The 556479-nt window shown below is 43.1% G+C and overlaps 5 protein-coding genes and 3 long non-coding RNA genes across 19 annotated transcripts; 2 read left to right on the top strand and 6 right to left on the bottom strand.

Annotated features, from left to right (window-relative positions):
* Positions 1–97278: 97278 nt before the first annotated feature.
* On the bottom strand, positions 97279–100368 carry LOC123613527 (uncharacterized). Of its 2 annotated transcripts, none has more exons than XR_012502160.1 (3): positions 100084–100368; positions 98996–99209; positions 97279–98368 (listed from the first exon to the last, which is right to left on the bottom strand). It is a non-coding gene; the product is annotated as an uncharacterized LOC123613527 (long non-coding RNA). The 2 variants fall into 2 exon arrangements; XR_006720887.2 differs by having other exon boundaries at positions 97279–98300.
* A 32688-nt stretch (positions 100369–133056) lies between these two features.
* TRIB1 (tribbles pseudokinase 1) lies at positions 133057–141349 on the bottom strand. Its single transcript, XM_074353057.1, has 3 exons — positions 140295–141349; positions 137920–138212; positions 133057–135471 (listed from the first exon to the last, which is right to left on the bottom strand). Exons 1-3 carry the CDS (start codon positions 140652–140654, stop codon positions 135006–135008), a joined length of 1119 nt encoding a protein of 372 aa, XP_074209158.1. The 5' UTR covers positions 140655–141349; the 3' UTR covers positions 133057–135005.
* Positions 141350–172743: 31394 nt separating this feature from the next.
* On the bottom strand, positions 172744–180666 carry LOC141575031 (uncharacterized). The gene is made up of 3 exons (XR_012502253.1): positions 179386–180666; positions 179185–179289; positions 172744–178070 (listed from the first exon to the last, which is right to left on the bottom strand). It is a non-coding gene; the product is annotated as an uncharacterized LOC141575031 (long non-coding RNA).
* Positions 180667–189546: 8880 nt separating this feature from the next.
* On the bottom strand, positions 189547–398090 carry NSMCE2 (NSE2 (MMS21) homolog, SMC5-SMC6 complex SUMO ligase). 5 transcript variants are annotated; one of them, XM_074353055.1, is made up of 10 exons: positions 397945–398089; positions 392090–392260; positions 352458–352564; positions 323421–323574; positions 322545–322591; positions 292832–292907; positions 289232–289264; positions 197974–198074; positions 197455–197561; positions 189547–189891 (listed from the first exon to the last, which is right to left on the bottom strand). In XM_074353055.1, the coding sequence occupies exons 2-10, from the start codon at positions 392244–392246 to the stop codon at positions 189774–189776; spliced, it is 900 nt and encodes a 299-aa protein (XP_074209156.1). In that variant the 5' UTR covers positions 392247–392260; positions 397945–398089; the 3' UTR covers positions 189547–189773. The 5 variants fall into 5 exon arrangements, with proteins under 5 accessions (XP_074209156.1, XP_010970937.1, XP_045364436.1 ...); XM_010972635.3 differs by lacking the exons at positions 289232–289264; positions 292832–292907; positions 322545–322591 and adding an exon at positions 283955–284038 and having other exon boundaries at positions 397945–398088; XM_045508480.2 differs by lacking the exons at positions 289232–289264; positions 292832–292907; positions 322545–322591 and adding an exon at positions 283955–284035 and having other exon boundaries at positions 397945–398088.
* Positions 190675–212534, top strand: LOC141575030 (uncharacterized). The gene is made up of 4 exons (XR_012502251.1): positions 190675–190747; positions 209541–209619; positions 209700–209788; positions 211260–212534. It is a non-coding gene; the product is annotated as an uncharacterized LOC141575030 (long non-coding RNA).
* Positions 398091–398131: 41 nt separating the features above from the next.
* WASHC5 (WASH complex subunit 5) lies at positions 398132–443267 on the top strand. Its single transcript, XM_074353049.1, has 29 exons — positions 398132–398288; positions 402468–402777; positions 403241–403386; positions 404067–404151; positions 404756–404856; positions 406971–407163; positions 409682–409834; positions 411474–411587; positions 413140–413311; positions 416739–416866; positions 417815–417944; positions 419500–419612; positions 420988–421154; positions 421232–421307; positions 422562–422672; positions 423632–423772; positions 424666–424746; positions 428218–428319; positions 429331–429510; positions 430649–430773; positions 431729–431891; positions 432307–432409; positions 432497–432576; positions 433117–433220; positions 434005–434134; positions 435535–435631; positions 439160–439313; positions 439816–439903; positions 442852–443267. Exons 2-29 carry the CDS (start codon positions 402592–402594, stop codon positions 442906–442908), a joined length of 3480 nt encoding a protein of 1159 aa, XP_074209150.1. The 5' UTR covers positions 398132–398288; positions 402468–402591; the 3' UTR covers positions 442909–443267.
* A 1892-nt stretch (positions 443268–445159) lies between these two features.
* On the bottom strand, positions 445160–473317 carry SQLE (squalene epoxidase). 4 transcript variants are annotated; one of them, XM_074353051.1, is made up of 12 exons: positions 473191–473317; positions 465835–466553; positions 462794–463046; positions 456138–456318; positions 454903–454999; positions 453842–453958; positions 453590–453761; positions 452187–452282; positions 448739–448881; positions 448226–448322; positions 446469–446556; positions 445160–445682 (listed from the first exon to the last, which is right to left on the bottom strand). In XM_074353051.1, the coding sequence occupies exons 2-12, from the start codon at positions 466123–466125 to the stop codon at positions 445490–445492; spliced, it is 1728 nt and encodes a 575-aa protein (XP_074209152.1). In that variant the 5' UTR covers positions 466126–466553; positions 473191–473317; the 3' UTR covers positions 445160–445489. The 4 variants fall into 4 exon arrangements, with proteins under 4 accessions (XP_074209152.1, XP_074209151.1, XP_074209154.1 ...); XM_074353050.1 differs by lacking the exon at positions 473191–473317 and adding an exon at positions 466899–467048; XM_074353053.1 differs by lacking the exon at positions 473191–473317 and adding an exon at positions 466916–467034.
* A 116-nt stretch (positions 473318–473433) lies between these two features.
* On the bottom strand, positions 473434–477710 carry ZNF572 (zinc finger protein 572). Of its 4 annotated transcripts, none has more exons than XM_045508423.2 (3): positions 476510–477710; positions 475576–475689; positions 473434–474953 (listed from the first exon to the last, which is right to left on the bottom strand). In XM_045508423.2, the coding sequence occupies exons 2-3, from the start codon at positions 475652–475654 to the stop codon at positions 473434–473436; spliced, it is 1599 nt and encodes a 532-aa protein (XP_045364379.1). In that variant the 5' UTR covers positions 475655–475689; positions 476510–477710. The 4 variants fall into 4 exon arrangements, with proteins under 4 accessions (XP_045364379.1, XP_074209155.1, XP_010970935.1 ...); XM_074353054.1 differs by having other exon boundaries at positions 476781–477710; XM_010972633.3 differs by having other exon boundaries at positions 477584–477701.
* Positions 477711–556479: the final 78769 nt, after the last annotated feature.

Here is a 556479-nt window from a genome sequence, read left to right as displayed (position 1 = left end):
GAGGAAATTGGGGCTCTGTGACCCTGTGGCTCAGAGCCAAAGACTCTCTTTCTGAGCCACACACCCCCTCACCCCGCTGACGATCTGCTTTTTTGAGGTATAACTCCAGCCTCAGTCTCCTAGAGCCAAATAAAGTCTCAGATGGAGGAGGCAGGGCCCCCAAAGGAACAATTCTTCAGAGTCCTTCCTTAAGAGAACAAAAGCCAAGCTTTCACACCTACACCCTAAAGCCCAACTTAAGATCCCTCATTATTAAAACAGGCATAGAAGATAGAGGAGATTAAAATAAATGATGAGGGAAGACATGACACCGAGCAACTGTGATGCGACTGTGAGAACCCAATCCTGTTCTCCGTTCCCGCTGGTTTCCAACGATGGGGTTCTGGGAAAGCTGACACTACCTCCCACCCCAGGAGTGGGACCTTGGCTAAGCCTACCATTGAAGTCCACCTACCTGCACACAGTGATAGGTCCAAGGGTAGGCATTGATCTAAACTGACTTGATGAATTTCAGGATGTGTGCTGAAAACAAAGGAGAAAAATCACTTTCTGTCTCTACCTGGACGCGATTCTGACAAAGAAGTACATAACCAAGTTAGTGCTGCAAGTCATCTTGCAACCAGAAAGGGGGCCAGCTTTAAGGGAAATTAATATCCTAGAAGGCAGAGTGAAGAAACAGAGAAAAACCAGGTCTTCAGAGGCATCTTTGAGCTGCTGGGTCAAGCGTTGCCTGAAGTACACATTCTAGACTTTCTAATTACATAAGACAATAAATTCTCTTCATTGCGTAAGTTAGCTTGAACTAGGTTTTACTACTTTCATCCAAAAAATGCCTAATACTACCCCTCTAGCTCAGAAACATGATATAACAGTTCACAGTATGAAGCACCTTTGTAGGCAGTGTCCCAGCTGTGATGTCAGATAGGTAAGTGTTGTTAACCTTATTAAATCAGTGCAAAGTAGGAAAGAGACTTCACCTTCCCTCCCCTACTGCTCATAGCCATCCTCACTTGGTCCATTGCCACATGATGACAATTTGCTACAAACGTGTGTTGGTTTTAAAACTTGTCTACAAATTCTTCGAACAGATGGAGTCTCAAGAATGAAATAATGCCATTTTCAGCAACGTGGATGGACTCAGAGATTATCGTACTGAGCAAAGGAAGTCAGACAGAGAAAGACAAATATCACTTATATGTGGAATCTAAAACAAACAGTACAAATGAACTAATTTACAAAACAGAAACAGACTCACAGACATAGGAAACAAACTTATGATTACTAAAGGGGAAAGGTGCTGGGGAGGGATAAATTGGAGTTTGGGATTAGTAGATACAAACTTCTATATATAAAATAGATAAACAAGGTCCTACCATGTAGCATAGGAAACTATATTCAATATCTTGTCATAACCTATAATGGAAAAGAATCTGAAAAATACATACATATATATCACTGAATCACTTTGCTGTATACCTGAAACTAACACAACATTGTAAATTAACTATAGTTTAGTTTTAAAAAATGGAGTTTAATTTCCCTCCTCTTGAATGTGGTCCAGCCTTACTGGCTCGTTTCTAGTTAGCAAAATGAAGTCTCATGACACTGTGTGACTTCTGAGGTGACACCAAAAAAGGTGATACTGCTTCTCCCTGATGCTCTCCAGGACTGGTCCTTCTGGGACAGGTCACCGTGTTGTAAGGAAACTCGCACCACATGAAGAGGCCGTGGGAGGTGTTCCAGCTAAGGTCCAGACTACAGGCAGCAGCAACTCTAGACCTGTGAGCAAACAAGCCTTCAAATGATTCCTTGTCTTTGAGCTTCCATAGATGAGACTCAGTGGAGCAAAAGTGAGTGTTTCCCTGGCACGTCCTGCCAAAATCACACACTCAGAAGCACAGTAAATGCTGTGTTATGCCACTAAGCACTGGGGTCATTTGTTAGGCAACAATAAATAACCGGAACAAAGGGTTAAGCATTAAAGTTAATGGTGCATGTGTGTGCTTTTTATCTCATTGATTTATTCCCATTTACAACTTTGTGATGAAGTTTTTGTCAATGCTTCCATTTTAGAGATGAGAAAACTGAGATTCAGAGAGTTAAAGAGACCAGCCCAAGCCTCCCCCAGATAACACATTGCAAAAGGAGGAGTTGAATACATTCTTCTGAGACCTCTATCCTTTACAAAGGAAGAACTCCAGCAGGCATTTCCTTACCCGCCTCTAGGACTCAGGGAAATGAGACAGTGTAGCCTGAAGGCCAGTCTGCTTGACAGAGAACAAACATTTTTCAGGTCCCCTCCTCCAGCCACCACAATGGTCATAGTCACTGTGCCCATCTGACCCTCCTCAAGCCAATTTTCACACAAGCTAGCAGATCTCTCCTCCTGTCCTTCAGTGGTTCCTTCCTCCCCCAGATACAATGGGACCTCCTTGGTGTGGCACCTGTAGCCTGGCCTGGTCCTGCTCACTGCTCGCCCTCCGGGAGCGCCACATGGGAACCACGCTGAGCAACCAACAGATTCTCCAGATCCACTGCACTCTCTCTCATCTGCCATGGTGTCCGTGCCCCTCCTCTGCCTGGAAGGCAATTCCTCCCCCTCTCTGTCTGGCAGACTCACACACTTCCTGGAGACTCAGCTTAGTCATCTCTGCAGGAAGTGCTCCCTGAAATCCAAAGTTCATTAGATAGTCTTCCTCCTCATCCTCACATCTCCCAGAGTCTGCGTGTGTGTGTGAGATGGAGGAATAAAGCCTGCAGTGTTTGTAAGCGAGGACATAAATCCAAGCTTGGCCACTTGCTGGCTGCATGATCTTCCTAAACCTCAATTTCCCATCTGCAAAATGGGACTATAAACATTCCACATAGGGTCACTGGTGACATTGAATGAGATTATCTAATAAAATATTTGACCTACACGTTGAATACTCATTAAACTGTCATCTTTATTGTTGTTACTTATGGCAGTAAGTATTTACTGTTCTCTCTTCCCAACCAGACTCTGAGCCCCAGGAGGGCAGGGACAATTTTCTCTTGACTCAAAATTCTCACTGCATGGGTCCTGGTAAGCACCCCATAAATACACAATACATAAATGAATAGGGTAAAATGGAGTCAGGCTTAATGTTCAGATTAAAACAGGGACAGTAATTGGAGATTTCCTGATTTCAAGCTGTGGTCAAGGTTTTGGTCACTGGGGTGACTTGAGGCTTAGAACAACCAGCATCAGTTACAGGGGGATAAACATCACTCCTGTTGTCCCCCAGGGACGCTCCTGCCTCTCAGCCTAATGAGCTTCCTGCCATCCTACAGTAATTCTTTTCTGTTACAACAGTGTCCAGAGAAAGAACTTTGATGGGCAGCTTGTTCTACGAGTTCCACGGCCAGTGCCCTCCCAGAGCTCTAGCCTCTGTGTGCGCGGAGCCTGGGCTGTTCCCCGTCTCAGCAGAGAGGTACCCGCGGACGAAGGGCCAAGGAGGGACCTGAATGGGAAATTCGGTTCTGGGATTTCTTGGGAAGCTGGAGGGATGAGAGGGAAGAGGGGACCTGAGGGGACCAAGAGGACTCATCTGATTATGAAGATGGAATGAGCAGAGGAAAGAACAACGAGTGGAGGACAGAGAGGGAATCACGGGTGGAAGAGGGAAGAATTGAGATGAATCTAGAGCACGTTCCAAGTGTGAATGTGTCCCCACCACGGTACAGGCTGCAGCAGAAAGCGGTGAGCTCCCCAGCCCTGAAGCAGAGGCTGCCCGGTCCTCTCCACACACTTTCAGGAGAAATTGACAGCAGGTGCTAAGTCTGTCCTGCGCACTCCAGAGGCAGGACCTCATTTACGTCTTACCGCAATGCACGTGCGGTCCTTTATGTATTATCTTGATGTTCCTGCCTCCTGCCTCCTGCCTCCTGCCTCCGCAGGAGTTTCAGCCTTCTCCTCCAGCTCCACCATTCCTGTCCAGTGTCTTCTTTGGCCGACAGCAGCATCCTCACAACCTCCCTCTACCCTCAGTCCATCCGTACCTTCTATTCATCATGCTCAGCCTCACCTCGGAGCAACCTGTGCAAAAGGCAAATCCAGCCACATCTCTCACTGTCCTGCTAACACCCTCAATGGCCCCCCAGTGCCTTAAAATAAACTCTCAGCCTTCGTATAATAGACCAAAGCGGGTCCAGTAAGTCCTAAGGTGGAAATGGTCCTGCCTTCACTAGAGAGACTACAGCCTCTTCTTCCAACCTATGGCTGGAAAGGGGCCGATCAAGTCTTGTGGACCAAATATTTGCGTCCCCCCAGAGTTCATATGTTGAAATCCTAATCCCCAGTGTGATGGCACTTGGACATGGGGCCTTTGCTCTCTTGCCCTCTCTGCCATGTGAGGACACAGCCAGAAAGTGGCTGGGAACCAGGCAGCCCTTGACCAGACACCGAATCTGCTGGCACCTCCATCTTGGACTTCCCAGCCTCCAGACTGTGGGAAATAAAAGCTTCCTGTCTGAGCAGCCCAGCCTCTGGTGTTTTTGTTGTAGCAGCACAAACCGACAAAGACCCCCGGCATGCATGCTTCGCCAGGAGCCACGAGGGTGAGCAACCAAACCCATCCCAGCCTCATGTCAGGAGAGTTCATGCTTGTCAAGTACTCTCTGCTCCTTGCCTTCCCAGCGTCCCTTGTAGTTAAGTGGGGTCAGGTCACTACTTCTGATCAATGGATTGTGAAGATAAGAATCAAGGATGTTAAGAACTGGAGTCTCTCCTTTGTCACAAGACCGTGTGTTCCAGGAGATACTTGTGTAATCATGTAAAGCCACAAGGGTCTGGGGATTCATCTGTTATCACAGCAGAGCCCTACTCCATCCTAACTAATCCACACTCAAGAATTTGAATGGAAGATACACACAGAGAATTGGACACAGAATGGCTCCATATTAATTCAAAGCTCTAGAGCAGGGACCAGTGAGCTTTTGCTACTAAGTGGAAGATGAGATAACTCAGTTACAGGAAGTGGGTTCAGTCCTGAGCAATTTTATGTTATCCAAACACCTTCGAGCCTCCATGAGAACTGGCTGTCCTGAGGATCCTGTTCATTCTGTGATGCTGATTGTGGTATATTCCTGGTTCTTCAAGAAGCTTGGCCTGAATTCTGGAAGCTCCTTTATTCCCATATATATCCTCACAATTACCCCATTAGTTGAAGTCACTTGAATGCCTCTGCAACGCAAAGAGGCTGCCAACACACCAGGCCTTTATGATCTGGCCCCTGCTGACTTTTCCAACCCTACTTCCTCCATATGTTTCTCAAGTTCCCCAGACCCCAGCCCTGAGCACCAGCCACATTTGCCGAACTCATCCAGCCTTCTCATGCCTCTAAGTTTTGTGCTTCTTGATTTAGCCAGGAATGTCTTCCCACCACTTCCTCCATTTAGTTAAAGTCTGTTCATCCTTCAAACTCCAGCTCAAAGCAAGCCCTTTCCTGAGGCTGCCAGTTTCTCCGGCTAGAATTAATCACTTCCTTTTCTTCACTTCCATAGTACTCAAACTCTGAGATTTTTTTTTTCTACTTGTAAGACTGGTATAATAATAATTCTTACTTTACAGGGTGGCTGAGAGAGTCAAAGGAAACAATGTATGGGAAACTCTTAGAAAAATGTAACAGACTCTGTCAACATGAATTTGAATTGTGACAGTTCTTCCCTTCGAGAGAGCATATTTCATTCTGGCTGGTGTTATGGTTTGTTTTGTACTTTTCTCCCTTCCCTGTATCAATTAGGGTGTTTTTGGTTATGTAAAGAAGTTCTGCCTACTTCAAGCACCCTCCCTATTTAAAAAAGAATACAAAGGAAACATACAGATTCCGTATCAGTTAAGAGGTACATTTAACTGCAAGCAACAGAACTCCCAAACATAGTGGTTTAAAACAGTAAGGCGTTCGCATCAAGAGGTCCAAAGGGAAGTCGTTGCCTGATGTCACTGAGCAGGGCTGTTGTCTGTGCAGTTAACCTTTTCCTCATGCTCATAAGGTATCTGCCACAGCTGCAACCATCATGTCCTTCCAACAACCCAGAAGGAGGAAGGGGGAGGGGGAGAGACCTCCCCAGGAGATGTTCACTTGCATCTCATTGGCTAAGCCACAGGGCCACCCCTAACTGCAAGGAAGTCTGGGAAAATAAACTTGGAGATTTTCACCTTCTAGAATGGGGAAAGCATAGCTTGAAGGGAGTTGGGATATGTGCTGAGTGAACCAGCCTATGTTATCTGCTTCATGGAAGCTTTTGGAAAGAAAGAAAAGCTGAACAGCTAGATGGCAGGAGCTAACGTGCAGTTATCTTCAGGGTGTTGCTAATCAGATCACTCAGTTTTAGCCATTGGAGGTTCTTGAGTCACAAGTTACCTTCCCAGAGTGATTTTCCAGTTTGAGGCAAACACCCATCCCTTGGCCAGAGGAGTGCAGGACCCTTGCCGGTCAAGCCTCCCAGGGTGGCATGCATTGAGGGAAAGGGAGACGCCAAAGGACAACTAGAGAGCTGGGCAGATGAGAAACAAGAAAGGCCTCACATCTCCGTTATTGGGAATGTGAGCTCCGCAGAGACAGAGTCCCTGACTTTCTCTTCTGCCAATCTGCCGCTCTACCCGGCAAAATGATGTGCTCCACCGATCCACTGTGACTTGAATGATTTTGTTCTTCAGCCGGGAGCCCAAGTTCGTTTTCTCCCCTTCGTTTTGATCTGTGTCACTGTCATTTTCATCCTCATGAAAAGCATGGGTCTTGACCCAAGGATGGAATCCAGCTTCACTGGCCCTCTCTCTGCGGTTTTGGCCAAGAGACTTTACTCTCTATGCTTCAGTTTTCCTCTCTGCAAAATAGGAAGATTGAAACCAATCTCATGAGATTGTTACACGAATTAAACAATATAGTCATGCGAAGCACTTAGCAAGTGCCTGGCACATGGTAGTCACTCCAACATCAGTGGTCTATTATTATTCTTCAGTGGAAATTTTAAGCAATAAGAGCACAAGGAATAACTCCCTACATACAATTCTCCAGTCACTCCTGTTTGGATTCCTACAGATTGCAGGTTTGATATCTGAGGAGTGAGCAAAGTTCTAATCTTTCGAGTTCATCCTAAAAATAGTTAGCTCTTCTCTGCCCATTCTGTCAGCTCAGCAAGTCCCATCTAGGGAACTGGGAGATTGTGTAAGGCAATCTTTCTACACCAGAGTCAAATGTTCTTCTTTACCCGAGAGTAACTCATGGAAGATGCACATGAAGATAAATTGTTGGACCAGTAATGCAGCGGGGGAGGGGCAGTGGTCTTCCCACCCAGGCTGGACTCTGGTATCTGGAGCCTCAAGGAAAAAAACCAACTGGCAAATCCTAGAGAAAAGGGATATTTTTCTCATGTTTACTCATTCAACCACTCAAATCATCTGGAAGATATTTACTGAAAGCTACCTGTTCAGAAACTGGTGAATGCAGAAATATTTAGGTGTACCTGTCCCTAGAGTTCTCACGGTCAAGATGCTTACTGAAATCTTGAAGCATTTAATAATAACAACAACAACAATAATTAATATGTATTGAGCAGTTATTAGGTGCCACCCCCAGTTCTAAAGCTTTCCATGCATCGTTTACTCTGAATCCTTATCTTAACCTCACGTGATGAGGGCTTTAACCCCATCTGCTGATGAAAACATTGAGGAAACAAGAGGTTAAATAACTTATCTGGGCTCTTTAGCAACTCTCTATCAGGAAAGCTTTGAACTGTTGCCTCAATGTGGGGGGCTTCCAACGTATGAGTGGTCACCGGCTGTCATAGAAACAGCGAAGGAACATAAATCTTGCGCACTTTGTGGCTGGCACATTCATAACACCCCCTGGACTTTCTGAAGTCCTTCTCTAGGCTCCAACTGTTCCCTCCCTGAGAAGGTCTTTCCCACCTCCTTCTCTGTGTAGCTACACCCTACTCATCTTTCAAAGCTCAATTCCATTGCCACCTCTATCAAGAAAATTGTCCAGAATCCCCACCACCACCACATTACCTCGGGATGATCTCTCAAACCTCTGTGTTTGTCCATCTCTGTTGGCCCTTACATTCCAACAAAATTTATGACAGGCTGTATATCTGCCTTATTTGTCTATTAAGTGAATTTTCCTCCAAAGCAGAGACCATGTTTATTCAACTGTCTTGTCTCCAGGGCCTGGCATGTATGTGTGGATTAATGGGCACCAAACCCATAAACCTTGCTCTCAGCAAGCCCATGTAGATACTTGGCAACCATTTACAGGATGGAATTGAATCTGGAAATTGACAAAATGGGAAAACACAAGGAGAAACTATTGCATCCCAGAGTTAAAGCATGGGGAGAAGATGTCAGCTGATGCCATGAGCAAGAAGGGCCAACAAGTTAGATAACCAAGACTTTCCAAGATGTACCAATTAAACTGCCGTCTAACTTAATCAACTCTCAAGCAAGCTGCTGGATTCCCCAGTTGCCACTCAGAGTAGATGAAAAGCAGAAGTCATATCATTATTTTGTGCAACTTTGGGGGAAAACCACAGCTTCTACTCCTTTGGCTTCCACACCCTGTTCTGCCATTCCCTCCCCATTCAGCTTTTTCCTCCCATCCACACAAGAAAGTCCAAAGGTGCCTCACTTTAAAAATCTATTCCACAGAAATCTAGATTTACCAAGAGTATAAACCAGTTAGGAGTAATGATCTGCTCTACCAGAAATCATTTACTTGAAAAAAAATTCTGTAAATGGCAAAGTACCAATATGGTGCTCTGAAAGTGAACTTGAATTTTCAGAGACTCAATACATACATTTGTTTTTCCCTAAGCACATGCCAGGTGCACTGCAGGGTTAGCAGAATCGGTTGGCAAAGTGATGGTGAGATATTTGGGGGAGACTAGAATGGGGGAGGGCTACTATGAATCTGGAACTTGACTCTCCCCCCAAAATCTTCCAACCTGCAATGCCTCTAGAGTTGATTTTCACAAAATATGTGTCTTAAGCTGATCCACGAGAAGTAAAGAGTCTCCACGATCAAATGAGTAACAGATGTGGCTGCTGGGTCCTGACTGAAAGCGTCTGATCACCATTTGGTTTTGCAAGACTCAGGAATCCAGAGGTAAAGCGACTTGTTTCACTTTAGCTCACCCTACTTTTATAAATTTATTTTTATTATATAATTTCTAAGTCATTCCAGGGAATTTGTTTCAAGAGGAGGCTATCTTGAGAAAGATGGTAAAGTGAAGGGGGTCAGAGACTGGCGTCTGCGGCCAGACAGCCTGGGTTTATATCTCAGCAATGCCACTCACTCTCTGTGTGACAGAAACACACTACTCTACCCGTGTTCTGCGCTTTCGTTTCCTCATCTGCAAAATGTAGATGATGAGAGGACCCACCTCCTCAGGCTGGGCGGATGTGAGAATTAAAAGCATTAATACACATAAAATTCCTGGAATGGATCCCACATATACAAAGTGCTCAATAAATACCAGCTGTAATTACAATTATTTAGAATGTCGGAGTCATATACTATTTAACAACATGAAAACACAGTATTAAACAAGTCAATATTCTTCCAGCCCAGCCCCAGATTTCTGGGAAACAGTAAAGTGTAACTAACATGACAATACTATAAAGATAGAGTTAAAGGCCAAGAGTTGATGGGGCATAAGAAAGAGATAACCATCTCTGGGTGGTGATTCACACTGACTGCCAAACAATGGAGGAGAGGCTGGAAGTGGTCCGAGGTTCTGGGTTAATAGCATGGCTTGTGGGGGACAACGGCTGAGGCAAGAGCTCAGTCACAACACATGTATGCTGTGTGACCTGAGGCAAGAAACCTAACCTCTCTGTACCTGGGAATTAGAACAGCTCAGACCTTTCAGGATTCTTGCAAGGATTAAATGAGCAATTAAATGAACAGTGTCTGGCTTCCACAAGGAAAAGGTAGCCCTGACTATTCTCTTCTTAAAGTGGTGATGTCAATGTTTTTGCTCTTCGTTTTGTTTCATTTTTTTTTCTCTTGGAAACACATAAATTCACAGGCTCAGAACTAAGGGGTACGTGACAGGTCATCCAGCGCAACATCTTTATTTTGCTGACAAGAGGTCAAGGCTCAGAAAGAGAATGTCGTTTCCTCCAGGTCACATCACCAGTGAGAGGTAAAGGGAAGGAGGAATCTTCCTTCAGTGACACAGAAAAACTGGGTAACCTTTGCTGGACTGTGCAGGCTTCTGGAGAGGAAGTGAGTCTTTAGAGAGACATGAGAATGGCAGGAGAGCAGAGGACAGCCATTGGGGAAAACGGTCCCAAATCTAAGGGTGTTCTTTTGGGCCATTTCAGCAGAGCAGTGCAAGGTGCCTGACCATGGACAATGAAAGGAAAACTGCAATTGGCTTCTGTCCACAACTGCGCAGCCTTTGAAGAAGGTTTACAATCCACCTCCCACTTAATTTTATCCCCCTCTCAAACTCAGTTGGCTGGTGCTGCCATCCTTGTTTTTAACGATATTCGGAGAAGCTCAGAGATATCCCAGAGTCAGTGTTCTTGGACTTCAAGCCCCTGCTGCAGGAGCCATGTCTGACCCTGAGCCAGCGCCCCTCTAGCGTGGGCTGGTAACTCTAACACTTGGATTTCACAGACTTTAATTTCTTAGAGCCACTCATGTCTCCAGTTCCATCTTCTCTGAGGAAGATTCTCAGACCAGCCCAGTCCACCAAGCCCTATTGGCTCCTCTGAATACCTCCACCTTGCTAGTCACACCCGGATGGACACCCGTCAGTCACAACCTGGCCCCGGAGGAGAAAGGCTCACCATCTCATCATTCAAATGATAACAATCTCTACCAGGTGCCAGGCTCCATCTGGGGACTTCCACACCCATTGAGGCCGAAGGGGCAGGAGACAAGTTACAGCCTAGGTTATAGGTTATGGGGAGGACATTTTTCTCATTCACTTTCTGTGAGAATTACGTATGTGAGTGATACAAATCCTCAGGGCACCCCTAAAAGGTAGATATCATTAGACCCACTTTACAGATGAGGAAAGTGAAGCTCAGATAGAACAAAAATAATCTGATAAGCTCAGACGGCAGGTGGGGTGATGACGATGCTGTGAACTGTGAGAACAATAGCAGTCAGCACCTTGCCCGGACCTGGGGCTGATGATGTAACCCAGACTGCGTGCCAGTGGATACAGTGGGGTGATTTCATTGTCGTCAAAATGGTCCCTTTCTGGTTTCCTGCTTCCACGCTTGCCTCCCGTGTTCTCCACACAACAGCCAGAGGGAAACTTCCCTCTCCATTCCTTCTTTTCTTCCTCAAGCTTCCCTCTTCACTCAGCACAAAAATCCCAAAATCCAAAGATCTACCTGTTGTGCTGCCTCCTGACCCCTCCTCCGCCTCTCCCCTCCTCGTGCACTCACTCCACTCCAGCCACTCTTCCTGGAATACACCCGGCAGCCCGCTCGCCCCTCCAGGCATCCGCCCCTGCGGTCTCCTCTGCCAGGCGCACTCTCCCTGGTCCTTTTAAAGGGACCCCTCCCTCACCAGTGACACTCTCCATGACCACCCTTTAGAAAACAGTCCCATACCCCACCTGTCATTTTTAATCTCCTTGGTCTGCTTTATTTTTCATCTAAACATTCACCTGGTGAATTAGGACCATGCATCTCTTTGTTTACTGTCAATCTCTTCCCACTAGAATATAAGCTCCATGAGGCCAGGGCATGGCTGTTGCTCATGCTGTCTCCTCATTGCTTAGACCAGGACCAGGCACATAGTAGGTGCTCTATGCAGATCTGTTGCCTAAGAGAATGAACTCTTAGGCTCCTCTGAGCATCGTGAGCAGAGGGATGAAGGAAGCAAGGAATGTGCGGAGGAGAGGAAACGGGAAAGGAGGGAAGGGGAGGGAGGCTGAGCAGTTCTGAAGAAGGAGCTGTGGGCTGCTGCCAGCTGCCTGCGCTGTCCCTAGCAGGGCACAGCTGGATACAGCTGCCGATCTTCTCCCTTCTCCTCCCCAAAGTGGCGAGCACCCTGAAACCACCCAGAGCTGAGCCCCGCCCCGGAGCAGGCAAGAGAACTGAAAGCCAAACCTAGAATCTTCCGAGGTGAAGCAAACCTCAGGGAGTCTCTGGTTTGCTGATTTGCTGATTTGCTGCTTTGTTTGTGCCCAACAGATGAAATAAAGGTGGAGGCGGGGAGTTCATCCCCAAGGAAAGGAAACTCAAGCCTAATAGAGCGTTAACAATAACAGGAACAGCAGGTACACCCATAAGGGTCTCAGCGGAAAACGGAATTTACCACACGTGGTGCAAATGGAGAGCATTTAACGAAGGGACATTTACAGATGTGGGCTGGAGCCGAGGCTCCAGGGCTGGCAGCACTGTGAAGCCATGACAGGCCCCAGAGGAGCGGAGGGAGGAGATGGCGGTACTGGAGGCTTCAAAGAGGGTGATGGGAAATGCTGTGGTGGAGGAACACAGCTGCCACCAAAGATGCAAACCTCTCTTTCTGCCCTCTGGTCTCCTGCCAGGGTCCTCCAGGAGACAGGAAGCAACGGAGCTGGGGGATGCAGTTGGTAGAGTCAACCCCAGGGCACAGAACAGGGCAGGGGATGGATCTGGCAAGGTAACTGTTTAATAACCATTCAGAGTTTTCCCACCGCCTGGTACAGAGCCCGGCACAGACTAGATGTGAATAAATGCTTACCAGGCATCCCGCAGCCCCAACTCCCTCTACAAACTGCTTTGTCCTCGATACTCGGCACGAGAACCAACCAAAGATGCTTGTCTTACCAATGCGTGCGTGCGTGCACACACACATGCACGTGCACACACACACACACACACACACACCCTTATTGAGCTCTTACTATGTCCCAAGCATATTTTAAACCCTTTTCATTCATGGTATCATTTACTCCCTTTGTGGTGAGTTTGAGGGTCCCTATTTTTTCAGGTGGGAAAACTGAGGTTCGAAAAAGTTCATCACTTTCCCAAGGTGACTCACCTGGTAAGGGGCAGAACCAGGGCTCCACCCCAAATGAGCCTAACTCAAAGGTCCCTACCTTTCAACCACCATGTTCTCCATCCCCGAACCTTGCATGGGCCTGCCGGATGATGGACATTAAGGAATAGTGGCCAAAGGATCTCTCCCTACAGTCTCCACATGGGTGGGAGATTATAAGCCCAGTTCTGCACACCAGTTGTCTCCAACCCAACGTTAATAGTCACAGATGGAATTGCTCTTGGCTGATTTGAGATGGTCACCACAAGCCTGCATGAGGGCGAGGGGATGGGGCTCAGACCTTCCAATGTCCTAGGTCCCTCCAGCTCTGAAACAACCAGGGCAGAGCTTGCCTCCCTCCTCACGGCCTATAGATCGATCATCGAGGACCCCATCAATGTCAGACCAAGCTGACCAGCTGAAAGTTCCAACTCCCATGGTTAGAATTTGGGGGAGTTGGTGATGGGGGGGAAAATGCTGGAGTTGTAGAAACCAACCTACTCAAAACTGAGAAAATGACCCCAGAAGTACACTGCTTTGATGGTGCAACTCTTGTTTGCCTACCATTTGACTTCTAGCAGGAAGTATTTTTAAAGGGTATTTTTCCCCCTTGCTGGTCAGTTCCTCATTGAGAAATTCTCTTTTGTGACACTTGGACATCTCAGCTCCCAAAGTGATGATGGGACTTTTTTTTTTTTAATTTCCACTTCCAGGTTTGGATTCACTTCTTCATTCATCTGGAAGAACAGAAAGGATTTCCCAATGCTTACCAAAGATTGCCTCTGAAGCACTGAAGACTAGCCTTGTCCCTACACCATGACTGTCACCTCTGGGGACCACACAGTACAGTATGGGGTATCTCTGCCTCCTCTTCCTCTCCCCCATCCCCACTTCATGCTCTCAGCACAGTTTTTCAGCCCCCTCCATGTCCTCTCATACGTTATGAAGCAACATGATAAAATCTCCTGTTAGGTTTAGTAAGAAATAGAACGTAACCCAACGGTGAAACCCTAGTGGGCTTCAGAACTGAATGGGCTCATCATGATGCTGGAAACTTTCTTACTCCCTTCCTGGGGTCCAAGAAAACAGAAGTCATCACTCATTATGTTGGCCCATGGACAGGGTCCCTCCGATCACTTGCGCTGTGTATTTACCCTATCACCCATCTGCCAGGCCCCTCAGTGCCTCAGTCTTTTCAATGCTACAGGATATAAATCCTGCTTATTCTGCTAGCATCACCTTATTTTCCTTTACTCAATCTCCATGCCGGGCAACACCAGGCTCCCGTTATGCCTTGCTCACACAGGCTGTGCTGCTCCATTACTCTACCTTTGCTCGTGCTGTTTCCTCTGCCTGGGATGCCTTTCTCCCTCCGTCTTTCTCCAGCAAGCTTCTACTGTAGCTGGAAGACTCAGCTCAGGCTCATCTGAGTGTCATTCCCTGAGCCCCAGCTAAGCCCCTCTACTTTCCTCTATCTCAGCATTCACCACCTTGGAAACATGTGCTCTCTGGTCTACCTCTCACAGTAGACTCTGCATCCCTGACTCCTCCCTGATTCCCAGAGCCCAGAACAGGGCCTGACATACAGTGGATGCTGAGCATTCAGAGGAACACTTTTGGGAATTTGGCTCAACTCTCTTTGTTTGCCTTCATCCTCTAAATGGGCATGTGAATTGGTTCAGCCCCAGCCCAGAGAAACGGGAACTTAAAGATAAGTACAAAGTGAGCGAATCCCCTGAGCCCACAGGCTCTTCCACCATTTGCGGTGGGTTGTGAAACAGAGAGTGAGCAGCTCAGAGTGAGGGGCCCAAGAACCTGGTGGTGGTGGGAGTCCCCAGGGTGAGATGCCTCCAGCAGGCAAGCAGGTAGTCCCACACGGTTTAGGTTTCATGGGTCCAAAACCATCCATCCCACCAGAAATTCCAGCCCTAAAGCAACTTTCCTTTAGCTGAAATCTGTCAGCCTGGTTAAAAAGGATGACAAGTTCTTCTAAGCTGTCTTTATCTCTACAGCTTTCTTTATCATCATGAAGCAATATACCAGAACCTGCGTCCATCATCTCATTTAATTTCACAACAACTCTCTGAGAAAGGTATTATTTCCTCCTTTTTATGGATGAAGACAAGAAGGTACAGAGAAATTAAGGTGCCCAAGATCACACATTTCAGAAATGGAAGAGCTGGAGTTCAAACCCAGATCTGCCTGGCCCCTCAGTGCTTCCTCTTACCCAAAATGTTAAAATGCCGACTTGAAAGGGGAAAAGTCCCTGAACAGGAACCAGGAGAACTGCCACGTGACTTTGGCCTGGTCACAATCATTCTGACCCTTGATTTCCTCATCGTTTCCCTCTAAGCCCAAGGTTACATTTGACTCAAGACACATTTAGCATCACTTCCCTCTGCAGAGCCTCTCCTCACCACTCCAAGTCATAGGCAATGGAGAACTAATCAACTCTTCCTTTGTGCTCCCACCAACCCCTGTGTCCCAGCACCTATGTATCAATGAGTTATCGCTGCATAACAAAGCTCTCCCAAACTCAGTGGCTTCAAAGCAGCAGCAGGAACATTTTCTTAAAGGGCCAGATAGCAAATATTTTAGGCTTTGTAGATCACACAGTCTCTGTTGCAGTTACTCACTTTGCCTTTGTAACTCAAAAGAAACTAAACAGTGGGAGAGGGTATAGCTCAGTGGTAGAGTGTATGCTTAGCATATATAAGGTCCTGGGTTCAATCCCCAGTATCTCCTCTAAAAATAAATAAATAAGTAAATCTAATTACCTCCCCCCCCAAAAAAATTTAAAACATTTTTTAAATACCAAAATTAAAAATTAAAAAAAAATTTTGTGAAGAAACTGGTACACAAATAAATGGGCATGGATATATTCTAATAAAGCTTTATTTACAACAACAGACAGCTGACTGGCCCACAAGCCATCCTTTGCCAATCCCTGCTTTGAGCAATAAGTATTTATCATTGCTCATGTGTCTATGAGTTGTTGAACCCATCAGCTCAACTGGGTTGGGCTCTGTTGCTCTTGGCTAAGCTCATCTGCGGTTGGCTGGCCAGATGCCTAAAGGTTAGTTGATCTAAGACGTTTATTTGCATCCTTGGTAGTTGGCCTGCTATCAGTGAAGATGACAGAAATGATTGGGCTGTGTGTCTCTCATCATCAAGGCTAACCTGGGTTTTTTCTCCTGGAAACTCAGCAAGGTTCCTACAGATGGTGGAAGGACCCATGGCCAACTGAGGCTTAGGCTCAAAACCAGTGCACCATCATTTCCATCACATTTTACTGACAAAGCACATCACAAGACCAGCCCAGATCCAAGGGGTAGGGAAATAGCCTCAATCTCTTGAGTGGAGGAGCTAGGAAGTCATATCTCAAAATGTGTGGATAGAGCACAGGCCAAAGAATTGTGGCCATGTCTACAGTCATACTACCATAGTGAGTTGCACTTGTGTGTATGGATATAATACATGTACACCTCCTTCTTTTTAGACTGTAAAACCTTTAAAGATGGGTTTCATCTTTGTATCTCCAGTGTCTATCACAGTGCCTGGTGCAGTCAATTTGCACCTCCTGAAAATAAAAAGTCCTCAGAACCATCCATCTCCATCTCCATCACCACCACCTCCACCCTGGTCCAAGGTACTGTCAGCTCTCGCCTGGCCCACTGCCATAGCCTCCTGACTGCTGAGATGGTGCTCAATATTTACTGGCTTTGGGAACCAGTTCACATGTGTTGGTGCAGGGGAAAAGCCTAGGGCGGAAGAACACCAAGTAGCTGGGAAGGGAGGTTGGAGGCATAACTAATGTTAAGAATTGGGCAGAAAGGAACTCTGAGGATGCTGATGCCCTGGCCATGATTCTGCTCAGTGCAGCTCCTCACAAGATGCCTGGGGTCAAAGGCAGGAAGGGTCAAAGGCAGGAATGGTCAAGAACTTTGGTGCAGGAAACCAATACGGCAAGCCAGGAGCAATGTGAGTTTAGCATTGAAATCAACCCCCAGCTTTGCTTCTTTACTTTACAATAACTTAACTTCCCTGTGCCTCATTTCATCACCTGTACAATAAAAATAAAGAACTCCTTCTCATCATAAAACCCAAAACAAAAGCGTTCCTGTTAAAGGATGTTGTAATAAAGCTAACACTTGTGGTGCCCCTGCAGTGTCTCTAAACCTTTTACTTGCTTCAGCTTATTCAGTCCCCACCACAATCTCATAAGTCAGATCTTACTCTCATCTCCATTTTACAGATGAGGAAGCAGAGGCTCAGACATGTTTAGTAACTTGTCCAAGGTCACACTGCTAGAAGGACAGGGATCTGGGATTTGAGTTCTCACTCTTTCGTTCCAGAGCCTGTTCCTGCAGTCACTGGACACACTCAACAAACTCCTGGTGACCTTATTGTTAAGGATCTCAGCCTTTCCCAAGGTCAGGCATACCCTCCTCTGTCCTTCTGAAACTCGGCATTACCTGTCCATAAAATGGGTCTAATAATTGATGCCACCCTGGCAGGAATCATGAGGAATAACTGAGACCCACATGACAGCACAGTGTAAGTTACCCAGCAATGCCCAAAATGAAGGGGCTACAGGACGGGGCAGTGGACAATGAACAACCCAAATCTTGATCAGGAGGTAGCTCCTGGAAGTCACCTTGGCGATACAAAGGTCAACTCAAGCTGAAACCCAAGAGGTTGCCATCTGCCCTTGGAGCAGACCCAGCCACCACTTTCTTGCTTGCTTCATGGCTTAAGGTTGGTTTCTTTCTTTTAAAAAAAAAAAAAGTTTGGCAAGAGATGTTGTCCTGAAAATTTTAAGTGGTTTGGTTTTCTTTTTCTTTCTTTCTTTCCTGTTTTTTTTTTTTCCTTTGATTGCCTCTAACTTCAAACAATTATGTCATTTACCGGCTCCAGGCGGCCTCCTGCTGCGGGTCCCACACTGAGCTCCGCTTTCTAAATTGTTGGCTGCTGCCACTCTGACCCTGAAACCACAGCTCTCCTTTGAGGTCGGGTCACATGGCATCTGAGGGCTCTGTAGCCTTCGACTGGCAGTGTGGGTTACCCGGAATTCTAATTTTTTATTTTAAATTCACCACTGTTATTAAATGCCCAGTGATGTGTTTTCCTCTCTTCTCAGTGTGTCTCCAAGGGTCTCCACATTAAGCTTCATGGGTCTTGACTTATTCTGGGAAAGGTGACAAACAAGGCTGGCCAAGATCTGCTCCACTTAGACATGTGTAGCATGTATAATGTTTGTTTTCTGCCCTTCTAGATTCTGGGAATCAAGACATTTTGTGTTAAGACAGTAATTTTGTAGAGGAGGCACATTAAACCCCAGCAGTCAGTTACACTGGAGTATGAATTGGCCTTTTAGCAGACCTGAAAGCAGTTGTCAGATAGAGAAAGTGGAGAAAATGAGACTTCTGGGAGTTGTAGGCAGGACAAGATACCACAGAGGGCGTGAAATGGGTAGAACAGAGGATTGTCATGCACTGAAAATGAACTTGACTTCTGTCATGAATTTGCTTGGTGCTGGGACCATGCCAAAGCTTTACTCTGAGATGAGATTATCATTTAAGAAACCTCCATGTTGTTTATGAGATTTATTCTTTACTTACTTTATTTAACAAATTTTATATTGTACAACTATCATCTATGTGTTAAAGGCTGTTCTAAGCTCATTTAATCTTCACAACTCACTACATGATATTATTAGTATTCCCATCTTACAGATGTGGAAACTGAGGTACGGGAAAATTAAGACATTTACTAGACATTACATAGCCTGTAAGGGGCAAAGCAGAAGTTCAAATCCAGGCTGTCTGGCTCTAAAGTCTATGTGATTAAGTTCTATGCTGTAAAAGCAAAAGAACACAAAGCCATTCTCATAATTTTATCTTTTTTGGACAAGTAAATGAATAAACTCTTGTGGTGAGTAAGTGATTTCAACATTCAACTTTAAAAGTGTTATCAACATTGTCAGAACCAGTTGTGATCAAAGACTGGCATGTGAACTTGATGATGGCATTCATTAATTCACCTTTTTGACTCATTCAACAAGTATTACCAAGAACCCTCTATGTCTCAGTCCCAACACTGAGTGGACAATCATTATTGAGACAGTCACGGCCCTGCCTGCCTAGAGCTTACAGTCTGGACAGTCAGCCAGGTGACAAGGCAGGGGCAGACTGAACCAGAAAGCAGATAGAGCCTTGCAAAGTCCCCATGGTGATGGGGAGAACCGCATCGTCAGGGAAACAGAAAGCTGAGCGAGGCTGTTGCGAGGAGTGTGGGAAGGTGAGCTGTGGGAGCTCAAGGCAAACAGACAGCAGGGCTGGACACCAAGGGCCACGTGGACCTGATGCGAAATTAGGGTGTTCCCTGAGGTTGAAGAGGAGTAAACAGGGGAAGGCACCGAAGCCAGAGGGAGCCAGGTACATATCTGAGCAGGAGCAAACCTGGAAGTAGTGGTACCTTCCAATAACCATAGGGAGCAAAAGATACGTCTCTCCCCCTAAATGGGCCTCCAGACCTGTGGGTTGATCAAAGAGAATGAGCCTGACGACCTCAAATTAAATCCTACAGTTTACGTCTGGGGTCCAGATCCACTTCGCCTTGAAACAACGCAGACTTGGCAGAGAAAACACACCCAGAAAAGAAATAATCCCCAGGGATGAGAGAAAACAAGTTAAAGAGGCTTTAAGGTTACAGACCAAAAGAGATTTGATTCTGTTTAACTTTCATTTCCCCAGCCTATCAGTACAGGACATAAATGATGACCAGTGGGTACAGACAAATGGGGACATTGAAACAGAAATGAGGTGATGCTAGTGGCTCGTCCCACCCCCACCAGAGGTGCGCTGAAACCTCAGTCCCTCCTTTCACACGCAAGGAGGATTTGAGCGGCTCCCATGCAAAGGACAGTTCTCGCCTTAATCCAGTGACATCCACCCACCTTCCCTTGGCCTCTTGCCTGTGCTTCTGATCGCTTCCCTCGTGGCCATCATCACTCACGAAGGCCGATCTTCCTGCAGGTACTTCCCGAGCTCACGCCTCCTGACCTGCTTCTGAGCTCTCTCCTCCACACAGTAAGTCACCTGGTGTGAATCCCTTTGATGCAGCCCCAAGGCTGAGCAAATGTGCTGTCTTAGATCCTTGGATCCTCTCAGCCCAGCTCCTTCTCTCTCCGACAGTTATTTTGAGAGTTTGCCAGATGCCAGGCACTGGGAACACAGGGATGAATAAAACCCAGTCCCGGCCCTGGAGGAGAGGCTAGCCTCGCGGTAGAGAGGAGGGCTCTGACATTGGTTTCTTCCATTTGGAGGTATCTTAAAGCCTGATGCCCGGGCACTGGCACCAGTGGAATGTCACCAGGTGAAGGGCAGCGGGAAGGTGTTCCAGGAAGACGGCACATGCCAGGTATGGCCTCAGCCTGGCCTGCCCGAGGGCAGATCTCCCCCTGTAGTGCCAGAGAGAGCCTTGGTACCTTGCTCTACCTTGAGTTGAGAGAGAGAACAATAATAAGAATGTTCTAGACCAGCTCTGTCCAATAGAACTTTCTGTGATGATGGAAGAGCTCTGTATCTGTGCTATCCCATATAGTAGCCACTAGTCACGTGTGGCAACTGTGCACTTGGCATGTGGCTAGGGGAAAACAAACCGTGGTTCCCAAAGGGGAAGCGGGTGGTGGGGAGGGATAAACTAGGAGTTTGCGATTAACATATACACACTACTGTATATAAAATAGATAAACTATAAGGAACACTCGGACTGTGGTTTCCAGAGCTTTCCAAGGTCTGCATTTTCCAGAGCCGAACCCAGCACTCAATTCATAACAGGCCTGCAACAAGGCTGTGGAGACTTAAGGTTAGGTAGGCCACAAGTTCAAGTCCCAGCTCCACCACGCAGTGGCCTGGTGACCTTAGACAAGCTTGTTTTAACCTTTCTGAGCCTCAGTTTAGTCATCTGAAAAATTGGGGTAATAATATTTACTTTCCAGGGTTGTTATGACGGTTAAATGTATCTGAAGCCCCTGATATTTTGTAGACTTTTAAAAGATAGTGGCTCTTATCATTAAAATTATTTTTGATTAAGGCTACGAGCAGACCATGGCTCCTCACTCCTCTGTCCTTCCCACCAGGGCACTGAAGCAAAGGAAGAAAACCAGAGGCGTGGAATGTGTGGCTGAGTGTTAGGAGACCTGGGGTCCCCTCCCAGCTTGATTATTTTCATAAAATTGGGTGTCATGTCCCCATTCTGCGTCCCAGGGTCCCCATTTGTAAAATGAGACTATTGGCCTTAGACTCGGTAATCTTACATACAAATGCCTACGGGGACAGGGCAGGGAGTGAAAATGAGCCAAGGAAAGCTAATGTGGGGACGTCTAGCGTTCAGTTCCCGCTGACAGTCCCCACATGGGAATGCCCACCTACTGTTGCCGGATATTCTGATTTTTCACCAGAGGCTGGATGTGCCATTTACAACATGGATGGACCTTGAGGCCGTTACGCTGAGTGAAATAATTCAGACACAGAAAGACAAATCTCACTTATACATGGAATCTGAAAACAAACAAACCAACCAAACCAAAAAGCGAAGCTCATACATACAGAGAACAGAATAGGGGTTGCCAGAGGCTGGGAGTTGGGTGGGAGAAATGGGTAAAAGGAGTCAAAATGGATTTTTTGTTAAAAAAAAAAAAAAAGAAAGAAAAGAAAATCTTGAATTAAAAGAAGATGGTAACTATTTGCATCTTTTAATGAACAAAGCAGGTCTTCAAATCAAGGCTGGTCCAGTGGCTGTCATCTTGGTGTCCACAGGCCAGATAAACTCCCAGGGACTCTCATCCCTGACAGGCAGCAGATCCGCTCCTTGGAGCCTCTGAGACACGGCCCCTCCACCCCCTGCTGCTCCCTTTGCCTGTTTCTGAGAAAATAACATCTTTCAGGTCCCCTTTTCGGTTCCTTCCTCCACATGCGTCACAGACCTACAAGGCCGCGGAGGGTGTCCCACTGAGGGCGTCCCGCGGAGGGCCGGGCCGCCTGGAACCCCACAGCGATGCGTCCTGGCAAGTTCTCCTTGCGTTTCCAGTCTATGACGATTGATTTCCTACACTGGCCTCACTCCCCGCTGTGTGGAGCAGAAAAGGTTGATGAAATAATCATTTCAGCGCCAGCGTGGGAGAGCAGGTGTGAAAACCCAGGCTTAGCTGATAAGCAGGAGGGTATTAAGAGCTGTCCACATGCCAGGCGTTGTTCAAAGGATGCTGTAGGGGTCTAGCCTCCTTCATCTTCATAGCACCTCTGTAAGGGAGGGGCTAATGCTGTCGTCACTTTACAGAGGAGAACGCCGAGTTTCCAAGAGGTTGAGTAACCAGCCGGGGGTCACCCAGCTCGCACTGCTCAGACCCAGGTGGTCCAGCTCCAGGGCCCCAAGCTTATGTTCCCTCTGATGTTGAAATGCAGAGTCAACCCCTCCTAGCCCTTCCCAGGCTTCCTGGCCCAGTCAGGATGAAGCCCAGCCTCTGTGGATGGGCCTGTCAGATCCAGCCCAGTCCTGCCCTCTACCATCGTATCTCACTGCCGTTGTGGAATCGTGTGTGCCTCTGTGCCTTTGCACATGCTGATCCCTCTCCCTGAAATGCGCTTCCCTCCATTCTCTGATAGGTGGGCACCATGGCTGACCCTTCGAAGCATATCTTCCATGAAGCCATCCTGGACAGTGGATTAGTCCCTTTCCAGGCCTGTGTCTTCATGGTGTGTATGTCTCATCACTGCAAGACTCCCGCTGGATGAGCCGTATGTTTGTCTCCTCATAGGATTAGGAGCTCCTTGAGGGCAGGTCTAGCCTTATTCATTTAGCCCTGACAACACAGCAAGTTCAACACATGTTGTCCAAGGTGACCTCCACCAGTCCCTCCCCTTGTCCTGCCTGAACTCCTTTCATGTTTAGTTTCGCCTGACCCCACAGGGACCCCAGTGCCATGGCTGGGAGACGTGGCTGTTGAATCAGCCAATGGTGTCACTCTGTACCAGTTTGCTAGGGCTTTTGCAACAAAGGACTACAGACTGGGTGGGCTAAGTGAGAGAAATTTTTATTTTCTCACACTCTGGAAGCAGGAAGTCCAAGATCAAGGTGTGAGTGGCAGATGGATTCCTTCTGAGGCCTCTCTTCTTGGCTTGTAGATAATTGTCTCCCTCCAGCATCTTAACAAGGTCACTCTGTGTGTGTGTGTGTGTGTCTGTGTGTGTTTGTCCCATTCTCCTCTTCTTAAAAGGACACTAGTCAGGTTGGGTTAGAGCCCGTCCCAATGACTAAGCACCTCTTTAAAGACCCTGTCCCCAAGTGCAGTCACACTCTGAGGTCCTGGGGGTTAAGGCTTCAGCACAGGAATTTAGGGAAGATACAATTCAATCCATTACACCCCAGTTCCCCTCCTTCCTCCTGCTCCCCTAGATGACCTGTATGCGGCTGGGAAAGACATTCATGAGCCTCCAGCTCAACACTGGCATTTGACAGATGGGGAAACTGAGGCCCATAGAGAGGAAGTGGCTTGCCACCCAAATCACTCAGCAAATCAAGTCAAAGCTCCTGACAGCTGGTCCAGGGGTCTTCCTGTGACTCCCACATCCATTTAAAACACCCTCTTTGCTATTCTGAGTGCCCACCCCTCACCAAGGCAGTCACCCAGGCCCAGCCTCGGAGCTCCCAGGAGGGGAAACTGATTGGAATCCCAAGCATTTAGCCTTCTCTTTCCAGTCAGTGCAGAGTGGCTGTAAAAGAACGAGCCTCTCACCAACCCACCTGCTCTGCTTCGCTTGGTGAAAGGCTTTCTGGGAGTTGAGAGCCACCCCCACCGCCCTGGGGGTCTGAGGAGCCGCCCCTGCATCCCCTGTCCCGTAGCCTCTTCAGGCCCGCAGAGCCCAGGGCAGGGCAGCTCAGTCTGTTAGTCTCGGCCTCTCGGGAGCCACCCTCGGTCTGTCCACACCATGAGAACCCACGGTTCTCCATGCCTCCAAAACCAGTTCATCCCCCTCAGCCATCAATTTGCCGAGGAGAATGCTGAGTTTCCAAGAGGCTGAGTAACCTGCCTGGGGTCCCCCAGGTAGCACTGCTGAGACCCAGGTGGTCCGGCTCCAGCACCCAAGTTTAGTGTGACTGTCAGGGTCCTTTGCTGTTTTCTCAGCCTTGGCCCCCAAACTGGAGCATAAAGCTTGGAGCCAAATTGCTTGAGTTCAAATCTTTTCTCTAGCACTGTCTAGCTGTGTAACCTTAGAAGAGTGATCGTCTTTCTGTGCCTCAGTTTTATCATCTATAAAATGGGGACAACAGCAAAGCCATCTTTGTAGAATTATGTGTATTAAATGGGTGGATATATGTACAGCACATGGAGTGCTACCTAGAATATATTAATCCCTATGTAAATATTTGTTAAATGCATACACACTTATGTATATACCCCCATCCCACCCCACACAACAACAGCAAGCCTTCCTAAGAACCCACAACATACAAGGCACAGTTCTGGGCAGGAAAGGGCTTAAGGATGCAGGTGTCCTTGACACGGCCTTGAAGGGCAGGGAGATATTCTCGGGTGGGTGGGGCGGGGCTGAGTGTTGTAATTCAGGTAAAAGAAGGAGCGTGACAGAGTCGGGGTGGCTTTAGAGCCCGGGGGTGTTGGGCAAACAGTGGGAGTAGCTAAAGCCCCGAGCAGGAGGAGAGCTTGTAAGAGCCAAGGAGGAAGACAGGAGATCAAATCTTGGAGAAAAAGGAGGTTACAGTGAGGGACCTCAGGGCTGTCAGTCAGCAGACACTGAGTTTCAACCGCGTTCCTGCTCAGCACTTGGCCCGGGATATAAAACAGCGTTGGGTTATGGAGTCTCTGCTCTAGAAAGAAGACAGAGTCGAAGAAACTAATTGGCCAGCTTGCATGTGATGTAAATGAGGAATAAGACTTTGGACGGGGGGCAGCTCCAGCTGAACATGGGGGATCAGGGAGGGCTTTCCAGAAGATCGGACACGTGAGCGGAACGGTGGAGGTCGCCAGAGCCTCGGCAGCGGGGGGGGGGGGGGGGGGGGGCGGGGGGGGGCTAAGGAATGTTCCAGTCTGCGAGAAGGCACCAGAGCGTGAAACTGTTTATGGCTTGGCACGGCTGGAGCAAAGGGCACACAGGGGCCGAGAGGCGAGGGACGGGGCTTCGGGGGGAGGAAGTGACCCGAGCCCATGGGGCCCTGCAGAACAGACAGCGGGGGGCGGTCGCACCATCACCTGGGAGTCGATGGGCTCGGGGGTGAACTTGGCAGAGGGAAGGGCATAACCAGGACTACATTTTAGAGAGAACCCCGCCAGATCCCCCAGCCCCAGAGCCTGAGTCAAGAAAACGCATGGAGGTGGTCTATTTGCAAGGTGACCCCAGGAAGCAGCAGTGAGCAAGCAAGGAGAGAGAGGGGTTTGGGGGAAAGAAAATAAGGGGTGTATTACTGAGCTGGTTATCTCTGTGGGAAGCAAAGACCAGTCTTGCCAGGGACCCTCAAAGACAATATGAAGACTGACTTCATATTGTCACCAACTTTGACTTCCCACTGTTTGAGGGTAGCCTCCAGGAGGCATTAACTGCCTCCCCTCCCAAATCACTCTTCCGACTGTGTCTGGGCAGAGGCTGACTGGCCCTCTGTGGTTTTGAACAAGCCCTGTATGTTTGAAATAGGACGCTCACAGCACACGTGGATCTGTCCTCATAGCTGTGCTGAAATCAGGTGGTTCAAGGGAGGTGGGGGCATGGGGCACAAAAGCACCCGGAACCATGCCCCCAGGGCACAAGGTGCATCAGGGAGAATTATGTTTTGCTGCAAATAACAGAAAAACAAAAAATAACAGTGGCTTAATTAAGTTAGACATTTCTTTCAGCCTTGCATTGAGAAAGTCCAGAAATTGCGGTTTAGGGCTTATATACCTCAGAAGGGCCTTTTTCCAGGTGTGGAAGGCTGTTGTCTAAATGGCTCGAGGTAGCTGTTAGAGTTTCAGCCACCAGATCCATGCTCTGGGCAGCAGCACAGAGCCAGAAGAAAGATGTGCTCCCTCTCCACTTTAAAGAGACTTCCCGTCCTCCTCTGTGACACTTCTGCTCCTAGCATCTTGGTCAGAACTCAGGCACAGGGTCGTTCCCAGCTGCAAGAGAGGCTGGCACATGCCTTTGAGATCACTGGCTGTGTGTCTAACTAAAAGTTGGGCTTCTTTAACTAAGAAGGGGGAGCGAACAGACCTTAAGAGGCGACTAGCAGCCCCTGCCACGAGGAAGGCAGATGGGAGTCAGGGAGTTAACTAGGAAGCAAACGTCATGATCCAGGAAGTGATTGGAGGGGCCTAAGCAAGGGAGAGGGTGGAGGGACGAAGGAGGGGCTGCATGTGTCAAATGTCTGCATCTGGATTTGACAGGACTTGGTGAGGGACGTGGACAGGGAAGGAGGGCCAGGAGTCAGGAATGCCATAGGTGGAGACAGAGAATACACAAGAGAAAGAGTTTGAGGGAAGGCCAGGAGTTCCACGATGGACATGCTGAGTTTGAGATGCTCGAAGGACAGCCGGAGAGGTCCAGTAAGCAGACAGCTGGGAGTTCAAGTGGTCAGGAGAGAAGTCTCTGCCCAAGAAAGCCACTTGGGGGCATCAGCCATTCGGCAGAGGACAGTTCTCAGGTTGGAAGGGGTAGGGGACCCAGACAGAGCAGTGGGCCAACATCAGCGTGTACGGGGCACTGAAGGCTGACCTTTGTGCCATCCAATGGTGGGAGGAGAGTCAAGGGAATTTACACTCCTGGCTGGGTCTCTCTGTTGAAGCAGCTAACAAGAAGTCCCCTCTCATAGCTACACCCTTTGGGTTTTGAAAACCACTCGGCCTTCAAGTCCAGGGCTGGTAATGGCTCTTTGAGATTATTCATCCTTGTGTATTGCACTATTTCCTCATCGGTTCCCTTAATCCTCCCTTACTTTTATAAACAATACCTTCATTAAGCTCTCCTTAATTACAGAGATGATAGAGATAGAAAAATAGATAATGAATAGGTAGGTAGGTAAGTAGATGGTAGATAGATAGATAGATAGATAGATAGATAGATAGATAGATAGATAAAAGAGAGAATAAATAAATGGGTGGGAGGATCAGTGGAAGGATGGATGGGTAGTTAAGGTTGGATGGATGGATGGATGGTAGATAGGTAGCAGGGAAAGATTAGTTCACAATAGAAATTGAGAAAGGACAGTGGTGGAGGCAGGAGGAGAGCCAGGAATCAAGGAGGAACTGAAATATGACCCCCACACTAGTTAAGAAGAAGGCTGTGACACATCTACTGGATTTGCCACAAGAAGGTCGCTGATGCCCAGGATGAGAGCAGTTCCACGTTGTGGGAGAAGTCAGATTGTAGTGGGTGGAGGTGGAGAAATGAGTGGAAGATGAGGAAGTGGGGACAACTGCTTTCTCCCTCATCTCCACCTACAAGGCCTGGCTCAAATGTCACCTCCTCCACAAACTTTCTCTGAGCCTCTCTTCTTCCTCTGTGCTCCCTGGGCATCCAGTCAGCTGTCGGACAAACCAGTGGCCGAGCTCCCAGGGCAGGGGTCCATGACTCTGGATATACTCAAGGTCACAGATAGAGCACTGGACCTAGGGTCTAGAAACATGGGCTCAAACCCTGAAATATTGTCCAGCCCACCTTTCCAGATTCCTGGAAAGGAGACACAGCCTGTCTGGCCTGGCCAGGAGAAGGCTCTGGGGCCTTGCCACTTGCCCACTGGCCCACACCATGGAATGTGCCTCCCAGCTAGTGAGCGTCCAGTTAAGAACCACAGTCTGCCTTGCCGCCCCCCTCACCTGATTCCTTGGCCATGGAAACACGTAGGAGCATCCCATGGTCACGGACATCCCCCTTTCCCAGCATCTCCAGGACTGGTCCAGGCCAGAGTCAGCTTCTGTTACAAGATAACGCCCAAAGTGCTCCTCGGGACTCAGTCAGGAGCCCCGCTACTCCTGACAGTCATCCTGGACTGTCACTACCTAGACCTGTCACTCAGGGTCAGCTGTGATCACTTGAGCCAAGGTTCCATCACCAGCAAAAAGAACTATATATAGCCAGCCACAAGGCTGACCTTTACAAGGTACTTCCTGCCTGTGTTGGACACTGTTCTAGCCCAGTACTTGTATCATCAAGTCAATTAACCTCAGAACAACTCTACAAGATACATGCTATTCCTTTCTCAGTTAATGAACTAGGCAACTAGAGAAGACCATTCCCCAGGTAATTTGACATTGTCAGACCCAAATCTCTTTTCTTGGCAAAATCATGAGAGAATAAGGATGGAAGCAGAAGGCAACGGCACTTTTGTTGTGCACCTTACACATGCCAGGAACACTGTCTCATCTGATCCTTCCAACAGATACACGAGGGGGTGCATTTTATGAATGAGGCTTGCAGAGGGTAAGGATGGCCCAGCAGGTGAGTGACAAAGCACAGAGCTATGACTGAAACCCCGGCCACCTCTTTTGTACAGTCCTGCTTGATAATTCTCCACTCAGACAGGTGGGTGATGTTATCCCTACTACGCAGATGAGAAAACTAAGGCCCGGGCAGGTTGGAAGGCCTTGGCCAAGGTTGCTGTGAGATCTGAGGGCTGCAGAGTGGGCCGCAGAGGAGGGAAAGCCAGTGGAGGGCTGGGATTTTAACCCAGATCTCTCATTTTGAAGCCTGTTGACACCAGGCAAGGAAGATGGAATTGAGAAGTGGCAGGCTTTTCCCTGCCCCTGTGATTGTGCCGTGGCCTTTGTGGCTTTTACACACTCCCACCCAAATTCTGCACTTTGGGCACAGGGATCCTCCTCATGCCAGCCTCAGTACCCAGCCGTGATGATGTAGAATAACACGGAAAGGTCAAGGCTGGGAAAGTTTGGCACGTGTAATGGGGCCATTTCCAGTCTGATTCTCTGAACTCCTTGCTCCCCATCCAGAAAGGGAGGAAGGCTACCATCCTCCCCTCATCTTCCCTGCTCCACTCTGCCCTGGCAAGGCTACCCCCTGAGCTTGGCGGGTGTAGGGGAAGACGGAGAATGGCTTGGGTTCTTAGAAAGGTGATTCATTCACCTTTCACAGAAAAGAAGAAGACTGTCTTGTTTTCTGGACCCAAGGGGAGTTCGCCCTTGCACAATCCTGCCCTTTGAATCTCTTGGGTGATATCCAATCTGGAAATCTGTGCCTTTTGAGACTTCAAACCTGTCCACCCTCCCTGACTGGTAGCAATAACAATCACCCATTCAGGCCTGTCACCCTCGGTCCTGCTTGTAGAGAGACACTTCCAGCTCCTGATCCGGCTCCTGTGAACCATCCCCATCTCCCATCTGTAAGGACAGGAAGCTGGCACCCCGATGGCTTTGACATCCCCCAAACACCTCCCCACCTTCCCAAATACTGAGAATGGCCTTTTCCTGGGAAAGGGGAAGTGTCTGCCTCCCCTGGGGAAAGTTTCTGGAAAACCACTCCAGAGTTAATCTAAATAAACACAGAATGCTTTGAGAGAGTCATCTTGGTTGTTAAGTATAGCGGGAGGGGGACAGACAAACAAATAAACAAACAAACAGATATGCAAGTCAGACAGAGACGGAAGCAAATTCTGGCACCACCAAATTGCTTTCTGGCTTTGGGGACCCTTACTTCTCTGAGCCTCAGTTTTCTCATCTGTAAAATGGGGTTGGTTATCACAAATGTTGAAGATGACACAGTAGCGTCCCTTAGGGTTGTGTGAAAACTAAAGGAAACAGCAGGTATGAAAATACACAGCACCGTGTTCAAGCCCCATCCCTGTCCTCTGCTGTCACTTCCAGTTACGTAACCTACAGCCTCCCATGAGCCTGGCCTCAGGCCCAGCATCCCCAGTGTCCCATGACACCCACCTGGTCTCTGACCTGGGTTGGGCTTTCCAGTCTTCCATTGTTGGCCATTTACTGCTCCTGCTCTCATTGCTTGGACAAATGTCTTTTCTCCACTACATCAGATTCTTTTCCAGGATGAGCCTTGGAGAAAGGATGTCTCACTGCCAGTTCATGTCTTAAAGTCAGCAGGACCCGGGGAGGCCCTTTGGCCCATACAACGTCACATACAACGTGGGCAGCAGAACCCAGCCTGGGCTCCTTTTGCAGTGCTGACCCTTGACCTCTCTAGGGTCATCCCCTCCGAGGGCTGGAGGATGCCAAGCCCCTGTTCGGAAAGAAGTCTCAAGTGACACCCTAGGCTGCACAAAATTCCCTTAGGGGTCTCTCAGATGCCAGCTGGAGCCATAAACAGTTATGAACTTTTATTTCCACCTCTAATTCTCCATACATTTGGGAAACATTAACAAAGGCCAAACAACATGGCTGATGGTCATGGGGTCTACAGGGCTCTTCTGCCCACCAGTCCTGGCCCTCAAGTGTCAAAACATGAAAGATGCTTGCTAAAAAATCAGTACTTAGGACTCCACTCCTACAAGAGCAGCAGGATGAAGTTTAGAGAAGGTGGATAGCTTGCTGGGGTCACAGAGCTGGTGGGAGGCAGAGTCAGGGAGAACTTCCTCTCTCCATTTTATCTGCCTCCAAGGGCCACCCGCCTGTGGTTACATTTTACCCATGAGCTTTTACTGTCTCTTCTCTGGACTCTAGAAACCAGAGAAGCTGATGACTTTTGTACCACTTTATTATCAATCATGTGTCCCATTTGACAAACATCAAGACCCTTGAAGAACCAGAGGAACTGTTTTAAAAAGCACACACCTTGGCCCCATCCACGGGCTCAGGATTTCCCAGGGTGGGTTCCAAGAATGTCTGTTCCTGAGAAGGGCGGTTCTGATGTGGGACTGGGGCTGGGAACCACCAAATCTAAAATTAATCATAGGAAGTAAATCCTGAGCACCTGCTAGGTGCCAAGCAGTGTCATCACGGTTGACCTCGCCACAACCTGGCAAAGTGGGCTTTCTTAGCTTCAGTTCATGATGAGGAGCGAGAGGGCTCCATGAGGTCGAGGGATTTCCCGAACCACAGCTGGTAAGAGGCAGGAGCAAGCTTTGAATCTGGGTCTCCTTTCTGATCTCAAAGCCCAGGCTTGCCAGGGTCCCTCCATGTGTAGCCCTACTGTGTGAGAGCCTGGGGCATATGGGTCATACTGGCGCCTGGTCTAGGAGCTGCTGTCTGAATGGGGGTGGCTGACATATAAACAGTTCTTTCTCACTCAAAGCTGCTGAGACGAAGGATAAACAGAGACTCCAAGGTCTGGGAGAGCCTACTAGTGACACTGGGAAGGAACCAAGGAAAACTGCCTGGAAGAGGTGGCGGTTTGAGTTGGATCTTGGCTGATACCTTGGTTATTTCCATCTGTCACACAACGTGCTAAGCACAGTACTCGGTCCAGGTGATAGAAAAATAAACAGGCCCCAGTCCCTGCTCTCATCAGGCTGGGAGTCTAGCGTTCAGCCTTCTCCCATTTCCCCTGCAGGCCCTCACTCCCCTCCTCCCTCCCTTTCTTCACCAGCCCCCATCCCTCTGCTTCCTCCGGTGCCTCCTCTGCTTTCCTCGCCCTGCACTTCAGAGCACCCTTCCCGGTAAGCCCAGCCTCACTGGTCTTCCAGGAAATGGGGTGTTTCCAGGCCCAGAACCAAGGAGTGGAGAGGCCCGCGGGCCCCACCCAGTCTGGGGGAGTAGGAGGTGAGCCCCAGAGCCATGGAGTGAGTCCCAGCACCGAGACCCCTGAGAAATGGGGATAATAAGACCCACTTCCCTGGGGAACTCAGGAGAAAGATGAGATAGGAAGAGAAAGTGCTTTGAGCTCCTCAGAAGAAAGAAACCATCAACAGATCCAGGGTGTTATTCCCACGGTCCCATCAGTAGGTCATTGTTACCTGCCTCAGTAAGGGGCTCGCATCTACCTACCTGGGGAGCCAATCCTGTGTAGTTCTGCCACTCACACGTGATTGCAGTTTTAATACAATTTCACTTTTTATTGTTAACAGATAAGCCCATGAAGTGTCCCAGAGTCCTTCCCCTTCGGGGAGCGGGAGTCTCCCCTCCCCCACGCGGCTAGGATAGAGGCGCTGAGCCTCCCGGGGCACCCCAGCTCCCCAGCCCGGGGCCTTGCCACAGCCCCTCACTCCACTGTCTGCATCGCCCTTCCTCTTGGCTCTCCATACCGGCCCTCGCTTCACATGGCCACCCACGCCTGCCTTCCCTACCCTCCCACAAGGGGCAAGATTTATTCAGCTCCCACCGGGTGCCTGGCATCAGGGAAACAAAGATTAGTTAGACACAGTCCTTGCCTTCAAGCAGATCAGTGCACCTTATAAGTATTTCCTTCATTCACCCAGCTAGCTGTGATCGCTGTGCCGGGTACTGGGCTCGGCGCCCAGCACTCCGAGCAGCAAGCTGGGTACACACGTCCCCGCCCGCGGGAAACACACCTGGGAGAGGAGACTGGCCCCCCAGACAACCAGGAGTCCGTGCCAGTGTGCGCTGTAATAAGGCAATGCCCCCAAGTGCTGGGGCGACAAGACGGAAGGAAGAATTCAACCTGCCTTAGAGCCGGGCTGGCAGGAGCGTGTGGTTTACGCCCGAGGATGGCTCTCCAGAGTAAACAAGCCTGGGCTGGGCCTCGGGGTGCTTTGGGAAGGAAGGGCATGGCAGGCGGTGCGAGCCATGTGTCGCTCGGGGCCCGGGGAGGAGTCCGGGATGGCTTGGGGCGGTTGGGGAGCTGGGAGGAGGGAGACACAAGGCTGAATGCTGACGAAGGGGGCACTGAAGGGCCTCTTACTCCATGACTGTGATAACAGGCAGAGGTGCCGGACCAACAGTGAGCCAGGCCAGGCGACTTGGTTCCTTAGCAGTAACAGGAAACCTCTACTGAAGACACTGAGCTAGAAGAGCACCCAGGCTGCTCAGTAAGGAAAGAAGCAGGCTCAGAGGGGCCCTGCCTCTTGTTGCAAAGGGAAGTGGTTTGGATGAGGACAGGAGTAGGGGAATTTAGGCAGAGGGAAGGGGGCTGCAGCTTCCTTGGGGTAAAGTGATGGGGTGTCTGGTGGGGAGACAGATAAGGGCACAGGCCACTTGAAATGGGCTGTGGGAGGAAGGAGGTACAGTTGGTGAGTGGGGGGTGGGGAGCTGCAGGGAGCAGGGGGTCTCCCGGGAGAGCTTTGGTCTCCTCCACGAGCACTGGGGCCAGCACAGAGCACAGCCATAAAAAAGCAGAGCTGGAAGCAACCTTGCAGAAAAGCTTCTGGTGAGTAGGACACCCCCCTCCTAAACAGCCCACCGCGCTGCTCCACCTTTACTCTCTAAGCCACGTGCTCTCCAGTTCAAGTCAATAGCACCTCTCGCTTCGACTGCTTTAGGTGAAGTCCAAACCCTCATCATGGCCCTGAAGGTTCTGTGTGGCCTATGTTTTGGCCATCCCCACCCCCTCCTCCTCCTCACCTTCCTGCCTTGCCTGGTTCCCTCACTCCTCCCCCATCCCTGGACTTCCTGCACTCTGGCCACACAGGACTTCAAGTGTCTTGCTAGGCTCTCTTTGTCCCTGGAACTTCATGCTTGGGACACTTCTTGCCATTCCTCCCAAACTCCCATGTCCCGTTTCCAGTCTGAGCTCTCGCATCCTTCAGAGTTTGGCCCTCACTGACCCTCTTCCTGCCCCCTGGCTGTTCAGCGTTCCTGTGACATTGGTGACGCTGGTGACACTGTGTTCTTTTCCAGCGTATGCTTTCCTCACTTGTTGTATTTGCTCATTCTCTGGCGACCGCACAACTCCGCGAACCGGACTTGTTCCCTGCTCTGCTCCCCAAGGCTGGAACAGTACCTGGCACGGAGCAGGGCTCTGTGAAGTCATTTTTGGGTGAATGAATGAGTAAACAAGAGACAGAAGGAGCAAGCGAACGTATGTGGGAGCCCCACGCTGTACTTGGGCTCATGCCCTTCCTTGCACCTGGACCAGCCTCCTCTCTTCTTACCCGCGAGCCGCCCTTAGTCCCACGTGCTCCGAGAAGACCTCCCTGGGCATCTGTAGCCCAAGGGGACACTCCTCTTAACGGGGCTGTAGGATGTGTTGTCTGAACGCAGCGATGCTTCAGTAAGTCCACTTCAGTAAATCCGTGGACTGCACTCTGCTCTGTGTGTGCAAATCTCACCTCCCTGGCTAGGAGAGAGCTCACCAGGGCCTGCCACTGAGTTACACAAAGATGAGCACCAGGTAAGGGAGGTGAAGGGCTCACATGCTTAAAAGTGAGCTCAGACTCCAGAAGGCTTGACTCACTGTAAATGGTGGCGAACATGACATCAGATAAATGGAGCCTGGCCTCCTTTCCTTCCCTGCACTGACTGAATACTCTCTACCCATAAGGGTCCAAGTTAGGTGGTACAGGAGAGGGAAATCGTGCTTCAGCCCTGATCCCTATGTGCCAAGGGTTTATGGTCTAGTTACAACAGAAGACCTAATCGTAAGTAATCACCATGTAAGACTATCAGCTGAAGTGCCCAAGAGAACCCCACCTCCAAACTCCGTGTCTTCATCACTGAACAATCCCAAAGTCTGGCCCCACACCCGTGAGGCACCTGGGAGCCGGGTTCCCTCTCCCTGGGCAGTGTTCTCTTGAGCAGAACCATCCCCACTGGGTCTCCTACTGCCGCCTTCTGTTTTCTCTTCTCCAGGGGGTGCGTGTGTCTATGGTCGTGGAGGTGGATATGTGTGCTGCAGTGGGTTTGTCCCAGACAAAGCGCACGTGGCTAAAACCATTCCTGGCTGTCTACGGAATACACCTAGGAATTGTTTTTTATGAATGTTTGAACTCAACAGTCTGTCTCTAGCAAACTCATCCAATTGGGCAACCTGGCCAAATGGCCAGGGAGAGGGCAAACGCTAGAGCCCGAGTCCAAAGGTTTCAGTTGGTCCTTGGAGTCCCTAAGCACACTTGCAAGATCCTTTAATGGGAAAGGCAAAGGTATTTTAGACACAGAGAGAGACCCCTGATACCACAAGAAAACAGATGAGTTGTGCAAGGTGGTTCTCTTGGCTCACTTCGGGGACCGAGACATGGGAGTTGCCAGAGTTTCTCAAATTCTGCCACCCCCACCTTGCGCTGCCTGGATGATGAAATAGTCTGAAGAGTTTGAATTGCTTCCTCTGATGAGCTGAGCTAAAACCCAGCACCCCAGCCTCCCCACCGCCCCCTGGGGGATCACTAGGGACGACAGGTCAGACTCTCTCGGCCCCCACCAACACTTTACAGCCAAAAGCGCAGCTCCCCTCCCTCAGTGCCTCCAGCATCCAAATGAGTTACTTCATTTATTCGCTGGCAAAGAAAATGCCAGGTGGAAGCAAAATGTTGAAACAGAAATGGAGGCATCCCACCCTGAGGCGTGATGAAACACTTGGAGGAGGCCATCCCAGCCGCTTGGCACACACATGAGAGAGCAGGGGAGGTGGCTGCTGGGGCTGGGGACACCCACTGCAAGGTTTCGACTTGAACTTGAGCATGCAGCGGGGGGCAGTGAGGCCGAGGCTGGGAGGGGAAGGAGGCTTCGAGGGGTTTGGGCAGCTGCACGGGGGAAAAGACTAACCAAGGCAGGAACTGGCAAATAGATTCAGCTTTGATGGCCTTAGAGAGAGCCTTTCCTTTCTGGGTGAATATTCTAATCTGAGCCTTGTAGTCCTAATGATTCCCTAAGACTTCATGGCTAGAAAAAAGCAGGAAGCCAGGTCTGCTTATACGATGCGGAAGAAGAGGAGAAAAAGTAGAGCAAGAAGGGTAGAAGGGAAAGATAGAAGGAGGGAGAGAGGAAGAAAAGAAGGGGCAGAAGCAGAGGGAGGGAGGAAGGGAGGGAAGCAAAAAGAATGAAATCTTTGAGATTGTACTGTAATATTACTGATCTGAAATAATCACACATTCCTGTGATTCTAAAAGAAAAAATCCTTCCCAATGAATGAAGTGGTGTGCATGAATGTATGTGCAAATACATACATATCTGTGTTTGTGTGCTGGAATGGGGTATGTGTGTGCGTATGTGTGCATACTCGTGGGTGTACTTTGTGCATGTGCGCGTGTGTGTGTGAGCATGAGTGCATGCGTGTGTGTGCATTGCATGGTGTGTGAGGGTGTGTATGCAAGTGTATGCATGTGAGGGCAGATTGTGTGTGTGTGTGTGTATGCACATGTGTGTGCATATGCGTTTGCTTGTGTTTGTGAAGCATCCTGGAATGAAAACACCCGTGGAATAAGTCTCAAAAAAGATGAGATCTCATCCTGATGGGCCACATAAGAGCTGTGTGACCTTGAGCAAGTCATGTCACCACTCTGGGTCTCAGTTTTCTCACACATTCTAATTCCTAGAGCCATGCCTAGTACATAATAACACTCAACAAATATTGACTACATGGATGATTATTTAGGGATAGTACTGCCTTCTTAGTAGTGAAGAGATGACAAAATGAGAGAGCATATGCAGAATTACTCTCTTACTCTCTCAGTGCTTGGCACAGAACAGAAGCCCACTCATTCTCAGCCCTTCCCCGCCCCAACTTCAGTTTTTCACCCCGTGGTAGATGGAGGTTAACGAAGGAAATGATGCGTAGGGTCACATGCCTCCTGCAGCCCCCTTCCTTGGACTAAATACCACTGAACATCTTTTTGAGCCAATTTCCAGGGGCTTCTGAGTTCCCATTACGTTATATATTAGCCAGACCTCTTCTTCCTGCTCTCAAAGATCGACAGTAATTCATTTGCAAGAATTAAACGCAAGATTGAATTTTAACGACTTAGAAATCTGAGGTCAACTTTGCTTTCAGGGACCTTTAGGGGCAGGAAGCCTGGCGAGGGAGCTGGTACCCTGACCTTTCATCTGGTGGTATACTTCTGGGTCACAATCCTGCAAGATCCGAGTTACTACCCCCTTCCTGCAGTCGAAGGGACGAAAACTCGGACAGGTCAAGTGAGTGCTCCAAGGTCACATGACTCACTCCAGGGCACCAGCGCTGCCTCTAAGCCCAACGAGTGACATTCAGAAGCTTCAGGAAGGTAAACTCTCCTCACTCAGGCAGACAGAAATGAGGTCTCTTCAGTTCTGAACCCACAAACATCTCAAAATCTCTGGCCAGTCAGCCCTGGTTGAGTACTGGCAGGTGGGGCCGGGGCCATGTGGCAATCAGAAAACTAGTCAGGTGGGACTGGAACGGTGCCTCTGAGGTATTTCACAAACACGGGGAACAAACACATTTGGTGTTGCAATCCTGGCCGCCCGGAGCTGCCGCGTTGGCTGTTTTTTTGAGAATGGACGATGGAAAAGGAGTTTGAGGGCCGGCAGGGCTGGGAGGCCTGGGTGAGCGGCCAGCTTGGAGGCGGCGTCGGCCCTAAGACACACGGCTCTTTCAGCCCCAAACCCCTCGCAGTTCCAGCCAGACAGATTCACTCCCCCCAAAGTGCCGAGAGCTGCCCCAGAGCCCTTAGCAAGGCACCCAGGGTCTCCCATGACCCAGAAGGAACCTGTGCTTACAAGTTTCCCCACTACTGCCTCTGACAGACTCTAGGACTGGGACTGACCAGCTTTCTGACTGGATCCCAAACACACCTTTTCCTTCATTGCCTCCGTTCCCAGGAAATAGACCATCCCCTGCCCTCAAAGAACTATTCATCCCATAATCCTAGAAACAGAAGGTAATTAAGACCAAATCTCTCTTAGCATTTCACAACGCCCTCTGGGATAATTAGTGTAACTGGGATGGACTGCTCTATAAACTCAGAGCACAAATACGGCCACACTCCGCTGATCTTTCCAATTAATCTCTTAAGCACACATGTACACTAAAAGCAGAGTCCAGCATCTTCCTCTGGAGATTTCCCTCCTTCCCAACAAATTGTCCCAAAGCCCTGGGGACAGACCAAGTGAAAACAGAAAGGAGTCCTCGCGTTCACCTATCTTAGAGGAACTGGAGTCTGTCGGGTTTACAGCTGCCACGGATTCTCCCTGCCACGAATTCTCACCACCGCGTGGTGTCACCGTTGAAACTCACACCTACCCGATTTCTTGGATGCATGCAAATGTCAGAAACAACCGGCAGACAGGAGCCCCATGGAGAGCCCTTAAAGTATGATGCTTCTTTCTCATACTCAGCTAATTCCCAGGGTGGCAATAAGAAGACCGCAGGAATGGCAAATGAGCCAGCACCCCTGACTTTTCATCTAGCGGTCACATCACTTCCGGGTCACAATCCTGCAAGATCCGAATTAGAATCCCCTCCCTGCAGTTGAAGGGACGAAAACTCGGCGAGGTCAAGCCAAATCAGGACTCATTCTACTTCCCACCCCTCACAAATCCTCTTCTCCCTGCCCCGTGAGCACTGCAGGGAACACTCTCCCTGTATCAAATTTCCAGAAAGGGGAACATCTTTGTTCTTCCTTCTCTCGAGAGCAGGAGGGGTCCCTGCTGTGTCCCCGCCCGGCTCGGGGAAGCTGGCCTCGTAGCCTTCCTTCTCCAGCCTGGACTGCTGTCACTGAGGACACTGACAACTTCCTCACTCAAGAAAAGAGTAAGATTTTGCCCAATTTAAATTTCCAGCAGGGCCCCTCCTGTTAGGACACCTGCCAGATTTGCAGTGAATTTCAGGATCACAAAACTGTCCCCAGGTATAGCCAGAGGAGAGTCATTATTTTGGGGAAGGGCCTGCTGTCTACTGGTTACTTTGACATATAAGATCCTGATTAATCCTTCTAAACACCGAGGGGGAAGCATTATAAGCTCCATTTTCCAGGGGAGGAAAATGAGGCCCAGAGCTACTCAGCTCTAAGGTGCATAAACTCTCTCTCCTGCCCTGGAGAAGGCGCAGTGTGCGCCCCCACCCCCAGCAGTTTACTACAAATGAAGTCAAAGTAAGGGAAACAGCCCGAGCAGTCTTGAAAGAGATGAAGGGATCACAAAAGGGCAGCCAGAAAGGTGTGTGAGGCTGAGCAGGGACTGCTACCTTGGTGGAAGACGGGGAAGGAATGGGTTCATGTTGGCCCCTAGAACTCGGCCTAGCACCTAGAAGACAATCCTGTAACATATACATACATATAGTTACAAATGATATAATGGCTATGCGCCCTGAACACGGCTTAAGCTCCCACTCTGTGCCCAGACCTGAGGTAGGCCAGGAAAACGTAAGGGCTGATTCCAGCACAAAACCTCATCTCTGAACTTACTGTTAAGGAGAAGACTCACTGTTAGATTAGTCTAATTCAACATTGCAAGAAAAATATGACTCCAAAAAACTAGAGAAACTGTGAGAAGAATGCCTAGAAGAAAATGCTAATTTCTGTCTGGAGAAGCTCTGGAAGGCTTCCTGGAGGAGGGAGCTTTTTAGCTGGGCCTTGGAAAGCACATAACAATAATAGCAACTATCATCCCCTACTGTTGACCACTTGTCATGTGCCAGGCAATAGATAAACCCTTTATAGATAAAAAGATAAATCTAATATATATATATATATATATATATATATATATATATATATATTGCCTCATTTAATTCTTCCAGTATCACATCTTTAATTCTGGAAGGCAGGAACTGTTGTTATTCCCATTATACCAGTGAAAACACTGAGTTACAGTACCTAATGAAGAACCAGCAATGGTCAAAGCAGGGATTGAATCTCAGGTGTCTCCAGAACTTAATCTGCCTGGTCAAAGGTGAGGCTGGGACCGAGAGGGAGACAGAGGCATAGCTCCTCCAGTGGGAAGACTCCTCTGGTGTCAACGTCTTATGTGGAAGTAGGAAGTGAGCCCATGAAGGGAGAGGAGGTGGTAAAGCCTATTTCTGTTTGAAAGGCTCAGTTTCCCTGCCCACCAGTAAACAGGAACAGCAGTGAAGAGCAAAGTCTGACAAATTAGATGAGACACTCGTCACTTGCAGAAGAACAATTAAAGAAAGAGACTGGGATTATTTGCTCCAAGTTTCCCTCGTATGACCGTAATAAGAGGGGAAATGGGACTACGGATGCACACTGTGGGCAAGGCATATACTAAGCTTTTGCAAGCATTAGCCCATTTTAATTTTTATAGAAACACTCTAATAATTACAGATAGTATCCACTGATTGTGAATCACGTGCTAGGTATTTTTCTAGATGCTTCTCTATGTTTAAACTCATTGGATCCTTACAACTCTATACAATAAGTAGTATTGTTATTCCCAGTTCACAGAAGAGAAAACTGAGGCACAGGGCAAGTAAGCATTTATCCCAAGTTAATACGGGTGATAAATGGAAGAACCAGGACACGAACCCAGGCAATCTGGCTCCAGAACTCAGGCTATTCACCACTATCCGTTCGGCCCTCTAAAGAAGGCATTATTACCCACATCAAATAAACAAGGAGGTAGAGGCCCAACAAGATGACATGACTTGTCCAGGAATGTGGGTGGCGAAACCAAAATTTGGACCCAATACCGACACTCTTAACCACTTGGCAAGAGCAGCCCCCATCCTGCCCCTGACCTGTGGTGTGCTGTGCACACGTCACTTCTCTCCATGCCTCCATTTCATCACCCAGAAAAGAAGAAGAAAGAATTTCATATTTTTCAAGAGCCCAGTCGGCTCAGACCTCCCAGGACAGGACGGGAAGTTTGAACATCCCAGAGTATCTCCTGAGTATGAAACCAGCTGTCTTCCGGCAAAGGAAGCCCAGCCCAGCCCAGCCCTGAACAGCCACTCATTTGCATGAGGGTAATTCAGTCTTCTGTCACTGCGCCACATCCACCCCTGTGGTGGAGGCTTCAATATGGCCGCCAAAAGTTTCTCCTTTGTCTGAACATACATTCTGCTCCTCACAGAAAGAGGTGGTGTCTATTTTCCTTCCCCTTGAATCTGGCCTGGCCTCATGGTTTGCTTTGCTCAAACGAATGTGGTTTGTAGTGACCTCCTGGGACTTCTGAGCCTGGTCTTAAGATTTTGGCGAGCTCCACCTCCTGCTTCTTAGAAGCCAGCTGCTAGACCCACGGACAAGAACCGCACGTCAAAGAGATGAGTCATAACAAGGTAAGCACACCGGAAAGTGTGCTTGGATAATCTATGTGTATCTTAAATAAAGGCACCCAGTTTACACCCAGTAGAATTCATACTTCATGAACAATTTGAAGTAAAACTACACCAGACTTTCTACCAAATTCAACTACCATAAGTAAATTAGAGATTCATTTAACATCGAATGTATAGAAGATAGAAACATACATCTGGTAGTATAAAGCACCATAAGGGAATGATGAAATAAGTTACATACCTTGAAACCAGACGAGGTACTTATGAATAGCTTGCTGGAAAAAAATCATCTATATGGTAAAATAGTGAGAAGATTTATGAGTAGAGGTGACAAGTCTAACAAGGCTGGTGATGGTTGTTCAGAAAAGAATTTTATTTCAGTTTTAAACATTAGTTAAAAGCATAAATGTTAATATATCTTTGTTGTTATTTTGAAAGGTACAGGTTTATAGATACAGGATATAAGCATAAACAATACCATAGTTGGCCTAAAAGCAGCCACCAATTAAGAAAGTGTTCAAGGACGAAAACACATTCATCTCAATACCAATAGTAAAAAACAAAACAAAACAAAAACAAAAACAACAACAAAAAAAAACTCATAATTTAATCCTGGACTTATATATTAATTAGTAAAAAGCAATACTGTTCATATGGGTCACAAGAAATGTTTCTCCTTGCATAAGCTTATATTAAAATGAATAACTTACTGATAGTTAATGATAAAATAAACACTAACCAGTACTTAATTATTTATAAAAACAATTGTTAATCCAACACTGGGTATGGATTAAATCTTAAGGAAAGATTTAAAAAAGTAAAAGGAACTTGGTCATCACAAATCCTGCCTGTTCACCAAGATTACCTCTAGCACTCCTAGTCTTAGAGGCACTGCCTGACCAGGGACATGTTTAATGGCCATGGTATCCTGACCCTGCAAAGGTAACATAGTCATCAATAGATAAACAAGATTATACTGTATAGCACAGGGAAATATATACAAGATCTTATGGTAGCTCACAGAGAAAGGAATGTGACAATGAATATATATATGTTCATGTATAATTGAAAAATTGTGCTCTACACTGGAATTTGACACAACATTGTAAAATGATTATAAATCAATAGAAAATGTTAAAAATAAATAAAATAAAATAAAATAAAATAAGGAATTGGGAGTATGGCCACACAAGGTTTTCACTGTCTCTTTTCTTTTCTATCAGTAAAACTGACTTTCCCATGAAGAGGTGGGAACAATATAAAATGAGAAGACCCTATGGTGCTTTGTGTATTTAATCTATAAAATAAATAACTGAATCTTAAGGGATAACCTGGCTTTTAATGGATTAACAATTTTGTTTGGGGTGGCCTCAGTGAATAAAACAAACTCCAAGTAATTAAAATTTGTACCAGCTATTCAAAATGCTTCATCACTTATTGACCCAAAACATTAATTAACAGAACAAGGTACTCTAGGGATAACAGCTCAATTCTAATTTAGAGTTCATTTCAACGATAGTTTATAGCCTTGAAACTGGATCAGAATATCCCAATGTTGTAACTGCTGTAAGTGGTTTGTTAAATGATTAAAATTTTGTGAGATCTGAGTTCAGACTGGAGCAATCCCGAATGGTTTCTATCTATTCTACATTTGTCCCGATATGAAAGGACAAGAGAATTAAGGCTGGCTTTATAAATCACCTTCAGACTAATTGTTGATATAATTCCAATTTAATTAATTTCTACATATCCTACTGGAGAACATGGTTTGTTAGGGTGTCAGAACCCAGTAATTGCATCAAACCTAACCTTTATTTCCAGAAGTTCAAGTCCTCCTCCTAGGATAAGATTTATAATCAACATTCTTTTACTAATTATTCCAGTTTTACTCGCCGTATCATTTCTCACATCAATTGAAGGGAAGTCCTAGGGTCTGGAAATTTAGAAAAGGCCAAACATTTATCAGCTCCCAGGGATCATTACAACCCATTGCTGATGCAGTCAAATGATTTATTAAAGACTCAATATGACCATTAGCCTCATCAATTTACATGTGTATATATATATATATATTTGTACCAATGCTAGCCTTAACCATAACTTTCACATTATAAATTCCTCTTCCCATACCTTATCCACTATACACAAATGTAAACCTAGGTGTACTATTTATATTGGCTATGTGAAGGCTAGCCATTTATTCCATTCTCTGATCTGGGAGCTTCTGATTCAAAATATGCACTAATCAGGGCTCTACGGGCAGTAGCAGACAGTCTAATATGAAGTAAACTAGCAATTATTGCTCTATCATTCCTTCTGATAAATGGATCATTTAGATTATCAGTTATTACACAAGAAGAACTAATTTTCCCCTCCCAACTCCCAGCCAGAATTTGATTTAGCTCTACTCTAACAGAAATCAGTGGAGCCCCATTTGATTGAACAGAAGGAGAAACAAAACCTGTATCCAGCTTCAATGTAGAATATGTAGCAGGTCATTTTCTCTGTTCTTTACAGCAGAATATGTCAATATCTTTATAATAGATGTTTTCAAGTCCATCCTATTTTTAGGATCATTTCAAAATCCCTAGATAACAGAATTATTATATACAGCCAAATTGCATACAGCCAGTGTTATCATTCAAATTTTTAGGATTAGAGTTAGAGTCAGGGTCAGGGTTAAGAGTTAGGGTCAGTATCAGGGTCAGGGTCCTTCATTCATTCAACAGCTGGTGAGTGCCTACTACATGTCAGGGACTCTGGTGATCCACAGACAAAAGTGCAGAGCCAAGCCCTCATCCATCTTATATTTTAAGGGGATTTCATTCCAATAGTCACAGAGGTACAAGTGAGCTCTGGGGGAGCATGAAGGAACTAAATGCTGAGATGGGAAGGGTAACCAGTTTTATCCCCATTTTGCAGATGAGGAATCTGTGATCCAGGAGAGCTCAGACTTATTCCAGTCATTATTAGCTATGTGACCTTGGGCAAGTCACTTAACAGTTCTGCCCTTCACTTGCCTCATCTATAAAATGAATTATACCTGTGTCATGGTTTTTTATAAGATTAAATGAGTTAATATTTGTAAAGCACAAAAATAGTTCATGACACATATTTAAATGCTGTTAATTTTGTTAAATGAATTTTAGAAACAAAACAAAATAAAATGACATGATTAGCCCAAGTTCACAGAACTGGGTTAAAGCTGGAGTTGACCCCTGATCCAGGGCTCTTGCTACACCCCTCTATTCTGCTGCTCAACTAAATTTTTGCTTCCATTTTCAGTGAGAGATTTAAATCATCTGTATATATGCATATCACAGAGAGACCATTGTGCATCCAGGAGTCAAAAGATTCAGCAGAAAAGACTGCCAAGGTTCAAATCCCAGGCTTCCCATAGATCACGTGCAGGGTGGAGATACTTGAGATGACTCAGGTCAAGGTGAATTTACAAATACATGTGCCAGAAATCACGCTCACACCCCAGGTGTGTTGAGAAGGACTTGAAGGGTTAAAATGCATGATTCTGCAGATAAAGTCTGCTTAGGACTGTGCATTCTCCACAGACGTTCCAACTTCTATTGTCTGGCCGTCCTAAGGTATACATACCTCCACGACCCTCATCTGATGAAATTCTATCCATCCAAGATATAAAAAGCCCAGGCTCTCTGAAACTGACATTGTTCTTCCATCAGGATGGGAAGCAAGGGCCATGGGAAGACTGTAGTCTCATTTGCAGCCTGGCTTCCATCCACGTACCAACAATGACACAACTGCCTCCTCCGACAAGCACCTTTTCCAATCTCCACTGAGATCTGTTGGATGAGGAGCCAGTTTCCATCACAGCTGCTCACAGGCGGCTGTGGGTGGGGGCGTGGATGGAGCTCTCTTCCACTCCAAGAACTGGGGAGACGGAGCTCAGCTCACCAACCAGAAGCCCAGCCAAGCATAATAGGGCCACTGCTAGGGGCTGTGAGGAAACCAGTGGGAGATAACCCAAGAGTCAGGACTTTGAAAGCCACAGTTGTCAAGAAGCATGCTCATCTGCCCTGCTAATGGAATTGTCCCAAAAGGAAAGATTTAACTTGTTTTCGGAACTAGTCAGAGCCTGGCTTGGGCATGCTGCCTGTGTGTTACGAGAACAGTCTCTGGGAAATGTGAAACGGAGTTACTGCCAAGAAGATCGTAGCCCAGGAGCCTGAGATTCAGTGGCCCCTGGTATTCGGCTGGCCCCTCATTCCTCAAGAGCCCCCTGACCACTACGAGAGCCTGACAAGCTGACCCATGGTTCTCAGTCACTCGGTGTGTATCAGGAGCTGGGACGAGAGACACAATGTCATAGCCTTGTCCCTCGAGGACATCTTCCTCTGGGGCCCATGGATAATTTCAATACAATATGATGGATGCCACAATGTGTGCTGATTCCTGGCACCCAGAGGAAGGAGTGACTTGTCCTGTCTGGGCAATCCCAGAAGGATTCAGAAGAAGTGAACAGGGAACCAGGCCTTGAAGGATGAGCTCTGTTCAAATAGTGTTTGGGAGTGTTTCCTGGGTACCGGGCGGAATGCCTGCACTGGCCAGGGAGAGTGAGCCAGATGTAGGGGGATTCCAGCAGAGTTCCTTTCCTGTCTTCCCCACCAACCCCCAGTCTGCCTTCCTTTCAAACACCAGCTTAAAAGTATCTTCCCTGCACGCATCATTTTCTGGTTTCAACCAACCCCTAACTCGACATCTCTTCTCAGCCCATGAACTTAAGGGCAGCCTCTTTGTGAACCAACAAATAGACATTTACAGAGGCTCAGAGAGTGGCGTAGGCTAGCTAAGAGACTCCCCAGCTTGTGCTGAGCTCCAGGAAGAGAACCACTCTTCTTGTCCTCAATCAGGTACCAAATGGAATGGTCGGATTTAGAAGTCCATAGAACATTAGGGATAAAATTAGGCATGAAGACAGAATTTATCCTCCTTGGGAACTCCAGCTGAAAGTACTCTTGGAGAAGGGAGGGTATAGCTCAGTGGTAGAATGCATGCTTAGCACGCGTGAGGTCCTGGGTTCAACTCCCAGTATCTCCATTAAGATAAATAAATAAACCTAATTACCTCCCCCACATTCAAAAAATATTTTTAAAAGATAATTTATTTAAAAAGAAAAAAGAAAATGTTCTTGGGCTGTTTCAAGTGCAAGCCTGTGTTTGGACCCAGGGAAGCTGCAAGACCCTTAAGAAGAGAAGTTTGTGTTTTCTGTGTCTGGGTAGCCATCTTCTCCACCTTCATACTTAGCTTTTTAGTAGGGACACCAATAGTTTAAGTGCAGAATGTACTTGCTGTGGTCTGAATGTCTGTATCCCCCCTACCCAATGTGTATGTTGAGATTCTGAATTCCAAAAATGATAGTATTAGGAGGTGGGCCATTTGCAGGTGCTTAGGTCATGAGGGTGGAGCCTCATGAATGGGACTGGTCCTTTAATTAAAGGAAGATCCCTCGCCCCTTCTGCCATGTGAGGACAGAGCAAGAAGTCACCATCCTTGAACCAGGAAGTGAGCCTTCAACAGCCATCTCACCAAATATGCCAACACTGTGATCTTGGACTTCCCAGCCTCCAGACTGTGAGAAATAACTTGCCATTGTTGATTAACCACCCAATCTGTGGTGGTGTTTTTTTTTTTTCTATAGCATCCTAAACAGACTAACACAGTACTCGAAGAAGACTTCCTGCACAGGAAATGCAGACACTTTGACATAGATGAATCTATCCTTGCCAATCTAGAAGGTTCCTCCTAGCTGGGGCCTAGGGAGGCACTTAAGGGATTGGGAACCAGAGGCTAGATATGCCATCCATCTGCAGAAGGCAAAAAGGCAGGACAGCAGGAAAGAAGAAAGATGGAAGGAAGGAAGGCTGGCTATTTTTTGAACGTCTACTGTGTGCCTGGCACCAGGCAAAATACATTACACTTGTGATTAAATATTGTTGCATTTAATTTCTGCTTCCAAACAACCTGTGAGAAAGTTTTCATTGACTCTGCTTTAAAGATAAGAAACTGAGGCTCAGAGAATTTAAGTAACTCACTGAAGGTCAAAGCCCTAGTAAACAGGGATTCCATCCAAAATCTAAAGACTTAGAAGCCAGTGCTTTTTCTAGATGGTGTGGCTAAAAATAACTGCCATTTATCAAGAACTCACCAGTTGCCAAGTCCTGGTAAGGCCCCTTATAAATAGTGACACACGGACTCACTGAGAAGATTCTCCTGGCAAAGTAGCCTGTTTCCAGGTGCTTCTCCTGCACTGGAGGCAACAGCCAAGGTGACCACACCGTTTAGCACCCAAACTGGAGCAGTTTTGAGTAGCAAGTAGGAGGGCACAGTCTCGTGTGGTCACCCTAGTTGTAGCCCACCTTCCAACCATCCCTCCATCCCCCTGAGCAGATATGTTTGAAGAGGCTTAAATCCAACTCTCCTGTGTGATCCTTGAGTCCACTTCACCCCCACCCCCACTACAACGAGGGGCCATCCGCTCATTCCGGGGCTTCAGAGACAAAGGCCACACACTAAGGAATGTAACAGAAATTAGAGCAATGGATTTTATTATTTAGCTTTTTCATAAAACACTGCTCCTATTCAAAGCACCATCATGTGCCTTGACAGCACATTTTTCTTGCTTTCTTAAGGTTTAAAAATATCTTTTCTTTGGAGGACATGATGATTAGGACAAATTGTAGTTTGATTTTTAATGCCTCCCATGGACAAAACTAAAGTTGACAACTTTATGACATTGGTTTGCTTGGTGTGATTTTTTTTTTTTTTTTACCATTTTTAAGTGTACAGTTCAGAGGTATTAAGTATGTTCTCATTGTTCTGCAACCATCACCACCATCCATCTCCAGAATTTTCATCTCCCAAACTGAAATTCTATACCCATTTAATGGTAATTCCCCATCCCCCATACCCCCAGCCCCTGGCAACCTCTGTTCTAAAATCTGTCACTGTAAATTTGACTGCTCCAGGTACCTGCTATAAATGAAATCATACAGAATTTGTCCTCTTGTATCTGACGTATTTCACTTAGCATAATTCCCTCAAGGTTCATTCGTGTCATAGCATGCTGGGACATTTCCTTCTTTTTTAAGGCTAAATAGTATTGCATTGTATGTGTATATCACATTTCATTTTTTATTCATCTATCCATGGTATTTGGTTTGATTTGCAAGTCAGCATAATCCAAAGGCCTGGGAACCACTGATGCAGTCTGTGCACATACTTGAGTGATGGACTCCTTGCTTCCTACCCTACCCGGGACTGCTTTTTGTGATTTATATTTAAGCCTGGATGACAAGAGGAGACCAACCAAACTGAGTTAGAACAATGAAGGATGATTTTCAGGCCTCAGCAGCCTCTGCACTTCAAGATTTGATCCCCATTTCTGTGGGTCTAGAAGCTCATTGCTCAGCTTAGCCGGGAATCATCAGACCCTACACAAAGGGCTCCAACCACCTACATCCACAGCCACCTTTGTTTACCTTCTTTGTTCATTCCCTCATTCACTGAGATGTACCCTTTGATCAGAAACTCAGGCCAGAAACTTTGGAATTCCCTTCAATTCCTCTCTTTATCTCAGGCCCCATATCCAAACCATCAGCAAGCCTTGTTGTCAGCAACTTTAAAATAAAACTCAAATCCAGCTCCTTTTCATGCACCACCACCTCCCTAGTCCAAGCCACCATATTTTGTGCCTGGAATATGGCAACAGTATCCTAACTGGTCTCCCAGTGTGAGCTCTTTCTTCTTACAATCCCCTCTTCTCCTGACAGCCAGACTGTCCTAAAATGTAAATGTGGTGATGAGATTCCCCTAAAATACAGCAGAAACCCACCCAGTTTAGCACAATAAAAGTAATGGATAAGGTCTTTTTAAAAGAAGATTTCTTAATGAATGGCTAAGCTAGTAAAATGGAAAAGGAATCCTTTAAAGATCGGAAACAACAAGAAAGCTTGAATCCAAAGGGATGAGCAAACAGCAGAGCTGATGTGTGCCCAGGGTCCAAGTGATCCCCAGAGGCAAAGAGATGAGGTCTTAAGGGATCTTGTGTATTGCTGGGGCGTGGGCGGGAAACAGGAGACAAGACCTAGGGCCCTGGAGGTCAGACTGCAGACTCCCATAAAAAGTCAGAACCCTCAAGACTGACAACCTCAGTAGATGAACAAGGAATAAAAATTCACCCAACAGAATGAAACTTGCTGGTCTAGCTTTGGCTCTGGGTGAAGTAGAAACAAAAATGATTCCCTTGAGAATTCCTAACTACAGCCCAAATTCACAGGGTTTGGGGCCATTACTTAAACTGTTATGTGGCCCAACACAGTGTAAGTAGACTCAGGTACCTACCAGAAACATACCACAAATATTCCCCAGAAGTGTATACTTTAGAGCTAAGCCTCAAAGAATTACCACGGATATTGTTCCAAGGAGCATAAACTCACAATCAAGAATCAAAAACACACAAAACAAATCCTGGTAAGTGAGAGTCAGCAGAATCAATGTATGATCAAGCAAATAAAGACTCTAGATGTTGGAATTAATAGATACAACATATAAAGCAATCATAGATAATGAAATAAGAGAGACACTTGAAAGCATGAAAAAGGAATAAGAAACCAACCAGGCATGTTTAGAAAAGAACCAAATGAAATGGCTAGAAATGGGAAAGTATGATACTTAAAATTATAAGCCCAATGGGTTGCTGAAACACTCTATTAACACATTTGAAGGGAACATTAGTGAAAAAAATCTAAAGAAATTATCTACACTGCACTGCAGAGAGGAGAAAAAAAAATGGTGGATAGATAGAACAAGAGGGACTAACATATGTCTAATTGGGTGGTCAGCAGAAGATAGGAGAGAGAATAGAGGAGCAGTTGAATGGGAACATACCAATTCCCTGCTCAATGTCTGCAATCAGTTCCCTAACTCTAAGGGGAAATTTCAAAGTTCCTGTCATGGCCCACAAAGTCAAACATGATCTGGCTCCTAATGACTTCTCCATGCTGGCCATTTGTTCTGGAACACACCAAGCGTATTCCCACACCAGGGCTTCTTCTGGAAGCATTCTTCCCCCAGAACTCTGCATGCCTTACTTCCTTGCTTCATTCCAATGAGAGGCCACTCTTGACCAACCAGTCTAACACTGTCCATCCCCCGCTGCTTTATTTTACTTCTTAGCATGTGTAATTACCTAATATATTATACTTTTGTTTATTTTGTATTGTTTTTCTCCTCACTATTCTATTCACTCAGTGAACATATTTGGATAGAAATAATGGATGAATGAAATATATACATCCTACTGTGTGTTTGGTGCTGCAGAGAAACAGAGATGGGTGAGGCGGGGACTCTGATTGCCTGTCATTATCCACCCTCTCTTTCTCCCTTAATAACACAATCCTGATTTTGTCCAGGAGGCAACAGGACCAGCTGGAAAGCTCTATTTCCCAGGTACTTTTGTAGAGAGATGTGACCATTTGGCTGTTGTGATATAAGCATTCTTAGTTGGGTGGTGTTTCCAGGAAGATTCCTAAAAATAATGATTGGACTGAGTTGGGGGACCCTATAGATCTTTCTCCTTTCTCGTTCTTGCTGCCTGGAATGTGGAAGTCAACCTTGAGGATGGGAGTCAAGGATGGTAATCCTCACGGAACCTCCATGATGTCACATAGCTGTCATTCCAGGCCTGTCTTCTTAACCCAGACACATTTTAGCAGAGAGAAAAATAAACTCCTATCTTTTTTCAAACACTACATACTAAGGGTGCCTTTCAGTGATCCCTTGAGTATGATTCAGTCGCTGACTTCAGGTGCTTATAACCAACTATGAGATTCGGGCATACCCACTGACCCCAGGGCAATGGGCTGGCCAGGAATTCAGCAGTATCAAGTGTCTTGCCCAGCAGGGGACTTGGTGGGCAGAGGGAGAGCACTGGTATCTCCCCAAGGAAGGATTGGGTCATCAGCTTGGCCTTTCCCCCTCTCAGATTGTTGGGTTAGGCAAGGACTGGCAATGTGAGGGGTCAAACCACAGCAATTTCTTCTCCTTCTGGAGTGACCTAGTGGGGGAAATGTCACATATGCTCATCTGGCAGCACTGGTTAGTCAGAAGCATTAGCTCAGCATCCTCTCTGTGCTTAGCATTGTGTTAGGTGCCAAGTGGGGGAGACACAAGGAGGAGATGTGGCTCCTGTCCTCAGGAAGCTTACACTTACAAGTACTCATAAGCTCATGTCTGGGAAGAACCTTGGTGGGAATCTTGGTTTCCTGGCCTCAAGTTTCAAGAGGGACGTTATCCAGGGTAACACTTCCTGCCTCATTTCCCTACTAGTCTCACTCCTCATGAGAAGGGGAGCCACTTATCTGATATAAATTTGAGAGAAGAAACAGATAAGCCCTTCTGGGTTCTCTCTCTTTAAGATCCTCCTTAGGATCTGCCTGTAGGATCATGTCCATGTGGGAGAAGCCTAGGGATGTCCAGAGTTTCCATTGATTGGGTGCAGGGTGGGCAAGTCTGTCTGACTCTAGGGAGCGGCATTATGAAGCCCTTCCATCGGGATCACACATTTGTACCACATCCTGCAACCCAACTTCTGTCAGTAAAAAAGTTGATTTTTTTATTGCCATCTCTTTTTTGGTTCTGAATTCAGGAAGAGAAGGAATGAGTTATTTTTGGTCCCTCAGTATAATTCATGTTGACAGCTGTTACGAACAACCTCCAAATCTCCATGTGTCTTAACGTTAGAAAAGTTTTAGTTCTCATCCCACAAAGTCCAGTGATGATGTTTCTGGTCAAGAGACTCTGCCATAAAAGGCTGACTCAGGAACCCAGTTTGCTTTCATATTGTGTCTCCACCACTATGTGGCTTCCAAGCCAACCAGGAATCGTCCAACCTTCAGAGATGGAAGGGCATGCTGTGGGATGTTTTATAGTGTAAATAGCCAGGCCTGGAAATGTCCGAGATCACCTCCACCTACACTCTGTTGAGTAAAGTAAGTTATGTGGCATCTCCTAGATGCAAAGGGGGCTGGAAGATGAGTCTTATTCATGTGCTCGGGGAGGAGATGAGAACTGGATGGTGGTGGTGAACTTCGGCAGTCTCTACCACACCCAACGTGGTCTTATTCCGTCATCAGGAAGATGGCAATTTTGAGACTCAACGCCTGTAACTGTAAGTTGCCCAACGCACACAGCCATTTAGCAACAGAGCTAGGAAGACAACTGGGGCCCACAGAAACTAGATAGTGTGTGCGGAGGGAGGAGGGGTAAAACCGAGGGCCTTGAACCTCAGGGAGGAGTGAGTTCCCTGTCACTGGAAGAAGGCAAACAGAGGCTGATCATTGGTGGAGCTATAGAGAATCAAGTTTTCCATCAGACAACTGGATTACATCAGCGATTCCCACACTTTTCGTTCTCAAGGGCCCCTTTCATAATTTTTCCCTTTGGACTTCATGTTTTGAAAGATTTTGTCAAACAAACAAACTGCACTTATTGAGTAATAACAAATACATTTCCCCACTTCTTCTTAATCAGGGGTGCGTGGGTGCGTGCGTGCATGCGTGGTATCTACACTTGGACACGCTCACTTTGGCACCATGACTACCATGGTTTTGATCTGCTCATTGTATTCCAGAAATGCCTAAGATGTCATCAACCGCCCATCTAAGCATTTGACATCCTGCACTCATGATTTAATTCTAGCCAAAGCAAAGAAACTAAGAGTTTAGTTACGCCTATCGTGGGGTAAACCAACAATTTTTTTAAAGATTCTTAAAAAGCACTTTCAGACCCATAGTACTATTTCAGACTCTAGACAACCCACTTCCTTCTTCTCTCCCACCCCTACATCCCCCCCAACAGGTAGTATTGTGGTACATTTTTTTGGCCCACTGAGTAGGAATCTTCTCAAGGACATGGACCCTGTCTCTGTACCCCTGTTGCCTAGCCCGGTGCCAGGTAGTTGCTCAATAATTATCCATGAAATATAAAACCTATGAATGAATGTGAAGAACTCCATTCCTAGCTGGAAGGTAAGGCTGGCAGACTAGAAGAAAACAGAGCCCTCTGAACTTGGCAGTTACCATGCTCAGAAAGACAAAGTCAAAAAGCAAAGGTAGGGAGTCTCCCACCCACCCTCCAGAAAGAAGTCCTCGCTGTGTGCACCACGGGAGCGGAACTCCCGGAGCACAGCAATTCTTTCATTCCTCTTTGAACAGACAGAGGCTCTCCGGGTGCCTAGTACAAAGTAGACCCTTGAGAAGAGACCATGGGGTTTCTCTCTTCTTAAACCCCACCCTTCTTTCTGTGCCTCCTCCCTTCCTCTGTTCCCACTAGTGCTGACACCCTCAACCCCTTGCTTATATCCAGGCTTGGCACAAATTCTCAGGACAACCCTGCATATGGAATAATTCATTAAGGGCATGCTTGAAGTTACACAGTCCCTTTAAAGCTCAGAAAATTCCTAAATTGGACTTAAAAATAGCTTTCTGGCAATGTGTCCCTGAATCTGTGTGAGAGATTTATCCCATAAGTTTGTTTTATTAATACCCCATCTTGTCCCACCAAGACCCTGAATGAGGACTGGCATCAGCTGGTGGCTTCTCCCCAGCCTGGTGCTCACGTTCTTGGTAGCAGTGAGTGGTCCCTGACCACCCTGACCCCAGCTTCACCCCAGAGTCATTGAGACACACAGCAGCTGCCACAGTCAGGAAGACCAGGACGACACAGCCATGACAGATGTCCTCCCGCTACCTGTTTCTGTCCTTCAGAAGTCTTATCCTCGTCTATAAACACACGTTTACTCGTGTGAGTGACTCTTTAGTTTCTGTCTCCCCACTAGTCAGCAAGCAAGGACCTTGTCTGTTGCCACTGCTGTATCCCCAGCACCTAGCACAGGGCCTGGGGCGCAGGAGTTGTTCAACATTAGTCATGAGAGGATGCACAAAGGATCACATGACTCTGCTCAGTTCATTAATAGATAATGCAGACCCCTGTCCCCTCTCTGCTTTCCTCCAGGGAACCTCATGCTGCCCGGGAATGAATATTCCACTGGACGTGAGGAATCCCAGGTTGGACAGTATACACACAGAAAAAGAAGCTGAAAGAATATATACCAAATTATTAATAGACGTTATCTCTGGAATGACAGGGCTATGAAGGAGTCACTCTTTTTTAAATCATACGTTTCTCTAACAAATATTTTACAAGGAACGTGGGAAAAACAGCGATAATTAAATGTAATGTAATCACAGTGTGAATCACAAGAAAAAAGTGAACATTTTAATTGTTTAGTGGCACTGTCATAGTCAATTCAAAGATGCTTTTAAGAGTTTGTCTTCAGCCTTCTGATAGAGAAAACACAGTCACTGACTGTATAACTTGATCTTTTCTTAATTTAAAATTATGTGGTAGGCTGACTTCAGGCACTGCCCCAATCCTTTGCACTTGGCCCAGTGGCTTGGTTTTGTCAGTGGAAAAGTAGCAAACATGACAAAATTAAAGCTTGAAAAGCGCTTGCACAGAGGGCTCTTGGAGCCCCGACACCATGTGAGGAAGCTCAGGCTGCCCTGCTGAATGACGAGACGGTCAGTTCACTCCCACCACCAGCCAACAGCCACTCGACCGCCAGACACCTGCGGGGCCATCTGAGACCAGTCCCAGCCGACTGCAGACACGTGAGCCCCTGCAGCCAAGATCATCCAAGCCCAACCTAGACCAGAGAACCACCTGGCAGAATCACAAGCTAACGAGACAGCTGTTACTTCAGGCCCCTAAGTGTTAGGGTGGTTTGTGGCTTGTCACGCAACAACAGATAACCAGCATGAATTATTTTAGTCACATGGCTCCCAAACAAAGCACTCAGCTGTATGTGATTTTTCAAATGAAAAATACAAAGTGTGCTGTACACCAAAAATTGACGCACTGTAACTGACTATACTTCAGTGAAAAATAAAAATAAATTAAAAAAAATAAAAAGTGAAGATCCTGCATCAAAATCACCACCAACTACTTGCCAAGAGCCTTTTTTAAATAAAAGGATACAAAATTGAGGGCTGCCTTTTCTGAAGGACAACAAGCACAAGAATATTATATTTTATATATTAAGCAATATTACATAATATTATATTATATTCTTGGGTATACTATTTAATCTATTACATAATATTTAATATAATAAGGGCCCTAGCTTTCTGACCACAAACACAGCTGAAGCTCACTCTGGCATAATATATGTTTGACTTCCTTTTGAGATGATACACGGTATTGTATTAAATGATTCATTAAATGTTTTGAAGCATTTACATATCTTTGCAATGAATTCACTTCTTTAAAATCACCCTGAACCTTTGCTTTTGGACGTTCCTGAAGCATGAAGAGGCACATCACTCCCCCACCACAACAAGAACACACCTTTGCCAGGTGGGTCTCATGTTCACACACATCACCTCATTTGTTTCTCACAGCATCCCTGAACAGAGGTCTGATTATTCCAACTGAGCAGAGGCAACAAGGCACAGAGAAGTTAAGTGACTTGCCTAAGGTTACACAGCTCATAGGGGCAGAGCTGAACCTCAGAGTCAGGTCTTCTGCCTCCAGAGCTCTCATTTTTACCACATCACTGCACGTCCTCTGAGATACTTTTGAACTTGGTGAAGTTAGATGGTTTGCGCTGAGCATCTAATCGTCAGATGATAATAGCTGACCTTCGTACAGCACTTGCTGAGTGCCAGGTACTGCTCTCAGTGCTTTACGTATATGAATTCATTTTATTCTCACAAGCCTATGGGGTATGTTCTCTTATTATCCCTGTTTTACTCATGAAGGAACTAAGGCATACAGAGATTAAGTGATGTGACCAAGATCGCACAGCAAGTGAGTGACAGTGCCAGGAGTCACCTGGGAAAGATAGCTCCAAAATCGATACTCCTAAACCAACCAGCTGCGCTGCACCACGACCTACCACCCTGGTTGGCCTGGGACTGAGAGGCTGTCAAGGATGCCGAACTTTCAGCACTGAAGCCAGGAGAGTCCCATGTAAACCAGGACAGCTGGACAGAGGTTACAAAAGCACAGGCCTCAGGCCACATCTAGCCCCTTCTATTTGGACCACACAGTATTTTGAAATAAAATTGAGCCAACATTTAAAAAATCAGAAGGCACGTGAAGAGCTGTATCTGGGGGAGATCAGGGTATACATTCAGGCACAGTGACCACAGCTGCTGGGCCCTGTTCCCATGGCAACAGCCCGCCTCCATCTTCCGCAGTCCTCACCAAGCACACCGGGTGTCATGTGCCCTGACCCCGGTCTGTTAGGCTCATTTCTGTGCCTGCCCGGACTCTGCGTGCATTAACTGGAGAGTGGAACCCGGCTTCGCAGAATCATCCTGTTGCACCAGAGTGGGGCTCCTATACCTCTGAATCACCTGGGCAGTTTCAAAGGTGCCCAGGACACACCTCAGCCCAATAGGATCAAACTTCAGTGAGCACATGACTCATCAGGAGATGAGGCAGGTTCTGATTCAGTGGGTCAGGGTGGGGTCCAAGGTTCTGCATTTCGAACAAGCTCCAAGGTGATGTTGATGCTGCATTTCCAGGGACCACACATTGAGAGGCAAGGGGCCAGAAGACAGTGCCTCATTAGCATGTGAGCCAACTGAGCCGGCTCGTCTGGACAGCTCCTGTCTCCTCAGAGACTCATCAACGTCCAGCAGGGAGGCCCAGAGAGGGGCAGTGGGCAGCCCCAGGTCACACAGAACAGCCCCAGCACCCAGACCTCTGCTGATTCCACCACACACACTTCCTTCTCCGACAGGTGACTTCACCTGCCCACCCAAATCAGAGCATCTCCTAGCTCACTTTGTGACCATGGAGAAGCCAGCTCTGGTAGAACCTGCTTCTGGACAGAGGTGGGTGGCAGTCCTCTGTGGAAAGGGTTTCCAGGGCAGGAAAAGCATCCAATATGCATGAAACAGAGAGAGCAGAGGCTGATAAAGGGGGGAGGTGGGGGGGGCAACTGAGGGATGGAAGCTCGGGGGAGGGAGAGGGGGAGGGGAGGAGCACAGAAGAGTCTACTCCCCTGCCCTGGATGAGAACACCCCATGGTGCCTGAGTCAGAAGGCCCGTGAGCTCAGCCCGGGGCTGCTGGGCTGGGAGGGTGAGTCAGAGGGTGTGTGGTAAAGTGAACTTCTCCCTGGCCAAATATGGGGCTGTGCTCTGCTCCGTCTTGCCATTCACTCTGCCAGAGGCCGAAGGCTGCGTCTGCCCCACATGGCAGCAGGGTCCCTGATGGAGAGAGGAAACTATTCCACACTCGCTGACCCCTCTCCTCCCTCCGCCAGAGGGTGGAACTTTGCTTTGTACTCTCTGAGCACCTTGTCAGCTCCCCCGCCGCACATCTGCCCTCCCTGCACCACTATCTGAAACAAAATAGGGAAGTAATAATAACACATTTTGAAACTGTTTTTGTCATAACAGGGTCCGGGTCTGCTGTCATACACCCACAGGACTGTAGGCTCGGGGTAGGGGTAGGAAAGAGACCACAACTTGCTTTTCCTTATAAACTCTACCCCACCCACCCCACCCCCAGTGTCACACACAAAGCCTGGAACAGAGCAGACGTGATTAACTATCTGTTAAATTAATTACTCTGTGTATTGCGTGTGTGTGAGATTCTCTGCCACTAGACTTTTAATTCCTCTTGTAAATAACTTCCATAGTGTGCCCTATGTGCTGGGCACTGCTGTGAAAATCTTCTCGTGTTAGCTCATTTAATATGAGGATTAACTCATTTAATCCTCACAACAATTCTACAAGGAAAGTACTATGATGATCCTCATTTTACAGAAAAGGACCCTGAGGACCAGAGAGGTTAGGTAACTCGCCCAAAGTCATACAGCCCAAAAGTTCTAGAATCAGGATTCTAACCTCAACAATGTGGCCTCAGATTTTGTGCTCTTAATGATACTTAATTCATTTCTGTTTCTCTGATGCCCAGCAGAGTACCTGGCACATGGTACGTTGTAATAACTGTGTGTTGGCCAGATGAATGGAATGATTAATTATTGTGTGTGTGTATGTGTTTGTGTCTGCCACTAGACATTGAATTTGAAAATATTGGTCTTGCCATGCATTTAATAAATGATTGAAGAGGAAATACACCCAAGAATGGATGTTTCCCATCGCCCACATGTCTGATGTGTGATCCAGGGTGCCTGGACAGCTGACAGAGGTTTTCAGAGTTTATTCAGGTGTCCAGGAAGAAGCAGGCATGGCCGAGAGTCAGGGCCAGCTTCATGGCTGTGTGACCTGTACCATTGCACAGGGTCCCGTGCTCAGAAAGTTCCCCCAACTTGGTTCAATATTCTACTGCCGCCATCTTGAAATCCTTAGTCATTTTGAACAAGGGGGCCACCAGTTTCTATTTCACACTGGGCACCGCAAATGATGCAGCCCATCCTGCCAAGAGTGAATAAAGTCCATGAAGATGCTTGAGGAGAGGAGAAGGAAGGAAAGGGGCTCCAAGGGGCTCCAAGAGAGAAGACTCAGCCGTGGCAAACATTCAGACGGTGGGTCCCAGGCTCAGCAATTCCAACCCAGGTGTGGCTTCTGAAGGGGCATTTGATATCTCATCACCCCTTCCCAAGAGCTGCCCCTGAGACACCCCTGGTGTCCAGATTCCAACAGCTTCAAACTGTCACCCAGGCCAGTTTCTACAGCCTACACCCATTTCAACCATGATGCTAACGATGCCTTCATGTGGTGGAGCTCAGGCACAGGCTGAGCACTGGGCTCAGCTCTTCTCTTTAATTTGATGCTCACCACCACTGCTTTGTGAGTTGGGCTTAACCAACCCCATTTTAGGCACCTGAGGTTCCAGGTTCATCAGAGGCAAGATCAAGTGCAAATAAATGATTCCAAGACCCTTCTTCTTACTCAGGGGCCCCCACTGCCCCTCCCTGTTTGAGGCAGGTCCACTTTCTCTCTGCCCAGAAAGCCCCTCTTCTCTTCCCCAGTCCTGGATTCTCTCCTATCTCTCCTCCAGCCATACAGCTGGGAAGTGGGAGAATCAGGCTTCCAACCCAGGCACTTAGCCTCTGATTACAGCTCTTAACCGCATTTGATACAGTTGCCCTCTTTGTTCAGGCCTAGCTCAGGTATCTCAACTGGCAGAAATGTGGGTCTGGAAGGAACTCTGACCTCAGTTTCTTCATCCATAACAAGGGAGCAACAAATAGACCTACATCGCAGATTTGCCTGGATTAAACTTAAGGACAGATGTCAAAGTGCTTTTTAACAATCCACAGGTCTCAGCAGTTACTTCTGTGAATTACCAGTAGTGAAACTAAGGCTCGTTAAACCTGGTGCTAAAGGAACAAAGGTCATTTGTTCCCATCCGCTTCGCCTCAGTCAACCCAAGGCTGGCCACACCCTGGCCAGTCACCGGTCAGTAAAAAACTGAACAGGCTGCACACCTGTGAATCAGCAGGATTCCTTCTGCATTGTCTTTTAATTCTGATTCTGCCTCTTCTTAGCTGTGTGACCTTGGGCAAATCACTTGACCTCTCTCTCGGTGTTGAGTTTCTCACCTACAAAGTGGGGCTGATTGAGAGCATTGTACAGCAGTGTGGTTGTAGGGTGACCGGCAGTGTCATCATGAAGTGATGGTTGGTATTATTCTAAGAAAAACTCTTCCACACAGGATTCCCTCCAAAGCAGCAAGTGCCTGATTGGCATCTTGTTGACTTGTGATGGTTAATTTTATGCATCAAGTCGACTGGCTGAGGGATGCCCAGAGAGCTGGTAAAACACTACTCTGGGTATGTCCGGGAGGGTGTCTCTCAAATTAGCGTTTGATTTGGTAGACAAAGAAGATCACCCCCAGCAAGGCAGGTGGGCATCCTGCAATCTGTTGAGAACCTGAATAAAACAAAATGGTGGAGGAAGGGTGACTTTGTACTCTGCTTGAGCTGGGACATCCATCTTCTCCTGACCTCAGACATCAGTGTTCCTGGTTCTTGAGCCTTCAGACTTGACCAGACTTACACCATTAACTTCTCTTGTTCTCAAGCCTTTGAGTTTGAGTTTGAACTGGAACCACCAGCTATCTTGGGCCTCCAGCTTTCAGATGGCAGATTGTGGGCTTCCTGGCCATCATATCATGTGAGCCAATCCCTTATAATTAATCTCTTCGATGTATCAATATATAGCCTAATGATTCTGTTTCTCTGGAGAACCCTGATTAAAACACTCTTAGAGCATCTTCCCTGGGTGTTCTCTTCCCACTGAAGACACACTACATCCTGGGAACAGGGGTGAGTACTCTACTGATAGGGCCTGACTAAGGCAACTTTCTAAACCTCTCAGTTTGCCCAAATCTTGATGAACCTGCAACGTTCCCAACAGCTCTTCTAATGTATTCCTCTCCCTTTGGCTCCCTTTCCCTTTAGACTGGCTGGTCTGCCCAGGGTGTAAGTGATGGGCTGATGCCTCCACTCTCGCCCCCACGAATCCTTCACTCACACAACCAAGGTGGAACTTTCTCTTCTGGTTTTTTAATCTTTGCAAAAGAAGGGGCAGATTCAGGGCATAACACTACTCTCTCTTTCAAGGATATCTTTCAAGAAAAAGAAAATTGTGCCCATTAGAAACACACATATTAGCTTCACACATGCAAACTCTGTGATCTTAGGAAAGGTACATAATCTCTAAAGCACAGCTAACTGGCAACAGTCAAAGTGCCTATCTGGTAGGACTTTTGTGGGGATCAAATGAGACAATCCATGCAGAGTCCAGTACAGTTCCTGGCCCATAGCAAATACCCAATAAATGTAACTTTTTTGTTGTTGCTGTAATATGAAATCAGTTCCAAACTGTGAAATTGTACATCACAGTTTTATTTGATCCACAACAGTATTCACCTAATTTTTCATCACCTAATTTTTTGGCAAATAAAAACTAGGAGCATATTGACACAAGTCAACTGATGACGACATTTCAACAGGCCTGGGTGCTGCCTTGCCTTTTTCCCCATCATGCCTTTTTTTTTTTTCTTTCTTTCTTTTTTTAAATTTCTGCCAGTACTCTCTGCCTCTCTGAACAAAATTTTTTAAAAATTAAAAAACTTATTCTCTATAGAACTCTGATATTTTAGGTGTGATAAATTGTGGTTTCTTCCCTAATGCCTATAACTATTTGAAAGCCCATATAATCATTCTTCACAAAACTTTGAAAACTTCACAAAGCTAAGAGCTTACACAGCAAGTCAAATGGTTGGACAGATGCTGGTAATTGTCAAACAGCGGCAAGTTTCATCCCCACAAATAAACCATCAGGGGACCTCTGAGACCAATATAAAAGCAGGATACAGGGCTACTTCAGGTTGAGGTCCGGAACATGATTTGAAATTCATAACCTAAGAAACAGCTGCACTGTTTTAACCAAAAATGAGCCTTCAAAGTACAGAAAGTTCAGGGTGAATTACAAAGTGTAAAGATTCTGGAAAACAGATTTTTGAAGGCTGGAGTTCAATAAGATTCTATTCCTCAAATTGATTGTGCAGCCCAGAAAATTTAGCAGTGGGAAAGGGGTCTTTTTATCTCTACTAGGTGAAAAACACTGAAATTTTTCAGGAAATATGAGAGAAATAATATTGCAGTTAAAGGGTTACTGTTGCTTTGTGGTGAAAACTTTTGGAGAAAATTATCACCTGTGTAGCCAAAATGAGTTGAAGAAAAGAGAACAGGCTTTTTAAAATTAATAGGTTAAAACAGAGGTCAACAATTATGACCCAGTGGTCAAATCTGGCCCTCCACCTACTTTTGTAAATAAAGTTTTATTGTCACACAGCTACACTTATTCATTTACATATTATCTCTGGTTGCCTTTGTGCTACAGTGGCAGTGGTGAGTACTTGTGACAGAGACTTTATGGGCCACCAAGCCTAAAAATATTAACTCTGTCCTACTTCATAGAAAAACTTTGCCAATACCTAGTTTAAAACATCAGTCGACATACAAATGATCAAAAAGCACATGAAAAAATGCTCAATATCCCTAATTATCAGAGAAATGCAAATCAAAACTACAATGAGGTATCACCTCACACCAGTCAGAATGGCCGTCATTCAAAAATCCACAAATGACAAATGCTGGAGAGGCTGTGGAGAAAGGGGAACCCTCCTACACTGCTGGTGGGAATGCAGTTTGGTGCAGCCACTATGGAAAACAGTGTGGAGATTCCTCAAAAGACTAGGAATAGACTTACCATATGACCCAGGAATCCCACTCCTGGGCTTGTATCCAGAAGGAAATCTACTTCAGGATGACACCTGCACCCCAATGTTCATAGCAGCACTATTTACAATAGCCAAAACATGGAAATAGCCTAAATGTCCATCAACAGGTGACTGGATAAAGAAGATGTGGTATATTTATACAATGGAATACTACTCAGCCATAAAAACCGACAACATAACGCCATTTGCAGCAACATGGATGCTCCTGGAGAATGTCATTCTAAGTGAAGTAAGCCAGAAAGAGAAAGAAAAATACCATATGAGATCACTCATATGTGGAATCTAAAAAACAAAAACAAATAAACAAACAAAAACAAAGCGTAAATACAGGACAGAAATAGACTCACAGACAGAGAATACAGAATTGTGGTTACCAGGGGGGTGGAGGGTGGGAAGGGATAGACTGGGATTTCAAAATTGTAGAATCGATAAACAAGATTACACTGTATAGCACAGGGAAATATACACAAAATGTTATGATAACTCAGAGAGAAAAAAATGTGACAATGAGTGTGTATATGTCCATGAATGACTGAAAAATTGTGCTGAACACTGGAATTTGACACAACATTGTAAAATGATTATAAATCAATAAAAAATGTTAAAAAAAAAAAAGGGGGGGGGAAGAAAACAGGAAAAATAATTAACTAAAAAAAAAAATCAGTCGATGTTCTCTGAAAAGCAAAACAGTATTTGGGAGTATATTTGACATCAGAGTGAACCATGAGAGAAAAGAAAAACTTCATTTGTTCATTCCATAAATATTTCATAAGTACCTACTGTGTGTCTTAACTGTGCAAAAATAAAAATTGAAAAAAAGAAAACAAGACAAAAGTCTCTGCCCACAGAGAAGTCACCTGGGCTGAGGAGTTTTCTAGCTGATCACTGTCAAAGTGCACATATTTTTTAAATGAAAATCTTTCAAAGGACACTGAAGAGTAAAATGTTTTAGGGTATTAGGAATGAAATCCCCCCTTTCCTCCAGTAACCATGAGATTGCTTACTCTATATTGTTTACTATATATACAAATAGATTGAAAAAAAAACCAAATTTCTTCTGTATAGCACAGGGAACTATATTCAATATCTTGTAATAACCTTTAATGAAAAATATATGAAAACGAATATATGTATATGGATGCATAACTGGGACAGTGTGTTGTACACCAGAAAACGACACATTGTAACTGACTATACTTCAGTTTAAAAAAAAAAAAAAGAATGAAATCAGCATTTCCTCAGCTTAGTGAATAATATGCGGTGAGCCTGAGGAAAGGGACTTGCAGGAAGACTTGTGGGCTTGTGCAGAGACACCCCAGGAAGACCTCAAGGCCTGGTGTAAACAAAGAAAGGCTGTTAGGACTGATCAAGGTGGAAGGGAAAACTGGAACCAATTTACAGATGGTTGCAAAAAGGGATTTGCAGCATGGAGGTGATCTGAATAAAATTCTTGGCCAGGCCTATCACAGTGCTGCTAACAGGAGCAGAAAATTGAATGGATTTGCAGCAACACTGATGAAAAGAGAGCCAAGCATTTCATACCCAAAAGGTTACCGGGAGGTTTGAGATGCAGTAGTAATACGTTTTGATTTGTGAGCGAGAAACTCAGGAAAGAACTCGGAAAAGCTTTCAATGCTATCAATTTGTGCATCTGAGAAAAAGCTGAAGATTTTTCAAAGCATTTCCAGGCAGAGTGAAGGCACAGCCAGCAGGAAGCTGGGTTATTCTGTGAAAATATCTTTGGGCTATCCAATACGTAATATGTGTTCATTTGGGCTTAGCATCCTTTCAGAGATCACAGAATACAGGAAGTTGTATAAAGTGATTCTTAAAAGATCAACTGTCTGATAAATTGAGCAAGGTACTGAGATTAATGTCCAACTCTGAGTTTATCTTTTGTCTGAAATGTATCACATAAGAAAAATTTCAGGAATTCTTTCAACGGGATGCAAAATAAAATTATCTAGCCATAATCACTTCTTTTTTTCTTTCTTCATTATTTATCATCCGAGTAAAGTGATAAACATTTCAAAACTATTTAGGACCGAGAAGAAGAATCATACCAAAAAAATAATCATGGAAGGTTTCATGGTTTAAAAATCATCCTTTCAAATGAATCCCCAAAAAAAAAAAAAAAAATTCTGGAAGAAAAAATATCTCAGGAATTTAAATAGTCTTTTTTCTTCCAGAAAACAATAGAACAGTGTTATTTATTACTAATAATTGGATTCTTAGCTACTTAATTTAAATCTACATTTTAAGAACATGAGCACAGAAAAAAATTTTTTGAGATTTTTTTTATGTGTATATACATGAATATGTACATATATGGAATAAAGCAGTAAGTGAAACACCAGGCAAAAATTTTCAAGAATATAGATGTACGTATGACGTACACATGGTCCCACAAGTTCATTTTCCTAAGACTGATGCAAAGTTTAAGTTCCCTTATGACTACATCAGTATGACCAACATGGGTCATTCCACACGACCTTCACAAGGCTGCTACGGCATCTCGAACCATTGTACTTTGTTTCGATACCAATTGCCACGGCAAGCAGGGATGCGTATTCCCGTACCAAGCATCGTGAAACAGACTGTGAGGTGCAATAGCCCTTGACGGTTATTAAGAATGACTCAGTGACCAAACGAGTGGACTTTGAAGGAAGGCACCAGGGGTGTTTGGAGAAACTGACTATGCAAGAGGAGAGGCAGATGGAGGTTTATAGGTCCAATCTCACCTATCAGAATTACTCACCCCACTTGGTAGATTGTCATGGCTGACATCCAAATCTGAACTCTGAAGTTTGAAGGCACACTACCCTGATAACAATTGGACACTGTTCCTGGGAGAGGATGGCGACATAATAGAAATCGTTGTGTTGCTGTTAGGAGCATATTCCTGCCTGCTCAATGATGTTTGGAAACCCTATTTGAAAGTTGTTGTTCTAAAATCTCCCACAAAGGGCCTCACTTGTTTCGTGAGGTTCCCCTCATAAGGAAATCTGCTGAAAACAAGTGTTAAGGAATCTGGGTCCTTCACAAACGTCTTATCAGGCTCCACCTTGGCTGGGATTATTACAAAACCCCATTTTATAGATGATGAAACTGAAGTTCAGAAAGGTGAAGTCAGTGCATCCCAGGTTTCCTAAGGGAATGGCCTCAGTGGGTGCCTTTGTCACTCGGTGCGCAGGGATTTGTGCAAGGGATTGTTTATTTGCACAAAGGCAAACGGCCCTCTGAGTCGGCCCGTGTACGATGCTTTGTTTACAGGCTCTGGAGTTCTTGGGAACCCATGGTAGCGCCAGGCCAAAAGAAGCCACTCCCAGCTCCTCTCAAACCATGACCCCTGTCTAGATCCTCCTCCACCCTGGACTCTCCCCCGGCCTCTCCTGCAGCCGTAACGGGTTCCTCACAGTTCCTTTAACAGTCTGTGTGTGCTCCCCATTACCAGCAACTCTTTCTAGCTCCATTCCACTGCCTACAACATTCCTCCAAGCTCTCTGCAGCCTGGTGGCCGCCACTCATCCTTTATAGTCTCATTTCTTCCAGGAAGTCCTCCCTGCTCCCTCCCCACCAACTGAGAACCCCTTCTTTGCCCTCTTATAGCATCCTGTGCTACCCCTAATCACCCTGCCCTGAATAAGCAACTGATTCGGTTGTAAGAACATGAGATGGTCTAGCATGGTGGTTAAAGGCCTGGGCTCTGGAGCCAGTCTGCCTGGATTTCAATCTTACTAGCTCCATGACCTTGAGCAAGTTTCTTAATCACTCTGTGCCTCCATCTCTCCCTCTGCGAAATAAGAGTAATACCATAACCTGCCTGTTGTGAAGATCCCAAGAGTTAGTACATATGAGGCACTTAAAACAATGCCTGGCACTGTTCATTATTTTATCATGACAGTAACCTACTGTTTTCTGGTCCATCCCATCACTAGGCTGAATTCTTGATTTTAGAGATGGTATCTTTTTGTATATATAGGTTTGTTTTTTTTTAGTGAAGTATGGTTGATTTACAAAGTTGCGTCAGTTTCAGGTGTATGGCAAAGTGATTCAGTTTATATATATATATATGTATGTATATACATTCTTTTTCAGATTCTTTTCCATTATAGGTTATTACAGGATATTGAATATAGTTCCTTGTGCTATGTGGTAGGTCCTTATGAGATGGTATCTTAATTATCTCTTAGCACAGCCTCTGGCACATAGTAGGTGCTCAGTAAATCTTTGCAGAACAAACGAAGAGGCAGTAGAGGCCACAGCCTCTGTTGAACCCTCTGCCTGCAGGAGGCCTTGTCTAGTGCCCACCTTCGTTTCCATGGGCTCAGGGCCCATGTGGCTGAGCTGATCGGCTCAGAGGAGGCAGCGGTGATGCAGAGGAGGCTTGCCCATGCTCTTCCCAGGGCAGAGCTACTCCTCCAAGCACAGCTGCTCGCCCCGTTGGTGTTGTGCAACTGCCGGCAATGCAGCTTTGCAATGACGACTCCTTGTCTGACTGGGGTGTTGACCTGTTTTCATGGAACTGAAATTCCCCCACTGGAAGGAAGGTCCCGGGGGCTCCGACTTAGCCAGCAGCCTCACTGGCTGCTCTCTGAGCAGCTACACCTCCCCTCACCACGGCCTGGGCTGTGCCCCAAGGCCCGGAGCTGGCTGCGCCCTGCTCTCTGCCTGCCATGGGCCAGCTCTGCCTTCATCTCAGTGCTCAAATGCCACCCCCTCCACAGCTTTTCCAGACTATTCCTGAATAGAAACCATTCCTCACCACTCGGAACTCCCATAGTCCCCTACCTACCCTTGTTTCTTCACCTCTTGGAGTCTCCGTTTCATAACTACGAAAGAGATAACAATGCCTACTTCAAAGGGAGGTTATGAAGATCAAATGACTCAAGCAAATGTTTCACATCATAATCATTCACTTATTTACTACCTTGGACCTTGGAAGTTTCTTGAAGCCAGGAAACTTCTGTTTCATTACTCTATGCCCCTTATTCTTAGCACCTGATTCATCTTAGGCATTCAACAAATGTTTGTGCAATGAATCAGTCAAAAAAACCAAACCAGAAATATAAACTATGGCAATGCAGCAATATCCTACAGTTGTAACAGAAAAGAAAAGAATTGTCTTTGTGAGATTTTTTTCTTTTGCTCCTTTTCCTTTCTTTTTTCATTTCTCTTTTCTTTCTTTCATGGTCTTCTTTTCTTTTTTTCTTTTTTGTTCTTTGTTTTTTGTTTTCAAATTAGAAATAGCCAAACCAAATCAACTATCCTTTTCTGGGAGGTGAACTCACGGCACATGATGTATTTGAAATATCATTAACTAGCCCGAGAACTTGGACTTGGGAGTACAAACACATACATTTTCACTCACACCCTGGCAATAATTTTCAGAAAGAAGTGGGTGCTCGTAATTTTGCCCCACACGCAATATGCAATTGACTACAATCAGCCACCTCATTCAGCCTCGTACTCCATCCAGGGCCCTTCCCTCCCAGACAGCCACATGTCACCACCTGTACCCAGTGTCACCAAAACTAAATGATTCGCCTACTCTTGTTGACAAACAAAATTCCCATTCCCTTCAGAACTCTCTAGACACCACTGGGGAAAGCCTAGAGAACTTCATGTTGGAAGGTGGGAAGCAAGGACACTGCCTCATTTCTTATAAGCCCTGGGCACATGAAAGCAGGAGGACATGCCTACTTTTGCGACTCTGTCCTGCTCTCTCTCACTGATGTTCCAAAGGGCTCATCACTTTCACTGGGTACCAGGCCCCACCCTTCTTTCCCTTGCCCATGCCCTGGGCCCTGGAGGGAAAGCCCAGATTCCCTAGAAGGTGGTGGCTCCAGAAATTGCCCCATCATCCTTATCAGACCTATTTGCCTGCCTGACCCAGACCTGTCCCTTGTACAGTCACCAGAAAGGCTCAGCCCAGATGGTTGCAACTTGCTCAGGTGAAGTGAACTGACTTGCCTGGAAGCTGCTGGCGAGCCAGGACCAGCCCCCCAAGAAAACCCAGAGCAGGTCAGTTTGGCAGCAGGATGCTAAGGGGAGGACAGGGGAGGCCTGGGCTACCCCAGCCCACAGGAAGAATCCATGGCCAGCTCCAGGCAGGGGCCTCAGCCTCTGTTTCCCCTCTGCCCACCTCTGATGCTCACCCTGCAGCAACTGCTACAGTGGGCTGGTGGCTCAGACTGCACTGATTGGCAGATGGACATGCGCAGTGCCATGATGCATCTGTCTAAGCTGCTGGCGATTATGAGAGGTACCATCAGTTTATGGATCTCTAAGAAAGGGAAAAATGCTACCTACTTAATTATGCCACCGTGGATGTTTATTACTCAGAATGTATATTTCATACTGATTAAAAGCCTTTTTTGGATTTACTTAGAATGGGGTTTTACTATATAGCAATCTCACTCATGCACGAAAAGGAAAATATCCATAAATTGCTTACAGTGATCCTAAAAGTTTGTCACATCCAGAATCCACGTCCTCTGCATCACTTTTCGACTCAGAGTTGTCTCCATCCGTGGTTATCCCCACGATGGCATCCCCCTGTGCCTTCAGGAGCACAGGGAAGATCACAGGATGGTGCAGGTCTTCTTCGGAGACTGGTCTCTGGGGTGTTCTTAAGCTGCTGACATCATCCTGCAAGCTTTGACGTGCAGGCGATGAAAACCACATCGTGAATGCCTCCGTCCCGAAACGACTGGTGGATGCTGCATCCCATTTTCAGTGGCGATAGGAAAAGATGTGCATTTAAATTGATAGAACATGGAATAATGATAGCAGCTAACAGGTGTCAGACAGCTGGAACATCCCAGAAACAGTGCTAAGCACGCACCTTACACACATTATCTTATTGCACCTTCTCTCTGAGGTAGGAGATAGCATAAGCTAACCTTATACAGTGCTTAATGCATGCTGGACGCTGTTCAAGTTTCTTGTATCTATTTACTCATTTAATCCTCCCAGCATCCCTATAAGGTAAATACTATTATGTCTATTTTAAAGATGAAAATTGTAAGAGTAAGTTACTTGCACAAGATTACACTGCAGATGCAACCTTTCTTAGCAGCCAGATTGCTCTTGGCAAAGGGCAAAATCTGAACATACGTTTCTCCCGTTTAACATTTTTCAATGGCTGTTTCTTCCCTCCCAACCCTCTCCTGTCACTGGGCCAGAAGTGGATTAAGTGTCCTGCTGACATCATTGGTTCTTCCAGGCCATTCTTTCTCCTTCCTCCTGAACTTGCTCCCTACCCTACACCCAGCCCGAAATTTTTCCCAGATCTGTCTCACTCCAGAACCTCCTGGCTGATAACCAACATGAGTAAACATTCTGTGCCTCCATACATTAAATCATGTTAATGATTTACTGGATTTGTTTTTACTGGACTACCATGGGGCATAGGACTTCCACAACTCAGATGCCACAGATATTTCTCAACACATACGACATGCCAGGTATGGGCTGGACTAGTCGGTTTCGCATATTGTGGCATTTAATCCACACCACAACCCTATAAGGCTGATAGACACAGGGTGAAATCTAGAGAAGACATGGCCCCAGTGGGAATGAATGGCAGAGAGAGGCTTTTGACCTGTCTCCAGACTCCTAGTCCTGGGTGATCAGTAAGCATGTACTGAACACCTGTCCATGAGCATTGTACCACGGATACAGGACAAAAAGCAGCTGCAGTGTCTCCCTTTGGCCTTACAGCACCAATGCTGGGAGATTCTCCCAGGTACCTGCTCAAAATTCCTTCTGCTGCAGCTCAGTCCCTTCCCTACCTCACCCCCATCCTCAGATAAGTACACAACAAACAGTTGCTGATGAGGTGGACACCACGCTCCTCCTCTTCTTGTGGCTTCTGTCTTCGGTTGCCACACAAGCCTGAGATAAGCCTCAGAGAACAGGCATCATATCTCCCTGGATGTTGCCTCAACCCTGCCGGTCCCTCCTCAGCCCCTGCCCAGAGTCAGGGAAGCCCAGGGCTCTGGGGGAGTCTTCTCTGAGGGGAAGGGATGAAGAAAGATAGAAAGCTGAACGCTGGGGGCTTCTCCCAGCTCATCACTTCTTGGGAGGAAGCAACAGCTGACACTCTGTGTGAAGATTGTTGCCTCTCCTGAGAGGGCCCCCTAGATTAGGAAATGGTCCTGGGCCGGATGTAGTACATGCCCTTGCCCTCCACAGCTCCTTGGAGGTGCCCGCTAGATAGATGCCACAGAGGACTCTTCCTCAGTGGCTGATCAAAGAGGACAAGGACAGTAACAGCCTTTCTATGGAGCTCAGAGATGGCAGGGTCCCCTGGAACGCAGAACAGACCTAAGAAATGGTTAACGAGTAAATGATAAAAATGAATGAAAGTGAGAGTGAGTGAATGAGTAGATGAGTTAGATATCATTACGTGAATCAATGAAGGGAGCAAGAAAATAAAAGAATGAATCAGAGTGAATGAAAGAATAAATTTCAGTGCTTGAATGAATAAATGAGAGGAAAGAGTAACAAAATGATTCAGTGAGCACACAATTGAACACAAGAAAAAATTAATGCATAAATGTGCGAATCAATTGAGTGAATATATGAACAATGGGTGGATGGATGGATGGAGGAATCAATTAATGAATGGTGAATAAATTCACAGCTTCTTAGAGAAATACTAGGGAGCTAAATGATGGACTCTCTGAGAACAATAACAAGGGCTGTTTTAGTCCTTGCACCATCCCCAACCCCTTACAGTGTTTTATACATGGTAAGAATTCTTATAGGTTTTGTTAATAAGCAGATGCATAATTAGAGAGCCTCCTGCTTGCAATACATGGTACTAAAATCTGCACTTGGTGGAGTCCTTCAAATATCAAAGTTTCTCATGTAAGGAGAAGTTTGACTCTTGAGTTCAATGAATCTGGTCTTAAATCCAACTCTGCCATTTCATAAGCTGTGTGGTCCATCAAAAGGCCCTTATACTCCTGGAACTTCAGTTTCCTCTCCTGTGATGTGGAGACCATCAGACCTCCTTCATAGCGCTACAGCAGAGATTGAAGAAGAATATGGTTAGAAGCACCCAGAAAGTATCTGACACTTAGAAAGCACTTGGTAATTGAAAATTTCCTTTCTCTCTCCGCCAAGAGCCTCTTCTTTCCCCGAAGCCCACCAACTCCAGTGCCCTTTGAGGCCCTGCCCTCTGTGAGCTCACAGCCTTTTAGGGCACAAGTACAAGTGGAAGGAACTCTGCTAGGAAGTGGAGTGATGAAAGTGTTTGGCTCAACTGTATGAAATCATGAAAGTTCAGCTGCTGAGGACCTAAAAAAGGCAGCACCTTCACATGTTTCAACACATGTTTCAACTACAGTAGCTGGAAATACATGGGGAACATGAAGAAAGGAGCAAAGGATTCATTCCAGGGAAGATCAAGGAAGCCTGAAAAAAAATTGATGGGATTCAGATGGGTTGCTCTGTTAATTGAGGAACTCAGTGAGAAACAGATGAAACTTAACTGTTTTAAATAGAAAATGTATTTCCTGGAAGTATCAATATTGGGAAGCTCAGTGGATTGTTTGGGAGGCTGAAGAACCCAGCTCAGAAAACAGAAGGAAATATGACTGATGTAGCCAGAGTCAGAGCCAAAATTATGCCACAGAATTAGACCATTATCTAAACTCTTTGGTGGCATAGAAGACACCACCAGCCTGGACCCCAGCCACCACTCCAGGTACCACTTCGCCTGTTGCCATGGAAGAAATGAATGTTGCAAACTCCGCCACCACCAAAGAGGATTCTTCATCTCTCTGCTTCTTTGTGTCACTAATTCCAAACTTACAGCCTCTGGCAGATTTATCTAATGGCCAAGGGCAAGTCAAGCATCAGCAAAGGAGTCTGGGTATCTGAGTCACTGGCCTTTTCAGCTTCTGTAGAGGGAGGGGACTCTGCTTTCTGCCAAGCTTCATGAGGTAGGAAAATTTCCCAAACATAGCAAGGGCATTGAGTGGCTGAGCAGCTACAAAACTGTACACGGTGAGCACAATTTTGCAGTAATGAGCAACAAGCAGCCCATCTCAGCTGAGAGGACGACAAGGCTTGAGAATACCAGGGACGCCAGATGAGCAGAGAGAAACTGACATGCACAACACCCAGGAGGATGTGGTGACAAAGGATACCAAAATGGGAGTTTGGGGCTGATGGGTAGATTCTCGTGTGTCTTCCAGTGCATCTGTGCTTAATCAGTGGGCCAAGGAGAGCCACTGGAATGTTTGGGGGAAGTACCATTATCATATAGCATCTGCTAAGATCTGGGGCAGGTGGAAAGTTGGAGTGGAGAAGACTCTAGAAGGAGAGAGATGAGTCAAGGGGCTGTAGACTGGACTCAGACACTGACCATAGAGATGAGGAAGGGCAATCTCGTTCATCAAACGCTTGGAGAGGAATTACCTAAACCATGAGACCCTGGACCCTGGACCTTGGACAAAGGTGATGGGTTGATATATGGTCAGTGATTGAGGGCTTTCCTCTGATCTGAGTATCAGGCTTGGGGTCAAGGATTCACCAACCAAGGCTAGAGGTGTGAAGACCCAGGGAGAGGAGGAAGAAAGGGAGCTATGACTTGATAAGTGGGACAGGTTTCTCATGGAAAAGAATGACCGCAAGGTTAGTAGGAAAGATTTTCAAAGGTGAATCCTGTCTGTTCTTATTATTTTCAAGAAAATCAAAAGGAAAAACAAGAAGAAAAAGAGGTACTTACTTCTGCTGCCGTAACAAATTACCACAAGTGAAATGGCTTGCAACAACATAAATGTATTATCTTGCTGCTCTGGAGTTCAGAAATCTAAAATCAAGGTATCTGCAGGGGTGTGTTCCTTCCAGAGGCTCCAGGGGGAAAGCTTTGCCTTTTCCACCTTCTAGAGACCACCTGCGTTTCTTGGCTTAGGGACCGTATCTCAGTCTTCCATGCCAGCAGTCACATCATTCCACCCTCTGCCTCCATCATCACACCTCCTCTGAGCCTGATGCTCCTGCCTCTCTCTTACAAAGACCCATGTGATGACGCTGGGTTTGCCTGGATAATTCAGGATCATCTCCCAGTCTCAAAACCCTTGACTTTTGCCATGGAAGATAACATATTCATAGCTTTCAGGAATGAGCTGGAAAGGATGTCCACTTTGGGCAGCATCTAAAGGTCCAAAGATGGACTCATTCTCTTGGAGCCAACCAGAGGGTATCTCATCTCCCACCTCTATATTCCCTCCTTCCCAGGCTCCTCCCTCCACCCATGGGCTGGGATGTCTATGCTCACAAGAAAGGAAGATGGGTGTGAGCTGCAGAGTGCCGGGCCATCTTCTAAGCACTTTACAGGCTCCAGTCATTGGATCCTCAGCCCAGCTAGACCAGCGAGGGCAATGATACCTCTGCTGTAATTGAGAAGAACTGAGGTCACGGGGATTGAGGCACCTGATAGGACTCACAAAGCTAGGCAGTTAAGCCACCGCATCCACCCTGAGTCTCTAAGAAGACGAACGAAATTGGATTTAGGGTGTAACAGAACTGCCTTTGGATACCCGCTCTATTCACGAGCCAAATGGTCTTGGGCACGTTTCTTCAATAAACTCAATTTCCTTACGTGTAAAAGTGACATCAGGAATACGAGCCCTGCCTGGCTAGTGTATGAGTCCTTGTGGAATTCGCACGGGAGAGCACCTGGCGCCTGGTCGACCTGCCCAGGAAATGACCATTTCTCTTCCCTTCCCCGAGGGGTCACCCTGGCACTTCCCCACCTCCCAGCCAGCAGCCTCGCTCATGCCGTGTTTGTTGACACCACATCCGGGCCCATGTGATGTTGTCACCCTGTGTTACACCACCACACCTCACCAGTGACATAACCCCCCTCCACCCCCCTCCCCACCCACCCCACGCTGGCGTAACCCAGGCTCTGCTGACACATCCTCGCTGAAATTCAAAACCAGATGCTGTGCGTGTGTGTTTGCTGGTTCCTCGGAGGGCACGGCCAAGTCCAACCCCCCTTTTCTCTTTGCTCTCTCTCTCCTGGCCTTGGAGACCAGGCCAGGAGCTGGGAGGGGACCCCCACGGCAGCAGAGCCAGACCCAGCCCAGCCGGCACGTCCCGTCGGTTCCCGAGGCTGGATGGCAAGGGCCACGGGTGCAGTAACGGGCGGCGCAAGGAGCGGGCCTGCCTGTCGGGACCCAATTCTCAGCGGGGAGAGCCAAAGGGGGCTGGTCAAAAAGAGAGAGGGAGAAAAGAGAGGGAGAAGCAGGCTGAGTTCCCAGAAAAGTCTCCACTCCCTCACCCATTCAAAAATCTTTTTTGAGCCCTGACTCTGCTGGGGTCATTAGCTGGAGACACTGTTATGCGTAAGGTCGGCTCAGAGGTTCCAGCCTCCCAGAGCTGCGCGCTCTAACGGAGGGCACAGACAACCGCCAAGCAAACTACAGCAGCACAAAACTAGACAGCTTCAGGCTGTGAAAAGTGCTTTGAAGGAAACAGGTGGGCTGGTGGAACAGTAACTGAGGCAGGGCAGAGGGGACTGAGTTAGTGAGGGGTTGAGGGAAGGCTTCTCGGAGGAGGTGACCATGAGCGGAGACCCAGAAGATAAGAAGAGACCCGCCATGGGAGGAGCTGGGATGGAAAGTTCTGGGAGAGGGAGTCAGAAATGTAAAGGCCGTAAAATGGGGGAAAGTCTGGTTCACCCAAAGACGAGGAGGGCCAGGGAGGGTGAGCCCATAGGATGAGGAGGAGGGCGGGTGTCCAGACACCAGATCACAAAGGCCAGGCCTCCCAGACCAGGGCAGCAGTTAGGACTGTATTCGAAGGGAGATTTTAACCCCCCCTGGAGGAATCTTCCCTTCCAGGTCCAGGGGGCCTGGAGGACAGGGGTGACCAACAGGACTCCCCTCATAGGCACCCGAGCAGAATGCAGGGAGCCTAGGAACAGTGCCTTCCACTCTGTCGGCAGGGGGACAGCCCCGAGATGGGAAAGGATGTGCCAAGATCCCACCGTGTGGCTACTGCAGAGCAGCAACGAGAACGTGGGGCAGTGGAAGCGAAAGGGGAGCCCAGAGTTTCAGGAGTTACCATGTGTGACTTCCTCTTACTCGTCACATCGACCCTGTTCTTTTACAGATAAGAAAGGGAACACGGCCTCTGAGAGTCAACCAGGCGCTAACCCAGCCCTCGTGGATCAGTCCGTTGAGAACCACATGGACACACTTTTAAAAGTAGGTCAAGGAAACCATTTATAAATAGACATCACTATGCATACACTTCCCGTAGTCAAACGTGCCTCTGAACACCATGGGAGCTGACCCAGGGCAGAAGGATTTTCCTTCGTGGATGGCTCGCTAGGCCTTGCTCCCTGCAGTACTGCGGGACTCAAACTGCCGCTGCATCAAGCTAGCTCGGAGGCTTTGTGAAAACACAGGCGTCTGGATCCATTACTCCGAGTTTCTGAGTCAGCCAGTCTGAGGTGGGGCCAGAGATTCTGTATTTCTGACAAGTTCCCAAGTGATGCTGACGCCGCTGGCTTGGGGACCCCACTTTGAGAAGCACTGCTGCAGGGGACACGATGGCCTCTGCCCAGATCACCCTGTAAGACTGAGGCCCCTTGTTCACCCGGGAATTGTCCTTCCCAGGAATCGTTCTTAATTGAAGGGCACTGCCTCACTTGGAGTTATCTCTGCTTCCTGTGAGCAGCCCACTGCCGGTCAGAGCAGAAGTTCTGAGGCCTCGATTTGGGACAGCTCTGCGGGACCAGCTCAGCTTCACAGCTCCCCGTGGGACTGGCTGAGGCCTCCATTGCTAATGCCTCTGAATTCAACTTCCCCTCCACCAGCCCTATATCTTCATTCCCATGCAGGTGTTGTTGCCAAAAGCATTCCCCATTAAACACCCTGAATTCAAATTTATATCCCAGAACCTGTTTCCCAGTGTCTGACTTTAGAGAGTTGGTACCAGAAGTGGGTGGTCTAAGGAAGCAGAACAAATGGGATGTTGGAGCTGAATCACCCACTGGCCAGCTGGCTGACAACGAGAACTCCAGCACTGGGGACGGGTTAGGACAAGCAGAGGATGCTCAGCCCTTGCGGTGATGGGACGATGGAAACATGAAGCCTTTCACTGATGGCAACCTGGGATGGCTTACCTGTGGAAGGAAATGAACAGGTGGATGTGATATCTCAGGCTTTTGACAATAAAACTGGGTGGCTCTTCAATATGACAAAATCAGCATCATCTCTGGCAACATCTAAAGAGGATCTCATCTCTTGCTTTCCAGAAGGTAGAAAATGCCGAGAATCAGGCCCAGGTCTTCATTATAAGGGCAACAGAGCACCAGAAAATTCTCAGCCCTAGGAATTCTGATATGCCAAGGTCAGAGCTCTAATAAGAATGAAGTGAAGCCCTGGGACTTGAGATAGAGACACCAGCGTGGATGCGCTCAAGAACTTTGAGGCCCCCAGGTCCTCCAGAATTGTCTAAGCCTGCAGAAGTGGTCCAGGACTCCTACAAAATACAGACTCCCTCTTAGCTTTAAAATGACGCAGAGACATCTCCCCTTCTCTGTGCTACAGGAAAACATATGCCCCCAGCCCTGACTCAGTTAGACCCACCACCCCACCTCACCTCTTCACTGCCAAACCCATATCTTAGGCCAAGTTATAACCTTATTCAGCCAGAAAATGCCGGATCTGCTAGGCTCCCCTGATAGGGATGGGAATGACGGGATCCGGAAACAATAGAGGCTGGATGGCTCGTAGCCATCGGAAGCAAGTTGGGTGCAAATATTGTAAGGAACAGCAAAGTCACAGGCAGCCGGGGCCTGACACACAGACGGCTGTGGAGATGGTTAACAGAACACGGCAACCGTGAAGGCAAGGCAGACGAGCTGGCAGTAAGGGAATTGCTCAATCTATGCAATCGGAGTAAATTAAGAATCAGGATCTCTTGCCAAGTTTCCAGACCTGAGCCCATTTTCAGACATGGAATCCACTGACTGAAGGAAAGGCCAGCCCCCCAGGAAGAAGGGCCCTGGACGGCCACGTCACAGTGACCTCCCGGGTTTTACTCGGGAAAGGAAAGCAGCCAGGAGTTTTGCGGACTGTTGGATACAAGGTCTGAATTGATAGGAAATATGACCTAGGCCCCTGTTAGAGTGAGAATGTCCAGGGGTCAGGTAAGAAGTAGAGTCCAGGTTCAGGCCTGTCATCCAGTGGTCATTTCATCAGTCCCGAAATGTGCAAGGGGAATGAACGTACTTGAGAGCTGGCAGAACTTCCATATTGTTTCCTTGGCCTGTGAGGTAAGAACCATCTTTGTGAAGAAAGGCAGGTAGAAACTTCTGAAACGGGCCTCCACCCTCCCCCCACTAGCTAAGACAGTAAATCAAAATCAGTATTGCATCCACGAGACATGAGCACCGCCCTTACAGATCTAAAGGATAGAGAGGTGGTAGCTCCCACCAGAGCTCCATTTAATTTGCCAGTCTGGCCACTGAAAAAGTCCTAGAAGGGTCTAGCTGTCCACACATGTCAACACAAGCTAGTGGTAGCTCTGATCGTAACTGCTGTGCAGGACCTCCGCTGAGCAGGGTCGCAGCGTGGGAGGGACTGTGGCCACTGAGCTGAGCTGATGGATGTGTTTCTTTATGTCGCTCCCAGGAAGGGGGACCAGAAGCAGCTCACATTCATGTGGAATGGACCACACTCTACACGGACAGGCTTCCCGCAGAGCTGTGTTGACTCTTCTGCGCTCGGTTGTAGCCTAGTTTGGACCATCTGCACATTCCATAGAACGGCGCCTTGGTCAACTACATTGACGGCTGCCTGTTAATCTGTAAGTGATGAGTAAGGAGTGGCAAGAACCTTAGGGGTCTCGATAAGACACAAGCAATCCAGAGGTTGGGCAGTGAACCCCATGAAGATGCGGGGTCCTGCCACATCAGTTTTAATGGCTTCTGGAAAAGGCCAGGCTGTCCCCTCTGAAGGGAAGGGCAAATTATTTTTTCTGGCACCCCACGCCACTAAGTCAAAAGCACAGCACCTGGAAAGCCTCTTGCAGTTCTGCAGTTAGCGTATTCAGCTAATCATTCATGAGGATTTAGCGTCTCCTAGAAAATGATTTTTCTATTTTTGTAAACCATTGGGTACATGAGTTTTATTATTCAGAAAAAAATTTTTTGAAAAACAATGAGGCATGCACTAAACATATTTTTTCTTTATTGCGAGAGAGAGAACACTTCAGGAACTTGATTGCTTCTTCCTGACTCTGACTAATACCAGGATGAGAGAGAGGTGGCAGAAACCATATATTAATATTCATGTCTGGATCTGGCCACAAAACGGAAAGTATTGTACATTCTGTAAACAGATCTGGTGTGACGTGACATTCTGTCTGAGAGGACCATCAATTTAAAATGTAAAATTCAGAAAGTTCATTCTGCTTTAGGAACTCCTATTCTGAACATGTTCTGGAAACTGGATGTGGAATTGGCGTAATTCTACGACTGCTTTTGGGGTCAGATTATATCTTGATGAAAAAACAGTGACATACTCTTTTCCCTTATCTCAAATAAAAGATTTTCTTTTGCATTGTTTTTCCTCTGGGAAATTTTTCAATGGTACATTGTATCTCCCCATGAGTTGTATTTTTCACAAGGAAAATGTTGTGGTTAGAATTATGTTTGATGTTTCTGGTCTACCCTTTTTATTATTTTCAGTACATCTTACTTTATATAGTTACCAGTACTAAAACATACACACACACACACACACACACGGGATGCTCCAAACCCATTTCCAAGGGACACAGAAGACCACCAGCTTTGAATGGAGCCCAGAGCAGAGAGATGCTAAGCAGCAGATTCTGGTTATGGTACAAATGGCCCCAGCACTTGAGCGTTAACTCCTGGCAGACTCTGTGGTATTAGGTCAAATCCAAGGAGGAAAAGATGCTGCGTGGAGTTGATGGCAAACCTTAGTAGGAGAATCACAGTGTATATCCTTGCAGCAGACCTGCACCGGTTGAAGGGGTATGCGAACCCCTAAGGTGCCATGGAACACATTTTGGAAACCACTGGGTAAGATGTTCTCAAGGGTCCCTCCAGCTCAGATGTTCTGTGGATCCTTCTTGCCTTGGGGTTGCTCAAGCCCAGTCGACATGCTCTCATTTATTTGGGGGCCAGTTCTGCCTGTAACTTGCCCACATACCTGGCCAAAAGCCACTACTGCACTCACCCTGAAGTTCTGGCTCCAAATAGGCTGAGAGCACCAGGCAAGGGCATAGCTAAATGTTTCTAGTCGGAGTAAGAAGAACCGTGGCTCTTTTCCGTGACTCTGCCCTCTGCTTTGGCTGCAGAAGCCTACCTTGCCTTGGTTTGGAAAGCCCAGTCTTGTTCCTTCTTGCACGAGGCTATGGTGTGTGTGTGTGACTCGCAGACTGCCACACAGTCGCCTTGCCCTGAACCTTGTTTCTTCTGGAGATGCAGGGTAGGGCGGGGAGGCTGAGGGAGAGACTCTGTCTCGGTCAGCCCTGGGGCTCTGGAGAAAGACTTTGTGTGAAGGTACCTTTCTGAGAAACAGCCGATGTCCCTTCACTTGCCAACAGAACCCAGCTGCAAGAGAGGGACCAGTGTAGGTCCATCACAGCTTCATTGTCTGGGAAATCCTCTCCCCTCCCCGGACCTCAGTTTTCTCTTCTATAAAATTAAGGGTCTGGATCAGGTGACACCTAAGGAGACTTTGCCAGCTTTGTCGTTCTGTGACCCACAAATTGAAAATGCAAAGGGAAAACTGTCTTCTCCTCTCCTCCCTCATTTTGCGGCTCCTGTTACAACCACACGCCCTGCATCCAATTTTGGAAACCTGTCAATGTGTTTGTACTGCAAGAATGGAAATAAATGAATCAACACGTCCTAAAATAATGAGAGGCCTGGCCGGCTGAGCAGCCTCTCCGCGGGGGCAGGTGTGGGGATGCAGCCCAGACCCCAAGCAGCTCCGTGATGCATCCCCGCCACACCTCATCCTGCCGTGTTGCACAGAGACAGCCGTCTGTACAGAACACACTCCGCAGTGGGCACTTCTGAACTCAGCCCAGTAGTTCCTGCTCTAGCCCCACTGGGAGACTGAAGAGGTGACAGCCTCGTCACAGGCTGGGTGGGGGCAGCCTGGAATGCCAGCTCACCAGGGTCGGGGGGAGCAGCAAGGCCTTGTCTGTCAGTGAGTTTACTTCCTCTGGAGAAGGAACTAGTCACAGTTTCAAGAGTAATTCCCAGTACATAGTAGGTGCTCAGTAAAATGTTATTTATTATCGGTGTGTTTGAGAAGTACAGCCTAGAGCAGTAGCTTTCAGATATTTTTGATCAAGAAATGCATTTTACATCATGCTTCAGAACATGTGTACACACACACACACACACGTATCCAGTGTGTATGTATCCAAAACAAAATTTTCAGAAATCAATCCTTCAGTCTTACTGTAAGCCATGTAGCCCTGTCTTCTATTATATTCCCTTTTTCAATCTAATCATGATTCACTAAGTTGATTTCATAACCCACTAATAGTTAACAATCTCCTGTTTGAAAAATACAGTCATAGAAATCAAATCTGTTGTCTGAATTCCTTTGCTGCTACTTCAGAGCTGAGTGCCCTTGGGCAAAGCACTAATATTTCTCAGCCTCTGATTCCCAGTCTGTAGCCTAGAGGTTTTAGTTCCACCTCCTGGATATGAGGATGAAATGTATATAGGCCCCAAAGCCCCACACCAGGGCACAGTGAGCATTCAGTAAATGGCAGGTGTCATCACCATGTCACATGAGGAACCAGGACCCTCAGTTGGAGGGCTGAGCCTCTCCTGTCTAATTCTCTGATACCCTAATCCTCCCACCCACAACCTGACAACGACAGAGACCTCACTACCTTACAGAGCAGCCAGGGCAGCAGAGTCAGGTGCCAAGCCACGTGTTTCAGAAGAGACATCCACGAGTCGGCACTAATCCTGCCCTGGAGGAGCTTAGATTCCAGAGATGAGTCACAGGTCCAGTTATTACACAGAGGGGCGGCATCCTACGCAGAGTGAAGACAACAGGCCTGGAGTTTCAGATGTGAGCTGTTTTTTCCAAATGGGGAGGTCAGAGTGGCTTCTCAGGGCACAGTCCACGTTTACCTTGCCCCACAAGGGAACCCCAGACCTCAATACAGCTCTTGGCATATAAGAAATGCCTTATAAATATTTATATATTAAGTCATTGAATGCATCAAAAAGAAGATGGCCTGAGGAGGGTCCAGGCATGCAGGGACGGATGGAGGGGGACATTCCAGGCAACGGATTCCCAGAGGGGTCACTTTCAGGGACATCCAGGACGGTGTTTCACTTAGTGAAATCTGAACTCGTCCCAGGGAGACCAGACTCAGCCAACTTATCCCCCCTCCTTATCCCCACAGCCCTGTATTGACCCAGGAAATCTGAAGAAGCAAAATAGGAGTCTAGATGTGGGAACTTGGTTCTCAGTCCTGAAATCTCTCACAAACGGTCCTGGTGACCTGGGGCAAGTCACTTCCCCTCAGCCTCTCAAGTGAAGAGTGTCGGACAAGATGATCTCTCAGATCGTTTCCAAGGCTATAAGCTCTTTTCCCTTTAAGCTTCTTTTTATACTCTCTCCCTTCCAACTAGCCGGGGCAGCCCATTGTATGCAGCTGTGGTCATTTTCCTAAATATTTGGTCCATCAACATGGGCCACAGAGGAGTAGAAGGTGTTCTGATTACTATTGCTATGAAATAAATTACCCTGATGCTCAGTGGTGTAAAAGAACCACCATTTTATTTTGCTCATGGTTTTGTAGGTTGAGAATCCAGCAATGGCTTGACTGAGCCGTTCTTGCTTGGGGTTTCTTTTGCAGTTGCAGTCCATGCTGCCTAGGGTTGCACTCATCTGAAGGTTTGGTGGGGTTGGACATATGAGGTCGGCTCCATCACATCCAGTCTCAGTCCAAGATGGCTGGTGGCTGAGGCTGGTTTTTGGCTAGGTCCTGAGACATGACTCTCCAGCAAGGCAGTCTCAGGGTAGGCAGAGTTTCACCTGTCAGCTGGCTTCCTCCAGAGCAAGTGACCCAAGAGAACCAGGCAGAAGCTCCATGGGATGTTATGACCTACCTTTGGAAGTCATGCAGCAAAATCTCTACTGCATTCTATTGCTTATAAGAAAGTCACTAAGGCCAGCTAAGATTTAAGATGCAAGGGAGGGAGGAGCATAAAGCTCACCACTCAATGGGATATGGTGTTAATGAATTTGTAGACTTGTCTTAAAATTGCCACACAAGGCATCAGCCTGGCATTCAGTAGAATGCCGACATGCCATGTGTGACCTTGACCTTCCTATCGACAGAAGATTAGATAAAGAAGTTGTACTATGTGTGTGAGTGTGTGTATGTGTGTGTATAGACACACAGTGGAATACTACTCAGCCATAAAAATGAATAAAATGCCATTTACAGCAACATGGATGGACCTGGAGATCGTCATATTAAGTGAAGTAAGCCAGAAAGAGAAAGAAAAATACCATATGGTATCATTTATACTTGGAATCTTAAAAAAAAAAAAATGACACAAATGCACCATACAGAAACAGACTCACAGACATAGAAAACAAATTTATGGTTACCAGGGGGGTAAAGTTGTGGAAGGGGTAAATTGGGAGATTGAGATTTGCAGATTTTAACTATATATAAAATAGATAAACAACAGCAAAAACACACACACACACAAAACAAATAGAATGGATCACAATAAAATAAAGTGGAGTGCTTCATTCCTGGTTTTCAGTAACAAAAAAATTTAAAAATACAAAAACCATAAAGTGGAATGGAGTAGAACATAAAAGGGAAAAAATGGAATGGAGTGGGATGGGGTGGGGCAGGTAGTTCAAGACGAAAGGAAGCAGGAGAAAAAGTCAATTCAGAGCAGCAGATGGACTGGAACAGCGGCTTTTCAACCCTCAGTGCACACTGGAACCACCTGTGGAGCTTTTAAATCACACAATCCCTGGATCTCCCCATGGCCATTCAGACACAATCGGTCTGGCAGGGAGCCCAAGCACCATTATTTTGTAAAGCTTTTTATGTGATTCAAATTTGCAGGCAGGGGTGGGAACCATTCTATTAGGACATTCTAGTTACAGAAATTAGGTTAACCTCAAGCCCAGATGTAAGGCTTAGGCACCCAAGAGCTGCAAGCCAGAGCCTCAGACCCTATGAACAGCATGTCCATACGGGAACATGTTCACCACTAGCAGCCACAGAAAACTTCTCGAATTTTCAGCTGTTGCCCAATATTGCACGTTGTTCTGAAAAATGTGTGAGTGGAAACGCTCATCTCAACCTCGGTGGCCTGATGCTGCCGTGGGGCCACGCAGACTGCTGAAGTATCTCTAGGGTCTTCTCTGCACAGTGTGGACTGGGCAATTCGCAAAGTGGTTCCCTCTTTGCAGAGAGATAAATGGGGTCACCCTGGAACTGCAGTCTCCTCCAAGGCAGACTTTCTTTGTCTTTCTCCCACAGTCCAGCTAATCGCAAAGTCTCCCTATGCTTTGGACCAAGCCGAGCAGAACTATAAAGCAGGCCCAAAGTCTGACTTCCACAGTCTTCCTAACTTCAGGTTTTTAAAAAATTTTTATTCGATTTATTTAAACTAAAAAAAGAAAGTTTACCCATTTCTCCCACCGTCCACCTCTTGCGACTACCAATCTGTTCTCTGTGTCTATGATCTTGGTTTGTTTTTGGTTTTGTTTCTTTGTTTTTTAGACACCACACGTAAGAGAGATCATATAGTATTTGTCTTTCTTTGTCTGACTTATTTCAATTATAATGCCTTCAAAGTCCACCCATGTAGTACAAATGGCAAAATTTTCATCTTTTTTATGGCTGAGTGTTATTCCGTTATGTATATATATGTTTGTGTATGTACATCACATATTCTCTCTCCATTCATCCATCAATGGACATTTAGGTTGTTTTCATATCCTGGCTATGTAAATAATGCTGCAATGGACGCGGGGTTGCATATATCTTTTCAAATTAGTATTTCAATTTTCTTCAGATAAATACCCAGAAGTGAAATTCTTGGATCATATGGTAGTTTCTATTTTTAGTTTTTTGAGGAGCCTCTATACTGTTTTCCATAGTGGTTACACCAATTTAAATCCCCACCAGCAGTGTACTAGGGTTCATTTTCTCTACATCCTCACCAACACTTATTTCTTGTCTTCTTGATGATAGCGGTTCTAACGAATGTGAGGTGATACCTCATTGTGTTTCCCTGGTGATTAGTGATGTTGATCATCTTTCCATGTATCTATTGGCCATCTGTATGTCTTCTTTGGGAGAATGTCCTCTGTCCTTTTTTTTTTTTTTATTTTTACAGCTCTGGCTGCAGTAAATCTATGGTAATGTGCTATGATAATCACTTTATATGAAAATGGCTGGCACTTACTGAGAACACGTTGTGTACCGAGCATCCTTCTTTCAATTTTATATGTATTAGCTTATTTATCAACTCTGCGAGGACACAGAGCCAATGAGTAGCAGAGCAAGGACTTAAACCCCAGGCCGTAGAGCTTGGGCTCTTAGCGTCTACAACCTGCTGCCTCATGCAATCCTCATGTGTTCTTAATGACAGTCTTGCCAGGAAGATAGAATTTCCTGATTTTACACATGAGAAAGCTGAGGCCTGGCTCTGTCTGGGCACGTGTTCCAAGTCGCCATATTGGAATTGGACCTCAAATTCAGTACCGTCTAATTCCAAAGTCCGAGGGTCCCAATCACCACACAGCTCTGCCCCTCAGCTCACACTCCTCTGAGCTTGGGGGACCAGGGAGGGCCTCCCCATCTCCCTGACAGGAATGGTTTGAGCCTTCTCCTCATGGTAAAGAATTTCTCAGCTGCGCCACCTTGTCAAGGGGCGGTCTCCGGGGTCCTGGATTCATAGCCTTTGTGTTGCCATCAAGCAACCACCCTAGTCGCCCCTCCCCAGATTTTCTCCAGTCTTCAACCCCTTGGCAAGGGCCAGGGACTCAGGTCCATGATGGAGTACCGCTAGGTTCCAGGTGGTGGGCTCAGGAGGGTGAGGGAGGCCCTTGCGTCGCTGAGGAAACCACTGCCGTGGGTCCCTGCAGCCCCCGCTTCCAGGCCCCGGAGGCCGCACCCATACGCTGGGAAAGTGTAATTCGCACCCTCGTCCTCCTCCCATGGACCTGGGGTTCTGCTGCTGCCGATTCATTTTGAGAAGCTCCGCTTTCCACAGCCTCATGAGGAAGGATTGTCCTCCCTCCCCGAGCCATGTGTGTTTGCTATGATTCATCAGATCGTCTGCAATCTCCTCAAAAATAGCCCTTACGCAATCCAGGAGCCGCTGGGAGCCTCGGGCCCGGGGCTTCCCCTCTTAGTCACCCTCTGGGCCTCCGTTCACTTCCACGCAGCCACGGGAACACGGAGGGACAGGCACATGCCCAAAAGAGGAACTTGGGGAACCGGCAGGCGGGGTGAAGGCCGCCCCTCATTGTTGGCAACTGCGATGAGGCAAGACCGCAGCTGTGCGGCTCCGTGGAAGTGAAACGTGCACCGTAAACAAAACCCCCGAGGCCGAGGGCGGCCGCGCTCTGGGCCCTCTGCTCCTGGGGCCTGCGGATGGGAAGGAGGCCCCGGCCGCAGCCGACCCGCTCTCCCTGCAGAGCTGGCCGTCTGACGGCGAGGCGGGCTCCTGGCCGAGGCTGAAGCTGCTCTGAGCCCAAGGACACCAAGATGGACAGAAGGGAGGGAGGTGTCCCTCTCGAGAGCTCCTCCTGCTGGACCCAAAGACCTCCCAGGACAAGGTTGTCCAGTTCCAACTGCCCACAGAGTCACCTGGGGTGAGGGGTGAGGGGTGAGGGGAGCTGTAATAAACAGGGATGCTCAGGCCCCGTCTCCAGAGATTCTGACTCAGTTGACTGGGTGGGGCCTAGGCATTGGTGCTTTTTAAAAGCAGACGTTTCAGAGTCGAAAACTACTTGCCTAGTCCGAACCCTCACTTTGCATATGAGGAGACACTGGACTTGAACGTTCCCTTTGCCTAAAAAGCCCTCCATGATCTGACCTCCTCATTGTCTCATTGACTCTCGGAATTCTCTGACTTTACCTCCTCCCTCTTTGTTCTCTCCCTCCTCTCCCAATCTCCTCCCCTTCTCTTCCTCCCCCTCCCTCCCCTTCTCTCTCCTTTCTCTTGCCTCTTTCTCCCACCTCAGGGCCTTTGCACTGCCTGTTACCCCTACCTTTACCCCGCATCCCTCAGGATTCTAAGACAGAATCTGGGCCCCAGTGCCCCTCCATTTTCTCACTCCATCTTGCTTCATGGCTCAACCTGACTTTGTGTCTGTATTTGTTTATTGCCTCATCCTCCATTAGAATGTGGTCCCACACACATTACTGTATATAAAATAGATAAACAGTGAAGACCTACTGTATAGCACAGGGAACTATATTCCGTTTCTTGTAATAATACATAATGGAAAAGAATCTGAAATGTTTATAGGTATATGTGTAACTGAATCACTTTGCTGTACACCTGAAACTAACATTGTAAATCAACTACACATCAATAAAAATATTTTTTAAAAAAAGAATGTGGTCCCAGAAGAGCGGGGGCTTCCTGCTGTACCCCCAGTACCAGCACAGTAACTGGAACACAGCAATTGCTTAATAAATATATTTGCTGAATGGATGGACAACCCAGTGCGGTGTTCATACTGACACCAACGCCCCGACCCACACCCACCAGACCAGTGCATCGCCTGCCAAGCCCCAGGGTCACATGTTTCTCTTCAGGGACTAGCTCATGAATGCATACAAAGCAAGCTCAGAATCCAAACCATTTCTCTGTGCAAACAGTGTCTCCAAGGCTCGCCCATGGAGGGCTGAGAGCTGCTTCGTAACCAGCATACCAAGGTGACCACAAGTCAGAAAATAGTTGTCCCGGTCCAGAAGCCTCTTGGGAGGTCCTTCAAATGATGCCCTCACTGATCAAATGGGTTCGGACTCTCCTGGGAAACTGGCCTTCACAATGGACTGGCCCCAACCTCTTGACAGCACCTACCATCTTGTTTTCAAGCAATCCTAACTTGTGCATGTACAGCTGTTTATCAGTCACAAAATGATTTCACAAATATACTCAGTCCTTGCAGCAAACCTGGGAGCTGACTGCTACTGCCCTTCATTTTACAGGTGAAGCCACTGGATCCCAGAGAAGTCAAGTCACTGGCCCAAGATCGCACAGCAAAGGCACAGCCATGATCACACTTGAAGCCAGGTCTTGGCAAAGGGCAGTCCTCTACTCAGGCCTTCACCCAGCCGCCAGTCCACACCGAGTGTGATTTATCACCCACCGTGATACCAAGCTTCATTCTGGATTAATTTTGGTTGCTGGCAGAACTCGCCCCTTCCTGAAAGTTGAAAGGTTCACCATGTTCAAAGAGACACAAAAGATCAGGCCTCAGCTTCTGAAAGTCAGTCCAGAGGAGGGATTGATGATGCTGTGAACTATGCCACCTGTTTCAGCTTGTGTCCCCAGAGCAGAGCCTCAGACAAGAACAAGGGGAAACGCAGTTTATTTAGGAGGTGGCCCCAAGGAGCCACAGTGAGAGGCGGCGGGGGATGAATCAGAAAAGGAGGAAAAGTCGTTACAGGATCGTGATGTCAAAGTTGCCCTTGTAGGCGCGGGAGCTAGAGTCTTCCGGCATCTCTGACCTCGGGGCTGCCTGCACAAGGCAGCAGAAAGTCAGAGTCACATGTCCAGCACCCGAGGTGGGAGGCTGTGAGTAAGAGTCAGAACTCACATGGAACCATCCACTCACCCCAGAAGCAGCTAAAACCAGAGACAGTCTGCAGGGATGTGCTCAGGGCACAAAAGCCTCCCCAGTGACGTCATTAGAATAAGTCCACAGTCTCCCCTGGTGACGACTTTGAAAGTAGTCCAAGTGTATTTATTTGAAAGAAAAAGCTGGTCACGCCTCCCATCCGGCTCTGACCATCAGAGTCATGATTACGTACGTCAACAGTTTCTTGGCAACTGCCTGGACTAGCGGCTGGAGCAGGGCCCTCCACCACCCACAGCATCTCAGAGGGCTCCCGTGTCCCCTTTCTTTGGTCACCAGCCCCTGTCAGTCACTCTAAAGCTCTACCAGCTACTGAGTCTTCCCAGGCTGGACCCCAGCTTCCATCTTCATCTGAGTTCTTTCCACAAGAGGTCCTCACCAAGCCCACATGGCCCAGACCCTGTAAAGGTGATGCTCATGAGGCTTGGCCATTTTCCCTATCCTCCTATGGTGCAGATGGGGACACTTAGAAAGGTGACCAGCCCAAAGCCTCTGCAAGTCAGAGACATCTGGTCCTGAGCCTCCTGTGCATAGACCCAGGACTAGCCACGTAATTTGCAGGGCCCCTTGAGCAAACATTATTAAGAATTTCAAGGATAGTGACAGCAGAATCAATTAAACCAAGGTCAGGGTTCCAGGGGTGCAGCGTCCTGTATAATCACACAAGTCACACATGCATAAAGCCAACCCTGTGTAGACCCCACGTCTCCCAAAGAAATCCCAAAGAGGTAGGGTGGGCTGCTTCCAAAACAATGGCTTTCCAGCTAAATGAGCATGGGTTGGAATCCCAACTTTGCTTGTCACCTGTTATGCAACTCACATGAATTGCTTCACCCTTCTGGCCTCAGTGTCCCCATCTGTAGAATAGGGATGAGATGTAAAGTAAGTGGCACTTGCAAGGCACTGAGCAAATGGGAGTTCTTTGCCCTCCCTCCCTCTCTCTTCCATATTAGTTTCGTCCCTATCAGGTTAGAACCAGGATACATATACCACCATCACCACCATCACCATCTTAGCCTCAGAGTAACAGATGGAGAAACTTGGGGGACAGTGTCCCAACACTGCCACTTGGAGCCTGCATCCATTGAGGAAGAGGGCCCTGGACCCCGCCCCCACTCCCAATCTCATTTGTCTCCACCCCCACACTAAGCTGAGCTGGAGCCACCAAGTCTGGCTTACCCCTTCCCTCTCCAAAGAAGAGCCAGATGTTCCCAGGGACTGCAATTCTTCTTTCTGACCCTCCTTTTCTCCAGAGGGAAGGAGAACAAAGGGAGGTTGCAGGAAGCCTCCACTGACTCACCATGGGCAGGTTGCAAATGATGGCCTCAGCGTCCCCATCTCTAAAATGGGGCTAATGATGCTTGCCATTTGCCTCAGCGACAGGCTGTTTGGAGAGCACTCACTGTGCTTTAGCTAATAATACACTGCCCCGTGAGGCCCCGGAGGGCCCTAGAGCTTTGGAAAAACACATGCTGATCCATCTTCAAAGCATCCCTGAGAAGTAAGTGGGAGGCAGGTCTCAGATGATGGGGAGGGAGAAAACTGAGGCATCCCAAGAGGCAAGCGCCTTGTGGCAGAAAGAGGAATGGAACGAAGGCCTGGGGAGCCCAGAGGGGGAAGGCGGTGGAGGGTATTCAGCCTTAGGTGATACACACACCAGGGTTCAGGTCTCCCCAGAAGTCTGCTGAGAATAGGTTAGACGGTCTTGGGCAAGCAAGCTTGGCAGGCTTCATCCTGAAATGGGGGTGACAGCGCCCACTTCCCGGTGGTGAGAGGGGATGGAATCACGTGAGTGCAAATGCTCACACCTAGGACGTGCTCGGGAAATGTGCACCCTGAACTGTCCTGCTCCCCCCCTAAGGAGTCAGAGTGTGATGTGTGAGGCTAAAGCCAATTTCCTGTCCACACTGGACATTCTCGGTGACAGTGTTGTATTGAATCTTCTCCTCTTGGTAAAATTTTACATCACTGTTAGCCATGTGTCACACTGCTCTGGACTCAGATAATGCGTGGTGACAGGTGACCAGCTTCCCATCGTCCAGCTGGGGACACCTGGTCCTGCTCTCCCTGCCCAGGGGAGGTGTCAGGAGGGGTGGCAGGTAGGGAGAGCTGCCTTCCATCGTGAGCAAAGCCTGGCAGGAGGGACAGATGTGTATTAAGTGCCTCCTTGGTCCCCAGCCCTGTGTGAACACCCACCACAGCCTCTCCTCAGCTCCACACAACAGTCTAAGTAAGATGTCCCCACGGTTCACTTGAGAAAACAGTGGCTCACTACAAAACGGGAGGTTATGCGACTTGCCCAAGGTCACATCGTGACCGAGGGGCAGAGCCAGGGTCCAAACCAAGGTCTTGGTGTCCCGCAAGCCAATTAAGATGTGTGGCCCCTGAGGCCAGAAACCCAGCACGCTGTAGCAGCAGGCTGACACACCCTCTTGCCCAATCTCTCAACTTGAGGCTGAAGAAATAGGCGCTCAGAGAAGTCAGGGAACAGTTTGGAGCAGCTGGAATCAAGCCAGGGACTATGCCTCAGGCCTTCTCCTCTGCCCCGCCTGCGGTGGCTCAGGAGGTGGGGTGTCCTGGGGCACTGACCACAGGCACACACTGGTCCTGCCTGGGGGACTGGGAACCCCCATGACTCTGAGCAGCTCAGCCATCCAGCCAGCTAAGCACCTACTGGCTGCCAGGCCTTGGGGGCACAGACCAGCACAGCACCTGGCCGTGCCCTCCAGGTGGGTGGGTGACAGTAGCCACGCAGCTGGGGCTGCAGAAGCTCAGGGTGCGACTTGCCCAAGGCCATGCTGTGCTTGGTGGCTGAAATGGGACAAGAACCCAGAGCAAACCTGGTATCTTTCCTCAACACAGCGTACCATTGGCCAAGGAAAGGGGGGACTCCAGCAACTAAGAGAGGGAACAGACCACGACAGTGTCATTTATTGTCCAAAATGGGACACTGTTGAGAGTGAAAGGGGCTTCTATTAATAATGACACTAGGACCACAGGCCTAACCTGGAGCACGTGGTCACACAACCCATGAGCCTGTGACGTGCCAGCCGCAGTAAGAGGGGCTTTCCCGGTGGCTGGATCGTCATGTCAGCCCTGAAAGGTGCGTGTTACCAGTGTTACATCTCCATTGGACAGGTTCAGAAACTGAGGCTCATCAGGGTAATAAAACCTGTTCAGAATCCCCGAGTTAACAGAGGGTGAGCGGAGAGAAGCTGGGTCCTGAGGGAGGAAAGGGAAAAGCAGGCCCACAGGCCACTGGTCCAGTCCCCTCGGCAGGGTCTATGGAGGTTCCTGTCCACTGCAAGTGGGCAGTGCTCCTGGCAAGTGAGGGAATAGGAAATACGTTCAGTCCTCCCCACAGAGAAGGAGCCGGCGGGCCGCCTCTGTGGGATGGGGACGGGGCAGAGAAGGCATCTTGCGTAGCCAGGGCGCCCCTCATTCCCGGCATTTCAGGGGAGACTGTGTGTGGCTTGGCCTGGCTGGGTGGTGGCCTCTCTGGGAGGCAAGCCCTCAGCTTCCTTTTTTTCCCTAAGTAGGTTTGAAAGCAACTAGTCCCGGTCTGAGGGCCAGGAGGGCCCTGAGGGCAGTAGCAAATGGAAGGGCCCCAAACTGGATGGGACCAGAACAGAGACAGGGAGGGCAAGGAGGTCTGAGGCCATTCTGGGCAGACCCGGCCGGACCTGGTCAGATCCCACCACGAGAAGCCACATCAGCTCCTCCACCTGTGGGGCTGGGAGGGGACCGGGGCATCTGCTGAGGCTCCCTCTCCAGTCCGTCCCTCGATTCTGGGGCCCTGGTGCCCTGCTCCCCTCCCTTCACCTCCCAGCCCTCTGCTTTCTAACAGGAAGTGCCTTCCTCTTTCTATGTTTCCCCCTTGGCCCATACCCAGCTATCCCCAGCCCGGAGTCAGGGTGACTTTCAGGAAACTGTCATTGTGAAAAACCCGAACCACTCCCAACCAGCTGTCCTAACCACCTGGGGTGAGGTGCCTGAGGTCTGGGCAGGCAGCGCGGCCGAGCCGTCAGGAGGGCCCCGACTAACCCAGGGGTAAGAGCCCACGAGCACTGCACCCTCCTCCCCAGACCGCCACCCCTCCCCTACACACACACACACACACACACACACACACACACAACTGAGAGTTAAGTACCAATAACAGCTTCCATTTTTTCACCTGCTGAGCACCTAGGACGTGCCAGGCATTTTATACATATCATAATTAACTGAGTTGCTGCTCTATTAAATAGACCTCACTTTGTAGAGGGGGGGTTGTGTGTGCGCCCATTTTATAGATAGTAAAAATAAGGCTCAGAGACATGAGGTACCCAAGGCCACACAGCTAATACAAAAGCTAACAGGCTTTCCCAACCAAGAGGAGTGGTCAGGAGTGGCCCTAACAGGGGGGCTGGGTCCAAGGGGCCCCAGGAGAAGGAAGAGCAAAGACACAGAGGCTGGAAACTCGGCAGGGCCTGTGACATTCAAAACGTATGTGTCTTCCATCCCATGACTCCAAAGCCCTGCCATCTGTTATTAAATAAATAAGGTCACCATGACGCATTCGTGTTAATCATGCTTTGGTAGACGTTTTCTGGTAAATAAGAACCATAGCCCAAAGAAGAAATCTCATGTGGCAGAAATTCAGTACCATGACAGGTGGATGGAAGGGCCATTTTGCTGCTCCTGAGATGGCCTGTATGGGGGTGAAGCCCTGGTCAGGACTAATGCCTGGACCCTCTTGGCAATCTTGGTCCTTTGGACTTCTCCAAAGCCACTTCCAGGGCTGTGTGTCCAGCAGACACAGTGGCCATCTCCTCTGAGTGGACCCCAGCCAGAGACAACTCTGTATTCTGAGACTGTCTCTCTGTTCATTGAAAAGAGAGAGAGACCATAAGAAGAAGTTCACAAAATTCAACTGTGGTTACAATCAAAATAATCAAAGGCAAAACACATTGCCTCCAACTCCCCTTTGAAGCTATTTCACAAACTGAATTCCTTTCCTTTGACCAACTTTCCCAATCCTTGCATATTTACCTTGGGGGGGAGGCTGGTATCCCCCGTTCGTGGCAATGTCCACTCCACACATCCCCCTTGAACACCTCTCTGCCACACCCGGCTCACCTCCAGGACCAATAGCACCTTCAACACAGGTCCCAGCACGTGAGCTGAAATTCTCACAGTCACCCTCTGTAGAGGCCACTAGGCTCCCATTTTATAGATGAGAAAACTGAGGCTCAAAAAAGTTAAGGGACTTGCTCAAAGTTCACAACTGGCTAATGAAGAATTGGGCTGGTATTGAAGTCCAGGCTAGGCGGCCTCTGAGTCCAGGGCTCAGCCACCACCTGAGCAGCCCCTAGACGTTCGGTCTCATTAACAGTCAAAAATTATCGAGGCCCCCAGCACACTTCCATTTGTTGTGGGTTATATCTACTGCTTTTTGCTCTATTAGAAATTAATTTTTTTCCAATTTTTAATGTTTATTAATTCACTTAAAATAGCGATAGACCCATTTCACATTAACATAAATATCTTTTTATGAAAAAAAACACCCTATTTTCCAAAATAAAACAAAAATTAGTGAGAAGGGTGGCACTGTTTTACATGAGGCAAACCTCCTTAATGGTGGGGTTCTGAGAAGACAGCTGGGTTTCTGCCTCTGTACACTCAGTCTTGTGTACTCTGCAGTTTGGATTAAAGTAGATGAAGAAAATCCTAAAATTGCACAGACCGCCCCCTGCAAGGGTTCCTGAAACAGACTTTAAGAATCACCGTACTGCATCACACGACCTCATTTCTGATGCTCCAAACCCAAGTCTCTAAAGGTGCACTTGTGCAAAGTCGACGTTTAATGTGTTTTTTGAGTGAATAAAGGAGCAAGTCCGAGGCAAAGCTGGGGGAGGTAAAGGACGAATCTTAGGTCAACAAGCAGATTTAGGCTTCATCTGTGAGCTTCCACCATTGGGTCCCTGCCTTCCTGGGGTGGAGACAGTGCTACCGGCATCTGGTGGGCGGAGCCCGGGGACGCTGTCCGACATCCTGCCAGACACAGGATAGCCCCATGCAGCCAAGCGTACCCAGCCCACAATGTGAACAATGCTGTGCAGTGAATAGAAGACACGCTCTAAGCTCAGAGGTGCTACGTTCAAATCCCTTTCCGGCCACTTTCTAATTCTGTAACTTGGGACAGAGGATGGGCTTTCCTTTTCTGTAAAATGAAGGGAATAAAGCGATCCTGCGAGATCGTTGGGAGGGTCCATTGAGGGAGGGGGTGGCCTAAACACGCCAAGTGAAGGCAGTGGTCTCCATTTCTGACTCAACCAAGCTAGTAGTAGCTACAGTGAGAGTAACCGTAAGCCTGAGATCCAGGTCTGCCACCAGCTGGCACTCTGCTGGCTGCTGGCTGAGCGGCATGGGTCTCTGCTTCTTCAGGAAGCTCACAGCCCAGCAGTCAGGTTAAAGTTCCCTGGCTGCAGCTATTTAATGTGAACTGGAACTGGAATGTTCGAAAATAAGTGGGTTTATGAGTAGAAAGGGTTGGGGTTTTTTTTCCTCTTTCTTCCCCCCCCCCAAAAGAAACCTTTAGTGTTATTTTTTATGTCATTTTTTCCACCAAAAGGAGAAAGAGGGGAGGGGGAGTGAATTCAACTTGTTTAAAAAAAAAATGTAAATGATTGAATACGAACTCAAGTGCTCTTCATCACAGGCCTTAAGGGTGTTCTGGGCTTAAATCTAAATTTCCTACACATCAAATCATCTTCTATTGTGCGATTGACACTTGAAAAAGGCAGGTGCTGGATCTTTTGTAAAGTGAAGAACAGTCCTCTTTATTTGTCTGCTCTGAGCATCTACACTTTTATGTTGTGTACAGCTGGACCCACCTGCAGGAGCCAAGTGCCCTCTAAGTGCTGATGGGTAGCATGTGTGTGTGGTGGATGGGGGCAATCAGAGAAGGCTTCCTGGAGGAGGTGAGATTTGTGGCCCACTTGTGAAAGTAGCCATCGGTAGGGGAGGAGGGAAGGCTATCAGAGCCAGAATGATGCATGCAAAGGCTCAAGGGCAAAAGCCTCAAATTGACCAGCCCTGGGGAAGCCTTGGAAAGACACTCCAAGCCCCCCCCCCCCCCCGCCCCTGCCCTAGGGCTGCTTGGCCTCCAGAGCGCTCAGGTAGAAAAGCCACTGGGCCAGGTAGAAATGAGTCGCAAAGGCTTCATCACCGCAGTTGCCCTTCAGTCTCTTCCTGGCCTGCTGCTGGGAAGCTGGGAGCCCTCCTTCTCACACAGTCCCCCATGCCCACCCACGCACAGCAGGAGGCCCCGGCCCTGCCTGATTCTCCACCCACCCCCACCCCAGCATGCCCCAGTCCCCCTACCCACCCCCAACTGGGGCGTCCTGGACAATGAACTTCCCCTCTGTGAGCCTCAGCCTCCTAGAGCTGAGAATGGGGTAGATGACATTTACCCTGTAGGGTCGTTGGACAGAACCATGAGGACAGTTCTAGACACCCTGCCTTGCACCCACTCTTTCTTAAGGAAAAGTGAGTTCAGACCCCTACTCCCACACCCCCACCCCTTCCAGCTGCCTCATCCATGGACCTCTGTCCTAAAGGGCCAAATGCCACCCAGTACCCCACAAGCTCTTCTGAGAAATCCTGCCTGAAACACAAACAGGGAGGGACTAGAGACTTAAAGCTTGTACTAGATCAAGTTGTTCTGATCAAGATGGGGATGGGGGGAGCAGACTTTGAACATCCCTCCCCTCCTGGCTGAACCCACCACCCCCAACACACATTCCCACAGATAATAACAAAAATCCCCTTGGCTAGGCACCGACTAAGCGTGGGGTCCTGGGCTGGGCATTAACACATGGCAATGCCTGTGCCCCTCCAGGAAGAAGCAGACACACATGGAAACCAGAGCTCAGAGATCAGTAGCTTGCCAAGAACTTCATGGCTAGCAGAGTTGGACTGCACGATCTGCCATCCAACTCCCTTCTTAACTACCCTGCAACCCATCACCACGTGCATTTCAGTCTCCCATTTGGGTTAGCACTAGAGTTTGGCCGACCTACACCTCTCCCCACCTCCTTCTCCTGTGTCCTCCTCTAGTGGAAAGCTGGGAAAACCAAATAACCAACTTCCCCATCTCCCATGCAGTTAGGGGTTACCATATGGCACAGCCCCGAAGGGTGAAATGTAAGCAGAAGTTTGCTGGGAAGTGGGGAGGCATCTGGGAAAGTTTATGACTTTCCTCATAAAAAGTAAACAGCCCCAGCTGGTGTGATCGCCTGCTCCTTCCTCCTGCCTGGCCAATGGGCATGATGCCTGGAGGCACAGCCGCCCTCTCGCCACCAGAAAGCTGCGAATCAACACACCAAGATGGCAGAACGGACAGATGGAAAAGCCTGGGTCTGGATGTCATTGCTGAGTTTCTGCACCAGCTCTTGGCTACCCACCTTCAGACCTCTTGTTTGGTGAGAAAAATAATCTCTTCATTATTTAAGCTGTTAGGGGTTGAGTTGTCTGTTATGTGTTGCCCTGTGCATTCTTAATACACTATTCAAATTGGAATCCTACACTCCAACCAAAACACATACCTACCCCTAAGCACCACCCGAGCACCATCCCTGAACACGATTGCCCCATATAATCAGCCCCCCACGTCCCGCATTGCACCAAACAGCACCCCAGCACCTAGTATATATGCACACACTTAAACCTCATGCTTTTCTCCACAGGGAGCTGAAGGGCTCATACTACCATACACTCCCCTGACGCATCTCCCATCTCCCATGCCTCTACCATCATGCAGTTCCTTTGGGAAAAGAACCGATTTCTCCAAAAGGCCAATGAGAGTCTAGTTTTGTTTCTATTTTCTGAGTTAGGACAGATTTCTCTATCAACCCAAGATCACGCACCCCTCCCACAATGCAGAGAAATTCTCCTCTGCAGGAAAAACAAAAACAAAAAACAAAACAAACCTTTTGCCTTCTCTTTAAGAACTTTATTTCAAAACCCTGGACCATGTCGATCATTTGACAAACATGGTGTTGGGCAATGTCTCCAGGGGCCAAAAAAGACTCAGGGAACATCCCGCCATCAGGGTGAGCAACGGGAGTTACAGAGGACTTTGAAGTGGCTGGGTGGCTCACTCACTGGGCTGGGGAACGGAGGAATGGGAGAAGGAGGGAGAATCCAGGCACTCAGACACAGCGCCCTTCTCTCTAGGGCCACCACCCTGAAGATGGCAGGATATGCTGCCGCCCTTGAGGTGTGATAGCAGGAGGGTGGTGCCAGCCCCACCTGACCAGAGCGTCTCACCACTAGACACCCCACCCCTTCAGATCCAGATCCTGACCTTCTACCCATTGACAGTGCAATTGTGTCACCCCACCCACAGCTCTGCCTGCTAACAGAGAACTGGCCTGTGGGCACAGACCCAGGCCAGAAAGCCCCCAAGAAGGGGCTGGAGACCAGGACAGAACCAGGGCAGAATCCCAGTACCATCGCTTCCTACTGGCACGATCTTGGGCAAGTGACTAACTTCCCTGTCTCAGTAGGAGGGAGGTGTACCCCTGTCTGACAAATTGGGAGCTGGAGACTCCAGGTTAAAAGGTCTTACCCAGTTATAATCTCCATCTATGGATTAAAGGTAGAAAAGGTGTATAAATTAAAGCTGACACCAGGATTCCTCTGAAGGAGAGAGCTGCTTTGTGGGGAGGGGGAAATTGTAAGCACCTTAATAGGTACTTGTGAGGCAGGGTGAGACTGGGAGGTGCTCCGAAGAAATTATCGGTACAAGGAAGGTGTTTTGCCTTAGAAATGGATAAGACTTGGGCGTAAGCAGGGGAGAAGGGGTGCGAGGGAGAAGACGGGCTCCTCCCTGTGAGCCCCAGAATATCTTCGGGAGCATCTCCTGAAGTTTCAAAGGCTTGAGGACTTGGCGTGTGCAGAGCAAAGAGATGGTCTAAGACTCACACTGGGGTTGATGTAGTGCAGGATGGGGCTCCACCTGGAAGTAACAGAAGTCGGGGGAGAGCTTTGTATTTCCATGGGCAGAGGGAACGGAAGGTTTGTGACCTGGAAGACCAAAAAGCAAGGAGGGCATGGTTGACCCTAAGGAAAGAAAACAGCGTGTGGAAATTGGAGAAATGGAGGCAGAATCCGAAGAGGCTGGGGAGATGGACCTGGAGGTGCCCGGGTCGGGGCCATGAGGACCTCCTGACGGTGGCTGTCAAACTTTGCTTAACCACAGCCTGTGGTTGGAAATACTTGTTACACAGTGACCCAGAATCTACATGTAGAGAGTGACCTGTGCACACACACACACACAACACACACACACACACACACACACACACACACACACACACATACAGAAAAAATAGAGGAGATGGATTGGGGTTTGAGTGTGTCCCTGGTAATTTCACCTGGATCTTAAGGGGCAGGATGGCCCCCAGTGACATCTGGGATTCGTGGCCATAGCACAAAGCCCACACTCAGAATCGTCTGTCCCCCTCCCCTCCCTCAAACTCCGTCAGAGGCGAGGTCTCTATGTTTGCCTTTGTAACTGTGTGTCAGGCATCTGTATCTGGGGGTCTGGGGGACCTAAGTCTATACGTCTCCCTTTCCATGCCTGTAGATCTGTGTGTCCCTATGTCAGTCGGTCAAAGTGTACCCCTGCAGGCCACGGGGAAAGAAACATACCCGCCTGTGTGAGGCTTTCCAGGGTTCTTTCTTCATGTTTCCTGGATCCTCTGTGTCGTGGGTCTAAGAGAAGCCTGGGCAGAATTCTCGCTTCATTCTGGAATCAGAAAACCTCAGAGCTGGAAAAGACCTTGGAAATACCTTGGCCCAAATACCTTGGTTCTCCTTTTAGAAACGGGGGAAATTGAATGCACATTACAGGCGGGCAGAGAAGCTGTGAGAAAGGAGAAAGGGCACAGAGTCAGAAGTTCTAGAGTCGTGCCACCCCATACAGCAGCCACTAGTCTTAAGTGCCTGCCAAGTCCTAGAAATGCGATGGCAAGTCCAAACTGAGATGTGCGTGAGCATAAAATACACCATGGATTTCAAAGACATGAAGAAAAAAAAAAGAATATGAAAAAAAGAAAGTAAGATTGCTCAATAATGCTTATATTGATTGCATTTTAAATGATTATGGATATACTGGGTTAAAATATATGACTAAAATTAATTTTACCTATTTATTCTTCAAGTCAAAAATTTTTTTAATTTATTTTTATTTTTTTTAATGTAACTACTGGAATCCAATTATATATGCAGCTCCATTTCTGAGTCATTTTCTATTTATATTTTGCTTTATATTTCTGTGGGACACATGGACTTAGAATCTTGCACCAGACATTTAACTTCTCTGAGCCTCAATTTTCCCCACCATAAAATGGGGGTCATCATGCCTGTCTCTTGAGGTTATTATGAGGATTATTTGAGAGAGCATATGAAAGTACTTTTAAATCACAAGAGCTATTCAGATGAGGGGGTGGGCGGTAATAGTGGTGGTGGTGATGGTTGCTACTCAGATTCTAGCCAAGAGGAAAGAATGAAGGACTTAATAATTTGACTTACAGGCAAACATACATAAGGCCAACCCTGGAGGGTAGGCAAGGATATGGACCCCTGATCACCATGGTTTCAGTGCTGGAGAATGATCGCCTCACCCCAGCCCCATCCCAACGCCATAGATTTATTACCCAAACCAACCTTTTCAAAAGCCCAAACCACCACATTCTTGCTCAGCAAGTGGCTTAGGAGCCAGACCACGTCATCCTTACCAGCCACAAGTCCCAGCCACTCCTTCAGCCTCTCTGATTCAGGGGCTGTCTCCTTCCAGGGTAGCATGAAGCTTTCTTCCCCAAGCCAGCCATCCTTAGGTGGGTGGACCACTCCACATCTGAGTAATATTTCCCAGTGATGCTTTTCTCTGCCTTTTGCCAGAGATCCAGGGCCCCAAAGTTTCCAAAAACAGGGAGATGGCCCCAAATTTGGCCTGGAGGGGATCAGCACCTTCCTGAGACCATCACCCAGGGCCATCCCTGTTGCAATGGTGGTCTCGTAACAATTGCTTACAAACCTGGTTAGGCAAGTTGCTTTTGCGTGATGGGGCTATCTTGAGTAAATAGCATCCTATGTCCCCTGCCGGTCACTTGCTCAAGACATTGCTGGACATTGCATTAGAGTCACTGACACACAGAGTTTTGAAAATGAAAACAGGCCCTCTGGCTTACGATCAGATAGCATTTAACTCATTCGTGATTGCGCCAGGGTTTCCCAAGGCTCCGGGGCCACAGAATGGATCTTGCCACAGTGCAAGGTTAGTGGGGACAGCTGGAGCCTCAGGCCACGTACACGATGAGGCTCCCAGGAGTGAACAGGCCAGTTGGGGTCTGCATCACCTGGGCCCCAGGAGCCCCCACGTGGGCCTCTGGGGCTATTCAGCCAAACCTGAGATCCAGGTTCAACCCGTAGGGGGCTGGCATTGGTGGGGTAAGTGTTGTTCCAGTCCATCAACTTTGCCCCTTATTCTGGAGACCTTTCCTGATGACAGAGGTCTTGAGTTAGAAGGGGTAGATAAGATGTATTTCAGGTCATCTATTTGTATGTAATAAATCAAGTCAAAACATAGCAGCTTAAAACAATCGTGACTTCTCACAGATCTGCTGGTTGGCTTGACAGTTACTCTGCTGGTTTTGTCCAGGTCCATTGGACGGTCAGCTGGAGTGGAAGGTCCAAGATGGCCTCACTCAGTTCTCCTCCATGTGGCCTCCCATCCTCCAACCGGCTGCCTGACACGGGGGTCTCAGGAGAGCACCCCAAGGGGTGAAGGTGAAAGCCACGAAGCATCTGAGCCGTGGTCTCCAGAATTCACTTCCACCACGTACTGTAGTCAAAGCAACTCACAAAACCCAGGTCCGGTTCAAGGAATCCCAAAACAGAATCTACTTCTTGATAGGAATTGCTGAAAATATATTTTTCAATCTACCGCAAGGTGAAGAAATACAAATGGCTCCCTGGAACTTACCCCACCATTAGAAAATAATTTGGCAAAGTTTTATCTTTTAAATTAAAAATCCAAACTCCCAGGCTGACAAAGATCTTTTCTCGGACCCTTGGGCGCGCGTACAAAGGTGAGACGGGCTCCCCCCGGGTTACACTGAGGGCAGTGCTTCTTGGCCCTGGCTGAACACTGAAGTCTCTTGAGAGGCATTTCCAAGTCCCAGCCTCCTGGGCCCCACCGGGACCTGCTGAATGAGAACCGTGGTCAGGAGTGGGGCAGTGGGAGGATTAGGCCTGGGGATCTGCATTTTCGAAAGTTCTTCCAGTGATTCTGATCTCCAGCCTGGGCGAAGAACAGCTAAATGAGCTAACAAGCTCTAAGGGAAATAAGAGCATGGCAGGAAGTCTAGAAATATGGGATATGGGCCCCTCTTTTATAGACAGGTTTCTCTTTAATCCAACCGAACAGGTCACTGCTGGGGCTACCAGAGTCTAACACTGGGATCTGGAGTGAGCAAGACTCAGTTCCTGCTCCCAAATTATAGCTGACATTCACCACGTGAATTCCCCTGTTCTGTAGACTTTCCGTGCCTTAACTCATTCACTCTCCACAGCTCCGTGGGGACTGTCACGAGCCCCAGTTGACAAACAGGGAAACTGAGGCTCAGAGCAGTCATGTGGTTTGAACCCAGTCACACAGCCGATAAAGAGTTGGAATTCAAACCCAGGCCCCCGTAACATCTAGAACACCTGTCTCGTTCAGAGCACACCATCCAGGTCCACTACATCAGGCCACAAGCACACCGGGCAGAGAAAGGAAGGGGCCTGGAGTTAGGGGTCGCTGGCCCTTTTTAAACTAGTGGTTCGCAACTCGGTTTGCATATTAGAATCACCTGGGGAGCTCTGTCCTACCCTCAAAGATCGTATTCACTTGCTCTGGGTGGGGCCCAATCATGGAAGTTTTTTAAAAACTCCCCCGAGTGAATTCTAGTGCGCAGCCAGCACTGAGAACTTAGGCTGGGTGAGAATCCCCCACTCTCAGTAAGGAGGATGGTGGCCCCAGTATCAGCAACACCAGTGACCACCATATCCCACGGACTTCCCAGAAATCAAACAAGCTTAAGCCGAAGGGGGCCTTCCCAATCGACCCGACAGATGTTCCCAGCAGCGGCTGTGCGCCAGCAACAAGCGGGTACCTTGGAAAAGATCCTCACGCCCACCCAGATATTCTGATTGAGTTGGTCTGGGACAGGGCGGAGCATCTGTGTCTCATTCCCGTTCCCCAAGTTAATTCTAATGTGTACCTGATTTGGGAACTCCTGATCCACCCCTAGACAGTCAGTTAACGGAGGAAGAAGACAGGGCTCAAAGAGAATTAACTTGCCCACGGTCACACAGTGTACTTGCTCCAGAGAACGGGCTGGAGCCCCAGCTCCGGGCCAGTGCCATTTCTATGCTGTAGCCCATAGCGTTTGCAGAAGTATTTCACATGTGTTACCTAGTCGGTCTATACCTTGCCACACTGTGTTGCTTCCTGCCACCATCCTCTCATTTCACAGAAAACGAAACCAGAGCCCAGAGAAGAAAAGTGACCAGCCCAAAGCCACATGATGGCAGAAACCAGGTAAGAACTCAGGTGTCTGACTGCAAACAGGGACATGGCCGCACCTCCAGATGCCCGCGGCCAGTCTCCTGACTAAGTTCCACCAGCACGTAGGGTTCCCCTGAGCCTCGACACTATGAGCTGAGTTTGGACACCCTGTCACCACCAGCAGCACCAGGACAGGCTGTGCAGGAATCCCCTGATGAAAGTTGCCAGATGCGCTGGAAGTTCTACTCAGTGATCACCCCTCACCCGCTACCCTTTACTCGCTGAGCTTTCCTGTTGACAACACACGTCTGCATCTATTGTCTCCAAGGTGTATTTGTGACAATCCCTATTTTACCAAAGGGCAGACTGAAGCTCAGAGAGCTTTTGAGACTTTGCCCCAGAACCAAAGCTAGACTCAGAGCCAGATCTGTGGGCTTTGAGTCCAGTGCTCGGTCCACCTGAGGCCAGTGCCTGCGGCCTGGGCGTGGGACCTCCTGCTTTGTGCTTTGTGGAAGTGTTTTACACCCACCTGGACAGAAGGCCAGCAGAGCTTATAAACAGAGGTCAGGATGTAGGGGAGGAGTGAGCAGGGCAGGTACAATGGCTTGACCTCTTCTGGTTTCTGTTGCCAAAGACAGATGTTCCCTCAGGTGGTGGGAGCAGAAAGCAGACCTCACGTGTGAGTTTAGGTGGAGCCCAGAGCAGCCAGGTGATTTCCACCTTTCTCCTCGCCTAATCATTTGAGGATGAGGGAGATCAAAGCCCACTTTCTCCCTGCCCACACCGCCTGACAGTGGCCAGACTCAGGGAGTTGGCTCTCCAGGAATGGCTCTGGATGGGTGGTAATTCATTCTACTTATAAACACATGTGACCCTACTCTAAGTGCTCTGGAATTAACTCATTTCAATCCTCCAAACAGCTCAAGAACAAGACTGCAATCATCCTTACTTTTGAGATTAGGAAAGAAGGCAGAGAGAGGTTCACTGACCTGCCCAACAGCACATAACTAGGAAGAGTAGGAGCCAGGATTTGAACCCCAGCAGCCCGGCTCAGGATGCAGCTTATGACTAACGATGGTTTACTGTGGAACCTTAGCCTGGGCTTCTGGGCTGGGACAGTCTCTCCAGGAATGTTTGAAGCTCAGTGCAAAGGGAGACCTCACACCCCCTGGCTCTTCAATCTGGATGAAGATGGTGTGGAGACTAGTCATTTTCCGGGGGTGTCACAGTGCACACAAGTCCACATGGATGCCCATTTCAGGCCCCGGCCACCACCCTCACTCTCCTTCTCACATGCACTGCTGGGATTCATCTGCACACAGCCCACACCAACTCCAGTGGTTGTTATGGTAATTCCCATTGTACAGGAAGGAACACTGAGGCTTGGGGAGGGCATAAGTGACTTGCTGAAAGCCACAAAGCTAATAAATGGAAGAACTTAGAGGCCAACCCTCAGCTTCTGCCCCTCACGTTATATGATTCTTTCCAAGACCCCTCAGAAGGATTTGGCAGGAACCGTGGTCACCAGTACAGGCACATGGTTCTCAGTAATAACAACAGGTAACATGAGTTGAACAGTAAGTATGTGCTATGAGTCCTCTAAGTGTATTAAGGCTGGCATCACCTGGGCTGTGGGCTTTACAGAGTGCTTAGATGTTTGCTGCCCTTGGAGGCAGTGGGACCCAAGGATCACCTGTCACTGCAGCTGGCAGTGCACTTGGCTGTGGCTGGAGGGTCTGATGGGGTCCAATACAGCCCTGAGATCCTGGGCCTTGCCCCTCATGTACCCTTTCCCAATCTCCATTTTGCAATCTGTCAGCCTGACCCAGTAAACATCCATGGCCTGAAGAGAACCCATCTTCCTGACCCTTTTTTATGTGTTTCACAAAAGAGTCCAGGGGCGTGGGGGAGGAGGGGCCCCAGTCATCAATCAGAAGGCCACTGGGTCCTGGCTGGCTGCCTGAGCACTGGCCACACTGACAAAGCATCCTGGCCAGTCCCAAACCCAGTGAAGGAAAGGGAATGACTGGAGAGAAAACTGGGCAGCAGTCTTAGGTATGTCTCATCTGAGATACCTTTGAGGGACCTTAAGTGAATAACAATAACCAAAAAGCAAATAATTTCATTAAGAAACTTAAATAGACATCTTCCAAAGAAGTCAAACAAATGGTCAACAGGTACATGAAAATGTGTTCAACTTTATCAGGGAAATGCAAATCAAAGCCACAATGATATATGACCTCACACCTGTTAGAATAGCTGTTATGAAAAAGACAAGAGATAAAAGACGCTGGTGAGATGCGGAGGAAAAGGAAGCCTCATGCACTGACTGTGGGAATGTAAATTGGTGCAGCCAGTATGGAGAACAGTATGGAGGTTCCTCAAGAAATTAAAAACAGAACTACCATACGATCCAGCAATTTCACTGCTGAGTATATTTCCAAAGGAAATGAAATTGTTATCTCAAAGAGATATCTGCACTCTCATATCATTGCAGCATTATTTACAATAGACAAGATACAGAAACAACCTAAGTGTCCATCAATGGATGAATGAATGAAGATGTGGTGTATGCATTCAATAGAACATTATGAGCCATAAAAAAGGAAATCCTGCCATTTGCTACATGGTTGAAACTTGAGGGCATTATGCCATGTGAACAAGTCAGAGAAAGACAAATGCTGAATGATTTCACTTACACATGGAATCTAGGAAAACTGAAGTCATAGAACAGACTGATGGCTGCTGGGGCAGGCAGGTGGCAAAAATAGGTGAAGGTGATCAAAAGGTACAAACTTCCAGTTAGAATATGAATAAGCTCTGGGGAGCAAATGCACAGCATGGTGACTATAGTTAACAATGCTGTATTTTACACTTGACTGTTGCTATGAGAGTAGATCTTAAAAGTTTTTACAGTTAGAAAAAGATAATTGAGGAGGTGAAGGATGTATTTACTAACCATATTTTGGAAATCATTTCACATTATATGCATGTATCAAATCATCACATTGTACATCTTAAACTTACACAATGTTACATGTCAATAATATCTCAGTAACGCTGGGGAAATTGTTCTCTTGTATATGAGAGAGAGAGAGTGTGTGTGTCCTGGAAGACAAAGAAAGAAAACATCTGCAGACAGTGGATGCAATCAGCTTCATCAAATGCTGCCAAGTGCTTTGACCCTGTGCCTCTTTTTCTGAGCAATGTTGCTCCTGGGTCCATTCAAATAAGCTACTGAATCCCCTCAGTTCTAAGATTTCCTTTTTGTTTCCAAATCTAACACTGAGAAAATCAGGGTACCCCTTGCAATCAATATTTATCCCTACCACACACACCAACCTCACCAGTCAATCAATCAATCAATCAATCAATCAATCAATCAATCAATCAAGGCTATTACTAGATCAATACAGCATCTTGGGGAGAATATGTTGTCATGACAACCAGGAGAGAAAGGCACCCAAAGAGGAGTAGAAAGAGATTCAGTGTTTATTAGGCATCTGCTGTGGACCAAGAATTGTGCTTGAAGCATTGCATTTTGTCTCATCAAATAGCATGAGAGGGAAAGTTGCTACAAAGTAGAGAGAAACATTTCTCCAATTTCGTGTGATCGGAGGATCGGAGTCTTATTCCTGAAAAGCAATAAGCTCTCCGGCTTAAAAAGAGGAAAAGTCGAGGTCATATTGGTTTGCACATCTCTTACCCTCACTCCCATCCACCCAAAACACCACCGAAGAAATGACAGCCTCACCAAATTCAGGGTTTTCTCAGAATTTGTGAAAAGCTTTTAATATGTATAAGCACAGCAAGTGTTTCCCAAAATCATAGGTATTCACACAAACCAGGGGACAAAGTTTTCAGATAGGTAAGATATACACCACTTGGTTTTCTGAGAGCTTTGCTGAAGACACTCTCCAAAGTTTTGGCTAATTTCTGCTTGACTAAGTCACACTGACTTGTTCTTGGGCTGGGTTTGCTCAGATCTCCAAACTGCTATCTTTGAACAGAAGACCCTCTGGTGTTGGAGCACCTACCATGAGGGCAGAGATACAGGGAAACGGACTGGGTTTGTTTGTTGCTTACTCACTGTAAAGTGATGTAAGTAGCTTTATGAATGACACTGATCTTTGGTATTTCTCTATCTTTCTCTTTTTCTTTTTTTTAAAGCTGCAGCATAACCAAGTGTGTCACTAGTTCTCACAGGACTTTATAAGTGTGGCCAATTCCAGCCATAGGGAGTGGGAAATAGGGCCTAAACCTTGATCCCCTTCAGAGCCAGAAATAAGGAGAAGCCAAGTCCAGTAGTGAAATCCAACTTACCCTTCCTTGTAGGACTCATCCTGGGCAGTTTTTTTTTTTTTTTTTTCTATTTCCAGGGGGTAGCCTTTCCCTCCTGAACTAGGAGGGGCACCTTGATCGTTATCAAGCCATCTGTCAGCACCACTCTACTTGGCCCCAGAGTTTCTCCTTCCCTGAGGGCCCATCTCTCCCCCTGCAGCCACGCCAAGATCATCCTGGAGATGCAGGCTGTCGTGGGGAGCAGCTGCGAGGGACCAGCCACCTCGGGAACTGGCTGGGGCACCCCAGTTTTCCCAGACAGCACATTGATGAGCACACCAAGGGCTGGGTCCAACAAGGGCTGCCTTCATGCCGAGACTCCCAGGGCCCTATGGTATCTCCCATCTCCCAGTGAAGCAATCTACACAATTACCCACATTAATACCCAGGTCACCTGAGGCTATCTGTCTCAACCTGGGGTCTGGGTGCCTGTTGCACCGAGCACCTAAATGATTATTCAGCTCCCTTCCAACCAGCTGAGCAAAGATAAATGGGGTCTCACTCTGGGACGGCTGCCTAACACCCTATTCCCCTGGGCTGGGCTCTGTCCCCAGAACAGGTTTTTCCAGAAAGCCAACCCCTATTCTCCATAAGGGCACTGTTCTGACATGGCAGCTGAAATGCCAAAACAGCCCTGGGGACTCTGGACCTTGCTTTGGCTCTGGACATTTTTTGAAAGGCTGTTTTGTTAACCAGCATCTTTTGAGCTTTTCTGTATGGGCAAGACACTAGAGGGGGTTACTGAAATGCTCTAAGGAAGAGCCTCTGACCTTCAATTTCCTACCATTTAATAAAAGAAACACATACATCTGAAAAGACAAATGGGATGGGTGGGGAGTAGGGCTAATATCTACCTTGATTATGCACGGGGGAAGATGCCGCCCCTCAAGTTATCACTCTCCCCATTTTAAAGGCTCAGACTGGTAAAGCAGAACCAGGAAAGGAAATCTCTAATATTCTCCATGTGGCCTATTTCCTCTGCCTCTCTGAACCTTCAGTCCTGGTCAACTCAGGACTAGCTAAGTCACTATCTTAATTATTCTTCCAGTATCAGTGGAGGCTGATCTGCTTCCATGACCCAGGTATCACCCAGGCTCAGCGGGCCCTTCAAGAATGATGCCGATACCACACGGATGGACTTGGAGGGTGTCATGCTAAGTGAAATAAGCCAGATCGAGAGGGACAAATACTGTATGATATCACTTATCTGTGGAATCTAAAATACAACAAATGAGTGAATAAAACAAAAGAGAAGCAGACTCACAGATACAGAGAGCAAATGAATGATTACCAGTGAGGAGAGGGAAGGGGGGAGAGGCAATACAGGGGGAGGGAATTAAAAGGGGTTATTATGAGATTATATGAAATCATGTGTGTGAAACTTTTGAAAATTGTAAAGCACTACAGAATTTAAAAATTAAAAAATACATTAAAAACTGAAAGACAAAGAATGATGCTGATAAAAGTGCCCACAACCTACAAGGGAGGGGAAGGAGGGCATCCTTCTGTCCCAGGCAACGAGGGACCTTCAAGGGCAGAGGTTGGAATGGCGGGGGTAGGGGGACTAGATTTTATAGATTTAGGCAACAGAAAAGTCTCAGAGGAGGAGAAACAGGCAGGGTACATTGAGGACAGAGTGAGAGCATTGAATGGACTCTCAGACCCGTGACTCTCCAAACTCCCAGAACCTTCCTTTCCAGATTTTTCCATTCCCTGAGAGATGAAGTTGCACTGCTCCACTCTTGTGCTCAGTTTCTCACAGGTGTTCCAGGCCGGCTCCCAGAGATGCTATCAACTGAGGGTCATGGATTCCCATATGAATTGACTTTGAGTTGGGAAGGGTTTGCTGGATACCCACTCCCTGGCACCCAGCTGCACGCATCTCCCCTTGACCTTCTCTCTTTCAAAGCCCATTCCAAACGCTCCCTCCAGCCTGACTGCACCCTGCGAAGGCAGAACAGTGTAATGGCTCTGCGTTCAAAGCCTGGCTCTGCGTTCAAAGCCAGGCTCTACCATTTTGGAGCTATGTGCCCTTATGTAAGCCATAAACTTCAGTTTCCTAATCTGTAAAATGGGGATAATCCTAGCACCTATCACAAAGGTCCCCTGTGAGAATTAAATCAGTCTAACATGTGTACACTCTCTGGAACAGCACTTAACAGTACGTACTGCATTGATGCTGGCGCTGGCCAGTGCCTGTGTAGCTTTCCTTCACTCCCTCCTCTGGGAACCACTGCATCACTGCATTAGCACAATGCCTTTGCGCGGCAGAGATGTGCTAAGTAACTGATGTGACTTGAACTGGAATGCCTGAGACAGCATGGCACGGAAACTCAGGTGAGGGCTTTAATTCCCACAGCCTGTCCTTGAACTCCAGGCCTGCTACTTATGAAGAATGACTTCAGCAAGTTACTTAACCTCAGTTTCCACTTCTGTAAAGTGGAGTTTAAAATAGCTCGCACCAAAAAGGATTTCTGGGCAGATAAATTAGATAATGCCGTGGAGAGTACGTGAGAACACAGATCACGCTGAGGGCTGGTGTTGCTCTTCTTGGCCCGTGAACTTGCTCTCTGTGGGTTCACTGTCTCAGACACGAGCTGCAGAGAACAAAAGAAAGAAAGGGGCGGGTCTGGTGCCTTCTTGGTCCCCTCTCTCTCCAGCACCAAAACTAAAGGTCAGATGGCCATGGGGAGGTGGCTCCAGTGACTCCAGTCTCAGACCCACAAGAGGCACACATCATTTCCGCGGGCAAGAACTCAGTTAGCCCCCGGCCACGCCTACCTGCTGAGAACGCCGGGAAATGCAGGCTTGCTGTACATCCACGTGCCCAGCTACAATTCCAACAACAGGACAAACGGAAGAATTTATTTTGGTAGGGAACTCATACACAGAATCTGCCTCACTGGCTGACCATCAAGTATCTGCAGGATACGAGACTTGGCTGTAAGTCGCCAGAGATGCTACACAGGTGCAGTTTGTTCCCCCAACACAAGGGTTTATAATTTGGAGGAATTAATGGGCCACTAGACAGGTTATTGTCTCTCCAGTTCAGCTATAGACCTCACTACTCCCTATTTTTATAACTGTACTTTGGGAGTCACATAATATGTGGCCTTTCAAGTCTGGCTTCTCTCACTAAGCATCACAATTTTAACCCATGCCGTTGCATATATCAGGAGTTTGTTCCTCTGCTGAGTGGCATTCCAATGCATGGAGGTACCACTATTGGTCCATTTACCAGCTGATGAACACCTGGATTGTTTCCAGGTTGGGGCTATTACACATACGGCTGCTATGAATGTCCACATCCAGGTCTATGTGTGGACTTATATTTTCCTTTCTCTAGGGATTGATGGGTCAGACACAAAGTGTTTGTTTACCTTCACAAGAAGTCGCCAAAGTGTTTTCCAAAGAGGTTTCCCAGATTTTTACGACAATGGCACCAAAAGTGAAAAAGGAAGCCCTTGTTTCTACCAAACCCTAATCCAAAGCAAAGTCTTTAAAGACTAGGAAGACGGTGCTTAAATGTGTCCAAAGCTACCAAAACAATGAAGATCCACGTGTCACATACCTTGCAGCAGCCCAAGACACTGTGGCCCCAGATGCAGCCCAATTAACTGAGGAGGGTCACCCCCCGGAGAAACAAGCTCTACCACTGTGCCATCGTCAGGTTCTCCTGATCATGAAGTTGGCCTTGAAGATCAAGGTCACATTGATATTCATCATGGATATCAAGGTCAACAAGCAGGAGAGCAAACGTGTTGTAAAGAAGCCCTACTACCCTGACTGGCCAAAGCCAATCCTCGAACCAGGTCTCATGGCGAGAAGAAGATGTACATTTGATCCCTGCCTACAATACTTGGGATGTTGCAAAAAAAAAAACTAGGATCATCTAAGCTGAGTCCAGTTGGCTAATTCTAAATATAATAAGCTTTTTCTTACCATCTTAAAAATAAAAAGCAGTTATTCCATTTTGTATTTCCACCAGCAATGTGCAAGAATTTCAGTTGCTCCAAATCCTTACCAGCAGTTGGCATTGTCAGTCTTTTTAACTTCCGTCATTGCAGGGGCTATGAATTGGTATTTCAGTTTGGTTGTAACTCACACTTCCCTGATGACTAACATGAGCATCTTTTCATGGATCTATTGGCCTCTTGTACACACTCTTTGGTAAAGGGTTTATTTAAATAAAAAAATTTAAAACCTTTAGACCATTTCTTAATTAGATTGTCTTGCAAATATTTCCTTCCAGATTATGGCTTATCTTATTTCCTTAATAGCGTCTTTCCAGGGGCACAAGTTTTCACTGTGACGAAGTAGAATCGATCATTTTTTTCTTTTATGTTTGTGCTTTCTGTGCATTGTTTTTCAATGACTCAAAATTGGGTTTATGTCTCACCCAGAGAATTTTCTTTGCAAGATGAAACGGGATGCTTTTAGAAAGTTAAATTTACACATCAGATGTATTTTGGGGGAGGTGAGGGAGTAGCTGGTTTTTCATTTGGTGTGTTCTGACTCTTTGAAAGTTTTGTTTATAACAACGGCCACCAAATGGGAGAGAAAAAATTAGGGCAATTTGAAAAGGCAATTCAGAATTTTTGTGAGCACAAGATTCTCTCAGCCCAAGCCTAATTCAGGAGATAACAGAGGAGGCAGTCTTGCTAAAGCAGCAGACCCATGGGCCTGGCACCGACCATCTTAAACCTGTGGGCAGGTCTCCAAGCCCCCACCTGTGTGCAACCAAGAGAAAACTATTTCTACTGCTTAACAAGGCTCCAGAAGAGCCCATTTATTCCCTCCCACGTTGGGCAGAGCTTAATAACCACAGCACACAGCTTCTTGCAAACAGCCCAGCCAGGAGGATTAACTCATTGCTTCCCCTACAGTTACAACCAGCCAGATAATTCCAGAACGATTTGAGTCCTCGCTTAGCAGGAAGGGCCAGCCATAGATAGCAGATTTCCCATGGCTCTCGCTGCGTCCTGCTGGCCGTGGAGCCCACTGGAGCCAGCCCAAGGAATCTCAGGGTTGACATGGCATGACACTACGTGGCTGCAGACACCGAAGCCTATAACTGCTGAGCAGGTTGAATTCGAGACAGCGTCCGTGCCTGCGGCTGTGTTATGGGCCCACCCTGCAGCTATTCCCATCAGGGCCTCGTCCCAAAAGATGGCGTAAACGGTCACATGGTCTGGACTAAACGGAACTGAAAGGCCATCAGTCTAAATCTGGATTTTTAAAGAGAGAGAGATACATAGCATAATGAAAAAGAGAGTGTCCTAACTTTCATGTTGGGAGGCCTGCGCTTAAAGCTGCACCCCTGACTAGCTGTGTGACCAAGGGCAACGTATTCTACCTCCCTGGTCCTGTTTCCTCACCTATAAAACAGGGATTGATGAAATAACAAAGGAGTACATCTGATGACACAAAAAACCCCAGCACAGTTAGTTCCCGGCACACGGTGAGCACGCAGTAAATGTGAGTCCCCTTTCTCTACCTTTTCTCTTCTTTCTCCTACAGACAGTTTGAGAACAAGTCAGAAAAATAAACAACTGAAGTTATTCAGTCCCTTTGAATGTAAATTTGTGCAGCCACTATGGAAAGCAGTATGGTGATTCCTAAAAAACTAAAAATAGACCTACCATATGATCCAGCAATCCCACTCCTGGGCACGTATCTGGGAAAGAAGAAAATTCTAATTAAAAAAAAATACACGCACCCCATGGTCATAGCAGCTCTGTTTACAGTAGCCAAGACATGGAAGCAACCTAAGTGTCCATCAACACAAGATTGGTTTAAGATGTGGTACATATATATACATAAAAGCATTTATACACACACACACACACACACACACACACACACACACACACTCAATGGAATATTATTCAGCCATTAAAAAGAATGAAATAATGCCATTGCAGTGACATGGATGGACCTAGAGATTATATACTAAGTGAAGTAAGTCAGACAGAGAAAGACAAATATTATATGATATCACTTATATGTGGAATCTAGAAAAATGATACAAATGAATCTATATACAAAACAGAAACAGACTCACAGACACAGAAAACAGAGTTATGGTTACCAAAGGGGAAAGGGAGGATAGGGACTAATTAGGAGTGTGAGATTAACAGATACAAACTACTGTAAGTAAAAATAGATAAACAACAAGGATTTACTATATAACACAGGGAACAGTATTCAATATCTTGTAATAACCTATAGTGGAAAATAACCTGAAAATATATATATATATAACTGAATCGCATTGCTGTACCTGAAATTAACACAATATTGTAAATCAACTACATTTCAAGAAGCAGAAAAAAGAATCACTCCCTTCATAGTTGCAAACATGGACATATTATGTAAGCTCGGTGTGTTTCAGCTCCTGTATTAGTGAAGACTGTTCTGCAGGGAGAGACCTGAGCCGGGAATACAGATCCAGGCAATGTTAACAGTGGAGGCAGAAGCAACTGTTTGGGTGGAGTGTGTTTCAAGAAGAGAAATCGGGTGCGGTCAGAACAGGGGACATACCAGCACGCAAGGGTCAGCTGGAGGATGGAGAGAAAGTGGAAGAAGACGAGAAGAATGGCCACAGGGGAAATGTGGGTGCCGCGAAGAGCACTGGGAAGAGAAGTTCTAACACAGACCAGGGCGCTTGGTCCTCGGTGGGTCCTTTATTTCAGGGGAATGATGAGGGGTGAAGGTAGTGGAACCTTGAGAGGGATGAACAGGTTGAGAACAAGGGGGAAGAAAAGGAACCATTGTTAGAAAGCTAAAGCCGGCTGGGCTGTCATACTGTCAAGACAGGGAAGATCCTGGCACATTTCAAAGTCACAGGAAGGAAACCAGAAACTAACACAACATTGTAAATTGACTATAGTTCAATTTTTAAAAAAGAGGGAAAAAAAAGTCACATGAAGGAAAAAGTAGAAGATGAGGCCAGAGGGTAACAGGAAGATGCCAGGAGTTTTGCGGGGTCAGTGTGTAACGCCAATGTCCAGGCCACTGTGGTGTTTGGTGAAACCCTTCACAGTAGGGGTGTCTTTGGATGAACTTGCACAACCTTGACTCATGAGTGATCGAGAGCAAGGTCAGGGGAGTAAACAGCCCTGGTGACACTGTGACCTGCCGCTACTCCAGGGTGTAGGAGTGAACACATGGAGATTCCACCTGGAGTTCCAGTCTCTAGAGGGGTTCTAGGTGCAGGGGGCATTAAGTTGGAGAATCACTGTATTTGTCCACAGGCTGCTCAGAAGGTAGTGAGGATGAAGTCCACTCATGAGGATGGACACTCTCTCAATCCTGATATGTCAATCCCCTGACATCTGTGAAGCCTCATGGGCCATCAGGGACAGCAGAACAGGAGGAGGAGCAAAGAATTTGAGACTGGAGGAGAAAGCTCAATCTTTTGGGGGGTCCCACGGTAATAGTGGTTTTGACTAATCTCACTCTTATCCTTTGCAAAGTCCTTTCACTGGCACTATCTTAATTTTGGAAGAATCAGCCCCATTCTACCAACCTGGGAAACTGAGTTTTGGAAAAGATCAGTGGCTTGTTCAAGACCACAGAGCTGGGAGCGGCACGGCTGAGACTGAGACCCTTAACTCTGTAATTCACGGTCCAACTCTGTCTCCTCACCCAAGGAGCTTCTAAAATCAACCCCACCAAATACACATCTCATAGGCACCCCTGGTGCTAGGCACCAGGCTAAGGCATTGACGATGCATCTCATGAGTGGCAGATGCGTTCGCTGTCTCCCCAGCACCCACTCTCCTTTGTTGTTACAGAACTCTGACTTCACCTAGGGTAGCCACATGCCTTTGACCGGACTAAGCCACACATGACAGTCCTGCTCCCCAGTTTCCTACTAACAGGGGCGCTAATATGACCCATTTCTGGCCAATGAGGTAGAAGGTGAAATCCTCCAGGTGGAGTTTCTGGGAAGAGTCTGCTTTCTTGAGAAGAAGGGACAGACTCAGCTGTCTCTCCCAGTCCTTCTGCTTCCCAGGCCCCTTCCCCTGCCTCGCTTGTGACCTGAGGCCTGGGGGTGGAGACCTGGCGTTCTGCAATCATGAGACCACAGCACCAGGACGTAGAAAGCGAAGATGAAGAAGGAGTCAAGTCTCTGGTGGCACCTCCAACAGCTGCACCAGTGTTAACATGCACCCACTTCCAGACTGCTTGCCACGTAAGGAGGAAGACCATCCATCGGCTCCAGCCGCTGGTGTTGGACTTTCTATTACCTGCAGATGAATGCGTTTTAATTGCTAGGCCCACTCAGGGAGGCACGCCCTGGCGCCAAAATCAATAATCCAAAGAGATTATATGTTAATTTTGCATTTACTGATAGCAGCTGTGATGAGTGTGTCTGCGAGGTTGTTTTTGGATACAATTAACATTTAAATCGATAGACTGAGTAACACAGATTGCCCTCCCTGATGCCCTTGGGCCTCATCTGATCATTTGAAGGCCTGCATAGAACAAAAACCTTGACCATTCCCCCAGTAAAAGGGAGTTCCACCTGCCTGGCTGCCTTTGACCTAGGACATCGGCTTTTTTGACTGCCTTCAGACTCAACTGAAACATCAGCTCCCCTGGGTCTCCTGTTTGCCAGCTGCAGATCTAGGAACTTGAGGGCCCGGATAATTATGTGAGCCAATTCCAACAGGTAGGTAGGTAGGTATGTAGATAGATAGATAGATAGATAGATCGATCAATCGATTGATCGATCCTATTGGCTCTGTTTCTCTGGAAAACTTTGAGTAATTCATCAGCTGTCTTTTTTTTTTCTACATACAAACTTACATATAAATGGTCAGAGCAATTATATTCCAAATAGCCCAGATATGGACATAGCTCATGTGTCTATCAACAGGAAGATGGAGAATCAAATTGTGATTGATCTGTATAATGGAATACTACCGAGCCATGAAAAGGAATCACTGCTGGTTTACACAAAATCATGGATGCCTCGCAAAAGCATTTCTTCCAAGTGAACAAAGCCAGACACAGAAGACCATATACTTTATGGTTCCATTTATATGAAACTCTAGAAAAAGATAAATCTAATATGTAGTGGATGTCAGCAGATCAGTGGCACCTGGGACCAGGTACAAGGGAATTTTGGGGTGACAGAAATGTGTTCCATACCATTATTATAATGTTGGTTACATTTGTCAAACTTATCAAACTATATACTTAAAATGGATGCATTTTATTTATGTAAATTATACCTCATTAAAGTTGATAATGCAAAACAAGATTATTTCATTTGAAGGGGCCCATATAGGTAGAGATAATCCAAATCTTTATTTCTATATAAATAAAGAAAAGGAGGAAAGAAAGGCTGAATGTAGGACAAAGCCAGGGAGAAAGTCAATTCACAAAGCACACATCAATCCCTTGACAGAACAGAACTGCAAATTGGGATTTGAGCTTCCCAGAAGCCAAAGCAAAAAAAGAAAAAGAAATATTCACAAGCTTTCTTATGTCCATAGGAGAAAAATAACAGTGTTAATCAAATAAAATTGGATCACAGAAATATGGTGGCTTCTGAGGATTATGGGAACACAGAGAAGGAAGTGACTCATTCTGTTTGGGAAAACCAGGAAATGCTACAGAGATGAGGGTAGGGAGGGAAAAAACAGTTAATGCTGACTGTTTGGAAAGCATGGATGTGGGAGGGATGGGACTGGGCCTCTGGATGGGAAACAATCAGCTTAACTCATTTCCTTGATGTCCTTCAACTCTAAAGAGGGGAGCTGGGAGGTTGCACTCTCAGGAAGCAGGAAGAAGGCTGGGGCCGAGCCTGTGTCCCTGTGGGGCCTGAGGAAGGAGCTGTGGCCCTACAGCCAGGAAGGGCATGTAATTTATTTACCCATCAGTTTGCCACACATCCAGCCAAACGAGGCTCAGACCCCAGCTGGACCTTGTCTGGAAGGCCTTTGCCGGGTCAGCACTAACTCTTTTGCTGCTGGATTGCGGGGAGACGTGGGTCCCCGGGGAGGGTCAGAGCTGTGGAGGAGGTGAAGGGATTCCCAGCCCACACAGAGCAGTTCAGTATTTTAGCAGGCGCTCTGGCGACATGGTGCTCAATTATCAGCCGTGGGTCAGCCCTGCCCACACGGATGACCTCTCCTCCCAGCTGCCTTCCGCAGCCAGAGTCATGCCTGATTATCACCAGCTAATGAGAATTCCTGGTCTCGGTCAACTGCCCACATTCAGGAATTTGCTATTCATGAGAAATGTCAACTTTACAAACACAAGCCCTGTGTGTCAGCTCTTTTTCCCACATTCAGGGTTTACAGCTGACAGGAGTTTGTTTCACATGATTTGCTGATGGGGGAAGAGGTCGTAATCCAGGAAACTGCTCCGGCAAATCATCCCTGAGCCAGCGGAGCATTCTGGAACATTCTTTTTATTTTTCCCCTTAGAAACCACTTGGAAAGAGAAGCGTTGGGATTTAGCCAAGGCGAGAGGGGAAGACTTGGTGCCTGAAGGGATCACAGAGCCGACCTATGAGGACACCGAAACCTAAATTCATTTTCCCCCGTGTAGGCACAGAATGGCTACAGGATTGAGAGGAATGCTGGAAGCTTCTCAGGAACCCCTGTGCCCGACAGAGATGAGAACTGTTGTTCAGGAGTCAGTCTGACATTTCATGATATGATGTTACTTTATTCATTCATAGGATTGAAACTATGAAGTCCACCGTGTAGAAAATGATAATATACTAGCTTTCTGGCACTGGGCAAATAATGGGACTTATTTCAACAAATAACCATCCTGTCGGAGAGTACATCTGACCCACTTCTGTTACTTGACTTTTTTTTTTTTTTTTTGCCCCAAATCTGACTTCTGGACCAATAGATAATTAACTTCATAAAGATGACAGTTCCGTCTTACAGAATTCCAGAGGATTACATATTCCAGGCCACAAGAAGGGATATTTCTAAAGGAAATGAAATGCAGAGACCCTGGATTTTAGTTGGTTGACATGATAACTCGGGATGGAGCCAAGCACAGGAAACACTAAAACTCTACAAACACTCAGAGAGAACAGGAAGGGCTGGGCTCCCCCCCGGCCCCTGGCCCACCGCCCCACCCCCAGGCAGTGCAGGCTTTCCTCCATCGCCCATCCAGCCCCTGCCAAGTTCCCAAAGAACCGCGACGTCGTGCAGCCAGCCAAGCCCTAAGGACTGCGTGTGTATGGCACCCCCAGGTTTCCCAGGGCTCCCAACCAAGCTTCCCACAGCCCAGCAAGGAAGCTTCAGAGACGTGACCGAGCTTGGGAAATTGAGGCCCAGAAAACGGCTCCATGTCACATAACTCATCAACGGGAAAATCGTCTCCTTGTCAAAAGCTTGGTCTTTTCGGTCAGAGGAACCTGGCTGAAGTCCCGACTGGCTGCCTCTAGCTTGTTACCTCACTCCCTGGGGCTGGTTTTCTACCCTGCAGTATGGCGCACGCTCCAGGAACAGGCTTCCAGGGCCACACCGCCAGGGTCTCAGCTCCACCGTGTACCAGGTGAGAGATCGTGAGCAGGTGATGGAACCTCTCTGCAATGCCTTAGTTTCCTCATCTATAAAATAGGGACGATATTGGTACCCATGGCACACACAACCCAGGTGACTCTCACAAACATGTGGGAGCAAGACGCCAAACCCGAAGTCCCACGATGCATGATTCATTATATATTTGGTATTCAAAAGCAGTCCAACTGCTTCATGAGTATGGGGTTTCCTTGCGGGATGCTAAAAACGTTTTGGGACTAGATGTTTGCACAACACTGTGAATGCCCTAAATGCCACGGGGCTGTGCACTTTCAAGTGGTTAATGTTGTTATGTGAATTGCACCTTCATAGACTGAGGGGTTGTTTGGGAACTCCTCTGTCTCCCGCATGAGCATGGAAGAACCAGGCTGAGCACAGAGCAGTGATTAAGAACACGGACTCTGGTGCCAGACTTCAAGGCTTCAGATGCCAGCTATGTGTATGATATGGGACAAGTCACTTGGTCTCAGTTTCCTTATCTGTAAAGTGGTTTATAACACACCTGCTCATAGAGGTGATACAAAGGTTAGCTAAGTTCATCCATGCATAGCTCTTAGAACATCAGCAGACACTTGCACCCCAGAAGTGCTGCGTGTTAGCTATTATTAATGCAAAATAGAAAAAGAAAATCCAGGGTGTAGGCAGCAGGGAGACCTAAATTTGAATGCCATCTCCATGCATAGCAATCAACTTGTTGAATAGTCAGCACCACAGACAGGTAGGGAGCAGAGAAATGGGACATAATGGGCACTGAATGAACGAGGAATGATGGAAAAGAAGGATCTGACGTGACTGCCGGTTGTATTGAGCAAGTAACTGTACTGACGCCCGTGTCTCACCGAGATAGGACAACGGGAGGCGGGAAAGCGTTCAGTTAACAATGATGCTTTCAGCTCCAAGCTCGCTGAGTCTGAAATGGGATGGCGCCATCCAGGTGGGGCGGACATACACTCGGGCAGAGCTGGATTTCCAGATCAGGAGCTGGGGAGGAAGCTCTGGGTTGCCGGAAGACATTGTCTCTGTGAACAGTAGGCTTTACCATTTGGGCCAAATTTCCTTTTCAACATACGGAATCAGTAGGGCCTCCACTATCATCTTGTCCCTGGGAAAACCCCAGGGAAGGCCCCCCACGCCAGGCCTGGCAGATTTTGCCTCCCAGCCTCTGGCCACACTTTCTCTCCTCCACACAGGCTCTGTGCACGACTGCCTCCTTCCATCTGCCCAGACACAAGAGAGACCCACCTCTGTTATCTGCCCTGAAGCTGCCTTCAGCCAGTGCAGCCCGCAGGGGTCTGATCTCCAGGCCCAGGATTCCGACAGCATTTGCATGGACACCACACACCACAGCCTTTAATGTCATACTACTGTTCATGGTGATTTGAGCACACATCAAGGCTCACCCATCTTCGACTGAGTGCCCACTGCGTAAGAGGCCAGTGCCCTGCAGGGTAAGTCTTTTCTCCCACGGCCAACCCTAGGGCAGGCTGCCGCCATCGATCCTTCCCAGGGTGGGGACAGCAGCCTCCCAACCCACTTCCCACCTGCCATCTCGCCTCCTCTTGGCCATCCCTGCCCTTCTGCTAGCGTCATCTGCCTAAACCCAGGTCTGCTGGTATCACTCCCCGACCCCAAGCCTCCGGAGCTCACCAATGCCGCAGGACAAAGTCTTGACTCTCTAGCCTGGCATGTGAACCCTCGTGGCACTAGCCCTGGCCCACCTTTGCAATCTGACCCTCTGCTCTGCTGTCCTTGCAAATGACACTCCTGGCTGACTTCACTCAACCCTCCAGAGCCTGGCTCTACTACCTGCTCTGTCATCTACCAGCTGTGTGACCACAGGCAAGTTATTTAACCCTTCCCACCCTCCACAAAATAAAGATAATAATGGTATCCACCTCCTAGGACTGATGTAAGGATTAACTGAGTTCACATTTGCAAAGCATAGCAGGACTGGCCCAGAACAATGCTGGGTGTGCTGCTATTACTCCCACTGCTGTCCTCTCCCTCCAGGATCTGCTTCCCCAGCCCCACACCTGCAGAGTGCCGTCCTCCGTCCTTCAAGACCCTCTCTGATGTGCCACTCCTTCCACAAATGCTACCCAGACTCCCTGGAGCCCCAGGGCACTGTCTGCGTTATCTCAGTACCATAGTTATTTCTGTTCACCCTTCAGCAAACATCAAGAGCCTGTAGTTAAACACGGGGGCTCCTTTGCCTCTGTGTCCCCTACATCCCCCAGGGGAGTTCCTGGTACATAGTGTGGCAACATGATTAGTGAAAAATACACAGGCCCTGGCTCTCACACTTACTAGCTATGCAAACTTGAGTAAATTACTTAACCTCTCTGAGCCCCAATTTTCACATTAGGAATGAGGATGACCACCCCAGTCTCGCAGAGTTGCTGTGGGAATAAAGCTGATAATGTCTGGAGCCCCCTGACTCAGTCTGGCACAGAAACAGCCCTCAGCAAAGGTTAGTTTCCTTTTCACCTTTAATCATGTGAAGTCACGTCTTCCATGGTTTGAGTGTAAGTACCTAGAAGGCAGGGATCATGCTGAGATCCTAGAAATGGAAGAATTTATGAGCTCGTAGTAGATGCTCCCCAAATAGTTGAGCGTCACACATCTGAGTGGTCTCCGGGGAGGGCAGCAACATGGTGCCGGCGTGGGAGGCAGGAGACAGGACTGGAGTGAATTTTTATTTGTTGCTAACTTTCCTCTAGGCAAAGCCTCTGCATCATGCCTCCTCCTTCTTTTTTCTTTTCCTTTTTTTTTTTTTTCTTGTTTTTGGTTTTTGGTTTTTGGTTTTTGTTTTTCTTAAATAGATAATTTTAATAAGTCTATGTCCATTTTGGAAATTGAGTCTCAATAATCAGAACCTTCCAGAAAAGACCAAGGCCTAGGTGGTTTCACTAGTGAATTACACCAAACATTGAAGGAAGAAAGGATACAGCTTCTCCATAATCTGTTCCAGCAAATAAAAGCAGCAGGACACTTCCTGATTCGTTGTATGAGGCTGCTATCACCCTGATATTAATTAGATCCTGTTGACTAATCGTGCTGTTCAGATCTCCTTATGATTCTCTACCTACTGGATCTATCAGTTAGTGACAAAGGGATGGTAATGTCTCCAACTGTACTGGTCAATTTGTCCATTGCTCTTAAATTTCTAAATGTTTTTCTCATCTCCTTTTAAAGTGGAATAAATTACGTGGCTCCTAGGGCCTTCCTGCCCCACTTCCACCTCCAGAGGCTGCGAGGCACGGAGGCTCCGGCGACCAGCCCGCAGCAGCAGAATCTCCCTTCTGGCTTCAGGAGGGAGGGGGAAGCCGTCCCGTCCAGGTTCCAGCTCTATTTGACTTGCTCGGCATGGCCATCCCTGCAGGCTGCATTCCGTGGCCCCGTGCCAGGCTGATGTGTAATACGCTCCAGCCACCCTCTCCTTACCTAACGCTTTCCTAATCTGCAGTTTACGCAAGACGAGTACAAATCTCTGAGAAACACCGAGAGAAACACCCGACCTCCCGGGCCGGCCTGCAGCCTGCTTTGGGGCTGGCGTTTCATCATGGAGATGCTTGCTGTTTGTTACCGGGGGGGCCACCTGGTACATGATTTGCAGCCCCGCTTTTCACCTGAGGCTCCCCTCAATCTGTACCTTTGCCCGTTCTCTGCCATCACTCACACTGGACTAAAAAGTCTTCTACATGGAACAGAGGGCAAAATATTACTTCTTTCTGGAAAGCTGATCTTTCAACCAATGGTACTGGAATAATTGGCTGATCAATATGAAAAAAAAAAAAAAAAAACCTTAACCCTTAGTTTACATTTTTATAAAAGTTAGCTTGAAGTCTCGAGATGGATCATTGACCTGAATATAAAACCTGAGACAATAAAACTTTTACAAGAAAATAAGTGTAGGATAAAATCTTTGTAACATTGGGTTAGGCAAAACTTTTCTTAGAAAGTACATGAACCATAAAAATGTGGTATATTGGGCTTAAAAAAATGTAAAACTTCGCCTCCTCAAAGGGCATTCCTTAAGAACATGAAAAGGCAAGTTGTATTCAGAGAGGAACTATGTATTTGCAAAACATATACTGGATAAAGAACTTGCATCTGGAATATGAAAAGAATTCCTACAACTCAATAAAAAAACAAACATCCCAACTGAAAAATAGACAAAATACTTGAGCAGATACCTCACCAAAGAAGAGATGCAATAGCACGTAAGCACAGAAAAGGTGCTGGACCTCACTAGACGTTAGGGAAGTGGAATTCAGAACCACAATGAGATACCACTATGTGTCTACCAAGATGGCTAAAATGTTAATTAATTGACTAATTAACTAATTAATTGACCATACAAAGTCTTGGTGAATAAGTGGCACAGCTGGAACTCTCATACATTGCTGATAGGGATGCAAAATAGTACAGCCACTCTAGGAAATAAATCCAGTGATTTCTTATCAACTTAGACATATGATCCAGCAATCCCACTTCCAGGTATTTACCCAAGAGAAATGAACACATATGTTCACACAAAAACATGTACATAAATGTTTATGGCAGCTTTATTCATAATAACCCCAAATTCGAAATAACCGAGACGTCCTTCAACGAGCGAAGGAACAATCATAGGTGGTACATCCACAATTACTCAGCATTGGAAAAGAACAACCTGGGATACATACAACAGCATAGAGAAATCTCAAAAGCATTCTGCTAAGTGAAAAAAGGAAGACACAAAAGATTAGATCTGGATGATTCCCAATCTCTAGAGACAGAAGTCAGATCAGTGATTGCTAGGGGCTGTGGGTAAATGAGGAAACTGACTACAAAAGGCGGAAGGGAACTTTTGCGGGAACAGGAATGTTTGAAATCCGGATGGTGATGGGTCTTTGACAGGTGGAAGCACTTGTCAAATCTCATCCACCTGTACACTAGGTAAGGGTGAATTTTACTGTAAGGAAATTATACCTCAATGGATATGACTTTCAAATAATAGAAAATAGGCTAAAGTAAAATAAAATGAAACAAAATAAAATGTAAATCTAATGGGGCCTGACCTTCTCATCATGAGGATAAAATGACACCAATAACAGTAACAGCCAACGAGTAGCAGGCACTATCCTAAGAAATTTACATGCATTGCCTCATTTAAGGCTCAAGCAATCCTTGCAGGTCCTCAAACATACCAAGCACTTTCCTGTCTCAGGGCCTTTGCACTTGCTGTTCCCTTTATCTGGAAAGTTCTTCCACTAGATGACTCCATCTCCCACATTCCTCGGGTCTCTGTTCAAAGCCACCTTCTCAGAGGAGGCCTTCTGTTCCCATTCTATCTAAAGTAGTCCCTTCAACCTGTCACTCTTCATCCCTTACCTGGTTTGATTTTCTTTCTAGTGCTTAATACTACCTGCCAGTACATTGTCTGGTTTTTGCTTCTGTCTCTCCATACAAATGTTATTTTTTTTGTTCATTTCATCTTCCATTCATACAACACCCACTGAGTGCCTATCCTGGGTCACGTGTGGGCAAAGCCAGAGCTCCAAGAAGCAGAACGTTCCCACAAGGCTGAGACGCTGCCCTGTCTCCCTCCCAGCACCCTCTCTTATAACCTGGTTTGGGTCTCTGCAAGGGACTCGCCTGGTTAAGGGCACAGAAGTTGCAGCATTGAGAGAGCCCTCGTCTAGGAGTTAAGACACCTTTACACCAGCCCGGGAGAACCTGAACCAGGCACCTCATCTAACAAAGTCTCAGGTCCCCACTTTAAAATGATTACACATGTGTGTTTCAAATGTTAGCATGACTAGGAATCCCCTAAGAAATTGACTTAAAATGCATGCCCATTCCCAAGAAAATATGGTCAGCAGATCATGGGTGGAGTCAGAAAATCAGCATTCTTAACCCTCACCCAGGGCAATCTAATAGTCTAGGGACCAAATTTTGGATATTGATAACTTTCAAAGAATTTTTCAGCTGCAAAATTCTTCCTCCAAATAAAGTTTTATGTGGAAAAGCACATATCCAGCATATAAATCAGGGAGGCTTGGGCAGAGGAAAGGGAAGAATGCTGCTGATTCCTCCTCAGATGTTTCTCTCGCACACTCCTCCATCTCACTGTACAGTGGCCCTGGGCACCCCAGGGTTCCCTGGAACACAGTTTGAAAAACCACAACTCTAGAGGCTCTCTGATTCGATCATTGCATAGTCATGAGCATCTACCATTCTAGGCACTCATCCAGGTACTGGGTATCCAACAAGAATAATAGGTAAGTCCCTGCTCTGATAGATTTCACATTTTATGGAGATGGCCTGCATGCTTGCCACCTGCCAGACATGGTTCTAAGGGCTGTTTATGTATTAACTCACTCAGTTCTCATCACATCCCTACCAGACACCTACTATCATTAACCTCATTTTACAGGAGAGGAAATAGAGGCCCAGGGAGATTTAATAACTTGTCCAAGGTCAACACCAGAAAGTGGCATAGCCAGGTTTTGAACCCAGAGATTTTAGTTCTGGCCAACATGTCCTTCTGAAATCCGGCCCAGTTCTCAGACCTCTGGTCTGTCTCCTGGTTCTGTCTGCCTCTCCACATGTGGATTCAAACAAATACCTCTAGCACTCAGGCCCTCTGGGGTTAAAACTCCAAGACCGGGCTCCAGGTGAAACTGGACCCTCACATGACTTCAAGTTGACGCAAGTGGCCTTCGCTACCTGCAGGGACGCTGAGAGGCTCCTCTCTGGGGTATGGAAGAATGTCCTCTCTGGCCCAGGTGCTGAGTTTATTCTGGTCACCGCTGTACCTCTTGGTTGGCTGTCGGGAAGATGACCGTGTCCAGCAGCACTGCTGGCGTTCCCAACTTGACAGGGTGACATTGATACGTCTGCAACCAGAGCAGCAGCACCAAATTAGGAAGCGGAGTGGGGACGCGGCCAAGGGAATGCTGAGTAAGAGTAGAGAGCACACGGACCCATAAACTCTTCCAACGGGAGGCTGGGGAGGGAGCTTAGAGGTCATTTACACCCAGGCCTCTCATTCTGCCAGCAGGGAAACCGAGGTCTTGTCTCAGCTGTGTGCTCAGGCTCCTGCCTTTGCCTCTGAGGCACAGAGAAAGGTGATGAGATTGGAGGCAGGGAGACCCAAGTCAACATCCCAGTCCGTCCTTTACCAAGCTTTGTGACCTTGAGCACCTAACATCTGAGTCTCTGTTCCCCATCCATACAAGGGAGATGATAATATTCTTCAGAGATGCTGTGAGGATTCCAAGAGATAATTCATTCAACACACCCAGTGCCAAGCAGCTACTCAATAATACTCACTCCCTTCTCCTGGATTGACCCAAAATCTACCTGTTTCCAGAAATCAGCTCATCTTTATTGAGGCTTAAAAGATTCTCTCTTTGGCAATGAATTCCAACTATATGCTGCTCTAATTGGTCAACAGCAACAACTTCACCCAGGAACTAGTTGAAAATGCAGGGTCCCAGGCCCCACTCAGCCCTGATGAACAGAATCTACATCTTTTTTTTTTCAATTGACGTATAGTTGATTTACAATGTTGTGTTGGTTTTGGGTGTACAGCAAAGTGATTCAATTATACATGTACATATATATTCTTTTTCAGATTCTTTTCTAAGCTATTACAAGATATTTAATACAGTTCCCTGTGTAGTAGGTCCTTGTTGTTTATCTATTTTATATATAGTAATGTGTATCTGTTAATCTTGAACTCCTAATTTATCCACCCCCACGCTCTCCCCTTTGGTAACCATAGTTTTTTCTCTACTTGAAGAGAATCTACATCTTAACAAGATCCCCCACCCCTACTCGCGAGACGCACTGTTGAGCATATTTTTTAAGTGACTGGCTTAACTGGTTTTGACCATTGTTGACCCCAGTTATTGGTAGCCAACATTTGTTGAGACTTTAATACACATCAGACATGTGGAAAATGTTTTACAAGCATGATCTTATTTAAACTCATAATCTCAGGAGATGCAAATGCTCACTAACCCCATTTCACAGATAAGATGACTGAGGCTGAAGTGGGCTAATTCCCTCCACGGGTAAGTTCTAGAGCCACACTTCAAACCCTGGGCCTCTGTGACTCCAGGTTCCTCACTTTGCCACTCTGCTGGCTGGAACTAAGCTCCCCTGCCTGCACAGAAACTGGCCATGGGTTAATTTTTTGAAACCCCATTCTCTTTGTGGGAATCCCAGTGAGGCTTCTTGGGAATCTGTGAAATGGCAGTTTCAAGTACCACCCCCACTGCTTGCTGCCAAGGTGGGTCTCCGAGATCCTGGAGGAGCTGGCCAGCTGGACAAAGTCAGAGAAGCCAGACCACTCTCTGCTCACCTGAACTGACTAAGGCCAAGGTCAGCAGGTCCCCGGGCAGCAGGTGGCGGGAAGGCTGATGCTCCAGGAACCGCTTGGCTCCCCAAGACTGGCCCTCCCCCACAAGCTGTCCTCTAGAAATGTCAACACTTTGACCTGGCAAGCCTGCAAGCCAGAAGGAAAAGAACAGAGAAGACCAAGGAGACAGGGACGTGCGTAATAACAACAGTAGGAACACTAACCTCTGCTGGAATCCCAGACCAGGCCCTTTGTCATATTTTGCCACCAATCCTGCCTTCAGCCCTGCAGGTCAGCATAGCACTTGTTATGTACCCATTTTATGGATGAGAAAATGATGGGTCAGAGAGATTTTGCACTTTACTGAAGGTCACAGAGCAAGTAAGGAGCTAGGCTGGGATCCAAATCCAGGTCTGTCTGAATTCCCATCCTAGATTCATCCACTTCGAAGGGATTTGCCTGAATTTCTAGCCACCTACACGGCACCGTAGACCAGGCACTTAACAAGCATTACTCCGTGTAATCCTCACCACCGCAGCCTTGGGGTAGATCTTGTTTCTGCCATTTCAGTTACTATTGCAACTGAGGCAGGGAGCCGTCACGTGCCTTGCCTGGGTCCTAAAAATAGTTAGCTACAGAGCTGGGATTTGCTACCAGGTCTCTCTAACCTTGAAGTTCAAGGTCTTTCCTCTTTCCTACCAGCTCTGGGTCAAACGTGAAGCGTTTTTCCCGAAGAGAGCTCAGGGTCTACTGATGTGATTGTGGGACTAAAACACAAAAGATAAACACTTGCCTAAATGGGGAGCAGGTCACTCCCATGTTAAGAGCATAGTCTTTAGAGTGAGACTCCCTGTGCTCAGAGCCCATTAACTAGCTGTGTGACCCTGAGCAACTTACTTACTCTCTCTGGGCATCTTATACTCACCTGTAAGAGGGGACCAACAAGAACGCCTTCCTCACTGAGTTGTTATAAGAATGAAATGATGCTGGGCCTATAAAGTGCTAAGGCAGCGTTGGGCAGACGGCTGAGTACCCACTGCCGGTGGGTTCCTATCATCACTTACTCCAATTACTCTTTTCCTGTGTTCGCAACAGGCACAGGCCATCTAGCAGTGTGTCTGGGGGCCGTCCGTGAAGTGTCATCCACAAATCCACTTCCCCAGGGAAGAAGCAAGAAAGATGTTGATCAGCAGGAACTTGGACACAACTCCAACTCCAGCTACTGAGAAAGAGCATTTCAAATACAAAGCAAGCGTCGGCTGTGAATTGGCTGTTTTTCCCCTCTGTCAGCCTTGGCTTCCCCAGCTATAAAGCGGGGGCAGTGTGCACGACCCCGCTCCTGGCCGCTGAGCGCTGCGCACCTGCCCTCCACAGGGAGCGGGTGTGGTGGCTCCTCACCTCCCAGAAGCAGACAACCTCTTGACTGGGACTGTGGATGAGAAATCTATTTGGAGTGTGCTTGAGCCCTGACCCCCCACAGGCCTTCCTCTTCCAACTGAGGCCAAGCCGTCCCCTCACGGCTGTTTTCCCAGCTTGTCTCCGCTGCCTTCTAGCTAATGAGGCGCAGCGCTGAAGTCCTGACGGAGCGGCTTGGCCAGCAGCCTGGCTCACTGGGCTGTGCTGACCAAGAGCGATGGCCAGATGAGGAAACCGCTGGGGACACTCACGTAGTCATTCTCTGAAAGGTCAGACCTCAGAACTGAGTTTTCAAAATGCCGTATCCTGTGTCAAAAATGTTTCTGGCACATTCCACGGAAGTGCCCGACATTCACCTCATTCAGCTCCAGACACATTCTAGAAGGTCACGCACAGCACCCAGCACCCAGGTTGCTGAGCTGCGGGGGAGCAGGCCTGGGGGCATTGGGTCAGGAGTGGCCTGGCTGCTGTTCGGCAGTGGACATCCCTGTCTCAGTTTTGGTGGCCCCTGGCCAAAAATAGGGGAAATATGGACTAAACATTTTAAAATAAACTTTTAATTTTGAAATAGTTTTATATTTACAGAAAAGTTGCAAAGATAGTACAGGTAATTGCTGACTGTCCCTCACTCGGTTTCCCCCAGTGATTATCATTTTATATTTCCATGTGTCCCACCTGAGAAACCAACGGTGGCACGTTATTATTAATTAAACTGCAGACTTTATTTGGATTTCGCTCATTTTCTCACTAATCTCCTTTTTCGGTTCCAGGATACCACATTGAATTTAGGACTAAATCATTTATAAAATCCCCTCCCAGCTCTAAAGACAGAGGCGGTAAGTCTTCATGGTTAAAGGCCCTGGATGTGTGAATTGGCAAATGAACGCTGTGCGGTGTGACTTTGGGCAAACCCTTCACCCTCTCTGAACCTCGGTCTCTTCATCTATAAAAAGGGGATGATACTAGTACTGCCTTAAGGGGTGCTGTGAGGTCATCGTTTCCTAATTCCCGGGAAGCACTTAACACTGCTGTTAGTACACCATGAGCACGCCGTTGATAAATCTCAGTGAGCAGAAATCACTGCTTGAAACTGGGACCAACTCAGCATACAGTACGCTTCCTGGCAAAAAAAAAATCTCCCAGCCCAGCACAATGGCTGCTCTAAATGAAGACATCGTGATGCTGGTCTAGCACATCAGGTCCAAAGTGGAAAGCACAGGCCGGGAAAAAACAAAGATGAAGAGTCACACAGGCTGGGTTGGAGTCCTGTCCATTTCCTAGCTGCGTGACCTTGAGCAAACTGTTGAGCCTCTGGGTCTCAGCATTCACGTCTATTTAATGGGAACAAACCATCCACCTTACAGTGCTGCTAAGAAGATAAAATGAAATACACACAGTAAAACATCTAGCAGGATGTTCGGCTGCATCTTCCTCTTTTCCTGTATTTTCTAGAAACCACTAAGTCATTGACTGCTATTAGGGTCTTTAAAGAATCCACCAAAATCGGATATGGGCAGTTCCCCAGAGGTTGGAGTGGAGATCCTGCTCCTTTTTCTTTTTTTCTTTTCTTTTTTTTTTTTTTTTTTAAGGGGAGGGGATGATTAACCAAACCCTTGCCCTCCCTTTCGCAGTCAAAGTCAGGTTGAAGAGCCAGTTCCATAATCTTCATTGCTACAATGCCTCTCCTCATCCAGGATGAAATTTTCATTCTCATTTCACGCTGCCTGTGCCTAATTTTAAAGGGAAGCACGAAGCTATTCCCCTGGTCCCTCTGACAAAGGTTATTTTAGCACCTGTTTTCACAGAATCAAGAATTCAGTCTGTTCTCACAGAATAGCAGCTGAAGGGGCCAAAGAAATCAGAGTATCACTCCTGGTTAAAGATGAGCAAGTTATTTAATTAATTAATTAAAGATGAGCAAGTGAGAATCAGAGGGGCAGATCTGCTTGTTCAAGGTCATATAGCAAAAGGGCTTCAGAGCTAGGATGAGACCTCAATCACAAGATTTCCACTTCTGTGCTCTTGGCTAATTTGGAGGCCCATTCAGCTCTGAGCTGCTGGGGGACATCCCTCCAGTCATCTATCCACACACTCATCCACTCACTCATCCATCCATCCACCCGCTTATCCATCCAGTCATCCAGCCATCCAACCACCCATCCATTCACTCATCCACTCACCCACCTACTCATCCATCCAACCACCCACACATACATCCATCCACTTACCCATCCATCCATCCACTCACCCACCTACCCCTCCTCCCATGTTGGCATTGGACCTCTTCCTGTGGATAGGCACTGAGCTGAGTGCTGGGGAGCCAGGTGTGACGAAGACCATCACAGTCCCTGACTTCGTGGAGCCTTCTGTTCAGTGAGCTAGGACTGAGTTTTGGTCATCTGTTCCCCCAAGGATATACCATGGTGCCTGACACATGGTAGGCGAACAGTAAATGCTTTTTGAATAATGGATCTCCTCACCTTTATAACTGGTGTACTGTTATTCTGATTGTTTTGAAGATGTTAATGTAGCTGAAGTCTCAGTGTTTGTATCTGTCTTGAACCATCTTCTCCAGTCATCATTCTTAGCAGAAGACTTCATACAGCCGTGTGCAGACACAGTGACAACTTTGGACAAGGAGTCCAAAGACTCGAGTTCATGTCCCAGCTCTGAGCTGCTTACTCCTGTGTGGCTACTGAAAGACACTTGAGCCTCAGTTTTCTCATCTATAAAATGGAGCAAATAATATTTGACCATATATTTCACTTGACTGCTAAATATATAAAAGAAGAAAGAGAGACTAGGAGAGTTGGAAGGAACAGGAGAGGAAAGGAGTGAAAACAGCTAGAGTACAATATAAGTAAACGGTTATTGAGATACTATTTGAATGATTTCTGTTGAAGACACAAGGGGAAATAAAAATTACCAAATGTTTAACCGGTGCTCAGTGCACTCTCTGCTTACAACCTTCTATAGTGTAACTGGCTGTAATTGCCCCAGCTTTCTTCCAACCTTCAAAGAGATTAAATTTATGGATTTGTGGCATCACGTGTCATCCCAGCCAATCCTGACCCATATTCCTCTCCACTTGGTTCTTGTAACAACAGCACAAAGAGGTGTTGTAACCTTAATTGCCTGCAAAGTGTTTTGAAATCCTTAGATTAAAAAGCTCGGTGAAGTCCAAAGTGTTCGCCTTCTGTGTGCCCAAGTAATCATGCTGAGCCTCGCCCGGGTTCATTGGAGCAGGGAGAAATTGCAAAGTATGTTCTGAGGTCCCAGGAACTCTGGGGTTTAAGGGTCTTATTCATGGAATGGCCCTAGATCAGCCCCCAGCTCCCTAGTTTCTAAGCCGCCCAGGTATTTGAACGTTCCCCACGTTGCTTCATGCCGTTTCCATTTCTTTTCTGAAGTTCTCGGGTCACAAGGCCTGAGCTGCTCTTACTTGGTGTCATAGGTCTTCTTTCCTGGGTGATCTCAGCCTGAGTACTAGAGAAGGATAATTGTGTCATCTGTAACTTCTTTTCAGTTAAGCTCAGGGTGGATGACTTAATCCTCATTCTGACTTCTGCCACAAAAACAGAGTTAAAATCATGTCCCATGGTGTTGGCCCTTGGAAGGCGTGCCAGGCAGGGACCGAAAGGGGCAGGAAGCGCTTCCCTGGGGTCCTGGCAGTGTTTTGTTTTCTTGACCTGACTGCAGATTAGGGCAGTGTGTTCAGTTTGTGAAAATTCAGAGCTGTGCACTTTTATGTGCATTTTTCTGTGTATTTGTTGCAAAGTGTTTTTTTTTTATCACTCTGGATGCTAAATGACTTCATTTAGAATAGATTCTGATAGTGAAGCTATATACCTAATCAGATTAAAATCCTTTTTCTTTCTCTGCCTTTGTGATTCAAACTAATGCCCCTTTTAGTTTTCCTTCATTTCCATTTTTACACTTACAGGAAAAAATAAAAAGGAAAGGCCTCAATTAGCCATTTTAATTAAGTCTAATGGGGAAGGTGAGGGGGGAGGTTAGCTTCAACAGGGAGTCCTGGGATGCTTCCAGGGCTGTCTGTGGGCCTCTGAAATTATAAAAAAAAATTCTGTTGGATACACATGTACATTTTCCTGAGAAGTGTCCCTAGCTTTCATCCAATTCTCAAGAAACCCTGAACTAAAAAAGACCAAATACCAGAGGGAGTCTTACAACTCAAGACTTACTTGTGTATGCTCCTCTCCAAATGTTTCTCGACTCTAAATTCAACCCGCAGCCCTCACCAACCTCATTTCTCCAAATTGGTTTCACCCATCAAAATAAATTTGCCCACTTCATTGGGAAGTGCATGGGCTAGGCTCTGTCACAGGTCCTATATAATAACCACCATCTGCTTACTTCTGCATCTTCCCCTGGAGATTCCAGGCCCCGAGGCCAGAGACCTTTGCATCCTCAGCATCAAACTACACCAGACCAAGGCGGATTGGACTCCAAAGAAAGTCACTGCAACTATTTACGAAACCAGATTTATTAAAATTTCTCTACAAGTCAGAAACGGCTGTCTCACATATATATATATATATATATATATACACACACATATATATACACACACACGTATGTACAGAAAGGATCTAGTGTTTCGAAGCCCCAGCCAGCCCAGAGTCCTCAGCCAGCTAATGTATCACAGATACAACGTTCAAGCAACCACGAGAGCATTAGTGCGGCAGAGGCCTCTGCCCTCCCTCTTCTCTGAGTCCCATGATTCTGTCAAGGTAATATTGCCAATGATCATTCACATTTCACGTGGTCTTAGACACGCAGGTTATTCAGACAGACACAAACAACAAAACAAGTGTCAGAGCCAAAACAACAAAAAATATCGGACATATGTATAAAAGGTACAATATATATACAAAGTACACGGTGCGTGAGGTATACACGGTATTCTCACAATGCATGTTAGTAGTTTGCCTAGGCGTAGCCCTTAAAGGTGACTGCCTGTTGTTTTTTTTTTGTGTGTGTGTGTGTGCCATTTCTCAAAATACAGTATGTTTGGTTTACCCGTTTAACCACCTGGTTTCAGGACTGTCTGAGACGTTTACTGATACTTCATCTGTACTCGTATTTTTTAATGCAAGCTACAGTTTCTCTGTTAAGCTCTATCTTTTATAGGTAGTGAGTTCCCATCTCTGGAAGCATTCAAATAGAGGCTGGAGTCCTACCTGTGAAAGAAGCTGAAGGGGGCGGGGGGGGGGGGAATCTCTGCATTAGTAGGTGGCAGAAAAAGGAAAGAAGTTGGACTGGATGACTTTTAAAGTCCCTTCTGATTTTAAAGATTTGGACTTGCTATTTCACTGCAGATACCGGTGGTACAGATGTCTTCATAAACCACAGCGTGTCTGAAACATGTAAAACTGCAGACCATATCCACGGTGGGAGGGGGTGTTAAAGTATAATTCTGGAAGTTGGTCTAAGACTATCCAAAATTCACTTTCTCTGAAGCACAAAGATGTTTAACATTTGCTCTTGGGCAGGGGAGTGGGGAGGCTCCTTATCTTTCTCCTCCTAGACAAAATGTTCCACCCTGAGATGGTCTTGGGGAAAAAAGTAAAGGATAAATCCTAGCATATTTGAGGGGAACCAAAAAAGCTAACAGTTTCCAAGTGTTCGAATTCTTTTTAAAAATCTCTAGTCTCTGTCTGAGCTCAGAGTTCTGAAGTAGCCAGGAGTCTGAATCTTTTGTGATACTTTTCCACGGTTAGCTGCTAAGTGCTTTTAAAGTGGTGGGAGGTGATAAGGGGAGTGAGTTTCAGGGTCAGAAAGAAGGCATTAGTGCAAATGGGGTCTTGGCAGAAAATGGAGGAGAGATTCTGGGTTCATGGTTCAGGCAGATTCCTATGCCCCCGGAACAGTCTGCTCCAAAAATACGAAGAAAGGGAGAGCATTAAACCAAACCAGGAAAAAAAAACTTTCCAAGCAGAGAAGCTGGGGTAGCAAGAGTCTGGCTACCAAAGACAAGTTCGAAGACAGCAGGTTTATTGGCCCAAATGATTTGTCACCCTGTTAAAAATATGGTTATTGCCCAAAACGCCATTGTGCGATTCATTTCCTCTCCCTGTAGAATGTTCAAGTTCATTTCACTTGATCACATACTGCAGGATGTCCATCCTCGTTGCCACCTCTAAAAGACGCGGAACCCCCGAATCTGGCAAAGGGATGGTCGGCGAAGTTTCCTTGAGGGCAACAGCTCTGCAGGGCAGCCAGTCAGAGTGTGCACTGCTCACCTCCCCAGTCACTTGTCAGGACATATAAGAGGGGGGCACCATGTTGAGTTCAGCAGCTACAGTCTTTACGCCATCACAAGTCTGGTTGGCCCCACGCCAAAAGGCCTGTCCATCTTTAGAAGTGGAAATAAATGCCATGTGTGAGAATTATGAGGTTTCTGAGGTTTGGGGATTAGCAGAAGAAGGAACTGATGTCACTGTCCTCCTGGTACTCTGGAACAATCTGGTCGGAGGTTCCTATTTCTGAGTCAACGTACCCAGGTTCCAAGACGGACTCAAACCAGGGATGGAGTAAGATCTCCGGAGCAGTGAGTCTCTCAGAAGGCTCCCGTCTCAGGAGGCTGCGGATGAGGCACCTGGCTTTGGGGGAAATGTGCTCAGGAATGCAGAACTGTCCACGTCGGATTTTGGTGAAAAGGGCACTGGGGTCTGAGTCATGGAAGGGGTAGCGTCCCACCAAAAGGGTGTAGAGCATCACTCCAAGGCTCCAAACGTCCGCTGCCTTCCCGGAGTAGGTCCCCGTGGTGTTCAGAATCTCGGGGCTCACGTAGGCTGGGCAGCCGTGTTTGTCTGACAAAGCATCATCTTCTCCCTTAATTATGTGTGTATCTTCTAGGCTTTCCAGTCTGAGCTGGGTTCTGTAGGAGAGAGGAAACAAGCCATGACTTCCAGGTCAGCTGCTATAAGAAACAAGGCCCGTCCGATAACAGCGCCCACAGGCACTCATTGCAAAGGCCCAAGGAATGCCAGTTACCCCTTCAACCAGTAAGCAGTGCCTTGCAACCACCCAGGAGGACTCAGGATTTCACAAACCAATATGAACTGCAATAAACGTTCACAAAGTATTGAGAGAGCGCCTGGGGCGGAGGGTGTGATGCAAAGCCCCAAATACTATTCATTATGCTAGAGCTTATAAGAGATATTCTAACAGGGGTTACCCAATTGACAAAGTTCACGTTGCAGCAGTGGGAGCCTGTCTCAGGGGAATGCTGACATTCCTCCAAAAGTTATCAGGGAAGAGCAGTTAATCCTACTTCTTCAGGGAGAGCCTGCGCACCCAACAAGCTGATCTTATCTCTTATCATGCCACCGGCTGCCAGGGCTACTTGGACCCACGCTTTGCATCACAGAATACGCCAGAACACGGAGCCCAAGGTTACTGTTTTCACGCACAGGTTGTCAGCACCCCTGTTCATATTGAGATATACACACAGAGGGAACTGTCCACCTGAGTCCAAGCCACGATGACTGTGATGGGAAACATACAAGGATGTTAATTACATTTATGGGGATGTTCAATTGCAAAGAATGCTTAGCCTGGACAGAGAAGACAAAGAGAAGCGGCCGATGGATCTGAAATATACAGGAGCCCTAAAACGCCCACATGCATGCATGCACACACACATGCCCTAGGATGGCACATGAACATCTGAGCACATTTACTCAGGTTGGGGTTTATCTGTTCAGGTAGTATCTAAAGTTCGAAAAATCTTTAGCCAAGCCTCTCTGATGAAGCTGCAGGTGCCTCCTTTTTCAGAACCAGCCACTCAATTCTCTTGGATCCCCCAAAGCCCAGAGCCATGTGGGGAACCTCCAAAATCTGGTGGCCACTTGTGATCCTCCTAGGTTCTCTTAAATAGCCCTGTTTCAGTAAGTCACTTGTTGTGAAGTTAAACGCAAACATTTGGTACTGGCTACTGGGTCAATTCCTTTTCCTCTCAAAGGTCTAGTTGTTTTTTTTTTTTTCTTCCTGCCTTCCTGTTCCCTGGAGTGTAGTATACATGTGCTAACTTCGGTATGTCCTCAGCCTGACCTCCCGTCGTTATGTAAAATACCCATTGGTTCTGTAAACGGAAAATATGACTCAACCCACACTGTCCGCTGCTGATTGGCTCCTGTAGTACTAAAACCCTGCACCTGTGCTAGTTACACGAATAGCGTCAGCCTGCCATTGCTTAACCCTCGGGTTGCCAAATGCCATGCACATGACATTTGCCTGTGCAATGCGGATTTCAAAAGTAAGCGAGGAGGTGTGCAAGGCATGTTTCAGAAAATACATCACCCTATCAAAAGAGCGTGTTCCAGGAATTGGAAACTTCTTCATTGCCAACACTTTGCTTTTCTTTGCTAATCAGTAATGTTCCAATAATGACTGCAAGGTCAGATGCAAAGAAAAGCCATGCTTTATAGCAACTCAGCCTTGAACTTTTTCATAGTATCTGGGGTTAAGGGTAAAAAAAGGCACAGGTGGGGTGAGCTCTGCATGAATGGCTTTAACAAAATAACACACATCCACCTCTGCATGTCTACAAGGGTATGGCTTTTAATCTTTCCACGAGGGATGTGGCCCACCTCTTAAAATCAGGTAAGGTTTATCTCCTGCAGCTTCCTGAATTCTCTTGCCTGAAACCTCAACTCTGAATCTTAATGTCTCATTATTGTCTTATCAAGCTTATCTTGTTCTTTCTGAGGTAAGCCATGACCTATACTTAGCAACCAATTCTAGCCAACCTCCATTTATCATTCAACGTGGCTGTTTTCTGAAGATGGATCCAAACAAGATGTCTAAAACGTTACTGGGGAATGTGGAGAAAATATTGGGGTCAAGCCTGACATAGAACAGGAGTGTGATATGAAGAAGCAGGTGAAACTGTGCAAATACAACAGTCTGACTAGCTCTGTGATACTTACTAGGTACAAAAAAAAAAAAAAACCCACTCAGTACAAAGATTTGATGATGTCCTCTGGGAATCGATATTGTGAAGGGCAAGCTGACATTTGTATCCCAGGAATGACCTTTCTGAATACAATGGGAATAAACCTGATCCCGGGGTGGAAGTGGCAAGAACATCCGGTCATCACGTGACATCCCCCAGACACACCAAGGTGTCCCCAGGCCACATCCACAAGGGTGCAGAATAACCAACCTTGGCTTTGGCTCCTCGGGAGAGGACTTCTAACTGCTAACTCTGGGACAACTGAGCCCTTGGTGTTGCTTGTAAACCAACACACTGCACCTAACTGCTCAATGTGCACCTTTGTTTTGATTTCAAAAGTGCATAGTAGGAGCTGTGGAGGGCCCTCACCTCTCCTCCGTGGAGAAGACAAATTTCCTAAGCTTCAGGTCCCCCAGCACGATGGCCGACTGGTGGCAGTGGGCAACGGCGGAGACGATCTGCTTGAAGAGGCGGGCGGCCTCCTCTTCCCGCAGCCTCTTCCGGCTGCGCACATAGGAGTGCATGTCCCCAAAGTCCTTCTCAAAGAAGACATAGGCCTTGGTTTCCCCAAGGATCACTTCCACGATGCCAGTGATGTTCCTGTGTGATGGCAGCTGGATGTAAGGCCGGATTTTGTCCTGGTAGTGTTTAATGGGAAACACCTGCAGAGAGAAGGTGACCCACTTAGGAGGCTAGAAAAGCAGAGGCTGCCTCCCAGATCCTGGGCTGGGCTGCAGTTCTCAGTCTTTGGGCTTTGGGTGAAAGTAAATTTCCATTCATTTACTCCCCCGCTTAGCTCTGCAGCCCCACCTTATGCACCCCGGCTACCCCTAACACCCCAACCCAATAACATCTAGGGCTCTGGGCAAGCAAATATCTGAAGACCTACCATATGGATGGTTTGAAAGAAGTCTTTTGTGTCTGGCCTTCCATGAGGCCACCAGCTTCAGAGAGCTAAGCTCCTAAGTCCCCACCCTCTGTGGGCCTTCCTTGTTGGCAGGTGATGCTGTGCACAGTGGCTGACAGAGGTCCCCTTGGGATCTCCAGGAGCTGCCCCTGGAAATGCATGGCTGACTGCAGATCAGAGAGAGCACAGAATGTGGTGACTGCAGCCTCCAAGTGCAAGCAGGGACTGGAGAACATGCAGCTCTGTCATTAGTCAGAAGGAACAGATGACTCCGCAAGAGAAATTGTGAACACAGCCCTAAGCAACCTGCCTAGGCTGACTCAGGTACGAGCAGTCTTGAGTTAAAATTCCCACAGGAGGGATATGGGATCCTCTCCGGGGTTTTATCATTTGTTTATTTATTCCCCCCCCCCTCCCAGCTAACTCCCACCCCCACCTTCATCCAGGAATTGAGTAGCATCTCCTCTAAGAAGCTGGCTGGGCTCTTTAAGGGCCTTTTGTTTAGTCCGGTTACTCATATCCTAGACTCAACTGGAAACGGTGACACACGGGCTGTCACCATCTGGATTCAGCTATTATCTGCTCAGAGGAACTGGAAGGGGTTGCACAATGGCCAGACCCACCCCACCTCTGAAGAGGACTGGCTGCCCTGGCACCAGCTCGGAAAAACTTCTCTGCAGCCCCCCTCTTCCCACCCTAGCCCACACTCATTCTCTTCCCAAAACAGCTTTTGGCACCAGCGACCCAGAAGAAAAGATTTTCCCCCCTCCCTTTAAACGGGGCTTGAACTTGCATTTGAAATTTCATTCAGGTAGGACAGTAGGTGGCAGCAACGAGCCCAGGGACGGGGAGGTTGGCCGGGGTTGGGGGGGGGGGGCCGTCAGGTGAGTCGCGGAAAACCCGAGAGCGACTTTAACTGAGAGGTGACCCTATCTTTCGGGTGAAAAAGAGCAGCCCAGAGGGTTCTCAGGAATGTCAGAGGCAGGGGTGTCCAGTTCGCAAAGGGCGGATGGACTGTGAGAATGTTCTGCGTCTATGGGCGCTGGAAGAGCGCACGGAGGATTCTGTTTCCAGGAGTTGTATCTCCTCCTGGATGGAATCCCTTATGTTCAAAAGAAAATCACTGGCCTGAAAATCAAGACATGAATGGAAGTGAAGGTTCCTAGCCGGGGAGGGCTTTCCAACATTTCTACACCGGACAAATCCCCACCCCACCCCGCCCCATGCTGGAAGACCCCCTCAGACTGTTCTCTGAGGACAGGGTTCCCGTCCCAGAGCGAGTTCCAGCGGGAATCCCCAAGACCCGAGCCCGACAACGGACTTCTTGCCCTCTTACCACCCACGGCTGAGCCCGGGTGCCTCGCAGCCTCCGCAAGAGAGCTGCCAGCTGCTCCAAGCTCCAAGGAGGCACCCACTGCAGGGCGTCCTTCCAGAACAACGGGCGGGGGGAGCGAGGAGAATGAGAAAAGGGGAATGGCATGGCCCTGGAATCCATTTCAATTCCACAACTTATATGGAACGCCACGCGCTAATCTGGGCGCTAAGGAAATACTGTAGATATAAAGCAATAGAAAACCGCACTTCCTCTTGACCGCTGAGCCCCCATTATTAACCCCATTAACCACTCCATCCGAAAGCCTTCAATCCCCAGCAGGGTGATCCTGGTCAAAAGCTGCCTCATCGGGCTCCAACCCACTTATTCACCTTGCCCCAAGCCCAAGCGCTGGTGGCACCTTCGTCTCCTGGGCACCGGCGGGCGAGATCCCAAACGCCTTTGCCTGCCACCGTGTCCCCCCACCCTGCGACCCCCGCCGGGTCCCAGCTCCCAGGTGCCTACCTTGCAGCGCAGCTCGCGGCCCGTATGGATGCACAGCGCCCGGGACACATGCTCGCGCTCGGCTAGAGGCAGCAGCAGGTAGTCGGCGATGCGGCTGGGCCCTGGCGCGCTCCCGGAGCCGCCGCCTGTCCCCGGCGCGGCGGGCGGAGGCTGCGGACTGCAGGGAGAGCCAGGGGGGCTGAGGTAGTCTGGGGGGCTCGAGCACTCGGAGAGACGTGGGCACTTGGCCGCCACGGCCGCCGCGTCGTCCGCGTCCAGCAGGCGTTTGGCAGGGGCGCCGCGGCCGGCGGGGAGCAGCAAGGCCGGGGCGCGGGGCTGCGAGACGCCGCTCATGGCAGAGCGCACCGGACCGACCCGCATCCCGTCCCGGGCCAGACGGCCCTGGCTTTGTAAGTCCTCGGATCCGCGGGAAGGCGCGACGGGGTCGGCGCCGGCGCCGCGACTTATTCCAGCCCGCGGGATGGAGTCTGCAGACGGAGCTTGGTTCGGCCCCCACGGGGGCAAAGCTAGAGCCGCTCCCGGGCGCTCGCGGTGCACGCGGGGACCACGCTGGCCTGCGTCCGGGGGACGGAGGCCCCGCTCGGGTCCCGGGACCCTAGCGGGTACAGGCTCGGGACGCCTCACAGAGGGCGGCCGCTGCTATTGTTGTCGAGGCCGCCGACAGTCCGGGAGGCAGAGACGGCGGCGGCCGGCGTTCCCGAGGTCCCGAGCCACAAGCACAGGATTCCGCAGGCTCGCTGGAGCCACAGAGCAAATGCACTTCCCAAAACAATAAGTCTCGGAGCGAAAGCCGCAGCAACTTTTCCTTGGCGCTCGGGATCCTGCGCGCTCCTGGGCTCCCGGCGTGAGTGTGCGCGAGCGAGACGCGCTCAGAGAGAGTGACTGAGTGTGAGTGAGTGTGTGCGCCGCACCGATCCCGGCCAGTGCACTCCTCCTTCTCCTTTTCCTCCACCTCCTCCGCCTCCCGGTGACTCACGCTGTATACACACACACACTCACAGGCCGGGCTGTGTAAACAGTTGGGAAGCCGGGTTGTGCAATGAGGTGGCTGCGACGACTCAGGCCCTGCCGCCAGGCGAGCAGTCACCGGGGCGGAGGGGGGAGGCCGGGGGGAGGGAAGGTAGAGCTGGGCCAGCGGGGGCGAAGGGGTGGCCCTAGGGCCGGGGATGCTCCCGGCCGCGCGCGCTCTGGAGCAGGTGGTGTGTCCCGAGAGGGCTGGGGCGCCGCACACGCCCCCCAGGCTAGGCAAGGCAGGAGGCGGCGCGCGCCCTCCGGCAGGCCGCGGGCTCTGCGCGAGGAGCCGGAGGAGGGGGCGGAGGAAAAGTTCCCGTGACGTCAGGGTCCCGGGGAAGTGGGCGGGAGGGGAGGGCCCGAGGGGGGCGAAGCGACCGCTGATTGGTGCGCGCTCCCCATTCACACCGAGCACAATGGACTGCGGGCGCGCGCACCGCAGCTCTCTGCACCCGCCGCTCGCTGCAGGCGAGCGGTGACGCCTTTTGCCCGGGGGATTCCCCCCACCGCCCAGCGCCTTGGGACCTCCGGTTGGAGCCGTCGGCGTCGCGGAGGCCCGGTGGTAGCCGGAGGAAGGGAGGAGAAAGAAGGTGATGAATTCCAGAATCACTCATTCACCCCCACGCGGTAGTTCCGGGGAAGACCTATGCGTGGTAGTGGATGTGGCTTTTTTTTTCCTTTTCCTGCCCCCTCCCAGTTCTAATCCCCAGCGTCTGTTCGCTTCCACAAATAGAACCTTCTGTTGGATGAAATAAAAGCAAACACTGGGCCTTCTGCGCTGCCTCCACCTCCACGCCCCTCCCGCGCCTGCCGCCCGCCCAGATTGCACGGAAATAGCTTCTCCAGGCTCCCGGGCCGCCCCTTCGCGGTGACTCGCGGAAAGAGCTTCCTGAGCCGGGGCCGGTGGGAAACAAAGGATGTGGGGAGAGGGCGGAAGGGGCCCACGTGGCTGCCGCCAGATTCCTGTCCCCTCCCCGGCCTCCACATGCGCATCAGGGTCAGGGGCCCCAGGGCCAGCCCGGTTCCTTGGTGGCCAAGTAGCGGAGTGGAAGTCATTCCGGCCACCGACAGTGATCCTGCCTAGACCTGAGCAACCCTGCCAGGGCGTGTGCGTTCACTCGTGCAACGTGATTTGGGTGAACTCGAAATGTGTCAGACCCCGTACAAAGCTCCCTGAAAAAACACCCTAGAATCTGCCTTTTTTCTTTCTTTCGAGAACCAGGTCAATTTTGGAGTCCCTGGACACCCAACATAGATAACTATTATCAGAGAGTCCCTTCTGCACGTCTGCTAAAAACTTCATTTTCTAAAACCAGGTCGAGCCCCAAGGATAAATCCTCTTCTATGTAAAATCTCCATTCATTCAACAAAAACACTAATTAAGCACCTACTAAGAGCTGGACGCTTGGGATTAGAAGATGAAAATTAAAATAATAATAATAGCTAACATTAACTGAGGTCTGTAACGTGCCAGGCACTGTTAGCACTTTACCCGTATTCATGGCAGTTACATAGCCGCCCTGTGGGGTTATTTTTTGCCCCTTTTCACAGAGGAAGAAACTGCGAAGATTAAGTTACTTTCAGCGGTCAAACCGCTACTAAATAGTGGAGCATTCACGCTCTTAAACGCTCGTGGGGACTCAAAAGGAGAGATTACAACTTGCAGAGAGAAAAGAGTTCGGGAGGATTCCATCTGGAAGGCACTTGACCTGTGTGGAGTTGGGGGTGGGAACGTGTGGGATGGTAAACTAGTTGCTGGGAGGAGATGGGTGGGGAGGGGCAGGGAAGGTGAGGCAGGGGTGTGGGGAAGGGTAGGGTTGGCTTAAATAGGTTGGAGCTGAGGGTATTGGGGAAAATGCCAAGGGCCCTGTTGCCTGCTGAGGAGGTTGCACTTGGTCCTGCAATCAGGAGACAGCCCACCGGAGGTCTTCCTTCTTTCCAGTTTATTTTGTGCCAGTATTTAAGATCCACTGAGCTGCCAGCTGGGCACCAGCACTTGGGTGGCAAAGTCAGCTTGGGCCATCAACATCTTCCGCCAAGGTGTGCACCTCCTTCACTGACTCTTCTGAGAGAAAGGCCCCCATCCCCGGGGCTAGAATCCCATTTCCCCTTGAATCCGTCTTTTTCCTATACCCCACAGCCAGTGGGTCACTGGGTCTGTCCTAGACCTGCTAGCTCTCAGAGCCATCCCCTGCCCTCCCCTCCTCGGCTCCTTGGGGACCCTAGCCCTAACCCTTGCAGACTATTTTTCTGGCTCCCTTGCCCACAGGCTTCCAGCCCATTTTGCCCAGAGATTGGCCCTGGAGTGTGATAGGAAGGTGCTGCTTTGGCACTGAGGAAGGTGCTGCTTTGGCACTGACTGCACCTCCTCTGTGGCTTCAGCCCCTGCTGGCCAGCGCCTCTGTCTGGCTGTTGCCACGTGTTACCAGATCCCCCTATAGGACTGAAGGATTTATCCACCAACCCACGCCCACCACACCCACACCCACACCCACCCCACCCTCCACTCCTGGGCAGCTGAGAGTGCCTTTTGAGAGCCCATTTTGGAAATGGCCTTGACTAGGAAGGACTGTCTCACCCAAGTTCCCCCTTCCTTCCCAGGAGGTCCCTGTCCATAACAGGTGGTTGTGGAGTACACAGATCTGGCCTCCTTGCCCTAATGTAGGCCAGCTCTGAAGGGCATCCCAGCTTCAGCCTGGCCCATTTAAGGGGCAGCTGAGTTCTTCATTGAGATGGTATCTGGCCCTGCTCTTCTCTCTGCCCAGCCCTGTTCCTTCCCTCCCCTCACCTCCCCTCCCCGTTCCCTAATAATCCTCCTGCACACTAATCTCCATCTCTGAGTCTGCATCCTGGGGTACCCAGCTGTGGTGTCCCCACCCTCCTCATGGTTCTAACTCACTCTCAAGACTCCTGCTCCTGGGATCAAGTGATGTCATTTTTGTTCCTCCAGCCCTAAGGTGGCAACGGCTTCCTGGTGTTGCCAATCTCTGGGCTGCCCCCATCCCATATTGTTTTGTTCTATTTTTGTTTTTGCTCTTCTAATACCTTCGTAATTAGTTCCCCACTTTAATTCTTTCCACTGAACCTCCTGGCCTGGGTTCCGTTTTCCTGACTGCTACAAACCCTGTGCCTTTCCCACGTCCATCCACTCCTCTCCACGCTCATAACCTGGGTTCCGAACCTTCTTCTGGATTTCTGCAGTAAGCTCCTAACTGGATCACTCACTTATTCCTTCAACGTACACTGAGCATCTACTCTGCCAGTGCATCTACTCAGTGCTGGAGATGAATGGTGCACAGAACAAAATGTGTCCAGCTCCTCAATCCATTCACCACACAGCTATCAGGGTACTTTTCCTAAAATTTGAATTTGATCACATTAGGTCCTGGCCTAAAAACCTTGCAGGGACCCTCAGATTAAACCCAAATACCCTCTTTCCTGGCCCTACTTCCCTTTCCAGCCTCATCTTTCTTGTCCCCTCACAAGCACATGACCCATGACAGCTCCTGGTAGGGCCTGAAACACATCTTGCCACTTAACACCTCTGCATTTTTACCTGTGCTTTTCCTCCCACTGGAATTCTCTCCTCTCCCTCTGCCAATCTGATGAACTCCTATTTATCCTTCAAAACACCACCCAGATTCCCCCTGCGCTGCAGTCAGACCTAAATGTCCTGCCAAGTGCTGTTAAGTCCTGCATCTAGCTTTCTCTCATGGCACTGTCCACTCAGCTGTGTTCCAGAGGTCAGGGGCCATGTCTTATTTAGCAGTGTGTCTCCAGTCCCCAGCCCAGTGTCTGTTATAAAAGAGGGGCTTAGTGAGTGTCAACCAAATAAATATACTCAAGGGCAGAGGGTCACCCACAGGGAGAGCCTGAGATGAGAGGCAGGGAGGGAGCACAGGTATTTGGGCAGAGACAGGGAACTGGAGAATAGGGCACAGATTTCAGAGTTGAATGTCTAGCCTTGGTAGGCAATAGGATATGGAGAAAGAAGGGGCTGAAGCTTTGGGGGCCTCCAGCCTAGATGCCTGGGAGGATGGACATGTCCCCTTGGCCTGAGAGCAGCTTAGCCAAAGGGATAAGTGAACTAAAATTGTCTTGGTTTCATGACTGGGGCTTTCCCTGCTGGCAAAGTCTGGACTGAACTTCCATTAGACTTTTCAGATACTGATTTGAGGAAGCCAGTTGCTCTTTATAGGCCTCAATTGTCTCACCTGTGAAATGGGCAAAATAAAGGCCCATTTTTCCTCTGCCACAAGGTTCCTATGGAAATATATGAAAAGTCCTCAGTCATCTACCCATGCACAACTGTGATTATCAGATATAAGTATGCCTTGATGTTGAGCTATGTTCACTTAGTCAATAAATACTCATTATAGGCTTGCCATATGCCAGAGCTGAAAAAGGCCTTTACCGTGAAAATCCAAACTGACCAATACAAATACATAAGTAAATAGGATGTGAATTAGGAAGTAATGCTTCCTGTGTTAAAAGGGTTCTGTGCATTATAAAAGGATCCACCACGTGATGCCGTTAGCAAGCTTCTTTGGTGCATTTATGATGTGGCTTGGTAAAAATGTAGGAATCTTGAAAGTGAGAATCATGGTTGATTGTGTGTGTATGTGTGTGTGTGTGTGTGTGTGTACTTCGTAGCCTCAGCCAATGCTGAGCTGACACCGGATGCTTAGTACATGTTGAACTGGGGAAAAAAAATGATTTACCTCCAAGTTCTCAGGAAATTACATATTACATAATGTGGGGAAACCTGTATTGATTTTTCTGGACAAGGTTGGGTTACTGATGAGCTCAGGCTTGATTCATTTTCATTCATGCCCAGGTAGGTGCCTGGCAGCACCATTAGAAAGGTTCTGAGCATCCTCCCCATCCTAAAACGCAGGAAAATTCTCAGTGCAGCCAGGGCTCCCGGTGCTCACCTTCCTGCCTCATGGTGCACAAGGCTTCGCAGCCACACGCAGCATGCATTATGCTCCCTGACTCTAAATTCTAAACAAATAATCAAAAAAAACAAAATACTGGGACATGTTTAAGGAAAACAATATTAGTGTTTACTGTAAGTTTCCAAAAAGTGGAAATGAACGTTTACTGAGTTCCTCCCCTGTGTGCTACAACCTTGCCTATTTTCTTCTTTAATGTTCAAACTACTCTTATGAAATAGTTATTACCGCCATTTTACAGATTCACAAGAAGGCTCAGAGCTTGTCTAAGATCATGCAGCTGGAAGTGGCGAGTCAGAATGGAAACCTTCATCTGGATGTCCTCAAGCCTGGCTCTTTCTGCCTTATACACCACCCAGCCTCCCAGTGAAGAGAAAATCTATTCAAGCATTTCTTTTCCTTTAAGAGAACAGGCAGCCTAAGATCCTCACAGGCCTTCCTCTGACATCTGTGGGGAGCCTGGACGGGAGTACAAATGGGAGTCTGTGACCTGAGGTCCCTTCCCTTCCCGCCCCAGCTCCAGCCCTCCCCCTGCGGGGCCTCTAGGCAACACCCTGGCTGTGCAAGCTCCTTCCACATACGTAGTGCTGCCCTTGGCCCTTCCTCAACCACCCACTGGCCTAGAAGTGCACACAGCAGGTCACCTTGGGAAAACAGACCCAGGAAGGAGACTCCTGGATCCTAGAAACAGATTCTGGGCATTGGGACAGAGGATTCCCCAGTCCTGGGCACCTGGAATTTGGTCTAGCCCAGCAGGTACAGGTTCTGTGTAAGCACACCCCAGGGACATTTGGGGACAGATGCAGTGGGCAGAGAGTCCAGTGCCTGGAAGGGAGAGAATCCTTTGGCAAGGAGAGGAAGGAAGGAACGGAGCTGACTTCGCAGAAAAGATGGCCCTGGAAGACCATGGACAATCTCTCCTTGTCTCCACAGGTGGCTGTCCAGGGTTTACATGCACTTGTCAGGGTGACTAGACTGGAAGGGTCTCAGGGACTGAAGGTGGGGCATTTCCTGGATCCAGGGCCCAACACAGCTCCACCCTTGCCTTGGACGAGATGGTGAAACACCCCTCACACTCTTCTGAGTTCCTTGTCACATCTTTCATCTGTGAGCTGACCTGTCCACTGGCTCTTGGTTCACTTTTGCCTTAATTCCTCTTCGGGCACGTGGACAGTGGCCAACTCTCTCTACCCCCCCGGCTGGGGAATCACCTCCCTCCCCCTGGCCCAGCCCTTAATCGCTGACAAGGCAAGTCACTTGCCCTCACCAAGATCACCTCTAGGCTGGGAAGGGACTGGGGGACAGACAGAAGGCAGCATGGAGTGGCTAATACTGGTGAAAACACTTTCTCCACAGTTAGGCTTTGTGCACGGGGAAGGGACTCATTGTATTGCCTGCAGAAAGGTCACAGGTCTTCATGTCAAAAAAAGACCTGGGTTCAAGGCCTGGCCTTGCCATTAGTTCACAGTATGAAGCTACTGGTCAGGTCACTACCCTAGTTTGGGCCTCACTTTTCTCCTTTTTTACATGAAGATGTTAAACTGGTGATTCCCCCACTGGGTTCCCTGGAACTCCAAGGCTTCATGGCAGTACCTTAAGAGGAGAGCAGGAAGCCAAAATGGGATTCTGGGCTACCCATTCCAGTTTCCCTCAGGCGTTCTACAACATGCTTCTTCTGTAAGATCTTGTTTGAGAAAAGGCTTCCACTGCTTTAAAGGAAAAGAGTTTAAAAACCTTTGGCCTTGGTGATCTCTGAGGCACCATCCATCTCTGACAATGATTCCTTCATTTAATGTCAAGAGTTACAAACCAGGAGCCCCTAGGCCAGATCCGGCCTGCAGCCATTTGTGGATCATTGCAGTGATGATGATTCCTTGGGGAGTGAGGCATGCACTGTCTCCTTTGCCATAGTCCTCACCGTTCCTTATTGTCTAACACTTGCCACCTCACATTGACGTTAGCAGCCTGGCTCTGAGAGGTCTTTGAGTTTGCTTCCTTGGAAGTGCTCCCTAAGATACTCTCTTTCCGTGAGACCCTCCAGATGGCAAAAAAATGAGGTGCCCAGAACCTGGAAACAGATGTTCCCCAACCCAGAGGGAGCCAGTGGTCTAGGTATAAGGGCTGCCCTTCTTTCGTCCTGTCTGCCCAGCCCGGAAGACCACGGTGACAGTTCTAAAATCACAGCTGGAACTTCTTTGCCAGTCTTCCCATTGAGAGGCAGAGTCTTGACTCCGGACAGGCTCGTGGCTGCTTTGCCCCATCAGGTACAGTGGAAGCACTGCTCTGAGGCTTCCAAGGTTGGGTCATTGCAGACCATGCAGCTTCTGCCTTGTTCAGCAGGACACTTGCAGTTGGAACCTTGCGTGGCCAGGTAAGAAGTGTGTCTACCTGAGAACTCTGTGCTGCAGAGGCCCCAGGTAGACCCTTCAGATGAAAGACGCAGCCAAGCCTGCCCAGGTGCCAGGCAGGTGAGAAAGGAAGCCACGTTGGGGGTGAACCCTCCACTGTGATGTCTGGGGCCTCAGCCACCTGCTTCATCCCAGCTGAGGCTCGAGACATCACAGTGCAGACAGCAGCATCCTTATCTTGCCTTTTTCTGAATTCCTGACCCACAGAATCGTTTACCTCCCAAGTTTTGGGGTGGTTTGTTACCAGCAATGGATGACTGGAATAACATTCTGGAACTGTTCTGGATCAAGTAGCAGGTCTAACACCACCAGCGCATAGGACACCTTTAGGTACGGACTAGAAAAGGGAGACCCAACCTCTGGATGTGAATCACCCCACGCCCAACAGAGGGCTTGCCCAGCAGAGTGCAGGCTGGATTTCACACCCAGGTGGCCCTGCTGACCAGAGACACCTTTCTTCTCTTCTGCCTGGATCAGCATGAGCTGGGCTGATAGGAAAGAAGGCCTTTTCTCAAAACTTAGATAATTGCCCCATAATTTCCTCCAGCATCTCCCATGACTTGGGGAGGCCCTGTGCTCAGACCTTGCTAGCTCTGTCTCACAGTGAGTCATCTTGCCACATACAGCATTCATCACACACACACACACACACACACACACACACACACACACACCCTATGGGCTGCTTTTTTCCTTTTCTTATTTAAAAAAAAAGAAAAAAAACTACACCCTACCGTGATCTGATCTGCAGGCTAGTTTGAAGTAATTCATCTTGCCTCTTCAAACACACCATTTTCCCTCACTCAGCTTGCACGAGGCCCTGGTGGCGACCAGCCAAGCCATCTCCCTTCCTCCTCACTGGAAGCCTGGCCCCATGTACAGGACTATAGGACTGTTTGGTTTCTGGGATTTCCATTAAAAAGAAAACCCTATTCCTGGGCCTGTGGCTCTTGGGCTGTGTCCCTGACGAAGACTTCAGGCAGTGAGCTGAAGGGTGAAGGGGGCTGAGGACAAATCACTCTGGGTACGGGAATGGCAGGGGATGGAAAGGCCGTCTCAGCAGCAGGGCAGAGAGGCCACCGGTCCCCAGCACAGCTCTGGCCTCCCTGCTCTCCGCGTGGAGGTCCTTTCTCCTCTGAGCTAACTGGCAGCTGCTCGTTCAGCACGGGCAGTTGTCTAGGGGGTCGTAGACTTTATAACCCACTTTATGCAAACCTGCTAGACAAAAGCCTGGCGTCCTATGAAAGGCTGCAGAGGGGTAGTCATGCACATATCCTGTGGGTTCAGGCAGCCTCCTTCCCTGGGAGACCATCTGGTCAAAGATGACTTGCCTTTGTTGGGAAAGGGGACCCCCCCGCCCCCCCACCTCTGCTGAACACCCACTCAATGTGCTTTGCATATGTTGTCATTTATCCTCACAACAGCCTTACAGATTGATATTATTATCTCCATTTGTCAGCTGAAAAAAGAGTCTCAGAGAGGCTAGGTAACTTGCCCAAAGTCACACAGCTAGAAAGACTGGGAGCCGGGGTTCAAACCCAAGATTGGACCACCTCAAGGCACTTGTCCATCCCTCGTTCCTTCTGTCCACTCCTTCCCCAGGTGCTTGATCTCTCTCTCTCTCCCTCACTCTCATCCCCCCTCTCTACTTTTCTTTAGGAAACCATAGAGAAAGTTCGTCTGCTTAACTTGTGGGGTGAGACTACATATGACCTCACCTATGTATTTGAGGGAGGGCTTACCTAGCGCGTGTAAAACATGATTCAGCTTATCAAAATTTGTTTTAAGACCTTTGGAGAATATTCCTGTTTTGTATATTGGGGTGAACATGGACTGGGGCTCTAGAAGGGATCTTTGTCCTTGGCCAGAGTCATTCTTCATTCGGCCCATATTTATTGAGCTCCTGCCATGTGCCAGGCATCATTAAGTTAGATGCCTTAGTGCAGAGCATCCCTGTCCTCGGTGAGCACCGGTGGAAGGGGGAGGAAGGCAGCGGCACAGGGCACTGTAGTATGAGCAGAATGAAGCAGACACTAGAGGAGGGGTGCCCAGGCAGGAGAGGACAGGTCTGCCAGACGGCCCCTCGTGGACCAGGCTCTGGAACCTGACGCTGTCCTTGTAGAGTTTGGATATACGTCAGAGGCATATTCACTTGAACCGGGTTCCGGGAACTTGAGATATAATGAGAATTACATTGATAAAGGCAGGCGTCCGGCACAGCAGATGTACGCATCAGCAGATCAATGAAGCATTCCCTCTGCCTGGACAAGCCGCCCACAGGAAGCCACATTATCGGAAAGTTACTTGTGCAAATGGAATCCACAAAGGGGACTTGGCGGATATTAAGAAGTCTATTTCAGCCAGCATAGCGTGGAGCCATCTCTGACCCTAAAGGGAAAGTCTTCTTCAGGAGACATTTGCCATCACATTTGCTCTGGCAAAAGTCTCTCCACCCTTGGAGTAAAGATGATGTATTAGGGAAGGCAAAGCTCTCTGCTGTAACAAAGACAGACAGAAGGAAGCAGCATGAAGAACAGAGACTTCTCTCCTCTGTAACTTTCTGAGGTGACCATTCCTGATTGACAGATGTTAGGGACCCAGGTTCCCTCCATGTCGGGGGTGGGGGGTCTGTCTTGCACAACCACATGGTCAAGGCCAGGTCTCAGCCCCACCAGGTTGCCTCTGGCTGGAAGGGGAGGAGAGGGTGAAGGAGATACTTCAGCCTGGAGACGGATGTGTGCCCTCAGCTCAAATCCACATTCCACTGGTGAGAACTCGGTCACATGGTCACACCCAGCTCCAAGGGAAGCTGGGAAATGTGTCCTATCACGAGCCCAGGAAGATGGAGAGAGGAGGTGTGGGTGAACCCGACTACCTCTGCTTCAAGTGGCAGTTAGGATGTTTTCAGGTGTAACCAGAACCTCGACTTAAATCACCTTAAACCCAAAGGGCGACTTTGGGCTGACTCCAGGGTTGGCTAATTCACCGACTCAACCATGGAGAGTCCTAGGTAACCACCCTCCTGGTCAGCTCCAGCAGGCCTGGGAATCACATCCCAACGTGACAGTTTTCAAAGGCAGAAGAGAGCATCTCTCCCTGTGTCCTCCCTTAAGAGAGAAGAGGGTTTTCTCGAAGCCCCCACTCCATCCATTGCAGACATCATCTCTTAGACCATTGGCCTGGATTACAGCATGTGTCCATTTCTGAACCAATCACTGCTGTTATGGGCTGAACTGTAGTCGCCCACCCCATCACCAATTCACATGTTGAAGTCCTAAACCCCAGGACCTAAGACTGTGACCATATTTGGAGATGGGGCCTTAAAAGAGGTAATTAAGTTAAAATGAGGTCATGTGGATAGGCCTTAATCCAATATGCCTGATGTCCTTATAAGAAGAGAAGATTAGGACACAGATAACACACATTCCAAGGGATGACCGTGGGAGAACATGGTGGCCATCTGCAGGCCAAGGAGACAGGTCTCAAAATAAACCAAACCTGCCAAAACCTTGACCTTGGGCTTTGAGCTCCAGAACAGTGAGAAAAATAAGATTCTGTCATTTAAGCCACCGATCTGTGGTGATGATCATGGCAGCCTGAGCTGCCTGGTACAACTGGCAGTCGGAGTGGGTCCATCCAGTCCACTCCTGGGGTGCAGTTGGCATGGGACACAGTAGCCTGGGAGATGGGAGTCCGGGTTCTGGAGAAGGATGCTGATAGGAGGAACGCTGGTCAATCAGGCGGCGATGACAGACCATAAGCCGCCATCCACCCAGCAGATGCTGCCTGGCCCCCTCCTCTGCTCAGCTCCCTTTCTGTTCACACCAGCCCCCTGCTGTCATTCTCCAAACTGACATCAGGACAGCCGTGTCCTTAGATTTCTGCTTCCTGAATTACCATCACTCTCCAGTTCTCTTTCTAGAAGTTGCTCCAGTTGACCTTGCTAGGAGTTTGGGGGGCAGGCTGCCTATATGGTCTGCCCCCTGGTTTTCTCCCCTGAAGACCATTCCTACTTTAACTCTGACCACAACCTCATTTCTAAGTTGTGGGGGGACAGCAGGGTGCTGGTGAATGTTTAACAACCAGTTCAACATTGTAGTATTTGCCGATTTCCATGGTATAAAAATTCCCACCGTGGCACATTCTAAATGACCCACATCAGGCCACTGAGCACAGAATTGGGAAGAGATGCACACAGTGGCAGCCCCAGCCCACCGATGCTTAGCAAGCATCTTCAGAGATGACAGTGGGGAGTTCTCTTATCATCTGAGAGTCCAGTCCCTAATGATGTTTGTGGGAAATGGTTCCTGGGGCAGCAGAGGGTTAAAAATATTTCATGAGCTCCCGGGGTGGGAACCTGCAAACAAACTGAGGGCATGGGAAAATCCCGAGGGTGCCGGGCACTGCGTCCTGGAAGGACCCCTTCCCTCGCTGTTCCCAGGCTGCAAGGATGAATGCCATCGCAGAGAATAAAATGGAAGTAGGGCTCAGCCAGGCCCTGGCGGCTGAGGACTGTCACTGCCTGTCCCGGGGAGGCCCCTCCCCCACTCACCTCTGTACAATCGCTTCCTCTGTTCCCCAGCTCCGCTTCCCTCAGGGTCCCATCCAAGCCGGACTCGTGATAAAGGCCACCATTGATGGGCACTTCCTCTGCGCCAGGCGCTGGGCTGGGCCCTCTGGACCCATTTTCTCATTGAATTCACACCACTGCCCAACCCCCACCCCGAGAACTTGGTGGGTATAGTCCCGTCCCAAAAATGAGGTTCACGAAGGTCAGAGGAACGGTCTCAAGGTCATGGTGGCAGGGCCCTGGTGACTGAAACTGTGGATTTTCCATGGTGGTTCTGGGGTCAAACAGGCCAGGCAGAGTCATAGGGTAAGACTAACAATGATCATGAGGAATAAATTGGGAGTTCAGGATTTGCAGATACTAACTAACATACATAAAATAGGTAAGCAAGTTTATACTGTATAGCACAGGGAACTATATTCAATATCCTGTAGTAACTTACGGTGAAAAAGAATATGAAAACGAATATATGTATGTTTATGTATGACTGAAGCACTGTGCTGTACACTGGAAACTGACACAACATTGACTATAATCAATAAAAAAAAAAAGACACACACACACACAAAACAATTACCATGGCTAATGCTTACTGAGGACTTAATTTAAAAAGTGAAGGTGCATGCACACACTGACCTCCCTATGGAACTGGGGTGACTTATGACTCCCATTCCGCAGATGAGGAACCCAAGGCTCAGACAGGGTGTGCAGCTTGCCCTGGATCACAGCTGATCAGTGGCAGGGCAGGACCGCAGACTCTCAGAGTCGGGTCGGGTAGGGGGCTTCTGTCCAGTTCTCCCATGTCCACCACCGCACTCCCCAGTCTGACTTTAGCTTCCTAGTTCTCTTCACATCTCCGCAGAGAACCAGCACTCTCCCGGCGTGTTTGGGTCAGATCCAAGATCTGGCCGGTCCTGCCACAGGCACTGTCTGGGTGGTGGGAGAGGAAATATCTATCCTCCCCCTCCTGGTGCCCAACCTCCGGTTGGCTGAGCCAGCACCTGGGCGTGGAAGAGGGTAGAATGGCGCTATTCAGAGTTTTCCTGATGCAATAACTGATTGCAAAACCCTTGCATCCCTGAGCATTTTATGGAGGGTGGTAATTTTGAGCAGCAGCAGGAAACCCCAAACTCACCCAGCTGCCAGAACAAGGCACTGCAGGTCAAACGCTAGTCCAGAAATACAGTTACCCCGAAGCTGGGGCATTAGTAAAACAAGACCACCACCACCAACCCCACAGCTGATCCAGCTCTTCCACACCCCTCATCACATTTGATCAACAAAGTCCGCTCAAGTGGGAGGGGCAAACCCAAGTCTTAATTCACAGCGGATATCAATTTGCCCAAGGTCAGCAAATGAGTAAAGGGCAGAGGTAAGCCTCAAATCTGACTTCCGCACTCCGGGTCTAGTGCTTCTTCATTTCACATGCTGTCCGGAGGGTTGAGAGGCAAACAGAGATGTCAGGGAGAGAACAAGGATGGGACCTCGTAGCCAGACCGACCCAAGCGCAGATCTTGGCTCTGCAACGTCAGAGACAGGGACAGAGAGGTCACTTAACCTCTCTGAGCCTTACTTTCCTCCTCCGCAGGAGAGGGAGGGTTGTGGTTAAGCGTTTGAGGCCTGGAGTCAGAATGACCTGGACCCAGATTTTCATCCTCGCTGTGCTACTTATAGCCTGTGTGACCTTGGACAAGTAGCTTAACCTCTCTGTGTTCATTTCCTTGTCTGTCAAATGAGCATTTTTAAACCCAAACAGACCTACAGGCTTGCTGTGAGGATTTTTTTTAAGGAAGGCTCTTAGCACAGGCCTGGGTTATGGTAAACAGTCAATAACTATTAACCATTAATGTTATCTTCAAAATGGAGAAGAAAAGAGCTTTTGGAGATTAAAAGAAGTGGCGCATTCTTGGTGTGTGTGTGTGTGTGTGTTTGGAAGGAAGTGCAGGGGGGTGCACCACAGAAAGAATTGGAACCTTCTAGAAAGGCCTGCTTTGAGATGTTTCCTTCTGAAACAACCACCTGGCCTTCACCTGTGTGCTCCGTCAACTCTTTCCTACGAGTGGAGCCCTTCCAGCCACTCCTCATTCCCAGCAACAATTCCTTTGGGAGGATAACCTCAAGCTGGAAATCTTCCTGGCCAGAGTAGAGAAAGGGCCAAAATGTAAACACACATGGGCCTCAGAGTTTCATAACTTCCCTGAGTCACTTCTCTCCACAGAGGACACGGCCAAGGGACAAGAGCACCGAGACTTATCACTGAGGCTGAGCCCAGGTGTCCTTCGGACATTCCTCATTCGGGTCCTTTCCAAGCTCTCTCCACTGGAAGGATCTTCTCTGGATGTTTATGCTGATGGTAGGTTAAGGTTCAAAAAGGGAACCAAAACAGGACTGGGACCCAGGTCTCAAATTTCCCCCATCAAACATAATTTCTGTCTCCTAATTCTTGGCTAACCTTGACCCTTTCCCAGCTGCCTCAGAGGCCTGGCAACTTGCCATGTGTTCGTTAGATGTTCTTTAGTTTACAAGTAGCTGGAATTATAGTATTACATAAACAGGAGTTTATTTTCTCACATAAAAAGAAATCCAAAATCGAACAAGGATTGTTGTTATTTTGGCACACAGTGATGTTAAAGACACGTGTACCATGATTCTGTTGGTCTTTCCCTCAAGTTGCGAGATGGCTGCTGCAGCTATAGCCATCACATCTACTCTCAAGGCTGAAAAAGGAGAGAAGGGCACAAAATAATGGCACTATTGGCATTGACTATTCCTGTGTCAGTCATTTATTGTTGCATAAAATACCACTGTAAAACGTAGTGGCCCAAAACAGTTATTTATTAGCTCATGATTCTGAGGGGCAGAGTTTGGGCTGGGATCAGCTGGCAGTTCTTCTACTGGTTGACTGGGCTCACTCATGTGACAACAGTCAGTTGGTGGCTCAGTGGGGGCTCTATTGACCAAGTCGCCAATCTGGCATTTGATGCTGGCTATTAGAAATATGATGACAGAGGCAGAGGTCAGAATAGTGCCACTGCTGTAAGGGGACCACTACCCAAGGAATGTGGGTAGCCGTTTACAAGCTGAAAAAGGCAAGGAGTGGATTCTTTCTCAAAACTTCCAGAAACAACAAATTTGGCCAACACCTTGATTTTACCCCAGTAAGGCCCATTTTGGACTTTGGGCCTCTAGAACTGTAAGGTAATAGATTTGTGTTAAGTTACTTGCATTTGCAGTAATTTATTAAAACAGCAATAAGAAACTATCTCCCTCCACTGTCCTCTCACCCTCTAAGGTAGGGGTTAGCCGACCACGGCCTCACGGCCTGATTTTGTAAATAACGTTGTGTTGGAACGTGCATTCCTTTCCGTTTTATTTGTGTCTGATTTCAGGCTACAGCAGCAGAGTAGTCGTAACTGAGGCTGTACAGCCCTCAAAGCCTAAAATATTTGCTATCTGGCTCTTTATGAGGAAGGTTCGCCAGCCTCTGCCTGCTCCAGGAGGCTAGCTGAGGCTTCCCTGCATGGTGGTTTCAGGTTAGCAAGAGAACAAGAGTTTGCTTCAAAGTTCTTGGAAATTCAAAGCCTTGGAAGTCCTACCATGTGACCTCCACTGCATTTTGGTCAAACAAAGCAAACCACAAGGCCAATCACAGGGGTGAGAAATAAATTCCACCTCTTGATGGAGGAGCAGCAAAGTCGCATTGCACAGCAGTGTGACTGTAGGGGCAGGAGATGGTGTCCTGGCCACCTTTGCCAACAGTCCCAGAGCTCCCTTTCATCAAGAGAGCAGAGCCTTCCCACTGACTCTGGCTAGTCATGCCTTCAATCTCATTGGCCAGAACTGGGTCAAGTGGCCACTCTCAGCCACTAGGGGAGCTGGGAAGGCGGGAACAAGATTATCGTGATTGGCTTAGGCCAGTGGAGACCCACCACATGGCGGGCGTACTCTGTTAGCCAGGAAAGGGGGAGGGGTTTAGGTAGGCAGTTAGCAAAGTTTGTCCTGCCTGTGCTGTCTGCCTGGCCCTGAACTTCTTGAATTCACTCATTTAACAAATAAATATCCAAATATCAGGACCTGCTATGTGCCCATTTCTGGACAGGGCTGGGGCAGGAGAGGGCTATAATCCGTGTCCTCAAGAGGGCTGCAGGACCCTGGAGAAACTCTTCCCCACAGACAAGAGAAGGTATGTACAAGGATTTTCACTGCAGCCCTGTTTTCAAAAGGGAGTAAGTAGAAGCAGCAATGCCTCCATCAGGGGTCAATAAAAAAAACTAGTTATATGATGGGCGAGTTTATAGTGGCTGGAATAAATGAACCAAGTCCTCTCATATCAACCCAAATAATTCACGAACACGTCTTGTTAAAATGATAAAAGCAAAATATAAAATAATGTATGATATATAATGTCATGGATGTAAATTTTTAAACATAAAACCTTGGTATAAATCACGTATGGATAAATACTGTGTAGTGAAAGAAGAAAAACAGGTGAGGGAGGAGGGAGAGGGAACGGGAGTATAACTGAAGCTCTAATGTTTTATTTCCTTAAAAGAAAAGTAGAAAGACATACAGATGGCCTACAGGCAAATGAAAAGATGCTCAGCATCACTAATCATCAAGGAAATGCAAATCAAAACCTCACACCTGTCAGAATGTCGATTATCGCACTATTTACAATAGCCAAGACATGGAAACAGCCTAAATGTCCATCAACAGATGACCAGATAAAGAAGATGTGGTATATTTATACAATGGAATACTATTCAGCCATAAAAACCGACAACATAACGCCATTTGCAGCAACATGGATGCTCCTGGAGAATGTCATTTTAAGTGAAGTAAGCCAGAAAGGGAAAGAAAAATACCATATGAGATCACTCATATGTGTAATCTAAAAAAAAAAGAATGTCGATGATCAAAAAGACAACAAATACCAAGTATTGGTGAGGATGTGAAGAAACGGAAACCCTAGTAACGTAATGTGGGGATAGAAACTGGTGAAGGCACTATGCAAAACAGTGTGGAGAGTCCTCAAAAAATTAAAAATAAAACTACTATATGATCCAGCAGTTCCTCTCCTGGGTATTTTTCTGAAGAAAATGAGAATACTAATCCAAAAAGATACATGCACTCCTATGTTCATTGCAGCATTATTTACAATAGCCAAGATATGGAAGCAACCCACATACCTATCAATAGATAAATGGGTAAAGAAGATGTGGTGTATACTTCCAGTGAAATATTAACCATAAAAAAGAGTAAAATCTTGACATTTATGACAGCATATGTGGACCTAGAGGATATTAAGCTAAATGAAGTAAGTCAGACAAAGACAAATACTGTATGATTTCACTTATATGTGGAATCTGGAAAACAAAACAAATGAGCAAACATAACTAAACAGAAACAGTCATAGCTGCAGAGAACAAACAGGTCATTGCGAGAGGGGAGTGGGGTGGGGGAAACTGAGAAATAGGGGAGGGAGATTAAAAGGTACAAAGTTTCAGTTACAAAATAAATGAGTCACAGGTATGAAATGTACAGTGTGGGGAATAGAGTCAATAATAATGTAATATCTTTGTATGGTGACAGATGCTAACAGACTTATCACGGTGATCATTTTGAAATTTATAGAACTATCAAATCTCTATGCTGCGTACCAGGAACTAACATAGTGTTTAGGTCAATTATACCTCAAGAACAAACAAAAAACAAATAAACTCATAGAAAAAGAGATCAGATTTGTCGCTACCAGACTCAGGAGGTAGGGGAGAGGGGATTGGATGAAGGCAGTCAAAAGGTACAAGCTTCCAGTTATAAGATAGGTAAGTATTAGAGGTGTAATGTACAATATGATAAAGGTAATTAACACTGCTGCACATTATAAGTGAAAGTTGTTAATAGAGTAAATCCTAAGAGTTCTCATCACGAGGAAAAAAATTTTTTTCTATTTATTTAATGTTCCTATATAAGATGAGGGATGTTCGCTAAACTTATTGTGGTAATCATTTCATGGTGTATACAAGTTAAATCATTATGTTATAAACCCCAAACTTATACAGTGCTGTATATCAATTATGTCTCAACAAAACTGAAAGAAAAAAAAATAAATTTTTTTTAATTTAAAGAGAAATTTAAAAATAAAAATAATAAAAATTTTAAATTATTTAGTAAAAAAAAAAATAGCAGAATTTGAAAGGGACAGCTCCAATGAATATAAGGTATTTTTTGTTTTTGTTTTTTGGATTTTTTTTTTTTGTCATTTCATTGAGATTTAAGCTAGAGCTTAATTTTGCCCTCAACATTAGAGTAGGAAGAGCCAGAGATCAGCCCAAGTTCTGTCACTGATGCAAATCCTTAATTGTAAGCCTCGGTTTCCTCTTCTGTAAAATGGGCTTGTGGCATTTGTGCAAATAACCAGATGAGAAATGGACATAATAAACATTTTTGACTGAGCTGCTCAAAAAATGTGCCTTGCCCACCTTGCCAATTTCTCTTTCCTTCTCCGGGCCTCCTTCTCCGGAGGCTAGGGACGGTCAGGGGCAGGGAACTCTGAGATGGACTAGGGCATCTCCCATCTTTACCCAAAATACACCCTCTGAGGTGAGATTCAATTGTCCTTCCCCCCAGAAGGGTGTCCCCAGAATAAGTAACACCACTAGGACCAGTGGTTGTTGGGAACTGGGGGAGACTGTGGACCACTTGGGTAGATGGCAGAGGGGGCACCCCTGTACCTTCTCTTTGGGGTCTATAGGAGGAATTTCCATCGAGAAGAGCCTTTTTCCTCTTTGCCTTCCCACCAGCCCATGGAGTCCATTTATTTGCCTGATGTTTCACGTCGTCCCCTGGGCAGGTTCCATCCCTGACAAGGGCAGTGCCCAGGGGACCTAAGTCACCCACATCAGAGCAGCCATCGTTTCCACCATGTCCCCTGAACCTGGGCAGAAGCCAAATTCAGGGGGAGGCATTGAGAACCTTCCCAGAAATCCCTGGGCCATTCGGGGGCCTCCCTCACCTGCAGAGCATGGCTCCAAACACCGTCATCATGGTATTATTCATTATCATCCTTGCCAACATTTGCATAGCCTTCCTGTCATGAGCCCCCCGATGGGGCGTGCCCTTCACAGGCCCAAGGACACTCAGACCTCACCAAGCCCTGTAAGATGGACTCAGTGGTCTCTCCCTCCTGAGCAACCTCAGAGTGGTTAAGCTAAAAGGCCAAGGTCACACAGCTGGTGACAGTGTTAGAACTTGCCCTAGGGCAGTAGTATCCATCTGACTGCTTTACCTCTTACAGTCCCCACATCCCATTGCCTCTCTCCCTGCCCCAGAGAAGCAGGATGCAGAGTCTGAAAGCACGCCCTGGGCAGGCGGGGCGGGGCGGCAGCGTAGGCCAAGCCTTCTCTGGAACTACCCAGAGAGTGACTCAGAGCCCTCAGCCATCTCCTCTCAGGAAACACTAGGTTGATTGTGGTCCATTGTTGCTTCCCCACCATCCTCCCGCACAAGAATAAGCGTGAGTAACTGCGGAACAGAAAGGAGGCAGTTCCTGGGTAGGGGGCACAGATAGAGGAGGGGGGATTCTTGGGAGCATGAGGTGTCCTCTTCCGGAGCTGGAAGGGCTGAGCTCCACCTTGTCTGGGGCAGAGAAGAGAGACAGGGAGGCCTCTGCCTGGCACTCAGCGATGTATATTCTGAACACCCTCCACAGGCCAGACATTGGGAGATGGTGCAAGAGTGGGGGATTGGGATGGAGGTGATTCCAAAGCCCAGGGGCCAAGAGAGAGGTTTGAAATGGCTTCTGTGGGCAGAAGAGAGGGGACTTGGGAAACCAAGGAGGTTGCCAGGCAGGGTTGAGAAACAGGTGCGATGGAGACCACAGATCTGTGGCACAAGGGAGAGTCTGTAGGGACAGACGATGGGATCACACTGGGGAGGGAAGGAATGATTCCAGATTTACAGATGCTCTCGACACTCTACCAGCCTGCTCCCACAAGGTGGGACATGTATGTGAGTGGCCACCGGGATTAAATGAGGTGGCCTGGGTTCCAGGGCAGGTGCTGCCACTTGCTAGGAGTAGGGGAACTTGAGTGAGTCAGTGCATCCTATGTGGGCACAGAAAACACAGACATCAAGGGCAGCATGCCTGGCTGGACCCCAATGTTCAATGGCTCAGAGTGAAGCCAGAGGGAGGGAAAGTGGATGGCTTAATGCAATGGCCTAATGCTACTTCCCAGAGCATTTACCAAAATGTGTAAAATCTTTGTCAAGTATAATAAACCAAACCCCTCCAAGGCAGCTGGGTCCTGCCCTGACTACTATAACTTCATCTCCTTGTCATATTCCAGCCACACCTTCTGTATATAAACATGGCAGACACTTTCTGCCTCAGGGCCTTTGCACATGCTGAGTCTGCTACTGAAAGCCTTTTCCTCACCACCCACCCGTTTCTTCTCTCCACCAACTCCCACTCGTCCTTTAGGTTTTAGCTGAATTGTCACTTCCCAAGAGGAACCCCCAAACTGCATTAGCTGGGTCACTCACTCCTGCTGCTGGCATCCAATGATCACAGTTCCTTTATAGTACCAAACACCATAGGAAAATTATTTGTGCAATTACTTGTTTAGTGTCTGTCCCCACCCCCTACCCTACCAGACTACAAGTGCCAGCAGGCCAGCCACCACATCTACTTCATCTATGAGTGTATCCTCAGTTATCTTTCTTGATAGAGTGGAAGGGAGGAAGGAAGGAGGGAAGGAAGGGAGGAAGGAACGAGGGGAGAAAGGAAGAAGGAAGGAAGGAAGAAGGAAGAAAGGCAGGCAGGCTAACTGGAATGGTGGCGGGAAGGAAGGAGGCAAGGAGAGAGGAGGGAGGGCTCCCTGGCCCATGGCAGTAGAATGGGCCCAGCCCTTGGAGGGGAAGGCACAGGCCATCCACGGCGCATATAGCCCGTCTGCACTCTGCCCTCCCCAGCAGGGTTCAGCCACAGCTGGGTGCCTCTGATGGGAAGAAGGAGGCAGAGAGGGGCAGGATGGAGTCCACCTCCCTGCTAAGCCCCACAGAGAGCCCCAGGCCTGTGTAGCCCCTTCAGCGGTAGCCTCTGAGCTCTGCCCGACAGCAGCTCTCTATCTCAGGCAAATCCCTTAACTTTGCAGAACCTCACTTGGCTCTTCTGTAAAGCGAGAGAAAGCACCACCCTCCCACTGCCTCTTCACACTGGGAGATGGAATGAGCAGCCAGCCCTAAGGCACTATGCTCTAGTTAATATCACATAAAAAGAAAAAAATACATGAATGAATTTGCCCTTTAAGCTTTGGTACTCAGTTTTATTGTCTACATTTGGGATAGATAACTTACTCCAATTGCCATTACCCAAGTAAGTTTTTAAGTACAGATTAGAATCACTTTTTAAAAAATAAAATATAATTTGGTTGTAAAAAAAAATAAAATTACACACATGCTCACATCTGTGGCTTGCATTACACTTCTTTGGGCAACACTGGTCAAATTGAGGCCTTGGCCCACTTGGATTACAAAATGAGATGACAGCCCATCCCTCCTCATTCAGAAGTCCTTCCTCAGGGCCAAAGGCAGCTGCATTCATAAGGCTTTTGCACATAACAAACCCCCCTCAAAGTAGTGACTTAAAACAACAAGTACTGGGGGTGGGGAATAACTCAGTGATAGAGCACATCCCTAGCATGCATGAGGTCCTGGGTTCAATCCCCCAGTACCCCTGTTAGAATTTTTTTTAAAAAAAACCACAAGTATTTATTAAGTGAACAATCCTGTGAATCTGCAGTTTGGATCAGGCTCAGCTGGGCCATTCTTCTGTCAGTCTCAACTGGTCATACTCAGTGTCCACGGTCAGCTGGGCAGCTCTGATTCTGGGGATAGGCTGGCAGCAGCGGCCAAGGTGACAGAAAAACTGAACTCAGATCACTCATCATCCATCAGGATAGCCCAGGATTATTCACACGGTGGTCCCAAATTTCGAAAAGCAAGAGGATGGAAGCTGCGGGAACTCTAGAGGCCAAAACTCAGAACTCAGCCCAGGACACTTCCATCATGGCTGTTAAAACATAGCGCCTCCTTAGTGAGAAGTACTGCCAAGAAGTGGGGCCATTTCTGCAATCCTCTTTCACCAGCTGAATGGCCCCCAAAAAGGAAAGGATACACCTTGTTCCCTGGACCCTGCTCTGTCAGGACCTCCCTGGGACTTCCGTGGGCAGTTTTGCCTCCATGGACCCTTTCCTCCACAACAAATTAATAATTGCATACAAATGATACTTTATGACCCCATTGGTATAATGATAAACATGCTCTGGGCTACATTCTTACATATTTGTGACTATTCTATTCATTTTGTTCTTCTGCTTTTAAAAGAAGTGAAAATGGAATCATTTCTGTGGGCCCCTAGAAGAATCCGGGGCCCTAGGAACTGTGCATCGGGTATCAGAGAAGTCGGACCTTCTCTGATAGCGGGCACAGGGCACCCCAGGCCCAGGTGGCTCAGAGGCCCAGCAACTGCTCAGCCACCTGGCAGTTGTTCAGGGTGACAGAGGGCGGGGTAGATGTCCTCTGAATGAGTTACTTATTTCCCCAATTAACTGCGTTTCTAATACCCTGCGAGAGCATCAGTACTTTGTCCTTCCTTAATTTAAGGGATGAGCCCTTGTTAGACTCCCAGGGAACCTCCTGGAAGCCAAGTGCAACCAGGAAGTGTGTTCAGGGCCGCAAATGGTGATGATGACATCAGTGACCCTCCCCTTTTGTCCATCACTTTCCAGTTGGTGAAGGGCTTTCCCACGGTTCCCTGCCTTTGAACCTCACGCCCACTGTCTGAGGTGGATGCAATGGATGGTTCTAGCCATCTTTTCAGAGCTGCAGAAACTGAGGTTCAGCGAGGTAACTTGACTTACCCATGGAGAGGTAGTCTCAGCAGGGCCCGGGTTCCCAGACAGAGCACCCTGGGCTGGTCTCCTGATACCATGTGATCCCAAATGATGTGACCCGTTGGTCACTAGACAGCCCTAGTAACCAGAGCGTCCTGTGCCGCCTGAAAGAGGGCCGGCCACAGAACACAGGCCCGGACTGAGTGACCGTGAGGAGGCTCCCTGACAGGCCAGGAGTGCGGGCTGGGTGAATTTGGGGTGGGGTGCTGGGGGGTTCTTTTAGCTTCTGGAGGGAGTCATATACTGCCGCTCTTCGAAATCAGAGCTGGCTTTGTGCTTCTTCCCAGATTTGTACCCTGGTTGCTTGTTTTTAACAAGGTTGTATGATCACTACTCCTATTTACGTAAAAAGCATATTAAAAACAACACAGCTTAAAAGCCAAACGGGCTTGCCTCTTGTGCCATCTTCTAACAAGGCAGCTGGTTTAACCTCTCTGACCCAGTTTCCTGAATCTGAAATGAGCCTAGGATCAGCCACCGCCTAGGGTTCCTTTGTGAAGAGTAAGAAGGAAAGATGTGGAACGTTCCGAGCCCAGAGCTCAGAGGCCCGCTCTGGGCCTGGAGGCGCTCACGGTCAGGCCTTCTTGCCTGTTCAGTGTGCGCAGGGCCTCGCGTCAGGCATCCTCGTGGGGGCTGAGCAGACCCCACAGCAGCGCAGTCTCAAATCCCCTCCCCACAGCCCTGTTCCCGGCCACCCCCACGTGGCCTCTGCGGATGAAACATGCAGTTCATTACCTCAGACCAAGGCAGAAGAGATATTCTAAGCATCGTGGACATTTTTCCGTGACAACATGAAAAATCAGGATTCTTACCCCTCAGATCACCTGTCAGGGGAATGTGGGGTCCACCCTGCCCCCCCGGAGCCAGACCTGTGTAAGCTGAGATGCAGGGTGGGGGGAGCAGCTTGGAGCCTGCATACCAGTCATATTTCCCACATGAGCCCAAAGCCATTCCGACTGGCTGCTAAGGATGTGAGGTCCCCCTCCCCTCCACTCCCCCCAAGCTCTCTCTTCCCAGCTGGCCCCAGTGTCCCCGGGGCTGTGGTGACAACCTGCTTCCTGCCACAGCGGCCTTGGATCCTTGGACAGGAGGAGAAGGCGTCAGCTCAGTTCCGTGCCTCCGACATGCCAGACTCTGGGCTATAGAGACCAAGTGGACAGCCAGACCCCCTGGAGTCATTTGCTGATGAACTCAGCAGCGCGTGGAGAGGAGCAGGGGGCCCCAGCAGCATGGAGCAGGGCCACCTAATAAACCCAGTTGAGACTGGTGCAGGCAGGGGGAGATCGGAGAAGGCTTCCTGAAGAAGGTGATAGCTGAGCTGCGTTCTGAACATCGCACAGAGACTGGGAAGGGCATTCCAGGCAAAGGGCTGAGCCCGAATGGAGGCTTGGAGGCACCTTGGTAGTTTGGGGGTGGGGGGCATAGGAGGAAATGAGAAGGGGGCAGGGCTACACTTGGAGAGGCCTGAGTGCCAGAAAAAATTGTAGACTTTGCCCGGGCCGTGGGGGACAGGCAGGGAGGGGTGGATGGCCAACTCTGTGATTCTAGGACTAACCCTAGGCCACCTTGTGGGAATGGACAGAAAAGGGGAGGACTCTTGGAAGCAGGGAAGTTCCTTAGGAGCTGCTGCCAAAAGCCAGCCAGTCCAGGAGGCGAGGGTCCCATGAAGACGGTGGCTCTGGCCAGGGGTACATAGAGTGGAGGGGCCCCCTTAAAAAGTTCATAAGAATCTGGGTGCATCAGATGGGGAAAGTAGAAAAGGAGCAGGAAGCCAGGGAGGACCGCTCTTGGCTTGCTGGGCTGAGAGACTGGCCCCCTACCCAGAGAGCAGGCACATTCTCCAGACTGCATCCAGAGGCAGGGCTTGAGATGAAAATCCCCTCGAGGTACCCGCAGAGCTCATTTTATTGCATTTTGTTTTATCGTCCTTCGCAGATAGTGTGTTTTTTCACAAACTGAAATTGTGTGACAACCCTTTTTGGAGCAAGTTCATCTGTGCCATTTTCCCAAAAGAATTTGCTCATTTCATGTCTCTGTGTTGCATGTTGGTAATTCTTGTAATTTATTTCATCTTTTTCCTTGTTATTGTATTTGTTATGGTCATCTGTGACCAGTGATCTTTGACGTTACTACTGTAATTATTTTTTTGTTTTGTATTTTTTTAAAGTATGTACATTGGTTTTTTTTTAAGACAATGATATTGCACACTTCATAGACCACAGTATAGTGTAAGCATAACTTTTATATGCACTAGAGAACCAAAAAGTTTGTGTGACTGGCTTTATTGGGATATTCATTTTATTGCAGTGGTCTGGACCTGAACCCACGATGTCTCCGATGTCTGCCTGTACTTGTGAAGGGCGGTACCAGCAGCTCCTGGGAGTCTGCTGTGAGGGCCAGAGCTCAGGAAAGCCTGAGCCAAGAGCAGGGCTGGGGGGTGTGCAGAGTTCCCAGGGTGCCTCGCACATAGTAGTGCTCATTGCAGCCTAGGAGTGGATGAGACTCAGGGGGAACACTGAAGATGTCCCCTCAGAGCTGCCCACCATGATTCGAGGTGGTGTTTGAATGGATCCTTTCCATTTTAATATTTGTGTGTTCATTTTCATGAGTATTAGACAAATAGAAGAGAGAACATCACACCTTTTAAAAGTTGCCTTTTACATTCAATTTCTTGTAATAACATATAATGGAAAAGAATCTGAAAAGAAAAAAGTATATATATGTAGGTAATGTATAACTGAATCACTTTGCTGTACACCTGAAACTGACATTGTAAATCAACTACACTTCAATAAAAAAAATTTTTTAAGTTGCCTTTTACAGAAGACCAAAACAAGCAATTCTCCAATGAAGACATACAAATGGCCAATAGGCACATGCAAAAATGCTCAAATCACTGATTATCAGAGAAATGCAAATCAAAACTACAGTGAGGTATCACCTCACACCAGTCAGAATGGCCATCATTAAAAAGTCCACAAACGATAAATGCTGGAGAAGATGTGCAGGAAAGGGAACCCTCCTACACTGTTGGTAGAAATGTAGTTTGGTGTAGCTGTTATGGAAAACAGTATGGAGATTCCTCAAAAAATTAAAAATAGACTTACCCGATGATCCAGCAATCCCCATCCTGGGCATATCCAGAGGGAATGCTAATTTGAAAAGACCCACGCACCCCAATATTCATAGTAGCACTATTTACAATAGCCAATACATGGAAACAACCTAAATGTCCATCAACAGATGACTGGATAAAGAAGTTGTGGTATGCATATATGAATATTACTTAGCCATGAAAAAGAATAAAATAATGCCATTTGCAGCAGCATGGATGGACCTGGAGATCGTCATTCTAAGTGAGCCAAAAGAAGAAAGAAAAATACCATATGATACCATTTATATGTGGAATGTAAAAAAAGACACAAATGAACTTATTTACAAAACAGAAACAGACTCACAGACATAGAAAACAAATGGTTACTGGGGGGAAGGGGGTGGAAAGGGATAAATTGGGAGTTAGAGATTTGCAGATACTGACTACTATATATAAAATAGATAAACAACAAGTTTCTACTGTATAGCAAAGGGAACTATATTCAATATCTTGTAGTAATCTATAATGAAAAAGCATATGAAAAGGAATATATGTATGCATATGGATGACTGAAATATTATGCTGTACACCAGAAGTTGACACAACATTGTACACTGCCTATACTTCAATAAAAACAGGGGGAAATTTTTAAATAAAAATAAATAAATAAAAGTTGCCTTTTAGAATTGTTTCAGTAAAGTGAAAGGGAGAATTAAGACCATCAAATGCTGGTGAAGATGTGGGGCAGTGAGGGCACTCATCGGCTGGAGAAGCGGGGCAACCACTTTAAATAACCACTGGTAGCATCCACTGACGGCAAGCCCAGCTCAGCACGTGGCGGGCACTCAAGGAAGAGCTGGTGAATGAATGAAGAAGGCGAGAGGCCCTGGCATTCACGGGGCAGGCCCACTCATCAGAGAGGTGGGTGGAGAGCGGGCATGCTCTGATAGGAGGAGGGAAGATGCTGGGACCTGGAGGCCACACTGAGCAGGGGGCTCAGTGGGGACATGGGTTAGACACCCTTTGGACATGTTAAATGATTTGCATTTCTTTTTTGCTCCTCTTTTCCATAGCCATTCATTCTTTCTTTTATTCACAAGTATTTCTGCGGTGCCTCCTGTGCCACAGGCACTGTGCCAGGCATTGAGTATCTGTTAATGACCAAGAAAGGCCCAGTGCTCGCTCTCATGGAGCCTGCAGACTGGACATGGCGATGGAGAAACAAGCACACAAGTACCCGGAGCTGTCACATTCCCGCTCGGATGTCTTCGTGGGTACTTCCCTGGGAAGTGGAGTCCTACCAACGATGGTAACTTCAGCCTCTAAAGCCCTTTCACTCTGAGATCTTATCCACTTGACTTGCTCTTATTTTCGAATGAGGAAGTGGACAGCCAGAGGGAGAGGTGACCAGCCCAAGGTCACATGGACTCTCCATTACAGCCACCATAGCCCAGCCTTGGGCCCCTTGTGCAGGTTGATTAAAACCTTAGGGGGGAAGTCTGCCAGGAAGCCACAGGGGAGCAAGGCCCTAGCTCCACAGATTTGTCTATTCTGGGCATTTCAAATAAATGGAATCATACAATATGAAGTATTTTGTAGCTGGTTTCTTTTCTTAGCATGATGTTTGTAAGGTTCATCCATGTTGTAGCACGTATCCGTGCCCCATTTCTTCTCATTGCTAAGTAATACTGTGTTATATGGCTAGACTGTATGTCGTTTATCCATCCATCCACTGATGGGCATTTGGGCCGTTTCCACCTTTTGTCTAGTGTGAACGACGCTGCTATGAACATTCGCATACAAGTTTTTGTGTGGACGCATTTCCCTTGGGTAAACACCGAGGGGTGGGATTTCTGGGTCGGGTGGGAAATCTGTGTTTACATGTCCACTGTTTTGAGGGAGGTAAAAATCAGTCCCAGTTTTCACATGAGGACATAAGAGACTCCAAAAAATCCAGTGACCTGCCCAGTTTGTGCAGAGAGTAAGTGACCAAGGAAGGCTTTCCCTAGAGTTATGTCTGATTTCAAAAGCCAGGCTCTTTCAACCCATTCCACTGTGCATTATAAGAACTCAGTTATTACAGTTTTTAAGATGTGGTGGCAGGGGGGGAAACAAGACAAAGAAGATGCTGTCAGAATTAAACCAATGAGTTAAGCAGGGTCTCTGCCTCTGAGTGACCTACTATTACCATGTCACTCACACAATGAACCCTAACCAGCACCTGCCATGTGCAAAGCTTTGTCCTGGGCATGGTGGTGGCCACGAAGATAAAGGACGTGCCCTTCTAGCTCCCACGGAGCTCTCCCTCTATCAAGGAAGGCCCTGGGTGTGTCAGTGGGTAATGCTGATGGGTGACAAGTGCTGTGGTCAAAGAAAGGGCCATGGGCAGGGCTGGAGAAGACCTCCCCGAGGTTCTGGCCGGCCAGCTAAGTCCTGACCCACGACCATAAGCCAAAGACACTTTAAGGAGAGAGGTTAATTTGTTTAAAGGCCTTACAGTGTTGGTGGATCACAGGGCAAGGTGTGGGCAGAGACCTGGACAAGAAGCTGAGCAGCTGGTCAGGGCCCTGAACACCACAGCAAGAAGACTAGACTTGTTCTATTTTTTTTATTAATTGAAGTATAGTTGATTTACCATGTTGTGTTAGTTTCTGGCGTACAGCATAGTGATTCAGTTATACACATTCTTCTGAAGTGTTTGAAGCACGAACAAGACAGGGTAGTTTCAGGGTTAGAAAAAATCCCCCAGGGGTAGTGAAAAGAAGGAGAACAGGGCAGGTGAGAAGTCTACTGCAACAGTCCCAGCAACTGAAGAGAGAGCCTCAACAGGACAGCGGCCATTGGAATGGAGAGAAAAGGACCCACGAGAGAAGCATCTAGCAAGGAGGGACGTGTCTGTGCTGTGAACTGGCTCGAACAGAGGCAGCTTGCAGGATGAAGTGGGTTGAATGGGGGCCTCCTGAAAAGAATTGTCCACTGGGAACCCATGAATGTGGCTTTATTTGGAAAAAGGGTCTTTGCAGATGTTCTTAAATTAAGCATCTTGAGATGAGATTATCTTGGATGATCCCAATAGGCCCTAAATCCAATGATCAGAGTCCTGATGGGAGACAGAGAAGAGAGGCCATGAGAAGACGGAGGTAGAGGTTGGAGCGATGTAGCCTAAGTCAGAAACACCTGGAGCCGCCAAAGCTGGAAGAGCCAAGGAGGGAGTCTTTCTCAGAGCCCTGCTGGGACCTTGAATTTGGACTTCTGGCCTCCAGAATAGTGAGAGCATCCATTTCTGTTGTGTTAACGCCACCACGTTTGTAGTAGTTTGTTACAGCAGCCCCAGGAAACGAATACACAGTGGGGCCATTTCCCAGGGTTTAGGAGGGAGGAGGCACCCTGCTCCGAGCCTGCAGACCCAGACCGGGCAAGGCTGCAGGGAGAGAGGCTCCCTCTGGCCCTGCCTCATGCTAAAAAAACAACCGCCAGTGTGTTGCCACATGAGGATTAGTCAAATAATGATGAGCACTGACTTCCCCTGAGTAATTCGGTTGGTCTGGAGGCTGAGGCCTCCCAAGGGGTGAGCGGAGTCGTCACCCGGTCAGCCAGCGAGGAGCAGTGGCATTAGGTGCCTCCCAGAAGAAGCCAAGCTCCGTGGGAACCTGCGAGAAACCCAACCAGGCTCCCAGGTGGCACACCCCAAACACGAACCAGTCCAGCGAACTCCAGGCCACCAGCCAGCCACCAGCCCTACACACCCCACTCCACACAATGAGCTCACCCCCTCGTAGGCCACAACAATCTCTCAGGGGCAACCCTGCTGGGGGTGAGGTAAGCCTTGCCGAGCATAGGCTCTGTCTCACGGGGTCCAGCCAGTGGCAGGGAAAGGGCAGGCAAGGTCATTCCCTCACTGGGGGCTGGGGGAACCCAGTGAGGCAGCCAGCTCGGGAGCTTTGAAATCTAATGAGTCAGGGTTCAAATTCGGCATCACCTCTTAATAGCCTTGTGTCTCTGGGCAACTTCGGTCATTTCACTCAGCCTCAGTTTCCTCATCTCTAAAATGGGGATGGTGAGACCCCCCACCGCAGGGCTGTTTAGAAAATTAAATGAGCTGTCACATACCAAGTGCCTAGCACTGAGTGGCTCTTTCGATCAATGGGCAAACATTAAGTGAACACCTACTGTGTACCACCTGCTGAGGACACTGGTGAACAAGCAGGTCGCTGCCCTCACGGAGCATCCAGATAACAAGGCAGACACAGCCCTGGGTGGGAAGGCTTGGATAGGGGGGTCAGGGGGTCAAGGGGAATCCCAGAGGAAGTTGAGCTGGAATCACATTTCTGCTGAGCCAGAAGTATTCAGGGTTCAGCTCAAGGTCATAGGGCAAGTAGTAGCCAGGTCAGCACTCAGACCCACGCTTCAGACCTGCACCAGCCACCACCTCTGCTGCAGGGCCCCGGCAGCTTCTGAGGTCCAGCTGTGCCTGACTGGACCAGCTCTAGGGCAGAGATTCAGCCCAGTGGAACATCACTGGCCAGAGTCTCCCAGGCCTCTACCCTGGACACTGGGTATCTGACCCACTGCCTAGGAGGGCCCCGTTCTTGGTCAGGACCTGGTACCCCATGTGACGGAGGCACCAGAGTTTGTTTATCCACTCACCTGCGGATGGATAGCTGAGTTGTTTCCAGTTTGCAGTGATTACTAATAAAGTTGCTGGGAATATTTGTGAACAAGTCTTTGCGTGGGCATATGTTTTCATTTCTCTCAGGCAAATTCCTAGGAGGAGAATGGCTGGATGGTGGTAGGTATGATTGAACACTGTAAGAAATGACTAAACTGTTTTCCAAAGTGGTTGCACCATTTCTATTCTCACAGCGTGCGAAAGGGCTGGCTGTGCCACTTCCCTGACGACACTTGGTCAGTCTTGTTAACTTCAGCCATTGCTTAGTCTGCTCAGGCAGCCATCACAAAATGCCACAGACTGGGTGGCTTAAACAACAAAAATGTATTTTCTTACACTTCTTAAGGCTGGAAGTCTGAGATCGAGGTGCCAGCATGGACCGATTCTGGTAAAAATGCTCTTCTTGGCTTGCAGATGGCCGGCTTCTCACTGTGTCCTCACGTGGCAGAGAAAGAGGGAGAGAGAGAGAGAGAGAAGGAGAGAGGATGTGCCCTTGTCCCTTCATTCGTTTATAAGGGTATCAATACCATCAGGGGGGCTCCACCCTCAAGACTTCATCTAACCTTAATTACTTCCCCAAGGTCCCTCCTCCAAATACCATCACAGTGGGAGGTTAGGTCTTCAACATACGAATTTGCAGGGAACCCAAACATTCAGTCCATAACAGCCATTCTAATATGCCTGTCATGGTATCTCCCTATAGTTTTAATTTGCATTTCTCTAATGATTAATGACATTGCACATCTTTCTTTTTTGACTTAAAAAATTTTTATTGAAGTATAGTCAGTTTACCATGTGTCATTTTCTGGCATACAGCATAATCTTTCAGTCTTACCTACACATACATATATTCATTTTCATATTCTTTGCACATCTTTCAATGTGCCCATTTGGCATCTGTTTATCTTATCTGGTGAAGTGTCATTCAAATCATTTGCAAATATTTTCTCCAAGTCTGTGACTTAGCTTAGCACTCTCTTCATAGTATCTTAAAAAGCAGAAGTTTTTTTTAAAATTTTGATAAAGTGCAATTTATCCATTTATTTGATGGGCTGTACTTTTGAAGTCCCATCTAAGAAATCTTTGCCTTAACACAAGGATACAAAGGTTTCCTCCCATTTTTTTTATTCTATACATTTTACAGTTTTAGGTTTTGTATTTAGACTTATGCTCCATTTTGAGTTAAATTTTATATACGGCACAAGGTATGGTCCAAAGTTATTTTTTTAGTGTGTGGGAACCCAATTGTCTCTGCATCTTTTATTGAAAAGATTATCCTTACTCCACAGAACTTCCTTTGCACCCTTGTTTTTTTTTTTTTAAATCAGTTATCCATCTAGGTGTAGATCTGTTTCTAGATTCTGTTTCTGTTCCATTGATGTATATGTCTGTCATTCAGTGAATACTGTAGCTTTATAATAGTACTTGAAATTAGATAGTGTTAGTCTTCCAACTTTGCCCTTTTTCAAAATTGTTTGACTCTTCTAGGTCCCTTGCATTTCTTTATGAATTTTACTATCAGTTTGTCAATTTCTCAAAAAGAAAGGAAATATATGTGGTGGGACTTTGTACCAAGTAGTTGCTCAGGAAATCGTCCTGGACTTCAGTCTTGACTGTTCACACTACAATAGTGCTTCCATGTTTACTGGGTTCTTTCATGGCCTCAACTTAACTCTCTCAACAAGCTTGTGACCACGGCAGGCATAGCTGGTGTACAATAAGGGAAACTGAGGCTCAGAGGCAAAGAGCCTTTCCCACCGTCACACTGCTAGGAGGTGGCAGGTAGGTTCTTAATGCTTGACGTCAGACTCCAAACCCAGGGCTCTCTGTACTACACAACACTGAGTAGGGTCTCCAGTATATTCTTAATACTCCAGAGTTGAATCAACTGGACAAAAAGGAGCACTCACTATTTTGGTTACCTTTTGAAAAACTCTGTTTCGGAAGTTGGTGCCATGCAAATGTATTCCGTTGCCTGTTTTGAACTCTTTCCTCTGACTCTCCCTAAACTGTGGGCGTTCATCTTAATAGGAAAACCATATGTCTTTGTTCCCTTTTAACTTTCTTTCTTGGCAGGAGCACAGCTCCATAGAGGAAAAGGGAGAGGAAATGGGGATACATCACAGAAGGAAGGATTCCGGTTTAAAGTAAGGGAGAACCTCCAGACAGTGAAGGCTGCCAAGCACTGGATAGAAATGCCAGAATGAGAATTTTTCCAGCCTGAAAATCCTGGGATCCACATCTTCCCAGGGAGTAGTGATGGCCTCCACCCTCTCTGTCCTCAAAGGCCATTAGAAGTCAGCTGTGTGGCCCTCTGAAGGTCTTCTCCCAGATAGACAATGACAGTCACACGGGTTCCCAAGCTAGCCCACACTGCCCAGGGGACCCATCCTGGAGCTGACCGTATGGTGTACGTAATAATCTGAAATGCAGCTTTTGTTTTGCATTGGGTCTTCTGCAAACAGTTTCTGAGCTGGAGATTTGCAGGTTTTGTTAGGCATTGGTTCTTCCGCAAACAGCTTCTGAGCTGCAGATTTGCATGTAGGTTATGGGGAGTGCTCTTGGGAACCGCACCTGCGGGGGTGAAGGAAGCAGGCCGGGCAGAGGGGGCCATTGTGGCGTAACGCAGCAGCAACAGGGGCCTTACCCCATTCCAGCTCTGGAGCTGGGGCAGCCCTGAAGGGTTGGTCCCTTTGTAATCCCCTCTCAACCAGACCTGAGATGCCAGGCGTTCCTGGGGAAGGCTGGGGGACTCGGCTCTGCAGCTTGAGTTCCTGACAGCTGGGGAAACAAAGGTCTTGGTCCTAGAGGGGCCTGTGTTTGGTGTACTGCACCCCCAGTGGCTGTGGGGTCTAAGATTGTTCTGGACCCTTCCTTGGTTCTTCACCATTCTGCGGAATAAGACCTCTGATGTTCCAACTTAGAACACCAGGACACTTCTCCGGGAGCCGCTTCTGAGGCCACAAGTCCACATACCCCACCCTCCCCCAGGAAAGGCAGAGTGAAAATTACTTCAGTGCCCAAATAACAGCACCTGGCAGCTCTCCTTCCGGGCACGTCACTGGGCGTGTCTGCACCCACTGGCACCCGTGCCTCAGCCCCCACGTTCAGGGCCTCCCCAGGGCTGGCCTGAGGCGGGTCCCTGGCGCGGGTCTGCTGGGGGTGAAGAAAGCCACAGCCCGCCCCTCAGAGTTACTCCCTGAGGTAATTTGTTTTTCTTGCTCATTGTTTCTCATTAGACTTTTCCCCTGAGCTTTTACTTCCATTTTCACTAATCTCAGGGCTCCTCTCGACACCAATGAAAGACGAAATAATTCTAGAACTCTGTAATTTCCTTCATGTCACCCACAGTGATTGAGGAAACCCCTTGACTGATTGGTGGTCCAGATAACAGTCCCCACGGGTTCTGCCTCTGTGGATTCAACCAACCAAGGGACTGGAAATATTCCAAGGGGAAAAAATTCCAGAAAGTTCTAAAAAACACAACTTGAATTTGCCATGCTGGCAACTAGCTACATAGCATTTACATTGTATTTACAACTATTTACATAGTATTTACATCGTATGAGGTGTTAGAAGTAATCTAGAGATGATTTAAAGTTTACAGGAGGATGTGCTTAGGTTATATGCAAAAACTACGCCATTTTATACAAGGTGCTTGAGCATCCTTGGATTTTGGTATCCCTGAGGGTCCTGGAACCAATCCTCTGCGGATACTGAGGGACTGTATTTGATTAACCAACCCAGGAAGGACCCTGCACTCCCCTAGTGAGGAAGGTTGTACTTCTTCCTCCACCTACGCTATCAGGAAGCTCCTGGAGGAAAAAGGAAACGGCCGCACAGGATGCTACCCAAAGGGCTGGGTTCCACCTGAGACCTAGAGGGGGCTGGTCCTGAGAGAGCTTTCATGGGGCTGGAGGGGGAATGCCATTTTCTGGCTTTCCTGTGTTCCTTTCACAAACTCTCTCCTTGGGGGCAGCGTTAGACCCGGCTCTGAAGGAACTCAGTGTCTCGCATCCCTGTGCTCTCGCTGGGATGGGGACGGCACAGGCGGCAGCAGGAGCCCAAAGACATGTCACCCAACGCAGACTGCGAGGCAGGGGTTGCAGGGCCAGAGAAGCTTCGTGGAGGAGAGGAAGGCTGGGCTGGGACCTGCAGGAGGAGGAGCTGACAGGCGAAAAGGAGAGGAGGTGGGGGCGGGAAGGGACAGATTGGGAGCTCAAAATTTGTAGATACTGACAGGCATAAGCAGAATAGATAAACAAGATTATACTGTATAGCACAGGGAAATATATACAAGATCTTGTGGTAGCTCACAGCGAAAAAACAATGTGACAATGAATATATATATGTTCATATATAACTGAAAAATTGTGCTCTACACTAGAATTTGACACAACATTGTAAAATGACTATAACTCAATAAAAAATGTTTTAAAAAATTGAACATACCCCCTGCCCCCCAAAAAAAGAAAAGGAGAGGAGGTGAGGGTATATGGAAAAGTCCAGACCAAGAGAACAGCACCTGCAAAGTCCACAGGCAGGCAAGAGCCTGGGAGCTTTGGGGAAAGCAGAGTGATGGGGAAGCAAGAGACTGATGAGGCAGAAAAGACAGAATGGGCAGGGCCTCAGGTGAGAGCTGCTGCTGAGACAAAGCCCTTTGGGAAGATTCCGGAGGCGCCCACCCTCCCCTACCCGCAGTGGGGATGGAGACCCAGGGGTGCAGCAGCAGCACTGCTGTGGGGAGAGAGTGGGGAGAGGAACATCTCCCTCCCTGGAACATGCTCTCCGCATCTCCGTGTGGCTAGGGCTTCCTCACCTCTTCCCAGGCTTTGCCTAAACAGCACGTGGCCCTCCTAACCACCTTATTTGCAATTTCCACACTTTCCTCAGGCCCTGCTCTGTTTCTCTCCTTGGCCTTGTCACCATCCACACGCTATGCATTTCACTCATTTGCCTTCTTATTGTCCATCTCCCCTCACTTTTGTCTCTTTTGTTCAAAGCCTAGATGCTGGGCACGTGGTAGGTACTCAGTAAAGATGTATGGGATGAAAGCTGCTCCTATTTATTGAGCACTTACAATGTGCCAGCCTCTGCCTTCACACTTTACATATGTTCTCTCGTTCATCCTCACAATCTACCCCCCACCCTGCCATTTTACAGATGCACAAACATCCTGAGAGACATCAAGAAATTTACTCTGAGTACCCATCTAGTCAAGGGCAGAGCTGGGATTCAGACCCTTAGATCTGGGATCTGCCTTGGCTGCTGCTGGCTTCCCTGGGGAGACGGCTTTCGCATTTCCAAGAATAGACGATACCTAAGACCGGTGTGTGTTTTTACATCCATCCTCACCACGTGCACATGCACATATTTCAGAAAACAAATCCCAACAACTGCATGTTCAAATGCAGAAGGCAGATTTGCAAATCCAAAGCAATGGTGTTGCCTGGCTAATTAGTTGGTACGAACCTTCAACTAGCAGATGTGGGTCAAGAGGTTTTTGGTAACTTTGTTGGGTGCAACTCCTGGAAACAGGGGTGCACTTTCCCACAGCCTGCATGGAGTGGCTCCCAAGCTACCCTGGGAAGCTTTTTAACACCTGCATCCATCCCTGAAGTTTCATGCTTCCCCCCAACACCAAGAGTCCGGACAGGAGGCTGCCTGTGAGAGAACTGACAGAAAAAATGTTCTTTCTCCCTAGAAACCACTCTCACAGCCATCGCTATGCCCAAGTGTCTCACCTGCGCAGTGAATAAACAAGGAGAGAGAGCAGGACCCTGACTCATTTCACCCTTTCAGCCTCCACGCGAGAGCATGAGGGGTTCCCATCCTTTTATCTCAGAGATGGAAGCTGAAGCTCAGAGAGGTCAGGGACTCACACTAAATCCCATGGCCAGTCTTGGGGCCCCCAGGGTGTGGGAACTCCAGCCCAGGACGTCTGCCCTCAACCTGTCCCCTGGAAGGTGTTGGCCAAGTTGGCATCTATCTGAGCTCCAAGCACGTCTCCCGCAAAGGGAGAGGACAGATTTTGTCACACGCTGGACGTGCTGCTCCTCCGCCGCGCCCTCCGTCAGCCAAAGCCCAAGTTTTGAGTGGCTCTTGGTTGGTTTCCTGGGGGGGAGAAAAGGATGACACAAATGACTCACTTCCCAGACCCCACCCTGTGCACTTTTCAGATGTGGAAATTTTATTAAATCCCTCAGCACAGCCTCTTTCTACATTTTCTGTGGTTTAACTCTCCCTGGGTCTTTTTGCTTATGGTTTTAGCTTTTCTTCCTGCCCTCTTTAACCTGAGAGTTTTCTTTCTCCACTGTCTCTCACCAGGTACTAACATTTTGAGTATTTGCTACAGGCCGCGCATGCTAGGACAGAAAGGGGTACCTATTGACCCCATCCAGCAGCTCCCTCGGAGTGCTTGGGTCCCCAGTGCGAGCTGGGGTTCTTATCTGCCCGACCTCCCCTCTCTTTCATTTCTGCCCCTCTGGGCTCAGTCATGGGGCACTTGCTCCTGTCGGTGCCCATGACCTTTGCTCCCTCTTGTCCATCGAAATTGGTCCCTTTCTCATGGACCAAGGTGAGTCTCCCTGGTCCACAAAGTCTTTTCTGACCACTGATACCCGCAGGACTTCTTTGCTTCTCTTGCCTCCAGATAACCCACTACAAATTTGGTTGGTATTTTGCATTATTTAATTTGCATGCATGCACATGCATTCAGATAAACTGGAAGTATCTTGAAAGCAGGAACAGGGGCGGAGGCAAGCATCCCAGGCACCCCAAGCATCCAGCCAGCCTTGGACCATCAGTGCGTAGTTCCTTCTACATGTGCTGTCCCCCCGGGTCTGGACAGCCAGCCCCAAGAGTAGGCGGGAAGGCCCCCTTTGCACAGGTGAAGTCACCGAGGCGCAGGGGACTCAATGGAGTCACCTCAGGTCACAGAGCTAGTAAGAAAGAGAGTGAAATTGGAACTGGCGTCTTCTGACAAGCCCAGCTGTTCTGGGAAAAACGCTGAAGGACGCTTGACTTCCCTAAACCCCCCTCCCCGAGTGCCTGGCTCTGCAGAGCTGAGGTTAGCGAAAAACATGTCGCAATCCCTCTGCTCCGGGGGCAGCCAAGCCCGGGTTCCCATCTGCGACCTGATATGGGCCCGGGGTGGCAGTCCCTTTCACGCCGGTGGTTCAGTGTCCACCCGGGTGAATCATCAACCGTCAGCCAGCTGTCGCCTCACCTTCAGCTCCGTGCGGCGTGAAGTCTGTTTCCTTTCGCTGGCGTTAAACAGTCACCTCTGACACGTGGTGAGATGCGGGATGTTGCCTCCCAGGCAAACACAGACCTGCGGGAAGACAGACTGGTAGCCTACAAGGGCTCTGGCTGCCAGGGGCTGGCTCCTCCCTACGAAGCTCCCCCAGCTGGCAGGGATGTCACCTGCCTCAAGGAGACAGATGGGAAGTGCCGGTAAGCTCTCGGGTACTGATTCAGGGGAGAAGCAGGACTCTGGGGCTCCGTGCCTGGCTGAGCGCTGTGGGTGTGAACCAGCCAGGCGGCCCCAGAGGCCCAGAAAGCCCTGTCCCCCGGGCTCACACTTCTCCTGTGAAACTCAGATCCGTTGGTCAGCACAACCCTGTCCCAGGCCGGTCCAGTAAAACCCTGCTGAAATCCTAACCACAGTGGGCAGGCGGGTATGCCTTGATGATTAATTGCCAAAGCTCATTTTGGTGTCAACGTCCCCTCAAGGGACTTGATTTCAACCCTGGCAGCTTGTGGAAAGAGGTTCTTAGGAGAACCCGGGTAAGCGTGGGAAGGCTCTGGGCTCTGACCTGGACCCCTAGCCCTGCTCTGTGCAAGAGTTTCCCAAAGGGCCACTTAGGGTGATTGTAGATGCGTCAAGACATCTATTTCTTTTCTTATTTCTTTTTTTTTAATTGAAGTGTAGTCAATTTACAATGCTGTGTTAGTTTCTGGCATACAGCAAAGCGATTCAGTTATACATATGTATATTCCTTTCCACATCCTTTTTCATTATAAGTTCTTACAAGATACTGAATATAGTTCCCTGTACTATACAGTAGGACCTTGTTTATCAAGACACCTATTTATTTCAAGAATTATGTATTTATTTTAATACTTTTAAAATATACTTTGCACATCACACCTGCAATTTCATATTCCTTAGGAGAAGGCGAGACATGTTTTTAAAGTGACTTGATTAAAGTAAACAATTAAGCAAATGATAATATAGGTTATAAATGGATATGGCTAAACTCTAACGGAGGAGCTTGAACAGCTGGAGTTGGTGAAACACTACTTTCTTGATGAAGCCAATTGTCATACCAAAAATCTGGATGGAGCCTAGATCCAGCTGAGGGAATAGATGGTTATAGAGATTTCTCTCTCTGGAACCACATTAGTCTGTTTCCAAGCTTTCAGTGTGTATGAAACTTAGATCTGTAGGAGACAGCGAGTGAGAGGGGTTTTGTTTGTTTGGGTTTGTTTTAATTGCAACTTTACCGTACATGGGGCCCTGGGGCACAGAGATGAGGGGATGCCACCAAGTGGGGCAATTAAAAATAATCTGGGCAGTGAAATCTGACATGGCAGGGAGGATGTGAAGGGTGGACCTGGGTTGAAGTGGGTCATCAGGCTTTCCACTCAGCAGATTTTTTTTTAATAAGAAGAAAAAGATGTACAACCTTTTGTGTTTACCGATGGTCCTTTCTGAGCTTTTGACAGAGAATGTGGTGTTTAGATGGTGTACATGTGTCGTTCAGTTCAGCTTTCTTAACCCAACATTAACTCATTTGGGTTTTTCCTTACATGCCAGGTGCCTACAGTCCTCACGTGGCGTGTGAATCTCAATCAGCTGGAGAATGTGCTCAAAGCAGGTGCCTGGGCCTGCCTCCCAGGTTTCTGACTCAGTCAGTCAGAGTGGGGCCCAGGTACCTGCATTTAATAAGCTCTTCAGATGCTCTGATAAAGGTATTCCTGGACCTCACTTTGAGAAATCTTGAAGCTTGGGGAATACATGTGAGTCAGATGTGGATTCCACCCTCAGAACCCAGTCAAAGGAAGGTCATGTGACGCCAGGATAAGTCACAAGGTAGAAGGTACCTGGTGCAGGAGGAGAGCAGGAGATAAAGTGCAAGGGAGCACTCAACATCCTCCCTGACGCCCAGCGGTGCTGAAGCTTGACTCTGTTCTGAAGGTTGCACACTTTTGCTGTATCGTATCCTAACCAACCTTGAAGTATGTATTCATCGTATTACTTCAATAGCTAGCAAAAGAGTCGTTTCAATGATGTAGGCTCTTGTCTTTCATTTTGATGAAGGGCAGTAGGGAGGAAAGCCCTCACTGGTCTTGGAGAGAAGTCAGATACAGGTAGCAAGAACCAATGCTCTTCTGAACCTGTGTGGCTGTGAGGTGCTGCCTAGAACAAGCACAGCTTCCCAAGACCCCACCCTCTACTGCTCGCATATCAACAGAATCAAGAAAGAAGCCCTTGGGGAAGGAAGTTAGAGATCCTGTGAGAATTTGAGGCAGGTCTAAGAGCTGAGACATCCTCTGGCAGCATCTTTGATTCCCCATCACCCACCACCCCTCCTGGAGGGCCCACGGTGTGAGTTCATCTTAATGAAAGGGCGTTAGAGCCAAGTGTTAGAAGAATCCAGGAACTGCATTTGAGAGAATCCCAGCTACCAAGATGGGGATTCCTCAAGGTCTTGCTTCATGGTTTGGCCCAGGACTTGATCTGCCATCACCCAGCAGTTCTTTTCTGTTGAGCCACAGCCCTGACCCAGGGAAATATGCTTTCCAATCCTGGCCCCAACACTCACAAGCTCAAAGACCTGGGAAAAGAGTTTGTCTTTGGTCATCAATTTCCTTATCTGAACCCAGGGAGGTTGGGAGAATTAATGGGATAATGTACGTGAGAAGTGTTGGATGAACTCTGACAGTTGCTAACTACCATTGGTCTGGGGGGAACTCCACTTGCATTAATTTATGCATATTTCTTCTTGTTTAATCTTCCAAGGACATAGAGAACATTCATTTTTTCCCCTAGGCCCTCTTCACTAACTGGTGAACGTCTGTGAGGTACCAGGCTCTGTGATAGGGGTTGGAGGTGTGTGAATAGAGCAGACCCTGCCAGTGGATGCCCCAGAACCATGGGAGAGGAGAGGCCCACAAAAGAGGAGGGTACAAGTACCAATAGGGCTGTCAACCTTCATTGTGTCCTGGACTCCTGGGCGGTCGCGTGAAGTGTTCCACCCCTTTTCAGAACAATGCTTTCAACCAAGTGTCAGATTCCAAAGGAAACCAGTTTTACTGAAAATATAGTTATAAAACCATTTCAAAAAGCGAATTTGTGATCTAGTAGACATGCTTCTCTTTTAACACAGCAAATGAGATCTAGCAGCAGATTTAATATGTATCGTATTTTATTTCTTCAAACACCTTTTCTGTTTCCTTTCTGTCTTCCTTTGGGGACTCCAAATACATGTGCTAGGCTGTCTAATGCTGTCCCACAACTTGCTGATCTCTGTTTACTGTTTTCTGTGATCTTTTCCTCCCTGTGTTTCCATTGGATAATTTCTATTATTTTATCTTCAACTCCACTAATCTTTTCTGCTATAGTGTCTAATCTGCTGTTAATGACACCGAGTGTAATTTTTATTGCAGATATATTTATTTCCAGGAATTTGATTTAGTCATTTTTTTGTGTCTCCACGACATGCTGTACTTTCCTCTACATTTCTGAACATGTGGAGTATATATTCAATAGCTGTTTTAATGACCTTGTCTATTAATTCTACCATCTGTGTCATTTTGGGGTTTATTTCTATTGAACAATTTCTCTACTTATTGTGAAACATATTTTCTTTCTTCTTTGTATGCCTGGAACTTTTTGGTTGGGTACCAGATGTTGTAAGTTTGACATTATTGGGTGCTGGATTTTTTTATTTTTTGGTATTCTCTTAAATATTTCTGAGCCTTGTTCTGGGATGCAGTTAATTAGGGACAGTTCAATCTTTTTGATCAGAGCTCAGCAAACTACAGCCCAAATCTGACCTCCCTTTCTGTTTTTGTATGGCTCATGAGCTAAGAATGGTTTTTATGTTTTTAAATGGTTGAAAAAAATCAAAAGCATAAGAAAAGAAAAATTAAGAATTTGTGGTATGTGAAAATTGCATTAACTTCTCAGTGTCTGTAAATAAAGTTTTATTGGCACAGCACCACTAGCATTCATTTCCATATTGTCCACGGCCACTTTCATGCAGAGTAATTGTGAAAGAGAACAAATGATCTGCAAAGCTGAGAATGTTTACTGTCTGGCTCTTCATACAAATGCTTACTCTTGCTCCTGAGGCTTGCTTTTAAGCACTGTTAAGCAGGAGGCATGCATCCTTTTAGTCCACAGCTAACTTTGCCCCACTCTGGCTGGTGGGAGAAAGAACATTCTTGGGCCTGGGAACAAACCCCAGTTTTTGTTCCCTCTGATCCTCTGGGAGGTTTTTTCCCAGCCTCAGGTAGTTTCCTCACAGGCACGAGCTGAATATGACTCAGCTGAAGACTCCAGGGGGACCCTCTGTGTGTCTCTGGAACTCAGTCTCTGAGCCACTCTCCTGCCTCCTGTCCTCAGCTCTGCAAAGTCTAGCTCCTTGGCCTCCCTGAACCTTCAACTCTGTTTTCTCAACTCAGACAGATCACCAGGCTCCACCTAGGTCCCTCTCCCACTACTTGGGAACAATTCAGGCAGGAAGCAAAGGCAACAGCTAATGTCCAAAAACCACCATTTCATACTACGTATATTGTCCAGATTTCTTATTAAAGGTGAGAGGTAAATCCAATTGCTGTTAGCTCATCATTGCCAGAAGGAAACTAAGAACTGTATTTTAAAAGATGCAGTGAGTGTAAATTTATCTTTATATCAACAGGAATGCCACATGAAAACATTTATCATTTTTATTGGTGATGACGTTCAGATACTACTAATTTTACTGGAGTTCATTGCCTACATTCATACTTGTAGGAAATCGTTGATTCCAGTTAGAGATTAGTAAAAGGAAAGATGTCATTTTTCTCCCCACATAATTCATAAACCTTCTGAATTTTATTTACAGTCCCCTGGGGGTCCCTGGTTTCCTGGATAGGAGCGCTTATGCTGAGATGCTAATGGTAATTTTTGATTCTGACTACCAAAGAACCTTTAATTGGTCCTCTCATGGTTTTTATTGTCTATCACCTTGTGATTCCTCAAAAAGCCGCATGTTTTATGTGAAACAGAAGCCTCAGGTTTTTTTCTCTATGGGCAAAAACATCCCAATGTCTTCCAGCATAGTATCCATGTTTCATCATCCTTAGCCTTGTTTGTGCTGTTCTCAGGGCTAATCAGGGTCTCCAAATTCTCTGTATACTGTAGTGGCCATGATGGCCAGAGTCCTCCCTGACTCTGAACGACAACTTTTCCCGAACATGCCGGCAGCATCCTGACCTCTTCCTTGACAGCACTGCACTTGGTTTGCATTCTGGTTATGACGGAGGATGATCCCTGGGCTGCTTCCTTTCATAATTGTATCTTGCTTTTTCTTTTCGTTTTAAGACCGACTTTGTATTTGTTCATGAAAAAAAAAAAAAATCCCCACTGAATGTTCCTTTTTGTGGTCATAAATGTTTATGATCTTGTTATAAGTTTGGGTCATCTTGTCATCCACTGAATGATCACGAGGTCGTCCTTAGGGACTGAATTTCATCCTTGCCAATGGCAGGATGAACAGAGAAAAGAACTAGGCAGGGCCTTCACTCCATTATATTAAAAAAAAAGTAGCTAATTGGAACTATTGATTACTATCAGTGATCATTGCATACAAAAATGAATATACAATTGGGAGATGAAGAAGTAGAAATAGGCAAAACCAAGTTCCTTATTGTTATAAATCACTATTTAATCTTATCCTCTCTTTAACTCTTTAAAAAATTTTTTTTTATTGAAGTACAGTCTGTTACCGTGTGTCAGTTTCAGGTGTACAGCACAATTGCCTAGACATGCATATACATACTTATATTCATTTTCATATTCCCTCTCATTAACTCTTACTAATTTTTTTTAAGTAATTGATTCTTTTAATCTTGGATTCCCTGAGGCTTGAATAGAACTTTTTATTTCACGCTAATCTTTAACATTAAGATTCAGTGTAAACTGATTATACTTCAATTTAAAAATTCCAAAAAAAAAAAAAAAATCAAGATTCAAAACCGCTTCCTAAAATACTGATAGAGATGTGGTTCCTGGCTGAGTTGGGGGCACCAACAGCTGACAGTCTTTCCAAATGACCAGCAGGAAGTCTCTCCCTCCCTCTCCTGTAAAGCAATCCCCTCTTCAGCTTATTTGTGTCATTTATATACCATAAAATTCACCTGCTTTACATATTGGAGTCAATGGCTTTTAATACACCTTGAGTTGTGTCACCCTCACCACAGTCTGGTTTTAGAACATTTCCTTCACCCCAAAGCAATTCCCTGTGCAAGTTACTCCTCATTCTCACCAGTCTCAGGCCACCAATAATCTTCTTTCTGTCCCTACAGAACCATCTTTTCTGGACATTTCATGTAAATGGACTCATGATGGACACTTTTTGATCTTTGTGACTGGTTCCTTTCATCCAGCATAATGTTCAACCACATTACAAGCATTGAGACTTGGCTCCTTTCTGTCGCCAAGTAGAATTCCGTTGGATGGATTCACTGCTTCTGTTTATCTGTTCACCAGCAGGACGTTTAGATTGTTTCCACTTCTTTGCTATGATAAAGCATGTTACCTATGAACATTCATACACAAGTCTTTGCGTGAACCTAGTTTTTACTTCTCTTGGGTAGATACCAAGGAGTGAAACTGATGGGTTGTATGGTAAATTTACATTTGACATAAAAAAAAAAAGTGACAATGAATATATGTATGTTTATGTATAACTGAAAAATTGCGCTCTACACTGGAATTTGACACAGCATTGTAAAATGACTATAACTCAATTAAAAAAATGTTAAAAAAAAGCTAAACTTTTCAGCAACTGCACCAATTTGCACATCCGCAAGCGATGTATGAGAGTTCCTGATCCAGCTCGGTTTTAATTGCTTTCTTTTCAGAATAGTTATCCACTTCCACAAAGTTTGACACATGCTGGAAGGCAGATTTCCAAAGCATAACAGGTTTCCAATACTGCTGGGTAATCTACTCTCATGATTTACCCACCCTCCCATCTTCCAGTCAGAAGGTTTCACAGACATTTTATTAACATGCTTTGAATCTTGTTACCTGATTTACTAAAATACAATTTTCACTTAATTTTCCTGTATTTCCTTTCTTTTTGCTACTGTCTGCTACACATGGTACTCACATAACACTTTATGGAATTTATTTTTTCACATACCTGTCTATCCCAACTACACAAGAAACATTCTGGAAGCAAGATTTTTGTATCCAAAGAGACTAACACAAAACACGGCATAAAAAGTTCTGAATAAATAGTTGAAGTGTATATTTGAACCAAATAATGTGCCCATTTGATTCAAATATACACTAATTTCCAAGTCAGCCTGTTTTCCTTCAAAAGGGCCATCCATATAGGGCCATAGGACATAGTCTTTGAACAGGAATCTTAGGGTTTAAAGAAATCTCGAGAAGTCCAAAGCTTTAGTTTATGCGACAAATCTGAGGCCTGGAGCAGTAAAGTGACCGGCTCAAGGTCACCTGTAATGTGCTGGTCAGGAATATGTCATTACATCTGCAAGGAACCCCGCCATAAAGAAAGCAGGTGAATGAAGTGTTGGGGAGGGTTGGGGGGTTTTAGGGGGACAGGAGTGGGGCTGGTCGGTGGTAGGATCCTGACTGCCAGGCCTAAACTTCATTTGGAAGGTTTTGAGTAGGAGGTAGAATCACCCAGTGTTCTAGTAGATTAACATGGGGTGGGGGTGGTGATGAGAGGTTGGAGACCAGCTGGAAGGCCGGTGAGAGGCCTCAAGTGCAAGGCCAGGAGGGAGGGCCTGGACTTGGTAGGGTGTTTACAGAGGCAATGAAGGAACATTGGCTTATGCAAAATGCACCGATGACTGGAAAATGTTGCAAGCCTGGGAAATGGTGGTCTTAGTAACAGAAATAAGGAAGATGGGATGAAAGTGCGTGTCTGCTGACCATTGATGTGTCTTCTATGGCCCTGGGACAAACAGCCTAGTGGGTCAGAGTTCCCTCCGCACACACTATTCTGTCCCAGCATAGGCTCTACCACTAACCTGCACAAGTCAGTGACCTCATGACTTAATGACTCCAACCCTCAGTTTCCTCATCTGTAAAATGGAGCAATAAGACTTCCTTCTAGGGATGTGGGGATTCACTTAAGTGATACATTTAAGGCACTTAGACCTGAGCCTGGTACGTAGTCAGCCATCAGTTCCCAGTGGCCTCCATTCCCCCTGGTCCTGTAATATCTCTCTCTCTGCACAGAAAACTTCAGCAGGGGCGTGCTCAGCTGGGAGCAGCCTCACTGCGGGAGTTGCTTCAAACTGGACACTCCATGTTTGAAGTTCTATATAAGGTGAGAAATTATCTTACCGTTTGGAGTTTGTGGTAATGTTTTAAACTTACTCAACTGGAAATTTCTTAAAGGAGCTAGCCATGTTTTAAAATGCCATGTTCACACAATTGTCCAAGTCCTAAATCAGTCATATCTAAAAAAAAAAAGATTTAGTTACAGTATCTGGTGCAGTTTTTAAATGCCGCTCATGGGGTCCTGAGTAATCTCAGACAAGACTCTGGGGCTGCCCTGGGAAGAAGGGGATGGTACCCCCACCTCCCCTTTGACTAGAACTGCTTCCCTTTTAGCCGGCGTGTATTACTGGATTTCTCAGTAAGAGAAAAACAAGTTCCTTTGAAGAAAAGGCTTCACTGTTTTGGAAAACTCCTGTAATAGAAATTTAACAAATGTGCCAGATTGATAATGACAAGCAAATGATAAATCTTCAAAGATTAAAAACGTAAAACTGCAAATTCTTTAATTGGCTGGACAAATATATATTCCTGAAGTCAAAGGAAGGAAAAAGAAAAATTGCAGGATACAAACACTACCTTTTCCACAGTAGAATGGTGTTTGCATTTTTCTAACTATTATCAGTGTCCACACCAATATTCTGGAATTCTCTCTAGAAAGAGTTGGGGAAAATGCAAATCAAACCTTGAGCAAGCATTTCATTCTTGTCCCTATCTGTTGAGGAAACAAATCATTTCAAAAAAGAGCTACATTCCATGAAAAGTATGTTTGTTCTGGCTCAAACATAATCATTTCCTCAGGAAGCCTGATTCAGATAAAGCATCTTAAGAAATTCAAAATTACTTAGTTTGCAGACAACTGAATGTCATACTACTTTCTGAGTTCCATGAAAATGTTTTCAAAAGTAATTCTTCCATTTTAGACCATGCTTTTAAACTCAAATATATGTTATTATTTCATGGCCTTTACTATATGATGTCAAATCCAGTTATCTCCTGGATTTTAGTGAATTTTTTTGGCACACTACACACATATATGCTCGTTTATTTAACAAAAGGTTCAGTTTTTTAAACGTAGACTTTAAACATATTATTAGATTCTAAATAAATAAATAGGGAAGATGTGATTGGGAATCCAGACTCTGGGACCAGATGACCTAAGTTTCCATCAGAGCTCAGCCACTTACTGGCTGTGTGATTTTTCCACTTCACGTCTCTGTGCCTCATTTTACTTATCAGTAAAGTGGGAATAATAACTGTACTTCTCTCATCAGACTGTGAAAATTATAGGAGTTCATACATATGTAAAGTGCTTGGAATAGCACCTGGTACACAGTAAGTGCTCAATAAACATTAGCCATCATTAGCTATTCTTGGTTTCCTAGTATAGTCAAGGTATGCTTCATTTGGTTTAATTGAATATTCTAGTCGATAAAAGGTGGCAATGAAGATGATTAAGAGATGAGCACTTTTCATACAAATAGAATATAATCAATGATACTCAATGTAAAGGGCTTGCTGGTCATAGATCATAAATCTACAGACTTTTGGGGCTGAAGAGACAGCAGAGAACATCTTATTCTTTATTTCATGGCTGAAGACCCCCAGGCCCAGGGGGCTGAAGCCACTTGCTGAGAGCCACAGAGCAGGGCAGAGAACAGCCAGGATGTGGTTGCTTCTGAAGACACTTGAGGCCCTCGGAAGGCTGCAGCGAAGTTTCCATTCTAGCATCAATTATCATCGTGCTGATAAGGCTGCAACTGGAGCATTCTGTGCCCGTCAGAACGACAAATAAAAGTATTTACATATTTGTAACTGTCAATATGCAAAGTAAATATGGGTTAAGGAAACTGACTTTGCTATTCTGATAGAAAATGCTTGCAATTGGGGTGTTTCTATTCCCAATATCCCCTGCAAGACATTTTTTGTTGTTATTGTTAAAACTATAATAATAAAAAAAACAGTCTGAAGGATTAGAAATAGGGAGCCTGGGATCACCCAGCCTGCACCACTGGAACAATTTACACCCCGGGAGGCGCAGAGACAGGACACACGGCAGATAATCAAAGTTTTATTTAAAATTACAGAACACTTAAAAATAAACAATATGATATACTTGAATTTTTATTGTAACATAGAAAAATGCTTTCAAATACACTAAAACCTTCAATTTTACCCCAAAGTATGCTATGCAGCCAGTCGAAGTGCTTGGACAAGCATCACTCTCTACAGATGTCTGGGGTAGGAGGTAGGCTGCGGAGTTCCTTGCAGGCTGGTGGCTTTTCCTAGTCGGACTGCCGGTGTTTTTTCTTGTTGTGGCTCTCAATCGCCCTTCTCAGTGCCTCGTCCTGGATGAGATCCGACATTCGCACGTCTGTGTGGCTACAGCCAATTTTCGGGCAACTGTGAGGGATAAGAAAATCAACTCATGCCGCTTCACCTTAATGCCGTCAGCGTAAACTCTCACGTGCAAGAATTTAAGTGAGGGCTCTTTTTTTAATTGAATGAAAGATTCATTAAATACTATAGTGTTTCACAATTTTCAAAACTTTCACACAGGTGACTTCATATAATCCTATAATAACCCCCCCTTTTTTTCTCCTACTCCATCCCTCCCATCTCTTCCCTCTCCCACTGGGAACCACGAGTTTGTTCTCTGTATGTGTGAGTCTGCTTTTTTTGTTTGTTTGTTTCATTCACTAGTTTGTTGTTTTTTAGGTCCCACATGTAAATGGTATTGTACAGTATTTGTCTTTCTCTCATTTATTTCACTTAGCATGACGCCCTCCAAGTCCATCCACGTGGCTGCAAATGGCAAAATTTTGTTCTTTTTTATGGCTGTGTAATATTTAAGTGAGACCATTTTACCAAAAAAGGTGCACATTTTAAAAATCACGATTGATGTGCACTCATTCACTTGTCCATCAAGTGCCCCTCTGAGCCAGGGCCTGTCCAGTGCTGGGGGCACAGACAACGCCCACTTCACGGGGCTTACTTTCCAGTGGGGGAGACAGATGACCAGTAAGTCACCAAACAGATGCTTGCTGTGAGTTCAGGTGGCATTAAGGGCTACGAGGGCTAAAAAGCTGGGTCACGGGGGAGAGTGTGGGCCGAGGCTTATCTAGCAGGGGTCAGGGCGAGGCTCGCTGGGGAGGTCTTATCTGGAACAAGGGCTGTACGTGGCCCGGGCAGAGGCAGAGGCAGCGGCATGCGGAGAAGCCGAGGAGGCCAACGCTTGGTGCCCAGGAGGAAGATCACGGTCAGTGTGGCTGGAATGCCGAGGGCAAGACAGAGGGCATTTGGAGATGAGGTCGGAGGGGGAGCGGGGCTTTGGATTTTATTTTAAATACGAAACATGAGATAGGGGAGGGATGGGATTTGGTTCACATTTAGAAAACATGGCTCTGGCCGCTCAATGCAGACCACAGGCGGAGGGGAAGCTGGGAAGGGAGGGGATCATTCAGCAGTCAGGAAAGAGAGGGCAGCTTGGATGAGGGCATGGCAGTGATCAGCTTCTGATACAGCTGGAAGCAGAACCCATGAGACTTGCTGATGGACCCAATGTAGAGTGTGAAGGAAAGAGCTGAAGGGAGACTGGTGGTACCCTTCGTCTCCATGGTTAGAACTGGAAAACCAGGTTGGGATGGAGTCAGGCGTCCTGGTTGCTATATGCGCCCTCTGAAATGCCCACTAGTCCTCTCCGTGGAGAGACTGAGTGGGCTGCTGGGGACTTGGGGGAAAAGCTGTGGCTGAAGAAATCAGTGGGTGAGTCATGGTTCTGTTTAGATGTGGTCTCCTCTGAAGGCAGTGGGTTGGGTGAAGTCACCTGATTTCTGCTCAGCATGAACCAGACCTTGGTAGAGTAGAGGGCCCAGTACTCGGAGTCAAGCTGACCGGGGTCTGAATTCTAACTTCGCTGCCTACATGCTAGTTAGGAGACCACAGGCAACTCACTTCACCTTTCGCACCTCTGAGTCCTCAGATTTAAAACAGGGGCAGAATCCCAGTTTCACAGGCAACGCAGCACGCAGTAACGTTCATTCTCTCTATGACCTCCGGTGACTGTCATTTGTTCCCTACTCATCAGTCTTCTGGTTAAAGCTGCTGATCTGTCTGCAGCTCGCACACCTCCAGCACAGACACGCTCACATTCACGCATTCAGCTGACCCTGTTCTGTGACTGGCCCCGTGCTGGCTCCTAAGCACCCAACTGTGAAATACAAATGTAGGTTTCCGCCCCACACAGAGCTCCGGCCCAGTGGTCTGAGACAACGCTTCAAAAAAGCACAGGTATATTAACATAAAAAATAACAAATATAAGACAAAAAGCTATAAACCAGAAGGGGAAGAAAGCTGATTACGGGAGCTCTAATTTGTCCAGTAGTAGGAAGCGCTACAGTTCAACACGGAAGAGAAACTTTTTTTTGGTCTCGATTTCTGGACCAAGGCATCTTTATTTTAGAGAGGCATTAATCAACGTAATGAATAACACGCTTGCTAACAATATTTATTTTTAAAATACTGAAATATGCCTTATATGGTCGGATACATGTGCTAAAACGTGATTATATGAAAGAGGATCTCGGTGACTTGGCTCCCGTGGGCACCACTCTGACGATCTGGCTTTGTGTCAGGGGAAGGATTGCAGGTGCCTGAGAAACGTTTTACACTAGTTTAAAACACCCTGATGTCTCACAGTGAATTTTCTTCAGGCATGAAAGTGAATAAGCTGAGATTATGAAAAGGAAATGGACACATTCATGACTTCAGAAAAGGCATTTTTCATCATTTCAACTTCCGTGACGTGGACATGCAACTCTAAGTTGCTGGGAAGACTCTCAGCTAATGCTCACCAACCCCCCACGCATGCACTCTGACTGCTGGGCCTTGGCCTCCCCCCGACTCCACAGAACAAAGTCTTTAACACCAATAGCCAGACAGTGAATAAGCTGTTTTAGGGAAGTGGAGAGTGAGGTGGGGAGGACTTCCTGATGACATCAGTGGTTTTAGTCAGTAAATGAGAGCATTCTGAGAATGTGTGATGGCATTAACCGCATCGCGCCACTGCAGAGCCAGCGCGTCTCGGTGGGACGGAGCCCAGGGTGACCCGTGTCAGACAAAGAGGACTGAGCTCACTTTGGGGATCAACTCTGTGGACAGAGGCATTAACCAAAAAGCCCTCCCAAGGGGAGCCAGACGGCCTAAAGACACAAATACCGGCTCAAGAATGAAAAAGCCCTGGGCACAAAGCTGGCTGTGGAACTCTGGGCAAGTGACTTAATTAATGGGCTTCAGTTTCTTCTTCTATGAAGGTGCAGTGTAGGGTTGTCATGAGAAATAAGTAAGGTGATGTGTGACGAGGGTCCAGGAATTCACTCAGGTGCTGCAATGCGCGGTTCCTGCTCTAGGACGCAACTTCTGTCCTCAAGGGCCATGCGGAGAAGATCCAGCCCCACCGAAGATGCTGGTGGGAACGGACAGGGCGCTGGGGGAAACAGGGGGCGGGGCATTTTGTCCAGCATGAGTGAGGGTTTCGGGAAGGCTTTCTGGAGGAGAAGATGATGCAGGAGCTGGGAGAGAGCCTTGTTTCTCACCCCATCCCAAATAAACAAACACAAGTTTCTAAACTAAAGAGGAAAACACAAGGTCAGAATGACATGATACTGAATCAGGGCACTCCTCCTCGGGAGACAGAACACCCTACATAAGCATTAGTGCATTAAATCCCACGACATCCTGGTGAGCAAGATAGGTGTGGCAATACCCAGTCTTAAACTCTCGTGTCACTGCAGTGCAGGACTCAGACCTACAGGCCTGGAAGGAGAGGCTGAGTCCTGAACTCGGGTCACTGACGGGGCAGAACATTCCACCGCGGCAGCCAGCAAGCATCTGCTGAACAGAGGGACCAGGATCTTAGGGGTCTCACAGACTGTAGGGAACCTTGGCCTCGGCATCAGCTCAAAAGTACAGGAGTCTGAATCTGATGAGCTCCTGGGTCTGGGCTCCAAGAATTCCAAGGTCCAATCCAGCTCTAGAAAGTTCTAGAAAGCAAGTCTATAGACACCTCTGGAAATCTGAGTGGGATGGATTCCCTTCATACCTGAACACAGAAAGTAACTCTATCCTTCATCCTCCGAGTCTAAAATAATGTGTCACTAAGCAATGAGGTAAGTAATAAAAACATGAACGGTCTTGACCTCAGTAGCCTGACTGCTATTTGTTCAGTGCTCTAGAGTCCAAAAAGAGCTTTCCTCTAAGTGGTTTGCTTCTCCACTGCCAAGAAATTTGCTGGTCCAGACCGAGACTGGAATTCCCCACTGTTTTTTTTTTTTTTTTTTTTTTTGATCCTGAAATTCTGTGAGATGTTGTTGCTGTTCCCGTTTTACAGATGAAGAAACTGAGGCTCTGAAGGGTTAACTGACTTGTTGGTAAATGGGTAAAATAGGGACTGCAAGCGTAATGCTGGAGGTTCTGCTGTACAAGGACACATTTCTGTTCAACTTAATTTTCTCTCTATGCTCTTCAATGTGACTGTTTGTTAATATAGTTTCTGTTCTTAAAAAAGGGAAGAAATGACTGTAGATAACTGGAAATATCTTATTAACATGGAAATCACAAGGCAGTTTTATTAGTAAGATAATAAACAGCCTGATTGTTAAGAGATGTGTTTTAGGAAATTATTCTAACTACTGTATTTAGTTAGGGCTAGAGTCTCAACAATTTCATTCTGACTTAAGCCAGTGGAAAGAGGTGTTCCAGGAGACCTCATGGATAGTAACATTTAGTCAGTGCCCAGTAACACGGTGTACCTGGAACTCCCATCTAACAAAACACAATTAGAATCATCCAGGAGGAAGAATTGAGATTTCTCAAACTGGATGTGTCATGGACGTTTTTAAACAAAGAGAACCCAGAATTGCTCATCGCCCTAACATGCATCCTGTTAAATGACACTAATTCGCGCTCCGTCAGGAACCTCTGGAGTAGGTTCTGAAGGGCCCTGGATTCTAATCTGTTGCCAAATGCAGTGTACCTCATCTCCAAGACCCTGCCCACTCCCCTACTGGCTCCCACAATACTCAAGTCTCTCATCTCTCGTCCTCTCTCTCCCGGCTTCACCTTAGACTGCTTTGCTGGAGTCTTCTTCCTCTGACTGCCTTGTCATTAATGAGTAATATTCTTTTAGGTGGGTCTGTATCAAATGCTGAGGGTAGCATGGTGAGCAGAGCCAAGCTGGACCCTGGCCTCATGTTGCTCAGAGTGAGGCCAAGGTCGCATCCTTGGGGGCTCTCGGTTGGCAGTTCCATCCAGTCCAGAGCGGCACCCGTGCTGGCACACGAGTGGGTCTGACTCCTCTGTACCAAATAACCTCACAGTCAACATCTCACGCCCAAAGCTCTCTCCTGAGTGCAAACACCCACATTTTCTGCACCTCCTGGATACTTCCAAACGGCTCTATTGCTAGGACCTCAGACTTTGCATGACCCAGACTGTGCTTCTTATAATCCTTCCTAAATATGTTTCTCTCTTATGCCCTCTCTGTTGGCTAATGACATCGCCCAGTTTAGACATGTCAGTCATCCTTCAACTTTTGGTTATCAAATTCTGTTGATGGTAGCTCCACGATCACTCTCCTACCTCATTCCCTTCCATCTGTGATTCCTGCCTCTAAGTCCAAGGTCTCATTACCTGTACCTTCATCTCCTGCAAAAGCATCCTCATTGACATCTTCACCTCCTGCCTTTATTAATCCTTCCCCTGAATTGCTACTAGAATCACTTCCTAAAATCCAGGTTGACTTGCCTCGTTCCCTCAAAACTCCACAATGTATTCTCTTGCCTATAGAATAATGGTGGCAAGAATGACGAGGAGGAGGAGGAGGAGGGGTAAGGTTTACTGAGTCTGACCATGTGACAGGTAGTTTAAGTGCTTTACATATATACCTTATTCAAATTTCAAACATACCCTTGAGGCACTTACAACTATCACCATCAATTTATAGATGAGGAAATTCATGAAATCATGACATCTGATGCCCTCTCCAATGAGTATAGAATAGAGAGAGAATTTACACCACGCCCCTATTGCTACCGTCCATAGCATCCTTCCAATCCCCAGCTAATATACTGTAACTGCAACCGTACCTACTATCACCAAGTAGAACAGACTCTGAATGGGGCGAGCCTCTTGGCTAGAAAGACTCTTCATCATTCTTCTCTGAAATCCTTCTCATTTTTCAAGTCCCAACAAAAATACTACCTTCTCTCTAAACCTCCCAGACGTCTTCTACTTGGACTTAACTGTTATTATTAAGCCATAAGAATCTTCAGAGTTTGCAGAATCTGCACCTAAGTTATAAAAGTATGACAAAAACACCCAACTTTTCCAAACGACAGGTGTTTCTCAAGTGCTTCCAAACATCATTTCCAATTCAAAAAAGGCAAAGGACATTAGAAAGTCAAAGTATGCCGTTAAAAAGATGCATTTAAATGTGAGCCTGTTCTGGGAGTTGCTCCCACCCACCCTGGGACTTGTGAGAAATGAGCTTTGTATCAGTGCCTGCCCTTTTCAAATCTGACTCCAGGAGAATATCATAAACTTTGAGAAAGAAGAGCTGAGAAGCAGAACTAGCTGAGAATACCTATTCTTAGCAATTATGTTAACAAAATTAAAATTTTGTTTTTCAGAGAATAAACAGAAAAAAATGCTAGTAGGAAGGGAAGGCTTAGAAGCCCAGAAACAAAGAAAATTAAATTCATAGGGAAAATGGAAGGTTCCTTAGGGAAATATCACATCTCAACGGTAAGCTGAAAACTCAAAACAATTAAAATGTACTCAATCTCGATTTTGCAACCATGAGGCAGTTCTTCTAGAATAAATAGGGCAAATTACTTGACTGAATGACCATCAAGTTATCTACAGTCTCAAATAACCTATCTCTCAGTCCACACCCAGATCAGGAGTGGTGGGGAATTCCAATTCTAGGTCTGGACCAGCAAATTTCTGGGCGATGGAGAAGCTGGCCACACATCAAAAGGACTGTTATCAGAAGTCCATTGAGAACTGGTCACACCTGCAATTCCATTCCTTCGACAAATCTCTGATAAGAGCACAAGAAATGCCAACCAAGTCAAAACCAGTTTAGCCAACTCAGGATTCCATGTTCTTACAGGAACAGAGCCATGGTCCTCCAGGGTCGTGGGCAGAGTACATACGTATGTACGTGTGTGTGTGTGTGTGTGTGTGTGTGTGTGTGTGTGTGTGTGTGTGAAGGAGGTAGAAATATATGTACACAAGAAAAGAAAGAGTCTCCAACCACTCCAATTAAAAAACAAATTTCTCATGGAAGTCATCCATGAATTGACTTAAACCATTTGGGAAGTTGTTTAAGTAACTAAAGATATGAAAGATTTTCCTAGACAATTAAATCTTGAGCGTCAAGACAGATGGATAAGAATTCTTACCTTAGAATGCTGACTTAATGTTTTTTAAATAAATTACCTGTATTTCAGGCTGCAAAATTTTATTTATTTATTTATTTATTTATTTATTTATTTATTTATTTATTTATTTATTTATTTATTTATTTACCATTCCTTCTTGTTTGGGTAAGTGTAGTTAGAAAAGGGAAAAGAAATCTTAGTATCACAGTTCTTCACTTCTTTCAGGCTACAGCACAAATTCATAAAAATCCCTGTTATCTAATAATTAAAATTACATCCAATTCCTCCCTCTCCTGTTTTGAAGGTGTGGTGGAAGCTCCTTCAGCTTTTCCTGAACAGATTACTAATTTTTCCCCTCGCATATTGTTTATCCTGAAAGCCGGCTTTCATGTTTACACTATTTCTCCGGGAGGTGAATGGACTTCAGGAGAGGCGTTTAAGTGTCTTTTCCTCCAGTGTGAACACGCCACCTCTGACTGACCACCCCTGGGAAGGTGCCACTTCCCTTACGGCATCAACTCACCAGGCCTTTTTCCTCCGCTTGTGCTTGGACTCAATCATGCGAACAATGGCTTCCTCTTCGTAGGTGTGGCCACACACTTTATTTTTCACTGGCTTCTTCATTTCCAGCTGCAATCAAGGAGACATTCCGCTTTCAGGAACCATGATGATCAGCTTCCAGTAACTCCTCCAAGCTCACCAATTACCTGGTAGAGTTTTTGCCTAGACCTGGGGCTTCCTCGGTTTAACTTCCCAATCTCATGGCTTTAGATAACTCTTGGGGCAGATGACCACAGAAGAAAATGCAGGGAGACCAGTGGTACCCATGTCACTTGCCCTGTGGGCCAGGAATTTATTCCTAGATCCCTAAGGGCATGACTGACTGAAAACTCTTTCCCACGCATTCTCTCCGACCCTCATCCCTTTTCTTTCCTTCCTCCTCAATTCTAGATGTGAAACGAAGTCAGAAAGCAAACAGGAACCCTTTGCCTCCATCAGGTGATTTGCTTGTACTCTCAGGCGAATTAGGGGAAAACAGTACCTGTGTAATGGGGCAGATGAAGTTGGTCTGACTTTGGGTCACAATCATATCTTCATCAACTCCTTCTGTGCCATCAGCCTCTCTGTCTGTTGGAAGACCATCTAGAGGGAAAAAGGGAAGTTGTTGAGTCTCCCCGCTCTGACATGCCAAGGACGGGAAGGGAGGGACGGAAGGAAGGAGGTTAACAGTTTCTCAGGGTCTATTTGGTGGCAGCCCCTGTGCTAAGCATTCTGCTGCATATTAACTCTTCTACTCTTAAAAGAATCCTACAGGGGAGGTAGGACTCTGCCCATGTTTGGTAAAAAACCAGACGTCGAGCAGTAGAATAACTTTTTCAAAGTTACAGAGAATGAGTTTGTGAAAGAGTACTGTGCTGTGATCAAGAATGTGGCTTTGGAATCAGAAGGACCTGATTATCTTTGTCATTTCCAGCTGTGAGACCTCGGGCTAGCAAGGTCTTTTTTTTTTTTTTTTTTTAAGCCTCTACTTTATAGCTTTGTTGCAAAAATTCAGAGGTGAAGAATTTAGCGTGCTTTGCACCGCTCCTAGCACAAAGACACATTTAATAAATGTTAATTATGGTTGGGCAGTGCAGGGGTTCTCAAACTTTTTGGCCTTAGAACCCTTTTATATTTTTAGATATTACTGAGGATGCCAATAAACTTTCAAAATGTGGGTTATATTTATCAAAGTTTGCCATGTGAGACATTAAGACTGAGGAATTAAAAAAATATGAATTTATTAATTCATTTAAAAAATAACAACCCCACTACATGTTAACATAAATGTCATTTAAAAAATTAAAAGTAATTATATTTTCCAGAACAACAAAAAAAAGTTAGAGATATGAATGGCATTTTGGAAAATATCTTTATTGTTTGGCTTAATAGAAGACAGTTGGATTTTGATTATCTGTGTATGTACCCAGTCTGTTGTGGTATCACATCATGTAACCTCTGGAAAAATTCACTTATGAAAAGAGAGTGAAAAGGGTAAATGACATCTTAGTATTATTATGAAGATAGTTTTGATCTCGTGGGTACCCTGAAAGGCTCTCAGAGAACCCTAGCCCACACTTTGAGAACCGCTGAGCAGTAAATGATAGGGCTGGCTTTGAACCTAACTTATTTGATTCTGAAATCCACGTTCTTTTCATTGCCCTTGCCCCTCACTGAGGGAAACTAGCTAATAGATGACTTTTGAATGGGATACTGAGAGAAACTCATGAAAGCCTTTCTTTCTGGAGAAGGGAGACGTCATTTTGCACAGAAATCAAAGATCAAAAGCGTTTTAAATACAAGTGTTGACAGTGTACTCCTTCCTCCTTCTTTCTCACCTTCCTTTCTCTCTTTTCCCTCCCCTTCCTTCTTTCATTTTGGCAAAATAACATAGACACTAAAACGTGCGTTGCTTTTTTTTTTAAAATTGTTTTATTTTGACTAGGGTTGTGGGGGCAGGTAACTAGGGTTATTTATTTTTAGAGGAGGTACTGGGGATTGAACCCAGGACCTCATGCACGCTAAGCATGTGTTCTACCACTTGAGCTATTCCTTCCCCCCCTAAAAAGTGTCTCGCTTTTAATGTGTGAGGGAAACTCTGTTCTTAAGTTTGGACAGTTCTGCCCATCTTTTAGTTCCTAGCACTGCTGGTCCTGGCCTTGCATCTTGGCCAGATGATGCATCTGCTAAGAATGTACTCCTGGGGCAGGAAAAGGGCCACAGAACACTTGTTTAAGGTCACCCAGTGAACTAATGGCTGAAGCCCAGGGATTCAGCCCCCAGTTACTCTGTTTTTTTTTTGTCTTGTTTTGTTTTTTGTTTTGGTAGGGGTTTCCTTTGTTTTAGCCACTAGTGCTATTTATACGCCAACATGCTTGTTGTCTTTTCTTAGAGTAAATGTCCTGCGAATCAGCTCTCATTCCTTGAAGGAAAGAGTGAAGTCCTCAGAGCTTAGAACTTCCCAGACAGAGCATTTTTAACCACTGGTCATTAAGGTATGGTGCCTGGGGCCTTCCAGCCTTTCAAGGGCTTATAAAAATGTCTTAGACCTTGAAGATCATTGATTGGCTTCAAAACAGGATAATAACAAAAAACTGAAATTAACAAATATTAAAGAGCTACAAAATGTAATGTTAGCTTAACTTCATTAATTGTTGATTTGGTAATCAAAAATATTTCCTTTAGAAGCAATAGGTAGGCTAGATTTAGATTTTAATTTAATAATTCACAAATATGCTAAGATAATGCTGAGAAATTAATAGCCAAGTCATTTACTTGTAATCAACCTTATTCCAAAGTAAAACTGAAAGAAATCTTCAAAAAATTCTGTTAGCAAGAAAATTATATTTAATGTGGAGGTTGCCATATTTTGGCTATGATGTGAGTTGGGGCCTCTGAAATCATTTTTCTCAGACCTGTGAAAGCTTTTTGTGCTTCCCCAGACCTAGCTTTGGTATTAATAGCACAAGAGTCAGACTTCTAAAAGGGTCTCTTATGAACCCAACGATTCCTCATGATGGCTCAGGAAAGCTGGACAGTAAGGAGAAGAGTCAAGGAGCAGGCTGGGAGCGGTTCTGATTCCCTGATTCACTTTCCAAAGCCTCCTCCCATGGGCTGCTGCCCACTTCTGATTGCGTGTTTGACAGTCAAAATAAAAGCGTATCTCTTTGTCTGTTTCTTAACTGGGCTTATTCTGAACTGATGGCAGAGTCCTGATCGTATACGTTATTCTGTGGAATTCACCAGAAAATCTGTTGGATAAAAACAGAGTCCAGCCAATATGAAAGACTGTGGGTTTTTTTTTTTAATTGTCTATTTTTAAATTTCAAAAGGTAGAGGAAGCAAGAAAGCACAACTCAAATGCAATGCCAACCGCTGGGGAAGGCTGAGCAGGGAACTTAGAAGCTGTAGGTGGCTATCAACAGCAGTGATCGCTAAAGAGGGAGGTGACAGAAGTGAGACCAGGGGAGAATGCCAACAGTGAGCAACAGCCCACGGACCGAGTCTAAAATGAGAGCGTCTCAAGCTAAACTTCTCTCAGGGTAGAACATTTCCTCACCCGAAACCTATATTTATAGAAAGTGATATTAACCCTGGGATTCTACAGTGAGCTAAAACAAAAGGTCACATCTGGCAATAAATACCACTTCCACCTATTTACACAAAATGACAAAGCTTTTTGATAAGCCTGGTAAAAGGAAGATTGGAGAGATCTTCCAAAAAACATCCCCTACTAGGATCACAAAAATTTTTTAATTGAGGTTATATATCCTAAGTCTCTCATTTACTTGAAAACACTGAGATTCAAAGACATTATAGGTTTTGTCCAAAGTCATGCAGAGAGTTAGTAAATCAGTGCATGGCTGTATTTTTGGGCCTGGCTAATCTGAATACTAAAGCCAGTGCACTGGTTCTGGGAGCCACCCCTCCTTCCCCGCCTTTTTATTTTATTAATAATAATACCTCAAGTTTACTGAGTGCTACATAGAAGCTACTGTGTTAAGCACTTTATATACATTATTCCATTTAATCCTCACAAAATACCCATGAAGAAAAACTCTATTGTTAATCCCATGGCATAGGAAGAAAATTTAAGCCCCTCACAATATTTTTAAGGCAAAAGTGGAAAATATCAGCATTATAGTAAAGAAGTAAGTGGATTATTTCAGTTTAAATGTTATTAAATAGATCTCAAAAAAAAGTTTGATTCCAAAGAGAAAGACAAGCAAATGAGTCATCCTGTTTTCCATATACATACACAAGGTAAGCTGTTAGAAATAGACACGCCAGCTGCCAACTTCCGGCCAGATGGGCAGATCTCAGATCCACCCCTCACATCCATGCCTGGGCCCAGGGCACCCAAGCCAAGTGCTGAGGAGGGAAGTCTTGGCAGGAACTAACATTCACAGAGGACCCACGAGGGATATATCAAGGGATGAGTTAGTAACTGAGATGGGGGATTTTTTTGATGTCATAAAATAAAAACCAAAAGGAGAAAACATGAAAATGCTTGTAGTAGTAAGTAAGTAAACAATCGAGGATTTCCAAAGGTCTCCGAATATTCCCCAGTGATGTAAGGTTCGGGGGTTAGTGAGGGCATTTATTGGACCGCAAGGTGTGGGTGCATGACTGTTCCCTCGTCTCAGCCACCCTCCTCCTACTTGCTCAAGCCCAAACCTTGGGAGTCACTCTTCATTATTCCTTTCCCTTCATCCCTCACATCCGCACCATTGGCAAGTTCTGTTGACTGGTTCTAAACAATATCCCCTACATCTAAATCTGGCCTCCTCTCTCAGTTTCTACTACATTAGTCCAAACCACTATGGCCTCCTGCCCAGACTTCTTCAGTAGCCTCCTAACTAGAATCCCTGCTTCAACACGGGCCGCCACCCTCCCCTGCCTGCTTCCTGCAGTGGCTGTCTACACAGCCAGCTCCTTTGACTGTGTAGACAGCCATCTCACCCACTGTGCTTGACTCACACCAGTCTTTGCTTCTAGAACATGCCATGGTCTTTCCCATCTTTCAGCCTCTATACTAACCTGCCTGGAATGTTCTTCCACCTGATCTTTGCTTCCCCTACCCCTTCTTGTCGTTTTTAAAAGGTGGTTTACGTGCTATCACTTTGGAGAGGCCTCCTCTGATGTCCCAAGCTAAAGGCAGCACACAGGCATCCTCCCCCACGTCACTCTGCTGTGACTGCACAACAGCCGTCTCTGAGTGCTAGTTTCTCGTCTGCCTCCCTTGCTTCTCCCCTCCCCCTCCCTTGTTCTCTTCCAGGAAAGCAGGGACTTCACTGTCTTGTTCACTGATGTTTCCTAGATTCTAGAATGTCCCTGGCATGTAGTGGTGGCTGATCAATAAACATCTCATTAGTAAAGTGCTTCATCCAACAAGGCATGAGTGGGCGGGTGTTTCACAGGGATATACTTAACACACTTAGCAGACGTGGCGACACACACACGCACACACACACGCACACACACACACTCTCACATGATGATGATTTTGCAGATTTTAGGCAAATAACAGGGAGGACCTCACTCTAGTCGGGGTACAGCCGAGGACCCTGAATTCCACGTCAAAGGGAGGAAGTAAATGTAAGTGTTACAATTATAGTAGGCTGTGCGGTAATTACAGAGGAGAATCCAGACATGGTCTTGTGGTCAGAAAACACACTTGGGCCTGGCCACACACAGCCCTGGTATTAGTCACTTGTCTGTCTTCAGGCATCCCAAATTTGGCTGACAGTTAGACAGTTTTATGCCAGCTGGGAATAAAAGTTGATTGCTGTGTGCTTTTTCAATTAAGCCTGAACATTTTTTCTAAAAGTACTTTTCTCTTGAAAGTTAGTAGCAAATATTTCACAAATATTTGTTGCCTGCTTGAAATGCTTCTTGGACTGGCCAGATTATTTTACTTGCACTATTCTGGGACAGTGTATTTGGAGAGGCTGAGCTGGTACACAGAAGATCCGAGGTCCTCCCCAGTGTGCGAAAGAACATTGATTCCAAGTCTGAAACTGTAGTCATAGTGTCTGCGCCAGCTCCTGACTTGTTTCTTCTACCCAGCAACCCACAGCCGGGGCTACGAGCAGCCCATCTGTAAACTCAGACATATCTTAGATTCCAAATGGAAAAAGAAGTGTGTCAGCAGCGCAGTCCCTCTGGCTTGGAATTAAGAGGAGTGTGTATGTGTGAGTGTGCATGCGTGTGCATGTACGTGTTGGGTCCACTCTGTGGTACCAATGGGTGTCCAGCTTTGTCCTTTAGGTTCTTCCTGCGACTAGTGGCCCGTCCTGAATGCTGGCTCTCTGCTTGGGCCAAGCTGTCACAGAGGGAACTGAATCCTAGTTTTGATACTCTCTGGCACTGGCTGAGACTCTGCTGTGTGTAAACAGCTTGTGCAGAATCAAAATGCAGATCATGTCCAGAGAGGGCCTACAGAACTAAAAATTTCCTGGATCTGTCACCTTCATAGGATGACAAAATTCAATAAGAACATTTTCAACCAAAAATGTTCAACACACATATTGAGTTAATGATCAGAACAATGGATAGAGCAGAATAAGGCTCCAATAAGTTTTATTTATCATACATATGTACATACATATTTTATTATAACCAATGTTATATAATTGTAAATTGTTGTTGCTATTATTATTTTTACCACTACTTTGTGCCAGGCACTGTGCCTGGTGTTGGCAAAAAGTAACCCTTGCCCTCAGGGGTCTCTGTCACATTGGACAGTCACAGACAATGCAAAGCAGACTTGTGAGGGCTATGCATATATAGGATATTGTGGAGAGAAGTTCCCAGGAGACAACAGGGTCAGCCTCTCTGAGGACTTAGGACTGATCTGTAACCATGAGTAGGATCTTTCAGTTCACATTTTCTGATATAATTCTGCTGCCCCCTTAAATGCGACCATTTCATTCACTGCTGTCTCAAGTCAACATTCTGATCAATATTCTTCCTTCTTCAGTTAACTATAATTTGTACTCCTGTCAGGGTCTACATGCTTAGAAGAAGCTATATGTATCCAACACAATTCATTCCCACCCAGTCCAACCCAATTCAACCCAACCGAACTCAACCCAACCCAATCCCTACAGCTAATCCCCCTTCTTTGAAATCTCGTAACACCTACTATATATACCATACCCTATTAGCTTAAACTTCTTCATTATTCACTTATTTTATGTGGATGGAACTTCTTTTCCAGGCAGATTGAAGGCTCTTTGAGAACAAGCATTGTGTTCAAGTCAAGCCAATTCAGCTCAAGGTGCATTTATTGAACACTCACTCTGTGCTAAATACTACATAAATGTCAGTAGATACAAAGAGGACTAAAATCGGGTCTGGTAGGAGAGACAGAAATAAATACATTCTGTACAATGAGTGAAATAACAAAGGTGTTTTGTACAAAGGATAAAAGTAACCTAGAGGATCTAGGAAGGTGGGCTGAGGAATCAGGGAGAACCTCCCGGAGAAAGTGATGACTAAGCCAGGCTCTCCCGAGAGGCGTGGTAAGAAGAGGGAAGGACAGGCAGTGAGGATTACAGTGTTTAGGAATGTGAGCTCTGGAAACAGCTTCCCCGGGTTTGAATCCTGGTCCCAGCACTTCATCAGCTGGGGGCTCTTGGGCGAGTTACTTTACCTTTCTTTGTTTCCATCTTCTCAGCTGTAAAATGGAGCTTATAATTACACCTACTTCATAGAGCTGTATGAGGATTACGTGAGTTACTGTATGAAAAGTTTTTCAAAGGGTGCCTGGCAAATAGCAGGTGATCAATAAATATTGTTATGATTATTAATATCATTACTTGGAATTCCCATGGAGCTAGCATAGAGTGGGTGCCTGCAACATACACGCTCAAGTGAGTTAAAATGATGTGCCATGGAATTATCCAAAGAGAAACCGCAAGACGGTCTGACCCAGGATTCTGAGTGGAATGAGCCCTTCCATGCTCAGAGCAGAGTGAGGTTTAAGCTAGCCCCGCTGTAGTTAGCTGACATAGCACTATCAAGATCTTCAATTTGCTGTCCGCTTTCACTTCCATGGCTCTTTCGACATACTCCTCTGAAGATCTTGAAAGTAAACTGAATGAAGGGTTTCAGCTTACTTCCTCCAAATGAGCTGACATTTTCATAACATGGACCCTCTTACATTATCGTGCACCTGTTAATTTATCTACTGTTGTTTTAGCCGTGTTCTTTGTCCTCAGCAGACATCATGTATTAATTTACCTCCATTTCTTTAAATGCTGTCAAAATATGTCATAGGTTAAAATATGAGGGGCTTAAAGTAATCAGAACCCAGTATATTCTTCTGGTGAGACAAAAATCAATCCACTGAGATCTGGTCATATAATATCCACTTCAAGTCAATAAATACTGAAAATGTCCCCCAACTCAGGACATGCATTTAGTACTTTCATGCAAGTACAGAGAAGGTTTGGTGCCCATTTCCAGCGTACCACGCAAAAGCAGAAAATCGAAGGCACACATTCTGTTTCTTCGCTCTGGGCAATTAATCAGAAAACCACATGATAGGAAAGCTGATTAGCCAGCATTAAGAAAGTCTACAACTCTCAATTATTTAGATCCATGGTGGAGTATGAGGCCAGCAGAGATCAGATGAGAAGTCCCATTCAGGCTCATCTTACATTTTCTTATTTTAGAGGGTTGTAAATACCACCCATCCAGGTACCCAAGACAGCACAGGCAACTTGTTCCCATACTCTTTCCAATCTCTATTTTAAACTAGCTTGACAGTGTCTCCTTCTTTTCATGCTCACGGCTGCTGTCCTAGTTCAAGTCCCCAGCATTTCCTATTTAGAATCTTGCAAAAAGTTCTTTATTTACCTCTCTGCCTCAGTCTCCCCCCAAGTCTAGTCTTTCTACTCCAGCTAACACCTTTCTAAAACCATGGCCTCATAAGCACAACACTTTTCATTAGTTGGCCCAGAGCATCCTCATCTCTTGCTACTCTCCTTAGTCCCATTCCACATATCCATTCCAAACTAATTACAGTTCGCCCACACTTGCCATGCTGTTCTGCACCTCTGCAGCCCTTCACCCAGCAACCTGTGACCACCCTTCATGACTCAGTATTTCCCCTGTGAATCCCCAAGCTGAGGTGACTCCTCTTTCAGCCTCCAGAACATCTCTGTACCAGCTGTAATCATTTGTTTACTTCTCTATCTTCCCAACTAGACCATGACTTCCTTGACAGAAGGAACCCTGCCTTATTTATCTTCGTGTTCTTAGGGAGTCAGGCAAGGTGCAGGAATTTAATAAGTGTCCATTGAATGACTGGTTGCCAAAACAGAGGAGTGCTTTGAATATTGTTATATATAAACTGACGGTGGTAATAAGATGAAAACAGGGAAGAAGGCTGTTTTGAAGGCAAATGTTTTAGAATAAGACAAACTAGTCTTTGATCTAATTACTACTTTTCCAGAAAGGGAGCCATTCTACACTGCCTGGGTAATTTTCCATCCTCTATTCCACTTCTGTGCAAAAGCAGATTAGCAGAAAGCAAGATGATAAAGGTCATATTCCAAGAAATAAACTATTTCACATTATGTCTTTAGATAATCTCTGATTCTATTCCATTGCCCCAAGCCCACCATGTCCAGAGGAAAGTACAATAATCATCAGTTATGAAAAATGTGTACATTATCTTAAGTGTGTTGAGTTTAGCCAGAGTGTACATATAGTGATATTCAAGTACAGCAGTTTTTATAATAGAAAAATGATGGGGAAATCTAGATATTTGACAGACTAAGAATTTAAGTGAACTGGGACATCACCACTCCTCAAATCTGATAGACATTAAAAACAATCTTTGTCATCAGAAAATGCTTATGTTATAATACGAGGTGGAAAAAATAAATTAAAACTATATACGCAGTATGATTAAGTAATCTTAAAAATGGTATATAGAAAAAAGACTAAGAGAAAATATGTCAAAATATTGTGGTCCATTGTGTCCCAGGGACATAACTACTGTATATGTGAACAGGTCGTGGAGGAATCAAGGAACATTTTTTATTTTTGAAGAAGAATTGTTTGGCTTGCGCTTTCTATAGTTAGTTCTCTCTATGAAACCAAGTGATATTTAAGGGCTAAGTAGGACCCACAGCAATGGGGATGGATCAATTGGTTTATTCAACTTGTCAAACTGAAACAAATTATGAAATCAAGTTTAGAGATCATAATATTTAAAAAAGGAACTTTAAAATTTATTATTGCTCAACTTTAAAACTGCAGCATTTCAATTTCGGGTAAGACAGGGGCCATGACACCATTTCACCCTCTGATATTTCTCTAGATTTACTATCCTAATGACAGTTGTAATATTTCAAACTTATCTGCCCCCCGACAAGGTAATGCATCACAACTTAATTTATATAGTATCTTCTCTTGCATCTCCTCTAATTTTGGAGCTCTAGACAAAACAGTCATGAGCTACCTGGACAGAAGGCAGGACTTTGATAATAGAGTACAGCTACCACCAATGTCATACTTTGTTTTGTAAAGCCTCTCAAAATAAACGATAAACTTTAGTCCTCAGAGGATAAAAGGTAGAGAGCCACTGAAGATGTCCATTTTGGGGTAAAGCTCAGTGAAGGGGGAAGTACTTGTCTTACTAAGCGATGGCAGTAACAATCATATATGTCACTCTGTAGGACTTACCCAGCACGCTCATTACAAAATGCCACAGAACCTGGTACTAATTACATATGCTTAGTTTTGCTTTTTTACATGCACTTGATAAAGAGTATCAAGGTTTATTTTGGATCCATTTAAAAATTCTTTATGGTGGCACCAGGTAGTCATGCAAAAAATAAAGAAAAAAGAAACGAGAGTGGCTCCCCACAGTACGTTCAATCTGGAAGACATTAAAAAAGGTCGGAGTCGGAGGGACCAAATCCAGTGAGGCTTCACAGTCCTGTCAGCAGCACAGTTAGTGAAGCCATCCAAAATGTAGCTCGGCTCCCGGGCTCGCCGAGCGCTCAGACCCAATCAGGGCTTCCGAGAGTGAGGATCACAGACGCCCTGGTCAGCCTCGACATCTGTTTTCAGTTTTCAGGGTCTAGTCTGAAGTTAGCCTAACAGAAAACATACCCCAAAAAACCCCAAAGCCCACTGCCAACTGGAAGGAAGAAGAACAATGAGAGGGGGGAAGAGAGAGAGAGAAGAGGAAAAGAAGAAGGAGGAGGAGGAGGAAGAGGAAGGATGGGAGGAGGAGGAAAATGGGGAGGAAGGGGTTAGGGAGGAGGAGAGGGAGGGAGAGAGAGAAAGAAAGAAGGAAGGGAGAAGGGGCGGAGGGGTGAGAACGTCTTCAACAGCACGGAGCCCGAGGAAAGGCACCACCGCTCACACACCTAGAACCAAGTCCTTGTCGCTAAGCCTTCCTTCTTCTCCCCCACCCCCCTCCTCCACTTTCCACATACAAAGGAAGACACATGACTTCAAAATCGGGATCAGCTTAGGACACAGCTCTTGTGAATGTGTACAATAGATCTGAGTCATTCGTTCATTTTGTAAACATGAAGAAATCACACTTTTAAAACTTCCTCCTCCATGACATTCACAGCACTGGACAATTTGCCTAGCATGGTACATTTACCCTTTTCCTTATCCACACCCAAAGCTGTCAGGAGGGGCAGGTTTTCCTTCTCATTGAAAGTGCACATATTCCAGGGCAGGTGACAGAGGGAGCATGGATGGGAGGCAGAAGCAGGGCTGACAGTGGCTGCGGCGACTACGAGCCTGGGCTGGGCCACACGGAAACGCAGAGGACCGAGGAGCAGCCCTTCCTCTGGCAGACCCTCTCACTTAGGACCCCCTCTACGCCCCTCTCCCCGCACTTAACAGACCATCACTAATTATCTGTTTCTGTCACAGTCTCCTTGACTCATCTGTAAGCAACTCAAGGACCACCTTTGTTCATCTCTGTATCCTTAATGCAAGGAGCATGGTAGGGGCTCAGTGTTGATACATGGAATTCAAACTTGAGGAGTCCTTGGCAGCTTAAAAATTGCTCTAACTCTTTTGCAGGAAAGAGGTTCTGTGCAAGACCCAGAGAAGAGTTCTAGAAGGCATAGACTTCGGGGGAGTCGGTCAAATCTAGACCTAGGTACCACGTGGCTCTACCATAAATTAGAGGATAGGTATTAAATTTCCTGCAGGCTGTCACTCTCTTTTTCATTTCATTAGGATACAGTGAAGATGAGATAAAAATGATTTGCCCTCATTAGAGAAAAAGACCGAATAAACACATCAAGGCAGTAACCAAAACATCACAGGTAAGAACCCTGGAGAGTTTCGGAAAGGGCAAAGCAGGGTGACTGGCTGATCTTGTTGTTCATTTTCAAAGCCTGTGGGGGTCCAAGTCCCAGCGCCCCAGTGTACAGTCAACAGTCATTCATGAGCACTAATGGAAGGGAAAGAGCAGATGGTAAGGACGGGCAAATCAAAGGATGTAAGAGAGGAGAGAAAGAAGAAAAACGGCTCTCGGAACTTGCTTTACAAACTCTCTAGAGAAAGAGAAAGATGTCAAGTAACTACCTTCCTGAGCTGTGAGGATGCTGCGGTGTCAGAGCCATGACCTCTAGCCCGGCGTGTGTGTCTCAGCCGGCCTGTGCAGCGAGTGGTGGAGGGGGGCACCGAACAGCGAGCACACCCCCCAACACCGCGGAGGGCCAAGGCTAGCCCACAGCTCTCCCGTGTCTCTGAGCACAATTCTCTTCCTTAGCTAAAAATTCCCTTGGGACAAAAGCAAAACATGGTGAGGCAACTGCTGAGGTGACGGGGGAAGACTCACTTTGAGGCCCTCGACCCCCCGCCCAGTGCGGGGGAATTCAGAAGCCAACAGAGGAGGCGGGCTACAAATACATAAAGGGTGAATAGAGAAATTGTGCAGGGGAAGTAATTAGCACACTCATTACAGGGGTCAGAATTAGGAGCAGTGGAATGAAATTAAGAAAAAGGAAAATTTCAATTGTCAGGAAAAACTTGGTTGGGCCCATTGTGAGGGGGAGTCGAGTTTCGCATAATCTTCACATAGCCTGAAGGCCCTTCATCGATACAGAGTTGGCCCAGAATGAGCTGGAAATTATTTAAAGGGAATTTTATTTTTGTTACCAAAAGGAGACTAGGTTACTTGATGACACACACAGAGAGCCTCTCATATCTAATTTTATCATTCTGTTCTCTCTTCGAAATTAAATTGTAAAATAGCTAATGACAAAAAAGCCTATGAGTATTTCATTCCAAAAATATGATTCAACATCCAAGGAGATCAAAACCGGCAGAGCGAGAACAAGTGAGGAGAATGGAATACAGTCAAACGTGCTTCAATTGACAACAGATTTACAGACAACAGCCAACTAAAAAGGAATCAGCACTAAAAACAGGACTGGTTTCTCTTATTTTTCAGAATGACTTCAGTTACTCTTTCAGAATTAATACTAAGATGGCAATTAAACTTAATTAATCATTGTCGGAAAAAGGTAGAGCATTAGCTTTCAAATTTGAACCCAGTTTCAGGATGACGGTAGCAGTCTCGCAGCTGTTGGATAACTGAAACTTGCAGCCCTAAGCAGGGTTTAAACTTCAGGTTGCAATAAGAGACTACAGTGTTGGAGGCCTATGGTTTCCTAGGATTGGGAGTAAAATGTCAAGAAAATCTATTTTCTCTTCCTCATTTCGGAGCCCAAAGAATGATTCATATAACTTTCATTGAGTAAATGTCTGCTGACCACCACTGCTTCCTAGGTGCGGAGGATGCACAGACCAGGCGTTGAAATGCACCAGGAAACCCGTGACTACATCCTGGCAGGCTGAGCACTGGGACACATGTGAGCTTAGGGGGCCGTGGGAGCTCACAGGGAGGCTTTGAAGCATGACTACAGTTGGGGTGGTGGGCAGTGACGCTGGGAAGAACCTTGAAGGAAAAGGAGGCAAGAAACGTGAGAGAAAGCAACGCCTGCCGTTCCACCAACCTCAGTGGACGGGTTTAGGAGCAGCAACTCCAATGATATGTACAAACACCCTATTACGTACATTACGGTAAATGAAGCAACGCAGGCATCTGAAAGTCAGGCTTTCTGATATTACTTGGTATTTCCCCTGTATTGTTACCATTATTTAAATGCCTTCCAAAATCTAAGCTACCCAGGAGCTTGTCTGCTTGCTGCTGCTGCTTCTTCCCACCCACCCACCACCGTGTACTGAGGGCTGTCATGCTTGGTGGCTCCTGTGTTCACCAAGATCAGTCAGGCAAGCAGAGCCCCTGATCTGAAGGACTCACTGTCTAGTGTCAGGGGAGAGAGTGCCATTCAAATACAGTAGGATAAGTTCTACGAGCTCAGCAATGGGGTCCAAAGGAGAAAGGGGATGCTGAGCAGGACGGGGAGCTCCTGCGAGCCCCGCAGGCAAGAGAGATCCAGGTACATTTGGAGAGCTCTAAGTGGCTCAGGGAGGCTGGGAGAGAGGAAGCTGGGAATGGATGGGACACAAGGCAGACCTGGATGACATCAGATACTGCTGAGCAGTGACCCTTCCACAGCAGCAAGGTGTCAGGGCACATGCTAAAAGTTTTCCTCTCGTATGTGAATTATCAACATGTAACGTTCTGGACAGGATTTCTCAGGATGAATTATGTCTTGTGATGAGGTACTCTGTATTCTCCCCAGCTTGTCTGCTCATCCTTGCCCTTCGTGTCAATTGTTAATTCAGGGCTAAAGCTATAAATACATTTTTAGAGACTCTGAAAAACCTTTGGTCTGATTTCAGATCCAAAGATGTCTTAAGCATTGTGATGGCCTGATTCAGGCCTTATCAAAAAACCTTTCCCATAAACTTTCAGTGTCACCATACACACTGTATTTATTACTCCTGTAATAAATTTCATCTCAAATCCTCCTTCTGACAACAGGCACTGTATTTTGAAAGGATAGACGGCCTGCAGGCAGATTCAAAAGCAGAGTTTACAACACTCAGGATTTTAAAATGCAGGCTTTCATCTTGTACAGTGTTAACTATATAATTGCTAACTTGATTTTTCTTTTCTTCTCTATATTGCTTCGGAGGTTCTAATGAAATGCTTGCTGTCATTGCTGATGAAATTCAGAAAAGGACCACTGGTTCTTTACCCCACTTGGGAATTTTGATGCAATAGATGTTTGCACACTGCTGTCAGGACACATAAGATTCGTTATTTCTAAGTGCAAAAGGAGCATGGCTTTTCAAAAGAAAATTGAGAAGAAAATTCAAGCAGGGGGGACCTTGGGAAACCTGGCAGGAAGAAGCTTTTGTGTCCTACTGATCTGATTGTATGAAAAATATTTTCAAGAGCTTTTACATAAAAGCCAGGTTTTTGTTGTTGGTGGTGTTGGTTTTTTTCTTTTTCCCAACCAACATCTAGGGTAGAAAAGCACAGTGCCTTCAAGTCAGCTGTTTGCCAATTAGTACAGTACTTTGGTGCACAGTGAACGGGAGTGACCAAAAGTTCTGGGCTCTGCCTCCTGGGAGGTCATTGCTACTTAAGCTATTGTTCTGGACCTTGTTCTTTCCCCAACCAGAAAAATAAAGGAATGAGAATAGGAAGGAAGGCAGACTCTGAAATCTCAAAAACCCATTCCAGTTTTAAATCTTTTATCCTTATAATCACTATCAAAGTTTACCACTATCTTAAACACAAACCAACCAACCAACAAACTAAGGTTTTCATGAATATTTAGGTAGTCAACTCAAATGACTCCTCATGCGGATCTCAAGGCAAACTTGTTGACTTCAAGAGTCAACCTATTTGCAAACCAAATTACACAACATCCTTTTATGTTACAGAAATAAGTGGCCATTAGTAACCTCGCAAATAAAATTTGGATTTCAAGTGATGAAAACATGTTTCACTATGACCAATAGTAAGTATAAATTGAGCAACAGAGATGGTTACCCAAGTATTGCAGGTAGGTGCAATGTGGTTATTACTAACATTTTGAAAATTGTATTCAGGAAACTTTATAATCACAGCATTATTTTACAAGAGTCAATGGACTACAAAGAAGAATTATGTTCAGACCTGTTATATACTAAGATGGGGAGTAGGGCTGTAAGTCAGCAACAATAACAGAAATTAAATCAGTGGCTGATTTAATGTGTTTTCCCAGCGAGATTGAACAGACTTCTCACTGTGCCATGGACACTTAGGTACTTTTAAGGCAAAACATTTGCCCATTCCTTTTTTTTCATACTTCAAGATTATAAAAGCCTCATCTAGACTAATCCCATTTTCCAAAATTATAATTATTTTTCCAAAGTCTTCTACCAATGAGTTGCAATTCACATAAACCCATAATCGCACAAACTTTAGACAGCCCATCACTCATTGACAAGGGCAAGGAGGTCAGACCCGGGGACGCTAGGTGGCCAGATCACTGTATTATCTGGGGGAAAGGATCCCCGTAACTTCCAGATGTCTTGCTGGTGTGAATGTCTAGGTTGCCAACAGGACCATCAGTTTAAAAATATGAAAAACCACACATGGGAGCCAATATTTTTCTTGGAACGATGATTTGAAGAGGCACCAATCTGGAAGCTCAACCTATTCCCATGCAGACTAAAATGTGGCTTGCAAAGAATTTTCAAACAAGGAACTCACAGTTTCCAGCAAGAGCAAGCTGAATGCAGCTAATATTTAATCTTCCACTTTCCAGACGGTAAAACGCCACACATGGCAAATGAACTGTGAACCCAACCATGTAAATTTCCCTGTGGTCAACTTCTCCCATTTCTGCTCTGCAGCAGTTTCACTCACCAGGACCACCGGCGGCATCCTTGTCCCGTCTCTTGAATCCATTCTGATCCTCGTCACCCTTTCATAGCTTCTGACTCTGCACATAACCAGTCCCCCACACCCCCCACCCAGCTTCTGACTGAGGCAGTGTGGCAGGAGCAAGGGGGTCAGAGTCAGATCGAGATGAATCCTGCCTCCCCTAGCCGTCTGATCTCAGGAAAGGCACCACCTCTCAGAGCCTTAGTTTCCTCACCTATAAAATGGGACGACACTCAACTGGCAGGACTGTTGCAAGAACTGAGTATTTAACTGAACACTTTGTTAAATTTGAGTAAGCTGATGACTTAATGTTCTCAGCCCATAATAAAGCACTCATCAGGGCTTCTCTCCCTTTCTTTTCTTTTGGATTCTAGGAGACCAGATTTGTTTGCGTTTGCTTGCTGTTTTTACTCTGTCTTTCAGATCTTCTTCAAAACCATTTCAATGATCCCTTCTAACTGGTACTGGGGTCCTACCAGGGCTTAACTTTCCCTATTCTTCTTCTTCTTCTATTTCAAGATGCTGTGCGATAGCATATGGCTTCTCCTAGCTTGTCAGTTTCCTAGTTCCGACTATTCACTTCCTTGCTGGAGTGTCTTAGTACAATGCCACATGCACACAGGGCCATAAATGATTTTTTCTGAGGATCAGTCTCACCCAAGGCCACTATTATCATTTATTTAGATGCTACATCAACTTGCCTATCCACTTTGGACTTTCCCCTTTGTTTGAGCAATGCCTAGTTCTCAATCCTAAACACTCTCAATCATCAATAACTCTTATTTTATATGACATTTATATGACATATGCTTATCTTTCTTTTGGGAACCTTCCTCTCTTCTGTCTCATTGGATCACATCCCATGTCAATGATCTGCCAAATAAATAACCTCTACTCATGTTCCACTTGTCCTTTCTTGAGCATAACTCAGATGACAGCAAGAGCCTGAATCTTACCCCTGCTCAGCCTGTGCAAAATCCCCCCATGTTGCTCCTTAATTTGTTTATAGACTGAAATGGAAAATTTTAGTTACTTCCCGGTTGGCTAGCTACAACCTTCCTCCCAATATTCTCAGAGAGGCCTCATGGAAAGACACAATGTGAGCTTAAATCCCGCCTCCCTCAGTACTTTTGTGCTTTTCAGCAAGTTACCCAATCTTCCTGACTGTGTTTCCTCGTCTGCAAATGGGAAAACAACACCTGTGTGAGAGAGGGCTGCTCTGAGGATAAAAACATTTGGGGTAAAATGCTAAAGGTGGGGGCTTGGCACACGACAGCTGTCAAGAAATGGGGGGAAAGGTTTTTCTTGCACCTCCAGAGCTGCTTCCCACCACCCGACCACCCCCTCTCGCCCCATCCCAGGCCTTTCATTGGCAGTAGTTTTGAGTGTTTGACCTCCCTTTCAGGGTCCCACTGTGACTTCCCTCTGCGGTACAGAACATGCCCAAGAACCTCATCCACTGCTTCAAGACTTCTTTCTAGGCTGTTTCAAGATATTTCATAATCCTCTTTGGCCTTCTCAAACAAACACACTCTGCCCACCATCCCCTATGCCATATCCTGAGCTCTAAAGGCCTCATCTCAAGATGTCCTTGAAATGCCGACTCCCAACGAGAGCCTTTCGTGTTTAAGTAGAACGGACACCATTACCTTCCAACCCTGGAGAAAACCAATTCTGCTCCAGCAGTGGGAGGTGGGAAGAATTCTGGTCAGATCAGGCAACCTGCTCCCCACCTGCTGTGTGACCTGGGCTAAGGCACTTCGCTTGTCTAAGTGAGGGAGGCAGACTGGTTGTCTCCAGGCTCTTTCTAGGCTGGAAGATTAGATTCCCTGAATTCAGTATACTCGGATGCCCTGTCTTGTCTGCCTATCAGTGCTGTTCTGTGGCTGTGTGAATAATCTGTAGGTCCCCCAGCCTCAGGGCTGTTCTCGAGGGCAGAGACCATTACCTGGGTAACTCACTTAGCACAGCCTGGAGCCCCGTGCCACCGACAGTGCTTGACGTGGGCACTTAGATGACAATGATCAAAGCACCTCCAGTGAAGCACAGACAGCTGCCACCAGATGACTCAGACCTCTCTGCAAAATGGCTTAATTTAGCATCCTTTCAGTCGTCTGCAGAACAGACTCCGAGTGAAGAAAGAAGTGAACTGAATACCCTTTAACTAATTTAACCTCACAGTGGCCCTGTACGGGCAGGAGTTTTTATCGCCATAACACAGATGAGAAAGTACAGACATAGACAGCTTCGTCCGCTTCCCCTGAGTCAACAGTGGACCCAGGGGCCCAAGGGAGGAGTGGCAAAACCCTGGACTGACTGGGAGGGAGACCAGAGTTCCAGGCAGGCCTCTGCCATTCCCCAAGTGTGTGATCTTGGGGGTGGCACTTTTGGGGCCTGCTTTCCTTCCCTCATCTGGAAAATGGTCTTGACCTGTGGGTCTCAAGCCTGGCAGGGTATTGCAACCATAAGGAAACAATATTAGAGCCAAATCTAGATTCCCAGGTCCACTCTTGTAGAGTCTTATTCCACGGGTCAGGCCTGAGGCCCAGTCTATTGTATTTTCTGTAGGTGCCCCCTATATGGGAACAAAGGTCCCTGGCAGCGATACATGCCCATAACACTGGACTCACAGCTTATTGTTCCACTCAGACAGCCTTGTCTCTTCCAAGTCAAAACCCATTAGATCATCTAATCCTTCTCTCTCTCTGGAGGAGAACCCACACTGGACTATTTCCAGGCATATTGCATGAGAGCTTACCACATGCATGAGAACCCGAAGAATTTTGAAATCCAAGGTTGGTTTATGAGACTCACAGGGTCAAGTCAAGAGGTAACCTTGTTTTGACAGAAATCCAAGCTGAAGTGCAGTAACTCCTCCCTGAGCTAGCTTCTTGTGACCAGCGTGGAGGGCTGGGAAGGAAAGGGAAAAGGCAGCAGGCTTGCTACAGCAGGGTAAGAAGCTTCCTTTAAAATGAAAACTTCTAATACATCTGGATTTGCTTGACTGAAGCTTAAGGATTCAGTGAAGATCTTACTAACAAGGGAGGAAGGAACCTAAGAGTTGGCTTTGGGGTCTGAGCACTCTTATCTCTTGAAGGCTGTATGTGCCAGGCCCTGTGCTAAGCATTTTACACACACCGCCCCATGTCACTGAACCAACTCTGATGCAAGTATTTTATTCCCACGTTATCAAAAACTGAAGTTTACAGAGCTAGCCAAACCCAGGTCTATCTGACTCTATAAACCACGCAACACTGTAAGCATGACCTTAATATCTAATGCGTCTTAGGTCAAAATTTCTAGAATATCTAACACTGAATAGGATAGCTCAGCAAACCTGCCAGGTTTCTCGGAATCTAGAATTGGAGACAAAAGGATGTCTTTTATGAAATTTTCAAATGTGCTCTACTTAGAGGAATTTGGGCAGACGGAAAGAGGGTAATAAATACAATTTAGAAAATTTGACTCCAACCCCATTCTTCATGTTGGTTTGATTGTGTGCATGCCCTTGACAAGGCAGTTTTCATATCTGGCTGTGGCTTCCGTATCAGCAGAGTGAGGGTGACAGGAGCTATTTACATGGAACGGATGTTGTGAGAATTAAAGAGATTAAGTCCACAGAGCGGATCTGATCTCCTTAGAGAGAGGTGCCAAAGAAACGAAATATGGAACTATTATTTGTCCTTGCAAAGGCTGTAGCTGACTGAAGCTTCTAAGAAGCACCCTGGAGACTAGGCTTCCTCCATCATTCCCTAAACTTTCCAAATTGTACGCCTGCAAAGAAATGTGTGATTGCAAGAGGTCGACCAGGCTGTATTCTGCAACTTCACTGTTGACTGGAATTTGAAATACAGTCACAAACTAGTGGTGACCAGTGGGGAGAGGGAAGGGGGAGGGATAATATAGAGGTAGAGGACTAAGAGGTACAAACTATGATGCATAAAATAAACCACAAAGACATATCATACAACACAGGGAATATAGCCAATGTTTTATAATAACTATGGATGGAGTACAGCCTTTAAAAATTGGGAATCACTATGTCATACATCTGTAACTTACATAATATTGTATGTCAAGTATACTTCAATTAAAAACAAAAAAGAAATACAGTAAGCTTGTCTTAAATTCTTTCCAAGGGGATTTGGGTTCTGAAACTCAATCTGGATTCTGTTGAATTAAGTTCTTCCAATACAGTCTGATTTTGAAAGTAGTTCCCCAAACTGTGCTGTTATAAAGCATTAATAGAAAAGTGCACCAAAATTACTCACTTGTTTTCTGTTAAAAAGCCACGAAGAAAATACATATGTTTAAACTTCAGGAAGAAGAAAAGTTAAGAGTTTTCCTTTTGTGCACGCTGTTTTCCTCACCTATTCGAGGTGACTCTTTCCCATTACACAGGTCTTGACATTTACACAGTGTTTTACAATCTTGTTATTATCTCATGTTCACCGGCACCCTGTGAGGCAGGGCCCTGGGTACTGATAACCGTTTCACAGGTGAGGAAATGGTCATAGAAGCCTAATGACTCATTCAAAATGCTGAGAAACCTCTCTTCCTTAATATACGGCATTTTACCACCTTTTTCAGAGCGTCTGCACAAACTCAAAACCTTAACACATAAGGGGAACAAGGGTTGGGTTTCTCTTTTAGTGGATTCAGTGTTACATTAAAACTGAAAGGAGCCTGTGGTCATCGTGTTCAGGCCCTGCACTGGAAAGAGGTGAGCGCTCAAGGCCTCAGGCTCTTCAGAGCCCGGGGTCAGGATACCCAGCAAGCATCCAAATTCGAGATCCGCAGCTCTTCCACGCGGACTGTCCCTTCTTGTTGGGATGAGAAACTCTAACGGGTTAGATCTAAGTTCTGTTTTCTTTAGCACCTAGTGTACATTCAAGGCATAAGAAATGAATGTCATTCGACGTGGAATTAAACCTAGAGTCTCCAGGAGCAGGCTTATCACTGGCCCATGAATTCCTCAAACCTCTGCAGTAGATCTGCTTCTCTGAGTCTAGCCTTCCTCCCTGAAGTTCAAGATTATCAAGACGGTGGAATAGACCGCCATATTTCACATGGCGGGTCAGAGAGCGAGCTGTTTTCCTCTAGTAAGAGAGCAGCTTTATTTCCACCCCTCTGAAAGCTACATGCTCCAAATCCTTCAAGCTATCCACTTCCTCCTGTCCCTACATCATCATTCCTCCCTGTTCAGCCTCCCCACTTTTGGGTCTAACTCTCAACCTCACTGGCCTTAGGTAGTGGTGGTTCTTTTGGAGGGGTCTGGAGGGAAGTGGTAATAACGACCACTCTGACTACCACTAGCACCACCTTCACTACTTCTGCCACCATCCTACCCAGCATTTTATTCAGTCTCACTGTGTCCCAGGCCCCGTGCTAAGTGAACACTGTGTGAACTAACCCAGTTTACTATGTGTCTCACTACAACTCTATGAGGCAGGTCACACACATACCCATTTTATAGACAAGGAAACTGAGGCACAGAGAGGTAAATCTGCCCAATGTCCCATCGCTAAGTCTGGTCCCAGAGGCCATGCTCATTACCACTCTCTAAACTGTGATGGGGTCACAAGACAAAGATGAACCTCCAGGCTCTGAATGTTTGTCCAGGGGTACTGGAACAAGCTGGACAGGTGTGCTGCTGGAGAATAAGATCATCTGGCAATGAAGCTGTCTTATAATCAAAGGCAGCTGTGGATTCCAAGTAGAAATACACATAAACACCAAACTCCGAATGTAAACATGGCACAATATTTGTTCAAAAGGAAATGTTCTTGTTAACTAAAAAGAAAGGAAACAGGATATCACAAAAACAATGGCAATTCAAAGGTTTTGTGGCAGCTTTGAAGGAAGAGCCAAGCTGACATCGCCCTGCTCACAGCTGAGGGATCCTGCAGTGATGAGCTGCCCCCATTCCCCTGGCTGAACGAACCCGGGGTGCAACAGCAAGGCTATGCTAGGTTTATTGTCTCATCAAGATAACCTATTAAGAAAGGATGCCCTGCTGTGGATTGAGGTCAGGCTGGACTTGCTACACTTCAAACTTGGTTTCCCAGATGGGGATGTTACTGGGAATATCCCTGATGTTGCAACATGATTCGAGTGCTTTTCTCTGGATCTGAACTCAGTTTCTCACTTTTCTTTGGTCTGCAGACTGTTTGAGGGGACAGGTGCAAAGTCAGCAGTAGAGAAGGCACCGAGCTGGGGTCAGAAGACCCAACTTTGGGTCCCAGGGATGCAGTAACCAGACATTTCCTCATCTATGAGAGACTTGGGACTAGATGACTTGGGGTTTTATTTCTAACTATAACATTTTAAGATTACAACTCCCCTGCCACTAAAACGAAGAAAAGAAAACCACCAGAAAACAGAAACCCAGCTGACTGGAATGAATGGAAAGGCTGACACAATTTCTGATGAAACCCTGAGGAGGGATATCCAATTACTGATTCGTGCCAGGAAACAAACAAGAAGGTTGAGATCTGGGCACCAGCCTCTGAATCGGAGGATCCTCAAGACCACATTTTGAAAATCCCGGAGTTGGGCTCTCACGAGAGGACAACTCATCGCCCACTTCCGGCTTGGCAGCTAATCACGTTCCCAAACCAGCAGGGCTCACAGCCCAATCTTCTCCACTGAAAATGTGCATCAAGATACTCCTTGTGCAAAACCCAGACCCGGCTCCCCAGGTGCTCAGTCACCCACACGTTCACTGCTCTCCACGTGCTTTCATGCACATTTCTTTTCTTTTCTTTTCACCAGAAGCTGATGGGACAGGCATGGAAACTGATATTTAAATGCTGAATATAGTTACTACGCTTAGCTTCACTTCACCTTATGCTAATGCATGCTCTTGTAAATGACTTAGGAATCTCTTGCAAAGAGAGATGCACCATTGAAGGGCCCTACCATCAGGTTTAGAACATGCTACTTACAGACATGATTCTGACAGTCAATTTCAATGTGAGAACTTAAAAAAAAAAAAAAAAAAGCAAAAGAATCTGTAGAAGAGGGCCAGCGAAGGGTCTGTGGGTGATGTCTGCCTCTTAAAAGTGACTATTAAATCTGGAGAAATGGCCAGTGCTATTTCCTTACAAGTCAGATTCACTACACCAAACAGTTTTTAAAAAATGTATTTCCTTGTGCTAGAAAACCTCACCCACAATTGTGACTGTTCTCAAATATGGCAATCTTTTATTGAGGAGGAGCTCTTTAATACATACTAATCTCAAAAGATTCAAAGGGAGTTCCCAGATTACCTATTTATCATCCATTCTGACCAATTCGGAAGGGAGCCTTTGTTAAACCCTTTAGTAATAATCCCTCTGATAATCAGTTACCTAATACAGTTCTGCCTTTAAACCCTTCAGTTACATACATACATGTTATGGTTACTTATACTATATTGGAGAACTGGGTCCTTCAGGTCAAACATTCATATCTACACAATTCCTAATGAAATACTACTTTCAACAACTTGTATTTCCTTACATTCTGTGCCCAATACTTGTATAAAAAATTACTTCCAACCTCCTTAGTTCTGTACCTGCTTTCTGGTAAGACAGCTGTCCCTCGCACATAATACTAAAAAGGTGGTTTTTTGTTTTTGTTTTTGTTTTTTAGCTCAGTTTAAAGGGTCCTTTAAAAAACAATACTCTTTTACTTTAACCTGACCAAGAAATGAGGCATAAAATATTTTAGTTATTTTGGATAAACCCATAAAATCAGTTTCTTAACCCAGAATAATATTTGAGGTCTCCTTTAAAGGTGACATTCTATAATGATTCAAAGGAATAAAAAACAAGTATTCTTCAATTGGTAATTATATTCATTTGGTGATTATATTTCCATTGATAATTCCTATGTTCTGTTTTTTTCTTTTCTTCTGAGACCAGAATTTTCTTTTTAAACTTGTAAACAAAACAAAACAAAACAAAACTATGCACATATATGGTTCAAAAAACTCAACAGAAGTGAATAAAATGAGAAGTAAAATCCTCCCTCCCGTGTCCACAACCCACAATCCCAGTCCTCAGAAATAGCTGCTCACAGGCTTTTGTGTGTGCGTCAAGAAATCCCTTATACACACACACAGACACACAAGGTTTGCATTTGTATCCACATATGATGTATACAAACAGACACACGCACACATACACATATACATCATGTCTATTTTTCCCTCAAAAGAGATCAGATGTTAATACATACTGTTTTGCACCTTACTTTTTACATCTAATAATACATTTGGGGGATCTTTTTATGTTGGCAAATACAAGTTGACTTCAATTTTAAAAATAGCTGCTTGGTATTGTGTTATATAGGTAGACAGAATTCACTTAATTAATCCTCTATAATGAACATTTAAGTAGCTTCCTGCCCCCCTCTTTTACTGAGGTATAGCTAACATACAATGAACTAATATTTAAAGTATATAATCTGATAAGTTTGATGTATGTATGCATCCGTGAAACCATCACCACAATCAAGATGGTGAGTCAGTCATCCCCCAGATTTCCTTGTGTCCTGGGTAATCCCTCTCTTCCACACCTTCCCACTTCCACTCCCCACCCCAGGCCACTACTGATCCATTTTCTGCCATTTTAGGTCAATTTGCATTGTAAGCAATTTTATATAAGTAATTATATAGTATGTGCTCTTTTTCTGTCTGGCTCCTTGATGCATGTTTCAAAAGTTTGTTCCTGCTTTTTCTGCTGAGTAGTCTTACCCACTATGGATGTACTGTAGAATGCTTATCCATTATTCACTCATCGGTTGATGGACATTTGGATTGCTTTCAGCTTTGAATGACTATAAATAAAGCTGTCATGAACATCTGTGTAGTAGAAGTCTTTATATGAACATATGTTTCCAATGCTTGTGTGTAAAACCTAGGAACAGGATGTCTGGATCATTGGTAGGTATATGTTTAACATTGAAAGAGACCGTTGGACTGTTTTCTGAAGTAGTTGTATCATTTTACATTCCCAGCAGCTGTGTAGGAGAATGAGCTACTCCATATCCCTGCTACCATTTGGTATGGTCAGTTTTGTTTTGTTTTTAAATTTTAGCCATTCTAAAGGATGTGCAGTGGTATCCCATGATTTTAATCTGCATTTCCCTAATGGCTTAAGAGTCTTTACATATACTTGTCACTTGTATATTTTAAGTGTCTGTTCACTTCAATATTTTCTGTCTATTTCAATATCTTTCCAAAGTTTATTTTTAAAATATACAGATAGTCAGTTACTACAGGACCATTTGTTGAAAAAGGCATGGTGACCATGTCATCTTCAAATACAGTTTTACTGCTTTCTTTCCAGTCTAGATGCTTTTTATGCTTTCTATGCTTTTTCTCACCCTGTTGCACCTGTTAGAATCCCCAAACAATGCTGAATAGAAGTGGTGAGGGTAGACACCCTTGCTTGTTTCCTTAGAGGACAAATTTTCAGTTTTTCACCAAGAACTATGATGTCAGCTACAGATTTTTCACAAACGCCATTCTTCAGTTTCTTAAAGGTCCCCTCTATTTGTAGTTTGCTGAGAGCTTTTATCAAGAATTTATATTGGATTTTGTCAAATGCTTTTTCAGCATCTATTGAGATGATCATATGATCTTTCTTCTTTTTTTTTTTGATCCATTAATATGGTGAATTACACTGATCAATTTTCAAATGTTAAACTGACTTTGCATTTCTGAAATAGATCCTACTTGATCATGATGCATTATCTTTTAAATATATATTTGGATTCCATTTGCTAAAAATTTGTTTCGAATTTTTACATCTATGTTTATGAGGGATATTGGATTGCAGCTTTCTTGCGGTGACTCTGGTTTTGGTATCAGGGTAACGCTGGCCTCATAGAATGTGTTGGGTTGTATTTTCTTTTTTGATTTTCTGTAAGAGTTTGTGTAGAACTGGTATTACTTCTTCCTTAAATATTTGGTAGAATTCATCAAGCCATCTGGGCCTAGAATCTTCTTTGTGGAAATGTTTTCTAAACTACAATTAAATTTCTTTAATAGGTATAGCACTATTTAGGTTAACTATTGCTTCCTAAGTGAGCTTTGGGAGTTCGGGGCTTTAAAGGAATTTGTCCATTTCATCTATGTTGTTGGATTAATTGGCACAAAGTTGTTCGTAATATTAACTTACCCTTCTACATGTGTAGTACCTGTGCTGGTGTACCACCTCTCATTCCAGATAGTAGTAATTAGCACAGTTGTTCTGCTTTGCTTTGTTTTTTCCTCCTTGGTCTGACAAGAGGTTTATCAATGGTATTGATCTTCTCAAACATTGCTTTTCGTTTCTCTGAGTTTTTCTACTGATCTTCTGATTTCTATTTGACTAATTCCCACTCTGATCTTTATATTTTTCTTTTATCTGCCGACTTTGGATTTCATTTGCTCTTCTTTTTCCAGGTTTTAACCTGGAAACTGAGGTGACTGATTTGAGAACCTTCTTTTCTAACATGGGCGAGTGTTTAATACTACAAAATTCTCTCTAGCTATTGCTTGAGCTGTACGCCATATATTTTGATATGTTCTGTTTTCATTTCATTTAGTTCAAAATACGTTTTAATTTCCCCTTTGAACTCTCTTTGACTACAGGTTATTTAGACGCATTTACTTTCCAAATACTTAGAGAATTTCCAGATACCTTTCTGTTATTGATTTCTAACTCAATGCCACCATGGTGGAACACACTCATATTAAGAACATACTCACATTACTTGCCTCTTTTAAATTTATTGAGACATGCTCTCTTTTAGTAAATACTGCACGTGCATTTGAAAATCATGTCTATTCTGCTGCTGTTAGGCGGAAAGTTCCGTAAATGTCAATTAAGTGAAGTTTGGTGATAGTTTTCTCTACCTTTACTGATTTCTAGAGTCTCACTTCTAGGGCACTATCAATTGTTGAAATCTCTGACTATGATTGTGAATGTGTATTTTCCCTTGCAGTCCTATCAGTTTTTGTTTCACTAATTTTGAGGCTTTGTTATTAGATGCATCATTGTATGTCCTCTTGATGAACTGACCTCTTTCTCATTATAAAATGACCCTCTTTATCCCTGGTAATATTCTTTGCTGTGAAATCTACTTAGTCTGATTAATATAGTCACATCAGTTTTCTTTTGACTAGTGCCAGTATGTGCATTCTTTTATTTCAGTCTATTTGGGTCTTTATATTTAAAGTGGGTTTCTTATAGGTAGTATACAGTTGGAGTTTGCTTCTATATCCGGTTTGATAATCCCTGTCTATTAACTGCTATGCTTAGATCATTTATATTTAATGAATATTGATGTGACCGAGTCCAAAACTACCATCTTGCTGTTTTCTATTTGTCCCATCTGTTCTTTCTTCTTTCTTCTTTCTTCTCTTTTTTCTGGGAGGGGGAGGGGGCTTGCTGGTAACTTTTGGATTAATTATTTCTTATGATTCCACTCTATCTTCTTTGTCGGTTTATTAGCTGTAATCCTTTGTTGTGGTTGCTTTGGATTACAGTACATATCACAGTCTACCTTCAAGTAATACTATGACACTGTCATACTACCTCATGTATCTTATAAGAGAATTAAACCAGTATACTTCCATTTCTCCCCTCCTGGCTTCTGGCCTATTGTTACGTATTTCACTTCTACATCTGATATAAGCACTGTTATTATTTCTGCTTTAGAAAGTTAATGATTAAAGAGATTAAAATAATGAGGAAAAAATTCTGATATATATATACCTATATAGTTATCATTTATGGTGCTCTTTGCTCTTTCGTGTAGAATCAGCTTTACATTTCGTATCATCTTCTTTCCTCTTGAAGGATTTCCTTTAACATCTCCTGTAATGCAGGTCAGCTGGTGCTGGTGATGGATTCTTTCACAGTTTGTATGTCTGAAAAAGTCTTTAATCTCATTGTTTTTAAAGATATTTTAAGAATTTTAGACTGACAGTCTTTTTCCTTGCAGTACTTTAAATATTTTGCTCCAGTGGTTCCTAGCTTGCTTTGTTTTTTATGCAAAATGTGCTGTCATCTTTATATTTGTTATTTTGTATGTAACGTGTGTCCTCTCCCTCTGGTTGCTCATAAGGTTTTTCTCTTTATGACTTGTTTTAAGCAATTTGATTACAATAAGCCTGGTGTAGTGTCCTTCATTCTTCTTGTGCTTGGGGGTTTGTTGAATTTGCATCTATGGGTTCACAGTTTTCACCAAATTTGGAAATTTTTCAGCCATTAGTTTTTAAAATATTTTTTTCAGTCTTCCCCTCTTTCTCCTCTCCTTTGGGAACCTCAGTAACATATATACTTGACTTCTTAAAATTGTCCCATAGTTCGCTGGTGCCCTTTTCATTTTTAAAAATTCTTCTGTATGTGTGCGTGTGTTTGATTTTGGACAGTTTTTATTGCTATGTCATCCAGTTCATTAGTCCTTTCTTTTGCAATGTCTGTGTTGTTGTTAATCCCATGCAGTGTTTTTCTTTTTTCTTTTCTTTCTTTCTTTCTAGAAAATCTCCACCACTTTAGAGTCCATCTCTAGGAGTTTAATCTGGGTCTTTAAAAAGATATACAGGGATATATCTCCTCACTTAATATGGGAAATTTTTCTTCTAGGTGTCTGAACAAATTGAATGCAGTCATAACAATTATTTTAATACTCCTGCCTACCTATTTTTTTATATCTGTGTCATTTTTGAGTCAGTTTCAATGAATGGACTTTTCCCCCCTTATTATGGGTTGTACTTTCTTGTTACTATGCTCGCTTGTTAATTTTTGATCAGATGCCAGACATTGTGGAGTTTATTTTTGTCTTATTATAAACATTCTCGAGTTTTGCTCTGCAATGCGGTTAAACTAAGTGGAAACAGTTTGGTCTTTTTTGGGTCTTGCTTTAAAGATTGTTCAGGGTGACCAGGACTGTGTTTAATCTATGGTTAGTTCTGCTCAACTACTGAGGCAAGACTTTAACTAACACTCCTGAATTATGAAATATTTTTTCCTTTCTGGCTGTTGAGAATAGACACTATTCCTATCCCAGCCACTGTCCTCTCTAATCCTTTAGATTGTTCTCTCTCTGGCCGCGGGTTTTTCCTTCATATGCACACACTCATCTGTACTCAACTCAACACTTAAGGGAGACCTCCTCAGCTCTCCAGGTTTCTGTCTTTGTGCAGCTTTCTACTCTCGACTAGCTGTCTCCGCTTCCTTGGAATTTCAGCTACCTCTCCTCCAGTCAGGGAGGCCACAGGGATCTGTCTATGTTCTGTTTCCCTATGCTATGGCCTGGAGACGCTCCTCAAGCAGTAAGCTAGAGCAATTAGGGACTCTTTTTTTTTTCCTTCTTGACTTCAAAGATCATTGCCTTCTGATGGGTGATGTCCAGTGTACTAGGAGCTATTGTTTTTCCATTTTTTCTTTTTTTTTTAAGTTTCGGGTGGAGGTAAATGTGTATTACCTCATCTTGATTAGAAGCTGAGGTCTTGCTTCTAGTTTTTGGTTGACATAATAGATGTGGCAATAAACCTCACTGCATACCTACCTTTGGTTTTATGTGTGGATCTATTTATTGAATAAATTATCTAAGGTGTCATTATTAAACAGTAGGTGCATTTTAAATGCAAATGATTTTGCCAAATTGCCCTCCAAAAAGGTTTAACAATCAGTACTCCTACTCTGTTTTTGAGAATGTATACTCCACAACACTGATATTATCAAATGTGTACATCTTTAACACTCTTGACAGGTAAACAAGTTATTTTATTTCCATTTCCTTGTAAGGTTAAACATCTTCTTATATTGCTTTTTCTGGAACTGCCTATTTATGTCCTTTGAATTTTTAGAAAATTGATTTTTCATTTTCCTTTTGGTTTGTAAGAATTTGTACAGGAAATTAACCCTCTATCATATAAATTACAATTTTCCCCCTTAATTGATGGTTTCTCTTCAACTTTCCTTACATTGTTTTTTCGCCATGAGTAATTTTCAAATTTTTCATGTAGTCCAAGTTATCAATCTTTCCTGTATGGCTTCTTGATTTTTCAGTTTCTGGATACATACACATACATGATAGTAACAGGAGTTTATATCCTAAATTCAGAATTAAGAAGTGAGACAGTTTAGTTTCTTCTTCTTTTTTTTTTTCCTATAAACTGAAACTTGATAACAGTGTTGCTATACTTGAGTTCATGTAACTTATGCTGATCAAGATCTTTGTTGGGCAACTGTCTTTGATGAATAAAACATGAGCGATATAAATTATTACTTGTAAATGCAATTTGGTAAAGAAGAATTTCAAAGCACGGAGGAGAGCAGAGCTATACAAAAGGGATCTTCTGGGGGAATCACTGGCTTTAAATCAGTCTTATTTTTCCCGGGATGGACTCAGCTTTAGGGTTTGCTGGGAAGGTAGATGGATGATATGAAACCAGAAGCGATGGTTATTTTGAGACATGTTGGTTGGTTATAAGATAGTTACTAAAGCCTGGAGCCTCCCCTAAAAAACTCCAACATTTTCCCCCCACCCCCATCATGACCAATGTACTTACTGCCAGTGTCATAAACATGCTTAGAATAGACTTTGTACCTTGTCAGACTTTCTTCATCAAGTTGCCTAATTGTTTTCTGTAAGCTCTATTTTCCCAACCAGGCAGTTAGTCACTTGAAAGTAGGGCCTTAGGCCATATGCTTCCCACAGTATTGAGCTTAGATATACATACACAGCTGAGTTGAGTTGTACTGAGCTTAAGCATGTGCTGTTGAAGGTAGTAAAACTGTGTAGAAACTACCAAACTAGGCGAACAGAATCCAAGAAGAAGGTAGCTCTTTATCTGCCTAGGGATGACAAAAAGGAGGCAACTGCCCAACAAAGGAAAATGAATGCAGTCAGGGCAGAACAAAAGACCTCTCCATGGGAAATATAATTGCTAAAGAGGGCAAGAGTTCTCTGAGCACACTTAGAGTGAATGAACTACCAAGGGACTGAAGATTGAAAACCATCATAGTTCCTTAGGGGAAAGGAACCACCCTGTGGTGAGGGTCTGTGACATGCGGCGGTGGAGGGGGAGGAGAGCTAGCCTTCAGTGCTCATCATGGACCAGCACTGTCCTAATCAACACTTTTCGTGAACTAGCTAATTGAATCCTCCTAAGTCCATTTTATAGATGAGAAAACTGAGATTCTGGGACATGCATGATTACTTAGGTAACACAAGAAGGTAGTGTGATTTGAACACAGGTCTATTTGACTTTAAGCCCAGCCCTCGACTGTGGCATAGACTATCCACTCATTCAACCTCAGAGCAACCCAAATAGAAACCTTTCCACACTGTTGATGTGGAAACTGGAGCTCTGAGGTAAGGGAACCGCCTACGGCCCATCAAGGTCTTTCTGACTCTAAAGCTCATATATTTCTTGTTTGCTACGTGGAGCTCCCATTCCTGCTCCTCCACTCTGCTTGTCCTGGTCCCCTATCCCCATAACCCTCCTTCCATCTGCTCCCAATGCACACACAAAAAGGAAAAAGAAAAAAAGGTCTAGTCACACGAGGAAAGTCAATGATGAAGAAACATGCTATGCATGGTCATTCTCCTCCCTCTGTCCTGGTGCAAGTGATTCTCTGTGCCTAATTATATCTTCTTCCTTTAAACCCGTCATTTTCGGTTGACCTGCTCCCTTGATCCACCCTTCTTGACTCACTCGCTCTCACTCGGCCCTTACATACCACTTTGCTTACAGCTCTGCTACTAGAGTGCTTCTCACACTCTGCCCCTCTCCCCAGCTAGACCCCACCGAGCATTCTGTTTAACTGCGGCATCACCAACAGCTGGGGCATCACCAACAGCTGGCATGGTGCTCGCACGGTGCACAATAAAGGAACTCAGTAGCTTAAATGAGAGCCTATAGGTCCTTATAAAGCACTTGCCATTGAGAAAGAAAGCGACTGCCAGGATCACAGCCCTGCTTCCAAGGTGTAAAAAACGGGCAGACAACCACCCCCTGGGCTTGGTTATTTTCAGGGAGGGACTGAGTGTCTAAAGACGCAAGATTCCTTGAAAGGAAACTGCAAGCCTTGAAAAGCACATCCCTGATCTATGGGGTCTGTACAGGCTTTTAACTGGCATGGAAGGGTTGCCTACTGCTTCACTATCTGCTCAGGCATTAAAGACTGCTTCTCATTGCTAAATATTTTGAACACATCATCTCCTACATCCAACCAACTCAAAGCTCTGCGGGTTTGCTACCTTATTCAACGACCAGTCTTTGAATGTCTCATGCCTTTGAACATCATGTGCCAATCTTTTATACTTTCCACTATTCTACTATATAACTCGAAATGCTGTATCACACAGCGCTGCCCAGGACATCTTCGTGGGTTGGAAGATAAGAGCAAGAGAGCTTCAGTAGCTTTCTGCCCCTGTTTGGTGGTAACAGCTGAGAGACTGAATCTCGGGTCTATAATTTTGGTTCCCCTGGAGTTTTCATTTTGTCCTGCAAAACCGATTATCTCTTACCTGTTGAAAGAAGGAAAGTAAAGTTGTGGGGTTTTTTTTCTCTTTTCCTTCTTTGTCACTGGGCTAAGTGGTGCCACATTCTGTCCAGGAAGGAATAGGGGCATTAGGAAACTATTGGGGCACATGCAGCACAAATGCTGGAGCTGAGGGCGGATGGAGAACAGCAGTCACAAAGCAAAGCTGATTCTGAGGATTGGCTTCATCTCCTTGGTCTACATGGAAGTTGACAATAAGAGAGGTGTGGCTGGCAAGTCCTGAGGTCCTGCTCTTCACAGCTAAGAGGACAGCCTATCTGTCATTGAACACAAATTTGGAGGTCGCAGCTGGTTCAGATTTGGCGTACAGGCTCTATTTCCTCAACGTGTTTTTCACATGCCATTTTTAGAGTTGGGATAATTCTGACACATAGTAGTAAGCTTTCATAAAGTGAACCAACTGCTGGTTCTTTTCTCCCAGACTCTTATCAGGGCTTCCCCTTTCTACCTTTCAGGTCTTATTCCACCACTCCTGCCTTATATTCCAGCTACATCTGCCTTCTCATTGTTTCTTGAACACCAATTCATTTGGGCCTCAGGGCCTTTGTACGTGCTGTTTCCTTTCCTTTGCACTTGGTGAGTTCTTCCTTGTGCTCTATCTATCCCTGATGGTTCCTTCTGTTTCAGCTCAAGAGTCACTTCCTCTGAGAGGCCTTCCCTGACCACTTTTCTCCAAAAGGCCCCCCCCGCCCCCATCTTTATCACACCAACCAGCTGCCTGCAACTCACCCCAGTCTATCTTGTCACTGGGCAGAAAGCTCATTACATAACCCCTGTACCTAAAATAGATCTCTTCCCTTTTCCCCTGTCCAGTATACTTTCTACTACCCCAGTCGCCATCCTTATTCTGGTACCATTGACGCAACGGGGAGTGATAAATAGGTTTTCTAACAATGCCTTAAAACAAAAGAGGTTTCTCTTAACTCTGAGTAAATCAAAAAATTAAGAAACCACTTTCCAAGCATCTGAAATTTTATTTTAATGTTTCTATTTTAGTTTAGCTCCTAAAACATAACAAGCATACCGTCTGAAAAGCACAGGACAGATTTATTAAAGTTTATTAAATGTTTGAAAGATCTTAAAATGTCTAAAGTTTTTCTAATTCCTTATTTATCTTATTTGCAAGAAAAACAATCATCTCTTGATTCTGTTTCACCGTTGAGAGTCACACAAATTATTCCAAATTTCTTAATTTCCAAGCAACACATTAAATTCTTCAGATTTCTTTCACAACAGCTAAGGGGAAATCCCTGATGATTTCAGTGGACAATTCTTTAATCAGAAAAAGACTTTAAGTGTCAATCACCAGAAGTTACAATTTACAGGAAAGAAAGGGGAAATACTGACATATTGCACAAGATACCACGAATAAAGCATGGTTTATTAATTGAATGGCATACTCATGCTGACAATTTTATCAAGAATTTCTGATGACATCATAAACTATGTTAGTGCAAATGAACTGTTCCTATTGTCCATGTTACTGAAAGTCCAAGGTGAAAATAAGATTCCCTTCTTTGGAGATTTTTGTGGGAAAAATGAAATATCAGACAATCTGGGTGCTCCGCCCCCCCCCCGACTTCTACCAAGATTCTGGTTTTAAATGAAGCAAAGAACTGAGCTAAAGGGAATTCTTATTTGGTGTCTAATTTCATCCAGAATTGAGGAGAGTGCTTTTATTCAAGGTTTCTATTATTTGGCAGAGGAAAGGAATGGTCTCTTGCTGCCTCTAGCTGTGGGTGCACAGAGCAAAGTTCTCTGCAAAGGCAAATGCCACGGTCGGGTCCCCAGAACAAAATCCTCCCCCAAGTTACAGAAAGAAGAGAGTCTGAAGGTAGAACTACCAGGATGTTACTTGGACCCCCAATTAATCTGGTAAAATCAATTAGGTTTCAGACACAGTAATTATTTAACATACTAAAGATGAGATCACCATGACCAATGGGTTTTCCCCCTTGTAGTCTACATAAACTGATCCATAAACTATATTCTTTATTAATGCTTTATTACAAGTGATTACAGACACAAGGCATTTCATAAACATATTTTGTTATTTGTTACATGGTAATTCAGCAGTGGGTATGATGCAAAAATCATAATCTTCAGTAAATGAACAGGAAACAAAGAACAGTTCCAAATAGATCTCAGTGACTCAGTCCCATAGTTAGCCTAAACCTCCATTCAGATTGGGACTTCAGTATTTACTCATAAGAATGGTATTGGAGAGTGAAAAATTGCTGCAGAATGAACGAGATACTGGTAGATCAACAGAAGACTAAGGAAAGGGGCTTAAAGCGACTGGGGATTTAACATAATTATGGAAAACTTAGAAATAAACTATGACATCAGCCTTTATTTCAACAACCATATTGAATATCCAAAACAAAAAGTGATTGCGAATTTCCATTTAACCCAATAGCAATCGCTTGCATTCATTGGGCACTCAGCATATGCTAGGTACTGCTCCAAGAATTCTCCACACATTATCTCTTTTAATCCCCAGGACAATTCTATAATGTTCCAATTTCCATTTTAGGGATAAAAAAAAAACTGAGGGGCAAAAAGGTTAAATAACTTGCCTCAAATCTCACAGCAGAGAGCTGGGAATGGAACTCGCTTCTGACTCTAATCTGAGTTATTCACCAATGATGTATCTTCTCTATTTGGGCATTCTGGAGCTAGTCACTCTGAGCGCCCTTTGGGGCTCTAGCAAAATGTTTCAAGTACTTTTGATGCTTCACCCTACTGATTACACAAACAATTAGAGTTTCCCAATAGAAAAATACCATCTATTGTTTCTGTTTAATCATAGTTCACTCCACCAACAGTCATCTTTGCTTAAATACGGGTCTGCCTCACCTATCACAGTTGAAATGAAAAAGAAACCGACTTCCAACCTGTTTCATTATCTTTCTGAGGTTCTCACAGCAGAGCTTTAACATTTTCTTCTTAAAAACCTTGTAATCACAGACTGGTGCTTCTTGTTTTGACAGTCCAATCTTATTAGATCATGTTCTAGCTCAGTGGAGGCCTTGCTCAATACTCTGAAATTTCAGACCTACCAAAGCTACTAAAAACTTTTCAGCCGAGGAGTCCACGACCTTATGTGAAATTGGAGTCCTGGGAATTTGAACAAACTAGGAAGACATCTCTATGGTAAATGATGACAATGGGTCAAATGACTAATATCTGCATATGACTTTTGATCTGAAGCCCCCAGTGTTCAATGCATTTTTGCAAAAGATCAAACTTCTACACAGTAATAACTCCGCTTTGTACTTTCAGGACACCGTTCTTTCATGGACTGCTGTGTGCTGGCCTCACGTGATCATGCTCTAATTGCCCTTAAGTGGCTGGCAGGTGGTATGAAAAATGCACTCTTCCTTCCCTCTTCAGAATAAAGAAATGTTACAGAGGAAGATTTGAACTAGGGCAGTTTTCAGCAACTGAGGTATGCTTGCCTGAATGGTGGACCTGCAGAAGCTTGCAGGAGGGGGCCGGCCACATGCAGCTCAGAAAGAGAGGGGTGGGCCGATGGCTTCCCAATACGAGCAACTGACAAACACTTCTGCACCCACTATGTTTGTGTGAGGCGGCCCCACGACTCAGTTTTCAGCTCTGTGGAAGTGAAACACGTATCTTATTTCCCCTCTCCATCTCCACACTCCCCTCCCCAGAGCCAACCTATAACCTTAAATTTCTCAGCAGCCAAAAGTAGATGACTAAGGACAAGGCCAGAGGGTTCAACTCTGGGTTGTTGTTTGGCCTGTATTACTGGTAGTAACCAGAATAAAATGCTACCACAAAAACGGTCAGAGGACAAAAAGACTGTTCTTTGACTCAGCAAAAACATCAGGTGAGGATAATTTTCAATGGTGTGATTTTTAAATAAACGACGCAAAGAACCTTTTCCTTGGGATTCTTCCCCTTAAATCAGAGAGCAGAGGCCCAGCATCTCGTTGCTTGGGTCACGGGGTGTGATGGGAATGTTCACTTTTCACTTGGGATTATATTGCGAAGAAAACGGCCACAGGCTCTAAGGGGTTTTATCAGGTCCAGTGCCTCTGGGGCTAAGAAATGAGCACGGGTGAAGGGTGTGGGCCAGGAGGGACTCCAGCAAAGTGAGGGCCAACCAGGTGCTGCTCCCCGACTCACGCAGACTGTTCCACTTGGGAGGGAGGAAGACCCAGAGTTGTCACACTTGGTAAATTTAAAATAAAAAGCTGGAAATGAGGATTGTTCTGTGAAATCTCCCAATTTTTGTACATTGCAACTAACTGATAAATGTATATACAGCCATGTGGGCCAAAACAAACACGTCTGTGGGCTGGATCCAGATCACAGACTCTGGTGTCTGACCTCTGTGACCACAGTAATGGTTTTAACCCTTAAGCAGTTAAAAGGAAACAAGACCTGACACATCCAACAGTGAGTAAATGACACACTGTTTGGTCAAAAGGCCTTTTATCACTCCACGGTGTAGGGTTTTAGAAATAAGTCCAAGAAGTTGATGAGTTTATTTTACTGATGATATCAAGTCTACGGCTTTGCAGCTTCCTGCCATGAGGAGGTCGGTATCAGGAGATCTTGGGACAGGTTAGGGAAGGGGTTTAGTGAGAGCGATGTTCTGTGGCATCACAGTAGAGGTCCAACCAGCTGACCCCAAGCTGGAGCCCGCGCCACCTATTTAACAATCTACAGTTTGCTCTTTGCTGCTGCTAGAGACAAGGAGCCCAAGAAAAGGGCCCTCCAGCTGGCAGCTCAACAGGGTGACAGAAAAGTTCAGCGGGAGAGAAAAGCGTCCTATCCCCCTTCTGATCTGATGATACGTAGCGGAACAGAGACAGCACGACGGCTGGCTGGCTCCCCATCGTCCTTATCACACACGCAGCATTACGCCACCCCCCATGCTTTCCGCCATCCTCCCCTACTGCTCCTGGAAGATTTCTAAACATAGCCATCACACATATGTTCGGAAGGGAGACGGTTTCTATCTTGAAGAAGGGAAAGTTCCTTCTCTCTGGCTATGGGGCTTGAAACTGACTACCCGCTCAGCTCTTCCGTGGACCCGTGGTCCTCAGTGTTAAGAGAGTAAGAGGAGACAAATGCTGGCCTCTTCCCTCCACTCTTAGTGAAAGGAGAGCAAACCTGCGACTGATTGACAGGGAGGGGTGGGGAAATCCATCCTCGCTGGCCTGGCTACCGTCTTCACCTGCTCGTTTTATCCACCAGCATAAGACAGTAGTAACATTAACACCTGCCCTTCACAGATTGCTCACCACACATGCCAAGTATATATGCTTACTATGTGTATGCCAGGCACAGTTCTAAGTGCTTTATATATATTAACTTATATTATTCACAGAACCCTAAAGATGGAGGTACTATTACTATCCTCATTTTACTCATGTGGAAACTGAAGCACAGAGAGGTTGAGTATTTTGCCCAAGGTCACACAGTTAATGACTGGTGGAAGAGGAATTCAAACCTAGACAGTCTGGCTCCAGGGCCATGCTCTTAACTATTATGCTAGATAACCTCTCCAAATGAGGAACTGATATCAAGGTAAAGGCCATAATTTGAGACCAGGCTACTCATTGTACAATATGAAGGCTTGGCAGTTTTCTGTTCTGATGGAAAAGAAATTTTCTCCTTCCACATTTTATGTAGGTGTCAGACCAATTATACATTCAGGAAAGAAAAAAAAATGGAAGAAATTTCAGTGTGCACACTTGACTCTCAATACCTGTTACAGTGGAGTGCATCGTATCATTTTATATGTAGAGGTTCAAGCATTGTGGGGAGGAGAGAGACAGAGAGACAGGATTTAGATTGGGCCACGGTGTCCCAGAAGGGGCCCGGGGTGGTTGGCAGGAAATAGCTCTCTCTCAGTGGTCCCAGTTCCCTGTGTGCCTCTCTTACTGGGCAGGTCTTGTGTGGAGTGCACGTCTGCGATGAAAAGATAAGTGTTTTTTTTAGTATTACATGGCTCCTCATGGCAAGCCAACTACTTCATCTGGCGCTCAACTGAAAAAAAAAAATTGCAACACTCGAGAAAAAACTAGGTGAGACTGACTTAAGAGGCAGTAACCTAGCCACCAGCAAGGACTTGCACAAGTAATCTTTAGTAGATTTACTTTTTGCCTTATACACTTAAAAAGACCCAGCTTCCTGCATAACCTGTAAGCAACTTAATTTCAGTATGTATTACTTCAATTTTCCTTGGAGTCATTCTCAAGCATTTCTCCAAAGACATAATCTATAGTTCTTCTTAAGCCCAGTCATTTTTTTAATTATAAACTTACTCCATATTACGACCTGTGATCCTAATTCCCTGGCTAATTCCCAAGTCTAGCTTGGGAGCCGACCTTCTACAGAACATTCTGTAACAGCACTGATGCCTATGCTGTAACTGATAATGACTTGTTATTGTTTAATGGCTTTTTAATTTATGGTGCTCCCCTAGACTATAAGCTCTGTGAAGGCAGGGACCAACCTCGAATGAAGACTGATATGTAGTGAACACTCAATGCCTAACTGATGAAAAAGAAACGTCATTCAAATTTATATACCAAAGCACAATGCTATAGTTGGCCAGAAAAAAATTACACTGCATAAAAGTAAATGAGTGTTTCTAAACTCCTAAACTGAGTGAGCGTTCATCTTCTAACCTTCATTTTCTCAGGGTCTGTTTCTCTTTAATTATATACATCCCTTGCTGGGTGATCTCATCTGCTCCTGCACATCAGCCATATGCCAGCAACGCCCAAAGTCTTATATCTACCCCAACCCTGCCCTTGAGCTACAGGTCTGATTTTCCAACTGCCCTCAAGATATCTCTGCCTGACATGAGTGACTCAAGGTTAACGTTTCCAGCACTAACTTTTATCTCCACCCTCCCAACCCCACTCCATTTCCCCTTCTCTAGGCTGTCAGTTCTTTGATGCAATAAAAAGCGAGGCTTTGGTGTCAGAAAAATTCATGTTCAGATCCTAGGGTAACACTGACTAGCTGTGTGGCACTGGGCTTCTCTGAGTCTACACTTTAACCACAGTAAGATGGCCCAATACTACCTACTCCATGGAGTTGTCCTGACGACTAAATCAAATGACATTAAATTCCTTAGCTCAGTGCCAGGTACACAGATTCAGTTTGCAATGGAACAGTGCTTTTTATTATTCTCTATGCTGGTGAAGTCAATATCACCACCTACCCAACTTCCTAAGCTGGGAAACTTCAAAGCCAGCCTTTACTTCTGATCAACCTTCCACTTCCTCTTAATTCAAATAGTCCCCAAGTTCTGTCAATTCTACTTTTAAAAACTCCCCGATCTGGGTTCCTCCTGCATCTTCATTGCCACTGCCTTCATTCGTTGCCTAAACCACTGTCACCATTTATTTGCTCGTTCATTTCCTCGCTTCAGGTCTCTCTACATTTAACCCACATGTCACAGTGAGGCCAAAGTCATCTTTCTTTAGACCTACATGGATCACATCACTCTACCGCCTAAAAACCTTCATTGGCTCCCACGGGTACAATCCACCTCTACACTTAGTATACTAGATGACTTGTCAGGATCTTTACATATATTTTTCACTTACTCATCACAACAATGCCAATGATAGAAATTTCAAAATGAGGCTATTCATTAGCCACTAATGGGAGTCAAGTAATTTGCCTCTGTCTAAATCAGTCAGAGACTGGAGTTCACAGTCAGGTTTGATTCCAGCCTATAGATCTGTCAGTATGATGAATTTGCAACTTATCTAGAGAATAATCTCTAAGTCAAATATAAAATAAAAATTCACAGGAATTGAAGCCAACTGGACTATCTCTTACAAAGGTTGGATGGTATTTCTTTCCGTGTTGGAAAGAATGCTGTTTCTTTGGCTGATACACAATGAAGCAGTTGATGGGCATCACCTGTACTAATTAATTGTCGTCTTTTTCTCTCTCCATTTTTGCCAAGTATGAACAGTTGAATTTATGTACAGCAATTGGAATAATACATGGCTAACCGAGCACTTAGCATGCACCGTAACTGAAAATTACCTGTTCTTCCCAAACAGCTGGAAGGGGCAGAGATCACTTAATTTGCACCTATTAGGCTACTAATTTATACACTTGTTGAAAAAAGTTAATACCTACTCTTTATCTTACAGTTCAACTCCTTCAACAATCACCATAAATTTCACAATAGTGGAGTATGAATTAAGCAGCTCATTGGGGAGGTCCTTATTTGGTCCCACAAACTGCAAAGCAAATGACCTTATCCCCAACAAGACTTCTGCTGTCCTTCATTTTCTGCGCTACAGTTGGTCTTGGACACTCAGCCTGACTTTGGGGGTGTCCACTCAGCTGAGAACAACTCCTTTCAGAGTCAGGAGTCTGAGTTCCCACAGGCTCCTGTGAGTCAGAGCTGAACTGCAGGTTCACGGGTGGGGACAGCTGCTCTGAAGGCGGCCTCATTTTCTGGTCTAGTATGGTTAGGAACAGGAAGTTGAACCTTTGATATTTTGGGTTTGACTCTACCCTGCCCTTAACAAGCATTCACCAACACTGGGGTCTTTAGATGTGGAGTGACCACATTTCAAGCATCCGTTGGAAAAACAGAAGACGCTGGGAAGTGTGAGGCTGGAGCTCTGACACTGTCCTACGGCTTAAAGTCCCAGGAAAACGCATACGTGCGGTCAGCTGTGCGCGCAGATACTCTGTCCCTCATTTCCAGAGTCCTTCAGAAGCACAGGCACTGAGTTTCTATCCAGTTCCCAAGCAGTGGTCTTGTGGAGTGGTCAAGTAGATTCCCAAATTAGTCTTGTGACAAACCGGTGGCAAACACACCCCGAAGCTCATTCAATTACAGTATAACATCAAGTCACACAGATCTGGGTTCTAATACTGCCCAAGGCAACCTCCCCAAGCCTTCTTATCTCAGTTTCCTCCCTGGGGACGGTGTCATTTGCCTTATATCATCTAATTTGCTCTCTCTTTCTCTCTGATTCAATCAGATAACACAGGTGAAGCACTTCTGTAAGCTCCATAATCACTAGCTGTTAGAATTACCCGTAGTTCTCACTCCATATTGACCTCAAAGTAAAAGCCGAAGTCTTCACAAAGGCCTACGAGGCCCTTCGAGATCTGTCCCTCGTTGCCACTCTGATCTCATTTCCTATGTTTCCTTCCCTGGCTCATTTCACATGGACCTCCTTGCCATTCCTGGAACATTCCAGGCCTATTCCTTTATCAGGACCTTTGCATGGACTGATTCCCCTAATTTCTTCCCAGGTGCTCAGAACAGTACCTGGAGCACAGGAAATATCCAATAGACATGTGTGTTGAATGAATGATAAACGGATACATTGCCTTGTATGGTCAACTAATATCTGGCAGAGAAAAATCAAGCTTGGTACTAAACACCTCACTAAATTGCACAGGTCTTGATATGTTTAGGTCCCCTTCTGAGAGAACTGGACTCTGTCCGCCAACAGCTAACAAGAAGGTATTCCAAGTGCTTTCTATGAATTAATTCATTTAATCCTCACCCCGGTGTCGTGAGTTACCTTTATTAATCCTTATCTTAGAGAAAACAAAACGCTGGGAGGTGAAGTAATTTGCTGAAGGTCACCAAGCTAGTAAGTGATGTAGGCTGGGTGTTGGGAGCCATTGCCCACTATTACTTTTGGCCAAAGGACCAATCTTCAGGGCCGATGACTACTTTGGATGCTTACTGCACGCATCTCATGAATTTTACAATCCCCTTGGGCTCCCAGCCATACAGGTGGGCAGTTTTCCTCAAAGCCCCCTTTCTCACCACCCCTGGGGTTCTAGCAGACTCCCTAGCCAATCCTGCTCAAGTTACCATGGAGATCAGGCCAAATGGGTAAGGCAGACCGTTCATTTCAGGGACAAAAAAGCCACAATTTTTTGTTTGTTTGTTCATTTTTAGAATTTATACTTCACAATATCAGCCGCTCACTGAGACACAGAGATGAATTTTTTCTTTACCAACCAACTGATGATAGGATTTGAAGTCAGTGAGTCAGATAGGACATTACTTGGAGCTGATGCTGCGATTAGGTAGGATGATTAAGAACTGCCCAAGAGGATACAGAGGCCAGCTGGAATGTCCTTCCATTCCTCTTCACCTTGCTAGTGCTAATCCATCCTTAAGACTCATCTCAGCACTCCATGCCCCAGGAAGCCTTCTCAGATGAGCCCCATCCTCACCCTCACACCTCCCTCCCCCAGGCTAGCTTAGGCGACCCTCCTCTCGACTCTTAAAGCTTCCTGCGTCTCCCTCCATCATAAGGCTTGCTGAACTGTACTGAAGCCACCTGCTCCCACCTTCCCCTTAGACTGCACACTTGCGTGAGGGGACAATGTCAGTTGCCTAACTGTATCCTCAGTGCCTAATGAATGTTTAATAAATGACTGTTGAGGGGAACAGTATCACTCTACTGAGATACCACAACCTCTTAGATCTCTGAATCTGCCCTGTTATCTTTGATCCGGCCTGGACTGAGATCTGAATGACAAAGCCCTTGAAGTGACCCAGTTACAGTTCAAGAAAGGCAAAATTATAGGGTCAGAGTAACAGACTTCAAAATATATACAGCATTCTCTTGCCATACGCTCGAAAGTTCTCCAGCTATTCTCAATGAAATAAAGTCCTCCCCAATTTTCATTAAGTAAATGTATAATAGGAGTTGTGCCATTTTTTTCTAGCGGCCTTCGTTTCTCTTTCAAAAGGCAACATGAGGATAAGCCATCTTCTCTTAATCCAGCCAACACACTTAGGATGAGAAGCCACATCAACCAAAATATTTATAACTGCTCAAGTCTCACCACGTACGTATTAAAAAAATGCAGAATGTTTGTAGGTGATGCTATCCGTATTTTTAACGGTTTACTTTCAGAATAGCTCATTGGGTCACAGTAAAGGAGCCACCAAACAAGAGGGAAAATACTGCACATTCCTTTTTACCAGCATCAGCTATTCATGAAATGTGTTGCCTCGAGTATCCATGCAGATAAATATTTCAGCATTAAATGGGGCAAGGAAGTGCATTTTAAGTGTCTGAGGAACAACCCCCCTGGGATTATGAAGTCAGACTCTTTAATATCACCCCAAACTTAATCCTATCCATGCTGACTAATGCTGTCATGAATTTTGTAGTTATCGAGCAGATTGATTTAAAAAAAAAACCCACCCTGCTTATTCTGAAGCAATGTTGACGAGTCTCAAATCGGTAACAGCAAACCACATACCACAAAGTATTTAAATGAATCAGAAGTTCTGGGTGGGGCCTAAACTTAAAAAAACAAAACCAACACCACCACTCCCCCCCACCAAAACTCACAGATGTTAAGAACCACTGGTCCTGTTTAATGGTATTCCATCTAATTCTTATAATGACCTTGCCCATTTTTACAGATGAGGAAACCAAAATGAAGGCAGTTTAAGGAAACTCCCTGCATCGCCTGGCTAATGAGGTACAGTCGCAGGATTTGATGCTCTGACTGAGTCAGCAGGGCCAAGGGGCTGAGAATGGGGTCTCTGCAGCCAGAATGCCTGGTTTTAAAGGTTGGCTCTGACACTCACTGGCCCGGTGACTTTAAGTAAAGTTTCTGAATTCTGTGTCTCCATCTTCTCATCTGCAGAAATGGAGGTATCAGCAGGATATATTTCAGAGGGCTGTGGTCAGGATTAATGAGTTAACTTCTAGGAAGTGCTTATAACTGTGCCTGGAACACAGTCAGTGTTACTGTTGCTCTTATCTGACTTCAAAGCCCATGCTCTTTCTTCCACATCAAGGGTTAATGTTACCAAGCACACATATTAATATTTTGAAGTCTTTCATAATGGCTTTGCCTAGCATAAGTAATACGTAATAGATACTTGTTTGTTAATTAAGATATTCCACCCTGGTTTTCACCGTGTTTCATTCCAGGAGAGTTAGTGTTGAGAAACGCAAGCATTAGAGAACACAAAATTTGACTCCGCAAAGGAAATCATTTTCACCACGCAGAACTTCCTGGAAATGGAGTGAGCAGCCTGTCCCAGGAGGTGCCTTAATCAAAGATGCGGACTTAGTGGAGACTTTATAGTGCAGATTAAAGAAGGCTACCTTAGCAGGGAAGGGGAAGGACTGGGTGAGATAGACTCCAGGGTGTCTGTTTTACACTGGAGAAGATTACTCGCTTCAAGAGCTGTCTTTTGGCAAGGCATTTTTATAGGAATGTTAACTTTAGTTACATTACACTCAGACACTTACCTTGACTAAAAAGCATGAATGGTATGAAATTAGGGGGCTGTTGAAAACGGGCGTGTAGGAAGCATGTGTGTGTGTGTGAGTGATTGTGAGAAAAACCCTAATTAATTCACTGATTTTAGGATATCTCATAGTAAAATGGCCCAGTGAAGTGACTACAGTAATTTAATTGAATAAATGAGTATGAATAACTTCATGCTTGCAATCGGAAAGAAAATACTTCCTTAATTTCTAAATATACTGTGTATTTACTATGCAAAATAGATTATCAGGGGTGCTTGGCTTTCTGAAGGAAAACCGGTATATGTTGTTCTTTTTTATTCTAATTTCTTAACAGAAGAGAACAAGTGAAATCTCTGATCCCTTTTTGTTCCATGAAAGATACAGGTTGGCCATTTTCCTACAGGAAGAATCGGCCCTGAGTTCCCCTCTCCCGAGCAGTTACTGCCTTATGTTTGTGTGCAAGAACGGAAGAATGGGAAAGGAAGTCTTTAAAGTTTGAATAAAACTACCAAATACAACAAAATGCTACAAAATAAAAACAAACAAACAAAAAAACAAACTCGACTCCCGCAAAACTCATCAATTTGCTTCCCTATTGGAGGGATGCTATCCCCATTCATTCACTCATACGCTCACACCCCGACTCCTCCCGCTTTTTCTGGTAGGTGATGGGGCAGAGGAAAGGGGAGGCTCTCGTACTCATCAATCCAACACGTACAGTGGAAGTTGCTTGTTGGAGAGCTCAGCCTGCAAGCTCTGGATAAGGCAAGCACTAAATTTCATTAAATCTCAGTTTGTAAAATGGAGCCATCAGAACAGTACCAATTTCAGAGAGCAATGGAAGGAATTAAACGAGATCATCTATGCAAAGCTATTAGTATAGCAGCTCATATTCAATGCTCAATATGTGCTAACCAGTATTATTTTTCATTATTACTCAAGGGCTAATCATTTGCAAAAATAAGACTCTAAACTATAATTTCTACTAATACCTTAATAAACACTCTTCAGCTCTTCTTTCTAGTCTAAAGGCACATGGAGGGGCAGGGTTATGGGGTAGTTTAGGGTCTTCATGAGAGGCAACAATTATCATTGGCTCATGACATGCTTAAGTTGTAGCCAAAATAATATTTTAATTAACAGAATGCTTGAAGAAGAATTTACTAAAGCTCAAACAAACCGACCAACCAGCTCTGTAAAAGTATAAAGTTATTGCTTCCCTTTACTTTGGGGGAGACAAAATTTAAGCTCTGCCTACAAGCCAGGCTGATGCTTCCAATGCCCCTCCCCCAATTAAGCTATAAAAATGCATATTAAGAGTTAAGGAAGAAGTAAGGCAGAATGTATGATGATCTGTCATGAAGGGATTAATTACGCACACTTAGCTCTTTCTCTTGCCCTCCTCCATTCCTCCATGCCTTGTCCGAACTGTGCTAACCATAAACAGGCATGTGGAGCCTTACGGGGGAATTGAGGCCTATGTGACCTCATTCTCCCTGTGGGTCAGGGAGGGTGATCAGGCTGCCATTAGGATCTCTTTTTAGGAGGGTGCCTTCTGAGAGATCCCGAGACCTACTCTAAAGAAAGCATCCTCTGAATTTTGATCAACTTTTTATTTATTTTTTCTTTTCAAATACAATGGCCTTTGTGGATGCTCTTTTTATATAACTGCTAACTGGTAAAATCTAGATAGTGAAACTTTGACACCTGCTAAGTCTCACATTTTGTTTCTCCTCGACAGAAACACGAAGATAACCACAGTAGGAGCCTCAGTAGGTAAAGAGATGAGAGGTACAACTGGTATAGAATAAAGCCTCGGTACGTAAGCAAAGGCTAAAACCACAGTGCTTTTACTGGAAACTAGGGACACGGAGGCAGCCAAAAGTCATACAACAGCGCTTTCCCTTCTTCTGCAGCCAAAACCCGATGTCATCACAGCAACGCGACATTCAAGAAAGTCCAATCTATTTTAAGTAGTTTCAGGTGACAGATTATTGGCCCACAGTGAGACACAGACTGATGGATCACAGAGGAGAAAAGTTCACTGTGCTGTGAACCACTGCTAATCTAGACTGATAAAACCAGAAGAGACATGCATCTCCACTTTCAAGTGTTTACTGGATGACATCATACTATGGATTTAACTAAAGTGCTGTCTAGATTATCCTGCAAATGTCACATAATAGTACTTGAGTTGCTCAGATAAAGGTCTCGGAACACTGTGAATGAATTCATGCTGCAAAACAAATTTCCCAGATGAGTGGACAATCTTAACTCACGTCATTTCACTTTGTATTCTTTCAGGTATAATGCTCACCCCATAAATGACATTTATCTCGTATAGAACACTGGTTTTGTTTGAGAAAGTCAATCCAGTAACATAAGGCAGTTTCCATAATGTGCATAAGAAAGTATAAGACTGAAACTTTTGTCTTAGGTTAGTAAAGTAAATATTACAATATTAATCCGTCAAGGGAATGCACATTAAAACAATGAGATACCAATCTGCACTAGGATAGCTACAATCAAACAGACAGAGAGTAACAAGTGTCGACGAGAACGTGGAGCAATCGGAACCCTCACACACTGCTGGTGGGAATGTAAAACGGCGCAGTCGCTTTGGAAACCAGCCTGGAAGTTCCTAAAAAGGATAAACATAGAGTTACCATATGACCCAGTAATTACACTCCAAGACAAATGTCACGAGAAATGAAAATGAAAACACATGTTCACTTGTACACAAATGTTCACAGCAGCATTATTCATAACAGCCAAAAAATAGAAACAACCCAAATGATCACCAGTTGATGAATGGATAAATAAAATGTGGTCTATCCATACAACGGAATGTTATTCAGTACTAAAAAGAATGAAGTACCGATTCATGCTACAGCATGGATGGGCCTTGAAAACATTATGCTAAGTGAAAGAACCCAGTCATAACAGATCACATATGCATGTTTGTATGAAATGTCCAGAATAGGTAAATCTATAGAGACAGAAAGTAGATGAGTGGTTGCCTAGAGCTGGGGGCCTTGGAGGAAAATGGGAAGTAAGTGCTAATGGGTATAGGACTTCTTTTTGAAAATGTTCTAAAATTGTGGTGCTTGGTTTCACAACTCTATGAATGCACCAGAAGCCACTGCATTGTGTACTCTAAGTGGGTAAACTGTATGATACATGAATTATATCCAGTAAAGCTGTTATGAAAAGGAACATTAACAGATCAGATAGAAGGAAATATGGTCATCTAACTACAGCAAGGATCACTTCTTTAGGGGTCCTAGCACCATCCTCTCTCACAACGATCAGTGTGTAGCCTATCAGCAAGAGGCTCGAGACCTAAACACTGGCCTTCCAAAGTTCCAGAGACCTCACTGATGTTGAAGGCAATCCTGCTACTTTTAGTAATCAGTATCCTTGATGGTGAAGCATGCCTCCTGTTTGTATTCCCTGTGATCACTAGCATAATGCTTTCCACAGAGTAGATGCTCAACTATGAGTCATTGAACTGAATTCAAATACATTTAAAAAAATAACCAACTGGAGTCAGTAAATAAAAATCAAACCAAGAATACTTGGCCCTATGTGGGGAAAGTGGATCAGCATCACTAGAGCTATTTGCCAAATTAAATCTGGGGCATCTAAAACGCAATCTTGTCTCTCAAATTTGGGTCAGTCATCTCTGGTTACAAAAAGATGCATGCTCTTCAGTTGCTCAGTTTGCACCTCCCTGGATAAAACCTGAAAACTTCCCGGGCAGGGGTTACTTCCAATATGGATTAACAGACAAGATCTCTGAGAGTACAAGGTGGGACAGTACTCATTTCCTTATTTATTGTCAGGAAACCCTTATTTTGGGGTTCCCCCCCTAAACTATAGCCTGATGTTTCAGAAGATGAGCTCTGGAGCTAGTCTGCCTGGGTTTAAATTCGAGCTCTGCCTCCTTGTTGACATCTCTATCTCAGTTCCACCATTTACAAAATGAGAATAATAATAGTACACGCCACAGGGATTTCTGGGAAGATATAAAGCACTTTGAAGGGTGCCTGGGATATAGTAAGTCTCAACAGTGTAAGCTATTATTGTACCAGAGTTTAGATTTGTTGAATCCCTGAAACAGAACTTGGGCGAAGCTACTGTTATCACAGAGAGGAGCATATGGGGTCAGATACAAGCCAGCTCCACTGGGACAGGTCAAAGTACAACTATGGAATCTCATTCTTTCCCAAATTCCTGTTGGGGAAATGTTATCCACACTAAAGGAGGTGTTCAGCACGTATGACCTGCCAACAATTAAATTTCATTTTTCACATTGCGGAAACTTCCTGGAGAAGATGATATTTTTGGATGGGTTTTTCACTATCATAGTTGTGGATGGAAAGACGAGAACTACCACTATTGTGATCAGATACAGTACTTTTCAGAATCTGTATGCTCTTATTTTCTTCTGGATTTTCCATCACTGACGGAATCACACAAGTGGCCTCCAGAAGCTGACAATACTACCAGTGGTAAGAGGCTTCTGAGTGACATTTCCTAAATTCCTATTTTTTAAAAAAGATAACTTGTTTGAAGCAATTTCAAGTTTTATCAACAAAATTCTTTTGGAGACACAAAAGGCTTTCTAATGATATTTTCCTTTCCACATGTTTTACACAGCTTCTTGAACCTATATATTGCCAGTGTGGTAGACACTGAGAATTTTCACCTATATCTATATATTTCTTCTTCCTCCTAGGTCCCTAACTGTATGCTTTTCCAGCCATTCCACAGGTAGGTGTGGTACATGTGACTCAGTCCTAGTCAATGAAATGTGAGTGGAAGTGATGAGTGCTTCCTTGCCTAGACCTGGCCCAACCTCACTCTTTCACCATGGACCACCTTGAATGGAGGGGACTTAGGAGGAGGGAGCCACAAGATGGAAGGAGCCTGGGTCTTTGAATAACTTTATGGACCAGACTCTCCCCTCCTTATCCAATATGCACTGAACTTTCCATAGGGGAAAAACACACAGTAATAAGCCACTGGGGTTCTGTAGTTATTTATACAGAAGCACCTGTTAGTTACTCTAATTAATATAGCTAGGTAAAGGCTTTGTTAATTATTGTTTAGGGGAGCCGGTTTGCTTCCAGAATAGATCTTTCTGTTAGACACTGGCAACAAGTATACTAATAAAACAGATTCCTTAGATCTCTTCTCCTTTAGTCTCTTTTACTGTCACTAAGATCACTGGATATAATCTTTCAGTCATATTCACAAAACACATCCTAGTGTATCATCTGATCCTGCTCAATTCCTCTTTAGAAAACATGTCTTTTGCATTGTGTTGTTTGTAATCTTAATCCAGATCTCTCTGCAGAGCTGGCCAAAGTATCTCTCTAATTGTGCACTTGATTAATCATTCACCATCTCAGACAACTGTTTTATAATTACACTAAGTGCTGAGTTAGGAGTTGAGCAATTTTAAACTTAGATAAAAATTAAAAGCTATCAGCAAACACTAATTTCATTTATTTATAATTTTCATGTAGCTCTTTATAGCAATCTTTTAGTAGCCCGTGTATTTAACGGAAACCACGATTTTTTGTATTAAAGTTATAAATGGAATGAAATGTAAATGGAATCTTTTATGATTACTGTTTCCAGTCTCTTGGGATGAACATACAAAGTCAGTATAGCTACCTTGGGTTTCAACATCGTCAATAACCTTCTGAAACTTTCTATTCTTATTTGGTAACTCCTCCTTTCTCTCTCTCCTTTTGTAAATGTTCTTAGTGCTCACTACAATTATAGCTTTTTATTCACTTGTTTGTTTATTGCCTACTTTCTTGATCAGACTGTAATTCCCATGAAGGCAGAGCTTATATCTGTTTCTGTTCATCCAATAAATATTTACTGAATGCCTACTGTCAGGCACTGCTCCAGGTACTAGGATTAAACATAATTGAGGATTTAAGATTAAACGTAATTAAGATATGGTACTTGGTCTCACGGTGCATATAATTTGGTGGAAGAAACAGGCAACAAGCCTGTACGTGACATATACTAGGATGAGTGCTACCATGTGGTACTTCTCACGTCACGCTCCCTGGGGTTTTGGTGGTAGTCGGGATTGTCTGTCTAGCTCATGCTGGCCCATCCTGTCTGAGAACTGCCTCTTTTGCATTCATCTGGGTGCCCAGGTAACCATAGTTGTATCATGTGGCTCTGTCCCCTCGACCACAGTGGACTTCTGGCCTGCGCTATACAGAACAACTTCTCTCTTCTGAGAGGTTGGAGTCGGAACTGAGAGATTCTAATTCAGTCTGAGCTCTTCAGTTGAAACGAAAGAGGATATATAACCTAGAAGGCGATGCAGTGGCCATCTTCGGCCAGATGGCCACAGAGACTGAGAAGGCTAGTCTAGAGACAGAGGAAAAAGAGGCAAGTCATAGAAAGAAGTAGAGGTGGGAGACTTTATGGTCTAGAAAGACCTAACGAGCTCACTGCATCTGGTTCTAGCCCTTCTTCCCATGAGACATCCTTACTTCTTTATAGCTTTTTTTTTTTTTTTTTTGGTAAAGGTATCTTGTTAGGGTCTTTTGCTTTCAATCGTGTCTTAACTGAGACCTTTCTATTTAATATGAAATGTTAATAGATTCTATTTAATCTCACTCATTTTCATACTCTAAGACATAGGAGCTACTATCCAAAAAAGCAGCTTTTCCCCTATGTTATAAATAATGCATCTGCTGGATTTTAATACTTAGAAATACTAACAATGCTTCTAAAGGTGTTTGCCTCGAAGTTTCCCATTTTCCTCACCGGTGATTTTAAAAAGCAGGCTCGTTTCCATTCAAGGGCAGAACTTCAAAGGCCAACATTCTTTAAACTCTGTGAAAAACACTACCACATGTGTATACCAGCTTTTGTGGCTACTTAACATTCAAGGGAGAAAATAATTCTTCTTATAAACATCAATGCTGTATTTGTACTCATAAACAAAAAGGCTTTGATAATGAAAGCTTTGATTTAAGCTCAGCAGTTGATCAGCTAGTCTGATTAACAACTGTTAACTGGAGACACCAGAATTTGAACACACCTAATACAAGGCTTTAAGGTCCTACTCAAGAAAAGAAACTTAAGCTTTATATTTGTGGGGCAGGGGGCAGGAGGGGGATGGCTATACTTGAGAGATTTCAATAGCAGCACACCCACACACATCTGTTACTTTTAAAGTGTATTCTTTCATTATTCCTCGGAGAGATGTCAGGCACTGTGAGTGTAAGGGGAGTAAGACTTGGTCCCTGTCCTAAATGAGCTCACAGTTTACTGGGAAAGACAGACAAGGAAACAGGAAACCGTAATGCCCTTTGCTAAGTGCCATGCGAGAGGTACTGGCTGGCGTGAGAGGCATCTAACCCATCCTGGAGTTGGCCTTTGAGCCGTGTTCAAGAGAAGCAGCAGGAGTCAGGCAGACTAGGAGGAGAGACAGAGAGAGATGTGCTACGAGTAAGGAATATATGAAGCTCAGGTACACGGGAAAGAGGGGAGAGAGAGAAGAGGTCTACACATCAGCATCCAGGAATCCTACAAGAGCTCTGCACCAACAAGGTGGTGTTTTCCTCCAAAGCTCTTGTTCCCAGTGCTTTTCATGTGTTCTGATTACTCAAGAAAGAAAGTTTGATTCAGTTCAACAAATAGTTATTGAGGCCTTAGTAAGTCTTAGGTTGTAGGCTCTAGGAGCACAAAGATGAGTAAAACTAGGGAACAATATCTGTACTAAAGCAGCTCAGCCTAGTGAGGAGAGTGGTATCTGGAGAGTGTTAAGAAAGGCACGTGCAGATGGTAAAGGGGCCATAAAGCCTGGAATGAGTCTTTAAGAATGAGTGAGAAGACACTGTCCACGTTAACAATAATGACAAGAGTGAGCGAACCACTTCAGACACAGGGAAGAACTAAAGACAATGGCCAAGGAAAAGGGCCGGGGCAAAGGGAGAGAACAGATTTGAGGAATATCTAGGTGGCAAAATAATTGAAATGTGATTCCTGAGAGTGAAAGAGGGGAGTTAGTCTATTCAGACTGTAGGTTTTCGAGGGAGAGTATAGCTCAGCATGCATGAGGTCCTGGGCTCAATCCCCAGTACCTCCATGTTTAAAAAAAAAAAAAAAAGACCGTAGGTTTTTGGCTTGAGCAGATGACCCATGAATCGAGGCAGAGACTGCAGGAGGAACAGCTGATTTTAGAAGGAAAAAGGCCACATTAAAGCAGCAGTGCTGCCTCAGCCGAGTGGAGAGAAGAGTCAGGGGGACAGGACAGTGGCTGGGGATGTCACTCAGCAGCATAAAGGTGGGTGAGAGCTGAAGCCACGACAAGACCTGAAATGACACAAGGCAAGTCAGTAGAAAGCAGGACACGTGGCCGGAAGCACTATCCTAAAAAGTATTCTTTGAGGTGTGGGTGGAGAGGTCAGGAACTCAACAAAGGAGGTGAAGTGAGCAGCAATGCACTTCTAGTAGGGTTAGGTCATCAGAGGTTTGAAATGAAGTAAAGAAAGTCAGAAAGATGCAGACTAAAAGTCGTGCAATCTGCAGGTTACTGGAGATTTGTTCCAGAGAGGTTTCTCTGGAGCAGTGGAAGAGACCAGGTTGCTGTGAGGGAGGAGTTAATGGAAGGGAGGAAGTGGTCCCTGGGTATTCAGACCACTCTTCTAAGCAGCCCACTGGAGAAGAGGAAGTGAGAGAAGAGGCATCAGCGAGGTGCAGGACAGTCTCAGTCTCTCTCTCTCTTTATGATCTATCAATCATTTTAAAGGGAAAGATGGAAAGACGCCAGTGCGTTTCCAGGCTGAGAGGAATGCCGATAGAGATGGAGAGGCTAATGGTACCGGGGAGAGGACGTAACTGCAGGAAACGGTACCAGAGGAGAAAGCTGTCCTAGTTACGTAATCAATTTTGACAAATTTTAGCTTCTAATGGTCTCTAGCCAGGGGAGTTGCCAAGCAATACATGTCGCAGGGTCAGGCATCCATGGGACGCAGCAGCAGTAGGCACGAAACAGTGACATCCGTGGGCTTGGAGCCACACCAGCGAGCAGGAGACAAACTCTGTATCTAATCAGTCTGAAGGTTTCTTACATGCTTGGTACAACCCTACAGAGGAGGCGCACAGGTAGTGAGATTGGAGAAAGTCTCCCCCCTCACTGGTGTCTCCTGAAGTTTTGGGAGAAGCAATGGAAAATAGACCTCAATCCAGGGGATTACAATCACTACATCAATGTGATTCTTGTTAGGATGCAAGAGGGTCAGATCCGAGTTTGTCTCAGCTTTGCTAGAAACTGTTGACTTTGGGCAATTTCTTTGCCCTGGGCCCCCACGATGCGGTAGCCTAGATTGTGAGGATTAAGCAAGTTCTTAGGTATGAAAGTTCTTTGTAAAATATAATGCTCTGTACAAACATATAGAGCATGAGGCACATACAGTAACGTTATTTGGAGTCTCTGAAAATTGGGCAAATCATTGAATAGTTCTTGTTGTTATCACTGTAAGGTCAAATCAATACAAAGGAAAGTCACTATTAAGGCCAAGACCTTTAACTTTCGCTGATGATTAAGTCCTTTTGATTTGCTGGTGGCCTTGTGATTCTGAGAAGCAGCCAGAAGGTTAGGTATTGAGAGTACAAATTAGTTACCCCAGGCGCTGGTGGGTGGGGAAATGAGTGCTGCCAGTGGCACTGTGCCTGGGGTGGGCGGGGGCAGCAACAGGCAATGGAGACTGCACAAAATAAGACTCCAGGCTGTGTCCTTGTGGTTAAGAGCTCAAGTTTTACTCAAGAGAAACCTGGGTTTGAATCCTGGCTCAGTCACTTATTAGCCATGTAATCTTGGACAATCCAAACTCATTACGCTTCAGTTTCCTCATCTGTAAACTGTGATCATAACATCTAGGCTTGGAATGTTGTAATGATTAAATACAACAGCTGCGGAAGTATCCATGGAAGTGTGTGTGTGTGCACCTATATGGAATTCCTGGCATATTGTAAATGCCCAATGAATGGTAGCTATTACACTGGTCCTGATGTTACAGACTTTACAGAATCTTGTATTCTTTTCACATATAGCTGTTATTTATTGATACTTACTAAGAGCTTGACAGGTACAACATTATCTAAGTTTGCATGTTTAAAGTATAAAATCTACTGTCTCTTAAACACTCTGTGAGAGTAAAAACTCTCTCTCTTCTATTTTTCTCTGGATCCTCAGGGTGTAACGAAGTGCTCCGCACAGAGTGGGAAGTTAAGAAATATTTGTTGAAGGAAGGAAGGCAAGAGGGAAGGAAGGCAGAAAGGGAGAGAGGGAAAAAGAGACGGAAGGAAGTATGGGTGAGCTGCTAAGTCAGGCACTATGAAATCCAAGGGCTGAGAAAAAAAAAAAGGCATCCCTGAGCTGTTGAGTGTGGTGAAGACGTCTTGTAAAAAGCTACTTTCTTGTGCCAATATGATCAGTTTTACTCCTCTAAGCTCTTTCTCTCCATCTGGCAAGTGGGAATGGCCCGGTTATATTTCAAGTTTGCTAACAAAGATCATTTAAGGTAAATATTTGTTGCTTTCCAGAGCAAATCATACCATTTTAGTTTTAGGTTATTTTAATGACAAGCTCCTTCAGCTCTAGCTCCATTGATACTTTGTCGTACAGCACAGATGGACAATTGACTCCAATTCCAACTATATTTAGAAGACTTTTCACATGGCATCACTCAAGCAGATGTGGGGCCAGCTGTTGCAATTCTTTCCTAGAACTTAATGAGACCCAGATTTCAGTAAGGATTTAAAAATAAATCACACAGGTGTTATCCCTGAGCCAATTAGCACATTAGCTATAAAAAGGCTATGTTCAAAATAGGCTCTCTTTCTGCAAGCTCCAAGGTGGGAACAGGGTTTTCACTGCTTTGATCAGGCTATTTCCATTTGGTTGCATTAAGCCATTTTTCCCACAAAACAAAAAGAAACTGCTCCCTGGACTGTGGTACTATATTTTTTGTTGCTGTTGTTGTTAGCAGTTATGGTAATATTATCAGAGAATAAAGTGATAACATTGGTTGATAACATTGGTTGATCAAGACACAGCAGCTCTGTAAGTGCTCCCATATCCACTATGTCATTTTTCCCCAAGACATTTAAAGATACCAAAACATAGGGGGGGAGGAGGGTAGAGCTCACGTGGTAGAGAGCATGCTTAGCATGCCCGAGGTCCTGGGTTCAATCCCCAGTACCCAGTACCTCCTCCAAGAATAAATAAATAAATAAACCTAATTACCCCCCCCAAAAAACGTTAAAAGAAATGATAGCAAACCTTGAATGCTGTATTCAAAAATGTGGGAAGTCAGAGAGACAGCTGAAAATCCTGAAAACAACTGAATCTAAGTATCTTGGGGTGGTACAGGATTACAAGTTTAACAGTCCCGGATAAGGGTGGGATCTCTCTAGCCCTCTTTCCTCATTTCTGAACCAAGACTAATGCATTGGTTGGTCTCAAGATCCCAGGACACTCTGCTCCATCTCTCCCGCTACAAAGTGAAGTATAGCCTTAGCTCTGCATCTGCATGTCACTCTAAGTCTTAGTCATGGTTTGGAACTCTTCTAAAACACGCTGATTAAAGGAGTTGTGAGAGTCGAAGAAAATATTCTCTCATTAGGGGGGACGTTTTAACAAAGTGACAGTACCCCAAGGTAAAATTTTTTACTCTCTAAATTTTTATTATAGTCCTTCTAAAGCCAATAATATTCCGATACTGTGCTGTGGATCAGGATACCTGAGTGGAAACTAGAAAATAAGCAAAATTGGTCTTGGGTTCCCCTACGGTCTGCACGTGGATTGTGCTGTGTCTCGAGGGCCATGTCCCCTCCCCCTACTGTGATGTTGACAGCCACCCCCCCCAACTATCAAATAGTACTTTTCATCTGTGCCACTCTTTATGTGTTATGATACATAATTACATTTAATCTTCACATTGTCCTAATCTTACTGATACTCACAGAGGTTAATTAAGTGATTTCTGGTTGTCACAGCAACTGAGAGAGGCAGAATGGGTGCCTAAACCCAGTTCTCTTTGATTCTAGGTTCAGTGCTTCTTAATTAAATACAACAATAGCAGGAGCAGTCAGTAATTTACTATGTGTCAGATACTGTGCTAAGAGCTTTACATATAAGGTTATCCTATTTCATCATCATAATAACTCTACAGTGTAGATATTACTACCATCCCCACTTACAGATGTGTAAAGTGAGACCACAGAGAGTTTACATAACATGCCCAAAGTCACACACCCATCAGATGCACAATCAAGATTCCAATTCAGGCCGTTTGCTTGCTGACCTGTTCTTTCAACAACTGCGCTAGATGGCCTTCCCACAGCAGCACAGCTGCCCTCATCAGAACTCCTCTCACAGCTCCCATCCATAATGTAGGTGAAAATTCTGCGAGAAGAAGAGTCCAGGGCTGCCTTACATGGCTCCACACTGGAGCTCCAAGTCCTGTGTACACAGACCATCCTACTCTTGCACAGCAGACAGATCCTTTGAAGGCGGAGGCTGTGGGCCATCAGTCAGTGCCGAGCACAATGTATTATCCGTTCATGATGCATGATGTGTGCTGAATGGAGCTCAGTGGAAATTACCAAGTCTTCACTGACACCGACTAAAGTGCTGACTTTCTCAGGGTTCTATCTGTGTTTTAAAAATATGAGGCAAAAGCCCGGAATCAAAAGGGTAAGTTCTGATTCTCAAATCAAGAGAATTGTTGGAGCAGAGGTAAATACGTACCAATCATATGCAGCCTGCAGACAAGTTTTGTTCGGCTACCCACTGCTTTTAAATTTCTAATCGACAGCCAGTATTTAAAAATTAAGAGATTTCATTAAAAAAAAAAATCCCAATTTTCAAATTCTCTAGAAAAACTGTAAGTATGCCACTAGACAGGGCACCTGCTCTCTAGCTTGCCAATTTCAACGGGACCAGCTTTATCCATTTACTTTCCTCTTTGGCTGCTATAGGATTGTGAGATTGCAAACTAGACACAGTGTGAAGGAGCCTTCTACGATTCTCAAATCACCATTTCGTTACATCCAATAGACGACTATGCCAGCCTTGCTGGAAAGTACATTGAAATTGTTGTCATTCAGTGACTGAGCTTTCATCTTTGCCACGGATAACAAAACAAACTGACAGCCCGCTCTCAGCTCGGTTTAGTTGTCTCCAAAACTAGAATGTCTCCAGCATTAAAGCACCACCACAAAAAGGACAAATCGGGCCAGCATCCTTTCATTGGCTCTAGGTCAAATGGCCCACGCAGTCGTTTTGCAGGGCTTGGCACCGTTTGGGCAAATAGCTAACTATATCTCATCCGCGTGGTTTAAGGAAGAAAGGCTGTCACTGGCAAAAACTCTGATTCTTTTTCAAAGCCATCTTAATAGCTGCTTACAATTGTTGCATGGGCTGTAGGCAAAAAGTTGACATTTGCATTCATTGACCCCTTCTGGGGAGGTGGGTTTTCTTCCTGAAAAATTCTGTGGTCTCTGTGGTCTCTGTGGTCCTGCTACCATTTAGGAAGACCAGAGGTCTGCAGAGGGAGGCCAGGGAGGCAAATACACATTTGAGAAACTCTTAAATTACTAAATTAAACATGTATATTCAATTCAAATACAGTTACAGATAAATCATTCCAGTATAAAATGAGATTTCCCTTACCAAATTCCTGATTTTATAATGTAGTAAGAATATTCCCTCAGTCAGTGAATTGTTATTGAATCCTGTGCCTTAAATAAAGACTCTACAGACATTAAAGGACTTTCTCCTATCTGGGTCCTAAACAAAAACCTGAAAAACATATAGGGGGCCACAAGCATTGTTAGAATTGCACATTCAGTATCATTTTATATTATAATCAGTTAGACTTCAAACACAGACCTTCTCTTTCTTAAGGGGGTTAATGGAATTCTTTCTGAATAGGATTTTTTCTTTTAATATTGTGTACAATGATAGAGTATATAGTTTCTTTCACTGTTAAAAAAAAATTCCTGCTTGTTAGAAAGTCTGCAGTCAACTCAGCTTTACTGCTTTGCATAAGCAGTCTGCATAAAGAACAATAAAACGGTTTAATAAAAGAACGTAACAGGCTTAGCAGATGTTGCAATCATAGAACATTTTAGGTAAATGGTTTTAAAAGGACTTTTCATCCGTTTAGAAATACTCTTTGGAAAATCAAATTCAGTTGCTGACATTTCTGCAGCCTCTCTCTGAGGGAACGTCTGGACCTATTTTTCCTTCAGTAGAAACACAAGACTAAGCTTACAATGAACCAACTTCTAGCAAATGTGGACCAGAGGAAGCGTAACTCCTTTAACTAGCCACCCGATCCACGTTCCTATTAAAGACACCTTGGTCTTTCCCGATTTCTTCAAAAAATCATCCTTACCATTTATTTCCTGACAGCTTTTGAGGTGTTCAAGAAAACTGTCATTTTCTTAGCAATGAGCCCTTCAGCATTAATTCAACCACCCCTAGATGAGGACGTAAAGATGGTTCCTGCCCTCAAGGAACTTACACTCCAGCAAGAGAACAAAAAATGACAAATGAAATGCATGGCCATTGGTATAGAGTTCGAACCATTTCTTGCTAATTTATGACAAGGGTAAAGACTGTGCTGGGTTTACTACGTCATTTCTCTGCAAACAGACAATGCCACCCTCATAAGGGCAATTTTTTTAGGCTGATGAAAGACAAGACTTTAGCTCAAAGGGCAAAAAAGGTGCTACAATTTTTAAATGTCACTTAATGCAACCAATCTACCGAGAAGATAGGCAAGCAGCTAACGTTTTAAATGTGCATGTTTATTTCCTAACAACAAAACTGGATGATGCACTTGATTATTTTAGTAAAGTATAAATTATGATTCAGCTCTGCTTACTGTTTCCAGTCTAAGCTTCGGAAAAAGAGAAAAATCAGAGTGGCAATTTTCCCATCTGAATACATCTTTCCTGCCTTATGACGGGTAAACGTTTCAACCCTAAACACGTATGCTGTGTCTGGCACAAGTTCAGCAGATTTGGCCCACCCCAGTCTACTAACCCGATTCTAATTAGGCCTCCCGCTTAACAAAACACTTGCGCTGTCACATACTCCGTGGTAAATTTATTTGCGAGAGAAGTCTCAGCATGGTTATTATCATGCTTAAGTGACAAGACCATTTTTCACGAGGAAGCTACTCTTCTGACAGTGGCAAAGAAAATGTTAACGTTCATGCCGCTGGGATCAACCATTTGTAATACACACAGGCAGCAAAAAACAACCCTTGGTTTATCTCCGCGCTCCATCTGTGCTAACCGCCTCGGGCTCAGCCATGGTTCCCTCAGCACCCAGGTGCACTGAACCACATCTATCAAAATATTTACCCCGAAAATAGCTTTGTAATAAGAGTGGAATGTCCTTTTTGATGATTTCCTCTGAAAAATACACATGTATTTCACTGGCAACTGCAAACTTCTGGAGATGCTGGATCACATGAATCCACTTACTTAAAAAAAAAAAAAGAAACAACAAACTCCCTTGACGGTGGTTCTGAGGTGCTGTATTCTAGTAACTATACAAACACACGATGTATTTAATAGGCTTCACATTCTCACCTCTGACTATGGCTCTGACCTCCAGCTGACTGTGCCTCAATTCCAACCCCACCCTGGTTCTGGGAGTGGAGTCCCTGCTAGAGAGTTAGCAGGGATGACGTAATATTAGGGATGAACCTTTAGCAGCAGTAACATACGAACATGATGCATAGTTAGTGAAAGCTATGAAGAATCTTTAGCAGTTTTTGAACAAGTTAATTGAGTATCAGCTTCTGGGGCGGTGATTTATATTACAGGTTGGAAAACAAAAGATCATTGGAATTAAAAAAAAAGAAAGGAAAAAAAAATCCCTCCTGATGGAAGCAAAAGCATGCCAAAAATCTACCTAGCTTTTTGAAATATTTGATATTCATTGCTGAGGAAATACCTCTACCATATTGTCCACCTGGTTGCTGCAGAGTCAGTATCTAAAACAATGGTTCAGTCCAGCACCTTGAGTCAGCTCGACAGTGAAGGGCGAGGGGAGGGGTCAGTTCCGGCACGTGTGAACGTGGCATGTGCCTCTGCACCTGCACTGCTCCCAGGTCCTGGCCTCAGCATCCCTCTGCTTCATTGGCTCCAGCACTCTGCCCTTAGGGTTTCAGTGCCGCCCTCAACTTCCTATCCTCAGAAGAAACCAGACAGGATGGCAAGTAAACCTGAGAGCAGGGCCGGGACAGAGCATTCAGGAAGCTCTTACTGGTACCACCCGAGGGCCCCAAAGATTGCTCAATATCTCCCAGGAATGTGGCACTCATTCTGCGTAAGCAGGGAGCATTCCCGTCACATTTTTCTTCTTTTTATCAGCAGGATAAAATAAAATAAAGCAGAATGAAAGTAAAATAACACATATTCATGCTTCCTTCCCTCAAAAACAATAAAACCACCATCGTTTAACTACATCAGTGAAAATCCAGCAAATGTTTCTAGAGTTATGCACATAGCATTGCATACCCAGACAACATCTTAAGACCTCAAGTATGTTTAATTTTTGGAGCCGCCTGTCACAATATCATATCCAACATATTAAAAGGTATATTCATAACCCACAATAAAAATAATTGCATGGCCAAACATCTTTGGAAGAATTTTTGTAGTTTTGTTTTTAAATTATTTGGCCATCAGTTACTCATTTACTCATTTAATTTAGAGTCTCCTATGATTTCCCAGCCATCACTGCTAAATTTAACATTTTATGAAGATGACAAAATATTTGGTTTTATATTTGTTTGCTTAAACCCTTATTTTTGAGCCTGTACTTTTTTGTGTTTCAGAGCCAAGAATTTTTCTTTCAAGATCTCCAGCATTTTTGAAGGTCTTGCAAAGTACAATACCATTTAGCCACTGTGTCCCCAGTGCCCTGCAATGGCCTTGACTGTAAAAGCTAGAGAGGGGCCATCTGAGGAGGAGAGGCCTTCCTTGGGAACTGGCAGAGTAACTTCTATGAGCTTCCATTTGCTCATCTGGAACAGAGATGACATACTGACTTCACTGGTTTTTTAGAAGGAAATGAAAAGATACAAGTGCAGTACACAACCCCATTCTTCCTTCCATTTTTCTTTCTTTATTCAGAGCTTGCTGAGTTTCTACTGTGTGTCAGATACCTTACCAGGCACCAGATACACAACGAGGGACAATATGCGTGAGTTTGCCTTCATGAAATTTATGATAAAATGAGACTACTCCATTACTAATTATTCTACAGACAGGAATAGGAGGAAGGGGGGCTACAGAGAAGAATCAGTGAGGGCCAAAGCAAAAAATGAACAAAAACAAAAACAAAAGGTGTGTCCAGAACCAGTCAGGCTCCCAGTTTTCAGGAGTAAGGAAGAGAGTTTTAGGGTGCTAAATTACTTCATTAGTGGTAAGACTAACAGAAAAAAGTGGGGAAACAACTCTTTTAGGGAGTAGATCAGAGTAGCAAATAGTTTTTTCTACTACTGGAATTCTCATGAAGTGGTAATGGCTTCCCGGAAAGCTGTACTGAGAATGTATTTGTGACTGTTGATGTCCACCATGGGCACTGCGATGGTGGGAGTGGTATGTGAGTGGTGGATTGGCCATTCTTCGTCTAAATGAAACTGGGCAGCCTGTCTTTGTAAAAAGCCATGTCTGGAAGAATCTGTGTCATTTCTTTAGCAGAGATCTAGAGTACCAGAGCAGGACAGAAGGCCCAGAGAGGGTGGTAGACCTCTGGCTGACAGAGAGCACAGCAGAAGGCCAAGAGATCAAAGGAGTCTGGGCTGGTGGTGAGCGCTTGAATGAATTGGCTTAGTGTGGAATTCATGTTGGGCTGAGTCACCAAAACAGAGCCAATGGACTGGAAAAAGTGAAAGAGGCTGGGTTTTGGAGACAGAGAGTCCTGCGTTCAAATACTAGCTCTTCCAATAAAATTAGCTTCTTACGACACTTAACCTTTCTGAACTTTAGTTTCTCAGGAGAAAAAATGTGGGTATTAATACTTACCTCACAGGGTTGTGGGAATGACTAAAACACACTGTACAGTACCAAAACACACTCAATGCTCAATAAATAGTACATCCCTCCCTCTTCCTGAAGTGACTGGAGATCCACACATAGAAAACCTTGTAGGTCTAGAGAAAGGGAATTCAAAATTTGAGATGCTGGAGGGTAAATATCCAGTGTGGGTGGACTTGGCAGCAAAAGAGAAAATACAAATGACGAGAGTTTAGGAAGTCAAGGGTGAGATGAGGGTAACTCACTGGGTTGGTTGGCTGTCCATGGGCATGTCAGAGATGCTGGATACCATGGGAAGATGCAGGGAGGGGTAGGGAGTGGTTTGCCTCTAGGGAAGTTCACAGCCCACTGGGGAAAAGCTTTTTAAACCCAAAGTTATAACATACGATGTTAAGTATGCCCAAGAATTAGGTACGAATGGCACGGGGAAGTCAGGAACAGGTGACAGGGTAGGAGAGAAACTGGGGAAAGTTTCACAGAAGCTGCAATGCGAGCTGCATCAAAGATCATCAATTTTTTCCAAACGGAGTGAAAGATTTTATTCTGTGAAGAAGGAACCGTATGTGAAAGGGAAGAGAGTTGTGAAGAGTCCTTTCCAGATTAGATGTCAAAATCATACAGGATAAAAGCAAAAGTGGGGAAGAGGGGGAAAAAGGGAAATGAGCTCAGGTGCTGAAGACGCCTAGGGTAACTCATCATTCTACTGTCATCTTTACTGTCTTCAGATTAGCCCTCAACTTTCAAGACCAACCAAGCACAGTGGATTCTTATCACTAGAATTCTAACCCTAGTCAGTGGCACTGAAGATGCATTTTTTTTCTACATAGAAATCAACCTAATAAAGCAACTAAATATGCATAGAACTCGAAATGTTATGACCCCCCAAACATTTGCCCAGGGGAGAACTGGTAGGTGATATCCAGTTAATTGGGAGAGGAGCTTGACTCCCAACTCAGAAAGCAACTCATTTTAAAGCTAGTATTATCTTTAAAAAATTAAGTGAACTAAAAATAAAATCACTAAGTTGACAGGAATTAAAAATGAAATTAATGCAAGGAAATTTCACTGAATTTTTTAAAACCCTGTTTGGCAGTTTTAGTAAGTAAGTTAAAACATTTTTTGGTTTCATTTGCATTATTTTTCTATTTTGAAACCTTGAATGCTTGAAGCTTTCCTTTGTGCTCAGGATGTCCCACCCGCCAAGCAGTATGCGTTGCACGTCACCTGTGAGCAGGGGTGTAAGCCTTTCTTGAACACAGTTTGAGAGGCCCTTGTCTCAGAGCTCTGAAAGTACTTTGAGAATGACATCATCATTTAGGTGAATCATCTGAAGTACAATCCATCTTGCAAAAGGAGAAGTACCTGAACACAGCACACGTTATACTGAACAGTGCAGAAGAGGAACCTGGTGGGGGGTGCTTGAGAAAACCTGGGCACCTGCGAGCTCCCGGTCCCCTCAGAGGATAAGCAAGCTATCAAGACATGACCACATTCATGAGATCTCAGCATTCTCACACTTAAAATACAGAAACCCAATTTAACCGATTTATAAACTAAGTCATGGGAAGGATACCAGCTGACCCGAGCTCACAATCTGAGCCAGAAACAGGGCCAGAATTAAGAAACTGGTCTCCAGTTTTACCACCCACCTTCCAGCCCACTCTACTAAACTGAAAGACACACTTCAGAGGCTCATCTGATGAATCACGATCATTCTGTGGTATAAATAAAGAATTAAATAAAAACCAGTTGCAACCTCCAATCTGTCCACAAACTGTAAGTTAGAAAGGTAGTTTTAAAATACACTTTCCAACTCTTTTGAACTAACATCAAATTTAAGACACTGTAGAAAGGCAGTTCAAACAAAAGCTAATTTTGTTTAATGAACTAACCAGGAAGGCATTGTGAAAGTATTGTGCAACTCAATGCTTAGCTAATTACTGTGAGATCAAATAACTGTTACCATAGTTACCGCACACTGTTTTCCATAATAAGTTTTATCACTTCAATAAATCTTTGTGACGCAACAAATATAAAAAGTTTACTGTAACATGACTATAATGTTTTGGAAGGCACACACTGATGACTGACCTACCGAAATTACCTTCCCATATTTGTCAGCAAACAAGGGCTGATAGATTCTGTGCCTAGTTGACTCAGTATCAAAATGTTTCACTGGCTTCTTTAAGAGGCTGTTAATTCCTCAAAAGTTGGGTTTACCTGGTCCAGTCTTTCGAAAGAAAAATCAAAATGCCCTTAGACCATTACACCTTGACTCTGAATGAGAATAAAAATAACAGCAACCGTTTATGAAGCCATAATTGTCAGGTTCTGTGCCAGGCAGTTGACATACATCATTATCAAATCCTTCCGACATCGCAGCTGGATAAGGATCCAGCCCGGTGTCATCTGGCTCCCTCTTGGGAGAGGTTTCAACCCAGGTCTGCCCAGCTCCAAAGTCAGGTTTCTTTCTACCATACCACACAGTCTTATATTGATATAAAAGAGACAATTTCCAGAATAACTGCTTTCTTGCTGCTGTGTGTAGTGTTGACGTTACACCAAAGTGCCCCAGGAGACTCCCTGACATGATGCCTGGCTGGTCTGTTAGCTGACATGATGCCATCTCACTGGATGTCACTGGAAAATGGAAATTCTTTCCCTGGATATGCTGGATTTGAGACTTGGCTATATTACTATTCCCAGTTCTCTTCCCAGTACCCCCCCCCCCGACCCGCCCCCACCCACAGGGCTTATTCATCCTGTCACTTTCACTCTTTTCTGTAACCTGCCCTTTTCTGGTTCCAAATGCTGAGATTTTTGCGTAAGTGATGTGACAACCATGTCTAGTCAGTTAAGACTGACAATAAACTTGTTGTATGAGTATGATAAGATAAAGGAAATTGATATATATGTATATGTGTAACTGAATTGCTTTGCTATACACCTGAAACTAACATTGTAAATCAACTACACTTCAAAAAAAAAAAAAAAGATATAGAGAAACTGAAGATTCGAATTTCAGTTCTGTCCATGGGTGGCTGAATAGCCTTGGGCAACTCACTGAGTATCTCTCTGGGTTTTCCCATCTGGAAAATGGAGCAATGAGCCCCACCTACTAACTCACAGGGATACTATGCAGATTAATTATTTAACGTGGCTGAATTCTTTGAAGATACAAAGTGCTAAGTATAATAATCATTATCAAGGTGAAACATAAAACATACATAGATTACAGAGTACGAAAAAGCAGGACTGAAAGCCACTATCAGAAGGGTATCCCACTGCAGCAAAAGCAAGCATGCATTCTCCAGACCCCTGATGCAGGAACTCTAGGGTCCCACCTACGGAACCTGACTCATACTTATTCAGCACTGTTCCAAAGGTCTCAGTTTCAAGAGGCCAAAGCCATTTCATCGTTGGTTTCAAGGATGAACAGGAAGGATTCATGTCAGGGACTGAATCAACCTTGGATGACTCAGCTGCTGTAATCTCTCTTCTATTGGAGATAGCCAAAGGCTGACACCTCTGTCTTTTGTCCCTTCATTGCCTGGGGAATTTAAGTTGGAAACTTGTCCTTGACCTACCCAATCTCTTTACTCCCTCTTATCTCTTCCATTCAACCTGTTACTGCTATCTCCCAAAGAGCTCTCAAGTTCAATTCCTTCTCTCTTTGCCCACCTTGGTAGTGCCTCAAATGAGACACTCCTCACTTACCACAATGACTACAATAGTCTTCTTTAAAATTGAAATGTAATTGATTTACAATGCTACTTTCAGGTATACAGCAAAGTGATCAGTTATACACATACATACATATATTTTTTTTCTTTTCAGATTCTTTTCCATTACATGTTATTATAAGAAATTGAATATAGTTCCCTGTGCTATACAGTAGGTCCTTGTTATTCATCTAAATTTTATGTTTAGTAATGTGTATCTGTTAATCCCCAAGCCCTAATTTATCCCTCCCTGCTCTTTTCCCTTTGGTAACCACTGTTTGTTTTCTATGTCCATGAGTCTGTTTTCGATTTGTAAACAGAATTTGTATTTTTTTCTTAAGATTCCACATATAAGTGATATCATATGATATTTCTCTTTCTCTGTAAGTCACACTACAACAGTCTTATGACTGTCTTCCTGCCTCCAGTTTTCCCTCCCCATTAAGTCGACTGGTCATCCTACCCAGCGTGGAACATCACACTGATCAGGACTTGCTCCTGTTTGAAACAATGCAATGCACACCACTGCTCCCAGGATAAAATTCAGATTCTTTAGCAAATGATAAAAGAATCTGTATACACCATCTTCAAACCCATTTTTTTTTTTAACTTCTCTCCTTATCACCCTCTGGTCACTCTCTCTCTTCTAATTGCTGCTACAATATCTACTACAGTGTATTGAAATTCTTGTTACTTGTAAAGATACTGGTCCTGAAGAACCCTAAGGGCAGTGACCAGCCTTTACCTCAGCCTGCCATAAACTACACATGCACCCAATAAATGTTAAATGAATGACCGAATGAATGAACAAAGGCTTCCAGAGGACGTATTAACCAGTTATGCCAACTTTTTTGTTACTTTTTCATCTTGGTAAAAGGCTCTTGAGCAATTAATTTGACTGATGTTTTGAACTATAGATGATGATGATGATAACTGATTCAAGCTGTCTTGTTATTAAGACTCAAGTGAACTAAGTTATCCTTTGCAATACATCCCTCCACGACTCAAGTTTTTAGATTTGGTCAGATTCCATGAACTATTGCCAAGAAGCAAACATCTGAAGCATCATACAAGAGTCGTAATGATTTTGTAGAAAGCTATGATCATAGAATGTTCACACCTATCAGAAACACAGCTGTAAAAAAAAAAAATTCTCTTCATCAGTGTATGATGGGAACAGGAAATAAATTAATCGAGCAGTGAGTGGTATATGGAGGAATGTTATTTTAAAGCAGTATGGTTTTTTGCTCCCCAGGTATAGGAGAAAGGTGAAAGAAAAACAGAATTTTACTTCCCTGCTCTGGAACGCTACTGGGCACATAAAACCAAATCAGTCACATATAAACCAGCTTCTCTTATGCAAAGTAGGACTGCCAAATCTATCTTAATCCATTTTGTGGAATGAGCAAAGACAGATGTGCACAGGAAGCTCATATTTTGTGGAAATAGAAAAGAGAATTATGAAACTTAAAAATACATAAAAGAATAGGACATGATCTCTGCCCCACCCCCATACCTATCAATTTAAAAAGTCTTTGAAATTGATAAAATATGAGCAATTTAAATGTCCATTAGTCACCCAGGAACAGTATCATTTATTGAGTCAACTTCAATTAAAGTTCACTCGATGGTCATCCAATTGAATCACCTCTTATTTTAGCTTCCTACTTTTTGACACTCTTCCTCCTCCTGGATCTCAATTTTCATCTTCTCAGCTCAAGACGGCTCCTGTGATTACTCATTAGTTTTGATCTGCAAGCTCTGGCACTGCTGGCCACATCATTCTTCCTGAAATCACTTCCTCCCTTGGCTCCTGCACTACTACAAGGCCTTGCACCTCCTCCATCGCAGACCATTCCTCCTAGGACATTTCTTCCTCTTTCTAGTCATTGGACGTGTGTCCATCTCAGCCCTCTGTGTTGTTCCTGCTAAAACACCAATATTATATCTGGATATGCAACTTCAAAATAATTCATTTTTAGCCCTGATCTTTTTTTTTCCTCCCAGTTCCAAGTCTACACCTTCAACGATGTAAGGGACATTTCAAATTGCTCATCATACCACTGCTTCAAAGAAAACATGTTTGAAATTGCATATAACATCTTTTCCTTTCACATCCCAAACAGTTTGCATTTTTTGTAATGGAGTGACTATTCTTTATGGCACTCATGCTAAAACCCTGGGGTCTTTCTTTTTTTTAACCTCTTCCTCCTTCTGTAAGTCCCAGTGTCTAATGCCATGTATCTTATAGCTGTTCTTTACTTGCATTTCTAATCTCACCAATCAAAACCACTGCTCAAAAATACTTAATGTTTTAACACACAAGTCAGCATCCTTCCTGTCTCCAGTTTCTTCTCATTTCTCCATAATGCCACCAAGTTAAACTTCTAAAGACATTAATTTGATTAGGCACTCCCCCACTCAAAAGTTCTTCTTTAGTTCAATATTACCTTGATAAAATAAAGTATTGATCTCTGAGCCCAGCTTTCAACTCCCTTAGCGGTTTAGTCCTGAACTTCTGGTCTCACTTCTCACTATCCTCCATAAAAACATCATATGAATGAAAGCCCCTACACAGATCTATCCTCACTAAAGTAAAGCAATAAAAAAGAACATACGCTTAGAAAAGGGACCCTTTTCCACTTCTGTGTCTGGTCTTCAAAGCAAATGTTCAATGTCTTCATTTATGAATCAGAATTTTTATCCTGTGATGTTCCCAGAGACACAGTGACTCCTAATATCTCTCTTCATCCTTCTTAATAAACACTGGAGTATAATTGCAAGGTCTGTTTTCTTGCTCTCAATTGCCTTGACCTCTGCTAAGACTTTTTGCTTTTTTCTGTTTTTTGTTTTATATAAAATGTTTGACTTTCAGGAAATATTACAAGGAATACAATGCTAAGACTTAACTGGAAAGAAAGGCAAAAATCCACTGCTGCTCTTTGATTTTTCCTTCTATTTCTAATCCTAAACTCCCAGTACTTTCTTTCTTTGTGTATCCCCCACAGGTATACCAAACCTGAAATTCTCAGGGATGCCTGCAAATTTTTCAGAGGTAAGTTCAAGTGTAAGGAAAATGATCAGTTGGAGAGAATTTTCTTTTTCTGTGCTTCCCAACTACATAGAAGGATCCACTGATACACACTGTAGAAAAACAAAATCTTAAGAGAGAAAGATAATTTACACCTGCATATGATCCTGTGCAGTTTCCTCCCATAGATGGTGAACATGGATGGGCCTGCATGTCCTCGTGACCACGGATTATTTTCAGTATTTAAGAAACTTCACTGAAGAGCAAAGTCTGTACAGATTTTGACTTTATAAGCCATGCCACTGTATTCCTAGGCGTTGTTCTAATCACCATTTCATTCTACAAATTTGACGGTGTTTAAAACATAGACACTTTTCCAACGTTCATGCAGAGTTGGCTATATTCATACAGTTGTAATCTGAGTCACGGAATTTAGTTCTAGGCAAGGCAACTATTTTTTACTGTGCCCTTGAGATGAGATTCATCCAGAAATACTTAGAAATCAAATAATTTAAAACAACAGAGGGTGCATAATCTGCGTTTACAGGAAAAAAAAATGCATGAAAAGGTTATCAGGGAGTAATGAAGATATTCTCAAGTAATGGGGCTTAAAAGCCTAAGAAAGCTTAAAGAACAACAACAAAAGGCCAGGAAATATTTAGAGACAAACAAAATTAGGTGTTTTAAGTGGCTATGTGGGATAATGGAAAGAGCTTATGATGGGCAGTCAGAAAGCATTGGTTCAAATGTAAGGGCCCTGGTCCTTACAAACCAAGTGACCTGGGGCACTTCATCTCCAAGCATCTTTAAAGCAGGGCTAGGACTAAGGTGAGGGGAGAGAGGCACTGGCTTTGGGGACAAAAAAATTTTCTATAATTTTTTTTGTTTTTTGTGATTTTTAATTTATATTTTAAATGTATTTTGGGGTGGAGGTAATTAGTTCTGTTTGCTTGCTTTTCTGTCTGTCTGTCTGTCTGTCTATCTATCTATCCATCCATTTATTTATTTATAATGGAGGTACTGGAGAATTGAACCCAGGACTTCATGCATGCTAAGTACACACTCTACCAGAGTTATACCCTCCCCTTTCAGAGCCAAAATTTAAGAGGGTGCAAAAAACCAAAAACCAAAAGCAAAAACTACAAAAAACTCCCAAAAAAGCCCCCAAACCCTTTCACTAATGAAGTATTATTTTAATGTAACATTCTAAAAATCAAAATTAACATCAAAAATAATCCAAAAATCTCTCTGTCCTCTACAGTTAATATTTGAGAGGAATTCTTGAGTTAATCCAGGATTGAGTTTGCTCTAGGAAAGATCAGATCTCTTATCTCATTGCAGAGCATCAGCATGGTAGACCTAAACCCAACAGGAGATCAAACATGAAGCTAGACGTAATTTTTTAATGTCCTCATATGATGCTCTGTCCATGATCCAACAGGGATAAACGGGCATTTGAATGTCTAAGAGAGAAGGCCCCCAGAAGCATTGCAGGACCAAGTGGACATTTCTGTACAAATCCTTGGGAAACTGCAATTAAGGTAATAATTTGTACTTGGTCACTCTGAATTTTCAAATCCAAGTCTAGGCTTTTTGAAGACAGATGCCATTTCATACCTTATCCCTCACTCTGCCCACTTAGTCTGGGCACTTAGGCAACAATAATTGATTTAATACAATATATGGATTGAAGAGGATTTTCAAATAAGTTTTACTAGCTACAGATATCTTTCCCCCAGCTACCTCATTATGAAATCTCCACCCCATGGACAGGAAGTAGGGCAGTTATACGTGCAAAGGAAATCGCTAGAAGTACTCAACCTCAGCCCTTTTCAAAGAGGCAACGAAATGGTCATAACCACTACCATAGTCTCAAAATTACTAGCTGGCTTTGTATGATGTGTGGTGCTTTTCAAAGCTCTTTAAAAATCACTATCTTATTTGACTCTTACATCAAAGCTATAAAGTAAATAGGGTGAGTGTTATCATTTCAGAGACGAGAAAACAGACACAGAACAGGTCTCACCTAGAGTCATCCAGCTTACCAGTGAGTCTAGAAAAATGACTGAACTTGCGGTGTAAGCCTCGCCCTACTGTACCAGACTGTGGAGCCATATGCATTGAGTTCCCAAGCTTCAGAGTGCCTGGCACCGACCTGCCCACAGGAAACCCTGGCGGTCTTATTTGTCTCTGGCACCCCAGTGCCTAGAGCAACATGTGGTGAATGAAGGAACGAACAGTGGATGGATGAATAATAATGAATGGTTGGAGGAGTAGTGGCCAGCCTAAAAGGCGGTCTGACTCATACTTGAGCTATATGGACTAGAAGGCTCTCATACAATTGATTTCACAAATGCTTTTCAAAAGCTTCTAAACAGCTTTTTTTTTTTTTCACTTCTTTATCCGATTAGCTTTAAACCAAAGTAGATGGTTTTCCCTGACCTATTTTCAAAGCTAATCTTTAAATCCCTTGGTTACAAAATCATAAGGATTAAATATTTGTTCTGTGAAAATGTATAATGGCTCAGGCAAGAAAAAATTTTAAAGTGTAAGTATACTGATTAAATTTCCAGGATTCAAGATAATAAGAGTTATATTCAAAGCCCTTCAGTGTGATGAATCTCCAATGAGTTTAGTCGCCAGTATTTCAAAAGCTACTCAGGTCATAAAACCCAATTACATGAAAATAGTTAGTGGAACACAGAAGCCAAATTGAAAAAGTGAAAAACAGATGCTTCCATAAACAACGAAGGCTTTATGAAGTTGGATCTAGACTAAATTTGAACACCTAATGCAGTTTTCTGATAGAAAACCAGAAATGCAGCATTTCCAACTTTCTGAACCAGATCGCCTTCCCCTGCTCTCCCCAGATGAACAAAGCTGGGGTTCAGCTCACATACACTTGTTCTGCACAGTGTCCAGCACAACAGTGACTGTCAATAATGTTAATGAACTTGGATAATTCGACCAAAAATTGCAGGTAAGAACATAATTCTGTGATGACCTGGGTTGACCCACAAAACTGATTTTTTTTTTTTACCCCTTTTTCACTCAAATGTGAGTATCAGGCTTTTGCTTTTGTCTGTCGTCTTCCTTCCGCACCTTGCGCTCTGTTGTACACATGGAGTGAATAAGACCATCCAACCGTGGGCTAACACAGCCATGCTTTGACTTAAAGTATCTGTGCTGTATATTTGCATATATATTGTGTGTAGATTTGGAAGTAAAGAATTAAACCATGAGAGAAGTGGAAGGGGCTCTCCTAAATCCAAATCCTCATTTTATACAGGAAACTCAAGGCTGGAGAGGAAGAGTGAATTATCCTTGGTTCAGCATCCAATAAACGAAGAAGTCAGCAGGACTGGAATTCAGATCTGTTGGGGACGCACAAAAATGCAGCCTCATATTTGCAAGCTGGGCTAACACCAATGACTTCGCTGAACGAATGACTCTCCCAGGTAAAGTCACATTCAAGGGCCCCCTCCCTGCCACCACACTCTGACTCGCCATAGAGATATCTCCTCTCACTTTCCTTGCTTTGAAGCCTAAACTCAAGAGCAGGGTAGTAGGACGCATTCTAGCTGTGGCTCTGATATTGACTTTGGCCTCTAGGAAATCACTGACTCTTTCTGGAACATTTTAAAATAAAATAATTATGGAGCAACTTTCACAGCAAGTATTCTGTATCTGTCACTGGACTATGGTGTGATAATTATAACGACTAATTTTCTAAAAGTGACAAGTACGCTGGTAACTTTATGATCTCACTGGATTCTCTTAACTTTCCCCAAAGGACGGTCCAATTATTCTTCCTATTTCACAAATAAGGAAACCAAAGCTTAGTGAGTTCTCACGTTATTTTTTCTATTTTACAGTAGAAGATCCTGAGGCTTAAAGCAGCTTACCCAGAATCTGCCCAACATTAACTAGCTCACTGAGTGATGAGGAAGTGGCAGAGGCAGGATTCAAACCACGTGTGGCTAATTCCAAAGTCCACGGTGGTCCTTAGGAATGCAGCAGCCGGGAGTGCTGCTGGCGGAAAGCCCTCTGCTCTTAGCCCCCTTTGGGGACCGCGGTGGCTGAAGGGTCGCCTTGATCATGCCCCCTTCCTGCGGTGACCGGCATCCAATGGCTGGTCGATCGGGTATAAAGGCCTGGCCCCGTTTTCCCCACTCGTGACAGCTCTGAAGGGCCATCCATCTTCAGAACTCGCCCCTGGGTTGGCACAAGCTTCTGTTGAGATGAAGCTGCATCCTCACAGCATGGCTGCTCCCTCTGCCTAGTCCTGCTTTCCCTTTCCCTCCCACCATGCTGATCCCGAGTGCACTCCCTGACAAACTTCTACGCGCTCACCTCCACCCGCGTCAGCCTCCCAAAACACCTGACCTGCAGTATCTACACTCTTTGCACTTTACCAGGCCGCTGCCTCAGTTGTTTCATCTCTAAAAGGGAAGGTTGGATTCGATGAGCCCAACCTAGTTTCAGCTTCAATACTGCAGTGCGGAGTAGGTGAAAAGGGTTAGGGGCCAGAAGATCTGATTTCTATTATCATCTCAGGCACTTACTAGTTACCTAACCCCCTCAACCCCCGAGAGTCACACTTTCCACTCTGTAAACTGGAATGACATTATCTACCCTGTCTTTCTCTCAGAGTTGTTGAGAGCATCAATTTAGAAAGTACAAAGCCCTCATTAACATAAGCTACTATTTTTATGGTAATTATTACTGTTACATCTATGGGAGCTGCCCTAACAGGAGCAGACCGGCAAGGACTAAGGTTGCTGTTCTACAATTCTCCGGGGCGGCCCAACCAAGGCCCTCGGCATCCCACGGCAAAGCTTGTGGCCACCCTCATCTCAACCAGGGTCCAACTGTTGCTCTGAACATCTGAGTCCACTCCTGACTCGTATAGGGTTCTCACTGGCTCTTCACGAAGCTCCAAGAGCAGGCCAGAAACTGCATGGGACCACTGGTTGGCTGCACTCACACCACGCCTTATACCAAGGGGCTTTCAGGCAGTCTCCCCCAACCAAGTCTCTCCCACGTGTAACCACTGGCCACTGAATGAAAGGCACGTCATGCCACCTCCTCACACGCTCTTACGTGAGAGCCCCCAACCTCTCCTTTACCCCCATCCTCTTACTCCTGGGAATTGTCTCATCTGTAGCTTTTCTCTTTCTTGATTCCCTTCCAGATCTGTTCTAGTTTTGACCTATGGAACCCTCATGTCATTATATTAAAAAAAAAAAAAAAAAAAAACAGAACAAGTCATTGCACAGTTTTACACAGAATGCCCTAGCTCGTTAAACAGAGCTTTATTCTTCCTGGTGGCCCTGCCTCCTTTTCTGTGAGGCTACCCATTTTCCCACTTCTTAGGCCAGTGGGGACAGGTAAGGGGGATGGGCAGGGTGGGTGGGGGCATTTCCTGGGATAAAATCACAGAACCATGTAGATGGTTACTAGTACAAAAATCAGGCTTCAGGGTCACCTGTCCCTCCCTCGTGCCTACTGTGAGCCAGCCCTGCTGTCCATTTCCCTAACGATTATTCTAAAACTCACCACTGTCTTCGTTACAGCTATTAATCCCTGCTTAACTCCCTTCTTTCAGTGGACAAAACTGTCTCCTATTTCAAAGAAAAAAATTAAGTCTATCAACTATGAGGTTCAAGTTCCTGCCCAACTCCTGTAACGCTAGGTACGTCTACGCTTATTGTATTCCTCCAGTCTCAAAGGACTGCCTTTGACCCTATGCCCTTTTATCTCCGTCTTGATGTTACCGCATGAATCTCACCTCCTTCTTCTCTCTTCAACCCCTTCCCACTTACTGGCATAAGCTCCTCGGGAATTGACATATTTTCTTACCCCCTAAAACCACTACCATCGCCACCACCACCACCACACCTTCTCATGTCCCTGTGTTCTCCTCCAGCTACTCTTCACCCCTTGGCGGTACCATCTGTGTCTATTTTCTTACTTCCCATTCACTTACCCATTGATATCGGGCTTTGCCCCACCTGGGCAAAGTCATCAGTGACTTCTCACCAGTCCTCATCTTTCTGGCTGGTTGATTACATTTGACACATAAGATTACTCCCTCCTCGAAATTCTACTCATTTGATTTCTGAGACAACTACATCGTGGTTCAAAACCTCCTTTCCCTTTGACCATCATTTAAACGTCAGGGTACTCCCAGGGCTTTATTCTCAGTCCTCTTCACTTTATCACTGAACATTCCCCCACTGGGTGAGCTCATCCATTAGTCATTTAAACTAGCAGCTTTGTGACAGTGACTGCCAAATCTATTTGTGGCTTAAATCTCCTTCAATTTTTGGCTTGCACACTCTTCCTTATTCTCTCCTTTGCTCCCTTCTGCGTCTAGCCAGGCACCTAACTTAGATATCTAAGAGTCTTCTTTTAATCTGCCCTTTCTTCCCACAATCAGTTACTAAGTATTATCCTGCTTCCTAAATACTTTTCTTTAACCCCCTAAATATTTCTTGAATCTATTTTCTCTTCCCCACCCCCACCATTGAAGTGTTCATTCAGGCTCCCATCGTCCTTGCCTGCACTTCTGCAATGGCCACCTAACTGATCTTCCTGTGTCTAGTCTTAATACCCTCAAATCTGTTTTCTCCACAGTTGATAGAAGAATCTGTCTAACATATAAATCTGATCAGATTGTTCCAGTGCTACCCAGGACAATAACAAAAACACAAAATCGTCTGTATCCCATATGCCTTCATTGGCGGCCCTCTATGATTTCAACGTTGCCAGTCTCTCTGGCTACATCAATCAGTACTTCCTAACCCTAGCTTTATGCTCCAGCAACAACTAAGTGCTCATAATTCCTCATGCACACCTCGCTACTTCATTCCTCTACTTCTGAACACACTGTTGTCCCTTCTGCCCAGGACACCCCACACTTTCTCCCCTGACCTGGCTAACCCTTACTCATTCAAGACTCAGTTGACTAGTCATCTCACTGAGGAAGTCTTCCTTGACGGTGAAGGACTGACTAGCTGTCTCTCCTGTGTTCCTGTGAGACCCACTGCATACTGCCATCATTGTAATTTTACGTTGCTTCAAAATTGCTTATATGTCTACCTCCTTGTTCTGACAAAAAAATTTGGTGGCTTAATACAGTAGTCATGTACGGTGCTCACAAATATTCAGTTCTGGCAGGGCTCAGTGAGAATGGCTTGTCGTTGCTGCATACAGTGTCAGCCAGGGCAACTCTCCTGAAGCTAGAGAATCTAATTCCAAGATGGTTCATCCACAGAGCTGACAAGCGAGTGAAGACTGTTAGCTCCTCTCCACGTGGGTCTTTCCATAGGGCCATTTAGGCTTCTTCACAGCATAGTAGCTGGGTTCCATGAATGAGTGTTCCAAGAGACAGGAAGTGAAAGCTGCTAGTTTCTCATATCCTGGGCCCAGAAACTGATAGTTTCTGAGTGGGAATGGAATTGACCTCCACTATAATCTATTGTCAGGCAGTTACAGAGCCCAGATTCAAGGGGAGAGAGCACAGCCCTACCTTTGGATGGGAAGAAGTATCATAGAATTTGGAGGGGGCCATATTTTAAAACCAGCATACTCAAAACAAACAAACAAACAAAAAACCCAATCATACTCTTCTATTGGGCCATAAGCTCTTTTAGGACTCACAGTTATGCCACATGTCTGCTGAATGAATATATTCATTCCTGGACCAAAATGCCTTTGCAGAACTTTACAGTAACTTGCACCAAGGATGCTGATTCCAGACAGCTCAGCCACATCAGTTAGTAAGAGGATTAAGCTCAAAGGAAATTAGGCTGAAAGTCTTACAGCATTTTAGAAGCTGGAAGGATTTATAAGCTAATCAAATTAGTCTTTGATTTTACCAAACCAAATGAAACCAAACAAAAATCCTGAGGCATGTAGAGAAAAGAAAACAGGAAAGAATCTACGTGGGTCAGTTATATAAAAAATAGCCATGATTCAGAATCTGCTATATATGGGAAGTAAATGCTATTTATTTGCTTATTTTCTTTCCTTTATCAAGTCAGAGCTAATTAAACCTCAGAGTCTAAATAATGAGCATCGTTAATTTTCATTCTTTTAAAGGGGGACGCTATTTACTTTTGCAAATTGGGTCCCATTTATAGCTATTATTGTAAGTCGATCATCTGATGACGCACTACATGTCTTGGTAAAATGTTTTGTGGCACACTGATGACTCAAATACTATGCACTGACATGCATCTAACCATTAAATAGAATATGCCAGAATGCATAAGACCTTAGTTATTGGACATCTTTAAACATGACTGATTCAAACATGAATGTGAACAACAGAAGTATTTGAATTTGAATTATTAAATGTAATTATTAAAGTCAAAAGAAATAAGATAATTTGAAATTAATAAGGATCAAATTACAAACTTAATTCTAAAAGTTGAATTTTGACCACATTTTTAAAAATTAGTTTGCTGAATACAGAGTGATAACTAGTTAGTTTTAGAAACACACATTTAAATCTGAAAATATTCAATTTCTTCTAGGCTTTCTGAAGAGCTTCCAAAACACTAGCTGATCTTATAGGAGAAGTTATATATGACTACTAAGAAAAAGAAAAATTGATGGGAACTATCAATTCACTGAACATGCAGAAACATTTTATCAAGAAAATAAAACCAGTTTTCCCCAAGGGAATGAACTTTTTTTGCTCAGAATTCTTTCCTGTGTGATGGAACATTTAGGAAATATAATTTCCTAAATGCAATTATCTTGTAAATCAGACTCCCTATATGACTTCATTTTAAGCAATCCGGAGGAAGGGCACCATCCTAATTTAACAATTCTATAATAAAAACAAGTCACATGGGATGCTGGTTTTACTAGACAAACTAAGAGGTATATTAATAACATTATCTGCACTCCCTACCCAGTGTTTATGCAGTGACTCTGGCTTGCCCAGTACAACATCTGAGAAACAACAAAATCCCCTGGAACAGAAAAGAGATAAAGTAAAAAGTTACACAACAACAACAAAACCAAAACTCATGCAATCCATCTGAGACATATTGCAGGAATTCCCCCAACACCCATCCACAAAGACTGCATCTTTTTTGTTCACAGCAAAAAGGAAAGCCTGCTCCTCAGGATTAATCATTATCAATTGATAATTTATGCATCAACTATAAGCAAGGCTGTGGGCTGGGCACAAAAAGGATCAGAATCTGTGTACACCTGCTAATTCAAATTCTCTAGCAGATAACGGTTTAACATCCTTCAAGATAAGGCAACATGGACCTCCTTACGCTTAAATAAGCTCCCAGCATATTTGCCTATTTCAGACAGAACCTGGCTTTACTTGAAGAGACACGGCAGGACCCTGGGGTGGGAGGGGAAGGACAGTTATTTCTTTGTAATCTGAAATAACAACACATAAAACAGTAATAGGCACCCTTTGTGAATCTTGGTTTACAGGTGAGAAAAGCTAAGATTAAGGCAGGAAAGAGATTTGCCCAAGGGACAGGTGAGGATGGTCTGAATGGCCCTGCTCTGCTCCTGAACTTCTGAACTGCCCACTTCACATGTAACTCTCCATTTAATCTAATTTATGTACTGTTGAAATAAGCTATAGGTTAAATGTATGATTTCATTATAAAATAACTTACAAATGGAGAAATACAATTGATTTTTAAACCATTAAGTACTAAATTAAAATACAGTTTGACCCTTGAACAACATGGGGGTTAGGGGTACCAACCCTCCCCACAGGTGAAAATCTGAGTAGAGCAGACCCCCACAGTTCAAACCTGTGTTGTGCAGGAGTCAAACTGTATTCCTTCAGTTATAAAATGCCAAAATGCCCCCATTATTTTACACACTAAGCAAAACAAAAAAATAAAGTAAAATAAAAAATAAAAATAAAAAGCTGCCAATGATAAGATCTCATTGATAATAAAGTGTATGCCAGTTTTAGAGATATTAAAATATGAAAACACTTGTCTTAAAACTGATGAAATACAGCATATTTATTTTACCAGCTTGTTCCTCTTTTTTCTATTGACCATCCCTTTCCAGTTTCATACATTAGCTTCTCTTTACTTGCTTCTTAAAGGTGGTGTTCCCAGAATTAGTTCCATTCTTTTTTGCTGACTACTCCCCAGCCCCCCACCTCCACCATTCCCAGCATTCCCATCTGTTTGCAAGGCTTCAACCACCTCCAGGTAAGGGCATCTTTAGCTGACTCTTTCCCCAGACTCCAGACCATATTTCCAATGGTTTACCTCCAAATTGATCCTACATAAATCTCTTAAACTCATTGTGTTAAAAAGCTAAACTCACTGTCCTAACTCAAAGCCTGCTGCTCCTGCTGTCTTATGGTGAAAGTACAGTAGAGTATACAGTAGGAAAAAAAGATTTTACATTACAGGTCCAAGTTCAAATCTGAACTCTGTCACCTAGCCCCTGTTAGACCTTGGGCATTTATCATTGCTTAAAAAGCCTGCTTCTTTATCTAAAAAGTAGGGTTAATAACTTGCAGGTGGTGGTAAAGATTAAATCAGCTAATTTATGAAAATTACTATCACGTTGTCTTATACACAATAGGCCCTCAATAAAAGGCTGTTATTAGGTTATCATTATTTAATGAGATCCTCTTCTGCTCAGGAACCTAGGTTGGAAATTTGGAAATATCACCATCTCCTAGCTCTTACTCAAGGTCCATATCTACTCAGGTGCCAAATGCTACTGATTCTACTTGAAGAAATATCATTCCTTTCGCTGTGTGAAAATTTTAACTTTCCTTTTTTGCATTAGAATTTAAACATATTCCATGTCTCTCCAATTTAAAAAACACTGCGTCTTTCTACTGAGGCCTGTGATATAATTTTCCATTGTTTCAAGTACCTCAGAAAAATTTAAGTTTACTTTTTGAAAAGATCTACCTATTTCTTAAGTTCATTTCTGGGCAATTTTTATGTATTATATTATTATTGAGGACTGGATTACCTGCTTTTTATTTTATCCCTCTCTCCTATTATACTTTCCAATAGGTATGGTTGGTACGTGAGATAGCTATTGACATTGGTCTACTTTGTCCTTTAGTTGACTGACTTACATATTCCCTTATTAATTAAATTTTTTTATTAAGAAAAATATATTTTTATTATAAAAACTTTGAACATACATATAAATAAAAATCAAATCATTTGCAGTTCCAACACCAAAGATAACCACTTTTAATAGCTGCATATTTATCTTTTTAGATTCTTTTCCACATGGCATATCAGAGATTTAAATCTACTTTATAAAAATAGGATCATACTGTACATACTCTTTTATTATAATAGACATGAACACTTAGTATGTGTAGGTTAATACTAGTGTTACAAACAATGTTGTCATCAAGTGTCACCATAAACTTTACTATTTAGAGATCGAGATTCAGACTGATTTAAAATTTAAAAGCTAATAAATGGTTGGAAGAGATACGACAAAATAAGTGGGAATCAGAAGAAATTATAGCTATAATAATGTCAGACAAACCTGAATTCATGAGACTAAAAGTGACACAAGTATATAAGTGGGTTATTTTTAATTAATAAATGTTCACTTACAATAAGGAAATGGACTTTTTTGTAAGCATTTCAACAATTACCTGTCAATAGAGATATACTACACTTATTTTTAAAAAGAGGATAAACAGAAATTCAGTAGTACCATGAGATTCCAACAGCATCTCAGATTAGTTAAAATAAAAGTAAGAGGGCCAGAAAAATCTGGGAGGATGTAGAAGTGACGCTGTTTTTGAAAACTACATGGTGAGCGTCTTTACATTTCCTTATCAATAAGCATACATATAAAGTAGGGTTTCTCAGTGTTTTAGTCCATGCCACCTTTAAGTAAACTTAAAAATCTCAATCCTGCCTTTAATGTTTAAATTTTTTTTTAAATCCCAAACATAAACTATTAAAACAATGGCATATTTTGGGAAAAAAATTTTAATTGAAGTAAAACTGCCCTACAATACTATGTTAGTTCCAGATGCATAACACAGTGATTCAATATTTCTACACATTACAAAAGGATCACCATGGTGAGTCTAGTTACCATCTGTCACCATACAAGGTTATTACAATATTATTGATTCTATTTCCTATGCCGTACATTTCATCCCCGTGACTAACTTCTTTGGTAACTGGAAGTTTGTACCTTTTAATCTCCTTCACCTACTTCACTCATCCCCCCACACCCCAACCCTCCAGCAACCACCTGTTTGTTCTCTGTGTCTAATGAGTCTGTTTCTGTTTTGTTATGTTTGTTCATTTGTTTTCTTTTTTAGATTCTACATATTAGTGAAATCACATGATATTTATCTTTCTCTGATTTATTTCACTTGGTCCATCCATGTTGTTGCAAATGGCAAAATTTCATTCTTTTTATGGCTGATTACCACTCCATTATATATATTATATGTACATAGTGTGTGTAGTGTGTGTGTGTGTATATATATATTATATATATATAATTTCTTTATGATTCATCTACCAATGGACACTTAGGTTGCTTCCATACTTGGCTATCGTAAATAATGCTGCAATGAACACGGGGCTATATATATTTTTTTGAATTACTGTCTTTGTTTTCTTCAGAAAAACACCCAGAAATGAAATTGCTGGACTTTGCAGTAGATTTATTTTTAATTTTATGAGGACTCTCTACACTGTTTTCCATAGTAGTTGCACCAGTTTACATTCCCACCAAGAATGCACAAGGCTTCCCTTTTCTGAACAGCCTCACCAACATTTGGTGTCTGTTGCCTTTTTGGTAACAGCCATTCTGACAGGTGTGAGGTGATGTCTCATTGTGTCTTTGATTTGTATTTGCATTTCTCTGATGGTTAGTGATGAGCATCTTTTCAAGTGCCTGCTGGCCATCTGTATGTCTTCTTTGGAAAAATGTCTATTCAGATTCTCTGCCCATTTTTTAACTGAGTTTTTTTGATGTTGAGGAAAAAAATTTTTGCTTAAAATCTTTGATCAACATAAACACTAAGTATTCTTGCTCGCTGAAAACGTTTGCCTTCTAATCTAAGTGGTGTGGGAAAGAGACTTCGATGTGGGCAATGCTGATCAAACTGCTTCGCTTTCATAGTCACAAATGCAGAAACACCAGCCTTGCAAATACATATTGAGGAAATGAGTGACATTCGAAGTCCACTAATTTGTTTTAGAGTAAACATGGAAATATTTTACTCAAAAATTCTTCAAAGTGACTTTTCTGGAAGTCATTTTGGCAAATGAATAAAACTTCAGTTCTAAACACTCCTCACAAAGACATTTCAGCAAGACTGGATGTAGGTAAGAAAAATATTTCTCACAAACTCCCAATGGATTTTCAGCTGTGAGTTGGGAAGCTATTATCCAAATTTATTCTTCAGACAGATTAAGTTAAATTCATTCCCCTCCCTGAACCTGTTATTTTGGGAGAACCTTAAGAAGTCCAAAAATTAAGAGACATGTTTGGTACGACATAATGTTAGGAAAGTGGACTCTGGCTAGAATGGGTTGGAGAGCTGGTTCTGCCAATTATTAGCTGGGTGCCTTAGGGCAAGCGACTAAGACTTTCCTATGCCTTTGCATCCTTACCTGCAAAATACTACCTGTACCTACTTCAGATGACTATTGTGAGAACTACATGAGATCATGCATGTAAAGCATCAGAGCACTCTTCAGCTTGCAAGCAGCACCTGAAAAATGTTCATGAGTCTTAGTACAGCTGGACTTTGGCTGCAAAAACTTAATGTAATGAGACAGGGATTCTGAAACCAGCTGGGATCCAGAAACAGGTACTAAGAGTACATGAACACCATGAAATTATACCAAAATTTTATGTGTATATTCATTTTTTGCTTGTAATTTTCACACTGCCTAAAGAGTCAATATGCCAAAAAACTTAAATATTGTGGTTGGAGTTTATTTGGTTAGAAAAGAATATTCTAAAGTGTATTACAAACAAAGGAAAACAAAATGTAGATACATACACATAGCACACAGACACACAAATAGACAGAGACTGACTTTAGGATATTAAGCCTTAGGGTAAACTTTTACTGCAAAGGGACAAGAATCAGAGAAGTTAGAGAGCTGCAGGAGGACTGCAGGAAATCAGAAGATGCTAGAAAAAGAATTTAGAAAGGCAGAACAGAGAGAGAAAAGCCACTTTACATAGGGGCCTTATGCCTCACGCAGTCAGCGTGTGAGAGGTTAGGGCTTCGTTACAAACGATGTCCCAGACTGAAGATATCTGTGTAATTCTGAAAACTGCAATCTTCAGCTTGCCATAATGCTGCCCAGCTTCAGGGTAGTTCTTCCCCCACCCAATCTAGTTGTCTTTTCAGTTCTGTCCAATAAATCCCTGTCTAGACATTGACCTTCAACAGAAGGAAAGGAGAAAGAAAAAAGAAGGCAGCAGCCTGGGCTTATGAGAAAGGAGGGGCAGGGAGAAGAGTGGGCCAAATGCTCATTACTTTTCAGGTGACCATCTTTCTCTGGCTTACTCTAGTCCTGCGTCTGCATTTAGGGGATAGTCTATATACCTTCCTATTTACAAGAATCTTGACAATATAGCAGGTACTTTGGTAAAAACAAGGAAATACACGTAAGTTCTGAAAAATACAGGCAGTTTTGAGAGTTGTAGATTTTTTCTTAATAAATGTTGACCATGTTCATCTTCTCCCCATTAATTAAACATTTAATGAAGCTAGGGAATATGATCTTTCTTTTTGGGGGGGTATTTCCTTATATCAGCACATAACATACTATACTGACTGGTTTGCTTTAGAAAATGCTAACTTTTGTATCCTAAAATGCTGTTACTAACCCACTAAAGCAGGACAAGTACTTCAGAGGTGGTGATAGGCTTGACCTTGAGTGTTTTGATGCCACTGAGCCTAACTTCCACTACTGCAGAGCCCACAGTGTAGCTGCTGATCTCACATGCGAGAAGTCTCTGGCTGTGAAACTAACCTTGCTCACGTGGAGATGAAAAATGGAACTTTTCCTCACTGACATCATCTTTCATCCAAAGAAAATGAAAGTCAGAGGATGGTGAATTTGGTCAAAAGGCCTGAAGAATTCATTGACTAGTTAATCAGCATCTAAATAATCAGGAATGGCCCCCAAACCTATACAGCAATCCGTCCCCATACCATTTAACCTCATCAGTGTACAAGAAGATCTCTGAGTGATGTACAGGGATGGTGGGAGTCTCATGGATTTGTCACAAATACCAACAATCCAACAGTGTCTTATTTTGCAGCAGAACTCCAACTGTACAAAAATGAACAAAACTGTGACTGTTAAAACAGTAGTTTTTAAGAACCAAGTTTGTAAAAAGTAAGTCTTTCCAAGATTCTATATTTACGTACCCTATCTGAAAACTTTGTGAGGTCCTAATCTACTGAAAAAGGTATATTATTTTAAAGCAAATTGATAACTAAGGGTTGCTCTAGGTACGTTTCTGATAAATTTATGGTGAAATTTAGTGATCAGTTATTCTGGCTGGAAGTTGGAATGAAAGGGGAGGAATAGTAGAGAAAGGGGGAAAGTTGATGTTTAATAAAGTCCCATCTAATAATGTACTTATTTGATGAAAGAATCAACTTAAAAAAAAAAATCCAGGATTCACTTCAGAGTTGTAATGAGTTGTGCCCTGTTATCTACTCTGATATCCTTTTGGGCAAGAAATTGTCGTTAATGATTTATTGAAATCAGGTTTACATTCTGTTATATTCGCAGATAAGTGGAACATGTCACTGAGATGAGAAACTGTGCTTTATTTTTGCCATAGCAGTGTGTGGGATTTTGAAACCCTCTCAAATGCTACGGGGACTGTTTTGAGGAAAGAGAGAAAGATGAGAATGGAAGAAAAAAATTCTATAACCTCGTTCATTGCCTGCTCTACTTGCATCCTTATCCTTAAGTTTGTCGACCTCATTGTGTCCTCCATCTTCTTTAGGTTTCACTGCTGCAAGAGAGACCCAGGTTAGGAAGTGACTTGAGCATGACGCCAGCATCAATGTTGACAATGAGATGAGCGCCAGAAGTGAAGCCAGAAGAGGCTGAAGCCAGAACTGGAAATGAGTTGTTGGAGGTCCTCATGATGGGGTGTCTACAATATACATTTCATTCATCCATACAGGTGTGAAATTTACAAAACCAAACAAATTAATACTCACCCACAGGACAAGGGTCTACTCTCACTGACATAATATTATTGGTACTCTCTAACTGAAATATGCACATATTTAAGATGTTCTTAACATACTACTTCTGGGAAGAATTTTTCTGGTGAGGTGTGGAATGGAAAGGAAACATGGAGCAAGACGACACGGATGGGCATCACCTGGGAAATCCAGCAGTCCGCTCCAACAGATGCCCACAAGGTAGTATTTACCTCGATGAGCCTTGCAGACTCTGATACCCGATCTCATTGACTGGACCCAGGAATGCGGACTCATGCTAACAAAACTCACAAGACACTGATGTATAAAAAATACAAGAAGGTGACTTTATTATTTACAGTGAACAACAGAAGAATCAGGCATACTGAATCTCTGCATCAGTCTGTACCAGCCTGATAATGAATTATCTCCTCGGGAAGGCGAATTACCAGAGGGAAGTTTGGTGCGCACAGAAGCAGAGCAAGTGGAGTTAATTACGCAGGATTCCAGTGCAAAATGGCGTGAGGCTCTGCAGCTCTCTTACCACTGGGCTATCCACCTGCCAGGCAGGCTGGCTGCTTGCCTCAACCTGGCAGGTGCTACTGGTCAGACAGTGCTTTGTTAGGTATCATGACAATTACATTCATAGCTTTTCTTTTTCTCTGTTTTGGAGACAGAGAAAATGCTCTTCTGACAGAGATTTTATACGTTTGTGTGTTTTTAAGATGTCAGTACCCTCCCAATTAAGTTACAGGCAAATCTTTCTGCCCAAGGGGTCTTGATGTCTCATAAGATCACATTGTCTCTCTTGGCTTTAATTCTATTAGGTGTTCGTTTTTTAGTTTTAATTTTCAGAGAGTGTTTCATTTTCCTGCTTTCTGGGATCAAGAGGGGCACCACGTGGTGGACTCCACGTTGCCTACAGGTTCCACAAAGTGTCAGTTAAATTCAAATCAACCTGTATTCACTGTGCCAACTTTACGCCCACTGCTGTGCCAGATACAAAAGAATATTCAAAAAGTATAACAAGAGCCTGTAAGGAAATGTTACACCCACTGGATGTCTGCAGTCCTAGGTTCTTCTTAAGGTATGTTTATTCATGCATTTTCCACTAGTATTTACAGATCCACTCCTATGTGCCAGGATTAACCAGGTACAAGAAATATAAAGACAAAAATTGTCTTGTTCCCTTTAAGAGCTTACAGTCTAACAAAGGAAAAAGACATTTAAAAAAAAAAAAAAAGGTACTTTGCCAAGTGATATGGAGGCTGGCAGAGGGAGTACTTTTATATCTAAGGGCAGAGACAAAAGCCTTTTTTTTCTATTTTTAAATTTTTTTTCATTTTAAAAAAATCTATTTTTAAATACTAAGTAATAATGATAATTATTTTTAAAAATTAACAACAGTGGTTTGAAGCACGAAGTATAATAAGCTCCTTTCTTGCTCCTTCCCCATCTCTGTTCTACCTCTCAGGGTTGTCCTCAGCACTTGGTAAACACACTTTCCACATATTTTTCTATGTATATGAAACACACACACACACTTCTCCATCACCAAAACACATACATTCTTATAAATAAACATAAATTTCTATTTATTATATCAATGTGAGATTTATACTATTACACATTCCATTTATGTAATACACACATGCACGTATACATTTATGTAGGATGCACACATGTAAGAGACCATATATATTGTTTTATAACTTTTTTTAATTCTTTGTTATGAATTTTATGACATGTATATGGAAAAGCATATAAAATAAATATGCTCAGGTTAGAAAATAAATTACCATATACAGCTCCCATCAAGTCAATAAAAAGAGAATTCTGAGTACTCCAGAAACTCCCTTCCCCTCAAAAAATCATTATGCTAAATTTTGCGTTAATTATTTCCTAGCTTTCTGTGTAGTCTTACCACCCATGAGGCAGGCAAAGTCTGAATTCGCCTGGATCAGCAAACGTCCTCTGGGCAAAAGCAACTTCAGTTCTCTAACCTTCCCTAAACTCTCGCTTTTCCTTAGATTTTCTTAGATTTTCAGGCCTTTGCTGCTTTGAGGATGTTTTCTTATACATATTCAACAGTTTTGATCATTTTCAGTAGAAGAATTGTTTGAACAACTTAATTAGCTATATTTCCATTAACAAATATTTGTGTCACTTCTCAATTTCTTCCTGTGTTGCAGTTATATGTATAAATGGAGATTCTTACCTACTAGATCCTAACTTCTTCGGGGTTATGAGAAATAAATAGCTTCGATTTCCCACAGCACAAATACTGAAATTTTTCTTTGTGCAGTAAATGCGCAAAGTAAGGAGTAAAGGAATGGAAAAGAAAATGAATATGTGATGACTCTTGCCCTTGAGGAGTTTTCCTTGCCTTTTTGTGAAGGAGGATAAGAAGCATATGCAGAAAACAATCTGATATGAAACAATTTGAGGCAATAAAGAGATACGTTTAAATGAAATCACTTATATTTACTAACAGGGAAAGATTTTTAAGATACATCATCCAGTGGAAAAAGAAAACTGCAGGACAGTGTATGTGTGTAAAATATATCTATAGCTATCTCTACGTGTGTAAATAGGTGTGTGTGTGTATACATGTGTCTGTGCATATTCTTGTTTATATACAGAAATACAACCATAAAGACACACAACAGTGGTTACTTCTCCAGACTGGGAAGCCAGGAGTTATCTCTTGACTTTCTAATATCCTATATAATATTTTCACACAAAGCATATATTACTTTTATTGCTGAGGGGAATTTTTTAAATTGTATTTAAAGGCAAACATATCTGACAATGGAATCCAAGAACCAAAAATAGCTAGGAAGACAGAAATTGTTGGGAGAGGCTTCTTTGAAAAGGTAGGATTTGAAATGAGCCCTGAAGGACTGGTAGAGTTTAAGTTGGAGGACAGAAGTGGGGGGAAGTGGGTTTGGTGAACAAGAGCTGGCTGTGATCAGACATTAGGGAAGAAATGAGAACGGTACCCAGAGAGGACCATAAGGAAGTTCATTCCCATGGCTAAAGTGAACTCCAGTTTATACTGAGAGAGAGGAGTAACCGGACATAAAGCCAGAGCATAAAACGTGGAATGTCATCAATATTAGGAGTTTATAATTGGCTTGACGGGAAATAGAAGTCATTACAGGTTACTTTATGAAGTAATAACATGAGATATTAACCTCATGAAGCAGTTTGTGCAGTATAAGATCAAATGTGAAAAATCTCTGGTAATTTTGTAAAGTGCTGGATCAGAGTTTTATTAAGTAGTTATTGTATTACATACAGTTACATTTTAGGGAGATTATCTTGGTATGCTTTTATAGAATGCATTACAGAGGAAGAAGGACTCAGAGTAAGGAGATTCCTTAGCAATCCGACCTACTTGAAAAAGCTTGCCCACTTTACATAATCTGAAAAATGAAAAGACTGTCCTAACACTCAGGACTGTTTTAAGAATTAACTGTACATACAATGGCATGATCAAAATGTCTTAGTTCATTTCTTCTCAACTGCTATTACTGTCCAGATGTATGTTGATAAAGATCAGAACTGATGCCCTGGTCATGGGAACGAAAAAGATAAAGCCAAGAGATTTTTCTAAACAAATAATCAAAAAAGATCTATTTGTTGGGTGTAGAGAATGGGAGAGGAAAAGATAAAGATTTCTTCTAGGTTTCCAGCAGGGAAGACTGGTGGCATGGTGATGTCCCTGACGGAAACTGACCTAGATCTGCAATCTGCAACATTTCTGGAGCCATGAGGTTCTTACCATGTGAGTTTCACCCCCTCCATTTCTCTGTCATTCCCAGGCCACAATCCTCTGCACTTGCATACAGGGCAACCTCCTTACATTGGTACAAATATGGCTTGAAATATTTTAAAATAAAAGTGCATTTATATTCTTTTTATTTTGGAAAAAAATTTTCAACAACACATAAAAGCCTCAAAACAACTGAGACATGCACAGTTACTGACTATTCAATTACTGCAGTGGGCAAAAGTTAGCAATGCCTCGTTAAAAATCAAAACAAACTCTCCATTTGACCTAAGGAAGAAAAACTCTACATAAATAACATTTAAAAGAATTAAATATCTTTAGGGTTTTAAATTATTTGTATTTTTATCTTATTAAGGCCCAAATCAAAAAATGATGAAAACCAAAAAAGTTCAATATAAATTAATAAGATAAGTGATCTTTATTTATTGTGCTTTTGAAATCCTTTTCTTTTAAGTGGATTCTGACTTCTGAGTGGTATGTTACAACCCTAAGCTACAGTCTTAAAGCAGAGTTTATTATAGTTTTACAATATTTCTGAAGTTTCAGTTGGATGCTTTTTGTTGCCTAGCTAGAGGTCAAAAGCTTGAGGACTATTACATGACAGAAAAAACAATTCAAAAAGCATCTTAAAAAGTGATCCGTCATGCATCAGACTCTTCACTTTTTCTGTAAGATCACATTTCTGTAAAAGATGACAGAGTTGGCAGTTGTGTAACAAATCCTCCAGAAGTACTTACAACTCTGGAATGTGATCATTGTTTTGCAATGGAGTTGGTCACCATCATATGAAAATCTTGGGAAATAAAATATTTTTTTTACCTGCTAGTTTCTGTTGGAGAATAGCTCCTTCACACACAGAACAACAATACTTTGGTCTAAACTACTAACCTACATTGTTTGGTACATAATGATTATATTTTAAAAGAATGTTAAGAATATTTCTACATACTTGAAAAAGTAAACAAAAGAGAGAGGTGGGTGGAAGCAGAGAGAGGAGATGGGAGAGGAGAAAAACGCATCTTTGCTTCCCAGTAATATGTGAAGGGAGAGGTCACAGAGGATGGAGATGAAACAAAATTAGCTATGAGTTGCTAACTGTTTCTTGAAGGTAGAGCTGAGTACACAGAAGTCCATCTTCTACTGTGCCTACTTTGTATGTTGAAATGTTCCATAATAAAAAGGTTTTTAAAAAAGCACATACCTAATTTTTCAACATTGTCTTCTAACTTGATACCTAAAAAGGGATAATGCAGTACTATTAATAGTATTGCAATAAATGTCTTAGAACACTGATTTAAGATTTCAAGAGTTCCTGAGGCTTTTTTGTCCAACAACAATCACAAAATTTATGCCAGACAATAATCCTTATTCTGTACACAGTACTTAGATAAAGCACTTTCCTATCCGTTATTATCTCGACGGCTCTTCACAATAACACTGTGAGATCTGGCAGGTAATGTTCTAGTTTATGAAAAATATGAGGCTTAGACAAGTTAAGAGAAGTTCATTCCATTCCATTCCATTCCATTCATTCATTCAACAAACATTTACTAAACACCTAGTATGTGTCAGGTAGATCTGTCCCAGGTATTAGGAATTGAGACAAAGAAAACATGACTCCATCTTTCAAGAGGTGCCTGGTCTAGTAGAAGGGACAGATTTATGAACTGGTAATTATATGATGACATGATTCATACTACAATGAAGTGTTCTTCAAAAAAAATTTTAACCATGACCTACAGTAAGAAATGTATTTTACGTTATAACCCAGGATATACAAACATATGTTTAAGTGAAACAAAAGTTTTATGAAATAATACTCTTCCTATATGTAATTCACATTGTGCTACTTTCTAATCTACTCAGTATCTTCTCTTTTTCAATAAAATGCTGGTCATAACCTTTTACAACTGACTTCTGTTGACATTTCATTATTCACCAGTGGGTGTGACCTACAGGGTGCAAAAGTTTTAGGATGAGTATGATCGGAGTTCTGTGGCAACACAAAAGGAAGCAAAAATTATTCCAGTGAATGAGAAAGGCCTTAAAGAGGCTAGTCTCTGAGTCCTTATCAAAATTAAAACGGCAGAACCAGAACAAAGGGCTTAAGAGGCTTTAATCACTTCGCTCTCGCAGTACTTGTGCTGTTTTATGCTGGCCGAATACAAGGCAGCAGTAGACTGTGAACTCACTGAAAAGCCAAGGAAACAAGCTGATTTCTTGAAGGGATGTCAGCAATCCTTCATTCACGTTTACTGACTTTTCATTATGTGTCACAGCACTTCCTGTCTACTGGCTCCTCCAGCTACTACCTGTAAAACAACTACAAACATCCTGAGACTATAAGGTTTCCTCTATGACTAACAGTCCTAAATATTTGTTTTCTCAAAAATTCCCTGGAATAAAGACTTAAAAAACAAGAGACCAGCATAATATGTGTTAGATGTAAAATCAGACACTATAATTTTTATCAACCACAAATCTATATTGTGATTTTGTTTAAGGCCACAATCTTCTCTCTCACAGTCTCAAACATTTGCTGTCCATCCAGGCAGTTGTAGCTGCTGTGGACAGAGCTCAGCGAAGAGCCAGCAAAAGGCTTGATGGGCACTAACATCTCGGCCGCTGCCCCCTGCTGTCTAAGGGAGACGGGGTGCGATCAGGGAGACCCACTGATTCAATTTTGCTTTGTCATTTCCTTCAAGAGAAAAGTTTCCAATTTTAGGTACTTGTTCTGAGAATCGATTTTGCCCAAATGCACCAAAGACTCATTTTGTGATCCTGACCTAGTCTGGTAAGTTCTTTGTGCCTTTTATCCATTAAGCAATAAAAGAGAAAAGGTGCTTTTCCACACCAGCTTGTGATCAGCTTACAACAGTACCACTATTCATTGGGCATTCAATAAACATTCATCCAGGATACTGATAATGACACAACATAAAATGGACAAAAGGAAGAAAATTAACTGGACTTCGTGCGATCCAGAGGAACTACAGCTGTTTCTCATTCCTGCTTCCCCAAAGGGAAACATGATTTGAGTATCAATGATATAAGATTTTGTTGGCTGAAGTATTCTTAATTAAAATCAAACCAAACTGAACCAAACCAAAAACATCAACCAGCATTTGTGTCTTTAATCACATAATTGTAGGGTCTCAGTAAATGGAAAGTATTCTGAGTTAGGCCTTATAGGTATTAACTCAGTAACAGAGGGCTGGCCAGAAAGAACGAAAATTACAGTTTTCAGAAAGTTACTGAAAAGCATAAGCCATTTGTAAAGATGTTCTGATCTTTGGATGAATCTCTTTGGAAGACACGTTTAGGGTTGACACCTTTAAATATTCTAAGTCTAAACAGGTGAATGAACTACAGTGTACAAGACCTTCATGTTTTAGACTTCACAAAAGATTCATTTTAAGAATCTTCGCTCTTTAATTTAGACTACCAAGGATAACATTTTCAAAACTCCAAATATTTAGTAGAGAATCGTATGATAACACACTGTAACAATCAACCACTGGGAACATTAGCCTGGCATCGTTTCCCTCCTATTATCCTTGGGACTCACTTCCAACCTTGTATGAAACATCTTCAAATGACTGCACTGCTCTAGGCATCTCAAACCCATTATGTCCAAAACCAAACTCTTAATTTGCTTCTACCCTTTCCTCCTGCCAACCTCCCAGAACACCTCTTCTTCTTAATTCCAGTGATTTCTAAAATGCATATGCACAAAAAAAAAAAAAAATTGGAGAGGGGTTTAAAATATTAAAACTTTTGTACTGGATACATGCTCAAAAGTATTTACTTATTATAACAGTATGTAGTTTTTAAAAAGTTCAGACAACTATTCTAATCTTGGCTTCCTCACTGCCTTCAGCCCATCAGTCTACAAAGGGCTTAAATCCTCTGTCAAAGTCTCTTCCACTTCTTTCCTTGCATTTCCACCACCTCTGCAGTAGCTCAGCTTCTCTGTGTCTTGCTTCGACTTCTGCAGGAGTCTTCCATCTTGTCTCACTTCTTGTAATATCTTTTTCCAACTCATTCTTCACTCTGCCACTAGATATATCTTCAGTAGTCAGATAATATCACTCATCCAAAAAAAAAAGGGGCTATCTACAAAATATAACAACTGAACGTGACCTTCATGACTGTCTATGCTCTTAGCTCAACCTAAGTAAGTAATGGGGGAAAAAACATGACCTTCAGGCGAGGTTTGAGTTTTAGTCCTGCTTCTTCTGAGGCTCTGTGATTTGAAGGGAAATTACTTAGGTTTTCTGAGCTTTTATTTCCGTCTTCAAGTGGTGATATTAGTAGCTCACAAAACTATTATGTAAATCAAATGAGACTACCTACGTATGAGAAGGAACTCAGCTCAGAGCACACTCATCCATCATCAATTGTTTAATCCCTTCTTTTGCTCTAAATTTGTTACTGCTACTGCCCTCTGCCTCATTCCCATTACACCTGCCCCCACAACCCTGGCCCATTACACACCAAGCCATCTGAAACATATGTTGTCCTCAAGTATGACATTCACCCTCAGGCCCCTGTGGTTCTGATTATACCATACCCTCACCCTCACATGTCCTTTACTGCCTTCTCAAGTGAAATCTGACCTATGCCTCAAGGCCCAGCTCAAATGTCAACTCTTCCAGGAAGTCTTCCCTTTATTCCACTGGTCAGAATTAACCATTTTTCCTTGCACACTGCTTACAACTTACTTTAGTACTTATTTCTTTCTGTTATAATATTACTATTATATTTGTATTAAGTATAAAATTATGTTTATATATGTTACCTGCATGAATTACAAGCTTCTTGAAGGCAGAAAGCATGCTTTTCTTCTTTTTATTCTCAGCAGTTAACACCCTGTACTGGAAGGGATTTAATAAAGGTCTGCTGATTGAATAAATAAATGCATCAAAACATTTGCAAAAGCAGTAAATTTCCACCAGAACAAAACACCAATCACTTGTTTCAACTTTTGAAGTAATTGTTAGAAAACAACTTCTACCTGAAAAACATACTATTATTTAATCTTTACAATAAATTAAAAAAAAGACCTACAAATGGTAATTTTTTGATACTTCAGACTAAGTGCAAAGAATAAGATATTATTTTTAAATTTTTAAACTGATAGTATCAATTGTCAGCAACTGACAGATCATCAGTGAGTGAATATTAGTAGAAGGTTATAGTTCAAAGAGGAAAATCATGATAAGTACATAAATGGAATATTAGATATCAATTTAAAATCATGTCTTCAAGTACTTAATGTGCTCACACTATCTATCATAAGTGAAATAATCAAGATGTAAAACTGATCCCAATTTTGCAAGTATGTACTTTATAAGAAAAAAGAATATGGAAATACAGAGGACATTAATATGTGGTTATCTCTGAGTGGTGGGACTACAGGTGATTTTTATCTTTTGTCTTTTATATTATCTGAATAATTTTTTTACAATGTACACATTTGTATAGTTAGAAAAGTAATTTTACAAAGGCTTGAATACCCAGAAGTTCTAATTAAAGCTCAACCAGATTTGCAAATACTAAAACATTTTATTAGTCCAGTAAAAGGCTTCCTGACTTTTAATATTAATCACAATATATTTGTGTAGACATCATTAAACATTGAAGGTTAATGCAATAGTTTAAAAAAAGATATCAATAGAAAATGAAGTCCTGCGTTGTGACTCAATGACCAACTAGGTTCCTTTATTTAAAATATCAAATTAAATAATAAAGTCTGAAATTTTAAAAAAAATTAAGAAAAGTTTTCCTTAATTTTAAGTAGAAAGCAGAGTAAATAAACATCTGACTCGTTAGTAGGCAGCAAAGCACCAGGTCTGCAGGGGAAAGACGTGGTCGGCTTTCCAGCTCAGCCACTTGTCAGCTGTGTAACTTGCTCTCTTTGAGCTGCAGTCACCCTTTCCACGGATCAGGGAAAATCCCCACACTTTCTGACTGTTATCTGCAGAACCCATGCGGACACCATTAAGGAGATCTCTACCCCCCGTGTTGAGGACATGGAAAGTCCTCTCCTGTCTCGTGTCTCACAGATTTGGAGACTGTCCAACCCAACTGGAAGACAGACAGGAATGAGTACAGCAGTTCATTCTGACTTGAATGGAGCCTGGAAGGTTGATTAAGCTTGTTGGATAGTAAAGGCTGATTCTGAAACAGACCCCGAGTGACCATAGAATATCAGCTGCACCAACGATGGCTGTGAATGTGGCACTCCCTGGAGGACCCCTCTACAAAGTAGGATGGAGCCACTAAAAGCACAGTGATGGAGGTGGATCGGTGGGTGAAGACAGGGGTTTGGGAAGGACACACAGATGAGAGAGAGGGAGGAGAGAAGGTTCTGGAGGGTGGTGCCATCAAAGGGCAGGGAAAAGAAGCAGCTAAGGGAGAAAGCAAAAATAACCAGACTGTCAAACAGGGAGGGGTAAGGGGGAGCGACAAAGTTGTTTCTCCATTGTTTTCCTCCCTAAATTTTCTCCTCTATTCTTGTTTATTCCTCTGCTTCTCCATCTTTTCTACCCACACCCGGCTTCCTCATTTCCTAAACCACACTTTTATTCTTAAGTCACCCCACTCCCTGTCCGACAAGTGGTATTCCTTCTTCCAGGAGTCAGGAAGTGAAAACCTAGCAAAACTCTAATCTAGAGTGGTCTGCGGTACCCAAACTGGCTTCCCAAACCCTCAAGGTCCCCAAGCATCAAGGCTGAGATTAGAACTGATCCCAGCTGCAGGTATAAGGTAGCATGAAGCAGAAGAGCAGCTGTTCACCTCTACTCTCTGTTCCTGGCCATCCCATGTCCTCACTGCACTATCTTCAATTACAAAGGATGCACTGTCTTCAGTTGCAAAAGACCCACGCGAATGTCCCATGATTAAAATTTACCATCTGATAACTGCATAGTCACCTTCCTTTTCTGGCAAATTTATAAAATGTTATTACAAAATCTCAGGATTGGGCATGTTTAAAAGAAAGTCCACACAAAGATGAGACCATGAGAATATTTAATCAAAAATCCTAATCCCTTCAGGGTAGGAATGCATTTCTTTCCAAAGTGCATCATCTGGACTCCGAATATGTGCAGGGGGGAAAAGCTCAAGACAAAATGCTTGATTCTGTTTTTCTTGAAGAAAATTTTAAGCATTCTTTTTTTAAACAAATAAATATAAAGGTTGCAGTGACTCAAAAGTGTAAAGAATTGTTAAGTGTCGCACATGTGGGTGCTAAGAGGGTAGTAACTTCAGAGATAGGAGGATACACTTTGATGAAAGCAGAATAATTAAAAATCATCTTTTGGAAATCATTACTTGAAAAATAAGAAAATGCTACTATTGTACTGGGAAAGGCATTCACTCTCTAGTTAAACTGTGTTGTTTTCTTCTCCACCAAAAAGTCTGATAATTTTGTCTGTAGCTGCCAAAAGCTGTCCTGCCCGAACTAAAAAAACTCAAGTGTCCTTGCAAACAACTTTGTTCAGCAAATAAGTGTAATTCGCTCCCATGTTAAGAGGCCACTTCCCTATAAAATGTACTGAGAAATAAAAAGGGAGTATCTTACTAAATAAAAACAAATGTACCCCAAAGCACAGTATGAAACAAATGAACTAGCGGGGACCTTCCTGGAAAAGCTTGTTCACTGGCTGTACCTTCAGACCCTGCATCGCAGGGGGATGCTGGCCGCCCACTGCACATGGGAACAGGGTGAGCTGATGGTTTGACTCCTATGTCTCTTGCAGCTCTCAGGAACTTGGACAAGGCCAAGAAAGAAACAAGAGCTGCAGGGCTCTGAAGAACTGTCTGGGAGTGTTGCCTCTAAAAAAGAATTGTTGGGTTTGAGGGCAATGGCGTTGCAAGGACAGAAAGAGGTTGTCACAGAGCTTAAAGGAGCCACGAGATGAGAAGAAGCACTGCCTTCCATTGAAGGAGAAGGCTTTCCTGTCCGCCGTGTTGTTTCCAGGCACTGGCCCACAGAGCCTCTCTGCGTGGCAGAACCCAGCCCTGGTTTCAGAGCTGATTTTAGTCTCTGAGGTAATGTGAAAGAACACCAGGTTCCCAGACTCAGCTCATTTTAGGGATTAGCACATATAGCCTAAGAGATATGCTGGCTATGTGGTAAATCACCCTCAGGTGGAGCCCACTTAGGAAGCTGCTTCGTTTAAGCAACAGATTTTAGCTAAAGTACTCCCAAATCACCACCGATTTAAAACAAAACAAAACAAAACAAAACACTAACATCTCACCAAAGAGGGCATATTATCATGGTGTGCTGACTTCCCGTTTTCTCCTACTTCTTAGAGTTCTTTGTTTTTCCTCACCAAAGCCAGTCAACAAGAGGCAGTTTACGTAATGGTTAAGGGCATGGACTCTGCAGACAGATTTCCTGGGTCTGAATCATGAATATGAAGTTGGGAAAATTGCTCAACCTCTATGAGCCTCAATATCCTCCTCTGTAAGATGGAGATGATACCACCACCTAATTCATAGCACCTTGAACAGAGCTGGGTAAACAGGAAGTGCTCAGAGAAGTCAGTAATTGTCTTTGTTTTTTGTTTTTTAAGTTACTCCTGCAAGGTAATGACATCTTTGTATCTAGACTTAAAAAAAAAAGGCATATGACTAATGTATTTAATAACTTGCACATCTGCCTTTCCAAATTAAGAATGTACTTCTTGAAGGCTTACTAATTTTTTGTCTCAAATATCTCAGTTTCTGACATATAATAAGAGCTCATAAATGAGTATAGGGATGAATGAAAGGGAAGGAACAAAGCTTTGTAGATCAAATAAGGTTTAATATTTGCTGTATAAATAAATTCAGATTTAATGAGCTTTTATTAAGTGCCTACTTTATGCTAGACCCTGAGTGAAGTCTTTATGTTGTTTTAATTAATATATTTCTATGGACAAAACACATCTATGTCACTGCATAATAAGAGAGTGGCTTCTGGGTTAAGCTGAGACTTATTTAGATTAGGCCCCCTGTGTTTACAACCCAACAAGGGCTGGTTAACTAAATCTTGTTAATTTTCAAAACATGCAAATAACTCATTTATATGCGGCCAAAATATAGCAGCAAATAGACCACATGACCAAGACGCAAGGGAAGGCTATAGCAGGACTGGCATTCTCTCCTCTAGATCTCAGACAGGGGGATGGTACCCCCTTGGGGTACAAAAAGCACCTTGGGGATATTTTTAGCACCCATGCCGGAAAGCCCTGCTTTAAAGGATCTCTTTAACCACAGAATAAGGAACCACATGTTACATTCAAGGCTTGGCTGCAACTCAATTTCCAAATGCTACTTTTTCATGAAATCATCATGTATCTTGGGGAAATTTCATATAAACCTCAGCTCTTTTACTTTTTACATTACTGGGAAGAAAATTCTAAGCCAGCATAAATGAATACATGGATTTCAGTCTTCTGAAAGGGCTTTTTGGGTGTGGTTGAGATAGCTAACTTTGAAAACTTAGCAACACAGGATACATTATGAGTAAGTTCTTTCCTTTCCTTTTTTTTTTTTCAATAATGATGCTAACTCACCAGATCCTCCTGAAAGAGTCCTTTTATTAATTTCAATGAAGTCAAGTAGAGAACAAGTTATAATATGAAACACAATTTATGCAACTATGTTGAAACTCCCTGCCAGGGTTACATCTCCTCATGTAAGAATTTTATGGTAAAACAATTTCAAAATAATATCAAGCATTAGCTTAGGCTCATTTTGGTTTTAGGCTGCCTTTCTATACAAATCATTGAAATCCTAAGGCAAAAATGGCAGTGCCTTTAAATAGGAGGGAAAAAAAAGATCCTGTTCCCCACAGTTTATAATAAAAGAGCTGAAACTAAGGCTCAATTGAAATTATACTGTTAGGCAACTCCAGCAACTAAACACAAAAACATGTTAAAGTAAAGATTGCAACATCAAGGGAAAACCATTCTCATATACATAGTTTTCGATTTCCAGCCATTCCTGCCCTCAGCCCAGATGAGATCAACTGAACCTTCAGAGGCTTTCCTGCAGTCAGCCAACAAGCTATTCACTCCTTCCTCAACCACACGGGTTACCCAGGGAAAGGCACGCAACACATTTAAAGGGCCAATAGAAATCCCGGGGGTGGGTTTGGTCTGCCTTTCAAAACCAATGAACTTCCCATTATATAATCTTTAATAACAAGAGAGAAGTTTACAGTCATACACCCAACTAAACTACAATGCAGGCTATGCTGCATGCCTCACCATATTTTTTTTTTTTAAAGGAAGAAGCCCCCCCCCCCAAAAAAAAGAAAGAAAAAGAAAAACCTTTCTGAATGGTACGATCCATCTTGTCAGGTAATGTCAGAAAAATTAATGACTCCTACTTGGCAGTATGACTTAGGCTTGTTTTTTGCAATGATTTTCAGAGCAGTCTGATGTTTTCAATCAGAAAAGCCCAAGCATCTGAAACAAAACCTCTGTGACATTTTATTAATTCTTTATAAAATAAAGTAAGTCCTTAACCACAGGAGAATTCTGAGAATCTGGCTTTTCCAGAAAGCCCAAGAAAAATACTTTAGTTTCACCATTGACTTTGAAACAAAATAAACATATTACTCTATTTAATATCTTGCACAAGCAAATTCACAAGAATGAAATGTGTTCAGAGTTCCTAGAAAAAATGTAGCAATACAGGCTGCCAACTTGTTCAATGTCAAGCTCTAGGCAGTATAGCCACACTAGCAATAAATGACTCAGAGTGAGTCACGCTTAAGCTATTTTTGCTTTTAAAGTACTGCCAGGCACTGTGTTAATATTCAACCCAGAGTAAATTTAGCCCAACAAGAAAACAAGTGTTTCCATGGTTGCTTCTTCACAGTGTTTATGGTATATATGCAGCCATTAGGCACAGGAATCTAGCCAGATAAATTAAGTAGAAATGCTCATCTTTCATTTATATCCAGGCTTTGGAACACTGGAAACTCTAAATGCAATTTAGGCTATTCTTTCATCTCCTTCTATCTGCCCCTCCAGACCCCAGATAGCAACTACATAGAGAGTATACTATTAATGATTCACTTAAAAGTATTTACCAGTAAAGTACCTTTAGTGGATTGTTGTTCACAGATTTTATTTGGCTCTGTATTAAGAGTCATAACCACTCACATTTCTCTGATAGTGTAGCCACAGGGGACTAAAGTGCTTAAAAAGCACCCGGCAAAAACAGCAGGAAATATGGACTATAGACATCAAATGGAATCATTATACAGTATCATGTACAGTGAATGGTCAGAGTCTGGTAAGAGTCTCAAAAGTTGTTTAAAAAAATACTGGTTGTTACAATTCGAAAAGATACATGCACCCCAATGTTCACAGCAGCACTATTTCCAATAACCAAGACATGGAAGCAAACTAAGTGTCCACTGACAGATGACTGGATAAAGATGTTGTATATATATTATACAATGGAACATTACTCAGCCATAAAAAAGAATGATGTAATGCCATTTGTAGTAATATGGATGGACCTAGAGATTATCATACTAAGTGAAGTAAGTCAAATATCATATGATATCACTTATATGTGGAATCTAAAGAATGATACAAATGAATTTATTTACAAAACAGAAACAGGCTCAAAGACATAGAAAACAAACTAATGGTTACCAAATGGAAAGAGGGAAGTAGAGATAAATTAGGACTTTGGGATAAGATAAACAACAAGGTCCTACTGTATAGCACAGGGAACTATATTCAGTATCTTGTAACAAGCTACAATGGAAAAGAATATGAAAAAGAATATATACATATAAAGTAAATGTGTAACTGAATCACTTTGCTGTACACCTGCAACTAACACAACACTGTAAATCAACTATACTTGAAAAAAAATATTGGTTGTGAGAGATGAATGGCTAATATCTGACTGATCTAAAAAAAAAACTCAGTTTTTTAGAATGTGCCAAATGCATGTGGAGTTCTTATACTTGAATAGTACACTGGATTTGCAATAGATGCCAGGACTTTCCCCTAATTAAATCCACCTGTCTGTGTAGAGCTGCTAGACCCCTCAGCATCACCTACAGAATCCATGCTGCAGTTGTACACAGTGGTTAGCTCTTCTGCTCAGTGAAAAACTACTAATGCTTGCTATCCGAGCCCAGGTTTTCAAAATAGGATGCAAAATCTTAGAATTTTCATTTAAAATTAACTTTCACCTAAAAAATGAGAAAAAAGTAGGTTTCACCAATAATGTACACACTGACATTATGCAGAACATGTACAAATATGAGTAAACGGAGTGTCAGGAGGCGTGTACTTCCCCTGATGGGGGAAAACAATCAAAGACATGTGGAGACCACTGCTTTAAGGAACACAGCCTCCTGAAGGATGGAGCCTTCTTCTCTTCATGTTCTAGCCTAGTACACATTTTTCTTTGTTCGTTTTTAAACATGTAAATGGTAACTGGCACAAAGGAAGTATAGTGGAAAAGCCTAGGTCAGCAAGCAACTGAAGAAGGCAGAGAAATGGTAATTCGGGGAACGCTAGTCTGGAAAGCAGCCACACGAAGTACCTCGGCACAGCTGTAATGACAGCACGGGGCGCAGTGACAGCCGCTCTGAGTCAAAAAACTGACTAGTTAGTTCTCTCATCAAGATGCCTACACCACTCAGGCTCCTTGAAAATTGTAATGGAAGGCTCAAAAGCCATATTCAATGAACTGGAAAAAATCGAGCACAAGTGTAGTTACGTAATAGGCCTCTTTGGAAACACGGTTCCTGGGGAACAAGTGTGAATGGGTTCCTTGGTGGCACAAAAGGTGGAAACTCCTAAAATCGTCTCTAACTTGCTTGAACGGAATCTTTAACTCCCATGGAAAGCATCCAGCAAAGGCCTGACATGTAGGAGATGCTTCATAAATCTCCACGGAATAAACAGATAAAATATAAAACTGTATCCCCACAAAACAACTTATTTGAAGTGCATGATTCGAAAGCTTTGTATTTGTTACATCTGTGCTTACTGTATGAGTAACTTTCAGAGTCTGAAAGCCTAAGGGGCTGAAAATAACTTACCAGAATTTCTTGCTTTCTGACTCTCTTGATCACTGATTTCACTATCTCTACCAATAGCAGGGATCCTACTCATTTTCACCTGCAAGTTCCATATTAGAGGAATGTAAGCGGTAGTTGAATCTTCACAGAAGGAACATACCAGAATTGAAGCAGAGGCAAAGATGTGGAGGGATGAATAATTGAAGCATGAGATTTCTAAGGCAGTGAAACTATTCTTTCTGATATGTTATTGGTGAATATGTGACATTATGCATTTGTCAAAAACCCACAGATCATCTGATCCAGTGATTCAGCTTTGAGTATAAAGAATTGAAAGCAGAGATTTGAATAGATATTGGTATATCAATGTTCATTAGTAGTATTACAGGCACGAGGTGGAAACAACCCCAGTGTTTACTAACAGACGAATGGATAAACAAAATGTGGTATATACGTGCAATGGAGTATTATTCAGTCTTAAAAAGGGATGACATTCTGATACCTGCCACAACATGGATAAACCTTGAAGACATTGTGCTAAGTGAGATAAGTCAGTTAAAAAAGGACAAGTATTGTATAATTCTACTCATATGAGGTACCTAGAATAGTCAAATACATAGAAAGTAGAACGCCGGTTACCAGGGGTTAGGGGTGGGGATGGGGATATTTAACGAGTACACGTAATGGGCATAGTTTCAGAACGGGATGATGAAAAAGCGCTAGAGATGGATAGTTGTCATGGCTGCACAACAAGGCAAGTGTACTTAACGCCACTGAACTGGAGAAAGGTTGGAATGATAGAATTCATGTTAAATACATTTTACCACCAGAAAACCCCCACTGAACAGTGTAATACAAAGAGTGAATTCTGATGTAAATTACGGACTTCAGTTAACAGTAATGCATTACTATTTGTTCAGCAACTGTCACTGATACATCATGCAATATGCAAGATGTTGAAAACAGTAACTGCCAGGGGTGGAGCATATCCACAATCTCTGTACTATGTGCTCAATTTTTCTGTAACCCTAAAACTGCTCTAAAAAGAAGTCTACTAATTAAAAAGAAAAACTTAAACAAATGAGGGTGCTCTGCGGCAAACTCCTTCCTCTCATGTTGTGCCCTGTACTAACTCCCCAGTGGCCTGTTTCCTTATCTGGGACCTTTCAGTCCCTTTGTCAGGACCCTGGGCCCAGAACACTCAGCCTCCTTGCCTGGCTCCAGCCTCCTTTCCTGCCAATTCTGATCTCACCTCTTTAATGTTCATGTACTTCCTGGTGTCCTAGAGGCCCAGATTCTGGGTTCTCCTGCTCCCATGGGTCCTGGATGCTACTACCATTTCCCAGTCTGCCTACCTTGCTCTGACCTATGACTTGTCTTGACCTCACTGTTTGTGTGTATTCTGGCTGGAAGTGACTGGGCGACTACTGACCCTTGGTGCTCTAAACCTTGATACAGTTCCCTAATTCCGTCTCCCAATGTTCTATTTATCTTGCTGCAAGGCCCAGCCCAGCCCAATAGTAATTAAATATGAAGAGTGCTTAGAGTATGATATTGCAACGAAGTGATAATATTCAAAAGCATTTCTTAAAACTGGAAATAAAAATGTTCTTTATTCAATGTGAAATGCTTCTCCATAAAACTCTGAGGGGCAGGTTTTTATTCTACCTTCTAATCTCCTACTTTAATTCTATGATCACAGGGTATCCCAAACATAAAGCGAGAACTGCAGGCTTAACTGCCTACCAAGACAACAGGGAACGGTCAGGACAGCGACTGATGGAGAAGCACAGCTCCTGCCTAACTGCCTGAGAAACAACACGGTGCGTCAAACCCCAACACTGTGTGAGCCACACAAAACTCACATTTCAGGCTACTGTGGCCTCCAGACCTCCAGAGCTCTGTGTGATTTGGAACATTTTAAACAGAGAAAAGGACAGAGAGACAGAGAAAAGGGGGCGCATGAGTGGCTGATGTCAACTCCACTATTTAGGACACTAAAGTTGAGCTAAATCACTCCATAAAAATGTTTATTTATCTAAATACCAGAGAGCAGCTTAGGCCTGGGAGGGATATGGGCATTCAAATCACATCTCAGAATGGCTAACCCTCTGGCCAAGTGAGAAGGGTCACAAACAGGACCAGATTCACTACACTGTTGGGATGCAGATGACCCTATGAAGGCTAAAGAGACATTCTTCTAAGGCCTGATGCATACCGCTTCTCAACTTAAGAAGAAAAAAAGAGCACCAAAGTCCAAGATTTTTCGTTTCCACCAAAGGATCTACACTTTCCAGCCAATACTTAAGTTCTCTTCTTTCCTATTGTCATTTTATAAAAGGGAACTGAACTATGACCAGTTGTGATCATTTACTGCTAAATGCAATTTTTGGATAGAAAATGTTATTACACTTTGATCTGAAGTTTTTTTTTTTTTTTAAATGGATTAGAGAACGTTCTTCACATTAAGTCCACGACATAAGATAAATGGAACAGTCTCTGTGTGCCTACTCCAAGCATCGGAATGAGCAGACGAATCAGAAAAAAGCACACTTTCCTCCGGGCACCCTGCGTGCATGCTCCAGAGATTTAGAACACAGACTGACACTTAGTCACTCCCTGCCACCTCTGCCAGGTGCTTCTGTGTAGCACATAATAAACGGTACCTGTATACAGCAGACCTAAACTGTACCTGTATACAGAAGACCTATCCTACCCCATGGTTAGAAACGTCATTTTAGTAAAGGAATTGATTCTGTGAGTCAGTACTTTCTAGCTTGTTGTGTCTCTTACCTAATCAATCACCCCAAATTTCCAAACTATCGAAGACGTCAAAGTCAGTCATACCCTGGCAATGACTTTCAATGGTTTGGTATCAAGCTACTTGCCTGACTCCTCCCCCACCTCAAACTTCAGCCTGGCTAACAACTTCACTGTCCACTCGGCTCCTCTTCCCTTTGCTGTCTGGAAGCTGCACACGATGGCTGGTTCAGAACTAGGCCTTCAGCCTAGTTCCTGCGTTTCTTCATTATCCAACAATGGCATCTTGTATGAGATTCTTCCCACCTTACTCACCCACCTCTGCAGAATAGACCCAGAAAGGCTGTATCTCAGGCTATGAGGAAATAAGTCATAAAATCTTACTGGTATCTTTAAACAACTTGGTGTTAGCATCTCTAACAAGGCAAAAGCCAGCTGGAAATAGGCTGGGTTTGAGCACAGAGAACAAGTTATATAGTAACGGACACTGATAACGTTAATTAAAATATTTAACACAAAGACAGGAGCTAGTATAAAACATCTAGAAAGCAATAGCCTTCTCTTCTTCAAAATTACCTATATAGATAGATTCTGCCCACTTAGCATAACCAATCCATAAACATTCACAGAGCACTATGACACAGTAAGTAACTGAGGGGGGGACAATGCAAAGACGCATGAAAGAATGACTGTATTTTTCATGCCAAAATTTGGGATACATGGTCTGACAAGTGGGATAGAACGTCAGAAAGTAGAACCCTCCTAAAAGGTAAGAAGCATAGTCAATGAAAAGATGAGATTATCTGAAACTGCCAAACTTTGATACCGTATGGGAGACAGACAGAAGAAGAAAAACAAACAGTGTGAAGCAGAATAAGAGCAGTTCCCCTGGGTTATTACATAGCAAAGACCAAAAGGTTTAGTAACACCGGACCTGGCCAGTACGTAGGAAACAGGCTCTCTCATCCCTTTTTGATGGGAATTTAAATTAACATAATCTTTATGAAGGGCAGTTTGTCCTTCAAGGAAACAATTTTAAGTTCACATAACCTTTGATTCAGCAATTTCCCAACATTTATCTTACAGATACAGGTCCACTTGGATGGAATTTTGTGTAGGTAAGAATATTCAATACAGCAATGTGGGTGACAAAGAACAATTAACCTCATCATGGAGCGGGGTGGGGGGGGTGGGGCAGTGGTTAAAAACTGTGCCATTAGCCATTAAAAAGAATGAGGAAGCCCAAATGTACTGATACAGAGGAATATGCAAAATATATTCAGTGAAAAAAAGCAAAGTATAACAGTGCATCTAATATGCTACCATCAACACACACACACACACACACACACACACACACACTCTATAGGGCTACAAAAGAAATCGTCAACAGTAACTGCCTCTTACGAAGGCAAAGACCCTCTTTTTACCACCTAGTGTTTTGTACTTGGTGAATTTTATACTATGTGCATATATCATCTTATCAAAAGATAAAAACTTTAGAGGGATAGGGGATATATGTATTTTATAAACATATTATATATGTTTTATATATATATAAAAGTGCATAGCAAGGAAGAGATGATCTTGGGCAGGAGTGGTTAACAAAGCTCTCCCACAGAAGGCGCTGGGAGTGAAACCAGCCTGGCGGGGAGTGACTGTGAGGCTGGGGGCGTGCCTGGGAGGACAGAACGGAGAGGCAGAAAGGAACAAGAGGAAACCATTTTATCTCTGCAAAGAGAAGGTGGATCAGAAAGACGCCCTATGCAGACACTGAATGCTACCCTTTCCCACCCTTCTCCTTTAGTGCTTCTCTCTCAATAGGTCACGTGTGAGTATATAATAAAATCCATTCAGTGACTGAATGTCTATTATGAGTCAGGAACTACGCTAGATGCAGAGGACAGGAAAATTGCTAACATTCAGTCCTTGACCTCAATAAGCTATCTGACGAAATCAGAAGTCAGAGTAGAAAAGGAATTCTACAGAGAAAACACTGATTAGTACACATCTAAGAGCAATCAGTGTCCATGCTACATGACGCGGTGATGACGACGGTGGTGATGGAAATAACAGCTAACCCATAACATTTACTGTGTGCAAGACACTGTTCTAAGTGACTTTCACAGATTAATTCATTTAATCTTCACAACAACCCTGTGGAGTGGGTATACTATTACTACACCATTTTAATAAATGGAGAAACTGAGGCACAGAGAAGTTTTGTTTGTTTGTTTGTTGATTTAACTTATCCATAGTTACCCAGCTAGTGAGGGCTAAACCTAGATTTTAACTTAAAAGTGTGGCTCTAGAACTCAGCTGTGAACCACTAGTGACCCTGAAAGAGTACGTGCCCATTTCAGAATAATAATACCACCTCACAATTATTTGTGCAGGACTTTGCAGTTTACAAAATACTTTTTCGTATTATCTCATTTTCAATATATAATAGCCCTGTGATACATTCTCTCTGAAAAAAAACACACATTCTAGCTGGTAAAATAAAAGAAGTAATAAAAGCTATTATGAATTCTCAGAGTTCTAGTCACTGAAAACAAGTGAGGTAGCAAGAAAGTTTCAAAGAATTCTATATGAACTCATCACATGGTAACATTCACGTATTAACCCAGCATCACCACTTTCACAGGGCAAGGCAATGACAGACTAGATCACGCCATTTATGTATTTTAAATGCCACTTAAACAGTGAAACACTGGCTTTGACTTACTAAAATAAAAATTATGATTCTTAGATTCTATTGTTAATTACATGGCTATGTTGACCACTTTGGCAACTGGTATATGTTTAGATATTGTACTATTTAATTACCATTAAAAGCATTTTTTTTTAATGGCAGGATTCTGGCTTAGAGGCGTTTAGTCATAATCCCAACAAAATGGGTTTTAATCAATCCTTCTCCTCAAAATAGTTTAACTTGCTTAAAGAGAACAAACTAGAAGAGGAAGCTTGAAAAGTAAATTTACTTGTCAAATTTAGGGAAGGAAATTCCCCAATTAATTTCTACCAACTTAGCTCTTAAATAGATCCAGATATGCTCGTAGAAAGCACCGCTGACGTTACTCAGTGGGGGTTTCCTTACTTTTGATAATTTTGGATTTCCTTGTCAGCAGGGACACACAGTATTTGTTTCTATTTCTCAAATGAATATATAACTAAAGTGTGCACTACTCAGTGGAAATGGAGTGTGCACAGCCCTTATAAAGTAAAGTAAAGTAAATATTCTCTATTCAATTTTCCAACTGAAGAACACAAACATCTGATGAAAGAAAATTAAGCCTTGGCACCACTGGAGGAGAAAAAAAAACTGACAGCCATCTTCCAGCATGATGTTTTTCATAGAGTCTTTCTACAGTATTATCTTATGCTCTTTAATATTTGCCACTTTAAAAGGCTGTCTTTAATTAAATAATTACCTTCTTGGGAAACATTACTCGATCCTAAATTGAACAGGATTCTCACCTCTCCATTTATTCAAATTCTGCCTCTTCTTTAAAGTCTTGTTCAAAACTCATTTTCTCTATGGAAGCCATCACCCTCTGGTTTCAAAGATCACTCCCTTCTCAGGTGTTAATTATATGAACCACAGATCCTGGCAGTTAATCAGTTGCCTCCTCCTATTCTTTTTCTTTTTAATTTTTTATTTATTATTATTATTTTTTGTTGTCCTGGGGATTGGCCCCAGGACCTCACGCATGCTAAGCATGCACCCCACCACTGAGCTAACCCCTCACTCCCCTCCTATTCTTTTTCTAATTCAACAGCACTCAGTTTATATTTCTCTCATGGTACTTATAATTATTTTGCTTTGAATTACTTTGCTTTGAATTTAAGTATCTGTTTCTCTGCTCCACAAAAAGGACTAAGTCATAGCCATCTGTGTACTATCTTTGACGAAAGTCTTGTCCTTGACACATCAATAATAAATGCTTGTTCGATTAAATGGATGTAAATTTTGCCTGTCCTGTAATACAAACTTCTTGAAAGAAAAGAATATGCTTTGCAAATGCTGATGTATGGGACAATGCTTAGAGGTTTCAGAACTTGGGGGAAAAAAAAAAGAATATGCCACATTTCTTTTTCTTTATTCCTAAATATCTAGCCTAGTGCCAGGCACTAAGTAGACATTTTCAAATACACATTTGCTGAATGTATGCTCAACATATACCATATAAGTAAACCGGTTATAATTCAGATTTACTCATGCTAAATTATCTTTTCCGTTGCTTTGATACCTGAATAAACATGTCCCCGCTCAAAGGGATGACTCAAAAAAGTGAGGATACTTCAATTACCCCTTGTTTTGAGGGTTGCATATTGAGAAGAGAGGTTGGTCGCTCACACACACACACACACAAACACAGCCAGTGCTATTTCACTAGTTAAACACTGATATTCAAGTGTTCAAAGTGAACCAACACGAGCTGGGGTGCTAGACTGAAAACCTGGCCACGGGACTTTCTATGTTCTCCCATCAAGAAGCAGAATGCACTCTCCCAGCCCTGGAATCTCGGCGGCCTGGTGATTGCTTTGACCAAACAGTTATACTGTGCAATTTTCAAGCTGAGGCCTCAAGATACCTGCTTCTCCTCTTGAGGCGCTTACCTCCCTCTGCCACTGTGTGGACAAACCTGAACTAGTCTGCAGGAGGATGAGACCACGTGGAGCAGGGACGAGCTGTTCTAATTCAGGTGCCCTAGACCAAGAAGCCCCAAGCCACCCAGGCCGCTGACCACAGCTGTGTGAGTGAGCCCAGCCGGACCAGCGGCATAACCACTCAGCTAAGCCCAGTCTGAATGGCCAATCCACAGACTCACAAACTAAATAAATGGCAGTTAAGTCACTAAGTTCTGGGGTAGCTCGTTCCACAACAAAAGCTGACTGAGAGAGCTGGAAACTCAACACCATTTAAATTTAAAACTGAACGCTTACATGGTATCACAATACCAGTTGCTCTTCCACAGCAGTTTTGAACTTGATAGCCAATTCAAATAATTTCTAGATGTGTAATGTTTATTCGTAAATAATCTTAAAACTCTAATTGAATAAAATAGTCTAATTATGATTAAAGCACAGCTTCTAAATAAAAAGTAATTGCTAACTTTTTGACTCATTAAAAAAAATCTATTAACTAATAAATGAGTACACCTCATCTCCATCCCCTTATGCATCATGAAAATTTTTTTTTAAAACTACACAATGTGCTCCTTGCTTCCAAATTGGATAGGGGAAGTCAGGTGTGACTTCAAACCTTTATTGTTTTAAACACCCATATCTGGGAGGGGCAAAAGACGCAGTGAAGCAAACCCTTGATCAATACTACTAGCAAAAAGGAGAAACATGGAAAATTAAAAGCAATGGCTAATTCCACACCCCACCCCAACATCTTACTAGATTATGGTGTTTAGTTAAGGAATTTTGAAATGAAAAATATGAATAATTTTCAGTGTAGGACTGAGAAGTCTGTGCATCCTTAGTAAAAGGAAATTCAACCAGAGTAAGAAAATGATACTAAGAAGAAAAACTCTGCCTTTAATGTTTTTGGCCCATAAGCCCATCAGTCCTCCTTCCGGCCATCTGCGCATTCCTTGCGGGCTCCTCCTCTTCTTCCTCTCCTTGACTCTATCTTAGACTCTTCCCTTTGCATGGGTCACCTACCCCCACAGCTCCAGCTATCACATGAGACCACGTGAAGAGCCTTTCTTCCCTCTCTCTTTAGCCATGGTCTTACACCACTGCTTTGCTCACTCCCATCTGTTGAAGATCTATGCCTTATATTCAATATACTTGACATTTAAGTCTTCCTCCCCACCTGAAGACCAGCTCTTCCATGAGTAATCTTGCTACTTTTAATGGTATCATCTTTTTCCCAGTTACTCAAACTAGAAACCTCAGCACCATATTCAACTCCTTATTCGCCCATGTCTATTATTGTTTTGAACGAGTTGACAAGTCCTACAGATTTTACTTTCACAACAGCTCCTGCATTCATCCTGTTTTCCAATTCCCCCATCGTAATTCAGGATATCATCAGTACTGAGACACTGTAAGAAGACCTCTTCCCACTCCAATGTAGCCTATATACCACAACCAGATTTATCTTCTTAAAGCTTGAATCTAATCAGATGGCTCACCTAATGAAAAACTTAATGTTCCCCCATGATTTACTAATTAAACTGTCTTATTTAAGGCAACAAGTAACTCCATAAATCAGCCCCAACTTACCCTTGTAATCTTATGTCCCACGTACTTAAGATCTAATTAGATTACTTGGTAATCATGTCCTGTGCTGCTTTCTACTTCTGTTCATGGCATACAGAATTTTCTTACCTGGTAATGGTGATCAGAATATATATACTATATTTATACTGCTTTTAAACTTCGTATTATGTAATAAAGCATTTTCTAAACATTTCATTTTTTAGATAATTTCCCCAAATCTCTTGATTGTTTCCAAATTTTCCAAATGAGCATCACTGAGAAACATCTTTGTACACAAAGCATTTGCTTTTGGGATTATTTTATCAGAACTGATTCCCCAAAGTATAATTACCAGAAAAGCATTTTAAAGTCTCATTATATATCCTGTACCTTTAATATTCAGTTGATAATTGCTATCTTAAATTATCATATTATCCAAAGCTTAAGCTTAATTCTCAGATACAGTTGGTATATTTTATTAACTACAATGTCAGTATTTATAACCTATACTTTTAACACACTTCCCCCAACCCTCTGCTCCAGCAGGGCCCCCTCCTCTCCTCCAACTTCAACCTCCAGCCTGCAGCTTGTGCAATTACCAGAATTCAACTGCAGGCCAACAGCCATCAGAGCAAAAACAGAACAGCTTACTGCTTCTCAAAGCTTGGAATTCTGAAAACACCATAATATACTTTCTATTTTTAGGGGCAGGGTCATGGGGGAACTTGCTATTCAAGTCAAATGAGTCAGTCAAGATGAGAAAGTTAATATATTTCTGTCAGTATGTCTGAGCTGGCATGTACCATCACCTAAAGCAGTGGATACAGAATATTTTAAAGGACAGTACGCATACGTGTTCAAATAGCAGTTTATCAGCAGGATACTGCAGTGTTGGTTTCCATGTTGCACACTATTTAAACAAAATAATCAGCATATTTCAAAGCCACTATAACCTTTACTTCAAATTTACTACTCTTCTTCCCAATCATACACTAATCTTCCTAATCTTTGCTATTAGGTATCCCTCTCCAGATTAAAACTTCTTTGCAGGTCCCACATTACAGAGGTGTACTGAGTCGACCTTCGGGAAGACTCCATGAAGTCACTGATATCTGCATTAAGGCAAAAGGACAGACTGTGCTGTAACCAAGTAAGGAGAGAGAGGGGGTAAGCAGGATATTCCATGAAGAGATGAGTATGTGTAAAAGAGAACACAATACTTTCTGGGAACTGCAAGTGCCTGGATCAAAAAGCTAGAGAGGAGAATGGTGAGAGAGAGAGAAAGGAAGGAAGGAGGGAGGGAGGGAAGGAAGGAAGGAAGGAAAGAAGGAAGGAAGGAAGGAAGGAAGGAAGGAAGGAAGGAAGGAAGGAAGGAAGGAAGGAAGAAAAGGGGGAGGGAGCCTGGTTGCCAGAAGTGCCTTTATTCCAGAAGAGTGGAAGGACCTCTGGAAGACCACATGGCGGACAACATGACCAGATGTATATTTTAGAAGGATCAGTCACTCTAGCAGAAACTGACAGGAGGCAAGTCTGGAGCAGGGAGCCCCTAGAAGGCTTAGGGTAAAATTGGAAATAGAGCCGTAGTAGCAGTGGAAGCAGAAAGAAATGGAGAAGGGATTGGTAGAGGTTTTTAGGAATGGGACTAGAGAGCACATCTTGTTCCCTGGCTGAAAATTCTTACTCATCTCTTTGTAGGAGTAATTTTTTACTTTTGGTTTGGGAAAGGTAAAGAAAAACCACTGTCTGAAAAATTGTGCTCTACTCTGGAATTTGACACAGCATTGTAAAATGATTATAAATCAATAAAAAATGTTAAAAAGAAAAAAAAAAAAAAAAGAAAAACCACTGTGCTCTGAAGCAGAAGGAAGATAGACCTAAATAAGCAACTACGGTATTTTCCTGACTCTATAATATAATACTACCAAACATAAGATGTACTGTCAACTTAATGCTTCGTGTGTGGGTAGAAAAATCAATGCTATCGCATAATGGGAGAGATGGAGGTTACTAAGGCTGATGGTTGGGGAGAGGAATTAAAAATTCTTGAGTCTAACCTGTAAGTTTCCTGCTTTATGCAGCTGAAATGAAATCAAAGCAGTGTCCCCCTAAGGAAAGAGGAAGGGAGTCCTTTCTATCAGTAAGCAGCCAATGGTCAAACTGGGCAAGGAAGATTGCCAGAAAGTCTGGGAACACCTCCAGCCAATTGGCAGCCACATTTTACTTACAGCACGGCTGTTGCCCAGGTCTGCCAAAGTGACCTTGAGGAAAAGGGACACGATGCCTTACCCCAGCCTCTCATTCCCAGGACTAATGTGCATCAAAGGATCTGCCATGAAATACTTGTCCCATGGGGAGAAAAAAGGGTTCCATAAAGTTTAATCTCCCTTTGTAGTCCTTCAGTAACTCCCCAAATACATAGGAAGCACCAGTTCCATGCCAGGTGCTGTCCTAGGTACTGCAGGCATAACCAATCATGGCAGACAAGCACCTGATCTGGCTCAGCAGACATTCCAACCAAATGCAAACTGTATCATGAAAACTAAGTATCCCATATAAAGAAAACCAATGAATTTATCTGACCCCAAAAATTTTGGAAAACTTTTATTTTACTTAAAAAAATACACTGGCTACATTTATTTCGTAAAACTCAACTCAATACCTTCCATCAACCCCCGCCCCATTCTTATTTCCTCTCCACATTTTGCAAGTCAAGTTTGAGGACCCTGTGATCTCAAGGGACCCGTTTCCTTTTTCTCTCACTCTCAGACATTAATTTCTTGCCTCTGGTCCTAGTGCCTAGCACAGTGCTCTGCATTTCAGAGGCTCTAGTTCACTAAAAAATACAATTTGAAATAAGTCACCAGGTGATTTTTTTTTTTTAAAGCTAAAACAAAACAAAACAAAATAAAACCAAAACCTAAATAGCCAGGCCCAAACACAAAGCGGATTCTCTGCAGTTAAATCTAATGTATAAGAGAATCCCTAACACAGGAGAGGCCCATACAGGACACAGTGATGACAGCTGCAGCTCCACCACATCTGCTCATAATAAGTACACTTCACCATCACAGCACGGTTCATTATGTGACCAGGGCTGTTCCTGACACTTCACCCTCTGTGCCCCATCAAGAAAAGGCTGCCAAAACCAATACTCTACTGAAAAATGATTTGTTACCTTATCGCCATGTTTTGTTCACACCCTTGTCAATGACAGAACGTTCCTTCACTACTTGATAGTCTATTTTATCCATCGTTACAATCTCTTCACACTCTTACAAAATGACTAAAACACTCTGAGCTTGTCTCCTTGCACTTGAGGATTTGTGCCAACTGCTAATAATGTATAAAATGTATAACCTTTAAAATTATTAAGGTTAATGCCTTTAAGAAAGCTAAAAGAATTAGGAAACTTAATATTTGGGGGTGTATATTAGTTTATAAAACACTTTCACTTTCCATTTAAAAATAACTGATTAACTCCTTATACAACTCTGTGGGCTAGGAAGTATTATTATTCTTATGTTACCTATACTTCACAGAAATGTAGCAAAATTCTATTGATCTGATCAAAAATACTAACTGTTCCTTGGCTGAGCCAGAATCTGATTGTTTATTTTCTGATTTCAAATTCCAGGATCTTTCCACGGGTTGGACTGTCTCTGTCCTTAACACTGTTATCAGTGTAGCTGATTAAATACATGAGTTTAAAAAGTTATCAAGAAAAAGATTCATGACTAATATAATTATTAACAAATAGAAGGCAAATAACTCTGAAGGACAATACTTGAGTATAACAAATACACAAGTACGATCATTATTAAGGCTGTGAATTATGCACTGAGTAGACAACTTTATTTTAGAGCTATTAAGATGTGTACCGTATTCCCTCTAAATGCTGTAAAGTGAGTAGATGCTAACTAGGTGCCAAAGGCCGGAGTGAAAGCTCCAAGAGCACCGGGACTTGCCCATTTTGTTCACGGCTACATTCCCAGCATACTCAACAAACACTTGTGGGATGAATGCATGTGAAGTACAATATGGAATATAAAAATGGGGCTCTCAGACATAGAAGAATAAAGTTGGTTTATAGTCAACCCAGGACCCCAAGTACAATTTAATTCATTAGGTAATTACTGAGAAACTGGTATGTACCTACAACTATGCTGTGTATTTCTGGATCTTCCCTTTATTTCTGGATCTTCCCTTTAGATAATAAACTCCATGAGATCTGGAATTAGAAGTCAGATGTGTGTCCTCTGGATGCCTAGCCAAACAACCTTTGGTAGATCAGTTATGTTCAGCCTTGACTGTACCTCAGCATTACCTGGAGAACTTAAGGAAAAAAATGCCTATGGCCCCATTAGACACCAACTAAATATTAATCTCTAGGGGTGGGGATTGAGCTCTAATTTTATTTTTAAGGTTCATGGTTGATACTGATCTGCAGTGATGGATAAGTGCCACTACTGCAAAACAATGGTCCTCAAGACTCTGGCTTAGAGGAGAATCACCTGGAGGGCTTGTTAAGATTCCGCCCCAACCTAGGGTTTCAGATTCAGTAGATGCTGAGTGGCACCTGAAAATCTGTGTTTTTAGTAAGTTTCCAGGTGATGCCGATGCTGCTGGTATGGGAACAAACTTTGAGAACCACTGTCATAAACCATCTATAATGATTCTTGAATGAATTAAAGAATAAATGTAGAAGGTACACAAATAGAAAAACATGAACATTATATGAAAAATTTAAACATAAAAAAGGAACTTCATGCTCAACATCATTGGTCATTAGAAAAACACAAATTAAATCTACACTGAGATAACACCGCCTACTTATCAGAATGGCTAAAATTAAAAACAAAACCAAAATAACCCAAGTGCTGGTGAGGCGGTGAGGTGCACAGCAACTACATCTCTCACATACTGTGATGGGAATACAGGATGGTACACCATATTGGAAAAAAGTCTGTCAGTTTCTTATAAGTTAAACAGATACTCACCATACAAGCCAGCAATCCCATGCCTGGATATTTACCCAAGAGAAATGAAAACTTACAAACATACAAAAGCCTGTACAGGAATGCTTTATAACAGCTTTATCCATAATGGCCCCAAGCTAGAAACAACGGAAATGCTCTTGGACTGGTAACTGGATAGATGAACAGATGAACTCTGATATATCTATGTAATGGAATGCTACTTAGCAGCACACTGCAACAAACTGCAACCCTAGCAACACTGTGGAGGAAACGCAAAGGCATTCTGCTCAGTGAGAGAAGCCATTTAAAAGGCTACACACTGTATGAGTCCAGGTATGCAAAATTCTGGAAAAGTTAAAACGATATGGAGGAAAAAAAAAAAAACAAAACAGTGGTTGTCAGGGGCTGGAATGAGGGGGAAGTGTCAGTTACAAAGGGGTACCCATTACATAGATCTAACAATTATAAAACGTAAATCCTTCCAACCTCAGGAATTAGTAACTTGACAAGATAACTCTTTTCCTAAGCATGATGAGCATCATCCCCAGGAGACCTGTTCCTATTCTAGGTTCAGGCTGCTTTCTGGGCACAGATGGCATCATACTGTCTCAAAATAAGCCACCAGGAGAGAAACACCCATAGTTCACAGTTCGTTTAAACTTGCTGCTGACTCATTTCTCCCTTGATAACTGAACCTTTCTTTCCTAATAACTTTAATTATAGCCATCTCTCATTCTACAGCTTCCCCTTTCCTCGGAAATGTATTTGTTATCCTTGTGACCTCCTGACTGTGAGACACTGGGTAAATATGTCACCTGCAGGATTCAGTCTGCTAAAAACAGAACTTGCATTTTTCATGCATTCCTTTCCCACACGTGGATCTTGCGAAGATGAAAAGGGATGATGTGTGTGCATGGGATTATTGTTGTTATGCTTGAAATACACTCATGGAATTTGTTCTAAAGTTGTGGTGCAATAAATATCCTACTCCTCTCTGCCATAGTATGGCAACTATTTTACACCAGAAATGGCACTCTTAGGCACTATTTACTGAATGTATCACCAAAACCATGGGATCTGGTCTCAGTTTGAAGTCTCACTCTGTAACTTAACTTTGTGACCTTGACCAAAGTAAGTTACAGAAGACAGTTTAATACCCTGACTAAAATTCCAACATGACAGAATCAATCTAATTTGAATTAATCATTTTCCCTTTCTTTCTTCACTAATTCAGTTATTTATGTGGTACCCCAAATCTGCTTTAAAATGTAAAAATCCCTAGAAAATAACAGCTTTATGAAACAGAAGAGAGGATAGTTACATCTCTTCCTAATGCTTTCTTTCTACCCTTGGCATCTCCAGTCTTCTGGTTCCACTGTTACTAGCTTTGTAACCTTGGGCATATCACTCAGCCTCTCTGAGGCTGCTTCATCATTAAGATGGGAATAGTAGCATTTAGCTACCAATGATGTAAGTAAAGACCTATGGGAAAGAGAAACTGCATGGGGTAGGAAACAAAGAAAGCAGAAGGGAAGAAAGAGACAAAAAAAGTCAGACAGACTGACTCAGAGAAGAGGAAGGGGGAGACAGGCAAATACACAAAGATTAAAAAAAAAATGCATAGGGCATAAATTTCACTCAATGAGCAAGAGTCCTCAGGCCAGGGATGCAATCCAGCCTGAAAAAGTCAATCTCTGTTGTGAAACTTATGACTTTTAGCATTTCCCAACAATTAACGGTCATCCAGCAAATGAATGGTGATGGGTTTGTCAAAATCAAGGGAAAAAATGACGCTCAACTGAGGGCCACAGAGATCATAAAACTGTCTACAGAAGAGCCAGCAAACTTACATTTTTATAAATTTGCTTAACTGTTCTCAGTAGCCACATTTAAAGTGAGCCAACTCAATTCCTGAGCACGATGCTACTATGGTATTAAAAACTGCATTACTACAGATAAAACTATACATTTACACCAACGTATAACTATAAAGGGTTGTAAGTACAAAGTCCGGTATGTTATCTTTTTTGAGTAATTTAAAGGATTTTCAAAGACAATATAAGTTGTTAAACTTTGCTGCTGATTTTAGATCTCAACCCTATAAATGTAACTTTCCTTCTCTTCGTATTCTCTTCCTTACTGATGAAACAGTATTGGAGGGAAAAGGAGTTTTATCATCAGACTGACTTAACTAGGTTCTGACCCTCTTTTTCCAGCTGAATAATTCTGTTCCATAAATATTAGCTGAGCTCTGACTCGGTGAGGAACAAAAGGAACAGAGGGATGAATAAGAAATTACTCCTGCCTGGAAGGGTCTTGGGCTTTGGTTAATCACAGACCAGCAATACACGTTGTTTGGATAGACAGTTATACCTTCTGACAAACAGATTTACAGGCTGAATGGTATCAGGATTAAGTCAGATTGGTCAACACTGTGTGTAGTTTAAATGCAGTCAACACATTTCTAGGCACAACCATTTGCCCTCTTGGCACCACCTTTGTTTCTTCCTCATCTCTTTTCTCCCAGGCTTGAAAACTCACACACACCTTCCCCATCTTCAAAGGTGCTAATCTTCTCTATAATTCCACTGTTTACCTGCACCTGGGCAAGGGACTCCCATACCTGGGTCCTCACCATAAACTCCCCACCTGCTTTCCAACAGAACCCACTGGGTTTCTACTGTACATTCCCAAATGACATCAAATGCACATTCTGGCCTTACTCTGAAGTATCTGGAAGTAAACCCACCCCTCTCTTTGAAGAAATCATCATCTGCTGTTAATTGGCCAAATTAATGCTGATGTCCCTTGCTAAGTACATAACAAGGCACCGGAAAATGGTATTATGAGAAGGTAAAATTGAAGGTCACAAACTGACAGTTTTGTTTGCATAGTGTTTTTAAAACTTAGAAACTGAAAAATAATCAGCTAAGCTTCTGTGTTCCAAAAGAACCCAAGGATCTGGCAACACTGGGTCCACTCTCACCCACATGAACAGCAGACTGGCACTGGTGGCGGGAGGTCTCCTTTAGGTAAGGCATAAGCTCTCAACATATGACAGTTCTCCTGAGGATTCTTGTGACCAGCAAGGACCTGTGCTATAGATACCATGCGCCTCGACCTCAAGGAAAACTGTAGGCCAAACATAGAAGCTCCTACCCTCGTGGAACTAGTGTGGCTTTGAATACATGCTTAAGGAAGGGGTAAGCAACCCACAAGGAATAGGAAAGTCAAGGTACTCCGATGTTCCTAAGGAGCTCCCTGTTTAATGGGATCCTGGAGTGAATTCTTTCGTGAAATGAATGACTACTCCCTATTTTATCAGTTTTGAGATATATAATGAGCATGCTTCAAGTGAAGGTACCCAGTTAATTTGTGAATCCATATAATTACAATATTATAGTGTAAATTCCTGTGTGTGTGTGTATGTATACATATCTGGATACAAATATCATTGCCACTGAAATTGATTTCTGGGTTTCACTCATGGATTCAAATATCTCCATATCTTATATTCTGCACATCTCATATATGATCTAAATATACTGATACATTTGTGGTGACCATCTTCAGATGAGCAAATTTGCATTAAAAAAAGACAGGTTCTCTTCCCTTAACATCTAAAGGTACCATCAAAATTAATTTCATATTAGATTATTTTAATACTAAAGATCTCAGATGCACAGTAAATTCTATTTTTGACCACAAAGCAAAACCCTTAAATTGTAAAGGTATCCAAGTATGAATTATTGTCAAATGCCCTCAATTTTTGCCTTGCTCACCTACACAAAAACTTCTGATGCCTGCTAATCATATAACAGGTATATTTAAAAGGACATCAAAAAGATCACTTGATGACTAGAGAAAGTCTTTATACAGAGGTGTCTACACATTCTAATTACGTTCTCCTGATGTGGAAATTGGAGGAAACCCTGAGTTGTAATAGTGTAGACAGTTTAAGTAAAGGAGGCAAGGAAGAGAAAACATTACATGAACATATTGTTCAGATACATTAAAATAATTTCATCCAACAAAGTCTGGTTCTGTCCACCCTAAACCAAGTCATATTGTTTATTTCACAACTTGGGTTAGTAAGAACATGATTACTATTTAGGGAAACAGAATTATTTTCTGTGAAATTGTTCCCTAACATTTATCATTACCACCACCAAGTATAAAAATTATGTTTACTCAATCTTGATTTGTACGACTCCAAGAAACAGAACTGAGAAAATTGGGTGGCATCAGTAGGGAGACCAGGCTGCTTATTAACTGACTCAAACCCAGGTCTCCTGGCTGCTAAAACCATATTCTTTTCACTATGCTGTACTAGTTCCTTCTCAGTAATAAACCTAAATAAGCTCCGAGTTTGCAAAGATCTACTATTTCACTTAACCTTGGTAATAATCCTGGGAGTTTGGGGCAGACATAATATCCCTAATACACAGGATCCCATGTACCCAGGGATAAAGTAATTTGTCCAGAAAAGCTGGATCTAATGCCTGGTAATATCCATAAGACATAAATAACAACCAAAGATAACTTACTGTGTACAACTGAAGTATGTTACCTCTAGAGTAATCATATCCTTAAATGAGTATACTGTATCTGGTACCTCTGCGTTCTAGGGATGGTCAGTACCAGGTACCTGTGCTGCCCCTCTTCTTTCCCACTGTACTCCTTCAGCACAGTCTTTCCTGCTGGGCCTGAACTCAGCCTCAAAATCTTTTTGAACACACAGCTCCAGGCAGTCCCTGTCAACTGACACAGACAAAATCTGCATTCCTATTGTGACTCTTTCCTTTAGGGCCCACATTGTATAATATTTGTTGACATTTTGTCTTTGCTTTTGATTGGATATTAGTTTTCATGGTTCTCGCATTATTTCACGTTTGTATACATTGTCTTCTCCAAGTACTGGGACTCTGCCTTATTTTGATCTCAGAGCATCAGCTGCAATGACTCGCATACAGTAGGCACACAAGGTGTTCTCAACATACCCGAGACACATGGATGATATTTATGAAAAAAATCCAAAGTAAACAACAACAACAAACCTTTCCCTTGTTTCTGATTATAGTTTAGATCAGGACTCGGTAAACTTTTCCTGTAAGATCCAAATAGTAAATATACGTTTTGTGGGCCAAATGGTCTTTGATGTAACCACTCAACTCTGCCATTAGGGTGCAAAGCACCCACAGACAACAGGTAAATGAACGAGGGTCTCTATATTCTAACAAAAATTTATTTATGAACACTGAAATCTGACTTTTATATATAATTTTCACATGTCATATATTCTTCTTCTAACTTCCTCCCCCCAACAATTGAAAAATGTAAAAAAAAGACATTCTTAGCTTGCAGGCCACAGAAAAACAGGAGGTAGGTTGGATTTGGCCCATGGGCCATAATTTACTGACCCTTGACCTAGATCTGTGGTTTTCAAGTGAGAACTTCAGGTGGTCTGCAAGATCCTCTCAGCAAGTCCAAGTACCTATGTGTGAGGCCAGATGTTCTTGGTATGTTTCAACCAGAACAACGTACCGCAGCGGACTGCAGGCAGGAACAAACGTCAGGATCCAGCTGCCTTCTATTAAGCCTGCAACTGAAGAGACTTGCAAAAATGTAAAACACTGCTGCTCTTCTCGCTAACTTTTCTTTATTTGGAAAACACAGTTACATTTCATAATGCCCTTTATATTAACACGTATGGGCTTATGACTGATTTTTTAAAGGGGTTAGTATTTTTTAAATTCCTCAGTTTTGATTTCTCATAAGAGAGACACCAACAGCTATAACTCATGGGAACAAAAGCTTTCTGAGGGCCCTCAGTAAATTTTAAGAATGTAAGGGGATCCTGAGACCAGACAGTTTGAGAACCAGCCACTGAGCTACAACGGGGTTGGCTGACTTCTGCCGGCAGAGCACGCCTGGGCAGCGTAGGGTACTTCCTCAGGTCGACCCACCAGGCAGTCCACCTGATTTCAGTCTCCCCTGACCTCCCCCCACCTAAGAGCTTCCTGGCATTTGCTTGATTAGATCCTGGTTTGGTAAAATATAATCCCATGTAATTTATGTTCTTGTATAATAAAGCTGGTGAAAATATGGGGTGATTTTCATAAAAGAATTCTTCTGATACGTGCAGACCACAAAAATGCTTTAGCCTTTACTTTGTGAAATAGATAACTCGAAGCAAGTATCTCTCTCTGGCTTGTATTTTCTAATCTTTAAAAAAAATTACTATTATAATTCCTTGCCTTCAGAACATATCCCCAAATAAACAGAGCCATTGACTTCTTTTTTTTTTTTTTATCCTAATCCTAACCCTAACCCTCCATTGACTTCTTTATAAATAATCGTCCCTTTGACTTGGCTCCACAAAAACTGTAGGAGTCTGGTGCTAATCAGTATCCTCACTAGCATTAAATCTAAAGAAATACAATACAGTAGGCATGATGCAAATTTCACTGATAATGCTAATAATAACGCACTAAGTATTATACTTCTCAAGTAATGTATACACATCTTATAGAGCATCTTAAGAGAGCATTAATATTTTGCTTGTTCTGTCATTTGAGATTTTAAAACATTTTAAAAGAATATTTTAGGAGAAATAAAAGGGAAAGATGTCTTAATTCAAGTGGCACCATATGTAAGGAAATGTTATACAAGGAAGCATTTCTTCAATAGAAATTTACTTTGTCATAAGGTTTAACTATCCAGCCAAATAATGTGTACTGCTGGCCTGGGGACACCTTTCCCCACCCCCTATTTTAGAGAGAGTTAAAGAAACAATAACTATGATTCCCACAATTATCATTTTGTTGAATTATATATTCTTAATTAGAAAGTGTTTCCCCATAAGTATATCATTCTAAAAAACTTTACAGTTTTCTTAGTGGAATAATAACCTTGTAAACAATAACAAAGTAGGAAGAAATTTATATTTTGGGGTATTTGTCCTTCAATCTGTATTACAAAACATCTAAAAAAAATCAAGAATTACGAACAGATGCTAAATTTGCCATAATTTGGGATTATTGGCTTCAAGTACAAAAATAGAACACATTTGGCTCTTTCGACCAACACCAAAACTGCAATTCACTAGCACTGTAAGACCAGAAAGGCACTAGCAAATCATAATCTGTTTGGGGGATTATCACCCATTTAGGGGAACAGTGCAAATTATATTAGAGAGATTTTGGTAGCTGTTTTGTTCAGTGAAGAACAAAAAAATAGACTTAAAAATGTGGGGAAAAAATGCTTACTGTTTAAATCTACAGTAAAAGCAAAAGTCTCATCATGATTGCAAAACATTCCAAATTGTGAAACTTAAGTTATTTGTAAAATAGACAAAAGTAAAGCAGCTTCCTCAGTCATTTTTTGAGATCTCAGCATCAATTTAAAGAAAACGCTTATATTTAAAAAAAAAGCCTATTTCAAAATATGAATCCCTATATTATGCACAAATGAGAATATAAAGTAAATTTATATCTTACACCACGCATTCCTGTTCCTTGTGTATGCAGACGAAGGTGATCTGAAACTAAAGTTAAAAAAAAAAAAGTAACTGCTTCAACTCTTTAAGGAATAAAAGAGCCTCAGACTTGAGAGAAAAAACAACTGATGCTAATGTAAAAACAATAAAATTACATCAAATTGTTATGTGGATTATATGGGAAAAGAGGGGGGAAAAGAAAACAAATATACTTCTCTGTATGGAAAATATACATTTCTGCCAAATACTACCTACAAACTTGTTTTGGTACAACTGATAATTTTTTCCACTCTTATTTTTAAATCAAAACTATGTTCATTAAAAACATGAGTATAATAAAGTTCACTAGGAAGGCGACAAACCTAAAAATCACATGGAATTTACACTATCACAAAGATAGGCAGGAGCAAGAGGATTTTGGTTCATGTTTGAGAAGAGAAAAATAGAATATTCTGAGAAAACACTGCTCCTACCACTCCAAAGCAGCAAAGCTAGAATCAAGGTATGGTTATTTTACAGCCTGGCACAGCAGCTTCAAATTTGAAAAACACCATTGTTATTTTAATAAAATCGTTCTCAGTTTTATTTTGCCAATTCCCCTCCCCAGCAGTGGGACAAGAACAATGAAATTTTCTCTACCTGCTGGAGAATTTTCTTAGCACTTTGTGGAAACTGTTGGCTTTCAGAAATGGACAGGCTGATTTGAACCAAAAGTTAGACAAGATACAGCACTGCAACACCAATAAGAAAGCAGTTTTAGAAAGAGGATCAAGCCGAGCAGATAAGCGAACTCTGTAAAATCAGTTTTCTGGGACTATTCATCAAGTCAGTTCCCTAATTTCAAAAAGCCAAACCAAAGCAAAGCATGCTGACTTACATTGCTTCTTTAGTTCTTTCAGCTGTTGTTTAAATTGGACAAATTTTTCATTATTTTGAAAGTCTGCATCAGAATTCTTATTCTGTAAAGCCAAAAACTTCTTCTCCACTAATAATTTTAGATCGGGTATTTTTTCTGGACGTTCTTCTTTTACCTGAGGAAGACAGTAATATTACCATAAAAGTTAAATGTTCACAATGACACAGTTTTTGGAATATTATTTTTATCTCATTTCATTTAAATAAAAATATAATAAGGTAGAAAACAGAATCCCCCCAACAGAGAACCAGAGAGGCTGGGACTTGTTCTAGAACAGACTGCTGGTCGACAGCAGAGGAAATCATTCATCCCCTCAGCCTTTGCTCTCTTAACTACCCCCTCAATGCCCTGCTAACTTGCTGTCTCCTGGTGACAACTGAGAAAATCTCCTCCACCTGCACCAAGCATGATGGTGTCTTCCTTTTGCCTGGGTCTGCTCAGTCCCCTCTCCTACTTCCCGAGAGGTTACTCCATCCTTCATCCTCCTAAACACTCCTCTTCTTTGGCCCTCGGCCCCAGCAGGGGAGAGCAGCTCCTGCGCCACAAAACCAAATTGAGACCTTCAACCTTGAGCTGCCACCATCTGCTGCCACAAGGAATAAGTGCCCCCTATTCTGTTCAAAGCTAAACTTTCCATCTCCATTCTTTTGTTTCCCCTCCCAATATTTTATTATAAAATTTTCATACATGCAAAAAAGTTGAAAGAATTGTATTTGACCATTCATCTACCTCCTAGACGTCACGATGATTTTGCTGTTTGTTTTATCACATATCCGTCTGTCCCTCTTTCAATCTCCAACCTTTTTTTTCCGTTGTAACCAGTATCTTTAACACACAGATCCAAGCCCTAAGGGCAGATACACAATAACATAAAATGACAAGTATTTTTTCCCCCATTTTCATTCTGTGACATAATTTCTTTTATTCTATTACACAATTCCTTGGAGCCAAAAATAAGAATGCTACATTGCCTTTGTAGCCACTTTTCAATGTGAAACTTTAGATGCTCTATTTTATTTTAATTTTTATACTTTTAAAAATACTTATAAAAACTGAGATACAGTTGGTGTACAGTATTGTAAGTTACAGGTGTACAACACAGTGAGCCTCAGTTTGTGAAGGTTATACTCACAGTTATTATAAAATGCTGGTTATATTCCCCATGTTGTTCAACATCCTTGAAGCTTACTTATTTTATATATAACAGTTTGTACCTCTTGATGAACTTTATTTTTTAAATTTGTTCTTAATTCTGTTTTTTCAACTCCTTTGGAAAAAACTCTCCCTTTCTAAATACATTCTTTCCCCCTGAAATTTCCCATAATTTAAAGCAAACAACCTCTTACAATCCCTGCCCTCTCCTTTCAGTTATTTTCTCTTTATAGTCCAGCTTCTTGAAAAAGAATCATCTGTGCCCACTGTTTCTATTTCTCATCCTCAACCTTTAGCCACTACACTAACGCTCAGGCCCCACCACTTCACTGAAACTGCTCTTCCTCAGGCCTTCATAATTGGTCCCTTGACTCAATGGCCTTTTCCTGATGCTCCAGCCACCAAGCAAAAGTCACCAAACTCTCCCGTTTCTCAGTAACACAGTCCCAGGAATATTCAACTGCACTTAGTTTTATGTTTCTTTTCCCCCTAATAAAACGTAAACTTGTTGAAAGATGTCTAATTTATCACTGTGTTGCCAGCACCTGGCACATACATAGTAGGCAGCATTCAGTGTATTGCCAGTGAATAAATCTTATTAGCTCTAAATACTAAAACTCACAATTTATCAATCATTATTACCCTTAGTAAAGTATACAGTACAATTTCTGAGCTGGAGGGCAACTTAGAGATCATCTAATCTTGACCTCCACCTTCTTCAGTTTCACAGATAAATAAAATGATAAAGAAGTTGAAAGAGTTGTCTACTATCATTCAGTTAGAGGCAATGCTGAGATTGCAAGACAGTTATAGAAAATTCTTGGTAGGGTTCTGGTTAGTGGGAGATATTTTTGATCTTCTGAATCTGAGTTATCAGTGCATATGAAATTAAAAGATTGTCTGCAAGTTATTTGCTTCAATTATCTTTTGTCATAGAGGAAAAAATTATATAATCTTTTGTTTAATTGCTATGCATTTTAATTAGCCAAATCAAAAATGAAAATTAGGCTTGAAACTAAAATGCCTAAGTCTACATTTATAGTAGAGTGCTGGAACTGACTGTCTTCTCACTGTACCCATGAAACTCAACCAGCGCTGGATCCGCCATCAAAGCGAGTTGTGAAAAAGACGGAGAGGCTTTAATGACAAGTTATGTGTAATTAAAAATTTTAAATAAATCCTGTAAGGCTAAAGAAACAATAAAGCTCAGTTTGGAAAAGAGAAGGTAGAAAGGCAATTTAATAATGCCTTATAACTCAAGAATAAAAGCTATTATACATGGTGACTAGCTATTCTCTACCTTTACACTGGATAGAACAAGATGAAACAAGTTCAAGATGGCAGCATGAAGAGGTCAGAGTAGATACAGAAATTAAATTATGACTTCTTAGAGAATTATAGGTTCTCTTTCTGGATTTATGAAACAAAATCGACTCACATCCACCTGAGATGTTAACAATAATATTACAGGCAGTCATACAGGTGAATCTTCTCAAGGTCTTTGATCAGTATGAAATTATTATTTAATCTGCAATGATAAGAAAAAAATCTGATCTGAGCAGATATAAGTAAATGCAGATGTTCTTTTCCAACAAAGTCTCTAACCCACTAAACATAACTTAATTTCCCTAGTTCAACTACAACCACTGCTGAGGAGTTGGGTAGAAAAGTGTGGGGGCGGGGGATGGAGGGGATAGGCATTGTGAGGTTGACAACACAGCAAACCTGAAATATGACTAGGAAAACCTAAATATGCCAAATTTAGCGATTCAGATTCTTTCCCCCACGGCCAGAACCTCAAGGGAACTACTACAGAGCACATAAATTCACTGCGGCAACTATCTTCTCCAGAAATTTGATGCTGCAGTTGGCATGCTATGCATTGCCAAGAGAACTTACTGCACTCAAGCTATCAAAATGAGAGCCTGGAAAATATTAAATGCATTATCTGTTTAAATCAATACAATAAATGGGGATTAACTATATTCTTAATGGTTTCTTGCTTTGTTTGTATCTTCAAGATAAATAGATAATAATCCCAAAAAGGGAAAGAATAAAGCCTTTCCTTGAGTAGTTGATCGTAAGTGTTAGTCTGAAAAGGGTAAGGCTGGCTGCTGTTTTCCTAGGACAAATGTAAAACACCTCAAAGAAACTGGAGATGGGAGGAGAGGATCTACTAGATGTTAGTCCATCCTCTTCCTAAGGATAAAGTCCCTGGATACAAGATTTAAAAACCTGTTTTAAGTCACTGAGTGTGTTAGTTTGCTAGGGCTGTCATAACAAAGTACCACAGACTAGTGGCTTAACGGAAATTTATTTTCTCATAGTTCTGGAGGCTAGAAACCTGAGACCAAAGTGACAGCAGGATTCTTTTCTTCCGAGGTATCTCTCTTTGGCTTGCAGGTAGCCATCATCTCTCTGCATTGTCACATGGTCTTCCCTGTGTATCTGTGCCCAAATATTATCTTCTTAAAAGGACACCAGTCCTTGGATTAGAGCATACTCGAGTGATCTCATTTTAACTTAATCACCTCTTTAAAGATTCTACGTCCTTTGCAAATACTAACAACTATACATAAAATAGATAAAAAACAAATTTCTTCTATACAGCACAGGGAACTATAGTCAGTATCTTGTAGTAACTTATAATGAAAAAGAATATGAAAATGAATATATATGCATATGTATGACTGAAACAGTATGCTGTATGCCAAAGATTGACACATTGTAACTGACTACCCTGTAATTAAAAAAAAAAAAGATCCTCATGTCCAAACACATTCTGAGATACTAGGGGTTAGGACTTCAAGATATGAATGTTGGGGGACACAATTCAGTTCATATACTGGGTTAATGAATTTTTTAAACAGAATTTTTAAAATAGCTTATAGATTGTTAATCTTTATTATAATTTTTAAATGACAGAAACAACCGAGAAGGAAACTCAGCAGATGCCATACTTACAGAATGGGAACTTAATACTGCTCTCGGGAGAGAAGAAGCCAGGTTTTTAAGCACCACCCACTTACCCAGTGAGTGCCTTCTACATGCTAAGCATTGTAGCTAAGCAGGGAAGAAGAGCAGGAAAGTTGATCGGGAGTAGGTGGTTTGAATAGCTTTGGGAGGAAGGCTCTGGAAGTGAGACCTGACCTGTCAGGCAGCAGGCAAAGACACTAAAATATTTTAAGGAGTAAAGTAATAATACCATGAGAACATTAAAAAAAAATTACTCTGGTTAAAGCATAGAGGATGCACTAAGACAGGAAGGGAGAAAGAAACTTTTGGAGTATGTTAAGTAATGCCAGCAGGACTGGCAACTTGATCAAATTATAATTCTATTTTTGAAGCAGAATTGCTGAGTCTTTCTGTGAGAGAAGTCATTATCAAAGAATCGAAAATAACTCCAAGATTTTCAATATTTAATATGGGCAACTAGTTAAACAACATTTTCTTGAGGAAAGAGAAGACAGTCCTGAAGGTCTGGACAAGATCTAAGTGGAAAGATCTAGTAAGTAGCTGGAAAGACATTTAAAATAAGAGTATGAAGAGAAATGCAAAAGGAACTCTTAAAAAAAAAAAGCAAAGAAAACCAGGAGTAAGGAATGTCGAAGAAGAAAGAAAAAGAAAATTTCCTTAAGAGATGATTGTCCTTTGGGAAAAAAATGATGCAAGAGAGCTGAAGTAAGATAAGAAACCACTGGATTTAATTACCAGGCCCTGAGTACACGCTACTGGAACTATTTATCTGTTCCAATCCACTAGCCTGTGAAGCTTCTCTCAGGCAAGGGTTATTTCACTGGTGCCCAGCGAACTATCTGTTGCATGGGAGGTGCTGAAGTGATGTTGAAGAACTAGCGAATTACAGGGAGGCCAAATTCTATTGTATTGACATGAGAAGAAGGACAAACGGAGTTCTGTTGTGAGCAAGCGAATATAGTTTGGCAGCAAGGGAAGGAGAAAGTGTTGGGAGGCAGATCACGAGAGAGACAGCGAAAAAGACTTGTTCATTTGTGCAGAGGTTAACAGTAGCTTGAAGCGAAGTTGACATAATGGAGGAGAAAGAACATGGACCTTGGGATCAGGCGGTCCTGGGTGCCCTCTAAGTTGTAGATTTAAGGACAGTCCTTTTAGGCCCTGGATTGCTCTCACTTCTTAATGAGGAATCAGAAACGCCACGTCAGTGCCGTGAAGACTTAATTACATCGAGTTTGTGTTTAACTCTGGTACACAGTAGAGGTTACAAATTTTTATTCTTTCCTTCCAAATTCAGCATAGAACCTTCAGAAAGTTTGTGGACTGAGAAGAAGGAGCCAATGGGGAAACGTTAATCAGAAACACTAAGAGAAAGCAAGTAACAGACTTCATTGGAGAAAACCCTTCAAGTACTCGGGCAAAAACTACAGAGGGAAGAGGACCAGCTAGGAAAGCACAGCAGTAGTGTTTACCAGGTGTCATAAATGCTCACAGGGCTGGACAAACAAGGATCTGAGGAAACCCCCAAGAAGTGGAGGACAACAGGAAGTGGTGAGGACCATGCCGAGGTAGACGGTAGCAGCCCCAGGTGGGAGGAAGCTGCTGCACAGCCCCGGATGACTGCTGCCACGTGAGAGAGCAAGCCCAGGTTTCTAAAGAAAAGTTAAAAATTGAGATTTTGGTGAGATCTTTTTTTGTTTCTGCTTTTTTAAACAATGTATAGACCAAACAATGTATCTGCCTGAAGACATGAGTTTGAAACCTGCTTAATACAACAAAGATATTTTGGACACAGAAAGAAAAGTACTATTGTGATCCACAATATTTGGGGGTCTGGTGCAATTCCCAGACTTCTACTTTAGGGATGAAATATGGTCCTTTCAAACAGGACAGAGAGTAATGGAGAAAGATGGGTGTAGGGGAGAGAGAGGAAGGCAAAGGATCCATTCTGACATGCTAATCCCAAGAATTTATGATGGAAAAACTTGGGCACTTCTTGAGATTAAAAATGAGGCTCTTTTTTAATAAAGAGGGATAAATTAGGAATTTGGGATTAACAGATATACACTACCACATATAAGACAGATAAACAATAAGGACCTACTATACAGCACAGGGTACTATATTCAATATCTTGTAATAACCTATAATGGAAAAGAATCTGAAAATGTACACACACACACACACATACATACACGTATTTATGTATGTATATAACTGAATCACTTGGCTGTACACCTGAAACATTGTAAATCAACTACACTTCAATAAAAAAAAATGAGACTCTTCTACTTACTGAATGACCTTAGAAAAGTTACTAAATGCATCGAACCTTAGTTTCCTCACTTGTAAATAGAAAATAATAACCGTATTTCCCTCAACAGTGTTGCGGAGAGGAATAGATGGGATGAGGCAATGAGGCACTGATGAGCTGTCACAGAGAACACTCAATAATGAGTAGGAGTTACTGTTGTTATTATCATTAGCTATATCTCCAGGGTGGCTGGAGATACAGGCCTGCAGCTCAGCAAACTGACATGCACACCCACGTGGAGGAATTAGGGTATGGATTTTAATGGAAACCATGCAAATGAATGGGCTTACCAAGAGATGAAATAAACAGAAACAAACAAAAAAAGGCACAAGGAGACAACTCTGGAGAACACCGCATTTATGGGACAGCTAGAAGAGTCTAAAAAGAAAAAAAGTACAAGAGTTAAGAAGACAACCGAAAGAAAGTGTCCACAAAGTCTAGGAAGTTTCAAGATCTGTCAAGTGCTGCCGAGAAGTCAAGCTAAATAAGGATTGAGAAGAGTCTGTTGGACTCGGACTGGGTCACTGGGGACTAACAGCAAGAGCGCAGATATGTACAAAGTGCTGACTCCAAAACATGCAGATTTTTGTTGAATGAATTGTTTCCAAAAGATGGAGCAGGGAAAAAACACACAAAGCCCCCAAAGTCCCAGAGGGTCTCCAACTAACTGCTCAGTTTGAACCCGAAATCACTTGTCAATGTTTCGCTACATTTAATTGGAACCCAGCACTCCTCTGACTGCAGTGTTTCTCCTGCCAGCAAGGGGAAGGCAATCAGTGAGTTGACTGCTAACAACTAAGTCAGGCTTCTCTCTGGTGGCTCTGTCCCTATGAACAGAGGCTAGCTGTTTAGGAAAAGAGAATGGTGGGAACAAAAGGTAAACTCGGTCCTTACTCACACTGAAACTTTATTTTCAACATGTTTTAACATAAAATTTTAAATTTTTAATATTTATATGATGATAATATACCTCATTTCTTTCAAGCAATATTATATACTATGCAATCAAAGTGTGTCATTTTATTGCCACAGGGCAAAGTCAAGGTCTCCTCCTCCAATTATCATTATAGCCTTATAGCTATTATTTCACTGGGAGGGGAGATCACAGGAGCTAAGGATATTAATGGGCTGAGTCATTCACACACTTTTGAAATCATGTGAGAATCTAGTATAAATTAGTCATTCTTGTAACTTAACCAAGAGTCAGATTTACTCTCTCCACAACAGCCGCTGTTAGATGTTTGGCTCCCAAAATAACATATACCTAATTGTTTACATTTTAGAAATCACACAGCCTCTAAAAGTTTTTTTATGGCTACACAGTAGTAATAAGCATTATGCTGTGTGTTCTGCTCAGGACACTAAGTATCCCAAGTTCTAATTCATAGCTTGATCTAAGGCTATGGGATCTACTTTCATGCTGGGAATCCAGGGGGTATTGCCTCAGTTGGTCCTTGAACATTCATTCAACAAATATTTAGAGTCCCAACTGGGTACCAGGCATTATGCTAAGTGCTGAGACATTTATGGAAGTTGGCCCACACTTACATCAGACACACCACCAACCCAACTGGTCGTGCATAGGGTAAATTTATATAGACCAACACTGTCTCCACCTTTATACAGCAAAAAAGCTTGATAAAGTTTTTATTGAAAGGCATGTCCGGGCTAAGAATCATTATGCTTTCACTGCCTGTAACCTAATTGTAGGTACATATGGAGACACAATATATTTTCTACAGAGTTTACTATACTGCCTTTGCCCTGTTAAAAAAAAAAAAATACATAAATATCACACATGCTAATGAAGACCAGCATGGATTACACCCTTCATGTCATGCCAGTTTCTGTTGTCAGTTGCACAATCTGCACTGAACTCTGTTGGACCCAGTTATTTGCAGTTGAGTGAGTTCCCTAGTGCCATTATTCAGTTTGACTTCTGACAAAAACACTTAAGAGGGAACACTTCCTTGTTGAACGTTATGACACATCGAATGGACTTCTCAGTTTGCCAAGGTGTTGTAATACACCATTACTGGGCAGCGGCCAACCAGACATGGAAACATCTTTCCTCCTTCAAGCCTTTCAGAACAAATCTTGAAAATGAATAAACTTAAGCATGTGTGAGAGAGCCGTCGGTCTGGTTCTAATGGACCAGTTCTAACAGACAGCAGTTGAATGAGGCAACCTGCCATCTATATGCCTCTGTTACTAAACAATAATGCTGTTGAAAATGACTACAATAAATTTCTCACGGCACCCATCTCACTGTAAGATTATGACCAACAGGAATCACTTATTTATACAGAACAGTATTAGGATTTCCATACTGGGGGGTGGGTGTGGGGTGAAGGAACCAAATTGCTGATTTGCCTCTCTGGGCTTTGTTGTCGTTTGTTTTGTAGTGGCAGAATTCATAGAAATCTGCATTATCTATTCATTTATTCATCCATTCAATAAATATTTACCAAATGCCTATCACATGCAGGCACTGTGCTAGGCATTGGAGATTCAAGAGTAAACAGACTAACCTAGTCCCTGTTGATCTCATGGGGTTTAAGGCCTAGTGGAGGAAAACAGACTATTCAAATAGTCAAACAAATACACCATCACCAGCTGTGAAAAGTGCTGTAAAGGAAACATATTAGATGCTATAGGAGGATGTAACATAAATACTGAGAACATCACTTCATAGGCAATCTTTTAAAGCACTGCTCAATTTAAACACAGGTCATGCTGAGGGGAGGGTGAGATGAGGATTATTACTGTTGTTATTAACAAACACTTTGCAGTTGCACAAAATCTTTCATCTGAGTGGTTCAAAGCCTTATACACAAGTATCATTATCCCAATTTTACAGATGTGAGGAATGGACAGCTCACAGTAGTTGAGCGTCTTGCCCAAGGTCATCCTGAGTCAGTGACAGATGGTTGCAACTCATTTAAACCCCCTTTCAACTTAATTTTGCTTTGTATGTGCCTCCAAGTAACAACTCAGAATGAACTTTCATACCTCATCTTAATTTTAAGAAACCACACTTGATTTCAGGCAGATATCCTCAACCTTCAGCAGTCATTTGTTAGTTCTCATATGAAGACACTTATTCTGAATCTGAAGTTGCCTTTCCTGTCCACCAAGCCTCTGTCATCTACAGAATTACCCAGTGCCTTTTTTATCATTGTGGTACCTCACTCAAGATTTTACAGTGAAAAAAGTACAGCAATGGGTTGATACTAATGGGATACAGAAGACTTACCAAGTATCCCATTATCCAGAAAGATGACCTTCTAAAATGCTAAATCATCTACTGAGCACTCAGTTCCAGTGCTACCCAGGAGACAACAGCTCATGAGGTTAGAATAATGTTCCACAGGACGCTTGTAAGCAGTGAATAATATATGACATTGTTTCTCCGACAGCCAGAACACGTGGGCCGAGGTACCAAGGGACAAAAGTAGAATTAGGTGCAAATCTCCTCCTCCTCATCACACCTAATGACCAACTTGCAGTCTTTCTCCCACAGCTGCAGCTCGAGTTCTGCTGGTCTAGCAGTCTCAGTGCCCAGGAGAAGAATGATTTCACCAAGGGACTCAACGACGCCTTCACTGAGCTGGAAGCTGAAACGGCAACCTCACAGTTTTGGGTTTCTCATGACACTAACCAGACAGACAAAAAGTGAGGTTACAGAACTGGTTGGAGCAATGAGTCTGAATTATCAAAGCTGAATAGGATTGCTGCTACAGAGTGAGGAAAGGGAGGTGTGTGTGTGTCTGGAACCGGGACTACCTCCTGCTTTTGCCACGTCTAGTGGTACAAGGTAATGGAAGTCAGAAAAAACTCCACAGAGGCAGGACCATCAAGAACACAGACATCCCAGGAATGAAAGCCTAGGGGTTGTAGTCAGATTCAAAACCTACATCAGTTGAGAGTCGGTTGAGGGCAAAGAGAACACGAAATGCGTATTAGAGAAAGGAGTTAAAAATACCAACTCTGGCTTCAGGACCAATACCAAAAGCTAGGAATCCAGTTATATTTCCTCCTTGGTCTGATGTATACATATTTATGTTTTTAACTAATCTGTCCCTTTGCTTTCCTCCTAATATCTTATAAAAAGTAAGCTGATGGCTCACTAGTTACCATGGAATACTGTAACGGAACAGTAACAAAAGAAATAAGCCTGGCCCAATTATCCTAGACTTAGAAACAGTAACTTAAGATGTTCTGTCTTCCCCTCTTTTAGGGACAGAGAGAGCTGCAGTACATTAGGAGGGAGCATTTTGTTGCTGTTGCACTGTTTGCAAAGTTAAGCCTGGAAGAAAAGTGTACACAAAGGCTGAGCAGCCAAGCTGACTGGTCTAGAATCTTTTGAGCCTTTCCTGTGTTTGGGGAATTTCCCACCTTATGCGTGATGCCTCACTGGGGCAGGAAGCAGAAATTCACTTTCTCAGCTTCTCTGCAACAGGCACAGACATGTCACCTTGGCCTTTGGCCTGTGGGACTCCAGTTCTTGAGAATGGCCTGAAGGAGAGGCCAGCACAGTCCCCAGTTCCAGATGACCTAAGGATTTAACCTTTAAATCCTAGCTTTACCTCATACAAGTTGTGAAATCTTGGGCAACCTCAGAAACTTGACTACCTTATCTATAATGCTACAAAAAAGTCATTGGATTGCCATAAATATTAAATGAACGAATGCATTTAAAGAATTTAGAGCTTTGAAATCCAAATACAGTAGCCACAAACCACATGTGGTTATTCAAATCTAAATTAATTAAAATTAAATTAAATAAAAAATTTAGTCCCTCCATCACATTTCAAGGGCTCAATAGCCATGCAGAGCTAGTGGCTACCTCTCTATAGCACAAACAGAGAACATTTCCATGACTGCAGAATGTGCTCCTGGAAATGCTGACTTACAGAATACTTTCTCTGGTACTCAGGAAGCACTCGAATGGTAACTGCTGCTAGCATTATCAACTAGTACTATTATCATTATTATTATTTTACATTACATCCCAGGAACTTATTTATCTTACATCTGGGGGTTTGCACCTTTTGGCTACTTTCACCCAATTTCCCTCCCTCAGCCCCTCCCCTCGCCTCTGGCAACCACATTATCATTATCACAACAGCAAGTTTAAGATACAATCAAATATAAAATCTGGTAGAGGAGATGGACAAGTAAAAAGCAATTAAATGTGGTCGTCTGATAAGAATTAGCAGCAACAGCAGCAGCAACAACTGCTCTCAATTTATAGTTTATTATGGGCAAGGTACTGAGCTAAGCACTTCACATGGATTATTTTACTTAATCTTACACAAACAACCTAAGAAGTAAGAACATCCCTATATTACAGATTAGGAAATTGAGGCTAAGGAGTCATGTAGCTAAAAGCAGCCAAAATGCTCATTAGTGTGGGATCTGGGACTCACTGCACTGGCAGGTCTGTTAAACTACTAAATCTATGACTTAACTGCTACTTAGACTTCACAGATTTACTGAGTGCCCACTAGGGGTCATGCACTGCCACAGATGCTGGGAGTACTTAGTGAACAAAAGAGACCGAGTCTCTGACCTCACGGACTTTATATTCTAGTTGAGAAGAACAGTCAGAAGATATATCAATAGCCAGATGGCAGTAAGCGCTGTGCAGAACAACTAAACAGGGTGGGGGCAGGTGATGTACGGTCAGGGAAGACTTCACTGAAAAGATGACATTTGAACAGAGACCTGAAGGAAATTAAAAAGGACAGGGGGAGTGGTAGGAGATAAGGTCAGAAGTGAAGATGGAGTCACGGGGAGAGGAGGGCAGACCATGGAGGCCAATGTGTGGCTTCCAGCCTCTACTCTCAGAGAGATGGGAAGGTTTTGAGCAGGGCAGTGAGAAGAACTGGTTTTCTTTTTTAAAGGATCACTCTGGCTACTATGATGAGAATAGATTTTAGGGGAGGAAGGGCAGGAGCAGGAGACCAGTTAGTGGGCTACTGCAGTCACGAGGCAAAAGGAGACGGTGGCACAAACTGGGGTGACAGCAGAAGTAGCAAGAGGCGGTCAGACTCAATATACTTTGAAGGTAGAAACAACAGGGTTTACTGATGAACTAGATGTGGGCTGTGAAACAGCTGAGGGACTTGGGACCACTCTGGGTTTGGCTTGACTAAATGAAATGGTACAGTTGCCACTTTCTGAGACGGGGAAGCCTGGAAGAACATCTGGTTTGGGAGAAACAAACAAACAAACAAACAAAAACCAAGAGATTAGTTTCAGAAAGTTAAATGTGAAATGACTATGGCAATGAAAAGAAGATAGCCGTCTATCTGAGACATGGTTTTGGAGAGAAGATTGGGTGATAGTGACAAACACTATGAAAAATGGCTACGTATACGGTGTTACGAGAGCGCATTAGAGTAATGCATTTGGCAGCTGGAAACCAGGTGATGTCAGGGAGGGCTGTCAAGGAGCTACACTGTTTATGAAGGGCAGGAAACAGCTTTTTGAAAGGGAGAGAACACTTCTAGTAAAAAGAATAACATGTATGAAGCCCAGAAGCAAGAGAACATTCCAAGAACTAGCATAAAAGAATGGTAAAAAATGAGACTGCAGAGTTAAGCAGGGGTATACCAGGTAAAAGACGTTTGAATTCAATCCTGAGAGTGATAAGGAATAACTCACTAAAGAGGGTACAGTTGTGAAAAATGCAGGCGAAATCATTAAGTTTCTAAATTTGGAAAAAGCTCTTGTGCTGCTGGAGAGAAAACATATTAGAAGAGAGCAAAACTTTACACAGCAAACTCTCCCACGGGAGACTGGAGATTGTGCAAATAGGGATGAGGTAGGCGAACTAATGCAAGAATCAGTAAAATTTGGTGATGAAATGTTAGATACAAGGAATCAGGAGCAGTAAGGATGACAACCAGGTTTCTAACGTGGGAACCTGGGTGGGGGGTATTGCCATTTCCTAGGTTACAGAAGCTCAGAAGAAAATCAAAGGGAAAACTCTCTGGGCCACGCTGAATTTAATTAAGGAGCACGCTGAAGTGGAGATCTCAAACAAATGATTGAAAACACTTGTTTTCTCACCTGTCTGATTCTCAGACGAGTGCTCTGGAATGGAAATGAGGATCTGGGACTCCAAAATAAAGACAGCAACTCTAGTTACAAGCATAAATGTTATCTCTCAGGAAGAGAGTGCACAGTGAGAAGAGAAAAGAGTCAAAGAACAGGTAGGAAAGTCAAAATTTCATGGGTGGAGAGATGAAGCCAGGTCCACCAAGGAGACCGTGGAGAAGGGGCCAGAAGCTAGAAGGAAAAACAGACGTGTGTTGTCATGAAAGTCAAGGGAACAAAATGATTCAGGAAGGAGGGAGTTCTTCATGGTAGCAAAGTCAAATATAAGAGAACGATTGAACAATGTCCTCTGGGTTTTTCACTGAGTGTGTAACCTCGGGCCATTCCCTCAACTCTTTTAGACTCAGCTTCCTCATCTACACAAGAATGTTCTGGTACCCACCGTGCCCAGTTGTTGTGAGGACACATGGTGATGCAGACAAAGGACCTGGTACAGTGTTAGACACACTAGGCACTAAAACACATGCTCTATTCTTATTGTCCCACGTCTTATGTCAGACAAGCAGGTTAGGTAATAAGGAAAAAGGGCGGTGAAAGTATGAAGCCACATGGGACCAATGGCCTTGAAGCACACTATGCATTTTAAAAAACAGCAAGGCGGGGAGGGAAAAAATCTAGTCTTTTTCCTTTTTTCCCACCTCTCTCCCAATATTTCCTTTCCACTAAATGCAGATTGTAACACAGAAATTCCCAAGAGCCTGTCAAAGGGACCTTTTAAGTATATTTAGTATTCACACAAAGAACTGTGCCGGTGTAGATATTTACCATAACCGTCATGAGATGGGATCTATGTGTTACATTCTTAAGAAGCGCAGATTAAACTCATGAGCAGTTCACAGATAAATGAATGAATGTTCTGTAGAAACTCAATCTATCGATTAGTGATTTCAAAATTTCTCCCAACAGGTTTTGACATGATAAGCCAGGTAATGTTTATCAAATGAAATATTCTAACTACATGATTAAGAAGACCTTTGGACAACCAAACTGACTTTCAGGTTAGTTTCGACACTGACGAAATGACAGTCACCGAGAAGTTTCCCAGAGGCATATACTTTCCCATCAAGGATTGAGGTTCTACCCTTTCTTGCTCTCATCTCCTCAGACACGAGGGCAGGTGGAACTGGGAAAACTGTCTCCAACACTTGCTTTTCTACTGTGAAAAACATCGTGCTTCACATAGAAGAATTCCACTGATTGTTTTTTGTATCTAAACTATTCCCATCTTTCCAGTGTAATTTCTTTCAAAGCTTTTTTGCTTTAGGATTGACTTAGCAATTCTTTCAATGCAGCTCTCAATGTACAAGCCTGCACTCTAATCCCTTCCCTACCTGCTTATTTTGTGTTACATCCATCAAAATCAAGCCTCCCAGGAAAGTCCTAACTAACGGGGATCTCGATTTTCTTATACTCATTTAGACAAATTTCTCTTTTCCATTCAACTCAGCGGTGGTTAGTGATACTGAAGCTTATCTGGTGGCATCCTGCTCTCGAATCGAAACCATGAAAGAAGTATTTCTTGTTCCAGTCTTTGTGTGTGTGAGTACACGTGGAAGGGAGACAGTAGACGAGGGATACACACACTTGGTGCTCTCTGTCCCGAAGAAAGCAAAAGACCTGGGAGGAGAATGGGGCAGCCCTTTCTTTCTGAGCATTTGGGACCAGTGAGAGCAGCCTTCCACACCTGGGCCACTGGGGAGTAACCCAGCCACTACACAGGATGTTAAGAACTTCTCCTTCATGTTCCATGTCTTCTCTGGGTCCTCCAGTCACACCCTCCATGAACTGGAGGATCCTAATAACCAAGGGAACAAATTCACCATTTCTGCTGTAATCAAACAGAAAGAGAACTGGTAATCATTTTCTTCCTTCTGTTCTTGCCAAGTATCCAACAGAAAACCTATTTAAGATGGCTACCAGGGCTGAAAAAGAAATAAGCAAAATATCTATTTTGGGAATACTTACATTTTCTTTCCATCCATTATCACACCTCATTCAACACAAAGTCTATGGGATTACTAATAATCCAGCAGTTTATTAATGCTTTTTATCCTTTACTTGCTCTATTCATTCCCATCCTATAGCCTATCAGATTCTCTGATGGTGCCTTCTCTACTGTTCACATGGCTTCCCGATGTTTGAAATTACTTCCCACTACGAAAGCTATCAAACTGACTTATGTCTTCCATTTTGTCGTCTATGAGAAAAGTTTCCTAACTAAATAAAAATGAATTTTCTCCATCATTAATCTAATCAAAAAGCTGCTGTGCCACAAGAAAGAACAATAAACAAAATAAAAACAGGTGCTCTACAGTATAGAGAGCATTTTTTAGAATTTATGTAACTTGACTCTCATTGCCCAGAGAGATTAAATAACTAACGTCCTTGAACCAAACACCAAATAGGTGACAGAGCTGAAACTATAAGGTGGCCATGAAGTCTGAAAGCACAGACAATACGATTTGATAACATACTGTAATATTATATCATTAAGCCATTTATTGTGTATTCACCTAGGTTTCCAGACTTGGTGGCCACCCTGTAAAATCTAGATCTTCTGGCCATACCTGTTTGCCTTGATTCCCCACAAGTTTTACTCCCAAGTGCTAAAGAAGGCAGCAGTCAATGGAAAATACCATCTTAAATTGGATGCTATTTAAAAATTTACAAATCGGCTTTCATATTCTGTACTCCAACTTATTTTCACAACCATCCTGTGTGTGTAGATTAAAAGAAGCAATTAATACTTTCTCAGGTGCCTGCCACATGAAGTCTCGCTTTCTGTGAGGGCATGAAGTACAGTACTTTATCTACATTAACTCACTTAATCCGTACACCAGCCCCATGAGGTATTCTAATCCTTTTCTTACAAATAAGGAAACTGAAGATTTTAAGAGGACAAGTGACTAGCCCAGTGTCACACAGTTAGGTGGTGGAGGAGCAAGGATAAGGCAAGGTCTTCTGACTCCAGCTGCAGTACTCTTTCCACTGCCTGTGCAAAGCATTCTTTACATGTTCCATAAAGTGCCACATACTGACCATATCACTGCCTTCTTCCACGGAGAGACTTCTCCCTCACTGCTTCCAAAAACTGGTCATAAACAAATCTGCAGTCTAAGCTGACAAGAAAAAAAAAGCTCCTCACCCTGAGTTAATAAATACAACTTAGGATATTGCCCGGCATGTAGCAAGCACTAGAGGAATCTCAGCTAGGCTTACTGTTACATTGGAAGACTGAGTCTTTTAATAAATATAAGCATAAAACATCTCATTAAAGCTAGAAAAAAGATTTACTTCATTTTTATTTTATTTCAAATTCATAAAGTTCTTCATAGTCACACCACTGCCACTTTTAAAATATACTACAAACAAAAAGCTTTTGAAGAGTTAATAATACTAGCCCCCCTGAAGTATTCCTTCTTTCTAATGTAATAGTTCCATATGACAATATTCTCTTTTTCAAGTAGTTCTTTAATACTAACAGAATCCCTCCCTATGCATGTCAAGTCAGTGTGAACAGTCACTTTTCGTTTAGACTAAAACTTTAACTTTGGGAAATTTACAGTAAGAGTTGTGTAAGATCATAAGCATATTTTATAATCAAGACTAGACAAAAGCACTCTTACTCCCAACTGAAAACAACTCAAAATGAGTTCAACAAACTACATCTGTCTTGAGGCATGGAGATGCCATGAAAAGAGCCTTGAATTACATACCAAAAAAACAAGGTTCAAGTCCCACCTCTTGAGACTAAGCTTGTGACCTGAGCATGTCCTTTAACCTTTCTGGGGCTCAGAGTCCATCATATCCACTTTACCTAACTTGGAAGGTGTTTTGTGATCTTAAAAGATGTCAGGATCCAAAAGGGCTCCTCACCCCTTACCTGGGACAAAGAAAGTTGGTTTCAGACTCTTCTGATCAAAGGGCCAGGGGATTGAAGTAGAAACTGACAACATTTTCCAATCTGGTTTAAGCAAACCATCACCAGCCCAGAGGTAAATGTGAAATAACTGGAGAAGCCAGAAGAGAAGTGAATTCACCATCGTCCACTGGGTAAGTTATCCAGAGCACTTAAACAGCAAATCTATACCACAAATGGGCTTTGTAACAGTTTTACAGAAATTGGATCACAATGAACTGGTTATGATTAAATCATTTTAAAAATTAGCCTGGCCTGGAAATCTAGCCCCTGAATGTTATTCTATAGGAAACTGTATCCCATAATTCAATTCAGAAATTCAAACTCTGGGAATGGATCTTTTCTCTTTCCAGCTCCAAGAGCTAACAGAGACTCCCTTCTCATCGTCTTTCACTCTTTGGTCTTGTGGCCGCTCAGATGTGAGATATCAGATGAGGACAGTCAGGCTGTATCAAGTATAAACCACCTTTCACTTTTTTTTGGTGGGGAGGTCACAACACATTCCTATTTGTAACCTCACTCTATCTATAATTGCCCACTGAGGTATGTAGGACAAATACTATTATTACTCCCATTTTAGGAACAAGGAAGCTGAAGTACAGAAATGTACGTGACTTGTCCAAGGTCACAGCCTGGCAGAACAAGGATTAGAAGACCTTTATTTCCCAGCCCAACACTCTTATCAATGAAATACTAACTGCCGAGAAAAGGGAAGAAGGAAATGAAGGTGACTGTGATTTACTGAGACGACTTTTAGACTAATTTTGTCTGGCTTCGTGAGTTTTCGTTAATTCCTTCTTCATTGTTGCCTGATGAGTTAGTCACTAAAACCATCAGATCAGAGACTATAAATTATTTTATATTATTTCCTCATTGTTACAGATAGATGTTCAACTTTAAGTGTTTCATAATAAAATGACTCAGAGACTAAGCCAGCCCAATCTACATTAGTCACTTGTTGAACTGTTTGAGTTTTGTGCAAAACTCTTAGGAGGTGGTGGCAGGGAGACAGAAATAAACATTTACCAAGAAGATGACTGAATTAAAGACGAAAAGTGAATGTAAAACTTACACATTTTCCCTTCTAGCTTAAGCTGTGGCATAAGAGAATAAACATGAGGAAACACAATACAAGTCACCTATCACCATTTACTCCAAGTTCAGGTGGTTTAAAAGAATTCATCAGTTTTAATCAGCATGTGGTGGGCATTTTCATGACAAGAGAAAGAAGTTAAAAGTTAACAGGACAGAACATTTAAGACCTTGCCTTTATACAGCACTTTTACCTCTCAAGTGCTTTCACATACATTATCTCATTTTTTAATCAAGAAATCTCTCTGCAATAGGTAGGGACAGATATTGCTAAGGTCATTTTGCCAACTGGCTTAAGGTCACACAGCTTCTCAGTAGAAAGATGTAGAAGAAAACTCAACAGTTAAATTGAACATCAACACCAAACAACTTACTATTGTAAGGAGATCTCACAGACTTTATATTACAAAGGCAAAGCACTTTAATTCCATGTTCTGGCACAGGAATACCATTACTATTATAGAAAATGTGGCATGACATATTCTAATTTCATCTATATTATTTATAGGTGCTTTAAATAATAATTATGAATTTCTTCTATTAAAAAAAGCAAACATAAGATGTTCTTGCTGCGGCTTTTTAAAACAGTGTAACCATATCTGATACATCAAATTTAATTTCTGATTTTGCAAGAGGGATGCTTTGAGCACATTCAGGATTTAGTCCGTTTAGAGTTCCGATTCACTATTTCACATGGCATTATTGGCTTCTGTTTCATGGTGGGGGCTAAAATAAACCTGAGGGTGACAGAGAGTAACCAGATGGGTGGAGTGGGTTTGCTCCTTGGTACCAGTAACATTCCAAGAACCACAAACAGATGAGGCAATTGGAAGGCTGGCACTGAAGCATGTGAGACCCTGGGTGTCAGTTAAGGGGAGGGTAAAAAGCAAGAAAAGTCAGGATGTCTAAAAATCAATCGTGTGATGTAATCATATTAAACTTTGTGGTTATTGTTTCCAATTTTAAGTAACATTGACTTGGTCTTTCTAAATAACATTTTCTATTAGAAAATAATTAAATGATTATTTTAAGATGAAATAAAGAAGAGAAAAAATAATTAAACTGACTTGGTATATTACTCAAGTCCATGAGAAATACACATAAGGCTTTTCACTATTTTAAAGAATGCTCTATGATGTGACATAAATTTCCCTTTTTAAAAAAGGAAGAAGAAGAAGCCCAGAAAGAAATGAAATTCAAAAGCTCAAATGGTTAAAATATTAGGTTGGTCATGACACAAAAGAATGAAAGCTCAAGTGTCACGACTGCTAGAAGCTTGATGCGTTAATCTTAAGAGAGAAACAGAATAAAAAGAAACCCTCACCATCCCCTCAGTGGCAGTTCACTGGGCTCTGGCTCCACTTCAAAATAAACTGCTTTTCCTTACCAGTACAACTGCAAATTCACCCAGGGCTGGAAAAAATAAAATCCATTTATATTCTCTCCATTTCTACGCCTTCTATTCTTTCACTTGGCAACGACTTATATTTGAAATAGAGCTGACAACTTGCATATGACCCACCAGAGGAATAAATCCAACACATTTCTCTCCCAGTATTTTTTCAAATGGATGCTACTAATAAACAAACACTAGTTAAAGATGGAACTGCGACTCAAGAAATATTTCTCTCTGTGCACAAGGGTATATGATTATGCTATTTATTGAACTATCTTGCTTACATCATTAAGTAATTTTTGTTTACTTTAGACAATATCAAAAGTTAATCCTGAATTACCAAAGTTTTTACTTAGTTGTCTGGTCTTTATCTCTAGTATAACCCCTTCCATTGCCATTAACTAGCATATGTTACAGGGCACAATCTCTTTTCTCGTTCCTACAGATTTACTGATCCAGGATTTCACATTCAACTGGCCAAATGCCATGCTTCTTGTGGCCTCAGGACTGGCCTGGTCTCCCAGATTCTGCCCAGTCCTTTCTGCTTACAACACTATGAGCACCAAGTTCCTCCAAAATCCCTTCTACTCTCATTACCAGAAGACTCCTGCTAAGGAAAGAGGCCCTTCCTTCAAACTCTCAAGGACATATAATCTCTAGCCTTTCCCAATGGTTTCCAGCTGCCTACACTGTTCTCTATATTTTAACTCAAAATTCTTCTTCAGATATAATTTAAATTTTTTAAATTTATTTTTATGTTATTTTATTTTGGGGTGAGGGAGGTAATTAAGTTTACTTACTTACTCATTATTTATTTTTAGAGGAGGTACTGGAGACTGAACCCAGGACCTCATGCATGCTAAGCGTGTGCTCTACCATTGGAGCTACATCCTACCCTCTAGATACTGTTTAAATCTGATCACAGGCAATGACTTCTCCCATAGAGAATTCTCTGGACAACTTGATAAATGTGTTTGACAGAACTGTTTCAGGGGCTTTCATGCAATCACTTTTCAGTGTTTCCAGAACTCTGATCTATACTGTGTCACCTTCACTTTAAGAAGAAACTGAGGCTCAGGGTTAGAGGGTAGAAAAGTGAGAGTTTAAGCAAAGGCTCTTTTCCCTTATCCTGAATATCTTAAGCAAGCTATTCACTATTAATATTATTCTGTAGCTATTTTATATACACATGTCAAGAGGCTTTCATATGTTCACTAGGCTAAGCATACTACTGGCACTAACTGAACAGCATAAATATGAGATTAATAAATAAGCAACTGCTTCCAACTCCACACTTTGCAAGTGCGTTCATTTTACAGGGAACATTAACATCTGGTGATCGATTCCCCAGTTCAATCTATTTCCCCAACTCTCTTCTGCAGTTACCCCATGTCCTTTCGCTGCCCAGTAGCACCACTGCCAGACATGGGGAAAGGCTGACATCTCAAGATCTTTAATACTTACCAATTATGGTGAAAAGTTTGACATGGAAGGAGGCTAAGGCGATTATCTAAAGTAAGCTTTTTGAGGGGGGAGGGAGGGCTAAATTAGGGGTTTGGGATTAACAGAAACATACTACTATGTATAAAATAAACAACAAGGACCTGTATAGCACAGGGAACTATATTAGGTATCTTGTAATAACTTATAATGGAAAAGAATCTGAGAAAGAATACATATATATGTATATGTTAGATGTGTGTGTATATGTATGTGTATATATATATGTTAGTTTCAGGTGTACAGGTATCACTTTGTTGTATACCTGAAACTAACATAACACTGTAAATCAACTATACTACAATTTTTATGAAAAGTAAAAAAAAAAAACCTTATATATGTATGTATGTATGTGTGTATGTATGTATGTATGTATATATATATATGTGTGTATATATATTTATATATATATATATAAAATGAGGGTTTGCTGCTACATAAGGACTATGCCCAATGTCAGAAATAAGCAGGAGTGTGCTGTACTAAAGAACATTCACATCATTTAAAATAATTCAAGTAATTAGCTGTCAGGACTGCCCGGTGCCATTGAGGCCAAGATGCTCCACACTCACTGAGTGTTACATGAACCAGGCCTTTCAAAGTCTGCACACACTCCTGTCCACACTGCTGCTGTGTCCTTTCTGCCTCTTCTGTTCCCTCCTGTCTGCGTTTCCTTCTCTCTGCTCTCCTGAATCTACTCTCCACACAGGGGTCTTGTTTGCTTCAGAAGTTCTGACAGCCAACAAACACCCCTTGTTTTTAAAAAGTTCTCCTTCGTCTTTTTCACTGCTGGAATAATGCAGAGTCTTTTCAGAAGCCTGGCCCCTTCCTGGTCTTCTGCACAGAAATCTCTCGTAGGCCCATTTCAGGTAGGGAGTTTGATGTACTGCCCAGTAGCCTGGATGCCACAAAATCCCTACCGCACACCGCTGGGTCCATCTCTTAGCTTCCTCTGTAAGATAAAGGGGTTGAGACCATAGGAGCATTTTTCTAAAGTGGGTTCTGTAGAGTATCAGTCCTTTCTCCAAAGAGGTTTTCAAATAAGTTTAGGAAATCACTAAATATCCCTCCTTTAGAGAATCACAATGCATAAAAGCATATTAAAGGCTTTACAGTCTTTAAGGAAATTCTTTTAATCAAGCATTCCCCAAACTTACTTGACCACAAAATCCTTTTTTCCTATTATACTTACTCACATCCTGATTAACTGGTATTACGGAGCAAACTTTTGGAAATGCTGCATTCGAGGCACATTAAGGCCCAGTAGAGTGTAAACGTTTTCTCATTCTAAATAAAATCCAACACTTAATACCCCCAAAACACGAAGATGGATTTCTATAAACTATCCATGTAAATCAGTCTCAATATAGCACAGACCAGAATGTTCACCTATTAGCAGCTACATGACTGGGTAACCTAAGAGATATATCGGATTCTTTCCTATAGAGGGAACTCACTCAGTGAAATACTATATCCAGACCTAACTCTCTCTGTGTGTTAGACAAAATGCTACCACACACAACCTTAATTTGGGAATAACTGCAGTGGGAGTTCTAAAGCAATGGAACAGAAATTAATTACCAGTAATCACAGACAGAGTCACATTCCGGGGCCAAGAGGCTTAAGAGTAAATACCTGCAATAACCTTTTTTTCCCATGGTCAATTTCCACGCCTGGGCAATACTCCTATAGACGAAAAGGCTTATATCTTTGACAAGAAAGATGTTAAGAGACCACACACCATTCTGGAGCACCAAGTGCTGGGGGCAGGGTGTGGAGAAGAAGGTATTCTGCAGTACTTTCCCATCTGGCGCCAAGAGATTTTCCCTAAGTCCACTTTCATCTCTCGTATTCTTGCTGTTCTGCTGACAACAGTTATTTCTCTCACGCTCAGGAATCTTCTGTCCTCAAATGTCATCATCCCAAACGAATTTCCCCTCCTTCCTCTTTTGTCAGTGACTCACAATGTGGGGTGCAACCTTGCGTTCAGGCAGCAGATGATCATATCCAATAACTCTGCCCTGGAACTTTCTTCAGATACTATAAATTATTAGCTTTCCCAGTGAGAAATACTCCCCAAATCTGGTTTAACTAAAATAATGACTCCCCACTTAAAAGATACGCCATATGATTTCATGTTAAAGTAGTAGATGTTAAATTAACTTTAAAACAGGATTTACAAAAGGTAAAGCTCACCAGCTGATAAAGGGTGAAGAGTGAGGAAACACAGGGAAATATGTCAAAAACATTTTAAACTAGTTGCATGATGTCAAGGCTGAAGTTAAGCTATACCTTTGACCCATCTCATTCTTTTATTATATTTAAGATTGTGCTGGTTTCAACAGCTTAAGTGACATATATTTCCACTCTTCTAACTCTCAACACACTAGTTTAAAAAGGCAGATTAAATGTTCAGGTTAGTTCTCAAGTAAAATCACAGCACACAGGGCATATCCATGAACAAATTTTTAAGAAAAAACGCAAGTAAAATGATTCCACAACTAATTGCTCCTGCTAGGTTAAGAAGAAAAATGTTCACCCTCCTAGGCTTTTGATAGGAATTGTTATAAAACACTGACTTAAAGAAACACAAAACAATATGTGGCAGAAATCTGATTTAAATACTTTAAAATCTTAGGTAAACTATAAGATGCATGTAGAAGAAAAGAAAGTAGGAGGAAAACTGAAAAAGTACAAATGCTCCAGATTTTCCAATAAATTAATATGCTGAAGTAGCAAATACGAAAAGAACAATAAACAGGTAAAATCTAACAATTCTTTTAATATTTAAAGTTTGTTACAATAAAATTGCACAATTAAGTATCATGATAAAATAAATGCCAAAGTATAATGTGAATCTCAAGCTTTAGTAGTTACTTTTGCTTAACTCTAGGACTAGATTACTCATCAAAAAGCACAGAAAATGTATATTTGACCGCCGACTGCTAATAATATCTGTAACTGATCTGAACCTGTTGGGCCATTTGTCATTTAGCTTTGCAGGGCCGGGGTGGGGGGAGGGGAGGGCATCCTTTTTCACTGTGAGAAGTAAGGTTATAGAACAGTTGCAAGGACCACACCCATGATAGCGGTTGGACCCTCTATTGTCTCCTGTTTGAAAAAACACGTATCTGAGAATAAGATCTGAGGACTCCTTGAACTAAGCAGATGCCCGCCCTCTGGAATCGGAGTCCCACAAGATGAGACTCCAGGTTTAGTTTAAAATCATCACATAAACCCAGAACCAGAAATACACAGTACACAGTATTAGCACTGTTTATTCAATACATGATAAAGAGTCTCACTTCAAGAGGGTAAGTCATTTGATGAGTGGTATGGCTTGAGAAGCAGAGTATCAATAATGAAATTATTTGCAGAATATCAGTAATGAAATTATTCTTAAATCAACTTCTGCCTTAACTTGCTTTACTAAACATAGTTCCTGGCACATGGTAGACACTCATATCTGAATGTCTCATATCATATGTGAATGAATGAATCTGAGACCAGTCTGAGGCAGGTTACTCAACTACTTTACGTGCTTTAAACTTTTTAAAAATAAAAGTTTGCTTTCTCTGGCTTAATTTCTCAAATGAAGGCACTCTGAAACTCGGCCACTGAGAAAATTTTTAAAAAGATGCTTCCTTTTCATGCAAAAGTCGCACAGAGAACTTATATATCACGACCCTCACATTGAGGCTCACTTGACTTTCGTCTTAGATTAAGTATCACTTCATCAGGAAGGATTCCCCCGCACCCCCAAGCAGACATTATGCCCCTGAGTTATTCACTCTCCTTGAATATTTTATTTTCCCTTTGTAGTACACAGCACAACAGTCACTCAGTAACATCTGTATTGCTGTGTGTTAAATGTCTGTCTCCCTTTCTAGACTTCAGACATTCTGACAGTGGGGTCATGTGGGCTTTGCTGACTGATCTCCTATTTCTTGCACCTAGAAGTACCTGGCATATAGGTGTTTAGAAAATATGTATTCAATGAAGGTTTGAGAAAAAAAAAAAGCCAGCCAACGGAGCTCCTTCAAAGTACTTAAATAATAAAAGCTTAGAAATCAAGGAAGGGAACATTAGGTCATCAAAAGTTGACGTTCAGAACATCACTCTGTTCTCAACATGAAACTGAGAAGTTTTTCCCTAGCAGTAATGGTGATAAAAGAAGTAAGTGTATCATAGCAGATCTATGTGCCATTTTATAGCTTTCAAAACACTTTCATCACATGTGTGGTCTCATGACTGAAAGTCTCGGAAGAGCTCATACAGAACTCTTTGTGGTTCAACATGTTTTAAAGAGTTGTGACAGATATATAACCTATTTATCTTGTTTTCATAAATGACTTACAGACTGTCCGGGAATTTTTTCTTTTTTTTTCTTTTAAGTGCTCACTGCATAATATTCCCTCTACCAAATAGCTGGGGCAAAGTCCTGTTTTTTTTTTTTTTAAGCTTCAGAGCACTGAAATAAATACTGATTCCAAATAAAATCTTCAGATACTGTAGAATATAGTAGCTCTATTTTCTCAAAGAACAACGACAGGCAATCTGAGACCATCTGTTGAATGCCAAAGGGACTTCCCAGGCATTGTTGGTAAACTGAGCCACCCCTCTAAGGTTCCAAGGTAAAATTCTAAAACCTTTTCAGAAGTGTATTGCCTTCAGAATTCTGTGCAGGTGAAAGCAGGAGAGAAACATTTATTTAAATAATAAATCTGAATGCTCTTTGATGATGAAAATAAAATTGTATCTTTCTATGACTATATGAAAATTTATAAGCAAAAAGACCACAGGGTAGATCAGAATCTTGGCAAATGATACAGTAATAGAGAAACTGCAGCCCTTAAAAGTCTGTAACAGAGGAGAAGTTAAATAGAACTCATATGGATTCCTCTCACCCGCATTCTTTCTTAATAATCTGACAATTACACCATATTGTAACTTAACTAGCTTATATCTAACCCTATATGATTCTTGAATTCCAGAGTAGGATGGGTCAAAGCCAATAAAAGTTTTATTTCAAAGTCCTGAAATAAAGTGAGCAAAGCAAAGTACTTGTTTTTTAAAAAGATCCTGTTCCACCTTCCTAAGGAGTATGTTGGGAAATCTGGGTTTGCAATAACATAGTATCTTTATCTCCATCAAATTTTATGAATGTCAGAAGTATTTGATACACAGTATCTAATCTGATTCACATAATAATCTTGTGAAATAAGCAGGCCAGGAATTTTATAGATGAAGAACATGAGGTTCCAAGAGGTTAAGTTTCTTGACCCAGGATCATAATTTAGAAAAGGGAAACAGCAGGGTTCAAAGAGTTTCTGATCCCTAGACCATTGCTATTTCTAAAGAACCGCACCATTCCAGCCCGTCTCAAGCTGCTGTTCTTTCTTGATCCCTCACTGAAACAAGCAATCAGATAGCAACGTCCGTAACTTCAAGTACACGAAGAGGACACGGTATATAAAGAGGATAAAATATTTTCCTCAAAATAATGGCCATATCCCCACTATGCCCCCATGTGGTTTCAAGTCTTAGAAAACTTATGAAATTATGATTTGCTATTCTTGGTCTCTTAACAAGCTTAAATAGAGAGCACAATTTTGCCTACCAAAATAATAATAATAATAATAATAATAACAATAAACATGTTGTCTCCTCTCATAAAAGACCAGGGACCTTCCTGCCCAGCATTAGAATCACTATGTTGCTCCATAATATAGTGTAAAGTTAGGGCTGAAAAGTTGGGGGAAAAAAACCCAAAACTCCAAGTATAATCTTTCCAGTTTAGTAGGGTGAGGGTAATAGGATGAGGCCTCAAGATGAAAGAAATGCTGTTTACTACTGAATGTGGGTGAGGGTTGCTTTGTCTTTTTCTTTTTTCTTTTCTTTTTCTTTCTTTTTTTTTTTTTAATGAGTGACTCAGTTTTTTGAAGGGGGAGCAAAGTCCAATTCCTTATGTAAAAATACCTTAAGATAGTATCTGTGAATCCTAGAGTTTAACAGAAAAATTTTTAAAAAGTCCAATCAAGTTCTTCAACTTCCAAAATCTGTTTTCGTATCTATAATGTACACAGGGCTGTTACATTTGCAAAACATCAAGGTTAAAAGATAGAAAGGTCTATCAAATAACCTCCATAGAATTTAAGGGTCACAGCAGGACTGATCGACACAAGAGGCCTGGCTCTGATCTTTGGTAGCAAACACACTTTATAAAGTCAGCCTTGTTCTTTCAAGTCAGTGGTTTTCAACCTTGGATACATATTAGATTGAGGCCTTAAAAAAAATCACTGGTACCCCAATCCTGCTCCAAACCAATGAAATCTGAATCTCTTCAGAGTGGGGACTGGCTGATTCTAGGGGTCAGCTGGAGTTGAAAACCTCTAGTCTGAGGGCTTTGCTATCCAGCTTCAAAGACTCCAACATGATGTCATTTTCATATTTTCCTATGGAAGAAACAGTCACAGTACCAAGACTAACAGTCACAATGGTTAGAAATACCAGAATTTTACAAGCTGAATGAGTTTATTACTTGGATACAAGCAGACATTCTTAAGTGGGCTACAAATGCTACACTTAATAAATATTAACCATTAAAAAAAAACAAACAGAAAAAAATGTTTAAAGAAGAAAAAAACCCAGAAAAACTGCATGTAACCATGAATCTATAACTATGTAATACTCACTTAAATATGGCTTAAGTATTAAACTACATTTAAAAAGGTATCTTCTACTGAATAGTAGCCAATTTTGTAAAATATTTGACGTTTGGAATTTTCCCACAGATACAAGCAAGAAAAGACACATAAAGAAACCAGAAGTACAAGACATCCTATTACACAGGTATATGAAATCAGTTCAAAGGGGAGTTTCCACTGCTCAGAGGACAAAGGACTTCTCAGAAACATGACTGCAATCGTGTTGCTCATTTCTTACTCAACACAGTACTGCTCAAAAGGATGTTGCTATGTTCCCACCTTAACTGCCTAACGTGTTGTTCCTGTGATAGCTGGAGCCAACAAAGATAAGTTTGGCTTCTGGAAAAACCAAAGTGTCAGGCTTCTTTATTTTTAAACTTGCTCTAAAACGCTTCCCTATATCCGATTCTATGAATTTTGCAATAGCTGCCTATTAGTTCAAGCTGGAGAATGAGTAACTAAACCTGGTCTAAATTGTATGCTTAAGCAAATATAACAATAAAAACAAGTTCTATGCGATACTTAGCATTTTATAAAAAACTACTTGCATTCAAAGGAGGCTTGGCCTAAAAAACTCGAGACCAAAAAATGCAAGGAAATCTAAAATGCATGTAATATCCGAATTAACCCTAGCTGGCCTATCTGGGAAAATATTTAAGATTCCTGTTCTACGAACTTCCTGATTAAGACGAGATTAACAGCTGCTACAGTAAGGATAAGGAGATTTTAAAGGTTAGAGAAGAATTTCGACTTTATGTTTCTATTTCTAGCCAGGGAGTTGTAACCAAACATAACCAGGTGAGTGGTATAAACTTACATGGTTTATTGCAGACTGAACAGCCTTTACATAATGGTTTAGTTCCCGATCCATCATTGCAAATTCAACCATTGCCTTGTCCATGCTGTATTCACTACTCACTTCCGCTGGGGGAAAAAAAAGAAAGCAATTATTATTTTCCATTTAAAATGCCACAGCTGGAAAAAGCTGTAGCAACACAATTTATTAGTCAATGGTCTATCTGAGTGATTTCGTAAAGGTATTACATATTTTTTAAAATGTCTTCAACATATGCCTGCTTCATTCAAAATTCAAAGACACCCAGTAGAAAAAGGCTCAAAGGTAGAAAGGTTGACTCAAGACTAAGACATTGAAGGCTTAGCTGAACACTTATCTGTATGATCTTAAATCAACCACCACACTCTTCTCAGCCTCTGTTCCCTCATCCACTAAAGCAGCTCAGTTATATATCCGCACGCAAACCCCACAGGATTGTTAAAAATCAAATAAGGAAGATTTCCACTTCTAGTAATCGTAGGTTGTGTTATGTGGACCAATACCCCACTGAAGACAACTAAAACAACTGGAAAAAATGGGAAAAAAAGAAATCTTAAAAACAAAAGAGTCACAAGATAGTAAGAAATAATCAGGGCAAAATCTAAGGAAAACTGAAAAAGAGAAGCAGAGCACAGGACACCAAAGCCACACACCCTCCCCCAGTAAGCTGGGTCTCCACTCCTCAGAATAAAGATGAACTGGAAGTAATCCCACCCTGCTCCTCCAGGCCGCAGGGAAGTTGCCCTTGGCCACTGAACAGAACAGAGGGAAGAGGGAGAGAAAATAAACCTGTTTCTGAAAAACTGTGGTAACAAGCCAGCCCTCTCGGATTTGTCGGCTGGGTTCCCCTCACCTGAGTGGTCCTGGGAACCTAAGCTCTGATCTTGGTGGGAGGTGGTCTCACACTGAAAGTACCCACAGGTACTCCCCTCTGGAGAAGACACTTTCATTCAAGGCCTCAAATAACCCTACACATAACTGTTAAGGATAACAAGTGGACTACGGGGGAGAACATACAGCAAAAATAAAACAGATAAACAAAACCTTATAAACCCTAAAGAACACACGAAAACAAGCCATCAAGAGCAAGAATCAGCAGAAAGAGATCCACTAATGTTTCAGATAGTAGAATTACACATCACAGTATGAAACAGCTATGCTTGCTATGTTCAAAAAATTAAAAGACCGCCAGGGAACAGGAGACTATGAAAAGTAACTAGTGATTAGAAAAGTGAGACGATATTCTTAAAAGTGTTTTTAAACTGTTTTCTTTTTTTTTCAAGCTCTAAACAGAATATAATAGATCAGGAAAAGATAGAGAACACAGGATAATAAAAATTTTAACACTAAAAAAGCTGAAAGAAATGAAAATAAAGCTGACGTCCTTAAATCACATTTGGGAACGCACACCAAAGACTTCATTCAATTACCTTAGCTCAAACAAATGTCAGTATTTCTTGTCTACTCTGAAGAACAATACGACAGGTCATCTCAAAGCCATGAAATAATGTAAAATTCACTTACATTTGGCTTTTCAAAAATGATTTTCCTAAACTTTTAAATTATGCTTCAGCTGTATGATAGTCATTTTTATAAGCACATTCCATAAACTATCTCCTGGGTTACCCTGCTTCTGGTAGAATACCTCTTAGCTTGTAACATCTAGACTTCAGGGAATACACATATACCTCAATATAAGTTTTGTTTGTTTGTTTCTTTTTGAGGAGTGGGAAAGGGCAGTGTTTAGATAAGAAAAAACTGTATTTACATTCCCAAAATTAAATACAACATTTTAAACAAAATGGTGTATGAAGAAAGTCTCAAGTCATGTTCCAAATAAAATTCTTAGACCATCAATTACAGGTTAATGTTCTGAAAATGTCCAAACATCAATGAAGGAGACAGGCTGCAGAGCTGTTGCTGGTACCGATGCGTACCTATTGCCATATATACGGCAACTGTTTGTTAAAAATCATATTAATTGCTTGATGATCAGGAAGAGAATTTTAAATAATTTATATCCTAATAATGGAAGGTTGTGACTTATACAGGCATTTTACTGTATACAGTTACATTTCAGTAAATCGGTTAGGGGTTTAGGGTTGACCTGTAATTTGCATTAATTTTTTCCCATTTAAAATAATGAAAAATAGACCCCTGGTTTCACACAAGCCTTATCTAGGTAAAGGAAATGATGGTGTTGGGTTTTTTCTTTTTTTATTTAGTGGAATCAGTATGTTTTATGGATATTGGATTCTGATACTGGGTAAAGTTGGTAACCTGAGCAAAGACTAATAGTATAAACTGCTTTTTCAAAAATCCAATAATTAGAGGCAACTTCAAACTAAATAGAAACCCACTAAAGGATGTATCAGGGGCAAAAGTCCTTGAAGAATAAGAAATAAAAGTTTGTCAGGAGTTTAAATCAGTGGGAATTGACATAATGTTGGCAACCCCCCTCTGGAATTACATGAGCTAATTTTTGAAAGCACTTAGAAATGTGCCTTCAACATTAAAAATGCTATGAGAAGGCCTGCAGAGTAAGCAGGATGATGGTTCTCTTCATCAGGGTCCCATGGATAACAGCAAGACCTGAACCAGATAGCCATTTCAAATACAAGGCCAAGGAGACTTTTCCCGCGGAGGAGAAAAAGTGAGCCATGGCTGGGCCAATATTTGATGGCAGGAAGCCCAAGGGAAGCATCTGCTGAGGCCAACGGTAGCTTACACTAAGGCTTACATTGAGGCTCCAGGGCCTGGGAATGTTGGGACAAGCTAAAGAACCAAAGTGGTGAGCAGTGCAGCCTGAGGCAACAGAGGGAAAACACTGGAAGAGAGCAGGAAGCGACTCCTGAAAAGAGCTGAGAATCACAGCACACCTGGAAGTGATGCTCAGTCAGACAGCTGCAGGCAGTTGTCTCTGCGTCTTGCTGGGGCAAAGGGCTCAGAGACCGGAGACGAAGAACCAGAAGAGACTCCCATAATGGTGTCTGGAAGAGAGGTCGCGAGAACCCACTACAGCTATTTCAAGATTCTTTTTGTGATTCTTTTCGCTCTTCTTGCTAACCCTCATTCCCCTTATTATTACAATAGCAATCTCTTTTTAAGGATGTTATTTGTGCTCATGTTTCAGAAACACCAGGCAAAGGAAGGCACAGGGAATGTGTCCTGTTCTAAAGAACTGAGGTGGGGAAAGAGCTTGAAAAAGGCAAACAGGCTAAATAAATCCCTGAAGAACTCAGGAGAAAAAAAGCGATAAACACACAAACAGGGAGTTGTTAGCTAAAAAGTGTCCAGGGTTGGGGGACAGGTGCAGAGGAACCGCCCAGCCAGAGGTTCCTTGCTCCTTTATTCACACAGGATACCTTCCCACTATCAAAATGCTCCCGCTCTTACAGGGAAAGCCTTTCTTTAAAAACCCACACCAACCAAATCCTACACATCCTTCAAGGGTTGAGCGCAAGCCCTACCTGCTTTTAAATTATACCAGCCTAGAAGGATCTCACTTAATTTATCTTAACAACTATATTTGAAACTTTGGCATTTTGAACCATAAACAATCTTGTCTTCTTATACGAACCTGTCTCATTTCTCCAAACAGATTTCAATCCATTTGAGGGCAAGAATGATGCCTTGGTGTTCTTGGGATCCAACAAAGAATTACAGCAACTCTTCCTTCAATAGTCTTACATGGCCATTATAAAATAAATTTGAAAAATAAACTTTCACCAGACTATAAACTGTCCTGCCTCTGATGTTCAACTGAAGTAAAATGTAAAGAAGACATGTAATATAAACTCATTTGCCTATTCTATTTTCATTGTGATTTTTCCATAGGAAAAAGGTTAGCAACAGCACAGGGCGGTTACAAAAATGATGTTAAAATTCACAGAATGACAATCTCAGAGAGGAAAATATTACTGTACCACACCTCTGCAAGCTTGGAAAATAATCTCAATGACAAAAAATATATATAATAATAATAGCTGTAGCTAACAATTAGTAAGCACTTATTATGAGCCAAGACTATACTCAGTGCACCATATTTACATTAAACTTCACAGCCACATTAATAGATAGGTAGTTTTATTTCCACTACACGTATGAGAAAGCTGAAGCACTAAGCAGTTGAAATAATTTGCTCAAAAACACAAAGGTAGGGAGTAGCCAAGCTAAGCCTCCAACTCCGGCCCTCTGGCTGCAAGGTTTGTACAACGGCCCGCCTGTGCTAAAAGGTGCTTGAGTACGAGAAAAACAAGCACCTCCAACTCCTCCAAGAATATGGAGGGAACAAACCCCTGGGGTGGGAGGAAGTCACGGCTCTGGGCTTCATCTCAGATCCAGGTCGTCTGTTCCAAGCAGGACCCTGGCCAACACCACTCAACTGCTCCCTCAGAAAAGCTTTTCCAAATTCCTTAGTAGAGGAGACTGATAACTAAAAGAAAATAATTTTTCCCTTTTAGAAGATTACTAAGTTTTAATGCTGATGAAGAGTGACCCTTCCCATCATCACAGCTAATTGGAGAGGCTATAAAAGCAACCAAGTCACCCACTGAACGTCAGGAGAATAAGTCAGCTCGAGCAGTTGAGAAGTCAACGTGTGCGCGGTCAAGAGCACCGGCAGCCAGAGTGGGCAGCTGCAGCCACGCAAGGGCAGCAGTACAGGACTGCTCCAGGGCAAGGCAAGAGCCCTGGAAGGCTTCACATCGCAGCAGAGGCCTCCACGTGGAGCCCAGTGTCAAAACCATTTCTGTTATCCACGCCCTTGACTGCCCTCCCCTGGCCAAGTAGGGTCTGGGGAATCCAGGAAAATTCTCATTTCTTCCATGTGCCATCCGATGAGCATTAATTTATTAAAATCAACCCTTGCTTGTGTTAATCAAATGAACCTAAGTGATGCACTTGAACGTTCATTTACAAGCCAATAAATATGTGGGGAAGTCTCTGGGAGGAGCTCGTGTAATATGTCTGGCATAGTAATTAAGAAACTTTCAAGACGTTTGTCCAATAACTTGCTGAAATACGTCCCCCTACCCCTGCCCCAGCAAATTAAGTCCAGAGGGCACAGATAATCTTTGACTTATATTATAAAATTATTAACTTTCTGTAAGTATGCCAGTAATGTGGCTGCCCCCTGCAAATCTGCCTTGTCTGTACCTAGTGATCCTGTTCAGAACCATCCCACACACTATATGGGCTGCTGTTGGTACCCAAAGAACTTATAAAGTGTTATGTAGACCAGAAGGGGCCGTAGAATTAAACCCAGTCTTTAAAGATGGGTTCTGTTCTATTTTGGTTTTCCATGTTCAATGGCAAGCCCTCTAGAAAAATAAAGCATGATAATCACTGAAGGAGGACTTCGTTTTAGACTGAAGTGCTCTGATATTTATACTAAGCATCTGAATGGATGCAGCTGGCCTGCATATGATTCTCCTAAAGTCAAACAGACCTATAATTATGCAATCTAGGCAGTCATGCTAATCATTAGACTCGTCACCTGTTACTCAATACCAACACGCACTTACGGTGATATTAAAAGTATTACTATTCTCTTTTTGAAGTGTTGAATAAGGCATTATAGTTACATGATCAGAAGAACATTAAGCAGAAATGGGTGATTTAGTGCTGCGATCAAATTCAACTTAAAACAAAATTCATGAGACTTCAGTGAGAGAAATATGAGGGCTGAGGCAGGAACAAGTTTAAAAGCAAAATAACTGTTTACATGGAAACTAACAATCAATGCGGGTTGTTGTGAATGTGAAAGATGGGTGAAACGAGGGAAGAGAGACAGGCCTGAGAAAGAAAAGGGAGGGAGGAGACTAAGTAGCTATTTTTACAGATGTAGGTAGGCTCAGGAGGTCCCCTGTGGCTAAGCAAGTAGGTAATAAGCCTGTAATAGCAAAATAATCCTTACATAGCACAGCACAGACTCATGAGTTTATCCAGGGTGAGTTCCAAGATTGTCTACGGTCAATTTCCAACTCATTTGCTCAAATTAATGCCATTTTCTAGGCTACCGGTTAAAAAAAAAAAAAATGAAGATAAAGAAGATTCTTTATCGAGGCTTCCTCCATGCGCCCCCACCAGGTAGTACAGTCAACAGACCAATCAAGTTTTTGTTCCACACCAACAATCAGCTCTGCAAGAATGGAAGGTAAATGATGCAGTGAAGAGATGCAGCTTCTTGACCAACTGTTCTAAATGAGGCCTCTTCCAAGCCACAGCTGTCCTAAGCAGCAGCCTAAGGTATAAAAGACAGAAATAAACTCTCCTCCCCAAGGCCCAGCCCTAAGGTTCAGGAAGCACAGCTGAAACAGGTCCAGGAGGACACAGGACCCAGAGCCAAACACATTCCCTCATCATCCCTCAAGTCTTCAGCAGACCTGTCTTCTGTGAAACAGACAGGAAAACAGAAACACCTTCTTCCCTCCTCCTTCTCCTTTCCTGTTCATCACAGGCCCATCTCTCAACACTACCAGATGTCTTTCCTTTGCTCTGCTGTTGCCTGTGATTTTAGCCACAAGGTCCTCTTCCAGAATCCTCCTTGACCTTTTATTGTGGACCAAATGCTTCATGCCTTCTAGGTTCGTAAGACTTTTTTACCTTTACAACTAGGACACATGTATGGGTGTGTGTGGCAGGGAGACACATCCTCAAGACAAATTTCACCTACTTATCCCTTCCAACTTTCTGTCCCCGAGTCAACTGCAGTTTTGCCCACGGCCAAGTTGTTTCCTGAAATTTTGTCCTAAACAAATAAAAATGGCAGAATCAGGTGTTTTTTATTTTACAAAGTCATGTACAGGCATGTCTGAACAGGAATAATACCAATTATGTATAGTTGATTAAATTTAACTCCATGTATTTCATTAGTAAAATACCAAACCTTTAAGACAAAGCAGACATTTAGTGCTCTTAAGGGGTTGCTGACTCCAGTTCAACATGAATCATACACTCAGAAGGATCTGGTAAGTTTTCAGTGCATGACTCTGTTTTGGGTAGGTGGAAGGAAGGGAAGAGGGCAGGGAATCACCTGATTGTATTTTAACTTTTCTAGAACAGATCTCATCGATAGTGGGGAGATTTTACTTTCTGAAACAGAGAATAAGTACTTCCTAAACTCTTTAAATTAAAACTTGATTCTTCTGTATTTTGTAAATACATGAAATTTCTCCTTTTTGGATAAACTGAAATAAATGACAGTATAAACCATACTGCCTTTCCCTACCTCTACAAAAAACGAACAAACAAAACAAAAAAACCCTCCCTCTTTTAAAATATGGCTCCAACTATCTCTAGCCACGTATATTACACACACACCTACTTCTATGAGTTGATGAGTGTGTATATTCTTCCTGGCAGCCTCGTATTAAGCAATCATTATATAGTCATCAGGAGTCAAATTTAATGACTTACTCACTGCTTGAGCAATATTTAATAGAAACTTGGTTACTTCTCACTACACTGTGCTTTAGTCATCATTTTTCCTCCACGCAGGTACTAGTGTGGTAAAATTAAAACTGAATCCACATTACATAACTGCCTCCCACCAGAAATAACTGTGAAGAATGTAAGTTTATGACACAAACTAGTAAGTAACTGGTTCTTCTGTAAACACAATGAATATGGGGGAAATCTTTATGCAATATTGACCTTTATAATCATTTTTACCCACCTATACAATTTTCTTATAATAATAGAGAAGAAGGAAATTGTATAATATAGTAACTCAAAAAGCCAACTCTGGAGTCAGTTTACATTCAAATCTAGGCTATTTTACTTTAGAGCTGTGTAGCCTTTAGCAGGTAACTTTCAGTCTCAGTTTCCTCTTCTGGATAATGGGTACAATGACAGTATCTAACTTATAAAGCTGATATGTGGACTAAAAGAGAAAATGTAGGTAAAATGATCAGCACAGGGCCTGGCCTACAGTACGCATTAACAAAATATTATCTGTCATTATAACTATTACAGAATGGGTAACAACTCTGCTAATATAATTAGTCTAAATGCTGAAGATCAACTCTTTAAATTCTCATATGTTTTTTACTAAGTTGAGACCAAAGTATTAAGTAGAACTCACAAGACTGCAATGCTCTATGAGAAGCTTTGTAAACACACCCCAACACACCCCAACACACACACACACACACACACACACACACACACACACACACACTGTCAGGAAAGCCATTACCTAGCAAATGCTTATTGGGCACTTACTACATGCCAGGCAGAGGGGAAATGCTTTGAAGCAAGAAGGAGCAGCTAACGCTGCCCAAGGAAGGGAGGAAAGGTTTAACAGGTGAGGGGATGAACGCAAACTGTCTTGAAGGGGAAATGTGTGCCAGATATTCACCAACTTGGGTAGAGGCCAAACAAATGCCCCCAGTCCTCTCCACCGAGGCTGACAGAGTTCAAACGGTCAAGCAAAAACACTGGGAATGAACAGAGAAGGAAGGCTAAATCTTCACTAAACACCAACTACATGCCAGGCACTTTGAACATACTACTCATCCTAGCCTTCATTACAACAATGTGAATTAGGTATTATTAACATCCTTTCAAGATAAGAAAACCAATGTTCACTGAGGCTAAATCATTTGCCCCAGGTCCCAGAGTTAATAAATGGTAGAGTTAGGAACTGACCTCAGGTCTGACTTAAAGCACGGAAGGCATGGGCTATAGTATCTGAATTACTACATGGAAATAAATACTTCATTCAAACGTCACGGAATAATGAATAATCAGTTTTCTAGCTAAAGAAATTCTTCTAAACATTACCTTCTTTTAAGAGTGAGAGATGTGAAAAGGAATATATGTATGTATATATGTATGACTGAAACATGATGCTGTATATCAGAAATTGACACAACATTGTAAACTGACTATACCTCAATCAAAAAAAAAAAAAAGTGAAAGTGAAAGAGACTCACTGATTGACTTAAATAGTTCTACCCCAAAGCATTGGAGACCATCTTTCATTAGATAGATAGATATTTCCTTAGAATGTATAGTTCATATTCTATAAATCATCATTGTAAAGGTAAAACTCAAAATACTGCTTTAAGTAAATTCTAAGAGAATTAAATTTATAACATCATAGAACTCAATCTCTGGATACAATCTAGTCTCTACCAGCCATCAAAAACACTACAAGTCCCAGGCTATGGGCATCTGTCATTTTAAAACATACCCACAGACCTCTTTTGGCTACCTATTATAAGGCCTTTGAATCTTCAAGGTCACGTCTATCTTTTACATGATTTAAATCCTTTTGCTCCACCCTTCCCGTCGTTTGTTCCTATCCAACCCCTGGTAGGCTGGAAAGAAACAGTGACTTCAAGGCAGCAAGCAATATTCACAGCAGCATCCCAGCCAACAAAATTTCAATGACTGCCATTTCTCTCCGGTTTTCAAGTCCTTGGCTGTGCCCAAGTTTTAGCCACAGTGAGAGGCCTGAAGGCCCAGGAGGCTTAAGGAACAAAGCCTGGCTTTCAGCTCCAGTGAAACATCAAAGCTCTGGTGTGAATTTATGGCAGTAATGACAAAAGGAAGGGAGGTTTAAACCTCACGTGAACATTGAAAAGATTAAGCAAGAATGCAGGCACATGATGTCTTAAACACAGTAGACCCTAAATAAATGGATGCTATTTTACTGCAAACTACATTTACTTTGCAATGTTCCCCAAATCAAACCTTCAATTTCACTTAAGCTAGTCTCTACTGAATTATGGGGGAATCAAACCATCTCACTCCCTTTTTCAAATAATAAAGCATATGGATAAGAAATTAATTGAGCATATGGTTGAAAAATTCAAACAGTACAATAATGTGGTGTCTCCAATCCCCACATTCCTTCCCCAGAGATAACCATTGTTATGAGGTTCTTAGGAATGCCATCCCATGGAAATCCTCTGTGTATGAGGCATCCTCTCTTAAAAAGGTCTAGAGAAATTAAGATACTTGTAGAAGTAGAGAAATAAGGAATTAAAAATGACCCTACTTGGAGAAAAACAACTCTCAGAATGCATGAAACTGAAAATCATACCAATATTCTCTCATGCCCTAGTCTTCAGTGAAGATGTGAAGAGAAAGAATCAGCAGTGGCTGCTTCAGTTTAGGGTCAAAATATCCATTCTAACATAACACAAAGGCAAACGAAAACATCTGGGAAAACAACATGAGTATATTAAATACAAGAAAAGAGTGATGCTGAACAAAGAATACAAACGAGTGTTAGTGGGGAACTTCCATTCACTCACTGGACACACACCTACCAAACACAGTGCATGTGCCTGGCGCTGTGTTGAGTGCCCTGGAGAGAGCAACGAACAAGGTAAACACTGTGCCGTCTCACAAAGAACTCTCACAGACTTCCACTCTACACAAAAATTTCTAAAAAGCCCCAATAAGACTATCTGGCCTTTGTCTGGCTCTCACTATTATGGGAAAGTGCTTAACAGCTCTAATTATTAGGGTTGTTCCAAAGAGGGAGCTGACTCAGCACCTTCCTAGAACAATTCTAGGCAATGACAACAATAAATGTGAACTGCTCTTTCACACACATTAACTTACTTGCATCTCATAACCTCCATATAAGGTGATTTTATTCTCTGTTTTATGTGGTTGAGGAAACTGAGGGTCAGAGAGGTTAAGTGATGCCACTGAAGTCACGCCTCAATATCAGAAGTAGAACTTGAACCCTGGTCCTCAACTCCAGAGCTCAGAGGAGCTACCTGCTGGGCCACAGAGTCAGCTCTTCCAGATCACAGTCCCACAGAGATCTGAAGGACTACTGAAGGTTACTGCTAAACATCTCCTACACTGCGAGTCTTTGCTTCTCCAGGATAAACAATGATTGTCAAGTTCCTTCAAGTTCCTGCCTCCATTTAAACATGCTTCATTTACCAGTGTCCCTTTCAACAGGTGGACTCCAGAATAAAAAACAATAATAACAGCCATGGGTTAACCAATTAGGACTATGATAATCCTATTAGTACATGTGTACTACTGTAATCATGGGTTGACCTTGTCGATTAAAATAAAAAAATCAACAGCAACTGTTATTAAGCCAGATCTCTCCCTTCCTATATTAGTACCACTGAATTTTTCAACCTAAGATCCAAAACTTAAGATTGTCAGATTTCATGTCTGAAACCTGGCATTCCATTTCATTCAGGAGGCAGAGGTCTTTCTGAATTTCAAAATGTCATCTAAATATCAGGTAGCCTCCCCTATTTTCTGTGATCCATAAATTTGACATCCTTACCTCTATTAGTTTTCTTTCAAGAAGTTAAATAAAATAATAGCTAACATTTATTGAGCATTTACTATGTGTCCGACACTACGCTAAGCAATTTACAAGTTTCATTTCATTCAGTTCTTACAGTAACTGTGAAAAAGACACCATCATTCCTCTTTTGACGGAAGAAAAAAAAATGATCTCAGAGAGGTTTAAGTACCTTGAACCACCATCATACAGATAACAAGCTGTAGAGAGAAGATTCAATTCAGGGTCTGTTAAATAACAGTCCATGCTTCTAACATCTCAATAATCATTACCCTTTGGGCATAACCCATTTTCACGTCAGAAGACTTTGCAAATACCTTCCTAAGATCTACGCATATTAGATTAGAAAGCATCCCTCTTACACAAGAGCAGTCACTCTAGTCAAAAAGAGGGGGGGTGTCAAGGAGAAACTAGAATGATCAAGAACAAAAGCATCAAATAAGTTCATAAAAGAAGGTGGCTACTCAAAAAAAAAGTTTATAAATAGCAACACCTTAGGCCAGCATATCACCATATTCATTTCAAATAAATTTAAACCAGGAAAATGATTACAAATGAGGTCAGCCTACTTTAAAATAGAAAGTTAATTAAGGAACACTTTAATTAAACAGAAATGAAGTCCTCGCTAACTATAAATGTAAGGTCAAGGAGATATAAGAAGTTTATTAGATCATAAGACCTACGGTGACAGGGTCTGTGATCTCTGCTGTTTACCGAACTCTCAAGCATTGGTCTAAATGAGAAGTGTTTTGTTTTAAGAAACATCTCTTTAAGGAAAGAATGGAAGAGCCACAACCACAAAAGGAGGGAACAACTGTATTTCATATTCCTTTCTGTTGGAGGATAATTTCTATGCTAATTATTTTTGGAAATTAAAATATATTTATTTTATGAAAACGATGGCAAATCAATCCGTTAAAACTTAAATCACTGACAGCTCCAGAAAATAAGTCTATCATAATACACTCTAAGTGTTACAATATCTGTCCCATTGAATCAGCATTTTTCCTTGTGTTTGGACCTCCACATAGGGCAAGATCCTTAAAAAGATGTCTTAGAGATTTTACAAGGCAATTCTTAATTTTCTCATTACCTGTCTCATCTTTCCTAAGATGTTTTATTTTCATTTAACTGACTTAAATCAGTAGTAACTCCCAATACTATTTCTGTCTTGCCTTCTTTAAAGGCCTCTTGATGAAAGAAATAATCATCCACAAACCCTTAATTCTATTAGAAATGTCTCAGAGAACTCTTTGATGGATGAAGTAAACTATTTCTGTAATGGGAATTATCACCCACTAATGTATCTGTTTCTGGAGGACAATTACAATGAACTGCTAAGTAAGAAATAAAGAACTATTAATATTAAATGAGTAACTAGCTGGTTCTGTACTATCGCAGCAGTGTTTATAAAATGGGAGGGTCCAATCAATCACATCCCACATACAGGCACCCAGTCTCCACATCCAAATAGAAATAAACCACTTACACCCTGAAGTCATCTCGACTTCTCCCTCTTTGCATCCTCCACATTTAACTAGTTACCAACGTCTATCAATTCTGCCTGCTCAAGTCAACTGTTATTTCCGTTCCAACTACAGCTGCCTTCAATCTTTGTTTCTATCTCATATTATTGGTTTGCTTCCTTAATGATTTTCTTTTCCAATCTCTTTTCCCCTCTAATCCTTCTTCCATGTTGCTACCAATTCTCTCCCTCAAGTACAAGTGATGTTACTCTTGTCTATCAAAAGCCTCCCACAGCACTTCCACTTCTGGCCAAGACGGAGTAACAGCAACCGAATTTATTCTCCTGTCTAAAACAACAAAAAATTCAAAATAAAAATAAATGACAAGTGGTTTGCAAGACAACAGACATCAAACAAGGAAGAAGGAAGGTGAGTGATTGGAAACATATGAGGTGAGACCTATAATTGCCCCACCTTACTATCTTGAGGGCGTTTCCAGGCTGCAGGGCACACAATAGCAATCAAAATTTCAGTAGACATTTTGTAGAAATTGACAAACTGATTCTAAAATTCATACAGAAATGCAAAAGACCTAGAATAGCCAAAAGAACCTTGAAAATGAAAAGTTGAGGGACTAATACTCAATTTTCAAGACTTATTGTAAAGCTTTAGTAATCCAGATAGTATGGTAATGGGATAAAGACAGACAGACCAATAAAACAAAATAGAGAGTGCAGAAGTACAAACATAAAACACATATGGACAACTGATTTGAAAATAAGCAAAGGCAATTCAGTGGGAAAAGGACAGTCTTCTCAAAAAATGATGCTGGGACAATTGGCTATCATATGCACAAAACAAAAGAAACAAAAAACAAAAACTTTGATTTATACCTCATACCTTGCACCATATACAAAAATTTAGTCAGAATGGATCACAGACTTAAATGCAAAACCTAAAGCTATAAAGCTTCTAGAAAACACTATAAAGAAAATCCCTGGGAGCTTGGCTTAGGCAAAGATTTCTTAGATACAACACAAAACCCACAATCCATACGAGAGCAAACTGATAAACTGGATGTCATCAAAATTTAAAACTTCCGCTCTTCAAAATAATCTGTTAAGAGCGCAGATTGGGAGAAGACACTCACAAAGCATGTATCTCATAAAGAACTGTATTCAGAATACAAAAAGAACTCTCAAACCTCAAGTGAAAACAAGAGTCCAATAACAAATGGAAACAAGGTCTGAATAGACCCTTCGCCAGAGTGGAATGCCAAATGAACACACGAAGATACTCAACAGTACTGGTCTTCAGGGAATGCAACTTAAAACACTATCAGACACCACTGCACATCTAAAAGAATGGCTAAAGCTAAGAACAGTGCCCACAGCAAGTGCTGGTGAGGATATGGAGTGACTACGAACAGTATTCCCTTAATAAACTCCGCCCACAGATTCCTAATTCTCAGATAACTACATTACTAAAAAAAAAAAAAAAAAAGTACAGTTAACCATATAATTGAAACCACATTTAACATAATTGAATCTTATCTTAATGACTCAGAAGGGACTTCATAATATTATAATGCTTCAGTGTCATCATTATGGTTTTGCTAGTAAAGTATGAAAACATGAGTCAACAGAAAGTTTTTATGTAACAGACACCAAAGAAACCAGCTTTTAGTCTGTAATTACCTCAAAGAGTGATTGCTTTTTATTATAATTTGTTTTCTTGAACTCCTTATTCTCAAAGTATGGTTGCTGGACCAGCAGCATCAGCACTGCCAGGGAACTTGTTAGAAAGGCAGACTCTCAGGCCCTACACCAGGCAACTGAATCTGAAACTCAGAGAATGGGACCAGTAATCTGTATTTTAACAAGTCCTCCAGGTAATTCTGAAGCCTGGTAAAATTTAAGATGTACTATTCTCATGTATGTTTTAAAGTTAAAATCACTAATTGTCTTTTCCTCTGAGATTCTTTCTGAATTCAAAGAATTCTAAGACAAAAAGGAACTGTTACTTCAAATCCATGTTTTCAACAAACCTAGAATCCAACCAGCTGTTCTCCTATTTTTATATTCCTGAATTATTTTAGGCTTTTTATCAAGCTAGAAAACCGGAACTGAATGTAAGATCCCATAAATAATGCATTCTACAAAAGCCTTTGTTTTTAAACAAACTTTTGTACTTAAATATCCCAGTCATTTACTCACATCTATTTTTGTAACTGCACCCAACATTCCTTCCAAATGTACTAGATTAGCTTCTAATTTCGGCACAAATTGTCATCTCCTAGTGAACATCTGCACAACTTTCAATTAGCTTCATCTAAATGGAATGGTTTTGAAAAATAATTCATTATGATTTTTTAATTGTTTCATAAAGATAGTTAAGATTAGAAACAGAATGAAAATGGAGATGGTATTGAACTGAATCAGGACAACTGGGGCTGTTGATAATTTGCTCAGAGACTTTGAGTTAATAATTTCATCTGTCTGGGTCTCAGTTCCCTCACTGTAAGAGAGAGTTGGAGCAGATGACCTGTAAAGTCCATTTCAGGTCTAAGAGTATATAAACCTGTGATCTTACTCTTACGCTCTACATACTGTACTTTTACATTAATGTGACATTGTCAAATTATTTTAAGTATTGAATCTATTTTTAGCAGTTTAAAAATTATTTTAGGATATATGCCTCTTCTTAGGATTCAAGAACAGCACTATAACACTGCTTCCTAGAAAGTTGAAGTTAGTAAAATATGAACACATGCAAACTCTTAGTTGCTGAAGCACCAAAATGGCAGTGTGACTTTAACAGTCTCTCTTTCTTCAAATGAGTTAATTTATCCCTGAAACTATGGGGATGCATTGCATGAACCCCCCAAAGCAGAGATTTCACAATGTCATTAGCAAGATGATCTCTGAAGGCAGAATGCCCAGGTCTGAATTCTGGATCTGCCACTTTAGAATTATTTGTCATCTTGGGCAAGTTATTTAAACTTTCTAATCTTTAAATTTATCAAGCTTCTGTTAAGAGGATACTGATAGCATTTTCATCATACAAATTAAATGAGCTAATCTACAAAGAGCACTTAGCACAGAGCCTAGAATAAAATGAACACTCAATAAACGTTGGGTATTTTTATTAATATAACTTGCAAAGTTGGCTCTTTGATCAGAGGTATCAGAAAAGATCTGCAGCTCAACTGAGTGAACACACAGGATACAGCTGCCCTGTGCAATGCATCTCACCCTTCACAATAGGGACAGAGCTTCTCAAACTTCAGGATGTATCAGGCCTACTTGGGATGCTTTTTTAAAAAAAAATGCAGATTCGTGGGCTCTGCTTCCAGAAGCTCCAATTCTGCAATTTTAAATATGTTATTTTGAAGACAGGCTGTTGAGGACTGCAGCTTGAGAAACATTTCTGTAGGGGTTTCAAAGAGAAAGAATCTCTCCCTTCAAGTACTTACCATCACCAAGCATTTTTTCCATTTCAGAACTCACTGCAGCTGCCGTAGTGTTGCTTCTGTTGGCCGTGTACCACATACACCTAATACAGTCCTTCCATGTAGATTCCTTCCATTTGCCATCACTTTAAGTTCCAATATCTATGTCTTGATTCAGTGATATAACTTAACCCTTTATCTTGTATTTGGGAGCTGCCTAATCCTCTAAACCCCAAGACCTCCAAATACGTGACTACTGAAGGCTTCTGATATGTGAGCTCTTCCTGACCTCTCAACACAGAAGATTCATTAACCCTGACTGCTGACCTACAAACCTGACCATGGCCTGAATCCTGGTCTCAGAATACCACTTCCAACACTGCTGCCAGCAAGTATGTCTTCAGGATAGTGTGCATTTTCAGAGATTGCAATACGTCAAAACGTATAGAAATTTAATTCACAGAACTTTAACGTATACAAAACAACTTAAACAACAAGAAAGCAACAATCAGGGATCAGGAGGGCTATGACAAAGGAATTTAACTGTATTACAAACGTTTGACATAAGCTCACCGAATGAAAGGGGGGGTGGGGAGAGCTGACCTAAATAACCTTGAATGGTGTTTTGACTGAAAGCTGTTAATACTAAAGACAAAAAGAACTGTACATAAACACTGTATGTTCGCTAATAAAGCTGTCCATCATGGAGGTATGGGTTTATCATTCTGAAACTGTTTTACGTTCATACTGGGGCAAACCAATAAGTAAACGGACGGTGGATAGTGGGAGAGGATTTCCTAATGTTGGATAAGGAAGTTACAGATAAGCAAGGGAAGAAGACTACAATGGTGGCACTAGGTTAGAGCTGAAGATATCAGTCTGAACACATGGTTACCTTAATACAGATGCAGATGGACATATACAGAAACAATGACAGTTATGTGTATACATGTGTTCGTATACATACATATACTTCCTGGCTCTGACCGCTGAAAGGGCCTAGAAGCAGTGACACTCTGGTAGCAACAAACCAACTCAGAGCCCAGATCTTAGTTTCTATATACTATTTTCCAATAAAAGGAACCAGAAACCCTTGGAGAAATAGCTGATTTGGGGGGCTGGGACAGGGAAAATACAATTCTTTACAAAAGAATTTAAAATAATTCAGGTAGATATTTGTCCCACTAGGAGGTAGAGCTTAATTCTCCCTACTTAAGTGTGGCCAGAGTAGTGAGTTGCTTCCATAAAACAGTATGTAGAAGGAGGGAAAAAAAAGACAGGTACTTTTACAGTAAAGAAACCTGACATAAATATACCACATCTTCTTTATCCAGTCACCTGTTGATGGACATTTAGGCTGTTTCCATGTCTTGGCTATTGTAAATAGTGCTGCTATGAACATTGGGGTGCAGGTGTCATTTTGAAGTAGGATTCCTTCTGGATATATGCCCAGGAGCGGGATTCCTGGGTCATATGGTAAGTCTATTCCTAGTCTTTTGAGGAATCTGCATACTGTTTTCCACAGTGGCTGCACCAAACTGCATTCCCACCAGCAGTGTAGGAGGGTTCCCTTTTCTCCACAGCCTCTCCAGCATTTGTCATTTCTGGATTTTTGAATGATGGCCATTCTGACTGTTGTGAGGTGAGACCTCATTATAGTTTTGATTTGCATTTCTCTGATAATTAGTGATATTGAGCATTTTTTCATGTGTCTATTGATCATTTGTATGTCTTCCTTGGAGAATTACTATTCAGCCATAAAAACCAACAACATAATGCCATTTGCAGCAACATGGATACTCCTGGAGAATGTCATTCTAAGTGAAGTAAGCCAGAAAGAGAAAAAAAAATACCATATGAGATCACTCATATGTGGAATCTAAAAAAAAAACAAAAACAAACAAACAAAACAAACAAAACATAAATACAAAACAGAAACAGACTCATAGACATAGAACACAAACTTGTGGTTGCCAAGGGGGCGGGGGGTGGGAAGGAATAGACTGGGATTTCAAAATGTAGAACAGATAAACAAGATTATACTGTATAGCACAGGGAAATATATACAAGATCTTATGGTAGCTCACAGAGAAAAAAATGTGACAATGAATATATATATCTTCATGTATAATTGAAAAATTGGGCTCTACACTGGAATTTGACACAACATTGTAAAGTTATTATAAATCAATAAAAATGTTAAAAAAAAAAAAGAAAGAAAGAAAACTGACATACACTGCTGGGGCCAGGTGACAAAGGTCAACATCACCAGTAAATCATGTTAAAAAACAAAACAGTGGATCATGTTGATGACATGTACCCCCCGATATGATGTGATGAGGAGGACACTCAACTTCGATGGTTCTCCTGCCTAAAACCCCAATCTCATCATGACAAACCCAAATTGAGGGACATTCTATGGAATATCTTACCAGTATTTCCCAAAGTTGTCAGAGTTATAAAAAAAAGAAAAAGAAAAAGAAAGAAAGAAAGAAAGAAAGAAAGAAAGAAAGAAAGAAAGAAAGAAAGAAAGAAAGAAAGAAAGAGAGAGAGAAAGAGAGAGAGAGAGAGAAAGAGAAAGAGAAAGAGAAAGAAAGAAAGAAAGAAAGAAAGAAGGAAAGAAAGAAAGAAAGAAAGGAAGAAGGGAGGGAGAGAGGGAGAGAGGGAGAAGGGGAAAGGAAAGGAGGGGGGAAAGGAAAGGAGGAAGGAAAGGAAGGAAGGAAGAAAGGAAGGAAGGAAGGAAGCAAAAGAAAAAGAGACTAAGAGGCGAAATTCAATGTGGTATCTGGGACTGGATCCTGGACAATGTCTTGAAAAAGGACATTAGCGAAATCCGAATATTTTGGAGTTTACTATTTGGTTTAGACAACAGCAATGTACAAATGTTACTTCTTAGTTTTGACAAATGTACCGGGGTAATGTACGATCTTAACAACTAGGGGGACTGGGTTTTAGGAGAACTCTCTGCACTACCTGCAACTTGTTGTTAACCTAATATTTTTCCAAAATAAAAAGTTTATTTAAAAAGAGAGAGGGCATAAACACAAAATGAGGTAAAAGAGACTGCAAAAAGAGGTGAAGCTATGCTTAGAAAAGTTTATGTGATTAAAAAAGTATTTTTTTTTTTTTGCTTTTTTGTTTTTTTGTGGGGGGAGGAGGTAGTTAGATCTAATTATTTATTTTTAGAGGAGGTACTGGGGATTGAACCCAGGACCTTGTGCATGCTAGGCATGTGCTCTACCACTTGAGCTGTACCCTCCCCAAAAAAGTAATTCTTAACTGTTGTTATTTGGCATAAAGAATTTTATTTGCAGGTAACGAGGGCATTAGTCAGGTAATATTATTAAAGCAAGGGCCTCAGTATTCAGAATACCAATGAAGCGGGCACACACAGACACACACACACACACACAGCTGAAATCTTTTCTCAACACCATCTTCAAAATGAAAAGATTAAATAAACTCAGGCTGCAGTGTTTGGGCAAATAAACGGAAGCAGGAATCAAGAAGCACATCTATTAACTAGTTCAACCGTCTCAGACAAGCTATTTCATCTCTCTGGGTCTCTGCTTCCTGATCTGTAATAGAAGCAGGTTCAAAAAAGATGTTTAAAGATCCTTTCAGGGCAAAGATACAACCACCTCCTTGAAACCAAATCCTTCTATATGTCCTCCCACCCTCCAGTAGCTCCTTCTCAATCTCATCTGCCTGCAACGCCACCCAACCCCCCAGGATGCTGTCCCCAGGCCCTCTTTTCATTTCATAGATTCTCCCTAAGAAACAAATACATGTTTCATGGCTTCAGTTTCCATGTGTAGGCTATTTACAAATCCTACCTTTATCCTGAGCTAACTGCTTACTGGTCATCTCCACTTGGGGTCATGTCTAAAACTGAATTCATTTCCCCAAAAAGAACTTGTCCTTGAGTTCCCATCTGTGATAGACTAATAGCCCCCACAAAGATGTCCATTTCCCAATCCCCAGGACCTATAGGCTATGTTATATGGAAAGAGAGAATTAAGGTTTGCTAATCAACTGACCCTGAAATGGGGAGACAATTTATCCTGGATTATCTGGGTGCACCTAATATAATAACAAGGGTCTCTATTAGTGACAGAAAGAAACAGGAGAGTCAATGTCATGATGATGCGGGATGAGAAAGACCTGACCTGACCCACCATTGGCAGATTTGAAGATGGAAGGAATGTGAGCAGCCTCTAGAAGCTGGAAAAGGCAAGAAAATGACTCTCCCCTAAAGCCTCCAGAACGGAACACAGTCCTTCTCACATCCTGATGTTAGCCCAGTGGGACCCATTTCAGATTCTGACCTTCAGCTCTGTAAGAGAATAAATCTGTGTTACTTGTTCCAACAGCAATAGCAAAGTAATATACCAGATTAGAAAACGAGGCCTCTTTTCACGGATGCTTCAGTTAGAAATTTGAGTTTTCACTGCTGACCTCTTCTTTTCCCTCAATTTCTATATTCAGTAGATCACCGAGTTTCATCAGTTATTCCTCCTGTGCCTCTTTTGAATCTGTCTGCTTCTCAATGACCCCATACTACCTTCCTAGTCCAAGTCACTACTATCTAATGCCTGGGACCACAGCAGCTCCCGACTGGTTAGTCTACCTTTGGGCTCATTCGTAGGAAGCCATTTTCCACATGACAGCCAGAGAATGAATGTAAAATACAAATTATCTTATTCTTTAAAAAAAAAAAAACTTTTTATTAGCTCCTCACTGCCCTAAAAACAAAGTGCAAACACTTTTGTTCGACTTATGAGAGCCTACTACCTCTATTCTGACCCTTTCCTATTTTCTCCAGCCTCTGCTCAGTACACAAATGCCATGTCTATCTTAGTCATTGCTGTATTTCCAATACCTAGTACAGGTAGTATTAATCCTTTTGGTCCCCATATGAAAGCTACCCCCTCATTGAGAGGTAGAGTTTATTTTCTCTCTCCATGAATGGAGGCTGGTCCAGTGACCAGTATATTGGATACAGTAGAAGTGATGTCTGGAACTTCTGAGCCCATATCTTAACAAGTCTTGCAGCTTCTGTTTCCTTGAATGCCTACCATGCTGGGATAAACTCAAACCATGTGGAGAGGCCACATGAAGGAGAATCCTAAGGCCCTGGTCAATGGGTGCCCAACAGGGTACCCAGTCAACAGTCAGCACCAACTGCCAGCCATGTAAGGGAGCCACCTTGTAAGTTCCAACCCAGGAGAACCCCTAAATGGCTGCCATCTTAACTGATATCACATTGAGCGGAAAAGCGTCCCAGCCCAGTTTGGTCAAACCACTGAATCATAAGATGTTAAGTTTTACAGCAACATGGGCATATAGCAACGTAGGTTTAAACTCTTCTCCTGGTTCCAATTTCATATATTGCTCCTTAGCAAATCACCCCAATAAGCTCTGTCTCTTGATATGAGGAACAGCCTACAAGCACAAAGATGGGAAGACTTGCCGGGGGCCGTCACTGGAGAGTCGTTACTATAGCACATGATAAATACTCAATAGCACTAATAAATGTGTGAGTGCCTATCTTATCTCTTAAACCTCATTTCTTTTCCAGATTCAGAGTTAAAGTGAATTCTTAATGAAAAAGAGAAGTTAAATTAGTCACCTGTTAAACTCTAACAGTTAAAATCGAATTTTGGCAAATGTATTTCCTGTGGGTTTTTTCCAGAAATCTATTCCCACAGTACTCACCTGGGACCCACAAAAACCATTAAATATATATAGAACAAAAGTATATTAAAATCCCTGTTTGCATGGCAGTCATTTGCTCCACTTGCGCCATAACTATACGATAATGCCAGGCACAGATTATGTGAAGGATTTTGCTTGTTTTGAGAGGGTCCCCCATTGGATATAGCCAAGAATGGTAAAGGATAAGAAAGAAAAACAATGTCGTTGGGGTGAAAAACGCAAATATTCATTAAATACCTAAATGAAAAGTGAATTACTAGAAGACAATGAGTTAACTAAAAAATAAAAGAACAAAGGAAAGACTGCTCACAGTGGAGCATGTGAAACATCTCTTAGAATTGCATGGTCCAACTCTTATGACATCCATCTGGATCTAAGAGAAGGTTTCTGGGTGTTACAGGGATTTGATACATGAATCTGGTAGGGTTCACTATAGGAACTATCATTTGTATTTTGCTTTCCAATTATTAAGCATCTAAACACAGGTGCATAATGTACTTTGGAAAGATAAAGTAGGTACAGGGAAATTCTTTCAAGCTCAACAAATTCCAAAACTACTAGGATGGAACGCACCATTCTAAGAAAGTAGAGACAACTAACAAAATGCATTTTCTATGTAACAGATTATATAATCTTTTTTTGTTAACTGGTTTAAATATCTATTTTAGTCTGTCCCAAAGGAGCTCTGATCCTTTTTTTGCTTGAAATTAAATTCCTTACTAATTTTTCTGAAACTAGAACACATTTCTGGTTCTGAAACCGTGTCATAGGTATCATTTTTTTTCCTGCTAAGAAGATAATATGTCCATCCTCCCCGCCACCTCCAACACAAACACACTTGGTCCTCACTCAGTACACATCCTCAGTGCCATTCTCCACCCCAACTGGAAGGTATACATTTTAAAGTTATTTTCCTACTAATTCCCTTTATATTCTCATTAAATGCTTACAGAATGGCCAGCCAGGATGAGAAGTAAATCCGGCATGACAAAGCATATAAACTGTTTCTAACCAGGAACAACCATGAAAAGGAGGTACTCGCCATATTTTACACGCAAAGAAAGGAAGCTCAGAGAAGTGAAGTAACTGATTCAAACTTACACAGCTAGTAGATAACAGAACTTGCATTTTAACTCAGGGCTATTTGTACAGTATTAAATTTGTACAATACTAATTCTCAACCAAGAGCTCCAAAGATTCCATCTTTCTCCTCTGAAAGTGCACAAATAACTATTAACAAAAACATTCTTTTGTTATTTTTATTGGTCAAAAACTAATTGACCAATAAAATCTGAGTGCTATGTGCCAAACACTGTGGAGAGCACTTTATACACATTATTTAATTCTCACACTGACCCTAAATAAGGTGGGAATGGGGAGAAGTGCGTGGGCACACAGTGAAATACTCAATAGATATTAGTTGCTATTTTATAATGTTATCCCCTATTTTACAAATAAGGAAACAAAAACCTAAAGTCACTATACTGTTAACTAGCAGAGCTGAGTCTGAACTCAGGTTACTTGATTCCAGAACTGGTTCTTAAAGTCCTAAATTACTCTGCCTAGCCAACCGAAGTATTCTGCTGCCCTATTGGGCAAAAATGGAAAGAAGAAAGGAACCCGGCAGTCAGCAAGGCCTTACTATATTATGAGATGTACTACATCTTCTTGATGTAATAGTACTGAAGCTATAACATATGGTGGTAAAAATCTTAGAAAGTCCCAAGCTGAAGTCCATCTTCAACCAGAACTATTTGCATCTCCCTGAATCTGCCAGGTATCCGCAAACAGTTCTTCATGGGTCTCACATATCTCTGCACATCTTGTGGAAGCACTAACTGCCTTTCTGTCCCAGACTAGCTTTTCAAGGATGTTTGTATAATGAACAAAGCTTTAGAAGACTAAGATCGTGGCTCCCACCAGAGCAGAGGGCAGTATAATAAAGATAATAATAAAGATAATGTCTTCCTTGAGGGCAAAGGTCAGGCAGGTTTACTGCCCATTATAAAAATCTGGGTTCCCCAAGCTCAAGGTTCCCCAGCTCTGACACAAACCCACTGTGGTATCCCCCTGGGCTCTTCCATATCACCACTGTAAGGACTAGGTTTGGGGAGTGAGGGAGACAACAAGGTGAACCCACAGGAACGTGATACTCAAACAGTTTGTGATGTGCAGGAAGAAAGCCCTCTGTCTCTGACCCCGGAGTTTCCTGTCTTCTGCCAGCATCCATGAAACTGTGGCAGGCTAACCTGACAGCTTTCAGCAGGGTAAAACCCCAGATCCTTCACAGAGCTTGACACCGAACTCTCTGACACCCACTCTACAGGAAACGCTACGCATCTTTTGGTCATCATCTCCTGTCTGAAATTTCTCCTCAAGGTCCTCAGCTAGAATTTACTACTAACTTCATGATGTCCCCACTGTTTCCTGAGCAGGAAATGGGTTTGCTTCACAGCACTTTCGAAGCTTTATTCCACTTGCTTATTTGTGTGCTGTGCCAGTTAATTTATTGCCTCTTAGCTCAAAATTTATCTTTTTATACACGCTTTGTAATAATGAGTGAAATTGCTTTAAGCATTTCTCCTTACAGTGAGCAAAATGTTAAGCTCTCTCAACAGAAGGTGTTGGAAGGACACTGCAGGAGGGAGTTCTCCAGCAAACATTATACTTAATGATGAAAGAACAAACGATTTTGCCCTAAGATTAGGAACAAGATAAGGATGTCTGGCAGGGGGGAGGATATAGTTCAAACAGTAGAGCGCATGCTTAGCATGCACAAGGTCCTGGGTTCAATCCCCAGTACCTCCTCTAAAAGTAAGTAAATAAATAAGCCTAATTATCTCTCCTTGCCCCCCCCCAAAAAAGAAAAAAGATAAGGATGTCTGTTTCTGCCACTCCTATCCAACACTGTACTCACTGCTGGTTCTAGCCAGGTAAGAAAAAGGAACAAAAAGCAACCAGATTGGGAAGGAAGAAATAAAACTATTTCTATTCACAGATGACATGGTCTTGTTGAAAACAAGAAAATCCTAAGGAATTCACTAAAAAAAAAGAAAAAAATATACATGCCAGAACTAAATAAATGAGTTCAGCAAAGCTGCAGGATACAAGGTCAACACATAAAAATCAATTTTACTTTTATTCATTTGCAATGAACAATCTGAAAATGAAATTTTTTAAAAATTCCATTTATAATAGCATCAAAAATGTTTTAGGATAAATTAACAAAAGAAATGTAAAACTAATACTCTGAAAACATTACTGAAAGAAATTAAAGATCTAAGTAAATGTAAAAAAAGTCCTATGGTCGGTAGATTGGAAGACTTAATATTGTTGAGATGGTAATATTTCCAAAATGGGCCACAAGCTTCATGCAATCCCATCAGAATCCCACCTGGCTTCTTTGTCAAAACTGATAGGCTGATCCTAAAATCCATATAGAATTGCAAGAGACCCCAAAGACCCAAAAGAATTTTGAAAAAGGAGAGCAAAGTTGGAGGACTACTCTTCCCAAATTCAAAACTTACCACAAAGCAACAGCTACAAGGCAGTGTGGTACAAGCATAAGGGTAGGCACACAGAATTCTATCAGTAGAATAGAACTGAGAGTCCAAAAATAAACTGTGTGCCAAAGTTCAACTGATTTTCAACAAGGAGGTACCAAGACTATTCAATGGGGAAAGAATGGTGCTGGGACAACTGGACAGCCACATCCAAAAGAATGAAACTGGACCACTAACTCAAACCATATACCAAAATTAATTCAAAATGGATCTAAATATTATAGCTAGAGCTATTAAACTCCGAGGAAAAAAATAGGAATTTGCGTGGCCCTAGATTTGGCAATGGATTCTTATGTATGACACCAAAAACACAAGCAACAAAAGAAAGTAGATAACTGGACTTCATCAAATAAAAAACTTCTATGCTTCAAAGAACACTATCAAGAAAGCAAAAAGACAACTCACAGAATGGGAAAAAATTACAAATCACATATTTGATAATGGACTTGTATCTAGAAATTCACAAAGAATTCGTACAACTCAAAAACAGAAACAGAAATAACTCAATTCAAAAATGGGCAAAGGACCTGAATAAACGTTTCTCCAAAGAAAATACACAAGTGTCCAGTAAGCACATGAAAAAATACTTCATATCATTAGTCATCAGGGAGATGCAAATCAAAACCACAATGAAATACCAATTTGTACACAAGTGTTCAGTGCGGTGTTGCTTAATAACATCCAAAGTATAATTTACTTATAATAACAATCCAATGTCCACCAAAGGATGAACACACATACAAAATGTCATACAGCCAAAAAATGGAATATTACTTAGCCATGAAACATGGAGCAATTAACTGGGAGGGATTAAAAAGACAGCTAGATTCGTTATAAGTAAAATCTCATCAAGGGATATAATGAAACAGTAATGAAATCATTTTTAATCGACTATCATTAACGGCAGATGGTGCTTGAATGCAGGGGAAGGGTGGATCTAAATGTCAAGGGAGCTTCCTCTCGACTTCAATCAAGGCATAAGTACCATAAGTGCCTGACTCTAAAAGGCCTTCAAAGAAACTCATGCAAGGAATGCCTCCTGCAACTTGGTCACATGTAAAACTGAAGCAGGAAGCACATCTGTTTCGAGCTTGCCCCCAGGGCCTCAGGTTCTTCTCCAAACTGGGTTCATAACTCCCACCCACAGAGAGAAAGCCAGAGCCTGAAGCAGCACCCACAGCCAAGCAAATCAGCATTTCCAAGGTCAACTGCTGACAGGCCTGATTGTTTACAGCAACTCCAGTGTTCTGGCGGCTGAAGTTAAGAGGCTTGCTTACCCTCTCTGGCTTGCCCAATACCATAAGAAACTAATTTACCACATCTGCTACAAAATATGAACAAACTGTAGGTGTAGAGTCAAATTAGCACATGACATTTCAAACAGAAGCAAGTATTAATAGGATCTGCAGAAGTAATTTTAAGCTGGTTAAACAATTTTGGGAAAAACGTAAAATACCAATGACACCAGTGGTAGAGGACTGACAAGTATAAGAAAAACAAAAGAAGAAGAAAGAAAAAGAAAAAAGAAAGTAATAGAAAATATTATCTTGTTTTACCAACTGGTTCAATGTGAATACTCACCAAATACTCAGCTAAAAAGCTGCAAAACTACTTGATTTAACCACCCTTGCAATTTCTTGTCATCCTCTAATGGGGTCACTGAGAAGTGGAAAGCCCTCTGTACTTGCTGCTCCTACAGCTGCCATTTGCCACACGTAGCTATTAAGCACATGAAATGTGGCCAGTCCAGATTCAGATCTACCCTAAGATTCTGAACTTGGAACCTGGTACCAAAAAAAAAAGTAAGTGTTAAAAATAACTCTATTTTTATATTGATTACCTGTTAAAATAACATTTTAGACACATTAAATTAAATTAAACATTACTAAAATTAATTCCTCCTCTTTCTTTTTTACCTTTTGTAATGAGGAAAGTAGAAAATTTTAGATTCCACATGTGGCTCACAGTGTATTTTTATTGGACAGTGCTGCTACATATAAATAACACTTTACATTTATATAGAACATATGTATTTAATTTCAGTTGTAAAGTACAGAAGATGAGGGAGAAATCAGTCTGGGTAATAAAATAATCTTCTCTACAATAATCAAATTGGTTTCACCCGTTAATCACCAACCTAACAAAAGCTTTTCTGTTTACCGAAAGACAAACTTCTGTCTTAAAAAGGACCTGATATTGGGGTAGGTTAGAGCTCAGTGGTACAGTGCGTGCTTAGCATGCATGAGGTCCTAGGTTCAATACCCAGTACTGTTAAAAACAAATAAATATAAACCTACTTGCCTCCCCACCAAAAAAAACTAAAATAAAAAATTAAATAAAAAGGACCTAATGTTTCAAAAATGATCCTAAAGTTCTGCTTCTGCTATGAATTGTCATCTTTGCCTAGAATTAAACTAGTCCTAATGCTTTTCAATGATCAAAGATATATGATAAAGTGCTCGTCTAATTTTAAAATCTGATCAAGTGACTCCATTTCAGTTTCTTTTGCGGTCATCATTTTCATATTCTGTTAGATCACTGAAACCTAACCCATGCCTCTGCTCCAGAGATTTAAAAAAAAAAAAAAAAAAGTAGAATCAACACAAAGATTATTCTCAAGCATCCAGAAAAACCCAGGCAGTATTCAGATACTCCACACATTCTGTTTTAAAAACTAAAATATGACTCATTTACTATTTCAAAAAGAGACACCCCAATGTGGATGGGAGAACTTAGCAAGCAGGAGAGCACAGTAAGCAATTATCTCCACACATTCCATCATGTGGAGAAACCACGCCTACTTTTAGGTTTCAGCCAGTGGAAGAAAATCCGGAGGTGTTGGAACGGCTGGAAATTTATGGAGTGAGTGCATGGTAACTAGAGGTGAGGTGAGGCCAACAGCAGCCCAAACTTTCCTCTCCACAGCTCATAAAAAGGAAACTACTCAACTTTCTGACTAAGGAAGCCAATAGGAAGGGAAAACACACTTCATACTTTTAATATCCCCAAACTGGCCCCCACGCAACTGGCCACTGATAGAAATGTACCTACTGTTCACATTATGTGAACAGAAGGTGTAAGTGTTTTCAAAGTGGCTTTGAAACGTTATCAACAAGAAAAGTTAGAATCTACAAACTTAGAATAATAAATAATACACATGAGCTGTATCTTTCTATTTTGTGACAGGACCTGAGTCTATTGCTGGTAAATAAGCTGCGTAACCTGAATAACTAGAAATGAAGCCAGTGGAAATGAGAGTATAGCCCTCATTCCTGGAAGAGCTGATCTTAAAATGTTGTGATCTTAATAGTTCTACAGTTTTTGGGGGGGGGGGGGGGTGTCCGATAGAAACAACAATTTTTTTGTATTTTTAGATATATGGAATAATTCAGGCTCCAAACTAATAAATTTCACTAATTTAGTAATTGTACCTTTTACACAATCCTGAACCCTGCAATCAACAAATACTGGTCAGTAAGGCCCCAATGGCTACCTCATAAGAAATGTTCTGGTGCCACCTAGTGGTGTATGTTTCCTGTCAAAGGGGAAATAATTAGACCAGGGTTCTCAAAGTGTGGTCCCTTGACCTCCAGAATCAGCACCACCTGGGAACTTACTAGAAACGCAAATTCTTGGGCTCACCTTAGATCTACTGGAACTTTAGTGGCGAGGGCTAGCAATCCGTTTTTTGACAAGCCCTCTAAGTGATTCTCCCACGTTTGAGAACCATTGGATTAATCAGTCCTTACACAAAAATTAAGTGCAAAGTCTTAAAAACTTAGGTTCATCAGTGAACAAAAATGCTCAATTTCTAATTTTGGAAAGCAACTTATTTTTCTACATTTTGAAATCAAATATCTATATTTAAGGAACGATGTTAAAAGCCATTTACTAACACATTAATACACATTCAGCATCTGATCAGCACCAAATGAGTCCCAGACTCTGAAAATATCAGATGAGCCCCCAGAGATCTGTGCCCTGAGGAAACTCAGGTCAAAGCTGAGACACATTAACAAAATAAAAATAGGAAATAAATGCAAAAAGCCCCATGAAACAAAGAAAAAGCATTAATTGGTAACAGGATATCAGGCTATGGCATCTTAAGAGGGCTCATCTGAAAAGGGGGAACACATGAAAAGCCAAGGAGGTAGAACACTGGGGGTTTTAAAATTAAGTTACCTACCCTAATGATAACAGACACCCTGAAAAAAGTCCACTGTTTACATCTGCTCCTGAGCAACTACATTATTAAGTAACAAGAGAAAAGCAGGTCTGATGAAGCCTTGCTAAACTGTTTTATTTTCTTAGAGAACTTGGTTATTTTAAAAAACTTGAAACACCTGGGTTTCAGTAAGAGCTGTCTCACAATGGATCTAGATGTCTGCACGTTTTTAAACGCAGCTTGATTTTATGCTTTTCTCTGAGGGAAAAAAAACACTCAATTTTTAGTAAGTATCTATACCTGTTTATTCATAATTAAAGACATACGCTTGAAGTTAAAAAAAAAAAAAACCTGGATCAAGAGATACATGCCCAGTACGGCTACTCAGTCACAATTAAGTATATATTGTCTCTTACTCCCTGGCTTAAACTGCAAACCTATCATTTAGGAGGGAAAAAAATCAACTCTGAAAGGCTAATCTTGCAAAACCAAGCCTTAAATATGACAGATAACATCATAGACATAATAAAGGTAGCATAAAATATAAAGGAATTCCAAAGACTTGCTCTCTTGATTAATTTTGATTTCGTCCTCTTAAGATATAAATTTAGATAGCCCCAGAGACCAACTATGTAATTCTAGCATTTTAAGAGTCATTGCCCATAATAGGATGGGTTTCTGACAAAACTCTTCCTTTTTCTCTTTTCAAATTTTCCCTCTACTCACAAGTGAGTGTGTAAAAGTATGTCACAGAAGAATGGGTCAAAAGTAAAATAGAAATAATAATTTTTAAACACAAGAAAAAAAACTTTGGACTGATTTTTTACAAAGAACTTTCCTCACTGTCACTGTCTTTGCAAAGAAGAGTCTGTTGGGCCAGTGCATGGGGCTGACGCCAGACCACTTTGCCAGTTCAAATGCTCTGCTGTTCACTAACTTTTTTTAATTTAAAATGTTCTCATTTGTAAAAAAAAAAAAAAAAAAAAGAGGAAGAAGAAGGAGGAGGAGGGATGAGAGGAGAAGAAGAGGGAGAAGGGGAAGGGGGAGAAGGGGAGGAAGGGGAAAGGGAAGAAGAAGAAGAAGAGGAAAAAGAAGAGGAAGAAGAGGAAGAGGAAGAAGAAGAAGTAAAACCTCATATAACTGCAATAAGAAGTAGACAAAATATATTCCAAAACGCCATTCACATCACTAACAGCTGGTAAGGGTTACAGCCACCTACTGAGACCTATCAGAAAGAGAAAGGGGCCCCAGATCAGTCTAGGTCAAGGGGCTGAAATCAGGCCAAATTGGGCTCAAATTCAAATTCCCTGGCTGCCCCTTGGGTGTGTGTCGTATGGTAAGTTACTTCAACTCAATGAGCATCATTTGCCATCTGTAGACGGAGGATAAGACTACCTCCTTCTGTGATTTTCACCAATGCACCTTTATTCCATAGTATCTGCCTACCGTCAGCTCCCGGCTCCCTCTTCCTCACTCACTTCAGCACTTTCACGAATGGTTACATCAGGAGGTGAGGCACTTCCCAGGTCGAGGCTAAACAATATAATAATGGCAGTGATACATTTAATAGCAACCTCTCACACCTATTTCCAAGACACAAGTCAGTGTATAAGGAGTCTCACCAGCTGAGGAAGAGGCTGACCCTGAAGCTCCCCCATAACCAGGCTTTGTAACCTTTAGAGTCTTTTACCAAATGCAAACATGCTCCAATGTGAGAAATGCCCAGTGGTGTGCTGGTAACCCCAACAACCAGCTCTCCAGTTGGTAGAAAGGGCTGATTTGTGGCATTTGCCCATTTCTGTTGGTGGGGTTGATTCTCCTATCACAGCTGCTACAACCCAAGACCCAAATTCCTTAATTATTCGATTTATTGACTGATTTACTCAATAAGCATTTGCAGACAACCTGAAGTGTACAAAGTCTTCTGCCAGGCTTTGAGGGTAGGGGGTGAGGAAGACGATACATGAATCCTACCCTCAAGGACCTTACAGACCAGACAGGGAAACACAACAAATACAAAAAAGAATGATAAAACACAAGGAGAACATGAGGAATGCTATAACCTCTGAAAACAGGAAAAATTCCTAATTGCCAGCAGACAGTGTGTACAATAAACATCCAGGTATTATTTACCTAACGAACCCTTAGCATTGCCCATGCTTTCTTCTAGGCAAACTTCAAAAATTCTCTGGGTGAAAAACAGTATTCTTCTTCCACCAGAGTTAACACCTATGCACATGTATGTATTTATGTATGCAGACATGTGTGCATTTGTGCACATCACAGTTTCTCAGCCTCGGTACTGCTGACATTTTAGGCTGGAGAGTTCGGTTGTGCAGGGACTGTCTATGCATTGCAGGATATTCAGCAACATATAAACACCTAGAGGCTAGTAGAGACCAGTAGCACACACACCACCTACCTTCAAGTTGTGACAACTAGAGATGTCTCTGGACATTGCCAAAGGGCCCCTGAGGGCAAAATCACCTCTGTTGATATCCACGTTTGTATGTATGCATCTACGGATACAGATGGGGTATATATATGGATGGACTGGATATGTGGATCCATGGACATGGACCTGTGTGCATATATGAATGAATGAGTTAGACATTCGGTGAGAGGAAATTTTTATAGTAATCTCCCTACTAGGTTTTAAACATACTCATTCAGTTATGGAGGGCTTACTATGTACCAAGTGCTAACAGAGGCAAGAACAGGGCGTAGAGGCAGCTAACAAAACCCCTGCAGTCCTGGTGCTTACGTACAGAGCAGACAGACAATAAACCAAATAACTACAGCAAAGAGACAGCATATGGGAAGGTGAGGCAGTGTAAGCAGAAGGGAGAAAAATCAAGCAAGGCAGAGGGTTAGAGATTCTGAAAAAAGAGGATAAAGGACATGTTGCAATTCTAAATTCAGACTTAAACACGCCAGACAAAACACTTATGCTCAGATTTTCAGAAGATCATGTGCCTACAGGTAATTTCTTGAGCATAGAATTTGAAAGCACATCTAGATGTTATTAGTGTTAACGTTAACAACAGAGGGAATGCACTCATTTTGGTTCATAATCTGTAAGGGAGCAGAAACCTATCAAATTCACGGGAGAGCTGTGACATGACCCACCCTGTGTCCTATTTCCTAACTCCTATTCTCTGCCCAACCTCAGAGCCTGATAAACCCCACTCAACATGAAAAGCTCCCATCCCCTCAATAAGAACTAGTGAGCAAAAGCATCAGAGATCACCTAACCGCAAAGGTTCCCTTCAGTCTCAAAACGGCATTCATGGATGACCAATATGAACGCTGCTAATGACAAAGGAGAGGGAATGAGGAAAAGGAACATGATATTTTATCCTGATAAATCTTTTTGTGGGACTTAATTGATGCTAAAAGGCTGTTCTACATTTTATTGCGCTGTCCTAATCTATTATTATTGTGAAATTTTTCCCTGATTCTTTTTATTAACACATTTCAATCTTCCCCCAACATGTATTTCATCAGAAGTTCTTCTCACTTGATTAACTGCAGTCTATAAATACGCCACTACAATGAACAAACACACATAGACCTGGTGTGACATAATTAAGAAATATATATTTGTCTCTGCCCCTACAACCCTTGAATCATCAAAGTGATGTGTCTTTTTGTATGCTAATACGATGACTGGTGGCTAGGGGTACCTGGATAGCTTCAAGATAGGGGTTAGTTGCCAGGGGAACCAACCACATGACTGGGGGGCTGGAGACTGAACCAATCACCAATGGCCAATAATTTAATCACTTGTGCGTGGGCACGTAATGAAGTCCCCATAAGAACTCAAAAGGCAGGGTTCAGAGAGCTTCCAGGCTCAGGAACACATGGAGGTGCTAGGAGGGTGGCGTGCTTGGAGACGGCATGGAAGCTCTGCGCCCCTCCTACCCACCTTACCCTTCCATCTGGCTGTTCCTAAGTAGTATCCTTTTATAGTAAACCAGTAGTCTAGTAGGTAAACCATTTCCCTGAGTTCTGTGAGCTACTTTAGCAAATTATAGACCCCAAGGGAAGCAGGGGCAATCTCATAGCACTGAGCCCTTACACTGTGAGATCTGACCCTAACTCCAGGCAGACAGTATCAGAATTGAATTGAACTGAATTGTAGGACACCCACTTGGTGTCTGCAAAACTGGAGAATTGCTTGGTGTGGGAAAACCCCCCACAAATCCGTTAGCTAGAAGTGTCAGAAACGTTGTGAAGAGTTGAGGACAAACAGTGCAGTTCTTCCTTATACCTGGGAAATATGAAGATATAGGCAAGATAATAGAGTTTTTCTAAAGAGCTAGATTTTTAATATTCTGTAGGCAATGCCTTTATAATTCTAACACTACAGACACCATAATTTTCAATAGTCGTCATTCATTTAAGCTATAATATTTTGCTTTTGTAATTGGCTCCAATTATTAAAGCTATATAAGAAATACAAACATTGGCTTCTTATGGGTTATTGCTATTTTTATTGTCTTTGTGGCCACCACCACCTTATTACCTTCTAATTATTGCTTCTGTTCAATAATATAATTATGGAACAAAGTACTGGAGCAAGGCCCAGAAGAGACCTTTCCAATTAACTGGAATCCTGGCTACAAGAAGCAGTTCTCTAGATGGAGAAATTTATTACAACGTGATAAAAATCCAGAATGTGGATCTTCCTAAAAAAATAAGTCTTGAGAATGTGAGGTCCGTATGTGCCGGTTTATCAAAACATTAAGTAATTTTCCAAACAATTTTAATATAAAAGATTTAAGTAAAATGATTACTCCTTTTTCACAAAATAAGATGATGGGAGATAGGGTCATGGGTGATTATAATTTTTTCTATTAAATTTTTAGATTTAAGAATGCCTTAGGTCACGAGGGAAACTAGAATATTACCCCCCCCCGAGCATCCAGATTCATTAACTATTCACTCGACTAAATGCTTAACATTTGCCAATTTGTAAGTTCAGTTATTTAAAATGACTACAAATTTGCACAGCCATGTAATCTTGAACTCTGAGGACTGTTCTTTATTGATCATTAACTCTGTCACAAAGTGAGAACTCTGTTTCTTTAGTAATAAACCTAATTACTACCCCCCACCACCCAAAGGTGATGAGTCTTAAGCAGAACACAAATTCTGGGTATTTGAAAGAGCAGACTAGCATTCAATCAATTCACTGTACCACTTCTATCGGTCAGGAATGCAACCGGCTGCCATCGCTTAACCAAAAAGGAATGGATGTTCCTGCCATTACAAGTCCAGATGTGGACAGACTAGGTTCAATACAATGACCCCCAAAGGTCCCAGCTTCTTCCCTCCACGACCAGATTCAACTCTGCCTTTACAAATAGACCTAAAGCCAAGGAAGTGCAACTCTCTGAACACAAGAAGGGAAGAACTTCGCTAGCAAAACAGGACAAAAGCTGATGGGCTGTTTCAGAAAACAACACAACCTCATTTTGGAATTCAAAAGGGAGAGGGAGAGAGGAAAAAAAAAAAAGAAAAATCAGATAATACAACTCTCAACAAAGTAACCAAAATTTTTGGACTTAAATATCATTAAATGGTATTTCAATATCATCCAACTGCTGCAAATGTTATAAGACAGACACAATCAATTTTCAATAAAGTAAAATGGTTAAGGGCAGAAACTCTGCAGTCAAGTCGCTTATGCTCAAATCTCAACTCCCACCACCCACTAACTGTGTGACCTCAGGAAAGCACTTAACTTCACTGAGCCTCAGTAGCTCATGTGTACAATGGGGTTAACAATAGTCCCTACTTCGCAGGATGACAGTTAGGACCAAGTCAGACGTCACATGTAAAAACGGCACAGTGCATGCACATGTTGGAAGCGTGTAACAAATCCAGCTATCATTATCTTCATCAGTTGGACCACCTTCATCATCACCGTATCCTGGCATAGTTCAACAAACATGCAGTTTTTTACCTGCCTGACCATAACAACTGAGGTCTTTCTGCTCTGTGTCTTTCAGCAAGTCACAGAAAGAAAAGCAATATAGAAAGAAAAGTCGAGAAGCCCTCCGACCAGGATCTTCTCATTTCCTGGACCCTCAGACAATTTAAATATACATCCTTTTATTTTCTTCCAAACGTTCCTCACAAATATTTAGCAAGAATCTGATAAAAGCTTTCAATCCTCAGGCACATACATTTTCCATGGAATCGCAGAACATTAACCAAATCTCTGAAGGCCATCTGCGGACTTGCCCTGGCACAGAGGCAGGAAGAGAGAGGACACCAGCCTGAGGTACAGTCACGTTTTAGAGAAAGGCTATTCCTCAAATCGACTTAACTAAATTTAAACAGCTTACAAAAATTCAATTCCTTCAAGACGATGTTAATAGCAATGCTGGTAAATTATGAGTACATTCTGCTTAGGAAAGCAGAAAAGTACAAAATACACTTTAAAATCTGAAAAATTAGCTCCAATTATCTGAAAAACCTCCTAATGCAACAAATTTCATTCCCCAAATAATTAAAGAAAGTATTACTAGAATACCAATAAATTTAGAGAAAAAACAAATACACAGGGCGGCAGTACGCGTCTAACTGCCCAGACACCACATGTTGTATCATAACAGGGAAAGGTGCTAATTTCAAATAAGCTAGGAAGTTGAACAGGGGTGATCATCCACATAGGAATATGCAACCGACAGGAAACAAAACAAAACACATCATCACCCAAGTTCTTGGGAGCAAGAATTCCCTTTACCAATGATTTAATAATATAGTGACAAGAAAATGGCAGCACAAAGTGAGAAAACGGTATCTAAGTGATCATCACCACCTATTTTATCAAAACTCATGCTAATTTGTGATGAAACTGAGCCACTCAAAAAATCAGCAGAAAGACTATGTAATCTCATAAGGCTAAAAGGGAAAGGGGATATTTCTGCTGTGCAGATAGTTCATGGTCTTTTCCACTTGCCCTTCTGCACTTTAGTTTCTCCCAATCCACTGAGTGTTGTGCAACAAAATAGACAACTCAAATGCAAACCAAATGACTAAATAATTGTTAACATTTACTGAGCACTTATTAAGTATCAATGACGGCTCTATGTAATCTGTACTATCTCATTTCATCCCCACAACAATGCCATCTACAAGTGAGAAATCTAAGAGGTTACAGAACTTGTCCAAGGTCACAAAAATAAGTGATGGCGCTAGGATAAGAACCCAGGCATTCTGCATGCACCATTCTGCACTCTTACATTACATATCCTGCTTATACCATAGTGTGGGTGTAAGATCAGATGCCAAGCACACAAATCAAATCCTCATCATCTCAACTGTAATGTCTTAGCTGAACTTACTTTTTCACCTGAGCTACTGAAATAATCTCGTTAGCCAGTTGAGGCATCTCCTCCCTCCAAGGCGTTCTCAGTATTGCCAGGAGGTTATTTTTCTAAAATTGGATTTTACCATGTTCTTTCTCTATTTTAAACCTCCAACGAGATAAGTCCTGACTCCCTGCAAAGCATTACCTTTTAGGCCCTCAATGTTCACTTCACGGTCGAATAACATAAACATGTCTTTCTTTCCAGCCAAACCATAAACAACTTGAAGGGAGAAACCTTTATTAATCTTTGTAGTGTTTAGCTAACATGGTCAATGAATTACTGATTTAGCTGGACTCAAACCTAAAATGCCTTAAACAGACTTCCAGACTCATTCATCTTTGTTCCCCTCTTCACATCACAGGCCCTTTGAAGCTCTGACCCTCAAATTTCTAACTGCTGGCTATTGTTTATGATAGCTATTGAATAAACACTATGCTAAGAGGGCTTTGCAAATATTATCTTATTTAACTCCAACAATCTTATCAAGTGGGCATTTTTACCCTGATTTTACAGATAAAAAATTACAAGTTCAAAGAAATTACCTCTTTGAGCAAGTTACAGAACTAAGGCTGGAACTGGGACTGGAGCCCATATCAGGCTGATTCTAAGCCTTGTAATTAAGTGGCGATATTGACTCTGCCTCCTAACAGTCTTTCGTCTATTGTTATAGGCGAGTCACCTTCAAACTTCCTTAAATACCAGGTGTTTGTCTACTCACAGGGTCCTTAGACAGCACCTCAGTCTAGCATCCCATGAAAACTGCCCCCTAACAAGCGCCTGCTGAATGACTCCAGCGAGGGTCAATCTAGGCATTCTCTCTGAAGGGAGTTTCCCACATCACCTAAGTCCTGCTCACAAGCACTCCAATTCAGTCTCAAACCAGCAGTTTCCAGGGTGTAGTCCCTGAGACCCTTTCATGAGCTCCATAGGGTCAAAACTATTTTCCTAATAATCATTAGAGCTACAACAGAGTAGTCACTACAGAGACCACATGTCCCACAAAGCAGAAAATATTTGCTATCTGACCCCTTATGGAAAAACTTTGCCAATCCCTGCTTTACAGCATGAACCTTTCAAAAAACGATGCTTACATTTCTTTTCAACTGATACAGAGGATGTTGTATTTTGCATCAAAATATATTTCTTATTAAAAAAAACAGGCAAACAAAAAACAAACCTCATACCAAAAATACTCATAAGCCTTCAAAGAAAATCCTGAAAAAAACTGATACAATCCTCCAGGAGACTTATGTACCAGCTCTTCTGGCTTATAGTGTAAGATCTTATTATGAGTTTCCCAAAAACTCAACAACATAATATACACAAGCAGCAACAGACAAAGGTAACAGAATTAGCAGACAAGGATATTAAAACAGCTATTATAAATATGCTCCATATACTCACGAATATAGAAGAAAACATGAGAGAAATGGAAGAGACAAGTAAGATTCCATTTAATTCTTTTTTATGTCTCTTAATGCTGAAGAATACAGTCTCTGAAATTAAAGATTCCCTGGACAGACTTAGGAGATTAGACATTTCAGAAGATAGGACTAATGAATCTGAAGACAGCAAAAGAAACTATTCAAACTGAAGCCAGCAAGAAAAAAAGACTGGAAAAAAATCACCCAAGCTTCAGTGACTTAAGGGATATTACCAAGCCATCTAACATACATATAATTGGTGCCCCAGAAGGAGGAGAGGGGAGAGACAGAAAAAGTATTTGAAGAAATACTAGCAGAAATATTTTCCAAATTTGATCAAAACTGTAAGCCTACAAATCCATAAAGCTCAAAGAACACCAGACAGAATAAACCAAGAAAATCATACCAAACCACATTACAATCAAATTGCTGAAAAACAGTGATATTAAAAAGAAACCAAGAGATTATGTTGCTCCCCTGCCTCTATATGTCATATAAAATAAAAACAACTCTATTTTAAAATGTTTTTTATTTTTGTTTTCTGTTTCTTTCGGGGGTTTTTTTCTTAGAAACTATTTTGTTTTGTTTTTATTTGTTCGCTTTCTAAAAATGTAAGCAACCTTAATCCAAAAAAAGCAAATAATATCTTTTAGATCTTCTGATCAAAAATTTTGGTCAAGTTCAACAAAACCCAACTTCTCTCATTTTTTCTAGAGGCATTCCTTTACCAGTACCACTAGCATCAGCTTAGTCGGTCTACCAAGTAATTAAGCGTAAACAAAATACAGTTAAACTACTGGAAAATATCATATTGCTCTATACTGCACAATTCACAAATGTCACATACTTTTGATTGTATGCTCCTTGGGGTCAGAAACCTTCATGGTTCGGCCCACAGATTTCTAGTGCAGTTTCTAGTGGCACGTAAGTGTTTGAACACATATGGATGGGCCAATCTTATTTCATCCTCAGTACATCCCTCTGTGGTATGTAGAACAAGGTGAGAAAACAGATGCCCAGAGGGATTAAATGATTGTCCCAAGGTTACCCAAAAGGTGAGCAGTAACTCAGATCACTAGAGCAATGCAACCACACAAGCTGACCCCAAAGTAGACACAAAACAAATAAGTTTTAATTATTACTTACTCTGAGTTTCCACAAGATCCAAAGCAACACTAGAAGCTGTGTCCATTCCAGAACTGATGCAGGACTGGAAGTTTTTCAAGGAGGAGAGAGCAGATTCTATACCGCTGAAGGATATAAAACCAGTTGAACCAGAACTTGAACTGGAACGCCCTGGCATCTTGAAATTATTACCTAAGTTTTCAAACACAATGAAACGAGATTTATGAATAAGAATAGTAACTGCATAGGAAAACAGAACCACTGCAAGCATCCCTGTGAATGTATCCAATATCCCCCAAGTGCTACACGATTATCTACATGCTATATGCCTTGAAAGGATATCAAAGCATTGTGCGACCATCTGGGCCACCAAACCCAACAGATGCACTTCAATACATAGAAAAGGTAAGTGTCCTCATTTTTTAAAGGAGGGAGAATACTCTCTTGCAAAAGATTCCTTGATTCTATGAAGAACTGAACAACAGCACAGTTCCTAAAAACCTAAAATATTAATAGGTCAGAAAAAGTAGAAAATGCTCATATGATACACTTTTTCTAAAAAATGAAACAGCAGCAATAAAATAGTTCAATCAAGGAGGATTTTGAAAATTTGTAATTTTCAACTTAATCTGACATATATGCATATTGAATTCTGAAAACTATAAAAAAAAATATTTACTCCTGACAGTTCCTCTGGGTTCTAACAGACTTATAGACTTGGTGAGATCCCACATCCTGTGTCAGAAAAAAAAAGAAAGTGTCTATATCTTCTGGTAGCTCAACCACTGTAATAGCTTCACTTATTACCTTCATATTAAAACACTCCCTAATCTGTATCTTCAACTACCAACTCTTAAAGCTTTGGACTACTTCTGTAAAGATGCCTTCAAAAAGATACCTTGCTTAATTCAAAAACCACCTGAAATTCAATCCACTGAAACCAACTAGAAAAGTGGAGAGAATGACACAGGCTTAGAGGGAAGTCTGTATGGTAGCAGGAAAAATGGGATTTTCTTAGAATCATACAGCCATAGCACGAATTCAGGCTCTTCCACTTTACACTGAGTGACCACGGACAGGTGGCTTCAACATCTCTGAACTGTCCAGTATCCCTGCCACTTCCATCCTCTCCACTGTCACCACCTTCACCTCACATCTGCATTACTACAGTAGTTTCTCAATTATTGGCCCCCTTTAATTAAATTCATTCATTCAACAAATAGGCCTGACAAACATTAGACTCATTAAAAAAAAGACACGGTATAAAAAAGAGAAGGTCACAGAGAAGATGCTTAAGATGCTGATTTCTATTTCTGAGGTATCAGTCTACCACAAACAGCCACAATACAACTCATCATCAACTCAAACCATTCAATTAACAAATATTCAGTAAGTACGTGTTGGTGCACAGTGTAGAGGGTCTTAACGCAGGATAAAGGTCCAGTTGGACCTGAGGTCTTAAGCTTTATCTGTTTTTTCAAATTTATCTTAAAAATCAAGACCTGAAGCAAATATGGCAAAATGTTACAGGTGTTAAAATCCAGATGATGTAACAAGGATTCTCATTATATTATCTTCTGGGGACTTCCTGTGGTGTTAAAATTTCACACCAAGGGAGAAAGAAGATACGACTATGTATCTGAATGAAAAGCCAATCACGTTGTTTTCAATGTGTGTGTTTTGGTGAAACAGAGTGTTCATTTACAATCTCACTTTCTTACACCAAACAAATTAGGACGGTTAACACAATATGAACACGAACATATGCAATAAGATGGTAAATATATAAATTCATAAAAACCAGGACCAAAAAACAGATTAAAGGAAAACCAAACACATGAGAAAATCAGAATGTTATCATACAAGCTTTAGGATTACACACAGTACCATATCTGTAACTACAAATTTGGCTGTGAGACTTCCTAACAAGCAAAAACAAAAAGTGAAAATTACAGTATTCTCTTTCTGCATAAAGTACACCAACAACTTAGGAAAAAATAAGGATTTCCATGGCAATAAAGGCAGCCTGGGTCATCACATATCAGCTAGAGCCACACTGCAAAATATCCTCAATAATATCCTTGCAATATAGCAATAGTAAGCTTCCGAGCACCGTTTCTTAGATTATGTCTCAGGGTAAGTGAACAACAGGATACAGGTGGCAGATTCCAGCCCATTGCCCACCAAACCCATCTCCTCTTCAGCATGGCTGCACAGCTGGACCACAGCCTTCCTTGCAGTTAGGTATAGTTGTGAAACAGGGGCCGTTTCCAGGCCCAGCCCAGAAAAAACCACACTGTCTCGCCACACTTTCCCACTTGACAGCTTGAAACAGGCAAGCAATGCCTAAGAAGCCACATGCTGAAGATGGAGAATCACCAAATGGAAGGAGCCTAGGTTCCTACATCACTGCTCGGAGGAACGCTGCTCACCAATCAGGCTCCAAGCATGAAAGACACAAAAACTTCAATTGTGCAAAGCCATTTAGATTTGGGGGTATACCTATTACAAACCCACCATTACTCAAAAAACACAATCCTGCAAGGATCAAATGATGGTCCAAGTATTCAGTTTCCCAGTCAATCTTGATTCTAGTGTAAGTCTAAACTGTCTAGAGCAGCATTGTCTACTAGAACTTTCTGCCATGACAAAAATATTCTGTAATCTGCATTGTCCAATATAGAAGCCACTAGACCCGTGTGACTACTGATTAGCAGTGATTACTGACAGTCACCATAGCATGACTACCAATGTGGTTAGCATGACTGAGGAATTGAGTTTTAAATTTTATTTAATTTAAAAAAATTTTTATTTAATTTTAATCAATTTAAATTGAAATAGCCACATGTGCCTAGTGGCTACTACACTGGACAGCACAGTTCTAGAAACACAATTTCCAAAGTGTACTCTCTCTCTCTGTATATATATATATATATATATATATATATATATATATATATATATATATATATATATACACACACCAATTAGGGGGTAAGCAAGAGGGCGCAAAGCCACAGTATAAACAGGACATATCTTCCTGGAATATTCGTTTTACTTAAAGATAACATGAAACATGTTTATACTAAAATAAACATCAGCCATGTTACAGAGTAGAATATGGAGGCAATACTAGTGGGGTTAACTACTAAAAAGTCTAGCAAGGGTTAAACATGCAGCCTCTGGAGCCAGACTACATGAGTTCAAAGCCTGATTCTGCCATGTAAGTAGCTGAATGACTTGAGGCAAATTATTTGACCTCTCATTTTTCCATTCTGTAAAATGGGAATGATCCAGTGCCTACTTCAACGATACTTAGGAGGACTGAATGAGTTCATACACATAATAAAACACTCAGAATAATGCCTGGCATATAGTTTTTTTAAATGAGAGCAGATATTACTATCAACTTCATGATTATAATACTGGGAGCAGCAATACAGAATGGTGCTTCAGTGAATGGACCCTGGACTTGAATGCCTGGAAATTCCCTCTTGTCTACATCACTTAAAACTGCATGGCTCTGGTTAAGTTGCTTAATGTCTCTATCTTCAGTTAGCTCCTGGGTAAAAAGGAGATAATCATATCTACTCACAGCATCACTGTAAGGATAAATTAAATTGTGTAGTTTTCTCAAACTTGTCTGATCTTAAGAATCACTTGAAATACTTACTAAAAATACAGATTAGTGGATACTACCTCATATCTATTGAATCGGAGTCTCTAGTGGATACTTTGAGGAAACTGTACTTTTCTGAAGCACCCCAAATAATTCTCAGTATTAAACAAGTATGGAGAACACTGAGATAATTGTGTCCCCTGCCAAATTCACATGTTTACCCTAACTCCCAATGTGATGACATTCAGAGATGGGGCCTTTGGGAGAGGATTAGGTTTAGTGGAGCCCTCATGATGGGATCAGTGACATTAGAAGCAGAAGAGACACCAGGGCTTGCTCTCTCTCCATCTTGTGAAGATTCAGCAAGGTGGCTGTCTGCAGACCAGGACGAGAGTCCTCACCAGTATCCAACCGTCCCAGCACTGTGATTTCTAGTCTCCAAAACTGGGAGAAATAAATTTCTGTTGCTTAAGCCACCAGTCTGTGGTGCTTTTCAATGGCAGCCGGAGTTGACTAAGATGTAATGTATACAAGGATGAATACAATCCAGGATAAATGAAGAGCTACCACATGGTAGCCATCCTTCCTATCTGAATGCAAAATTCACATTACTCCAGGAAAACTTTCCACTTGCAGAGAGGTAGGAAAACTCCCTCCTGTAATTTTTAAGTATCAAGGGGAAAGATCCAGATAAGGCAGCAGAGAGAATGAATGGAGAGGAAAGATGGAATAAATGCACTTCTCCCTGTTTCCCCCACTAAGTGCAGCTAAGCACATAATTCACAGGACAACCCCCCCCCCAATAAAAAATCATCTGCCCTGAAATGTCAATAATGTAGTGGTTAAGAAACCCTGGTTTAAACGAACCCCCTCTTGGAGGTTTCCCCAGGTAACAGTGATTGTTTTGTTCTCTGTACCTAGGGTCTCAAAGAAAGTTTAAAACAAGGCTATGCACTTCCTGAGTTTTTCCCTAGCATGTTGTTGCCTCCCCTAACAGGTCCTGTCTTAGTCCTTTGGTGCTGCTGTAACAAAATACCACAGACACAGTAATTTACAAACAACAGAAACATTTCTCACAGTTCTGGAAGCTGGGAAGTTCAAGATCAAGGCACTACCACAGTGGCATTCCGGTGAAGGCCTTCTTCCTGTGGTTCACAGCCACGGCCTTCTAGCTCTGTGTCTTCACATGGCAAGGGGGCTCTAAAGGTACTAATCCGACTATGAGGTTCCATCCTCATGACCTAAGCACCTCCCAAAGGCCCTACCTCCTAAGACCATCATCACACTGGCACTAGGAATTCAACATATAAATTGAGGGGGGTGTGGGGTTAAAATATTTAGACCATAGCAGATCTATAAGATTCTCTGTAGGTGGGGCCAGTTATTAGCTAAAAATAAAATAAATAAAATAAAATACTTTTCTACTCTTCCCTCCACTCATCTTTCTGTACAGCAAGTGGTGAACACAGAGCAAACAATTTAGATACTGTGCTGGCCTCCTTTAAATCCATAAGGGCCTATACAAGTTCAGCCAGAGCTGTATCTCCTTCTTCAACATGCAAGGTTACATCTTTCTTTATGAAGCTTTCTCTTGTCCAAGGAGCAACTGCTTGTTCTCTTTCATGCTTGCTCGCTCTCGCGCGCGCGCGCGCTCTCTCCCCCTCTCCCTCCCTCTCTTGCACTCATACAACTTCCATTATAAAGCTCATCACAACCATTTGCTCACATGCCTGCCACTCCTTCACCCCGGCAACAACTTACACTAGAATTCTGACATGTTCTACACAACATAAAACAGCTCATCACACAAAACGGGAGATCAGTAAAGATTTGGGAAAGGTATATCAATAACAGAAACCACCATTTCCAGGTTCCCTACAGTGTGCCATACACTGGGCCTCTGCGCTTCATTCCCATTATCGTTAATCCTCAAACTATTTACAGGAGAAAAAAGGAAATGACGCCCAGATAGCTTCTTTAAACGAACTGTCCAAGGCCCCGCTGTGAAAGCCCGCCCAAACCAGATTTACTTAGGTCAAGAATTCGTGATCTTTGCCCCCACACACTGCTGAAGGATGGAGAGATGGCGTCTCGGAGAGGCAGGTAAACCGCTCCAGCCTCATTGCTGTGGCGTGAAAAAGAACCAGAACCATAACCCAGGTCCACCTACTGCAGCTCGGGACACCCGCGGAGCGCCCGAGAGAAAGGCGACACCCTCCGTCACCCTCCCCATCGCCATCCCCTGCTCCTGCCTTACCTGGCTGCCGGATCCAGCTCCGTCTGACTGCGCCCTGATTTCCCACACCCGGACCCCAACTCCTTCCTTAACTCCCTTCCCTCGGTGCAGAAGCGGCGAGCGCGGGCTCAGACGTCATCAGTCGTCGCCGGCTAGTGGTCACGTGACGCCCCGCCCTGCTCGCCGCCCCTTTGTCATGTGACTGCCGAGGGAGCCAGGGGCGGAAGCCGGGGTCTGGCCGGCTTTCTTTAAAGGCCAGCGATAGAAGGGGAGCCCCGCGGAGACGGAGGGGTGGGGGCCGGGGTGCTGACTCCGCGCGCGACCGCCGGCCCTGCGTGTGCGCCCTGGCGCGGCCGGGGTGACAGGTGAGTCGAGGCGGTGTGCGCGCGCCGCATCCTTTCACGTCCCCTGTCCCCTCCCCCTCCCCAGGGCTGGGCGGCGCTGACCTGGGGGGCTTCTGCGGCTTGGGGTGGGGGACCTGGCCGGGAGGACTGAGGGTTTTCCTGGGGCTGCAGCTCCGGTCCAGGCTCTGGATCGCCACTCATGCGGAAACAATTTTCCACGCCGATTTGGCGCTTTAGGAGGTGATGTTCAGCTGCTCAGCCCGCGTCTGATCCTTCCAAGTTTCTGGGAGCAGTGGTGTGTGGACGTCGTTAGACCTCCATTTACTCTCGAGAAAACTGAGTAGCTGATGGGGGCTTTACAATCTGACGGACCTGGGTTTGAATTACGGTTCTGCCAGGAGCTGTGACTTCGAGCAAGACGTTGTTCCTCTCTGCACCTTTATCCCCCTACCTATGACATGCCAAAGTCCTTTGCATTTCGAAAAATAGTTCTGAGGGTCCTGATTTATCAAGGGAGGGGGAGGCTTTACTGCCTCTGCCCACAACAAGGAACACCTTCCGGTTTTTCTTCTTTTTCAGGATTCATGAATCAGACTAGAGTGATTAGGCTCTTTTCAGAGCTTTTCTAGGAGAAATAATGCCAATCACTTTTATCTTGACCAACAACCACTATATTTTGTTCCTGATAATGGATTGGTGGAGACCAGTGCTTCCTTTATAGAACTTTTATGAAAGGATAAAAATAGAACTACTTCTTTCCTCCTCTGAGTAGGGTAAAAGAATGGCTTGTCCCAGGGCAATTTAATTTCCTTGAGACTTCAGTTCTGTTCTCACTGACTAATTGATATGGTGCCATACTTCATTCTTGAAAGCATCTCTTGTCTAGGATTACTTTCCAAAGTAAGAAATCACAATTCCAGGCCAAATTCTTGAAAATGAAATTATGACTACTTTTCTGGGTGTCTTGTAGAAAAAAAATTAGGAAATTGAGTGGGATCTCTGGTTTCATTTTATGCCAAATGGTTAAGACAACCTATATTGAGAAAAGTGGACTTTGTGAGTTTTCTTCATCCCTAACACAAGAACCTCTAAATGGAAAATTTAACATAGTCGCTACTACTGTTTATTTGCACCTCATCCTAGAGTGATTTTTTTTTCATCCCAACTAATCTAACATCTATAAAACCACCTGCCTCTGAGATTGTTGCAACATGATTAGGCATCTTTAATTATGCTTCGTAGATTGTGTTCTTTAGGACCAGTTTTTCAGCCAACAGTGGGGATATTTATCAAATATGCTAGCCAAATAAAATTTTTTTAACATTTTTTATTGATTTATAATCATTTTACAATGTTGTGTCAAATTCCAGTGTAGAGCACAAATTTTCAATTATACATGAACATATATATATATATATATTCATTGTCACAGCCAAATAATATTTTGAACGTTGCCTACAGTGTAACTCTTGGGTAAGGATTTAAGGATTAAAATAAGAGACACATAAAAGTTTTGACTTATGTCATTATCCCAGGCCTAAACATTGTTGATCATGTGCGTGCTCGGTGCTGAATATGTTCATCTGTTTTTGGGAAAGAAAGCAGGTCTTGTTGCTTTGCTTTAAGCTATTTTCTCCATGGCCACATTGTCCTATCTTAGTATCCAAAATTTGGTAGCAGTTAGACCTGTTAATCGTAGCCTCCCCTCCTCTGAATTGAGTCTAGAATTTCATCCTTCTGAGAGCTGGGTTAGTTTGATGGTCTTCATCAGACATCAGGTGACTTGTGTTCCCATTTTCTTTTATTTTCTCCCTTTTCTCGTTTCGTTTTCCAAGCCAGACCATTTCAGTGGAAAAAGTGGAATGAAATTATCCGAAATTCAGCCTATTAGAGTTCAGTGTTGCTTAACAAGGTTCGCAGAGAGAGCTGAAAAGACTTGTTAATAATTTACACCTTAACGTGTAGTGTAGAATACCATCATGAGAAAGAATTCTGGACAATTGTGGCTTCTCAGGAATCCCTGCTATGGGACTCGACTCCCCCTCCCCTCTCTCTGCTTCTTTCCGTCCTGTGCTCATTCACCACCAGCCAAATTCACGACTTTGCTCTTCCTTTGCACATTCCTGTCCTGGGGCCTTAGTACTTACTTATAACTCCTTCCTGGAATGCCCCTCTCCTAGATCATTATCTATTATTAAATAACAAATTACCCTCAAAACCTAGTGGCTTAAGATAATAAATATTTATTGTCTCATTAATGTCTGTGGTCAGGAATCAGCTCTGTGGCTTAGCAGGTGCCTTTGGCTTTGGCTGTTCCAGCCTGTTTGCCCTGGGAGAAGCCAGTTGGGAGGTTGTGAGAGTGTGCTTAGAGGAGCCCATGGGACAAAGGAGTGAGAAACCTGCCAACCACCCCTTGAATGAGCTGGAAAATGGATTCCCCCTACCCTAGTTTGTGTTCACAGCTTGACCGCATCCTCCCCAGAGCCCATGAAAGCCAAGATGGATAGCCAGAAAAAAGAGAGAAATCTCTTCTCTTCACATGCCTCTCTCCTTGTCGCAGGAGGAAAAAATATTTCCTGAAAGGACTGCCATAGATTTCTTCTATTTCATTGGTCAAAACTGAGTCACATGTCTCTAGCTTCATGAGAGGTGGGAAAGTGAGGCTCTGACTGTTTCATCCTCCACAGTAAGAAAGGAGAAGGGTGGGGATTACTGTTGAGGAGCCAACAGTTGCTGCCTCAACATCCTAGTAAGTTAGGACATTTCTAAATATTGAATCAATGGTAGAAACTTCCAAAAGAAAGAAGAAAACCTTGAAGGGTTACACAAAGCTTCCAGGTCATAGATAACTGTACCAGGTAGCTCATGACATGAGTGAACTTTGAAAATGTGCGACAAGCATTAAGGAGTATTTCGCTCTGGCTGCAGAAGAAGTCAGAAATCTTCCCACATTCTGGTTTTAAGTACAGTGAGTCGTCATTATTAAAATATTAGTAAACTGACCACGCATGTAAAATTAGTCCTCACTCAGATACTCCTGTCCAAAACTGTCTATTTGGTCTTAATTCTTGCTGTCGTTGGTCAGCCTTAATTGTAGTATCGTGTTGATAGAGCACAATGCCTGTGCAAAGTGAAAGTGCAAATGCTGGGAAGTGACAGGCCTTCAGGAAGTTGATAAGTAATTCCAGCTTCCACGAAGTTGACAAATGATGCCCTTGCTAAGCAACAAAGATGGTGATATAATCAGCGCTTCAAAAGATAATGATGTGAAAAAGAATTAGGAGAGCCCTGGGGGAAAATGAATGATGCCTTGGAAATTTTTTGAAAAACTTACCATTTTAAAGATCAGGCTATGAAAGACAACTCTGAAGTACAAAATACTGTATTATCAAAATCACAATTTGGCAAAATCAACTTTTGACGTGTTCTTGGTTTGTCCGTTGAATTAGTACAGAGTTGTTGCAATTTTACACTAAATTTTGTTCAGGATAAAAGTTATTTTTAGAAGTTTCAGTGCTGTCATTTCAAGATAATTCCTAATCAAAACTTTCCCACTCTGTAGTATGAAATATTTGTCCCCACGTTAAAGTCACTCTGTCACATTTCTCAGGCACATATTAGTCTCGGTAACAAGGACCTCCCATACGTGACATATGAAAAAACACATTTTTAAAGGTTGTTCCCTCATCTAATTCTAGTGGATTTTAGGACATAGTTATCTTTTCCCAAAGGTACAACAAGGGACACAATTCCTATAAGGAAAATTTAATAATCTGTGCTCAATTTAGGGTACCTTGGAACCACGCATGCCCAGTGGTTTCTTCTCCCAAGCTCACAGATCAGCTCCATCAGGTCTTTTCTCATGGGGAGAAGTGAATAAAGAGTTAAGAAAGAGGCCAAGAGTGTTAATATAGCAAAGTCCCTCCACCAGGAAAACATGAAGAGTGGAAAATAACTCCACTCCCTCCATATCAGAACTCTTTATGTGTTATAATTTTTTAGTGCGTTTGGGAGAAAAGTATTATGTATAAAAGAAAGAAAAAAATTTTAAATGAAGAAGAAAGAAAAAACAAATATAAAAAACAAGAAAGAAAGAACAAAATATAATTTAAAAATTAATAATAATATTATGTGTGTTTCACATGCTTCCTTAAAAAATGGAGATTTTCATGCTTTTTTTTTTTTTTTTTCTGGTTACAGGTTCTTTAATGGAGCAGCCAGTGTATCAGCAGACCTGGTTTCGTCTCATGAGGTACAGACCCCAGTTCTGAAGCCAGTTCCACATTCCCACTGGCCGGGCACGGAGTAGTTGATCATCCTCACAATGTTGGACTTTCTAGCTGAGAACAACCTCTGTGGCCAGGCCATCCTAAGGATCGTTTCCTGTGGCAATGCCATCATTGCTGAACTTTTGAGGCTCTCTGAGTTCATTCCTGCTGTGTTCAGATTAAAAGACCGAGCGGATCAGCAGAAATACGGAGATATCATATTTGATTTCAGCTATTTTAAGGTAATGTTCCTCCATGGTATCTTTACCACTGCCTTTTCTAGAAAAGCATGCTTTCTCTGAGAACTGTGAGACTCTGAGAGGTTAAGTAATTATGGAGAAAGAGTTAAAAAGAAAAGCTTTTCAACCAAATGTAACATCAACTAACTTGAAAATAAGTATATTGTGTGGAAGCCCTAACACAGTATGATCAAATTTTAAAATGATAACTTTGGTATAAGAGATTTCACACTGAAGTACCCCACACTTAAAAGCATGCTCATTGTGGTTACAATTCATATTTATTTCTTTTTTATACCTAGGCTTCTGGTATCTTCATTACTTTCTGTTGCTCTTTCCATTTTTGATATCCTTTTTAAGGCATGAGAACAAATTGTTAAAAGACCATTTAGAAATTGTTAGCAGCCATTCTGTTGGTTTTTGACTCTCTTACTGATGTTTCACATAAATGTGTTTTTCTTCATAGGGTCCAGAATTATGGGAAAGTAAACTGGAAGCTAAGCCAGAGCTACAGGATTTAGATGAAGAATTTCGGGAAAACAACATAGAAATTGTGACCAGATTCTATCTAGCATTTCAGAGTGTGCATAAATATATTGTAGACTTAAACAGGTACTGGCTGGCTTAGTAATAGCTTATTGTGATAGTAAGTAGTGGGGAGCGGAAAGGGACATAACAGAACGTGTACATCTTTCTGAGTTACTAAAGAATTTACTAGCTTATATCATGAATAATTGTCTTTTCCTTCCACTGGTACTAGTTATCTTAAGTATTTTAGAGTTTTATTATAATTTCCTGCTCCTGTGAAGTATTATAATAACCATGGTTTATACAAAGTCATATGGCTTTCAGTCTTGACCATAATCTAGTATATATGAGAAATGAAAAAAAAAAAGGGAGCTTATTTTGGTAGCGTTGGTAACCATAGCCTTCCTTCTTATCCCTAACCATACAATATTCTCTTTTTCTCGCCCTTAAGAATTCATTACTCATTAGCTTTTAAATTAACTGTTGCATGTTCTTATGCCATTGCTCCCAAGATATTTGTAACTCGTAAATCAAGACTAGGAAACATTCCTTTTACTTGGGGTAGCTGTAAGTTATCTGTGGCCCTAGTCACCATGAGTTCCAGCTCACAAACCTGTTCTTAAGAGCACAAATGGCCACGAACTGTTTGACAACCAGAATGCCTGGTACCTTGCCTAATTTTCTACAAGTCTTTACTTTCCTTCTTCAAGGATGTTAACATTTTCATTATCAACGAATAACTTGCTCTGGGGTTTCATTTCTAGGTACCTGGATGATCTCAATGAAGGTGTGTATATTCAGCAAACCTTAGAAACTGTGCTTCTCAATGAAGATGGAAAACAACTTCTAGTAAGTAGTAGTGATCACTGAAAATACAAATTCAAGAATGTCAAATTCAGCATCATTTTTTCCCATTAAGTAACAAATACATACAGCATGTCCTTCTTTTAAGAGAAGCAAAATAAACTGGTAATTATTGTCTGAATTTAGAATACAGTAGACTTTGAACAGAACTACAAGTGAGTAAAGATTATGTGGAGGTTAGGAGCTTCCCCAGTGTAACAATTCTATCTTCTTTATTTTTTTACATCAGAGGTATCAATATCTAGCCTGATACCTAGTCCACTGTGATCACTTAAGAAATGTTTGTCAAATAAGTGAATGACTTAGAGGTAATCATAATATTGGGATTCCATTTTGATATCCCAAGCAAAATATGAAAAATAGGCCAACTGGAAGACAGTCATTGTAAATTTAAAATTCATTTTGCATCAAATTCGCAAAGCTCATTTTTATAGAAGATAAGGACCCTTCCAGGAAAACCTGCATTCTCCTCATAATATAAAGCTTTTAGGAGGAATGGGAGCAAAATGGTCCTTTTAACTGTTATCAGCTTCACTCGGTAAGAATGTGTATGCCTGGGAGTTTGATCATTGTCTTTTTCTCTTCATAGTGTGAAGCACTGTACTTGTATGGAGTGATGCTGCTGGTCATCGACCAAAAGATTGAAGGAGAAATCAGAGAGAGAATGCTGGTTTCTTACTATCGATACAGGTATCCCTGGACTATAAGACTACACCCTCCAAAAGCACTGCTTTAGTAAAATGTAGTGTGGTTTTCCATACTACTTTTATTGTGAGCAGCTGCAGTATGATGTAGAATGTAAAAGTGTAAGATTCTTACCTCTCCTGAACAGAATACATAATATAGAAGTATAACAGTTAATTCTGTTTCGTATCATTGTAATAAATTATGTATCATGTAATCTATATTGTATATAAAATAATTTATATATTATAGATTATTAGAGATATATAGTTGTAGATGGTACCTCAGTTTTTTAAAAAAGTAATCTGAATTTTCTTTACCTTAAAGATAAATTTGGGAATTTTGAAAGTCTAATGACTTTCTAAAATTTTCAACTATTACTCATTGGCAGATGTAAGGAAATGAATGAGTTTTCTGTTGTCATTTTCAGGTTGATAAATTTTGAAAAGTTATCACTCAGGGCCAGGTTGAAAGTGAATCCTTATCCATATGTATGTAGGAACAAAACAACCCCGAGCAACAATAGCGCATACCCCAGTGATGTGTTACATATGTCTGTGCAGAGCTATGACTTCAAGATTTAGGGTCTTAAAAACAGGACCCACCTTAACCAAATATAATTTCAGTCCCTAGCACACAGTTTTTAATTTGTTCAATTAATGAGTCAAAAATCTGGATACAAGGTCCATGTCAGAAATAGCCAAGAGTCAGGGAAGAAACAGTTACTAAGCAGGAGTCAGTTAGGAACTTGGGCTAATGACATGCAGGCTAGAAAGAACCTTTCAAATTTATAAACTAGGACAAAATAAATAGGGCAAAGAGGCAGATCCTCAACAGAGAGGGGCTTTGGGGACGTATGTTTTCAGCAACACTTGGTACTGCTGCCCCCTCAGCAGTAAATTAATCTCCAGCGACTCAGCTGTCTGTTTCCCGTCAGCTTTATCAGTACGTGAGGAGGCTCTCCACCGGCACACGTAATTCATTCACATCAGTTTGCCCGAGCGGTTTTAACACCCATAGCTTTGAAAATGAACTTTGACTGGTCTTGCCTGTGTTTCTGGAAGTACCCAGAAAAGCAAAAATGATAAATAACATGAGAAAGAAGAAGAAGTTTGCTTATCAAGCCCGACGTTGACAATGCAGCTTTGTCCCTTTAGGTACAGCAGCTAATTCATTAGAATCTGAGGATCCGTTACTGAAGAGACACTGAACAATTACCACACAGAGTTGTAGTAAAGGAGATTCTTACATCAGATGGGAGGTCATCTTCAAGTCTAAGATTCTTTAAGTCTCTCTGGGGGATTACTACTCCGAACCACCAGAAAATCACAGATGTTTTGGTAAAATCTCTGTAAAAGATGCAGCTTACCAAGAAAAACCCGTTGGTCTTTCCCACTTGAAATTGACATAATTTTTAAACAAATTTTTTTCAAATTTATGAAATTTTGGTGCAGGTTCACATTCTTTATTCACAATTCTGAAATCTAAAGAGCTCTGACAAAAAGAATGTACATATATACACACACCCACATGGACACAGAGTCACTACTTAGACAGCAAAATCTGACCTAACATGAAGTCATTTGGAGTCAGAACCTGACTAGAGCAGATATGAGGCTATACATAGTCTCTATTTATCTCACTTTTGTGAATATTCATAAATTTTACTGCAGAAATACTGATGTGTCTTGATCACAGAATGTCAACTAAGACCCGACTGGAGTATTACATCATAACTGATATGTGCTCCATATTACTTATATCTGAAAAATGCTGTATTTTGAAACAAACCCAGCCCCAAGGATTTCGAGAAAGGAATCGTGTACCTTAATATAAAACTGCATACATATAAGAACTCATAAGTTTACTGTATCACAGCAGGCTTTTTGAAAATACAATTTTGAATTTTCTTTCATTTTATTTTTCACTGAAGTGTAATTTATTTACGGTGTTAGTTTCAGGTGATAATTTTGAATCTTGAGGATACAAATTGACCCAGGTCATAGCTAAAACTATATAACGTCAAGTTACGATGAAATTCTTCTGCCTTGCTGGATTTGTGCATTTCTAATATGTGCGGATTGTTTGGCTCTTTGTTTCCCTGTGGGAACCTGGCCCAGTGCTGCTCGATCTTCTGCTGATTCGAATATGGATGATATCTGTAAGCTGCTTCGAAGTACAGGTTATTGCAGCCAACCAGGGGCCAAAAGACCACCCAACTATCCTGAGAGTTACTTCCAGAGAGTGCCTATCAACGAGACCTTCATCAGCATGGTCATTGGTCGGCTAAGATCCGATGACATTTACAACCAGGTGGGCATTAAATCTACTATGAAATCTATCTTAATAGTTTAAAAGACTGATTTTGCCTTCCTCCTCAATGACTCCTTCCTTTCCTTCTTTAAAAGAATAAAAGCAGCTGGGAACTATGTAAAACCTTTTGAGCTGGGCTTTGGAATTATAGAGGAAAGAGGGATATTAATTTGGCCAGAATTCGAGATTTCAAAGAGGAGAGATTTGAGCTATCTTTGGAGAGAAGGTGCATTCTTTTAGGCATTCATTTAAGAAGTAATTGTTGAGTGTGCATTACGTCACTCTCCACGTGCTCAGTGCTGGGGCTCCTTGCTGACGAAGGTAGTCCAGGTCCCCACTCCTAATGGGCTTGTAGCTGAAGAAAGAAGGCAAACAACTAAAGGAATGAGAGGAAAGCAAGATAAGTGTTATCTTAGGGGAAGTGCAGGGTGCTGTGAAGCAGAAGATGGGGGCAGCCAGGATTACAACGAGTGAGAAAGGGAATATGCAGACAGCCCAGGCGAAGGAGGCAGCGTGAGCAGGGCTGCAACGATCTGCAGCGTCTGCAAGCTGTCTCACTTCCCTCTCCAGTACATGTATCATTCACTTATTTAAAAGGGCACCAAATCCTTTTGCAAAAATACAAATTGTAATTTGTATACTACAAATCCTTTTGACATCCTTTAAGTAGTAAGGATTATTTGACTTCATTTTCCTGAAGAAAAAAAATAATTTTATGCACTGTAGATATTTTTCTTACCAGAAGAAAATGAAGATTTGGACCTGTGATAAGTGGATATATTGTTACAGAGCATACCTACTCTGTACATTTCTTTAGGTAGCCTGCTAGTTTTTTGTATGACTATCTTAAGTGTAAATAAAAAGAGTTTATTTTGTTGATATTTGTTGGGTTTTTTTTTTTACCTTTTTTATTGAGTAGTAGTAATTTTACAATGTTGTGTCAAATTCCAGTGTAGAGCACAATTTTTCAGTTATACATGAACATACATATATTCATTGTCACATTTTTTTTCGCTGTGAGCTGCCACAAGATCTTGTATATATTTCCTTGTGCTATACAGTATAATCTTGTTTATCTATTCTACATTTTAATGTTGGTTTTTTTAAGGCAACTCAAAATCAGGAGCTGCCTGCAGATACCAGGTCTCCACAGTATTTGCTGCCATTCATTGAGAATTCATATGAACCAGAATCATAGGAGATTTTTCTTCATATACTGCTTTCTCATTTTTTTTTAAATTAGTCTTACAGAATGGACAACATTATCCTCATGTTGCTGATGAGAAACATAAGGCTTAGAGAGTTTAAGTAAAATTTTCGCAAGGTCACATAAGTAGGTAGCAGAACAATAATTTAAATTCAGGCCTGTATCACTTCCAAGCCCACACTGTTTCTTCTCTCATTAATCCTTCTATTAACCCCTCTGCCTCTTAGAAGGTTCATTTTGTCCGTGGCTTAAAGCAGTGTGTTTCAGTTTTCTCCTTGCCCTGCAACTTTGATTAACACAGAGGTTGAGCTGTGGTGATGGTGTGTATCCACCCCTCTCTCTGCCATGCACCTCCCCCATCCCTGGCTGATTGGACCAGGACCCAAGATGGGTCAGATTCCCTACCTCCAAATAATTTGGAACTGGGCCTGAGAAACAGTTTCTGGACATGAGTTTACCCCCAACATGCAGATTTGGAGTTTGGGGCAGTCTCATTCTACCATGTTATAGAGAATGGTCTGGAGAGAAAAAAAAAAAAAGTTGGCCAAACACATCAAGAAGGAAAACAATGAAAGCTTCCTGGTTTACAGCTCCAGGCCCTTCCCGAGACCAGGCCACATTCCTGTGACATTGCTGTGCTTATCCTTGAAATAGTCTTCTCCCTATCTGCTCATGGCCCTTGAGGTGATATGTACTGTGTGCAACTGAAGATTCCTAGTACGGGAGGCGATGGAGCCCTGGGACACAGCAGCTTTTAGAAGTCAGGCAGGAGAACAGCCAGCAAAGCAGATTGAGAAGAGAGCGGCTTCTGGGAAACCAGAGGAGGAGACATTTTCATTCCTCGGAGAACTTAAGTGAGAGTGCTAAAAAGAGGCCATTGACTTGGGTGACTGCGGTTATGAGGGACCTTAGGAAATTCCACTGAGGTGATGGTGGAGGTCAAATGTCAGGGAGTTGAAGAATAAACAGGAAGTGAGAACTAGCAGCAGTGAGTGTGGGATCTGTCAGTTCTAAGTGATGGTCTGGGATGGGAAAGACACAGAAATGGACAACTAGGGGGAGACATGGGATTACTTTTTTTTTTCTTTTTTTAAGAAAGAGTTAGAATGGCAGCCAAGAGAACGTGTTAGAGATAAGAAAGAAAAGGCCCTGGTTATGCCACAATCTGAGAATTGCTCCCGGTGCCCAGGATTCTCAAAGGAGACGGACTTTTGAGAGACTGCTGTGTCCTAGAACTAGGTCATTTATTTGGCCCATGTAAACTCAGCTGCTACCAACACCTGCCTCCCCTGGATCTTGTTTCTCTTGCAGGTCTCAGCGTATCCGTTGCCCGAACATCGCAGCACGGCCCTGACGAATCAGGCTGCCATGCTGTATGTCATTCTCTACTTCGAACCTTCCATTCTTCATACCCACCAAGCAAAAATGAGAGAGATAGTGGATAAGTACTTTCCAGATAACTGGGCAAGTATCACCATTAGTCTTTTCCTCCGTGTACTCTTGTCAGAGAACTGAGTTTTCCATTCTTTTGGTCTGTAACCCAGAGGTCATAATATTGAAATAAATGAGACATAAATGCACCTAAATAAAATGACTTTAAGTATGTTGAGAATTTTGTAAATCATAACATGAAGAAATAATCAGTAAAATTTCCTGAAGAACCTATTTGTTTTTCTTAAATGGATACTCTCAAGGTAAAAGCTTGCGTTAAAATGTGTCTTGCTTTGGCTACTGCGACTGCAACTAAGTTACATAAGCATTTCTTTATTCTTCTCTATTTTATGAATCTAAGCTGGCAGAATTTATCTAACTTGTCATTTTGTGAATAGGAATCTCAGTTTTGTAATAAGCTTAATCTAAGCTAATGTTGATGGGGCCACAAAGGTTTGCATTACTACAAGGATGCACTTGTAGCTTTTTAAACACTTTCACTTAAAAATATTAGTTCTTAAAAGTTTAAAACTTACAATGTACTTGATATGAATGGAGTGGTTTCATTACACATGGAGGTTTTAACAAAGTACAGTGAATTGCATCACATTCTCCGGTAGCAGGTTTTATTTCACACCTTACTTACCAGCTATTGAAACACAGACTGTGATGAGGGACCTGGGTAAGGAGCTTTAATGGTGAGAAGAACAGTTTACAATTAGGAAGTGATGCTTCCTATCCATGAATGAGTCAAACTCATGAGCTAGGAGTTGAACAACCAAGAGGAAAACTCTGAGAGTCTGGTTTCATTTACCTAAGCTTAACAGAGAAGTTTTGACCACAATCCTGTACTCAGGAACACTTTTAATATTAAGGAAGGTCAGAGTCCAGTTACATGATACTTACAAGATACACTCCTTAAAAAAAAAAAATACCCTGGCACACTGAAAATAGAGTAATAATAATTTTTTTTTAATGCCAGGCAAATGCCTACCAATAAAAAGCTAGTGAGAAAATATGAATATTATACCATAAAGAATTTTAAAGAAAAACATTAATGGGGATAAAGAAGGGTCATATATAATATTAAAAAGAATAAATGTGGAACAGCGCCGTTCTTCTCACAGATTTGAGGGGGTAATGTTAATTTGATTTTTTTTGAATTTATATTAGCATGGAATGGGTTTAGCATTGTTACTTTAAATGAATTAATAATTTTTTAAAATTTTTGAGTTTCAGTGTGTAATATGATAAATATCAATAGATATAACCCACTTTTTTAAAAACAGTTCTTTGGGGGGTCCTCAGTAAAGTTGCACTCTTAACTTTTGAGAATGTAAAAGTGAGATGAAAATGTTTGGGAAAACCACAATTCTATTCAAAATCTCTGCTTTTTTCCCCCTTTCATTTTTCTTCATTTAGAAATCTAACACACAGCAGTTTGAAAGAAAAACCTTATTTTAGTTATTTTTCCATGAATAGCAACATTTAATAGTCACTCTTGTTCCCAATTGCTGATAAAGAAAACCACCTACCTGTATATTTGGAAAATCTTGGTTTTTCATTGGAATAGCATTTAAACTTGAAGGACGTCTTCTATAACTGTGTTTTCCCTGCTCCTTGGCTTGAAGTGAGCAGGTATTTAACAAATACTAAATGTCTCCTCTTTCAGGTAATTAGTATTTACATGGGGATCACGGTTAATCTAGCAGATGCTTGGGAACCTTACAAAGCTGCAAAAACGGCTTTGAACAATACGCTGGACCTTTCCAACGTCAGAGAACAGGTAGGTTCTGGCTAACTGGGAGAATTCTCAAAAAACTGCAAGCCTGCTTTCATGGGGTAGGAAATCCACCTAGTGCATTTCCCAAGGAATTTGGTAGGTGTCCACGTAGACATTTTACTGCAATGATTAATGAAAGGTGAATTTTGCATGTCAGAATAAAACAGATAATTATAGGTTTTTAACTTACATGGGCCATGTAAATGGGAGACTCGGATCCTAAAGAAGAGTCAACACCCTAAGATGAACCAGTGTGACTTTTGGCCCCAACTGACTTCGTTTATGCTTATTACTTAAAGGCTGCGTCTTTATGGACAGAGCTGCCGTCATCAGTAGCGAGAATTTTAATGTTTTCATCACTAGGATGAGTGCTGAAGCTGGTAACTGAATGCAGACAACATACCCTTTCACTGTAATTTAAATTCATCATTTCTGGTGTGGGAAGTTAGCAAAAGTCAGCTCCTTAAAGTTTAAATGGCTACGTTCTGTCTCTCTGATGAGAAACCAGGAAGGAAATACCTGAGTAAAGAGAAGAATCAAAATAAAATCTGTTTATTGGGGAGCATACTTGATACTTCTAAGCAGTAGTTATCTCCCTCAGCCTGGCTGACTGAGTTTTTGAGTTTCCAAGTATGGATAGAATGACATTGACTCAAGGAACTTCAGCATGTTTTATGCAAATAAATTGAATTCCATAAATAATGCACAAAATAATTTCAGTTTTGGCCCGTCTCCTAGAAATATATTAGAGAAAGTGGTGCTTGCGTACTTACTGGTCTCAGAGCATTAATTTTTTATTACTAAAATTCCCTTCCAAAAATGCATTTTCTCATTTGTGACATTGCGAGTTCTTCAGAGGCTTCTGATGAAACATCCTGTGATCATTTTAAACTAACCTCACTAGGTTAATGGTGTTTACCCTTTAACTCTTGCTTTAGGTAAAGGAAAAGGACCAAATTTCCAAAAGGCTGATTAATTCTGATACAATGAGGTGTATTTTTTGTTAAGCTTTTATGTGTAGAAACTCATCTTTTGAGCATCTTTGCTCTGCGTCTTTTGTCGATAATAGCAGGAAGAATGGGAATTTAGCTTCTGCCTTTGTTTCTTTCCATCCAAGTAAAGAATAGAAGGGACCCCAGAACCACCTGCTGCAGTTCTCAGTCTATGTTTGAAGAAACCCAGTACCAGAGGTTAAATCCAAAGTCACACCAGTATTTAATCACAGCAGAACTAGATTTTAGTCTCTTAATTCTAAATCCAGTGCTTTTTTCAAAAATGTCCAATAAACCTCTTGCCCTTGAACCTTATCAGCTAGAGTCCGTATGTTATTTTTCTCATAGAAATGTTATTGTTTGTCAAGGGATTCATTTCAATTCTCTTTTTTATTTGTTTTTTTGGGGGGTGGGGGGGATAATTAGGTTTGTTTATTTTTAGAGGAGATATTGGGGATTGAACCCAGGACCTCGTGCATACTAAGCATGCGCTCTACCACTTGAGCTATACCCTCCCCCAATTCTCTTTTTTTAAATGTAATTCAAGTTTTTTCTTTTCCAAGGCAAGCAGATACGCTACTGTCAGCGAAAGAGTGCACACACAGGTGCAGCAGTTCCTGAAAGAAGGTTACTTGAGGGAGGAGATGGTTCTGGACAACATCCCGAGGCTGCTGAACTGCCTGCGAGACTGCAACGTCGCCATCCGATGGCTGATGCTTCACACGGCGGACTTAGGTACTGCACAGAAGGCGTTCCAACTTGAGATCTACTGCATGATGCGTGGTTCAGCGCTCAGATGAGAATCAAGTTGCTTTTCTAAGTTAAGCACCTTTGTTTCAATTTTCACAAGGCAGTGGCCCACCTGAACAGCCCCTGTGTCAGCTACTGTCAGGTGCTAGGGAATGTGAGGAAATTGACCTCCCATGTTCGAGGAGCTTGTCTCTGGTCAGACTGGGGAGGTTAGATGTGTACCTATGAAAAGGTAGCTGCAGATCTGTGGTGCGCTGAGCAGTGTCACCCCACCCCATCCTCCCTAAGACGTCCGTGGCCTAGTCCCTAGAACCAGGGGGCATGTTATATTGTGGAATTAATGTTGCTAATCAGCTGACCCTAAGTAAAGAGATCAGCCCAGTGGGCCCAGCATAATTACAAGTGTCTGTAAAGCAGGAAGAGGGGAGCAGGAGAGTCAGAACTAGAGAGATGGCATCATGAAAAAGACTCACTAAGTCATTGCTGGTTTTAAAGGTGGAAAGGCCACAGCCAAGGAGTACAGGCAGCCTCTCGATGCTGAAGAGACAAGAAAATGCTTTTCCTCTGGAGCCTCCAGAGCAAGCACAGCCCTGCTGATACTTGATTTTAGCCCAGTGAGACCCATTTCAGACTTCTCACCTCTGGAACTGTAAGAGAAAATATACATCTGTATCATTTGAAGCCACTAAATTTGTTAGTAATTTGTTAGAGTAGCGATAGGAAACTTAAGACAAGGGCCAAGCCAGTACCTAAGAGCCAGATGTGTAGAACAGACAGACGGTGAGGGGGATCTGAGTCCAGAGACCAGAGCAGGAAAGAAACATTGCCTGGGGTGGAGAAGCAGAGGTGGTCCGGGAAGGCTCCACACAGGAGACAGGAGCTGACTGGGCCTTGATAGGATTTTGAAGTAAAAAGCAGAAAAAATTCTAGACTGGAGAAATGATGGAAGAAAAGGTCTGATTTGGGAAGTACAGAAAAACATGGGCCACTGAGTTGAAGAACTGGCCAGACCAGAGTGCTTAATTAAGGTAGACAGAGTCTTAATCTTTTGGGGTGATGGTCCTCTCTGAGAGCCTACTGGCCGTCAAGTTCAGGTGCTTCACAGATGGTGTGACACACCTCCACAGGGCCCATAAGCCCATGACTTTAAAACCCCTGGTTTAATAGTAGAAAAATAAGTGAATTGGACTCACCCCTGAGCTTATTCAGAGCTGACACAGATCCTTATACTTAGTAAATGCTTGGTCAGCATTAATTACTTAGGAGTGCACTCATCCAGAGCTGCACACTCCACCCCCAAGAGATGGGCCATTCAGCGGCCCTGTAAAGCCAAACCTCCACTTTTTGTTTTTCACTCAACAAACTTCTCTTGAGTATCTACCCTGGTACCACTTTCAGCATCACCTTGTTCTTTCAGGTAAGGCTGTGTTTCTCAAAAGTACTGTCCACGCCAGGTAGTTCTGCAGCCTCTCTTGGTGGCATAGTAGCCCCGCCTCCCAATCCTTCCAGGCAAGATGTTACATTTCCGCCAGCCGCCACCTGTTTCTGCTTCCTGTGAGTGGTCAGCAGTGAGAAAAGCAGTTGGACTTCCTCGTCCTTCATCTATTTGAGAGTGTGTGGAATTTCTCCTCAGCCGCCTTTTTCACACTAGAAATCTCCAGCTTCTTAAATCTTTCAGACAAATGCTACTTTCTGAGTTGTTTTTTTTTTCCTTCCCATCATTTTGCTTCTTGGCCTGAATCTCTCTCCAATTTACAGTTTACTCAGCACAAATACCATGGCTGAAGTTTTTAATCATTGAATGGATCTGTTTTTAACTAGTTGAGTTTATGTCTGACATAAACTCCAGTTCTAACCTGAGGATTTCACTACACCGACGCAGCTTGTAATCTTCTTTACCAAAAGCCTTACATTCTGTAGCATATAAACAACTCAAACCCTTGCTTTATCCTGTCATAAAGCAACTGTGGGTGTCCAGTGACTCAGCCTCCTCTTCATCTTCTGGACGACTGTGCCTGACAATTGAGCCTACATTCTGGAAGCCAGCGGCGTCCTGGATGTGTGCCCCTGCTGGGGACAACTTCACCTTGTCAGAGTTCTGTGCTTTTATCTTCAAGCACATCTGTTTTCCATTTCTGTGCCTGGCAATTGTCTGACCTGATTGCACAGGGTCTGGATTTACCAGAAATCATTTGATTTGCCTCTCTGGTTGTGAGTCATACGTGGAAAAAGTAACTGCTCCTTTAGCTTTTATGGTGCATCAGGTATGGTGTGCAGAAAGGAAGGCAGATTTGTCAAAGTCCCGTCTGTTAACCCACTGAAAGCATTTCATTCCTGCTCAGGATGCTTCTGCTGCAGTGCCTTGTAGCTGTTGAAGAAACAGACCCTGAGCCAACATGGGGTGGGCGGGGCCGGCTGGCTACCTAAGCCTGACCCTGAGGTTCCAGGGTTCTAGGATCTGTCCCTCAGTTCTCTGGTTCTGAATTCTTGAGAGTCAGATCTTAGAGGATCAAGCCCTGAGAAAACTGGAACCCAGTCTGGTTTATACTAAGGAACTAACTGTTCATGCACAGTGATGTCTCCTGTCCAAAAATGAAAGCAAATTAATATCGGAAGATTTCTTGTTGAATTAGAATTAATACAAAGACAAGTGGAGCTCCTTCCAAGCTTTGTTTTGTTTTTGTTTTTTAGTTTGGCAAATATGAAGGTATAACTATCTTAACTACTTCTGAAGGATACATAGTAAATCAGAATTCTGCAGTTTCCCATGAAAACCGAGTCCTTCTCCAGGTTGTCAGGAGGCTCCTTCTGACAGAATAATTTGGAAATCAGTATATAAAACAGCCTTGCTCAGGCTTCACCATAACTAAAGTACCAAAAACACCCCTGCAAGGTGCTCATAAAGCATCGTCATTCTATGCATGCTGGACATCCTGAGATGCTGATGGGAGGCCTGGGAAAGCAGGAGTTAGAACATGTGACACTCGAACGACCATCAGGGCCCTTGCACCTTATCACTGTGGACTTTTTAACAATATTCATCATCTTGAAGTTTTTATTTTGACTTTATTTGCAGTCAAAGTAGCTTTTACTTGTAAATATTTTGCCTTGTCCTATTTTCTTATTCTTTCTTAAATAAATCATTGGCCCCATAAACCAATTTCAGCAAATATCAGTATTTTTTTGTTCTATGTACACATCAGATTCAGTGTCATATTTAACAGTTCAGTTGTACTTCCTCCAGCGTAGATGTACTGTAATTTATTTTACCATCTGTTATTGATACACGTTTTGTTTATTATCTTTAAAAGGTTTAGGAGGGAAAATAAAAATGTTTAAGAATTCATCTTAGGTATTACAGATATTTTCTACACATTTAATAAATTGGAAAATCTTTTCTTCCTCTATCTAGCCTGTGACCCAAACAACAAACGCCTTCGTCAAATCAAGGACCAGATTCTAACAGACTCTCGGTACAATCCGAAGATCCTCTTTCAGTTGCTGTTGGATACTGCACAATTTGAGTTTATACTCAAAGAGGTAAAAATATTGAATGAATAATCCCCAAAATCTTCATTTTTTTATGCTGAAAATTTTTTTTTAAGATTAGGATTTAGTAGCTGTGTCTCTGATTCAAACTATAGATTCCAGCTGTCTGAGATAATTCTCATAGGAAAAGGACAGGATTAAACAACAAGCATTTAGTGCCTACAGTCATTAGGGTTACAGTGATGGGGAAAACTGCACACAACTGTGGCAGTTACAGCCTAATGAGGAATGTGAACAGTAATCAGAAAATTATATGGATGAAAATGTAAATAAAAGCTGAGATACATGCTATAAAGGAAAGGAACATAGCATTCTGGGTACCTGAAATAAAGAGTCTTGTCCTAGTTTTGACGACTTCCCTGAGAAGAGAAGCAAGAGCTTCTGTAGGGAACTAAGGAAGGACCTGTCAAAGTTACAAGACAAAGATGAGGAGCATGATGGAGAACAGAGGATGGAACATGTCAGAGTCCTCTTGGACGGGGAAGAGCCTGGCCAGTTCAGTTACCTGAAACACCTGTTGGCTGCAAGGAAGAAAATGCAAGAAAAAGGTGGTACCAAGTGAGGTTGACAGGTGGGCTGGAGACGACCTGTGCTGGCCTTGCAGAATGGCCACAAGAACCTATTGGAAAGGACTTAAGATAGTGGTTTGCATTTGAACAAGGTTGTCTTAAGGACCCCGAGGAATTTGAATTCACTGAAGGAAATTCTGGGCTTGGTCTTAGAGGCATGGAAAGACAATGTCCTCTTGGTTTTAGAGACATGGTCTAGCTTCGCCCCTCCACTTGTACAAAGTAGTAATGCTTAAGAGATGGTATCAGGCTGATGTTGATTTTAGGCACATATTTTGATAATAAATTGGATTTTGCTCGGGCTTTCTCAGTGACCTGCCTAAGCTGGATTTTCTCTTAAATCAGTAAATCTCTTCTGTCTCTTCAACAGATGTTCAAGCAAATGCTTTCAGAAAAGCAAGCCAAATGGGAGCATTACAAGAAGGAGGGCTCCGAGCGGATGACGGAGCTTGCTGATGTCTTTTCCGGAGTCAAACCCCTAACCAGAGTGGAGAAAAATGGTAATTGCTGAAGAAATATTGGTGTGTTTGAAATGTATCCACAGATTGTTGGAAACTGGCAGAGTATGAAGTCGTTCCCGTGTCATTGTATGCTGGGATGTTGTTAATAAAGGTCTGAAGTTTAGTTTCGGCTGCTCTAGCCTTGTGTTCCCTTGAGCAATCTTCATATCCTCTCCAAGCTTCAGGTTTCTTATCTTTGAAATATAAGGTTAGGCTATCACCGGTTCTTACACTCTGGTTCATAGTCTTCAGAGTCATAATCCCCACGCCCCATCCTAGTTTTGCACTAGTATGAAAAACTAGTGTGTCGTTTTTTGTACATTTGAGGGGAGGTACCTATATCTATCATGATCTGTTCAGAAGGATACTTCACCCAAGAATATTAATAACTACTAACATAGGTGATACCTAAGAGTCTGGTTTTCTCATCTTGTTTGGTTCTTTTTCCCTGATGCACCTGCCATCTAGTGGCCAAAGAGGGGACCTGCAGGCTGTTTTGAAACTAAATACAGTTCAAGTTTTGCTTTAATGATTTTAATCCTGCTTCTTTTAGGAAATTTCACCTATAGGAAAATTGTGGTATCACTTCAAATTTTTATATAGATAGGAACATTTCAAGCCCCTGAAAGATCATTTAAAGTGACAGATTAATTTTTAATGCGTAATGTTTGTTTTAACTATCAAATTTATTTCTGATAGTGAGTTATACAGAAGAATTGGCCTGGACAGACAGCTGTGAATATCCTGGCTCTGTCATTTAGTAACTGCGTCACCCAGTGGAGGGGTCTTAATGTCTCTGGGCATCAGCTTCCTTATTTGAGAAGTGGCTTTTAATTCCTACCTCATAGATTTTTGTGAAGATTAAATGAGATGAAGCTTAAAACTATCTGATACACTGAGGGTCCTCAGAGCATGTTAATGCCCTTCCCTGTCTCTACCTGGGAAATGCCAGCTGGTTTGTGTGCAAATGGTGCCTCCTGATCCACCCAGACTTCCTCACGACACTCACCACCCGGACCTCTACCCACGTGTTGGTCGCCTCTTCGCCCTCCCAGATGTTCCATTGTCATTTGCCTCAAAGCCTGTGCTCATGTCTGTCTCTCCATCTAGGGACTGATTATCCTTCTTCCTCCCTCTGCCCATCTAGACCTTTACCCATCCTCGCTTCTCCAGAAAACTCTACCTGTAACTGTGACACATCCTTCAGGTCCTTCCTGGCTCCTCCCACCCCCACTACCATCTTTGCACACATCAGTTTATGCCATGTACTTGGGCCTTTAAACCTTTTCTGCCAAGTATCGTAAGCAAAACTATTTATGTAGACAGTTTCATCTCTCCTATCAAGTCACATGCCCCAGGCATTTTTTGTTATTACTGTTTGGAGAATTCCTGGAAACAATGTTAGGTACCTAGTAAGAGCTAGATTTGTAAAGGATTGTTTAATTACATTAAAAGCTACAACTACGTGAATGCTGGGATGTCAGTGGTCTTGTCTTGTGTTCTCTATTATAGAAATAAATTTTCAGTGGTCTTTTCTTGTTTTTTCTATTAATAGAGAATCTTCAAGCTTGGTTCAGAGAGATCTCAAAACAAATATTGTCTTTAAATTATGATGATTCTACTGCTGCCGGCAGAAAAACTGTGCAACTAATACAGGCTTTGGAAGAGGTAAGGGAAGCCTTTTTCAATGATAGTTCTTGGATCACGAGTCTTACTTTTTAACCTACCCAGCAGTCTGCTCCTAGAGATATATTTAAGAGAATATTTCATCAGAAACAAAAGCAGTATAAATTAATATGTTCACTGTAATACTATATACAGTGTCCTAAAATTGGGAAAATAAATGACAATAGTGAAGAGAATGATAGTAAAAATTATGATACTTCAACACGTAGTCTTGGAAAAATAATTGTGAAGACAGTATAGAAACATTGGGAAAACTATGGTGAGGAGGTAAAAGCAAACACAAAACTGCATTGTGTGCACCATTTTTAGGTTTATAAAAAGTGTGTGCCCTGAAGGAAAAACCTAGAAAGGAAAACACAAAAAATGAAAATACATGTATAATGATCTTATGCTTAAAAGTGATATATTTTCTTTCCTGAAAGAAAAATAGTTTATTTTTTTATCTACTGAAAAATGATTGTACCAGAAAAAAATTGTTATACCTTCACACTGTTAAAATTTTAATTGTATGTTTAACCAGGAAAATAAACAAAAGCATTAGAATTGCATATCCTCTATTATATAAAACATCATCCCTCTTCATGTGGAACCCAGTTCAATAGTATAAATGGACATTAATGCTTTTTTCATTTGGCAGACTTTCTTATAGGCTTTTTCTTATTTTTACAAGGTTTTTAGGAGGCCACTCTTACGGCAACACAGTATAATGCTCCGTTGTTAGCATGCCAGTTTCCCTAGCCATTCCAGAACAATTGCTCACTTATGCTATTTCCATTTTGGTGGGTTTCTTTTCTTTTCTTTTCTTTTCTTTTTTTTTTTTTAATTTTCCAGCTTATAGTACCACTACAAACAACTTTGTAAATCTTAGGTACTCTTTATCTTTTGCATTATTTATTTTGGCATATTGAAGCACCCTTGAATTATATACTTTAAAATGCCAGAACCACTGTGGAACCATTATTTTGTTTTAAAGAGCACATCAAAAGAACTTCAAAATGTGTAAGTGCGAGCACCTTGGTTGTAACATGACTTATTTTGCTTTTTAGCAATCCTGCAAGTCTTCAGAATTAAGAGGATTTTCCAAAACATGTTTATTGATACTGAAATGGAAAACGGGTGTCTGCTTATTATATCATATTTGTACAGGATAAGAAATAGTAGGACATTTTCTAATCTTTGAAATGTACGCATTGTTTTCTGACTTGGCGTACAGATTTCTGAAGATATAATTTGAAATAAGAATTTTGCCAAGAAATTCTTAGCACATAGTATGCTTTATTTGAACTATCTTCAAGGAAAAATGAACACCATGCAGGCCATTCAGAATTTTAAAATTCGATGTGTTTATGTAACTCAGGTTCAAGAGTTTCACCAGTTGGAATCAAATCTGCAAGTGTGTCAGTTTCTTGCTGATACTCGCAAGTTTCTCCACCAAATGATCCGAACCATTAACATCAAAGAGGAGGTCCTGATCACAATGCAGATCGTTGGGGACCTTTCTTTTGCTTGGCAGTTAATTGACAGGTAATGTGGACAGCCTGACATTTGTCCTCAGTGAAGGCCACTATGACTGTCCTCTTACCATTGATCTCTTTTTACAGTTTCACCTCTATCATGCAAGAGAGCATAAGGGTAAACCCATCCATGGTTACGAAACTCAGAGCTACGTTCCTAAAGGTAAGCAAATAACAGTAAGAACACACTCTTAGCTACCAGGGAAGAGTTGGCCTTTTTATGGACTGAAAATTGTTAGCAAATTTTTCAGGAGAGCATTGTTGCAAAAGATGCCAGAAATACTTAAAGTATTTGAATTAAAGCATTATTGAATTAATAATAGAAGTTGGAGTGTCTTACAGAAAATTGTTTTTAAATGAAGAAAAAGATTTTTTTTAAGTTTTACCAGTGTACTAAAAATGTGCATCCTAGACATAAGTTAAATCCTTTTACTTTATTCCCTAGACATAAATTAAACCCTTTTACTTATACATTAAAAAAGTCTTGTTGCAGGAGCAGGGTATAGCTCAAGTGGTGGAGTGCATGCTTAGCATGCACGAGGTCCTGGGTTCAATCACCAGTACCTCCATTAAAAAAAAAACTTATAATAAATAAATAGATAGACCTAATGACCTGCCCCCCCAAAAAAAATATCAAATTAAATTAAAAAAAATTCTTGTTGAGCCTCTGCAGCAATGTAGGATCTCCTCTAAAGGTTAGATAATCATGGTGAACAGCAAAAGCATAGATTGGCTCTTCTTGCAAGGTGATTTCATTTGGTGATAAATGAACAGATAGTTTTCTCAGCATCTTCTGGTAGAATTACCATATATATCAGTTCTGAGGTGCACTTTGATATGTTAACATCTCTGTAACTGTGTTGGGTTGTATAATTGACAACATGTCTTAGTTTAGTTGTCAGCATGTTTTTTCTTTTTGAGGAATACATAAAATAATGGCACTTTTTACACACCGTGACATCTTAGATTAGACTCAATACAGTAGCCCATCAATCAGAGTGTCTGATTTCCATAGAGGAGTAGCTGCCTTCTGTAGTGCAGTTGCTCAAACTTGAGCCAGAAGGAAATCACTCGAAGGGCTCATCACAACAGAGATTGCTGGGCCCCACCCCCAAGGTCTCTGGTTAAGCAAGTCTGGGTGGGGCTGAGAATCAGCATCCCTAACAAGATCCTAAGCGATGCTGATGCTGCTGTCCAGGGACCACAGTTTGTGAACCACTGCTGTAACAGATGGATGGCTGTCATTAAAAAAAAAATTGTTGTTGACAGAAACTATTAATGACATTGATGAAGTTTAGTGGTGGTTGCCCTCTTTTGGGCAAAGCCCAAGAGCTTTGTTGTATGTTACTATTTCTGGAAAGAGAAATTGCCAGGACTTTTTGAAACAAAGAAACAGGTATGTCTTACTTCCTTCCAGCTTGCCTCTGCCCTTGACCTGCCTCTTCTTCGTATTAATCAAGCAAACAGCCCTGACCTTCTCAGTGTATCCCAATATTATTCTGGCGAGTTGGTGTCCTATGTGAGAAAGGTAAGAAATGCATCAAGGTGATATTTATTTTAATGGCGAACTAACTGCTGTTTTAAATACAAATGATGTGCTTGGGGCCCTATGAAAGATACACCTGTGTTTCTTTCCCTTTTTCTTAATTTGATTCCAGAAATTTACAATACCTGAAAATAAACTTATTGGTACTGTGGGTATGCAAATGTGTTGTTACTTTCAAAGAACTTTTATACCTAATTTTTAAATGCTGATGGTATTAACTCCCATTTTATGGGTGTAGAAACTGAGAAATAGGAGATTTTGGTGGCATCTTCAAAGTCATATTTGGTAAAAAGAACTGTACCTAGATCCGGCATATCCTGATTGAAACTTAACCAAAGTTTTCAGGAGAATTTTGGTCCTTGTTTTAATAACTTATGGTGTAGCCTAAAGCCAAACAGGCCTGGATTCAAAATGTTCTCATGTCACAGACTAGCTGATGTCCTACAGCCGTGTTGCTTAACATCTCTGAACCTCGGTCTTCTAAAAATTTGTAAAGTGGAAGTGATACATCTTTTACAGCATTTCTATGAGAACTAGCTTTAATATCCTGTGAACAATTAATGTTTGAAGGACTGTGGCTCTGTGCCTGAGAGTGATTATTAAAATAGCTCATACACACTATATACATATAAAATAAACAAGGACCTACTGTATAACACAGGGGACTATATTCAATAGCTTATAATCACCTATAATGAAAGAATATATATATGTATCACTGAATCACTATGCTGTCCACCTGAAACTAACACAACATTGTAAATCAACTATACTTCATTTTAAAAAAGTAATAGCTCTTGTGCGTCCCTCCACATCCCTTCCTGCAGACAGGTGGCTGTTTGCACACACGGGCACCCTTCTTACTGTCGTCCCAGCAATAATCAGCTCAGAGAAATGAAACAGATGTTCATTTGTTTTTCCTCTTCTCCCTTTCATTAAAGGTTCTGCAGATCATTCCAGAAAGCATGTTTACTTCTCTTCTAAAGATCATCAAGCTTCAGACGCACGATATCATCGAAGTGCCGACCCGCCTGGACAAAGACAAGCTGAGGGACTATGCTCAGCTCGGCCCGCGATACGAGGTGGCGTGTCCCTTTGACTTCTGCCTTTTGATGGTTAAACCCCAAAACCATGAATGAACTATCACTTTTGAGTCTGGGTTGCGTGCCGTATCCCCAGGACCACCAGATCAATCCTGATTCATTTTTCTATGCTGTCAGTGATAACCAGGTTTTGCCACTTTAGTGCAGTCATACCTTCCTTCATTACATCATCCTGATGTCCTTTAAGGCTTTGACTGCCTTCCTGTCCTCAGAGGGAGTGGAGCTCAGCTGGTCATGTTTCTTTGGAACAGTGTTGGTGTATCAGCCCTTTTTCTCTTTGGGCACATTACCTAGACTTTCCCCATTCAAGTTCCCACTTTGAACATTGAGCCAGTGGTTCAAAATAATCTGTATTCCATGAGGCCACTTCCTACAGCCAGACTTTGAAGCCCACTCCATGGTTATGCAGCTTCAGAAGCTGCTTTTCCCAAACATCTCTGCTTTTCTTTCCCCCTGAACTTAAAGATGTGAAAAATACAATCAAATGAAATTTGAAAATGTGATCTCCCTCTGGCATCAATTTCACCACCTTGCCATGAGCCTTTTCTTTTTGGAAGGGATCCTCTGTATCAGTGAGCCCTGCCTTCATCTTGCGCGTGAGCTACTGAGGCCCAAAGGAGGGGAAATCGTTGGTCAAAGGTTTAAGAGCAATTGAATGTCTTCTGGCTCAGTCACTCAGTATGACTAACAGTGGTCAACAACAGAGAGCCTCATTTCTGCCCAGGGCGTGAGCACACAGGTGTCCTAAAACTGCACACCTGTTCTGATGTCTTAGCTCATTCCAGAGCTATCAGCCCATTATTTTATCTTCCCGTAGAAGCATTGAGTCTTTTATGAGAATTATTTCATTAACCTCTTTTTCTTTGTTAAAGGTTGCCAAGCTTACTCATGCTATTTCCATTTTTACTGAAGGCATCTTAATGATGAAAACAACTTTGGTCGGCATCATCAAGGTAATGGTTTTAATGCTGGTCTGCGTGGCCTTGTAGTAAGACTGTCGTTTGGATGACTGCGGAATTTGCCCCGTGGGATAGTGTTCTCTTATGTCCCTTGCTGTCTCGCGTGCATTGACAGAGGAAGAGAGAGCATTGTAATCCTTATTTTTCATAACACCAAAGGGTTTCTCAACTCTGACAAAAATCCATTTTATTGACTCTTTGTAATAAGAAAGAAAATAAAATAGTTCAGTTCCCTTAGGCAAAGCAGCTTGTTTGCTTACTTCCTCCCCGCTCTTTCCCTACCCTTCTTGCTTTTTAGTATTTTTGTGCTGCACCCCAGGTTCAGAAAGCTGAGATTGCGTACCGCTCTGACCACAGGCCATTGCCATCACTGCACGCTCAGCTCTTATTTTTTTCTGTCTTTTCTGGATACAACACCAATTCCCATGTCCCATTGCAGCCACTCTGTATATTTGATTTCTGTCTGTAAATATGCAACATCCTTATTTTTAGCAAGTGGTGTTATTTTATGCGTGCACGTGCTTTTGATTTATCCAAATCCATATTGTGCCTTAAATCTCGTTTTTCCAACTCTTCCTACTAGTTAGTGCTTTTGAAATTTATTGATGTTGCTGTGGGTCAGAGTTGGTTACTTCTTACTGCTGCAGAGAATTCCACGTTGTACTTAACCGTTATATCCATGCTGCTCATTTTCACACCTGTGCTTCCATTATCGTAAACAACGTAAAGGTGAGCATCTCTGAACGTGTCCTCACCGCAGACCTGTGCAAGAATCGCTCCGAAATCCGCCTGCCCGGGAGTGGGCAGCTGAGTCTTAGGGCAAACTGATACTTAATTTGTCTCGGTACTGCCAGCTTGCCTTCTGACATGACTTGTTTCCTGGGTATCTCCCCCATTTTTGCCAATACTTGCCATTATCCACTTTCTAATTTTTGTTCTCCACAGGCATGTAAAGTGATATCTCATTGCTCTATTCATTTGTCATCCTCTGATGACTAGCAATGTACCCACACACATAGTTCACGGCGCTTTTGTTTAATTTTTCATTTATCTGACATCAGTAGAATCTTAACATTTCTCCTTTTTACAAAAAATTGTCATTGCATTGCCAGATACAACATTTGTGTTAATGAAATCCTGGAAAATACAGGAAATGAACCTAAATAGAAACAGAACTTTACTGTGTGGTGTCTGGAAGTGTGTTAAAGAAATACCATTGTAGCCCTGGAATCATAACCGAATCTGTTAAACATGGTTTAGGCCTGGTGCCAGTTTCATTCAGTTGATTTGCAGAGAGTATACACACGGGTTATCCCTCCTGCCTCATCTATAAAGTGATGATAAATCCTAGGACCAGATTAGTCTTACATGCAAAATGACCCATATAGGAAGGATGTCATAAAACCTAGTAATTAGCAATAATTATCAAAGGAAGAACTGCTTAGGAAAAAATGTAAATCTTTTGCTAGAACCCTTCAGATCGTAAGAGAAGAGAGAGTATCATCCTGACCTCATCCAACCTCAGTGGACTGTCTCTGCCAGTCTAACTCAGGGTTTTTTGTGGGTACCTCTGGCCTTCACCAACCTTTAACCTTTGAATGTTAAGGATCTATTTCAAACACTTAAAAGGGTTTCAGTTCACCCTGGTTAATGTGACTTAGAACAAGTGGGAAATACACAGAGATAGACATATAATGTTCATAGTTAGATGTCACCAAAAAAATAGACATAGTTTAAACATTAGTGAGTAAGAGAATGGCCAAATAAATTATGAGGCATTCATACCATGGATTGCTTTGCTGCCTAAAAATTCAAAAATAATTTGGCCCTAGAAGATTTCCAAAACAAAGTGAGGAAAGCAAATTGCAGAACGATGCTTATGTATATGTATTATGATCTCATTTAGATTTTTAAGTTGAATATATTTAAGGACAAACACTTAACATAAATAATAGAGAAAGATCTGAAGGAGCCATGGGAGAACTGTTAACTGTCGTTAACTTCGGGAGAGTGAACAGAACTTCCTCCTTTATGTGAGGAAGGGTCTGTGTGAAGGGGCCTTTCCCTGAGCTGTGAGCACTCCATGGGTTGGTCAGCCTGATGGGAAAGACCATTTAAGACCATGACATTCACAAAAACATTTAACTCTTTTTCACTAAATCTGTTCTTAAAAGGGATAGTTCTTTGCAAACATCACCTTACTTCTTTGATTTTTGTTCTCATTGTCTTTATTTATGTATAATTTATCTTTTTATTGTAAAATAGAGCACCAAGGCTGAAAGCTACAGAAGCAATTATGTAGCTCAGTGGGTTATTGTAAGGTAAATGCCTTTCATTCTCACCACCACTCAAGCCCAAAGATATCATTCAGCCAGTTCCCACCTCAGCATTTTCCTCATGTGTCGTGACCTAACCCCATTCTCTTTGGTTTATAATTGTATTATCCAGAAGTAAATCTCTAGACACTGTAGTTTAGATTTGACTATTTAAAACATACGTCTTTTAAGGCTTATTTACTCCTCAAGTTTCTCCTTCGTTCCTTTCTTTCCTTACAGTTTGTCTGTTGAAGACCCCAAGGCCTTCCGCCTGCTTTTCCTCCACGGTCTGGCTTTTGCTGATTGCACAGTCACTACGTCATTGAACATTTGCCCCTGGATTTTATATTTTCAGCAACTTCCATGGCAGTTACCTTCCTTGAAGTTTAAATATAATCAAACCCAGATGGAACCCATCAGTTGTCTTTATAACCTTTTAAAATAAAGGCTCTTGACAAACTAAAAATAAAACATGTCTCAGGGAATTGAAAGAAGTATGCTAAAACTGCTGTATGTTTTATGGCTTTGACAGGAGACTGTCTTTTAGGGCATAGCAAAAGCTTTCTCATAATAGAAAAAAAGAATTAACAAAATAAGCTTGTAGGGTTAGATAGGAGATTAGCTTTTCTGTTTTATCTCCCTAATTATAGATAGCATTCCGAGAATGCTGAAAGAGAGTTGTTAAATCTGCAGAGTGGTCCAACCCCAAACTTGATTTTGCTCATGTGAATATAGATATCCTTAGATAACTTCCAGAGGAGAGACATGCGCTGAATTCAAATGCAGACCCTTTAATCCACCACCTCCTCCTGGTGATAAGAAAAGGCACTTTTAACTTTTAATGAAATGATTAAAACGTGAGGCAGTTTAAAACTTTCCTTACCCACCATCTTTGAAATGTCATGTTGTAAAATTAGCATCATGAATTTTCCTGAGACAAACCAAGTCTGGCAGAGGTGACAGGTTTAATAATTCTGTCAAGCTGCACAAGATCAAAGAGGGGCAGGAATGATTTTAAAAAAAAATCCCAATCATTCAGGAATGAGATAGGAAAGTGCTCTCTGTGGATTCTGGAAACCATCTTTCCTCTGGATTTCTTCAGGGCTGAACTTTCCCTCACTGCTGTTACTCCTTTTCGGTTTGCACTTAGGTGGATCCGAAACAGTTGCTGGAGGATGGAATAAGGAAGGAGCTGGTTAAACGTGTTGCTTTTGCTCTTCATCGGGGATTGATCTTTAACCCTCGAGCCAAGGTACCAGATGACCAAAACAGGCCTGTCCTTTCTCTTGACTTGCAGAATTTCTAACTAGAACAGCATTTTTAACTGTTATGAACAAGACATTTCCTCCTATCTAACCTGTATCTTCTATATGATGTTCAGTACAGTCAACTGATGTGCTTTTTGATCCTACATTGTAATCCATTCATATATAAGAAAATTCTTTTTAAAGCCAGTCCTTACCTTCACCTGTTGATCCTCAAGTTTAAGAATTGAACTGATGTGGGGGGGAGGGTATAGCTCAGTGGTAGAGCACATGCTTAGCATGCACAAGGTCCTGGATTCAATTCCCAGTACCTCCACTAAAAAAATTTTTTTTAATAAGTTAAAAAAAAAGTCAAACTGTGTTCGTGATTCAGGGTTACTGCTTATAGTGAAAAGATTTGTTAACCGTAAAGCAGATCAGAACTATAAAGGCTGTAATTTCTTATTTTGCTCACCTGTTAGGGAATATGGTCCTTTTTCTCAGGAGAGAAAAAATAGGCCAGCGGCAGTGGGAGGATAAATTAGGAGTTTGGGATTAGCAGATACAAGCTACCATATATAAAACAGTTAAATAAGAACCTACTGTATAACATAGGAACTGTATTTAATATCTCATAATACACTATAATGGAAAGGAAAAATAGGCTTGAAATTTATAACTAGTATATTTATACTTTTCACATCAGTAAATTCAGTTTAAAATATTTGAGATGTTTTAAGATTAGATATATTCATAAATGACATGAGGGAAGTCATTGACATTCATTTTTTAATACTCTTTTATGTGAGGCTTTTTCCCAAATAAGTAAAAATCTGTTCTCTGCTGATTGTCTGAAATATTTTGTTACAGATCCTAGGTGAGGTAGGAAGTAAGTATTTCCAGAGCTGTCTTCAGCTGTCTCTGTGGTCTCTCCTTTGGGGCATCATTTAAAGTCTAAGGTAGATATTAATGGTTGACAGTCTATGCCAGTATAATAGCCTTATGTTTCTTCTGCACAGCCAAGTGAATTGATGCCCAAGCTGAAAGAGCTGGGAGCCGCCATGGACGGGTTCCATCGTTCTTTTGAGTACATACAGGACTATGTCAACATTTATGGTCTGAAGATTTGGCAGGAAGAAGTATCTCGTATTATAAATTACAACGTGGAACAAGAGTGTAATAACTTCTTAAGAACAAAGGTATCTAAATAAATTTAAAATTTTTGACCATATTTGTTATTTCTGACATTTAAAATACGCGTCTCAAACCCCAGAATTACCGGTAAGAAGGTTTATTTAAATAGTGACTAAAAATCAGTAAGTACAACATAGTCGCAAATACCTTTGGAATAGCTTCAGGAGCTGTCAGGGTTGCATAAAAGTTTAAATGACACCTGACCTCTGGGCGTTTCCAGTCTGAAGAAGCAAGCAGACATAATTAAATGGCTACAGAATGAACCTGTTACGATTGTTATAACGTAAGTGATCAAAAATTCCAAAAACTTAAGAGTTCAGCTGGACTTAATTGGAATATATACCTAAGAGCAGGATTGCTGGGCCATACAGTAATTCTACATTTAACTTATTGGTGAACCATCAAACTATTTTCCACAGTGACTGTACCATTTTTCATTCCTGCCAGCAGTGTCTGAGGGTTCTGCTTTTTCCACATCCTTGCCAACACTTAAGTTAGTTTTTTTTTTAAATTAGAGCCATCTTGGTGTGAAGTGGTCTCTCACCGTGGTTTTGATTTGCATTTCCCTTGTAACTAATGATGTTGAGCATCTTTTCATGTGTTTACTGACCATCTATATATCTTCTTTGGAGAGATGTCTACCCAAGTCCTTTGCCTACTTTTTAATTGAGTTGTTTGAGCACCAAATTCTGAAGTGTCACAACTGAGAAGATTGATTTTACCCTCTAGTTAAAAGAAGCCACTCTGCAAATTTTTAACTAGGGAACTGATATGATTTATATGATTCAGGTGACATTTTCAAAAGTTCCAGCCTTATGACATTTTGGACTTTTATTATTACATTGATACATGTTAACTTACAAGACAGAAAGCTAGAAATTCCCATCTCTTTCCACTTCTCAATCACTTCACTTTTTCACAGGTACTTTTTTTTAATAAATAAATATTATATGTGGCATTTCTGGGAGGCTATTAACTCAGTTTTTAAAATTTCCTTTTCAAAACCAGGAAGCATTTATTGTCACTGTTCATGAAACATTAACTTTGTAGAACATATGGGAAAAGGATAACTGGGTTACCTTATCAAAGATGTCCTAAATATCTATGGTTTGGGTTTTGGTTTTCTTTTTTTTTTTTCCCTAGATTCAAGACTGGCAAAGTATGTACCAGTCCACTCATATTCCAATACCAAAGTTTACCCCTGTGGACGAGTCCGTAACATTTATCGGTCGACTCTGCAGAGAAATCTTGCGGATCACGGACCCAAAGTAGGTGTATCTGAATTCTACTGGGCATTGAATGCCGTGGACAGCAGAAGTCTCTAAATATGTACCACATCTACTTAGATCAGACCCTTGTTCCTGCCACGGTTGGAGCCTTTCTCTCGGGTTTGTTAAATTCACTTTTCCTGAGACTGCATATTCTCCTCAGTGTGACCGAGGAGAGCCCAGTCCAAAGACCTGTAGATGAAAACAATTAGAAGTTCTTTTCGGCTGCCTTTATTTTCATCTGTGTTTCTCTCGCTTTTCAAAGAACAGTCTACCCACCTGGGCCTGTGGACCCCCTGGTTTATTACAGCCTTGTAAGTTACAGGTTGCTCCTGTGTGCCTGTGGCGCCTCCCCAGTCCTGGTCCCCGGCTCTTGCACTTGCTCATACCCTGACCTTTGAAGGTGACCTTGTTTCTTAGCTCTCCCACCACCACACTCCTGAATCCAAAAGTAATCATTGGCCGATGACCAGGACAAGGAGGAAAGAGGAGAATGGCTTTGTCTTCATTGTCTCGGATGTTAGATAGGGCACAGGGATTCAGTTCTTTTCCTACTAAAGTGGAAATGACAAAAGACTCTTTTGTCCCCAGTCTCTGGATATATAAAGAAAAGCCCTGCAGAGAGACAGCTGGGCTCTCAAGTCTTCCAGTCTAATGACCGAATCTAGCCTTGTCCTCGAGACGTGACTCCAAACAACAGCCCAAACCAGTGGAAATGAATTAGTCAAAGTGACGTAGCAAAGGGCAGGAAAAGGTGATGAATTTTGCCTTTCTGGCCATTGGGAGTTCACTGTGAGATAGACTGGGTGCCTGGAAGCAGAGGTTATTAAACAGAAATCATGAAACCCTTGTTCTTCCTGTCTGATGCCCCAGGTCCCGTTATGTCCCACACCACTTTAGGATGAATTCTGAGCTGCTTCGAGGTTTTTTTGAGTTTGTTTTGTTTTTGTTTTAGAATGACATGTCATATTGACCAGTTGAATACTTGGTATGATATGAAAACCCATCAAGAAGTGACCAGCAGTCGCCTCTTCTCAGAAATCCAGACCACCCTGGGGACTTTCGGTCTGAACGGGTTAGACAGACTTCTGTGCTTTATGATCGTCAAAGAGTTACAGGTGAGCCTTGTGGCTTTTGTGCGTGTTTTCTGCTACCCAGGGAGAGATGAGAGTAGATCACTTAACCTTTCTTTCATCCTTTGTTATACTGCCATCACGCATATAGATGGGATTTCTGTTAGGTAGACAAGAACTGTGAATAAACTAGAATTTCTTTGGCCAGCATAGTATTTTTCTGGGTATCCTGTTTTTTGTGAGTTACATCTTAGGAAGATAAGAGTCACTCTGAAACCAGCAGCTCCTCTCAGCAGGGGATGTTCTGAAGGGAACCGGAAGGGGCTGCTTCCCCATCATCCTCTTTGTAGCGTTGGGCCAAGTAGGCTAGCCTGTGGTCTGCATGGCATTTTAGGTAACTAGAATATTTATTCATTTTATTCATTATGTTTGCTTCTTTGTTCATGCCTTTTTGTTTTAGAATTTCCTCAGCATGTTTCAGAAAATTATCCTGAGAGACAGAACTGTGCAGGATACTTTAAAAACCCTCATGAATGCTGTCAGCCCCCTAAAAAGTATTGTAGGTAAGTGTTCTAAAACGAGCCTGGGGGAGGAGAACACTGTAGCCTTTCCCAATTTACTAAATAGAAAATCATATGTTAACCTTTCAGCCAATTCGAATAAAATTTATTTTTCCGCTGTTGCCAAAACCCAGAAGATTTGGACCACTTATCTCGAGGCTATCATGAAGGTATGTTGTGGGAGGGAGGGGATGAGCGGTACGAGGTTTTTTTTAATTATCATCTTTTTGTAACTTTGTCGCCCAATTTACTTTCAGATAATAAAGTTACATTACCTAGATTATTTCATGATCTGTAATCCTAAGTTATGTAGACAGGCTTATATTGACTGAATGTTAAGAGTATTAGAGTGAAATGACATCCTTAGCACTTGAGAAAGTTCAGTTCAGGACAAATAAATGAAGTAGGGCTTCGCATTATTGGCTATGAACCTGGAGAACTTATCCCAAAAGATCAAAAATACAGCTTCAAAACACACGCCTCCGGTACGTGGACGGCTGGCCATGACTGGATCACCGCGTGAACTATTAGACTTGCTCCATCAGGGATGATGCCGTCTTGGCCGTGCAGCCAGTCCAGGAAATCCTTGTGCTTTTCTGTGGGATGTTGTGGTCCTTCCCATAAAAACTTGTCACCTTTGTGTCTGCCTCCTTCCAGTCACTTGGAAATGCTTGTGTGTTTCACCTGTTCTTTCTCTTGCTTGTTCACAGGTTGGGCAGATGCAGATTCTGAGACAACAGATTGCCAATGAACTAAATTATTCATGTCGGTTTGACTCCAAACATCTGGCCGCTGCTCTTGAGAATCTCAATAAGTAAGTGGTGGCATTTGAAACCGCCATCTGTGGGCCTGGGTTCCTCGCCATCGGTTAGCACCCCAGTTTCTTCAGTACCTCCTCTTTTAAGTTCTTTCTGGGTGAGAAGGTTCTCTGATTTTATAGGCTTTCTTCCTATAGGTAATCAAATCTGTCTTCAGATCCTCTTCCTCAGTATTGTCCCACGGTCTCTGTCTCTCTTTCTCTTTCTCACTCTTGTTTTTCCAACATATATCAGTCACTTAATACATGCCAGACACTGTACTAGGTGTGTGCACAGATTGAGAAAGCACTTATTACCAGAAGCCATGCCTGGCTTTCCCCAGAGCTGGGTCACTAAGCCCCTTGAGGGCAGTTAGAAGCGTGTTAGAGCAGGCGTGGCGGTGGGCAGACATCCCGGAGGATGGTCATAAGCCTCCATCTCACCAGCACCTTGCTCTCATTTTGAGCCTTCCACTTAAAGACAAATAACCCGTGCTTCTCAGTCACACAGCCTGTGCTTTTGACAAAGTGGGTATTGAAAATAGTTCAGACTATTCATAAAAACTTGAATGGTGAAAGCATTTGATTTGGGTTAACGCGAAATGATAAAGTAATTCTAGGTCACATTTTCCACTTATAACCAGTCACCAGTTTGGAAACAGATTTTGAAGGCTCAAGCCCTTGTTTTGCAGATGAGGAAGCTGGATCCCTGAAAGTTGTATCGTAGCTTGTATGAACTGTTGTCTAAATTCAGTTTGTCTCTAACATTTGTCACTGTTGTTTGGTTTTTCCCTCCGCGCAGGGCTCTCCTAGCAGACATTGAAGCCCACTATCAGGACCCTTCACTCCCTTATCCCAAAGAGGATAACACACTCTTGTATGAAATCACAGCCTACCTGGAGGCAGCTGGCATCCACAACCCACTGAACAAGGTTAGTGATTAAAACGTACACTGGTGTGGTGGGAGGCAGTGTGGTGCCAAAGGTGATCTGGCCCAGGTAGCAGATCGCTGTGCTCAGATACTGAGAACACTTGGTTCCAGTCCCAGAACCTCCAGTCCCCACGCTTCCTGGATGATCACGCCTCCCCTGCCGGACTTGGTGCTGATACAATATTTTGTCAGAGCTCAGCTGAAAACTGAAAAGTGCTGAGATTGTTGTCTGACGTTTGATCTTTGAACTGGCAACTAAATGGTGGCCTTCATCCTTCTTGTCCAAAGGTGCTTCCCTCACAGCTGACTGTCATCACAACCATAATTTGGGGCAACACTTCTATTTTCCTGCAATACTGGTCTCCATAACCTCTGAGAACTGAAAGTTGTTTTCACAAATTGGTGCCAAGTCTCACTTGCTGCCGAAACCTGTCCCAAACTGACTTGAGGCTGATTATGCTCCTGTGAATATTCATGTTTTGATGCAGAAATACTGATGACTTTGCTTACAGGCTGTTACCCTAGACTGTATATATTACCTTTCTAAAATCTTTAGGATGATGTGAAAGTCTGACATCTGTATGCTCTTGGGTCTTGGGTAAAAGATCATGAACCTAAAGAGCGTCTAACGTTTTGTGAATAATTACGTGCCAAGCACTGTGTTCACCCCAGCCGGGGGTGCTCTCACTTAATCTCACAGCAGCCCCGTGACACGTGCTCTAACTGTTGGGGGAGGAACCTGAGGCTCAGAGGTTGGTAACTTCCCCAGGGATCCCCACAGCCAGCGATGGAGCCAGACAGTCTGACCAGAGCTGGTGCTCCCGGCCAGGATGCTACCCAGGGAACTGGGGCCCCCTGGGGGGAGGGAGATGGCTGCGTGTGTCCTGACTGTACTTTCTGTCCTATGAACTGGGAGGGGGGCTGCTGGGGGACATTGCCCAGGAGAGAGCCGGTGACAGATGAGACATCCTGCTTCTTACTTCTGTGCTACCATGCCCAGCTCTGTGAGCCTTCCCTTCTTTCTTTCTCCCTCTTTCTCTTTCCCTCGCTCCCTCCCTCTGGCTTTGCCTTAACTGCTGTCTTTTGCTTACCCCCCCCCTCCACTCTTGCTCATCACTTTTTCCCCCCCTCCTTTTGTTAATGACATAAAGAGGATTCAGGGGGGAAGTGACTGTTAATCTCTAGGCAAAATTGTTCCCTTCCAAAAAGGGCTAATTGTTAAATAGATATTTTGCGGGGAAGGGGGATCAGTGGTGTTAAATAAAACTCCAAAGGCAGCAACTTAATGGAATCATCCTATCAGTGGTCTGAAGCGCAAATTGAAATGAAATGGAAGTTTTCCATTTGAAAATAGTATCGTGCGACGTGAAGAAACCATCGACCTTTTCTTTCTCTTTCCAGATATACATAACAACAAAGCGCTTACCCTACTTCCCAATTGTCAACTTTCTGTTTTTGATCGCCCAGCTGCCAAAACTTCAGTACAACAAAAACCTAGGTACTGTATGACGTTTATTCTTTGCAAGAAGGAGCAGTAACAGATTAACATCTAACCGAACAGCTCTCGGCATAGAATCCTATGTCACACAAGAGATCTTTCTTATTTAATTGAATGTTTATAAAATCCTTGACTTTGGACCTCAGAAATAACGATGCCCCTTCATGAACTGCAGACAGTGAATTTAATTATCAAGTATAGTCCATTTTTAACTTCCAGTGGCTAATTATCCAACTTGTAAAATGTGTGGGACCTTTGCTTCTTTTCCTTAAGGAGCTGATTATGGTGGGAAAGAGACTTCTTTTGGTTCATGTCCTCTTCTTTCAACAAGTGTCACATGCCTACTGTGTATCTGGAACTTCAGCATGAAAAGTAACAATATAGTAACAGAGAGACTAATACAGGAATGTCTAGTGTTTTAAGATACATATTACAGGTGAAAATATTCCATACAAACAGTAGACACCAGCGGCTGTCAGTGTATTTGTCCTGTCCAGGAATATAATCCAATTTTTTTTTTTGTCATTGACTATCTTGAACATTTTTATAATCACTTTTCCTAGCAAATCCCCAGGTACTTCCTCTGTCTTCAAACTTTGTATCTGAGAAGAGTTTTTTGAAGTCCACTATAGAGTTCAATATACTTTAAAAGTTTTGTAAGAGCTTTTCTGTAAATGTACCATATCCTTTTTTTAACCAGTGATTCCAAAATATATTTTTCCTTGAAGTATTTCCCTTCCTATTTCTAAAGTTGTTTTAGGATAAAGATGTGGAGTCTCTATATGGTTGTCGTTCCCTCATTCAGAAAGATTTCTTGATTCCAGACCAGGTGTGTGTGTGTGTGTGGATTCTGGCTTCATAGACTTATCACTTGTGTGATTTTGGCCAAATTTTAAAAATACTTATTTAAAAAATACAAATTTAAAAAATGCTTACTAAATCCTTTCCTGTATGTTCGTCAAATCGATGTACCCCAAGATGTATTTAAGGACTCACCCCAAGATTCAGAGATTCATCATCTCCCTTTCTTGTCTCACTAAATAAGACTGTTGACATACCGACCTTTGTAATGGTGAACTGTCACCTTTATAATGGTGAACTGTCAGTGCATAAAGATACCCTGTTTTCATTAAGGTAGCATTCTTAGGTGATATTTCTTTCATTGCACATGTGGTTAAGGCCGGGTGCCTTGGTTATCCAGCTACTTAGGGGAAGTGTGTCACTGTTCCCCAGAATTCCCAGATCTTTAAACAAAACAAAGCCTTTAAGTGTCCTAGAAATGTATCTATGCCTGACTACAGTTCTTTTCATGAGTTAGACTGATGTGTTAATTCGGGAATCAAATTAAGGAAAAATGGGATTGAGGAAGGAACATCAACGGGTTTGTGTACCCTGAAGACATTTATTTAACCTTGTGAGTTTTGTTCTCAAGACTGATCTAAAAACGCACACCTGCCTTGGTCTGTCTTTTAAGAAAGAATGTCTGTGCTGCTCCATTCAGAGAAAATTTTTGTCGTGAACGTCACTTTTGCTCTCCACCTGGAAAGGATTAGTTCTCCATGTTCTGAGGGCTGGTATCTTACCCAGTGGGCACTGAGTTATTTGGAATCTCCAAGGCCTAGATTAGGTAAATGAGGATAACTTGTTTTGGCAGCACTTGTTTAAGTAAGAGGTTTCCCAGCCTCCACAAGAACCCAAAAATGGGGTCTGGGGGGTCTCTCTGACCAATTTAACTTTATAAGCAACTGCCGATCCTTTTCCGTAAGTGGTTGTGTCATTTTACAACCTACCAGCACTTGGCCATCTCAGTCTTTTTTTTTTTTCTTGTTTTTTTAATGGAGGTACTGGGGATTGAACTCAGGACCTCGTGCATGCTAAGCATCTGCTCTACCACTAAGGTACACCCTCACCCCCAACTCCAATCTCAGTCTTTTAATTTGAACCATTCTAATGAATGTGTATGGTATCTCATTGTAGTTTGTTTGTTTGTTTTGGTTTTTTTTAATTGAAGTGTAGTCAGTTTACAATGTTGTGTCAATTTCTGGTGTACAGCACAGTGCTTCAGCCATATAGGAACATACATATATTCGTCTTCATATTCTTTTTCACCATAGGTTACTATAAGATATTGAATATAGTTCCCTGTGCTGTACACAGTATAAATTTGTTGTTTTCATTGTAGTTTTAATTTGCCTTTCTCTGATCATTAATGATGTTGAGCACTTTTCCATGTGCTTTTTGGCCATTCTTCATATCTTTGTTAAGTGTCTCTTCAAGTCTTTCCTATTTTTAAATTGGGTTGATGGCTTTTTTAATCATGAGTTACTTATATACTATGGGTACAAGTCCTCTGTTTGATACACATGCTGTGAATTCTTTCCTCACAAACTGGCACAGCTATTCATTCTCTTACCTATTCTTTGTCACCTTCATGAGCAGAAGTGTTTAATGCTATGATGTCCTCTTTATCCACTTTTTTTCTATATAATTAGTCCTTTCTCTAGTCTGTCTAAGAAATCTTTGCCTGCCCCAAGGGAACAAAGATTTTGTCTTACGTTTTTTTCTAGAAACCTCGTAGTTGTAGCTTTTACATTGAGTCCTGTGGTCTGTTTCAACTTAATTTTTATATATAGTGTGAATAGGGGTCAAGGTTCATTTTTTTTCCCCGTGAGAATATTCAGTTTCAGCACTATTTATTGAAAAGATTTCTCTTTCTCCATTAAATTGTTTGGATATTCATGGAAATTCAATGGACTGTTTACGGGTAGGACTATTTCTGGATTTTCTAGTCTGTTCCATTGACCCAATTATCTCTCCTTATGCCGATACTTTCCTGATTACTGTGACTGCATAATAAGTCTTGAAATCCGTCAGTGTAAGTCTCCAAGCTTTGTTCGTTTTCAACACTGTGATCTGTTTCCTGTTCCCCATGCAGCCACCTAGGCAGAAGGTCAAGGTCTCCAGATTTGAGCAGAAATCCTTAGTGAAAAAGCCAGCTTTGGCCCTCACTCCTCACTTCACATATTCCCTCTTCTACTGTCTTGACTTATGCAAGTTCTTTTCTTGTGTTACATTCAACATTGTGTTTAAAGATACTTTAAAATTTTTATCCAGCATTTTAAGTGTTTAATTTCGAGAGAGTAGTTCAGGGTATTTAGTAAGCCTTGCTGCCATTAACAGAAGCTGATTATAGGTAATTTTTATTTCCTCCTTTACATTTATCTATATCTTTAAAATTTCTTAACAGTTGTCTATACTCATCGTTTAATCCAAAAGAAACAGTGATGATAATTATAAAAATTCGTAACCATTTTATGGTGTTGAATCCATCAGACCACTAGAAGCCTCCACCAATCCTGGGCCTAACTCAAAATGTAGTCCTGAACTGTCGTTCCTTCCAAATAATCATCTGCCAGTGATGTGACAGGCCACAGACATTTTGACATTCACGAAAATTCCTACGGAATGAACGTTGCCAAAGGGGAGCCCGTCACTTGGTGGTGTAACCTGTGGTGGTCGTCCTTGCAGGAATGGTCTGCCGGAAACCCGCCGACCCGGTGGACTGGCCCCCACTCGTGCTGGGGCTGCTCACCCTGCTGAAGCAGTTTCATTCCCGGTACACAGAACAGTTCCTGGCGCTGATCGGCCAGTTCATCCGCTCCACAGTGGAGCAGTGCACAAGGTACAGGAGGCCAACCGCGGAAAACGGGGCCCACGCTACAGAGTGGGCGGGAGACCTTGCGTGCCAGATTCCTCGTGTCACCTCCCTAGGAGAGATGCTGTCTGTACAGCAGGTCGGGGCACATCTCCCTGTTTGGAGCAAAGAAAGGTGTGCCCATCCTCAGTCACTCTGCGGGGGAGCCCGCGGGAGTATTCACGGTGATTTTCCAAGAGTGAGTCATGACCACCAGTAGCAACGCCCATTAGCAGGGAGGAAAGCACAGGCCTGTTCCCTGCCAGCGTGGATCTATGCTCTGAACTCGGGGAGCCCGTGTCCTCCCGCTGGGCCACTGCCAAGGGAGGGCTGCACCCTTCAGTGGGAGTCAGGGAGCACCTCAGTGTCGAGAGATTTCTCCTCCTTGACTTCACTTAGTCATCTGTCGTTTACTTCGTCTTTTGATATATTAACTGAGGGTCTGCTGTGTGCGAAGTAGTTAATTGAGCCAGACTGTTCTCTGTTTCAGCCAGAAGATGCCCGAAATGCCTGCAGATGTTGTGGGTGCGCTTCTGTTTCTGGAGGATTATGTTCGGTACACAAAGCTACCCAGGAGGGTAAGCAGTAGATAAAGAACAGCACTTAATGTCCTTTTTGTAGAAAGATGGCGTGAAGAGTGGCCCTGGCCTCTGAGGAGTGAAGTCTGGAAGCTCGTTCGCAGTGGCCGGCTCTGGGCTCCTCACCCCTGCTCGGCCCCCCGGCTGGGCTCGGAGATGTTCCTCCCTTCTCCCCATGTTAAGTGCTTTGCAAGAAGACAGAGTCGAATACAACTTTCCTCCTCTTCTCACTTTCTACCACACCCTCCTCCTGTCAGCAGCTCACCTGTTCAGGAGGAGTTAGGATGGGCAGTCCAGGGGAGAAGTCCTTGAGGGGCCAGGGCAGAGAAACACTTGTGTACTTCGTCTTTTCATCTCCGCAAGAACCTGGTTCCCACAGCAAGTCTGGTTAAGTTCACAGCACGGCCCAAATGCTATACAACCACGGTTTCCAAAAACGACAGACTACTTTTATCTCCCAAGATGCTCTTTCCTTTTCTCACTAGTTACTCCACTTGGATAAGCTGTAGCTCAAAGTGGACAGACAGCTTGACACTGAAATAGGAAAGGCTCTCAGTAGATGCTGCAGATCCATTCTGATTTTTAAAAATTAGTAGGTTAGCAAAGATAATTTTTTATAACAAAAGCCAAAAATGATGTTTTTAAAATTAGCTTGCCATGTCATACTTAATTGTAAACGCTAACGGTGCTCTCATCAGGGTCAGGGCTGTCAGAGTTCCATGAGGATACTGACTTTCCTTTCTGCTTTTTGTTGTACAGGTTCCAGACAAGGAGATAGGAAATGAAAGATGTAAAACACATAATGAAAAGAAGACAAATCTGTTTTACTGAGAATGTATTTGTCTTCCTTGATCACCCAATAGAAGCATGTAGAAAACTATTAAAATATTAAGAATTCAGAAAATAAGCTGATTACATAATGTACAAAGACGCTCATAAGCAATTCAAAAGTATAATGTGAAAAAGCTCCTATTGACAGAATTAACAAGGAAATAACATAGCCAGGAATAGTAACCTCTGTAAGAAATAGGAAAGAAGAATGTAGGAAGAAACTATAAAATTTTGGAAGTCCATGTTTCTGAATAAGGAAACTCAAATATTCTTTCTAGTTGATAGTTTTAGTGCAGTTATGATCAAAATCCCAGATAAATTTTTTAACTTGGGGGGGGGTTTAAAATTTCATAGAACTTAGGCTAAAGTAGATTTTTTTTAAATAAGATATGAAAACATAGCATTCCAGATATTAAAATACTTATTTTTACAAAACTACAAAAGTCAAAATAGTGTGATGCTGGTGTGAAACACAAGAGGTGGGTCAGTTGACCAGAACGTGTAGCCCAGCAGCAGATCCTGGCACGTCCAACTGTGTGTGATTGTGTGCCGCATCTCAAGTGAGGGGGGACAGGAAACATTAGTCAATAATGTTGGGACAGTTAGTTCACTATGTTGTTGAAAAATAGGAAGTTAGTCTCTTTACATCTTCCATGTATCAAAATTAATTACAAATAATTACTGTGAAAAATGAAACCAATAAATTAGTAGAAATTTTAGACAAGTATGTATTGACTCTCAGAACTCCCTATATGTAATACCAAAGGAGGAAACCATAAAGGAAAGATTTAGAGAGTTGATCTCCTGTAACAGTGCTGAATGTAATGGAACAATTCTGATGTCTCAATTTTTTTTAAAAATTGGGGGGAAAGTATTTTTCCCCAAGCAATGGCCTAACAAAAGGCCATTTAAAAAAAAAAAAAAAACTTTATAGTGTGCTCCTCTACATCAGTAAGAAAAAGATGACCAATGTACTAGAAAAAAATTGGGCGGAGGATATTAACAGACAGTTTTCAAGAAAAGAAATACAAATGGGCAATAAACGTTTGTAAAGATGTTTAACCTCAAATTCAAGGGACACAAATCAAAAACAGTAAAATTACTGTTTCTACTCATCAGCATGGTTAAAAAGTAAAATGTTGGGCCTCCAGGGCTTTGAAGGGTTTGAAGCAGTGAGACTTCTCAGTATTGTCAATGGGGAGGATTCCCCAGTGGGGAATATTCCCCACTGTCTTTTGGGGAGAGCAATTTGACTATATGTGTTTAAAAAAACTTTTTGTAGTATCTTACCTGATCCCAGCAATTCCACTTCTAGAAATTTACCTGCTGGGTGTATGTGCATAAGTTCACCAGGATACACATGTTAAGGATGTTCATAACATAAAATTTAGCCAAGATAAAGGACACGAGATTATGTTAACCTAATTTTGAGTGTGTGTGTGTGTGTGTGTGTGTGTGTAAATTGGAGAAATGCAATACAAAATAATTATCAGTTTTAGTTTTCTCTAAGTAATGGATATTAGAGACTATTCCTTTTTTATACTCATCTGCATTTGCTAAATTTCCTCTGATCAGCAGGTGATACCTTTATAAGGAGAAAAAAATTAATGTTTCTTAAAAACCTCAATTTCCTGCACTTGGAGATACCTAGTTCTACATTCCACCCCAGCTCACCCCTCTGAGGGCTTCCCCCAGAACAGTTAGAAAATGCTTGCCTTTGAGGGCCTCCCTCCTCTCCCCGCTCTGGCCTCATCTTGCCAGATGTCCTGTTCTTCCTAGGTTGGTCATCACTTAATTGTGAGGGGACCTGAGACTAGCTCTTAGTACTTTGCAGAGACATGTGCACCCTTGCAGATCTAAGTGCCTTTAAAAGCCAAGGAGCTCATGTCCGGAGGCAGGAGGAGCTGTCAGCAGTGCCAAGAAATTAGGCACCAGTGGTAAGAACACCAGAAACAGAAGGTGGCGGTCTCAAGGAGTGGTCCAGTACTCTCCTGTGGTTGGTTCACCCTGTTCCAAAGGATGTCTTCATTTCTTTAATTTTTTCATGGAAAATTTCTGAATTGGTTCTGACTTATAACACTATAAATAAGTTAACTCTTTTGTTTTAATTTTTGTAGGTTGCTGAAGCACACGTGCCTAATTTCATTTTTGATGAGTTCAGAACAGTGCTGTAACATTTTTTGCCTTCTGCCTCTTCAATGAAAGGATTATATCTTTATATCTTCCCACCATCACTAAAATGAACTTAGAAATGAAAAACTCAGCTGCTCATAGAACTGCATTCTTTCCCTTTATTGTGGGAAACATCAGACGTTCTGAGTAAGACTAGCATCCCACGGAACTAGTTAATATAATTAACATTGTTTAAATCATGGTATTATATGCAATTTATATCCGTGTAGAAGCAGAACACATTTTTGTACTGCCTCTTCTAAATGCTGAATGTAATTGTTATGTATAAATCCATTTAGTTTTATGTTCTAAAGAACTATTTGTGTAACTCCAGATTTTCAGTAAAATTGTATTGCCAGTACCCAAAGTTGTTCTTCTGCTTATGATTCAAAAATTGTATCTTCACCCTGCAAAAAGCTTCGTCTGGAAGGTAAGAGAGGAATCTGGTAGGTCCAATGTTGTGCCCATGGTCACACCCACAGCAGGCCAGCAGACACGTGGTGACAGGGAAACTGGTAGCAGATGTAGAGCCCACGCAATCCATGGACCACTTACCACGGAAGTTTATTCATGTCCAAGGCTCAGTGTCCTCTTAATCAGATACCCTGGGGGTTCCCAGCATCCCTTCAGTGGGACTCCCTGACATCAGCTGCTCCCTCCCCTCTTCCTTCCTCAGCAGCCCCTGAGCTCCACCCCAAATCCCCACAGCCCTAATGCCAACCTAAGCCCCCTCTTTTTTTTTTTTAGTAACAGCTTAGCCATTAGTTTTTAACTCTTCCAAAATCCTAAATCACTTCTACATGAAGATTACCCTAAAGAGGAGCTGCCCTCCTCTTGTGGCAACTAGGGTAGGAGTGAGAAGGGTGTTTTTAATCCAGACCACATGGGCTCCTCTGGAGAGGAGGGGAACAAGAGAAAACAAAGGAAACCGGAATCTGAAATGTACTTGACAGTTGTACTTGACAGTCATGTGGCAAGTAGCAGAAGCAGCCCCGATGTGTAGTTGGGAGGCAAAGTTTGAGTCCTAATTCCACCACTAGTTAACCTTTGTCCCAAGGTCACCAGTTGGCATCATCTGTAAAGTCAGGGTTTGATGATTTCACAGGGTCCCTTCAGTTTTATGATTTTATAAGTCCTTTTCTTTTGTCAGAAGTTCTCAAATCCTAAGATACTGAAAGAAAAAAATGACTTTATGTGCTTTATTTCACCATCATAGCAGAAATGGTTTTAAAAGGCATCTAGTCAGCAGAGGGAAGCAGAAGCCTCAACATCCCAGCCTGGTCGAGGCCAGGGCAGAACATGAACCATGAACTTCCACCTAGCCGTGTGAAGTCTTGCCCAGAGGGGCTGAGGGAGGGGACCTCCGCAAGTGAGTCCACTCCTCGGAACTCTTTTGTAGTCAGGTACACAGCAGTAACTGCATGAAGTGAGAGCTTTAGCTATCTATGAAAATGTCCCCCCTCAAAGAAAGCCAGCTGCTTCAAAAGGTCAGAACGAAGAAAGTCAACTTTTACCAGAAAATGGAAGTGTAGGGTTAGTTAGAGGGGAATTTCATGAAACCAAGCAGGCGAGCCCACGCACACTGTGCTGAAACAAAGTGATGGATGCAACTGATTCCACTGGTGAGCTGCTGGTGAAAAATTTCCTCAAATGAGAACATTTCAACTTAAAAGGTGAAAAAGAGAAATGTTTATTATAAAAGCTTCGTAAGTCATGTTAGCCCAAATCATTAGACTCTGAAGTAGTTACTTAATAGTCCAGGTTATATTCTACTGCTCTTTCAGGGGGAACAGTTACTTCAGTGATACCTGGGATTTACTTAAGACTCCCGGTACCCTTCTGAATATCCGTCATCTCTTCAAATATACTGTCAACTCAGTACAGTCTGACTGACTTTAAGGCATTTTGCCAGGTATTCAAAGGCTTATTTGTTCCATCAGCTGTTTCTTGAAATAATCCTAGCGCAGCTTATTGTTACACAGTAGAACTTACATAAAGCCCTCAATTGCTTTTCTGTATGAATGTGATGTTTTCCAAGAACTCAGAAAAGAACCTTATCCAGCTGAATAACTGATGAAAGACAGACGGACAGATGAGGAAAATAAGGTCCAGAGGTAAATACTAAGGCAACTTCCCCAACATCGAGCTATTTACCAGAATAGGTTTCCCTCTGCATTTTCCATCCCACTTTGATTTTCTTTTTCATGATCATGAAGGTATGTAAAGATGCCCACAGCAAGAGACAAAAAGACATGAGTTCATTCTTCATTTTATTTGCATGTCCCACAATGACATCCCAAATACTGAATTCAAATGACAAACTGCAGTTCCTCGGTGTTAGCGCTAATTTATGGTAACAATCATTTCTTTTAAGTATTTGTCTTATTTTACCTTTCATTTTAAATTGCAAACTGAAGTATATATTTACATGTTTATACACAAATAGCCCCAAAAACAAATTAATCTCGAGTCTGGTCCAAGAGTGTCCACTTTAGAAGTGGTGGCATACTATATACATCCTCTTCCAAGTCTTCAGACTTGGTGAGTTCCCAACATTTGTTCTCAAATGGTTCCCCTTGGAGCTTAATAAACCAAGTGCTTCATTTCTGAGTAAATCAGAGGAACTATCACAGAACATGCTCTGTACAATATAGCACCACTACTGAAAATGGCTCGGGGTTTTGTAATCCAAGGTTCTGATTTAAAGCAAAAATAGATGGCATAGGCTGCAACGGCAAAGAAGTGTCCAATTAAAACTAGAGGATTAGGAGACAATCTGTAATAGGAAAAAATACAGACATACATTAGTGAGGCCCAGAAGTTAAACCCGACTCATAAAGAGGTTCCAGTTATATCATCTATAAAGGTAAATGCACACTCTGCACCCTAGAGGACTTTACAAGCATGTGTCTGCCTGCTAAGAGGCAAATAATTTTTTTCTTACAAGAAATTAAGACTTTATCCTTGTCAGAGAAGCCAGTAACTTCTCACTTACATAAACTGTATATTGTGAGCGGTTTTCTTTTACTAAATCTTGAGATCCCAGTCTGAAGCAGCCTGGCCTGTTGAATCTAGATTTGTCAAAAGATACCAGTGTTGACATTCAGACTGCAGATGAGGAGAAAAATCTTAAAGAATTTCATTTGCAGACTTTGCAAGAATAACGCTTCATCTGTCTGCACCGTCAGAACTGTCACTGAGTCTCATACATCCCACACATCAGTCGAATTCAATTTTAAATATAAACTTCTCTATTATTCATGGGTCCCACAGATCAGATGATGTGGATAAACCTACAGGCAAAAAACAAGCTTCCATGCTGATCGAGGATTTTTAGCCTCACCTACTGCCAACTTAGAATTAACACTGTTTCCTGGAAGTAAAATGCAGGACTAAAAATACTGCCTTTTTCCTTTCTCTGGACCAGGTTTTCATTGGGGTACTAATGGGTAATAAAATGACAAAATGCATAAGGAGGAGAGATTTGCAGTAACTCATGAACTGTACAGTCCTAAGAAAATGTGGAATGTTTGTTTCCGCTGTGTCATCAAAAACAACTTACACAGAAAGCAGCCCAACTGGACCAGCAACACATTTTCCACCAAGTTTGAAATAAAGAAAACAGGCTTTCCTTAGTTGCTGTAGGGAATCTAAAATGAAATTTAAAAATTACTCTCAATCAAAATAGTCACACATTTATGTTGGGTGCTAATGACATGTCAGAAAAAATGAAGATGCAACATATATCACACCTTACAGATAACTTCTAAAACATCCTGGCATTTCAACAACCCAAGATTTCTTTTAAATTTCATAATTAACATTACACATAGTAATTTAAATATGAATAAATTTTTTCCTGCTAGGAAATAATTACTAAACACATAGGTCTCAGAAGTTAGAGTTGTTTAAAAGCTATTTCCTTGATTATGCTGTAAAGTCATTAAATGATGTAAAATATTTTGTAAACTTAATCTTACAAAAACAATTCTAGAAACCAAATTCCTAGTCTCTAAGATGCCAAACCCATATCTCTGAGCAGTAAAATATCAAATAAAAAGAATAGCTATGACAGTAAATACTACTAATGCCTGTATCTGTAGTGTTTTATATTTTTCAATAACTCATTAAACCCTCACAACATATATAATCACTCAATCAAATTTTTAATAGTATAATTAATCAATATGTCTTCTCAGGTATGCCTAGATTTTTCTTTACAAAATATAAAAGATACAAATAGGTAAACTTTTATTCCAATTAAAGCTCATTCCTCCTCCAATGTTTCACAACTTTTTTTATGTTGTTTTGTCAGCAGATTCAAATTCATAATGTAAGAAACTCAACAGCATGGAAAGAAGAGCTTAAAAAAAAATCCAAACTTAGTTCTTTTCTTTTTATTTGCCCAACCAGCCATTGTAGCTTTCATGCCAGAGAGCGAGAGACTTGATTGGCAAATCACAACCAGTGAGTTGTTTTTTCCTTTTAGCGACAATGCTGGGTAGAGAGGCTGCAGAAACACTGGTACTAGATCATCTTTTGTCATCGGATGACCAGTGCATGGATCACTAGGGCCTCGGCCAGGTCACAGAAATAGCTTTGTTGTAAATATCTGAAGTAAGGGGATTCAAGTTACATTTATTCTTGAAAACCTAAAGGCGTGGTTTCACTGACCTACTATTAGCTAATTTGTACACGGCTGCGGTGGGGAGATGGCACAGGTGCCTTTTCCTCCATTTCTAACACTGCTTCTGCTCAGCCCTGTTTTCTTTAACATAACCCTTCCACCATAGGGCAACAAAAACAAAAATGTGGGGATATCTCATCTGAGTGAAAGGTGGATGCCTTCAGCTGCTGTGTATTTTCATAGGAGGTAAAATCTAAGCTTGCTATAAAACTCATATGCATTTTACAAAATACTACTTTGAAAAGAAATTGAAACTAGTGTTGAGGAACAAAAAGCATAACAACTATATTGCCTTTTAATTCATGGCCAGAAAGATTTCCCATCACAGTCTTACACATGTGGGGATCTGCATGATCTGATCTGGCCCAGAGGAGTTAATTACTGAGGGACTGCTCTTGAGGTTGTCCAAGGGAAGACAGCAGCCTTCCACACAAAGTGGTGGATACATGATGATCAGAAGCTAAAAATCTTGCTGAGGGAGGGAGTTAAAAAGGACTACCAACTTGGAAGTTAGCAAACTCAGGAAACATTTCTGTTTCTGGCCTAATCGCTAACTTTTTTGTAGATAAATTCACTTCCTGTACTAAAAGTCTGCAATTCAGTAATGTTCAACTAGAAATAGCTACACTTACCATCTGTGGCAGAAAATAATTCATGAAGAGCCTGAGCAAGGATATTCACAACAAAGGAATGAGACATTTTTCTTGTCCAATAGAATGATTTTTTAGCCTAAAAAAGGAAAAGACCACTTATTATATGGGAAGAGGGAGGGAGGGAGGGAGGGAGGGAGGAAAGACTGTTTATAATCCCCTAAACTGATACTTACCCTAAGGACTATCTACAAGTAGTTATGCCTTGTTTACCATTTACACACCAAAAAAAAAAAAATCTCCAGAGCAATGAGTTACATCTCTAAAGCTAAGTGGCCCATGTAATCCAATGTCCCATAATATCCGGATACAGAAATTCTAGAAGGGTCATAGGTTACAAGTCAGGTTCTTAAGCCTGAACAAGACTGCCTAAGAATCGTTACTAAGGATCCAGCTCCTAGGTACAGATCGCCCCTTCAAAGCCCCATTCCACTTAAGCCCCAGAAATAAATCTATTTTGAGACATTTTTGTGAAAGAATAACTTAGTATCTTACCTGGAAAATGGCTGCATCATCGTAAAGGTCTGGGATGCCCTTTAGCAATTTTCTCCATATTTTTATATCTTTTAAAACAACAGTCATTCCTCCTCCAGTAAGAGGATGCCTCATATTATGTGCATCTCCCAAAAGAAGAACACCTATAAAAAGAGGATTTAGATCATGACATCATCCTGGAGCATCCCTCAAGACCAAAAAAGACAACTCTGTTCATTCATAAACACTGTAAATGTGAGCTAGTATATTAGAACGTGAAAATACAAGGGACTAAATCATGAGTAAAATTTGTTCAGATACAAATTCAAGAGTTAATTTAATATTTATTGGGTACCTAATATGTGCCAGACACTGGAGTTACAGTGAGAACATGGTCACTTGTCCTCAATAAAATCACATGTGAATCTCAAGTTAAGTCAAGCAATGTCAAAGTATTCATAAGATCTCTTCCATGAATAAACAAAAGGACCTATGTATAGGCAGCCAGGAAAAAAAAAAGCAAGTCTTCTACAAGGGAAAAAAAATCAAGAGGTCTTTGACATTTCATAGCAATATTCGCTTCCCTGTAATTCGCAATATTATAGGGAAATGTCTGTACAGTTCTGAGGGAAAGAAAGCAGACCCCAGGAAGATCAGACCCAGCCACACTGTAGTTCAAGTTAAAAGGCAACAATAAAAGAGAATGAAATATTGCCATTTGCAGCAACACAGATGACCCTAGAGATTATCATCTTAAATGAAGTAAGTCAGACAGAGAAAGACAAATGTCCTATTATCACTTACATGTGATATCTAAAAAAAGACACAAATTTTATTTATAAACCAGAAATAGACTCACAGACATAGAAAACAAACTACGGTTACCAAAGGGAAGAGGTAGGGTATGGGTAAATTATTAGTTTGGGATTAACAGATACACAGTACTATATATAAAACAGATAAACAGCAAGGACCTACTGTATAGCACAGGGAACTATATATATTCAATTTCTTGTAATAAGCTACAATGGAAAAGAATCTGAAAATATATGTGTATGTATAACTGAATTGCTTTGCTGTACACCTGCAACTAACATTGTAAATCAACTACACTTCAATAAAAAATTAAATTAAAAAATTGAAAAGCAATAGGCAGATATTGCAAAGCCATCAGAAGTTAATTTAGGAGAATAAGCCTTGATTGAATCCTATCTGAAAATAAGGGCCTGAATCAAGCCTGCAGAAGCAGCTCTGCAGTTTGACTCCTCACCTCCTGCCCGGGCTGCTCACTCTTAACATTCCCAGTCCGTTGTCAGCCTGACTAGTGACCTATGACTTAGAGGGACATTTACACAAAGCATTTATTTCGTCTGTGAGAAAAATAGACAACCGTAGTAACTGTGGTAAGGTGGCAGGATTATGGATACTTTTTTCTATAATGTCACAATATATTACATTTCTAACTAATTATAGAATATAAATTTATAAAAAGGCAGCTTCTAAATATTAATCCAAATTTTTTATGTATCACTCTAACACCTTTCCTACAGACTCTAACCAGCTTTTACTCCTTCTCCATGGACCATTCCCAGTCCCACCAGTTAGCATACGCTCCCACAGCACGCTGTTTGTATCAGCTTGGCATTGGCTCCATTCTGCTGTGCCGTATAGTTTATTCATATGACCGGTAGTTTATGATGCATGTGCTTCCGTAGCAAACTACGGTTGTTTATGTTCAGGAACCACAGTACATCGACAGCTCCTGTTCAGACCTCTTCTCGGGGCTCCACACTCGTGTTTTAAATGCGGCTCCGCACAGCTCCACTCAAATGCCCTCCCAGAACTTCATACCCACCAGGTCCAAAAGTGAACTGATCATCTACCCACACTTCCCTAAACCTACACTTTTTCCTACATTTCCAATGTCAGCAAATAGCTGGCAAAATTATCTAAGCCTGAAACCTAGACTCCATCAAGAGATCTCTCTCTGTCTTACTACACTCCATCACTGTTTTGTGCATTCTACATCCTAGCTATCACCCAAATCCATTCCCTCTCTTCCATTTTTACTGCCACACCCTAGTTCAGGACTTTCATCACCATCACCTTTCATCCACCAGAGAAACACAAATCAAAATCACAGTGAGGTAGCATGTCACACCTACTAGGACGGCTATGAGCAAAAAGACAGGTAACAGATGTTGTAAAGAATGTGAGGAAACTGGAACCCTCGTACATTGTTAATGGAAATTTAAGAAAGGTCGGCCCCTTTTAAAACAGTTTGGCAGTTCCTCAAAGCATTAAACCGAGAGGAACCATAGGATCCTGCAATTCTATTCTTAGGTATATGCTCAAGAAAAACGAAAATAAATGTCCACAAAACAACTCATACACAGGTACGAACCAAAAGTGGGAACAACCCAAATGTCTATCGTCTGATGAATGAATAGTCAAAATGCAGTCTATCCACACGTGGGCCGTCATTTGGCCGTAATAGCAAGTGAGGGACTGATACATGTTACAGCGTGGATGAACCTTCAAGAAGCCAGTTACAAAGCGTCCCACACTGCATGATTCCACTTACAGGAACTATCCAGCATAGGCAAATCTATAGAGACTTTCTAGGCTCATGGTTGCCTGGGGGTTGGGAGGAAATGAGGAGTGACTGCTCATGGGTACAGGGTTTCTTTCTGGCCTGATAAAAATGTTCTAAAATTGACTGTGGTGATGGTTGCACAGACTTACGAATATACTCAGAACTAATACACTTTAATTGGGTGAACCATGATTTGTGAATTATAACTCAATAAAGCTATTATAAAAAAGAACTTTTCAATGACTTTCCATTGTCTATAGGATTAAAACTACCCTTTAAATAAATATCTTACCTTTCTGCCACTCTGACACCTATCCTATGCTCCAGCCATAGGACACTCCTTGAGTTCACTTAAGTGCCATGGTTTCCCGGTCCTCCTGGCTTCTGTAGATGTTCCACCTACTTGGAAGCCCCTCATCACACTGTCCTGTTGAATTCCCACTCACCCTTCGTGCCCCAAGTATCCCCAGCTTATTCCCAGAGCAATGTCTTCCCTAATAGCCCTTCCCAGTTCACAAGCTCCCCTCTGCCCTGCACCCCACTTCTCAGTGAATCGGGGACACCACAAGTGGGATTATTACAGCATTTATCAGCAGGGTTCTGAAATCACCTGTCTCTAGCTCTCACTAGAACAGTGCCTTCTCTAAATTAAGAACTATATTTAATTAACTGTTGTAACTCCAATAACTAGAACAGTGACTTACATAAGCTTAATATTAAATGAGAGATACCACAAAACTACTGTTGGTATTAGTAACAAGTCAGCCCACAACCATCAGTTCTCGGCACCACGTGTTATCCCCTAGGAGTGTCAGCTGAACCACACGCGTCATCTGGCATTTCCCTCACCAGATCAATCCAATAAAACAATACCTCGTTTGTTTGCTGGTGAAGAAGGGAGGAAGCTTGCTGGCATAGATCTCAAACGAGAATTCTGTGTGGCTTCTAGGAACGGTTCTTTCAGGTGGTCTGTAATAAAGCCCGCCCCAACAAAGAAATGGTTTATAACACTCCAATTTCAAATGATCACATTTTGTTATCAAGCAGAAACAAATACTATAAATCTGTTACGGTTGTTACATACATCCTTTGTGAAAAAATAATTATTTTATTAATAAATTTTTCACTAAGTACCTACTTACTCATGCTAAGGGATGACTAAGGAATCTAGGAGAAAATTAATGTAAGTAGATGCACATTAGAGCTGGATGACCAAAAAAACTAAAGGAAGAGCGAAACAAACCCCGATGAGACGAGACAGGGAGAAAAACCACCCACCTCGCGTCCAAACGTTAACAGGTGCCATAAATTTAACATCTAATTTACTGTCACCACCATATTCTATAATAACAGATGAAATAAACCCCCAGTTCACAAACAGCGGGAGGGCATGCACAGTGGGAATAGGGTAAGATGTGGAGAGCACTGCCTTTCTGAGCTTCAGTTTCTTCATCTAGAAATGAAATGGTTGGATTAGCTCATCCCTGAGATACCTCCCTGTTTTAAAGTTTTGTGCTTCCACGTGTATAGAAAATGAACTTCCTTTTCATACAATTCCCACTGTAATCCGAGGATACAGGGGTACAGTGCCTATGTGGAAAGTTCTCCCTCCCTACGGTGAGCAGAACTTCTATAACCTGACTAAGAACATAAACCTACAAATGGTCTTCCTCCTGATCACAGGGCAGTCTGCTCCAACTAAGCTCTAGGTTAGGAAAAAAACTACAGTGAAAGGAAACATGCCAAAAATAGTTTCCCTTTGGAGAAGCTAAGTAACCTCTCTGAATCTTTGTTCCCTCATCTGTAAAATGGGGATAATGATAATGCCCACCTCACAGGGTGGTTTTGTAGATTAAATTATGTGTGTAAAGCACCTCTTATATAGTAGACATTCAATAAATGACTCTACAAGAACCAAGCACAAAAAGTAATTAAGAGAGATTTCAAGAATTCATAGAACTCAGACTGCTATCCAGCCTATCTTAAAAAACACCATATATGCCAACATTAGTAATTATTCAGAAAACTATGCTTCAATTACTACTCTGAAAAAATATAATGAAACTATTTTTTTTACTTGGAGCTTTTTTTATGTACTAGTTTAAATAGTTTATTCAGCTCTAGCGAATCTGACCGGCTAGATGCATTTTTCACCTGCCATCCTTATCTACGGCCTAATTTAGACAAAGCTTTAGTGAGAACTGGAGATAAAGAGCCTTCTGTGAGTCTTGCTTGCAGACTGTAGATTACAATGGGAGTGCAATCCTATTTCTTACCAGGTAATTGTGGGTAAATGTTTTCAGTCATGTATTCTCTTAAATCTCTTGGCATTTCTCCTCGAATGTCAACAAGCACTCGCGTTTTATTAGGTGAAATCTGGTAGAGGAGAACTGGATTCGAATTCACTAAAACAAGCTCGGCATGATTGGCTTTAAACTGTGGTGCATTCTAGAAAAATAAGTAAAATATTTTAATCATTTTCAAATTTCAAGTTGCTTTTATTGTTCTGGAATTGCATTCCTACCTACCTCCATAAGAAAGCCAACAAAATGAGAGGACACGGAAACTTTATTGGGGATCATCAGGTTTTTCCTGAACTTGGAAAAAAGCCCATCTGCAACAACAGTCAACGGAGCGTGGAGTTCCTACAACATAAGCAAAGGCTCACGTCAGCTAAATGTTCAGAAACACAGTGAAAGGCCATTCCTTTAAAATGTACATGAACAAACTGACATATATGATGGGCATTACAGAGGGTATGTGGAGATACTGGCACTGACGGGGCTCTTATGGGGGCGGAAGTTACTGCAGGACCAGTCTTCAGAGACACTTCAGAGACGCTTCCTCCTGAGTCTGGGAGGATCACCATCCTTCAAGGCTCTGCCACCCAAATCATCTGGGATTAAGCTACTTTGAGAGACAATGGGGGGAACTACTACAAAAGCAGCACAGGCCATAGAAGACTGAATCTCATTGCAAATTCCAAGGACTAACCACATCCTTTTATTCTAGAATTTTCTAACTTCTCATAGTGCTTTCAGTCCTTGGCTAGGGCTCAGAAGAATTTTTGTACACATGAACGTATGTATTTATATTACCTTGCAATCACCCCCACTAGAGTGTAATTTCTAGGGGGCAGTGACCCTATGGAGCAGCCCCGAAGCGTCAACAGACAAGCCTTCGACTCTTTCTCCTTTTACTAAATCAACATGAGCAAATACTGGAAACTGTTTTATTCTGTTACCTCCCTAGAAATTCTCTTTCTTATTTAAACAATAGTTCATTTTATCCTAATCATTTCTTTTATGCTGAATCCTTCCTTTTTGCATCTTCCAGTTCCCCTCTGCATCTCTGTTAGGGTACACTTCTCATTTCAGTTTTTAATAGTTAACATCACGGTGTTTGTTTCCAAAGTTACTTATACAGCATTCTGAGGTGCTCCAAAGAGCAATGTGCTGCAATCTGTCACAGAGGGCTTACAGAGATCTCAGCCCATTTGATTAATAATAAATCAGTAAGCCTAGTTTTTTAAAGGAATAGGAGAAAAAGAAAAAAATCTTAGGAAAAACTGGTATTTGATATATCTCACCTTAGTATCTCCAGTTTCTTTATCTCTGTACTGAACTCCTATCACAGCATCATCTTCTTCTAGTAACTGTAGCGCAATGCCTTCAATAAACTTTGTACTGAAAGATAAATAGAGATAAATTCTCTAGTAGTGCAACTGAACAATTTAAATAAGGAATGAAAAATTTCCTTTTTTCCTCATCTCCAGTTTACCCACATAAACTGGACACACATGTACATAGAAAAAGGTCTGAATGACAAAAAGCAAAAACATCATTAATGGGTTTTAGAATTATGTGTGGTTTTTATTTTCTAATTTCTTAAAACTGAATACATAATACTAAATGTAATGATTTTTAACAGCATTTTAAAAGGTAACATGGGATTTTTATCTGAATTCATTAAAAAAAAAAATACACACAGAAAAACATTACATAACCACACAAATCCAGATACAGATCTGGAGGTTAGCCACCAAATTATTCAGAGTAGTTAGTTCTAGTTAGAAGGATCGTGGCTAATTTTTACAATTTTCTTTATATTTCTGAATATCTTTCCATTTTCTATAATGAACATATTCTACTTCCACAGATATCAAGTCCTTTCAGTTCTAGGAACAATCCACTTACTTCTTCACTTGCTTTATCAACACTTAAGCCTTTGCCAGTGACATGACGGTTCTCATGTTTAAAACTTCCTTAACTATAGTATATAAGGCTAGAGGCAAATAATTAGTTAGTAATTGAGAGAAGAAGCCCTTTAAAAATTGTGAATCACTATATTGTACATCTGTAACTTATAAAATACTATACATCAACTATAACTGAAAAAAAAAAAAAGCCAGTCCTATCAGCTAGGTCCTTAGTATGAATGGAAGAGGGATATTCTCTTAAAGTCCTCTGTCCTGACTTTTAATAGAAAGCGCCATGACAACAAACCCCAGCTCCCAAATGGGCACACGTGTACTTAAATCTTAATTATAACAACTACACCCTCTAAATTCTAACCACATAAAAAAAATCACACCATTGATTTAGTCAAAGGAAAATTCTCAATTGTTCTGTCATTCAAAGGAAAATTATCTATATGATATTCTTAAAGGCACTGAAAATCTACCATTCTTTGAACTTAGGTATTAGTGTAATAGCTAGGTTCTGGCCCATACCCAAACACTTATGAAAATTTGTAAAACAGTATTTGTACAAAGGCCAAGTTTAAATGTGCTTCTTCAACATACATGAGAAGCTGTAGTCTTACTTGGGTTCTGCCATAGCTGCTTTCCGGAGACTCATGATGAATCTTCCATGATGGAAAGCTCTTCCACTCTGCACGTGATTGTCTTCCGCCAGAGGGAAAGGAATCTGAACCTCTGATTTGTTTTCCACATCATGAATTATGTAGCCACTTACAACCTGGGCATCAATACCTTCCACTGTATCTGCAAAACAATTCAGTTCAAAAAAAAATCAGTCCTGTAATATGCCCAGACTTACAGCAGGTACCAAGAGGACACGGAAGCACTGCAAGTGAGCTTCTGTCTTCATCCAGCTAGACTGGACAATAATACTGTTTCAGAAATCCTAATGCTTCTGGGAGACAACAGCCTCAGCAAATTTGTAATACCACAAAAGATTAATATTTATATACAAACTTTACTCATTAAAATCCTTAAGAAAAATATTAAGATCCTAAAAATAATGGGCAAAAAAGTACATGGATGATTCATATTAAGCAACAGAAACATTGAACATATCAGGGAAACTGTTCAAACTTGATAAAAAAAAAAATCAATGCAATAAAACTGAAACAGTAAGACACCAAATCTATCAAAACTGCTGGTGAGATGATAAAATGGATCAATTTATGTATTACTGGTCATACTGTAAAGTAATATTTTAGAAAGTAAATACAGCAATAACTATCAAGAACCACAAAGAAGGCAGCATCTTTTGATGTAATAATCATAGTCTTGGAATCCATCTAAGATATTCATCCTAAAGATGTAATTCTCATTTTTAACAATAAAAGCTATATGCAAAAATAAGTTCACTACTGTGTCACCTCTAATAAAGAATAACTGTAAATAACCTAAATGTTAATCTAAGTTAGAAAAGTGAAGTATATTATTAAGTATCAATTGAGAAAATGCTATGCATGGGTTTAAAATTACAATGATGAAGAATGGTTAAGAGTACTGGAAATATGTTTATGTTAAGTGAAAAAGTGGACTTTAACGTATCAAAATAGTCATATAATACATACTTAGATACATTAAAATAAGATATACTAAGATGAAGGACATTAAAATAATTTCATTTCTGGGGGGCTGGGTATAGCTCAGTGGTAGAGCACAATACTTAGTGCACATGAGGTCCTGGGTTCAATCCCCAGTACCTCCATTAAAAAATAATAAAAATAATTTCATTTCTGATGAAAGGAAAACTTTGTAATAGTTTTATCACATGTCTATGCTACAATCAAAATAAATTAGGTTTCTGATATGCTTTTTAATTACACTTAGAATACAGTCAGAGACAAGCTGAATGAATATTTAATCACACATCTAACCTAAGATCAAAGTAAGTTAGTTTTTTGGTATGGTTTCTTCATTATCCCAGTTAAAATTCAGTCAAAGGAAAGTACACTGACATCCTAAAAGCTGCCAATTAGCAGTGCATTCAGTCTGGAACTCGGCAAACTGCCAGTCTTTACTGGCCTAAATGTTTGAAGCCCACCTAGTGTTTCTACTTTTGTATTTGTATTTTCTATTTGTCTAGCTACTGAGACAAGCTTGTTTTTCTTAATCCACAATTGTATCATGGAAGAACTTTAAATGCTAAAATCGGCCAATTTAGAACACACCAGAAAATGTAAAAAGTATACAATGGTAGCAGAGTAAAATTTTCCCTTGGGTAAATTATCTTCAGACAAGTATACAAATAAGGTCTAATTTAAGATTCCTTGAAACAATCCTCTCTCTCTCTCTCCCCCTCCCTTCTTCCCTCCCTCTCAACTGTATTGATGAAATCATATATGACAGACTTTGGCTCTTACTTTCTTAAGCAGACAGGAAGATGATGCCCTAAACCTCAATGAAATTCATGCTTCACAAATACTAGACAGTTAATAACTCTGAAGACAGTGACATGACTTAGGGGTGTCACTATCAATCATCAAATTCCAATATTAGACTACTGGTCAACATATCAGATTAAACTGACATGGAAAACACTCTTCCACATTAAAAATTGAAAAGGTGCTTCTATAAAAAGGTAAGCTAAAAAAATTAAAATTAAAAAAATTTTTAAAAAAACAATCCCAATACCTCCATTTAAAAAAAAGGCAAGTTAAAAACAAAAACAACAAAGAAACAAAAACCAAAAACCTGTATAAGCTAAAAAAAAAAAGCAATTTCAAAGTCAAACCAGTGAGCAAGCTTTAAAAGAAATAGCATAAGGATACCAGACTCACAAGCCTGAAGGCTAGAGTTTTAAGCCACTCCTGGATAGGAGGTAAGGGGGCCCTGACATGTGAGGGATGCTGGAACTGAGAACCATACGTACCTTTCTTGTCAATATACTAGAAACCAGAAAACCTCAATTCAGCGCCCTGAGGCATGGCATGGAAGTAAGCCATCTACCTCTGGGTGGAGCCACCCTTAAGAAATCCAAACATAACTTTGTGCCGTGACCTGGTATGAAGTCTGAACCTCATAATGTGTTTACAGTACATTATGAAATGGGTATCATTTATGAAAGTCCAAGTAGAAACCAGAGTCAAGGAATAAATATAACAAAAGACAGACAAGATTTATGACACTTAATTCAATTACATTTAAGACTCAACTGAATGGAGAACACACTTCATTCACAGACAGGAAGTCCAAGTCAATTTTTCTAAAACTGAGCTATACATTTAGCACTATTTCAGTTACAATCTTGATAGGGTTTGTTTTCACGGAAATCGAAATCTAATTCTAAATTATATACAGAAAATCTAATTCTAAATTATATATGGCCAAGAAAAGCCAAGATAATCCTAAAGAAAATGAGGTGGGGAGGAAGTTCCCCACTAGGTATCAACACCACAAAGATACAGCATTTAAATTATAATATGTTAATTTTAAGAGTTCTAGATATTAAGCTTAAGCCAAAAGGCAATCAATTCACGTATTAAAAACCCACACTCCAGGACAGGTCAGTTGGTATTAAAAGTGTACACTCCAAAAAGTCACTATTTCAAGGGCTTCTATTCTCCATCTCACCACACCTGAGGGGGAGCAGACAGCATAATGAACGTTCAAAAGGACTCCTAATTATGATAATAAAGGTATGCGTGCCATTTTAGCCATGTGGACTGGCTACAATGCCTCAGCCGCTCTCCTCACATCTTGCAGGAACTACATCTAAGACTTGTTGCCACAGCCTTGGAGATGTCCCCTAAGGCTAGATTTCTAAACGCTTCTACATCCAGTCATTAGTCCATTAGTCGGAGGGCATTTCCAGTTGCCTGATGTTCAACGACAAAGGGAACAAAGGCCTGTCTCCTGATACCCTCACACCTGCTGCCAGGAACCTCTGATGGGAGATGGTGGCTGGGAACTTAGAAGGACAGAGATGGGACCTCCCTTCTTCTAAAGCACCGCTCCACTTGGAGCAGGGTGCTGCAGTCTTTGCTTTTCCTCCTCACCTGCTCCTTCTCAGTCCTTTTTTGGCTCCTGCTCACCTCACTGGTCTCCGTACATCAGAGCACCCGAGAGGCCGTCCTGGGCCTCTTCTTGGCAATGTCTTGTCTCATTTAGATACTAGGACTCCGCTCTTTCTCTCACACCCGATCCATCAGCAAGTCCTACCTTCCAAATATGTTCCCAGAACTTGACCGCTTCCCCCACCTCTACTGATGTCACCCTGTTTCAAGCCATCACCTCTCACTGATTCTGCAGTAACCTCCTAGCAGGTCTCCCAGCTTCTGACTTGCTGCTTGATGATCTCTTCTTTTCTCTTCACAATAACAAGGACATTTTAAAATATTTCTATATATCTATGTATGTATATACATGACTGGGACATTGTACACCAGAAATTGACATATTGTAATTGACTGTACTTCAATTAAAAAATTAAAATAAAATAATACTTCTAATCATATTTCTAAAATGTGAAATTTAATGAGTCCTCTTCTGACGATTCTTCAGTGGCTTCCCTTTGGAGTAAAAGCCAAATCCGTATGATGGGCTACCATGGAATCCAGCCCCCATTATCCATCTGACCTTTTCGCTAACTCGCACCGCTCTAGTCAACACGATTCTTCCCGCTTACTCTCCAAAGAGGCCAGGCTCACTTCTTCCACCAGGCTTTTCCCCTTGATACACTCTCTGCCTGGAGAGATACACTTTTCACCCAGATACCCCTGGAGCTGCTTCCTCACCTCCCTCAAATGTCATCTTCTCAGTCAGACTTTCCCTTCCCCCAAGAGTAGTTTTCTAGTCTCAAATTTTATCTCCTACTCACTTTAGTCTCTGTTTTGACTCCACTGAAACATGTTGTCAATGTCACACAACCTCCAAATGGCCAAATGCAATGGCCCTTTCTCTAGACTCATCCTACCTGACCCTTCATTACTTCATTAGCAAACCATCACAGCACTCCTTTCCTTTCTTGACATGGACCCATTCCCTCCTACTAGAAACATTTTCCTCTCTTGGATCAAGTGCCACCCAACTCTTCCAGCTCTCTTCTGCCATTCTTCCAGCTCCATCTCAGTCTCTTTTGCAGGCTTCTCTTCTACCCAATCTTTAAATGTCAGTTTCCCAGGACGGTTTATTCTGTCTTTTCTTTTTGCTCCCTGCAAACTCTGCTTAGATGGTCTCAAGTCATTGCTGTGGCTTTTAAGTACTACAAATAATGCTGACATTTCTGAAACGTCTAACTCCAGACAGCTCAAACCACTCCTCTGCACTCTGGATCAGCACTCTGGATTAACTTAACATCTTCACTTGGCTATCTCAATAGGTCCCCCAAGTTCCCCCCAAATGCCTCTTCATCCTCTTATCAGCAAATGGTACCACCATCTACCAGCTGTTCAAATCAAAACCTAGGAATCTTTTTTAAGATCGCCTCTTCCTCATATTTCACACTGATCCTTTAGTAAGTCATGCCATTCCTGCCTCTTAATTTTCTCAAGACTCTGTCCGCTTCTCTTTAACCCTCCGCTACCTTGCTGGTCAAAAACACCATCAACTGTCAGTTGGACTTAGCAATGAGATCCCACTAGACTCCCTGCATCAACTCTTGCTACCCACCCCCAACCCCACCACAACCTTATAGTTTATTCACCACACAATATCCACATATTCTCTTAAGACAGCATTCATAAACTGCAGGGTGACTCAATGGTAAATTGTGAAATGAATTTTGAGTATGAATTGTATACTTGGGTAAAAGCATAATCAGTATTTAAAAAGTAAAATAAATTTCAGTCAGATTTATGTTTGTATATAGGTCCTGAGTCAGGATACAAGATGCGTCTGTCATTGTAAATATCTGTAAAAGGCATTTACAGAGGCGTCAACAGGACAGACTCCACCGCCTACAAAGTCCTGCATTACCTGGCAGCTGCCTACCTCCCCAGCCTGAATTTCAAGTTTCTCCTTTCCCCATTACCCAACACTTTCTGGCTACATTGGCCTCCTTTTCAGTTTGCTGAATAAAAAGGATTATCTATGAGACAAGGACTCTTAAGTGTTTGTCCATTTTATAGATGAGGAAACTAATACACAGGAGATTAAGTAGCTTAGCCAAGGCTTTTTAAATGCCTCAGCTGGTACTTAAATCCTAAACTGCTTCAAATCCAAGCAATCTAGTGCCAGAATCACCACTGGTAATTACTACAGCATACTGCCTTACCCCATATACCAAGCAAGCTCTTTCTCAATTCACAGCCTGGGTCTATTTTGTACTCTGATCCTCAAGAGCAGACAGTTGATCAGTCTTGCTCACCAGTATATTCTTGGTACCCAGTAGAGCACAACATACTGAGATCGGCTGGGACCTGGGAACTTGTGCTGCAGTGCTTGCAACTGGACAAATATCTCCTTGAGCAACAGAACACAAGGAAACTATAAGGGACTAAAAATAACTGCATACAGGCACAAATTATGAACAATAAGACAAAAAAAGACCAAAAACCCAAATGTCACTTCCGAGGTGTCAGGAGCAAAAGCAGGGTAATGCGCGTGATCCCTGCACACAGCCTCACAGGGCGGTGCGGGGGGGACCACCTAAGCCACCCCTCTGGCCCCACCCCATTTAAGGGACCAGCTCACCCCCACTCAGAGAAGTCTTCCCCCTCAGAGAGTGAGCAAGGGAAACTGTTACTTGTTCTCGCTCCCTCATGCTACGGCATGGGTCCCAATAAAGCCTTGATTGAATTTCTTGTCTGGCCTCTTATCAATTTCTATTGATTTAGGAGTCCAGGAACTCTGGTTAGTAAAAATATAAAGCATACAGTGAATAAGTATTTCCTAAGTGAAGAGTATTTAAAAAGCATTGGTTTAACGGATAAATGATGATTAAATATAAGCGTATTTTCTACTGGTACATAATATTCACCTGTAGTTCCCTTCACCTTTTGCTAAATTTCATGCCCTCCTTCTAGTTTTCCAGTCCTTAATTTTGACCATTACAATTTTTCAGCCACTTCATTGTATCTCACTAAGGCTACTTCTGTCAACTCATACTAAGGGCTTTATTTTCTCCTTCGCTCTCATCTGCAGGCAAATTTGCTGGTAAATGAGTATAGTAACTTTTACACATGAAAATAAAATGAAATACCTTTTTACCAGCCACAGGATAGTCTAATGTGAAGAGTGTTTGCTTATACCACATAACTGGTAAAAATCAATATGAACTTACCTTCAAGACCAAGGTCTTTAAGGACATTATAACCACCTGGCTGCAGAAATTCTCCAACTATCCTGTCGGGCTCCTTTAAATCTCTCTCAATTACTGTCACCTTTCTTCCATCTCTGGAAAGCACTGCTGCTAAGGCAGAGCCAAGGACTCCAGATCCCACAATGATAACTTCTGGATCATTTTGAGAAGATACCAACGTAGATGCAGCTGCTCCTATTAAGGTTGTTTCTGAAATATTGGTTCCTTTTTTGCACTGTTAAAAAAAAAAAAAGTGAATTATGTAGCCACATTTGTTATCCTTAAATCATGCTACTACTATAGACACACTGGACTTCTGCACCTTAGGTAAAAACTACACCAGAAACGTTATCAAATCAAATGAACCATTACATTTTAAAACCCAATCAAATATAAAAAGCAATGATACCAAAATATTGCTAAGCAAAAATGTATAATAATATCCTAATAAAATTAAATATATATTCCATCTCCCAAATATACTCTAGAAAATGCTTCACACATTTAGAAATCCATACCAGGCCAAACAGAAAAAATGTTTACAAGGGGCTTCAAAGGCTTATAGGGAAAATTTTATCATTGATTAGCCAATTCTTCAAATATACACTGAGCATCTATTGTACGCAAATCATGTACAACTTCTGATATGACTTCATGTTGCAAACTATTTAGCACCTTTTAGGTATTTCCACTATTCATCTTTATTTTCTCCCTCTGAATCTTCATCTGAAAAATCTATTTTAATCTAAAATCACTTTTATACAACAAAAAGACTATCAAATCCTGTCTACTGACCTATTAATTGAGAATTATTCAACTTAAAAATTCCAAAGAACAACTAACTCATTCTGTCCCTTGTGATTCGACCTGTTCACAGTTTATTCCTTAACATAAAGAACATATTTAATTTATCCCTTCCCCCCCCCCCCCATCCTGATACTCTTCACAGAGCCTGGACAAACTACTGGCCTTCCAGTTTAGGAATAAGGACAAACATTAAACCTATCATAGTTAGGCTGACAGTAAACACCTTAACTTTGATTATAAGATGAAAAAGTCCTGTTTTGAGAGATTTCTGCTCATCAAGAGTAACAGTGCCTGTTGGGTTTTTTTTTAAATGAATTAATTCAATGTTGTAATAAGTATTTTTTCTTGGCATGTGGATTCACAAATACGAACACATCTCAGATACAGAACTTCAAGGAACCATCTTGAGTTCTCTGACCTTAGCATTAGGGCAAGACTAAATGCCACTGTGAAGGGGTTTTAATAAAAGACCTCAGGCAAAAAATGAAGGAGATAAAACCGAAAATCCTTTAGAATTTTAATTCTCTGTGATTCTAATATTCATTCAGCCTCTAGAATCGACCAGGGCCTTGTCCATTCTACTTTTTATAATTTCTCTTAGAGAAATTAGCTTTTCACAATTTCCTAATGGCCAGCACAACTGACTATATTTCAATTACTGTTCTGAGAGCAAGATAAACCCCTTTTGTCATCTTAGCCAATTTTTATTAGATTTTCTCCCTAAGATTCCCCTGCTGAGTACACACACACAACGACACACACACAATCCTGGAAGGGGAACTCTGGAGGAAGTTATATCTTTCAGAGCCTTGTCAGTAGATGAAGCACTAATGGGAACTTAGTACTCAATCTACCAACTATCTACTCAGTCTACCAACTCCCTGGTATTTAGGAAACAAGCCGAAAGCCTGAGGCATTCCCAAAGTGGAACCAATATTGACTGCTGGTAATTCAATTTCCTACCCTCAAATTTCCCTACTCCACATGGTGTAATGGCCACCTAGACTAACGATCTCAAGGGACATTCTCAGACAACACCACCAAGGATTTCAAATTGAGAATTAAAGACTTCCTCTCCCTCCTTTCCCATCGCGCCAACCCACACCCACCCAATCACTGAATTCAGCACTCCTGTGACGGTTCCTAACAGATGGAGACTGCCTTTAGACTAATGTGAACAGCTGCTACTTACCAGTTATGAATTAGGCATTTTGCAAACATTAAATTAAGCATTCAATTTCCTAACTACCAGCAAGGCTCGTGCCCTCCTCATCTAACAGAAGAGATACCAGATTTTTTCAGAAACTTAAGCAATTTGCCAAAGCTCCGACAGTCAGAAGGGGTGGAGCAATACTTCTAAACCAAGTTCTCTTCTGTACTCCTTGCAAATCTGTCCTGCAGATACAGTAAAAATGATGTGAATCTAGAACCCCCGAAGAGTGTATTACCTTGTAGGCCACACATCTGAACTTCACGTCACCATCACCCCTTACCTGGCCCACTGCTGTAGTCTCTGCCCCAATCCCCCTGCTCCCACTCTTGTGCTCTTGCAATCCAGTCTCCACACAGTAACTTAAATTCTCTTTTTACAAAGGAAATATCCAACATCATTATTTCCCTATTTAGAATCCTCCAGTGCTCTTGGGAAAAAGTATAAACACCCATTGCCAAGAGACCCTAAATATTCTGGCCTCAACATAAATTAACTGTAAACATTAATTTTTCATTTGACTACGACACTGATTTACTCAAGGCATTTTTACTCTACCAGGTTTTTAAATTGTTCTGCTATTTCCCCCAGGCAGTCATCACTTCTTATAATCAGTGGACTTACCTGAAGCCAGTTTCTTTCTTCGCAGGTTCAAATACAATCCTTACCCAAGGATTTAAATAAAACTTATTTTCATCACAGAAAGTGATTCTGTACTACTGATTCTACCATTTCATCTTTCATAATCAAATCAACATTCATAATCAACTCAATTTCATTTAGCAGTGGATCCACCAACATTAAATGAAACAAAGGTTTTCAATCATTCCTAAGAGTGTCAAGGATGTAGCCAGTCAAGAACTTAAAAAAAAATACGAAGCATGAGGTGTACTCGAGTATCTAAACGGCTGCCCTTCCTCTTTTAAAGAAGAAAATTTACATTTGAGTGACCCCAATGCTAATTTTAATATAAGACATTCATTTGCTTTGTTTGAATTCAACCTACCCTCCTAGACCCGAGCTGCTCTTTATTTTCTGATCCAGTGGGGGATTTGGCCCAGAAGAAGCCAATGAAAGGTAAGGCTGACAGAATGTCCGAGAAGACGGCAAACTGGGAGCCGCTCTGCCGCCGCCCGGGGAGGGCCCAGCTCCGGGAGCGGCAGCGGTAGGAGAGCACCAGCCCCAGAGAAAGGAACACCAGCATGCACAGCAGGAGCTCCTTGTTGGCCAGAGAGACGAAGTCTCCGCATTTCTTATAAAAATAGGTGAAAGTGGCAATGCCCAGAAAAGTCCACATGGTTTAAAGGCTTCTTCGGTGACTCCGGGTCAATGTCGAGATCCTTCTTTTGGCTGTTGTTCTTGTGGTTTTGGTGCTTAGATATTCTCCCCAAAATGTGTTGCCAAACAGCACGAGGAACCAGCCAGGGTCCAGTAAATACCGTCACAGGATTGCGATACAATCAGACTAATTTACTAAGTCATATAAAGTTAGTAGTATAAAAGTATCTGAACCGCGGAAAGTTGTCCAGGATTTAAAAAGCAGTATTTAAAAATCGCCTGCTCCAACAGCTCCCGATCAGACTCTCCTCTTTCAAGCAATCCATCTATTTCCCTTTCTTTGTTTGGGGAGGGGGGTGTCCTGGGGGTTACTGCAGGTGATGTTTTAAATTTTAATGTTGGTTCGTCGTGCTGTGAAAATTGTTGTCTCACCCGCAGCAGGTGCCCCTTCAGAAGAACAGGAGGACAAAAAACAAAGAAATATCTTACGCTGGGAAAAATATCTTATATAAAAAAATATCTTAACGCCTCCGACAGTGATAGCGGGCCGGATCGGAAAGCACGAGGGCTGCGGGCGGCGCCGAGTGAGAGTCCCCTCCAGCCCGGGACCACCGCGCTCAGGGAGTAACCCCGGGGCTGCCTTCTCCCACCAAAGACGGCCTCGGATTCGAGACTGCAGCTCCGGGGCAGGGAAGCGCAGGCCGCACCTCGAGACTTCCTCCTCACCGCGCCTCCCGAAGCACCAGCCCCCGAACCTTCCAGCCGGCGAACGGCAGTTCCCAGAGAGCTCACCCCGACGGCCTCCTCACCAGCATCCCTCGCTGGTAGCGGCTGCCGTCCCAGCGCGGTGCTTCCGCAGTAACCAGAGTAACCGCCTGGCGCCCTCGCTGTTCGCGGGCCCCGAGCACCTCAGCCGCCCGTGGGTTGGCCCAGGCGATGGACCAGAGGGCGGGGCCCCGCCACCGTCACCGCCCACCCGCGCCGCCAGCCAATGAGCGCGCGCACCGCGCGGTAGGCCGAGATGGCGCTATGCCGCGTTTGGCCAATCGCAGGCGGCGCGGCCTGGGCGGTGACGCCCGGAGAGGCGCTGGGACGAGGTTGCGTGGTGTGAGGTGGGGGCGTGGGGAAGGAGGGGCGTGGGGATGGGGGCCCGGCGGCCAGGTGGGCGGGTGCGAAAGGGTGGCTGGTTCCCGACCGAGAGGGGCTGAAAAAGATCGTGCCCTAAGCGTCGCGGTCCCAGCCGCTGGGAACCTACCCGCGCCGAGGTGGAGCCAGTTCGGAGGAAACCCCTGCGGGGATATCCTCCTGCTAATGCCGGAATGTTTCCATTCATTCCGCTAGCGTTTACTGAACGCTTACTACCTGCCCGGCCCTGGAGTCAGAGATGAATCAGACAGCCATCTGTCCTGTGCCTACTGTATGTAGGGGACGCTAGAAAGAGCTACAGGTGCATACAGAATGTGACTTTCCAGCTGAATGGGTAGGAAGACGTTTACCAGAAGGAGGAGGAGGGATGTGCCAGGCGTTCCCATCCTTCACCCCATCAAATTGCACTTGTTACTGTGCCCAGGCTAAAGAGAACACGGATGGGCGTAGCCTCTATTCTCACAAGATAATAGGGAGGGTACGGTACGGTGCAAAGAAGAAAAATAGAGATGTGTCATAAGTGCCCTGAGAGAGTGGGTGGGCCAGGAACCATGGAAACAGGAGGCAATCATTCACTGGGTCTGGGGTGAATTAGGCAAGACCTCCAGACAAGTTACATGAATTCCGTCCAGCACAAGCATTCCAAGGGGAACAATAAAAGTGTCCAGGAGTCTCAAGATGAGAGCCAGTATTTGTTATGAGAATATAAAACTTACTTATATTTACTGAGGCTTAAGGCCAAGGTCTTTGCTCACTTTATTGCTTAATCCTGGATTGCCTATTTTAAACCCTAAGACTATGTACAAATCCTTTCTGCCATTTGGAGCACGGCTGAAGTGTCACCTCTTCCACCAAGTGTCCACTGGTCCTCACCAAGTGACATAATAGTTTATTCATACTTTATTGTCCTAATCTCTGAAGTGGTTACTACCCCACTAGTTCCTATGTTCCTTGAGAGAAGTATTGGTCAGTGTCTGAAAAATCAGGATCACCCACAGCATGTAGCACAATGTTTTGCATTTAATTTAGCCTCCATAAAAATGTATTTAGTGAAGGAAGGAAGGATGAATGAATGACAATGGTGCAGTAGGAAAACCAGGTGACTCGAATCAGGAGACCTAGATTCTGGCTGCCACTAACCAGCTTTGTGACCTTGGGTAAGTCAAAAGTCAGTCAACTTCTGGAGGGAGAGGGCAATGCCTTCATGAAATCTTAAGTTCCTTGTAATTCAGTACCAGACAGTTCACTGAGTTTAGGTAAGCATGGCACTTGTCATCATTTTCCACCCCAAATATTATGTTTTATCTGCTAGTGAAATAATTATGTATCAAAACACTTTCACAGGCATCATTTGACCCAAAACCATCTTAATTTTAAAAATAACAAATATGTAACTTAAGGAGTCTTGGCCAAATCACAGCTTAGAAATGATAAAACCAAAAGTTAAAATCCTGATCTCCAAATCTTGTGTTTCCTCAATACCCTTCATTATCAATAACTGCTTTAACTTTTCTCCATTATAAAACCAAAACTTTTGAGTCTTTCCCTGACAAAATTCCTCACTGGTCTCCACAAATTCAGCTGTTTGAACTATATACCAAATTAAAAAGAAATCAAGCAAATCAATTTGATGTGTGGGAAATCATTTTCCTGATGATAATTCTTCAATCAGCTACTTGTTGGTACCTATGAGTTCCTAAATCGCCAAAATGACAGAAGGCTTGGGCAGCTGACTCCTATAGAAGAGTATACGATACCACCTGGATGATTGTTACTTGATTATCCTGTACTAGAGATTATCGCAAGAGGATTTTTTTTTTCTTTTTCAGTAGAGTAACTTTTTAATCTTTTGAAAGCCACGTTCTTCATGTGTGTACAGTCCAAGATCCACTTCCCATTTGGGGCAAAAAGAGCATCTGTGATACCCAGCACAGGGCACATTCAGAACGCCTGTACTTTCTGAATTAAATGCTATCTAACCATCACTTGAGTGTTTGAATCTTGGCCTGGCTGCACTTATGCAAAGACAAAAATCTGTCACTCAAGCCTGAAGAGAAGATAGTGAAATATGACACAAAATCACCCACTTGCTGGCAATAAGTAATAATACTTTCATAATTATGACAAGAGCTGACACTTTTATGGTATGGGCAGCATTCAAAATGTTTTTTCATTTATTAGCTAATTTTGTCCTTACAACCACATTATCAGGCAGGTACTATTTTTAGCCCCATTTTACAGACAAGGAAACTGAGGTACAGGGAAGTGGTCACACAGCTGGTAAGTCAGTAGGAAATCTCTCTCAGGAATCTAGGAATGTTTGACTAGATTGCATTTTTTTTTCTCCTTAAGGGAAAGGTCTAGCTTACTTTTAAAAACAAACAAAAAAGCATGTCTGGTCTTTTCATCCCATTGCTTAATCGATTCTGTACTCTGTTGGCTTCATTTGGCCTGACAGGCTTAAACTTGTGCCTTTTCAAGTGCCATTCTCAAAGCCTTTCCCTCCTTTCTTCAATTATTACATTCTTTAAGACACAGATTAATCATCATATCTTTCTCTTCAAGTTTTCATAACTCCACCTCTTTGTCATAGCAATCACCAATTTGTATTATAATTATCAATTTCCATACACCTTTTCCAACAGATTCAACTTTTAAGGCAGGACCCATGTCTTACTCACAGTTGTATACTCAGCACTTGGTATATAGTAAGCATTTTTCAATGTATTGAATTCAACCTTTCCTTTCTTCATTTTATCCCATTTTTTTGGAGGGGTGGGTACCAAACTGAGTAATTCCCTTTTCACTAATGTTTTGATTTGCAACATATTAGAAACACATTAGATCAAAACTTTCTTGCTCACCATTCACATCATCCAAAAAGACTTAATGCCACTCATTTACTTGTTCTACATCTCCTTAGTACTAAACTGAATCTTTTGCAAATTCTGGTTGCAAGTGATGGAGCCAATTCTATTAATTTGGAATTTTGTTTTGTTTTTCTTTTTCTCCTTGAATATTGCTCACAAAGCCATAATTAGAGTGTATGCCAATCCAATTCAATATAATAAATATGTATCAATGGGCAACTTTGTGTCAGGCACTGTGCTTGGTGTGGGGAGTGAAGTAGTGAACAGAACAGACAGAACCAGTCATTTCAGAGTTTAGAATTTAATGGATAAGAGAGCAGCAAACAGGTAATTAAAGATGGCATTTGTGTCCCAAAAAAGGAAAGTACATATTGCTCTGGAGGGTAAGAAGATACAAATTAGGCTAGGGGTCAAGGAAAGTCAAACAGAGGGAGTTAGTTACTTTTAAGCTGAGGTTTGAGGAGTTAGTGGGAGTAACCAGATATAACTTCTAACCGTCAATGGCAGTGGCCACACCTTAGATTTCTTTTCTCCTTTTCCCACACCTGGGTTTTTTTGTTTGTTTTTGTTTTTGTTTTCCTCTCTCTCTTAATAAAACACTAATGACTACAGCTGTCAATAGAAGTGTTTCACTGAATTGTTTTTTTTTTATTGGGATATTCACTTTATTTTTTTTTTTTTATTTTTATTGAAGTGTAGTCAATTTACAAAGTGTCAATTTCTGGTGCACAGCAGAATACTTCAGTCATACATATACATACAAATACTCCTTTTCCTATTCTTTTTTATTATAGGTTACTACAAGATATTGAATATAGTTCCCCATGGTATATTGTTTCACTTTATTGTTGATGGCAGGAGGATGGGAAAGATAAGGATTCTATTTTTCTGGACAATCTAACTTGGTATCCTTCATCTACACTCAAGGAGTTGACAGTCTAGTAGAAACACATACCCTGGAACGACACTCTTGGACATGAGCATAAAACATATAAGCACGACACCCACTCAGTAACTACTGAGCACCACTCTGTGCAGAGAAGGCACTGCATCAAACTGCACCAAGCTTGCATTTTCAGAGCAAACCTAACCCACTTCAATCTATAATTATCTCGAGCTCCTCAGATTATCAAATTATTAAGTCAGAAGATGGAGGGTTCAGCATAATAAGTATAGTCTAAAAGTTGGCAAGAATAAAGGAGTCATCCGAAAAGCTGCACATTTTCCTACCATTATTAGTCTATCCTCACATCTGTCCCTCCCACTGTCATTTGACCTCTGCTAAACACGTATCAGGCATGCGGTACATTTTTGTTGAATGAATGATTATGTTGCTTGAAAAGAATTACATAAACTCAAATACAGAATTAAAAGCAATGAGTTTTGTCATTTCCATGATTTCAGAAACAGACTGGCAACGGTGAATATGTTGGACTAATGTATAAGAGGGCAACAGTCACAGACCATACTCCCCTACTTCTCACCATCAGTAAGGGAATTTCTACAGCACTAAGGAGAAGGCCCATTTGGGAGATCAAACTTGGATGACTGGAATGATGGAAGCAAACCCTTACCTCAGGCGCCATAATAGATACTTATGTCTGCATACCTTCTGACTGGCTATCAAGCAGCTAAGGCGTGAGTTCCCTCCCACATTTGTGAATACATGCATTAACATGAATTTCTCCATTCCACTGTGGGGAAATAAAACATAAGCCCCTACTTTGAGTAGGAAAAAAAAAATGAATACAGGAAGAAGTCTTTTCTTAATTAAAAAGAAGCCTATGAAGCCAATCAGTTGTAAATAAGAACACTTGACTTATTCAGGTGCTGAATATTTTGTGCTGCTAAGAAAAACAGAACATTTACTTCTTCTGGAGCTAAACAAAGAAACTATTTGCTGATTAATCAAAGTGAGGCAAAGGCTTCAAACAGGATTAAATTTGACTATGTTAAATTCTCCACTGTTAAGTGACAAATCTCTCTTGTTTTCCTAATTTTCAATCCAAGGAGACAATGATTCTTGCCAATTTTTTAGTAATGGAGCCCATCCTAACCCACCTAGTCTGAACATCTGTGCTCCTGCAGACATCAAGGTCTGCCGGACAGGTTTCATGTCACTGTGGGCAGTCATGAAACACAGCATAGGGCTGGTGACAGGACATCAACTGTGCCAGTTGTTAATCTCTTCAGATGCAAAATAACTACAACTGAACTTGCTATTTTGTTCTTTCCTGACTTAAACTGAATCCCTTATTTCATGAACAACAACAAAAAATTCAGAAAGCTGAACCAAATAAAAGTGTTTTCAATAGTCTACAAACTTGAAACACAATATAGTCTTGTGTTTTTATAATACCTTATTCCTCAGGGTCCCTGAGGCTGGTCATAAAGAATCCACAAGGTGGAAAATTTGGGGCTGTATTGCTACTGAAAATGTGTGGAGGACACTAACTGATGGAGATGGCTGAACATAAAACATACCATCACTAGACTAGCCAATCTTTAGACTCTGCCTTCAAAACTCTATCCCATTTCCACTCTATACTGAAATTCCTCTTGGAGAAGAGAAACGCCAAAGCACATTTCCTATAGTCTTACAGGAAATACACCTGTCAAGAATGATGATCTTGAAAGAACTTTTTGTGATATTTAATACCAGACGTGTGTGGCTACTGAGCACTCAGCAAGTGGTTCGTGTGACCAAGGAACTCAATGTTAAACTTCACCTCCTCTTAGTTAATATAAATTTAAACTTAAAATACCCACACGTGGCTAGTGGCTATTGTACTAGACAGTGCAGTTCTGGATACTACAAAAGTTAATTTTCAACAAACAAAAAAGCATTTGGAAAAAATTAGTCTTTTCTTCCTTAAGACCTAACAAAATAGCCAGGGAATGACACTATCTGTTCAAAAAGAATCTTTCTCCGGGAAGGTCCCAGAGGCCAGTAAGCATCTATTGCCACTCCATCAGGCAAGAGGAAGTAAGGAAACTTAACGGCAATCTCAGCTTCAGTCCCCCAGGACTTCTCTTCATGTGGTCCTTTGAAGTCTTTCCTAGCTTACCTTAAATTAAAAATCATTCCTCTTCTTCTCCAGCACTGGCAGTATCTCTCACTGGGCAGATCCAATGACCTCGTGATCAGGGTCTTCCCATCCTCTAAGCTGGGGGTTTGATTTTTCCCCAAATGTTCTGGCAAACAAACCAAAGAAACTCTGTAATACCATCATCAGTGAACACCTTAATTATAATGGTCCAGTAAGAAAAGATAAGAAAAGAAAAGAAAAAAACAAAACAGACTTTGGGACTCAGGAGGGAGATGAATTGGGGACTGAAAATGAAGAGATGAGGTCCATCTCCCCAGAACAGTTTTTCCAAGTCCATTCATGAGGAAAATTGTCAACTTCAGGAGACTCAGAAGATTTTTCTATGTGAATTTTCTGATGCTGACTGAGGTAGGCACTTCTGCTAAAGCATTTCTCACAGTTGGCACATTTGTAAGGTTTTTCTCCTATATGGGTCCGCCGGTGCCTGATGAGGTTAAAGCTCTGGCTGAAGCACTCCCCACAATCAGGACACTTATACGGTTTTTCTCCTGTGTGCGTCCTTTGGTGAATGACCAGGGTGGAACTCTGACTGAAAGTTTTCCAACACTCAGAACATCTGTAAGGTTTTTCTCCTGTGTGTGTTCTCTGATGTCTAATGAGATGGGAGCTGAGGCCAAAACTCTTTCCACATTCACAACATTTATATGGTTTCTCTCCTGGCTGGAGTCTGCATTCTTCTATCACATTGTAGTTTGGACTCAAACTTTCTTCATATTCAGAACTTTCATAGGATTTCTCTCCTGTGTGTGTTTTCCGGTGTGCAATAAGGTTTGAACTTCGACTGAAATTCTTCCCGCACTCTGTGCACTGATAGGGTTTTTCTCCTGTATGTATTCTCTGATGCTTCATTAGAGTAGAATGACAACCAAAGCTTCTTCCACACTCAGGGCATTTGTAGGGCTTCTCACCTGTGTGTGTCCGCTGATGGCGGATCAGACTAGAACTCTGACTAAAACTCTTTCCACAATCGGGACACTTGTAAGGTTTTTCTCCAGTGTGGGTCCTCTGATGTTCTACTAGGACATAACTGTGGCTGAAGCATTTCCCACAAACTGGACATTCATACGGTTTTTCACCTGTATGCGACCTGTGATGCTGAATAAGGTGAGAGCTGCTGCTGAAACTCTTCCCACACTCAGGACATTTATAGGGTTTCTCTCCCGTGTGAGTTCTTTCGTGGATAATAAGATGGGAGGTGTTGCTGAAGCTTTTCCCACATCCGCCGCACTGGTAGGGCTTCTCCCCTGTGTGTGTTCTCAGATGCTGAATCAGGTGAGAGCTGCTACTGAAGCACTTCCCACACTCAGAACATTTATAAGGCTTTTCTCCCGAGTGGGTCCTTTGATGAGTACGCAAATGAGAACTATTACTGAAGCTTTTCCAACACTCAGAACATTTGTAGGGTTTGTCCCGGAAGGATGCATTCTGCTGGACAGAGGCCCTGGTGTGTTCTCCTGAGTCCCATCCCCGGTGAATAGGTTCTTCCTCCTCTTTTCCTGTAGAATTTTCCTGATTCTCTGAGTTGCCAAGATGATTCTCACAGGAATCATCACACTCAATCTCACCTCCTTGGGACCATGTCAATGGCATTTCTTTTGTGTCTTTATGCTTACAATATTGTGGGCAGTCACTTTTAGACCACTTTGAGGCTCTCTCTTTAAGTTTATCTGCCTTAGAGTTATTATGTTGAACAGTTTCCAAATTATTCTTACTTTCACCTCCTGCAAGAATAAACAAACACTCTAAACACATTCCCCAGTCTCTGCCAGGGGAAAGAAATTCTGAATTTCAGTTGAAGAGAAAATAACAAACTCAAATCTCATAAGCTATTTTATATTTGTAAAGTTTTAAAAGCTGGTTTTACTTCTTTTTCTCTCTGTGTTCATCAGAAGCAGGTGAATTTTTCTGTACTTATAACAACACTAATGAAGTATCTGAGTAATTGTCAGCAATTGCTAAGGGAGGTATCAGTCTAAAAATAAGTTCATCAAATTTTATTCTAGTTTTTTTTTTAAGTAGGGAAGAAAGTGAATAGAGGTGAAAACTAGACAAGACCTTAGATAAAACCTGAGCAAACACAGAAATAACAATGATACCCACTACTTGAGAACAGTAGCTTTGCATATAGTGTATTAATAATCCTAAAAACATGTGAGACAGATATTATCATTCACATTTCTTAAAGATAAGACAACTGAAGCTGTAAGTTAACATAGCTTGTAAATGACACAGCAGGGAATCAAGTTAAAGTCTGTCTCATTCTAATTCCTTGTTCTTTCCACACATTCTATAGCACATCTTGTGATGAATTTTCAAAGGATTTGGATCTTCTTGATCCCTCACCTGTAAAAATGCTTTTCAAACTCTCCCTCTCTGTGAAGCCATCAGAATCTGAGACCAACAATTTTTGCTCTTGCTCCATCACAATGGTCACAGCCAGGTTAGGGATCAGAAATCCTGCAAAAGGAAAACAGGTTATGTTTGGAGGCATTTGTGAAAATTTGGTTTTCTTCCTTCCCAACCATTGCAACATAACAATTCTAAGCACATAATATTCTGTGGAACATACTGAAATAAGAAACACAGACTTTAAAAGTCCTGTTAGAAAAAAAAATCTTATCTCAGACACAAGTGTTTAGAATTAAGGGTTAAGCCAATTTACCTTTTCTAAGGAAATGATTAAAAAACTAAATGCTCACATTAAAGTCTGAAGATCAAGCTTCAGAAATAGAATGAATACTAATACTCACTGTCCACTTGGAACTTAGAAACACTTTTAATTGAAAAAAAAGGCACCAATATTAAGACTTTAAGGAATCAATATGCAGGTATAAGCAGCAGCTAAAAAGAACTCCGTTTAGTGTAGAAAGAATAACTGGGTCCTTGACAGAAGGATGAAACCTCTGAAGTCAATTTCAAAAGAAAGTCAGGATTTATATAACTCTTAACAAGAAACTAGGACAAAGCAGGGCTAGAGTAATTATGGCCAATTATCTCTAAATATAAAAAGGAGGCTAACAAGGGAACTCTTTCCTAAACTTTTACTCTCTACCATAATCCCAATATCCCTTTCAGTCTAAACTTTATTTTCTGGACCCAACTACAATCCCTGACCTACTTTATGGGACTGGAAATGTGATCTTTCACTGAAAGGTGGTTATATATGGACTTGGCATCCATTTGGGGATATAAAGAATAGCATAATTCAGGAAAAAATGAGAGCTTAAAAGAAGGATATACAAAGGCACACAGAGAAAACAAAAGATGGCGTACTTACAATTTTCATCCTGTTACTGTCTATAATGTGCCCACGCAGTAAACTAAACACATAACATTTCTCATTTACTTCTCACAATAGCCCTCAGAAGTGTATAAACAATTACCAGCATGTTATAGATTAACGAAACAGACATTAAGGAACTTTTCCAAGGTTAACAAGCAGAATGTGGTAGATCAGGGTCCAGTCCCAAGCCCGTTTGGACACGACTTTCACACCCTTATTTAACAGTGAACTAGAGCAGGAAGCAGAGCTGGGGGGTAACTCCAACCTGCAAATGATCAGGACCTTTCTTCTTGAGTGTGTTGACTGGAGTTTTAGAAAATCAATTAATATCCCTAGACCTTATATAAAGGGAGCTGGCATTCCCTAAGAATTCTCAGGCTAAATGAAACTCGTCTAAATTACAAAAATTCCCAGTGTTTGTGGGGGAAGGGAATATACCTGAAAGCAAAAAGAGAAAAAAGAAAAGAGTAAAGCTGTTCAAATGGAGTAATACGCTTTGCTCTCTGAGTTACACATTTCTATCAAAGTCTTTACAAAAGAAGCAAGAGTCTAGGTAACAGATACCTGTGATACCATTTTCCCTGCTAAGAAACTATTAACTTTGGTAACAAAGGAACCCTTAGGAACACTGGCTAAGCAATATGGTAGCAAACTCAAGGCCATAAATGGTATTAAAAGACTGTCCTTAAGCTGTCACTCCACAGAGAAGGGCTGTTTTCACTGTCCTACAGCAAAAAGGTGATTAGGATGGGACGGTGCTTGGATTAAAAAGACTTCCTAAGAAAATGCACTGCCTGAAGCTTAGCTCTAAGAAGCGCTAGCAGGGAGCACAGGCTGGGTGCACTGCGGGGTGAAGTTCCAGGAGAGCAGATCGTCTCCAGTCGACACGGTCCTTCCGGGGACCCCACAGGAGAGGGAGGCGCGGCGGCCGGTGCGGCGAGATGCTGGGCCTTCGCACCTGCCGGCAGCGGCACCCCTCTCCTGAACGTACTCTGCAGCCTGGGAGGTGCAGCTTCCGTTCCTCCGGCCCGCAGCCCTCAGCTCCCTTCCCCCCGAGAAGGGACTCACTGTTCTGGGGGCTACACACAAGGCGCCCCGCACCCCCAGCAGGCCCAGCTGTCCCGGAATTAGGAGACCCCTCTCCTGTTGACCCTACCAACCCAGGGTCCTCAACTCCCAAACCCGGAAGACAGAAACAGGAAGTCACCCTATCGTCCCCAGCGGGCTTTGCGGGAGCCTCTCTAGGAAACAGCGATGGCCAGCTCTCGTTGGTTTTAACCCTTAGGATCGCGGACAAGAAGGAGCGCGCTGGTGGATTTCCTTTCTGTGTGCCATCTGTCGTTTGCCGACTCTGATACTCATTCCTCACATTTGTCAGGCCGCTTATAATAGAGGGCTAATTGGAGCTTATACTTTTCCTTGCCATCAAGGCATCATCTTCTCTTGTGATGCCTGCTCTTCGAACCCAGACTCCATGCTGCAAGGAAGCCCAGATCACTAAGAGAAGCCACTTGAAGCTATTCTGGCTTGAGGGAGAAAGCCTTTAAATGACTTCAGCTCCAACCAACAACACACGGCAACCACATGAGACCCCATGTGAGAACCCCCTAGCGGACTCCAGTTACCCCACACACACACCCCGAACCATGAAAGAAAATCATAAAATAACTATGTTTACTTGAAGCTCCTTGGTTTTGGAATGAATTTGTTATGCAGCCATGGACAATCAACGGTGGCTCGCGCTTGAATTCTTTTCTGCACGAAGCCAAGGACCCACACTTGGCAGGGCACGTCGTCCCAGGGGCTCAACCGAGACCTGGGACTCAGCCCTCCTCAAGCCCCACATCCGTTTTCCTGCATCATAAGGACCTTGAGGAGATTGTCAGTGAGGGATTAAAGGAAAGTGAGGGTAAGTGGAAGGAGGAGGAAAGAGGTCCTTGTCACATAGTGGCAGAGATTTGGCAACACTGTGTTGTCATCTGTGCTAATGTGGAAAATAAGAAGTATACCTACTGAACTCAATAATCTTGGCCAGGAGTCAACAAACACGTTCTGTAAAGGGACAGAGAGTAATTATTTCATGCTTGTGGGGCATACCATCTCTGTTACAGCTACTCAGCTCTGCCATAATTGCACAAAGGCAGCTATCTGCCAAATTAGCAAATAGGCATGTTCCAATAATACTTTACTTACAACATATGGACAGCCTACTCATCAGCAGTATTTTGCTGATACCTTTTCCAACCTAAGAGATTTCAAGATAGTTATTAAAAGTGCCACATGGCTTCTTTTCACTGCCTATGATAAAATGCAGGAGAAGAGAGAGAAGAGAGAGAACCAGCCCTTGAATATATAGGAGCTAGAAACTGCTGCATTTGGAAAAAAAAAATTTTTTTTTCTCATCCTACCTCTCCAGATGGCAAACATGCTAAAATTAAGAAATAGCTTCTGGGAAAAGTTCAAATATCCGGGGCTTCTAGGAAAACATGGTCTAAATAAGGGTCAGCAAATCACAAAAGGCCTTTTACAGATCTTAAGGGTTTGTCTTGAAGAGCTTCTCTGTTGAACAATCAAATACCAAAGAGTCTTAAGGGCCTTGACTCTAAGCAATCACACAGAGGCCAAGGCCGAAATGGGTTTAGCTCATGAAGATTGCTGAGTGTCACTTTTGTTTAACAGAATGAGTTATATATTGACCTAACAAAGGCCTCAAGATTTCTGAAATGTCTTGCTGGGACTGAGAGGCACAGAGACAGCACAACTTGATAAGAGGGCTTGGGAATCCCCAAATTTTTCTGGCAGGAAACAGGCTATTAAAACTACTCAGCCACAAACATGGGCTACTGTTGACAGGAACCAGAATATGACACCCCAAAATGTGCCCCTTTGACATAAAAATTATTTTGAGCTGAAGGCAGTTAAGAAGCAGAGAACAGGAGGAAGGGTATAGCTCAGTGGTAGAGTGCATGCATAGCATGCATGAGGTCCTGGGTCAATCCCCAGTACCTCCTCTGAAAATAAATAAATAAATCCCCCCCCCATTTTTAAAAAAATAATAATATGAATAAATAAAGTAAATTTTTAAAAAATAAAATTATACCATGATCTGATGTGAAGAAAAAAATAAAGCAGCAGAGAACATAGAAAAAGCTCTCTCACTGCCCTCTTTTTTTCTACCTAAAGGCAGAATATCAATGCTCCTTTGCTTGAGATGACTCAGCACCAGATGAATCTACAAACAAACGTTACTCCATTAGGTCCCTGCCATATATTTACTTTCCCACAGTTTGCTGCCCTTGGAAGCCTAAACCATCTTCCTTTGTCTTATCATTTCTCTACTGATTCATTGTTCTTTGTCGAAGATGTTATATAAGCCAGAGAGCTAAGCTACCTTTTTGAGTTACTCTTTCCCTGAGTCTCTCCCATGCATGTATGAGATTATGCATTAATAACTCTTCTTTGTTTTTCTTTTCTTAATCTGTTTTTTGTTGCTGTTGTTGTTGTTCTGGAGACCCCAACTGAGAACTTAGAAGGGGAGAAGAAAAATTATTTTTTCCCTCTCTTACATTAGCAAAAAGATAATATCTAAATTTTAGGACATTTCTGGCCTTAGGGAAGAATTAGGCTTAGATGAGGTCATGAGAATGGGGCCGTAGTGATGGGATTAGTGCCCTTACAAGAAGAGACACCAAAGACCAATCTGCTTCTCTCTCTCTTTCTCTTCCTCTCTCCACGCCAGCTGAGGACACAATCAGAAGGCAGCCATCTGCAACCAGAGAAGATAGCTCTCACCAGAACCCGACCACACTGGCCCCTGATCTCAGGCTTTCAGCCTCCAGAACCATAAGGAAATAGATTTCTATTGTTTAAGCCACTCAGTATATGATATTTGATTATGGTATTTTGTTTCTTGAGATGACTAATACAGTTCTGATCTGATCATATGATCAGAATGGCTCACATTGAATTGTCCATTGTCAGGTTCTTGCCTTTGTAGGGATATTTGCATTTTAAAAGAGAAGGTGGTCAAATGATCACTGATTGGCAGTTGGTGCAAAGCTCTGTGGTGAGAAGCAGTGTAATGTTCTAATCAGCAAATTCATGGCCTCACATTCAAGATTTGTGACTCTTTACTAAGAAATTGAACTTCTCTAAGCCTCAATAACTTGGGGACAGTGATACTCATCTTCCAGAGTTCTGCGGATTATTTTTATTCCTTTTAGTGGTGGGCTTTCTGGTGCTTTCAGCAGATCTTTGGCTCCTTTTCTTCTCTTCATCATCCTCCCCCACCCTTCTCCCTGCGTTGTTTGGCCTGGGGGTAGGTACAGAAAATGGCGACTGAAACAGTCACTGCTCCCAGTACCTGTGCCCCTGACTCAGCACCTCCAGGGTGGAGCCAGGTAGACTGTTAAGGAAAAGCTGGGCTGGGCCTACTCGTAAATCTAAGTTTAACAAGTGTCGATTTACTGATCTGAGTTCTGCTGGGCTAATATGTAATCTAAGTTAATAAGTGTTGATTTGCTGATTCCATGCTCATGATTTTTTTGCTAGCCAGCTGGATTTTCAGAGATACATATCTGGCCTTGGAATGTCGGTTTGCTGCCTCCCCACCTCTGCTTTTGTGATGATGCTGCTAAAGCTGTTCCATGCCCGGTGGCCAAATACCCCAAGTTTGTAATTAACCCTATAAAACCTCATGCACATGTCTTCGAGGTGCTTAGAGCTTCGGAGCAGAAGCCCCTCTGAGCCCACCGGCATAATAAATCTTGAGTACTCCAACCCTCCGAGTGGTGCTTGTTTCTTGGCTGGCCTGTCGTTTCCATAACAAGAGTAGAGACTCCGCTTAGGGAAAGAGTATGAGCTGGCACAGAGCACCAAAGATATCAGAAGCCCAAGAACCATAGATCCCCAATACAGAGGATTGCTTTATTGAAATAGATACCAAGAAAATTGCAACATCTTTTCTGAAGGTGGGTGGGAGGGCTGAGTATATGGGCTGTGGGGGGAAAGAAATGTCTGTATGGATTTGATTCTGGTGTTACAGCAAGTCAAAGCGCTCAGCAGAGCAGAGCCTAGATTGTGCCTCTGCTATTAGCTCGGATGGCTCTTTCCCTAGTCACATTAGATGCTCAAGATTCTAAACCGTGACAGCAGGTGGCACCAGACTCAGCTGTTTGGTGAAACTGCCACAAAATAGAAATTACGCTGCAGAGTAATCCATCCGTGTATAATCGCAAAGAATCTTGATGCGAACATAAAAGTAATACTTGTATCAATTAGATTTAACAAAAATAAACCTGAGTGTAATCAAGGATTATGGAATTAATTACTGGAGAGAGAGGAGGAGAGACTATTGTCCTGGGTGCCGAATAACCAGTCTTCAGAATATTAAGGGTCATGTCTCCTCTTTGGCCAAAGGTTTTCTCTAAGGTGAGTTGTGTCCAATGTTAACTTGGCACCCACCCTACTGCAAGCCCATTTCCCCTAGAAGACAAAAGATCAAGATTAAGCAGGCCACATTCCTGGCGATGGAAGAGAATTCCAGTTGGTAGGGCCAGATCTATTTCTTGGAGCCACAAAGCTGTATAAAGCAGAAATTTGCAAAATTGGTCTCAAATTATGCAGGAACCCAGAAGAGGAGGACACCATTTGGAAATGTGAGGTGTGAGTACACATTGTAAAGCCTGGTCTATGGCTGTGAGCCCTGAGTTCATTTCTAAATACACCAAATGCTGGAAAGCAGACTGGTTACCAGTCAGGACTGGGAAAGCAGCAAAATTTCTTCAGGACATCTTTCCACTTGCTCTTTCCAACACCAGCCCCCTACCTCCAACTCTGCACCTGCCCTCCAATTTCAGACTGACCTACTATTAGTGAGCTCCTACCGGGTGTTACCTCACTCGGCCTCTGTATTTTACCCTTTGTCCCTTCTCCCATCCCTGTAGGGGCTGAGATACTCAAGGGTCAGGTTGAACAGCATCTGGGGATCACAGATCCCGAGTTGGCTGGAGGAAAGAAGGTGAAGAGGAGGTATATTTGATCAGTGCCTTCCATGGCCCAGTCTCTCTCACCTCATCCTCACAGCCATCCTGTATGATGTAGGAATTAGTATTCCAGTTTTTTGCACGTTGAGGAAACTGACACAAAGAGCTTCAGAAACGTACAAAGCCTCTAGGAGGTAGAGAGAGTGAAGACCCTCAACAAAATCAAATTCATGAACCCATTCCTTCTCCTGTATTTTCTTCTGCAGTGAATGCCATCCCCAGGTAACAAGTTGCCCCAGGCACCATCTTTGACTATTCATTTTCCCTTAACCCATAACCAACCAGTGACCAAATTCTGCTGATCCCACCTTCTAAATAACTCTCAAATGTGTCCCCTCCCCAGCTCTCCCGCTGTCACTTTCCTAGGCCAGTGCACCGTTTCTCATTGGCCTGTAGCTCTGTCTCCAGGTTGGATCAAGAGTTGTGTGGACAGGGGGAGGAGGCTGACGAAGAGTGAAGAGCAGCAGAATTAGCCTTATATTTTAATTGCCTTTTAACAATATTAAACCAAATGGTAGCATATATGGAGTGTTCATATTCCTATGCTTGGCACTGTAACTACTCAACACACGGGGCTAGTGTTAATACGGAAATCACAAATCAAAGGCATCCTGATTAACACATTTAATATCTTACCTGCAGCTCCATTGGAGGGGTCACGCTTTGTCTCCTTCTATCTAGAATTTCTCTTTTAATTCCCCCGAGACTCTTCCTTCCCCTAAACTCCTCATTAAATCCTTTTTACTTTAGATCTCAGAACAGAATGCTATTCGTTTTTATGATACTGTTTGTCCAAAACATGTACTCAATGTAGGGATACAATACATAAATAACACTGTAAGTCTATCTACCTGTGTTTTATAGTATATTAATTTAGGGCTGGCAAACTCTGAAAGAGGGTTGATATTATCAGCTTTACCTAGTTATATAAGTCATGCATTGCATTTCTATTGGAGTTGGTTAAGAAAACACTTTTTCAGAAAACTATCTCACCTGTCATCAGAAAGTGACAGCCAAGATTGGCAGACAAACAGACATTTATAACTATGTAAAGTAGATGTGGAAATATTTTGAATATTGTAGAGCATTGGAACTCCTCTTAGGAGTCTAGAAAACATTTGAGAATATGTGGAGTATACTTGGTTATCTTTCGTTGGGCAAGTGCTGTGAACTGAAATGTGTCCCCTCAAATTTCATATGTTGAAATCCTAACCCTTCAAAGTGACTGTATTTGGAAACAGGGCTGTAAGGAAGTAATCTGGGTTAAATGAGGTCGTAAAGGTGGGGCCTTAATCCAATAGGACTGATGTCCTGATAAGAGGAAGGAACAAACACAAGGGATGCAAGTGCATAACGGAAAGGCCATGTACAAGCCAAGGAGAGGAGCCTTTCAGATATCAAACCTGTTGACACCTTTGTCCTGGATTTACAGACTCCAGAATGATGAGAAACACATTTCTGATATTTAAGCCATCCAGCTTGTGTTATTTCATTACAGGCAGCCCTAGCAAACTAAGACAGCAAGGAACAGGAATATTAAGTGCCCTACCAAATGCAGGATGGCAGATTCTACACCCCTCCAAAACTGTCCTGCCCCAAACGCCAACAGCATCCCCTTCAGAAACACCAATCTGATCCTAGCTTTTCATCTTATAGAGGACTCCATTAGATGCAACTTGGAGGCAAGGTGACAAGTCTTCTTTGCCACTGTCCCGTCAGGAGCTGGCATAGTGCAGTGTCTGGCACTCAACGGGAACTTCGCAATTGTGAGGGTGTGATAGCTTTAAAATTATTCACGCACTTGGGCATTTCACCTTTTTTTCTCAGTTCACCTGAGCCGTTCATCTGTTTGGAGGGGTATCACAGCTCATTACGGAGGGGCTGCAAAGAGACAGACTGGGGTGATATTTAGCTTTTGACATTCAAAAATAAGATTTTGCTGCAAGACAATAATTAGATTCTTTGCCAAGCTCTCCTCTTGAGGGAGGATTATTTAAAGTCTTTTTGCATTATCCAGGGCCTGCTTTGGGACTCAAAGAGTTCTTCCTATGGGAGTTCCAGAAAGAAGATGCAGCCCTTTGGCTGAAGCGGACGAGTTTTAGTTTGAAAAGAGTTAACACTGGAAGGGGGGAACCCTTACCCTCTCCTCCCTTCCCTGGCCACCCCATCTAAAAATTGCACCCCTATCCTTTATGGTTTCCTGACATTCGGTTTTGTACTTGTTTCCTTGTTTATGGTCTCCCTCTTTGACTAGAATGTCAGCTGCATGAAGCAGTTCTTTGTCTGTTTAATTACTGCTGTATTCCCAGCGTCAGAAACAGTACCTGGCAGCCCAAAAAATATTTATTGAATGAATGAGGTTTTCTTTTCTCTTCATCTCTCTCTCTCACATCTAAAGAAGGAGGAAATGAAGAAATAATTCAATCCGAGAGGATATCTTTAAATCTGTTGAATTCATTCACTGGATTTGTCTACTTGTAGAGGAAATCCTAAGGACTGACTTCATAAAATCACATCCTGAAAGATGTAAGGACAGGAGCATCTCCGACTTATTGCTCATTGTTCCGCTCTCCGCGTTTGCTTCCTTTGTGCTCCTTTGCAAAGTTCATAGTGTGACAAATGGCATCTTTAATGGCACTGGGCCACTAATTGTTCAGAAAGTACACAAATAAAATAAAACTGATGCACTGGGTGCTTGCTTATTTCTGGCAAGCAAGCCTGGGGATGTTTTCCAAGAACGATGACCCTTTCTCAGTAGTGGAAACTAATGGGTCCTGAGTGTTAGTGGAGCTGCTCAGACAAGCATGTCAGGTCCCTGAAGGAGGTCATACCTCCTCATCCATCATCTCCGTAGGAAGCGCATATGAGTGAAAAGAAGGCAGAATATTCTGTGCTAGAAAACACTTCTATCGGGAAATCCTGTGTATTCAGAGCACCAGCTTTTTGCAGTGTTGGGACTTTTCTTTGCCACAAAAGAATAAATGTCCTAGGAAACATCAAGCCAAGTGACCAGGAAGGTGCATTTTCACAAAGGGTTAGGGCCATGAAGTTCTTTGTTAGTGTCCAGAAAGATCAATCTTATTCCTTTGGGATGAATTACATGGAGACTCTTTATCAGGGTGGGAGAGGGAAGGAGGGAGGGGAAATCCACAAAGGGCGTGGCACTTTACAGTGTGACATCTGCATAATGTTAAGTTCATGTGCCAACCAGGTCATTTGTCACCTCTGACAGTCCCTATTCTAAACTGGATTTTCTTCATCTGCATAAAGGAGAAATCTCCTAGGAAGCTATTGAATAAGAGGATTATCTGTATTGTCATCATGAAAAGAACTTTTGTCTGTCTAATGGTGTAAAACTGATCAAGAGCTTTCAGACAAATACGCCACTTACTCCTCACCACCAGACTGTGAAGAGAACAGATCAGGAACCATGTCCATAGTGCAGACAGGAAAACTGAGGTTCTGAGAGGGGAAGTGAGTTGCCTAAGCCCGTGGTCTTGACCCTCCAGCCCCCACTCTTTGTGTGTCTTGCACTATATTCAGATGCAGCAGCCCAAGGTGGTTCATAAATAGAGTAACATTATGATTAATCACCCAAACCAGTACACTTTGGAAAGTGAAAGAGGCTCTATGAATAATTATTCTGAGACAATAACCGGAAACCAGGACTGTCTCAGGAATACTTGGGTGAACGGAGACCTTAATCATAGGGAAACAGCAGAGGGGACAGGTACTCTGCGCACTGCCCTGCTCATTTTTTTTTTCTTTGGCAGGAGACATACATCTTCGTCTCTTTCTTTGAAAGTAAGGGCCTTTTCAGTTCTGAGCAACACAGTTCAATAAACAGACCAGGTTGGGTCAAGGAATCAGGATCCAGTTCTCTCTTTGTTTTGTGCAACTGTGTCTGATCAGTTTGTACCCCAAAGCTCAAGGAAGATGACCAGTCCTTGGAAGAAGTAATCAAGAAGAGAGGAAGGAAAAATGACGTGGCTTCTGCAGTACAGAAATTAAGAGGCTGTGAGAATGGTCAGAAAAAACAGCCTGGACAATGTACGGTCTGACAGCTGGCCAGCAAGCAGCTTGGGTACCATCAGTGTCTGTGTCCTTCTGCTGGGAAAGGTGGCTTCTATCATGTGGATAAGGCCGTGAGGCTTCTGGCTGGCTAGATCATTTGTTTACTTGTCACCATTAATATCGCCGTGGTCACTGCAATATCTGTTATGGCAAAACTTGCTTCTGGATACAGTTACTGATGCAAAAGTGCACGGTAACAATGATTACTAATTATAGTCCTAACAACACATTACCTTTGCAAAATGCTTTTATAATTTTTAATGTTTTTTTTTTAACCGCTGGAATAAGTTTGTATCTGTAAAGTGCTTAAAACAGTGCCTGGCACATAATAAGTACCATGTAAGTATTTTCTATTATTATTGTTACTATTACTTCGCTTGATTCTCACAAATACTCTACCAAATAGGTTGGCCAGATATGACAGAGAAGAAAATTTAAGCATGGATTGGCTAAGTTTATTTTCCATTGTTACCTAGCCTGTTTCAACAGCATGACCCTGGTCAGAGTTCTCTGGGTTCTGCTGAGAACAAGGTCTTCAGTCCTATGATCTCATAATTTCAGCTTATTAAGTGTAGACTCTGAAATCATACCCCATCGGGTTAACGGAAGCTGGTGCCTTAACTGAAGTCCTTGAGTATATCTTACAGAACAGCAGAAAGGAAACAGCTTGTTAAAAACCTCTCTGCTTGTAACCTGCCTTTACCAACTAAGCCTGCTTTAGTTGTTTTTTCCTTTCTTTAATTGCATACCCCTCAAGCTTCATGCGGCCTAGGTAATACATCACCAGACTTCTTAACTACCCTTTTAGATAAGGCCTCTGACATATGGGCCACTATAGTAACAAGGAAGGGGGAGGCTCAAGCTATTTTCCAGGAAACTGGAGTCAGCTTCTGCACAATTCAAGCCATCCAAGACTGATTGGGACCACCGACCCCAAAACTGGGTCTGTGCAGTTGTCCAATGAATGACTTTTTGATGTCAAAGGGCCCAAAACTCCACCCTCAGATCATGCAAAGTGCCTCCATTTTTGAACATGAATGCCACGAAGAAGCATGTAACCCAGGTATGTCTGCACAGAACACCAGTTACCTTTTTTCTCTACCTCCAAACCCCTTTCCCCATGCCTAAGACCACCCTGCTTCTTTGTCCCATAAATACCTCAAGCCCCTCATCTTTGGGGAGGCAGATATGAGACTTGTTCCTCTGTCTCCTTGCTTGGCTGCCTTGCGAATAAACTCTTTCTCTGCTGTAAACCTCAATGTCTCAGTATTTGGCTGGCTGCCAGACAAGACAGGGCAAAGGAGCCTGGTTTGTTAACAACTCCCTCCTGTGTCACAAGGTAACATACTCTGGAAACACTTAGATATTTGGAAACGTGAAGTAAGTTTGCCTGCCCCTGAAAGATCATGGGCACCCTAAGGATACAATGTGACGGGGTGATGGGTGGTGTCACTGTGTGCTGGGCCTGTCTAACTTGTTCTCCATCACCAGTGCAGCTAAAGCAATGCCCCATCACCTTTTTGAGACCATTCTATATAGCTGTGTTTGCAAAGGAAGCCAAAGGCAACTGTCAGAGTACATTTTTGCTGCATTTCCAAAAAAAAAAAAAAAAAAAAAAAGCTCAGTGGGCTAGGAAAGAATTGTCCTCTCTCAGTCACACAGCAGGGAATTGCTGTCTCTTGCTGATTGCTGATTTCTATCAGGGTCCAATGCTGAAAGTGGAGAAATGAAATCAATACAAAAGCAAGTTGAAGTTGTTTCTGGGGTATGTGTAGACAGTTTGCCAAAATCATGTCTTTAAAGTAAAAGAAAAATCAAAGGGAAAGGCCACCTTTCATTAAGCATAAAGGCTCACTGTTAGTTCACCCACTGAGGAAGGTCAGATCTGAGTAGGGATAAGCAACATGGTGGGCCAGCCCAAGGTCAAAGCCATCTGAGAATTAGACATGGAAACCAGACTGGTGGGTGCTTGTGTTTGATTCTGATGAATTTATAGGACTGGTAATATCTTGCTGTGGACTTCTCTAGAAAGGCCCAGTCCTTGGACCTGGAGGTGAATCTTTGCTGGTATATTAGTCAAGGTTCTCCAGAGAAACAGAACCAATAATATATACATTAAAAAAAAAAATATATATATATATATGTATGTATTCCTTATAATAAATCCCCCCCCCATCTATATACCTACCTACCTACCTATCTCCTATTCATTCTGGAGGCTGACAAGACCCAAGATCTGCAGATTGATCCAGCAAGCTGAAGACCGAGAAGAGCCAATGGTTTAGTCCCAGTCTCAGTCCAAAGGCCTAAAACCTAGGAAAAGCCAATGTTTCAGTTTGGGTCCAAGACAGGGAAACCATCAATGTCCTAGTTCAAGGCTGTCAGGTAGGAGAATTCTCTCTTACTCAGGTGAGGGTCAGCCTTTTTGTTCTAGTCAGGCCTTCAACTGATTGGATGAAGCCAACCCACATTCTAGAGGACAATCTGCTTCACTCTGTCTGCTGATTTAAATGTGAATCTCATCCAAAATTACTCTCATGGAAACATCCAGAATAATGCTTGACCAAATATCTAGGCATCCCATGGCCCAGTTGACACATAAAATTAACTATCACAGCTCGTATCAAAGGTGCACCAGAAATTACAAAGAGAGTCATCTGGGAACTGCTGTAAACAGAAATTGATGATATTGATATACACACACAGTGAGTCATGCAGGTACCCAAGGCCTCTCTGTGGAGTGCTGGAACTCAGGAGCTACGTAAGGGAAAGAAAGCCCGCACGTCAGCCCCCCAAGGGGAACTGGCCTTGCCAGGGAACTGCTGGTGTTCCTGGTATGAGAGCTCTTCCTCAATCTGGTTGTTCAGAAATCACAACTTTAAAATGGGGTATGGTTACTGCTCAAATAATCAGAAAATCTGAGAAAAGAAATTACAACCGGAATTCCGTCAATAAATAGGTATTATTTCCTCATTGTTTCTTCCATTTTTTTATTCACTTGTATATGAGTTGTAGTCACATTACATATGGAAAATTGTGTCATATGTTGAGTATGTATTATACTTGACCAAAGGCAGATTTTTCCCCCAGTAACGTTTGGCAAAGTGTGGAGACATTTTTAGTTGTCAAAACTAAGCAGCGGGGGTATGCAACTGGCCCCCTGGTAGAGGCTAGGGAAGCCGCTAAACATCCTGCAACGCACGGGACAAATCCGTGTCCCCAAAAAAGAACTATCTGATCCAAAATGTTGACAAACTGTTATACTTTTTAGAACTAATTTTACTGCATATACAGTGTTCGATATTACTACATTGTCTTTGAACGAATTTAGTCTATGTGCTAGGTTGTTAGCACATTGTGAGTACTGAATGAAACTCATTAGTGAATGCATAATATCCCATTGAGTTAATATGAAGAAATCTCCTTAACTATCCCCCTAGAATTGGACACTAAGAGATTTTACTACTAAAAATTACACTGCAATGAACATTATGAAAATATCTTAATTTGAAACATTTCTTTCAGATTAATTCCCAGTTGTGAAGTCAAAGGTCTACTTGCAGAAAAGGAGACTGGTAATGTTTTGTGATTAATAGCACATATTTTGGGTACGTAGTACATGAGAGCAGGAACTTGCCTTATTTAATGTTTTAATCTCTAAAACTTAATGCAGTGCTTTGCATACACTATAGCTCAGTAAGTGTTCATTTAATATTAATATTTATCATGTTAAGGAAGTATTCCTCAAGATCCAGTTTTTAAGAAAACTAAATTTAAAAAAAACTAGGATGATCATATTTTCCTCCTTCGACCTATGAAACGTACTTATTAACCAATTTTCTAGTGTTATATTATCCTTGTATTCTTGAAATTAATCCTACTTGATCATAAGTATTATTCTTTATATATATTGATTGATTTGAGCTGTTGATATTTCACCTAAGTTTTATTCCCCAAAGAGATCAGTTTATAATTTTATTTTTTTTGCAGCCTTTTCTTAGACAGGTACAAAGAGAGAGGTATGGGGGCAAAATGTCTACGTAGTTAGAGTGGGGAAGTCAGAGAAGGAGGCAGAGGAGAAAAATCACAAGCAGAGATAAATCTATCGGACGGGAAAGGCAATAAACCATAGCTTCAACACGTGGCCTCACTTTTTTGGTGTCTTTAAGCTTCTTTAAGAGGATTATTTAAAAAGAGCATAGAGTTAGTTGTTTAAAAAAAAAGCATGATGCCAGACTAACACAAAACTCTCTAAGTAATCCAGAAGGAACCCTACTTCAGGATGACACCTGCACCCCAGTGTTCATAGCAGCACTATTTACGATAGCCAAGACATGGAAACAGCCTAAATGTCCATCAACAGATGACTGGATAAAGAAGATGTGGTATATTTATACAATGGAATACTATTCAGCCATAAAAATCGACAACATAACACCATTTGCAGCAACATGGATGCTCCTGCAGAATGTCAATATAAGTGAAGTAAGCCAGAAAGAGAAAGAAAAATCCCATATGAGATTGCTCATATGCGGAATCTAAAAACAAACAAACAAAAAAACATAAATACAAAACAGAAACAGACTCATAGACATAGAATACAAACTTGTGGTTGCCAAGGGGGCCGGGGGTGGGAAGGGACAGACTGGGATTTCAAAATGTAGAATAGATAAACAAGATTATACTCTACAGCACAGGGAAAAATATACAAGATCTTGTGGTAGCTCACAGAGAAAAAATGTGACAATGAATATATGTATGTTCATGTATGGCTGAAGTGCTCTACACTGGAATTTGACACAGCATTGTAAAATGACTATAACTCAATAAAAAAATGTTAAAAAAAAAACTCTCTAAAAATGGATAAATAAATAAATAACCTTTCTTCCTGGGAGAATTTATTCAATGTGCCCCCATACATCAATTATTCAATAAATATTAAGCATCTGCTGTATCCAACCATTGTGTTAGATGCTATGGATATCATGGTGTGTCGTGTATTCTATCTAGCTGATACAGCCATATCTTGGGAGGTACACAAGGTAATGAGTGCCAGGGGAAAAGTAAACGGTTTCTTTAATTACAACTTCAATATATGCTTAATGCAAAAAAAAAAAAAAAAAGAGAGAGAGAGAGAGAGAAACATCAAGAAGCTTACATACATATATTCATACTTTAATTACTGTTCAAATATAACTGCTGTTCTTGTTGTATATAAACGTGTAACAAACCCAAAACATAGTGGTTAAAACAATTGATTATTATTTTTCAGAGTTCTGGGCCCAATGGGCTCAGCAGGGCAGTGGTTACTTGGTGCCCCTCAGAGGGTGGCAGTCAGAGGACATCTTTGTCTACACAGTCCTTCCATGTGACTAGCCTGGGCTTCCTCACAGCATGGTGGGTTCAGGGTTCTCACTTTTTCATAGCAGTTGGCTTCCCCCAGAGCAAGCATTCTGAGAGACACAGGCAGAAGCTGCCGGATTCCTTAGGACCCAGCCTCAGAAGTCACACTGCCTGACTTCCGCAATGTTCCATTGATCAAAGCAGCCACAAGTCAGGACACGTTCAAGGGAGCAGAGGAACAGGCTGCAACTCTGGCTCGTGTGTCTAGGGGAGAAGAAATCCAGGGAGGTCAGCCATGTTGGAGGCAAGCTACCGCAATGCTTGTCTTTGTCAGTTTGACTTTTTAACAATTTTTCTACATAATCAAAAATTAAGCATGAAAATCAGGAAGTTAACATCACAAGTTACTAGTATCTTATCCTCAGAACTCTACTCAGGTTGTATCAGTGATGCCAACAAAAGAATCCGGTTCAGAATCACACACTGCGTTTGGCTGTCTCAGCTGAGACCCGCAAGATGAGAAGGCGTCACCCTTGTGGACGGGGGTGGGGGTGGGGTGGGGGGTGGGGGGTGGGCAGTGTGCTAGGGAAAAGGACTAACCAGTACAAAGCTTCTGGGGTGGGCGGACTTGAAGGTGTTCCAAGCACAGCAAGAGGACCAGGCTAGGCTGCGGCTCAGGCTGAAGAGGACAGAGGTAAAGAGGAGGCTAGGAGGGCAAAGCCCAGATTGCAGAGGACCTGGAGGCCCAGGTAAAGGAGCCCAGAGCTTGCTCTAAGCTCAGGGAAGCCAGGGGAGAGTCTTCAGCAGAGGGAGTGAGACGTTCTGATTTGTATGCTGAAATCGCAGGGTGGGAGTCAGGCCAGGAGAGTGACCGTGGGTGAGCCCCACCTTCAGAGCTGAGTGCTGGTCCAAGGCAGCTTCCAATCAGCATTTGCAAGGGAGCCAGGGGCTAATGACCAGGGGCCATGTCTGTAAGAGAAGTGCAGAATTTTTCACTTCCCTATGTTTGCTGTGTCTGTAACCTCTTGTTCTATAAAATCCTTAAGTTGAGGGTCAGGATCCATGAGGGATGGAGGAGGAGGCAGCTCGCCAAGGAGAAGAAAAGCAGCCAAGGCCCCAGGGCCATCAGCAAAAAAAAAAAAGGCGTGGGAGTGGGGTGGAAACACCAGAATCAGCAGGTTTGAGCTTGAGAATCTGAAAGGAGAGGAAAAGGGAGCTTTTACATCTAATTACACCTGTTTAGTTGTAGGAGCAGCCCCTTTTATCATAGCGTTTTATAGCTCAGCTCTCCCAACAGTACCAAATTGCACTGCCGCATTAACACCTCTGCATCACTTACCAATGTCTGACTCACTCTTTGCTTCTTTTGGGCAGTGGGACCCAACACGGACAGCGGGTTTTATTGGCAACCGGGAGCCAGCTCGAGGAACTGAAGATGCCACGCTGCAAAGCAGGGGCGAGAAAGATTTCATCCTAAGAGACTGCAAAAATTTTTGGATGCAGAGGGACCAGCTGACAAGCAGGTCAAGCAATCCAGGCCCCCAACTGCCGATGATTTGGGTCAGTTGTTGTAAAAAGGAAACCAATCTGAATGCAGGAGAAAGGGCAGGTCCGAGACACTTCTTAATTTCCCTCCTGGCCTTTCTACCTGGACTGTGGCTATTGCTCTGTATCATTTGAATGGACTTTTTTTTTCCCCGTTTCCATGTTCATGAGTGCTGTGCTCAGCGTGGGATAGTTACTCAGCGAAGATTATGAAATAATTCTTCAGGAAAGAAATAGGTCAGAGAGCTAACTGGGTGAGCAAATAGGTCATGGGCGTGAAAATAGGCTGCTGGCCAAGCTCCGGAGCCCGCAGGCAGCCACCTGCTAGGACCCTGGGCAGCAACCAGCCTCCCTGTCCAGGTTCACGTCCACTCCTGCCCTGAGCCTGTCCTGGAACAACTGTGCAGAGAATTGCTGCTTCTCATCTCCTTGGGAAAGTAGTATCTTTCTATTGTTCAGCCACCTGAAAAGGTGGGATTCCACTTCAGCATTCAAATCCTGGCTTGCTAGCTCTGTGACATTGGTGGTCACTGATTTTTTTTTTTTTTTGAATCTCAGTTTTCTCATCTGTAGAACAGAAGTTGATAATACCTACCTAGGATTTTTGAGCATTCAGTTAGAGAATTAGGGGACTGAGTACCTAGGTACTCAACTGATGCTCCTTTGCACACAAAAGAAGATGATGATAACACGTGACAGGAGCTTTGCCACTCTGCAACTTTGCCACTTGGGCAAGCTATTTAATACCTACGTGCCTTAGTTTCTTCCTCAGTGATGTGGGAATGATCATAATAGAACCTATCTCATAGGCTTTTAGGAGGTTTAAATGAATTAATACATGGAAAAGTGCTGAGAACAGGGTCCGGCACACAGTCAGTGTACTAAGTTCTTCTTCCTGTGCCCAGAGTGTGCTGGATCCTTAGCATCCACGTTGGAATTTCCCCATGTTTCTAAGAGCAGAATCACTTGAAAAATGTTCAGGTAGAAACAAGTCATGGAATTTCCTTTCTTAGAATTATCTTTTGCATTTGTATTTCTGTTTCCTCGGAAAAACACTGTTGTAATCAGAATGAAGTCACTGGATATTTAAGTTGAATAAGCTTTATTAGAACAGACGTGTATTAGGCCACCAGCCATACTGTCTATACTGTCTTACGGTTCACCATCCCGTCCCCCCCGCCACTTCCCAGTCTGTAGCCTGACTCCTACAGCTTCTAAGGGAGGGTGGTGTTCACTGGTGAGGCACTGAGCCCCTACCCAGCTGCCAGTCAGGGGAGAAGGTCCAACCACAGTGGACGTAGCCTGTGAGAGGGGTCAAGACTGAACCAGAGAGAGTCAGGTTCCAGTAGGGGGCAGCCTATGAGGGGCTTTGTAGGAAGGGCTTCCTAATCCATTGGCAACTTGGTGGAGCTGTCCTAGAAAAAAGGCAAAGTCTGAGGATCTTAATGCAAAGTTTAGGTGAAGGTGTCAAACCATGGAGAACACCTCGGCATTGCACTGTTAGGGTACATTGTCTTGTATAAGTTCTGTCAACAGCATTCCTCAGAGGAAGGGAGTGGTTGAACCCACAGGTGCTGGCTGTGAACTAGAACAAAGCTCCAGAGAAGAAAAAAGTGCTGAAAGTTGATCATTTGGGGCAGGAAGGGAAAAAAAATGGGATGAATGGCTACTTCTCCTTCCCCTCGAAACAGCCGACAGTGTTGTATGGGTCATGGCTTGGAAAGCAGGTGCTAGGGAAGAAAAGTTCCTGACAACTCTGAAGGAATTTCATGACACAGCAGGTGACGGCTGACATGCCCTGACAGCTTCAGGTCGGGTTCTTCATGGCAGATTCTGGAGAAATGCTACTGTCAGAGCTGGAGGAGGAGCAAGAAGAGAAGTCTCCTAAAAAAACCCTTTCAACTTGCATATTTTGACTCCCAGACTATGGTCCAGCCATGTTGATGAGCTCAGGGTCACAGCAAACAGGCTAAACAGCTATAAATGTGACCATGGGTTTGGAGATGGAAAAGGGGGTTCAAGAAATGGATCTCTCTGCACTAGCCTGCATCCAATCAGGAATGTGAAGGTCTGCCCATCTTGGCCGAACTTGGGAAGGGCCATTCTAGTTCCAGAGTTCCAAATGGCATCAATGCCATGTGAATAGTGTAGTCAAGATTTGATCAAGGTCTTTCTCATTCTATCGAGACTGTTCTCTGAACAACGATGCTCTACTGTTCACATGGAACCATGCAGAAAACTGCAAGGAGCGAAAGAAGGAGGAACCATCGTGGTGTCTTCTTGGAGAATACTTGGGCCAAGAGCTGTTGCCTGAACCTGCCTTTCTCCCACACACAGGGGCACAGTGGGTGAGAGGGTCAGCTGTATTTAAGAGATCAGAGACAGGGCAGACAGCTATTGGGTCATGTCTCCTGTTGAGTCTTAGTGGTTAGTCTACAGACATTGCTAACTGATGGAGTCACAAATAGAAAGATCTAGAGATGATGTTTTAAGAAGTGCAGAGTTGGGTAGTGGGAGCTAGAATATTATATAAGATAATCCTACATGATTATTTGGATAGCAGTGGAATTGATGAAATCAGAACCCACAGTGGTGTCCATGTGGGTTTTATTAGTGCATGGTTCTGTCCTGAGGAATCTGTGCTCTATTTTGAACTTACAGTATCCATCCCTCCTTCCATCCATCCAGCCAGTCATCAAAGATTCATTTGTTACTTACGATGTGCCAGGCACTCTGGATTCTGGAGTTGAAAGATAGTTCAAAAATAGTACTTGCTCAAGGAACCTAGTGTCCCCAAGAATTGATAGATATTCCCAAGACAATGGCATAATTGCTTAAATCTGTTGGCTTCGGGTAAGTTATGCTCCAATAACAAATGGGCCTCCAAATTTTAGTGATTGACAACAGTGAGGGTTTATCACATTACTTGATCTTTATAGGTTGTCTGAAACTCTGCTCCGATCTTCGTTAGGGGACCCAGCTAGTAGAAGCAGCCTATATCTAGCATATGCTGATCTTATGACAGAGGGGAAAGAAAGAGAGTGGAAATAAGAGAGGGGCTCTTCAAAGCTTCTGCTGGTAGCTGGCATATTAACTCCATTCAAATTTCATTGGCTGAAGCAAGTCACGTGACCAGGTGTGACATCAGCAAGGCAACCTTGGGCAGTTGACAGTTAACAGTTGACAGCTAACAGTTGGAAGAGAAAAATACACTCTTCCATAGTGCTATACCAGAGTTAAACAGTAGGTTCAGACAGCAAACAGCAAGCATCAACATTTGGGATCTCCTCCTGGTTCTCTTATTGATACATTTAAATTGAAACCACAGGTTTTTGTTTTCTTTTTCCTGTCCAGCCTTTAAAGACAACGTTGGCCAGAACTAATATAGTGGAGAGAAGGTATTGGAATTCGTGTTATTCAGTGTTCCTGTTTTAGCAAATGCAGAAGCAGCTTTCATGACCACCCTAGGTGGTACCCAGATGTTGCTATCAGTTGGGGCTATTTTTATAGAAAAGCCATTGGGCTTAAAGTTAGATACACCTGGGTTAGAGTGCTACCCTGCTACTTACTAGCTGTGAGATTTGGAGAAGTCATTTTGCCTCTCCAAGTTTCAGTTCATCTGCCTGTAAAATGAGCATAGTTGTGAGAAAGGGGAATCAGCTGTAAACAGTGAAGCACTATTCAAATGTTCAGCCTTTGTAAAAATGTGATGGAAAATTTCATCAGAAGTGGGCAGTTCTGTTCTTTTCCATTGCTGTGGGAAGCTGGCGCACAGAATAAGAAAGTTTACTGACAGCAGCCAAGATGTGCTAAAGCTGATAATTATCTGCGTGATGGGCTGAGTTTTGATTGTAAATGTGCCTGACAAACCTATCAATGAGACATGTGCCTTGATGAGATGCTGACAGCCAATTTACACAGAGGCAGCTGTGATATTATAACGGAATGAAAAGCAGGCCAGAGGCCTAAGTTGTTTTTGAAGATTCGACTTCCATTTATCTGTGTGGTTGATTGTTCCGGGATGGTAGAAACCTGGTATAAACACGAGCAAAGGAATTCCTGAATTTGAATAATCATCCAGTATCTTAGAGATGGAGGAAACCTTAGCAATGATGGAGTCTAACCCCTGTCTGTATAAATAAGGAAACTGAAACCCATAGAAGTTAGTAACCTAGCTTTTGTATCAAAAAAATAGCATTGAGTGGCTATGAATACAGAGAGAAAAATTCACCTGTCTTTTATTTGGTGAATGTACTAACTCAATCTCTAAAACAACACGGCTTTTAATATTTAGCATTCACATTTCTAAATATTGATTTGCTATTTACATATAGTCAACCAAAGCATAAAAACTTAACATCAAACTCCCCCAGACATTTAGACATTGATTACAAATTTGCAATCAAGCTGTTACATAAATAAAGCTAGGAACCTCATAAATCAGATTCTTCTACGTGCTCCAAACACCTTCCAAAGGAGACAGCATATGCACAGAACGTCACTATGATTACATAAATGATTAAACAACAGGGAAATGTCTTCTGAGGCACTGGAAAGCCAGAGGGGAGATGTTGCTCAGAGATGTGAGGAAACTATTCTTTTCTTCTCCTCTAGGATGAGGTGGGGGCTTGCTGCTGCTGCGTGAGTCAAAAACTAGGAGGTGGTCTGTGAGCGTGGATTATTGGCATAAATTCTTCCTGAACTCATGATATAATCCCTTTGCAAAACACTCCCACAGCAGGGGCTGTGGTGCACTGGAAATGAGATCCTTAACTCTGTCTGCAACCTTGAGGACAGTACTTCCAGACATGCACACTCCTGAAGTTCTGGGGACCAAGGGCTGCACTACAGACGTGTTTAGCTATGTATCCAGCCGTTTACTGCCCAGGACTTCTGATAATATTCTGTATCCTTGCCTAATTCTATGAGGAACTTTACAGCAAGAAAGCAAGAATGAGACTGATAAAATCTTACTAATTTGTAACCTACATGAAAAGCTGAATATACCTGCACCACTCAAATCTGTAAGAAAACTGCTTATACCATGAATTTAAATTTGCTTCTTTATTTTCTTCATTCTGATCTTTACTCTTAATTTTATAGCTTCCCAGGGTGAATACTTGTATACTTCTAGTATTACAGTAATTTTGATAGGATATGATTTCTATATTTCCCAGAGTTGATGAATTTATAAAAGTCTCAAAAAGGAAAAGAATGTGACTTCCCATTGGATGGGTTTTTAAAGGTCTTGACTTTTGACACAGAACCAGCCATTCCTAGGATCACTCTTAAACCACGTGGTCCAAAATGATTCTCACGCACATCCGAATTCCAGCAGCTGGGTGGGCAAAGGGAAGATACGCTCCTTCTTTTTAAGGGCATGACCCAGAAGTCGTTCATATTACTTCCACTTATTTTCATTGGGAGCTTGACCACACCAGCAGCAAGGGAGGCTGGAAATATGCTGGCCAGGAGCCCAGACAAGAATCAAGTGTCATATGAGTCTAAAAGAAGGGAAGAAGTAGTGCTGGGTGGTGCTGAACATTGTCGCCGTCCACACTTTTGGCCACCAGGTGGTTGCAGGTACTTCTCACACACAGACACATCTACCCCCTGTCCAAGGGAGACAAGTCCCAAATCCCAAGTGTTCTGATTCATCTCAAAGACCAGAACTCCTGAGTTGTAAGCAATTAGGACCAGGTGGTATGGCAACTTGAAGAGACAAGCGATGCCCCCCCCCCAGCTCTCCCACTCCCAATATGCAATGGCCAAGTAGGAACAGGAAGATTTACCTGAGTGGTGCAGATATATTCAGCTTTTCATGTAGGTTACAGCTTCACATATAGGAGCAGGGTTGTAAAACAGTTCCATTCAGAAGGGGGATGAAAAGAAAACACACAAGTCACTATACCATAGCAATGATCAAATCCTACCAGGCAGGAACTGAAAGACTTTCTTCTCTGCCAGCGAGTGAGTTGCTTGGTGGATGCATCTGGCAACCCTGGTTCTGCTCTCCAGGGGAACCTCCCTTGGCTGACCCGCTATGTGGCCTTTGACTTTTCCCTTTGGAAGGGTCTGTCTTGTCCATCTGAAACAGCATTCAAGATCATGTCCCTCTTGGGGACACAGTCCCTTCCTGCAGGTGTGGGGTTGGATCCTAGACCTGCTTCTGGGTCAAGAGCTTTTTAAGGGCAGAATAGTACTTTCCCAGGCAATAAAATTCCCCAAGAGACCCCAAGTAGGCTTTAGTCTATTGGTTTCCAATCTGTTTCATGTGCAAATAACTACAGTCAAGATCTGGTTTGTCACAGGTTTAGCCTAAAAACTGTATTCACTGACACCCATGCTCTGCCTAGTCCCCATGTCTCAATCTAAGTGCAACTGGCTGAGTCCATCAGAATAAACAGGCTTAAGTGGGAAGGCAACATCCTTGGCTCTGGCAGAGAACTCTGGATAGTGGCACTTGAGAAAGGCTTGGGGACAGTCTTAGTTTTTTGCTAAACCTCCTTTGAGTCCCCACACGTGTCATCAGACCCCTCCCCTCCTCTCTCATTCTCCATCTCTTGATTATGCAGTCCTCTGGGTTTATTCTCACTCAGGCAAGCTCCACCAACATTCCTAAATCCTGACAGCTTTTAGAGGAGGACACATGTGATCTCTTCCCAGCATCCACATATGAAATCTGAGGGTAGTTCCTGATTGGCCAAGTTTATGTCATATGCCCACCCTGAAGAAGCAGCCATTATGCCCAGGAGATGGAGTTCTTTGGTTAATCTGAGTCATCTGTACACTGTAGCATGGGGCATTATGAGAGCGGACCTGCCCAAGACTATATAAAGGGTGAGAGAGTCAACTTCCCAAAAGAAATTGAGGGAGGTGCTATCAGATCAAAGAGGATGGTATGGTTGGCAAGCAAAAATGATAGCTACCCAGGACATCTGACCACAAGTTGGGGCAACAGTGCTCTTCAGGATCTGAGTGGGTGGAACTACTAAGCAACTCTTAGTTTTATTTAATAAGATTTGTTAAAACCCAGGCCATATTTCTTCATCTGCCCCTTACCAAGAGTTCACTGTTACTACAGAGAACCAGAACAAGCCAGGGTAGAAACCACATTGAGACAAAGGAGCATCACTTATCCTCAAAACTGATGCTAATCTAATCGAGTGTGCTGTGTTCCTGTCCTGGTCCTGCCCCCGAGCTAGATGAGCTCAGAAAGATGCTCCTCTCTCCTCCCTGTCCGTTTGCTCTTTGCTTTTGTCTCCAAGAGTCTCTCATATTCTTATCCTTGCCCTGATCTGGGGCAGTGGTGCACCTCAAAGTGTGGGGCTGAAAAAGAGGTGCTGGGCTTGGCAGAAAACAAGCAGGGTTAAAGCTAAATCTTTTGCCCCTGGAGGGAGGTGGGAGAGGGCAGAGGCCAGGCACCTTCCACACCAGCCCAGCTGGGGAGTGTTCAGCCTGCACCCCACTCCTCCTGGTCCATAGTTCCTCCACTCCCCCATACAATACCACTTTTTACACCTGGCTCTTCCCTCCACCCACATACTCATCCTAGAACTTTCTGATCATGAGCACTGCACTGGCTAAGCTGCTGGTCTCCACATGTTTGAGTGGCTGCCGGGATGATACAGCACTTGGACAACATTCGTCCCTTTGAAGTTGTACCCCTCCTTCCTGTGCCCCACCTTCTCCAAGTTCCCTGGGTCCCCATCTTGCTCCAGTTTTCCAGTGCTTTGTTTCATCTCCCCACTCCCACCAGCAGGATGATTGAGAAGCAGATGTGGGCCAGGAGGCAGGGCACAGGGGAGCAGCACTGTCCCTGAGTAGTTTTGAGAGACGGTTACCTGGCCCTGCTTCTTCCCCTTCATCAGCAGCCTGCAGGCTAGCATCACCGTTAGGACTCAGATCAGGAAGAAATAAATTAGGTACTCTCTGGCCTGTGACTTCGAAGCTCGGCATCCTCCAATGCACAGGTTGCTGTGGATTTCCCCTCTCAGGTCCCTGGTACTGCCCACTCGAGCATGTAGCCCTTGGGGGAAATGGAGTTGTGCCTGGAAGTCGGGAGTAACTCAGAGTTCTGGGAGACTCTTGATTAATATGAAAGGGCTGGTAAGCTGATGTCAGGTAGATCAGAAATTGGTCAAATTGGTTGGGAATTTGCTATTCCTTGAGGTGCCTGGAGCCAGAAGCCCTGTTTGTAGCCCCCAGTGGGGAGGCTGGGCTCTTCTGCGTCATCATCCACCAACTTACTGTGATTGATCGTGTTTTTCAAAGATGGCCACATGATATCCCCTACCGTGCATGCCTCCTACTGGGCTGTGACCTAGCGACCCCCCCATCAAGAGGTGGAGCAGGTTTCACCCACTCCTTGAAGCCAGGAGCCTTGAGGCTGCTTTGACTAATAGAACATAATGGAAGTGACGCTATGTCACACCCAGGCATGATCGTTAACTGGCCTGGGAGCTTTGCTTTCTGCCTCTTGCATGCCAGGCACTTTGTAAGAAGTTCATGTGCACACTGAGAGCATTCTGCTGTGAGAAGTCCTGAACTCACTCGGAGGGGCGCTAGAGGATGAGCTTAAATTTGTCCAAATATCTATGGGTAAAAATTACATATGAATAAATTTGTTCCTTTTTCTTGTAAAAATTTACAAACATACACAAAAAATAGAGACTATAATATACCTCGCAGCCATCACGCAGTTCAACAACCATCAACCCTTGGCCACGCTTGTTTCATCTTGCCCAACCTATTTTTTTCTGAAGTATTTTAAAGCCAACTCCACGTAATAGTCATTTCACTCTTAAATACATCTTAAAAAGTAGGTGGTGGGGGTCGGACAGAGCATTTTCTTGCATAACTGCAATGTCAATATCACACCTATTAAAAATAACATGAATTTGTTGATATCACCCAATATCATGTCCAAATTTATATTTCTTTTGTTATCTAAAACAAAACAAAACAAAACAAAACAAAAAAGCCCCCGATGACTATCTTAACCATTAGATCAAAATCAGGGTCTAAACAAAATCTACTCATTGTATTTATAGGGAGCCTGCTATGGGACACGAACTGATAAAGTATGACCCAAAGCACTCCGGGTGACTGAGAATGAACCATTAAGCGTCAGGAGATCCTGACTCCTGGTTGGTTTGATGCCTGATTCTTGGAGTTGTTGAAAGCATCCAAGTTCTCCTTCAGATTTCTCCAAGCTGAACATTATTGATTCTTCCCATTGTTTCTCTGTGACCTGGGCTCTCTTCTTGGCATGCTCCCGTTGGTTAACATCTCTGGTAGGCATGTTACAAGGAGATGCTGTCCGCAATTGCCAAGCCACAGATACGCATCGATGTCTCTATTGCAGAGATACAGAAAGCTAATGAGTTCGTGGGTGGGTGCCTTGATCTCCGGCTCAGTATCAGTTGGGAACTCCAGAGCTAGGCCAACAACTCAAAGCTTTGTCTGATTCTTCTCTTTGGAATATGATCAAGCCATTTTGGTCCTAACTGCCCTTTGGTTCCTACTAAAATCCTGTTTTAGCACTCAATAATTTGTAAATATCCAGGTGCCCACCCAGCCGAGTACAATTAAGAGCTTGAGTCCTGGAGTTTCAGAAGCACCGTTTCGTGGTTGGATGCACAAATTTTGCAGCCAGGCTTTCGAAGTTCAGATTCCAAGTCTGCCAGCAATGAGTGGGGAGACTTGGGTAAAATACTTTATTATTAAACTCTGTTTTTCCATTTCTCTGTAAAATGGGAATGGTGATAATACCTACCTCCTTTAGGTTGTCGTAAAGATCAAATAAATCAACACAAGTAAAGCCCTTGATACGGTGCCCAGCACAATAAGTGTTACGTATGTTTGCTGTTGTTATTTTATATTCTGTTTCACCGCTCAGATGCTGCTAGACCTTGGGCAAGTCATCCAGTTAGAGTATGTCTCTAATTCCTCATCCCTACCTTAGTGATTACAGTGGAACCTAATAATAGGAATATTGTGAAAATTATTAAAAGGGACAATTCACCAAAACTTGAAAGAACAGTGTCTGGTATGTAATAAGCACTCAATAAATACTAGCTATCATTCCGTTGGCACTTCATACTTACCCGTGATATGAATCCTAAGCCAGAAAGCTCAGTGTACTAGAAATCCTGGCATCTCTTTGTTTTCAATAAATCCACTTGACTTTGTCTCTAACTTCATACTGCCTCAGTCATTCTTGGAGTTTCTCTTCCCCAAGTCCTCCAGGCTTTGTGCCAGGGATCTGAGATCTTATGTAGTGCCCGACATTCCCGAGAGTCCTGCTGGTCACAAGTCCCCCATCCCCACTTGGATGTCCATGATCTCAGGCCAGGTGGTCTCTGCCTCTCTGTGCCACACTTGGGACCCAAGGTCTTGGCCAAAGCTATGGCCTCTGACCAGGACCACATCTCCTGGTACATCATTTCCAGCCACAGCCTCAGGACATACTGAATTTTCTCTTACCTCTTGTTCAAGTCTCTGGAAATCTCTTCTTCATCCAGAGGAAAATTAGTTTGTTCTCGAGCCCTGTTCACCTTAATGGATTTTTGAAAACCCGAGTTTGGACACAAGTCTTTCCGAGACAAAGAAGCACAGGGCCTGCTCCATACTTGCGTGGGAGGAGGAAGGAGACGACAGAGGGAAGTGTCGCACATCACCGCCCCATGAAGCTCTCTGTCCCCCACACCTCCAAGCACAAGGCATGACACAGAAAGGAGTTCATCTCACAGTCACTGGGTGAACACCGACCAAGCGTCAGGCGCTGTGCAAAGCACTGGAAGAAGTAAGGAGCTGAACTAGATGTGAACCCCACCCTCAAAGTGTTCTTCCCCTAGAGCCGTGGGTCACGAGCAGGGGAGATTCTGGCTGCCGGGGGGACATTTGGCAATGACAGGAAGTATTTTTGGTTGTCACAACTGGAGGGGGTGGTACTATTGGCATCTAGTGGGTAGAGACCAGGGGTGCTGCTAAACAGCCTACAATGCACAGGATGGTCCCCACGCGAAGAATGATCTGGCCCCAGACGTCAGTAGTGAGGAGGGTGGAACGCGAAAACAGCAAAGCAGAAGGAAGCGCCAAGGCTCATCTGACAAAGATCAGTGGAGGGAAACTCTAGCCAGAAGGAAGATTCCTGGGAGTTTTTCATCGCAGCAGGATATAATCTGGGATGAGGAGGAGCTGAAACTGGAGCTCACAGCCTTTCCATGCAATTTCAGTGGTCTAGGAAAGGTGCGGAGAGCTCCCAGGAGCCAGCTCCTTCAGAAGGCCTGGCCCGCTAAGCTATGCAGGCTACTGTTACTGAGGGCCTGTCGCATAGAGGAGGGACTTCTCCATGGGGCCCGGGGACCGGGGGATGCAGTGAGGGCGGCCCTTCTCCACCCAGGTCTGTGGTGCTGTCATCTCCCCAATGGTCAGTGACCAGGCTAGTCAGACAAGGAAAACGGGTCCTCAGCAGTTCTCCATCCTGGCTTCACAGCTCCCAAGGGATGCTGACAGCTCCAGGGGAGGGCCCAGAGAGGGGCATTTCTTTCTTTTGTTTTTCATTCCATAGGTAATTCTAATGTGCAGGCAGAGCTGAGAGATTTGTTTTTTACCAAAAATCACATCTCATTGCTTTGTTGTCGGATATAATTCAGAACTATCCCCATGCTGGCTGCCTTGGGTGGGAGAAGAAGGAGTAGCATTTGTGTTGGGTCCAGAAAGACAGGTGGGCTTTGGCTGAGAAGATGACCTTGACTGCAGAGGGCATGGGGTTAAAACCACGGGGTGTTGTAATGCCCTGTTTCAAATTTCAAAGGTTAAAGGGGTTGTTTCCCAAAATATGAAGCTCTGTAGGTAGAAAATAGATCCTATTAAAAGTTCGTTAGTCACTTTTGTTTTCAGCCACTCCTCAATCCTGGAAAATCAATTTACAGAAAACCTAGCATTCTTAATGGCCGATACAGCCAAGGACTTCAAGGGTCTCTTTATTTCCTGCTCTGTTGTGGGTGAGAGGAGGCAGCAGCCCACCTCCTCAAATATTCCGGCAAGGTTCTCTCCAAGGCTCCACCGGCCCCTGGGCCGTCCCGACTTCTCTGATGGCTGCACCTGCCTGCTTCGTGCTGCCCACTCTCAGTTCTGTTCTCTGGGTGACCTTACTCCAGCTGAGGTACACGGTGGACACTCTGCTTCCTCCTGGGCAGCTGACATCCTGGAACTCAACATGTCAGCAACCACTGACATGTATTCCATCCCCATCCTGGTCTCCCGAGCTGCATTTCCTATCTCAGTGACTAGCAGGCAAACCACACCTCTCTCTCCCTCAGCACCCTCACTTCCCAAGACCCACCCATTCCAGAAGGTTCTCTGTTCTCAACATCTCCCATTCCAGACCTGTGCGGTCCTTCCCCAACGGCTCCGTGTTAGTTCAGGCCATCATCACTTCACAACTTGACCATAGGGATAGCCTCCTATGTGGTCCCCCTGGTCCATTCTTGCTCTTTTCTGCTTCATTCTCCACTTGGAAACTAGAATGATCTTTCAAAGATGTACCAATTGCAAGAGTTTATGACTTGTGGAGTGTTTATTGTATGGTAATCACCGTGCTGAGCTCTTTACATGGATAATCTCTTTAAAAACCTCCTTTGAAATCTTATGAAAAAGATTCTTTCATCATCCCCATTTCACAGATACAGAAACTGAGGCACAGAGAGGTTAAGTATCTTGTCTGGGGTCACATAGCCATTAAAAGGGAAAGCCTGCACCAGTGTTACTCTCTGGTTTAGAACCCTTCAATGACTCCCCAAATCTTGACATTCAGGGCAAAGTGCACACTCCCAACTTGGTCCCAGCATCCTTTGTGACTCCGGCTCTGCCTCTCTCCAGATTTATCTTTCACTGTGCTCCATCCTGACTCCTGATTCTCGAGCCTTATGGAGCCACCTACAGCGCTCAAGGGTGCCAGTGGGTCTTGGTGCTCTTTGTTCAAGCTGTTTCTTTGCCCAAGATCCTTCCCCATCCAATCTGTCTGGCAGACACATCTCCCACGGTTCAACTTAAAGGATGCCTCCTCCATGAAGCCTCTCCAGACTGCATCCCACTCCCATGCCTTTGAAAATTGTCCTCTTCCTTCCTTGGGCCTTTCTGTCCCTGTCACCATGGGTGGGGGCAGGGACAGAATGTGTGTGTGTTCTGTGCAGATTGTTACTATGGGGGCTGTGGCTTAACTGGCTCATGCCGCCTAGAGAGGGGATTTCTCACTGTCTCGGTGCTGTGGGCAATAGTGATTGGGTTGGAGTTAACGTCCCTCAAGGTAAAGAAGAGCATGTGAGTGGCCAACTGATGCCCTTGGGCTGTGCTATGGCAAATGATGGTGCACTCCGACATCCAGAACCACTGGAGAGCTCAGGAAAGGTGGGAGGAGCTGGCCACTGTCCTTAAGGGGTTCTAAATTCCTCGAATCCTCAGTCTTGTGAGACTGGAGCCCATCCATGATAGGGTGGGACACACCAGATGGGGCTTGGCCCGACTCTGTGAGGCTCTTCTCTAATGCCCCATGGCCTCAGCCAGTCCCTTCCTTGTTAGACAGGAGCCCACCCTCCAGGCCCTTCTCGGGCTCCTCTTCTGGGACTCTGTTGCCAGGCTGTGTCTGCAGGCTTTCCCTCGCCCTGGCTTCAGTAGTCGGAAGCCCTGCCTCACTCCCCAGCCTGCGGCTTGGACAAGTCTGCTATGGCCTCCTGGTTTCCACACCCTTCATTGTTACCCAACTACCTGCTCCTCCACTTGGTGTATGTGGCCGTGGGGGCCAGGGGAGAAATGTGAGAAGGACTTTCATCTCTTTAGGACTAAGGATGTGGAGGAAGCCCCAGAGAGAACTAACACAAAGTCATGATTTTAGCCCAAGATTTCAGGAGCAGAAACTCGGGCAGCCTGGCTGCCTCTGTTCCTGTTTTCTTTCTCATACTTCTCCACCCCTTGGGTGACGTCTGACATTGCTGAAGAAGACCAGCAAACTAGAGGGATGTCCAGACCCCAATGTAACTCCCTGCCACACCCACACCCCCTCCCGAGCCTCTCGGGGATGATGAAGGCATGCGGAAAGGTATTGCAAAAGACTGAATCAGTCTGGCCAAAAAAAATGTATCTTTGTTGACGTGGCTCAGGTTGGTCTGTCAGATTTTCTTAGCTGGCTCTTCTTCCAAATGGCTGAGTAGCGCCCTCCTTTGGCCGTCTGAGTCCTTGTGCCTCTCTCAAGGAACTTACATCACTCTGATTTATATAATGATTTGTGTACATGCCTTTGCCCCATTCTTTCATATTCTTAGCTACTTGCACACAGAGGCCATCCATGTAATTAATCTCTGCGCTCCCAGCACTTAGCGTAGAGCCTGGACCCTGGTAGGTGCTCCACAGGTGTTGACTGGAAACAGCTGTGAGATAATGAAACTCAACATCACCCCACCAATTGCTTTCAATTCTTCCTTCACTATTTTTATTACCATCATACTATTTATCATTATTATATTACTATTACTCTCTCTGTAACGCTCTGTAGTATTATTATAGGCAAAGGCACTAATGAAAGTCAGCTGGATATAAAAGGAGAATAATGACTCTGAGGAGACATCTCTCTCCTCTTCACCCTCCCCCGTCTCCCTGTCTTTCTCTGGACCTTTGCATATGCTGGTCCACCTTCTTTGGAACTTCCTTTCATCCCTTCCCTGGATACTTCAACTCATCCTTTGGAACTCCACCCACATCACACACCTCACGATCCATTTCTTCCCTCATCTCGTCCGCCAGCAGACTGAATACATCTCCCTGGAATTTTTAGACCATACTCCGCTGTGGGACACAGAATTACAAATGTGTCTCTATGCATCTGTCTCTTCCACTAGAATGTCAGCTCCTTGAAGACAGGGCCTGAGTTCCTTGTGATGCCTTGCATGGTAACACGCGTGTCCATGCACAGACTCAACAAACGCTTTTTGAGCACCAACTAGGTACCACATACAGGTGTCACTCTGGCAGACAAACTGTCTTGTAATCGCCAGTCTCCAAGATGGCTCCCAATGGTCCTCGCCTTCTGGTATTCATGCCCTCATATGGTTTCCCCCCAACTGAATTGAGATTGGACTGTGTGACCGATAGAACATGGTGGGAGTGATGACATGTGACTCTAATGCCCTGTAGCATAGGATTCGATCATAAAATCATCTTCCTTCATGGTCTCTTGGATGGCTTGCTCCAGTGGGGAGCCAGCTGCCATGTCAGGAAGACAGTCATTGCAGCCCCGACAAATGTCCACGGGGAGAGGGACCACCTTGGCAGCAACTGTCAGCCACGGGAGTGAGCCGCCTTGGAAATGGCTCCTCCAGCCTCTGCCAAGCCTTCAGATGACTATTACCCTGCTGGCGTCTGAGGCTCAACCTATAAGAGACCCTGAGCAGAACTGCCCTACTGAGCTCTTCCCAAATTCTGATCCATGATTTATCCAAATCCACAGATACCATGATTCTCGTTGTTTTAAATCACGAAGTTTTGGGGTAACTTGTTATACAGCGATAAATAACTGATATAATTCCTGTAGTCATGGAGTTTACATTCTAGTGGAAGAGAGTAAATGAATAGAGTTTATTGTTCATGTATTCAGTACCACCAGATACAGCTGGGGTGTTGGCAAGCAAGACGCTGGACAAAGTCTCTGCACTCCTGAGGTTCATGTTCTACTGGGGACAGACATGAACATAAACAAGTGAATTCTATAAAATATTAGATCATAAGTGCTAAGAATAGAAGAAAATCAAGCAAGTTGGATGAAATTGCAATTTAGATTGTCCATTTTGTACTAAACAATTTCCATCTTTATCTCAATACCCTCAAATTTTTTGAAGTAGGTAGTTTATCTTCATTTTACAGATGAGAAAATTGAAGGCCAGAAAGGTTACGTGATGAAGCCAGTACAGCTGGTATCTGGCTCACCCAGAGTGTGACCCAGGCCACTCAGACTCCAAAGCCGGTCTCCCTGCAGCACTCCAGGCTGCCCAGTATGGATTTCCCTTCCACACTCACCCTTCAGCACAGCAGTGCTTAGCATCAGCTAGGTGCTGTAATGTCTTGGTGGAATGAAGGCGGGGAAATGATCTTCAGGGAGGACTACCCCCAGCTGGAGGTGGGCCTAAGCCTCCACTTTCTCTCACTCTGGGAAAATATCCCAGTTTGTACAGATCCACCTGCAGGCTGGGACTATCCCCCCAGCCCCCTCAGCCCCGGCTGCTCCAGTTGTCGATGACAGGGGACACCCACTCCCGCCAGCTACTTTCTGCTCTTCAGAGAAAGAGCTACAGTTCTGACCACGCGCTCCCTGTTCATGGTGCTCGTCCATCCTCACTCTCCCTCGCCCATCCTCGCTCCCCTGGTGCCTCTTGATCCTCTCTCTCTCTCTCACTCCATCTTTCTCTCTCTCCTGTACCAAGACCACTAGGTGGAGGCATATTCATACATACTGGATGCTTACTACGGGCCAAGCTCTATATTCTCTGTGCTTTTCCTGCATGATTTCATTGAATGCCCATAACAACGCTTTGTGGAAATCCCATTATTTTCCTCATTGGGGTTAAGGCTCAAAGTCATTTGGCTACTAGGCTCCTAAGTGGCAGAGCTGGGATTCAACCCCACATCCATCTCTTTGAACCTGAACTTCATTCTTTGGCCAAGCTTGCACACTGAGCTGGGAGAGCTCCGAAGATTTGTGATTTCAGAAGTCATCTTGTTCATTCTTTTGCTCCTGGGCAGAGCTGAAGCCAGATTACCTCCGGAAGATTATGAATAATTATCTTAAATTAGCACCAAAGAAGAGAAAAATAAGAAATCCCTGAACAGCTCATTATAGCTTGAACAGGATTTTCAGGTTTTTAACATCCTTCTTAATGTCTAACACAAGTGATTCATTTGATAAACATTTATTAAGTGCCTACTATGTGTTAAGGCCTTTGCTGTGATGGAGTTAGCCATGGCTTCTCATGGAAGTACAGACAGGGATGCTGAGCAGACTGGCAAGTAAGGGCTGCCACCAGGTGATGCTCAGCAGGGCCCTGACAATCACAGGGGTGCCAGGCAGCAGAGAGAGCCATCCAGACAGATGGAATAACATGTGCAAAATCAGGGAGAGGGGACTGAGAACGGCTCAATTCAGCATATGTCTGGAGCTTATGGGAAGTGTTGGGGTAGGGGGTGGGGCTGAGCAACAGGATTTAAGAGATGAGCAGGGGCCAGATCAGAGCCAAGGTAAGGAATTTGCTCTTTATCTGAAAGCTATGAGGAATGATGTAAGGGTTTGAGGTAAAGTACTGATATAATCAGATTTGCACCGTAGAAACATGATTTCATCAGCGGTATGGATGATGAATGGGAAAGACCAGTTAGGAAGGATATTGCACTGGTTTAGGCAAGAGACAATGACTGGAGAAGAGAGAGACAGAGGTGGAAGAGATGTGGGAGACATTTATGAGTAGGCAAGTTAAGACCTGGCAACTGCTGGAGTGTGGGGGCTGTGGAGAAGGCAGGCGTGGAAACTGAGTCACCCAGGTTCCTGGTTTGAGCGCGTGGGTGGACGGTGGTACCATGTGCTGAGATGGGAATCCAGAGGAGGAGCAGGTTCGAGAAAGAGACACTGATAGCTTATTATCCCCAGGCTCCTTAGGGCAATCCTTATTTCAGATGAGGAAAGGAGACTCAAAAAGCTGATGTGATCTGTTCAAATTCACATGGCTACTGCAGTGTCAGAGGTGAGACTCAAACCTAGGTCTTTCTATTTATGGAAAATTTGTTCCCCATGCCTAAGCAGCTTTGCTTTGCAAGGAACGTAAGGAGAGTTTGGTACAGAGTAGTGTGTGGCAAAGGAAGCATTCACCTACGTTAGCTCACCATCATCTCACTCATTTGACAGATTTATTGAGCACCTACCATATGCCATGCTTATAGGGGTGCAGTGGGGGCTATGACAGGCAAGGACCCTAGTAACATCGAGTGTATGGTCTAGTTAGGGAGACAAGCAATACACAAATAAGTAAAGACATATATAATAAACTGTCAGCACAACGTAAAAGAGAGAATGGGGGTGCTAGTTTGAACAGAATAGTTGAGAAAGAATTTTCTAAGGCATCGCTATTGGGTATCCAATCAAGATTGGAGTGATGAGGGAAAACCACGCAAAGATCTGGGGAAGGAGGATTCCCAGTGGAGGAGACTTCAAATGCAAAGTCTCTAAGTTAGCAATGAACTTGGAAATTCAAGGAATCTCAAGAAAGCCAGTGTTCCAAGAAAAGAGTGTATGAGGAGATCAAACTGGAGGCAGGGGCAGACCCTGTAGGACTTGCAAAATATAATCAGTAGTTTGGATTTATTGTAAGTGTTACAGGAAACCCTTTGAGGTTTGGAGCAGGTCTGTGACATCATCTATCTATTTTTTAATTATACTTTTATTTGGGGATACTTGCAGATTCACATACAGTTGTAAGAAATAATACACAGAGATCCTGTGCATACTTTTCCCATTTCTCCCCAATTATAACATCTTGCCAAACTATAGAACAACATCACAACCAGAATATCTCATTGTGGTTTTAACTTGTGCCTTCCTACTGGTAAAGGTGTTGAACATCTTTTCATCTTATTTGCCATTTCTGTATCCTCTTCAGTGAAATGTTTGTTTAGTGTCTTTTGCTCATTTACTGTTTTATTCTCTAATTTTTGTTTGCTTGTTTTAGAGAGTCTTTATATATTCTAGACACAAGTCCTTTGTCAGATAAGTGACTTGCAAATATTTTCTCCCAAGATACGGCTTGTCTTTTCATCCCAACAGGGTCTTTCACAGAGCAAGCTCTTTTAATTTTGATGAGGTCCAATGTATCAATTTTTCCCTTTAATGGATCGTGCTCTTGGTGTCGAGTCTAAGAACTCTTTGCTTAGCCCCAGAGCCCACAGTTTTTTTTCTTGTGATTGGCTTAAAAAGTGGAAGAGTAACTGACTAAGTAAGTGTAGGGTTGCTGGGTGGAACTTAGGACCCACTTGAGAGTCAATGGTAGGGGGCAAAGGAGTGGGAGAGGGAAGAGGCTTCAAGGTGATTTCTACTCCCTGGAGGGGGCACTCTGGGGTAGAAGCCGCTTCCCTTTCCACCCTGACCTGCGCGGGCACAGGAGAGGCCACCCAGGCAACGTGGCCCGGGGCCTGGGCTTCTCCCCTCGCTAAGAATCCTCATAGGCTCTGAAAGGAGCTAATTCTTTTTATTCACCCAGAGTTGTATACACAACCCACTTCCACTGCATCATTATGACTGACTTCTCATAACAACTCTGTAAGGAGGATATTGTATTATTATCCCCTTTTACAGAAGATACAACTGAGGCCCAGAGAAGGGCTGGGACTCAACACAAATCTATCAAGAGGAATGATTATTCTCCTCTACCAGCTGACTCTAAATTTTCACCACTAGTTATTGCCTGAGGTCAGTGGTTCTCAAAGGACGGCCCATGGACCCCCAGGATTCCCCAAGACCTTTATCCAGAGGGTCTTCAAGGTCAAAGCTATTTCCCTAATAAAACTAGGCCATTATTTGCCTTTTTGCTCTATTGACATTTTAACTGGTGGTGCAAAAGCAAATGGGGGTCTGCTGGTACCTTAGCATGAATCAAGGCAGTGGCACCAACCTATATGGTTGTCATTGAGTTCTTCACCCCCATGCACTCAGAGGGGGAAAAACAGCCAACACCCCAATGTGTGATGAAATGAGAGCTACTCCAAAAGCATTTCTGTCGCATACCAAAATAAGATGGTTGTCTTAAGGAAAAGACAATCTTCTGCAATTATCTGAGTTGCAATCTCAGATAGTTTTTCTCTCTCCCCCCCGCCATGGAATATAATTTTTCACTTGAGAGAATGACTGATAGACTATGGTCATTCAGACTTGAGTATCTGGCAGACATTTTCTTAACAAATGAACAAAGTAAGCCTGTCACACAAAGGAAAGCAAATGACAGCATTTGTTGCTAAGATAAAATTTGAGCTTTTGAGTGAAAATTAGAATTTTGGGGGAAAAATTCACTTGCCACTATGAGTATGACAGCTTTCCAATACTTACTTTCCTGATGTAATAATAATAATAATAATAATAATAATAATAATAATAATAATAATAAATGTGATTTTTTAACATTGCATAACGTGCTCCCACTTAGAGGAGCTGTGTCTCAATACACTGACAGTTTCCGAGTGACCACCGCACGATGGTACGAACCAGCATGGGTCAAAGATACATTCAAAGTGTGAGATCAGTCGATGGGTTTTAATGTGACAAAGTATGAACATTTCATTGATACAATTTCAGATTCCACATTGCAACTAATCTTTAGAAAACTTCTACTTGTTGAGTTTTGTGGAGTATCAAAGAGGAATAACCACAATTATCTGAAGAGGCTATTAAAATACTTCTCCCTTTCCGCAGTACTTAGCTGTGAGAGGTAGGACATTTTATTTATACTTCAACTTAAAAAACATGTTGGAAGAGACCAAATGCAGAGGCGGATTGGAGAATCCAGCCATCTTCCGTTAAAGCCAGGCCACTCCATAGACAGCTGAGCCCCAAGCAGCCCTCACCTCCTCTGACTTGTAGCTCTTGCATGGGGATCTCAGATGGTTTCCTCAATCTCTTAACCACTCCTCCCCCAAACTGGGGTGCCAGCCCCCTGACCCTGGCAAACCTCTAACACTTCCTAGAGGTGAGGATAAACCTCCTCTAAGCTCTGCCTGTTCCCAGGGGGTTATGGGTGCCTCCAAACTTCTGTCTCAGGACAGGAGCCCCCCCCCCCGAGTCCCCATGCTCTCAACTGCTCCCGGGGGCCTGAGGCCCCAGTAGATGAAATATAACCTCCCCTGGGTAGGGTTAGGGTCCCTCCAAATAGATCTCACACCCAGTTTCAGGGAGGGTCTGAGCTTGAAGACTTCCCAAATCTCTTTGCCTCCAACTCCCAAAGTGGGTGCTGGGCCCCCTTCACTTGGGACCCACTTCCCATCAGGGATGTGTTCATTTGGACACAAATGAAAAACAAAACCCAGCTAACAACAGCAGCTACAAAAGCATCTTTTATGTTAAAGATGTAAAAATGTAAAATGACCTTTACACTAAATTTTAATTTTTAAGTTAATAAACATTTTAAAAACTCCTCATTTTCAGTTTCTATTATTGCAAATACCGATAGGAGGCACAACCTATATAAACAAAAGCTATTTTAGGTCTTCAACAATTTTTAAGAATGTAAAGGGGACCAAACACTTGGAGAAGTTCTGTTTTATGCCTAATTGGTGAAGGCTCCTATGAGTCACTGTGACCAAGTGATGCGTTATCCAGCATAAGCATCCTTCCCAGATTATTCTCTGACCCTAGCCTTCCACTTGACCCTGAAATAAGGGACTTTACTTCAAATGACAGCTGAGTACGCTAGCAGGGAACCCAGCGTTCTGATAATGACCCATACCATTTCTGTCTCTCTTTCTTGCTCTCCCTCCTCCTGGAAAGAACATGGCCTGAAAGTAAGCAGAACTTGGTCTCAGTCTCAGCCCCGCTTTTAGCCAGCAAGGCGACCCTAGGCAAGTCTCTTGATTCTCAGGTCTCCCTAAAGTAAGAAGTCCCCTTACTGAGATTGAGGATTAAACAAAGTAATGGAGACAAGTCTGGAAAGTATTTACAAACATAAGTGATGCTCACTTTCCAAGAAAGAATTATCGTATACCTTTACGGCCATTTATTTAATATTCACCAAAAACGTGGCCTAATGCAGGCCTCGAATGCAAAAACAATAGTGCCCAGTTCCGGCCTGCATCCTCTCAGTCTAGAGAGGAAGATGAGCATACGCACTAGTGAGACAGCGGGATGAGGTGGAAGGTCTTTGACATCTTAGCCCAGATTTCCCCCCAAGCACTTCTTGCTGCCTATGGCCCCCTCTCCTTCAGAAAACTGGATGGTACTACATTTGTGTCTCAGCACAGGGGTGACACGGAAGAACTAGAGAGAAAGTTCTAAGTGTTTTGTCAAAAACCTTACTTGAAGAGACTGGAGGTTTACAGATCTAAAGGGAGACAGGGCAAAGCTTCCCCCTCCTCCTCCAAGACTAGAAACGAGTCTTGAGGGGCACCCAGAACAGGGGATGTCAGAGGGGCTCGGGGCCCAAGATGAAAGCTCTCAACCAAGGAAGAAACACGCCGAGGGGCCGGGGTCCTAGGACCCGCTGGTCTCCATTCCCGCACACTGCGTCCGGCGTCAGGACCGGGGGCCCCGGATGCCCGCAAAGGGCATCTGCAGCTGGTGCCCTTTCCTTCCTCTGGGCATCGCAGGTGGCCTGTGCTGGGGAGTGGCAGTATTTGTCCTGCTCCTTGGCCTCTGCACTTCTCACTGGCAACCAGCACATTGTCCTCTGCTCATCAGTGGAAGTGGTGCCCGTGTGTGCCCTGAGACTCGGCTCAATCTCATTCGGCTAATCTTGTAGAGACAACCTTCTTTCAATGGCCGAAGGCCCCCAGGAGTTGAGGGGTAGAGGCCAAGCCTCTCGGGCTTGTGCCTGGGTGACACCAAATGGAACCAGGCAAGCTCTCCCCGTTACCAGTGGGACAAAAGCTCGAACAGAAATGGGCAGGGAGCAGCAGAGTACAGAGGAAGTGACTCATTCTTCCAGGCCTTCCTGGGCAGGAAGCGGGTGGGAGCAAGAGGGTCAGGTAAGGCTTCACAGAAGAGGTGACATTTGAACTGGGTGTGTGTGCTGGGCTTTGAAAATCAGCCACCCATCGTCTGAGGGACCTCAGCCTGTCCCATCCAGCAAGGAGAGGCTGTTTCCTAAAAGGAGGAGCCTGTGGAGAAGGCACCACTAGGAACCAGAAGTCACAAGGAGATTCTGCAGACACCGGTCCTCCTTTAGAAAAGGTTGTGTGTGTGTGTTTTTTTAAGAGCACGGATATCTCCCTATTTATGTAGCTATCCACTAACAAATAATGAAACAGTGGCTGACACTCCCTGCACTCAGTTCTAGGACGGGTAAGGGGCTACATGGCAGTACAAGGGCCACAGCGGATTTGCTGGATCCACAATATACATCAGGCACAGTGCCCCAGCCCTTAAAGGGAAAGGACGTCACTGCTCCTTCCCCTTCCGTCCCTTCCACTGGCAGGAATGAGGATATTGCTCTGGGCTATTTCAGGCCCATATACATGAGGTGACGACCTAAGGATGGCAAAACAGGTGACTCTGTGGAGCAGAGCCACGATACCAACTCCCAAGTTTCACCTGAGAGAACAATAAACCTCTGCTATGTCATCTGGTGTGTCTCAAATATACTACATATCTATATTCTGATATGGCGCAGCCTGACAAATAGAGGGGAAGAAAACATTGAACAAATCCTCACTCAAGTTTGCAATTTGTATGAACACAAATTATATTAAATGCAATGAAAAAAACACACAGAATATTTCCTGAGAGAATATAAGTTGGAAGGTGGGCTAATTTATAACTGTCGCTCACGGAAAGCTTTTGCCTTAGCTCAGGCTTCTATAACGGAATGCCATAGACTGGGTGGCTTAACCGACAGACATTTATTTCTCACAGTTCTGGAGGCTGGGAAGGCCACAGTCAAGGTGCTGGCCAATTATCGTCTGGTGAGGGCCCCCTTCTTGGCTTGCAGGCAGCTGCCTTCTTCTTGTGTCCTCACACGAAAGAAGGAAAGAGGGCTCTGGTCTCTTCCTCTTCTTCTAAGGGTGCCAATCCCCCCATGAGGGCCGCACCCTCATGGACTCATCTAAATCTAATTACCTCCCAAAAGCCCCACCTCCAAATAATGCCACATTGTGGGTTAGGGCTTCCAGATATGAATTTGGGGGAGACACAAACATTGATTTACAGCAGCATCTCTGAGAAAAGAATTTGAGCTGAGACTGATGGCATGGGTAGGACTTGGTCAGGGAGAAATAGAAGAGAAAGGAAAGAGCCTCTTCAAGGAAGATTCAGAGCCACAGAGAATTTGGCCACTGCTGGGACCCCTAAGAAGGGCCAGGTGTGCAGAGCCCCTCTGTGCCAAATCCTCAGTCTGCCCTCTCACAATCCTGTCCCCCACTGACGGGTGAGGTAGCCTGGCCACCTCAGAACCTAGAAGGGAGGCAGCACAGCTAGTCCTCGTCCAGGTACCCCTTGAAGGGATGGCCCAGATCCCTCTAGAGACTCTGGAGGACAAACACAGACCCTCTTCCAGGAGGGAGCCCCCAGAGTCCGCCCAAGAAGCTGAATCTGCAGTCGAGGGCAAGTGTGGGCCCAAGGGAGAGGAAGCTGGGGGTCACAGAGGGGGAGACCCAGGAATGGGTCAGGAGGTAAGGAGTCAGACAGGGTGCAAGTGAAGGCTCCCAGGCTGAACTCAGACATGACCTGGCTGGACGCCACGGCTGCTTTGTACCGGGGGCTCCACGTGTGAGCGTGGCTTGTGTGTTCGCTGCTGTTTCTAAGTGTGTGCCAGACGCAGTGGCAAACGCTCTCAGGACACGCTCCCACCTCATCCTCACACGCCAGGTTTACGAGGTAGGCATTGTCTCCATTTTACAAATGAAGAGACTGAGGCTCAGGGAGGAGACGGTAACTTTCCAAAGTCACTGAATAAGTAGGGCAGGCCTAGGGTGGGGGTGGATCGAGGACCTGTCCGACCGCTACCCCATCCCAAGGCCATGTGGGGGAACACACCTCCAACCTGTTTGGAAGAGCACGTGGGCAGCATACGGCAAACTCTTGGTCTAGTAACCAAAGATGGGCTGCAGCTGTGTTTGACTTTGCTGGCCAATGATTTAAACAAACAGATCTGAATCTGAAGCCTGTTGGCCGGGAACGGACTGTCATTTGTCATAATCTCCCCCATTTATTCTCTCGTTTATTCGCTGCCTGGCCCCGAAGGCATTTGAGTGTTAATGTGGCCTCCATTCTAGATAAACCTTTCTTTAGCACCAGAAACCAGTTAAGGAAGCTTTCCTGAGCCCTTCTCCTGCCGGTCTGGAATGCATCAGAGCCTAGGAGCCTGAGTATTGATCGAGGATATTAGAGGTCTTCCATCTAATACGCATAGACCTTTCTCTTATCCATGAGCGTAATGCCTGTAGGCAAGGATCCTGCTTTGAGAGCCAGCCATGATGTGCACCCCGCAAGCAAGTTAAGAAAGACTGAACTGTCTGGCTTCTTTCCTGGAGTTCAGGAATAGGAGCCAATCGCATTTTCCCGAGCTGGAACACAGCAGGCTGACAGTGGGGACATGTTGAGGTAGAAGGTTCAAGACAGCCAGCTAAGAATTCCTCTCTGTCTTTTTCCTGCACTTTGCTGAACTTGCTAGCTCCATGGTGGCTGAGCACTTGGGTTTCCATTGTGGACCCTATCTGTCTGGTCTGGAGTCTAACCAGACACCACCATCAGGCCCACAGTTTTCTCTGTAAAGCATTTGCGTCTGAATCACACGAGTTACTGGAGGCACAATTTGCAGATCCCATCTTGTCCTCTAGGGTAGCAACTACCTAGCTCACAGGTAGTTAAAGGACTTTGAGTTCTCTGAGCTGTAAGATGCCATAGGCAATAGAAGTCATTTTCTTGACCTCAAAATAGCTGTCTGTGTGTTAACTATTTTTTTTTAGATGAAAGCAACTACTTATAAAAAAAAAAAAACCCAAAATAAATTTAAGTTGTCTGTGGTATGTCTACTGAAAAGCTATAATTAAGGGTTTTATGCCCCATGAATGCCTTGAAAATTAAAGTTTAACAAAAAGAGATGGGATTGGCGGTGGTCACTAAGAAGAAAGACAACACTTGCCTCTGTTAATTTGGGTTTACCATAAGGGGAAAGTGCTCATGCTTAACCCAAGCCTCACCCCTTGAAAAATAATTTATGCTCCAATGAAACTGGCAGGAAGGGGTGGGGCTCCCGGGCTTATGAAATTTCATCTCATTCAAACAATAACAGCAAAGTGAAGCCTGATCTGCCCTGGGTCACAGTCTAATTGCCTCTGAGTAAGCAGGTCCTGAGCATGCTATTTTTCAAAATCTCCAAACTGCTTCCCTGTGTCTCTTTTGAATTTCCTCTTCTATAACGTGTATTTATATCCTGCCTGTTACAAGCTGACGAGAACAATCACCAGCATCATCTGTTTCCTCTCAGATCCTGTGTAATTCACTTACCTTCTTCCCATGTTTTTTATTTTTTCCTTGCCATCAAACCAGACTGTCTTATAATGACGTAGGGAGGACAGAGGTAGCACTTTCGGACTTTACTAAGCAAACAAGCAAACAAAAACCCAAAGCTATTTGGTCCTGAGTACGTGGAAGGAGGTTAGCAAATTCATTCATTCATTTGTTCATCCCATCAAGAATTTGCTTAAAAAAAATAAGAATTTACTTAGAGGCTACCGTGTATTGGCCGTATACCAGGATGTAGGAATGAAATGGAAAACAAGATATTGTCCCTTTCCCTCGAGAAACTCACAGTCCAGTGGAACCGGTAGACAAAAGACAAAAGAAGTAGCCCAGGCATTCACAAAAGTGGGCAGCATGAATAAGCTCAACTGACTCTCAACTTGCATCTCTTATAAATATTGGTGGTTGGGTTCAGAGTCCTCTGCCTTCAAGATCTGACCACTGGGCAAAGGGCCCACTATAGTAAGTCTTATCCATGTTCAAGTCTTGTGACCAGCCCTGCCACCTCAACCCTATATTTTCAGAAAGCTGGACACCCACCTTCCATCTCCCTGTGTCCAATGGCTGACGTGGGCACACTGTGAATTTCTGCTCCGTTGACCACAATCCCTCCAAATCTTTGATTCTCTACCCCCACCTCCATGCATCCAATCCAGGACAGATCTCCTATTCTTTGATTTTTTTAGCCCCATTTTCAGCCCTACCCCTCTTTTGGAATATGCTAGCAGATCTGTTTTCCCAACTCACCATTGAGCAAACACAAGGCTTCAAACACACCCCACTGGCTGACTTGGGAAGAGGCCCCTGATCCAGCTCTGACCCCTGTACAATAAGCCCTGGTGTTGCCCATCGCCTTGCATCCCCTGCACCCAACCATACCTCCTCAACGGAGAGCACAGTCAGAACGTGCTACACGATGCTTTGGTGGCCTGGTCTCTTCTTCCTGCCCACCTCTGACCTTGGGCTCAAACCCTACAACTCTGGTTTGAACAGGCGTTTCCTGCTGTTGACTAGGCTCCTGCTTCCAGCCCCCTTTCCCACCCCCACCAACTCCTATTCTTGTACAGGTTTAACTGTGGCCACCATACCCTCCTGTTGGGTACCTGACCTTGATTATTCCAAGTTCTCAGTTTCAAAGGTGTAACATGAGGTGCTATAAAAAGAGAATTCCTCAGGCTCTCACTCAGAGTCTGTTTTCCCTTTATTCTTTAAACTCTTGTTTTTTATTGAAATATAACCTGGAGACATAAAGTATATAAGTCATAAGTGCTCAATGAATCATCACAAAGTGAACACTCCTCTGCATGTACCTCTCAGGTGAAGAGATAGAGCATCAGTGGTACCCAGAAGCCTCCTCATGTTTCTTCCCCATTAGCTCTGTCCTCCCCAAAGGCAGCCCCTATCCTGATTTATAACACCTTAGGTGAGTTTTGGCCTATTTTTTAATTGATAGAAATACACAATACATGTCCTTTTGTGTCTGTTTTCTTTTTTTCAGGTTGTGTTCATGAGATTCATGAGTGTAGCTTCATGTAGCTATGGTTGTTCATTATCACTTCTTTTGTATTCCAGCATATGAATATGCTTTAATTTCTTTACCCATCCTATTGTTGATAGATATTTGGGTTATTTCTACTCTGGGGTCATTAAAAATAATGCTGAGAAAAAAAATAATGCTGAGATATGTATATATGTATATTTTGTATATGTATGTATACTTTGTGTGTGTATATATATATGTGTGTATATATATATACACACACACACACATACAAAAACCTCTGTGTGACATAACTTTTTATTGTGAGCATCTTAAATTATATATAAAAATGAAATAATTGTTGGAGCTGGTTGGTAAGCACATAGTCTCATTATATTATCAATATGTGATCAATCTTATTTTAACTCTACCATTATTGTCTTCCCTGCTTCAATTATTTTAAGTCATGTAATTTTATCTCTAAGTATTTCAGTATAGATCTACAAAAGATAAGAAGTCTTAAAAAAAAACCCAGAAAATCATAATCTCATCTAAAACAATTAATGTAGTATCTTAATATCATCAAATATCTAGTCTGTATTTACATTTTCTGATTGTCATATAGTATAGCCTTTTGTTTTGCACTTAAAAAAATGGAGCAATGTAAATTTCAAGTTGCAGTTGATTGATAAATCTCTTAGGTCTCTTTTAATCTATAGTTTCACCCTCCATCTCTCTCTATTTGTTCTTTGTGGAAGAGACCGAATTGTTTATCATGTGGTGTTTCCCACATTCTGGATTTTTCTGATTGCAGTCCCTGTATTACATGTAAATTGGTGGTTGATTTAGAGGCTTGATCAGATTCAAGTTTGGTTTTTCAAGACTACTTTATAGGTGGTATTGTGTATTTCTACTGGGGGCATCTGATTGGTAACCTCTCTTTTTGTGATGTTATAGGCCATTACTGATGGTTTTTTGTGATGTTATAGGCCATTACTGATGGTTTTTTTTTTTAATACAGCTATAACCTAAAGTTTACTTTCAATTCAAATTGAGGATTATAGGGTTTTTACTTAACCTCGCTGATCTTAAAACTCTCTTTTTTCAACTCTGTCTGAAGTCTCAGTTCTCAATGATACCACATTCTTCATTCTGTTTGCCCTATAATAGACAGAGAACAGTCTCAAAATGTCAATTCAAATGCCACCACCAACAATACGGTCACTGGAAGCAGCTAAAATATTTTTTGTAATTATTTTTGTCCTTAGAGTATACCTCACTAGTGATGTATAGTCAAATCAGTGAGTTTTAAGAAATAGTTCCTCCAACCAGATGCACAATTAGGTTCATTTATTTCATTTCACTTTTGATATTTATGAATTGCTTTTTAGATTTAGTTTACATAAAATGAAATTTCAAAATTTAATTTTATAATAATATAAAATATTTACATGTTTCCAAAGTTAAATGTGCAAAACTCGTTTTTCATTTAACTTATAGTCAGTTTCCTGTGACCACCTTGGTGCTTTTAACAGCTTCCTTCAATCCAGCGATGTGGTTACAGGTGCCTTGTTAAAGGCATCTTTAGCTACTCATACTTCAGTGCTTCTGTTATGCTCGCCAGCCGATACTACCCCCCACCCTCCACCCCACCTCCCACCCCCGACATCTGGTTCAAACACTCTTCTTGTAGAGGGAGGAGAGGGAGAAGGAGGGTGAGGAGGAGGAGGGGGAGGAGGACTGATAATGAGAGTAATAGTAATAATAATAGCAAACTCTTTTGGAAGTGCTTCCTGTTTTCTGGCTACTATGCCAAGTTTTTCCTTGGATTAATCTATTTTATTTTCCTATTTATTTTATGAACCAGATAATATTATTATCCCTATTTTACAAAAGAGAACACTGAGGCTTGGAAAGGTTAAAGAAGTTGCCCAAGAAAATAGAGTGGCAGTATCAGGATGAAGCCCAGGTCTCCAAGGATTCTGTTTTTTAGAAAAGACCTGATTTGTTATGTCTCAAATTAGAAAAGCAATATCTTAAAGTTTGCATGCTTCTTGTAGCCAGTAAAACAAAACAGCTGTAGCCATTCTGACAGGTGTGAGGTGATATTGTGGTTTTGATTTGCATTTCCCTGATGATTAAGGATGTTGAGCATCTTTTCATGTGCCTGTTGGCCATCGGCATTTCCTCTTTAGGAAACTATCTATTCAGTTCTGCTCATTTTTTTTTAATAGACTTTATTTTTTTTAGAGCAGTTTCAGGTTTACAGCAGAATTGAGCAGAAGATACAGAGTTTCCACATAGCGCTCCCCACCCACATATATATACTCCCCTACCCTCAGCATCCCTCATCAGTGTGGTTCTGCCCATTTTTAATTGGGTTGCTTTTTTTTTTTTGATGTTGAGTTGTATGAGCTGTTTATATATGTTGGATATTAATCCCTTATGGATCATATCGTTTGCAAATATTTTCTCCCATTCAGTAGGTTGTCTTTTCATTTTGTCGATGGTTTCCTTTGCTGTGCAAAAGCTTTTACTTTAATTGGTTCCCATTTGTTTATTTTTGCTTTTATTTCTTTTGCTTTAGGAGACAGATAAAAAAATACTGCTGTGATTTATTTGATTTATAAAAAATCAAAGAGTGTTCTCCCTGTGTTTTCCTCTAGCACTTTTGTAGTATCTGGTCTTATATTTAGGTCTTTAATCCATTTTGAGTTTATTTTTGTATATGGTGTTAGAGAAAGTTCTAATTTCATTCTTTTACATGTAGCTGTCTAGTTTTCCCAGCACTATGTATTGAAGACACTGTGTGTTCTCCATTGTATATTTTTGCCTTCTTTGTTACAGATTGACTGTAAGTGTGTGGCTTTATTTCTGAGCTATCCTCTTCCATTGATCAAATAACAAATGTTGGTGAGGGTGTGAAGAAAAGGGAACCCTCGTACACTGTTGGTGGGAGTGTCGATTGATGCAGTCACTATGGAAAACAGTATGGAGGTTTCTCAAAAAACTAAAAATAGAACTACCATATGACCCAGGAATTCTACTCTTAAGCATATCTCCAAAAAAAAAAAAACCAAAACACTAATTTGAAAAGCTGTATGTATCCCATCGTTCATAGCAGCATTATTTACCATTGCCAAGATATGGAAGCAAACTTAAATGTCCATCAACAGGTGAACGGTTAAAGAAGAATGGCATATATATAATGAAATACTACTCAACCATTAAAAAAGAATGAAATTTTGCCATTATGCAGCAACATGGATGGACTTGGAGGGCATCATGCTAAGCGAAATAAGTCAGACAGAGAAAGACAAATACTGTATGCTATCACTTATATGTGGAATCTAAAAAATACAACAAACTAGTGAATATAACAAAAAAGAAGCAGACTCATAGATATAGCTAACAAACTAGTGGTTCCCAGTGGGGAGAGGGAAGAGGGAGGAGCAATAGAGGGGTAGAGGAGTAAGAGGTACAAACCAGTAGGCATAAAATAAGCTACAGGCATATATCGTATGACACAGGGAATATAGCCAATATTTGATGATAACGCTAAATGGAGTATAACCTTAAAAATTGTGAATCACTATATTGTACTCCTGTAACTTACACAATATCGTACAGCAACTATACTTCAGTAAAACAAACAAACAAAAAACAGATGTATAAAGAAAAAAATTATATTTCTCCTGCTCCATCCTTTATTCCAGTCCCTGGTACATGTACCATGTCCTGGTACATGTCGTTCCACGTCTCCCTCCTTGCTCAACCATCTAGACGCATGGACACATACAGACAGGGTTTTTACTTTATTTGCTGTGAATGAACTAGAAATCACAATATTTTTCTGGACAATTATGTATCTATTATACCTACATATCAGCAAATAAGGATGTAAAATTCTCCCCCCTCCATTGTCCTATCTTCTGTGCAAACACATACCGAATATTGAATAACTGAGATCAAATCAAGCATGGATTGTTCTTTTTAGCCAGATTTTACTTTTTCTTTTCATATCTGCATCTCTTCTGCACCTGTATCACCACCTCCTCCCACATGTACATACAGAAGATCCAGGTTAACAATTCAGGTGATTCCTTCTATAATCATCTCCATTTTCAACTAAACCGTATGTAAGTATGTAAAAAAAATACACATACACATAGGTTTCTGTCATTTATAGAAAGGAGATGAATTACACACATCTCTTTACATATGGTTTTCCTTAGGAATATCTCAGGGAAATCCCTCCAAGTCAACTGATACGACTCATTTATTTCTTGAAGCGTCTGCATAGTATGCTCAGCTATGCCAAAATGTATTCAACCATCCCCATAGTGATGGGCCCATTTGTTTCTATTTCTGTCACTGTAAACCACTAGCTGCAATAAACTGCCACATGTAATCTTCTCGTACATATGAGTTTATATATTTGTGCTTCTCTAAGTTGCAATTAATTTCTATGTAAAAAGGTCTTAAAAAGTGCAATCTGCCATTATTGCCAGAACATAAATTATGTGAAAGACTTGATTGTAACAAACAAAAACACCCAGTGCTTTTGTTGAAATGAAGGCAAGAAAAATAAATGGTATAGACTAGATATATAAGAATGTATGAATTATGTATATGTCTTTATTATTTATCTCAACACCATCAGCCCCTCAACAAAATATCTAAACATCTGCAATATTACACATAGACATCTTTGATATTTTGCCTACATTTAGTCACACAAAATGCATAATTTTTCACGTATCTTTTGACTTTTCATTTTAAAGATATATTTGCCAAGGTAGGAGGAGAGAACATTTTATTTAACAGTTGGCTAGTTAGCTGGTTTTGTGACTTCAATTATTTAGACATATGCTAAGTGGGTCTCAACTGTCCTCCTGCCCAGGCCTTGCAAATGCTTGTAAGGGATGGATCTGCTCTGAGCCCAGACTATGTTCATTCATTAATTTGTTCCTTCTTCATTCATGCTTAACATTTTCTGAGTCAGGCATTGTACTAATTTCATTCATTCCACAAACATTTACTGAGTGTCATCAGGGTGCTGAGGACTTAGTACTCAGTTGGTACTAAGGATACTCTGATTGATATGATCCAGTTGCAATTGGCAAAAGTTCAGTCCAGTGATTAAAAAGGTAGAAAAATAAGAAAATAATTCAAAGACTGTGGCAAGTGTTCACAGAGGTGCATGCAATGTGCCTTGAGCACACAGAGGAGAGGACACCTCAGTCTGGGGAAGTTGGGGGATATCTTCACAGAGGAGTCCCACTTTGGGTGGGACTTAATGGGTGAGTTCTGCTGAGCATTGCCACTGGGTCCCAAATAAATATATTATATATAATACAAATTGATATTTATTTAAAACATATTATTTATATGTACTACATTTTTATACTATAATAAAATAGAATTTATTAGAATGTATTTGAAATTATGATCTATTCTCATACAAATGTGTTTAATATATAAGAACAGTACATAAATACATACTAAATGTGTGTAATACATATTATATATCAATTTGGGGCTGTAGAAAAAGTGTAAGTAGAAAATTAAGCCTAACATGGGGAAGTATTTCCTCTTAGAGTCTTACCATTCTATTAAATGTCACTGAGCCCTGTGGAGAAGGGCAGGGAATTGTGAAGGTGAAGGAAGGCTAGGGCTAAAGAAACCAAAAGCTTGAGGAAAGTGACAATCACTTGTGAGAGTTCAGGCCCACTGATTAAATGTGGTAGGAGCTCAAATCTCTTGGGTGAGAAGCAATGCTCTGTCCACGCTGGCAAAAGGGAGATGAGGAGCAATTAGCTGGTGAACTTGGCTTTACCTGCTTGTTCCAGGCACTGAGATGATTCACCCCAAAGCCAGCCTCAGGGGCAGGTTGGTGAGACCATCGCGTCATGTTACTGCATCAGCCTCCTGCTGCACTGCGGAGGCCTTCCAAGCTCCGTCCGACCACCTGGACTGTCCAAGACATTGCCAGCACATGCATGGCAGGGCATTTGCCCACAGGTGTTTTTCTGACCCCGTCACCTCAATCCAGAATATTCTCCAGAGCTGTTATTGCCCAGAGCACCTAACTCTCACACGCCCACTGGTCAATGATCTCACCTCTCCGAGATGGCAGCCAAGATTACCAGGAAACCCCTGCTCTGGCAATGCTCGCTAAACAAAGGGGGAAGCAGAGAAGCTTCCAACCAATCTTCCCAACCAGAGGTGGGATTCCAGCTCCCCTCCTGGCAAGAATTACACTTCCCCTCCCGAGGAGTCAGAATGAAACAAACGGGAAATTTAACAGACTGAATCCCCTTCCTCCATCAGGCCAGCAGAATTTTTCAGCTTTGAGGAAAATGATAGAAAAAACTTTTAAATGGATTGAGCGGAATCCAAATTGGGTGTCCAGTTTATCAACTGAAGGAAAACAAGAGCATCCTTCTCCTAGTCCATCTCCTCATGTCCTTCACCCCTTTCCCAGTGTGTTAAGAAGCACATTGCACATTTCTATGTCCCTCTCTTTCTCCTGGTGCTGCCAGCCAGGCCATGGAGGTAATGATGACCACAGTCACTTTTATGCCACTTTCACCGTCAGCCAAGCCCTGGGCCAGTGGCTTCACATGCACTATCAGGCCACTAGGTATTAAATATGACCAAACTAAGCCTCAGGAAGCTTAAGCAACTTTCCCAAAGTCATAGAATTTTCAAGAGAGGGAGCTGATATGACTCAGTGTGTTCTCATCACTCTCTGTCTCCTTGTGGGTGATTCTCTCAAGTCATGAAATATCTAAAAGGTTGGGAGAAGTGGAAAGAAAAGCAGGAGACTGAATATTCCTCAAAAGAAAATAATCAGCTCTTGGATGGATGAGAATTATCTGCATTTGTGTGTGTGTGTGTGTGTGTGTGTGTGCTTAAGTTAAATTTTTTATGGAAGCATCTCATCCAGATTGTCTTCGATGGTTTATTCATTATGGGACCTTACAGTTCATTACCGTTCAGACCATTTTAGCCCAGTTGTATTTCACATCACACCTGGAAAAGATCTGGAGGTGAGAACGCCCTGGATACAAAGATGGGCACACCAAATTCCAGTCCTTACAAAACTCCCTGTTGGTAGCAGACAAAGGCTAATAAGAACCCTGCCCTAAGGCAAGAGAATCCTCAATGCACTGGCAAAGTGCTCTGGAAGCACGGATCAGGATGAGGGTAATTCTTTAAATATGTATCAGCCGGACTTCCCAGGAGACTTAAAAGCATCTATAGGAGAGCAGCAAAGCAAGGTGGTTAAGAGTGTGGACTCTTGAGCCAGCTGCCTGGAATCAAATCCTACCTCCAGCAGCTGCTAGCTCGGGGATCTGAGCAACTTTCTGTGTGTCTGTTTCATTTTGAAAAATGGAATAATAATAGTGGTATCTGTATCATTAAGCTCCTACGAGGAGTTAACATTTGTAAAGTCTTAGAACAGCACCTGACACCGAAGTAAGCACTCTGTAAATGACTGAGAAGCTAACGTAGAGGATGAACAGGTAGAGAAGAGCCCGGGATGCTGTTCCAGCCATGGCACCACCTCCTTCACGTTAGGAGGTGTGCACAGCAAGTGGGGACCGTGCAGGATCCAGGGGGCCGGAGCATCTCATGCACAGAGGAGGGATAAGCGGCAACAGTGGACTGAGGTGGGACTGAGGAGGACACCTAGGATGAAGAGGAGCTAAACCACCGGAGGAGGGCTCAACACATCCCCAGATGCGAACCCTCCCCTGTGTACAAAGTGTAGTGACTTTCCCAAGCAGTAACCCCAACTTGGAGTTAGAGATGTTTATGGGCACATTATGAATCTAGCTTCCTGAGTTAGGGCATCAATAGTAATAGACTGTAGGAGAGAATTTGAGTGTTTCTAAAAGGAAAAACCCAGAGAAAATTATTTTGACATGAATTTTTAAGATACGCTCATAGAAGGAGAGGAAGGGAGACTTGTCCTGTTTGAGGCAGTCTGCACATGCCTGAAGCAGCCCTTAAAGAAAAAAAATGGCGCCCAGACAAGGCAGGGAGTCAAGAACCCCAAATCACAACTTAGTGCTTTGTACACCCCTCAGTGAGTCACTTAAGAGTTCTATATCCCTAACGTCTCCACCCTCAAAGTGTGAGCAAAACCATCTTTCTCTGCTAGGAAATTGATGGCACACAACCCTCAGCAGTGAAGAGGCTGCTGTGTGCACCCTGGATTGTAAAACTGCATGTAAATATTCCCGTAGCCCCTCCCACCACCACACACAATTGCCAAAGCAGTGATTATCCCTTTTGAAAGTTCTGTACTTTTATCACTCTGCCCCTTTCCCAAGAGGGCACAGTTGACGAACTCTGAATTTCTCAACTGCCCTAGGACCATTTAAACTTGTAAATGGCAGTTCTGTGATTCTAATCGGTTCAAGGTTATAAGGCCTGGCACACCTAGGAGCCACAAACCCACAGAACAGGTTCACCTAGTCCCAGACACCTTGAAGGATGCTGAGAGCGGCCACTAGGACAGGCAGAATTTAATGCTCTGATTATAGGTGTGGCAAGGAAGGGCTGTTTTTTTGTTTTGTTTTTCTCATTTGGGAAACTCCTTTTAAGAAATTGAACAAATAGTCTATGCACATTATTAAAACAATATATAACACAGGCAAAAAAGAAGAGAAAATATAAATTACCTACAGTCCCACCACCCATAGGAATCCAGAGTTAAGCTCTGTAGCATATGCACCTGTTAACATAGACATCTTTTGCTAACCAATTGTCATAGAGCCTTCCAGACTTCTTTCTGTAGTTATATATTTTTTATAAAATGGAATCTTACTGTTTCTCATTCTTATTGATATCCTATTATTCTGTTTTTTTTAACTAAAAAGATTTAATAAGCATCTCTCTGCATCCCAATGTCGCCTTATATCATCATTTTTTATGGTAGACCAGTATTTCACTACAAAGTCTAATAGTCAGATGGCGATTGAAGCCCAGCTCAGACTGGCTTAAGCACCATGGAGGAAATCCATTGCCCTGCATAACTGAAAGTCCAGAGGCAAGTTTTAAACATGGCTGGATACGAGGATCTAAGCCTCCCTCCATCCCTGTCTTCCACGTTCCTCTCTGTTGGCTGTTCTTCAGGTGGGCTTTGCTGTGTGCTTAGGTGCTACCAGCCCCACATCCAGTGGAGAACCTCCCTGTCCCAACTGTTCCCACAAAAAGTCCCTGAATAGACTCCCCTTGACCCAGCTTAGTTTTGTGCCCATTCCTGAATCAGTCACTATTTACCATTGTCCAGGGTTGTAATGTGCCTTCTGGCCAGGATTGGGTTCATGTGGCTTCCCAAGGAGTTGGGTTAGGGATTAGACCCTTCCAGTGCCAGGAAAAGAGCTGATTTGCAAGTAAAGTTGGGGTGCTATTTCTATAAGAAGAACACTTGCTAGACTGATCAAAACATGTAATATTCATTAAGTAATCACTCTCCTTTACTGAGTGTTCCATATAGGTCTGGCACTATGCTAGTCACATTACAGTATCACATATAATCCTCGAACAAGCCTACGAATCTGGGGCCATTGTTATCATCACTGTTTTATAGGAATCTGAAGCTTGGAAAGGTTAAATAATTTGCCCAAGTTCACAGAACTAGTAGGGTAAGAGCCCAGGTTGCCTGATGCCAGAGTCAAGCTTTGCAAGTGCTGTACTTTTCAGCATACCATGGTTTATTTTACCATTTCCTGTCTTGACAGTGCTGAAGAGTTGTTGACACTGGATACCAGAGTGAGCTGGAAAGATCAGAGGTAGTGATCACAGAGAGGGATGGATAAAATTAAGAATATAGTTGGGTTGTGATACTGATGATGACAAGGTCTAGGGTGTGATCATGGCAGTGGGCAGCTGAGATATAAGGTCCTTGGAGGAAAGGAGATCAAGGAACTGGGAGGCAGGGCATTGGAAGCATTATCTACATGGACATTGAAATCACACAAATTAGGTTAGGAGTAGTGATAGAGAGAATGACAGTGATGGACAGAATGGCCAAGAACTAGAATCCTTAGGAAATTGTGGGAAGTCACTTGGGTCTGTTGAAGACTGCAACCAGGAGAGGTAGTGCATGGTATCATCTCTTCACCTGACCTTCAGAGCTTTTGTTCCTCAAGGGGAACGCCAGGACATGGTTAGAGCAAGAGGATAACAAAAAAGGGTTTGATATTATAAAAGATAGTGCTGATTATGATCAATTAATTTCAGAAGACAACACTGGGAAGTGGGAAGGCAGGCGATAGGGCAAAATCAAGGAATGTACAGAGTCCTGGTGATGAGCTGGCGATTTGGACCTTGGTGTAGGGGCTCTAGGAGATAGGGCTAAAGGTGATGGGTGAGTCCTGATGATCCTCAGATAGTGGGGCTGAGGCCATGAGTGTGGCTAGGGAGGACATGATGACAGCTCTGGGTCCCCTTTTCACTCCTTCCAATGAAGATGTCTTATTTTTCTTATTTATTAACTACCAAACAGACTCTCATTCCAGTTTTCTTCCCCAAATTTCTGTATGTCTAACATATTCTCATTTTTGCAAGGCCATATTAGCGAGTCTTGACCAAAAGTCAAAATCATAGCATCAAGCTCCAGTCAAAATAGGAAACAATATGACAGTCTATATAGAATATAAAAAGTAGAAAGTGTCAGACTTTTTATTCTTAGGAATTTTTTATCACAGGGAATTAAAAAAAAAGAATTTTTAAAAATTGAGGCCTAATTCACATATAATAAAATTCAGCCTTTAAGGCATATGATTAAGTGGGTTTTAGTTGCAAGGTTATGCAACCATCACCACTATCTAATTCCAGAACATTTTTATCACCCCAAAGAGAAACCCCACACTCATTAACAGTCATTCCTCATCTTGGCTCCTCTTAGCCCCTGGAAACCACTAATCTACTTTCTGTTTCTATGGATTTGTCTATTCTGGACATTTTATAAAAATGGAATCGTATAACACATGGTCCTTTGTGACTGACTTCTTTCACTTAGCATCATGTTTTCAAGGTCCATCCATGTCACAGCATGTGTCAGTATCTTACTCCTTTCATGGGTGAATAATATTACATGATGTAGATATTCTTCATTTTGTTTATCCACTCATCAGCTGATGGACATTTGGGCTGTCTCTACTTTGGGACTGTTATGAATAAAGGTGCTATGAACATTCATATGCAAGTTTTAATGTGGGCATTTTTTTTCAGTTCTCTTGGGTTTATACCTATCCTTAAGAACTAGTGTCCAGCTGACAAGGTTCTGAGGAACTAAACTTAGGTCTCATAAATAATGTGGGATTCTATTTTATGGATGGAAGTGCAAAGTTCCAGTCCATTTCTAGAAAGGAAATCTTACCTTGAGTTGATCACTTGTCTACATAGGGTATGGAGGAGGACGAGGCAGTTCTTTCTTTTACCAATGAATCTCGTGTCTGTCCATGCAAAGTCCTCCTTGGATGGGCCTCTGGGAGACCATCTGGCAGGTCATAATATCCCTCTGCCCTCCCTTCACAGACCTGCCCTTCAATTAATAAGTAAATATTAATCTAGGTGCTGTAGATACTGTGGAGAATGAAATAAATACAGTTCCTGCACCCATGGAGCTTACAGTCTAGTTGAGAAGAGAAAGATTAACCAATGCTTACATGCTATAATGGAGGTCCATGGGGTGGATCATGGACTAGAAGGGAGAATTGAACAAACATGCCTGGAATCAGCCTGGAAACCAGAGCCAGGATGCCCAGGGCTGTATGGAGGACTTGCTCCAAGTATTTTGTTTCTGCTTGTCTCTCTGAGTTGATTTCCTTTATTTTTCACAGGACATAACATGGGCAGTTCTGAGCTCGAAACCACTCACTCAGCTCCTCTTTGAAAAATCTCAAGAAAGACTCTGATTCGACTGTGTCCTGGAGAAGGGAGTGATGTCCTCTAACTAGTCAGCATAGGTCACATGACACCTATGTTCTTAAAAGGGAAGGATATGTTACCCAAAGAAGGAGAGAAGGAATGAGCAGACAAAAACAATAAATACCCACCACATGGCTGGCCTTATTTTTCTAAGTAGGGATGGGAAGGAATGCATGACCAGAAAAAGTATAGATTCTGAGAGGCATCAAGACAGGAGAAATGGGCAGGGCTAGAGTATGTAGAACGCTTTATGCCACAAAAGAAACTTTGACTTTGTCTCATTGCCCTTGGGAATGAGGGAAGAAAAGTTTTAAGCCAAGGGAGGGATATGTATTTTAGAGTTACCAGCCTTGAAGACTGGAAGAGGTGATAGGGGGCTTTTGTAATTGTCCATGTGAGAGATGTTGGGCTCTGAAGCAAGGGAGTAGAAATTGTGAAGTGAGAATAGCTGGGAGAGGTGCTTGAAGTACTTGTAGATATAATGGGTGAAGGAGAGGAAGGAGCCAGACATACACTTGCTCCCATTTGATAGGTAGGCAAGTTCACCTATGATGAACTTCAGGCTCAAGGCAATTCAACACTATACCAGAAAGAGCCGGGTGCTGCAAATAATAAAGCAGAGTAAGGCATGGTCTTTGCCCCCAAGAGCTCCCTAAATATTAGGAAGGTAAAGTAAGTGGATGAGAAATGCACAGTGTAAGGTCAATTAAGTCAAATATAATCAGTGATATTGGGAGGAAAGGATGCTCTCATTTGGTTGGCTGATGGAGCCAGGCATTCTAAAAGAAAGATAGCTGAGATGAGTTTTAAAGCATGGGAAGCTTTCCCACCGGTGGAGAGCTGGTGGTGGTCATTTTCAACATAGGAAATAGTATGAGTAAAGACATGGTAATGGAAAGACACATGGCATATCTGGATGGAACAGAATGACTCATTTGACTGGATGTTAAGAAGCTGTGAAACAAACAAAAAAAGAAATTGTGAAACAAACCAATAGGATGAGGATACAGGGTTGGGTGAAAGATTTAGTTTTTTGGTTTTTTTTTTTTTTGTGGTAATCAGCCACATGTGGTTAAGCTATTCGTGAAAAGAGGAATTTAAATAAAGGAGACCATTTAGGGGAAAGATGATAAGTTTTGTTTGGAAAATATTGTATTTGAGGTAATTGTAGGACATTCCAGTGGAGATAACCAGTGATAAATTACTACAGTCTTTCTTATGAGAGATAGGGCTGCAATAGTATGTGGATGTATGATAGGTGGATACGCATGCATTTGTTTTTACCCCGATTCATTCAAATAATGATTTGAGTGGCATACACAAATTTGCACAAGAGAATTTTTAAAAATAGAGAAGTCAGACAAAGGAAACCACAAGGACATGAAATAAAATTATATTTAAGCCATAAGGTTAACATATCACCTTCATGTCATAGTTTCTGTAAAATTGCTACAGACAGACAGCAAATTTGGCTTTTTCTAGCAGCCAAAGTAAAGAGGGAAGCATGATTAGTTGTAAATTTCTAAAGGATGAGAAATACATATGTAAATCTTCTGGACAGAGGGAGAGTTGAGGACTCTGCTGTGTTTATAAGACAGCTCTAAAAGAGGTACCAGATGATCTTCTCACCTGGGGCTCCTCTCATCAAGAGCACATCCATCTTGAAGTTAGATATGGACCTGTGATTTGCTCGGCCCAATGAATTGTGAGCATAAGTTGTGTGTCACATTTCCAAGTGGAAGATTAAAAGCCAGCATGCAATTGTCCCTTCACTCTTCCCCATGAGATTGCCAAGGAGAAGGGGATATAGAGCAAAAGGGAAGAAAAGAGGAAGGAGAATGGACTGTTTGGCAACATCCAATGTATGTGACATGAGAAGCCAACAAAAAGGAAGAGAAAGAACCATGAAATATCCAGAAGGGAGACCATGAGATCCATAGTATCCCAAGAACTTTGACAAAGATTTTTTCCGAAAGGAAAATCTTAGAGAGCTTAAATGCTTGCCCACAGCCACATGATCAAAAAGTGATGGAACTAGAATTTGAGTCCAGTTCTTAATGACATGAAGAGCTGTGCTCTTAATGGCTACATTCAGCTTCCTTGTGAGGAGAAGGGAACTGTAGGCTCTACCACCTTCCAGCCGTATAACCTGGGGTACAGTTAACCTGCAGTTTATTCACCTGTAGGTACCCCTCATGCAATATCATGAGGAAAGCATCAGATATTGCCCACAATGTACAGGGTTTATGGTTCCATGCTTTGAAGACCTGGGATTTGCAAGTGTGACTTGAATATTCATTTTTACTTTCTGAACCCCAGAAAAGGGAAATGGAGGTTCAGGCATCCCTTCCCAGAAACCACAGATATCCAGACTCTGCAGTCCACAGAAGGCCTGGGACCTGTGCCTCTGGCAATGCTCACTTAACCTGCCTGAGTAAGATGGAATGAAATCACAGTGCTTGCCAAGATCCACTCCTGCAGGAGCCAAAGGACAATCCTTTGGCAGGAGAGGAAAATAATCTTTATTCCTCTATCCCTTGGATACCAGTTTGACCCAAAGTCCTGTTTTATAAAATAAAAGCAATGGTCTGGCGAAAACAATTTTAAAAAATTGAGTACCTAATAAGAAAAAACACTACCACCTATTGAATGCTGTATCTAGGCACTGCCTAGGGGCTCACATCCACCTCTTCTGTCTAAGGCTGTAGTTTGAGAGTCATCTGATATTCAGGCAGTGGCTCCATCTTTCCTAATACCTGTCACACTGTCTGGCTTCCTTCAGCAGCTGCCAGCTCACCTTTCCACCCTCATTCAGCTTAGGTTTCCACTTAGGTAAGAGATTTTGGGAACTGGTGAATCTGGGGTGATTGTTTATATTAGATCAGCCCCAGAGCAGAAATATGTATGAAAGATAATTTAGACTTACTACCTTTTCAGAGATAGGCAAAGTGTTCATCCCATCTGCATTTGAATACTTCTAATGACCAAAGGGCTCACTACCTATCAAACAAAAAATTCTTTCAAGGAGCATCCTCACTCAGGCCCTGTGTATTGACACCTGCAGCCTTTGCCATTGAAATTCCTTCTTCCTGCGGCCCTTCCCTCTCTACCCTCTGCCAATATATAGTCTAGTCATGATTCTCCCCTATACATGGGAGTCTTTCTTCCCCCTCAGTCCAACTTTATTCAGTTTAGCTCATACTACTCAATAGCAAAAAACCAAAAACAAAAACAAAAAAACAAAAACCAATCAAAAAGTAGGCAGACAACTTAAATAGATATTTCTCCAAAGAAGACATACTGATGGCCAATAGGCACATGAAAAGATCCTCAACATTGCTAATTATTAGAGAAATGCAAATCAGAACTACAATGAGGTATCATCTCACACCAGTGAGAATGGCCATCATTCCAAAGGCTACAAATAACAAATGCTGGAGAGGGTGTGGAGAACAGAGAACCTTCCTACACTGTTGGTGGAAACGTAAATTGATGCAGCCCCTATGGAAAACAGTATGGGAGTTTCTTTAAAAAACTAAAAATGAAGTTACCATATGATCCAGCAACCACACTTCTGGGCATATTATCTGAAGAAAACTCTAATTCATAAAGACACATGCTCCCTAATGTTCACAGCAGCACTATTTACAAAAGCCAAGACAAGGAACAACCTAAATGTCCATCAACAGATGAATGGATAAAGAAGATATGGTATATATGTACAATGGAATACTACTCAGCCATAAAAAAGAATGAAATAATACCATTTGCAGCAACATGGATGGACCTAGAGATTATCATACTAAGTGAAGTAAGTCAGACAAAGATCAATATATATCACTTGTATGTGGAATCTCAAAAAATGATAGAAATGAACTTATTTACAAAATAGAAACAGACTCACAGACATAGAAAACAAACTTATGGTTACCAAAGGGAAATGGGGGTGGAGGAGGGATCAGTTAGGAGTTTGGGATTAGCAGATATAAACTACTACATGTAAAATAGATAAACAACAAGTTTCTACTGTATAGCATAGGGAATTATATTCAATATACTGTAATACACCATAATGGAAAAGAATATGAAAAAGAATACATATATGTATAACTGAATCACTTTGCTGTACACCAGAAACTAGCACAACATTGTAAATCAACTATACTTCAATTAAAAAATAAAACAAAAATTTTTATTCAGTTTAGCGTTTGTATAACAGCATTTATTGGCATCTACCAAATGCCAGGCACAGTTCTAGGCTTTAGATACAAAGACAGTTCTGCCCACAGGGTTAAAAACCCAGGCACTGGTGTTAAAGCTGAATTTAAATCCTGCTTATAAGGTATGTGATCTTTCATCAGTTGCTGAACCCCTCTGAGTCCTACTTCCCAAATCTGTAAAATGGGCCAAACAATAATTTCTATTTCAAAAGGTTGATGTGACATTTAGATGAAATAATAAATGTAAAGTTATTATCAGAATGACTGACTTGTGTCTTCTTCTCCATGACCTTCTGGATTCTGACCATTAGTAACCACAGACGTAACCTCCTACCTTCCAGACCCTCAGAGTGCTTTGATTTCTAATGCTCATGAGGGCAATTGTGCTCAGATGACCCTGGTATATTTCTATCTTATTGCTATTCACATCCTCATGGGGAAGACCCCCAAATAGCCTCCTTTCACTGAAAGACCCTTTTCTAAATTGAACGGATTTGTTTCAATCACTCCATTGTCATTCCTTCCAGATCCTCATGGAGTTGGATGGTGTCTTCAAGGTCATTTAAGGTAACCCCCACCCCCAGTGAATTCAGTAGCCCACTGAACAGTATCCCAGTGGTTTTTAGCCTCTATTTGTATACTGCCAGTGATAGATAATGCACCGAACCCAAGATAGTACATTCCATCATCGCCTGTTGGAAAGATCTTTCTTTGCCAAAGTTGAAACTTAACTCCCTATAATTTCTCCTCATTGGCAGCAGTGAATTGAGCAGTAGAGAGGCAGTGGGAGCTATCTGTCCTGGGAAAAGAATATGTTATCACTAAAGTTGCTTAGAATTTTACCATGTGGTACTAATAAAAGCATATCAACTTTTCCTGAGTTTTACATCATTTTTAAATTCTCCACACACAGTCCCCACCCCACTGCCTGTGCTGGGAGACTCTATCCCATCAGGTCCCACTGGTCCCAGTCCCTCCTCCTGGGGGCACACGATAAGTCTACTCCCCCCTCCCCTATGACAGCTCTTTACAAGTTGAAGGTCGCCTGTGTGGTCCCTAAGTCTTTCTTTTACCTGGTTCTTCCCGGTAGGTGGTAACCGGGCTCCATTGCTTAGGAGCTGGGTGAACTCATCATGTTGCTTCATCTTTCCAGGCCTCAGTTTCCTCATTTAAAAAGGAGGCACAGATCAGATCAGCTACGTGCTACACAGAGAACGGGAAAGTGCTGTGCACATGTTTGTGACTGTCCTCATGCTGGCCATCTGGGGCTCTAACAGGAAGTGACCTTGGAGCACCAGGGTCAAGGGCGGGAGCCCACCCCAGAGCCGGGGGTTGAAAATAGCAGGGGCTGATCAGAAAATTATAAACCCAGGAATTGGGGCAGTAAACAGAGGTGGGATCTGACCCACAAGGACTTTAATTTATACCGATGGTCACCCTAGCCAACATGCACTCAGCACTATGCTCTGAGCACTTTGCATGTGCTAGTTCCCTAATGCCTCACAACAGCTAAGAGGGAGGGTGACCGTATCCCATTAGACAGATGGGGAAATTGAGGCAGAGAGACTAAGTACTTTGCCAAAGTCACACCCATTAGGGTAAGGATTGGAAACGAGGCTGTCTGGCTCCAGCACCTGGGCTCTTAAGCACTCTGCTCTGATGCTCCCAGGACACAAGGCCAAGGTGAGGCAGCAACTGGGTGGTGAGTAGGGTCAGCTGAGAGGTCCTGAGACTTCACCTGACCAAGCTTTGGGGAGGATGTGGAGCCAGTGGGGTTGGGTTTGCTAATAGGGAAAGGAGGACGTTCCTGAGAGGGGGAGAGGAGTTCCAAGAGCAGAGTCAAAGGCACTGGAGCTCAGGCTGACTGGCGTCAGAATCCCCCCAGTAAAATCCCCCCAGAAGAGCACCTGCTGTGTTGAAACAATTTCCTAACACGCGGACCCTGTGCTAAACACTTTGTTCGCATTATCCTGTTTGCCCTGAATGACATTTCTGTGGAAGAGGTATGAGTGTCCCTACCTTACAGTCAAGAAGACTGTCAACTGGATGAAGTAATCTGCCCTTGGTCACAGAGGCACATAAGTGTAATTTAGCCCAACGCTACCTGTCCCAGACCCCTGTGACTGAGTCCCTTTTACAGTTTCTGAGCATTGATCGCCAGCATCTAGTGTCTTTGCTGCTGATTGAACCTGAAGCTCTCGTCCCAAACTTGCCCTTGGGATTTGCCCACAGGAAGTGCTTGGGAGTTTATGTCCTGAGGCAGCCCTTAGCCAAATGCCTAAGTGTGGAAGTGTGAGGGCCCTGCTTCTCCTGATGGCACAAACTCTGAAGGCAAAATTATACTCCAGCGGTTCCCATGGGGGTTAGGACGAGGCTGTGGCTTTGCAGGAAATCACTCCATCCTTCCAAAGGATGAAGATTCTCTTAAGTTTAAGGTCAATCTCTTGTTTAGCATCTTCCTCCTCCTTGTCCCACGTCTCTCTTTCCCACTCGGGTTTTTCCTGGGAGTGCTTCCTCACTAAGTCACCTGCAATTGAACCTTCTTTTCAGGGTCTGCTTTGGAGAGCCCCTCCCAACCCAGGACACCCCTTAGCCTCTTAACCACCACCCTGGGCACCATGTTTTTGCTCAACACCCTCACTTTCTAGGAGTTGCTCACACACCCCCAGGAAACAGAGACAACCTTTCCTTTCCCACCCCTCCCGCTGCCTGCATGCTCCAGAAGCCTTCCCCTCTGGAAATTCTGGGGGCCACCTCCCAGCCGGAGCCCAATGTCTGAGGTTTGTGCCCAACCCTGAGCAGGGTTTGGACTGAGTGGGCTCCACCCAGATGTTGCAGTTCCCAGACTTGAGCAAGCCCTGACGCAGCCCACCTCCCAGGGCGTGGGACTGTGGGCTGTGAAGTCAGAGGTGGTTTGCAAGGCCCTGTTCAGACTTGTGGGTGGTTTTGAGCCAGATCAACCCTGGTGTGTCTGGGGCGAGAGAACCAGACAGACCACTCCCCAGGGAAGGAAGCCAAACCAGTAAATAAAGGCCCTGCACCAAAGAATAGGTCTTGGGCTGACAAGTTTCCCAAGGAATGTGCAACATGAAGTTAGGCATAGCCACCTAAGACTGAGTCAAATTTCTCCCATCATTTGGCTGCAGGTCATAGGAAAAAGATGCTAGGAACCCAGGGATGCCTTTAAGATGGCTGATAACAGTTCCCATAACTTGGTCCATGTGGAATCAGGATTCAGGACATTACATCACCAAGCCATTGTTTGCAACCACTACATTTGACTTTCTAACTGGTCTACTTTCTTTTCCTTTTCTTTTCTTTTTAAAATATTTTTGCATTATTTATTTATTTTTATTTTTTTTTCTTTCAGTGTCACTGAGATATAATTGACACACAGCACTGTAAAAGTTTAAAGTGTACAGCAGAATGATTTGACTTACATACGTCATGTGATGATGACCACAAGTTTAGTGAACATCCATTGTCTCATACAGACACAAAATTAAAGAAATAGAAAAGAGATCTTTTTTCATTGTGATGAGAGCTCTCTGGATTTACTCGCATAAAAACTTTCATATATAACATACAACAATGCTAATTATATTTATCGTATTGTACTTTACATCTCTAGTAGTTATTTATCTTATAAACGGAAGTTTGTACCATTTGACCACCTTCATCCAATACCCCCTCCACCCTCTGCCTCTGTTAACCACAAATTGGATCTCTTTTCCTATGAGTTTGTTTGTTCCTGAAGTATAACTGACCTACAACACTATGTTAGTTCCTGTTACACAACATAGTGATTTGATATTTCTGTACATTTCACCACATTAACTCTAGTTACCATCTAACTGGTCCTCTTTCAACTCAAAGCGAAAGGGTGGGGTAAAAGCAGCTTGACCTGGGAAATGAAGGGTGGTCAGGATCTGTCTCTGCTGAACCTCAGTTTTCTCATCTATAAAATGGGTTTCTCTCTCTCTCCCCACTCTATGTTTTTATCCATTTTTTCCCCTTCACTCCCTTGCTCTCTCCCCATGCCCTTCTCCCAGAATGTGAAGATTCATTTTTACTGTACACAGTCAGCTGGCTCCCTGATTTTGTCTGATTATGTACTGTTCACCTTTTAAGGATCAACTCAGGCCACATCTTGCCCAGAAATCTTTTCTCATCTTCCCACTTGGTTGGGTTGGGTGCCCCTCCTCAGCGCTCCCACATCATCTTGCACATATTTTTGTAATTGCATATTACAGTGTGTTGGACTAGACTAGACCTTATATATACCATAGCCGTGTCATTTTATCTCTGAACACCAGGACCTAGCATAGCACCTTGGACATGATGGATGCTCAGTAAATGTTTGTCAAATAGATATTCACCTTATAGGGGTGTTTGAGGCTCAAGTGAGATAAAGGATGTGAAAACAAACTGTAAATTCCTACTATATTTGTTATTATTTTCCATGGGTATGGAGAACTTATGAATTTTATACAAACTGACACATTATGTGTATTAATGATATTATTATAATAGTAACATGTGCCAAAGCCTAGGCAAAAAGATTTGTATAAAGTCAAATGTTGAGAAAACGATTAGAAATATACATCTATATATACAACTGCATTCATCTCCAAATTCGTACCATCAATGACAAGAAATTATTATAACTCCCAGACAGCAGATAGATCTCTAAATTATTTGTCCAAGAAGGCAGAGGGTTGCTAGCCTGGGGAATGAATACCGCCATCTCTGCCTTTCATGTGTTTAAGACTTTCTGGTTTCCAGAAAATGCTATATATACCATTGGCTCTTACATTTGCCATGAAATCAGACAATGGAAGGGAAAAAATGGAAATAGGGCCCTCCTTTTCTGTCTGTGTTCTTTTCTCAGGAGAGAGGGAGTGCCAACAGGCTAAACCTGTGTCCCCCTTTCTGGGAGTGGGCAGGGACCCCAGGAGGGGCCCGGGAGTGTGGGAGCAGCTGCTGAAAACAAGGGCAGAGCCGAGGCTCTTGCTGTCACACCCCTGTCGAAAGAACCTGCTCGTAGGGCCGCCAGGCCTCTCCTGGTGCCAGGTTCTATCCGGTAAGTCAGCGTTCCTTTCCTTAACCTAATTGACACCCGAGCTTAGCCAGACTGGGGAGCCGTGATGCTCAGCACGTCCACCCCCTCCTGGGCTGGGATAAGCTGGCTCTTCTTCAGTCTTTCTGGTGGCTTGTACTCTGCCCACAAGAGCTAGGAACAGATTCCTCTCCCTCCTTCCCTCCACCCCTCCCTTCCTCCTTGCCTTCTTTTCTCTCCTCCATAAAAGTTCACTCTACTTAATTTTTTGACTAGGTAATACATTCTCAAGGGTACAAAAAATAATTATAAAAAGATATAGTGAAAACTCTCCCTCCCTGAACAATCTCCCAGGAGCTCAGTGCCTGCTCTGTAGCCTTCCACAGACTTTTTAAATGCATATACAAACACTTATGTGCTTATGTGATTATATACATCCCCCTCACTCCTTTTCATCCAAGTGGCAAGCCTTCTATGGTGATGCATAGTGTTCTGCTCTTTAATTTTCTCAACTAATAAATCTTAGAGATCTTTTCATATTAGATCATGAAGAGTTTCATCTATCATTTTTCATAGTTGTATAGTTTTCCACCCCATGACTTATTTTAATCAGCCCTAAACCGGTGGACATTTACAATCAGTGCTGCATTGGACATAGATCATTTCCTGACTATTTTATGCAATTAGAAGTGGCATTGCTGGGTCAAGCAGCAGATGGACTTGTAGTTTGGGTTTTTTTTAAAGATTTATGATTATTCTTTTTTTATTATATATCGTGAACTGTACTTTTTAAACATTTTTTTTAGTTTTTGGGGGGGAGGGGAGGTAATTAGGTTTATTTATTTATTTATTTATTTTAATAGAAGTACTGGGGTTTGAACCCAGGACCTTGTGCATGCTAGGCAGGCACTCTACCACTGAGCTATATCCTCCCTTCAATGGGCTTGTAGCTTTGAAAACTATCGCCAAATCATCCTTCACGGGTATTACATCAATTTACACTCTTCCTAACAATATATGAGAAGAAACAGTTTCCAAAACTTTAAAATAATTCTCCCATCAATATCCCTTGATTAAGCCCTCACTATGTGCCAGGCACTGTGCTGGGCACACTACAGTTATGATCTCATTTAACCCCCACCACGACTTTTGATGTAGGCTATAGTCATTCCTGCTGTCAGAGGGGGAGCCCGAGGTTCACAGGCGAGTGACCTTGGGCTTCACTATACCCCTTCTCACTCCTGTGGCCTCTCACCTAGAAGTCAAGAAGCCAACATGCATTCCCTCCCATAATCGTAAGAAGAAACGAACAGCCAGCAGTTAGTAAGAACTTGATTATGCCAGGCATGTGATCTCACCTAATCCTCACAGCAGCCCCATGATGCAAGCTCCATTATGCTCCATTTTCAGTCAGGAGAAAACCAAAGTCTGGAGACGTCACAAGCCCCGAGTTCAAGGTCACACAGTAAGCAGACAGAAATCCCAGAGTTTGAGTCCAGACCATCTGACCGTGCAACCCAAACCCTCCACAACACCACACTGAGGTCACAATTTAGATGTTTCCAGAACACACGGACCATGGCAATCGTCGCCTGCAAAACGTTTGATCTACAGGTGAGGAAACAGAGGTCCAGAGGAGAGGGGAAGGGGTCTGTCTAGTGGCCCCACTGAGTTGGGACCCCCTTCTCCTGATTCTTTTTTACACCTTGCTGTCACACAGTACTGTGACATCCTCTGCCCTGGGCTGGTACAGAGTGTGGGTGGCAGGTCCAGGCTGCAGACCTGGCCTGTCCCAGGTGTGAGGTAACAAAGGTGGCCTATGCACAACTCACCACTGGGCTGGCAAAGAGCCAGCATCTGGCCAGGAGCCCCGCAGCCCACCAAACAGCTTCCAGCCAAAGAATCACAGGGTGTGGGTTCTTAGGTTAGCTCTCCCGCATCTTTGCTACAAGCTGTTGTGGTGATAACAAAAGCCAATATTTATTCAGTACCTACTATGTGATAGGCACTATAATTAGCAAACCACTTCACATCATCCTTACAAAAACATCCTTACAACTTAGATCAGAGAAGCTAAGTGAGTTGCTCAATGTCAGTCAGTTCATGGCAGAGCTGGGAATTTGAACTCAGATACTTTGAGAGATCCTCTAATCAATGGTTAGGAACTCTGTCTCTGGAGTCACACAGATTGATTGGTTCTCCCACTTATTATTTGACAAACAAGGAGAAATTACTTAACATCTCTGGGCGTCTGTTTCCCTCCCTGGAGAAAAAGGATTTATAATGTCTTTTCTCAAAGAGGTATTTGCACAAACCCATGTTCATAGCAGCATTATTCACAATAGCCAAAAAGTGGAAGCAACCGAAGTGTCCATTAATGGGTGAATGAACAAACAAAATGTGATATACGTATATACGGTAGAATACTATTCAGCCTTAAAAAGGAAAGTAACTTTGACACCTGCTACAACAGAGATGAACCTTGAGCACGTTATGCTAAGTGAAATAAGCCAGTCACAAAAAGATACATACGGTATTACTCCACTGATGTGAAGTACCTAAAATTGTCAAACAGATGAAAATAGAACAATGGTTGCCAGGGGCTAGGGGGAGGGGGGGATGAGGATCGTTGAACGGATACAGAATTTCGGTTTTGCCAGATAAAAAGAGTTCTGTGGAGCAATGTGGTGATGGTAGCACCAAGGTGTGAATCTACCTAATGCCACTGATCTGTACACTTGATTAAACACTGATTAAAATGGTGAATTTCCCACTAGGTGTACTTAACCGCAATTTTTTTTAAAGGAAAAAAATATCAATACCTGTTTTGCAGATTTGCAAGAATTAAAAGAGATCACGTTGATCGAGGGCTCGGCACAGGCCTGGCACAGAGGAAGTACTTCATCGATGGAAGCGATGCTTATTATCTGACTGTTAGTAACCACTGTGCATCTGCCCATGGAACCGTCCCCGGCGAGACTTCAGCCTCGGCGTGTATCAAGGGGAGAGAGTCGCTGCTGTGTCATCTGCTTCCCCGAGTGCTTGTGGGGAACAAATGAGCTCTTGTGTGTGCAAACGCTTCATAAACTGCCAAACGAAAAGAAAAAGGTGGGAAATGATTGATAAAGGCGCTACAGGCACGTTTCTCAGCTGAGCTTTTGGTCTGCCTTCTCTCCGCACTTTGTGTTTCTCTCATCACACCACTTGTCTCCTTCCACGGGGCAATATCTTCAGAGGCCTCTCTTGGGACAAACACCCTTCCGACTGGAGCCCTCCGGCAGGAGATCCTTTCTCTTCATTTCGTATCCCAGCACCCAGCCCAGCCAGCGCCCACACCCAGAGGTAGTTTTGTTAATTCTTCCTGACCTCAACTGAGTTTGGGAGGCTTGAAGCAATCCTTCAGAGAATTTTAGCCGGGAAACCGCCTTCTAAGGTCAGAGGCCAGAGGTTCAGGCCTGCTTTATAAAGTGGGGCCATCTCCTGGGTGCAGAGTCACACAAGTGTCTGACACCTGTGCCAGCGTGGGCTCTGCAGACCAGGGGGCATCGCCCTGTGGGGAGGGGAAGGAAAGTAGAACCAGGGAGAGCAGAGGGGGTGCTCCTGGACCTCCCAGGAAGGGTGACTTCAGGACACGGGCTGCCTTTGTTTTCCATGGTTTTCATTACTTGGTTTGTGCTCCTGTGGAGTAAATGTTTCTCAGACGTATTTGGGGGACCTAATTCTGGAGTCCTTAAGCGCAAAAGAATGCAATAAAATACCTGCTCTGCGGAAGTGGAGACGGCTGCCCAGCAGGCTGCCTGGTTGTCTGTGAACACCCTGAACAGACGGGAGGCCCCAAGAGGGTAAGTGACTGGCCCAAGGTCTCACGGGAAGATGTCAGAACAGGGACAACAGCTCACAGTTCCTGGCCAGGATGAATCCTACAACCTCTGCTGACTGAAGAGGCTGAGGTTTAAGGTAAATTAAGGAACAAAGGCAGTTTTTCTGGGGCAGGCAGGCAGTTTTCGTGTTAAAAGACCAAGTGTGTTCACCTGAGAGCCTCTTCACCTTTCAAGATTGGAATAGCTCACTTTTGAGCTGAATTTGGCCTCCAAATAGCAGACCAGAAAAATCACTTGTCATTCTTCCTCTTGACTCATAATCATTCCTCAGCATGTCCCCCAGAAGGGAGTGTTGGTAAGCCACGGAGAAGAGGGAGGAAACATGATGAGATAGCACGAGGGGCTTTCTTAGTCATCAAATGCCAAGGAACAAGCTTACTCAGACTGTCTCAATGATTAACAGGGGACTTTCTCCGCAAGGAAGGAAAGAAAATGGCAGCCATGGGGTTTCCCACTTACAGAGCAGAATCTGCCAACAAGTCCCAAGTGTCTCCGTAGAAACGTCATCCTGTTTCTTCTGGTTGGGTTTGCTGGTGGTCAAGGGGGGAGGGTAACTCATGGTAGATGGACATACTGAGGTGAGGTGTAGAGAAGTCAGGTGGGTTGTTTCAGCACACATGGCAAATCCGTGAGCTCAAACTCAAGCAGCCTCACCCAGAGCTCAGGCTGCTTCCTGCTTCTAGAAGATTTCACAAGGCCAGGAAGCCAGCAGTTCTGGGGTCAAGGGAAGGGGAGGCAGCTCACGGACACACCCGAGAGCAGTTTCTGGTCAGGCATTCCTGGCAATATGGGGTACCTCGGCCTGCCCACGCCTCGCTCCTGATGAAAGCTGATAGTCCAGGCCTGCTGAATGCTGGGACAGGGCAGTGCCTCCAGCATGGTTTAGGGGCACTGAGAGGTCTCCCTTCTAAAAATATCTCCCTTCCCTTTCCTGCGGTGGAAGCTGAAATGGTCACATGGAGTCTTACCCCCTTGGTTTGAGGCATCACATTCCTTGTAGATCTGATTTAAAAATTAAATACCACTATGTGCAGATCAAACTGAGGTCTGACCATGCCGTGACACTTTACTTGGCATTTATTTATATCCCTCCGTAAATTCAGAGGCGGACTTGAGAGCATCGCAGATTTACTTCTCAGATTAGCCAGAGGAGGGAACCGGATCTTGTTCCGGTGACTCTGTGGAGCAGCTAGAGAGAACTTTAATTCTGCCTCGGACATACTGTTTTTCTGCTCAGAACCCTTCAAGAGCCTCCCTTTGCACTTGAAGAAGAACCCTCGCCCCATGCCATTCACCGTCTTGCTCACTGCATCCCACCTCACTCAAATGCATTCATGCCCCAGACTTCCTACAAGCTGCCCCTTCTGCTGGTCCATCTTCCCCTCCTCTCCCGGCTCCCCTCTCCCCTGCAGGCCTTGGCTTAAACTGCCACCACTTATCTGACTATGCCAGCTAAGTGTTCCGTCTTGTCTCTCAAACACACTACTCTTTTCCTTCCCAGTGCTTTTTTACAATTTGAGTGTGTGTGTGAGTGTGTGAGTGTGTGTGTGTGTGTGTGTGTGTGTGTGTGTGTGTGTATCTATGGTCCATACTTATTATTGCAGATTCTGTATTTGTATTTTTTTCGCCCCCAAATCAACACTCCCAGTGTTTTTGAGATCATTTGCGGACATGCACAGAGCAGCAAAAACTGAGTCACCCAATATACACCTCCCCAGCCAAGATCCTGCAAGTCAACACTTGCTTCTTGTTCCAGCTCTCAGACTCTAAGCAAGGGTCCTTTCTGCAGTCAGTTTGTGCCATGTTTTTTCAATTTGGGGCTTTCGGTTGGTGGTCCCCCTGTTTAACATGGCCCCCAAGCATTGTGCCAAAGTGCCATCTGGGGTCCCTAAGCTCCAGAAGGCTGTGAGGTGCCTTATGGAGAAAAGATGCATGCTAGATAAGGTTCATTCAGGTAAGAGTTGTATTTTTATTGGCGTGAGTTCAATGTCAATGACTCAACAATAATTATTAAATAAGATGTCTTTGGATACAAACTACTATATTCAAAATAGATAAACAACAAGGTCCTACCGTATAATACAGGGAACTATATTCAATAGCTTGTAATAACCTATAATGAAAAAGAATATATGTATAACGGAATCACTATGCTGTACACCAGAAACAAATAAAACATTGTAAATCGACTATATTTCAATTAAAAATTGAGGTTCTGGGAAGGATATCAGTTTGGGAGAGATGCCAGCACTCAATCCAGATGTGTATTTATTTTTTTATATTACATACATATTTACATTATATATAAAACTTAAATATATTTATTTAATTAATATCAATATTGAGTAAATTATTTATTTAATCAATAGCCAACCTCCCTAACTGGATTGCAAGCTTCATGAGGAAGGACAGTGACTTTCTTCTGCACCTTTTTATCCCCAACACCATGACCATCCTGTTACGTGGTAGGAGCTCAGTAAATACTTGTGGAGGATGAATGGAACAATGAATGAAAGAATTTCAAAGCTTAGAATATTAGAGACCATCGAGTGAGCAATGATCAAACTCTTATGGAGCCCTAGGCTCTTTGACATTCTTCATCCATCAAGTCAGACTGAGAAAGAGGCCAAGAAAGTGGTGGGCTTCTAGTCTCAACCCTCCTCCCCACTCCACTTCAACCAGCCACCCTGCTTGTGTCTGTTTTACATACTCCATTTCTATGCAATACTGTTTCATAAACGAGCTTTAATTAAAGTGTGAAAAACACTCAGCCTAGCCTCTAATTTTATAGATGTGGAAACTAATGTCCAGAGACATGGGGGGCTTCAGCCCAGGTCACCAGGCAGTCATAGTAGAGGAAGGACTAGGAGTCAGGTCTCTTGAGCCCCACTGCAGAAGTTTTGCCTCCACACTGGCTCTCCCGCCAAGACATACAATGGGAGTGCTTTGGAACTTGCTCTCCCTGGGACCCTGTTTTTCTATCTGGAGCAAATTCTAGGAGAAGGAAGTGGAGCCCATGGCATGTGCCCCTTCCTCAAAGCTCTGAAAAGCCCTTTGTGCCAAGTTCCATGAACATTCCACAGGCCTGTTCTAGGGAAATCCATCTGCCAGTAGGTCACAATCCTTGCCTTCATCTCTGAGCCGAGGTATTTTGGCCTTTCTGCTTTTAAATGCACCCCTTGCTTTCTTGGAAACTGAAGGCGAGAAAGGGAGGCCGGGCTGGGGAGGCCCAGGGCAGATGGGGTGGGTGGGCTACCGTAGGAGATGGATCTGTTTTGAAGGCCTGGCTTGAGAAGAAAACTGTGCTGATTATCTCCCAGGCCCAGCTGCAAAAACGCCTTAGCTCGGCAGCAGATTATAAATAGCCCAGAATGCCCTCCCAGGCGCTTGAAAACAAGGATATTTTTTTCCTGTGTTGGAAGAACAGCACTTCACAGCTATCCTGGGCCCCCTCCTCAACCCCACCCACAAAGAACTGTGATTTATGTCTTAGCACCATTACTGGGACCAAGGATCACACAGCCCGGATAAACAATGATTAATTCATTGCCAAGTTCTGTGAAAAAAGGAGGCATTCCTTTGGAAGTCCTCTCTTTCATTTGGGCAGAAACATGCCGACCCAGGAGAGCAGAGGGGCAGTTCTGCTGCGACTTCATTGCCCTGGGCTTCATCTGGCTCTCTCTGCCCTTGCATGCACTAGGGGCCAGGGAAAGGCTGGTGGGTCACTGACCTGAAGGCAGAAGGAGGCAGAGGAGAGCTGCTTTGAACTTGATTGTTGGCTAAAATGCTCTGGAATAAAAAAATCTGCGGATGTTTGACCGGTCCATTTACATTCTAGTAGGAAACCTTGAGGAAATTGGGTCTCAGTGCAAATCTCCTAGGTATCTTTGCACCCATCAGCACATGCGTCAAGATCTTAAGATTGAGCAGCAGCTCCCCAAATACAAAGCACTTTTCAGGTTCTGCTGTAATCTGACCTTTACGACAACTGTTTTATTTGCTTGTTTGTTTTTCTGGAATCAAAGATAATGCTGTCTTGTTGTAGAAAAGTTTAAAAACTTCAGAAGAGCATGAAGAAGAAAAAGAATCCCACCCAAATCTCATCACACTGAGACAATAGCATTTTCATGGACCTCCTTCCAGACCTCCCTTTTTGGATTATAGATGGATATGATTTTATATACACGGGATCATATTGTTGTGTTAGTTGCGCTCTTGGAAGAAATACATGGAACATCCAAGTGAGTAATTGAAGGGAGTTTAACATAGGGACTATTTACATCTGCCTGGACAGAGGTTAGGAACACTAGCAAGGAACAGTGCAGCACACCAGGGCTAACAACAGGGTAGAGCCATTGTCACCCCTAGGTCCAAAGGCCAAGGGGAAGGGAGTGGTTACTACAAGCCAGAGCTGTACTGAGGGGGTTTCCTGTTAGGAACCATCCTTCAGTAGAGACACAGTCAGCCCCAGAAAACCAACAGTGATGGAGCAAGTGGAATAAATACCCTGACCTCACTTCTCCCCACCCTCCAACTGTGGGGGTGCCTCCCATGGCCAACCCAGCCAGAGTCAGAAGGCATGGAAACCCACTGACAGCAGTCCATAGAGGCCAACACCCTAGGGCACAGAGTGCAGCAGAGTAGGAGAAGTAAGCAGAAAAAATCTATTACAACCACTGTAAGGCTGCTTTTATTTACTGCATTGTAAGCCAAGAGGTTTCTAACTCAACGAACATATATTGACATCATACTTTTTAGTGGACCTCGTATGGATGTAACAAATTTATTTAACCGATCCCCTACTGATAGACAAAGCAGTTAGTTTCTAAACTCTTAAGAGCATAAATAATGTTGCAGTAAGATCTTTACATAAAAACTCTGGATACATATTTTTGATTCTCCATTGACACTTTCTAGAAACTGGGGCTTACTGCCGATGAGGCTTGCCCCAGTCACATAGTGGTAATGTGGCTTTTCTGAATTGTCTATTTCAACAATTAAATAGAGCGGTCTGTAATAGAAAAAGGAAAAATAAATTTTTAGTTTAAAAAAAAGCTTATTCCCTTAAAAGTCCTATCACCCACATGACTCTGAAATGAAGGGGACTGTTACATCCCTGGATACCAGGGTTTTGGTGGGTCATGGGGGACAAGAAGAGGGGGAGAGAGAAGTGATGCCACAGGAAACCCCTGCGCTGGCTTCACAGCTATCACCTCAAGAGCTGGAAGCAGCTCCTCAGATCTTAAAGTAGAAATGTTGGGGGAAAATGTGTTACAGCTCAGTTGTGACAGCAACCTGGATCTGGGCGAGAGACCAAGCAGCACTCGGAGAGTTGGAGAACTCAGGTTTATTACACCACCAGGCCCACAAAAGTTAACACTTCAAGATCTGGACCCCCGGCTGTAGGTTGAAACAGGCCTTCTATAGGCTGCCAGTTTTACACTTTGCAACATCATATGCAAATAAAGTACAACAGAAGTTGACCAACCAGGAACAAGCTTCATAGAAATAGACCAATCAGGAATGAGCTCCATGCAAATGAAGTACTACAAATGAACCAATCAGAAGTTAGGGAAGTGGACCAATCAGAAGTGAGAGTAACAACCAATCAGAAGTGAGAGTAACAACCAATCAGGAGTGAAGGAAAGTGAGCTCAGGGAACCAATAGAATTCTAGGTGTAAGTTAGCCGCTTTAGAGGCAAAAAGTGAGATAAAGGCTCTGGGCCAGGGAACCGGACGGTGCTGGGAGGAGAGCAGCGGCCCTGCCTAGGGGTCCTGCCGGTCTTTTTATGGGGCTTCTCGCCTCAGTGAGTGCGGCAGAAATGGGTTTGGAAGCCGGACAGAAGTGAGAGCGAGGCGCAGCGCTGCACTTCCTGTTTGCGCCACAGTCTCGCGTCTGAACAGTGACGTCAGTGCTCCCCGCGCACGCGCGACCCGAGGGTTGATTGACGTGCTCCCGTGGTCTGGCCTGGCGCATAGCAGGCGCTCGACGTCGCGCTCTTCTTTCTTTTCTTGCTCAAAAACTAGGAGCCAAGTCAGAGGAAATACTTAATTTTTAAAGAATTCAACAAATATTTGTTGCGAAGTGGAGAAACACAAAGGTAAACTCTGTTCTTACCTTATAGGCGTTTAGAAGCCATCGCGTGTATGAAGCTAATTGGTACTTTAAGGCCTCTGCACTTTTGTCTGGACTTTTGTCACTGTCTTGAATGTCCTTGTCTCTTCTCCCGGTGAAATCCGTGCCGTTCTTCACTGTCCACTCACGTGTCCCCTCCACTAGATGTGATACTCCCTCCTCTGCACCCCCACAGCCCTGCTGTTTCTCTCTCGGACCTTATTGCGTGGTATGGACCAGTGATGGAGAGTTTAGGAGACAGCTGATTATGGTTTCTATCCCAGCGCTGCCACTCACTAACCTGGTGTATCTCAGGCTCCTCATCTGAAAAATGGAAGCAACAGCATTTCCCACCATAGAGGGTCGCTGTGAGAACTGAAAGGGTCTACACGTGCAGAGCACATAGAACAGAGCCTGGCACGGAGGAAACGCTTCTCAGCAAGCATTGGGGTTGTTATTATTCATCACTGCCCACCTGGCACAGAGCAGGGGCTCCGGAGACGTTCGTCAAAAGAATTAATGATGTGTATTCATTACCAAAATAGCAACCAAAATAGGATTCCAAAATGGCCCAGAATCAACAGCACACAAAGGACAGGACATGCAGTGGAATACTGCAAGGGAAAAAACGGTTTGTCCGATAAGCAGCCTAAGGAGAGGAGGCAGGTGGGGCCCCTTGCCTGATTACCCCACAGGGATTCGTGTACTGGGCACAAAAGAAGAACTGGAGGAGAAGGGGCATTGAGTCCCAGTTCCAGCACTTCTGGACTGTGGCTTTGGTTAAGCCCCTTCACCTCTCTGGCCTTCAGTTCCCATTTTTAAAATGAGGATTAATAGCCCCTTCCTTGCAGGGTTGCTGTGAGGATTAGGTGTGGTAAGCTAAGTGATGTTCCTGGCACGCAGTGAGAGGCTGGCCGGCTGCTCTGATTTGACTGATCTTGTTTCTACTCTAGGCAGCATGATTACTGTACCCACACTGACAGCCTGGCTGCAGGGCTGCCCTCTACCTGCTGCGTTCCTTTGAGCTTTACTGTCCAGGATTGCATGGTTCTGGGTGCCTGTGTTGGCTGCAGAGCAGAAGCCCGGGCAGTTGTCCTGCACGAGCAGAGTCTGTGCCAGCTGAGATGCCAGTCCCTGCTGGGAGCCCATCTGCTGGGTCTGCTAAGGCCAGAGCGACGAGGTGGAAGGGGAATGAGTCCCATTATCTGAGCTGGATGCCAGCCTGGGCACAGACTTTCTGCTTCCCCTGGGGTAACCCCAGACTCCATCAGCTCTCCTGCCTTCTGGCCTTCCCCCAAGAGCAGCCTTGGGGCCTCCTGCCTCTGTTGCCATGGACACAGCCTCTCTCAGAGGCCTTGCCTCCGTCTCTGACTCCTGCTTATTTCTGACAGGGAAACTTCCCCACCCAGGCTGACTTATTCCTCCCCAAGGGAAGTCTCCATTTTTCTTCATTCAGTCGTTCATTCATTCATTCATATAATGAACATATATTGGGTGCTTACTACAAGCCAGGTTCTGTTTTAAGTGCACAGGTACAGAACTGAACAAGAGAATGGAGCACCTACCTTCATGGAGATTATATTCTAGTGGGGAAGAGAGATAGCAAACAAATAAATACATGTGCTACAAAGAAATTAATGCAGGAAAGGCCTCTCGGAGGAGCTAATGTTTGAGTGGAGGCCTGAATGCAATGAGGGAGTAGCCACGTGGATATCTGCGAGAAGAGCTTTCCAAGCAAAGGAACAGCCATGTAAACACTTTGCATCAACAATGCATATGATGGTGTGCGAAGAGGTTGGGGTGCAGCAAATGAGGGGGTAATGGGCTTGAGAAGAGATTGGATTGATATCAGGGCTCAGATATCATACAGACTAGGAGGAGATGCCAAATACGTTGCATTTTATTCAAAGGAATGGGAAGCTGTTGCCACCAGAGGGCTCAACCAAGGGAAAGAGATGCTGTGATTCCATTTTAAAGGTTTTACCCTGGACTCTGTGTGGGGGATCAGTGTTGGGGGTGGGCACACAGGTGGAAGCAGGGCTCTTAGAACGTTGTTGCAGCAATCCATGTGGGAAGAGGTGGCTTGGACCAGCGTGCTGACGGTGACACTGATGGTGAATGAGTGGATTCCAGCCTTATTTTGAAGGAATAGTCAACAAGACGTTGTTACCTAGGAAGTGGAGTTGCAAGAAAGGGTACTATCTCAAGAAAGACTCCTGGCTTTTGGCCTGAGCTGAACGGTGGTGCCTTTTCTTAAGATGAGAACGCTAAGGAGGTAGAAGGTACTTGGGTGAAATTCGGAGTTCAGTTTGGGATGTGTTGTTTGAGGTGTCTATTAGCCAGGAAAGATGTCAAGCAATTATCTTGATAGTCTTTGAATCTAGAACTCAGGAGAGAGGTTGGAACTGGAGACAAGCAGCCGAGGACATGTGCAGGGCCAGGGGCCTGGGTGAGATTCCCAGAAAGTGAGTACAGAGGTCTGAGGACTGAGCCCTGGGTTCCTCTGGCATTTAAAAGCTAAGATGAGGAGGAAGATCCAGTAAAAAGGCTGAAACCACTTCAAAAGCGGGGAATGAGGAAAGAGTGACATTCTAGAAGCTAACTGAAGATATTTTTAAGAATCAATGTAGTAGGCAGAATAATGGCCCTGGACAGACATCCACGTCCTAAACCCTGGACTCTGTGAACATGTTACCTAACTTGGCAAAGAGACATCACAGAGCTAACTGAGGGAAGATTATTCTGTATTATCCAAGAGTGTGTTAAAAGCAGGGAACCTTCCCTGGCTGAGGTCAGAGGGAGCTGTGGCTGCAGAAGTATGGTCACTGAAATTCAGTGTTGCTGGCTTTGGAGATGGAGGAAGGGGGCCAAAGACTAAGGGATGTGAGCAGCCTCAAAGCCTCTAGAATCTGAAAAAGGCAAGGAAGGGGATTCTCCCTTAGACTTCCAGACAGGCACACAGCCCTGCCTGCATTCTAGCCTAGTGAACCCCCGCCTCACTCTGACTTCCAACCCACAGAGCTGTCAAATAATACATTTGTGTTGTGTTAAGCCACTAAGTTTGTGGCGATTTGCTACAGTAGTCATAGAAAACTAGTACAAGAAGGAAGTCATCAGCTGGTCAAATCACAGGCCAAGCTGTAGTAAAGTGAGAATGAACATTTTCCAATGGTTTGGGCAAAGTGGAGATCGTGGGGACCTTGATTGTTTAGTTTAGTGGGGTTGAAAGGAGATTGGAGAGGACCTAGGAGAACGTGGGAGGAGAGAAGGTTAAGTCTGGACAGGCCAATCTTCGGAGGAAATATTCTAGAAAAGGAACCTGAGACATGGGGTAGAGGTTGGTGTGGCCTCGAGAATTTCTGTTCTTGTGTTTCAGGTTGGGAGATAGTCCTGTGTTTTCGAGCACTGATAAGAATGATCCAGGAGTGAAGCAAAAAATGTGATGAAGCAAGAGAGAGTCTCCATTCCAGCTGGAAGTCTATTCCCTGTCCACCCCTGAGCTCTCTGCAGCCAGGAGCAGAGGTGAAGGACCAACAGAGGATCAGACTTCTCATGGAATGCAGGTGTCTCTCCCAACAACATGGACACAAGAGTCTCATCTCGGGCCACTCCCAGCTCCAGGTATGGTCCTATAGCACCTTGACCCGCCTGTCCCACCACCTATGTTCCAGGGGCTGTGAGATCTCCCAGGTTCCTGAATTGCATATCTCTCTGAGCAGCAAGACTGTGTCTCTCTTGTTCTTTGTGTCTCCCCAGCCAAGCCTGGACGCCGATACACAGAGGGCATTGGCTTCATGTTTTGTTGAATAATGGTAGCAGCCACATCTGTGGAGGGCTGACTAGTGCCAGGGGCTCTGCTGACCACAGATGTGATCTCATGTCATCCTGATGGCAGCCTAGTCATCCCCATTTCATAGGCAAGTAAGCTGAGGCCCATGGAGGGTAAATGACTTGCTTGAGATCACACAGCTGGTAAGTGGAAGGGTTAGGA

This window comes from Camelus bactrianus, chromosome 25, assembly GCF_048773025.1.
Source record: "Camelus bactrianus isolate YW-2024 breed Bactrian camel chromosome 25, ASM4877302v1, whole genome shotgun sequence".
In the NCBI taxonomy this organism is placed as follows: domain Eukaryota; kingdom Metazoa; phylum Chordata; class Mammalia; order Artiodactyla; family Camelidae; genus Camelus; species Camelus bactrianus.
The sequence above is the reverse complement of the archived record's forward strand: the minus strand, read 5'-3'. Positions and strand labels throughout refer to the sequence as shown.

Excerpts from the sequence above, each read along its gene's own strand:
- NSMCE2 (XM_074353055.1), bottom strand. The coding sequence starts at position 392,246 with ATGCCAGGGCGTTCCAGTTCAAGTTCTGGTTCAACTGGTTTTATATCC. Across the intron at positions 322,592-323,420 it reads GAAAGAACTAAAGAAGCAAT|TTTCAGATCACCTTCGTCTG; the intron begins GTAAGTCAGCAT and ends TTTTAACTTTAG. Across the intron at positions 198,075-289,231 it reads AGACAATGTTGAAAAATTAG|ATGGTCTTCCAACAGACAGA; the intron begins GTATGTGCTTTT and ends TTTTCCCTCTAG.
- WASHC5 (XM_074353049.1), top strand. The coding sequence starts at position 402,592 with ATGTTGGACTTTCTAGCTGAGAACAACCTCTGTGGCCAGGCCATCCTA. Across the intron at positions 419,613-420,987 it reads TAATACAGGCTTTGGAAGAG|GTTCAAGAGTTTCACCAGTT; the intron begins GTAAGGGAAGCC and ends TATGTAACTCAG. Across the intron at positions 439,314-439,815 it reads ACAGTGGAGCAGTGCACAAG|CCAGAAGATGCCCGAAATGC; the intron begins GTACAGGAGGCC and ends TCTCTGTTTCAG.
- ZNF572 (XM_045508422.2), bottom strand. The coding sequence starts at position 475,765 with ATGTTGCAATGGTTGGGAAGGAAGAAAACCAAATTTTCACAAATGCCT. Across the intron at positions 474,954-475,575 it reads TTTGAAAAGCATTTTTACAG|GAGGTGAAAGTAAGAATAAT; the intron begins GTGAGGGATCAA and ends TTATTCTTGCAG.
- TRIB1 (XM_074353057.1), bottom strand. The coding sequence starts at position 140,654 with ATGCGGGTCGGTCCGGTGCGCTCTGCCATGAGCGGCGTCTCGCAGCCC. Across the intron at positions 138,213-140,294 it reads GCCGCGAGCTGCGCTGCAAG|GTGTTTCCCATTAAACACTA; the intron begins GTAGGCACCTGG and ends TTCTCTCTGCAG. Across the intron at positions 135,472-137,919 it reads GTCTTCTCCACGGAGGAGAG|AACCCAGCTCAGACTGGAAA; the intron begins GTGAGGGCCCTC and ends TCTCTCCTACAG.
- SQLE (XM_074353051.1), bottom strand. The coding sequence starts at position 466,125 with ATGTGGACTTTTCTGGGCATTGCCACTTTCACCTATTTTTATAAGAAA. Across the intron at positions 453,959-454,902 it reads AAGAAACTGGAGATACTAAG|GAACTCCACGCTCCGTTGAC; the intron begins GTGAGATATATC and ends CTTATGTTGTAG. Across the intron at positions 448,323-448,738 it reads ATGATGCAGCCATTTTCCAG|GCTAAAAAATCATTCTATTG; the intron begins GTAAGATACTAA and ends TTCCTTTTTTAG.